At 47.5% G+C, this 576716-nt stretch overlaps 9 protein-coding genes, 2 long non-coding RNA genes and 1 other non-coding gene across 15 annotated transcripts; 6 read left to right on the top strand and 6 right to left on the bottom strand.

Moving 5' to 3' along the window:
• Positions 1–14880: 14880 nt before the first annotated feature.
• On the bottom strand, positions 14881–75482 carry LOC126542275 (ADAMTS-like protein 4). 2 transcript variants are annotated; one of them, XM_050189277.3, is made up of 15 exons: positions 74013–75482; positions 49670–49736; positions 43049–43269; positions 41174–41252; positions 39005–39107; positions 35828–35961; positions 34500–34695; positions 32060–32232; positions 31025–31223; positions 29947–30094; positions 26188–26431; positions 25140–25298; positions 24150–24299; positions 22648–22827; positions 14881–22085 (listed from the first exon to the last, which is right to left on the bottom strand). In XM_050189277.3, the coding sequence occupies exons 1-15, from the start codon at positions 74033–74035 to the stop codon at positions 21780–21782; spliced, it is 2382 nt and encodes a 793-aa protein (XP_050045234.1). In that variant the 5' UTR covers positions 74036–75482; the 3' UTR covers positions 14881–21779. The 2 variants fall into 2 exon arrangements, with proteins under 2 accessions (XP_050045234.1, XP_050045235.1); XM_050189278.3 differs by having other exon boundaries at positions 26188–26428.
• A 13419-nt stretch (positions 75483–88901) lies between these two features.
• LOC126542290 (uncharacterized) lies at positions 88902–91444 on the top strand. The gene is made up of 2 exons (XR_007601786.3): positions 88902–89052; positions 91169–91444. It is a non-coding gene; the product is annotated as an uncharacterized lncRNA (long non-coding RNA).
• A 13778-nt stretch (positions 91445–105222) lies between these two features.
• Positions 105223–109703, top strand: LOC126542603 (acetylcholinesterase-1-like). Its single transcript, XM_050189738.2, has 2 exons — positions 105223–106727; positions 109478–109703. Exons 1-2 carry the CDS (start codon positions 105223–105225, stop codon positions 109641–109643), a joined length of 1671 nt encoding a protein of 556 aa, XP_050045695.1. The 3' UTR covers positions 109644–109703.
• An 18746-nt stretch (positions 109704–128449) lies between these two features.
• On the top strand, positions 128450–138746 carry LOC126542279 (UPF0764 protein C16orf89 homolog). 2 transcript variants are annotated; one of them, XM_050189285.3, is made up of 7 exons: positions 128450–128924; positions 129240–129470; positions 131267–131452; positions 132296–132552; positions 134612–134771; positions 136902–137063; positions 137700–138746. In XM_050189285.3, exons 2-7 carry the CDS (start codon positions 129248–129250, stop codon positions 137801–137803), a joined length of 1092 nt encoding a protein of 363 aa, XP_050045242.1. In that variant the 5' UTR covers positions 128450–128924; positions 129240–129247; the 3' UTR covers positions 137804–138746. The 2 variants fall into 2 exon arrangements, with proteins under 2 accessions (XP_050045242.1, XP_054933332.1); XM_055077357.2 differs by lacking the exon at positions 128450–128924 and adding an exon at positions 128935–129057.
• A 10089-nt stretch (positions 138747–148835) lies between these two features.
• Positions 148836–165599, top strand: LOC126542282 (UPF0764 protein C16orf89 homolog). Its single transcript, XM_050189288.3, has 6 exons — positions 148836–149205; positions 156882–157064; positions 157761–158023; positions 160108–160267; positions 163424–163585; positions 165369–165599. Exons 1-6 carry the CDS (start codon positions 148983–148985, stop codon positions 165470–165472), a joined length of 1095 nt encoding a protein of 364 aa, XP_050045245.1. The 5' UTR covers positions 148836–148982; the 3' UTR covers positions 165473–165599.
• A 19384-nt stretch (positions 165600–184983) lies between these two features.
• Positions 184984–189453, bottom strand: LOC129387785 (uncharacterized). Its single transcript, XR_008614965.1, has 2 exons — positions 189345–189453; positions 184984–185267 (listed from the first exon to the last, which is right to left on the bottom strand). It is a non-coding gene; the product is annotated as an uncharacterized lncRNA (long non-coding RNA).
• A 15453-nt stretch (positions 189454–204906) lies between these two features.
• Positions 204907–361336, top strand: RhoGEF64C (Rho guanine nucleotide exchange factor at 64C). Its single transcript, XM_050189264.2, has 15 exons — positions 204907–205322; positions 296435–299168; positions 334466–334740; positions 335886–336147; positions 339408–339580; positions 340902–341024; positions 341779–341904; positions 342565–342717; positions 349020–349103; positions 349975–350120; positions 351831–351945; positions 352231–352341; positions 355688–355963; positions 360241–360342; positions 360415–361336. Exons 2-15 carry the CDS (start codon positions 296504–296506, stop codon positions 360541–360543), a joined length of 4740 nt encoding a protein of 1579 aa, XP_050045221.1. The 5' UTR covers positions 204907–205322; positions 296435–296503; the 3' UTR covers positions 360544–361336.
• On the bottom strand, positions 314970–315163 carry LOC126542682 (U2 spliceosomal RNA). Its single transcript, XR_007601836.1, has one exon. It is a non-coding gene; the product is annotated as a U2 spliceosomal RNA (small nuclear RNA).
• Positions 361337–361537: 201 nt separating the features above from the next.
• On the bottom strand, positions 361538–467572 carry LOC126542274 (ankyrin repeat and IBR domain-containing protein 1-like). Of its 2 annotated transcripts, XM_050189275.2 has the most exons (21): positions 466983–467572; positions 463349–463535; positions 458425–458481; positions 455752–455877; positions 454619–454672; positions 450874–450991; positions 440495–440706; positions 439159–439244; positions 437316–437460; positions 432874–433043; positions 425486–425574; positions 424465–424595; positions 420488–420622; positions 409733–409819; positions 409432–409644; positions 405898–406125; positions 404738–404930; positions 400890–400997; positions 389777–389894; positions 379401–379480; positions 361538–377735 (listed from the first exon to the last, which is right to left on the bottom strand). In XM_050189275.2, exons 1-21 carry the CDS (start codon positions 467168–467170, stop codon positions 377512–377514), a joined length of 2949 nt encoding a protein of 982 aa, XP_050045232.1. In that variant the 5' UTR covers positions 467171–467572; the 3' UTR covers positions 361538–377511. The 2 variants fall into 2 exon arrangements, with proteins under 2 accessions (XP_050045232.1, XP_054933123.1); XM_055077148.1 differs by lacking the exons at positions 361538–377735; positions 379401–379480; positions 389777–389894 and adding an exon at positions 399646–399913.
• Positions 434513–436973, bottom strand: LOC140215923 (piggyBac transposable element-derived protein 4-like). The gene has a single exon (XM_072286250.1). It carries the CDS (start codon positions 436140–436142, stop codon positions 434715–434717), a length of 1428 nt encoding a protein of 475 aa, XP_072142351.1. The 5' UTR covers positions 436143–436973; the 3' UTR covers positions 434513–434714.
• A 26957-nt stretch (positions 467573–494529) lies between the features above and the next one.
• On the bottom strand, positions 494530–573900 carry Fs(2)Ket (Importin subunit beta Fs(2)Ket). Its single transcript, XM_050189306.3, has 19 exons — positions 573702–573900; positions 572904–572962; positions 565616–565798; positions 562415–562624; positions 561893–562060; positions 557724–557849; positions 555317–555427; positions 552479–552580; positions 546135–546306; positions 539365–539609; positions 535546–535676; positions 533958–534328; positions 532797–532879; positions 532576–532683; positions 526803–526946; positions 516387–516492; positions 510175–510289; positions 505027–505188; positions 494530–496175 (listed from the first exon to the last, which is right to left on the bottom strand). Coding segments are annotated over exons 1-19 (2646 nt in total). The 5' UTR covers positions 573751–573900; the 3' UTR covers positions 494530–496174.
• Positions 573901–574253: 353 nt separating this feature from the next.
• Sec61beta (Sec61 translocon subunit beta) lies at positions 574254–576493 on the top strand. Its single transcript, XM_050189307.2, has 4 exons — positions 574254–574362; positions 574988–575085; positions 575681–575779; positions 576269–576493. The coding sequence occupies exons 1-4, from the start codon at positions 574360–574362 to the stop codon at positions 576354–576356; spliced, it is 288 nt and encodes a 95-aa protein (XP_050045264.1). The 5' UTR covers positions 574254–574359; the 3' UTR covers positions 576357–576493.
• Positions 576494–576716: the final 223 nt, after the last annotated feature.

Below are 576716 nucleotides of genomic sequence, written 5' to 3'. Positions count from 1 at the left end.
AAATGAAACAAACCTAACTGGGCTAGTCGCGGGCAGCTATTTTTGGGATTCATTGAAAGCTTTCTGTATAGCGCAACAAAACAAGGACACAAGAAGAAACGAAGACGAAGATAAGTGCTTCTTACTGTGTCCTTGTTTTGTTGCGCTATACAGATGCCTTTCAATGATGACCGACCAACAAGCCCATATCGCCACCCTCGTCGAGCTTCTTTCGGATTCGTGATGCGTCGATTTAATATCCACATTTCCTATCTAACCATAAATGACAGCCATATAGGCGAGGTGAGTTACGGTAGCTCGTGGATTTGGACTAACGACGCTCTTCACACAGCACTCTCGTCTTATGCGTGTTTGCAAACCGGAGCGAAGGGTAGGAGGGTAACACGCCTTCCTGAAATGGGTTTGTTTGACGGTTGCACATATGTCAAGGGCCCACGATACGAACCAACTTCAAGTCGGTATCAGCTTGCAAAGCGGGAACTCAGGTGAAACGTTGTCAAGCGGATAGGATTCTAATTATCCTATGGTATGACATGGCAAAACTTTAATGAAGTCCTGCAGATCGTGAGTCTTCACGAAGCGGGCCGCTCCCACGTGGAAACTTAAGGCCGAGCCTCTCGGCCGCATCGTGGGCCTGCTGGACAGCCCAGAGAGCTGTTATCGATGATAGAGCGTGACTGGGCACACCAAGGATATATTTAATGAAATTCCTTACCATGAGGAGAAAGCCGACTAATAAGCCTTAAAAATTTCCGTATTATTAAGACCTCCTGTTAATATAAGGTTGATGTGTTTTACAGCCTCCTAAATTAAAAAGTAAGTTATATTCACTCAATGAAGGTGTAGCACGTATATACTGTCAAGTTGTAGTCATGTCAAGAACAAGGCATTTCCAAAGGGTGAGTCACGAATATAACTCACTATGAGGTGAGCTTGCGGTGGACAAGAAATAACACTCAAATCACAACGATGGCGGCGCCCAAAGTAGTGCTTCCTCTGAATCTCTTCTAGAGATCAAGGCAACGGTTCGTCAGATTGGAATCCTCGTACATTGCAGCGCAATCTCGGGTCCTCAAATGCGATGGGGAATGTACGCCAGTATTCGCTTCACGCGCGCAATCTGATAAGATAACGCTCTTTCGCTATTGAATCTGTGACAGCATGCGGGCGCGTCTTGAGCTAACCGATAACTTTGGAACAGCAGTTAAACGCTTAAAAAAACTCACCCCCCCCCCAAAAAAAAAAAAAAAGAATAGTGTACAGTTGCTTTGAACATTAGCTGAAACATAGTGATTGTGGTAAAAAGGGCCCTCAAGACTACACAGCGGCGCCGACATACCAAAAATTCAAGAGCTAAGCACTTTACAATTACTGGTATTTATCAAACCAGCATATCGGGGTTCAATGTAGCCCTGTAGTCCAGGGGCCAGTTCCACCCCGTGTACTGTGTAGGAGCTCATATTTCATGTCAGCATTAATTGTCACAAAATCACAGTGTCTTTCTTTAGATCTTAACATTAGACAGCCAAAATATATGCAGCAAAACCCTCATCTTAATGTGTGAGTACTTTTCGTTCTAACGTACATATCCGCGCTGATCCATATGTTACAAAGTACTGAAAATGTACCCAATGCTTTCCTCCAGGCAGCTGTTTTTATTTCTGATGATGCCAGGAAACCGAGTCAATGCTGATGCCACCAACGCCCAAAAATCTAAACGAGAGCGCGCATAATGTCCTCGCACACCTTGTGTGATGTACCGTAGCGCTGAGGTACTTCTTGTATAACTTAGTAGAATCGGTTATAAAGGCAGAAGTGCACGGTTGGGCAGATGTGCTTAAGCTCATGAAGTTTATTTGCGCTAAGAAAACCTGTCCGGCTTTCAGACTTGCTTTATAAGAAGCCTAGAAGCCTACAACACCATCAATATGCCGGCTGCTTTTAACTGCACCAAACAAAACTGTTAAACCAATACAAGTATTGGTGACAACATTTTATCATTCGAATGTTCAGATTGGTAACCTCTGGATGAGGAGTAAGTTGAGAAGTTATGTGCGTAATAAACCAAGCTACGTTAACTAAATTTTCGGTAATTGATCTTAGGTGGCTAAAGAAAGTGAGCAGTTTGAAACCCGTCCTGGAGATTAGCGAAGACATTTGGTTAAACGTGCTTCTGTAAGAGCCATGCGAACAAAAATTTTCCTAGTAAACGCTCTTGGAAAGCGTAACTGGCGCAGAAAAAGAACATCTGTAAAGTGAAAGGAAGAACAGCGCTTCAAGACGGGACACCAAAGGAGGATCCACACGCATACTGCGCTAAGGTTAAGCGCTGTTCTTTCTAGTATAATGAACCATAGCCCGTCAGTCAATCCTTGCAAACCTGTAAAGTCAGGCTGACCGCGACTAGCCTTTTTGGAGATGCTGTCATCAATAGTACGGCCCCGTGAGCATGTTCCTTGTGGCCAGTCCGTTTTCGATTTTTATTCACGTTGTTTTTTCGAAGGCAAGCAGTTTAAAGTTTTAGTGTCAATACAGCAGTGAACGTGTGCTGCCGAAAGCTCGCTTCGTCGCAGAAGCGATGCATAACGCAATGATGGTTCAGATTTAGCTCGTCGCTGGCATCAAGACAATGCGGTGTCGCCGAGGGAAGGAAGATAACGAAAGTGAGCAGCTTGGTAGCTCATCACGGAGCCGTGCAGGTGATACGTTTGGGTTTTTATATATACCACGTGGACTTGCCCGACTGTGTTTCAAAAATCGTTTTTGGGAACAGTGTTATGCCATGTGTAGAGAGTCGAGGTAGACATTAATTGAAAGCTGAGTCTCCGGACTACTTACACTGCAGCGGCTAATACGATAGACGCCGTAGTTTTTTCACAGCTACCGTTTCTGTCTCAAAAATCGAGTACAAATTTGCGTTGTTTCCATAGGCGTCTATTGCTGAATCTTTAACCGCTCTGGGAACAAAATTCTTGCTTGCCACAGCGTGATCACTGCATTTAGCTCGTGTGGATTGTCTTCCAGAACATGTCTGTCACCTGCCTTTTTTAAATAATCGACCTGCAGCTTTTATTATTCGCGATAAAACCGCTCGTTCCATTGAAAACGCGCTAGCTTTGTGCCGGGGCCGCTTGGGGCGCTAGTTGGTACGTGTCCAGAAAAACTGGATATGCAAGTGAATATCAGACTACAAGTCAACTCACTTACCTGTTTTCTTTACATATATCGCAAAGCTAGAACTTGCAGTGCAGCAAGAAAAGCATTACCAAGCGTTGACAACGGATTTATAAAGTTGAACAACCGTTTTCACGCATTGACTTCATTCGGTTTTCATTTATTCACTGGCACTGGATGAGTGGAATTACCTTCCGAGGTCAATTTCTAACGCGACAATTGACACCGATAAATTTTGTTCAGCAGTAAAGTAATTATTGTTTTTCATTTTATAACAAAAGAAAAGAAATAGTCGTTGCGAAATTGATTTTCTTGTTCTTGTATATTTTGGGATCCTTTAGATTAGTATATCGAGTGTTAATATAGCGTGCTTGAATAACAGGTAATGGGAAACGCATCATGCTTATTTGTTATAACTGCTATAGGTAAAAGAAAGTTCCTGAACAGTTGTAGGTATTACGAGCTTTGTGCACACGTCATTGAAGTGTTTAAGTTGGCGATTTATTATTTTTTTTGCACATCTTACTTATAACCACAACTCACATGCAATTACTCAACTTCACGAGTTAACAAGATGTTTTATGCTAGAGTTGCTATCTTTTGAAAAATTCGTGTTGAAGTGCACATCTTTGGCCATTAGTTGTTTGTTTAGTCCGCCAACATTTGCATTACCATTGTTCTTAATTTCACGCGTTTTTAAACCTTAAGGCTATCACTTAAAATGAATTATAGACCCACAGCCTCGGAGGAAGAAGAAACCGACGTCAGGCGCGAATATTATTCGTGCCTTGTTTCAGTACGAATTGTTCACCCCCACCCACCCATCTTTTTCTTACTTCTCTTTTTCTTCTTATGACCCGCAGGGTGCTTGAGAAAAAAAAAAGAAAAATGAAGAAAAACCAGGTTACAACGGCCGACAGCACTTGCCTCGTGTTAAGCAGTTTAGAACATCCGGTGGCGGTGGATACCGGCACTTAGGAAGCATATTTTGTTTCTTCCTACACGTCAGGCACATACCCAGAGGGGAGGTGGGCGCCACCCCCCCTCGAAATTAAGCGGCATACCGCCTCCCTCCCTCTCTCCCGGCCCACGCCACCACTCCTCACACACATTCCTAAAGCGCCGCCAAATCCATCTTGAGACTTGACAGCTATTCGGCGGTCAACATTTTGCTGCCTTTTTCACTCGTTTTGGATGGCGGTAGTTATCGGCGTCTCCTGGGGCGAGAATGCGAGTTATCTCATGGATTTGGTGCCGGCGCGATTAACTCGATATGCGTTCATTTGTCGCCATCTATTCAACGGTCAAGCGCATCGCTGTTGCTTCGTTAGTTCGACCTTCTTTGTTTAGACTGATCCAGGGACCAGGAAAGTGATTCGGTTCGTAGTCACCTGGTCTGTATACTCGTGAAACGAGTTGCGTCTGAAAAAGAATGCCAGTCTCGTTTAACTTGTCATTTTGCTTCATTATTTCCTCGAGTGACGGCTCACCGCGACGCTGGTAGATCCTCAGAGCCATATATATACCCGCGATATGGGTTAGATAAGGTGGAAAATAAAATAATGCGAAACAGTGCCCATCATCAGACCCTGCAATAACCCCTAGACCATAAGCAATATGACTGTCACCCGTTACCTCGTCTGGATTTTCTCGAATTGTACAGCACTTTTCATGCAAAATTGGCAACTGGAAACAAGAGTCGCAAGAAGTTGAGCAATTAAGCGATCTACTAAAGGAAAGAGGCAACAGCCAAGCAGGAAGGAAAAGCGAAAATTAACAAAATTAGCCATTGTTTCTGAAAATATTTGTGGATCAACATATTTTTATTTAAAAAGGAAGTAGAGAAAGCGCCGCCGGAAGTGGAGAACCATTCCGTGTGTTTTGAATGACGCTTCTACAGTTATCAGCCGAGCCGCCCTAGCAAACCGCAAATATCCATTGGACGTACCACAAAAGACCAAATATCCAAGACATTAAACGACGTCTAGTTCACATCTATAATATGTTCCACTAGTACATGGCACTCAAGGGTCATCCAAAGGTCGTCGAATGTCTTTGTGATTTGGACACCTCTTGCACATCCGAAGCTTCGGCGCATTGATCGCACTTTGTGCGTTGTGGCTAGGTGAACACACCACGCCGCAGAAATACAAACAAATTGTCTCTAATGCCTAACAATGAGATCCTGAGAAAGGAAAAAAACAGCGCTACTGTCTGTTCCAGCACTGTGGCCGGGCATTTACTTCGTTTTTCCCCATCATGTGCATGTTCGAGATCCTTCTAGAGGGAGAATCTGTTCCTGAATTGTGGAATATCTATCTGTTCATTTTGAAAAGATTCAAGTTGAGGTATTAAAGACCAGAATTTCAGTTATGACCACATTTATTTTTATGAAGTGGTTATCAGTAGCAATTTTGCACGACCTCTGCACGCACTGATGACACCGCGATTGAAAAGCCAGAACTTTCCGTTTCAGTTACGTCATTTTTTTCCTCATATGTAAACGCTTTATTTTACAGTCATATTTATTAGTACACTGTTAAAAATATGTAATGTTTAACTTGCTGATATATTAGGACAGATTATAAAGAAAAGGAACCAGGCTTGAACTTTCAATACCTTTGACTTCACATTGCCACAGATATCAAATCGGCACGAGCCTCGATGCAAGGGCAGGGTAATTTTCCGCGCGCAAGCAGCATGAAGTGTACTTCATTGGTGTGTCTTTTCGACTTTTATTCTGTTGGCCATGGCCCAAGTACGTATATACTAGGCAGAACTGTACAGCTACGTACTGAAATTTAGAGCTGTGCTTCTGACTACGGTTTGTGGTATGTTTGTTCGCCTCGCAAAGCGCTTATAGATATAAGCGCTTTTTTTTTGTAAATGAATGAATGCTAAATAAAGATTGAATAAAGATAAAGATAAAGAAATGTCATTGGGGCAACATTTCGGTAGATCATTTTCAGACATATTGGTATCGCTTGGTTTCTAGCACACCTCTTCAAGTGTCAGAGATATTTCTCATTTGCATTGCTTATGTCGAAGTCCCTAGAATCTCTTTCTCGAAGTCTCTAGAATTCATTAAAATACCATTTGTTAAATTTTTGATGTTCTTGCTTGTTGAGCCGCACTAGATTTGTGTTCTTATATACAGTATTTTTTTCTCAATTTCTTTATTTTTTGCTCTTATGCGTTTTTATGTTTTCTATTCCCTTATGCTTACTGTCATTTCTTACTTGATATACTTATTCTATTGTTCGCACTGCTGCTAATCTTTGAATTATTTAACCGTAATCATCAACGAGGGTGACTTTTTCGATCTCGTACTTTGGGACCCTCGTCAGTATACCTTATATGCTGTAAGTAACATACGATGTAATAATAATAATTATAATAAACTGATTCAATTTTGATTTGATTAAGTTTTTGGCACTTTCGTGGTGTGAGAAGCTGCCTGAACAAGTTGCCTGTCAAGATGAACATTCCATCTCGGGATTCTGCTTGTGAGGATTTTCATTTAGTATATATTTTTAAATATAGCTAGAAATTACTGGCTTTCTATACTGAATCTCGTGGCCCTAGAAGCAGATGATGACATGCAGGCCATACACTTTTGGTAATTCATTAGTATGTGATATTATTACCTCCTACTAATCAGTTTTAATCTTTTAAATATAAATGTGGCATTGTGACTGCTAGTCATTTTCTGAGTGTTAATACCCTTTTCTCATTACTTTTGTTTTAGTCAAGTTGAATTTTCAATAATTATTTATTGAAGTTCTTTTCTTAACCCACGTTTAACCTGTTTGTATACAGCTAGAACAATCCTTTTTACAATAAGGATTTATCAGTTGTACAGATAAAAAGTAACGTTGATATGACATTGTGAGTCTCACTTGTGTGCTTTACCTAGTGCTTACTGAACTCGCTTTTTTCATGTAGCCATTGCAGGATTTGTAATACTTCACAAGGATCAAAATACAGATCTACGATTTTGTGAGCCTAGTTTGCACATTTTGATGAGCACTAAGACTATATATAAATGTTGAGTCGCTTAGCATACGCTAAAGAGGAAGAAGGGGAAAGCCTTGACGCTCACAAAAGATTCATTAAATTACTTGTCATTCTCATTCGAATGAATTTTCTATTATTTGTTCCCCACCCCCCAAAGATTGTGGGTTTGAGTGCCTCAATTAACTTGACCTTAATGAGGTGTGCCTTAATTAATTTTGCCCTAATTAACCCCAACGGTCGTGGGCTCCACTTCCACGAAAGGTCGAAGGTTCAAGTGCCGTAATTAACTATATCATAAAGCAGTACCTTGATTGACTCCGCCCTAATTAACACCAAATGCCGTGCGTTCGACTCCCACCAAAGATCGATGGTTCTAGTGTCTTAATTAACTGTGTATTAATTTCGCCGTAATTTAAACCAATTGTCAAGGCCTCGAATGACTTAATCAATTTTGTATTAATTAACCTTGCCTTAATTAACCACAAGGGTAGTGGGTCCGACTCTCGACCTTCACCATGTCAATTGGAATCCAGCTTGGAGATATGGCCGGTTCACCCATATCTCCATCTTGGGCCGTGGGTTCGAGTGCCTTAACTTTGCCTTAGTTAACACCAAAGGTCATGTGTTTGACTACCACCAAAGGTCGAGCGTTCCGCCCTTGACCTTCACGATGTCAACTGGAATCCAACTTTGAGATATGGCTGGTTCGCCCATATCTCCAAGTGGGTTCGACTCACACCAAAAATTGTGGGCTAGAGTGCTCTAATTAACTCTATCTTAATGAACTGTGCCTTAATTCGCTTTGCCCTATTTAACACCAAAGGTCGAGAGTTCGAGCTCCAATTTTGGTGCCGTAACGCCGGACATCGGCTTCTTCTAACCATGAGCCATTTAAGGATTTCACCCTAATGGGAAAGATACCTTATGAGTTTTGCTATCTATATTTTGATATTTACACGTTAACAAAACATTTAAAACAAGGTCACCAGCTACTTGGTGGTAACAGTGGTGGTCTCTGTGGCTTTAGTGGGCCTCATCAGATGTACCAATGAGGACAAGTGAAATGCGAACAGCGGAAGGTGTGGCCGAGGCATAACTATAAAGGTACGGTGCATTTCGTCGGCCAGTCATTGTGCGCGTGCCTGGGCATGTGGTTCGTGCGCAGAGTGCAGCGCTGCTCGCCCTACTGCGATAAACGTCATTCGTATTTTGTCCGAAAGTTGTTTTCTCATCTCTCCGCGGCAGTGCCATTCCCACTTGGCAGTACACTGTTATGGCGGCTTGCACCATCGCTGCATCTGTAGCATGATATAGCTGGCATGTACACAGCTTCCTTTCTGTTACCGCCATAAAAGCTGCCAGTGTCTAATAGTAACTTGAATAGCACGAAAAATGTATTGTACTGGAGGAGCAACAACAGTGCTAGCCAGCTTAACAGTAATTGCAGATAGGAATGGCACTGCAATGGCGGGGTGAGAATACAACCTTCAAACAAAATACGGGTGACGTAACCGCACTAGGACAAGCAGCCCCGCATTCCGCGTCGAAACCACATGCGCATGCAGTTGTATAATGATGACTGGCCGACGCCGCACACTGTGTTTAGTTGTGCTTCGGCCACACGCTCTGCTGTTCGAATTTCATTTGTATTCGATGGTACATCTGTTGTGGCACTTGTAGGTATGCAGTTAATTATAGCGTGAATGGGAAACATCCATTAGATGTTTTATGAACCTCCTGTATCCCTAAAAGGAACATCTATTAGAGGTAACTTATGTACAGCTGCGACATCCTTTCAACGCTATATACAGCAACGTGATCTGGATTGGATTTAGATTATCAATAGTTTGTATCTGTAATGTTGTTTGAAGAAATTTAGATATCTATAGGATAAGTGCAATGTCTAAAACATGATGTTCTACAGACATCTATGGGACATAAAGGGTTCACTGTGGCCTGACGTAGCCACTTCTATGCTGTGCTTATGTGGGTGTTTTTATAACCTTCCGCGGTGGGCGCTGTACGTATAGAACCGCAGCGTCCTGCGCTCTACGCGGTTGTACTGGACTAGCGACCACGCATCGTTACGCAACTTATCAAATAACAATACGAGTCGGTTTTGGCACTTAATTTGACAGCGCAGTAGACGAGGGATCCAAAAGAACTTTCATTGTTCCGCAAACATATATTTCCCTATAATTCTTGCAGAAATAATTCAAGAAACGCTGCTAGAAATCTTTATTTGACGCTTTCGCTTGCGTACTTGTTGTTGGCAGTGTTCTTTCTGCGCTTCTTTCCTGTGCGAGTCCATTTGACGTGGTTCCATGTTTGCCAAGTAAAGGAGAGGTGTATCTCACAGGCGTACTCCTTATTTCATTTCTCTTTTGCGGGTTTACGCGTGGTTATGGCGAATGGTTGACATGATTCACACTTGTACTAGTAAACGCCCACGCCCCCTCATTTGTGTAGAAAAATTACAATAAGCTCCCCCCCCCCCCCCTCCGTAAAGAAATCCTGGGTACGTGCCTGCTACGCGTGCATTTTAAATAAGAAACAAGTAACAACGATTGGCTTTCATTGGTGCTGGATGAACTAGTGCCACCATCTGGCGATCTTAAGTCTAGCCTCTTGCGAGTCCTCTTCTCTCCTGCCCCGAGAGATGTCCCTGTATACAGGGTGTCCCAGCTAACTTTACCCAGAGTTTAAAAATGTGCGAATGCCACGTAGCTGCACAGAACCAAGATGATTTTGTTTGCCGTCGCTTGGAGATACTCAAATTAGTTTTTCATGCCGTCTAATTAGGTAATTAGTCTTAATTAACTAACTTCTCAAATATTATAATTTGATGAAAAATGTCAATGACAAAATTGTAGAGCGACATGAAAAACTCCCGATACAGCTGCTATCAATACGTGCTACATAAAAGTGCTTTTCCGAGCATAACAGGAGCCCGCGAATACAGGCAAAATTGCCGCGCGACTGGCCGTTCGAGGCACTTTGTGTGTATTTGCGGGCTTTTTTCACGCTCCGAAAAACACTTTATGCAGCGTGTATCGAACAGCAGAAAGCTGTATCGGGAGTCTGATGGCACGGGGCCACTACCAGTCGGTGCGGCGATTGCATTCTAAAATTCTTTGCCTCAATATATGGAGAAATGAAAACGCGTATCCAGCTGCGCTCAAATTTCCCGTTAGGGAGTATCGTAGTCGTCGGACACTTTTTCTACAAAACTATTTTATAGGTTTTTTTTATATTTTTACTGTCAAATTTGGAATAAAGCTCGCTTTAACTATGCTGGAGCGAGTCCTTTGTCAGTTGTTGTTCAATTTAATGTATTTGGACATTAGATCAAGGTGCCGGATGTCCTGGTTGATAGCGTAGTCGACTGAGAAACAATTCTATAGAAGACCCATATCTAGGGGAACCAGAGGTAACTACAGTGGTGCTTGTCGTCGTTTTTCATGATTTATTTGCGAAGACACTTAGCGTTATCACCATCGTTAGCTCCGCTATTTACACACACGCAAGTACTTTGCGTATCGTGCGACTTGTGGGGCGGGCTTCTCCGCGCAAACACTGCTGTTGTGGGAAAGCCAAATCTGACAAATAATCTTTTTTTTTTACTTCTTTCTTTAATTTAGTGTAGCCAACGATAAGAGTGCAGTGCGAGAGCAACTAAACTTGAAAACCCGGCTAGCTGATCCTTAAAGATATCGTCGGCGGTCGTTGCGCTAGAGGACAGAGAGCTCGTATTCACGAAATGTCGAGGCAATAAACGACGCAGAAAGCGGAATAATGAAGTCAACAGGGTCAAAGAGGCTAGAGAAACATTAGATGCACAAGGCACGCTCAGAGCGTTAATTATACTTCGCTAGCGCACGTGCTGGGTGTGTAATCTGATTGGTTGTCGTTTCGCTCATGCTTGAATAAGGCATATTCATTCCTTCGCTCTCCGGCAAGTCACGGCGAGTAGTGTACGTGTGGTTTGTGGGCTTCAGTGCCGTGTATTGTAGAGGGTGGGCCGACTCGAGATACCAGGAAACATCAGGGTGTCGAACCGAAAGAAATACCCGTTCGGGTTCGAGTTTGGGCTCAGCGAGCTCTGATTTCGTTCCGGTTCAGTTCTGGATCAGCACAGAAAACTTTATCGCGCCTTATGGCGACATATACTGCACAGTGCTTTCGACCTTCATGCATGGCGCATGCGCAATTTTTGACAGAAGGTGGATGAAAGGGGCTTCCTGGCACGGAGGAGACAAATATATTTTTTACATGAATATTATTAAGTTTATAGTTGTACAGGTCCTGCAGCTATACACATAAAGGCGGTCATCTTAGGCAGTGTCGCCGCAAGAGTGTGCGGCCCCTGGACACATTCATTCCTAGCGCTTCATTTTTTTCCGCACTTCCTTTTATCTGTACTGAGTATGGGCAAAACAATGGAGTTTTATAAGGTTCTTCGAATACAAAGTTTTTTTTAAATCGAATTGAATACGAGTATTCGACAAAATGACTATCGAATATCGAATATACCTGCAGACAAAGCCGTCACACTTTCGTACTCAAAGTCAAGGATACGGCTACCATCTTGTGGCGTGACTCCACACAAATTCTTTCATTATTGACTGGCATCACTTAGAGAAATCGCCACAAATGGAATCAAGATAAAGTTTCAGGTGATAAATACGCGTGTTAGCATCACTGACAACGAAAGAGCATATGCCTTCGTGAATGAAGCGCTTTCAAGGCAGCCAACAGTGAGATATCCAGTGAATCATCGACTTCCTAAAGAGGCAATTCGTTGCAGATTTCGTTCGTTTTGGAAGCCACCGTTTCAGCCTTATGTTGTAAAGGGACTTAGCCGCATAGGAGCCACGCTTTTATACCGAGTCGAGTAAGAACGGCAGCGGCCTCTACTCCTACATGGATGTTCAAAGACAGCGGTGTTGCTTCTACATCTTGCACCGGGTGCGACGAAATGGTGCCATAGAAAATTTTATCTAGTGCTGCAAGTACTTCTGCACTGAAAGGAGGAGGCTTCTGGACACCATGGAAAGAAAAGGATTTCCTCGCGAACGTGTAAAACAGTTAGTATTCCCGCAAAAAGCGCGGATATTACACATGGAAGTGTAACTCATTCTACTCACATTTATGCGAGACATAATTGACGAACATATATATAGGGACGTATTTGGTGCAGAAAGAGACGCTCAGGTGGAGCGACTGCCGGTCAGGTCTGCCGGGCTAACCCCACCTTTAGAATAATAATAATAATAATAATAATAATAATAATAATAATAATAATAATAATAATAATAATAATAATAATAATAATAATAATAATAATAATAATAATAATCACCACCACCAATATCGGAAAGAATACAGAATATTTCTAATAAAAAGATAGTGAAATTAAAGGCTTCGCGGAGTCTGTTCGATAACAAAAGGCTTGTTTACATAATTTCATAGATGTACACCGCAATAAGGTCGGTCACACCTGGTGCACGACAATGGAAGTATCAAAAAAAAAAAAAAAGGAAAAAATTAGGATGTCCCAAATGCTTGTAGTAGGACGTATAGTGTTCATTGAACGAGTAAAGGGCAGTACTATACCGCCACGCATCGTTTTAAAGAAATGCAAACATGCTGAATTCGGCGATATATTAAAGTGATTTATCTAAACCAAAACGGAGAATTCATAGGCTGCCTAAGACGAGACATGCTTATTCAAGGACCCGTAACTATTGCACATTGCGTCTGCGTGGAGTGGGCTTAACTTTCACGGCATTGACAGCATCATAGTCCCAGTTCAACTTTTTCTTTCAACTAACTACCGTACAGTGGCGAGCGCTTCGTGGCATATGGCACAGCGCGGATTCACAATGTATTACATAAATGACAACTTCAAATCTACTCCGTAGCAAACAAAGAAACCAGCAAGTGACATTTTGCTCACTTTTGTGCTGTCTATAAATAAACACGTGAGGACATTGATGCCTTTGAATCATGAACAAGGACAGGTTTTGCTAAACACCGCGACGATCTTTCTCACGCAACGCCACGTGGCGTAGAATCTTGCGCTGACTAGGCGTGGACAAAAAAACGTTTAAATCACGCATACTGTTCCCCAGGAGTGACTTGCAGAAATCGAACCGCGTTGTACTTGCTTGAAGGCGCCAAACGTACGTTTAGCCTTGGCGCGACAAAAGCAAATTTCCCGTGCCGTTTACAGCCGTTGTTACCGCGCACTCGGTAGGTGACGGCATTCATTATAGCGACCACAGTGTTACTGGTACAAGAATCCGGGCTGGTTTTCCTGCTTTCCCTTCTCAGGGACACCGTCGTTCTTTCTCTCGGCGCACTCTGAGTTTTGCGGTTTATGCAGTAATAGTCACGAGCTAGCCTAATGGCTGGTGCTTCAACAGAAACGGTGATTCTGCGGTGCCCCTGAAACAAAGTTCAGGCCGCGGAACAGGTCTGGCACGGCCGAGCTCAGAAGTGCCAGCCTCTCTGCCTAGGTGGCCGTTTTGTCCTACCGTCTATCCCCATTCTCGCACATAACGCAACTCGTCAGTCGTAACGACCTGCTCGTGGGAAGAAATGATTATATTGAAGAATCGCTTAGATATTGAGCGATCATTGCACCCGATATGCTTGGGCCGTTTTGTGGCGAACCGTTTGCCGTTATCGGTTCGCCACGGAACCCGAGCCGAACTTGAACCGTCTTCGGTTCAGGTTCGGCTCGGGTTCCGGCGCGTTCCAAGAATATCGGTTCAGGTTCGGTTTGGGTTCGGTTCGACACCCTGAATTCGGTAGTGCTGCATGGCAGAAATGGTTGCGTCGTTATTGCGATGCGGTTGAACCGCATTGTAGGTTTCGTTGTCCACTACTATTACCGTAATTCAACGCATTTCTTCAGCGAGTTACACTCACAAGCACGCACGTACACGCCTGCAAGTACTCAATAATGCACGTGCGCGCGTACGCGCAGAATAATTTACCAGTCAGAGTATTTGTCGTTTGGTAAATGACGAATCACCATCTTTCATTCAAGCATGTCGGTCCGAGTAAACGAAGCACCGTACTCTGAAGAATACTTACCGAGGGAAGGTTGAGCAAGTGACGAGGTTATTCATTTATATGCTTTCGGGTTGCTGTTGGAAACAAAATGTTTTGCTAGACTGCCTCCACCGTACTTCTTGTGAGCAGTATATTTTGAAGATTGCTTCGCGAGCAGTCAGTATGCATTGATTAGCTGTAGCACGCTGTCCGTAATGAACCGTCAACAAAACAAAATTACATGAAGGCCGACTTGCAACCGTAGCACGGAACCTAAATTAAAATAAATTTTGAGGTATTACATGCGAAAATCACGATATGATTATGAGGCACGCCGTGAGAAGGGGCGGGGGGAGGGGGGGGGCGCGCTCCGGATTCATAGGGACCTCCTGGAGTGCTTTAGCGCGCATCCAATGCACTTGCGTTTTTTGCGTTTCGCGCCCGTCGAAATGCGGCCGCCGCGACCGGAATGTGATCACGCCGCCTCGGGCTTAGCAGGGCAACGCCAAAACTACTAAGCCACCACGGCAGGTGAGCACAGAACCTGGTATTTTGAGCAAATATGCGAAAATTTGGGAGTTTAGGATCCAACATCTAGACGCGCTGCGAGAAGTATGAATAAGTACATCTGGGACGCTAACTTTATTCTACAAAGCAAAAAAGGCATTTCACAGGCGTTCATCATCCTGGAATCCTACGTAGAGCGAAGTTCGCGAGGTGAAGGACTTGCAACAGAGCTCGCAAGGCGCGTTCATAACGCATGCTTCTTACTTTGAGTAACCAGAGGTACCAGCGTGCATCTCCAAATACGTAATCATGCAGTATTCTGCATTATTTCTTTGAGTCTAAATGCAAAATCGGAGGGCTGCAAACACATGCCGCTGCACTGGCCGTTGCATTAGCTTAATGCAGCGTCTAATAAATATACACCGCGACAAGGACAAACACAATTGTCAGAAAGCAGCGTTCAACAAGCAGTATGCCACAGGGCAATGCGGCCCTCCGCTAGTCTACGAAAGGAGCATGCGCCTATTAGATTTTGTTTTTGCGCTTATACATCGCCTATATGGAAGTTGTTAAAGAAAAGAAAACCCTTTTGTGCCTGCTAGAGCTTCTCAGGTCTGTAAAAGATATAGTGTAGAGCCAAATAAACTGTCTCCAGACTCGCACGCGGCAAATCATCGTCTTTTCTCGCATCATTTATGGTTAAGAGTATAGCTCTAGCCTGTTCATATCAACACCATCCCCTTGCCTCACCTGTAGATACCATGGTCATACATTATCTCGCCTACTATTTTCATTTTCCTGTCCACCTACTCCCGGGACTTTCTGCCCACGACACCTTTCACTACGCAGAGTAGCATTGCAGGCGCCTGCATATACTCAGGCAGAATTCTCTGCATTTCAGTGAAGAGCTTTCTGTCTTTCTCTCTCTCTTTCTGAAGTGCAACTTGAATAAAGCACACTCAGCTCTTTAGCGAGAGGTGGCGAAATTCCGCTTCTGCATGATAGAAACCTGTGTGCTCCATAGAGCAATGTCGTTTGTAGTTCGTCCACGTAAGTGTGAAAGGGGGCGCTATAACGTAAAGCGATTCCAAACATTCTATTCCAATTCTGCAATAAGCCCGCCGCGATTGGTCAAAAACATCTTTGGACCACCCCCACTTCACCTGTCTGTCAAGCGCCGTCACGAAAACCGCGATAGCTCCCCATCTGATATGACGTGTACGCACTGATTATGCATAATTTGAGCGAACAAAACAAAAATAGTTATTTCTGATTCGACGCCTTTTTGCCATTAGCCCTCGGCTATCGGTCAAAAGTTTTCGAGCTGCACCCACTTCACCTGCCTCTCACGCGACGTCACAAAACCGCAAGAACTTACCGCGTCAAAGTGACGCGTACGCGTTAAAGATGCATTAATATGCCGAACAAAACTGAATTTTCTTCTGAATAGCCGCAGGCTGCCCTGTTCCGAAACGAATAAAAGATGGCTGCCGCCGATCGCTCCGGCACTGGCTACTCGCCCCTGCCGGAGAGCGTGGTTTTGCGTCGCCGTGTAACGTTTTCGAGAGCTTTCGGCACATTTACGACCTCGTTCTGCCAACTCTGCTGAGGATCCGTTTTAGCGTCATTCTTAAGCTTCCATTGCATGCCGCCGCGATTGTCGACGAGCCACCGCAAGCTAAGTAAGACAAAGCGGACCAATCGCAGATGCCGGCACCATTCTCTTCATCTGGTCCTCGATATTCAGTGCAGTGGCTCGGCCCCATCGAATCCCTCTCCACCTGAGCGTGCTCCTCGCCTCTTGTGAGCCAATTGGATAAGACAATCCGCTCAGTGCAAGCAACGTTATTCGTTTTTCAAGCAAACAAAACTGACCTCCTGTGAACGAGGGGAGCATTTGATCGGTTTGTTCAGACAACCATGCGGGTGACCGCCCGATGCCTGCGTCGGCGGTTACGCAAATTTGACGTCAGGAAATTGGAATAAAAACACATTGGAATAGTTTTACGTTATACGGCCCAGGGTCTCGGAATATACATTGTTATTGTGCTGACGCAGTGGTTCAGCACTTGCGAAGGACCTGAAAGGCATCGAAAACAACCACTCGCCTGCCTACTCAAACAAAACAACGTGTACGAATTTTACGCACGTCGAAGAATCGTATATTCGTCCAAAAATGAAGTCTGCACTCCACCAACCAATGACCTTTGATAGAGGCCGACAGTGGAATCATGGCACAAAGACTGCATGCTGCCGAAATACCGCGACACCGCTCGCGGGCTTCGTTTTCGCTAACGTGGCGTCTCAACAACGAGACATTTACCATGCTAAAGCTAGATTCAGACGACGAACAATATTGCTGGTTCGTTCTGCGGGCGAGTATGACGTCACTCACCGGCACGGAATACCGACACACATGCCCCTTACACTAGGATTTTTCGGAAGAGAAAATTCCAGTCGATCCTGATGTTGGGCATATTAGCGATGGTGGCCAGCCCATGGGGAAAAAAAAAAGGTTACCAAGGAAACGTTTTGTGGATTCGGCACCTTTTTATTTACGGTAAAATAAGCGTCTGAAAAAAAAAGAAAGAAAAAGAAACTGCGAAGTATGTTTAGCGCTTCCTTAGCAGCTCTGTCGAATTTAAACTAAGACTACCTGTAGGTTTAACAATTAACGATTTATATAATATTTCTAGCCACAAGAGTGCTTTCCATTGTTTATATATGAACGCATTTATTCGAGGAGACCCGTTCGTCAATCAGTGACCATCTAGAGTTGCTAGTTCTGTATAAACATTTGCGTCATGCACATGGGTGCCTACTACGTGGGGGGAAAGATGGCACTTTTGCAGCTGGGAATTATGAATCGTACATCAAAGAGGAAAGGCATGCACAGCGAGCGACAGGAGCTTCAATTAAGGAGAATGCTTAATACGAACACACGCGCAGAGACACGTGCGCTTGTGCGTAGAGCATCATTCGCGTGCAGTGTCTCACGAACGCTCTAAACGCTCAAACGCTCCACTCTCACGACCACGTAGGCACGCATCCCAGTTCACATAGTTAAGTGAAAAAAAAAGGCCACCAAAAAAATGGCCATTACATCACACTGCACTTGAATGTTTGGCACACAGACTGAACTTCGCCATTTATTGTGTCTGACTTCAGGTTTTCTGGCAGTGAGCCGAGAAAGAGAGAGCAAAAATCTTGGCACTGGCTTGGCAGCGATGCGCCGCGAATATTCCTCGGAATCTCGCGTCTTTTTGTGAGAAAATGTTGTAAAATCTTGCGCAGTCAAATAACAGAGTGCATACGCATGGTTTCGCGAACATGGGTGGGGGGGGGGGGGGGGGGATAATAGGGCGATGCTGCACTAGGCCGAATTTAACTGCATGTACCATCAAAATGCTTGCAAATGCGAGTTACGAACCATAAAGAAATCAAGGAACATGGGTAGATATAACGTAAGGGTTCATTTCGCTCAGTTCTATTGCTTTCTCGTCATTCACCGTTCACGGCCAGCCAATTCCGGTGATCACATGAACAGAGCGCCGCACTATATAGGACCACTGATCAACGAGTGCGAAAAGGCACATGCAAGAAATTTGCGCGTTTATCATTTTATGGTTGTTGTGGCAGTTCTGCAGACATAACTAGGTGCCAGCGGGGACATTCGTAGCTAACGCATCAACAGCACTAACGTATATTAGACGAGGAAAGAAAGAAAAATGGTGCGATGGTAAAGTTATGCGCAGTGCTCCAGCTATAATTTGTTGGCAGTGTTCGTTTAATGAGTGGCGGTAGACTGCTGATAATGTGGCAGTGGACGTGAGCTTCGAACACTGCGTTTCCGCGGCGAGTGATGACGCTGCGGTGTTGTAGCTCGTTTGCGGTGGCATATAGTATCAGCGGTAATATAACTGGACGCGCTCACAGTGAAGCGTGGGCAGACACTTTATCGCACGCGCTCCGTCGGTATTACCATTCAATGTGGGCTCGGTAATCAGTGACACATATACCCAGTTGTTTGTGCCACATTAAGTTAGAGGAAACGCTGTCTTATACTGAGGCTATTCTGCGCGCTATCTACAACGACCTCGGGAAAATGTGAAGCGTCTGCTCTTTTGACATAGCTGTTAAAGCCCTGCTACTTGCCGCACATCTTTAGAGCGTTCTCCGCTGCCATGTTGCGATATACAATATCCTATGGCTCGGTCGGCATCAGCAAGATGCAGCACGTATTTTACCTATATTTACATGTATGCGAGTTCATTTGCTGTGTTCTGTACAAGTGTAGATAACTATGCCGTATGATCTCGCTTTCATGGAAGTGTCCGCTTTTATTCCCCTCATATCTTTCTCTGCGTGATGTCTTTCCCTAGTTTTCAAGTACACCAGTACAAAGGCTTCATAGATGTTACTGAGTACTATATTATTATTACATATTATCATCATCATCCTCGCCATCATCATCATCATCATCATCATCATCATCATCATCATCATCATCATCATCATCATCATCATCATCATCATCATCATCATCATCATTATTATTATTATTATTATTATTATTATTATTATTATTATTATTATTATTATTATTATTATTATTATTACATTTACATTCATAACTCAGCAGGTGCGAGCTCTGCAAGTGACGTGAAACTATACTCGCGCAACTTTTGTGTCTACAAAATGCAAAATAATCTCGTTATAACTTGCATGCTGCACGGATATCGATGCGCTGCGATATCTATTATACCTTTCGTAGATAAAGCGGCTGCAAAGGTTAAGCTCACTTTCATGAAAAATAATGAATTAGGCGCGCTTCTGTTGGTCGGCTTATGGCATAGTCACAACGGAACATTCCTTAAACAATTTCACCAGTGGGCAAACCGCATAGTTATCCTTAGATCAGGCCCCCACTGTGTGTAATAGTAAAGGCTGAATGAGGTGACTTGCAACTTCCGCCGACGTGTTTAAGTCATGCTTTGCTGCTTAAGTCTGCGCTCACAAACGCTGCCTTACTACTATCGAACCCCCGCACCCCCCCTCTCCCCTCCTCCCATGGCCTGCTCCAAATTTTCTCCTCCGCAGGAAGTAAAAAATCACAGTGAGTTCGCACTTACGGCAAGGACAACGCGGCACATACTTGAAACACTCGCATTCCCGCGCCCATTCAGCGAGACATAAAGGACAAACCAACGTTTCGGACAGGTTCGTCAAGAGATTTAGAGGATCAAGAGGACGATTCTGGTAATTGAAGTCCAAGCACAAAGGCTTCCCGTTCCAAGCATTACATTTGTCCTGCATTCCACGCCGAAACTAGCAATATGTTTTGTTAGATATTTGCGGGACATTTTTTTTTGTTCTTCTTGTAGACGGACGCTGAGCCGTCGTGTGCAAAGAAAGCCGCGTGACAAATGAGCTCCGTAAATGTTGACGCGCGAATGTGAACGACTGTACGTACTCGCTTCCGAAACAGTGCGAGCCAGTTTTCCTGAATCACATGCACGGCGTGCTCAACAACGCCGCGGCTGCTTTCAGTTTCGCCGCATGGTTTGAATATGGAACGAGCGCGAAACCTTCCTACGCCGAGCTGCAGCACGTAGTTGGAGGCTTAATACTAAATCTGACATCACGACGTATTCTAAAAAACTAACGCGCCGTATGACACAAGCTCCGCCTTCCTAGAGTATCCAATGGGATGTAACGTCAGAATGGATAACTTGTTTCACAAGTCGAAAAGGGCGAAAACTTCAGGAGTGCTTAAGCTGTTATTTGACCCTCTTCAACACTGTAAAAAAAAAAGAATCTGCGCGTTGAACTCGGCACCAGCAATTGCAACGATCCGTGTGCCACAGTATTTCACTCCCTAATAAGAGGCCGCCAATAGACGATTACAAGCGCGTATTCGAAGCCTCGGCGCACGTCGTCTGTTTGCATGCAATCCAATATTATACACCGCTACGCTCACATAGCAACTTCGGAAAATTAGTCCGATCTGGGCAGTGATGTGCCGTGTTGAGTTTGCAGGGAAAAAGAACAGCCATATTTCTTTCCCAAGCAATGTTCGCGCAAAGCCAAGACGCAACATGGGCAAGTGGAATACGAATCTCCTTGGTACTAGAGAGGTAGCACACGTGCCTGTTATACACGACACATATGTGCACCTTTAACTACGAGAAACGACCGCTGTACTTACAGGGTGCCCTTGTTCTTCGCTGGTATCTAACTATGTACAAAGATAGTTGCTCGCTCTTGCAAATATCTCCGCTTCCAGTTCGCGTTCCGCCACATAGCGCAATCGACATTTTATCGCAGTCGATAGCCGGCACACCACGCCCGCGTGAGCGAAAGCAACGCTTGCTCGCTAAGGTCAAAGTAAGGACAGTTTCCTATATGTTTACGTCATCCGGATGCATAAATAAAACGCGTTAGCTTGCGCTGTGAAACGGCAAGGCAATGAACAGCGCGTGCGGCAAAGCCACTGATACACGTGTCTTATAGTCTATAGGCGCTTGCCAGTAAGCGCACAGGCGAATCAACACCGTTTGTTCAGTGCAGGTGCAAGCTTAGGGTGCGACAGTGCTTCGACGTCCAGGGCAGTTTTGGAGTCAGTAACGGCCCGAATGAAATAAGTTCATCCATGTTCGGCGACTGGGGCCATGGCTCTTGTCGTCGGGTAATTCCTAGGCGTCAAGAGGCTTCCTCTATAGTCTGATGACCTTACTGCCCGCAAGGTTGGTTCCTTAGAGGACAGCAAGTGATGACGACTTCCGACCAGGGCCGCTTTTGGCGATCAGAACCGTATGGCTCGAAGTACAGATTGGTCACGGCCTGAACCGGATGAAAAAAATCGCGTGCCGGGGTGCCACGTCGTTAGGGTGCCTGTTGGCGAAGCACCCATATTCCTTTCTCCAGGAAGTGTTGTCCTCTGGACTCTTCAAGAGGCACGCATGCGACAGCCGCGATTTCCTGATGGCGTTCCTCGTCGTCATACGCGGAGCACTGACTCAGGCCCTGTCCTCGTCCGGCGACGGGTGGCTGGAGGCGGCGCGGCGGCACGAGGCGCAGCATCCCTGGCGGAAGTACGGGTAGCTGCAGAGGCGCGCCTGCACCACCAGCGCGCAGCGATTCCGGGTGTCCCGACAGCCGCGTTCTTCGGCCGTCTCCGCGGGGCACGCGGACAGGCCGCACGGACGCCTGGCCGAAGGTCGCGAAGACTCCGAGCAGGCCTCGATGCCCGCCACTTCCCCGCCAACGTCTAAGCACAGTGACTGGCGCGTCTGGCTTCCCCGGCCACCGCACGAAGTCGAGCACTGCGCCAAGGGAGAAAATACTCTTGAAAGACTCTTACATTGCCCTGTTTAAGCACTTTAAAGTTCACTTCATTTATTTTGTATAGTACAACTTGCGTTAGTCGTGCGATTTCGTATATGCTAATATTTCCTTGGCAATGCGACATCGTAATTTAGTTTTTTTTTTACTTCTTGTCACAACATATTACTAACGAGTGACGTCTTCTTTAATAAGTGTCCTCTTCGCCTGTATAAGCTGTCTGACTATTATTAATTTTTGTCTGCCCATAAGATGCCGGTTTGTGACCTCGTTTGTGCGATGTGTACGAGGATATAACTCTCACTTGCTTTACCTTGAAATTTTCTTTCAGTGTTATTAGTGCTGGCACACTTGTGCTGTGCTGCTATTTCCCGTGATTGTCGTCGGGTCTCTAAGCGATCGCTTGCGGTTTTGCGTGATGAGATCCCTTTCCCTGTATTTTGATGGCAATCAATATATTTTTGAACTGAAAGCTTTCTTGAGGATTCAAAGCTTAACGATTTCGTCAATAAGATTTAGTATCATTTGTCCGAGTACGCTTACAGTGCTCCATGCCGACGTGTGCCACTCTGGCGCACAGGGCGTTTCGCAGGGTTCCGAGGCGAGCGGCCGCTCTGCGTAGCCGCAGTGGCCATCGGGCACCACCGTCGTCCATCGGCCTCCCTGCTGGCCGACGCACAGAACCTGGCGTTCGCGCGTCCCGTTGCCGCAACCGGGAAGGCACTGCGAACAGGCATGCACGACGATGACGTCGGGTGGCCGAGAGGCAGTGCAGTAAGGACTGGCAGGGGAAGTTACTGTAGTCGCAACGCTAAATACACAGCCATCATGAGAAAGACAGCTTGATCATGGCTCTATAGGGGTGGGCCAAAGAGACGTGTAGCACTCTGTTCACAACTAGCACTGTGTTCAGCAGATTTACGGTATAAAGGAATGCTTGCCTGTAGGCAGAGATTGGAGCGTCAATTCTGTCTCTTGCTTGCGTCAGAAAATGACGCCCTATAATGATCAGAAAAGCCCCGAAAAAAGGTGACAGACTAATCGCAGCCCCGAGCTCAGTATACTGTGCCAAACAACATGCCTTTTTATGCCACACCTCAAGCGCACACTTTAGACGCCCGCTGTAAAGCTAGACATAATTAATGAGCGAAACAAACAAACAAACAAACAAACAAGAACACGACATGAAAAAAAAAGAGGGGTGGACGCGGAACAAACACTTGTCCTGTTTCCGCTACTTTTCTTTTGTGTCGTCTTGTCTTTTTTGTTCTTGCACTCTTTATTCACGTCAAGTATGCACGAACTAGGCCCTCTGAAAGTTCTTTTGAGTCCCTGCAAAACCTCCGTCTCTCCTCCACGTACTGCGGAGTGCTTCATCAGTCGCATACCTTCGAATATCTCTTCATATCTCGTCCCCATTCCATCAATTTCAGGCGTTCACTCAACGCACTTCTCTGTGCGGGTTCTGCGCGACACGTTGCATACTGTCTCATCCATTACCTCAATACAGCATGAGGTGCTTCAGCTTTCTCGGCATCAGTAATTCGAGGCGAATCACGTACCATTCCATCCACTCCGCCCATTACTCAAGGGCTTTGGCACTGTTCTGCAGCTACGTGGAGATTAGCATGCAAGCTGGTTATGTTTGAAAACGAAACCCCGATTGGCAATGACATCAGTGCGGTCGCATGCGAACGTCTGTGTCTCTGCTAGAATGTACTAGTGTTAGCTCTTCCTATCAGCCTGGCATCCTTTCCATCACGTCGTTTGTGACATTTTCCTCTTGTTGTTGTTGTTGTTGTTGTTACACGGCGCAGAATAACGAGAATAACGGCGTGCGGACTTGCGGACTTGCGTTTGAATTTTCAGTTGTTTTCGCATCGTACATAGCTGTAGTATTTGGAGACACTATCATGACCGCGTGATCATAAGCACAGGGCTTGCTTGTTTGCAGTGGCCAAACCTGGTGCAAGGTCCTTAAGTGTTTTTCCAAAATAACTCTGCACTACTGAAAAGTGAGTTCTGCCGTAACATCATTGGCGCACCTTTGACCAGGGTCCCACAAACCAGGTTCCTGTGCAAAGCTCAAGGCATGGTTGCTGGGACGAAGGCTTATCCAGCATGTCACATTCATTCTGTCCGGGGACGCAGAAAACTCGTCGCCTCTGAACGCCCGGAACACACTTGACGGAACACTGCGCAAAAGAAAGGTTCGACGAACATGTTCAAGTACACAAGCTTACTGCATTCCTCTGCAGCTCGGGTGGCCTCGGAAACTGGAACAAAATAAACACTTATCTTTTCATAAGAGTACACATATATACTGCAGTATACAGTAAACTTGCTTTACACTTGCTTCTACTGAACCACAAGTCAGCTACATGCATGAAGCTACTGAACAGTTCGACAAACATGTTCATCACATGTACTAAAACACTCGTTTATAGCCAACTGCATAGTATGTCCGCGATAATTCAAGCCATTTTTTTCAGGTAAGCAAACACTTTATTGTAAACGACTCTGTACAAATGCCTTTTAGCGCAGCTCTTTTTCTTCTTGCAAGCCGAAGAAAAAAAAATACTGATAGCCCGTTTCAAGTGGATCCAGATTTTTAACAAGTAATTAAAAAATTCATTTACGTGATTGGCTTGACCACAATGTTAACGCATATTGAATATTATCCTAATTTATATTTGCAAATGTATGTATGTATGTATGTATGTATGTATGTATGTATGTATGTATGTATGTATGTATGTATGTATGTATGTATGTATGTATGTATGTATGTATGTATGTATGTATGTATGTATGTATGTATGTATGCATGTATGTATGTATGTATGTACGCACGTACGTACGCACGCACGCACGCGTATCTGTTCGTCGCGCTAAGTAGCTCGCAAGTTGACTGACGTTTGCGTAGTTGGCTCCACGACTAACTCTGTTCAAGTGCCTCTAACAGTATGAACAAAGGAATAACTAAGAGAGAGAGAGAGAGAGAAAAGAACAGAATTTCAGTGGAGAAAATTTACCTCGGACCAGGCTGAGAAGAACCAGGTGCTCGAGCAAGGTGGCATCTCGCACACCTGCTCGGTGGCGGGTTTCTCGGAGGCTTTGCAGGCAGACGCCTTCAGGCCTGGCCCACAGCTTACCTCGCGCTTGCGCATGCCTTTCCCGCACTCGCTGCTGCACTGCGGGCAGAGATTGGAGGGTTAGGATCAGTAAAACAGTATAGCGCCGGATGAACTCTTCGGTAGGATACGCGGCATTAGTTTGAACCTCACACGGTCTGGTCACAGTAATCGGTTAGCGTCCACGCTTTTCTGGGGAAGCGCATAGAAAAAACAGAAAGAAAGGAAAAGGCATAAGGCAGGCAAGGAAAGCAAAGGCTAATAAGCAAAATGTTTGCATTTACCCTGAAAATAGGCTCTCGAAAAGTAAAAAGTGTATGTTAGAAGTCTAAGGAAGAAGGTTGCACGCCTTCTGCATCCATTGGCTGCCTTTGTCCCGGCGGATATTTATGAAATAAAGCTTCAGAACTGGGTACCTGTTCAAGATTCGTTGGGGATTAGAGCGTTTCTTGAATGAATAGTTGACTAGGACATCTTAAGCACAAGAAATTTCTTTAGGCTGAAAGTTACGCCGCGATCTTTCTTTTTTCTTTTTTTTTCTTTCGCGGCGCCGCTATTTCCTGGTTTTCAACTTTCGCAGTCTTTCACCGACTAACCTGTTGGGCTGAGATACTTTCTTCCAGGTATTTAAAAAGCTGCACGTAAATGCAGCTACCCCTGTTTCTTGATACTATTTTGGCAAAAAAAAAAAAAATGTTCAATGCACCTCGAAAAAAAAAAAAAAAAAAACCTGACTGCACTATTGCAGATATATGCATGTGATATCAATCGTGATGTGTCTACACGTCATATTCATCGACCGTGCTAGAATTTGATTATTCTTCAAGCGAGGTCTCCAAATCAGGATTTATATGAAAGACGTCACCAGCACATCTCTGAAGACCTTGGCCTCAAAAGCCTAATCGTATGCAGGCAGTCGTGCTCGATGATGCGAGCGTGTATCAGGTACCTTGCCCCACGGGCCGGCTCGCCAGACAGCGCAGGGCTTCAAGTTGCAGGGCCTCACTGAGGGCGGCTTCTCGTCGCCCTGCTTGCACGCCGAGTCCCGCAGTGCGCCTCCTCTCAGCCCCACGCAGACAACGGTGCGCCGTTGCAGGCCGTCGCCGCACGTGGCCGAGCAGGCGGACCAGTCGGAGGTCACCTGCCAGCGAGGACTGCCGTCCGTGTCGCCTCCAGCGCCACTACGGCCGCTACTGTAGTAGTGCGTCACGGATGAAGAAAAACCGCGATAGCGAGCGAACATTAGTACGCGTGACACAGAAAGCGTAAGAAAGTGTGATATGAAAGCATTCAGTAATGTGCGAAGACATCCGCTGCCACCTAAACGCTTCTTTCTCAATTCTTGCGACGCTCAGCTTAAAACGACATGACTTTCGATGCGAGTTTCTCTTCATTCTTCGTGTTTTCAGATCCTGCTCTCGAGTTTCCCCTGCAACGCAGTCTACTGTTTAGCTTAGCTTTCCCGCATAAAGAATTGTTAAGCAGTGTAGCCAGCTTTCAGCAAGTCTGGCAAATCGTCGTCAGATTGATGACCTGGCTTAGTGCACATGTTATTGCCTGATCAAGCGCAGTTATGGAAGTTAGCAGTCGGACAACAGAGCCATTGTGTTTTGGCTGAGCAAATACGAGAAACAACATAGATGACGTCTAATATATACTGAAACTCTGGCAGCAATAGGTTTGCACTTGCCTGGTACTCGAATTATTGAAATTACTCAGCAAGGCAGAAAATGTTTTGTTATCTTATGGAACAAGGCTTGTGGTAAAAAAAAGTGCGCTTTCTTATGTGCGTATGCTGAAGATAGCTATTCAACTGACAGCGGAAGGAGCCGCGTCACTGGCAATCGGTGTGGCTATGAGTTTTGAGTATACCACATGCAATGGCAATCTTTGTTTAAAGCAAGACCATTGACTGAAAGTGCATGAGAGTGGTGTAGTACATACTGTTGTAATTATATTTATATTATGTATCAAGAGTTGAACTAGGATTAAGCAGTGCATACTTAGTGAGAACAACGAGGCTGTAATATTGCATCCCCACAGTCATAACATTATTGACTGATTGGTGCACCGGATATTAAATGATGCTCACAGCATTTCTTTCTGCGGTGACTTCAAGCTGACACCAATGTCAGCTTGAAGCCATGATCATTCCCAAAATGATCTCCCATTTTAAGCCTGCATAAACCGACAGGCATTTATCGAGATCAATTACTCACAGGCGATCCTCACCATGACAAGTAAATTTACAGAAGAATAAAAATGGGTTGGAGTGCATACGGCAGGCATTACCAAATTACGAATGGGAGCTTGCCACTGTCGTTTAAAAGAAAGGTGCACACTCATTGCATTATGCCGGTTCTAACATATGGGGCGGAAACTTGGAGGTTAACAAACCAGCTCAAGAACAAGTTGAGGACCACGTAGAGAGCGATGGAAAGAAAAATCTTAGGCGTAACGTTAAGAGACAGAAAAAGAGCGTTGTGGACCAGAAAGCAAACGGGGATAACAGATATTTTAGTTGATATTAAGAAAAAAAAATGGAGCTGGCCAGGCGTTACCAAAACACTGCAGTAAACGGACTCACTTTCCGTGCACACACCATTACACACGCGGAGGTGGTTGCCATCGCGCTAGCCGCCGCAGATCAGCACTCGCGGGTCATCATTACCGAGGGGTGCTTGCCGCAATATTGAGCAGGGGCACATACCGTACCTTGCCTACAAAATTTTGCAAAACAGCGACTATCTCGGTGCCCCCTCGTACCGTACAATTATCTGGACTCCGGCTCACACGGGCCTCGAGGGAAACGAGACGGCCGATGCCATCGCCCGCGCGCTCACTTTCCGGGCATCACCTTCGTCCCCCACCGATCCGGACCCCGAACCCAATCCCACCTATACTTTCAAAGAGATCGTTCAGCATTACCAATCTGGCCATTCCATCTATCCTAAGCCCTGTAAGGACCTCACAAAAACGGAGGAGCGCATTCCCCTTCGCCTTTACACCAAAACTCTACTGTGCCCGGCAGTCTTAAATTTACTGACCCCGCTTGCACGGGGAACTGCCCGCACTGTGGGGAAAGGTCCCCAGACATTTTCCACATGGTGTGGGAATGTCAAAAAACCCCAAATCTAACCCCCTTACCCAACCCTTCCCGGGAGGACTGGGAGGCAGCCCTGCTCGGCTGCTCTGACCTGACGGCCCAACAGGCCTTGGTCGAGCGGGCCCGGGCGGCGGCCGACGCCAATGGGCTCCCATATTACGGGAGCCCACCTAGTGTTGGTGCAAAACTTATGTAAATAAATGTTTTTCAGACAGACAGGCCGCGTAATGCGTAGGGCAGATAACCGGTGGACCACTGAAGTTACAGAATGGGTGTCAAGGGAAGGGAAGCGCACTCGAGGATGGCAGAAGATTAGGTAGGGTGACGAAATTAGGAAATTTGCAGGTGCAAATTGGAAGCAGCTAGGGAAAGACAAGGATAATTGTAGATCGCAGGGAAGGGGCCTTCGTACTGCAGTGGACATAAAATTAGGCTGACGATGATGATAATGATGAAACTGGCAGGCTACTGGTTACCGGCACGGGCCCGACGCCCACTACTTTTCCTGCAAACCAATTACCAGCTATATTATAATTCTGCTGCTTTTAAATTAATAAATTGTAAAATATCACACTACGTTAATCCGGGCTAGTTTTGTTTCAGATGCCTCATATAAATATGTCAATCAGAAACACGGGTTTATTATTATTATTTGGCTTACCCGCCGTGGTTGCTTAGTGGCTATGGTGTTGGGCTGCTAAGCACGAGGTCGCGGGATCGAATCCGGGCCACGGCGGCCGTATTTCGGTGGGGGCGAAATGCGAGAACACCCGTGTACTTAGACTTACGTGCACGTTACATAACCTCAGGCAGTCCAAGTTACCGGAGTGCCCCAGTACGGCGTGCCTTATAAACAGAAAGTGGTTTTGGCACGTAAAACCCCATAATTTATTATTATGTGGCTTGGAAACATATATACAATTGAAAGATAGAAAAAGAAAGTAGGAAGCTAAGTGGCAACTACCACCGGAAGGAGCTACCTACTCTTCAGAATGGCGAAGCTTAGCTTGTGTACAGCAGGGCTCAGCGTGACCAGGCAACTCTCGACCGTGCACGGCCACGGGGCGAAAAAGTACTATTCACGACACGCTGATTGAAGTAGCAATCAGACCAGCTTCTCGCCAACAGATCTAAACACGCACCTATACTTATAACATTGGTTTCTACCTTTTTCCACCACGCTCACGCCTTAATTTCCTTTGCTGTACCGATGCTTCGTTCCTTTTTTGCGCGAGTAAACTTGAGGACAGCCTTACCATAATTGTTTCTGCGGGTTTAAGCCTACTTCCCGACTCGCTTGGTCTTATTTATGTTTACATTAGGCGACGCATAATCCGTTTGTGGGGCCAACTAAATGCAGTGTATGTGACGATTTCGACAAGTGTGCTCCTTACCGATGGGTTGCGTTTTCATTCTCAGTGACGGCGATTGGTGAAGGCCCAGGCACACATAGCCACGAGCCGCAATTAGCCCCATAAGATTATCAAGAGGACTGTCACTCCTTGCTAGAGTGCCTGGCGTCCGAATCATGACTTAGAGTCTCGATGAACCACTTGGACGTCGAAGCGAGAGAGCGGGAACACCGAGCCGGAAGGCACCTACCGGTCGGTGGGGCAGGGCTGCGTATTGCACGGCACTGGTTGCGGCTGGGTCGGCGGGGTCCTGGGTCGTGGAAGATTTGAGCAGTGCTCCTCTGGCACCGGCGCTCCGGTGGCCGAAAGTACGCAGCTGGCCACCATGTGCCGCAGCCCTGCAGAGAATGACACTCCAGTTACGAAATATTCTGTCTTGTTGATTTCAGGTGCCTGAAACACAAGTTGCCACGATTGCTCACGCTCATGATCTCTGACATTGAACAGGTTGTCACGTCGAATATGTTCGACACACTTTTGTAGGTTCCTCATGACCGACATGTAATGCCCGTGCGCTTTGCACACTCGCTGAGAACTAGATGGTCAGTGAAACAGCTGAAGCTAGTTTAGTTTAAGAGATAGACCCATCTATATGTGAAAAAATGGTGATCAGGTTGATTCTACAAGTGACCCACTCTGTTCATCGGTAACAGATTTTAATCCTTATGATCATGTTTTACTTTTTGATTCGTATCACCGTGTAACCTGCGCTCATCATAATAATGGCAGATGATCGCGAGCTTTCGAGCCATGACCATGTACCACTATTCAACTATAAAGTTCTCTTCATTTTCGTTTTTGTGAAGCCCGAGAGCTGCATTCCAAGTCGAAGCTTTGGGCCAATACCTGTAAGCGTTAACATTAAATAGGATAAATGAGAAGCGCGTACTCGCGCAATGGCAGCGAGGAACTTCATTACATTTAGGAAGAAAATGCCATTTAAGAATGAACGCTCGCTTTCGAAGGTATACAGTCTTTATAACTATACAGCTCATCTGTTCAAAACAAGCAAGTTTTCAAGGTTATTTGTAAAAATTGTGTATTTGTCGCGTGGTATCTGTCATTCTGAGATGCCACTGCATGCCAGTTATTTAGAAGTGTGGTTCAGAATTGAACCATATGCCAATTACGGCTATGGGTCCAAACAAATTTTGTGACAGTTGAGTGATACCTAACTGGGACAATAAAATCAATCAATCAATCAATCAATCAATCAGTCAATCAAGTATATGGTGTGGTTGTACTGGTGGCCGGCTTGCCAGCGTCACCTGTGCCGCAGGTCTTGCTGCAAGTGAAGGCCAGCTGCCAGCGGAACGGGCCCGTCTCGAGCACGGCGCGTGACCGCAGGAACTGCCCGCCGAGCGAAGGCTCGTCCGCTGATGCCGACGGGGGCGCGCCCTTGTTGGCCACGCGGCTGCTCACGCTGTACTGGAACTTGACGCCCAGGTTCGGGCTGCGGAACACCAACTGCGGAAAAGTGCGGCTGTCAACCACGCAGACGGAGAACGACAGAAGAGGTGCGTTGAAGAGGCGTGCTACACAAACACACCATGGGAAATATTTGCTGCCAAGCGCATTCGCACTTACAATTCGCCCGAGGATACAACTCGCATGTCAGCGAGTTGTATTCTCGCCGAGAGCCATGCTATGCTTCGTGCCTTGCGTTGAAGGAAATGGCGGCTTATCCTATGTCATCGTTCGAATTAATGGTCACCATCTTACTGCCGTGCAGGACTTTTTATTATTATTATTATGGGGTTTTACGTGCCAAAATCACTTTCTGATTATGAGGCACGCCGTAGTGGATGACTCCGGAAATTTAGACCACCTGGGGTTCTTTCACGTGCACCTAAATCTAAGTACACGGTTGTTTTCGCATTTCGCCTCCATCGAAATGCGGCCGCCGTGGCCGGGATTCGATCCCGCGACCTCGTGCTCAGCAGCCCAACACCATAGCCACTGAGCAACCACGGCGGGTGTGCAGGACTTCAGTTTAGGGGGTGAACATAACTTTTTTTTTCTTTAACAACCGCGTCTTCATTATCCTCCTCATCATCAAAAACCTTCTACCGAACTCGTCTAAAGTTTTGGGACAACCCCTAAAGTACTAGAGATGTAAAGATAAGCATCAAGTGCATAATGCAATGTAGCATTATCGCAGGGATTTGTTAGTCTTTTTTAAATTGACCACTTCTGTTTTGCTGCCTTCGATAGCCCAGGAGAACAGACATGTGTCTGTCCTTGCGATTCTGTGCGCGGATCGTAGTGCGAATGATAAAGAAGCATGCACATAATGTCGGTACCATGAGTTGGACAGGCCTGGCGAGAGGTCCCCTGGCCTCCAAGGACTGAGCGCCGGTGCGATTCTGGACGCGGTAGTGGAAACGGGTACCTGCGCCCGCGTACACGCCGGCGGGATCCCACACGCCGGCGTTGCCGTTCAGTATGAAGCGACCGCTCTCAGCGTCCTTCACGGCTGTCAATCAATCAATCAATCAATCAATCAATCAATCAATCAATCAATCAATCAATCAATCAATCAATCAATCAATCAATCAATCAATCAATCAATCAATCCTTTCTTCGCACGTTTACAAATAAGGTCCTATTATTATAGTAACGTTGGACCAGATTTGTTGAGTGAGTGAACTTGGGGTGAACGGACAAGCAAAATAACATCACATGCTTAACACCAAAAGTTTGTGCAACACGATGAAATGATCCGCTTGGAGTGATTTTATAATTACGAGTGCTTGAAATTGCCGCTTCTGGCACAAAAACTGACGCGAAAGAAAAAGAAGGAAGAAATGAAGGATACCGATATGCCGAACAATCTGCCACACACGCTATACTAAAATGTATGGGCGAAATTGGGTTCGACAACTAAAATGTCATTGCCAAAGCTAACCGTGTACAATATATAGCATATATATATTTCTGTATTTGAAAACACAACATGTAGCGAGGCCCATGGCTTCTTCATTGGTTTTTCATCATGGAACTTGACTTGCGTAACTTGGCATTGCGTAACCTGGAGCATGACTTGATCGCTGATGTCCTCGACGCTCCAACGCGCTGTCGATACTATGGCTATACACTGCAACGTTCACGCACGCGCTGTTCACGTCTTGTTCCTGATTTTCTCACCACAGCGGGACCCTAATAGTTTCACTGACATAAGCCTTAAGGTGTCTCGAAACGGCGCTGAACTCGGTGCCCCGGCTAACTCAGAAATGAAATTAGGGTGCGAGTTGCACAGCCAGTACGCATGCCTAAAACAACTTAAACTTAAACTTAAAACAACCATTGCTGAAAAGCTTCGGGGTTTTTTATGAGGGCCGATCCCTGAGCACATCTAAAGAAACGCGAGTAGTAACTGCTCTCTACACAGACCACGGACTCGTGCCAGTGGCAAGTAGTTTATGACCTGCCTACCCCGCGCAACGCCGATGGAGCGTCATGACTGGGACTTGCTCCACCGGATTCGGCCAGTAACACTCAAACACCTTCAAAGTCTGCCGTATACCAGGCTTTACACGTCCATCATATCAAAAAAAAAAAAAAAATCGGCAGAACCTATCTCCCGATGACTGTCGACGGTAATGCGTTTTCAATATAGCGACACAACGTATTGGCACCGTCGAAATGAGTTATGCATGAGGCGTGTTCTGCAGCGGGATTCCTGTTTCCGCGTCCCCAAGATCACTCAGTGCCGAAATGCATAGAGTATCGGCGCGTGCGAACGCTGCGAAACGCGTCATGCGGCAGCCGGGCTCCTCTGTCGCGCTTTCTGGACACGCTGCGCCATCTAGTGGCACTGCCAAGAAGTCCGTGCGTGGCCTCCGAGACGAGAAGCGTGGCGCGCCGGTGCCTGAGAACGCTGGGAATTGCTGCATACTCAGTGACCGAAGTTGGCGAGATGTTCATTGAAAAGCCGCACATATCCAGCGTTTTTAATTCCGCAGCTCGCTAAAGCGTTGGCGTGATAGGCGTTCATTGAAAAGCGGCACATACCCACTGTATTCGTGGCGCATCCTACTAACGCGTCGGGTTGCTCTCCTTGTGACGTGGGCTTGATTCCTCTCAGCATCGCAGAAACTTAATGGATCTTTTTCGTCATTGTGGAGCGGCATATTTCCAGTGGCACATACCTAGTTAAATAAGATGGCGTGAAAGACGTTCATTGAAGAGCGTATAGCTCCAAGTCAGCATCAAAGAGTTTCTTCGGAGAGCGGTACCTGCCCACTCGCACGTCTACAGTGACCCATGTCAGCGTGAAACAGGTTCCTTGAAGAGCTGCATGTATGTACACATTGCCACCTACTCAGTGACCGAAGTTGGTCCGACCGTTGGTTTTGAACCCTGTTACATCAAGACAGCCTCCCGATGCGCTACCCATTCGCCCACGGAGGCTTGAAACTGCCTAATTATTTTTTTTTTTCTGTGAAGGGGCACATTGCAAAAGGAGCTGCTTAGAGTAACCATTGGCTCGGAGCTGCTGAGTAGCAGAATAGTTATTTAATCACGCCGGAAGCGTAAATATACAACATAACATTTAAACTCCACATTCTAGGCTGCAATTTTTCGAACGCTCGCGCGTGCGCACGCACGCAAGCGCAGACCAAAGCACATTGCCGAAAGTGTGGAAGGGTTGGAGGGGGGCACGAATATCCATGCCAGTCGGTTCATCATCATGCGATGGTGTTTAGTTGTGTGTCGGTTATATGCAGCGTATGCCCTCACCGAGCCTGTTCCCTTCTGCCGTGGCCACCAGGCTGGCCGCTCCCCTTGGTATGGCCGCGATCACCTCGTAGTCCTTGGATAAGTTGCGCAGCGTCAGCAGACCCGAGAATGTCCGGCACGTCGCGTTGTCACCGCCGCACACGCCGCACAGGTCGGCGCTGCGCCGTGAGCTCACCACGCCGTCGCAGCCGACTGCCTGTGAGAGATGCGCAGGGAAGAGTGTCACCGTCGCGCACAAGGAGCGCCACAATGGCTTCAGAGCCGAGCCCTTCGAGCTAAGATGTCTTTATTCTCTCGCACATAAGCGTTCAGACGAAGGCGCAAGTTGCCGCATGCGCTGCAAAGTACCTCAAAAGTGCAACGCACGGGTGCTACAATGAGACAATCCGCCCAATTTGTGCGACATTCCCGCACGCAAGAACTGATTTTGTGAGCCACCTTCACTGTTGCCTCGTTCGCTATTACGAGTGGCGCTGATGCGCATCCTAACAATCCGTTCTCGCACACAAATTGTTAGAAACTAGCGCCTGAGAACGAAGTGATCGATAGCCAGGGTAACTTGCAAGTGAAAAGGAGTTCATATGTACTGATGAAACACTGTGAATATCGGTATATCAACGTGCCGAAAGCAACGGTATTGAAAAAAAAAAATATGTGTTTGCAAAGTGTCATTTCCGGCTAATTACTGAACGGCCGAACAAAAGAAGGCAAACGCAATTGTTTCTTTACAACGATAGCTTTTCTACGAGTGGCCTTGTAACTTAAGACGCTGACGCATTCAGACCTGAGTGACATAACGCATGTTACTTTTAGCATATCGTAATTAAAGAATCCGGAAGATAATTTCGGAGCGGTTGGCGCATTCTCCCCGGCCTTATATAAATGGCCTCTGCCAACTATAAATGAGGCACACGCGTTTGGCTGCTCCGGAAGACGCAGCGTCGAACATAAAGCTTCACTTTCTTCGCTGGCCGGGACGCGGTCTACAGGGTAATTAAGTCATCAGTGCTCATAATGAGTACGTGGGTTTCGGCACCGTCGACGTCACACACCTTCGCTCAACGCCCAGCGACGGCCGCCATTTGCTGGCAGCCTCTCGCTTTTCAGATTAACTGCACGCGCGCGTTCTCGAGAACAGATGGCCCGTGCGCTCGTCATGCCACAGACACGCGCAAGTGTCGCTTGACGTATGGATGTTGTTGAACGCCGAGAAATAACTGAAACCGCATAGGCTTCAAGGAGGCTCCAAACGATTCCGGAAGAAGGCGGCGAGCTCGCCGTTAAAAGTTTCAAAACGGCCGCTCAGTTTGCGCGGGCCGTACACTCACCAGGCAGCTGCCACCAATGCACACACGATCGTCCAGGCCAGAGGAACAAGGGGTGCCGTCTCTAACCACTTTGGCCAGCGTGGCGTAGAAGCGATGGCCCATCGGCTGACAATGCAACTGGCAGTCGGCGGGTTCTGCGGGCAAGCAGAAACCGCGGGTCACCGACGACATTGTGTGCTTAATGATTGGCGCATGCAAGCTGCGCGTATATATACCGCATTTCTTGGCGCGGTTTGCAAAACAACGATCAGCGCTTGTCGAGAGCCTTCCATGTGCGAGAGCCTGTGTATAGTTAAAAGGAGGCCTCGTTTGTTTTGGCACGCAGACCATATATTTCGCGACGCGCTCTCGACGCGGAGACCGGGAAGCGAAGCAAGGCAGCGCGCTGCGCATCGTCTCGTCTCGTTGACCAAGAACGACGCGACGAGCCCCCTTGTGCGGCTGCGGCGCGTCGCCGGTGACGTGTTCGTAAACGACGGATCCAGCGCAGACCACGCGTGCGTCAAGGCACTTAAGTGGTTAGGCATGCAGGCAGAAAGAGACATATGCGTGCAGTTGACACACGTGATAGTGGAGATTCGCTTTGTTTAATGCGTCGGAAGAAGGGGCCAGTATCAGCTTCCGAAGCAAGCGCAAAAATAAAGGAAATAAAAGGAAACCGATGGACGCAGCGGTATAGTTAACAGGCGGAGGCAAGTACTGTTTTGTACATGCGTTTTTCTTTATTTATTTGTTGAGGAAAGGGACACCCATCCAGTACAATATGGAAACTTCATCAACGTGTACTTGATCTGTGCATAGACTCGGCGTTTGCTTGTGTCGTTTAAGTTCGAACACGATATGCACAAATGGATGCAAAAAATAAGATTAGGGCTAACGCGTAAAATGCAGATCAGTCAAAAACATACCTGAACTGGGCGTTCATACGAAAGATACTATACTGAGGCATACTATCGCGTTTTCAGCGGTATTGAGTACAAGGTGTGTTGGAGAGTATCAGAAAAGCACGTGAATCTAGATGGGTTAATATACGGGGTTCCTTTCTCAAGACTTTTCTTTCCGTATTGTCTACCGTCGCTTGTGATAATGAGACGGAGCGCGCTGCTCAGACCACTGACGAAGCCCGAAAAAGGAATAACATTGCAATACAGCACTTGCATTATCCGATCGGTCCTACTAACAGAATGATACTACTGCTTAGAATGTCGTCGAAAGTGAATGCCATCTCAACGTCTCCACAAATTAAAAGCGGGGTGATAGAGATGAAATTTCAACGTCCGCGGTTTTTTCGCTGCACTATATACACCACCTACTGGCTATCTTGGCTGCTGGTCGGTGATCGTGGGAGAGTGAACATAGCACATTCGTCTTTTGCTGGCTCGATGGTCGCAAATCTTCGGTACATTGGTACTTGTCTTCCTAGCGCTTTGTCGCAGTTCAGAAAAAAAAAAAATCGCTGTTGCGACGGGACAAGAGGATTCACGTGGCGCGGAACGCCACGCATACCCGCATAGCCATCTCTTACTGGGTGTCACATATTAAGTTGCTCAGTTTTTAATATATGCTGTTTGGGGGACGCTGGCCACGACACTGGTCGGATGCTCTTCGCTCGCAGCGGGTAGGCACGTGGAGAGGAGGGGAATAATCGATCGGGCAGTGTTGGCGCCGGTTTGCAACGCGTGTCGCAAGTGGGTGGACTTGAATAACTCAGATGAATTGCTCGCCCCGAGTGGGTGTGCGCACACTCAGCGTCCACATGCGCCGGCGCACGGAGTTATAAAAAAAAAAATGGGGGGGTGAGACATCTTGGGGCGAGCGTGGACCAATTGACGCGCAAAGCCGAAACAAGCGATGTGGCGTGTTGCCAAGATGGCTTCGAGCCCACCGCTCTCATGCTGATAAGAGCGAGTCGTCGACCGGAACCAGTGCTCGCACCCTCTCTGACCGATAGAGGACGCCAGGGAACGCATACATGAACAAAGTGGGGGGGGGGGGGGGGGGTGCTACGAGTCAATTTACGATTCTCCGAACCCGCGGAGCGGCTATAGGGTTACGAGACCTCAAGCAAGGCCGCACGCTGGCGTGCATCTCGTTGGCTGCCTCATTGTCCTCCCTCGCGCTTCGCTCGAGTGCCTCTCGCACTCGCCGTGAGCACGGCACGAGAACTTCCGAGCTGGAAGGAGCCTCCTTTTGCTGATTTGCCTAGGATGGCTCTATAGCTTATGTGGCACCAGCTAAAGCGTTGTTCTGCGAAGATTACCTGTTACGTAACGCGTGGTTGCCGTGTTGAAAGAATGAGTCTGTTATGGGACGTCTTTTTTGAAGCATCCAGCCATAACCAACCGCCGAGGATAAGCGCCTTTGTGTTTAGAACTGCTGTTTCACAAGTGGTATGGGTGTCGTAGTGGTGCTTTTGTCAATTTGGAAACGCGTGTTTGGTGCGCGTTAGGAATACGAGTGTCTTTAGTTCCTGTATCATGTTCACACAAGCAGGCAGTGTTCCTTCTTGCATATATGCTTGCATGCCTCCGTTACAATAATAATAATAATAATAATAATAATAATAATAATAATAATAATAATAATAATAATAATAATAATAATAATAATAATAATAATAATAATAATAATAATAATATAATGAAAACACAACTTAAATACGCGGTTCAACTGATGTGGGGGAAGGAATAAACAAGGAAACATAATTTTATTCTGCTGTACGCGTAAGCCTCTGCAATTATTTGCGTATAAACCACACACAATCTCGTTTTCTAGGAGATCTTCGTGATCTTCTAGGCGACCTCACTCTCGGTACATATACAGAACGAGCTGTAGTCTGTGGGAATATCAAACGGGCTATACGAAAGTGCATTACTGAATGGATCTGACTTTTAAAGAGATCTGAGCATTACTGAGTTCTAAAATATATTTACGAACAAAAGACCCGAGCGCTGCGGCTACACCATCGCTTTCTGAGACGTGCAAAAGCCTCGGCCACTTCTACACAAAGAAAATACCTGGGATATCGACACGTCAATGAAACAAACTCAAGAAACACGTCAATGAAACATACTACGAGAACAGCCGTCCCCTATAGAAACCTACTGAACACAGCCAGCATGCGCATTTACTATTACACCAGCGTCCGCGTGACAAACGTTTCCAGAAAGTACTTACCCCTGATGAACTTCTTCCACACGTACTTATTGCCTTCGAAACTCATGTTGTCGAAGGCAGAGCACTGCTCCTGTCTCGGGTCGGTTTCGATGGCGTTACACGGCTGCGGCGGTCCGGAAGAAGGGGATTCAAAACGTACAGGAATTAAAAAGAGTAAGAAAAACATACGGACAGTGTGAAAATGTACGAAAATAACAAATTGGTTCACTTGGAAGCTACATGCACCCACACCAATCACTTACACAATTATTACCAACATACAACGGTGAGAGAAATAGTGAGAGAGCGTTTAAAGAGGACACTCACCCAGAGGAGAGCCCAGAAAGAAAGAGTAAGAAAAACAAATTCCGAAAGTTAATCAAATTACGTGTACTCTTGCGCTCTTTCGTTCAGTGTTTAAATCAGCGGTATGCACATAAGCTGGGTGCGCATTCGCGAAAGACTCTCACGCTAGAATTGTTGAGCAAGAGCAAATTCCAGCCAACCCAGATGATGGAGATATTATAAGCGAATAGGGTCAGCCATAGACATAAAGCGCTGGCGAACGAGATACCTTGTGAATTCGGCCGCTGATTTTTTCATGAGCTGCGTGTAAATTTGAATCCATGTTCTGACCTTCTCTTAGAGCCAATGTAAAAGAAATGCCCAAGAATGTGGCATATACACTTCCGAAAGAGGAACATGAACATGCAAGTGACGTGATCAACGGGAAGTAGTAAGAAACTTTCACGTCTAAAGTCACGCAGTACTTGTGAACGATGACTACGCGAACATTTGAAACGCCGTTCCTATTCTTCTGTCGCGCAAACGTATATTGAAATGACAGCAATAGCGCAAGCACAGCAATTTCTTTAAAATGGCTGACAGGGGACGCGGCATGGAAATTTCTCCTTGACGTCGGCTTAAAATTTATGTCTACCTTGCTACACAGAAGTGCGCGCTTCTATCCAACAAGGCAAACAATAGTGTGCGGTAAAAAATAATGAGATAATACTGTTTAAATAATGGAACAAAACGCTTGTACTGCTTCTCTAATTGGCAAACGTTTGAGAACAAGAATGGATTTGGTGTCGGAGACCTTTTATAAAGTTACATTCGCAGCAGAGAGATGATCAAATAGACGAAATCTCCTTCCATTATTCAGGTCAGGCTGCGTACGGACATCTGATGAGACGCAGGAGAGTATTTCACGACCCCAATAACTTAGTGTGGGATAAAAAAAAAATTAAACTATGGGTTTTTCCAAAACAAAAGGCACGCCGTAGTGGGGGCCTCCGGAAATTTGCACCACCTGGGGTTCTCTAACGTGCACCTAAATCTAAGTACACAAGGTGCTTTCGCCCCCATCTAGATGCGGCCGCCGTGGCCAGGATTGGATCCCGCGACCTCGTGCTTAGCAGCCCAACACCATAGCTACTAAGCAACCACGGCGGGTTTAGTACGGGATAGAAGAAGCGGTTGCTGCGGCATAAAAAGACTAATTCATAATTTATCATCACCGATCAGAGGATGTGCAGCCAACGCGTGCACAACGTATTAAATGCAACACGAGAATGAAGGTTATGATGGTTAACGAATAAATATTGAAGTCAGTTATTAGTATTATTTAAAACAGAAGCCGCTTTAATACGTCACAGCGAATTGAATATAACATAAAAAATTGAGTGTTAAAAGAAAAAGCTGAGTGGTGCGGCCACAGCCGGAGTAGACGTGCCACACGCCGGGAAGATGTTATGGTCGCGTCACGGTGACGACTCCGTTACAGGGGAAGGCTGATCGTTCTGCAGGCATTCCTGATAAAGGTGCTTCACTCACTCACTCACTCACTCACATCCACGTTGTGTTTTTGTTTTGTTTCTTTTGTTTATGTTTTCGTGTTTACATCTTTAGTCTATAGTAAAGAGGAGAAACTGTGAGTCCCCCATTATTAGCTTGCAAACAACAGCGCTGGCCACCACGCAAGACAAGATTTTCCACTGCCAACTTTCAGAAGTCACAATTCTAGGACACTGCATTGTATCAATCGGCATTGAACGACTTTAAAGGCGCTGGCGTTTCATCTACATGACACCAAAGAAGAGGAAAGAAAAGAAGACCGCTGCCGGATTGGGCTTGAATGCAGCGCTGAAGGTTTTTCCGTAAATTTACTCGCAAGCTCTCGTGACGTACCTCAACGCCGCAGATTCGATAACGCTTGGCAGGTCCACGGCAGCGGCCAGCCTTCTTGCTGTTGCGCACACGCCAGTGTCTGCGAGTACAATGCAACAAACGGGCCGAGAAATGCGCCAGCATTTTGCACTGCTGCATGAGTCCAAGGGTAGCAGACATGCGTGCACTGGTGCCTAACACAAAAAGCTGCGCGAATGCTCGGCTCGTAAATAACGACGGATAACGTTGCACCACACCAAGGCGGCCACTCTGTCTATAGCATACGGCATAGCTGGCGGCGCGATAACTCTCGTCATCGTCATTTATAGGAACGCCTGTACATCTCGCGCAAGCCGATGGTCACGAACTTATCAATACTATATACCGCAAGAGGGAGAGCGAATAATTTGTTTTCTTCTTTCTGATAGGCGGCGCAGGCTATTCGCCGCAGCTTGTAGGCTTCATCCTGCTACGTCTTGCATCGTTTCTTGGCATCGCTTTATAGCGAGCAGAGAAACTAGGAAAGGTCGAAGCGGTCGGCGCTTAAGAAAAAACCACGGAATCGGAACGGCTGAAACCACGAGGTCCAATACAGGAGCAAAACAAGCGCCACACGCTTGTCAAGAACGTGATCCCATCCGCCGCTCGCGGGGTTCCCGCACGTGTACCGCTCGCGGGCCCTAATTGCGGTGGGGGAATCGAGGCCGTGACTCGCGGCTTTTTTCCCAAACCTTAGGCGGGAGGCGGGTCGTCGACACTCGGAGTTTCTCGCCGACCCTCGTTGCGGCTGAGGGTGGGAGGCGAAGTCAGGCGGCATCGGGCGCGCCCCTTGATGAAGAAGGATGCCCGTGAACCGCGCTCACTGCGCCGCCGAGGGGGCAACCCTTTGGACACACTCGGCTCGCTCGCCCGGCTCGGATCGTGCGGAACCGGCGCCGTTCTTTCATTTCGAGCGTGCTATAGACGCGCCCCGCGCGCCGTAAACGCTGGTCGTTTTTCTAAGCGTTAGCGACGTGGTTTAGGACTCCACTGCAATGAAGCAGGAAGGAGAGGGGAGGGGGAAGGGGGGGTGACCTTAATAACTACATGTGTTACATACGTTTGGGACGCCGGAAGTTGGATGAGCGAAGTCGGAGCGCCGCCTTGCTTGCTATTTTACATTCGCAATCACGAACTGGCTTCGTTGCACGTTATAGCCTTGATTAAATAAGCGCGGCGTCATGATTATTAATGCCGCCGGTAATCGCGAGGACTTTCTGACGGGCCGAGCTTGGCTTCCTGGCTCGAAGTAGGCCCGGTGTACCCCGAGGAAGCGGCTGTAAGCAGATGTAAAGACGCTTCTTCACGCGCGAAGACTTGATCTCCATCTCCATCTCGATCTCCATCGTAGCTATCAAGCTTCTCTCTCTTCTCCCTTCTACCAGACCCGTAATTAGTTTGGCCTCAACTGTGCGATTCAAGCCATCAGCGAACATCTCAGCATTTCTCTTAAAAAGAATATTTCGTCTAAAGTGATTGATGGACAGTGTGAGCCGTTCTGCTGCGCTGAAAATTGCGGAGAGCGGTGGGTGGGTAAGGGGGGGGGGGGGGGTGTAGTGCTGAGGAGCTGACGATTACTAGCGTCAGGGGAAAATTTACTTAAGTTACTGGTATAGAAGCCGACGACATTCACCATTTATCCTTTTTCGGCTGACAGAAAGACGGCGAATTCTTTCACAGGGAAGAGAGGGATGAAAGAATAGGGCCATCAGTGGGTCTCTTCGATTTGTCGTGCCGCACTGCTCAGGACAGCCCGGGGCGCTGTGTACGCCATCGTTAATTGGCTGATAACAGCGTCTCGGGCAGTCCGGGGTGACAAATCCAAGACACTCAGCGATGGCCAGCCGTACTGCTCACCGCGGAGGCCTTCCTAGGCAGCGCCGTGTCTGGTAGGAGAGACCGCCACCGCAAGATCTCGAACAGGGCGACCAGGGGCCCCAGCTCGTCCAGCTTCGGCTCAAGGGCACACCGGCTGTTGCCTGTGCGGCAGCCGCCGCTGAGGCGGTCGACGACGGGATGCCGTCCGCTCCGCTGCTGTTGCGCCGGCGCAGGTCCGGCACCTTCGATTGCGTCGAGTGCTGCAAGGCCGCGAAAAGGCAACTTGTCAACGCGGCATGCGCGCCTGACGGGCAGATTCAAACTTCATACGAGTCGATACAGCGCGATCCCAGCAAGAAACAGGAGTTAACTAGTAGCGCCGGACCAAAACAAAGCGAATTCGAAAATAACTGCGTGCCAGTGTTCGGTATAGCAGCGATTTATTTGCACAGAGTCAAGCAAAGTCTGCAGTGTTTGTGTGGCTGGCGTTAGGGTCCTTCAGTGTAGAAACAAAGTTCTGCATTTCCCAGCAAACATCAACTCTCCCCACCTAAAGAACCCTTTGCTCCTCGTACGTGAAAGTTCTATTGAGTTTGTCAAAAGTCTGAGAGTCCTGAGCATATAAGTAGCTAAGACAAGTGGGTTCTATGTGGACAAAAGAAGTGAGTGTATTTTTGAGCTTAATTCGTTACTTTTTTGCTGCGTAACACATACATGGGGTTTGTTGAGGAGCCCTCAAAGCGATCATATACCAACACCGGGGGACCAGTGAGGCCCTGGCGGGCGCGATGGTCGAGCACGGCTCGATTCTCCGGGCCGAATTCGAGCCACACCCGTGCCCCTTCTCGCTTCCTCCTCCCCGCGCTTCCGGCAAATGTGGTGGCAGTAAGTAATCCTCTAGGTGCTTCGGACCGCGGGCGCGACGCTAATGCGAACGGCTCGCGTGCGCGCGGGGCCCTTTTCGCCGGCGCCGCCGACGCCGCTGGCGTGGCTGGTACACACGTCGTGCTGCTGTTTGCTGCTGCCGCGACGGACGGCGGCCGTCGAGGCGACGGACGCGTGTTCCGAGTAATGTGCTTCCCCCCCCCTCTCTCTCTCTTTCAGGCTGACGGCGCGTGCTGCCTGGCCACGGCGTTTGGCAGAGGAAGAACAGGGCCTCGCGCCTCGTGTATGCAAACGGGCATCGCTCTCTGCGAGGCTCCGGCGAAGGCCCTTTGTGCTCGTGTCTCTGTATACATAATGCACGACGTGCGCCGACGCCGCAACGGCTGCGGCTGGGCGCGTGGAAGCTCTCCCTCGTCCGTGGGCGCCCGACGGCGAATTCGTCTTCGGAAAACGACTCTCGCACCACATTTGGAGAAACCCGAGTGGTGGAAGGAAGGCTGCGCATGGCAGCCCACCATCTTTCGGGACGCAAGAGCACACACTGCGCTATTAATAATAAGTAATAATAAGAAAACTTGGTTTGCATATCGCGTTCAGCGCGAAGAAATGCGTGGTGATACAGTGCACAATTTATGCGAGCAGTCACTATGCCAAATAGTCTTAAGAAAGAGGGTGGGAAGCATAAAGAAGGTTTAGCAAATGAAGCCTCCACTGCACTCGCATGCTTGATATCAGAAAGGGTACTGATATTGCGCAATGCCACGATGCGTGCAAGTGCCGGCACACCTTCGCCACAGGCTTGATCCGCCCGAACTTTTCACACGACGTCCACAAAAACTGTGGACGTCGAGCGAGAGGCTTAACATACCAACTTCAGCAGACTTCCGCGATTCCTTTTGATCTAAACTCATCTAATGCGTTAGCAGCAGGTTCTCTGTCTCTCTCTCTCTCTCGCACAAACACACGCACGCACACACACATGCGTAACAGTGGTTAGCCGGTAAAAAATGGTCGCCAGAAAAAAAAAGCAATGGAAGCGTGTCAATATTGTACGGGCTTTAGGCAATACCGTATAGCGCACGAAGACTACGGTCTGTATATATATATATATATATATATATATATACATATATATATATATATATATATATATATATATATATATATATATATAATTTCACCGGCTAACCACTGTTACAAAGTTATCGCTCGGCGGAAGACTCGTCTTCATGTATAGGAACTTTCCCGAACGTTGTCGCCGATTCTATAGCAAAATAACCTTGTCTAATCGGACTGCATCCACTAAGTGAACATTGGTGTACAGTCAACCACAAAAGTTTACGGACAACGGGATCTCAGAAAACGCTCAATTTCCGAGCAGCCTGTAACATCCTGTGGTCAGTAAAACCAAACATTACAATGGGGTTCAGATATACTAGCAGAGACTGTAAATGCGAGACTGTAAATGGCTGCATTGTGAGGCTACGCAGACATTCAGCTTTTTCTCAGATGTCGTGTCTTGTGGTCGACTGTGCAATCTGAAACGAGCGCGAGCGCCCGATATTACGCTGGAATGAGCGATGAATCATGCACAAATAAACGACGCACTTGACCCGTAGATTAGGTTTTCTACGACCGAAAACTGCGCTCGCCGCTATATCTGTGCTTGAGTGCTACTTGTTTTTCCTCGGCAAGAATTCGCCCAATAAAGAGTTAATTTCGGGACTCGCAGTTGGGCCACTGTCGGGTTCTTCCCCGTCGCTACAGTGCGACAATATGCTGTTCCGGTGAGCGTCGCCGGCTGGAACAGCCACCGACACAATCCCTGGCTTAAACCAGGCGGACGTGTAGATTACCACGACTGAAACAACGAACGCAGACGGTGGCCTTGTCTGGAATAAACTAGCTCGAACTTGACCATAGCCTACGCGCCGCCCGACCGAACAGAAGAAAGCTCGCGAGGAGAAAAAAAAAAAAAAGGTAAAAGAAAAGAAAGCTGCCCGAGAGCAAGGTTAAAGAGCCTGATCTTGAGAGCGAAAGGGCGGCCTTACGACTCCTGCTTGAATTACAAGGCGCATCGTTTGACAGAGCGACGTGAAAGCTGAGCTCTTTTTCTTCGTCGTCCCGCCCCAGCGCCACACGCCACGGCAACGCGAGGAGTGCGGAGAGGGCATAAAGCGCAGCCGCTTTTTCGCCAGGACGTCATCCGTCTTCATCCCCGTCTCACTGTTTTCGAGCTCTCCCTTTGCGGGCTCTTTCCCCACGATGTGCGTGCATCTGTGTTGGTGCGTGCGAGTGCAGAGCCATTTCGGAGGCGCAGCTTGAGGACCGCACATCCGCGTTCCACTCTGGTCGACGGTTGCCCAGTGCTACATACGCCAGCCAGCCTCACGCCCACCGCCGCCCCCTATAGTACAGTGTGTACTGTACGCAGGATGTTTCAGCGAACACTTCCAAAACATTTTTTTTTCTGAATTGCCTGTTGCAGATAGCGCAATTGTAATTTATGAGCCGGTCTACTCGGAGAGGCGGACATTAATTACTTACATAAGAAATTGAAATGCGTAATCTACAAATTAACGAAAATTCACTGATGAAGTTTTTAGCGAGTTACCTTATGGCACGTATTGCAATTTACGAATTCTAGCAGGTGAGATTGCAAGGCATATCCACTTGAAAAGAAGTGTATGGATGGCTCCATTTGCGAGATATGCGCCGTCAAACTTGCGGTAAAAAATGCAGCATCGTTCCACTTACTTTCTTAACAAAACGTCGTTTTATGCATTGAAGCACAAAAGTAACTGGAAGGCCAATGCATTTCTCCGCAAAGTTCGGTAATTAATATCTCGAAACTGGTATCATCCTGAGAATTCGTTCAAAGTGGATCCGCTTTGCGAACTCCCTATAATTTGCTATAATTTGTATATTGCAATATGTGCCATAAGGTAAGTACTTAAAAACTTAATTAGTGAATCTTTGTTGATTAGTCGATTATTTGTTGAAATTTTTGGTGCAAGCAGTGTCCGCCTCTACGAGTAGACCAACTCATGGACTAGAATTTTGCTATCTGCCGCAGATATTTAAAAAAAGAAAAAAATTGAAAGTGTTCGCTGAAACATCCGGTATAACTTTGGTCTTCTAGTGCCTGTGAAGCGTACCAACAAGTTCAAGATTCATATGAATACTTGGGCAGTGACAGCAGTTGCAATTGATGCGCTGCCTAGAACCTTTAGATCAAGCCGCTTCCGTTTAGCGCGGATCGCAAAGGGCAGTTTTCCCCGAACCCATCTGCTCGGTGTCCGTTCTCGGATCGTGGACGTGACCGTTCGAACGCTGCATTCTTTCCCCTATACGCATCTTCTCCAGCACCCTCCTTCTCCGGACACACATATCACTGAAATGTCACGTCAGCGTTCAACCTTACACTTCTGCGATTTGCTTTTTCTTGCTCGCGCTTCCTTCTTTATTACAGTGCATTCTCATGAACTCGCGGCTTACGAATTAGAATCAAGTGGAGAAAGTGTACGCGACCGCAAGTTGCGCGTTCCGCTCGTAGACAACGAGGGGACGTGCGTGAGAGCGTGCTGGCAGAGCGGCGTGCGGCAGGGGTTCGGCGCGAGTGCCAGCGGCTGCCAAAAAGCGACTGGCGCACTTCATTCATTCGATTGGGGATGTCCGGTGGAAAAGCCATATGTGTCGCGTTGTACCCCGCGGTCGCGATGAGCGTCAGGCTACAAATGTAGCCCACGCCTTCTCCCCGACCGATGTCTTCGTCATCGTGTCTTCCGGCTGCCCTTTGCGGAGGGCTAGCCCGTCCGTACCGGAAGGGAAGAGATAGCTGCTCGCCATTGAGACACGATATGAAAAAAAAAAAGTAGAAAAGGCATTGGCAAGGGGAGGGGCAGGCAAACGAGGGTTACTCTAAGGATCTGGGCAGAGAGAAACACGAGACGAGACGTAGACGACGAGGTACAGCGACGTGGGTTGCGTTAATGACCCTGTGTATTTAGGCGAACCAGATGTGCGCGAGACTGCTGTGTATGTGGCGGCGGCCGACATCTGTAGACTGAGAATCAGACCTCCAGCAGTCAGAAAGGCGAGGCAGTAAGGATTCAGTCTCTCGAAGAATTCGCCGCCGTATACAACGCTCGCGACGCACTTGTGTGGGGCCACATACGAAGATACCCTTCTCCCCTTCTGTATACCTCGACGGCGGGAAACTCGAGATGACGCATCTGAACGCGTGGTGACGCCAACTGACATACGTGCACGCTGGGCAAGAAGGGATGTTTCCTCTTGAACGACATTCGGCTGACATCTTGCGACGTTGCAAGATGCTTTCATTTTCGTTGGCTGTCGCGCGCCCCACGGGAATCCCACACTGCTAACTTTGTCCTCAAGGAAGGAAAAAGTGGAGAAGGAAGGCAGGGAGGTTAACCAGTTTTGCCTAACCGGTTTGCTACCCTACACATGGGAGGGGGATGGGGGGGATGAAAGATGGGGAGAAGAGATAGAGGGCACATAACACGGCACACACATCGTTGGTTACAGTCTGTCACTCTTGTGTGGTACGTGACATCACTGTCACAGTCGCTTGTCCAAGCCCGTAACCTTCATAAACCGAAGTAGTCCCTTCGTCGCCTTCAGCTGCGATGTCTTCAGTCGGCGATATGTGAAAATGGTTGCAACTGACAATGGTCTACTGTCAAGGTGCGCTAGAACGGACGCCATGGACTGTCTCTGAACATTATATTCAGGACAGTCGCACAGAATGTGTTCCAGCGTCTCCTCGCAAAGACAGGCATTGCAGAGAGCGTTGTCGGCCATTCCAATGCGAAACGAGTAAGATTTCGTGAAGGCCACCCCTAGCCATAAGCGATAAAGCAGGGTGGCCTCACTTCGGCGGAGTCCGGTTGGCATACAGAGATGCATCAAGGAGGGCAGGTCGTGTTGATGATCGCTGCGGTTGGTCTGGCTGCTTGGTGTGCACCATAGAGAGAGCGTGATCTCCTGTGCAAGCACTTGAAGTCTGCTGGCTGCGTCGGAACGTGAAAGTGGTATGGCCTCTTCCTGTGTGTCTTCATCAAACAACTGCAACTCCGCTGTCATGTTAAATTCAGCTATACGTTAGCAACTGTAGGATCTTTTATATGTGGCCTATATAACGCCCCTATAAGTTACCACTTATATAAGCGGCATCATGAAAGGAAAAGTTGGCAGGTATACGTAAAGATAGGTAAAATATAAATGGTGGTATAGTATTTTCTGCAGTACGTCATGCATCCGCATGTAGTGCTTATTATGTATCCATTGTATGGCTATATCAACTCGGTAACTTTGGCGGCAAGAAACCCAGTCCTTTCATGCTACTTCAAACTTGAGTACCGCGACTTCCGTCGTCTCTAATTCATTAAAAGAAAGAAAGAAAGAAAGAAAGAAAGAAAGAAAGAAAGAAAGAAACGGACATACACAGACGTCTTACTTTATTTGCGGCACTAAAAAGTTTATAAAACCAGACATGCATGAAGCCACCAGGAAGAGCAGAGCAGAGCAGCTTTTTGTATGTGCGAGCCTTTGTTTCTTCACATTCGTAGGCGCAAGAATGAAACAAAAGAAAGCTATGAAAATAAACAAAGCTGTGAACTGCAATTGGGAACACCACGCGGTTCGATTCGAGCGCGTTCCAGGTCACCTATATATGCATGTTGGTGCCTGCTTTGAAGGGCACCACACGTGTCACGGTTAGCGTTCGTAGGCGAATGCAAATATGCTTACCGGCGCTTGCCCAACTTCGGGGGACAGCGTCAGCGATTTCCAGCAGAGGCAGAGAAGGAGCAACCACCTGCAAGATAAAAACGAGTACATTACGTCTCAGATAAGTGCGCACGGCTCCAGCAAGCAAGCAAGAAAAAAAAAAAGAACAAACACTGAAAGGAAATTCGATCGCGGTTCTCTGAAAAAGTTCCACTGAGAAGTTTACTTTCCAAAGGGAAATCATGTGCGATACGCCTGAATGTGAATTCGCGTTGGGTAACAAGTGTCGTATTTTTAGTGCCCTGTTCGTTACTCCTGCGATTACTCCTATACAAGCAGTTTTATAAAATTACGTCATTCATAGGCCTGTGCCTTTTGGTGTTTCTGCAGCAACTAGCTGAACAGGTTAAGTCATCAATCAGATCATGTAGCGTTACATTACCCTGAGGAAGCTAGTAACCGGCTTGCCTGAGGCGTAACTATTTGGAGGATATCGACAGATGTTTTTAATGAAATGTAAAGTTCTGCTGTTAGGGTGTGTCCCGCTCTTGATAGCGATAGCAACCCGACCATCGCGTTTTGACGCTTTCACGGCGATGTCTGGTCAATCTGCAAAGTTTACATAAGAGCAAGGAAAACATGTTAGAAGATCGCCACACTCAAGCCACTGAAAATTCTCGCTAAAGGAAACGTTGGAACATTTATGTGCTCAGCTACAACCGTCTCGAATAATGCAGCTATTTTCTCAGTAGGCCTAGAGCAGAGCGGTATAAATAAAGAAAAGAAAAATGCCGCCTAGCGGTGGGATCGGCGCTTCCCACAACGGGTAACCAGCACGCAGCCTGGTCCTTGGCCTACAAAAAAATGAAGCAAAAACCGAATGCAGCTGTTACGTGGCATTCGGCCACGTGTGGTGAGGCTATGATTTTTCACGGCGACCTACGTTTAAGTCTGAAAGATTCCGACAGCATCGTTTGAGCGCCGTCGAGCCTTGCAGCGAGAAGAAGGGCTTAAAGTCAAGACATTCAATTTATCAGAACCGACGGCCGCAGTATTCGTCTGCATTCAAGAGTTCCGAAGCAACCAAACATTTTAATCTCTTCTAATTTCAACAGTGAGGCTTCGCAACTCTGTGCTTGTGGCTGTTACTGAACTACTGCTGACATAAGTCTCTTTTTACAGCGAAGCTGTAAGTGGCTAGGGCATTTCCGTCGTCCGCGAACTACAGCTCGTTGGAGCCCCTCGGCGCAACCGCGCGAACGCGGTCGTGCCACTGCTCACGCGCTCGTCGTCGTCGTCGCATCCTTCCACAGCTGGCTCCGCTGCCGCTCATCATTCCAGCGTAGAATTTCATTTCTCTTCTGTCGTCGTAATGGGGAGGCCGCGTTAAATTTATATATATATATATACGGTGGTATGAACCATTGCATAAGAAGGGATGAGCCATTCATTGTCTTACGTGACGGACGCATTTAATAACAGAGGTTATACGAGAATGTGTGTGCATACCTATATTTACGATGACCACCGACCAGGACAATATATGTTCGTACCTTTGTTAAAAGTTCTATGCCATCTCTGTATGGTGTGCTAAACAGCTTCGCTGGTCATCCACCTTCACAGAGTGGATGGCTCAGGTGTTTTGAAGCGAAAAGCTTCACTACGCTAGTCAGAGAGAGAGAGAGAGTAAACGTTTATTGTAATAGAGGTTGTTTGGTTATGGTGGGTGGAGCCCTTCCTCCAGGGCCCCACTGGTTACAGCGGCTCGCCGGGCCTGGTCAAGGGTCGCCAGTTGGCTTCCCAATTCCACTTCCGCGAGTCGCGCCTCCCACTACGCTAGTCAACACCGCGCTTCGCGCGAGCCGGCGCATGTCGGAATTGGCTAAGGGCCTGTTTACGCTCGAGCCGCCCATCGCCGCAAGCCGCACCGCACGCGTGCGGTCGCGCGACAAATTGCAGATATCGAACACTTGTGCACAAATTTCCGTTTACACTACGTACACAGTGTAAACCATACACATTGCAAACTGAAATTTGTGCAGAAGTGTTCGATATGTGCAATTTTTCGCGCGACCGCACGCGTGCGGTGCGGCTTGCGGCGATGGGCGGTCCGAGCGTAAACATGTTTCCGAGTCTGAATTGGCTCCGTAAGCGTGTTCGGAGTCGACGCAGGTGGCCACTGCCGTGCGCTATGCGTCATCGTTTGACATTCGCCGCAAGCGCGTGTTTATCGCGGAGGCCGACTATATAACCGCTTGCCAGAGAATAGGCATGCGCATTCAACATGGAAGGAGAAGAGAGTGATACTACCGATACAGAGAGCTGTGTCTATGGCTGTACAGAAATCACAAGACAATGTGCCCAACAATGATGAATAAAGAAGTTTAATAATGCTGCATAACTTATGGTATATATCACTGATAAGCAATTTGCATAACTACACAAGGCACACGTACAGCATAACCATAAGCTAACCAAAGCATATCCATAAGTGAAACCGTAAGCATGACCATAGGCTAAATTCATAAAGCATAACCATAAGCTAAACCGTAAGCACATCCATAACTTAAACCATAAGCATATCCATAAGTTAACCGTAAGCATATCCATAGGCTAAATCATAAAGCATAACCATAAGCTAAACCGTAAGCATAACCATAGGATAAATTATAAAGCATAACCATAAGCTAAACCATAAGCATCACCGAACCTTTTCGCTTCGAGACATCCAGGCTTAACGTTAGTTAAGCCCCAGCCAATATTTTTGCTTGTTCATTGCGCTAGTTTTGTACTTGCGTATGTTACTCTGTGAAAAAATTTATTTACTGCAACCTGTGAGTCGCCGAAATTATGTCTGCATGTCACTGTGTTGAAGTGGACAATATATTTACGTAGGCTAAGCTATATGCGTGCACTCTTACTTTTCTGCATGCTAGAAACATAAAATGTGCAATGACACGAGCAAACAACCAAATTAGGCGTGCGGACTTGAGTAGTAGCCTCATATTATTATTATCCTTTTTTTTTGGTGTGTGTTGCGACGCTACACGGAAGCAAACAAAGAAATTTAACGACATTGAGGCGGCATGGGAGCACAGTTACCTTGTTTACCTGGTAACGCATCCCACCGTCGGATCGGTTGTATCTCCAAAAGTAGTATACCGCTTAGGACTTTCAAAAGTGTAAAGTCACGGTGGGTGACTTTTGACAGACAACAGAGAAAGAGAGAGATAAAAAGAAAGGAGAAGAGAGAAGGCAGGGATGTCAACCAGAAAAGCGCTCGATACACGTGCGCGAACAGCATCCCGGAGTCAAAGGTGATCGCACATTACAGTCGATCGTTCTCAAAAAGCACAGATAGTGCTTTCGCTGATTTCTGGGCCGATGGTTGACGAGGACGGTGTTCAAGTATCGTCCGCACGTACAGATGACGATCGCGTAGTCGCCACAACGCATTGGACGTGGATTGTATATATAAAGCCTCTCCAATCAGATTCCGTTTAACCTATACCTACCAGTACGGAGGCGCAATAAGTGCGTCGTCGATGCACTTGTTGTTTGCGGCGACAAGATGGGTCGCCCACCAGCAGCAGGTTCCGGCCAGTTACGGCGAAGTTCGCGTAGTCTGGTGCGACTTATATTTTGGGTATTCAACTCTGGGTGTACCGCGCCAGGCGGCGAAGCCGCCTCGCAGCATTTTTCGTACCGAACGGAAATACAGTCAGCGCAACCCCACTTGGGGTCGTAAGCAGTTGTTATGGCTCGTCGATACGCATGCCGTCCTGTTTGTCCCGTTCAGGGTCATGGCCTCAAATGTTGCGCCGACGACCTTCGGGCTGGCGCGCGGTGGGAACGGGCGACCACGGGGTGTCTTGTCTCTCTGCCGTCCGAGCGTGGAAGGCTTGGCGTTCGCGGCGAGGCCGCCCACCGCGCAGTCGGCACGCGGACCGGACCCACTGCGGGCAGCTCTGAAGGGCGGCGCAGAAGCTGCCGCGAGTTTACGGGCAACGTGAAAGAAACCGTTTATTTTGAGAACCTTCGCGATTCCCCCCCTCCCCTCCCCCCCCCCCCCCCCCCTGTTTTTTAGGGTCCCGCGTGAGCGTGTGCGCGTTCCAGTGAGAGCCTTTAATGAGCGCCGTGAGCAGGACCCTCCGTCGGCGCGCCGGCCGCTCGCGTGCAAGCGCGCTGCGTCCCGGACGGACGTCGTCCCTATCTATAGATGATGGGCCGCTCTACATCGGTGCGCGTCGTCGCACGACGCGCTATGCTGCGCCGCGCCCAGCCTCGCGGCACTCGCCCGTCAAAAACGGGAGCGCCCGTCCGAGCTGACGAAGGAGCGGAGATTCCGAAGGACAGCGCGAGCGCGCTCTAAAGACGCGACGAAGAGGGCAGATGGTACGTGCGCATATTTTCGTTTCCTGCAGTAGCCCCTGTGTCGCTAAAAATACGGACGAACCGTATACAGCTGCTGACGTTTCTCGTCGCGATACATAAAGGCAGGGGTTGCGACACGCCCGATGAGAGAGTTTTTCTTAAAATACAGCTCTGGTCATCTCGTTATCCGTAACTACGTCGTAACAGGTGGCGAATAGCGACGATCCGCGGCGTTTGACGGAGGTGTTCGTCAAGCTTCTCGTGGAAATGGGCCTGGCTTTAGTTCCGACGCTACGCAATCCCATCGTTTCCTTCGTCACAGACTGCAGTAGAGTGGAGTGGTCGTATACGGGAATCCAAAACAAATACACTTAGTTTTTTCTTACAACACTTTTCACCACCGCCACACACTGGCCGTTAATGTGAACCTTACAGAAATAAACCGAGTCTGCTTACTGGCCTGCAGACCACTTTTGTACACTGTAAAGATATTTACACCCTTAAGGGTTTTTTTTTATCGCACTGGTTACCGTTAGGGCCTTACAAAAATTTATAGAGGCCAACAAAGCTGCAACTAGACGTGCGATAACAAAAGACGTAGTTGAAAACTATGTAATCATTCTTACAGCCTTGGACCACACAAATATCCGATCGGAGAGTTTCATATGTCTCCCTGTGAAATTGTCAAAAATTTTTTCTTGGGAACACTCGCAGGTCCAGCTGCGCTGGATCGGGCTGCTGTGGCAAGTAAGCCTGCATGCATGCCTGCGCGAAGATTCGGCTATTTATTTATTTATTTATTTATTTATTTATTTATTTATTTATTTATTTATTTATTTGAAACTTCTCCATGCAACGCTGGGGTTGGGAGAGACACTGTGTAGAGCGCGCTGCGGATTAATTTGGCCGCCGGGATTAATTAGGTTACCAGATGTTCTCTAACGCGCATCCAAGTACAAGAACACGGGTGTTCTTGCTCAAATGGGAATGCGGCCACCGCGGCTGGAAACATGACCAGCGATTGGATCGGCCGAACGCCACAGCTGCAGATTTACCTTGACGGCCATAATTTTCAAGTTTTCGACCAGTTCTAATGGATTCGCTCATTCTCGTTTGATCACAGAAGCTAAAGGCAATGTTATTGGCCAGCCGTTGCACTGTAGTCCGTCTGAGAACGCAGAATGACGAGTGCTCCCGTGCTGCCTTGGGATACCTAAAGAGTTCGGTCGTGTTGCTCTAGGCGGGTCGGGTTTGCCTATAGCAATTTGGGCCGGCGATCGATGCATCCGAGAGAGTCTTCCCGGGTCGCAAAAGCGTGTTACCACGTGTCTATGCAATCAGTCTAACCCAGAAATGCGAGCAGAGATAGCAAAAACTCACATATTGCATTATTCTTGGTTCTTTGGGGAACAATGGTTGCTACGTACATGTACGTTGCAATCCTGTTCTTCTCAAGTTATCGACTATAGTCTCTGTTTCTCAGAACCAAACTTTGGCAGGACTAAACGCGATGTTCCACGTCCCTTCATTTCACTCCGCCAAGAGAAGAAAAAAGCACGTCCTTTAAGGAACGCAATAATCGTCATTCCAGTCTTTGAGCACCAGCTTAACAGCTGCAACAGTGTAAAGCTTTAACCGTGCCGGCTCTAATGAGGTAATTAAATACATAAAAAAGGCGCCTGATGTCCCAGCAGAGCGTACAGCTATAGAGATGCGCGGGGCGGACCGACGCGTTCTATATCGGGATCCTCGGAGGGCACTCCCGCGCAGGGCTCGTATCAAACGCGGCGTGTTTGTGTGTGTCTACACACGCGCCACCGCACAGCTTTCACGCCGCGCGGGTTCCGAGGAGGCGAAAGGTGCGCGGCGCGCCCGAAACGCCGCGGTTGCGCCGCGCCACGTTGCCGACGCGACGGCGGCGTGTTTTTGCGCCTGTCCGTCCATCCATCAGCTGAGCCACTTGGCTGCCTGCTTTAACAAGCCACGCCGGAGCATCGAACCACCGACGCATTTAGTAAACCCTCCCCGTCCGCTTCCGCTGCTCCGCGCCGAACTCGATGGCGGACCTTTGTACGTCGGGCGCACGTACGAACTCCGGCAAGCTCGCCTGCAGCCCCCTAAGGAAAGCGAACTCGATAGGCACAGTAAAATGCTTAATGACCATTACGCGATGGACTTAAGCTGCTTACGGGTCACGAAGGGGGGCGTTCTGGAATACTCGCGACACATTATTTGTCCACCCGTGTTTACTCGTGTTATATATACCTAGAAAGTACAACCGACTTCCCACACTTACGCTGACAAAGCGACGGGCATGCTACAAAGGGCCCACTTTAATGATTCGCGATAGCACTGCCTATGCTCGGTATCGCCACGAAACAGCGTTGAGGCGGAACGCATAAAGAGCGCCGGTGGCACGGGTGCGGCGAGCCATGAAGTGAACGTAAAATAAACGAGCGGCGTAACAACGCACTTTAGCAGGGAAGAAGTTTGGGCGTGTTGGTGGAATACATACAAACTGGGATACATAGCGCAAGAAAGACAGAGGGCCAAGCAGCGCTCGTCCCGTGTTCCTGCTTGTCCCTGTGTCTTTCTTGCGCTATGTATCTCAGTTTGTATGTAACAACGCAGCTGAACGTCAGCACATGATGCGGAAATAAACCATGACAAGTTGGCAGGAGGCTGGGTAGGGCGTTGCTTAGTGTGAAGAAAACTAAGAGTGATTTTCTGTGTTGCTTTTTAACGCTGTACCGCCACGATGTCCAACAATCAACTCATCCGGCCGCAAATGCGTAGCTCAGCGCCTAGGCGCGGGTGCGCCTACCAGTCGTCAGGTGTGCGCATGCGCTGTCGCGGACAGAAGAGACGCGAAGGAGGCACTACGAACGCTGAATCAAAATCGTAAAGATTTTGAATGACGAAGGCATGACGAAGGTGATTTTGCAAGATTGACGCCTGAAGTTTTCTGCCTTTCTTTTATATTATCCCTCCATTTATTTTGAGGTCGACCTCGTTTTACGCTGCCATCATATAGAGAAAGTCACTGCTCTCTTGCCGATTTAATTCCTCGTGTCTTTTCATTACATGACCAAACCATCGAAACATTTCCTCTTGAACATTACCCGCAATGTCCGCCACTTTGACCGTTCCACACATGCCGTCTTTCCAATACATTTTTATCCTTCTTGCTCCTCGCATTCATTTCGTGGCCATATTTCCCGCCATGGCATTCCCAGAGCAATTTCTTCATTGGACCACTTTCACTCTGTATCAGCCCTGCCGTCGGCCGTGTCGTCGGCTCTGTGCTCTTTATTGTCGCCCAGAGCTCCCGAAACATTCTTACATCCCGCGTGTATTGTGCTGGTCGTCTATCTTCCAATGCTGATCTCGTAATCGTGCGTTGAATCCCGGTACTTAAACTGACCTGTCTGCGACTGTTGTGTCTCCGAACACAACGCAAACAAACAAACAAATGAACGCGCGACACGGCCGCGGCTGTCTCGAACTTATCATTTAACTGTTCACGCACACCCGAAGCAGCGGCGAGGCAACGTCGCAGGTGCGAATGCACCGTAGCGGATCTTTTGTGGACCCGCGCAGCATGCACGTTTGCTGCAACCGTTGCACGATGCGACACCTGCAGCGAGGCAGGCAGGAAGGAGAAAGAAGCGCCCGGCAACAGAGAAGGGATCCGACGGAAAGGAAGGCCCGCTCTAAACCAACGTGGCCCGAGGAGGAACTTTCCGTTAGCATTTGGCAGCTTCGACAGGTTGCGTTTCGAGCCGCCCATAACTTTGCCTCTCGCGTCGTTAAAGGCACGCGCCGCGTCACACCTGTTTGCGCTCGAGTGCGCGTCGCCGGGCGACTCCTTTTCTCGCTGAATAGTGGCTACACTGTCGCCTTGTCGACCCTGCATGCATTGCCTTGGACGGGAGTCGAGCGCGGCGCTTCCCCGCTGCTTCGACCATCCGTGCGTTACGGGAATATAGACAGATCGTTTAAAAAACCGAGGGCGTCTTGAAAGTGAAGCGATAGAGCAGAAGTGCTCCAAGTTTTTTCTTCCTTCCTTCTTGTGCGCGCGCAACGAAGTTGTAGACGTAGAAGACGGGGAGGGCCAGCGCGAAGTATATGCTGAGACCACTGAAAGGAGCGCAAACAAAGAGACGCAGCCATGATCTCTACCTTCGCTGTTCTTAAGTGCAGAAAGGTGGGAGGGACGTGACAACCTGATTGATATCACTCTTTTAAATCCACAGCAGACCACATGGCCCTACGCAAAACGTCTTAGTTTAATTACGGACATTCGCGGTGCTTTGACGTGATCGGTATTTTAACAAACGATCGTTACTTCTTCTTTTTTCCCAATCCACCGGTGTATAGCCGCCGCGACAATGAGTTACACTTGTGACCTCCAACTGGGAAGCCGCAGGGGCAGAATTCGTATTTACAAACTCGACGCTTCAGCTTCGTCGGGCCACACTCGATATTGTTTCGCGAAGAAGGAGGTGGGACGCCCTTGAAGTCAATTTCCAGGTGCGGTTATATAGGTGGGGGTGCTGGTCTTCATGCGAAAAAGGAAGCGTGATGTCTTGAACTCAAGGTCTCAGATTAGAGGAGCTGACTAAACGGGACAAAACATGCACAATTGCGAATCTCATCGCATGTGAACGCCAGTGTGGAACTTCGTGTAGAATGTTTGTCGTTTATTCTACAAAGTGACGTATAGGCAAATTTAGAGTATACGCCAACACAGTGAAAAAGATAAGCGACTGTGGGCCGTAGCGTAATGACACTTGAACGTAATCAATTCGCATTGAGAGGTACAATGAATGAACTAGCGCACAAAAAAAAATAATAATAAAAAAAAACTCCTAGTTTCCACCTCCGCGCGAGGTTTTGCTGACTACATGCAGTGTTTACAACGTTTACATTTTATCTAAACTCGGCCTATGCAGGATGGAATTATGGTGTGTATATACAGAAACGTGGCGTCTGCATAGGGTCTTGCATAGCGCCGGTTCTTAGCGATTTGTTTTTAGCTCAACGTGACAGAACGGTAGCCACCTATCTACAAGATTTAAAGGTTTTAAAGGTATTTAGGTTTGTTGATGATCTTTAAATTTTATTAGACAACAGCATAGCTAGCGTTGGACAGGACCTTACATTATTTTTAAGACTTTTTAGGCATTGTTTTAAGCCACTTGATTTGACCCATGAACTACCGGCTGACAACAAATTGCAATTTTTAGATTTAATGTTAATTTTCGCAGACACTCACGTAAGCTGGTATCACCACCCTAGGGCTAACAAAGCACTCCTTTCGTATTCATCCTCCCACTCGAAGCTTGTTAAACGGGCAATTGGGAACATGTGCTTCACCAACGCCATGAAAAAAATCATGTCCTGTCATGAAACCCGTCAACCTGAGCGAGCAAGCCAGTCGCCTTTCTGCGGCTGGTTATGCCAAAGATGTCTGTTTCCGTGGCGGAAGGCTTGGTGAAAAAGCGCAAGAAGAGCCGCGGCGAACAATCCACCGAAAGGGAAAAGACGGCGGTGATTCCGTACATGCACGGTATCTCCCATATGCTGAAGGGGGTGGCCAATAAGGCGAACGTGAAGTTGACATTCTCTGCCCCAGACAAGCTATCAAAGTTGTTAAATTGACGGACCCTTTTCCTAAACGAACAAGGGGATGTAACGTGAGGCATAGAAATAAGGTTGTGGAGTGCTCGCAAGGGATGGTTTACCGTATTCCGTTGACTTGTGGTCGGGTATACATAGGGCAAACTGGCAGATGCCTCAATGAAAGGCTTGCAGAACATAAACGAAATGTGGCATGACTTAGGGACGGGAACCTTTCTGATTGGTTAAAACACGTTGCATGGCGGGCTAGTTGGTTAGAATCCATGGTAGAGTATATAAGCGCTGTGTCTGTGTATCTGTTTCTTTCTTCGTCCACGTCCAGTCGCGCTTATATACTCTACCATGGAACCTTTCTGAACAATGCCATGGTTGTCCCAGCAAAACGTGCAAGCCAATGTTCGGCGCATGCACAGTGGAGGTCAGAAGCAAAGACCGCTGCATGCGTGAAATAATCGAAGCCCGGCTGATTCGAAAAAATGGAGCAGACTGTGTTAGTACACTGTCAGTTTATCTTTCTGACAAGGAAATCACGTTCCTGGACGGTAATGACGTGCCCATGCGTAGAGTGTGATTTATCTTTTGTATTTTTGCATCTTTTGTAATTTCCATACCTGCTTCGCTATATATCTGCCTCTGTGTTCCAATAAACGTCAGTTGAAAGTTAATGCTGTCCTGTGTCTCTGTCACGTCCCTGTCTTTTTGAATTGCGCTAAAGGCTTTCCAATTATGAGTAAACCGTACCAACTAACCCAAAAATCAGCCTTGTTGATTGTCAGACTTGCTGCTGAAAATATCTGCATCCGAACAGGCTATCTAATGCTGACAAATTGTCACGTCTTGAGCTACGGAGATCTTCCTGATAAGAGGGAATAGAGCAATTTCTAGCAAACAAGGACATAGTGGGAAACATTAATGAATTTTATGGCGCAAATAAAATGAACTTTATAAATACTGAAGTTAAATTTTTCTATGTGATATCTACTAAGTTCTATAAGGATATGGAGCATGAAAAGAACAAGACGAATACATGAAATTGGCAGACACATGATGCATGAAGTCAGACATAAACAGGGCAATGTCATTAGCAGCCTTGATGATAAAGGCGACAGATGAATTCTCTAGCGAACTATCAGTTCCAAGAACAGCCATGTATAGCCGCGACCAAACGTAGTTGCAGAAGTGTGACAATACCAAGTCCAACTACGAATGAAATTCGAAGGGCTTTGCAGTATGTACTCTCGGGAGCGAAAGCTTACAGACCACGGCATCAGCAAATTTTTTAAATATTTGATGGCACAGCCGTGCATCATGAAATTCTGTCAGTGCATATGGCAGCGGCAGAACACGCATACATTTACACTGCCATTTAATTCCCTGCTACATGTCTGGCTTCGAGAAAAGATAGCGTTCTCCAGACTTCTGCTCGATGCTGCTTATGTCCTGGGGAAACGGGGCACAGGAATATGAAGTAACAGTGTATCCGATTAAAGGCGGCCGGAATATCCCGCTCGAAAAACTTACGACGGTTTATACGATACGCATGCGCCTCAAGGATTCGGCGGTAGAGAATAGAAAAAGGTTCGACCACGGTCATCCAGGACTGGTCGAGTGCCACGAGCGTGCGCGCATTGCACCTGTTAGTTGCGCAGGACCTGGACGAACACATCTGAGGATGATGAAATCAGAGATGGAGCGGAAGAAAAGCAACAGCGCCAGCGAGGCCGTGTTCAAGATCCCCTCTGACACTCAGCTACTTCCAGCGGGTGAACTAGAACGTCCAGAAAAACAGCTTTTACGACAGACTGTTGGAGACGTTGTGCCATCGAGGCCAACGAAAGAACACACGTATATGCAGTTCTGAAGAAGCTGCAAGTGCTCCCGTTGTTCCACTGGAAGGTGCATGTAGGTTATACTCCATTAAAACTTCTGTGCTGTCCACGCCCTGGCTTAGTAAATGAGAAATGTCTCAGATTCAATGCTCTCTTGTCCAGCATACTTCCAAACGAGCCCGTTCTTTGTTTGCGTTGATGCACACTTCCAGTTGAAGCCCAAGGCTACATCACGGCGAGGTACACACCAAGCGATTATGCTCACATGCAGGATCCATTGACGGATAGTGCAAAGGTCGTGTTTCCTTGGAGGCAATATTTCGTCAAAAATGACGCAGGACCGACACCATTCGGAATTATCTTGTGGGCGAGAAAGCGGGTAGGTGGCCAGACTCACGTAGTCGTCCGTCACTGTCTGCGGGAGAAAAGCGGCTTCCACGGCCGAGACTAATGCGCCGACTGCAGGATTTGGCAGTTCTGTCAGCGTATCTGAGCCCCTCTGGCTTTCTGTCCAATACCAAAGCCTTCGGGCACACGGATACGGCGTGCCCCCCCGCTGCGTTCGCGCAGCCAAAGTCGAGGCTCTGTCTTTTGGCCGAATACACGCCACATCGAGGCGCGAAGGCGTTGTGTGCGCAAAGCGATATCGACAATGAAGACGACAGGGCGCAGCAACTTGAAAAGCCCACAGCGTGTCCAGGACAGCTGTGCGGCTGCGTATAGTAGCTCCCACCGCTGCTGCCACCGTCTCAATTCCCGAGCCGGAACAAGGGGGCCAATCCCGCCACGCTCTTTACGTGGGCGTCGTGAGGCAATTACAGAAAGACAGGCGCGCGCCGCGTGACCCAGCCCCTTTCGGAAGGCTTGATCCCTTCGGTCGGCGCTGCTGGATCAAATGGCCGCGATGCATGCACGCGTGTCCCCCGAGAGGGGCAGCCCGTCGTTCTTTCTTCCACGCTGCACGCAGGCTTGACGTGAGGCCTCTCATTGCCGCCCCTTTTGTGTAGTGAGGCCACATGCCGGACGCATTTACGCACTTGTCCGCAAGGCACTTTTCACTGATGCCCGCTCCAAAGCAAACACGCGCTAATGTATGTATGTATGTGTGTGTGTATGTATGTATGTATGTATGTATGTGTGTGTGTATGTATGTATGTATGTATGTATGTATGTATGTATGTATGTATGTATGTATGTATGTATGTATGTATGTATGTATGTATGTATGTATGTATGTATGTATGTATGTATGTATGTATGTATGTATGTATGCATGCAGACTCAGCACGCGTGTGGGATTTCGATCAGTAGAACAAGGTGGCTTCCAGCATTTAATCTTAGAACACGTTACGCGAATTTTTGAAACTTTGAGGTTAGTAAAATACTTCATTCTTCGGGCAGTATCACTGGTAAAAAAAAAGTAGAGAGAAGTGAGACAGCGACAACTCGCTGAAACAAATGGGACGTGTAAACAAGCAAAACGTTTTGCTTGTCAGGATAGGTGACATGCGAAATTGCGCAAGTGAGCTTCCCCGCACGTCTCGTTTGATCCGAAGTTTGGCCGGCGTCGCCAAAGAAGTGGAAATAAGGCAGAAGCGAACGAGCTGGTGTCGGCTATCCTCGCCACGATCTCTTCACCACTACATTCTCACTGCTTGCAAGCCTACCCTCGGCTCAATAACGGCACCGTCGAGCCCAATAAGGTGGAAAAGCCTACTTGCAGTTTGCAAGAAACTACTCGCAAAGAAAGTATATGCTATAACGCAACAGCATCTACGTGTTCGCAGCGGCATATGCAGAGACGGCGCGAGAACCACCACTGTTGATGAGAAGGCTACCTCTATATAGGGCACGCCCTGTGCATCATTAAGCACTCTTCTGTTAATTTTTTATCTGAATGAAGAAGCATTTAATCTCTCCAAAGTCATTAGAGGGCATGCTTTGTCTGCTGCACGTGCCCGTGCAACAAACTCACTTGATTTATGACGCATGCGTAGTGTGAACCACTAAGCGTCGACCAAGGCACAAGACCCGCTCGCGTGAAATACTGCTCCACGTCGCACGACGCGTTCGCCGCGCGCGCCTCGGAGGACGCTGAGATTGCACGCGTCCTGCAGCGGCATAGGCACACAACGTCGGCGCTTGAGAGGATTCCTGCCATCGCTATTTGCTTTACGTGGGTTACGCGCAGCTAGTCTCCGGAGGTGTCGTATAGTGTTCGCACGCATTCGCCAAGCTTCGGGCGCTCTTCGCGTGAAATATTTCGGGCGCTCTTGTAGTTCGAAACGTAAGAAAAGAAAATAGATTGTACTGCCAACAGTTTGTTCCCAGCGAACAACGGCTTCTTTACTCAAAAGAGCGCGCAAGCTGGAGAACTTTACGAACGAGACATGCTGCACGCCTTCGGATTACAGACGACGGGCTTATAAAAAAAAAAAAAGTAAATGGAACCGGAGGAACCAGCCCGCGAAGAGGTTTAGCATATGAAAGAATATTTCAGCCCTTTGCCACCTGTTACTGTTTACGCACAAAAAAAAAAAAAAACCGTGACAAAGTAAAGCAACTAGTTAATTGGCAGGCGTGACTTGTACCAACGCGCGTGTATATATATACTACGCACGTGTACGTCCCACACGTGTGTCTTCGCAGCGCCGAACGGCCAGAAATCCGTACGTGCGGCGCGGTTTCCGTGCTCGAACGGGCCGTAAACGGGTGGTCACGTGGTAGCAGTTCCACGCGTGCATAAAACGCGCACGCGCTCGTTTCCATGAAAAAGAGACGCCGCGAACGGCGTCGTCGTGTGCTAAGAAATGCTGCATCTTTGCGCGCATAGTCTCCCGCGAGGAAAGATAATCGAACTATCCAGGCGCCTATACGGGCGTCGCAACTAAGCGCCACAACGAATAATGAATTAAGAACAGATGCCACCAGCTCACGTATAGACATAAGAGCAATTTCCCAGAAATAATCTCATCTTCTTTTCGTAGTAACTTCGTTCCTTTAATATTTTCGTTACGTTTGCTTCATCTGACAAAAGCATTCTTTGTTTCACGCCGTTATGAAATTCCGGTCACTTCTGCACATTTTTGATTTCGTGTTATAACTTATAATCATACATAACCTTCAATGAATTTCCTTGTTTTTGCTGCTCCGAAATGTGTACACGGGGTCGTGCCTGCGCACTAGCGTAGGCTATTGGCTCAACATCTTTCCCCCCCTTTGTGTATGCATACTGTGAAGGAAATGAATTAGTCAATTAGTGAGTCTTGAACGTTCGATCACTGCCAGCACCATCATAGCTGCTTGTTATCGAATCGAAGACAAGACTCGCGAACGAGGATGTATGCGTATTCGCGATGCACAGGCGGTACTGCGAGCATGCCTTGCAAGGGCCCTGACGAGCGCAACACCTTATTGAGTGCACAGCAATGGGCTCCTTTAAAGCTAGCTGACGGGACATCGCAAAAGCATATTGCGCGAGCACATGAAGGCAAATGCTATGGGTCTTAGGCTATGGGATCGTCCAGGCCGTAGACGTCGCTGGGTGAGCGGCTCTATAGTATAGGGCGGCTGTGTAACACGCGCACGCGTCCACTCCTTCCATTCTCCTCAACGTCATTTGTATATGTGCATTCGCTCCCCTTCCATCTTCCCTGGTGTCAGGCTCGAGGGCACCAGCTCAGGTCGACCACTCTGCCTCTTCTGTGAACTAAATATCCGTCGTCCCCGCGACCGCAGAGAGGAGAAGGAAGATGACCACAAAATCGAAATGAGCGATGCAATAATGTTTAATGTAGCGTAGTCGCTCGGTATTGCGACTAATGAAACAACGCTTGAGGCTGTGTTAAATAAGGTATCACGTATCGTTTTATATATTGTTGGCCGGATGGTGAACGTCCTCTTAACCATATCCGGAAACCGGCCGTTGGCGGCTTACATCGTCAACTGAACAAAACTTGTTTTAATACTAAAGAAAGAAGAAAATAAATGCTTCAGAAGAATGAAACACAGAAGAGGGGTGATCCAAATACTTGTGGGACAGTATCCAGCAGTTCTTCTTTCTTTCTCGTGTTTTTTTTTTTTAAAATTAGAAATTGTCAGCATATATGACAGAGTGGACAAGGTTCTAATTCTTTAGGATCCTCGCGTTCGAGGCGCTTGTGACACGTGCGAAGATACGGTATTCGGAAGGAAATCAGATTCAGCCGGAGGAGAAAAGGGGAAAAAAAATAGAAGAGCCCGGTCGTAGTGCGTGGATCTAAAGCGTGGTCGGCCATGCGTAACTGATGCTCGTAATACGAGCGCAAATACGGCACGTATAGAGGGAAAATATATTCGCGTGAAAATACGAAGGAAAGGTACGGAGAGCGAAAGAGGGAGAATGGAAGGGGAAAGAAAATACTAAAACCGAGAGCACGCTCGTCGTGCACGGATCTCCACGTGTGGTCGGCCGTAAATCTGCGCGCCCGGGGCCGGCGGCGATGACAGATAGGTCCCCCCCTTTCTCGGTGGCCCGACAATCGAGCCGCGCGCTCGAGCGAGCGAGCGACCTGCAGCCACGGCCAAGCCTCGCTGATGAATGCGCGAGCTAATTGAGTGACAGCTGCAGTCCGTTCTGCGGAAGCTGCGCGTCGCAGGCACGCGCGCTTTGCTCGCTGCACAGAGCAGCGCACGCTTGGCCCTTGGGACGCGCTCGACGTCTACACGACGGCGGAACGGGGAAGCGCCTCATTATCGGCTCCGCTCGGCCCTGGGAAGCAGCGTAGCGCGTGCAGAACGCGTGCCGCTGCAGACTGGGGCCAGACAGTGAGCGGAAGCTGAGCTCGCGTGCGTGCAACTCTCCAGGACAGAAGAGCGCGCAGTCGTGCCTCATTACGGTGACACCCGTCAAGGCGCAGCCCTTGAATTATGGCACGCGTTTGCGTGGAGTTTCATCATCGTCGTCATCATGCCACCACCAGCACTATACCACCACCAACATCATCGTCATCATCCTCATCCTTATCCTATCTACGCAAGGACGGAGGCCTCTCCTATAGTGATCTCCAATTACCCCGGTCTCGTGCCAGCCTGCAGCATCGCATGCCTGCAAATTTCCTAATTTCATCGCACCACCTATCTCTCTGTCGCATCCGACTATGCTTTCCCTCCCTTGGCACCCATTCTGCAACTCTAATAGGCCACCGGTTATCTGGCCTACGCATTACATGCCCGGCCCAACTCAATTTCTTCTTTTTAAACCTCCGTTTGCTCTCTAATCCACACCGCTGTCTTCCTATCCCTTAATGTTGCATTCAATGCATTAATGTCTCGTTAATATGTAGACTAGCTTATGGACAATGGATGGAGCGAAACGTAAACAAAGCCTACACAGGGCCATTCAATTTATTTCGTTAATGTAGACGTTAGTGCCCGGATGTTAACGGAACTTCGTCTTTTCAGCAAACTTCGGTACATCTAGTCTCTGCCTCGCACGTATCTACGCCATAAGCAAGCTATTGTCCCGAAGTCTTTAGGATAGAGCATTAGATCCAGTTAGATGTCTGGTCACTTGGGCTTTATGCGCAACGTGTCTTGACTGCATGGGATACCGCAAGTCAAAGATGCTTCCTCTGTGCCCAGTGTGACGAATCGAATACGCTTATCATGGGATGAACATGAATAGGCGATCTTGTGCAACGAATGAAGGCAGTAACTCGGAGAAAAAATAAGGGGGGGGATGCTATTTCATTTCTTAACCATACTATGTGACTGCAGGATCTGAGGCTGGCGAGAGCTGCAGGATCAATGAAGGTAATCACGAAGAGTTGTGCAAGTAACACGTTGGTTGGCGGACAGTCCCCGTCTATACGGGACTATAGCGCAATCACGTGTAGCGTTTCTTACTAGTTTCAAAGGCGCTCCACCAGACGCTTCCTCTGGCAGTGTTACTTAATCCATATCGCTGAGCCCCTTGCCGTTGATGCAGTACTTTATCACTACGGGTCCATGGTGTATTTTCGTGAAACAGTACTAAACCAAGTGCCTCCTTGCGGCTTGGAAATCGGAAGTCGTAGCAAACGCCACAAGATTTCTTTAGCTCCCACGTGCTCAGGACCAAACTTCGAAGAGGCTTTGAGTCGAGAAATATGTAGCATTGTGACTCATTGATCTCTTGATGAAAGTGCATAAGCGTTTCAACTGGCTGGAGACGCGAGCTTCTCCGCCCCTTCCTGCAGAATCCTACGACACACCAAATACTATACTGAACGTAGACTTCGCAATGACCACAGGACACGAGTCCCTTCGAGGAAACCGGCGTGCCACCCGAGCGCTCGCAAGAACAAGGCGACTCAACTCCATCGGCGGAAACCGTATACCCCTGCAATACAGCACCATCGTCTAACGCTACAAATTAAACAGACGCGTATACCTACACCCCCACATGTTCCTCTCAAGAGAAGAAGCTATGGCATGGCACCCAACATCAGACAACCATATATTTATACAAAGAGCTCTGGAATAGTAAAAAAAAAAAATAAAGAGGTATAGTACGTCCACGCCTCAGCCTTCTTACCGCTATGCACCCTGGCCTCCCTGTGCCCACAACGCGTCACTATACCATTCTACATGGGAATGTCTCTACAATGACATGGTATCCAAGTAAGTGACATGGTGAGGTACTTTTGTGTTACCATAGCCTTCGTGCCCTGATATTGAGAGGCAGACTCAAGAAGACCGCCGAGATAACGCCCGTACTTTGCTGCCGAGTTGAGATGAAGCGTATAGCGAAAATTTACAATACCATTCATATCCCGTCATGAGGCCAAATGTGTCAGAAATAGCAACCGTTTGGCGATGCCAGGTCGGGCGATGACTTCCACGGTAGTCATTGATAATAACCACGTGTGAAAATTAAAGAAAAAAATAGAGAAAAGGCACCACTCCAGCTTAAGGAAGTGAAGCTAAATTATCACAAAGGCAGTCGTACCAACCTTCTTGCTTTGCTACTGCGGCACTTTTGTAAAGTATTACATTGTCAGGCGTTGGTACGCTCAACCGATGACCCAAGGACGTGTTCTAAGTATTCCGGATACTGTGAATACGGCGAAAGCTCATCATCTGCTGCAATTTTGTGCTTGCGTATCTTTACAGCGAAGCTAGCTGTTAGCCTCTCACTGGTCGGCATTTTTCGTGTCCGTCCGGAACAAAAATTATCATCATCAGCAATGGCTCATGCCCCATAAGGAAGCAAAAATGTAACGGCTCATCTCCCTCGTAATGCAGAGGCTAGAAGCGCTCAGAAAACTGAAGCCAACAGTGCATACGTTCATTTAAATTACCCACACAACGCACGGAAAAGCATACGTTTCAATAAAGAACAAGCTGAAAACAAGCATACGAAATATTAATAAAGCTTTGCATACCCCCTCAGTAGTTGTAGTGGAGGTTTTGCAACAGCTTCGCCGGGCATCCACTTTCGCAGGGCTGGGATGGCAAGTTAATTCTTTCTTCAGATAACACATACGCATGGTACCTTGATTTGGTTCCTACAGCATTCCATTAAATCGAATTAAGCGATGTCGAGCCCTTTCAAGGCAGGTGTAAACATTAATAATGGTCTTACCCCCATATTCAGAAATGCGTCTTGAAGCTCATGCTTGACTTGATATAAATGACGCCTGGCGTGTACGTGCCCAGGAGGTTCATTGCGTTCCCTCGGCGCGTTCACGACGGGCGTAATTTAGATCTAGTCAAGCATGGGCTTCAAGTTAAGATGCATTTCTGAATACGGGGGTTAACGTCGGAGCCTTGACTCCTTGGTGTTATTCATAAAGATTTGCCGTGATGAAGTCGGCCAAGGATTTGCCGAGTTGTGGCACGGAACCCATCAGGAGAGCGTGATCCACTCATCACACGAGTTTGGTTGGAGTGGTAGGGGTATACTGGTGATATGCTGTCTTATTTTCTGTTGCGTGGCTGGCCATTCGCAAAAAAAAAAAAAAAAGCATGAACGTTCCGCATCATACTCCAAACTTTGAGCACGTGGGTGTGCCAGTGTACAGAAAATATTGCTCAAGATAGCACGAGAAGCCATCCCCGAGCGCAACTCTCCGCTGCTCCCTGAACAATGGGAGGAACCACGTGACCGGAACGATGCAGGATCTCAGTCGCACTCCGAACTCGAAGGTGAGAGAACGTCCGAGCACTCTGAATAAACCAGGCGAATGTGTTCCGGTAGTTCGATACCGACGAGCCTTATGAAAATCGCGTCGCCAAAGCGACCTGAATGCTCGAAAGTGACAAGTACAATGCACCAACAGAGAGGTCAGACTCAAGCCCGATGCATCAAAAGCACGCGTATTGGCTGGTGAGCACAATAACTTTGCAAATACGCTGTTGCAGTAAGTGAACGCGACGTGTACGGCTGGATATTTCACATTGTTCTGCCTTCCCTTTTATTAAGTCTTGCTGCGAGTACTTCATTAATGTAAGAGCTCATACGCGATATGACTCGCATCCGTCCTCTACGTCCGCCCAGTCTTCAGTGTGTGCAAGAGCGACTTTCAGAGTACACACAGGGGAGTAGAGGCGTGGTAAAACTTGAGGATGATGAGTCAAGCCTGTCAAGGTACTTATGAGTCCCTTTAACGGTGGGCTGTTAATTTCTCAAGCCAGTAATTAACTAACAAGTTTGCAGAAACTTTGGAGGCGGGGGGCGGTATCACTAGGATAAATATAACGTTGGCACTCCAACGTCGGTCCGCAACGGAGCTTATCCTCGTAAAGGTGTTACAATGACCTCTCCCATGTAGAAAATTGACACGGTGCAATTTTCCAGGTAGTCAGTAGAGCTATAGTTTAGCTACAGTGGCATACCACATGGCGTCATAGTACGGGCGGTCTTAGCCATTCTGGGAAACCGGAATTTGCTTCTCGCTAGCTACAGGTAAGCGTTCATTATTATTCGGCGCCGTACGTTTTCAGTTCCATCAGCTTTGCGTCCCGAGGCTATTTATTCTCAAGGCTAATAGGGCAGTTCTGGTCGCGGGTGACTGGGTAATAAAAAGCACAGGAGAGTGTCGAAATTAAATGCACCAGGCTTGGCGACTTCTCACTATGTTTTTTTTTAATCACATGCTCATCCGAGGAAACCAATGGGGAAATAACTCGTGCCTTTTGACAAGGACAGCGCTACGGGAGATGGCGCCAAGAGAAATGATAACGCTACGGAATGGTAATTACTTGGTGGCACAACCGTAAATTATACCCGAGAGCTGACTGTGCACTAGCAAGCTTGCACTATAAACGGGATAGTAAAACACCAGGACAGATTCACAAACCTAAACACATGTGTCATGAGTCTGAAAGCGATTCGTTCAGAATGAACGAAATATTTAAAAACGAACGACTGTTTTTGACGTTTTCCGTCAAGTGCGCTGCTTCTCTGTCCCTTTCGTGTCCCTATGTGCGCGTTACTGTGTAGTTGAACACATTCATACTTCTTCTGCGTTAATATTTAACAAAATCTACGCGTACACAACTTCAATGACATATTCTTGGAATTAGGCGTACGTAGTTAATCATTTAGTTAGTATGTAGTAAATTAGTTACGTAGTATATCAGGGCCCGAATTCACAAAGCTTCCCTTCGTAAGCGCTCTTCGTCACTGGCCGGGCGCCTTCGCTAATGATATGTCCTGCGTCAGGATTGGATTAAGTTCTCGCACACTAAATATTCTAGCGTCGTAAAACAATTTTGCGAATACGGGGCCCAGGCGCCAAATCCACAAAGTTTTTTTTCGTTCGTAAGTGACGACCGTCGGCCTGTCGCCTTCACTGATCATACGTCCGGCTTCACGATTGGCTGAAATTTTCTCTTACGATTAATTCTAGCGCGTAAGAGCTTTCTTTTTCGGGATCAGGATTGACTTGAATTCGCTTTTGAGAACAATTCTGGCATAAGAGCGTTTTGTGAATACGTGATTTGCTTTACCCACGACGCTTCAGCAAAAGTTCGCCAATTCCCTGCTCTCACACACATCCCGTTCGAGCAGATCGGGTGTAAGATGTTGTATACTCATCGTTTTTTTTTTCTTCTTTTCTTTGTTCAGCGTCGTGCCTTCAAGCGGAGCATGTTTGCACTCGCAAGCTGCAGCCCCACAGTGCACGAGTGAATTACTTTAGAAAGAAAAGCTTAAATAGCAGTGACGAGGCTGGTGTAATCTGCATACATCATCTCGTATAACGGCGCTCACGAAACGCGCTTGATCGCCGTGGACCGGTTTCGCCCACGCCAGTTGCGCAACGTTTAAAAGCACGAATAAATGGTTGTTATTAACCGTAATTCATGACCCTGACTAATTGCTCCCCTCCCTACGTGAATAAGAAGCGCAAGATGTGAAACAAACAAGAACAAAAGTTCCTGGACGGCAACGAGGACCAAACCAGAAACGAGGAACTTTAATCTGTCAGCTCTAGCGCTCACTCATGCGCTCCGAGAACACCAACGATGTGCAAGCAAACCGTGGCACCGGACCAGTGTTGTGCTGGACGCGAGAATGAAAATGCTTCTATACTTAAGTGGATGTGTCGGAGCGATTCGGCTAGTGTGCCGTGAAACACATTCACTAGGGGGAAATGCCATCCTCCGCTGTGCGCGGTTTGCGGCGAGCCAGTTACGGCATATAGCGTTTAAATAAAGTTCAGCGATAGTCTAGCTTGAGTTTTTATTGCATAATACTCGAAGACTCGAGGAATTACACTTTTTCTTAACGTGATCTTCATTATTTCAGGTTGCGGGCGCAATGCTCGTAAAGCTGTTTAACTACCACGCTCGTCCAGAAGATCAATCGAAAACTTGTATATTCTTTCATTCCGCCGAATTTTAGCACATTTACGTTTCGAATAAGTAAATGAGCTACACGCGTGTTCACCTGTTGTAAAAAAAAAAAAAACTGTGTATCATGAGTGTGTGAGTACTATGTACCCAACTTGCCCGTAGCAAACTCTACTGCAGTTACCCGTTACATTTTCCTATCGAGCTTAGTAAAAGACAATTGTGCCGAAAAGGAAGAAGGTTCGCCCTCCACGCGAGTCTAGATTTCGAATGTAATAGACTGAACAGCTGATAAGGAGCTGAACGTAGAGCTTAAAAGACAGCGGATTGGCGCCGAAGTCAAGCGAACAATGTGAAATCAAGCGACCAGAGTGATTCATGCTCTGCGAGGAAAGCAAAGAAGGTACGACCTGTACAATTAGGGTTTGTCTTTGGAGATTAGGTAGAGACTGCTAGAACAAGCACAGATCGGGCTTACGGCTTAAATGGTTGAGGAACTGCAAGCCTTTAGAAAGACTGGAAAGAAAACTGTTGGCGAAAATATTGGACGAGTCGAACAAAGAATTGGGAACGATAATATGATTATTTGCCACTTCACACTGCGCGAGCGATACACTATAACTGAGCTACAACGTTTTTTAAATCTCGTGTAGAACCATTACTGCGATATTCGACATTGTTCATTAGAGGTTGATGTTATAGTGATTACCACAATTTGCCAACGTCTTCGTAATCCAGAACGAGGGTATGCATCACTTAGCATGCAGAAGAACTGGCGTTCGCTCTCGTGTCGTCCGTGCCTTTCTTTCTCTATTATTATTACTATTATTATTATTATTATTATTATTATTATTATTATTATTATTATTATTATTATTATTATTATTATTATTATTATTATTTAGATGTAGAAGCATGGGAAGGCTGTCTACGTCTGATCCGGCTACCGAAAAATCCGAAATTCGTTACCCAAGAAAAAATATAAGAAGGAAAACAAAGAGTAAAATATTAAAATACGCACGATACACACACCAACACAAGCGCACAAAGATTGTCTCATCTACGGACAATCAGCACCGAAAGCAGGGCCCAGTAATTATATCATGGTCGCTCATTACGCATGCAGGAGTGAAGGAATCCACATAAGTCTCTTCATATGCGCATAAGGAGCAACACCAACACGAGATCAGATCGTTCAAAAAGAAGCACAACGTAGAAGACGAAACAATAATGAACTCCTTATATAGGCAGTCGATAAAACTAGTTTCCACTAAAACATCACAAAGGGCACTTACAGCTTGCCTCTGCTTATATGACCATGGCCCACGCGCTTTGCTCACTGTGAGAGGACGTGTGTCAGGGGTGTTCAAACTGTCCCGCAGGCGAAACCGCTGTTGGTCATATTGAGTACATTCAATGAATAATACATTCATTCATTAATTTGAACCCTGTTTCGTGATTCTGCGCCTTTGAACTCTGCGTGTTAACTGCCGATATCAGTAAATGGGACCAATCTGAAAAGCTCCGCTTCTCTACGAAGAGATTTCGTTGGAATCGAAACGTTACAGTGCAGTGAAATAAAAAAAAAAACGAGAAAAGAAAAAAAAATAATCTCGCGCTGCAATGAAATGGAAAAGGCGGAAAATGACAGACATAGCCTAACGCACGAAAGCGACGAAGAAATAAAACTCTCACTTCACCTCAAGTGTGCGGCTCCGCCCATGGCTCCCGTTCTTCAAGTTCGCGCCGCGACGAAGGGGTCCTCCGGAAAGCTCGACGACGGATCGGTGACGTCAGCCGGCGACAAGTCCTTTCGCAATGCACTGGCGCTGCAGAGGCTCGTCGCCGTCGTCCACTTGCGTCGCTTTTACGGTCGGCGGGGGCGCCGCGCGACCACCGCTTCCTGTTTAGAGCGCGCGCGAGCCAGGCGTCGCGCGAGACGACGACCAGAGGAAGAAGACGTCGACAACCGACTGGCGGGCGGGCTGGCGTTTTTTGTGGTCGACGCTAAATTTGCCGCCGGTCACAACTCACGCGGGACAGTGCCATCTTCTCGCGGTAGCTATATTGCACGGGAAACAAAAGCGGAGACGAAAGAATAATGCCCCGCTCGGCATAAAACGACACGTGTAGCACGCAGGCACACGAGAAGAAGGAGCGGGAGGCGGTATGTCGTGGGCGGCGGTGGGAGTGATGCAGGCACGAACGACACTATGCTCCCGCGTGACGTTTAGGAGACAGTCGGAGCTCCGTCGTGGGAAAAAGACGACGAGGCTGCGCGTCGCGCTCGATGTCGGCGATGGGAAGGAAAGAGAAAAAAGCAAAGACAAGAGGGAGAACGGCTCGCTTCGCGTATCGGTCTTGTTGAGCATCCGCTCCTGGGCGAGCCACCGAGTCGAACGCCGGCTGCGACCTATTCGGGCGCTGAAGCTTATACGTACTCCTCCGTCATTGCAAAGAAAGTTTCGGAGGAGGGATGCGGATGTGAGCTATAGGAGCAGGCGGGGGAGTTCCAGCAGCACGGGCGTCAGCGAGAAAAAAGAAAAGCACAATTCACGGGGGGAGCCGGAGGAAGGCGCGAAGGCGATACGCAAGACGTGTCGATCGCCGTCGTCTCTCGCTGTGGGGCGGCGAGTCGGGGTGCGAGGGCGAGGCGATGGCGAGAGAAGGGCGAGCGAGCCAAGTTGGACGCTGAAGTCCTTTCCAAACGCAGCAGGCGCAACCAACGCCGTCCGTCACGGACCACCCAGCGGACGACGCCGCGCGGGGGCCGAGCTACGCTAGCGGACGGTGCGTGGCCTCCCGCGGCGCTAAGCGCTTAGTAGTCGTCGCCGCCGTCGTTGTAGTCGTCGTGGTCCGGCAGGCGCCGCGCCAGCCTCCTTCTCCCGTGCGGCCAGCGCCGCTGACGAATCCATCGGCCAAACAGCCGCGGTAGCGGCAAACGGCGTGCGTGTGCGCGCGCTGCGCTGCTGCTCACTCGCGCCGGGCCACCTGTGGAGGCGCACGACTTCCAAACAGAAGGGCCTGCTGCTGCCGGAGGAGATGCGTGCACCCCTCGTGGCGATCGCCGGGGGGCGCTAGCGGCGTCGGCGACGACGTTCGCTGGCCTAGCGAGAACCACCAACAGCCGCTTGCTTGCACGCCGCTCGCCGAGAGAGGACGGAGCGCGAAAGATCCGCCGCTTCTCCGCCTTGCTCCCGCTGCTCTCGCAGAAGACGACGCGTCGGGGACGCGGCTCGCCGGCCGCACCGTGCAAGTGTCTCGAGTCAGAAGGGGGGGGGGGGGGGGGAGGACAACCTCTTACCCGTGTTCCTCCTCTCTCGCCACTTCATCTCGGGGAACCCCTTCCTCGTCCGGCTCGTTCAGCGGCAAACGTTTCTTTTGCTGCTGCCTGCCTATTCACGACGTGTCTTACACATCTACGTGGCACGTCTGCGCGTGCCTGTCGTCGTTTCTGAGCAGGCCGAGCACATCTCTGTCGTCTTCGATGCTGGCATAGCTTGCGTGGTGCAGCTTGCGAATCAGCCCTCCGGGGCTTCCGTGTCGCAAGAACCGAGGCGAATACGGACGCGTCGTGCAGCAGGTGACGTCAGACGCGAACGACAGAAGAGATTGACCGCCGTTCGGGCTGCCATAATGAGCGGATTTCTCGTAACCGAAGATTTACAGTGACTACGCGTGTGGCTCGACGCTTCTCGAAGAGCATGAACACGCTTAAGTCGTAGAGCGAGAAAAAGAAAGTTCTGCGCGAAAGCTAGCCTTGACGTCTCAATGTAGCATAGGAAGAATGAAATGAATTACTTTGTTTCATTCCAATTGATTAGATTATAAATATTTTCGTACTGTTGTCACCTGCATTTGAGTACTACTGTTGTTGCCACGATCAAACCGCGCTAGCGAGTGAGCACTGCTGCGAAAGCTGTTGGCTGACTAGACGACCACCAGCGGTATAACTAATACTAGTTTATGTTTGGTAAATAAATGAACGAACTGTTGAGTCGCACGGATGCGCTGCTGTCAGTAATAACAGAGACAGAAAGAATCGTTTATTAAACAAAAATAAATAGGCAACCCACGCAGTGCATCCGGTGGGCTGCCTATAGATTAAATTAGGAAGTCTATTAGAGTCTTACTCCTAAGCATGTACAACAGCAAGCTGTCGTAGATGACTTTCCGGTGGGCAGGAGCCCCTATTGAAAAGGTCCATTCGTTTAATGTAACGACTGATCGCTGCATCCTGCTGCAAGGCTGATGTTTCTCAGTGCGAAGTAGCAGGTGACGCGCTGTATATGCAGGCTCAGCCGAGTCGCAAGTGTCACAAGCTGGATACTGCTGCTTGTCAAGGTATTGGACTCTGAGCACAGGCGCGACTTTCGTGCCAGGGTGCGTATGGGCGAAGTGCAACACGTTCCCGGCGTGGAAGGCCAGGAAGTAGAAGGTCATGGCCTTCGGGCAGAAGCGCTTGCAGGAGCAAAGTTTCAATGCTGTCGGAGCTGCAGAACACAATGGCGCGGTACAAGTGTAAAGATTCAAGTTTCAATGCTATTCCTTTTCGCGTTTCGTCAGTGGTCCAAGCTGCGTTATCACCGCGACCGTCAAGCCGTGAGTGGTGCATGAATGATAAGAAAGGAATATAACCAGGCGAAAGGAGTCCTTAAATTATACCAGCCCTGAATTTCTCAGCAGAGATGGGCCGGAACGTATAATGCAAGGAAGTATTTCACTTGATTCTGTTCGTTTGTTATCGTCCACCGCTCGTGAGCGGCGGCCGCTCCTGATGATAGCGGCGGCAGGACGTCGCTTGAAGCACAGTCGAAGCGCGAAAGGGAATAGTGTTGGACCATAATCACTGCATTATGCTGAGCAAGAATTTTAGAATATATACTGCGGGAAAACAGACATCAGATGCTCTCTTGCCTAAGTACGTTGAGTAGCCTGGATCTCGAATGGACTTTGTAGATTGAGGCAGACGAACATATTTTCTTATAAAGAACAGGGGCAGGAGATGCGATACATACGGGCAATGCTACTAGATGGACTTCTCTGGTATGATAACGCCAAGCAGAATACTCTATTTCTCCATTCAGCATCGACGTCTTTCCAGATGACCTGCTTTTTAAACTCAGCGTGCATGCTTATAGGCATTAGAGTGTGAAGTAGCTATGCGAACATCGACTGGCACTGTATTGTATTATATCGTATTCCATCTTTACTAAACGCATGTTTCTGAGACGCTGGCATCCCATGGTTGTTGCCGGCAACTACTCCTGTTTTTGTTTTGTGATGACATTAGAGTACGCACAAAGTGATGAAAAAAGAAAACTAACTAATTCATATAGAAATTTAATCTAAAGAAAGATATTAATTGTAAAACACATTAAACGTACAATTCTAAAAAAAATGCATCCACTGCACCACTTTCGACCTCCTCAAAAACATTACCCGGTTTATACCTAGTTATAATCTACAATGTAAAACATCGGTCAAAATGACTACAGCGATAAAAATTCATTCTTGTGTAGTACGACCGAAAGATGCAACGATGTCTTGTCACTAGTAAAACCCAGTCCAACAGCGTGCCTATGAAAAAATAGGCATGTTAGTGTTTCCCGTGGGGACCACTAAATATTGCTGAACTACTACAGAGGAGGAAAAGAGACAGATGTACTTTTTTTAATGACAATTCTCACATGTTTCTAATTAGCCTATTGCAGCCAACAGTATACGTATACACCTATGTACACATTTCGTGCGGCTCAGACGTACAGCCCTTCATCTATAGACGTACCAATTCAGTTCACTGTTAAAGCGAACACGTGACTCTGGAACGCGTGCGAACGCGTGCAGCAGCGCATCACAGGATTTCCTCTAATAGTGCACATATCTGTACGCGGTATCCAACCATAGGTACAGTCAGCACACACTCGATCACCTAGGGTTTCCGCAAAGATGTAACACGTACATTGTGCATGTTTCATCTGCTAATACGCCGTGCGCTTGTTCCTTGCCTGTGTGTGGGTGCCCTCGTGCGTGTTAACGTTTAGTTAATGCTGTTGCAGTGAGTGCAAAGTATGTAATGTACCGCATCCAATGCTAAAACAAAATGGCACGCAAATGAATGAATGAATGAATTATTGAATTAATGAGAAATTAGAATAAGAAACAGGCTGAGAGGCATACCGCCCGATAGGGCACAATGCCTTTCTGTGTTCGAAGCAGCGGTACTCGTATGGATGTATACAGGGTCCCGAGAGAAAATATAGTGCGGACGTTAAGAAAGCGGCATGCCACCCGGAAAACACAGTTACTGCCGCACCCATGGCAACCAACCCCACCCCCACCATCGTCGTAATCATCATTATCATCATCGCTACCACTATCAGTCTAGTCAGGTCATCTGCAGGACCTAAGTAGCCTTCCCTTACAGATATGCTCTTAACTTTTCATAACTTTTTCATAAGGTATTTCACCATCCTTCCCTTCGCGATGAACTTATCTCCCCTCTTCAATACATTCATCAAGGTTAGATCACAATAACAAAGTTGGAATCGCATTATGCCAAACCAATGTCATGTCTCATTCATTCCTTCCGCGTACATCTGCTGAATTGAATCGCCTACCCGCCTCAACCGCTACTATTGTTGACCATCAGAACTACATGGCAGTATTAGATAACATTGTATAAACAGGAGCATTGCATTTATGTTTTCGTACTACCAATTGCATCGCTGTTTTTGTATTACCGGAGCACTGTACTACTGCACTGCATGCACCATATTTCATTTTATTAACCAGCACTCCAGGAACACTCGGATAGCGTTCTATAACCGAGAGCCATCTGTTTCTGTACTATTAACCATTTTGCTGCGCTGTACTTTTTTTCTGTATTTGATGTAACCACTCCCCTCTTTAATGCCCCTGGCCCTGAGGGTACACGAAATAAATAAATAAATAAATGAACCCAGACCTGCGTCAGCCACATACGTCCTGTGCCACAAACCATGTATAGATGTCCGTATACTACTCTTTTGTCTATGTTTTCCGCTCATTTCTCATCCTCGCTGGAGAACGGCTGTTTTCAGAAGCTACAGGTGAGGACCCGGTCTGCGGAGAAGGACACATCGCTTGCGCGGCGAGAGGGGGGCACCCTCCTGCCGCGGTTATGCATTCACCTTGCGCAACTTCCCACGTCGTACCGCGTGCGCGTGTATACGATCGTTTTCGTGTGAGCCTTCTCCTCGCGAGGTATATGTATGATGACCTGCGGGACACGTGTGCCTCGGGTTAGTTCCTGGTGCGCAGCGTACATTGAAATCGCGACCTTTGCCCACTTATCGGACCTGCCTTCTGGCCGCGCACATGCGTCGTAAAGACCGGTGCCGAAGAAACGACGGCCCCGCCCATCCAAACGACGCCAGTCGCTGCCGCGACCACCGGTATCTTTGAAGATGTTGTGCCGCAGAAGACGTTTGCCATTTTTACTTTTCATGTGACTTTTCACCTTCCTTTTTAAAATTATTTCTTACGCGCTGCGTCTAATTCTACACTCCCTCGTCCCGCGGTATACGGCGAGTTTCCAGCGGCCAAATTAAATTCAACGAGCCACCCGTAATTGTTGCAGACTCGCCGGGCAGATTCAAGGACACCGGAGAAAAGTGTCGTAACGGTTAGAACGGCGATTTCTCTTGCCTGTTTAGGATTCTGCAACAAAGAAAGCAGGGTCTTATTACATCCACGACTTTATTGTGCCATGATCCTTGTGACAATACTGTGGCGGAAGAGATCCCAACATTTAATTAACAATAAAACAAATTCCTACATTGCGATAGTGATTGTGATAGGTTGCGGTCGTTACGTGTGTAAAAAGAAAAGAAAAGGAAAACGCAGCCTTAGATATAGGCTTAGTGCACTACTTGTGGTATAATGTGCAAGTGCACCGAATGGCGCCCACACTTCTGCAACGTGGGGTCACACTACAGACTCAGAAAAATGTTCTATCACTGAACGTTTTACATAGGGCAATTACACACAGAGCAATAAATATTTTATTAGGCAGGTATAGCTCCGTCGAATAAGGAATTTAAGTGATGAACGCAGACCCAACGGAAACGATGTTGATACCACTTCACGACTCCTTGATATGTGTTGTCAAGGTCAGCATGAGAATCCTGTTCAGGCAGAAGTCTAATTTAGATGTCAAAAGCTCTCTCTTTATCTGTTGCTAAATCGGTTCTAAGAAGCATATAGCATAAAGTTAAGATGCATTCTCGCGCTCTGTCCTCTCATTAAAACAGCGTTCGAAGTTACGAAAGCGCTAATAAATACGTCAGGCATGCGCACTCGTCTAAAAACTAAAAGCATGACAACTGCATTTGCTCTTCCTTTCTCACAACCCGCTTTCATCGTTTCCCTCGTTCCACCAGAAAAAGCACCCTTCTCTTAGCGTTTGTGTCCTTCCTGTCTGCAGTTATCTCTTTCTCGCCAGCCGAATGGGCATCTGCAAATGCGACTGGTGCAAAACAATGTAACAGACGGCTGTTCTCTCCCTGACTTCTTCTTATGTTTTTGTAAACGGAGCTGCCTGCAAAGAGCATGAGATCACGGAGAGGTGAATATAACACGGCATTGATTTGGGCGAGTTCGAAAACCGAATTCATGGCAGGCTACCAGCGAGTAAAGGGGGCTAGCTACAACAGCACCGAGAGAAGTACACGCAGCGCCGTCTGCATCTACATTTGAATTATTAACACAAATTTATAATCCGAGGGATGCAAAGGTAACAGCTACAAAGAACAAAATAAAATCAATAAAATATATACACTGGCACACGTAGATTGGATGCGGCACACACAGTTGCTTATCGTACCCTGGCTATCTAGAAAGAAATGCCAGCTCCTTGTAAAGAATACTGACGCCTGCTTATGTGCGAGTCGATTAGCCCGGCTAACTGCATTGTCTTGACAATTTCACGAGTAGCTTGGTCCCCGCTCTTCGCCAATACAACGACCTGTGTTGTCGAAAGCTCCGTGATCTACAGCCTTAGGTCCATAAACACGACGGCACACAGCCCACGCGCACCTCATGAGTGACCTCGAAAGACTTCAAGAGGTATTCCAACATTCGTAGTGCGTGTGCAACGTCCTGCTCAAGAGTGTTGGCCCGGTGCCAAAAGAAAAACAATATCGCCATCTAATGTACCTGAAAACACTGAGCACACACGTGCCCTTGAACCGAAGGTCAAGGAACCTGTCAGCATAGCCAAACAACAAATCGATAATGACCGGTGCTACACACTATCCGACGCAGATTTCTCAGCATCGCACTTTAAGAAGCCGTATCTTCAATTCTAACGCCAAAGAAACAGCGCTGAAAGAATCCATGGCACCCTCGACCCACAAGAGCAGCTCCTTTTATGGATAGGAGTATAGAACAAATTGCTTATATAAATAAAAAAAAACATACGTGGGAACTTTCATCACACATATCTCTCAATAACCTAATTTCTAGGAATGTGTGATATGAAAGAACGTACATATACTGTACACTTCCCTATACTGCACATTTCAGTATGCTGTACACTTGCTCGCGATTGGTTGCTCGCGATAAGCTCAAAGATTCAGCTACAATAAAACACCAGAATCGAAACGAGTGAGCTTCAAAGACTGCTTAATTCGCAGAAATGTAACCATGCACCCTCCTATTCTTAGGAAGAGTTGCTAGCACGACGCGCAGCTCTGATGACCGTTCCAATACAACAGCGCTGCTTTCCGTTTTTAACATTAAAAGCATGTTCTTAAGTGCTAAGCCAACGCGAAACCTCCTTTATCCCGCGTGCTCTCCGCTGGTTTGCAAAGAACCTGTTAAGTGTTTACTCCTTAAGCGCTCTATCGTCTGAACAAAGTGCGTGAATAGCTACAAGTTGGTTCCTTCACGCAGCGGAGAAGGAGCAATCAGGGGGGAGGGGGGGCGGCCTCTGCCGAACAGAAGAAAACAAAAGAAGGCGCCGTGCGGAAAAGTTGCCCGAGAAGCCGCCAAGCGTTTCGAAAGAGCGCGCTCCGCGTAGTTACATGCCCCTCTGGCGCTCTTATCAGGCGCGGCCCAAAACAAGACGCACCCCGGCATCGACAAAGCGCGCCCGGGTGGCCCTTGTCGCAAGCTGCTCCGGGATGCCTTCTCGTGGCCCGTATCGGGAGCTAGAAATGGCGCGTACTTAAGCGAAAAGCATAAGAACAAAAAAAGCTGTCAGAAGAAAGGAGAAAGCGCCGTGTGCATTGCCCATTCCTGCCGCAAGTTCTTTTCATTCGAAGCTGAATAGGATTCCTGCTAAACAGTCCTGCCGGAGCACGCTGAAAGCTGCACTCTAAGTCCCCGAGGAAGCGTTAATCACCACCCTAATGGACTACGGCTGTAAGAAGTGGCCAGAGTGATCACGGTGCGGAACTTCAGGTTGAGTACCGGCGCGGACGCTTTGGCTGAATTGGCTGAAGGAGGTTCGGCTGCAGCGGCCTCTGAATTCAGAGCTCTCGTGAGTGAGCCACGGAGTGCTGATGCTGATTGTGAGTGAGTGAGTGAGTGAGTGAGTGAGTGAGTGAGTGAGTGAGTGAGTGAGTGAGTGAGTGAGTGAGTGAGTGAGTGAGTGAGTGAGTGAGTGAGTGAGTGAGTGAGTGAGTGAGTGAGTGAGTGAGTGAGTGATATGGAGACTAAGTTACTGAGTGAAAGAGCTAGGGCGTATGCAAATGAGACAGCGACATAGGTGAAGTGGCACGGAAATGACAGCTTCGTGGTCGGTGCCCAAGTCGTGTACCACTTCCCGCGACTGAAATTTTGTGTGTAGTGTATCTTGCGGCCATTCTTAAATATGCCACTTTCTAACGTGCGAACCGTGAGAAACGGTATGAGAGCGCCTTCAGTAAGGAAATGATGTCTACAAAGCTGCTGTGAATCGCTCAACCTTAAGTTACCCGTTAAGCTGCTAAACTGGGAGAAAATAAATATGAACGGACACCGACAAACGCTAACGCTAACTTCCGAGTAACATTTACTACATAGAACATACTACGGTTCGCCCGTGATCCGTATAGTGTCAATATATAATATTCTAGGCTTTGTCGCAAAAAAAAAAAAAAAAAAAAACATGATATGAGGCACGCTGTAGTGGGGGACTCCGGAATAATTCTGACCACCTGTGGCTTTTTAACGTGCACCCAATGCACACAGTACACGAGCATTTTTGCATTTGCCCTTATCCAAATGCGGTCGGGATCGAACCCACGACTTCGAGCTCAGCGGGGCAACGCCATAGCGTTGCCCATAGCCAGTAAGCTACCGCGGCGGGTTAGTGTGCATGTATTCTGCATGAGCTCTGCATGCTTCAGTGTACAGATAGCACACCAATAAAAAAGTCTTTCACAGAAATTGAAGGTCTACTTTCATTAGCTGTGACAAATCACCGCCCTGCTTCCTCGTGGAATGGGCGTTTTTCCCAGCCCGATCAGTTCACCGCGTAGCTACTGCATGCCGAACATATAGGATAAGTCACACATCTACAAGAAGATTTTCAATAAATAGAACATGAGGTGTGCTCCTAAAAGGCTAGGAACGGGATTGGCCACTAGCTATGCATGGTATTCTACAACGTACAGTTTCTCTTTTCGTTCGTTCTTTCTTTCTCTTTTTGTAAGTGCGTGTTGGGTATTTATTTTCCTGGGGTATCTTCATCCTCACTACCTCTACTGACCGTTCAATTCTTGAACATTATTTATGGACGTCACCTACCTGCCCATATGAGAGGAACAAAAAACACAAAGCTCGATGGCTTCCGATAAACTGAATTCTACGCACTCTCCTTGTGACGTCGTATAGAGATGCTGGCGCTCCCGCCGCAAACCGTCATCAACCGAAGAAACTAGCAACTTGCGAAAGGTGGCTGAATAAGGTTTTTCGATTGGAGTCTGCGATGCTTGACTTTGTCTTCCTCCGCCATGCAAGTGCCGATGAACCGGCGGCCACACCGGCACGTCACATGCAGTTACGAAGGCAGATCCGTAACGAACGTATTTCATAAACCATTAGTTAATCCGGGCACAAAGAAACGAGCGCATTTGCTGCGCCTCCGTGCGAACAGAGCCGTCACGGCATCACAAACACCTCCGTCCTCCGCTCAGCGCGCATGCAAATGCGGGGGGGCATATATTTTCCACGAGACACTGGCGTCGATAATCCTCCTACGACGACTGCTCGTCCCACGCGCGGAGTGTTCGGCGCGTATCGCACGCTGCGAGTGTAGGGCGAGGAAACCCCGGCCACCCCTTTAAGGAGGCCTCAACTCCCGCGCGACACTGGCCCCGCCCGAGACAATGGAGTCATAAAGAAGGACCCCCCGGCGCAGTGCGGAATTCCGCGTGCATGCGTACGACACCACGACGCGCGCCACGGGGGTTGACACGCAGTCTGGGACTCAATTGCGGCTCCCAGGGCGCACTATGGTCCTGTGCGGACCACCTGCTGTCGAGGCCTCCGAAAGCATTGAAACCTGACCTTCCCTCGAAGCTTTCGACGCCGGTGGCGGGGTGCCACGCAACAGCTCGCCGAAGGGCGAGAAGCTTTACGCATCGCATTGTGTCGCGTAGTTTTCAGAGGCCGACTGTCGATGGCACCAGCGATCCTATACCGTCGTCTGCCCTCTCTTCTCAAACGCACCGTCAATCGATATCACGTTCTTTGAAACGTGCTTCGACTTAGAACTTCCAGTGTCACCTAATAGCGAGGAGCGATGGTAAAAGTGTGAAAATATATAACGGAAGCACACGACAATGTGCGAAGAATAAAAAAAAGAAGTGAAAGAAAAAGTAAAAAAGAAAGACATTCATGTCGATTTCTGGCTGTCGTCATCGTCGGTTCGACGATGCTGCATCTACATCAGCAACGACGAGTGCTGAGCGTCGTCAGCATGACAACTGCAGCGCTCAGATCGCACTTGCAGATCGCAGGGCAATCACAACCTAGGTGGTATTGCGCAAATGCGGGTATCGCGAACACTAACATGCGGGCATGGTAAAATGCCCGCACCACGAGACGTACGAATGTCTCCTGCTTAATTGAACTCGAATTATTAGCTGTAGCGTCCATACAGTGTTTTTCTTCTTTTATTATTTTTTTAGAAGGCCAACAAGAATCACTTGAATTACATCATTGCAGATGAATTATTTGCCCAGGAGCACAACATTTGCAAGAAAAAATAACAATCAAGCTACTAATTAAACTAATTGCAATGATTACTTTCCTAGTGACCAGCTATACGTCACACACGTTGATATTTATAAGTTGAAACGAGTGCTTCGCAGTGCTGCATGCGTAATAAGGTAAATCGAACAAATAATTTGACGGCAGTTATCTCGGCTTACTCGGCTGCTTTTGAAATGCACAAACACGTAACTAGACTTTGAAGACGAGTTCCTTCAACTTTTTAATATAAACATGTGCCGTAATGTCTGTCACTAAGAAGTTAATCAATGTAATTAGTTTAATTAGCAAATAAATTGCTCTGTCTCTTCTTTTTTTCCTTTTTTTTCGCAGGTGATGTCTGCTGGGCCGACGATTATTCTGTATGACGCGGTTCGAGTAACTTTTGTAGGCTTTAAAAGAACGCGTAATAATGAGTAAAAAGAAAAATTTAAATAGTATATGATGAAAGCTTTCATTCTTGCGCGATCGAAGCACAGCAGTGATTGGCTTTGCAAGCTTTCCCTTAGCCAGCGACGTGTACACGTATGCTTTCTACACAGAGGAAGTGAATCGAATGAAATGAAAATGAGGTCAATGAAGGCTCTCATAGGAAAGGTGACAATCTCACAGTTACACATTCTCAATGTAGCAGTGGCGATAACAAATGTTTTAATGTATCGGTCACCGCACAAAGACGAATTAGAAAAGGTTTTCCTAGTACCCGCTTCTCGCCGGAAAATAATGAATAAATAAAAAAAATTCTGCAGCAAAGTGTGTGCAAACTTTCGTTATGTTTTTTACAGAGAACCAACCCGCTTTCGTTATCTCGCTGCTCCTTCGCGGTTTTTCGCACCCGCGAAACAATGAGAATAGTGGAGATATGCCTAAAAATGTCAGGGTTATTGGCACGCCAATGATAGGAAACATTTAGAATCAATCTAGCGCAACTCTGTAATGCTTACGTTACAATGGGGCCAACAATGTTTTTAAGTGGAATTAAATATGGTAGTGTTGCACTCATGGGCTTTACGCGAAGCTCTAGCGTCTGCATAAAAGCTACCGATGAGAGATAGTTACTAAACGCTCTTTCTTATTCTGGTTACTTCATTCGTATGTAAAATGTTTATCGGAGCTTCATAGTAGTTGTGCATTAAACAATACCGACAGGCTTAAGAAAGCACTCATGCAATTTCGTAGTGAGAAATCTGAGCCACGTAGTTCTACAATTTTGGACACACTGGCGGCAAACGCGCTGAGTCAGGCTGCTTAGCTACCTGAAAGGGCGAAGGTTAATTTAGCAGGCTACAGCCGGCCCGATTAATCTCGCTTTCAGTTCGGGTAGCCATGACGGCGACCCACTTCCCTTAATTATGCTAGCGCGATCGTCATCACAGGATGGGTTCCGGCGGCTTTTGATGGCTTTAGGTATCATCAGTGCCGAGCGAATCCAATCCGAATCCAACGCCGTCGTTTAGAAAGGCTTGCATCAACCCAGTGCGAAACCTTCGAGGCCCTGTGAACCAAGAAAATTCATTGTTTCGCCGCTGCCGAACAGCCATCCCCTTCTTCAGCTCCAGCTCCGGGCACGATATGCCACCCACGGCCGCCACGACGGGACGAGTAGCGGAGCCTTTCATGGGCTACTTCCACCAGCTCATGGTCGAGTGGAACCGACAGAGGCAAGCCGCGCTACGCTGTCGAGCCTGCCGCTACTGCCAAGTGGACTTTCACGCACTTGGCCTGTGCTTCGTGGTGCTCACCGTCCTCTGCATCGTCCTAGCCTCGCTCATGCTCTACAAGCGTCGAAGGCGCCTGGGCCTCAAGCTTAAGCCAGAGTGAGCGCACGCACAGCTGAGACTACTGCTGGCGCAGCCTCAACCGAGGCCTGCCTCGACGAACAGGCACGCTTTTCTCGAACAGAAACGTTGCTGGAAACTATACCTGAAACGATGTCGTCGTGTCGTCGCCGTGACGCGCTCACCGTGAATCAAATGAACTAATTTTGAACAAATGAACTAATAAGCTTTTGGTGCTGTTTTTAACGCTCACCTTGAAGTGCGTGTGGTGGGCTCATACTCCAACCTTGACGATTGTTAAAGTTCCTTCTCCTACCTTGTACTTTACAACATAACTCTCATCCTTCGTCTATGCTTGCTGGCGTGCACGCTGCAAAGTTCTTGTGTGCCTCTTCGTGAAGTCATGCTCCGGGTCACGTGGACAAGGATCTCAGCGAGCCTTCCAACGTGGAAGGTCTTTTGGGACAGACGCGGCGAGAGCGGGTAACCTACTTTAAGCGCTTGTTCAATGAGGCTCAATGAGAATTTAAGAGGAAATAAATGTTGTACTGCTGACATGGCCGCCTTATTTGATTCCATGCTGCTCAGTTTACAAAGGTAACCTATTTTGTTTGTTTGTCTAACGCGCGTCGTTGGCAATGACCATAAATATCTTACAATTTTCTCCTCTCAAGTAGGTCCCATTGACGCAAGGTGTTCTTTCCGCTTTGTCCCAGCATTGATAGCTCTTCGTCAGGTTTGTGGTGTTCATGTCTTTTTTGGTATTATTTAGCCACATCTTCTTAGGCCCTCGATTTCTCTTGCGACAGGAGCTAAGCGTCATTGCTTTCTTGCCACTACAGTCCTTGTCTCTTTCTATTCAAATCCAATGCCCATTCACGGTGCAGCGCAGAGTGCTGTCTGCTGGAAGTTCAGTCATGTTCAAGATATAGCAGTCACACACGAGGCTAACCCATAAGAAAAAAAAAAAAAACACTATTACTAAAAAAAATGTATTGTTATGCTCTACGACGTTACGACCATGTAAGGCTCTCCCGGCAGGGTTACTTATTCCTAAGACAAGTTCCAAGATTGAATTGCGAAGATTAGTTGCAAACTTACTGCACGGCTTCAGTGTTTTCAACGCTGTGCGAACTTGAAATCGAGCTACAGCTCGCCTTCTTACGCTGTTCGTATTTTGCCAAAGGCAGGTACATATTAGCACATCGACAACGGCGAATGTTTTACGTCAAGAGGCCGCTGCATACAGCTTGTGAGGACGATGATGATGATGACGATGACCATCACAAGGATTACGGCGATGACGGCGACGACGACGATTTATCATAAATTAACCCTGAACTCGGTTAGGCTCACTGTTCACTTAGCCCTCTGTTGTTGATTTTTACTTTGCTATGTTTGTCGCTAAGTCCGCGCGTGCACTGCATAGCATTTTTATTTTTCAACATGGTGCAGCAGTCATTACTTCACGTGCACCAATAACAATTCGATACCGCTAATTATTGCGGTGAACGCGACCTCAACCACAGTGCGCCTCAATCATCATTGTCTCTGAGCTCGTGACGCGACCCCAACCGAACGAAGCTGACAACAAGGAAGATTCCACAGAGCGGTGCCATGTTGTTCATGCTCTTGTTCGCCGTTGTCCTGATGGTGTTTGGAGCCGTGGTCTTCTACAAGGCTCGGGCGAGCGGCCGCGAATTGTGGAACAAGTGCTGTGGTACGTTACACGATTTCTGCGTGGTTTCCAACGTGACTCCGTTTCTATTCACTACGTCTCGCGTTGTCTACTGCCGATCGCCGAAGACACGGTGATCTGCCCTGCGCCACCTTTCCGTTAGAGGTGGTGTGCTGTAATTCCGCTCCGCTTAGATCAAACCCTTGCACAGTCTGCTATGACTGGATTGCGCTATAGGAAGTTCTTGTACGCCTTCGGGCGTTCAGGACAAACCCCTTTTACCTGGTAATTAATCGCAGTGAGGGCTTACTACCGTTGTTAAGTGCGAAGTTACAGGTATAAGGAGCGCTGAGTGCAGGTAACGTTTACGGTGCGTGCGCGCTTCCTCATTATTATGAGGACAAGATGCGCGACTCGTATTCGACTGTTTTTTCGCAATAGAGGCCGACGCATACGAACTGCGTGGTCACTTGTGATAAATGACCAAAATATCATGCCCTCGCGCTGGCTGATTATGAACAAACAATTTCTGCGGAGATTAGCGAGCGCTCGCGCAGCTGAGCGTGCAGAGTGGAGTGCGGCGAGGACGTGATTTGGCGGTTTAGTTTTGTGTGTACGTGACGGTTTTTGCTAATGCAAAGTCGGAGATCGTCGGATGTGCGGTGGACAGTATCGACGCAAAAACTTAACCGCCGGCGCTAACCGACGTGCGAAGGCATGCAGAGGTTCGATCTCCACATGAATTATTTGTTTCCCTGCTCCGCAAAGCGCAGCATGGAAACTGCTGTCGGAAAAAGGTTCTTGTTCACATGAGCTCTGCAAGATGCGCCCTCCACGTACGTATGATGCAAATGACGCCAGCGCCTGCCCAAGATCCTTTTACGCGGGAGCAGCCCTCAAAGGCAGGATATTCGTTCTCAGATCGCGCGGCAAAGATGAGAACACTATTGTTGCCCCGATCGACTGATGAGCAGCGGTCAGAGCCAAGTGTACCCTCCGTGCAAAACTATCCACGTATACATAGAGAACAGAACGCAAGCGCGTTAAGAATTACCTATACGTCAGCAAGACGTGAGCGAAATGTTTGCGGTGCCTGCGCGCACTCCCGAACTTCCGACCGCCATGCTTGTTGTAATAGGAGGCCTGAAACATTGCCAGACGACAGAGCTTGTCACTTTGCGGAGTGGCTTTGAACCATTTCGCAAAGACAGTAATACTTTTCTTGATGTCTTGCGCTTCCTTTTTCTTTGCGTTTAAGCTCTGAAAAGAAAAAAAACGCCCCTGCATCATTACGCAATTTTCATGTCGGGAGCTTCAGTGAGACACGTAATTCTGAAATAAAATATTGAGGGCGTTGTATAAGCAAAGCTAGCGACGTTTACGAGACACTCGCATCCGAGAGTTTCTGTTAAAGTAGGAGCTTTTGGGGAACTTTGGCATCGCTTATTACCTTGAGAGTTACAGCACGTTTTCATAGCAGTAGCCCTACATTATTCCTAATTTTCTTCTTTTCAAAAAATGAAAAGAAAAGGAAGTTTCTCCAGGTCTTTGCGTCATAAAGATTTTCTTTCTCGGCGAATGTGTCGCTGGCCAGAAGATGATGCTCTGTGGTCCTATAGCTTATGACATAATCAAGCCATTTCACTTTGAACACAAAGGCGAGCTCATTTAGAGTCCGGATCCGAGAGCCGCGTGCACATAACGTACGCAGTGCGTTCAGCCCGACGTGGCTGCCGTAAGCGCTGTCCCACGCGCCGCCACCTTTTCGTGCGAAAGGAGCGGAGGAACATGCTGAGGAGACAGAAAAAAAAAAGCAATAGGCAATATAAACTGAGCGGTCACCGACGGCGACCGAAATACGTGTAAGAGATCAGAGGAAAGGGGTGCCGGGGCCCCCATGCATTCACACGTATGCACGAACGTCTTATGCCCCATTCTGTGCGCTCCGCAAAGGCCGCATAACGAGGCCACTAGACAGGTACACCTGGCGATGGCAGCCACGTCACCTCGTTAACCTTGCCTCATGGCAGGCGTGCATGCCTCGCGCCTTCCGGCCGTGCTTGTCGCACGTGCAGGCGAGCTTCCGATCTCGTCCGCGTGTCGTGTGCGTTCCTCACGTACTGCGTTCAACTCTTGCTCGTTCCTTCGTTCCGCGCAGGAAAACAGGAAGAGAACGTCTGAGGCCCAAGAGCAGTCGGGATGCCTCGGCGGTCGTTGTCCGGTCCTCGTCGTCGGAGCGACGCGCCGTGGGAGGAGGCACCCGGTCGCCACCCGCGGCTGGGCCTCGGTTGTTTGTTGATCTCTCCGTCCGCTGGCTGCGCCACGTTTTATCGCCCCTTGATCCTGAAGACCCATCTGAGAGTTTTTTCGCCCGTGCATTAAAAGAAGTTACACGGCAGCCGCGCACACTTGCCGGCTGCCGCTTGCGCCCATGCTTGCTGCTCTTGGCTCTGTAGCTGCTTGCTTGTCCATCGACGCACGTACGTCTTCGGCGGACACGCAAAAATAGCCTCGGTGCGAAACTTTTCGAAACATTGCAGCCGCGCTTGGAGACGCGGCGCGGTTGCCGCTTTTAATATAGTCGCAGCGGAAAGTCGCCTTGCAAGCATGCGGCCTCCGCCTGGTGTCACTTCGGGTAAAGTCGGGTCTGTTTTTGCCTCGTTAAGGGGCGTTAGGCGACTGGTGTATAAACGCGGATAGAATCACTTGTCTAAAAGGGTCGATGAGTAGGTACGCTCCTACCTCTAATGTTCTAAATGCGTCTGAGCATAAGTACATTAGACGTGGGCATTGCATATCGGTCGCGTTTCCTTTTTTTTTTTCAGGCGATCTCATCGTCCAGGTGTTTGCTAGTTGCTGTCAAACTGCCACCAGGCGTACTTCTTTAAGGCTTGGTCACATAGCCTTACAGTGTGGCGATTTCATCCCAGCGGACTCCAGAAACAGAGACGACGACAGGCTTGCTCTATTGCATGCGCAGATCCACATATGTGTATCACTGGTTGATCGGGAGCCACTGCGTATAGTGAAAAACTGTCATCAGGGATAAATGCATGGCACCAAGTGTAGCGCTCTGCCGGGCTCTGTAGGGCGGCTTGAACATTTCCATAGGAGAAAATTGGTTTTATTAAACCAAAGCTTTCTTATTGTGAACCGTCCCGGAATTTACTGCCAACGGCTGCTGCTGCCGGGTGCTGCTGATGCTGTCTTGCCGAATAGCTCATAAAAAAAAAAAAGTGTCCCATGGAGGGATCGAACCTCGGTTTACCAGCGCAACTTAACAGTCGGATTCTTTAAGCATTAGACCGAAATAGCAGGCATTCTTCTCTCGTGCCAACGCCAAGTGTAGCCTTTTCAAACGATTGGCGCGTGTTTCGCATGTGCGTGCGCGCCAGTTTCCATTAGGCCGCAGACGCAGGAATGAAGCGGGCGAATGATAGTCGACCTTACCACTGCCTTCCGCACCGTGTGCTTCTCTATGCATACGCATCTCCTCACCATGCTTCCACAGATAGTCAACATTGCTTTCCTTCTCGTGGCACATCATAGCCTCGTCGTCTCGCAGTGTGCATTCGCATCAACTAATGTTTTAATTTCGCCATAGCTTGTGAATGTTAAGTGCACAAACAAACATCGCACATCGCGCGATATTAAAGCTATGACTTGCGCGGTGCATAAACGTAAAACATTTCATGAGATTACATCTCGCATATATGGGATGACAGACAGTTGTACGCATCGTATTTAATTTTATAGAATTTAATAACCGGTTCACGAAAGCTTCGCTTCGCACAGGTTCAAATATGTCCGCTTAATGTGCATGATTTTTGCATCATATGGTTAAACTTTGTCACGATCATCCGGAACTTATTCGAAGGGCGCTGTTCACGAATATTCCTGGAGAGGATGCCAGATCGTTCCCTTGTTGATGGCATATAACTAAGACTTGCAGTTTGTGCACTGTGTCCACAAACACCATCTATATTTGTCAGCTTTTTGCGTTGCGGCGTGGACGCGATTGCCGTAATGGGCCGTGTCGACTGCCCGTGCAGCATTGGCTGAACCAAAGCAGCCGCCGCGAACGTGGGGGATCGGTCGCAGCGCGACCTAGATTCTCAATTAGGCGCGCCTCATTGGGTCATCTGTATACATAGCGGCTCTTCAGAAACACCAAACGACCCCATTAGGTCGCTTAATCTCAATTATGTCTCTCCTGCCAAGGAGAGAACGCCTCTCTCCTTCAAGTCAACGCTGCAATTAACGTGTTCGTGGTAATTGCCCGTATAAACGCGCAACCTCGTTCTTGGTTAATTTTTCAATGAGTAGGCTGCCCAAGCATACGATGGACTCGGCCACTTATCAGGCCCATGGGTATGAGGAAAACATGCCTCTATAGTGATGTTGTGAAATATTTGGCTCGTTGCATCCATAAAGTCTCTAGCTTGCAATAGACAAATAGATCCTAGCTGCTTAACGCCTCATCCGTTATCAAGCATTTGGCTTGCGCTTGCGCTTTCATGTAGCGACTGTACCCAAAGTTCACTGCTCCACTGCTGTCAAGGGGACACATATTCACACAGTTTCCTGCTATTCGCAGCAAGCAGCGCGCCTGAGCTGAGTATCCACGGTCAGCTGTCATGGCTAACACTATTAATGTGTGTTATTGTTAGCTTCGCCCACGATTATTTTTTTCGTTGTAGCGTCTGAATCTTGGTAGCCATTTTGCACAGCCTATCAAGACGCTATCAAATCGCTGAAAAGAAACCAATTGATGGTGTCTGTGCAGTTCATGTGTAGGTACACCAGGTTCTTTCAAATAATTAAATATCTAATGAAGCCCTGCATCCTTTGTTCCCCGGCTTCTTCAAATCAATGGGTAGGACGCCGAACTTCTCAAAGAGTACGTGTCAAACCGCAGATTCAAAAAGCAATGGCCATATTTATCATTCAAGCCCTTGCTAAGGAAAAGTAAAGTATAAACACACGAATGAATGAATAAATGTCATTCATGGAAGACGGTATTTATGCATGTTCGAAAGGAAGGAGAGAGAGAATTAAGGGAAAGCTTAATTATAGGAAAGGTGAAGAGGCCTGCTACTCCACAAGTGGTGTGAAAGTTTAGGGAGAGCCAGGGCAGAGAAGAAGGGAAGGGAATATTAAGAAAGGCAGGAGTTTCTAATTCCCCTACCATGCCTGAATAGAGAAGCTTATAATACGCCGCACATCTCTCCCAATGCCTTAAGCCTTATTAAGACATTTAGGGCGCCTTTTTAATGCGCGCACCTTTACCTTCAGACATCAATTATTCAAGTGCTATGAAGAAACGAAAAGGCGCGCCGTTCCCTCTTAGAGTTGTGTTTACTCTTGTTCCTCAACTCCCATTCACTGTTCCTTCACCGGTAAGCGCACTTCCTCTTCCTTACACTCGGCTACACTGCTAATATACAGAAGAAAGCTCAGCATGGGGGGGGGGGGGGGGGGGTCACTCAGGGGGATGCACCCTTCTTTTAGGCTCGACACGTGCGCGACGAAACTGGGATTTCTCGTCTCGTCTAGTCTTAACGTACGGGGCCGGCCGACCGGCCGCGTGTTCTCCACGAGGCAATCGGTTTCGACGAACGCCCTCTCGAACTTGTCACGAAGCATTTGGTCAGGGCATTGAGCAGGTCTAGCCAACTCTGCTCCCTCGGTGTACGCGCGCGGAGGTCGAAAGTGGCTGTGACCTCCTCGTTGTGTACGACCTCTTTTCTTCCATGTTTCAGCGTTCCGGAAGCGACGAGACCGTCCCTTGAAATCTGTAACTTGGGTCAGGTTGTTTGAGAGCAGTCTTAGGTTGTTGCTCTCAGTGGGATGTAGTACACAGTATTGGTTACGTCCCGGCCTTTCTCCGTGTAGTTGTTTGCACAGCCGACACGTGTAGCTATTTGCGACGTATTAACGGATGCCACTTTGCATTTTCAGCCACCAAAATCGCTACTGTGTATTTCAAAGCGTGGCTCGCCGACCGATGCGTCCACCATCTTGAGTTGCGCGGGTGCTGCTGAAAACAGGGGAACCCTTAGAGCGAAGGATTACGATAAGACAACTTTCTTCTTGTTTGTTCTTTTCCCAGTTGCGACAGAACATCACCTTCTTGAATAAATTTGGACTTATTGCGTGCGTCGTCAAGGCGCTTGTGCAAAAAATAACAGCAAGTCCGAGTCTTCTCGTTGGGACTTGGACACGCATTTTTTAGAGAATGTATACGTTCCATGACCGGCTGTTTTGTGACATGCGGCCATCAATCGAGTCATGTGGTCCAGCTTCGGCGATATCGTTGACACCTTCAACGAGGTGGCATTTAGAATGCTCACCCTCCGGGTTCTTAGTTCAGGCGGCCCTGAAGTCGGGACGGCTGTGTTGAATACGCCCCTGTGAAATGGTGATCACGACATCATCGTGTAGCAAATAGTCGCTCTCCAAGATGACGTCAGCAGGCAGGTTCTCCAAGACTGACACAACAGGGATGAACCTGCTGCCAGCAGCTGTCCGTATCGTTAAGTCTAACTTGCGGACTGGTAGAACCCCGTCTCCGATAGAATGCAATGCGGGCTGTGTCCGACATTGAAGTGTGGATGGAGCATGGCGCCGAAGTGTTGCTGACTGTTCAGCATCTGTGTCCACAAGAGAAGAAAGGTAACCAATGCCAGTGACATGAACTCGTAGCAAGGGACACGAGTCTGTTCTGTGTTTTGCGAACGCCTGCAGTCGATGTAGCTTCGACGGTGACGGTCGCAGTAGGAGCTGCACTTGCAACGAACCAACTGCCAGAACTGCGGCAGTCGTACGGCTACTTGCGTTGTGCTCTAGCTCTGCGGCTTTACGGGCAAAGGCGTCTGCTGTTGCTTCTACGGTATAGGATGCCAAAATGGCAGCGTGAGCAGAATCCAGGAATCTATCCACGACCTATTACTTAGGAGCTGGAGCACCACGTCAGGTTGCATTCGGCTAGGAGTATCAGTTTGTCGTAAACGTATGTAGTTAGTTGTTCCCGAATGGGGCTTGATGTCGAGACTGCATGCATGTGAAGTGATCGTCATACTTGGAAGGAAAGCCACTGAAGCCACTTACGAGAGCTGTACTCCATTCTGCCCAAAAACGGTAGGTGTTACCCTCGCACAGATGCCAGGCTTTGACGGCACCTCGAAATTCCCGGTCATCAACCAATCTTTTGACGTCATCGGAACAAGCATAACGCTTGCCTAAGGAATGAGCGGTCTGTATCCACAACATGTCGTTGTCCTGGAATCCGTGGAATTCGGGAATTGTTGTATCTGCAGTAGTTGTGATAGTTAGGTGACGACGGCTGAAATAAAACCGCTGACCATATCTCGCAGCTGTTGTGACAGCTCATAGATCGCTTCGGTAATGTTCCCAGCATTGCCAAAACCGAAAGCCACCGTGGAGGCCTGGATGTCATCACCGGGCGCTGTGGTGGGTTCATGCGACGGTGGGTGCGAGTACTGCAGAACTTGTCCACTTGCAAATCAGGCCGAGAAGCCATGGACAACGTCCGCGAGCTGGGCAGTATCTCTCTGGGAATCCATGGCCAGGGAAGCGTGTATTACTTGAGTAGTGAAGAATATTACCGATACCTGAAGAAGCAGAGTGCGTCGCTCATCCAGGAAGAAGATGACGGCAGAGAAGCTCGAGGCTTCTTCGCTGTTCCCTGCCTTTGTCGGTCCGCTGACTACGACAGTGTCTGTTTTATAAAAGGGGTAGGTTCCAAACGCCCTCATTACACTTGCATCTGTGGAATCACGGTGTGATCCCTAAAGTCCTGGCGGTGGAGTATAGGAACACGCTTCCGAAGTTCTGTGTTTAAGGCTGGGTCGAATTAAACCTAGCTCTTCGCTGACTGCGCCATTGCAATGAAGAAACGAGACTATGCACCGTTCCCTCTTGCTTGCTCGTTTGTTCCTTCACCTGTGAAGGAAAAAGCAAACAAGAAAGAGAGAACGGAGAACCGTCCCGTTTAAAGCTTTTACTCTTCTTCCTCGTCGTATCCCATTCACTGTTCCTTCCCCCGTAAGCAAGTTTCCTCTTCCTTACGCAAACTATAGTTACCAAATACACTTTTGGTTTGGCAACGTTGCTCTGCGCTATCTTGGCTCCTCGGAGTCCGAGCATACGCACGGAGCTTCTCCAAGAGACTTAGTATAGGCTAGCTCTCCTCTGCCGGGTCACTGACACAGCTCGAGCTGCGGACTGCAGAACAGTAGTGGGCAGCAGACGTCGAAAATAAATTGGGCCTGCTTATGTTACGGCTTCTCAAGGCTTATTTATGGCGCCTCGGGAACAGTTCACCGACGACCACAGTTTCTTGCCATCACCATGTCCGTCACCTCGTTGTTGCTTGCCCACCTACACTTCTTGAATCGTAAACGTGAACTGGCTTCCGGCGCTCTGGCAAGTTGCCAAGATTTTACGACTGCATCCGTATACTTTCAATATACACGTTCGCCGTCGTGCGTAAACGGGGCTCCAGAGCCTACGCTCCAAGGTAATTCATTGCATGATTGCATGTAGGAAACAAGGCCAACAGACCGCGTGTTAAAAAGGCGTTGAGCAAGTCGTCGAGAAAAATGTTCGGCATGCGAAACGCCTTATGAATGTTATGTTAACCTTCTAACAATTTACTTTAACCGCGACGTGTGCTGCTTCTATCAACCGTCAACTACGAAAACTATCCATTTACGTCACAGTCGCCCTTGTTTCGTCAAGTTCCGCATTTATCGAACGCTCCACAATTGTCTTGGCAGGGAAAACAAACAGCGCTAAAAAAGAGGATTAAACAAGAAGCTGTTTTTTATTTCCAAGTCCTCTACTAAGTAGCTCACTCACCAACGCGCATTATTCATTCGGCTAGCTGACGATCCTCGACTAGTGCCCTTTGCTGGGAGGCGGGAAGCGATATATATATATATATATATATATATATATATATATATATATATATATATATATATATATATATATATATAGAGAGAGAGAGAGAGAGAGAGAGAGAGAGAGAGAGAGAGAGAGAAAGAGAGAGAGAGATAGATAGATAGATAGATAGATAGATAGATAGATAGATAGATAGATAGAGAGAGAGAGAGAGAGAGAGAGAGGTGTATAGGAAGGCAGGTAGGTAAAGGGGAAGGAGTTACGAGGATGAAATTCCGGCAGAGTCCGTTTCCTTTAGCATGGTAGCCCGATGCTGAGGGAATATGCGTGAAGCATCATAAGAATGCTAATAGCATTGAAAAGGGAAACAGAACTCGGGGGGGGGGGGGGGGGGGGAGAGAAATCAGAGGAGCACTAAAAGAGGAAGAACCACGTACACTATTCAGCGGTAGCACGAAATTTTCTTAAAGTATTTTACGTAAGGCCGTACACCTCAGGAGCTTCAGCAGCGTAGATATAGCTTCATGAGCGGAGATCAACTTGAAACAACGGCCTAGAACCTTCTGTTCCGGTAGTAGACGAATCTCCAGTCTGTCAATCGCTGCGCACTTTACTAGCCTCTTGTCACTGTAGCGTGGGCGGACATATTTAGAGCAAACGTGTGAATGTCTCCTCACAGCTGCGTATGTCGCACATGGGCTTACGGCCATTCCATTGAAGAAGGCGTAGCACTTGATAAGTGATGTGCTGAATCATAAATTACACAACGTAGTCCATTGATATCGCGTTCGCGACCCACGTGATAGACGTATAGCTGTAGGTCCAGCGACTCTGTACATGAACAGTCTCCCATTTCGCCTTTGCCTTCTGCTCGTCCCACTTTCCCGGGGCAGGGTATAGCCAACCAGACGTTCACCTGGTTAACTTCCCTGCCTCTACTCGTTCCTCTCTTTCTCTATATCCAAGGGCAGTGAATGTAATTTAAGCATGGTCACAACGTTCGAGTCCCACAGGAGCAATGTTCCTTGATAGGAAACCATGCGTGGCCCAGCTGGAGCGTCAGTTCGCAAAAACAATACCAAAAACCCGCCGACTGCTCTCATGTGCGCAACAGGTGGCTTCGTCGGCGCGGACAATCCCGTTGGCACCGCCATATCCCGAATACCCATAAAAAGTACACATTGTTCCTTGTCATGACCGTGGCGATAAATTTGTCGAATCTCTGCGAACAGTTTATTCCTCTGTCCGCAACGCATTGCACTTTGTATGCTTTTTACGTTTTTGGCTGCCTTGGAGAAGCAGAAAACCGCCAAATGCTGCGGTAGCTCCTTACTAATGAATTCAAGTGCAGAGCTGAGTGCCGCAAGTTCTGTACCCGTCCATGTAGTCACGAAAGATATCTCTATTTTAATTCTAGTAGATTTTGCCTGGATGATGACTGCAGCCGCAGTGCTGTTGAACTTCACGGAACCATCTTCGTAAACATATTATAGCGTTTTGTGCACGTTATAAAGCTATTTCAAGTTTGCTTGTTGAAAGTTTGTAAAAGCACTCCATGTTTATTCTTGACACCAGGAATAATTCATTCAATGTTAAACCAGTTTAGAAACCACAACGGTGCCGCTAGTCACGTAGCAGACGTGAACTCTATGCGCGAGTACGCCTGATGTTTCGGAATGGTATTGGCGAATGCTGAATGCGGCCTAATTGTTGGCAGGCGAGCGAAAGGCCGCGAGGGAAACCAATCAGCTCGGGTGCCGAAAGCGCTCTTTCAGTGCATCAGCCGTGATGTAGAGTGCGATTGGATAACTTCAGGCGGGGCCTACTGTCGCGATGCACTTCTCAGGAGACCAAAACAACACGTTCTGAGCGCTTGGGCTTGCACGCTCCGAAATCTGCCGGTATTCGTAGTGCAATTATTTCGCAGTGCATGCGGGCAAGCTGTACAGCAAGAATTCCCCCAAAAATAGTCCGTCGCAGCGCTGAGTGTACTGAAGCGCCCAGTGAACTTCCCGCTGAGAAAGGCGAGAAGGCTCACGATAGCGGTCAATCACTTTGTCAAGTGCGAGACGTGAGGGCTCCAAAACAAGGCTCAGTCGATGACGACGCCAAGAAATCGGTGCGTTCGTGTGTTCGGCACACTTTCGCCCTTAATGCGCAAAGTGTACGACGTAATCACTTTGCGTGTAAAAAACAACTAGTAAACGCATTCGAAGGCCTTTTGAAGTCGTGCGCGAACTTTAACTCGTGTCACGCCTGACGCCCGCATGCAAATATCATCAGCGTACAGGAGAGTTATACGGTTTGAGGCAATGAACCCACGATGAGAACGAGCTGTGAGACGTCTGCTCAAAGACCGGACAACGATACGGTAACGCAATTCTAGACTAATACCTGGTCGGTAAAGGTACCATAATGCTAACTTGATTCCTCAAGCATTTCCTAAAAGGTCTATCTCTTCTTGCTATAAATACAAGTTTATCGCCGGACAATACGTGCCACAATTTTTGCCCCTCTTGGGCCTTTACTGTTGCGAAAAAGTGAAAACGATGAGGGTGGAAAATGTTGAAAAGGGGAAGAGACAATGCTAAACATTTGCCCTATCAATATCTGAATAGTATTTTGGAAGACCGCCTTGCACAGCTGGATACAAAGACCGTTATACCAACTGATGCTTCCGCCTGTGAAGAAAAGGCAGGTGTGGACATTGTGTCACCACATCTCAACTGGTATTTTTCCATTCGGCTCCCTGAATACACGCCTATCCTTCCGGCTGAATTATTGGCAATTCTCTTAGCTTTACGAAAATTGCCATCATCTCTGTCATGAGCCGTAATCTTAACTGATTGCTTTTCTGTCTGTTCTTCACTAACGACATCCAAATTGTCAGACTCATTAGAAGCTGTCTATTGTCTTCTCCTAAGACACTTACGTCTCGTTCGTTCAGTGTGGGTGCCAGGCCACAAATATGTAGCTTTAAACGAACATGCAGATGCACTTGCAGTAGCATGCCCCGATGGTCCTATAATCCCCATTTTACCTACATCAGCTTTCATTACTGTGGCGCGATTAAGGAGATATACTACTACAAAGAACTTCGCGCAATAATCGATGTCAACATCTGATTTCCCGCATTTCAATTGTGCTTGGAACAACAAATGAGACTACAGTGCCGAGACCCCCCCCCCCCCGCCTGAACATTTACCTCCACAGGTCTGGTCTGGATATATCTCCTTTTTGTCCTTTGTAGAATGAGAGTCAATCTCTGCAACACTTCTTTTTGAAATGCTGCCGTTTCATTATTCAACGGAAAAGATTTGTAAAGGAACCCTTCCAAAAACTTGGCTTGAATTTGACTCTTCCTGTGATTCTTTCCTTTCGGGCTACCGCACTGAGTTACAGCCACAGCAACGTTTATGAAGCCCTCTGCATCCTTCAGCGTAAGACAAAGAGAATTGCATGCTAGAATTCTTCTTAATAGTTATTATGTTCACATAATTTTGTTATGCAATACTTAGATAATAAATTATGCATATCTGTAACAGTAGGCATTTGCAAAATACTTATTTCATTTAACCTTAATTTATTCAAAAGAAAATTGATAACAGTTATTTTTTCGCCGCCCGATGCATGGCCGGTACCCTAGAGTGGGTTGGGCCGTTTCAGTAAGGAACAAGAACAAGAACAAGACGAAAGCAGCGGCTACGGCAGCGATGGCAGAAAAACATGGACTTCTGAATGAAATGGGTGTACGATTCTATATAGAAGCCGCTGTAGCCTTCCTAACACGACGAAGTTAGATCGTCATATTCTTCTGCGTCATAATGGGGTTTTCCCTTTATATGGAACAAGAACTTCAAGCATATAGCGCAATTCACTCGTTTCAGCTGGATTACCTCAAGAGGCAGGAATTACCTGCAGGAGAAATCGCGATGTTCAAGTAGCTAATGAAAAATCCTTATTAAATAACTCTAATTATTCCCTGCAGCGAACTTGCCGCAATTGCGAAATCGAAGCTGACCATTATAGTTGTTTAAACATCCTTGCTCACTTTTTTTTTTTTTTTGGCCCTTCGATGGCTGCTCTACATTGGTTTGGGAAGAAATGGTGGTGAAAAGGAAAGGAAGACAGTGGGGATGGGGCAGACTTATTAATCTGCGTACTGGGAGCTGACAATATGGACAGTGCGTGCGAAATGGACAAGTCTGCTATCAGTATATAGCTGAAGCCGTATGGTCATCCAAGAATTCGCGTAGCGAGATCCAAAACGCGTTGGCAGCAGCGGCACTCTTGTGTCTCGGTAGTGCCTATAGGTCTGGAGTGTAGTCGGTAGCCATTCCATTGGGAGCGAAGCAAGGGCCCGTTGTCTAGCGAAGTCATGTCAGTTTAGCAGAAATCCTAAGACTAGCCCCCCTGACCAGATATCCCTCCTCAAGATATGCTAACGAACGCATTGCAGTATAGTTAAGAGCGTCTGTCACTGCTAGCGGCAAGCTCTTGGGAAACTTAACCGGAATGACAATGTGTTTCGTAGCCGAATATAAGGACGAATGTCGAAAGTGGTGCTAGTCTTCCAATTTCTGCTTAGCAGGCATGCCTTTAGGGCTGCTTGGCTTTAAGGGCCGAATTCACAAAGCTGTTTTGTAAGTGCTCTTTGCTATTGGTCGGCAAATTTCGCTAATGATATGTCGAGCATCATGATTGGCTAGAATTTTCTCTTGCGACCAATACTATTGCGTAATATCTTTCTTGTGAATGCGGGCCCAATTTCACAATTAAGACATGTGCTCTCATTGAATAAACGAAGAGGCAATTAGTGAAAGTTCTTTGATCGGCTACTTCAACATTGCAAGTGCGGGTGATTGGAATAAACTGCAATGTATGCTGGAATTAACGAATGGCGCCTCGTGGTTCATGAACGCGTTTGCAGAAAGTGTGCATGAGTTACGTAATATTAGCACATCCCGCTTATTCACGATCTCACGAGCACACGATATCCAAGGTTGACTAATACGTTGTATCAATTCGCGCGCGTACTTTCAAGACTCTCCGTATTGAGATCCTCAGAGGCGTCGCCGTCGAGCATATCTTTGTTGCAACGGTCGCATGGCCATGGAGCCGTGTATATACGGTTTGTCTCAGCGGCAGGTCCTTTTGGTCTTCTGCGGCGTCAAAGATAAGCAAGCAGGCCGGGCCCAGAGCGCGGTGCCCGTTACGCAAGGGCCCGCAGAAGAACGGCCCTCGTTCAACACTCCTCTCGCGGCGGCTATTCGACGAGGCAGCACGCTGCAGGAAGGTCAGCCGGCGGCACTGTCTTGCGTTGGCGGCTCGCAAGCACTCCGCTCTCGGGGTTCAAGGAAAACAAACACACCGGAAAAAGGGTTCTGCCCCGACTATATAGCACGCCCGACAGGCCTGCGACGTGCTTTCTTTTTTCCTGATGAATAGCTTTAAACACTGCAGGCGGGATCGCAAAAATTTCGGCTCTTCGTGTCACTGTCTGCGATTGCGAGTTGGGACACAGAGATGTGAAATTTCCCGAGCCTAATTCACGAAGATATATTTTCATATAGGAAGGACAGCTTTTTGACAGCCAGCAGCACGATAACCAGGTGATATAGCTAAGTTACCGGTAAATCACGAACCTTGTTGTTATTAAAAGATAGCTCTGTGAATCAGTTTCCAGGTTTGTGTTCGCGACAAGGACACTCGCAGTGCCGGCGACCATCCTCACCCGATATACTGCGCGTTATATAGTAAGGTAAACTATACTTGTTACGCTTGTTAAAGGCCTCCACGCGGTTAAAATTGATTCTAAAGCGTAGAGAACAGCGTCGTTTATAGCCAGTCAGCCAGCCGGTCAATCAATCAATCAATCAATCAATCAATCAATCAATCAATCAATCAATCAATCAATCAATCAATCAATCAATCAATCAATCAATCAATTAAACAAATAATGAATTATTTAGTTAATAATTACCTAATTAATTAATTAATTCTATTTACTTCGAGACGGTGCCTTCGTTTCGCTTCGTAAAGTACATTCCTATGATTGCTTTTTTTCTCATCATTTAGGCATTGCAACATCAAGACATGTTGCGCACATACGAGTGACCACTCTAACATACAGCTCCAGTACAGAGCAGTCCACAATATTATGTGGTTCCTCACTGCCAAAGCCAACGGTGAGCTGCAATCTAGACGCATTGTGTTCCTCTAAACGCTTCATATCACTTGGAAGATCTTACACGTTACCGCCACGTTGTTTGAGACATTGGGATATACAAAAAAATGATTCTTCGATGTGCAGTATTCTGTTCCTGAAAGGTTATGGCACAACGGTTGTTTGATAGACGACTGTCTCCAAGTAATAAGAGAACTATTAATTTCAGAGAGTGATAAATAAACGCTGGACAATATTTAGAGCAGCGGCAGACATTAAAGCGGCACAAATAATAAATGTAATAATGAATGAAGTATATTTCGCTGCCCAGCAATTTCAAACGAGAGTATGCTTGTTGTTAACTACGAGTCCCCAGACTATCCAGAGATGATCAGCAATTTCGATATGACCGTCCCCAAACTTACGGCGCACTGCACTGGCATACTGCTTACCGCTTGCCATAAGGCTACATTTGGGCAACGTGGGGGAGTACTATACGTGGAAGACTAATGCCTTTTTTCGGTAACATTGGGTATGAATATCTCGAAGGAGGTGTTGTCGTGATTTTTCTAAGTGCACATGTCTTCTACTAGGCACACAAGCAATGAAAGGTATCAATTTCACAACTGTAATGTACATGCTAACGTTACCAATTAGAGTTGATCGCTTAACTTTTGCTCATTAAAGAGCCAATTGGCGATGATCGCACAATTTCTGGCGCTATTTGTTGCCAAACACCGCCGTGTAATTAACTCGAGATAGTCGTCGTTGAGTCCCTTCGCATAAATTTAATTGGGAACTGGTTACATTTAACTCTGCTGTGGATAACGAAAAGCCTACAGGAGCATATTGGCAATGATTAATTGCGGCTTTCCGAGGCAATCACTAGTGCGCGAAGACAAAGTTCTTTACCTTCATTAATAATGCAAGGTTCAGTGCGCTCGTATACGTGTAGTAACGATTAAAGGCTCCTGAAGGTATTTCGTGCGATACGGACCGTTAACTTTGAGTCCTGTCAGCAGACCATTCGTCTTTCTCTGTCAAAGGCGCACCCTATATAGGCCACGAGGAGCCGCACACGACTCGAAGGTGGACCACAAGCTGTGCGCCAGTCAACCATGCTCTTAGTTGTCCCAGCAGCGGTGCTCATTCTTTTCATCGCTGCGACCGGCGTTCCAGCACACAGGTACATCACGACTGAGACGCTCAACGGCCATGTAAGGGGTGCCATTGAAGAAGTGGACGGCGTAGACGTGGCACGGTACTTGGGAATTCCGTACGCGGAACCGCCTGTCGGGCAGCTGCGCTTTCGGAGACCAGTGCCGGTAAAATCATGGCATCCCACGACGTTGGACGCACTCGAGTTCGCAAGCCCTTGCGCTCAAGCCAACGGTTCTTTTCCTCCGGTTCCCTGGCTGGTAAACAGGGACAAAGTCAAAGAGGACTGTCTCTACCTTAACGTGTGGAGCCCCCTCGGAAGACCCAAGTCATTGGGAGTCCTCTTCTGGATTCACGGTGGGGGCTACAGAACAGGAACCGCCTCGGAGTCCCTGTACGACAGCAAAACCTTGGCGGCTGTCGGTGATATTGTTGTCGTTTCGATCAACTTCAGAGTAGGCTCTTTTGGCTTTCTCTACACTGGTCCGGGCTCATCCAGCGGCAACTACGCTCTCTGGGACCAGCACCTCGGCCTTCTCTGGGTGCGCGACAACATCGCTCAGTTCGGAGGCGACCCTGGCCGAGTTACCATGTACGGCGAAAGTGCCGGCTCGATAGGAATCGGTGCACTGCTCGTCGCGCCTTGCAACGCCGGTCTCATTCATCGTGCTATCATGTCCAGCGGAAGCAACTACTGGCTGGTACCGCCGCAGAATGTCGTGGGCCACGCGTACACCGACCGCATCGCCGAGTACGTTGGCTGCCTGGACCAGTCGAAGCCGTCGTCAAAGACACATCCCCAGGAAGTCGTGGAATGTCTCCGCAGGACGCCCGTTTCTAAGATTATTGATGCTGAAGACACCCAGTTCTCCGTAGAGCTGGTGACCTTTACTCCTTCCCACGGTGACGACTACCTTCCGCTGCCAGAGCTGGATGCGATTGCCCGAGGCCTGTTCATTCCTCTGGAAAGTATTCTTGCGGGAGGCATGGCGGAGGAAGGTAGCATGTTCGTCTACTTTCGGGGACCATCATTTGCCAACATCACGTCGGGGCCCCAACTGAGAAAGCAAGAGGTAGCCGACTTCGCAGCGCGCCACTACTTCGGCTTCTTGCCCAAGGCGACGCAGTCCATGATCACCGGCAGCTATCTGCGCCGTGTACCCGGCGTCTCTGACTGGAGAGGAAACCTGCGAGCACTGATAGACACCCTGGGTGACTTTGTCATCTTCTGCCCGACCAGATTCTACTCCGAGGCGTTCGCCAGGACGAACCGTCCCGTGTACTTCTACGTGTTCGACTACCAATACAAGCGCGGCCTTTGGCCGCCTTGGATGGGTGCGACACATTACGAAGACCTCCAGTTCACGTTTGGAATGCCTTTCCGCTTTCCCGAACGCTACTCGGACGCAGATCGAGAGCAGAGTCGAATTTGCATGCAAGTCATAGGCTCGTACGTCGACAGTGGGTGCGCTAAATTTTCTACTTTCCACACCTTTTGGCAACTGTTTCTTGTACGAGCTTGTCACAAGCACAAACAATTAATGCTGCTTTCGCCCGAGAGCTGTGTCCCATCGAAGGTTTCCTGGCTTCAAGATAAGCCTAATCTAATAGCATTTTGGAAGTACATTACTACTGCAACTCCTGTGAACTTCTGTACAGCAAAGTCTACATAACCGTATAAAAGTCGGGAGACCTATCTCAGCAGTGTCACGGAAGGGTTTATCCTTAAGTTAGCTTATAAGATAAGGACTGATTTAATGTCATGAAACTTGAGCGGCGCCTTGAATCCGTTCCGTTTTCGTTTATTCCTTGCCTTTCTTGCGGCTAACAGTGTCATTACGCTGCCTTACGTTTGCTAATAGTTAAATATACTGAGTTGGCACGGTGATTCTTCTTCCCGACTTACGCATAGGAGCCAGGTAAGAGCTGTCTGATTGTTAAGTGAAAATAAATTCAGCAGGTAACGTTCTGTTTAACAACGGTGGCACCTGTTTTACATTAACAGACGATCCTGTCAAACGCGGGCCTGTAAAGTTGTATATATACGTTACGGGGAGAACCACGGAAGCTTCCCAGAACCTAGACTGCCCGAGGCGTTTTGCCACGTTCGTGCTTGTGTGAAAGTGTTTGTTGAATGCCTACTTACTTCGCACCGTAAATCAACCAGCGGGTGAGGGGCGGGAGGGGGGAGGGGAGGGCAGGCGTAAAGTTTGCGTACGGCTTACCGCGCAGAACAGTGAACTTGGCTCAGTCCGAGGCTCTGAGGCACTAAAAACGTTACGGCCGCCGTGAACTTTACACCTGCAAGGCTCTCCTCATTGTTCGAAAACTAGCCGAAGGTCTTGTTTTGGAGTCAGGAAATGCGAAAACATCGGGCAATGGCTGACGACGCGGGAAAGGCAAGTCGAGAACGCTCGAAGAAAGCATCTCAGAAATAGAAACCACGCGGTTACGCGCTCAACAGTGGTTTCCACGTTCTTTTGTTGGAGTCCCTGCAGGGCACAGTTTGTTTGGCGCCGATGAAACGCACCAAACAGGCCGCAGGCGAACCCGAAACGGAGCCTCGCTTCGGCCCTGCAAGATCGTGGAACCATTCCAGCTCCGCGTTTGAGATGCTATCGGGCTCGTGAACAAGCATTCGCGCAAGTCTTGCTGTATATAGATCTCTCTGACGGGCCTGCTGGCGCGTGTAGGTCGAACAGCAAGTTCTTGACACGAACTCGAGTACCCTGTGGACAACATATGTCCCGCTTCGTTCCAAATTATCAGCCCGTATGTTGGCAGTGCAGAAGCCTACGTGGCTGTCTTCAGCTCCACTTAATTGCGGTTGCGAGCGGACTCGCTTTTGTAAGAGCAGGACGTAAGTTGAAGCCGGCCAAATAACATATTGCTCGACTTTATGAGCACCAACAAAAGGCCCCTGGTCAAGAACGCAGGAAGTGGTCGCCGACATCGCCGCTAATTGCGCATAATAATGTCATTACAGCAAACGGTCCGCAACCCGTTTAGGGCAGCGTGTACAAGCTACACAGTTGTGGCTGTAGGCTAATGATAGCTTCCTTGCTACTGTTACTTTAGCGAACATGCTTAAGTGCCAGCGACCTGCGGCATCTCCGTGTGTAATTGCAGGATTTATGTCCCTGACACAGAACTAATAATTCCTTGAGCCAAATCTCGCAGTGTGAAACACGTTTAACTCGCTTTCGCCATACACGCCATAGCAAGCGGTAAGCAGCTTGCCTTGTTACTATTTGGGCCTATCCGCGGATATGATGCAAGCTTATTTTTTCCCCTTAACTGTTCGCAACTTCCACTTGTATGAATAAAACAAAATTGATCAATTTCGACGAACAATTTATACCACGTACGGCTCGCCGCGATCAAGAGAGAGAAAGAGAAGACAGGGAGGGCCGCGCGCGGTCAGGAATCGTTCAGAAGTTACGAAACGGTTGTCCTGATAGATGTGCACGCAGGACCATGGCCCCCTACATGCTGCCGTCTACACTATTTCACTTACATAAATAGCCATAATTTATCACGAAAGGACTCATTTATAAGACAATTGGCAATAACACGAAAGCATGTTATCGGATGTGAACACTAGCACAGAACTCCGAGTGAGAAAAGGGACAAAATTATTAATAAAAGAGCTGTGACACCACAGACACAACACAACGAACGATTTATTACACGTCTTGCACAGCATAGTGCACGTGTTTCGTCCATGTCTACTCCGCTCATAAACAGTGCTTCATATTTAATTCGGCGGAGCAGTCGCTCGCAGTCACTAATCAGTCATAATAAAGAATCACGGCTGCGTACTTTAATAATAATTATAATTATAATTATAATTTCCCGTTTCAAGCGTTATGATGGAAGTTAAATACTTTCGCGTCCACAAACAATCGTTCAGCTTTTCTGCGTTAGGCAAGGATGAAAGGCCGGCGCTCACCTCCGGCGGCTGGCCTATGTCTGCACAGCCGGCGTCGTAAAATCCAATTAAACAGCTCTTCACGGGCCGTTTCAGCGCTCGTACGTAGCCAGCATCTGTGCAGGCGTAAAACTTCTTCCACGCACGCGTTTTGCTTGTGGGTTAGCTTGAACTAGTAACTCAACTGGCAAGCTCCTCACTGAAGGTCTTTGACCTTGGGCCTTGAGCTCGAGGCACTGAGCGTGTCACCCGTAAATAGAAGTGCTCTGGCCTTTGTTTCGCAGGAAGCCTGTAGTGCCGGGAGGCGGCGAGTGGCCGGCGTTCACCAAGGAGCAACCGCTGCATGTCTTCTTGCGTGCGGTCAATGCCAGCATCGGATCGGACTTCCACGGCCAAGGATGCGACGTCTACCGCACGCTGTACAAGGTTCTGGGCGTCCCAGTTCCCTAAGACATCCCCTTATACGCGCACGTGTCACATACGAACGCACCTTGCGTACAAATAAATTTGTGCAACTTGGCCATCAGACGTTTCTCTCGTGTAGGTTGCCGAGGACAGTGCGCCTCTGGTACGCGCTTAATGGAAACATGGTAGACGAACGGGTCATCAGCGGCTCGCTCTTGAAAATTCAATTTACACAGCTTGCACCATGAGTCTGTGTGCGTCCTTTTTCTTCTTTTTATCTTTTTTAACTTCGTACACTTAAAAAAAATCCCGCAAGATTTACCCGAATAGCGTCACTGCAGATGAATTAGCTGCATAGGCGAACATCATTTGCCAGAAAAGTAAAAGGAATTCATTCGTAGTTAACCTAATTACATTAATTAACTTCTTAGTTACAAACTTTACGGCACATGTCTATGTTGGCAAGTTGAAGGGAATCGTCGTAAAATTCTAGTTACTTTCTTCTACACTTCAATAAAGCCACGTAGCCCGCCAAATAATTCGCCCATTTTACCTGACTACGCGCGCTGAACCTCGAAGCGTGCTCGCGGTTGAGTTGAGTTGAGTTGAGTTGAGTTGAGTGGTTGTAGGCTACTAGTGGGATTAGCCTTGCAGTTGCTGCCGGCAATTGCTCCACCGTAGCGACACTTAAAATACATAAATCATATAAATCAGACACAGACATCACAATTACACATAGTCACTCCTAAGGTCACCATGTGGAGGCCAAATCCGTGTCCTGCAGGTAGTTTAAAAGAAGGCGAGAAACCTCCTTCCTATCTAACTGGTTCCTGCGCGGGAAAACAACGTCCTGAAGAGAACTGTGAGGAATTCCTGTCTTCTTGAGGGACCCGAATAATACACTCCTTTCCGCGTTATACAGAGTACATCACATAAGTAATGTTCTATGTCACCACACACACCACACGTTGAACATAATGGAGACAACGCCAGACCAGTCTTGTACATCCACGCAGGGGTAGAGCCCGTGCGAATGCGGAGCAGTAAAGTGGCTTGGTTTCTTTTGAGACCCTTGGTCACACATGGCTTGTGAGGTGAGCTCCACAAAGAACTGAAGTGGCACGACACCGCTTCTCTGAAGAGTCTCCTGTCGTCTTGAGGCACTTTTCTCAATGGCTTCCCAGACAGCGCTCTATGGGCGAGCCTGTCCGCCATCTCGTTGCCTATGATACCTATGTGCGAGGGCACCTCGTATGGAGAAGCCTTTGATATGGAGATTGTGCACCGAGCGTAGGGAGCTTAGACATAAGGCATCAGTAGGGAACCTGCACTCTAACCTTTGAAGGGCGGATTTCGAATCTGTAAGAATGACAACAGGTTGAGGCGTACAAAACCGTAGCTTCTTTAGAGCTGCCTCAATGGCAACGCTTTCGGCCGTTGTGGAGGACACGACTGCAGTGAAGCGAACCGACCAATCATACTTCGTGCTCGCGGTGCAAGCCCCCGGTTATACATATACGTGGTTGGGTGGCGTAAAATGAAGCTTTGCCATGTCTTTTCCATAAAGCGGTCCGTCCGCCTGACTGTGCTATAATAGAGGAGGAGGAGGAATGAACGTTTATTGTAAGAAACAGCGAGAAAGTGTCCTTTCTTCGCCCTAGGTGGGCGGCTCTCTTAGTCCAGAAAGCCGTTGGCTAATGCTGCAGCCCGGGCCCGGTCCACCAGACTTCGCTGATCTTCCAGGCTCTGTGCCTTTAACATTGCCTCCCACGTTTCTTCGATCGGTTGTAGCGGTTCTGAGGCATCTTCACTGTTTTTCTCGCGATGCGGGCACACCAACACCATGTGTGGGAGCGTGTCTGGTACGTCACAATACCGGCATAGGTATGAGAATTTGGTGGGGTGCATTCGGTGCATGATAATTCCATGTACATACGTATTTGTTTGTAGTCTGCGGAGGGCGGTGGCTTCTTCCTTGCTTAATTTTGGATGAGGTGGAGGATATTGTCTTCTCTCTAGTCGGTAATGTTGCAATATTACGGCGTAGTTGATGGGAATGTCCTCCACCCTCGTCGCTTTCCGGAGACCGTGCGGCAGGAAATCCCGGCTGGTACGCTCTCGGGCGACAGCATGTGCTGCATCGTTTCCTGCCAGGTGTTCGCGGCCTGGGGTCCATGCGACGTAGGTGTCGGGTAGTTCTTGGCGTCTTGTTATTTCTTTGAGAATCTTCACTGCTGCGGCAGAAATTCGGCCTTTTCGTAAGTTTCTACATGCCGTTTGCGAGTCGCTCAAGATGATTGCTGTGTCTTTGCATGTGGCGATGCCGAGGACGATGGCCACTTCCTCCGCCGTTTCTGGATTTCTGGCCGGTATGGTGGCAGCGATTAGCTCCTTCCCTTGGTTGTTGGTCACGGTAATTGCGTATGCTCTTCTACCTGGGTATTTTGCCGCATCTGTATATCTCGTGTTGGGGTTCTTTGAGTATTTTTTGCTAAGCGCTCTAACTCTTGCTTGTCTTCTGTCTTTGTGGTATGTTGCATGCATGTTGCGAGGTATTGGAGCGACTGAGATAGAGTCACAAAGAAGTGGCGGCAATCGGGCTTTCGCGTCTGAGTCTGCTATGAAGTTTTCGCAGTATGCGAGCTTGCGAAGTACTGCTCTGCCTGTTTGAGTCAGCTTAAGGCGTTCCAGCTGGCTGGCTCTGTGCGCTTCGCTCATTTCTTCCCAGGTGTTATGGAGGCCAAGTTTGAGAAGTGTCGTGGTTGAGGTCGTACTGGGGAGTCCTAGTGCGCTCTTGATCGCTTTTCTGATGATGATGTTGAGTTTTTCAATTTCAGCTTTCTTGAGGAGTAGATACGGGGTGCCATATGTGATCCGGCTTATAAGGAGTGCTTGGATTAATTGGACGGTTTCTCGCTCTTTAAGTCCTCTTCTTTGGGTGGTTATACGCCGAATGAGATGGGTTACTTGTGTTAGGGTCTTCTGAAGCTTCGGAAGAGTAGCTGCCCCAGAACCGTCTTTATGTATTGTGAGGCCAAGGACGCGGAGGGAGCCAATCGATTCCATTGAGTCTGACGTTGGGATCTGGAGCGACGTAGGCTGGTGGTCTTCCCCGAGTCCTTGCCTTGAGTATAAGTAGCTCTGATTTTTCGGGGGCGCACTGGAGACCGCATTTTGAGAGGTACTGTTCTATCTGATCGATTGCCTCTTGGAGAGTAGTTTGCTGTTGGCCGGTTGTGGACGCTTTTGTCCATAACGTTATATCGTCGGCGTATATTGCATGGCTTAAATCTTCGATGCCATCGAGTCGTTGTGGGAGCTTAATCATTGCGAGATTGAAGAGCAAAGGTGAAATTACTGACCCTTGTGGAGTTCCTTTGTTGGGCATTTCGAACTTGTCGCTTCGGATGTTGCCTATACCCACCGTAGCCGTGCGATCTTTGAGAAAGTCGTGTACGTAGTGGTAGGTCCGGATTCCGCAGTTTGTATCTTGGAGATTTTGGAGGATTGCTTCATGCTTCACATTATCGAAGGCTCCTTTTACATCTATTGTTAAAATAGAGAACTTTTTGTGGCGTTCTAGGTGGTCCAAGAGGTCTTCCTTGAGCTGTAGTAGTATATCTTGTGCTGAGAGGAGCTGTCGGAAGCCAAACATTGTGTCGGGCATGAGTCCTGAGTCCTTGAGGTATGTGGTGAGGCGATCGTGAACCATGTGTTCGAGCAGCTTTCCAGCGCAGGAAGTAAGGGAGATTGGCCGTAGGTTGCTGATTTGTAGTGGCTTGTTGTGTTTTGGGATCATAATTACTTTTGCGTGCTTCTATTCTGCTGGGAGCACACCCTTTTCCCAGCAGTTATTCATGTAGTCGAGGAGTCCATTTAGGGCCTTGTCTGGCAGGTTTCGTAGGATCTTGTTGGTCACCTTATCATTTCCTGGCGATGTGCTACGGGTCAATTTGGCAAGGGCGGCATGGAGTTCAGGAAGCGTGAAAGGGCTATCGAGGGTGAGATTTGGTTCGCCTTTGTACGGTCGGGGATCGGCAAGCTTGGGGGCATTGTCTACGACAAGTTTACGCTTGATTTCTTCAAGAATTTGTTTGTCTGTTCCTGGATGGGAGTTAATGATTTTCTTGAGGTCATGTCTTTGCTGGGTCTTGGTTCTGGTGGTAGCTAGAAGGACTCGCAGTATATGCCAGGTCTTCTTCGTGCTGAGTGTGCCTTGAAGTTGGTCGCACAGTTTATGCCAATTCTGCCTGCTGAGCTGATCTCCGTATTCTTCTGCTTGCTTTGTTATGTGAGCGATCCGTCTCTGCAGTTTGCGGTTAAGTTTCATCTTTTTCCACCGCCTCAGTAGTCCTCTTCTGGCATACCAAAGATGTAGGAGGTGAGAGTCTACGGCCGGCGTGTCCATCGTGAGTTGGATGACTTTAGTGTGCTTCTCCGCCGTCTTGACCACTTCGGTGAGCCACTCTTCAATGTTTTCGATGCTATAATAATGCTATAATAGAGAGTTGCGAAAAAGCACTAATCGCAATGAGCTCGTGGAAAAAAGAAAATACCATGGCAGTGTCATTATACACCGCTATTCTACGTCACAGGAAGGTTGTACAGAGAGGCATACTTCGCGTTACCGCGTTCTTGGTCCGGTCAATTGAAGGAATAATTTGATGCCAGCCATTTTGGCCTGCGTGACCATTTTGAAACGTAGACACGGGTAACGAAAGTGTTAGAACGATTCCCCCCTCCCTCCCACTTTCCTATATAGGCAAGTGCCATAAAGTTTCTAACTCTGCAGTTAATTAGTGTAATTAGCTCCATTTGTAAGTGAATTGCTTTGGTTTTTCTTGCAAATGATGTCCATCTAAACGTACAATTTATCTGTAGGGATTTAGCTTGCTTAAATTTTGCTGGCTTTTTTTAAAAGAAAGCGTTCGAAGTGAAAAAAAACAGTAAATTGTGTACAGACTTCTTGTAGACCGCTTTTATTTCTTATAGATTTGTTTTTCTGCTCATGTAAATTATATGTGATACTTTCCATACACCTAAATAACAACCCTTCTTCTCTTTTTATTTTTCAGCGAAGCTGTATATGGCTAGCCGATTCGTCCGCCCATCTGTTGCCTGTACGATAAAAACTCCTGCGGTAAAACCCCTTTAAGAATGCATAAATAAAGAGAGAAAGAGAGGCCCGCGATTGACTGCGTGTAAGGCCGTTGCTCTCCGTCGCAGCCGAGCAGCCGTTGCTCTCCGTCGCAGCAGTTTCTCTCCGGCTCCGAAATGGGTAGACCGCGCGTCATACGTACTCCTGAGGAGCAGGCAGCTTTCGATCAGCAACGCCGCGAGCAGAATCGGGAACGAGTTCATTTATGCCCTGCCGATGCTGCAGCCCGGGCACAAGAACAGGCTCGTGCAGCCGAGCCCAGCAGCAACTGCGTGCCGAGGATCCGGCAGCCTACCAAGCCGGCCGCCTACCAAGCCGTCGCTTAATGAGCCGTCGGGATTTAAACACCGAGGTGGCACGTTTCATCTTCGCTGGTTAACCATCTGTGCGGAGCACTTGGGCGGTGATTATTTTTGTTTTTTCTAAATTGTGATGCATAAACTTCCGCGTTGTTGGCCTGCAGAAGGTTTATAGTAGATATTATGCGACAAGAAATGCGAGCCCACAAGAGCCCTGGTGATCATAGGCGACCTACGGTGAACAAAGGAATAGTCTATACACGTTTCTATAGTCTATACAAAAGTCTATACAAGTTTATAACAGCTGTGTCTTACCAGTACTCACGTACGGGGCAGAAACCTGGAGGCTTACGAAAAGGGTTCTACTTAAATTAAGGACGACGCAACGAGCTATGGAAAGAAGAATGATAGGTGTAACGTTAAGGGACAAGAAAAGAGCAGATTGGGTGAGGGAACAAACGCGAGTTAATGATATCTTAGTTGAAATCAAGAAAAAGAAATGGGCATGGGCAGGACACGTAATGAGGAGGGAAGATAACCGATGGTCATTAAGAGTTACGGAATGGATTCCAAGGGAAGGAAAGCGTAGTAGAGGGCGGCAGAAAGTTAGGTGGGCGGATGAGATTAAGAAGTTTGCAGGGAAAACATGGCCACAATTAGTACATGACCGGGGTAGTTGGAGAAGTATGGGAGAGGCCTTTGCCCTGCAGTGGGCATAACCAGGCTGATGATGATGATACACGTTTTATAAACTGTGTAAGCATTCTTTTTTTTCTTGTGAGGATGTGGCTCTTGGATTTTGATAATACGACCGGCGGCTGTTTTCTAGAGCCACAGTGACATTAACAGGTTCTGACGGTGTGAGCCGCACAACATGCATAGCTGCCAACCTCATCTGGAAAGATGACGCAGCCGTGAACGCGCGCGCTACCCAAGCTTATAAGAAACGGTAAATAAGGTTTACGTGGGGAATTTTTTCTTATTCCGGTAATAAAAAAAACAAAGAGCAGGAACTTATCAGCTGTCATAGCGTCGCCATTCTTCTTGCAAGGCCTCGGCAAATAATTCTGTAGGATGAGTCAGCAAATAAGTAGCCCCAAATAATATTTTCGCTTCCAAAGGCGCTGTGGTGACCCGTTTTAACTCTGCAACCTGCGCGCAAGGCCCTCAGAACTGACTCAGTCTTTTACAACCAATGGATGTGCAGGATGTCTGAGGTCCACACGCATTTGCCTTCTTAGTATCGTTGTACATTGTCATTGTCAATTATTTTCAGTGACGCCCACCAAAACAAATATATAAAAAAATTTGAGAGCACACCTCCAAAGGGATAAGCTGCAGTGAGTCGCCTGTAACTCTCTAAGCTTCGTATAGATAGCGTAGAAAACATAGCTAAACTTCATAGAGTGTAAGTTAACGCTATTATAAGATCGGGCAATCAATACGATTCGCTAAACAATGTGCGCAAAAGCAACTGACCTAATTTACGGACTTTACGACTGACTTCACTCTTCAGTGACCATTGGTTATGGCCGTCTCAAAAACTGTTTAATAGTCATCGACAAAAGAACGGCATCAGCGTTGGTACGCTAAGGTCAAAATGCGATAATCATTCCCAGACAAGTAATTTTACCCTTGATCAACGGCTAAATGGCAGGATAATAGCGCAGATCCTAGATGGAGCTAATCATGTGCACAAACAAATGATTGACTCGCGATTATTGCTTCTAAGATATGTTCAGGACAAAGCATTTTTCTATAACATGATTGTTTGGCCGAGACGAGAGTGTTCGAGAGGGAGTTTCCAAATTCTTAAAGAGTGAAGATGGTCATATATGATGAGAGTAAATTTCATGCTGATAGTGGGTACTGTGGAAAGCAAAATTAAACTTAACAGATCAAAAATAACGTAGAGCGCGAAGGCCAAGGACTGCGACAGGCGACATACACAGCGCTGTATGGATGCTGCCTTTTTCTCGCAGTCCTTGTCCTTCGCGCTGTACGTTATTTTTGATCATAAATTACCAACTAGCTCAAGCAACCACCCTAGTAAACTTAACTGGCACTCCTCTGCTTGCTCATTGTAGCACTTCATCATGTTTTCATTCTCGCGTTGAGCCCTCGGAAAGCCATGCCCAAAGACGACGTCTTGCTTTGGGAGGCAACGGAGGTGTCTGACCCACAAAACACTAACATAACGACCATAAACGCGCGCAGCAGTCTCTGAAATCTAAATACAAGGGGTAGACAGTGTCATTAACATGAGGCCCTCAAATGCGTCGGTAGCTGAACGCCAAAGGCGTTGAGGTTGTAAACCCGAGACATCCGCATTTAGGCGGATGCACAATCAAAAGACGCTCAAATGCCGAGATATATTATATAAGTTCGCGTTAAAGGATACAAATCGGTCGTAGTAAATCCTGGAAATCTCCAACTTGTCGTTCCTCCCTGCCCGCAAGTATGTAACTTAGGACATAAAAAAACCAGTTAGTCATTGTCTAATCTGCACAAGAACTTCAGCAGGATATATGACGACTTAGAATGCGTTATCAGGGCGATGTGAACCCCGTATCTCGGCGCATGACCGATCCAAACCACATTGCGGTGGCAAAAAGCGGAAAGCTTGCGACGAAGCAGCTCCTTCGCCGTTTTGAGAGCGAACATAGGCTGCCTCTGCGGCCGCATCCGAGAGGTGCGTGGAGACGCCCTGCAGCAGGGACACGACAGCGGCACCGAGCATCGGCTAAGTATTGGAGTACGCGGAAGGACGCTGCCTTTTTCTCAAGCCTTTAACTTCTCACTTTTACGGCCCTGCGCAAGGCGCTCGATGCATTTTTTTATTCGGCGGCACGGCAGCTAGTTCCTTCCCGGGGCCTCGTTTACAAAGGCGCCGGCCAGAGATCTCCGAGAGGGGCACGACGGAGCGTTTTACGACTGCAGGGCGCCAGCTAGCTACAGCCAGGCGCGCGAGGATGCGATGCTGCAACGCGAGCGGTTGTCTTCGCACATCGTTAGCCGGCTCGGGCCGCGAAGAGGCGCCTGCCTGTGTAAGATAGACCAGAGTGTTGCCGCGCAAAAGGAGCCTCGATCAGGGCGCTAATGAGGTTCCTCAGAATGGGATCCACGGCTGGAGTGCGGATCTATTTAGGGTGATTCGATTAATCAATGGCGATAGAGATCATCTCGCCAGTTCTCGAGTAACAAGACAAGGGCGCACGTAGATACTTGAAGAAGAAAAAAAAAGGGGGGGAACCCGGAGATGGCAACGCCGGGGAGCAGCACAATCAGATTTGTAGGCGCATGGTATATTTTTTTTTTTATGCCGTGATCATTCTAATTTCTTGCCGTCTTAGAGGGGCTGTTCATCGCATCTGCATCTGTTGAATCTGTCCTGGCAAGAAGATCCGATGCGCAGGACTGGCTCCAGCTGTTCGACTGGCGTGCGGAATTGACACCGGTTGAATAGAAAGCTATGCGGGTGCTACAAAGAGGGCTCGTATTCACATAAAGGTTCTTAGGCTAAAGCTTTTCGTAAGTGATGCTGTCAGTCAATCGTGATGTCGGATATATTAGCGAAGTTGGCCAGCCGTTGTCAGGAAACCACACACGACGAAAAAGCTTTGCGAAATACAGGTCCCTGGCCCGTACCACATAACATAGGCTGCTATTATTATTATTATTATTATTATTATTATTATTATTATTATTATTATTATTATTATTATTATTATTATTATTATTATTATTATTATTTGCTTTGAAAACGTATGTACACTGGAAAGAGAGATCAAAGAGCCGGCTTGCAACTGCCAGCCGAAGGGGGCACCACGCCTGCCTACTCTTCATGAAGGAATGGACAGAAACATAGAAATTGAAGATAGGAAGCCTGAAAAAAAAAGTTGAGTCACTTTAGCATACGCTAAAGGGGATGAAGGCGAAAGCCTGCATGCTCACGAGACATTAATTAGATTACTTTACATTCTCATTCGAACGCGTTGTTACTTCCTATTGTTTTCTGCCACCAAAGGTCGTGTGTTCGAGTGTCTTAATTTAGTCTAGCTTAATTAACTGCCCCTTAATTACCTTCGCCTAAATTAACACCAAATGTCGTGGGTTAAAGAATAGAAGAAATAACAGTGACAAGACTATGCCCTAGAGTACTTCGTATGAAGGCGAGCCAGCCAATCGTGATGCGAACGCATCATTAGCGAAGGCGACCAACCAATGGCAATCAGCACATACGAATTACAAAAACAACAACAAAAATATTTGCAAGTTCGACCTTTTGCAAAACAGGGGCCCTCTAGCGTAAAACTATTTCAATATGTTCTTATTCCAATCTCCTGACGTCAAATTTGCGTAACCGCCGACGCAAGCATTGGGCGGTGATCCGCAGCGTTGTCTGAACAGACCAATCAAACACTCTCCTAGTTCATAGGGGGTCAATTTTCTTTGCTTTAAAAACGAATAACATTGCCTACACTGAGCGGCTTGTCTTATCTAATTGGCTGACAAGAGGCGAGGAGCACGCTCAAGTGGACAGGGATTCGATGGGGCCGAGCCACTGCACTGAAAATCGATAACCGGATGAAGAAGGTGGTACCGGCGACTGCGATTGGTCTGCTTTCCCTTACATATAGCTTGCAGTGGCTGGTCGAAAATCGCGTGGCATGCAACCGAAGGTTAAGAACGCCGCTAAAACGAATCCTCAACAAAAAAAAGTTGGCAGAGCGATGTCGTAAACATGATGAAAGTGCTCAAAAACGTTACACTGCCACGCAAAAAAGTTTTATTGTACGCATATAAACCCAAGCTCTCAGGCAGGTGCCAGTAGCCATTGCCTCAGCGATCGGCGGCAGCCATCTTCTATTCCTTTCTTGAACGGGGCAGCCTGCGGCTATTCAAAAGAAAATTCAGTTTTGTTCGGCATATTAATGCACCTTTAACGCGTACACGTCACTTTTACGCGGTGAGTTCACGCGGTTTTGTGACGTCGCGTGACAGGCAGGAGAAGTGGGTGCAGCCCGAAAACGTTTAACCAATAGCCAAGGGCTAATGGCGAAAAGGCGTCGAATCAGAAATAACCATTCTTCTTTTGTTGGGTCCAGTCATGCATAATCAGTGTGTACACGTCATATCAAATGGAGAGCTATCGCGGCTTTCGTGACGTCGCGTGACAGACAGGCGAAGTGGACGTGGCCCAAAATGTTTTTGACCAATCGCGGAGGGTGATTGCTGAATTGCAATAGAAACGTTTGGAATAGCTTTACGTTATTACGCCCCGGATTTCACACAATTTCAGTGGCACCAGGTGTGCTGACAGCAAGATTTCTCTGGAGTTTTCTCTGAAGAGAGAGAAAATCAGGTTCAGTCACGCGTATGTCAGCTGTTAAACTGTTTTCTTGCCTTACAGCATCCGCATCGCATATGTTTTCGGCATCGCGGGGTATGCTGGCCCCTGTACTTTATCGTGTGCGAATATGCCGCATGCTTCGTGAGTATGGCTACAAATGCCGCCTAGTCTTTCCCGCTACCAAGCATCTTTGCTGTACCGCTTATTAGTGTTATTCCTACCGTGCTGGAATGACCGATATAGCCTGACGTGTGCCTCCTGTAGGCGCGAGGAGACTATTGAGTGTATCTGACCTCGCTACAACGTCCAACGCCTCTCTCTGAGGACAACTTTAAACCTGCTGGACTCTAGAACATTTTCTCAATCAGAGATACTCGGACCCTGGCCACATTCGTCGCTGAAACAGAAAGCTATTTGTGCGCCGTAGTACAATTCTTTAAGTGCACCGACCTCGGTGACCGTTTATAGTCTCCCCGAGCACCCTCCCGCGTATGTGCAGCGCTTGCTCTTTCCTTACATTTTTTTATTGCCCCCATTCCTTAACCCCCACCTCCTTTGTGTGGGGTAGTAAACGGACGATTTAAACGATAGTAAATAAAACGGACGATAGTAAACGGACAGGACGATTTCCTGGTTGGCCTACTTACCTGCCTCTCTCTCTCTATATCTCTCTCTCTCTATCTATCTATCTATCTATCTATCTATCTATCTATCTATCTATCTATCTATCTATCTATCTATCTATCTATCTATCTATCTATCTATCTATCTATCTATCTATCTACCTATCTATCTATCTATCTATCTATCTATCTATCTATCTATCTATCTATCTATCTATCTATCTATCTATCTATCTATCTATCTATCTATCTATCTATCTATTTCTCTCTCTCTCCCTCTCTCTCTCTCTCTGTGTCCTGCGTATCACTAGTTGTTTTCATGCATTATAAGAAAAGAGGCTGGCTAGGCCACTATACAGGCAGCCGTTGCGCACTTCATGCATATTATTTTTCTGGCAGCATTGTATTACAGGAAGGAAGATTGAAGGCATAGAAAGAAAATATTATGATGGGAACAGTTAGGTGACTCCACAGCCGCCACTCTGGAAACAAAGCAGACGCAGCCAACGAGGCAGTCGATATTCAGAACGCTCGGCTGACCGTCTGCAAGAACGAGGAGACAGAGGTACTACTGCCCTTACGTTCATCTTGTATTCAAGCCTTTCAACTAAAGAGAGAACGCTATCGGCTTAAAAGCCAGCCGTAGCAATGTAGTCTGCAATCTCAAGAACAGTCTCACTGCTCGTGAACCTTTACAGCTGCGATACAGCGTGCCACTTTTCTAAATTTTGGGTGACGTTTTTATAGCTTATAAGCTTAGTCGCTGCGTCGTGCTGACATAAGTGTGCACACTTAACCTACTCACCACAAAGGAGCGTTTGTTGTTTTTGTCAGTTTAAAAATTGGTCGCTTTTTCAAGTTCTTCGCTTTTAGCGTTATTCACGTGTGCACATGTGCTATATAAGACTGCATCTTCGTAAGTGCGGTGGAGTGAAGACCACACCCATGACAAAAAGGGCAAATACACGTTGCTCTAGATAGGCATTGTAATTACTGAATCTTATTTATTTATTTATTTATTTATTTATTTATTTATTTATTTATTTATTTATTTATTTGTTTGTTTGTTTGTAATACTGCAGCGCCCGAAGGCAATACTACAAGAGGCGCGGAGAAGGAGGGGAATGCGTAGTGTTTGCATGAGGCCTATGTGGAGCAAACAACATACTACCGCACACGCCCTTATACGTCCAACAACAAAGCTCGAAACAATACTTCTGTTCGGCATTCAGTAATTTGCTGTGGCAGTTGATTCCATTCACTGATGGTATACGGGAAAAAATTAGCCATGAAAAACATTCGTTCTACAATTAATTTCCCTTACATTCCATCCATGATGGGGGCTCGCTGTGACCGTACGCGGATTACTGGATCGAGACGTGTCCAAGAACACGCACGCTTTATTGGAGTCGCTATGTCCTATCAGAAATCATCGTTGTATGTCAACATCATCGCGGTGTGTCCCGGAACCATCATCATTGGGTCACGCACGAAGAAAGAATCGATGCCGGTGAGTTACCCTTTCCCTCACAAATACTAAAGCGTCACTCTTTATTGTCAGTTGAATGGTATTGTCACTCTGCTAGCTTGTCGGGTGTGTCAGCACGATGTCGTAGCTACATGCTCGCCGTCCGAGAGATGGACCAGGACGAATTTTTCCTCGACGGCGAAGCATTTCTGTCGAGGGACCCGTATGGATTTACTTTGTAGCACTTAGCTACGTTTGGGTGGATGTTTCATTTTCCCTTTATTAACTGCAGATGAATCTTTGACCAGAACTTTCATTCAATGTGGTGGGTTATTTTTACCGACGAGATGAACAAAAAGCCAACTGTCATGATTAAGCGAAGAAGCATAACTGTGTTACGGAAGAATGAACGAAGAGAGGAAGGAGAAGATCGCGAGACGCTGGCTGCTGCGGGTTATTGGTGGTCAGTCATCTTAACTACTCCGACTCATTTTGTATATATATCATAAATATAATCTTCTATACTTCCAACATCCCCGTAACATATTGGTGAGAGGTGCGGGGTACCACGGCTGGAAACGGAGCTCCGCAGTGGACATCGCATCACCGTCCTCACCATGAATGACGGTGAGCACTCGGGATCAACGTCGCTACCGCCTCCTACGTCACCGTCGCATGCTACGTCGCTGTCACCTTCGGTTGTCGTGTGTAACCCAAGGATCCTGGAACATTCTGCGGGACCGATGGCGCCGACGTTGAAGAGTGGGTGGCCATGTACGAACGCGTGAGTGGAATCAACAAATGGGACCCTACGCTTATGCTAGCTAACCTGTTGTTCTACCTAAGAGGCACGGCAAAGGTGTGATACGAAAACCACAAAGAGGAGCTAACCAGCTGAGACCAATGCAAAGAAAAATTGACAGAGTTGTCTTGCAAACCAGCCGGCCGTAATATTGCCGCAAAGCAGGAACTGGTCTCCTGTGCCCAATCCCCCACGTAGTCCTACGTCAAGTTAACTACGTCAGTTACGAGATCGCGCCGTTGCAGTTTCGTCCATCCTCAAGTCCGACGCCTGTTGACGTCGTCCACGTTTCGCGGCTGAAGCCATATTTCGCCTGCAGTTCTTCGCCTCCCATGCGCCGGGACGGCGCTTCACCACCCGGGGGTCCTGTTACGGAAGGATGAACGAAGAGAGGAAGAAGATCGCGAGACGCTGGCTGCTGCGGGTTGTTGGTGCTCAGCCATCTTAACTACTCAGACTATTCTGTGTATATATTGTAAATATAATCTTCTTTACTTCCAACATCCCCGTAACAACTGAATTATACGTGTGTTTTAGTTAGAATGTTCCAAATACAAAAACGAACAATCTCTCTTCTCTTTTCTTACATTTTTTGTTATGGGGGGGGGGGGAGGGGTTGTAAGGAGGAAAGAAAGGGTCCCCTGTAGCATATTACAATTTTAGTTAACTTGTGCGAGAATTCAATGTTCAACAGGAGTTCAAATGCAAAACAATAGCACACTGGCTCGCAAGAGCGCGATATGTAGCTATATAGTTTCCCAGCTAACGTTAGCCAAGCGGTTCAACGAGAAAAAGGATATTTGAAAAACACGGTGCAGGATATGATTTTAAGTGCGCGTGCGCGTGCGCGTGTGCGTGTGCGCGTGCGTGCGCGTGCGTGTGCGAGCGCGTGCGTGCGCGTGCGTGCGTGCGTGTGTGTGTGCGCGCGCGTGTGTGCGTGCGTGCGTGTGTGTGTGTGTGTGTGTGTGTGTGTGTGTGTGTGTGTGTGTGTGTGTGTGTGTGTGCGTGTGCGTGTGCGTGTGCGTGTGTGTGTGTGTGTGTGTGTGTGTGTGTGTGTGTGTGTGTGTGTGTGTGTGTGTGTTAATCTTCTTTCTTGTTGACACACGGTATATGCACTCGCCATATCTCATAAACTTCTTCAGTCAGACATGCTGCATTTGTGTCTTCGTCATTTTCGGTTGTGCTTTGCGAGTTCAAAACAGGACGGCGTCAGGGCCTTCCAGTAAACACGAGAAGCAGAGCGCCAGAAGGCGAATTATCCTTTGGCTGCCGGCGAAAAACGCTTCAGTGGTACGACATAACCGCGTAATGTTTAGAAATGGCTACTTCATTCATGTTGTTCTAAATCATAGACCTTCAGAAGTTCACGTTGCGTTGAACATAGAAAAACACATCACACTTTGCCGCCATGCTGTCAAGCTTCTCTGCACAATACTTGGTACTGCAGTGAAACATACACGTAAACGCAACGGTGCGCGGCAAAGTGCCGCCATCGTGCGGTTCTTCTACATACTAGACGGTCCGCGTCGGAAGGCGCATTCGTTTGAAGCATAACAAAGTTCACATTTAACGTAAATTCCCCAGAAATGGTATATATTAAGAAGCCGATGCAACTGCAACACAGCAAAAGGCGAAATTTGCTCATCTCCTCTGTGATGCAGAATCGGGACAATTCTACCAAATGGGTCACGCACGAATTAAGACTACGGAAAACCTTAAACATTCGTTATGATATTAGTCGGCTCTGGTCAATCATTCTTATTTCGTCAGGAAAGAGTGCCAAGAAAGATTGCGCGACTTGCGGAAGACGCGTCCTGACCTCAGGTGAGCAGTAAACATTACGAAAATGGTGAATGCGCTTGGTGCTGTGGCAAAGATCCGCGCACAACAATCGAGAACGGCATGTCGCAAGGTGCTACATACAGCATTTTGAAATAGTCTGAACAGACCTGTGACGCAGCATCGGATTGCACTCGGGCGGCACTATAGATACTGCTGATATACAGGCTGTTTCAGCGAACACTTTCAACTTTCTTTAAAGGTTGCCTGTGGCAGATCACTCAATTCTGGTTTATGAGCCGGTCTACTCGAGGCGGTGGACACTACTTGCACAAAAAATTGAAATGAAAGATTGACTAACTAACAGGAGTTCACTAATTAACGTTTAGCTAATTATCTTATGACCCATATTGCAATTTACGAATTCTAGCAGTGGACTTCGCAAGGCGGATCCACTTGGAACGAATTCACAGGACGACACGAGTTTCGCACACAAGTAACTGGCGTTCCAGTTACTTGTGTGCTTGAGTGCATGAAACGACGTTTTGCTATCGAAATAACTGGAACGCCAGAGCATTAGTCCGCAAAGTTCGGGAATTTAAATCTCGAAACTGCTGTCATATTGAAAAGTCGTTCCAAGTGGATCCGCCTCGCGAACTCCACGGCTAGAATTTGTAAATTGCAATATGGGCCATAATGTAATTAGTTAAAAACGTCTCAATTTTTTCTGCAAGTATTGTCCGCCGCTTCGAGTAGACCAGCTAATGATCTACCACAGGCAACTTTTAAAGATTTTTGAAAGTGTTCGCTGAAACACCCTGTATTTGATATATTGACATGTATTTTTTTATGTATCTGTTGCCTTTGTATGCTAATATTCTCCTTTTGTACTTACATAAGTTATACCGATTGGTATATATGCGAACTAAAACGTGTACTTATGCAATGTATTTATATGTGCTTTTCTTTTTGGGCTGCCAAGGATAGGGGCAAGGACCATGTCAAGTTGCTACTTTGCAGCTTTTTGTTCTTGTCCTCGCGTTCTTTATGTGCAGATGCTGTGATGAATGCCAAATTGATTGATTGATTGATTGATTGATTGATTGATTGATTGATTGATTGATTGATTGATTGATTGATTGATTGATTGATTGATTGATTGATTGATTGATTGATTGATTGATTGATTGTATGGAATTATATTCGTTATAAATCTTGTATCTGGAAACGGTTCCGTCTATAATAATACAGAGTGTTTAATGATCGTGTGCGTAATGTTGCACGATTCAAGGTCTGAGTTGGCCGTCTCACTGCACGAGTCCGCCTGGCAGGTGAGTACTCGGGCAGCCGCATGAGCGCGATCATTGCCCGGCAGTGAGGCGTGGCCAGGTGTCCAGATCAGGCTGATCCTGTGTGGTGCGGTGGCGACGGACATTTGCGCCAAGATTCAGTTTGTGACGGGGTGGAGGTTAGTGCCCCGTAGGTATACGCCCTGCGTGCGTCCTGGGAATCTGTGAGGCCTGCTTTGTGAATACGCGTCGAGTATCGCGTCTCAGTGGGCGGACAGAACAAACTATGGATGCCTTCCAGTACACTCTGTTGCCATGCTTATCGATCCCCGCCTCCTTAATATGACAACTGCTGTGCACCGTATACGTCATGTGAGCAGTGCACGGTCGCGTCGCATGTTTCTTTTCTGTTGTTGGTGCAGCTGCCTTGTTGAGAGACACTGCAGCTGCAGTGTCTTGGAACATGTCAGTAACAGACCCCTCTGTCTGCCCGACTGGATAATTTACTGGGAAAAAACGCGTTCAAACGTTACAACGAGGCCCGTCTCGTCGCCAAAACCCAGACTGCGACCGCTGTCATGCACCAGAGACACTAGCGCGCATATCTTGCGCCTGCCCAGCATATACGCGGAAGTGACGCACTTTGACCTCTTCTCTGGCCACTGTTAACGCCGGACCATTCTCGGAGGATTTTATTTTTGTTCCTTGGCTCCGCCAGACATCTGCTACGCTAACAGTACGACCCGTATGATACCAGTTCTGTGAAACAGAAGACGGGTCTCGAGGCTTTAAGTATGCTGTTCTGTAAACGACCAGCATTCGTCGCAGCTCTTTTCTTATAACCATGCATTGTACATCCCTTTTTAGTCCCCTTCTTTTCATCCCCAGCGCAGACTAGCCAGCGCAGACTAACGGCCGGTTAGAGTGCGCAAGCTCAGGGCGACCACCCTTCCTTTCTATTAATAAATCAGTCTCTGTGCAACTGCAGGCCGAATACGAAATCATCATAAATTTATTTTGTTTATTTAAATGCATAATGTGGCCATGCCCGGATAACCGCAAGGTGCTGAGCTTAAAGCTAGACAACTGGCGTTTCTATGCTTAGTGCCCACGATATTTATTTAGGATAAGACTAATGCCAGATAATTTATGCATCTCTGCAGCTTCGAATTTCTGAAATGCAAAGCGATGTAATCACTGCTTGTCACAATACGTGTTTCACATCCGTGTCATGTACAGTTCCACTGAAGGGCGATTAAGCAGAAGTTTTCTTCGTGGATATCATGATACAGATATCCAATGTTCAATATTTACACGTGTGCTTATTTATCCTTTATCCTGTGACTGTATTTAACCCGTTAACAAGTTATCACTTAGCGCAAGTCGCGGCTGCATATTTGGAACTTACTCGAATGCTATCGTTGATTCTATCCAATGTATGTTCTCACCGAACTTTATGTAACCTGATGTAAGTGCAACACGAATCTGGTCGTACTTTCTCGAAGGCACACTGGCACGCGGGCGCCAGCGATTACGCTGGAACGTTCGACGAGGCATGCATTAAAGGCGACGCGCTCGACCTGCAGATCAGATTCCTATGATCGCCGACTGTGCTCGCCCCTATCATTGTGCTTTGAGTGTATAGCCTGTTTTTCTGGGCACAGGTTCCGCCCAATAAAGAGTTAGTTTTGCAATACATCGCTCTTGCTACTGTGTGCTTCGCAGTCGCGACAACGTGACATTACGGGAATGAATGTGTTAGGTTGCGTGCGAAGGCGTGCGAAATTATAACGTAGATAGCCCACTGGCTCTATAAATGCATTGTTGATAGGTATTTCTGCAGACTGACGAATTTCTCGGAAAATATTTTCTGAGGGAATTCTGAAGCCCCGCAGAACCCTGCAAAGTAAAAAAAAAGAAGAAAAGAAAATAAGAGTGACACGAAAAGAAAATCACGTGAGTACAGCACGAGAGAAAAATATCGTATACGATGGACAAAATTATAAACCCTCACGGCATCGACATCACCCTTTGCTACGTGCCCAACACAACCAGACGCGTATGCCGACCCCCTCCCCCCCCCCCCCCCCCCCCCCCCCCAACGTGCGGGAAGTCTACACTCGCGGCCGGCGCACAAAAATGTAGATCGTAGCTTTTAATTGCTTGTCCTTACACACAACACCGCCAGATTGTTAATATTATGCTGCCTCGCGGCTCAAGCTGGGAAACGCTAAATTTACACCGCGGTGTCTTTCGTATTGCTTCTTTGATTCCGGGGCAGGAAGTCCTCATAGGCGGGCTTCTAAACTTTGTTTACATCCGGGCAGTGGTCGGCACAACTATGTTCCTCTCCCGCGCTGCCGAGTCGAGTCATCTACCGCGATTGCTTGGGGTTGCCCAATCTTCGGTGCTGTTACCCTTCTTTTCTCGCGGAGTTGTTTAACAAAACCTTTGTTTGACGTCATCGCAGCTGCTCGCATGGCAACGCAGACAGCTGTTGTGGCAGTCATAATTCAGAGCTCTGAGAAGAGGTCTGCAGGAAGGAGGAGCCCGAGGTATGGAACATGGTGCGAAAGGCTGCGTTTAATGCGCTCAACAATTAATGCGCTCAGCTAAGAAGCCAGCGGGGTAACAGAAAACTGCCCCGAGCCGTAACAATAATTGTGTCAACGCATGTTTGTGTCTGTCGTATGTATTTTCAATGTACTTGTTGCCTCCCTTTTCATCCCGCAATGTAACTACTGCATGTGGGACCTTCGACTGTGCAAGAACATCCAGATTTCTTAAATCTCACAGTTCCTATATTTACGTATTTTTCCTACTTCTTTCTTACCTGTCCTTTATACGTTCACATATATTTATCAATGCAGGAACATACATGTCGGTGCCTGGAAAACTTCTCGCGCTTGGAACCACCCTTCTGCTCCTTCTGGGAAATGAGCAACATTTTGGCCACCACGCCATCGAAGCCAGGAGTGCTGAAGACACTCTCCCGCTCGATATGCGCATTTTGGTGGCGCTGGAAGGGCTAGTGGACGCACTTGGATCGAGACTGCAGATGACGTACGTGGATGCGGCGTGTGGACTTTTCTTCGCTGGTGGTGCGTACGGGACTCGCTTTCAGCAGCGTGTTTAAGTATAGTATGTTCTGCCAACGGTATGTTTCAGCAGTAAAGTTCAGTATTAGCCTTTTTGTACAAGGCGAGTATCGACTTTCGCAGCCGGGTTGCTGTCGTCAGGGGAGAATTCCTAATTTTGCCAGAACAAAACCATCTTGTTGTTTGACTTCGCTATTCGACTTTTACGTTGCTGACTGTAGCTACCATTTACAACGCGTCTGACGTGGCACCTCTTTGCCCATAAATCCGTCTTGATTGCGGCAGGTTTACTCACGTGCTGTGAAGCACGCGTACGGATGCCATACTTTGGATACCTTCAATCTTTAGTGCATGCAAAAAACGGGACAAAGCAGGAAGACACAAGACAGTGCGCTGTTACTACCATTTGAGGGGTTTATTGCGTGAATGGTGGTTTATAACCTTTGGAAGGGCGAACGAAAAGAATAAAAAGCAAGATAAACAAACATTTAGAAGTAAGTCAGATGAAAGTTCGAAGCACGACACCCTCAGTAATTGCAAAAGTAAAACATTTATAAAACACCTCGCTTCATATTGGATTGCGTGCTTTTTTCACCTTGAAAAAAACCTAAAGACTTCAATGAGCCCGTCGGCAAAGTCTTTTATCGACGGCGTGTGAAAAGCACGTGAATGATATGTCTCTCAGTATTGCCTCTCTGTCCAGTAGGCAGTGCTAACGACTCATGAAAAAAAGCTCTTCTAATAATTTCCAACGTTTATTAGGGATATAAATATCGCCACTTGCATGCATAGGTCGTAAATATATATATAATTCACTCAGTAACCGAAATGAGTCCAAGCAGGATTTTCTCGAAATCAGAATCAAAAGCAGTCATGCGCAGCAGTGCTTACACTCGGACTCACAGTAAAAGAAAGAAAGGGAAAAAAGGAAAACATAGGCTGCAATTTTGCCGGAAAGGTGAAGCAGAATTAGTGATAGCGAAGTATAATTACATAAAGGAAGATTCTTGCCGTATAAATCCGTGTAAGGGCCGCACCACACGCACACACACACACACGCACACACACCCACACACACACGCACACACACACACACACACACACACGCACGCACGCACGTAAGAAGGGCTTCGCGCCACACCATATGACATATGGTGTGGTTGACATATGGTTATGACATATTTTACTGACGTTTCGGCCAGAGGACCGGCTGAAGCATCACCAATGACATATAACGTTCGTCCTCTATTCTGCTGAATGTTATATATATATATATATATATATATATATATATATATACGGGGTTCGGAAAGCTGATCGGTCCCCAGCTCCACCCCTCGTTACCCCCCCCCCCTCTCGGAGAAATGAAGACTTTCCGCCTATGGCTTCGTCTCACCTACATTGCTTTGTACTGCATCTTCGCTATTTGACCGCACTTATAGAGTCAAGACATAAAGCAAGGCAGGCTCGAGAAACCATCTTAATTTTACTGTGAACAGGGGTTATGAACAAGGTAATGAGGGGGCGGGGGTGGGAGGAGGGCGCTGAATGTGCCCGTCCGTTCGTTTGTTGTGATAGAGTGGCGCCAATAGTAGCCATTCCCAGGGCTGTGGAAAACGACGCGCATAGTCGAATGATGAAAAAGAGCTCCGGCACGTGTAAGGGGACCTCAGTCTTCAAGTATGGGCGGGGGACAGTGCTCATATAGCCTTGACCTTTATTACGAGTTTCAGACTGCTGTTCGGAGTAACTGAGCTATGGAACTCAGTAACACACTCATGTCGGTTTTGTTACCGCAGACCGTCTACAGACCATTCTCAACATGATCCAACCCCGCGCTGGAAACGAGTCATTGGGCGCCTCAGGACAATTGCCCGCAGGCTTCAACGTGAGCGTGGAGGAAATAAAGTCTGTCCAAAGGAAAGCAAGACAGCTCGGAGACGCCGCCCTTGAACTAGTTCTCGAGACAACGGATCTACCCATATGTGAGTAGTTCGGATTGAAAAGCATGCGATCGGTGCTGTTACGTGCGTGGACGTGCGTGTTCTTTTTCTTTCTTTCTTTCTTTCTTTCTTTCTTTCTTTCTTTCTTTCTTTCTTTATTTTTCTCGCCTCGCATGGGTTCTCATGTGGGTTAACGTGGGAATTAAGTTATACTGTGTCCACGAAGTTAAAGGTTCACGAATTTCAGTAAAGAAACGCTGTGCCAGCTATGCACATGCTGCTTTCACAGGTGGGTTATGCGATTTGGAGGACAGAATATTTAGGTTAAAGGGCCCCTCACCAGGCCACATAGCAAATTTCGGTTATTCGCTGGAAGGCGTTACGTACCCTCTAGGAAACGTACTAAGGCAAGAATTTTTCATATTAGTTCATTAATAGCCGAGATAGAAATATTTTAGTGCAGCGAACCCATGATTGCAGGAGGCGAGCGTCACCGCCAACATACAGACTCTCTCCACTTGCGCCGGTCTAGCCTCCGCAAGCGAAATTATTTCTCTGCGTTCTCCCCCACCGGATGTGGAGGATCGCGAGACGAAACGTCACGGGCAACATTGAAGGGCTGGGATTTCATCTGTACCAGGAGAATGTCTTCTTGTACTATGCACGTCAGCTCCTGACACGTATAAGCGCAAACGTTCTACTTGTTACGGATGTAGCTTTACATGCGTTCTTCTTTCTGACTTTCCTTATTTATGGCAGCCAGTTGCCGAGTTTGTTGGTGCTCTGTCTAAAACCTGCAACAGGCGCTCCCAAGTTTGGCGGCGCAGCACTATTAGCGAAATACGCTACTAGTGACTTCCCTTCCCACCTCCTTTTCTTACGCAGTGTCGCGAGGAATACTCAAGCACAACTTCTGGACCGACACACCTATTCAGGCTGGCGTGGAACCAGCTGAGAACGCGTCGGGTACCGCGCCGTACCGCGCGATCACCGAGGTGGCTTCGGATACGTGCATCACGCAACTATTCTCCAACGCCCAGTGCCGGGACGTGACTAGCACTTGTTGGGAGACCATGACGGGGGGACGGCACAGTGGCTATGGCCTGACCCATCAGGTGCTCTTCTTCAGCATTGCTTTCAAGGTAGGCAGCTATCGACGGCACGCAAATTTCGCCTTTCTGATTATAGGCGGACAAGAGAACCTCACCTCTAAAAACGGCATGTTGACTCAGGATGTTTTGTGATGATGTACGCATTACGTACAGAGTTGGCACTGGTTTCACTAAACCACGAGAACGGTAACAGTACTGCGCAACAAGTTCTCTCATATCCGCCCTCTTAAATTGAAAGCAAAGAAAGTAGCTGCACTGAATTGGTACTCCGTACGAGAGGCATTTATTCGTGCGGTTGGCCACTCTATCTAGAGCACCGATCGTGACTGCTTAGTGGCTTTGGCATAGCGCTGCGCACGAGGTCGTGGGATCGAATCCCGGTCACTGCAGCAGCATATCGATGGGGGCTAAGTGCAGATGTACCTCGCATTGGGGTGCACGCTAAAGAACCTCAGGTGGTCGAAACTATACCGGAGTCCTCGGAGTGCCTAACAATCAGATCGTGGTTTTGGCATGTAAAAGCCCAGAATTGTTTTTTCAACTCTGTCTAACGCACTGAAGTATGCTCTACAAGCATACCTGTTCAAAAGTTCCCCATTAATGAGTACCGCTCGCGCCAGGAACGTTCTTAACGTGGGAACGTACTTGCAAAATTTACGCTGGCCATCAGCTTCCCAGAAATAGCCAGAGAAAGAATGGCAGGTCGTCGTTATGTTGCAGTCATTGGTTGATGATGCTCTTCGGGTGCTTTTTACTAAGATGGAGACACTGTGAGCTCTAAGCGCCTTATTCTGGACGTCCTGTTTCCAGTGCTTGCATGCCTTCAGTAGGCGTCATAGCTTTTGTTAAACGGAGATTATTGAACCATGGCCATGCGCGTCGCTGACGCGCGAACCGTTGAGAACATTCCTACAGTACCTCAAGTTTACAATTCCCTGCTGCCATTTATATACTTGCTGTGAATCTTCACGTACGCGCTCAACTAGTGCTCTTTGCCCTTCCCCCTCTCTTTTCGTCTCTGTATCTCCTCTCCCACAGAGCAGGGCAGCAAACCGGACGTGCATCTGGTTAACCTCTCTGCTTTTCCTCTCGTCTCCCTTTCTCCTCTCTCTCTCTCAGCACTCAATGCGGCAAAAGTGATTGAAATTGTCGCTTTGCAAAGGTGGGAATCTATACGGTGACCTTGCTTAGATGGAGGGAAGCATTCTTGCTAACTTCATGCGTACTTATCCCCTTACACACCTTTCTCATTGTCCTTTAATTTCCTTAGTTTTCCTCGATCTTACCCCACCGAGAAGTCCGCGGCGCAATATTTGTGTTCCAAATAATTCACGTTCTTTCGTGCATATCGCAGCGCCTTTCGCAACGGCTACTTTGCGGGACACTGATGCCATTAACGCCCCCGACGACTGATGTTCGAAGGCCGTTGAAGGGGCTTCTCTGCTGCGATCGTTTACTTATATCTAAGTTACCTTTTACGACTCCTGCCGTTACGACAAGATAGTGGCCATACTTCCGTGTAACACGAGTTCTCTTGAACGTCGTTTCGAGAATTCATTGTGTACGTACGCACTTTTGACGTAAGGCTTTATATTAATGGGTAGAAAAAGAACAGTTTTATAAATGTGGTTTACTTCCAACTACAGTTTCTTTCGTTGCTATGACACTAGTCCGGTTTTGTGCCAATTTTTCTTACTGAAAGACTAGTCAATAAACCGATCTCGCTATAAGTTTGGCTGCACAACCGTTATCCGGAAATACTGCTGGGAGTTGAAGCTCTCATAGCGGAGTGAAAGGAAAATATAAGCGCAATGAGTTCTTTTTAGTGTTTTTAAAGGGTATAAAATAATTCTATAGGCTTAAAAGTGACAACTACACGCATCGTGGCGCCGGCAAAACTGATGTGCAGACGCGCCCTGAATGGCAAGACAAAACATTACTTTATTAAACCATGCAGCAACTTCCATGTGCGCGATGCATTTGTTCGGTTCCGTGATAAGTTCCGGTCACACTTAGATTATGCGTCCCACGCTTGCCACGTGGGCACTTCACGTCAGAGAGTCAACACTAGATCATTCATGCTCCACAGATGAACTGCACGAGTGTCATGGAAGAATTTTCCGAGCTCTACGGGCAACCTCCACCTGCGCGAAACCTGGCTTCCAAGTGTGCCCAGGTAGCCGATGAAGCCCAGTCGTTGGCAGAGAGCGGTTTCCCGGAGCGAAAGAGGGACCTTTTTCTTGAGCAGGGTAGGTATAGCCGCACACGTGACTGCTAGTATTGACATCCGGTCACTGTCATATTAGCATTCGGTAACTGCCGCATTGACTGCGTTATATCGAACAGCTTGTTTCGTTGCTGCAATTGCTCTTGTTGTGTGCGACGCCCGAGACCACCATACATGACCCCAGAAGAAATATAGAGACAAAATATTCATCAATTTCTAATAGTGGCCAATGAATTCGAAAACTGAATTGGATAGTTGACCATTTGAACATTTGATTTGCTACAAAAATTTGCTAATGTTCCAACAGCCACTTTCCAGCATCCTTTAATGCATTCAACAGGCTTTGAACTGGATGCTGTTGCGGAAAATGTTGTGCGCCCATGTGAAACTAACGCTACTATGGTAATGGAAATGTTCGTTCTAGTTAAATATAGCCAGCTCTGGCCAGCTTCAAAGTTCGAACACTATAGTCGACAGGATTGTCAGACCAGCGCTTAATAGAAATTAAACACTCGCATACGCTATGCTATGGTATGATGAACTTTATTCGGGTCCTGTAGATCAACCTTTAGGTTGACGCAGGCGGCTCCCACGTCGGGACAGCAAAGTTTAACCTTACCGCGCTATCGTGGGCCTTCTCAACGGCCTGTACTTGATTTAAAAGAACTCCTCTGTGAAGGACTCGTCGCCACCAGTTTCTTTCCTTGTCACAGTCCGTGAAAGACACAGGACACTGCCAAAGCATATGATCCAGAGTAATGATGCCATTATACATCTCGCTATTGATTGGTACCTCTCTCTCTGTATATAACTTGTTAATAAAGTTTGGACTCGGATAAGTTCTCTTCTGTAACAATCTCAGAGTCACCGCTTGAACTCTATTGAGCTTAGCGTGTGACACTGGGAATTCCCTTCTGTTCACGTAGTAATGCTTCATGATTTCATTATATGTAAGTAATTGGCCCTGTTCTCCTCCTGTATATCGTTATGGTTCTGGTCGCGTAGTGCACGGATAGTAAGTCCTCGCGCAGCTGCGTTAGCCATCTCGTTTAATTTCTACCGAGATTGATCGACAGACCCCATGTGTGCAGGAAACCAGCGGATTTCGATCGCTTGGCTGTCCATCTCACCGATTAGCAGGGCAGCTCTTTTGGTTACAAAGCCTTTGGTAAAGTGTCTAATAGCCATCTTAGAGTCACTGTAAATTCGCGTCCACTTATTATTCCTTAAATCCAATGCTAACGCTACTTGTTCCGCGACTGTCGTGTCTTTAGTTATGATTTTAATAGCATCCCGATTGAGTCCGTCTGCATCTACTACTACTGCCGTACAGGCTTTCTTTCCTCTGACCCATGCAGCATCTACAAAAGCCGCATGTTCTCTGTCGTGTTTTATCTCTTGCAGGAGATATTTGGCCCTTGCCTTTCTTCTTTCCAGGTTGTGCACCGGGTGCATATTTCTGGAGAAAGGAGTCGTCTTGATTATCCCTCTTATGCTATCCAGTTACCAGCCATACACTATGGTTGGTAGAAAAGCGTGTGACTCGCGCCGCATTCTGCACGCTGATGATGGTTTCAGACTCCAGTATGGCGAGTCTTACGGGAAGAACTATTTTCGAAGCAGCGATTTTACATTCGAAAGAGATTGTCTACGGCTTTCGGTAGACAACGAGGTGTAATCAAAGGTAAACGAAAGTTACTGGATGCAGCAAGAGACAGCCGAAAGGTAGCCAAGCTATCTAGACGAAAGAAAGCAGGTGACAAGCTGAAAAAGGCAAAAGGCTGTCGTCTGTGCCATTTACCTTACACGTTTGTGCAAGGAGCTACGAAAGTTTGTATTCATTGGTTCGGTGCGGAAAACGACGGCAACACAAAAGGAAGGACACAGGACGAGCGTTGTCCTGTGTCCTTTCTTTTTGTGTTGCCGCAGTTTTCTGCGCTTATCTAAAGAACGCATCAACTCCAACTCGTCCACCTTTCCACCTTACTACGACTCTCTGCTTCCGTACGAACTGATGATGCCGGAACGCGCAGTAGGACGCACTATTCGGCGCACATTGAAATCCCCTGTCCTCTAATGAGTCAGTGGTAATAATAATAAAAACGTCAATGAAAAGGCACCGTGTGATCTATGCATTTTGGTATGATCACAGTCGCTGTATGCGGATTCCTGGATGGAGACGTGTTCAAGAACACATCTTTTATGGAAGCCGCTCTGTCCTGGCAGCGAGATGACGGATGCTTCGAAACGTGGCAGCACGAGAGCTCCCGGAAACATCGGCGTAGAGTGAAGCGTGAAGAAAGAACCGATGACGGTGGGTCGCTCCTTTACACATGGCGCGAACTGTAGCCACTTATTCGTAGGTGTCCGTATGATGCAATACGATGCAATGCATGTCATTTCCTTCATTCTCGCCGCGTGAGACCCTTGGAGACTGCACTCTACGAGGCGTGTTCATCTGCCTCCTTTTTCTGTAATGTTTTCCAGCGACAATTATTTGGCCGGGAAGTGTCAACTGCGAACTTTAACGTCAGGTCTCGTGGTTCTGCTTCATTCAGCCGAGAGCCGACAATGGCGAAAATGCTGGGTGTCGCGAGGCTTGAATTGCTTTAGCTACCTCGGTTAAAAATGAAATTGCGCGATGCCGCAAATGCTCCCGAAGGCATGCGAAGGGATCATCCTCCAGGCTTTATAACTGCATCTTATTGGCGGCGACGTGCTGCCTTACTGCTTGCGATGAGACAGAAAGAACGCTCGCTGTTACTCTAATCGCACGCAAGATCCCATGGATAAGTCCCTCTTAAAATTAGCAATTTCTTAATGGACATCGCAGTACTTTTCCGAAAAGGTGTTCACCTGCGAACATAGCCATTCTGACCTGAAATTACGATCGTTGCTATTTAAGAATGTTCTAAATACTACCCCTTTACGTTTCCTTTCACCTTTCCAGACGGATGTTCGATGCACATGACAAGCGTGGGAGCAGCAGCCCTCGCTACCTGGTTGGGAACACTCGCACGGGTCGAGCTCCAAAGACAGCGGCTCTTGTCTTAATCAGTGTGTCCGTTGCATTGTTTACACAGGGAGACAGAGAACTGCGTGTAGATGTTTCCGACGACCATACTTTCGCGCAACAACGCCTGTGACGCAGGTGCTATAGCTGAGATCGTTAGCAAGGTGCTAACGACAGGTAGAAGCAAGAACAAAAGAACAGGGAATCTGCAGGTCATTCGACAGTGGTTCCAGCGTAATTTTATGATAACAATTGTGCAACTTCCGCTCCCTATGGTCGATAACAAGGCAGAAAGCGCCACGTAGTATTGCCTTAGTAGGCAGAATCTACCCTTTATTCAATGTTTGTTACCACATAACTTACCTGTACTTACTGGCGCACCAAGATTTATGCTTCTGTTATCAACGATCACCAAACCTTTTCACGAGCATTACAGCATGCACAACTGAAGAAGAAGAAGAACAATGTTTTACTTAGTTTAAACGTACATATATACACAGTGGAGATGAACATTTCATCTTAGCCCTTAGCATCAGTGCTAGTCTTGGACCCATGCAGAGTTTCTATAAGTATAATAACTCAAGCACACATTTTGCAGAATATGTGTAGACTTGAATAAGTATACAAAAAGAAAGAAGGACAAAACAAACAAAAAAGAACAATAAATTTTCATATACACCTATATATATATATATTCTAAAATTCAAGAGGTGTACATAACAGTACAATTCAACGTATATAACAGTGTAATTTTAGTGCAGTATTAGTGGAATAGAAATATTTATTTATAAATTATATTTTTGTGGCACGAAATGTAAGTGCAATGTAGGCTTATTTATCATGTACTCGCTCTTGGCTTTCGCCAAGGACGCGCAGCTCCTAGGACGGCTCTGAATACGCCTCGCCCCCCCCCCCCCCCCCTCTTCCTACTCCCCATTATAGGCCTTCGAGCCATCCCTTAATAAATACATCTTGTCATCATCATCATGTGATTGACGAAAGCTTTTGATATTTTAGCATATTTCTTAAGACGCATGAAAGGTTCTTACTTTCCTTTATCGCAAACGGAATACCATTTCATGCATTAGTCTCTACGTGCCCTACTGCACGTTTGCCGGAAATATATAATTTATTGGTGGAATATTGAAAGTAGTTTGAGCCTGGTTACGAGTCTTTCTGTTTGGCCTTATGAAGATGCTGGAAGGTTAGCGGTTAGTTCATGACCCATTCGATGGTCGTGACCCGCAGTTTGAGAAACACCGGCTTACTGCATTTATGCAATGTTAAAAAAGGTCTGGAGTAAAGCATCGTTTACCACTATAAAAATGTTTACACCCTTAAGGGTGCTACCTTGTCCCATGGTTAACAGCCTTACCTTTAGGGCTATAAGATACTTCATTGCACACGACGTCGAGCTCTACACGTGTGACGAGAAAAAGCGTAATTGAAAGCACTGTAATACTTCTGACCACCTTGGGTGCAGAGATACATCTGACAATAGAATTTGACAACGACACCTTTGAAACTTTGTGTATTGCACTTTTCGTGTGGTCTGTCGCAGCTATCACAATTTTCACTTGCCACAAGAAGTCAGCAAACAAAAAACTTCTTCGTCCTCAAACTATTCGATCTTACCTCTTAAACGCGAAGGCGTTAGCCACGGGACAACCAAACACTCTTTACAGACCCATACAGGTGTAAAAAATGTTTAATCGTGTGCAAGTATTCGATTACTATAGAGTAATTCTTCAGCTGCTTTCGTGGACGGCAATTCGTAACTGTAATCAATTACATCTCTGCATGAAGTAATTGTAATTGTAATCGGTTATATACATATATATACTTTTTTCTGTAACGTGTACAAGTCTGGTGCCACCTTGGCACATCCGTTCTGTGGGGTTGGCCAAGAATGAGAACATGCCAATTTCACATGCGCATTGCCGAGCTTGCCTGCTCGGGCATATCCAGCTACCCAAGTTCTCTACTAGGAATGAAAGCAGCCAGCAGCGAGTTGCATATTCGAGCACATGCCCAGCGGCATGTCTGCTTGGCAAGACAGCAGCCAGCACATCCCTGATAGACCAAGTTAGTAGACAACTTGGGTCGCTGGGTGAAAGAGGTTAGATACAGACATGCCGCAAAGAGGATGATGATGTTCCTAAAGAATGATAACTGCATCAAAAGTGATTTGTGGCGTCAACTGCTGTGCCCTTTCGTTAAGCAAACAGGCTGTCCTACAAAGGGATACGCATAGCTAGCACTGATCGAAATTCCAAACCAAGGAGATATTAAAATAAGATTTTCCTACCGCGCCTAAGTTGCTAACTCAAGAAAATTTGGCAATTCATTAAAATTTATATTTTTACTTCAGAATAATAAGCGTTCTATGAGCCCTCAACCTTATCTTATGCCCATTACTACTCGTCGTACAAGGCATCATCATGATCAGTCTCTAACTCCATACCATGCCAAAATAAACGCCTTTAAGCGCTCTTTTTTCCACGTACATTTGAGGAACGGAACAAGCTGCCTTCTGATGTAATTATGACCATTGAATCTATTGACAAATTGATCGCTTCTTATTCATAGTCATGTTTCACACTGTATAAATTTTCTCCTGTTACTATACATCATCATCATCATCATCATCATCATCATCATCATCATCATCATCAGCCTATTTATGTCCTCTGCAGGACGAAGGCCCCTCCCTGCGATCTCCAATTACCGCTGTGCTGCGCCAACCGATTACAACTAGCACCCGCAAATTTCCTAATTTCGTCACACCACCTAGTCTTCTGCCGTCCTCTACTGCGCTTCCCTTCTATTGGTACCCATTCTGACAAACTAATGGTCCAACGGTTATCTAATCTGCGCTTTACATGACCTGCCCAGGGCCATTTTTTTTCTCTTAGTGTCTATTAGAATATCGTCTATACCCGTTTGCTCTTTGTCCCAAACCACTCTCTTTCTGTCTCTTAAGGTTATGCTAGCATTCTTCGTTCCATCGCTCTTTGCGCGGTCCGTAACTTGTTCTCAAGCTTCTTTGTCAGTCTCCAAATCTCTGCCCCATATGCCAGCACGGGTAAAATGCACTTATTGTATACTTTCCTTTTCAGTGTTAACGGTAAGCTCCCAGTCAGGAGCTCTCGATGTCTGCCATATGCAATCCAACCCATTCTTATTCTTCCGTGAATTTCCTTCTCATGGTCAGGGTTCCCTGTGATTAGTTGACGTAGGTAAACATGTCCTATTGTAAATTAGCTATTATGTTTTGTGCTGTCACTACGCTGAATTTATATTGTGCATTGTTGTATGCACACTCCTGCTAGGGCCCGCTGTGAGGGCCTGCAGTATTTGATAAGTTTTAATTAATTATTTATTTAATTAATTGATTAAGATTGGTTTCCTTTTTCTAGCCGTCAGCTTCATCTGGTTAAATCTACAGTGTTTTTTACTCTCCGAAGCGGCGCAATAGCTACTACAAAGAGAGAGAGAGAGAAATTTATTTACAGAAAGGCAGAGAGGTCGGCCTGAGCTATAACTTGCTCTGGCCTGCTACTCTACACTGGGGAAGAGGGACGGGAAGGGAAAGGGCTGATGAATGATGATGGTATAAGGAAGAGATGCGTATATACAAATTCACAAAGTTGTGGCCTTTCTAAAGCCGTGCGTCCAGCCGAGTGGCTTGGAGAAAAGCTATAGCGGCTCTTGTTACCAGGGCTGCGCTGTTTGCATTAGGCCAACGACTTAAAAGAAACTCGTCCGATAGCAGTCTCTCATGGATCTTTGCAATGGAAGAGAGAAGTTGCTGTCGTTCTTGCGCGTAGGCGGGACACACACAAAATATATGTTCATGTGTTTCTGGCACCTCACAGCATTCACAGTTTGGGATTGTATCACTGGCACCTATCATATGTCTATAACGGTTGGTGAATGCGACACCAAGGCGAATCCGGTGCACCATGCACGTGTGGCTTCTTTTGAGCTTGTGAGGCATACGAAATTTCATTTCTTGGTCCCATTTGTGTAATCGCTTGTGTCGTCGATCTGGTTGGGTTCAGTGTTCTAACGTAGAGTTGCGGTTTACGCGAAGAAGTAGGGCGTTTGTGTCTATACGTGAGAACGGAATGCGTACTTCACAAGCATTATCTAAAGCATTTTTCGCTTCAGCGTCTGCCTGTTCGTTCCCGATCAGGCCGACGATTGATCTAGATCTAGATCTAGATCTAGATAGATCTAGATCGAGCTAAGTATCTGCGGCGTCAAGGCCTCCAACTACAAAGTACTAAGTAGTACTAAATGCAAGAACGCGGGTTCTACTAAGCACAAGAAAGCGTTCTACTAAGCACAAGAACGCGGGTTCCGAAGACCGGCCCTACAGGGCGGGCTCTTGTAGCCCTATTTGAGAACGTTGAACATCATCCCCGAAGGTACAATATAATCGTTCCGACTGAAAGCAAGAATGTCTATATGTACGCCACGCATATACTGCTTAGAACGATCACGCGGGCTTGCCACTACAACTTACTTGGCCTTCAACTCTGCGGGAGTCGGTGACACGCTATAATAAACGGAAAGCGAGGAGGAAGGGTGCGGTGAACCGATGTAAGTTCGCCGGTAGGGCTGACCGTGTGAGCAATACGACTTGGTGGGCCAGGCCCATCACATCACGCTCTGGCGTATAATTTAAGGGGGGGGGGGGGGGGGAACGCATCGCAGGCTAAATTACTTTGCTGAAGGTTCCTTGCCAGGACCCTGAGGACCAGCTTCAGCTAGTGGACAGCGCCATGCTGTCGGTAGATAGTCATGGTTTTCTGGAACAAAGAGGCCACCCGTGCACCTGGGGTAACACGCAGCTGGTTGTCTCGGCAAAGTTTATTCCAGTCATACATCCCGTTGCACGTTCTATCTGTACACATTCTGAAATAACTGGGAGTGGCGCCTTTCCTGGTGAAACATTCGCGTGCTCGCGTAGTCCCAGCCATGCCAGCGCGGGAGAACGAAGCCCTTTTATTAGTAGCTCCGGCGGCACTTCTTGTCCCTATACAGAGCTTTCGAGGAAGTTTCCCGACCAGAGGACAGGCATCGAAGGACGTTAGTACTGCCTATGAATTTCTCAGCGACCCGTAAGCTGACCCTTGTATTTGAGTGTCACCAAAGAAGCCCCCTTGTGAGAAGAAGCATGCCAAGCCCTACGTCACCTGCGCCGTTGGCGTAATCTATACGAAATTCCGCTCATATGAGCAAGGGTCCGTATGTCGCATAAACAGGATCAATGATCGAACACAGGGAACATGCGCTGTTTACCAAGAACAAAGCCGCATCTGATTTACCGCCACATTGTCGCTCCTCTGCTTGTGAGCCCGAATTCTGGAGAAGAGTAGACGCGCTTGATCACGAGTTAATTAGAACTTTTATACCATACAAAATTAGAGTACGTGTTTCGGTGCCACACGTATAATGTTGCGTAGCAACGAACAAAAGTTTTGACAAAGAGAGCTGTGGTTGTGTTGTTTTTATGCAGTGCAATATGACTGTGATGTTCCTTGCCACATACGCGGGGTGCGGTCGGCGCGCCTTCCTTGTTTTTGTTTTTTAATGTGACTAGCGATTACGTCGTCATTATTGATACCATCGACTATCTGTGTCTCTAACCGCTTTCCGGCCACCTTGTGTCACGGGTAGCACATGGTCGAAAAGGTAGCGCATCGGCATGACGTGCCGAGGGAACAGGGTTCAATACCACCGTCGGATCAACTTGGTTTCTTGAGTATGTGCCGTTGTGTACCCATGTGCGGATATTCAACACATGCATTTGATGCCTACATGGGTCACTGGGGATGCCGCACTTAATACGTGGCATAAGGCATGTACCGCTCCTCAATGAATCTCTTTGACGCCGATTTGGAGCACTGAGTATATGTCGATTCGTTCTGTGATGTACTTCATACCAGTTGGGTAACTATATAGGTACGTTCCACTGGGGATGTACCGCTGTATAATGACAAAAATGATCGTTTAAATTTCTCCGATGCTTCTAAATCTAAAGCTCTGTGTATACACTTCTTTTTTAAAGCTAAGTAGTTAAAGCTTTTTAAGTGCCACCGTCGCATCTTATTCGTAGGCGATGGACTTCCGACTGCAAGCTGTTACCGTCCGCCAAGTTCTTACTAACGTGGTCCAAAACGCTGTTGATAACGAAGTGCACGGCTAGGCTAACAACGTGCTTAAGACACAGATCGCCGGAAACGACGCCGCGAAATCGGACACGAACCGTGGAATTCACCAGCCACCGCTAGCACAGGAATCAGTCCTCGGTCATAAATTATGGGGTTTTACGTGCCAAAACCACTTTCTGATTATGAGGCACGCCGTAGTGGGGGACTCCGGAAATTTCGACCACCTGGGGTTCTTTAACGTGCGCCTAAATCTAAGTACACGGGTGTTTTCGCATTTCGCCCCCATCGAAATGCGGCCGCCGTGGCCGGGATTCGATCCCGCGACCTCGTGCTCAGCAGCCCAACACCATAGCCACTGAGCAACCACGGCGGGTAGTCCTCGGTCTTAGCAGCACTGAATCAGAATCAGAATTTTACTAGTTCAGGATTATAGAACTTTCACACATGACGGAGGTCCCATAATCGCTTATACCTGTGCACATGCGCGCACAAAATGTCATTCAATCATTAGTGCTTTAAGCACCTTAATGACATTTTCTTTCTCGGGGGAGCTGCATCACGACCAAATCTAATTACATTTGATGCGGTGATTTCGATGACAGAGTCTCCTGAAGTGAACAATTTGAAGGTATTAAATAAAAAATTAAAGCATTTACAATTTAATCTCCCTTCAGGAATAGTGAAATTGAAAAAAAAGCATGCTATGGTGCCGTTATCTTGAGTTTGTTGCTGTTTATTACAACGTTTCAACCAACCATAGTAACTTCAGCCATTACATGTTTAATCCGAAGCCCAAAAGTGAAATAGCGCCTGCCCCATCGAAGCCATTCCAACGCCGACCTAAGGAAGTTCGCCGAATACAGCTCCTTGCTGGAGCGTTGTGTTGGAAAGTTACGGATAAATTATTATTTTTTATATATAATAGAGGCTATCTTAAATTATATCGCACACTTATATTGCAAAGTTATATTGTACTGGGCAAGCTATGGCGTCGAAAGGATGCATTTCTCAGTCGAATGAATTCTGGCAAAACGCATTACATAACGAATGAGTTGTCCAACTACTTAGCAGGTTTTAGAAAACAGAGATGCACAATGGATGCAATATTAGATATAGTAACCTGTATAGAACACGAGCGTGCACGTGGAAACACGACGATAGCAGTATTCCTATATATCAAGGGGTAATTTGGCACTGTTAGTAAGGTTCATGTTCTGCTAACTGTGTTGTAACTCGGCATGTCTGGCAAGTCCTTGCGATGGATTTCTGAATTTTTTATCAGGTCCCAAAATATTTGTTCAGACGGGTGAAGGAAAGAGCGCTGAGCATGTTGTCAAACAGAGAATACACGAGGGGAGCGTACTCAGCCCTTTTCTTTTTAACTGCGTCGTGGCTGATTTAACAAGAAGACTTCCATCACCGTTAAAGGTTTAGCTGTGTGCAGATGATGTGCGTATTTGGACATCCGGGTCTAATGCTCAATTACTTCAGATGGCATTGCAAGACGGCATAAATATCATTAACCAATTTTTGAAAGAGAGAGAGAGATGGGGGGAATGGTTCTATCCCACACAAAGACAGCTGTATTGCCCTTCACTCGGAGACAGTTAAAAAAGTTCACTCTCAACCTGCAAGGACATGCTCCAACGATTGTCACACAGCATCGATTTCTTGGCATAATACTTGATAGGCAGCTATCCTGGGTACTTCAGATAAAATAACTTGAAAACGAGGTCAATGCGATAGTGACTGTACTTGCATGGCAGACTTGCAAGCACATCATGAGGCGGATCAGTATCATCCATGCTGACTGTTTACATTGCATTATTACGACAAAAAATTGCGTATTCCGCGCCCATCTTACGCGGACTTTACCACACGTCAGAAGAGTGACTTCAAAGACTTTTAGCTACAGGACTACGCATATATCTAGGAGTTCCACGAGAGACTTCTAGCCTGTCTTGTAATAGCTGAGGCTCGCCAATCACCATTCACAGTTATGAGAATTACAGAAACATGCCGACATCATTTCCGTCTTCAAACATGGCATAAAAGCCACCCATTGGGTCTAGACATAATGAAACGAGATAGAAGTTACGTTCATAAAGAAATTCGAGAAAATCTTCATATGTTGCCAAGAAATGAATTTTGGAACTCAGACGTCGAATATCCTCCATGGCTACTTAAGCTTCCAAAAATCGAATTGTCAGTAGACGGGATACTCAGAAAAATAGACATGTTTATTCAAGCTGCTTAACAAGTAGCACTTCACCAGATATATATGCGGTATTCATGATACAGACACATCTATACAGATGGCTCCAGGACAGCAATCTCTTCAACTTCAGCATTCATTATAGCGCACCTGAACAAACAAGAATAATTTAAGTTATCTCGTGCGACTTCGTCCACAACGGCTGAACTGTTCGCGATCCTATGTGCGATAAAATTTATATTGTCAGTGAGAGATGCACAAAAATGGGTAATTTTCAGCGATTCACAGGCGGCTATAACATCACTCTGTAGCACAAAAGGAAAAACAATCAGTGATAGTACAATATACGAAACACTTAACGACTTTAATTCACAAAGGCAAGCGAAGCGAAACATGCAATAGCATTCTAGTGGATACCAGGGCATTGTAACATTCCTGGCAACACAGCAGCCGATGAAGCAGCACGACAAGCACACCTTAAAGATTATGCTGTTCCGCTCCCAATATCAAAGAATGCATTACGCTGCGTTATAAGGACGACGTCTTTCAAGATGTGTAAAAATACGTGGTTTTACCAGAATTCTAAGAGCTCGGATTTGTATCATAATGATCCGGTTATTGAATTCCAATTTTCATTGTCATTAGACAGAAATACGGAAACCTTTATTCATTGATTAAGGCTAGGCACTGTCTACACAAAACATTTCTTACACAGAATTGGCCGTGCGGAAACCCCTTAATGTGATTGTGGATTTGTAGACGAAGATATACATCACCTCCTTCTAGATTGCCCACATCACGACACACCAAGACGCCGACTTAAATCAAGCCTAATTATATTAAACCACAGACCTTTCAGTTTAAAGAAACTTTTGGGTCCTTGGCCGACGTCCTTGCAGAAGAGCACGTTAAAAGCACTAAGGACTTTTCTTGAAGACAGCGGCATTGTTAGCCGTTATTAACCATTTTATTGTTCCTTTCATTTTAATGTCGCCGTATATATGCATGTGTTTGTGGATTATGTTATGTTGACTGTTCTTATGTGACTATATGTGATAATGCATTTACACGATGTATGTACCACCCACTGACTAGAGATTGTGTTATCAGGCGACAGTATCATTTGTATTCTTGAGACTTATTTCTACAGAACTGTCGAGACAGTTCTGTGGAGACTTGTATATTGCATGTACCATGTGTTTCTTACGTCGTAGTGTTACTGTGAAAACGTAGCATGACAGGTCCTGGTGCTTGTGAAATCTTGAACCCTGTATGTTGTAAGATAGAACCATTCAAGAGCTAAGGAGTAGCCGGCATCTTAAATTGTGCGTCAGCATTCCCTTATATCATATCAATAAAAAAAAAGGTCATTAAGGCAAATGACGTTAGTTTTGCCCATCTAGGCATTGCGCTAATGACATTAAAATTTAAGGCATTAGCAAGCTAATGCCATTTTATGCGCCCCTGTGGCACGGATATTGCTGTATTTGGACCTCGTGACAGGCCCTCCACGTGCGTGCGCGAGCTTACCGCGTCTTTGCTCCCCACTCCCCCTCTCTCTATCCTATCTTTCTATTCACTCTTTCCCGTGCCCCAGAGTAGGGTAGCCAACGAGACGCGTTTCCGGCTAACATCCCTGCCTTCTCCCTTTCTTTCCACCTGCTCCTCCCGACATAAAATGTAAACATGGTGCAAATGAAATGGCAGAGGCAGAAATTATACACTGATAAAAGAAATCCCAAATAATATCGAAAGAAACAAAATAACACTACTACAGAGAGATTTATGACTACTGGTAAAATAGGTTAAGTATAAGAGGTAAATCTGTAAAGAGCATCTTAACAATACAAAATCTTTAGGTACAAAACCAAGTGTAGGCAAGTGCACGTTTTAACTAAAAGGACAGATATCTAAATATAAAAAAGCATATAGCAATACCAAACAACACACACGCTGTAAGATGTTAAGCATAAGTACAGGTAGTAAAAAGAAAGTCAAATTATTTTTTAAAGCTATGTAATGACTGAGAAGATTTTGTGAAGATTGGTATGGAGCTTTGTAATAAGATAGCCGATAGGGCACCATGAAGTTTTTGGTGTGAGCAAGACAAGCAATACTTTCGTTCTCCAGTTATATAGTGCCGGAATGGAGGTCAATGTTATCACAATTCTGCGCTTCTTTCGGTCTTTCTTTCTGACTTCTTTTTGCTCCGTGTTATCTATGGAGCTGTAGAAACGGCCGTGGACCACCCGAAGTTGTGTACTCCACCGCTCCTTGCATGCTAGTTAGCAAGAACACGGTGGACGACAGTAAGGTCCCTCAATAGACGACACTGGCTGCGAGCGGAAGGAGGTGCGGAGAAGGAGGAAGATGACACTACTTAGCAAGGAAAGCAAGCATATCATGGGACTTTAGCTAAACCTGCCAGTAAATATACCATGTTGCCCTTTGCTTTTGATGGCGAAGCGCAATGTTGCCGTGATCGCGTCTCTGAATTATTGAGTCCTCAGGGATCGTCCGAAGGTTCATTGGCTTCCATCGCTTTAGGTGTTTTGCTTATCATTCGCTCTGTTTGCAGAAGCTCTTAAGCGTCGTCTGCGGCGTGACCGTCGCGCTTGAGACGCGTTCGCCAGACCGGATGCGCCTGTTGAGCTCGTTTATCCCCGTTTCGCGGGCTTCCAGAGAGTGGTCATGAATGGTTTAACACCATGCGGACACAGAGCGCTTAGCGGGCCGGTCAGAGCCTCTGGCGGGTCTTAAGGAGCTCGACGTGGAAAAAGGAAGCGGGTCGCCTTCCAATCTAAAGGCGTGCACAGAGGCGTCATGGCCACATTGCGAAGCGGATCTGCGCTGCGCCAGGCAGTTCTTGTCGCGGCGTTGTTTACGCGAAGCTTCTGCGTCCTGGCACCTCGAGAGCCCAGCAGCGCGGAGCAGCGGTCCTTGGACTGGCGCGTGTTGTCCGCGCTGGACGGCGCAGTGGACGCGCTCGCGGCCAACATGGACGCTGTCTACATGGACGCAGCGCTGGGACTGCGCGTCGCGGACGGTAAGTCGCCCGTGCACCGAGGGAGCGCGCGTTTCGGTTCGCAATTCTTGCAATGACGGTCAAGCGCAGTACAGTATACGGAGCTTCGCGACGCGCTTACGCGCGGGCGCCGTCGTGCTGTCACCGTATCGACGAGCATGCGCAGCACGTACGTTATGGCCAGAGATGCGCAGAGCGTTTGGCTGCAAAAGCGAAGCGGACGCATCGCCATGCCCAATCGATGGCAGCGAGGGAGCGAGGGCAGCGTCCTTGCTTCCGTTTTTGGCGTGAGCGTTATGGGGGCCCACATTAGCGTTCACTGCAGCCCGCCAAGCGCTATTTGATGAGTACGGCACACTCGGCCTTTCCGTCGACAGCGTCGAATGCCTCCTCGGGCTACGTGGATCCGCCCACGTACGAGATAAGGCACATTGTAGCCTGGCCAAGTTCATTTGTCGTTCAGGATTGACGACGTGGCCTATGGGCGGCGAGGTTCTGGGATTCGCACCCGCAAGGTAACGGGCGCCGGGGGAATTTTCCTTTTGGCGTTTCTACTGAGGGCGTTTAGCGTTTGCGGAATATTTTATGCCAGCAGAGCTGTCAGTTTCTCCGAGCACTCCCTTCCTTCCTATCTCTGTCATCTTGCCGTCCCTTCTCCGGCTCCCCCACATTGCTTGACCGGTGCTCAGGTGCCAGCAGCGCGCTAGACAGTTTAACGGTGCGCTCAGCAGGCTTTCCATTTTCCTGCCAACCAATCTACCTCTCTCTCTCTCTCTCATTAGCGTTCCCGCTAAGCAGCTATGTGCAAAGAGCACTATGGAGCGTACACTGGTCAGAGCGGAAATGACAACGTCTAAGTCTATCAGGGTGTCTACCAAGTTGACATTTCCAAATTCTCTGAGTTTTCCAGGTTTTCCCTGAGTGGCTTCGTAAAATTCCCTGATTGACAGATAAGTTTGTTTTATGTCAAGACGGGGGGCTGACAGCATGTCACCAGATGCTGTTACTCTCTAGTAAGTATCTTAAAAAAGAAAGAAAAACTACCTAATCTAGTTTTAACAGCAAGAAGTAATGTAAAGAAAACAGAAGGGAGGGGGTAGTGACAGGCATAGCAAATAAAATACCTACGAAGAAAGGGTAAAACCCATTGCGAATCGTCTTGAACATTATAAAATACGAATAAAAAGGAGATGCATGCACAATAAAATATTTTCAATATGACCTATTTTTATCAATTGATAGCAAGCTCATTCGTATGAGGCCAGAACTTTCTCACAGTGACAGTGACAAGAACTTTATTAAGAGTGTCCTGAGGAACTTGATTGGGGGAACCGAAGGTTCCCCGATCAAGTTGGTGGCTCCGCCCACGACGGGACAGGGAGATGGTGACTCTCCGCGACGTCGCGGGCCCTCTGGACGGCCTGTAGTTGGTTTGGGAAATCCGAGCTCTTCAGCAAGGCGTCCCACTTGGACTGGTTATGAAAGCCGGAGCCCGCGTTGTACGGGCACAGCCAGAGCATGTGGTGGAAGGAGCAGTACGCGTGACCGCATTTGGAGCACGATTGCGGAAAGTTCGGGTCTATCCAACTAAGCGCTCTCGGGGTGAGGTACGATCTCGTCTGTAAAAGCCTGAAAGTAACAGCCTGAGCCCTGTTCAGTTTCGGGCTGGGGGAAGGGAATTTTCTCCTGCTGTGTCTGTAATGTGCCGTAATTTCGTGAAAGGTTGTAAGTTTATCTTTGATGGGGCAATCCTGCGGGAGAGCCGGACCGCTAGCTCGGCCGCGGTTCGTGAATTCACGCGCCAGGCAGTTGGCCCGCTCGTTAGGGTTGCAACCCGCTCGGTTAGTTACATCGTCCATGTGGGCCGGGAACCATGCTATAGTATGACCTGCGGTTTCTTCTCGCGTATTAATACGAAAGCATCTGTTAACGATGTCGGCTGCCTGTTTACAAACTAGAGCGGACGAGAAAGCCCTGACCGCCGTGCGCGAGTCGGAGAAAATGGACGCCGGGCCTTTTGCGGCTTGAAGAGCCAAGGCTATCGCGGTTTCCTCCGCCTCGTTCGCGTGTTTAGCGTAGATTGATGCGGCGCTGATAAGTGTTCCGCGCGCGTCAACGACCGTGATTGCAAACCTGTCTTCGCTGCCATATTTGGCGGCGTCAACGAAGAATGCATCTGCCCCGTAAGGATCGATTCGTCAAAGGATGGCTCTAGCCCGCGCTCTTCTGCGACCTTCTCACTTTCTCACAAGTAATATTTTCTCTCAGAACAGCTGTTAAGTAAACCTCAACTGTTCTCACATACTCTCAGCCCGCGCACAACGCCTCAGTGTTGCGTTTCACTGCTTTAAATAGTTTATTTTGGTTTGCACGAGAGACACCTGCATCTCGGCATCAGCCAAAACTTTACTTTTTTTGTGATCTCAAGCTCCTTCAAAGAAGCAGCGGCGCGCTTCCCTTCCCGTTCATTCCTCAATGTGTTGGTCCTTTCTGTTCTCGTCTTCGTTCTGCCACGCGTTCGCCCCACAGACCATTTGAAGCATCCTCTTGGTCACTTGTACAGTCAAGATCCAGTTTCTCGGACTCCCTAGGGGCCGCGAGAACGTCCGAAAAATAGGGCAGTTCAATATATGAATGCATGTATTTTACTGCCCTTATAGGGCCCCTCACCTGGCCCCATAACAAATTTTGATTATACGCTGGAAGTTGTTACGTGTCCTCTAGAGAGCGTTCTACCGAAAGAAATTTAAATCGGCTCATAAATAGCCGAGATAGAAATATTTTAATGCCGCCAACCCATGATTTCAGGAGGTGAGCTCCAGTGCCAAGGAAGACACTCCCTTCGCTGCGTTCTCCCATCCTCGATGATCGCGTGACGCATATGTAACGGGCCTCACCTTCATTTTTTTTTCGCCTCGCTATTTTTTTTTTTTTTTGCGACGCTGCGCACTTGCGCTGACGGCGTCACGCGAGAGCTGGTGTGATTGTCTCCTTTCGCGGAGCGCATGATTTTGCACACTGTGCATGAGGACACCTGATTAGCGGCATAAGTCAGTGCTACACGAATACTGAGGCAGACACAAGCGGATCACAGAGCATGATCCCGTGCTGGAACACGGTAGAAAATGACATAGTTTCGGTGTCTGCGCGGCCGATTGCACGACGTGGGAACAAGCGGATGAAACGGAAGTGCAACTCTCTTGCTGTGGTGCGAAGTAAAACAAAAACATGCAGGCATTCGGTTCGTGTGTTTCATTATTTCTCTAAGCTTTACTTCATCTATTCAAGCAACATATTACACAAATAACAGATGTTGCCTTGAATAATTCTCGAAGTCGCGTGTCACCACGAGCGACGTCACAGTGCAAACACGTGTACGTAGGCGTACTAGCCCATGTACGTCATCCTCCGGCATGGAGCGCGGCGGCCGCGATAAGGGAAAACGGCGTTCGGTTTGACATTTCCGGTCTTTCCGCGGTGCGTAGTGATGCAATACTTTTGGACTTAAATCGCCACAGGCACATCCGAAAAAGCACTTAATGCCTGCCAGTACACTTATTAGGCATATCGGTGCTCCTACTGTGACAGGAGATGGCGGGTGCACGCGTGTATAATTAAGGAATACATACTATGCCCCGTGACAATTGCCCCTTTCCACACTTGTTATGCTTCACCGTAATACTTTAGCTTATGTTTCACCACGTAGCAAGCTGATTTTCGGGAACCGGCATCAGGCGTCGTGCTTTCCGAGCTTCGAAGCCAATTGCGAGGATCATAAAGGCGGAGTCGGTGACATTGCTGACAGCGGCGAATTATTTTAATCAATAACACTGCGTCGAATAGCAAGAAGCTTGGTAGCGAACTTCGAAGCAGCTAGGCCTAGCGTTGCCGCGGTGGTGGCTACTGCTGCCAGCGGATCTGCGTGCGAGAGCGCGGGTTCGAGTGGGCGAGGTAATCAAAATGGCGACGGTGGTGGCTTTAATTAATGCGAGTTCGGACCTGCAGTCCTGGCAAAAAGTTCGGAAACTCGGATGACGAAGGGTTTTTGCGTCTGGAATTTCAGATGTTCTTATACACTGACTCTACGGGGTAGATGATGGTGCCGCGAATTTGTCCGAATTATCGGGCGTCGGGAAAGTCGATCGTTGACTGTACACTGGCAACTCCTGCAGCCGACGACACGGCGTCAAAGTAGATTCTTTACGATTCCCTTCTGCTACTTGAGCCAGCAATACATCGACTTTCGTTCCCTTATAAAAAAAGATTACGCCTAATGTTCCCTGATAGAAGCACAAATTTGCTGAGTTTTCCCTGAGTATTTCCAGACTATTCAATATCCCTGAGAATACCCTGTTTTCCCGGTTTTCCCGGTTGGTAGACATGCTGTCTATTTAATCATTTCCTTGGACGCTGACAAACGTGGACGGTTTCCCTCCGATCCCATCTCGTGCACCATCAAGGTGCAACGCCTGCAGCGCCTCTGGCGGCGCTTGTCATCACGACAGCGTTCTGAAACGCCTTTAACGACACTTGCTATCGCTTTCGATGCTTCGCCTTTGGGCGAAACTGCCATTCTTGTAAGTCGCTTGAAATCTGGCATAATAAGGAGAAAGAGAGAAGAAAGGAGAGACGGCAGGGATGCTAAGCGGAGGAAGACGCCCGAACGGCTACGCTACAGGTAGAACTAGAGGAATGGGGAAACGGAAAACTGGAAAAGGGACACGCGGTGAATACAGACACTCGCGCAGAGAGCGCCGCGCAGTCGAGGGCCTCCGCACAGGCCAGTCGTTTTCAATAAACACAGAAACCGTTTAGTTCATTTGATAAATTTATTTACGGTATTGAAAGTGTTGCCAGCGTAGAGCATAAAGCCGGCAGTTCGTTACTACACGCGTCCAGTCATTTGCAATATTTAAATAAATAACAGCACGTACGGGAGAAATATAGCTTTTCCCGTATGATCTGGTGCCTTCGATCTTCTGTGTCGACGAGCAGTGAGGTCGTTTTATTCGCGCATATGGTCTGAACGAAGAGCGCACGATCTTTCAGTCGTCGCAGTGCGTTGGAGAGGGATTGTATCTGCTGGTGAAATCTAGAAGAGAGGCACAATTGGTGCTCGATCTGAAGTCCTGCTGCTCATGCATGGGAGTCTAATTTTCTGATGTCAAACACGACTATGTCAACTATTATTTGTTATTATAGTGTTCGCCCTAAAAGGCACAGAAGAGCAACACTAAATCAGATTAGAATCGTGAAGTATTTTTTCAGGGTGTTGGTTTCATTCATTTGGCCATTCATGGGGCCAGACGGTTATTACTATAGGATAAAATAAAGGTAAAAGCTTATTTTTTTTTATTTTTCGTGTAAAGCTCTGCGCCGGCATGTCAGTGTTACGTCACGGATTTCTAGCTTTTTTCGCATTTTTCAATTCTTTGGCGAATAGAGAATTTTTGAAACTTTCGAGACTGAGTCATCGCTTTCTTTTTTGAGCAAAACAAAACCATTTAGTTATATTGCACTCATTTAAATGTTGATTAGATCCGTGCAGAGACGATAAAAAAAGTACTGACGTCATGAGTAAATAGTGCGAAATCTTAAAGGTTGTGCCGAGACCTATCCATCGTTCTAGCGCCTTGTAAGAAGAGCTGTTCTCGGCGTTCTAGCAACGTAATTTATAGGGGTGCGCGCATATTCAAAGTTTCTAATAGTCCTTGGTATTGGATTCGAAATTTAACTATTCGAAGTTGTTGAATATTCATCTCTATTGAATACTATAAGGAATAACGAGAGTTATTACTGCAGCCTACTGGAAGGAAGACCGATGCAAGGGGAGACTCTTCCGAATGATTTTGCTGCAAAGGAGCCGCGGTTACTACGCATAGGTAACGGTTGATGAGCTAACGCATCGAGATCACTTTTGCCTAATAGTTTCAAATTGTTAAATAAGCACACCTCGCATTATTCAGCCTATGCCAATTTGTTGTCTCTGATTAAGCAAAAGCGCTTTATTATTTCGTCAATCATTCGGATTTGTTGGGAATGAGCAGTGCTTTGCTATTATACTTAAATGCTTCAACGAACACAAGCATGCTACGGGCATGAGGTGACCTTTGTCAGATTGCTATCAGTGTCATGTAGAACCAGATAGTATCAGATTTCACTTGTTTATCATTTACAAGCTTCCGATCGGTTGAACTGACTTCCAGTGGTTAACTGAATTACACGTATCTATTAGGTAGCCTAAGTAAGCCTTTTCTGCCGAAGGAACTTCAGGCAACGTTGATACTTCACATCGTTGAAAAATTAGAAATATTTGCCATTCAGTACGTTATATATGCAATGGTCGTTTTTTTTTTTTTTCAAATACTTGTATTCGATTTCGAAGTTTCAGAAAGGGGCAGAAGGAGTATTAGGAACCACTCGCACCACGATCACTTTTTGAGAACACGAACAAAATGGTTTCTCCGACAGTTGCACTGCGGAGGGTACTGGTGGGCCGGCGGTTGACGACAGGACACTGTTCTTTTGCAGAATAACGGTGCCCTTACGCAAGCACCCTGACGAACAAAACAACGTAATCTATGTTCAACGGGTATATTCCGCTAGCGACTAGCTGCAAATGGGCACTGCCCATTTGGCTATCATTGACTATTCGGCGAAACCACGCCATTACTTGCACCGCAGGCCGACTGCGCTTAAGTGTTCGCCGGTGCTCAGAGTTGCTATCGCAAATTTTAAGTGTAGGTTTTGTAACAAGGGAATACAGCTACAAGCACAGCCTTTTTGCGAAGCCACCTAGCAATTACAATGATACCCCCCCCCCCCCCCCCCCCCGAATAATCATTCAGCGTTAGTCAAAAACACGTGCCTTCGCCGCAACACATCTCTGACGTGCAGCGAAGTCGTGTCAAGGTCACAAGAAACGTCATCGCATGCAGTAGCGCCCGATGACTAGGTCGGGAAGTGCGCAGGGAATTGCAGAAGCATAGCATCAGGGCAGTTAACATAAGATATCGTCTGATGCACATAGCAATGAAAAAAATAAAAAAAGACAAATGCACCTCTATGTCATTTACATCGGCGTAATTCGCCAGACATGAGCGCGTAAATGAGCTACACACAACGCCATAGAGCGATAACGCTGTGTGCGTCAAGCTACGGGACAGCGCTTAAGGTAACGATCAAGTCAGAAGCTAGCCCACGGCTGAGGGAAGACACATGGCGTCTGTCGCCCACAGCTTATTTGACCATTTGGGCGGTCGTCGTGGGACCTAAGTGGTGCATGCGTCGTGCCGGAGCTATTTATGCCCTGTGATAACATAGGCGAAGTGCACGCACTCATTTGAAAGCATTGCAAGTGCTTTGTTTTACAATCAAAGTCGTAAGTTTCAGTCATACACTCGATGAACAACCAAGAAAGCTCTATTGCGGTGGATAAACTTTCGCACGCATGCACTAACGTCCCCGATAAAGAAATACAGTCGAGCGCCTCTACAATAAACGCACAGTGTTGTCTCGGTTCTATTGTGAAGTGTGTGGTGCACGACTTTTACAACGACGTGACCTGTATAACGAATGATTCTGTGGGCCCCAAGCGCTTGTTTATAATGGCGTTCGACGGCATATGTTGAGAAAGAACGCCGATGCGTTGTTTTGCCCCTGAGTTTCCGCTACTCGGTGGACGATTACTAACGCAGATCGCCTGCAGAAACTTATCGACCAGGCAAGTGACAGTGAGAACAACATCATTTCCAAGCCAACAAAAAGAGCGAGCGTGACGATTGAAGACATTCGGGCCGTCCAGCAGAAAACATCAACTCTCGCGGACATCGCCGCTGCGCGTGTCGTCGGAAGACAGGAAGCCAGCGTAAGCCAGACACGTGAGTTTTGTTCATTATATTCGTCTTTCATACACATTTTATGAGATCTAGAAAGTCGGCTCCTTGAAGAGCGCGAGATGCAAGGACGCCCCAAGTGACTTGCCATATTCACAGTTTGAGACGCAATAAACTTGTAGCTCATGCTAACACTTAACGGAGGTGCGACGGCTGTGGCGATGCTGTCGCAGCCAGCAGTATATAAAAGTAGCTCGTGTGTAAAGAAAAGCGGTACTTATGCGTACATAAAATGAGTGAAAATGTTTTGAAATAATGCATCAAGCACGATCTAACTTCGTATAACTTCCCCGATTAGAGGTACGCAGTCATACACCACCGATGTGCATCACCAGAGCTATGAGGGTGTGCACTCATGACTGTTCAGCACCCAAGAACTGCGCATATACCTAAGTGAGCTTTCAGTAAAAACCAGAGAGTCTATGTTCAAGGAAACTTAACGCACGCCAATTTATCGAACTTTTTGCAAGTGCAAGCGCTACGTAGCCGCCATCCTTCTCTGTCGGTTATCGGTAGCATGCATTGATAGAGGAAAAGCACTCTTTCTTGTTGCTGCACAAAAGTTGAGTGCTTGAAATGTGTAGTAGTAGTAGCTTCTTTTTTTTTCTTCTTCGCGGGAACCTACGCCTTCACTCACTTATAAGTATTACTCGGAACACAAGGTCGCCTTTTCCTCCCCAGTGGCACGTGGCCTGCTGCGCAAGGGTCTGTGGAAAGACCCGCCGATCGCCGCCGATACGTTTCGTGCTCGGACCTCGGACGACGATGCCGAGCTGGCAGCGCCCGACGTGATTGAGGGGGTTTCTGACGGCTGCCTGCAGCAGCTATTTGCTGGCCGCAACTGTTGCCAACTGAACGACAGCTGTTGGGTGGCCATGACGGGCGGACGTCAGCACGGGTACGCCCTCACGCACCAAGCGATCTTCCTCACCGTCGGAATTCGGGTACGGACGAGCTCCCATTGCTAGGCATGGGAAATCATTAAACACTTTAGAGGTAGGTATATATTGAAGAAAAATACATAACAAGAACTCTGCGGGAGCACGCAATTAACGTGGTTCCACGCCACAGAGAGGTTTCCGTGTAGAGTTCAATTATTCCACATGTTCTCCATGTGGTTTCTGTATCATACATGCAATATACACGCCATATATAATATAAATACATGCAACATACAAAAGCTGTATGTCACTTGCAGTAGAGAATGATAGGGTCGAGGAGGGGAGGGGGACTAATTTACTAATTTAGGAAACGGCAGTGAGACCGCACTGAGGTAGACTTCCTTATCCTACCACTCTGCTGCGCCGTGAGAAAGGGAAAGCGCGAGAAATTGAGTAATGACGGGGCACATTTTGCGTGCAGAGCGCATGAGTACAGTTACTTGTGCCTTAGAGCCAAGCGTAATATGTCAATTCTGTACGTTTGAAAAGCTACCGCCGCTGTAATTTACAACATCTTGTTTTGAGTTGCAGCTACATTGACTTGCAGAATTGCTCTAAAATTCCGAAACCAGCGATTTCCTTCCGGTTTCCTCAAATATGTGTGAGCCTAATTCAAAGTGCTACTTCCGTCATGTCAGTGCAATTGGACTCATTGTTTTAATTGAAATGCTATTAAACCTAGTTGAGCTGTTGTGTAGTATGCCAATATCTATGCGTTTCCCAACTACAGCAGACTCCCAATAATTTGACCTCTGTTAATTTGACTTCTTGCTTAGTTTGAACGCACGCAGAGTGCTGGCGATATTACTTTGGAAGAAAAACTGGTTTAGTTCGAACGTGAAAGCATGTCGCTTTAGTTAATTCGACCGCCCACCGGCTTCCTCTCATGCACGTTGTGGTTACTAAAAGCCTGGAAACACAAGAAACTCAGCAGACGGCGCAACTGGTTGCGTAGGCGACAAACAGTGACGGCAGCAACCCATTCTTCAGTGATAATGACGACTTGCGCTGTGCCCAGGGCGATGTCCCCTTTTACGATTTTGTCAGCACCGACAATAGTGCTGAGGTCTGAGGGCCACTGGCCAAGGATGACATGCATATACAGTTATTGTAATACTGTATTGAAGCAGTCTGACGATGACGCATTGTTCAAGCGAAAAAAAAAAATATTTGAATCTGTGCATTTCACCGCAGTGGGTTCATGCGACCTTTCCGTTAATTCGAGCAAAACTTGCTGCGCCTCAAGAGTTGAATTAATGGGAGTCAACTGTAGTTAAATAGGCGAATTATGCTAGGTTTTACGTAATGCTTTATTTTGGGCGTTTCATCGCAATTGAAAATATGTAGCAGTACCTATTTCGATGAAATAACTTCTGGAGGATATATATATATATATATATATATATATTGTAACGCTGAAGAAAAAAGGTCATATATATTTACTTTGATTCCTGTTCGTCATGCGCTGTCGTTGCTCGGTACATTGATTCTACACGGCAATCTTCAAGAACACTCAGTACTGCGAATACAGGCTCGAGACGAGTCGCTGCTTCAGCTTCTTTGTTTGCTCACCGAGCTTGGCGTCTCTGTAGACGTCATTGGACAATAGAATATTTCTCTCATGACCATATAACCGTTATTGCCACATTATTGACGTCCTTGTATTTTCATTAGTAGCGTTTCGTTGCCACTTTTCTCACACATTACCATGTTAGTGCTTTGCTGCAATATTACTATACTTTAACGGCGCCGTGTAGTTCTCGCTTAGATGAAATTATTGCCTTTGCTTCTTGTTTGTTTCGTCTTCTTCAACTTGTTCTTCAGTAAGGGCCCTCGACCTGTAGTATTGCAGAAGAGGGATAAATGCAAATTAATGAACATCAGGCACCCACTCGGTGCTCTATGGTTGAGCAAGAATCCATACAGCGACGCAATGAAATTGACCTTTTTGTACAGCAGTCCAAAGAGAAACACGCATCAAATGAACAGCTTGCGCGGATTTAGGAGCAATCACAGATAAATAACGCCGACCCTATTCTCTTACTCGTCTTGTTTCTCCTCGCACGTGTCCCCCTGCCGTCGGACAGCTTAACTGCACGGCAAAGCTGAACGGCCTGGCGACGCGACACGGACAGCCACCGGCCGACTGGAACCTGGCATCCAAGTGCGCCCGCGTCGCCGACAACGCGCAGCTCATAGTCGACGAGAACTTCCCGCTACGTCTCAGGGACCTGTTCATGGAGCAAGGTAACGCTACACATAGCCAGCAAAGTGCAGCGCTGTCAAACCACCAGAAGCGTGGGTAGAAAATTTTCTATGGCGTTTAGTTCAACTACCGGTGCCGGATTTCCTCTACACCATACGGCAAATCTCCGTATCACAAACAGTGATGTTCGTATTTCTGATCGGACAATACCATGTCATCTCTTTCAACATCCAGTGGAATCATTTGTTTTCTGCTGTGCGACTGGATTCACTTAGACAGCAGATCGGTACTATTCCAAGCGGATTCAGTCTGAGATACGGGTGCGGCATTATGTTCAAGAAAACAGAAAATAGTAAAGAAGCATATATATGCACAACAGGAAACGTAATCTTTACTGCATTTCACTATTCAGAGAACTGTATAGGAGCGCAGCATTTGGCATCCAGTTCCTGACGTTTTCTAAAGCGCACACGCACGCACAAACGAACATTAAAGACAGTAATAATTATTCCTTCTACGCTTGATCTCACTTGCACACATGGCTGCGTGCGTGCGTGCGTGCGTGCGTGCGTGCGTGCGTGCGTGCGTGCGTGCGTGCGTGCGTTCCTTCCTTCCTTCCTTCCTTCCTTCCTTCCTTCCTTCCTTCCTTCGTTCGTTCGTTCCTTCGTTCGTTCGTTCCTTCGTTCGTTCGTTCCTTCGTTCGTTCGTTCGTTCGTTCGTTCGTTCGTTCGTTCGTTCGTTCGTTCGTTCGTTCGTTCGTTCGTTCGTTCGTTCGTTCGTTCGTTCGTTCGTTCGTTCGTTCGTTCGTTCGTTCGTTCGTTCGTTCGTTCGTTCGTTCGTTCGTTCGTTCGTTCGTTCGTTCGTTCGTTCGTTCGTTCGTTCGTTCGTTCGTTCGTTCGTTCGTTCGTTCGTTCGTTCGTTCGTTCGTTCGTTCGTTCGTTCGTTCGTTCGTTCGTTCGTTCGTTCGTTCGTTCGTTCGTTCGTTCGTTCGTTCGTTCGTTCGTTCGTTCGTTCGTTCGTTCGTTCGTTCGTTCGTTCGTTCGTTCGTTCGTTCGTTCGTTCGTTCGTTCGTTCGTTCGTTCGTTCGTTCGTTCGTTCGTTCGTTCGTTCGTTCGTTCGTTCGTTCGTTCGTTCGTTCGTTCGTTCGTTCGTTCGTTCGTTCGTTCGTTCGTTCGTTCGTTCGTTCGTTCGTTCGTTCGTTCGTTCGTTCGTTCGTTCGTTCGTTCGTTCGTTCGTTCGTTCGTTCGTTCGTTCGTTCGTTCGTTCGTTCGTTCGTTCGTTCGTTCGTTCGTTCGTTCGTTCGTTCGTTCGTTCGTTCGTTCGTTCGTTCGTTCGTTCGTTCGTTCGTTCGTTCGTTCGTTCGTTCGTTCGTTCGTTCGTTCGTTCGTTCGTTCGTTCGTTCGTTCGTTCGTTCGTTCGTTCGTTCGTTCGTTCGTTCGTTCGTTCGTTCGTTCGTTCGTTCGTTCGTTCGTTCGTTCGTTCGTTCGTTCGTTCGTTCGTTCGTTCGTTCGTTCGTTCGTTCGTTCGTTCGTTCGTTCGTTCGTTCGTTCGTTCGTTCGTTCGTTCGTTCGTTCGTTCGTTCGTTCGTTCGTTCGTTCGTTCGTTCGTTCGTTCGTTCGTTCGTTCGTTCGTTCGTTCGTTCGTTCGTTCGTTCGTTCGTTCGTTCGTTCGTTCGTTCGTTCGTTCGTTCGTTCGTTCGTTCGTTCGTTCGTTCGTTCGTTCGTTCGTTCGTTCGTTCGTTCGTTCGTTCGTTCGTTCGTTCGTTCGTTCGTTCGTTCGTTCGTTCGTTCGTTCGTTCGTTCGTTCGTTCGTTCGTTCGTTCGTTCGTTCGTTCGTTCGTTCGTTCGTTCGTTCGTTCGTTCGTTCGTTCGTTCGTTCGTTCGTTCGTTCGTTCGTTCGTTCGTTCGTTCGTTCGTTCGTTCGTTCGTTCGTTCGTTCGTTCGTTCGTTCGTTCGTTCGTTCGTTCGTTCGTTCGTTCGTTCGTTCGTTCGTTCGTTCGTTCGTTCGTTCGTTCGTTCGTTCGTTCGTTCGTTCGTTCGTTCGTTCGTTCGTTCGTTCGTTCGTTCGTTCGTTCGTTCGTTCGTTCGTTCGTTCGTTCGTTCGTTCGTTCGTTCGTTCGTTCGTTCGTTCGTTCGTTCGTTCGTTCGTTCGTTCGTTCGTTCGTTCGTTCGTTCGTTCGTTCGTTCGTTCGTTCGTTCGTTCGTTCGTTCGTTCGTTCGTTCGTTCGTTCGTTCGTTCGTTCGTTCGTTCGTTCGTTCGTTCGTTCGTTCGTTCGTTCGTTCGTTCGTTCGTTCGTTCGTTCGTTCGTTCGTTCGTTCGTTCGTTCGTTCGTTCGTTCGTTCGTTCGTTCGTTCGTTCGTTCGTTCGTTCGTTCGTTCGTTCGTTCGTTCGTTCGTTCGTTCGTTCGTTCGTTCGTTCGTTCGTTCGTTCGTTCGTTCGTTCGTTCGTTCGTTCGTTCGTTCGTTCGTTCGTTCGTTCGTTCGTTCGTTCGTTCGTTCGTTCGTTCGTTCGTTCGTTCGTTCGTTCGTTCGTTCGTTCGTTCGTTCGTTCGTTCGTTCGTTCGTTCGTTCCCACCATTTTCGAACTACTGCCTTGGATAGACAGCATTATTATGATTTCGCATACTGAAGTTATTTCGATGGGCAGACGTAACCTCCACTGTCAATTACGACTATCAATTAAATAATTAGTCAGAGCTCACCCAGTCCATTTTCTTTATATTTAGTATACAACGCACATTTTCGTAGTACCACTGAAAGCATGTCATTCTGAAACCGCATTCCATTTTGGAAAGCTTTTCTGGCTAGATTGCTCACGAAAATGTTCTTTGCCTGTATTGCAGCACAACGCCATCTTCAAAATTTGATCATGCACCGAACATACGACTGTCTGCCAGAGAGACATATATATTACCGTTGTTCTGTATTATACTGACGTTGCGCAAAAGTGGAATATACGAGCGGAAGCTCCATCTCGGATCAGCAGTGAACAAGATCATACGAAGGATGCACTTGTCCACAAGCCAGGTCCTGCCGCGTTAGAGCATCCCGCGCAGTCTCAAGCGCCACGCACGCCCATAGCTTCCACTCAGCTGCCATATTATAACAAAATGTATATTCCTGACAGCAGAAACCAATTGCTTCGACAATAATTTTTATCGTACGAAAATCATCCGAAGTTTCAACGTATCTGCTCAGTTGCCGTGTGCGGTTTCATGGACCTGCCAGTGTTCAGGGATCGATCAGCCATGGAAGACGTGCTGTCCTGGCAGAGGGATGATGGCTGCTACGTCGTCGAAAACGAGCCTGCTGTGGGTTCGCTGCCGCAGAGGATCAAAAGAGAAGAACGCAAGGGCAAAGGTAACGACTGTGCGCGGCTGGGTGAGGGGTGGATTTGCCTTAGAAAATTCAATTTCACTGCCAGCGCTCTTTTAATCGTTTAGCCATAGCGGGTAAGATGTGGGTTTCCGTGAGCAATAAATGTAATTTTGCTGCCGATGGTGGAAAAAGAAGCCGACGCTTTATATAACAATGAAAACTGTGTGCTACTCAGTATTGAAATCCAGTGTTATCACTGTAATTGTGCGGTAAGTAGTCGTATAGTAAAATTGTGAGTATGGACGAGATGGTCAGAATCAGTATTGAACGACCACAGTATTCGCAACAAGGAACGATGCATGAATAACTGTATAACACGACAGTGCAGGCTTTAGTTACAGCACTGTTGTCATTTTGCGTTATTAATGTTTAGTACCACTTTGTGATCCCTGGTTTTATAAGGCATCGACTCAGACTAGTTGTGACTTCGTTCTGCAGCGCTATACTGTTACTCAAAGGATAAAATAAAAGAAACTGACACACACGTGCGCACATGTGAGTGAGTTTGTTTCATTTTGTCCTATGTGTAACAGTTTAGTGCAGTAAACAGAACGATCCGTATTTTTACGAGAGAGGCAAGTATCTTCTTTTGTTTCTGCTATTGGAAACGCCGAGCGCAAAGACTCAAGCAGATGCCGCACGCAATGGCTCGAATTCCACGCTTGTCTCGTCTACACGCAATCTCCCCAGACACTTATACGTCCCGGACATGTCCCTGGTGTAGCAACCACACAGCGACACTCGCACACATAACACACGAATGTACCGACCGTCCGGGCGACGCAATTTCGCCACGAGTCACAACACACACACTCACTACGTGGTCTTGGGAGGCGAGACTCTCCGAACTGGACCTGGGAAGCCAACTGGCGACCCTCGACCAGGCCCGGCGAGCCGCGATCGCCAGTGGAGCCCTGTCAGAGGGAACCACCCAGGAATAAACCGCGCAACAGTTTCTGCAATAATAAAGTTCCTCCTCCTCCTCCTCCTCCTCCTCCTCCACGCTGACTGTGCGGTCTCGGAGATGCCAACGTCTTGCAGTTCGATACTGGTGATGCGTGCGTGGCATCTGCAATGCGCTCGTCTGGCGCTGTACTGACATTCTCTGTAGACACACTTCATCTACTCCTTGTTAAATTACCCGCTCTTTTCTCAAACACTGCTTGTCGTCCGATCTCGGAGGTTGTCTTTCGTGCCGACCGCTTCGTTCGCCATCTGATAGTTGGCGCCACTGCTTCTCGGTCGATGTGCTTGTAGCGCAGGTGCGTTTCCAAGAGCTGCGTGTGACAACATGCGTGCACCATGCTGACGTAACGCCATATTACATGAAACAGACCCCGCAGTGTCGCATGATTTTATTGCGAGGAATCTATAAGTGCAAAACTGAACACTTTTTTTAATAATAAAAAAAAGTTAAATTATGGGGTTTTACGTGCCAAAACCACTTTCTGATTACGAGGCACGCCGTAGTGGAGGACTCCGGAAATTTTGACCTCTTGGGGTTCTTTAACGTGCACCTAAATCTAAATACACGGGTGTTTTCGCATTTTGCCCCCATCGAAATGCGACCGCCGTGGCCGGGATTCGATCCCGCGACCTCGTGCTCAGCAGCCTAACACCATAGCCACTGAGCAACCACGGCGGGTTTTTTAATAGGCTTTCGAGCTATCCCTTAGCAAAAACATTTTTATCAGCGTCGTCATTCTTTAAGGCAGCAAGCGTCACAATGACTTTCAATTGTTTCTGTTTTCCCGCACCTTTGCAGACCAGTGTTCCCTGCACATGACGAGCGTTGCTGCCGGAGCGCTTGCTACTTACCTGCAGATACTGCATCAGACACGGTTTGCCAATCGGACAGCTCGGGTGTGAACGGCTGAATCCGTCCTCGTAAAAATATATATACATATACTCCCGAATTCAAGAGCAAGAAGCGGTGTGAAAACCCTACAAGAAATAAAACGTAATACGTGTGCCTGCACCTTCCGCCAGACGTAAATGCTTGCCAAGAGCGTGTTCATTCAATTCTCTGAAATGACACACGGCCACCAGCAGCCCGATGCTAACGCAGGAAAACCACACGGGATGGGAGAGCAGAGAGATATAGTGTCGCGGGATGCAAACACCCCTCGACTAATTACGGGGGATGACCTGCATTCTAACGTGCTAACAGCGCGCCGGATTAACAACTGCCGTGCGACTGGCAGCTCGAGGCACTTTGCGTGCATTTACAACCTTCCTTCACGCTTGGAAAAACACTTTTATGAATAGCACTTATTGAGCAACAGAGAGCTGTATCGAGAGTTTTTCATGTCGCTCTACAATTTTCTCATTGACACCTTTAATGTAAATATAATATTTGAGAAGGTGATTAATTAATTAAGACTAATTATGTAATTAGGCAGAATGCAAAACATAATCTGAGCGTCTCCAAGCGGTGTCAAACAACAATACCTTGTTCGATCTGTCCAGCTACGTGACATTTGCGCACTTCGAAATCTTGGTGCATGAAAGGTGGGACACCCTGTATATACGAAGGTTATATGAAGGTAGCCACCAAGTGCCTCTTATAAAGCTTGCGTGCTGGCCGCGTATTTGCAGCTATATTCTGCGTTGAAAAAAAAACTTGCTTCACAAAAATTGAGCATATCACGTCGGCTCACAGGCATATCTAAAGCACACCGACTTCTTCATGAAATGATGAATTGTGTTTCACGGATTTCTTGATTTACTTTATTTTCTTTGATTTGGCCATTCGGTATGTTCCGCTAGATGTGTGCTCGTTCTTGGCCAATGCTCCAGAATGGGTATGTCTCATTGTGACACAAGATGTACAGAACGTCTAAGTGTTGCTTGATACGTGTCATACTTTTCTGCCGATACACCTGTTCTCATCAAATTGTACGCGTCGCGGTTGCTTGTAAGACATTTAATTTCAATTGACACAACCTTGTGAATGTATCCTTTCCAGACCTACACCACTGTGAGCCCCTTGAAAAGTCCCCATTGCGTTCCACCAAATATTACTCGCGTGCCAACGAGGAGTGCATAACAGAACACTTGGCTGGCTTACTTCAATGATACTGGCACCTGCATCTTTGGGATAGGTTCAAAAGAAAATGCCAGTATTGCATTGAGAATTTCGTACTGAACAAGCGGAGAGAGAGAGAGAGAATGAAAAGGAAAGGCAGGGAGGTTAACCAGATATGAGTTCACAAGCATTGGAAGTCGCCCCGCATCATTCAGCTTAAGCGTAAAATGAAGGGATTAAAAAAAAGAAGCATGCGGATTCGACAAGTATTCGAGAATTACCCGAGTGGCTCGCACGTGCGCTGCGTGACTCAGTTGAGCTACTACTTCAAAAAAAAAAAAAACTGCTGCGTAGCTTCACGAAAAATGATCCGGTCAAATTCTGGGACTATATTACAGAGATAAAGAAACCTGTTTCATAGGTCGAAGTCGGCAGCGCAATGACAGAAATACTAAAGAAATTGCTGTACATTCTAATAATTATTTTCATCGCGCGTTTTCGAGTCCCAGTGCCCTGTGCGTTCAGCGCAGAATCATTCTCTTTGCCACCGGTAAATTACATTTCGTGTGCTGTGGTGCTTTCCTTTCTCCTGAGCTTATAAAATAAAAAAAATAAAACTTGCAGACCCGACAATATTCTAAACTTGTTCCCGCGGTGTAACGCTGAGCCAAATGCTAAACTGCACGTGATAATTGTTTCGTGTCTTGCTATCGGCTGGCAACCTTTCTGATGATGGGAGGATGGCCCCAGCAGTTCCTATATTCAAAATAAAAGAAGGGGGACCGACTAATTCTTAGTAATTACCGTCCAACTTACTTATCATCATGCTGTAAACTTTTGAAGCATACAGCATCCAAGAAAATGCATGAATTCCAGGACGAGCATTGCCTCCCTGACAAGCTTCCAGCACGAGTTCAAAAAAGACCACTCGACAATTACTCGGTTAATCACAGTAGTTCACGCGCTCGTAGCATCTCTTGACAACAATGGTCAGACAGATAAGATCGTTTTAAATTTTAGCAATACATTCAAGCTTGTACCTCAAGACCCCTTTTTATATTAACTCTGAAATCTTGGCTCGTCAGGAACAATAATATCACGAATAGCTGCACATTTGACTAAACTAAAGCATTTTGTAGAAATATATGGACAACACTCTGGCTGTCTTGTACTAACATCTGGGGTACTTCAGGCAAGCTTCCTGGGTCCCATCACTGTTTTTGTTGTATATTAATGATATTGCGACCGCTGTAGACCAGGGTGTCGAAACGAAATGCTTTTCGTTATAGTTTTAGTTTCCTTCCACTGAAAAACATTCCGTTCCAATTCTGCTCTGGAACGAAAAAAAAAAATCATCCGTAATGGTTCAGAACCGTTTTGGTTCACCTGCAAAAATTTTCGAAGCAAAGTAACTATAAAAAACATAGTATTTATTTTTTCTCTATTATAAGTGAATTATGAATTCTGAGATGACGCTCAGTGCCTTGAGTCAAGGCACTGAGTATGATCTCAGAAACAGCACGTCATCGAGTGTACTCACCGAAATGCGAGATCGCTGTTCCGATAAAGCGAACTTAAACGAACATAAACGAACGATAAAACTTCGGTAACAAAGCGTTTTGTACATAGAAAACGAAATGATAAACTCTTCAGCTTAGGTTTTGCCACGATGCCGATCTGCTAGCGCACCGAGCGACAGGCTTAGATTAGTGGAGCGATCGACCAACTATGACTCGTACTATTTCTGCCTGAGATATACGCGCTAATTCTGACGTTGCCTGAAGTCGGTTGTTTCGGAATTGCGGAGTTTCCCCTTGAACCAAAAAACGATCAAAAACATTTCGGTTTCACTCCGAAACAAAATAATAAATAATATTTCGGTTAGGTTCTCGTTCCGGGCAAATTTTCTTTTCGTTTTGGTTATCGTTCCGTTCCGACACACTGCTGCAGACTGTCCTACTAATATGCCTTTATTTGTTGACGATTGTGTTTTGTAATGCGAGATCTGCACTAACAAACGGTCAAGCTGAACTCAACACTTAGTTTAACAACAAACTCGTCTGGTACAAAACGCGGGAAATAGTTATTAACACATAAAAAGCTTTCATTCTTCGTGTCACGCGTAAAAAGCACCATGTCTTAACACTTACACTCTCGGTTCTTCACACTTGCAAGAAATTTCAAGCCACAAATACGTGGAAGTTACTATCACTAATAACCTATCTTGCATGCATGTTGACAAAATCTGCAAGTCGGCCTTTCGGAAGCTGCGCCTACTTAGACACAAACTACGCACTAAGCTAATCAATTACGATCGGACACAGACTTGAATACGCAGGCGTCGTCCACCGACGCACCCACCAAGTAGATTGAACGAATGCAGAAAAACCGTCAGATTCATTTACTCCAAGTATTCCCAGAATGATTCCCCGTCTTAACTAATGTAGGATAACGCTATCCAGTCACTCTGCTTACGCAGAAAATTTCAGCAGAATAATTGCCTATCCCTGCTCCTGACTAACAAGCTTGCTGTCGACCCCAACGAGTATCTGCCACCACTAGCAACCAGACCAGCATGGCGCCCCGATTCGCTTTTTCTAACATCGTACTGCGCAAGAACTGATGCGCTAGGAGGTCTTTCATTCCTTGAACAATAACAGAATTAAAGACACTAAAAATTTACCAAATATTCACATTGAATACACTGTCTGAATTATTAGCTATGTGTTCTTTTTTTATTTGCCTACCCTACTCGTGCCTGTCTAGGGCACGATAAAATATAAATAAATAAATAAATAAATAAATAAATAAATAAATAAATAAATAAATAAATAAATAAATAAATAAATAAATCACTTCATTTAAGCTTCGCTTACAGAGATCGCACAATGCGCGTTGAATCTGCGTAATTTGTTATCTGTATGATGCTATAGCATTAAATCCCTTGCACGGACAAAATGTCGAACTCCGGCTGTCAGCAAAACCAGCGCCTTTTAGAGTTAGAGGTTTGAGTGTTTTCGCCTAAACCAACGCTGTTGTTGTTGTCGTCGTCGTCGTCGTCGTCGTCGTCATCCTTAGCACTCGCTGTCGTAGTGAACCTCAGCAAGCACCCATTGCCGCGATTTTTCCCTTCAACGCCTCGAATGCAAAATTCACGCTTCATGTATAAAGGCTCTCATCAATATCTACTAATATTACGAACCCTGCAATAACTCCCAGGAAAAGCTATACAAGAACAGAACCACCCCAGCTACGACGAGAACGAAAGAGGGCAAAATGGGAACCCTTTAGAGGAAGACTCGCTCAGGCACCGTGTGAGCAACGTTCAATTCGGCTCAGCTGGTGGTTTCACTGAGCATCGGGTGACCTTATCCCTTTTATTATTGTTTTATGTAGTCTCTCCTTAGCGTTTCCCCTTTCAGCCTAGGTTGATGTCCAAGAATTCCCCGTGGAGGGGTTTTCCCCCTTGGGCGGCATCTCTTCCCACTCACGAGTTACCTTTCGATTTCTTCCTACGCAGCGGTGTAACCAGCACTCCTATGGCATTTGTTCCTTCGAATGGAGGCTCCATCAGATTGAATAACCTTCAGGCTATGCAGGAGGATCTTCACGTAGCTACACCATTGTACCACACCATCCCGGACGTAAGACACCTTGGCCGTGGAGGTATTGTTCATAGTTCGCCAGGCAAGACGTGTTGAGGATTCACTCAAGTGCACATCTTCCGCAGCCTGTAATCGCATCCTGTATAATCGCTGTAAAGGAGTCGTGTAAAGTAACAGAGTACCAACAGAATCAGTGATGGCCACTTTTGCTGACACTTCCTGCCCATCAGAGATCAAGGCATGGCCCCTTGTATTCAAAGTAGAGCCTCTTGCGCTGCGTCCGCTTCAATGTCGCGATTGCTGGCGTTTTGGCCATTGTATCGGAGGGTGTAAATGCAGCCAACGGTGCTGAACATGCGGAGAAAGTCGCGCTCCAAGTTATTACATTTCTCAAAGGGAGCGATGCTGCCTCTGTGATGGAAATCATCCGGCTGATTACTCGAACTGTTCAGTGCGAGCCCAAGAAGTACAGGTACTCGAAGTTATGGACAAAAAAGGTTGCTCCAGAAGAGAAGGTATACATATTGTAAAAGAAAGAACATTTGGCTATGCTGGAGTTCCGGCTAGGCAGACTACTGTACCTGACTTATCTCTTACTGCAGCCATAGAAGATGCTGTTCAAAAGGCCGTGGCTAAGGCCATGGAATATCTGTTGGTAAACCTTGGCGAAAGCATCGCACGGGCTATTTCTTCGCAGATGAATATGCTAATCCAAGCTGCTGGTCTATGCTCTGTTTGTGAGCTCATAGGTTCGGTACAACAGTCTTGCGATCAAAATAGGGAGACAACTATCTCTTGGGATGGTTCAGCGTCTACTAGTTCCCCTCCCGCTCACTCTGCTTCTGACAACCAGACTATGTACAAGATTCAGAAATGAGAGACGCAGAACATAACGGTCGGATACCAAGAAGAGCTATGTCGAATATCAGTGAGGATTCTACCTCATTTCCCTATTCGAAATCTAAGAAATGTCAGTCTAAGTTTAATTTGAAGGCAAGTGTATCAAAGACGCCTCTTACGACTGCAGCATCTTCATCATAGGATCATTGAAGGTACTTCAGTGTAACCGCCGCTCCACATTATCAGCTTCTGTAGACCTGTTTTCTCTTACTAACCAACTTAATCCGGATATAATAATAATACAGAAAACTTGGTTGACAACGGAGAAAAATTTCCATTTAAAATTTTACAGATGTTTTCGGCTAGACCACCCTGCAAGAGGGGGTGGACTAAATATATTTATTTCTGCTAAAATATGTCATAAAGCTAACATTACATTTGAACTGACGGATCATGAGTGCGAAATTCTGGCTATAGAATTCATTTTTCCAGGATGTTGCCTACTTTATATCGTAAGACTTATTTTTCTTTCGGCGTGCAGGACCCTAGGTGCCTTGACAGTGTTATAGCTAGTTGTGGGCGCGATGTTTTACTTACTGGGGATTTCAAGTCGCATCATGATGCATGGGGTTTAAAGACAGATTCGTGTGGTACCGCTTGTGGAATTGGTCATTAGACAATAACCTTCCTTGTGAAAATTCTGGATCAACTGCATTTGCGCGTGGCCAAAATCAGTCTGCAATCTATCTCACATTCTCTAGGCGTAGTCTCTCTGTGTCTTCGTGGTCAGCTGTTGATTGTGTCTCTAATGGTGATCATCTGCCGCTATTATTTGAAATAGCACGCTCTATTACAACCACGGATCACCAAGGTCAAACTTTTCTAAACTACAATACCTTCAAGAAGTCTTTGCGGTCTCTGCTTTCGTCCCTGTCAGATGCTTTCAATAAACAAAAAACGAAGATTATTTGTTTTGCCCTTGAAAGTCCAGCAAGCAATAGGAATTTGCAGTTTGATCTAGCAACGGTTATTCCTACAGCCCTTGGTGAAATTCCGACTGTTCTCGTGATTATAGAACAAGGAAAGCAGCCTGGAAAAATTTTTTATATAACCAGTGTCCAAAAAGTTGGAGTGATTATAAATTCTACAAAACTGTCTTTAGACATACAGTTTCTAAAGCAAAAGACGACTATTATCAATTGTAAACATTTCAATTATCTATCAAAATCTAAAAAGAAGAGTGCACTTTTCAATTTTCTTCGCACCAGAAGAATAGTTGCGCGACCGAGTAACATAAATGACACAAATGATAGAAGAAATCGCAAAGGGTTTAAAAAGTCGATTGACTTGCTTATTATCTCCATGTGCCAAGTTACGAATCCGGTCAGATGATTTTACAGAGACCACTATGCTGGAACTGGCTACAGCAGTGAAAAGTCTGCCACATTACGCCACTGGTGCAGACGGAGTAACAAAAATGTTAAACACTTTATTCAAGGTGTCCTCAGATGACCTCTTAGACGTAATAAACTATTCTATTGAATTTTCGTGGATACCTTCCAGTTGGAAAAGGGCTAGAATTATTCAGGTTCTTAAAAATAATAGTGACGGATTCACGCTGGACTATACTCACGCAATTGCTCTATTCTCGAATTTGGTTAAATTAATAGAAAGGATTCTTAATGTTCGTCTTATGAAACTAGTAGAGGACAAAGATGCACTCAGCCTTTGTCAACTTGGTTTTAGATCTGGCTGTTCCATTTGGCATGCTCATGTGGACCTAGAAAGCCAGATAAAACTAGCACGACGCTAGAGAAAAATTGCAGTTCTAATAACTTTAGATATATCGAAAGCCTATCACACTGTAGAACATTTAGTATTACGTAATCGATTAGGAAACCTGCATTTACCAAAATATATGTATAATGGTTTAGTGAGTTTCTAATTGACAGATAATTTTATTGCTCTGTGAAATATTTTTTTGTCAAATAGACATCGTCAGCCACGTGGGGTTCCACAACGAGCTGTCTCTTCACCTTTATTGTTTTACATATTACTAGCCTCTACACCTTATCATAATGGCATTTACACATATGTATACGCAGATGACATGGCGTTTTTAGTATCAGACGATGACATCTACTCTTTCTTTATGTAGTCGATTGCAAGCATACCTTTGCGCCATAGAAAACTGGTTGCAGAATATTCGTCTCACCCTTCACGTCAGAAAATGCTCAAATATAGTTTTTTCCTATAAGGGATCCATTACAAATATACTTTACCTACCGCCTGCCGAATACACCTCATGTGGACTGGGTAAAATACCTTGGCATAATATATGATAACCAGCTTATGTGGCGCTAGCACACTGAATACATAAATAAAGAAGGTGCGCGAGTGGTTGAAACGCTAAGAAGGCTTGGCAACAGTCGATCGGGGATGCGGAGAGACTCTTTTGTGGCGATTTGTAAAATGTACCTACGACCAATTTTGGAATTTGAATGCGTTCTAGATTCAGGAGCGCCGGCATATAAATTACATCTCTTTGTTCTTCTGGAACGGGAAGCTTTACACCTGTGCCTAGGTTCACCAAAGTTCGTTGCCAACAAACTGTCCAAACGTTCTTAAAGATGTATGAGTCCCCTATTAAATTACAAATCACTTTTATGTCTCAGCCTGCAATATCTTTTCAATCTTCCTGTCCTCGGTTCCACACTCCTCAGGTCGTCTTAGTACAGGCACTTGTTGATCCCATATATATGTACGATTATGTGAGGTCCCTCCTATTAGCAGTGAGAAAGAGAATCTCCAGATTACATTTGACGGCATATATATATAAACAACGCGAAACACCTTTCTTACAATATATTAAATAGGCTGTTACAAAATAAACTAAAAATAAACGCCGTCATAGTGACAGATGCATCGCAATCAGAAGAAAATCAGGAATTAGAATTTTCTCTTGCGTTTTAGACTGGTCGTTCTCTTTAAGATTTCCTGACTACGTACCGGTATTCTTAACTGAGTTTCTAGAGACTACATTGGCTTCACGAAAAGTGAACTTCCCAATCTCGGAAGTTGTAGTAGTAACGGATTGTGACTCATATTCATTGTGAACAAGGTCCCCGTATGGGAGCCTAAACGTCTTGGTTTCTTTTCTTTTAATGTTTTTGGTCGACGTCCGTTTTACCCTTGACTTCTTGACCTTTATGTTCAGCTCTCACTGCAAATAGTGGCTCACATATATCAAATACATTTCATTGTCTAATACCTTCTCACTTAACACTAATTAGATTGGTATGGGTGCCTGGTCACGAAGTATTAGTTATTAATTAATTAGCAGACAGATTGGCGGCAGCGGCCCTTATTGGTCCAATTATTCCGATCGTTCCTGTATCAGCTTTCATAACTGCTGCTAGGTTCAGGAAACGTGCAGTCATGCAAGGCTCTTGGAACCTATCATTAACAAATTTAACTGCCTACCGACACCTCCTATTTCCTTGCAGCAGAATGTTCTGCCGTAATAAAAAATTTAAGTCCACTTTACAAAGTTCATATGTGGAATAGCTACATTAAACTATTATCTGCATCGAACTGGTCTGGCGCCCTTCTCCTTGTGCTCTTTCTTTGGTGAGCATGAGACAACGGAACACCTCTTCCTGTCATGTGGCCGCTTTTCATGGTTAAGAAAACATGCTTTGAAAAGGCAATGCCATGGTGCTAGATTGAATATAACGATTCCTGATATTTTATCTTTCGGAGCCTCTTCTCTGGGACACCACCACAGAGATGTTGGTTCAGCTGTTGTGAGATACTTAATTGAATCAGGGTTATTCCCTCGCTGAATTACTAAATGTTATTTGACTTCATTCTTTCAGCTATTCAAATTTTTCAATAGTGCTTCTTTTTAGATTCGTTTGATATTTTTTTAAGTCAGCCGATTCTTGGACAATCCCCCATAATGAGTATGCGCCACTCGTAAAGGCAAACAAACAAACAAACAAACAATGTGCCCCAGCTCGGACAATATATATGAGTCACCAAAAGCCATGGCTACTTCTCCATCACTCCGTTATCTATCCTCTCAGAGAACGTCACGGGTAAGTTTCGGGAGCATTCTAGTTGGTGACATAACGTTGAAGAATTCATGGAGCAAAAAATTAGTGAAAATTGCTGTGAAAGCTCGTGAAAGAAAGAATGGCGTTGTGCTGCTGAGGGCGAGGCTGCAGGTGCGATTCTCGTCCACGGCTGCTGCATTTCGATGGGGGCGAAACGTAAAAAGGTTTCCTTTAACGCGCTTATACGGCTAACGTTAAATAACTCCAGCTGGTCAAAATTAATCCAGAGCCCTACAACATATACGGCGTCGCACAATACACTGTACCATTTCGGGAAGTTCATTCTTTCGTGTATCTCTCCGGACCTGCAGGAGCTTCGGCAACGAGACGCGTGCTACCTGCTATATAGTACGTGCTTCCACTTTTTTTTTTTTATGGTGCTCGCGCCGCTACGACATATGCATTCGCAAACTGCAGCGATGAGCACCACTGACGTCCCGAACGCAACATCCACACTCGACCACTGTAATTGAGCGTATATAGCATAGGAGTGCGGAGCTTAGCGACCCACTCCATCGAACGCACGAAAACTCGCGCGCTGCTGCCCCCGTGCGCGGCAGCAAGATTGCTCGCCTATTATGGCAACCAGTTCAGACCAGACTATTTTTATCGCACAAAAGACGCTCGGCGATGGAAACGCGCAGATCCGAGTGGGGTAACGTGTTTGGACAGGCTGTGGTACACGCCGACTCCAGCCGCAAAAAAAAAAAAAAAAGAAAAAGCACCGGAGGCAAGAAACGGAATCGAAAACAAGAACAACGGGAAGGAACAACAGAAAAGAGAGAGAGAGAGGGAGACATGAGCGGAGAGGCAAAGCAGAGGCAGCGTTGGCGAAGTATATCCGAATGGCGTCGTGGTGCAGAACTCGCTCGGATCTGAGGGGACGGGAGAAAAAAAGAAAAAGAAAGAAGGAAAGAAAGAAAATGCGGTGCTGCGGAGGAAAGCCTCGAGAACCGGGAAATAATATCGCGGCCCGTGGGGGGGTGGCCTGGCACGCGCAGCGCTCAGGTGGGTGCGTGAGATCGCCAAAGGGAAGGAGGATCGCGTTCACGCGCCGCCAGCACGGAGGAAACGTATAAGAAACATCGCCACAACTGAGAACGCGCACGGGGCTGTTTTCTCCTTTCTTGGCGAGAGAGCGGGTGGCTCGCTATAAGGGTATTACATAGTCGAAAGCGCGCGTGCGCGACAAGGGCACCCGCAGAAAGAGAGCCAGGTCACCGCAGCTGTCGTTGAAGCAGCTGCCCTCAAAGCCAAAAGAATAAAAGACACAAGAAAAGAAAGGAGCAGACAAACGATGCGAACGGGTAAATCGAAGAACTACCCTCGCAGGCAGCAGTCCCGATATGTCACACACCACGCGCACGAGGAAACCTACATGCTCTCCGCTGCCAATGCCACCGCTGTTGCTGCTGCAGCTTCGGGAATCGCGTACCTCTATCGCGGTCGGTGGCGTGCGCCTGGCTTTGTTTCGTTATATCGAGAGAAGGGCCGCATGGATTACACGCGACGCACGGCCACGTCGAATAAAATAGATCCATGGACGGAGATGTTACGAAAGACGTCAATGCGACAAACACTCCGATCGCGAACTTGGCGTGCGTGAGCGTCTGCGTGCGTGTTGTGCTGCGCCGTCTATTTGTGCGGGTGCATGCGTGTTGGCGCGCTGCGTTATCCTCTGCAATGCGAGACGGGATACACGAGAGATACCAGGAGGAATATAGTTACGGTTGTTACAGTGTCACTGTTGCTGCCGCTCTTTTTCAGAAGACGATCGTCGCCGTGAAATCCGGGCCGTGTGATTAAGCTGTCCGGGCTTCCTTATGGGTGTTACAGGGAAAAGAAGCGCGTCATCTCAGGAGCCTTGTATAGCAGCAGACGTTATAGGCTAAGTGGGTCGCCAAGACCGCGTACAAGCTAGAGCACCTCTGTCAAGCGCGCGAATTGGGCGACTTTGGAAGAGCAAACAATAAGGCTGTTGAAAATGAATAGGTAAAGCGCAGCAATTCCTTGTTTGCTTTCAATTACAAGGCATTCATACTCCAGCCGCTACACAATGACGCCTAGACATGCATATAAAGATGCGCGCACGTCAAAAAGCGGAGTGCCGACCTGCTTTATGGCTTTCGTTGGCAGCTGCCGCAATTCTCAAGCAACCAAAATGCCCATCTTCACGTGCCTGAATTGGCTTGATTGCGGCTTTTACCGGTAGCTAGCAGCCGGGAAGCCTATCTATTAAGGATGGGGAAGAGTCGCGGATTCGTGAACTTTGAACTTGGAGAAGACAGTGGTGAGTGCACGGATGGGTGAATGCTCGCGCTGACTCGTACTTTTTTTCCTGAAAAGGAGGAAGAGAAAGGAAGTGAAACAAAATTGCGTTTTCGCCAACAGTGTTGAGTACTCATAACGAGAGCTAGAGTAACATTAGAAGTGGCCAGGCTTCAACCGTTTCATGCAGCCTCACATGTCGTGAACGGTCGCAGTGGCGCGAGTATACAACCTGGGTCCGGTATAATGCAGCGATTCTTTTCGCTCTATTTCATTCCTTTGTTATCATCCACCGCTCAACACCGGCCGATCCTGGAAGTAGGCAGAGGGTCGCTCGGATAACTGACGATGTAGTCGAGCAACCTGCGGCCGGCCGGTCGCTTTCTTTATTACCATTTTACTGGTTCAATTATCAGCAACAACGCCAGACCAAGTCCTGACACAGTTAAAATTATCTATAAAAAATATCCTGTGCTGCGGATGGTATCTTCACAATTACCGAGAATCGGACCATGTATCGCTTACGCTGAAGGGCTAATGTGCTGAAACGGGGTGGGCCGGGTACGGGTGAGGTTCGAAACTACCGAGCCGGTCGGGTGGGCCGCCACATAGCACTTTCGGGCTCAAATCGCGCCCGGGCCTGAAAAATACGGCTCATGCAGTGTTCTACCCTAAGTACCCCTGATGTGCCTAATTCCGTCTTTCTGTCTATCACGTTCATCTGACAAGAACTTGCTTTGGTCCAGGGCCGGCATCACTTCGAAACAAAAGAGACTCTCGTGTAGAGTTCGACATTTGGACCGGTTATGAAGGGGTCTATGGGTGTTCCGAAAAAAATTTGCTGATACAGAGGCGATGAGTAGTGTTATACGTAAACAGCGCTTCGTCCGTTTCTGTCCTTACTTGTTCCGTCCTTCGGGCTGTTTAGATTTCGGTATGCACCAGCTGGTCCACGTCAACGCTCTAGTTCAGTACACCAGTGCTTTGATTACACTAACAGTCGAGTTTAATCTATGTTGCGTACACTGTCAGGAATATGCACATCGATTCATTTATAGCTTAACAAATCTAATTTGTCTAAGATAGTTACGCAGTGTCGTGTATCTACAAAAAAAAATTAGATGTTTCACTAACGACAGTGACGCTGATGAACACCCAAGTAACGACACATATTCAGCCGCATGTGTAGCAATCAGGATGTGACACAGAACTGCGCACATGAGCACTGGATAACAGACACACATTGTTCAAATGTATTTAAAATACGAAAGTGGGTAATTGTGCAAGAAAATCGGGGACTGCCATGTCCATTCCGTATATACTGCTACGGATGTAGAATGAATTTATTTACAGTGAAAAGGGTAGATAATGCATTTCTCTGCAAAGTTCGGGAATTAATATCTCCAAATTAGTGCCATCCTGAAAATTCGTCCCAAGTGGATCTGCCTTGCAAACTCCACGGCCAGAATTTGTAAATTGCAATATGGGTCAACACGTAATTAGTTAAAAAGTTAATTATTGATCATTTTGTAAATTAGTCGATTACACATTTCAATAGTTTGTGCAAGTAGTGTCCGCCGCTTCGATAGACCACCTCATGACCTAGAATTGTGCTATCTGCCCCAGGCAACCTTTGAGAATTTCTGAAAGTGTTCACCGAAACACCGCGTATAGTTTACGACAGATGGAACAACATGTTTTTCCCTCTCATTGCTCATACCTGTACATTTTTACATCTCAATGAGAAAAAAAAAAAGAACGCCTATGTGTCGTTCTCGGCATCACACCTATACTGAAGAAAGGTGTGTCTGAACCTTAATGATGTTAACACATCATAGGTCCACGTTCACGCCAGCTGGCCACCCCCACTGTTGTAAAGTTCTCTTGACGCGACGCAGTACCCTACGAAGTGCTAAGCGCATGCGACACATTTCTGACGTACATTTCGCGTGGCGCTGCCGCCATCGGCGCGTCATTCTTTCTTTTTTCAATGCCCAGCGACAGCGCCGCATTTGCTGCTGAAGTTTGTTCCATGGGATTAACGGTTAAAGCCAACACCCAAGAGTACGCACCTAGACATTAGTTACGGTGTGGATATCGTGGGGCGTGAAATGGAAGCGCTGACGCCGGCCGATGTCGGGCGTTGACACGGCAAAAATACGTTGGAAGTGCATCACATCAGCGGCAGCTCAAGCGTCTTGCTTCGTGCTGGCGTTCACAATGCCACTTTTTCGAGCAGTCGTATCTGTTGTACTAATACTGCGCTGTTGTCGAGAGTTGTCAGTACTACACACAGAGATGTTTGCAACGCCATTAGCTGACGCTGCCGTTTGCTTCAAAGCAGCAGAAGCGTTTTGTATATATAGGGCGGCCCAGCTAACGTTAGCCAGGCTGTTAGTAAAAACAAAGAAGAGACAAAAAAAAAACACGCTGCAAGGTACAGTTATAAGACGTATGTTGTTCTGTCGTCGGATGTTCGTATGTTACACCGCGTATTTATTTTTTATTTGATATTTATTTTAACAACTTCGCTAACGTTATCAGGGACACCCAGTATATATATGTATGTCTTCCGCCCACTTCGCGTGAAGTCTGTAAACGAAGGCATTTGGCACAAATAAGACAAGGACCGGAAGAATCACACAATACAAACACTATACTAGCGCTGATTTACAACTGAATGCTTATTCGTCCAATGACACGCAACTGACGTATTCATAAGCACAGATGTGAATCATTGAGCAATGTTCAAACTCGAATGGTACGCCAAAGACCATTTATATTTTGCTGCCACGGTGCACAAGCAAAATCTTGCCACCCGTTCGGCATTTGGATGTTTTTCTCTTCCATCCTTACACTCATGCCTCCTGCGCCTGTTCGTTTTCGCCCATCGTTCCTTCGCAATCTACCTTCCGTTGCCGCTATAGCACACATTCGAATTGTTGTGCCAAGCTCTACGTATGGCGCATTGCGAATTACGCCTCCGTACCTTGAATGTGTTCATCACTCTCGTAGCTTCCGCGTTCGCCTACTTTCTTGACGACACCACATGAGACTTGACCTTTTGTTCCCTCTTTCTTTTTTTTCCTTTTTTATGGGTGTTTGCATCCCAGTGTTTTCCCACCGCTTCTCTCGTCATCGCAAGCCAAGCGCGATGGATCGTCGAACACAGGCGAATCCGGTGAAACACGTGCAGCGTGCGCGATGCTTGGTCAGTCACGTGCATCCACGCCACACCGTCTCTCTCTCTCTCTCTCGCTCTTTCTCTCGACAACGAGCCTGAGATCGTGCTCCGTCGTCTCGAATACAAGGAAAACCAAGAGATGGAGGATTCGGTCTGAAAGCGACGGAAATCCGAGAAGAATTGAAGCGCTGACACCTGCTTTAACAGGATACTTCAAGTTCGTTTTGACAAATGCATCGGACCGCGTTATATTATGTAACATGGAAGAAACGCAAAAATATTATTGGAGAGCTTTAGCCTGTCCATGTAACGTATTCCCTTTTACGGAATACTGGGTTATCGGGGCGTAGTTTAACCATGAGAGGACACATAACTATTATTGCAGTGACCAGTCATATTCTACATAGCTGCTGGCAAAAAAAAAAATGTTCTCACAATGAAAAAAATCGTTAGCATAGTCTTTTTATATTTCCATTCGGTGTAAACCTCCTTTGGCTTCAATAATATCCTTCGGCTACTATTGCGAAGAACCCCTTAGAAGTAGTGTGGATTCCAGGCCATACTGTAATGCTGGGCAATGACAGTGTAAACCAAGCTCTCCCGAGAAACTCTTCCAGACGCACAGTATTTCAGGGCCTAGCCACATTGTGTAGCACCCGCATGACTCCACTCTAAAGCCCTGGACTGACACTGTCGAACACGTTCTTTGCCATTGTACCCGGTACAGCGCACACAGGCAATCACTCGCGACTGCGCTGGCGCGTCGCATCGGACAGGTCACTTTCGGAGCAGGCAGTCCTGGAACGCCGACCTATACAGTCGTCACACGGCAAGACAGTCAAGGCACTCTTGAAACTTTTTTACATTCGAGTGGCCCATTGGGGAAACTGTAATTCTCATGGACATTCATGACCTTCCTTTTCTTTTCTTTTTTCTTTCTCTCTCTGGCCTGTTCTTTCCGTCTTTCGTTTCCCCTTCCCGTTCTCCCAGTGAAGGTAGCAAACCAGACTCTTATCCGGTTAACCTTCCTGCCTTTCCTATCCCGTTTCTCTCTCTTTCTCTCTCTCTCTCTTCTACACAGACAGTCCAGGTGGGTTTTCTCACGCCTAGCCCCCAAACTCACCCGCCGCCAAGGAACACTGATACGTACTGCAGGCACAAGCGAACGCGCTGCCCACTCCTGCGCGTTTCACGTGTGTAATCGTGCCACCAAATACCCTCAGCTATGCATCCAGCGTGCGTGCGTGCGTGCGCGTGCGTGTGCGTTCGTTTCTGCCTCCCTGCCGCTCCAAAGCGGAGCGGCAAGGAGGCAGTAGACTAAGGGTCCTCCTCCAAATCAATCAAATAAGAAAAAAAAAAGCATTTCTCTCTCTCTCTCTCTCTCTTTGCTGCGATGAGGAGTTGCTAGTAAAACACGCCTCCAATCCCATTCCTTGTTGCGCACGGTAAATGTACCGGGAATACCACTATAATAGACACTGAAAGTAGCCCGAGACTCGCCGAAGAACTTATTTGAATCCGATGATGATGATTATCTTTCATAGCATCCCCCTTGAAATGGGGCAGTGCACTACGGCTCATGGAGAAACGAAATAGACCAGGAGAGATCATTACGTCACGCCGCCAGCCTTGGCTCGTAGCGAGCTCTCCGTGAATTAAGCCATTCTCATCGCCTTTTATCTCGCAGCATCAGCCCAACACGTGACCTCTGAGACAAAGCGTATTGGCCGGCAACGTTTGGTTCCCGATATATTTTATTCGATGTTCGGCTGCGCTGCCGTAGCTCTGCCTGCAGGGTGGGAGCACTAAAACCTGCCACGCGCTCTGACGTGACCATCACGTTTTGGGTCGATACGTTTTGGCTTCAATCACGTTGCGCGATGCCCTCACCGAACCTTTCCTTCCTCGATGCCTATAGTCTCAATAAATCAAGGTTTCGCTGCATATATTGCATATATTGCATTCCAGCATTTACCCTATTCCATTTTATATTCTTTCTCTTCAGTGTAACCTCGATATTGCACAATTACTTATGCCTGTAACGACCCGGGCTCAATCTCCTTCCCGCTTTTCTTTTCTTTCTTTCTTTTTAACCAGTACTCTAAGCGTCTCTCAACCGATGAGGATAGGAATAGGGGCTTGTTGGTATGGCATATCTTATTTTGTTATAGCGCAAGCTTGACACGGACAACAGAAGGCACATCTGACACACACAGCGCTGGGTGTGTCAGATGTGCCTTCTGTTGTCCATATCAAGCTTGCGCTATAACAAAATAAGTCTCTCAACGGTCACTCAAATAAACGTCTGAACGCCTCTTCAGGACACCCGAAGAAGCCACGCTGTTCTCGACAACATGAAGCGCGGAGAAACCTTTAAGAGCACGAGACTGAATGTATTTATTCACCAGATTAAACTTACTCGGAGCAAATCGTCCTGATGCCGCGGAAGCGATGGAAGACTACGAACGATTTAGACGCAGGAAAGACTCGAGCAGGGTGCTTAATTCAGTGCCCATTCAACGACTGCGCTGAACGGCAGAAGTTTTCAGAGCATGGCACCTGCGGAAAAAATGTGGCTCACGGCTTCTCTATGCAACGCGGTTGTCGCGGGTATAGGTCACAGACTGCACTCCGTAGATCCGGGGTGTACACGCGCTGTCTGCGAGAAAATCTCGTTGTTTTCTAATTTCTATTCCGCATTTCTCTATTTTGTTTGCGTATATACAGCGCTCCGAAAACATTTACAGCAAGACGCATGAACCCTGTCGCACAACGTTAAAGGTCAGCCGTCCATTTCCGCGTAAACGACAGGCTCACAATTCGACATCTGTAAGAGGACGTATGTACATCACGTGGTTGTGATTCGTTACTCCACCAAAATATACTAACTATACAGGCGGTCCTACAGTTGCATGTCGGATAAATCAAGCGCTCTCACGTTTTCATGTGCATTTGGGGTGGAGTTCGCAAGGTTATTACAATATGCGGAAGCGTTATATTGTATTGCCCCATCGCCTTCCATAAAAATATGTTCAACAATACGATAGCCTCGTCCCTCCTCTTGTAAAAAGTATCAGCGCTTGAACTTTTCCGCGAATACGGGCCCTCGTGTTCACAGCTCTTCTTGAAGATGTGGCCTAATAGTTCCGCGGCTTTACGTCGCGCGACGTTCTACGAGCGCCCTGTGTCCGTAATGTCTGTATACTGAACGAGGCTATCAGTGGAGTGATCTTATCAGGAGACTGTCTTACATTCGATTTTAACACCCAAGATCTAGATCGGTACGTGATGCGTGGTGCGATCGTGATTCTTCGTACGTGTGTGTGTGTGGGTGTGTGTGTGTGTGTGTGTTTGTGCGTGTGCGTGTGTGGGTGCGCGCGCGCGCGTGGTGTACGTGCGTGCGTGCGTGCGTGTGTGCGTGCGCGCTGGCGCAGAGCCCCCTAAGATGCAATTTAAAAATTTATTGACTATGCGCGAGTTATTATTCGAATAGTAACCATAATTAAACACATATGCTATGCCCTATATGTGTTTTGCCACCTCCATTTTATGCCTGAGATCTATGTTGCAGTACGGCCGTAATATTATGTTTAGCGAACTTTAAAAAATAAATATATATACATAATCTTTCGCGGCTTTTCGGCGAGCTATTTCTTCAAAGTCTGACTTGAACCGTGTCTAGAAAAATAAATATTTTTGTTTGCATACGTGAATACGAATGTATAAGGCGAGTTTAATAAAGAGAGTGGCATAATTACAAATTGCTAGCGAACGTTGCTATAGCGACCGTATATCTCGCAAAATGCGCCAGAACTATCTTCGTGGTGCGGAGCAGCTTGCCTTCCCAACAAACCGGACTTGTGACGAAACACGCAATAGTCTAAGTCCGGGGAACCAAGCAAAAACAAGAGGAGCGGACGCTGTTTTCACGCGTCAGATTCACAAGGAGCGTAAACGCGTCGCCCGTTTCACGTCGTTTTCCTCGGACATCACTCAAGTGCCTGTCGAGACGAGACGCCGTGGCAAGGCGCACGTCGAATACGAATTACCTCCTTCGAAGCACACGAGGGAGACGAGCCTCACGACTTTGGCGCGATTAGGCCACGCATGCGCTGAGTACCTAAATAAAGGACACGTCATCATCACCACAATGCCACCATCTATTGCCTTTCTTTCTATTTTGAGTGCTTGCCCGCAGATGATTTTCATTGCCACTGAATGCTCGTATTCGAGTCGAATCATATTGAGAGACACTTTCATGTTAACTGGAGAGGCTGGGTCTGTCCTATTCTTCCGTCAGACGACAAGGGTGAAAGGAGAAAATCCCCACACACGCACGCATTATTTAATCTAATTTATTGCAGCGAAGCTGTTAAGGACATTTTCGCAACGGTTTTAGTGCAGCGATGAAGGCCGCCGTGTAATGGCGTGGTCGATACAAAAATGTAATTTTATAGCGAAGCTGTTTATGACTAGGATCCCGGGGTTTCTTCGTCTCCGTCGACAGACCATGCAACCACTCGCAGCGGAAGGCGTGCGCCGCGTGTGCCGCTGGGTTTCTTGCACCACCACCACCAGATGGCGCTCGCCTCCACGCATCTGCGGCAGCGGCGGCGCCAGCCTTGCAGGGAAAAGAAAGAAAGAACCAGAAAGCTCGCCTTTGCGCATTGCATTCGCCGCAAGCGTCTCCCCGTAAAGATTACGGTTGCATAAGCTCCACTTGCAGGGAAGCGGCAACTGTAGCATACGAAGCAGGGAGTGACGTCACTACACTTTCATATGTAAAAGAAAAACCCACCTAGCAATTGATTTAATTTGTGTTGTTGTGGCGCTGTGGAAAGGCCACGCATAGTTAGGACTCCCGAGGAGCAGCATGAACACGATGAGCGGCGACCGGAACGGCAACGTCAATATGTACAACGACGTCGAGCTGAATCTAGGCATGACGCAGTGGTTCCTTGCCAAAACAAGCTACGCACAGTTAGAACGCCTTAATAGCAGCACGAATACGATGAGCGACGAAAGGAACAGCATGAAACGCCCATATGCACGACGGCGTCGCGCTCAGGCTCGACATGACCCTGCACAAGGTTACGTCACATTGGTCTATCGGATCAGGTGATAATACAGCTTCGCTGGCCAGCCACCTTCACAGCTTGAATTGGAGGCCTTTTTTATTTTATGTGGTTTTAGGCGTCAAAACCACGAACCACGAGGCACGCCGTAGTGAGGGGCTGTGGACTATTTTTAACCACTTGGGGTTCTTTAACGTGCACCCAATGCACGGTACACGGGCGCTCTTGCATTTCGCCCCCATGGGAATTCGGCCGCCGCGGCCTGTATTTGATCCCGCGACCTCGTGCTTAGCAGCGCAACGCCAAAAAAACCACGCCGGACGGCATCACATGTAAATTTTAATTTCGCAGCAGACATCTGAGGGTTTTGTTTGCTTTCTTCTGAATGCTTGCATGATTATTTTTTGTAATTTGACCCCACCTGCTTGGCCCCACATGGGCCTGGGCCTGCAGTGATTCGTAAATAAATAAAATAAATAAATGCGACGCAACGTGTGCCGCATCCGAGAATTTGCTTTGAGAGGTATAATGATCAGTGATTATAAAACCGAAGTTACCTTGCATACGTCTCATTCGAATAGACAACTAATAAGCACGGCTTTTGTTAACCAGAAACACGTATAATATTTGTTTCTCACTTGCGTTGTGTACTGACTCCACGCTGGAGGTCAGCCAGGAGTTTGTGCGCTTGCACAGGTGACACCGTATAGTGCTGCAATGCAGCCTGCGTCACAGCCACCACCGCGCTACAGAACCCACGAAGCAGTTGCTGCGTTTGATCGAGACCGTGAGCCAGCGAGCAGGCCCGTGATATAACACTTCCGATGAGTGTGAGAAGTCGCTTCTACAACTTTGCTGTCTTTTATGTATCAGTTGTCAGACTGGAATACGTCTGTGAAGAATGTTCCCTTTTTCTTTCTTTCTTTCTTTCTTTCTTTCTTTCTTTCTTTCTTTCTTTCTTTCTTTCTTTCTTTCCTCCTTTCTTTCTTTCTTTCTTTCTTTCTTTTTCTTCGCAATCTCGGGTCCGCCCTTCGACAGCACTGGTGTACAATTGTATCGATTTTTCTTTTTCGAAAACTGAGTCGACGGCAGGACAGATTGAGCTTTTACGTGTTCACAATACAGCGTGCTTGCAACGAATATAAGGTTACCATTATAGCAGCGCCCTTGGCATCAGCCAACCACTAGTGTCGCGTTAAGCGCAGGTACCGCAAAATGGCCCGAACGTCTCAGTTGGTGGTTCCTACTCTGTGCAAATAAGTACCCCGATGCTCAACGATCAATACGGGACGTTCGTATAGACGCCCAAGGCTCTTGCTCCGCGGTTCACGGTCGCCATGACAGCTCAAGTTGCAGAATAATGGACACGTGTGGTACATACATTTCTATTCGCCGCGTCCACGTGGCGGCTCAGGCTCCTCTGTGAATGCGGTGCCATTGCGTCTACTGGCGCAGTGCCAGTGAATCGCCTGCCAGTGTCGGCCACCGAGAAATCAATGATGTATGCGCAATTTATTCAAACGCTCCCCAGTAGCCGACCACGCAAGCAAAGTGAGTCTATCGGACGCGCTATGGGTGAGAGGTTCTTTCAGCACCGCTTGCGCACTGGGCGCGTGAAAGCATATATATATACATACACCACCAGGCGCTCGTTATCTCGAAAGCTAATTGCTTGGAATTTCAAGATTCCTAGAACGAAGGAATTCGCACTGAGCCACTGTTAGTATCGAATACTAATTCAATATGGCGCCCACTCGTACTGGAGCATCGACCGGATTGCACTTCTTTACTATAGCACTTGTTTTCGGAAATCCCGCAAGAGTCAAGCACAACATTACGGCAACGGAACGAAAGGAAGCGAAACGAAGCTTGACAAGCTTGAAAGATTTCTGCGTTTTTCTTTCATTCCTTTCGGCGAATAAATCGCGCACGTGGGTGTGCGATCCATCTGGTCGACAGTATGCGGAACATGTAGCCACTGCAACCGAGTGAAGCTTTCGCTTTATATACACTGCCCCGATGACAGAAGCATTAACGCCCGTCTTTGACGTTACATTAAGTGCAAAAGAGAAAAGAAAAGAAAGCTACAAAAAAAAAAAAGAGCCCGCAGCGCTCGCATCTTTGCAGTACAAGCACGATGGCCTATGTAACCGCGTATAGATGCCTGCGTCCGATAAAAACAGGATGATTTATTTTTAAAATCGACATTTTGGCAGTGTCTGAAGCCGCCAGCTTTCGACTATATATGAAATAGAAGTGGCAAGGCATGGCAAGGTACAGCAATCATGAGCTCTCAGCTCGCCGGTTGCAGCGGGTATAGAAACAGAGTCAGCAGATTACACGCCTTCAGAGGGCTGCACAACGTAAACACGACAAATAGCAGGTCATCATAAAGGTGCAACAATATAGAATGTCCGATGAGCATTATAGGAGAAGAAATTACATTTTCTTGGGTTTCCTTTAGAATTTGGGCATTTCTAGGCTATTATATATATTGTGGGAAATAAGAGCGGATATAAGTTTTTGTTACAGGAATAAAATTTCGGAGCTGCTGTAAAGGATACGCGTGAATGCGTACGGTACTAGTCGGTATAGAACGTCGCTATACAGTTCGTTGCTAAGCTTATACCTCTCGCTAAGACGCAGCTAAAGGCGCTGCACACAACGTCTTACGTCCGCTGAAGTTTCCTTGCACGGGCTTGCGGACAGACGAATGGGCATGCTTAAAGCCTATAGAACGGTTTCCCTTTTTAAATTTTCGATAGCTTCGGAAAAAAGCATGCAGTAGATCTCGGCTGGAGACGTCATCGCCTTCAAACACAGCAGCACATTATGTCACAATTAACGCAAAATAATAAATAAAAAAAAAAGATACATGACACTCGGCGCTCGGTGCGCACACACGGCCAGCCGCAGGCGTCTCTTCTCCGAACATTACATAAACGCAACGCTAGTCCGTTCCGCGGTGCACAGCGATCTCGGCGCACGATCTCACTGCACTGCACCGCGGATCGCGTTTTGTTTCTTATCTGCACTGCGTCCGCTTAACCCTGCTGCCGAAAAAAAAAGAAAGGAAAACGTGCCGCTGGTGGCACGGCGCGGGTCAGAGACCAAGAGGCACCTGCCGGGACAAAACGCAAGAAAGGATCGTGTCCGACAGAGGGGAGAGGATCATCGGCCTCAGCGGGGCGCCCGGACCCGCCGACGCAGCGAGAGGTGTCGTGAACGGGGTGGCCGAGAAAAAGTGGGACTTTTGGTCGGCGCACATCCTCCAACGCGCGATGGGCGAAGCGCGCCTCGAACGGCTCTCGCCAGCGGGGCAACGAGGCTCGAGGCGACGTTGTTTCCTTTCCTCCGTATCGGCCTCTCACTGCTCGGGGTCGCGATGCAGCGGGAAAAAAGGTAACACCGAGCGCCGCGACAAGGCAGGCTATCACACCCCGCTGCGCTGCGCCCGCGTCTGTCTGTACATACGGTCTCGGTGCGTCGGCAGACCGTGAGCGTCGCCACGCGACCGCGGAGGGCCACGTAACCCGAAGTGACGCGATCGGCAAATAGGAGAGCATAGGGGAGGTACGAGGAAGCTGCTGCAGTCTACGAAATCGGCGGCCGCGATTACGTACGTTGACGCTGTGCTGCACCGTATATAGAACCCGACCCGCCGCAGAGATGGGACGCAGAAGACGGGCCCCGGACGACACGAAGCCCGAGTCGCCTCTTGAGCAAGCAAGCAAACACGCGTGCGCAGGCGTACTCAGAAAGAAAAAAAATGGGGGGGAGGGGGGGAACGAAGAGGGCTTGTTTAAACGCTGTGCGCATGTTCAAATTCTGCGGGCGCGGACGCAAGAATTGATCAGCTTGCGCAACTGCGCGTGCATGCGCTGTATAACGGTGGATTACTGAATACGAACGGGAGCGACTATACAAAAGTGCTGTCGCGAGGGGACGAGGCAGTCGCGGTCGCACGAGCAAGGCTAGCGCGAGCAGTTGCGAGAGCGCCGATTGGAACATTGGCTTTGTGAGGTGGCGTGCGTCAGCTTGTACCTGTGCAGGGGACGACGCATGCAGCGTGGAGAGAGTGAAGTGAAGGACTTATATACGACTGCACAGAGTTTATTGCCACCTTTGCGCACCGTATATTCTGCAATCTTGAGTGCCCGACTATAGACATCCTACACTTAAGTTCTCTCTCTCTCTCTCTCTTTCACTCCCCATTCCCCTCCCCACGTGTAGGGTAGCAAACGGGACTCAGTCTGGTTAACCTCCCTGCCTTTCCTCCTTCCCTTCTCTCTCTCTGAAATCTATACTTGCATCGCTTGTGGAAAGTGGTCACTTGTACTGAAAACAATACGATAGCGCGTTTCCTTAACTATAGATATCATGAAAAAGACTTTATCGTTTCACCACTTGAGCAACCCGTTTCTCCTTGATCCTTCTTGAACAGCTTGACTTGCCAGCTGATGTTTCCGCATACTTGCCCGAAGCTGAACTATCCGGTGATCTTGAAAATCGCGCTCCGTGGCGAGGGCTCCCGAAGGAATGCAGCAGCCATCATTGCCGGTTTCGTTTTCGCTCCAGGCAACCGATTGTACTACCATTGAAACTGGACACGTGTAAAAAAATAATTCATACCAATCACGTGCTCACCTATCGCTCTATGAGCTTCTTCTGCACAGTACATTATTTAACAAACGGTGCGCCCAGCCGAGATCGCCGTAAAGCACGCCTTCTGCACTATATAAAATACAACTTTTTTTTTAATTTTACCTCGCCCGCCGTGTAAATAATATGACAAAATAATTGTTGTATAAGTAATGTAATGTAAGTAATGTAATGTAATGCAAGCATAAAGGGCCCTAGAAGCAGTGGAAAGGCAGTGACAAACCGGATGGAGTTCCTCTAATTTAATGCCTTCTCTTAAGAACTTTACGGGCAAGAACGGGTACTCTTGTAGCACCTTCAGAAGCTTGAGTTCTCCCACCTCTTCTAAGGGCTCCATACTGTCGCTGTGCCGCTTGTGGATGAGCGATGGCATTCTTTCATGTCCCGGCACAGCACACAACGCCAGGTGCACAATATTAGCTGCTCGCTTCTTACGCGTCTGCAGATCGTTCCTGTGTTTCTCATGCGCGCTACAGGGCATGCTTCTGACCGACTGACGACTTCGCCATTCGCATGAAACAGCATTTGCCATTAGCGTGACGTAGGCTCGCCTATCACGTTATAACTGGGAACTTTTCCAGCACGAGCGTTTGACTATAGTTGAATGCTAACTACTCGCTGATCCCGACGCAAGCATCGACTGCCGCAATCATCTCGATTCCGGGAAAAGCCATATCCACTTTGATTCAATCAGAGATATCGTTTGCCAGACAGGACGCAGCGTGCAAGAAAAGCAAAACTGACGCGCTCAGTGACGGCTGTCTCGTTCATTTCCTCACGCACGAACAATGTGTGGCGGCCCCGCGTTATCGTGGCTGCCCTCGAGCTGGCAGGCGTATACTTCCCGTGTCACGAAGTCGTTCTGTTGCATATAGCATAGAAAGATGCAATGAAGTGGACCTTGCCGCGACCGGCCTCGCATACCTGCGTGACGATGGCGCAATGATGCCGGCGCGAGTTGTGTCGAACGAAGAAGGTTTCTCGGACGCGTCCTTAACTTATGGAGACACTTGCGTTTGCTTCGACGCATTCTGCCACCCGCGTGATCACTTTGATGCGGCCACGGTAGTAAGCATAGTGTTTGACAATACGTCGCGGGAGTTACGCACGCTTTTATATACCATTTGCTCTGGAGATCGGAAACAGTCGTGCTCTGCCACAACCCCCTCTATAAAGCGCAATTACACATGTGTGTACATGCGAACCTCTCACTGCACTACCACGAACATATCGAACTTTAGAAGGACCGACTGTTGGACTAGTTGCTTTATCATGTTGACTGGACAATGTAGCGAATATTATTTCTATCTGACTTAATTATAGGCAGAGAAGACCCACGCCGCTGCGATGACGATTGGCAGCTGACCACGTGGTGTGACGGTGCCACCACGCGAAAAGGTCCATCGTGTGCCGGCGGTGCGCAATCTCATTTAACCGACCCTCCACCCTCCGCCATTTAATACCTTTATTACCTAGGCCAGGGCGATGCTTCGAAGAAGGCGAGCGACATCGATTCGCAGTGCTGCTTACCACTTTGTCTGCTATGACGTCTACTATGTTTGCCGTGAAAAAAAAAGAATGGCGACGGTAATGCGATTAGCACTTGCGCCAGATGTTAGTGACCACGTGGCAAGGAGTCCGCGGTAGCGCCGAAGTTCACAGACACCCAACGGCGGTTAACCGGAGTGCTCATGCGGAGCGCCATTTCCAATCTGGCAGCGAAGCGCACACGGTCTGGCTACAGAGTTTCCGCAGTGGCGACACTCCCCTACGAGGCTTTCGCCTAAGATGCTCGAGGTCGCAACGTATGGAATCTGGAGTCAAGACAGGCGAGGTTGGCATGGAGTCCACGGTGGCGCGAATCACCGACACCTGGTGCTCCTGCGGGTAACCGTTTCTTTCGAAGCAGCCATGGTTTAAGCTCGGTACCCACGGTGGCGCTAACCCGAGTGGCGCCACTCACCGACATCCAAGGCATTCGCCAAGGTGTTCCTGTGGCGTGCTTGTTTCGAAAACCAGAGTGGAAACGCACATTAGCTCGGAGTCCGCGGTGACGCTAATCACCGACACGTGTACGCTACAACGCGCTCCTGCGTGAAGTTGCACTTAACCTCGCGTGCGCCCGCAATTTTCCGTGAAGCTCGGTGGCCTCCATTTTTTATTTATTTTTTTTGCCTGGTAGCCCCGCGCACAGGGTTTTGCTCCTGCTTCGCGAAACATGCACCAAAGCTATTGCGATTCCACCAAGGTTAAGCCATATGCGAGCCAACTTGGACCATACACATCAGGTACGGGTCGCATACTGTTAAGCCACACTATGCCAGTGTCCAGAGCACTTGTCTGCAGGTTTAACAATATGTCAGGGTTTATAGCGTGTATATATACGTACCATAACTTCGTAGCAGATGTCATGTGCAAGGTCTTCGCTGGGCTTCATCTATGTTTGTGTCTAACCACTTTCCCGATTACCTGGGTCACTGGGTGGCCCATAAGCGAATAGGTAGTGCATCAGGCTGCTGTGCCGAGGAAACAGGTTTAAAACCAACCCTCGGATCAACCTGGGTCACTGAGTATGTGAAAGTGCCAGTGCCAATGTGTACGTACGAGCCTCTCTTCAACGAAGCTCTTTCACGCCGACATGGATCACTGCGGGACTCGGTATGGGCACAGCTGTTTGAAGAAACCCTATGACTCCGACTTGAAGCACTGGGTATTTGCTACTCGGTCTGTGCTGATCTTCAATGAACCTCTTTGATGCCAAGTGGAGTGCTAGTAGGTGTATACCGCTCTTCAATGAGCGCCTCTGACGTCAACTTGGACAACTAGGTATGTGCCAAAGGGAATGTATCACTGTACAATGACGAAGGAGATACCTTACACTTCTCCAATGATGACCGGAATCGAACCTACATTACAAAGGTTCCTCAAGGACAGCAAACCGACGCATTGGCCGGCTGCGCCACAAATGCACTGGGTAGGTACCGCATTTCAATCAATGTTCACGCCAACGCTTTAGCGAGCTGCATGCGCCATGAATGCACTGGATATGTGCCGCTCTTCAATGAACGCCTCGCCAACCTGGGTCACTGAGTGCGTGTCAGGTTACGTCTCAACACCACAAAAGCGTTAACTGGACGTTTGCCACGTGTCAAACCACCACCCTTCCTATCCAGACGTCAACGCACCGTGGACACCGACGGTTGAAGGGTCCTATGAAGGGCGCTCACCCCACCATTAGCTGGAAACCTGAGCAGAAGATGAAAAGAAGAGAACCACGACCACTAACTGAGAGGCGCAGTTAGACGTTTGCGACGAGTCAAATCACCACCTATCCCTCAGCGCTTATCCAGACCTCAACGCAGCGTGGACACCGACTGTTGCAGGGTTCCACGAAAGGCCCTCACTACGCCTTTCACCTGGCAGCCCGAGTGTAGAAAAGAAGGGGGGACAACGACGACGAACGGGGTGTCGCCGGTTGCTTTCCTGCCACAGATTACAAACTAGACTCTTCAGAGCCGGAGTTACCGCGGATTATTGCAAGCATGGGCGTGGTATCGCAACGGAGTCGACGAGAGTGATTTGCTGCTGGACAGATTTCAGATTCCCTAGTCGACTCGCCTAGGGAAGACGACGGTATTAAAAACAGATACTTTTCGAGAGTGAGGACAGAGGGTCCTGGAGCCCTGTAAAGTAAAACTATTGCAATATGCTTTTATCCCCAGGCCATGACTTTGACGAGGTCCAAAGCACGCGAACTAGCTCAGCAGCTGCGTTACGACGAGGAACAAAGTACAAAAACGGAGGAGCAAACAGCTAGCTCCGGAGGCGCAGGAAAATCGGAGGAGGAAATCTTTCCGATTTTCCCGAAAGAAAATCAGGAGAAGGGTCATGCCGAGAAAACGCCAATGAAAAAAAGAAGAGGGCACTCGAAAGCTCGAAAGCACATGCAGCTATAGACGCAGGCTAGATGTTGACAGGGAAACGCTACGGTTGGCACAGCAAAATGACTCGACGGTTGCGATTCTGAACAGCGGGACAAGTTAAGGTGTGTCGTCGAAAAAAAAAAAACATTTCTTTCGAAGTGAGCAACGGTCTATACCGTAAGTACCAAGAGAAGCGAGGACAGTCTACGATCAACTGGCGGTGCCGGCTCCGTATCACAAGGACTTGGTGAGCCTTTGTCATGACTACTCGTGGTCAGGACACCTAGGTATAAATAAGACGAAGAAAAAACTGCTGCATGAATTCTATTGACCGGGTTGTTTCAGAGAAGCGGAAGATTTCGTCCGCACTTGTGAGACTTGTCAGATAACAGGCAACTCTAATGACAAATGGAAGGCACCCTTGGTAAAGGTGCCCATTATTTGCGAGCCCTTCCGCCGAGTTGTGGTTTGTTGGGACCGCTGCCAAAAACAAACGCGGAAAACAGATACATTTTACTTTATTTTGCCCTGCCACAACGTTTCCTGCATGAGGCAGTTCCTTTAAGGGAGACAACTTCGGTCGAGGTGGTGGATGCTCTGCTTTCCATATTTTCGTGCCTCGGTTTCCCGGCAAAATACAATCAGAATAGGGAACACTTTTCATGAGCGCACTCACGACAACGTTTATGTGGCGTTAGAATTTTGCATAGCTCGGTCTATCATCCTCAGAGCAGCAGTGTAGAGAGATGGCAGTTCGTCCTCAAGAAAGTTTTGAGAGCGGTTTGCCATGAGAGGAAGTGTGACTGGGACTGTTGCCTACCGGGCACACTCTTTGCGTTGCGCATGGTGCCACACGAGGTAACAGGGTTTGCCCCGGCAGAGCTGGTATATGGCCGAAATCTTCGAGGTTCCCTGTGGCTAGTTCGTGAGCTATGGGAGGACGATCGGGTACCCACAAGTGTGGTGGAGTATGTTCTGGACCTGATGAAAAGGTTACATGAGTCACGTGAGATCGTGAAGTGTAACCTAGAGGCAGCGCAGGACGCTTCAAAGCGATGTTACGACAGAAATGCAAGGAAGCGATCATTCGACATTGGCGACAAAGTGCTGATCTTGCGGCAAAATCGCAAAAATAAACTGGAAGTTCACTGGAAGTTCACTGAAATGGACCCGCCGAGGTTATTGATCGCATTTCAGAGGTGAATTACACCGTCAGGTTACCTGGACGTAGACGTGAGGAACGGGTTTATCATGCAAACTTAATGAAACCCTTCGTGGAGCGAACAGCTATTGTTAGCACAGCTATGAATGTTTCAGAGGACGTTCCTCTAGAGTTACATAGTTTTTGGGGGAAAACGGACCCTGGTATGGAAGAAGCAATAACGCAGGCTGTTAAAAGGTAGGAGCTAGGAACTGAGATAGTGGAAGATTTGAGGAACCTTATTCGAGAATATGTGGATTGTTTTGGGGAGAAGCTAGGAATGACTCATTTGATACAACATGACATCGAACTAACAACGGAGGTTCCTTTTATGTCCAAAGAGTACCGCCTAACCCCGCGGCAGCTAGACATAATGAAGGCAGAAGTAAAAAGGATGCTTCGTCTAGTGTTGATCAAGGAAGCACATAGTGAATATTGGTCCCTTCCAATGCTGTAGTTGAGGCACCAGGGAAGGATTCGCGGCCATTTGTTGGTTATCGAAAGTTAAATGCCATCACGAAAGACCAAACCTACCCTTACCGAATATAGAGGAGATAGTAGAACTCCTAAGCAGGGCTGCATTTATTGCAACCCTAGATTTAGCGAGGGGATATTGGCAGGTGCCCTTAACAGAACGAGCCAGTCGCTGCGCGGCCTTTGTAATCCATTTCGGGGTTTACCAGCCAGTTACCATAAGCTTACCAAAGCCATAAGCTTTGGCTTGAAGAACGCGCCGTTCTGTTTTTCAAGGCTTATGGATCAGGTGCTTGGAGGACTAGAATTCGCGCTGCCCTTTCTGGGTGATGTAGCCGTGTTTCTAATGACTGAGAGTCTCACTTGCAACAAACACAAACGGTGCTTGGAAGAATACGAGGGGCGGGCTTCACAATCAAAGCCGAGAGTGTCAGTTCGGCCAGGCTCGTATCACGTATTTGGGGAACGAAATAGGACACGAGAAGCGGGAACCTATGAAAACCAAAGTGGTGGCCATAGTTAACTTTCCGAGGCCCGTAACAAAAAAGGATGTGTGCTCATTTCTGGGAACGACTGGGTCTTACCAACACTGTATTATAACTTATTCGGAGCTGGCCGGTCCGCTAACTTACAGCCTCCGGAAGCGTGAATCAGAATGGGTCATATCTCGAGCTCCGATAGGGAAGTCGAGGCTTTCCAGAATCTGAAGAAAGCCTTGTCTTCACGGCCTGTATTTGCCTCGCCAGACTTTTGCAGAGAATTCTTTCTCCAATGTGACGCCAGCAAGCGTGGTCTAGGTGTCGTCCTTGCCCAACTAAATGAACGTGGAGAAGAGCATCCTGTGCTGTACCTCAGTTGAAAGCTGACACCGCGAGAAGCGTTTAGCACTCCGGAGAAATAGTATTTGCGCATAGTGCGGGCCATTCAAAAGCTAGGATGCTATGTTCAAGGCACTAAATTCACGGTCAAGAGCGACCATTGCCCTCTTGCATGGCTGAAGCAAATGTCGGAAGAAAAAAACGGGAGACTACTGAGATGGAGTCTCATCTTGCAGGAATACAACTTCAAGTATAAGAAAGGGAGCCAGAATAATAATGCAGACGGTCCGAGCCGGGGATTTTAAGCAACGGACTCAGAGTAAAATTTTTTAGGAACGTGTTTTATACGTATCGTGAGTGATGTTATACAGTTAGGCAACCTATTTATGTCTTGTCGACAGCTCACCATGACTAGAAAAGAGAGTCAAAGAGAGGGGTAAAACATTGTAAACGATACGGGGATCATAGCGTCCGGTAGGCGTGTCGCTCGGGCACACCGTCGAGTGTGTGTGAGTGTTCCTGTGTATTCCCAGGGAGGTGGACACAACGATGCGAGGGCGGGGCCCTCGAGCTGCCGTGTGACATCAGCCGTCACAACTAGAACGATCCCCGAGGCAGCGACCGAACATCGACGCTTCGGGCAACCTGACATCTGGTCACCCTCAGGTCGAATCCTTGGCGGCGGAGGTGTTTATACGTCTCAACACCACAAAGGCGTTAATTGGAGGTTTACCACGTGTCACCCCTCCTATCCAGACGCCAACGTAGCGTGGACAACGTCCACGGTTGAACGGTCCTACGAAGGGCGCTCACCCCACCATTAGCTGGAAACCTGAGCAGAGGATGAAAAGGAGGGAACCATGACAACTAACTGAGAGGCGCAGTTAGACGTTTGCGAAGAGTCAAATCACCACCCATTCCTCAGCGTTTATCCAGACGTCAACGCAGCTTGGACACCGACTGTTGCAAGGTTCTACAAAAGGCCCGCCCTACAAAAGGCTCACCTCGCCCTTTACCTGGCAGCCCGAGCGAAGAAAAGAAGGGAGGACAACGACGACGAACGGGGTGTCGCCGGTTGCTTTCTTGTCACAGATTCCAAACCAGTGTCTTCGGAGGCGGAGTTACTCCAGGTTATTGCGAGTATGGGCGTGGTATCGCAACGAAGTTGACGAGGGTGATTTGCTGCTGGACAGCCTTCAGATTCCCTAGCTAACTTGCCTATAGGGAACACAACGGTATTAAAAGCAGAGACTTTTCAAGAGTGAGGATAGAGGGTGCTGATGTGAACTTGGACGTTTAACTTGCTCCTGTATGAAGTGGGCTTCCGAATCTGGAGCCGTGTAACTAAGCTAAATAAACCCTTTTTCCTTCATTTTCTGCAACCTGGCGTAGCAGTCGATGGGTTTTGTGGGTTCCATGCCCTGAACGCCACCCTTGCCGCAACAGTCACTAATGAGTGCGCGGCAAGCGAGGGAACAGTTCTGAGCGTTTGCAGCTGCCAGTGCGCCACGCTTCTTGTCTTGGAGACTACGCGCGGGCTTCTCGGCAGTGCCACTAGATGGCGCAGCGTGTCCGGAAAGAAGCGCGAGAGGGGAGCTCAGTTGCCACATTACGCATTTCCCATCGTTCTCAGGCACCGGCGCGCCATGCATTTCTCAGGCCAAGCGCAGGGTTCCCGACATCGGCGCTAGATGGCACCGAGTGTTCTTAGGGCAGCGCGAAAGAGGAGTCCCGCTGCAGTAGACGCCGCATACGTAATTCGTTTCGATGGTCGCAATACGTTGTGTGGTTATATTGATTCAATGCTAAAGCATTACCTTCGACAGTCATTGTGAAATGGGTTCTGTCGATGTTTTCTTTCTTTTTTTCAGCTGTTGCCTATTTAGCCCACTTCCGCAACTTGTATGAATGAACTTGCTCCAATCGGGTGCCCCTCTTGCGTCTTTTCACCATCAGAAGGATTCCAAAGGAAGGTTCGAAGGTTGACGAGCAAGTGTTCTCGGTCCAAAATTTATTTTTCCGTAAAGCTAGACACAAAATTCGTAAACTCGTAAAACGAGGGCCAATTCGTAAACTTTACGAAAAATTCGGGAGAGTTCGCAGGTATGTATTTACGCGGCGATCACAGTAAAACATATCTTCCTGCATTTCACGGTTGCTGCAAGATCCTCATTAACCGAATCAGGGACTGCATTATGCAAGAATCCTATTCCACCCGCCGTGGTGGCGTAGTGGCAATGGAGTTGTGGTACTAAGCCAGAGGGCGCGGGTTCGAATCCAGGCCACAGTGGTCGCATGTCTATGGGAATGAAATGTAGAAACACCCGTGTACCGTTGATAGGATGCACGTAGGAGAACCCCAGGTGGTCAACTATTGACCCGGAATCCCCCACTATGGTGTGCCTCATAATTAAATAGTGAATTGTGGCATATAAAGCTGCAGAATTTAATATTAATTTAGTTAGTTTATCTCGATTTTATGCTGTTCTTATCAACAGCCCAACGAATGACCGCTAGGCAATAACGTAGGCGTTATCGCAAAAACAAAAGAAAGAAAAAGGAAAATGAAAAAGAGATCCCTACATAACACGGTCCTTCCTTTCTATATAAGAAACCTTTAGGTTTGTGCTGAAAGCTGACCTGGTATTTTGGGCGCGGAATCGACTGGAACACAGTGCAAGTGTCCCCGTGGCCACGTGTCACGAAGATGGTATTTCTGAACACACTGCTAGAGAGTAGGCATAAGGGAAGAACATGGCGTGCAGATCGCAGTCTTCCCATATCATAAATATCGATGTCCTCGTGCTCGTTGATATGTAAGAACCAGTCGATCCGCAGAACTTGTGCTGCGTGAAGCTCATGCACTGTATATAAATGACACAGGGCCGCCAGCAACTTTCATTTCACGTTGAGCAAGCAACTATGTGCTTGTACATGGGAATAAAGAAATCGTTCTTGTAATGATTCTTTACGCAACACTTTCCACAATAATGCACTCAATGACGGAGGGCGTTTGTCACAATACCGGCGAAGTACCGGCCGCCTAGTTATTGGGGTTAAGTGGCAGTTCCCCGAAAGCCCATAGTGACAAGGCTGGATCCAGTATCCCGATTACCGTGTGAGTGCCCTTCGATAGGATTTCGAGCGGCGAAGATAGTCCCATCCCCATCAGGGCTACAGCAGAGAAGCCAGACTGCTGCATCGCCGCTACCCCACCCTGACAACCATATTCCCCATTCCCTTCCGGCCGACTACGAATAGTCCAGAGCGGAAGTACCCTATAAGAAACATAATAAAAACTTTTCAAATGAACAATCCGTCTCGGCGTGTGGGATACCGGCAAAGCACGTATCTCTAGTTACGTATACATCTCCTTTATCTCTGGCTATGCGTGAGCTATTAGTGCAGGCGCTGCATTAACCTATTCACTGAAAGACAAATTATAAATCACGTCTTGCTTTTCTCACAAGAGTCACACCGTTGGCAACAACGCAGCCGGACGGTAGTGATCAGCACCCTTTGATTCTCTTTTCATCTTCATTTGATTCCCAGCGAAAATAAGCAATTTGCATCCGAATGTTAATTATTTGATTAATATTTCACTACTGTTTGTAACGATAAGGAAGGCCTGCACACGACGCCCCCCCCCCCGTGCGAGAGTCCGATGCCTGAGCTTTTTAGTCGTATACGGGAGGAGAATGCGAAGAAGCGGAGAACCGAGAAATGGATCACATCATCCCTTCTGCTATTATCCTCATTCAATGACGATTACGTTTCAAATGTAGGGCGAGTTGCTCAGGCAAGAAGAGGCGAACGTCTTTTTTGAGCATAAAGATACAAACCAAGTTTGGCGTTAATTTAATTCGAGTGGCAACTCTTCGGCGCCGGATCACGCTCGCAGCGCAATCTCTTGCGCAGTGCGGCCTGCCAGAAAGTGCTCCCGTTGACGTCAGTGGCAGAGAAGTAAGCAAAAAAAATTATATAGCTGGAGGCAAGAAAGCCCGCTGCGAGACCCCGTAACCGCAGCGAGCACGTGCTGGGTGCGCAGCGTTGTACGTGTATATCCAGGTCGTACGGAAAGGTGAAAAGAAAAAGCTCGGTAGTACAGGCCCGAAAGAAAGAAGGAAAGAAAGAAAGAAAGAGAAAAAGAAAGAAAGAAAGAAAGAAAGAGAAAAAGAAAGAAAGAAAGAAAGAAAGAAAGAAAGAAAGAAAGAAAGAAAGAAAGAAAGAAAGAAAGAAAGAAAGAAAGAAAGGGTAATCAACCCAACATGTTACCGCAAGCGCGGTCGATACTGAACAAAGCGCCAAAGAAAGAAAATAAAACTTAGAGGGGAACAGAACAAGGAGGCAAAAAGGAGCAAGCGCTCTGTCCTTGCTGCAAGTCGGGCAGATCGGATTGCACTTTGTGTTCCAATCCGAGGTCGTGTGCGTAGCTGCATGAAAAAAAAAAAAAAATTTCTTTTTGCCTGCGCAGTAAAAAAACTACCGCGGTGGCACAGATTTGCATAAGTTAAAAGAAGAGCGCGGAGAAACAGAAAGAACTCGAATGAATATGACAGTACACTAACGACTTGGGCAGTGAACTAGAATCGCGAGACAGAGGAGCCTGTAGGTCTGGAAAAGAGAATCAGCTATATAAAAATAGTTTAACGACTCAAGGCAAGGCTTGAAAGAGAAAATGAGTTAATAGAGAAAGTATAGGTTCCAGGTGAATATACATAGTTAAATACCGTTAGGTGCATGTAGAGCCGTAAAGGTGAATGTGTCGCGAGACAGAGGAGCCTGTACGTCTGGAAAAGAGAATCAGCTATATAAAAACGTTTAACGACTCAAGGCAAGGCTTGAAAGAGAAAATGAGTTAAGAGAGAAAGTATAGGTGCCAGCTGGTTATATACGTGGTTAAAGACTGTTAGGTGCATGTAGAGTGGTAAAGGAGAACTAAATTACTTTTTGTCTTACAATATGGTTGGCGATGAATTTGTGTTTTATGCGACGACTGACATTACTGTTTCTGTAAACGCCACTCGAAACGTTTCAACAATATCTCGCTTTAAGATACTGCGTTCACAAAGTCAAAACTGCGATAAAAGCACGGGCGCTATAACGTAAAGCTATTCCAAACTTTTCTATTCCAATTCTGCAATCAGCCCTCCGCGATTGGTCACAAACTTTCTCGGACTACCCCCACTTCGCCTGTCTGTCACGCGACGTCACGAAAAACGCGATACCTATCCATCGGATGTGACATGTACACACTGATTATGCATGATTGCACCGAACAAAAGAAAAATAGTTATTTCTGATTCGACGCCTTTTCGCCGTTAGACCTCGACTATTGGTCAAAAGTTTTAGGGCTGCACCCACTTCCCCTGCCTGTCACGCGACGTCAGAAAACCGCGAAAACTCACGTCACGTGACGTCAACGTGACGTGTACGCGTTAAAGATGCATTAATATGCCGAACAAAAGTGAATTTTTCTCTGAATAGCCGCAGGCTGCCCCGTTCCGAAAGGAATAAAACATGGCTGCCTCCGATCGCTCAGGCACTGGCTACTCGCCCCTGCCGCAGAGCATGGGTTTATTTGCGTGTAATAAAGCTTTCTGTGTGGCCACGTAACGTTTGCGAGAACTTTTGGCACGTTTACGACCTCGTTTTGCCAACTCTTCTTTGCTGAGGATGCGTTTTAGCGTCATTCTTAAGCTTCCGTTGCATGCCGCCGCGATCGTCGACGAGCCACCACAAGCTAAGTAATAGAAAGCGGACCAATCGCAGCCGCCGGCACCAGCCTCTTCATCAGGTTATCGATATTAAGTGCAGTGGCTCGGCCCCATCGAATCCCTCTCCACTTGAGCATGCTCCTCGCCGCTTGTGGGCCAATTAAATAAGACAAGCCGCTCAGTGCAGGCAATGTTATTCGTTTTTTAATTTCAAGCAAACAAAAGTGACCTCCTATGAACGAGGGGCGCATTTGATTGGTTTGATCAGACAACCCTGCGGATGACCGCCCGATGCTTGCGTCGGCGGTTACGCAAATTTGACGTCAGGAGATTGGAATAAAAACATATTGGAATAGTTTTACGTTATACGGCCCCATTTCGCATGATGAATGGCATGAAAAACACTTCGTAGAGCGCAGATCTTAGGCACCCGTTCCTGCGGTGAGCGTCGGCGTCCTCAGCGTAACCGAGCCAACGAGCGCAGCGAAGGATGAAAGAGCGAACGCGGAGGGCAGCGGGGGATGAAAGACAGTGATAGCTAAGAGAGCGCGAGGAGGAAAGCGGAGGAGGAGGGTACGACGAAAGCGTGAAAAGAAAAGCGTAGTGCCGCTCAAGACGGGCTCTGCGGCGACGATGGCTACGAGATGACGCCAGAGCAGCGCGCGTCGTCAGTTAACCGATGACGCCACTGCTATACCATATATGGGAACAAAGCGCTGCATGAGCAGAGGTCTGTGTGCGGCGGCTGCTGTGAATCGCGCCAACGCGTCACCCACGCGCTGCCTCTCGCGATCTCCCGCTAAGCGAGGCAACCGCGCCACACTCCGCTCCGTTTGCAGCGTGCCGCACGAGACAGGTTGTCCGCGCCAGCCAATATATCGCGAAATGAAAACACGTATAAAGCGGCGCTCAACTTTCGCATTAGGGAGTATCGTAATCGTCGGTGATTTCTTTCTTCGAATTCAGATTTATTCATAGAATATGAAATACAGATAGGTGGATATACAGAATGAGGACAAAAGGTAATTCACCGTGGGTCGGACCTGATAAATAACCTTGTATGCACTCACATTGTTGGCGTAGTACTCAAACAAAACAAATAATTGTGTATGAAACTTGCGATGAACTAGGCAAGTGAAGCCTGTACGCAGCAGTCGGAACGCGGGATGCGAAACTGGAATATTCCATCTGCGGTTCGCGTCACCAAAGGGGGGCGATTTTTATTCTTGCAAGCTAACAAACGAACAGTCGTCCTTATTCATCTTCATCAGCCAGGATGTGCCCATTTTAACGCGAACGCATTCTATGTCTGTGAGTGCAACCTAGTGCAAGGATTTCTAATGGTGCAACCATTAACTCAGTGCTGCCATGCTGTTCTTTCTAAAAGGCTCCATGCCCCCCTTCTCTCTCTCTCTCTCGAGCTCTTAGTACGGAAGCTTTCAGTTGTGCCCAGCGTGTCTGCTCTGTGACCGACTTTCAAACAGGAATAGTCGTACAGGTGCGTTGGCTGGGCACATTACAATACTAGAAAGAAAAATGAGAAAATGCTCTATTTGACAACGCAGATTTCGGATAATATACCATGGACGATTCTATTTCCTGCCGGGAGGTACGGGCATATAGAGTACGCTAGTCTGTTCGAGTGAAAATTTTCTTGCGCTTGCATCCGTTACAGCCAAGCAAATGTGTACGTGAAATGCTAGATGTGCTTAGACTGCCCTCGAGAGCGACGTCGCGCGATTCTCTCAATACTGGCTCTCTAGAGCACTCTTTTACCGTCCCTGCCAGGTGACACACGCTCGTGCGCAACGCGTGGGCAAACACTTCGCAGCTACTGTAATGGTAGCGACAGCTGGCGACTGGTCTGGACGGGTATCATTAGTTCGTTAAAGCTGTGTTACACCTTATTACCTTTTCTTTCTTTATTTTTATTCTTGTTTACGGATTAGCGTACGGCCACTCAGTGCATTTATCAAACTTTGCTGTGACATGAAATAAATCGTCAAGACGCGGGGTTTAACGTCCCAAAGCAACTCGCTTTCGAAGTTTCGGGCGGAGAGATGACTATACGGATAATTTGGCTTCTTTAACGTTCCACGTAAATCTAAATACACACGCGTTTCTGCATCCCACCCCCGTCGGAGTGAAGTGAGCGCTATCGGGAATCGAACCCGTCACCTCGCGTTCAGCAGTAGAGCGCCACAGCTGCAGAGCCACCGTCGTACGTCAGACTGCACCGAGTGACAGCACCAGCGGTGACGTTTGAGTGGCCGCCGTGTGCGGTGGGGCGCAGCGCATGCGCCTTGACGTGGCGTCCGCGGCGCGGAAATAAAGCAGAGCGGTGGGGATGCGGGGAAGGAGGGAGGCAGCGCCCCCCCTCTCGCCCGCGGCCGAACCGGATCGCGCGGCGCACGGCCGTGCCAGCCGGCCAGGCCAGTCGAACTCTACCTGTCGTGCGGGCAACGTGGACGCGTAGGAGCTGCTGGCCGGGGCCGTTCGCCGCTGTCGGCGAGCATCTCTGCTCTCTCCCTCCTCTTCCCCCCCACTTGACGGATACACACTGTGTGCGTGCTGGTGCTTATACTGCTGGCCTTCCTCTGTGCTGACCACGGTCCGTGCGTGACCACCGGGACCTCTTGTCCTGGACTGCCGCGCACGCGGGGACAGAACTCCCCGGACGATCTCCATCGCCGTTTTGTGCGGAGAGGAACTTCCGGAAGTGTGTGCGCATCAATCTGTGATTCGCCTCCTCCGAAGAAGGATTCTAAGTGGGCTTGTCCCGAGGCTGTGTCACTGCAAGGGCCAGGTAAGAAATATTCGATGTGACTTGCATTTGTTTTCTTTATTGCAATATTCTAAGCGCCAAGTTTCGTTAACAAGCGCGAGTCGCTCCAGCGCTTGTACGTAGTTTAGGATACGAGCGTAGTGCAGCACCGCGTCGTCGTTAATCCTGCAATCCGCGAGAAACGTTACGGGAAGCTTCCATGAACTATAGGCGCTGACATTTGCATCTAATATAACTAAGTAAGGTATTTCTGGCAAATCGAGTGAGCATTATAACCATGAGAACGTCACCGAGTACGAACCGATTTTGGTAACTTTCAGTGTAACCTGAGGGCTATGACTTGTTACGGCCATGTTTCCAGTTCTCCTCCTGCTTAAGTTTCCTCGGAAAATACATCGACGATACGGGCGCTAAATTTTCTGAGACGAAAGAGCGACGACACGGGTACACTTGTACCTGTAACTTTAGAGCAACATGAACGCTTTGCGCAGTGACGCTAGAAGAAGGACCGAGAGGCAGGTAAATTAAACATTCATTACATTAACTGATAAGGTTTCACGATGTCGTGTTTAATGAGCATGAGCCTTTCTTATCAGCTGACTCTCAGCAGACTGGCATGTCGCCGCCGTGAATGAACATGTTCATTCGTGTGAAGACATGCATCAGCGACTGGGCGTGTGCGATTGCTCCATGGCCTTGAGATCGCTTTAATATGTTTGCTCTTGATTTAACAAGTAAGGAAGTCAGAACATTCGTTTGCAGCCGGAGGCCAAGCTGAGCTTTATTTATGTGGAGGAATAGACAAGCCAAGTGTAGGTTCGCGCCCATGAAGACAACAACGGGCGATAACATGGCGCTTTAGCTATACAGAGCGTCGACTGTTTAATGTATACGCGCACACGTACTGCGAGTTGCATCAGTCAACGACAGCGCAGCTAAGGTCAGATTCTGCGACTGTCTCCTATCTGGTTTCATCTCCGTCCACGGCGACGGTGCAAACAGCATGCTCGCGCATGACGACGCTCACCTCCTGCGGAGTTGCGACGAACCCGCGGAGTGCGTTTTATTGCTGCCAGAGTGGTAAACAAAATATTTCAGTACGTGACGAGCGAATCGAATAAGTTAGTCTGTAGAGTATCGTCTGTCGGATTTCTTTGCAGAAATGTTTGCGATGCCCCACGCTCTCTTAAAGAGAAAGAAGGTATCAAAAGTGCAAACAAATCTGTAGCGGCCATATTGTGACGCGTACATACACTGAACCACGAGTGTTATTCCGTCTGTGTTTACGTCGAGGGATCAAAACACCCCGACGCTTCTCAAGTTACTCTCCATATTATTTGTGCGTAACTATTCAATAGATCTACGTGGCCAAGGCACATAGAGTGGGACAGAAGAAATACAACGAGTTTAACCATCTAACGCTGAACCTGGTTCATCGCTTACAAAGAATTAGTAGGCAAACGGGCGAAAATCAATAACGTATTACAAAAATATCTTAATTAATGTCAAAGAGAGATGAGCCCTCTTAATGTAACTTAGAAGTCGCTGAACTTCGATAGAAAAAAAATTAACTTGAAATTGACGTCAATGTACGTTCCAGAGGAAAGGAGACGCACCGGACAGGTGATCCCCATGCAACTATCGTCACAGTTTATGACGCCGAAAGAGTCCAGACATCGTGTAATGACTACAAAAGCGGGAGGTGCAGTGCGCCTGCACCCTTTTTTACACCTTTCTTTCTCTTTGTCTGCGGGTGCACAGCAGGCGACGGGTCGCGGTGTACGCGGTGGGCGCTTATCTCTCTCGACGAGGGGTGAGCGGCGGCAACAGGTCCCCAGGAAGAAGACCCCTCTTCGGTCAGCAGCTGTTGCGGCGCGGTGAAGCCAAGCACACGAGGCCGCTTCCCGTGGGAAAGCAAGCAGAGAAAAAGATCCCAGCAAGACGGGGTCGAATCTGTGCCTCCTCCGTGTGGTCGCCGTCCGTGGTAGCCGCAGGGGCCAGCGCTCGGAAGATCGCGTTGCGTGCGAGGACCGGAAGCGCCGCTGCTCGATCGGCCGCCGTGGGAAGGCGAGAGGGTGGCCGGGCGTCGCTTCCGGCGACGACTGCAGCCAGCTCGCCCCGCCGAACGCGGCGCACCCCGGCGTCGTCGGTGTACACGGGGACACGCTTGGCCGGGTCGCCCGAGAGACAAAAGGGGAGGACCCGGTCGCCCCTTGGTTCGGGTTGCTGTGGGCGCACGTACCTTCTCTGGGCCGGTGACGAAGACAAGCGGCGAGACAAAGGAAGGCGCGGAGCCCGTGTCGCCTCGCGACCGCGCCGCGGCGACCCCAAGGTGTTTTCTTCTTCTCACCGCTGTGCGCAGGGTTCCCGCGATGTGTTGGGGGAATTATGTTTCAACCATGCTTGGATGTGCTACACTAAATAGCTAAGAAAGCCTAGATGTGCAACAAAAGCGAAGGATTACAGAAGGGAAAGAGGGTATAGTGTCCAGCCGAAAAGTGTTACTTGGAACGAACACTGTGCTATCGGCCGGTGCAGAAAAGTGAACATCGCACTTAAACGTACTGGGGTCCTCGCTGGTAGTACACTTCGCTTCAAAGCATTAACTTCAAAGAGCGTTGGTCCGGCGTTCTTACCGCGGGCCAGGACGAATTATTTGTCAACTGCCGAGCTTTCTTTCTTGCGGTTTCCTTCGTACTACTGTCGGTTGAGTGAGAATTTTCTCTTTCATGAATCCTTGCCTTAGAAAGAGGGTTCCTTTTGTGGTTTAGATATCTGACATTTCAATATCTCCATTCACTTTGGCCATATCTGTTCGATGCTGGCTGTACACTTCTGCGATACAAGATCTGGTCTGATTCTGTCGACTAAGGTTCAGCGCTGCGGCTGTGGTTACACTGGTAGCACAGATTTTCACTGGCGCGACCAGAACGCTGTACGGCAGGAGGCGACAGCGTTTCACGAACGTCGAGGCTGCTTCTGTGGCATTGGCATTCGTATAACGTATATATGACGCCCCTTCGTTTCGCAGGCCCGTGCTGTACATTGAGTCATACGAGAGGTTCGCCGGGAGGTGGGCATTCGCAGCCGACTTGCAATGCCGAAGCTTTGTACAGAGATAAAGAAGTGTTCGACAGATGGCCCTTATTTGTCAGGCTGCACACGTATACAGCTGAAGGGACCGTACAAGAAAGTGGGATTGTCCTGAAGGGGCGGGACAGTCGACTGAATTAAATTAATGTCCACGTAATTTGTGTGGTTCTGACTCCTGCCACCACATTTGGAGTCACCAGCAAAACCACATAATCAACAGCAACATTGAACTAGAACTTGAAGAAGGCATTTGAAAAGCGTTGAGGACTGGCAGAAGCGGGTAATCCGGACAAGCAAAATGATAGGTCGTAATGAGGAAAGGAAATCACGAAGAGCGCAGGCTGCTATATACGTGCGTCCACACGCACACACACACACACACTCACACGCACACACAAGTGTTAAGAACACACGTCATATTGAAAAGGCACCTAACTTATGCAGATAAAAAAATAGTGGCAGTGTCTAAGTCCACAAGGCTGGCAGTTAGAGTTGGTGTTCCATAACGTTTTCATGAATTAGCGCATCTCATAAAAAGTGAAGAAAAAAAAAAAGGCGGACACGACGAAACAGGAGACAGGGGGCGTTAAGCGCCCACTACCTCCTGTATGCTCTTGGCTATATGTCTGGGCGCTTGCCACAGCATTATTTGTTAATGGCTACTGGACTAGCTTTATATATGTACTACATAACGTACGAAGTGCTGATTCTTGTACATTGTGAAAACCAAACTATACTACAGAGGACCTACATAAAGCATGGTATATATTATACTAAACATTCAATTTTGCGAATGGAAGCGTCTAGATTATATGTTTTTAACCGTGATCATAACTATAAACGCTTACGGGCTGCGGTAAAGTTATACCCGTATCAAAAGATAGTAGGCCGTCCGCTAATGTCATGCGCATTGGTGATGATTTTCTTTTTTAAACATTTAATTGTTGACCACCACGACGGATCGCTGATTAATACAACTATCGGAAACAAATTATCTCTGTTTCACAGAATTCCTGCCTCATGCTGAGCATGTTTTTCGATGGCGCATAAGGGCTATAGACTTGGAGGACCGATTGACAACAGAATTCGAAGAACAAAGCTGAAGTCGGCATACGCAGAACGAGTAAGATTGGAGATCGCTGTATCCCAGCGATGGTATATACTCCAGGTCTTGGTACTGCAGCCTACTTAATGTTACGCTATTGATCATGGCGATGATGACTGTCATTGAGAAGGGTGCGCGTTTATTGTCAGCACTGCTCCCACACGTTGTAAGCACTCTAGATTTCAGTCGACTAAAAAGAAACGCTTACGATAGTGTCTGCGTGTACCCTTCACTCGGGCTGAGCACACATTGTAGTAATCGCACCGCTGGCACGAGTTGTTGGGGTCTCGGTGCTGACGCCCGTTATTGCCAATGGGTCGCAAGCCCCAAGGGTAGCGTTGGCCTGGCGGCCTGAGGCACTGGAAGCATCCGAAGGTCCCGGAAAAGCAAGAGAAGACTGGTAACAGAACAACTTGTTTATTCTAACATAGCAAAAGAGCGGCCGGTCAGGTCGACCGAAGTGGAGAGACGTAACTCAACAGTACAAATCGGAGCCTCTCTCCTGGCGTCCGGGGGCAGCTGCTCTTATACTCTCGGCGTCGCGGTCCAAAAGGGAAGGTCACGGGATGAAGGTCACGGGATGAAAGTCACGGGACGGCGGAGCATGAGCCCACGACGGCGCGCACGGTCGAGCCGAGAGACCTGCTGAACCGAGTGTAGTGACGCATCGCCAACCCTCACTTGGGGAGCTCCGCTCCCCGGCTGCCGCGCTTTGACAAGCGTGGGCACACACGCACACACGAAGACACGTGGCACTGAAACACGCCTGGACACGCTTGGCGGGGAGGCGTTGCGGCGGCGTCGAACGGGCCAAAATGTCCGCCGCTTTGAACGAAGCCCCGGCGTCCATTGCATCCGCGCCGGCATTACCGCGCGTTGTAGGCGAAACGTAACAGACCGCCCCGCCGGGGGAAGGAGATCCCGATGGTCAGGGGACTGCATCCGCTGTCCGGAGGGATGTCGCTCGATGATGCTCATAACCGAAGTCGGGCGTCCTTTGGCGTTTCTTGAGCGCAGCGCACAGAGAAGGCCTCGTTCTCACGTTCAGGTGCACACAGGACACTGCAAAGTGACTTCGGGAGAGTTGACATTTTTGTTCTCGTTTCCGGCAAGCGTTAGAACTACGCCGAAAGTCAACCGCTCAGTTAGCAAGCACGGCACAACCCTCACTAAGCCCTGCCAGGCTCTTTCCCCTTTTATACTGCTGCCTAGTTCCTTACAGTAGTTTAGCAGCACTCAGAACGCGTCCACAAATCGGAAAATTGCGCTAGAAAGCACATCATCACTTTGAAACACTATACAAAAGCAATAAGTTAAAAAAATCCTGCCTCAGGAAGAAAAACATCAGTAACAAGCAATTTTGAGGCTGATTCCCACGTTAGGGGCTTCGACTTAAGCCATCGGCGTTACCGTTGAGACTCCCCTTTTTGTAACGCACCTCAAAGGAATATTGTTGCAAAGCGAGGCTCCAGCGCAGGAGGCGGCCATTTTCGGGAGAGATGGTCTGCAGCCATTGGAGAGGGCAGTGATCCGTTTCAATGATAAACCTCGAGCCGGCTAGGTAACATGACAATTTCTGAACGGCCCACACGATACACGCACACTCTTTCTCGGTGGCGCTATACGCCTGCTCACGACTCGTCAGCTTACGACTAGCATACAGGACGGGGTGTTCTACTTCTCCATTTTCCCGTTGGCACAGTACAACGCCCATGCCTCGCTCACTAGCATCACACTGAACAACGAACCCTTTTGTGTAGTCGGGCGATCGTAGCACAGGCTGGCTTGTTAGGGCGCTCTTTAGGGCGCTAAAAGCTCTTTCCTTCGTCTCATCCCAGACGACTGTTTGCGGCTCTGTCTTTCTTAGAGCATCCGTCAAGGGAGCCGCGATATCAGAGTACCTGGGGATGTACCTCTGATAGTAGCCGGCGACACCTAAGAACGACCGAATATCGGTCTTCGTGCGCGGTTGCGGGAAGTCTCGCACAGCGGCCGCCTTTATTTCAGAGGGGCGGCGTCGACCCCGACCAATCACGTGTCCGAGGTAGACAACCTCGGCCTGTGCTAACTGGCACTTGGGAGCCTTGACTGTCAAGCCCGCATCGCGCAGGCGGGTTAGCACTGCCCGCAAGTGCGCCATATGCTCAGGCCAGGATGCGGAGAATATCGCTACGTCGTCTAGATACGGTAAAGCGAATTCTTGCTGTCCCCGCAACACTTTATCCATGAGGCTTGAAAAGCAGTATGGCGCGTTCTTCAAACCAAAACTCAAAACTTTAGGACGGAATGTCCCCATTGGTGAAATTAATGCCGCATACCTACTGGCCTCTTCTGTAAGTGGAACCTGCCAATAACCCCTGACAAGATCTAGGGTGGAAATAAACTGAGCGCTACTCACTCTCTCAAGGCGCTCCTCGATGTTAGGGATCGGATAAATTTGATCCTTAGTGATGGAATTAAGCCTGCGGTAGTCGACGCAAGGACGAGGTTCCTTGCCCGGTACCTCAACTAAAATCAAAGGGGAGGTATAATCACTCTCACCCGCTTCAATAACACCGAGCTGTAGCATTTTCTTTACCTCAGCCTCCATAATATCGCTCTGGCGGGGTGACACCCGGTACGCCTTGGATCGTACTGGCTCTGGGGAGGTAAGTTCTATGTCATGAGTAAGGACAGAAGTCCTACCAGGCCTCTCAGAGAACAGACCTTGAAACTCTTGTAAGAGCTGGTGTAGTTCGGTTTTCTGCTCAGGCGACAGCGATGCTTTACTTATTAAGTCACTAATGACTTGATCGGTGTCTTTCCTGTTCGTCACTGAGCCTAGTCCCGGAAGCTCGAGCGGAAGCTCTTCTAACTTTCCCGCATCGGGAATTTCCTCTCCAGTATCTGGTGCCTTTAACGCTACAGGCTCAATTTTATCCCGTTCGGGCGTGCTCTGAATACCAGCTTGCTGCGCCTCTGACCCTTTCTCATCGTTCAACAACGTCGGCCCCGCAACTACCGCCTTTGCAGCGAGCTCCCGAACCTTCGATCTGGTTAAGGCCTGAACGCTAGCCTCACCAAACAAAAGCCCCTTCTCGCGCAGGAGGTGATCGGACCTGTTCGAAAATAGGTACGGGTACTGGGGGGGCAGCATAGATGACACTGCGGCCTCCGTCTCAAGTGCTCCGAAAGGTCCTTCAATAAGCACTTTTGCTACCGGCAGACACACGCTATGAGCTTCCACTGCTTGCTTGATCCATGCGCACTCGCCCGTGAACATATCGGGTTCTACGTAAGAGGGGTGAACTACATCCATTGTAGCTGCGGAATCGCGAAGCACTCGGCACTCTTTCCCGTTCATGAGGAGGTCTCGCATGTAAGGCTCGAGAAGCTTCATGTTCTCGTCAGTGCTGCATATAGACAAAAACACGACTTGTGTTTTTGTTTCTGGACACTGCGCCGAAAAGTGACCCGGCTTCTGGCACGTATAACAAACGCGCGCTTGCCTCGTCTCGAACCGCTTTCTGCGTTCGGCTTCGGTTGCCGCCGTCTCCTTACGTTCGGTCGGACTGCTTTCACTCGCATCCGAACTACGTGTGTCCCCCTTTGCTCTCATGGGCGTGAACTTTGGCCTCTCAAACTTGGAGCCAAATTCACCCTTTTGACCGTCCTTAGCTCCACGAGCCCGACGCGTCACAAACTCCTCGGCTAACTCAGCGGCTCTAGCCACCGTACTAACGTCTGGCCTATCCAAGACCCAGTACCGCACGTTCTCAGGTAACCGACTATAAAACTGTTCTAGCCCGAAACACTGCAGAACTTTCTCGTGGTCACCAAACGCTTTCTCTTCTTTGAGCCACTCCTGCATGTTTGACATAAGCCTGTACGCAAACTCTGTATATGACTCACTTTTGCCTTTCTCATTTTCCCGAAACTTCCGACGGAACGCCTCCGCTGACAGCCGGTACTTTTTTAGCAGACTCGATTTCACTTTGTCGAAATCCTCTGCCTCCTCTCTCTCCAAGCGAGCGACTACGTCGGCCGCCTCGCCGGGTAGCAAAGTGAGCAAGCGCTGTGGCCACGTTTCCCGAGAGAACCCCTGCTTCTCGCACGTTCGCTCAAAGTTAACCAGGAACAAACCAATGTCCTCTCCAAGCTTAAACGGCCGCATCAGGTCAGTCATTTTGAACAATACTCGTTCTCCTGCACCGTGTGCCTGACTTCCATTACGAGCGCGTTCCATCTCTAACTCGAGACGCTTCATTTGCAAAGCGTGTTGACGGTCGCGCTCTTCTTTTTCTTTCTCTTTTTGTTCTTTAAGTTCGCGCTCATCTTTCTCTTTCTGTTCTTTTCGTTCACGCTCATCTTTCTCTTTCTGTTCTTTAAGTTCACGCTCCTGTCTTTTTGCCGTCTCCCTCTCCTCAATGGTCTCAAGGCATTCCGACAGCTCGTCATCCTCAGCTTCTAACTCAAGAATAGCCCTTAGCAGTTCTGGTTTTCTGAGTTTGTCTGAGACATCCAGACCCAACTCTCTCGCAAGCTCCAGCAATTTCGGTTTGCGCAACGACTTCAAATCCATGGCTGCTCTGAATGCTGCTTTCTCTACTGCCTACTATTGTCTTGCCGCAAACTAACCCGGTAGCAACGACAACCACAATTACCAGCTCTGTTTCTAACACTAACAAAAGCCTGGCAAAACTCAGAAGAAGAAAGTCCCGCACTCACCAAACCTTGCAGCCAAGACTTCAGCGCAGTCGTTCCGCTGCAGGCAACCAGTCATCACACAGGGCTCGTTGCGCTGCTCCCGGATGGTCGTTGTGCTGCTCAGCATACCGTCAACCGCATCTCTTCGCTGCTGGCCTCCGTTGTCGCGATCTCACCGCTGGCAACCAGATGTTGGAATCGCACCGCTGGCACGAGTTGTTGGGGTCTCGGTGCTGACGCCCGTTATTGCCAATGGGTCGCAAGCCCCAAGGGTAGCGTTGGCCTGGCGGCCTGAGGCACTGGAAGCATCCGAAGGTCCCGGCAAAGCAAGAGAAGACTGGTAACAGAACAACTTGTTTATTCTAACATAGCAAAAGAGCGGCCGGTCAGGTCGACCGAAGTGGAGAGACGTAACTCAACAGTACAAATCGGAGCCTCTCTCCTGGCGTCCGGGGGCAGCTGCTCTTATACTCTCGGCGTCGCGGTCCAAAAGGGAAGGTCACGGGATGAAGGTCACGGGACGGCGGAGCATGAGCCCACGACGGCGCGCACGGTCGAGCCGAGAGACCTGCTGAACCGAGTGTAGTGACGCATCGCCAACCCTCACTTGGGGAGCTCCGCTCCCCGGCTGCCGCGCTTTGACAAGCGTGGGCACACACACACACACGCACACACGAAGACACGTGGCACTGAAACACGCCTGGACACGCTTGGCGGGGAGGCGTTGCGGCGGCGTCGAACGGGCCAAAATGTCCGCCGCTTTGAACGAAGCCCCGGCGTCCATTGCATCCGCGCCGGCATTACCGCGCGTTGTAGGCGAAACGTAACAACATCAATTTACTAGGAGGCGAAAGTGCAGTTAACTTCACTCGCGAGAGAAACACCAAAGAGTGAATTGGGCATCGACTACAACGTATGTAACCAGATACAAAACAAGAAAACCGGAGCTATACCATCTTGATGGCCTTCGCCATAGCGCCGACAACCCCAGAGGCTGATCCTGAAGGCACTAAGACCTCTTGGAAACAAGCACCTTGGGCCATAAAGTTCCGCCTGTCTCCAAGGCGGTGAAGGCATTCAAGACCGGCAGCAACTCAGGAGAATGGAATTCGATAAAGGCGGCGTCACAGACGGGGGCATAAATATAGTGCGCACGCCAGCAATGGCGCGCGCGCGTTTGCTCTTCCATCGCAAGAGCTCCAAAATTGACAAAGAAGTCATTTGTGGGACAGAGGATACGACGCGCCGTCGATCGGTACAGCGCCGCGAAGTGTGTGTATGTATCGCCACGCATACACGTATACTTTCTTGCACGGCCGCGTCCTGTTCGTTTGATGCCAGAGAGAAAGAAAGGAAAGGAAAATAAAAAAGAAAGATGGCGGGGGAGGAGAAGGCGGTTTGATCATCTGGCGAGTTGATATCCTTGACTCGGAGCGTGTGTACAGAGCAAGGTAGCGATCTCGAAATGCAGTCGCTCCCGCGGCAGCGAGTCGCCTCGATTGCGATCCCGCACCGCGCGCGCTGCTTGCGCTCGGGTAGAATGGCTACAATGAAAGCGCTTCAAGGACGGCGCGCGGTCGTCCATACGTGATGGAGGCCCGGATCGCGCGAGGTACTCGCTGCAGAAACGTGGCGTTAGAAGGAGGGGAACGCCGCGGAGGAGAGAGGCGCATCGGCTCTTCGGTTTCCTTCGTGCGTCGTGATGAAAAAAGTGCCGTCGTCATTATCGGTCCTGTCGTCATTGCCGAGCGGGACTATCTTCGAGAATGCGGTAGGGGAAAAAAAGAAAAATGCGTCCGCATTTAACGCGAGTCTTAAATGTACCGTTTAGCGAGAGTGGCATTTCGCGTGAACCGAGACTGACGTCTTGCACTTCGTCGGCATGAGCGCAAAAACGCCGCAGTGTTACGTGCATCTTCTCGATACGTTCACCCCGGATGTCAGAGGCCGCGGCTCACGAAACGAGATGCACGACTACACGTGAAGAGACCTTAAATGTGACGGACCCAAGCTGGCGAACGTCACCCGCCCTGTACGCCAAAACATTTTCGGCTCTGCAAGTGCAAATGTGCCGCATACTCCAAGCTGTATTGGGAGGTACGCGTAGGTCCCTCCGTCATGCATAGAGAGCCGCTTGTGTGCATTTCTAAAACACTTTGAGAATTTTGATACCAGTAAACTATAAACCTTTTTTTCCTTTATTATTACTTTATTTTCTTTTAATTTTTTTTTAAATCTTAAACACCGACGTACAGTGGCACCTGATCGTCGGTTCCCTTGCGAAGAAGCAGACGTAGCTCCCGCAAGCTCGTATCATGACAAGTGTTCAGTTCAGAGATATTAGGCGCAGGAATAGAAAAAAAATCTGAAGCGGCCACAGATTTGAAAATATCGCGTAAACAGCATATTGGCGTTGTAAGGGTTGGGGTCGGGCATGAAATAGATGGTAGCTGGCCCATGCCGTCGTCCAACTCATCCACGTTCAGGAGGTTGTTGAAGGGAGAGACTTGTTCTCATCGAGAACGAGGAATATTGGATTTATTTACAGCATCTACATGAGAACGTTACAGTTCATCAGCCTAGCATGACTGAAAGCGAATGCACACTCAGCAGCCGCGCCACTGCTGCTTATAAACACTCTGTCCTCCCTAGATCCCTATGTGAGGTAAAACGGCCGTTCAACCTTCGACCGATTCGGAGCGTCCAAAGTCATCGTAGCCGACCCGCCTTTGAGGGGGAGGGTTTACACACTCACTTCCGCACAGGTTTCACTGACCACACTTAGGTGAGAGGGTTTTCGCAGACACGGGTCTTGCCCTGAGCAGGCGCCTCTTGGTCCCAGAGTTGACGCCGCAGGCAGCGGCCGCCGCGTCTGTGCATTGGGTGACGACTTCTAAGACTCGTGAGACGGCGCCGCAAAACACCTTCTTCCAGGAGTTCCACCGCTTCAAACAAACCGTGACGGTGACGGCGAATCCACTAACAATACTTGGTCCGCCGACTGCGTGTAGACATCCCAGCGCCGTTCGGTTGGGGATTGTCGCTTCCCCGAAGTTCGCCAGGTCGAACGTAACAGCGTTTAGTAACGAGCCTGCCTAAGGTGTAATAAAGGAGGCGGTTTGCTCACTTAGGAGCAAAAGATGAAAAATATTACTATCGTTAATCAACTGGCCAATCAACTGTTCAAAGTAGAGTGAGAAATGCCGATATTATAGAGAAACTGGAAAAGCCTCATGGTTAGCTCCGCAATAGAATTCCCATATATGGAGACTTCAACTGTCTGAACTGTAATCCTGTACTAAGGAACCGTTCGTACATACAGAAAAAGTGTAACATTATCGTCGCGCATTTTTTTCAAGGTATATCGAATGGGCATGGTTAGTTGCGGGCGCCATGTCACTGTTCTACCTCTCCAACATCATCGTCACAATTTCCGGGTTTACTACGGCGTTGCTACTCCAGGGTTGTAGTCTTAAATACGGGACGCTTTATCGGTAGACATTCGCCGTAATGACTACCGCCGATTTATATTGTGGTGGACACGGAGCTTCACGAAACACAGCACTTCAGGCGCAGTGCAGAAAAAAAAATAAGAAAGAAATGCTTGGGGGACATTCGCTTACATAGAAACACATTCGCGACCTCACGCTTTCACGGCACGTAAGCTCATATGAATGTACGATTTGTGAATGCATTAACGTGAACATTGGAGGCAGCTTTTGGTGCCTGCTTCGCATCCTGCGCAATACGCGGACGATCTCTAGCAATAAGCGAACTAAAAAAAAATACAATTAACTTTTTGCACGAAACGGATTCGCGCGCGTGATTTCGCTCGATCTTCCTCCACGACCTGCCGCCTTCCCCCGACGATCAGACGAGCTTTCTTCGGTAGCCAGCGAAACCGGTAAGCTTACCGGGAAAGCGCCACCTTCCCTCACTCCGCTGTCCGCCGGCGGCCGATCGTCTTAGCTCGCTCGAGGAAGACTTTGTTCTTGACCGTGGCACGACACGTCGTTCAGCTTTGCTGGTTTAAGAATCGCGGCAAAGTCACGCTGCTTCTGCTGCTGCCAGGCAATCGAACGGAGTTTCGCTCATGAGCCTGCCAGAAGGGCACTCAGGACGTCGCGATTCGGCTATTAAACGGACCGGAGGTCTCGATCCTTCGCAGCGGCGCCTCCTATAGCCGCCGTCCTGCATAGCCTCCTCGTCATTAAAGCTCTCCGCCGCATCGTTGACGCCCCGGGGCTCCCACATGCGCCAGCAGAGGAGCCTCTGTCCCGCAGCGCTGCACGAGAGATCAACGTGGTATAAACTTTGACGGCCCCGTGCTCGTACCCGTATAATGGCGGTTTTGGCGCTCGCCGCTATATGCGGGAGAAGGCGCGCGCGCGCGCTTCTTCCTTCATCGCCCGTGCGTATATGTGCGTGAGCGAACGCGTGTACCTGGTATACGAGGCCGGCCCATCACGTCAGGACTGGTCACGACGTCCGCCTCCTTCTTCTCCCGGTCGTCCTGTTTGTCTGTTCGTCTTTTCGCGTGCAGTGTACGAAGCGCGAGTCGCTTGCGCGTTCCTCCGTATTGGCAAGCGGGCGGGCGCACGCGCGCGGCGACCCACGTGACCCATCTTTAACGGAGCGAGAATATATGGTAATGCGCGCGGCGCTCGTCCACGTCGTCGTCGTCTTCCCGTCGAGTGGTGAGCAAAGCAGTCCTCGCTGGGCGAATCCGCGGCGCTTGCTATTCCAGACGGAAAAGTGGGCGAACCGTTTTGGGTCGCGCGCGCGCGCGTCCGCTGCCGCCGTATTTACGAGTGATTTCGCGCGATTTGCATATACGCTATTGACGTCACGGCGGCAGAACGGCTGCAGCCACCAACGTGTCCTGTCTGTGCCGTATAGGAAATGTACGGGAGCTAGCAAATGTTCTCGAGGCACCTGTCCGTCTGCATACAAGGACTTCTTAGGGAGCTTCGCTGCTCTAGAGCGGTATACACTGGACTACGCCTGACAGGAAAGCTTGATAGCGGGTTCGGCTGCCGCAAACAGGCGATAAGTTACTCTTTCGGGACGATTAATTTTTAGTCACCACAATTCATTTTAAATTTTCGAAATGATTTACCAGACGCGGGGTGAAGCACTCAATGCGTTTAATAATAGCTCGTATTACTTTATAAATATAATAATTGATTGCGCGATTTATATGCCTCACATACTTCGCTCGTAGTGCATGTGAGACTCAATATATAATTTGTCACATTTAAAACCCGAATTAAACAGCATCCCGGTAAGTGAAGCAGCAATATGGCTCGTTCCGGGAGCTCACTCGTCTCCCCTTCGTCAGCCTGTATACGATATCCGCAGACACGTGTGAAATTTTGATAAAATACGATCAGGATGTCAGCACGATCTTGAATCCTCAACAAAGCGCATCTTCGATTTATTTATACCGTAAGGACCGGCATCTACATATAGCTCAGCAACGATTCTCGAATTTGCAAACGACGCCGCTTTCCGTTTCATACTGGGAAATGTACGAACAAAAGGCAAAACCTCGAGGAACAAGACGTACACAGCTGCGCACTGCTCTGCAAAAAAAAAAAAAGAAAGAAAAAAAAACAGCGTGATAGTTTCACAAACTGTGCCCCGCTTAGCTTCAGTTCTTTTTTTCCTGTTATATAGAATGAACCATTTTGCCCAGTGATAGGTGTGCTGCACAACAGTAAGGTAAACCCCAATGCAGCCACTTTTCTATTGTCTAACGGAAGCTGCCGACGTTAGCTATAGTATGCAAGCAGGTATGGCATGCTGCTCCACTGCAGGTTAAAAAAAAAAAAAAACTGGGTGAAATGTCACACTGCGCGCACCCTATGAACTCGCACTAACACCAAACGAAGATTCGCGCACATACTCAAAAAGGTATTCACAACCTGGCCTCCGAGATCTGGCGGCTCGCGCTGTAAAAAAGACAGCGCACGCCCCGACCTCGAAGGCCATGTTCACAAGGTCTCATTGAGTCCTGCGGCCCCCAAGACGACGCTATCGCCGCTACAGGAGCGCTGTAATCGCGTGCAATGCACGGGCGCACTTCGCCCACGAGCCTGTAGTGGAGCAACAGCGCAAGACGCACCGGAAACCTCGTGATCCTGAAGCCTGTACAAAGCAGCACAGCGTCGAAATGAAGAGGGAAGCCAGAAGTGCCCGCTCTGCCTGCGGCCGTGGTTGCAAGGCGACCGACTGTGACACAAACTCGCTGCCTTCCGCGTCCGCTTTTCCTGTAGTGTTTGGCGCCGTACGCGCTGCAAAGCAAGTCATCCTCCTTCGGGGATTAAGTAGACAAGCGTTTTGTAGCGCAGCTTCCTAACCGAGCAAACGAGCACAGCGAAGGATGAAAGAGCGAACGCGGAGGGCAAGGGGGGATGAAAGACGGCGATAGCAAAGAGAGCGCGAGGAGGAAAGCGGAGGAGGTGGGTGCAGCGGAACCATGAGGTGGAAATCTGAGGAGGAGGGTATGGCGAAAGCGTGAGAAGAAAAGAGTAGTGCCGCGCAAGTCGGGCTTTGCAGCGGCGAGCGCTACAAGATGGCGCCAGAGTAGCGCGACGTCATCTATTCATCGATGACACGCGGCGAGCGCGTCCGCCGAAACCACATTTTGGAAACATAGCGCTGCATGAGCGGTGGTCTGTCTGCGGCGGCTGCTGTGAATCGCGCCAAAGCGTCACCCACGCGCTGCCTCTCGCGATCTCCCGCTCAGCGAGGCAACCGCGCCACACTCCGCTCCGTTTGCAGCGTGCCGCACGAGACAGGATGTCCGCGCCAGCCAATATATTGCGAAATCTGCTATGAGGAAAGGAGTAGCCGTCACCATTATAGGGTGACTACATCTCTTTCGTTTATTTTCATTTCGATAATAAAAAAAACACGTACAGAGCTGCGCTCAAATTTCACAATTAGGGAGTATCGTAATCGTCCGTGAACTTCTTTACAAGCTTTATAAAATACATTCTTGTCCTGGAGCGTCTGTTGCGGCAGGCTTAAAGATCACATTGCTGAGGCAAGAGCTCCGCTGATCATCCACATGCTGTGTGGTTGAAGAAACCCCGCATTTGCTTCCCGATGTCTGGTACCATGGGAGCTGACCTCGGCGTTGGGGTGAAACTGGCGCCTGTGCGGCCAATCACGCGCACGAGCAAGGGCTGTGTGCGGACAAGGATCCCGGTTCTAAAAACAATGTTGTGCTTCTTCATGCGCATTTCTAGTGGTTGTGTTTTGTACACTTGGGTCACAGCACCTCATGCCGATCTGACGTGAGGCTACGTGGCAGGAAGTCGAAACCAGAGCTGCGCAAAGTCATAGAAGCTTGTCGACATGTTCTTGGCTTTGCAATCCCACGCACTTCTTTCTTTTTATACTGTAGGATCGAATAAAGAAAAGCTGCATGAACTTTCGTGTGTTAAACGCACAGAGAAAGACCGCGCAGCTTCTCTCTCCATTCTGGCTAGCTCATGATCACGACTGTCAAGCGTTCGTTACGCGTAGTAAACTGTAAATGAAAGTCATATATGCTTAGAGTTGTATTATCGTTCTCTGGACTTACTTTGTTCTTTCTCATAACATGCAAATAGGTACTTTATTCCGCTTCATGTTTTATTTGCGTGCCTTCTTTATGACATGAACTTAAAGACGGCTTTCTCACCAGTTACTCCTCCTTTCAAGGCAAACAAAGGAACACACAAACAAAGCTCGTGAAGCACGAACACTGAACTGAGACCAAACACTGAGCCCAAACACATGCGAATTTAAGCAAGGCACGAGACACAGTACAAGAACACGCACTCACATGCACAGCTCCGCAAACGAGTGGAAGTACTGAAATGAGCCCCTTCATTATCTCAAAGTTAACCGCCCGTTTGTGTGGCCAACCCACATAGTGAGGCCATCGCACATCGGGTCAACAACGACGTCTTTTCATGGCGTGGCGGCTGTGCGTAGAATCTTATTTATTTATTCGTATCTCTCACACGTTCCCCAGATAGCGTGCTTTTTTGTTTCTTTTTTTGATCGAATAGGTGACGGTAGGTGCGTATGTACGGTAGCACAGAAAAATAGCTCGTGAACAACGAGAAAAATAATAAGAAATAAAGCAGATTTACAGGATTCAGCATTAAGCACCAATAGCCATGCGTGCATATGTCTCTCGACGCGACACCGAAACAGCGACCCCCCCCCCCCCCCCCCCCCCCGCCCCGCCAGCGCGCGGTGTCCCGTGTCTGGTACTTGCGTGAGCAGAGCGCTTGACCTCCCGACCCGCGCTTCGACAAACGGCAATCAACCCGCAGGCAGAGCCAAGCTCAGTTGGTCAGTGACGCGTTGCGAATTTACGGTCTTCGCCGGACAGCCGGACACGTGTCCTGTCCCGAGACGAGACATGAGTGGGCCGCAGGTCGCGGTGGACCGTGAGCCTCGCCGCAAACAAGACTCGGACGTCCCACTTGGCAGGCCGCATGACGCGGCGGCATGCCGTCGTGCACCGCGCTAAGATAGCGTCGAACAGCGTTCGTGTATACGCGCGCACGCTTCACGCTCCACCGGGCTCATATACGCTATACCCGATAAAACGGCCACGTCAGGGAGAAATACGAGCGCGCGCAGGGCGCCGGCTGCTTCCGGGTTACACGTCCCGCGCACGGCGGGCTTTTTCGCAGTCGCCCCCGCGACCTACATCGGCCCATCAAGCGCTGGAGCGAGAGAGACACGCTAATAGGGACACACGGACGCGCGCGCATGAAAAGGAAAAAAAAAATAAAAGGAACGTAGAGCACCCAGTCGGTTCGACGGGGCTGACGAGTGTGCCGGTGAAACGTTTTTCTTTTTTTTTTTTAGCGAATAAGGATTCCAGTAGAATACCAGTATATGGAGTGCTTTTGTGTGGAACTGAAACTTCTCGGCCCGGCCGTCGGAACTTTGCTTGGTGGTTTGGTTCATTGGGTGGTTCGCCATCTTCAGAATCGATCTCTTTGGCCCCGAAGCGTCGCTATATAGACGGAAACACGTAAAATTGCTTGCGGCCTGGTTTGTGCATCTCTACATACAAAGAAACCGACAAGCCGGCGGCGCAACGCACATCGACGATAAGCTTGCTAACGTACATTGCAGCATAAGAAAACGTTGTATACCGCCAGATTTAGGCTAGTTATATCAAATTGTTTTGTAGCAGGAGTAAATGTGTATACAATGAGCAAACTTCGAGGATACGAATGAGAAAAGGAACGAAGTCACAACCTACAGCGAAGTTTTGCCAATCGCATTGATGTTGGTAGTGAAAACTGAGTTGAAAACCTCGCGAGATTCCTCGTGCGGGAAGGATTAAATTTTGAAGAAGAAAGAGAAAAATGAAGTAAGGCGTGTGAAAAAGCTGCAGCCTGCCCCAACGTTAGCCTGCCCCACGCTGAATTTTCGGTCTGGTATTAACACCAAGTCGCGCAGCTGTAGCAGCGATCGCAGCTTGTGAGCTTGTAAGTGCTTAGCCAGAATGTGCAGAAATGTTTGTCGTGCTTGTTTGCTTGGCGCATGTTTGAGGAAAGTAGACAGAAACAACAAAACGGAGGTTACGCCGTGAATAATACCGCACAGTCATACAAGCAAATAAATCAACACAGTCGCAAATGTACCGCAATATCAGAATATTTCTTATATTGCTAAAGTTAAAAATAAATAAGAAAGGAAAAAGAAACGAGTTCGCCAGGTGACGCTGTGACTGCAATACGGCAGTAGTTTCACGCTCAACTAAAGCTTTCGATTATGGCGTTCTATTTCTGGACGTCATACCCATTTTACCAGGACACAGAATCGAGGACAGCGCTCACACCGAATCTGCAAGCACTACCAGCGAAGACTTTACATTCACGAGCAGTACACCTTTACGACGGAAACAACTTAATTGGGAGATGGAAACCACTGCAACTATAGCTGCCGCCTCGTGGTTGCTTATATACTCATATCCTTCTCAAGGCGTGACTTAAATGCCTAGCCTGCGCTGAAGAAACACGTATACGGACGCCGAGAAATGCTGCGGCAATTTGCGCGCGGATTGCAGCGCTGTTGTGTATGCCAAGCAAAAAAAAAAAAAAAGAAAGAAAGAGAACGAACAAGGGAAAGCGAACAGCATCCTCTCGCGGGCCGCCTTGCGTAACGCAATTGATTTAGCGTCAAACGCCGGGGCGGGCGCCGTTGACTCGGAATAACGATTCCGCGCGCCAGGCGCCGATTGACAGCGCTCGATCCACGCGGAGCGGTGCCGTGCACGCCTTCGGAGAGCGCGTAATTGTGGCCCGTGCGTATTTACGGCAGTCACGACACGCTCTCTGACGCGGCGTTCTTTTCTCCTCATTCCTCTCGCCGCGGGAATCGGGGCGACAGTTACCGCAGCCGGAAACCGCCGAGGCGTTACTTCGTTTTATCCAATCGCTTTGTTGCTCACGACTGAGTGCCGAGTTCAACGCACCAGCGGCTGCCTTGGCTGGGCGCGCCTTCGGACCATTTTAGATTTGATCGCTGGACTGTTGGGGCTGCTTAGGGAGAACGTTTCTTTCTCACTGCTGGTGCGCACAGTAGTGCGAAATTGGCACTCTCTCGCAGAGCAGCAGTCATTTCCACGTTCTTCTAAGTCCTCGCAGAGGTGGAAATAAAACGACAAACCTGGCGTTGTTGTCGTTTGTTGCGACAGTACAGGAAGTACCCGGCGGTATTAAGCGCGGCAGTGTGCGGAGTTTGGTTATAATACTAAAGAGCCCGCTATCCCGAAATAGTAGCAAAAACAAACAAACAAGAACGCTAAACTAAATGAACAAGAATGGAAAATACAGAAATGATCAAAAGCCTTCGCACTCTCTGAGAGCCAAAGATAAACGTGCACCTTACAAACATACTAAGAACTTGACATGAAGTTGCAATTATGCGTAAATCATGCGTAACGCATAGTCAGCGATTGACACGTGACAAGCACGAACGTACTTTCCGCTCGTGTTGAAATCACTCAGTTCACAGCAAAGCGCACACGCAGTTTACCGAGCAATCGACGAATCTAGGTGTACACCCTGCATGCCGGAGCAAATATGCGTCAGAGAGCCCGAAGGTCAAACCACGGAATTTGACTATTAGCTATGTCGTGCTGTTGAATACACCGGTCCTCGTCAGATCCCTGGAGCAAAGCGGCGTCAGTCAGGGTCGGCGCTTGGGAGGGAGACCGCAAGCAGCGCCGTCGTCGCGGAATAGTCCAGCTGTCCGCCTTGACCTAGAAAGTTGGGATGCTCACGATAGGGTGTTTCCTCCTCCTAACCTTAGTAAGCACTCCGCTCCCAACCTCCTCTCGAAGCCTCGCTTGCCGATCTCTCCTCATCGCTTTATTATTTTCAATATATTTGCTGTCTATAAACTGACTGCGCGTACTTACATGACTCCGCGGGCTGAAGTCACAAATACTTTCGTTTGCGAGTGCCGTTTGCCATTGTCCTCTCACCTTCGCTAACAATGATGTGTCGAACACCACGATCGGCTGGTATTTGCTCTTATACGGACATTTCTGGCGTTAGAGCGTTTCTGTGAATGCAGACCCACATTACGAGGCATGGGGAGGAGTGGCACGGTGTTGCCTTGTCAAATAAACTTCGAATTGCTATGCGGTGTAAACGTGTTACAGGAAAGCTTACCAGGTAAGCTTCGCATGAACGTCCTACGTCGTATAAGCACCTTCGGTGATCAGTGCGTATAGATTTCCGGCCCGAGACTGTCTTGCGAGTTTAACGAAAGGGCAATAAGCGCTATGAGACAGCGGGAGAAACCGTGTTTGAGGACGCGGGCTCATTCCTGCAACTTTGGGGGACATGCTGAGCCTTTCAATCAGTGTTCCAAGTGCGCGCGTATAGGGCGGCGAGACGATGGGAGCGCCCTCTTTCCTTTGGAGGAATGCTTAAGCACATGTGCACAGATTCAATGTGGGTGGCCTCTCGCCTTCCGTTTTGCTTTTGGTTCTTGATTTTTTTTTCTTACAGCGACCTCACAAACACGGTATAGTGCAAACACTTGTGGTGAATGGAGAGCCTCTTCCCTGCTTTCCTCTTCTCTATATATAAAAGACGTATGTGTGCCGTATTTACCCGCATATTAGCTCGGGCGTTCTTATCAAATTCAAGAGCGCGAACTCGAGAGGTCGACTCCGACGTCATTAGACCTATTATTGAGACACGTTTTCCGTGCAACAGCATTTATTCTTCTTGCCTCGAAAATTTACCTTATAGACGGTAGTCATGACATGTTACTGTCGGAAAAGTCGCAGTTACCGCATATCCGACGAGCAGAGGCAGGCGATATAATCCTATTCAACTATTCCCGCGGTGGCACTCCTGCTGAAGGTTCGGTACGCTTTCTTCGTTCAGAACTAGCACAGAGTAGCCAGCCGGTACTTACATTGGCTAGCCTCTCTGTCTTTGCTTCCCTTTTGTCTCTCTCTCTCTCGGGAGATGAGCCTATATTCTGGCCACGTTGTACGCGATAAAATACGGTACAATCCGTTCTCTTCTTGCTTTCGAGCGAGAAAGAAGCGCTGCCGCTGCTGCATCCCGTGCTCGCCTCTCGAGTGAAAAGACTTGATGAGCGCGTACACATTCGGGCATAGCGCGGCGGAGGCTAGCTCTCTGACGGCGTCTCGGTGTCTTTGGAGAAGAATGAAACAAGGAAATAAAATAACAGGACAGCTCCGGAGAATAAATGCCAGCTCACGAGGCTATGCAGGTGTCACGGAGACCAAGTATTCGACTCAAAAAAAGAAATAATAAAGAATAAACCTGCCCGGTGCGGGGGAGCAAAAGAGAAACGTGCCAAGTGGGCGCTACGCGGCGGCTGGACCGCGGAGTCCCAAGTCGACGCGGCGCGTCAATCATGAGTTATGCGTGGCGCGCGCATTCCAGCGCAAAGAATGGAGGTCGCATACACACACACGCACACATGCGTATACGCCGATGCTTACTTCACGGCGCAGCGTCGATAGCGCGCAGCAAGCACTGCTTGGCGGCGTAATCGGCGCTTTCAGACTCGGGGCGACGGTATGGCTTTCCTTGTGTCGCACGTGGCCCGAGGCCTGACTCCACGAGCTCCGTCGGGCCGACTGGCCGGCCTGCCGCCGTCATCGATGGAGCGCACACGTGTCGACAAAGTTGGCAACGAATCGCTCGCTCGTCGAAGCGGCCAGGCGCGCGCGATCACGACTCCGATCACATCGCGGGGTGCGGCTACTCTCTCCGCGTTTGCACTGCTCCTGTGTGAGACGATCGGTGAACTCACGCGCGCGTGTATATATAGTACGAGGAATGCTTGCCCCGTGTGCCGTACGGGTACGTATACATGCGGATTACCTTACGGTGGTGGAGATGTGCACTCTATACGAGGAAACGCTAAGACTTCACGCAAACGTTTGTTCGAGCGGGTTTTGTGTCGACTTGTCCTGTGGCGTGAACCGTATTCAAGATCCGAGAGCGTAAGATACGAATGAAGCAAGTGCATGACGACCCCGGGTACACGAAACAACTTATTAAGGCGCATGAAGCATAGTCTCCATCTGACATGATTAGAAGTGTAATACTTTGAACGACAAGGTTACAATAAAACGAATGAACTTTGTGTAGTAGCAATGGTCATAAGGCGCGGTTCCGCAACTACATGGTGGCGTTTCAGGTAAGACCGAATACTGCTATAGTTAATCGCAGAGGCTGCTTGTGACATTGACTCACGTGCCTCTTGCGACGCAGCATTACGCAATAGACATTGGTACCTTCAGGTGCGTTATGTGCAAGAAAGAATCTCTTACACTGCAAAGCACAAAGAGGCAAAAAAAAGAGGAAACTGGATCGCAGTTTACAACGTTTTCCTCTTGGCGCACCCCTCATAGGGCAATTTCCAAACTCCACACTGCAAGGTGGATTCACGGCCATCACGTCCTGCTGTCGGTACTGTGCGCAACCCCACTGGCAATGTCAGTGTCAGACTAAAAAGATAGAAGGTGGGGGGCACGTATCGGATGTCCCGAGACCGTTCTTAATCCTTCTATCTCGCGCTGTATAGACGACCACACAGTCTGGATTTTTACGGCGCGAGCGTGCCGTACCGTGTGCCGCGATTACGCGCGACCGCTGGCGGCGGCACTGTAGGAACGTGGCCGCACGCCGCGGGGCGGAAAAGAACAAAACGACGAAGACGACGCTGTTGTCGAGCGGCGTTGCGTTCGGGCGAGTGCGCGGTATCGAGTCCCCTGTGCGAGCGCGTATCACTGCCGATGCCAACCTGTTTGGGTCGCGGCCGACCGAGCACATGCAGCAGCAGCAGCAGCAGTCTTGAACTGGCCCGGCCGGATCGAGCCGACTCTTCTTTTTCAACCATTGCGCGCGCGGCCTTGAGGGGAAGATCCTGCGGGCTCGCCACCGGAGCCAGCAACGTTCCTGAGTCGCTTTCGTGCGGCGTCCAAACGGTCAACCACGTAGGCTCCGTAGAGCAGGGAGGGATATATCTCACACGCGCGGCCCTTGTTCAAACATACAAAATTTGGTGTACTGCACGCGTGGTTCTCTCGAGCATTCAGCAGCGCGGTCATGTACCTCTGCTGCCTAAACCTTACGCCGTTTGGGCACATTCTCCGGAGACGACACACTTCGGCTCGTGCGAGACTACGCGTACTGTACGCGGCCCGGCGTCTGTTATAGACCATCCTGAAAGAGGAACTATAGGCAGTCAGGCGCTGAAAAAGTTCAGCCAACATGGGAGTGACGGGCGACGACGGGTACCGTCGATAATTTTGCAGAGGAAGTCCACTTGAGGATTTCCAGAGGTCCCATATGTTCAGATTTGTCAGTGAGTTAGCTGAGCCGCTCGCAAGCAAGCAAGCGCGCACGCAAGCACGCACTGACAAATCCAAACAAGACGCAGGTTCAGAGCAACATGGAGACTTGAAGAGCTCAACCCTAGTCGAACGAGGAAAGTCTCAGACTGCACCCAACGTTTCGACACGGTGACAAGGTGACCCTACTGAAAACATGCAAGTCGCCTTATTCGAGACGTTTGCTCCAGCTTGAGACATCCTTTGTTTGACCATCGTTGAACTCATCTTAAAACTTATTGTGCGCAACAAACAGGGACGAAGAATAGAAGAAACACAAGGACGAGCGCTTTCTAACAACTGGTTTTATTTTTGAAGAACCACCTGCTTATATGCCCACAGATCTGCGCGATCTAGTCAAACAGAGCACGCCTATAGCGCATAAAATACACACAGAGATCTGCGCGATCAAGTCAAGAGAGCACATCTACAGCTTCCAAGATTTCAGTGATTCCGTATGTGCACGGCCTTTCACAGACTTAAAAAGGTGGCTGGTAGTTACGCAGTAAAAGTGGTATTTTCAGCGAAAAACAAAATAGGTAGTGTGTGCTCTAAGGTTAAAAATAAGTTCGAAAAAAAAAGGGGATGATGCAAAGAAAGAATGTAGTGTCAAACATCCGAGCAAGAACCAATTTGTTGATTGCGCGATGAACGTTGTATATCAGATCCCTATGACGGGTGGTCCTGTGTACGTAGGGCAGACTGCGAGATGCATTAACACCAGGTTAAGGGAACACTTGTCCAGTCTGAAAGGTCGCCCTAGCACGCATTTGGCAATGCATTGCCAAGAACATGATTGCTCCCCCTGTCTTAGTAGCACCAACATTTTGTATAAGAATAGGAATCAAACCGCGAGGGAAATTGTGGAAGCACACTGGATTGAAAAACAAAAAGGAAAATGCATCAGCCATCCATCGGTTTCATTGTTGGATAAAGAAAATTCACTTCTATCATCACATCTTTAACGCATGTTATCGTAAGTGGATGTTTCATGCACCTTGCTGTTCTTTTGTTGAGCGGGTGGCTTTGGTCCACGTCTTTGTTTTTTATCACAAGTGGTATATGTACTGTAGATGTGCTCTCTTGACTTGATCGCGCAGATCTCTGTGTATTTTATGCGCTATAGGCGTGCTCTGTTTGACTAGATCGCGCAGATCTGTGGGCATATAAGCAGGTGGTTCTTCAAAAATAAAACCAGTTGTTAGAAAGCGCTCGTCCTTGTGTTTCTTCTATTCTTCGTCCCTGTTTGTTGCGCACAATAAGTTGTAAGATGAATTTGTTCCAACTAGGCCGACTCGCAGTCTTGCATCGTTGAACATAATAGAGAGAGAGAGAGAGAGAGTCAAGCTGTGGGTATAAGTTGGGAGGGTGGCCTTCTTGAAGAGCATGTCAATGTTTTCCTTCAGCCCTCTGCAGCCACAAAGCAGGCCAGTGACGGCAACTATATATATACAGCATGCCGCAAGGCACCACGGCAGCTCTGGACATATAGGGTGCGATCTTGTACGCGTTCCAAAATAGAACGGAGGCGGTTCGTTCCACCGAGCCAAATACGATTCGTCAATTCGAACCATGCCGAACGCCATGACGTCAAGTGTGACGTGATATCTGCTGTCCATCATTCCGTGTCGTCTGCTATCGGACAAACGGAACGGAACATACCGCCTATTTCGTGACGTAAAGAACGAACCGCCTCCGTTCTATTTTGGAACGCGTACAAGATCGCACCCATAGTATCTAACTTGCAGCAGACAACATTAATCTTTCCTAGCACTGTTGAGGTGTCATATTGAGTGCCTTTGCAAGCAGTGCAGTCATAATTCCGTATATAGTATTCATTGGTACTTGAAATCAATGACGTGCGCTTGGTCGCGGCTGTCTCCACCAGTCGCCACGGCGTTGCTGCGGCACAGAGCACGCGGCGCTGCGGCCACCGCGCCGTTGGCTGCGGCGATGGTCCGGCGAGCGGAGACGTTACTTCCGTGCCAGCTGGGAAGTTGGCGAGAGCCAGCACGGTGCACAGACGCGATCGGGCACGCCGACCGACGGACCGGTTCCAAACCGGCTGGGCATCGGAAGGCTCGCACTCTTGTTTTCCTACGCGGACCTAGTAGAATGTACGTTCTTCGCGGGGAACGAATAATGTAACGATTCGATTCCGATTCTGTCCCAATCCGGTTGTAGCTGCCCTTCGTCACTGGCCCGCGCTTTGTCGTCGTGCCACCGCGAATAGCTGGGTGTGGCCTTTCGGCGCGGTGGATGAAAGGAAGAGGTAAATTAGAATTTATAAAGCCGTTACATTATACTGGTGAAGTACACTTTGAAAACGTTCCCGAAAACAACGTTTCGAAGGGATGGAACTGCAGTCAAATCAGAGCCAAGTTGATGCTTCAGTTTGTTTTGCTTACATAAAACTGCTTCGAATGCTTGCTTTAGCGATGTTTGAATTGTAAATGGATGGAGATAGGGCGGTGTCCTGCTGGGTCAGATATTCGTGCCTTTTTATCAGCCCTTGCTAGTACAAATCCAAGCGAAAAGAAACCTTAAGGAAAGCGATATGTAAAGCTTGAATGAAATTTTTTTTCGTAACACCGCATCGTGCATGCAGTAGTGCAAAAACAACAAAGTGTAGCGAAGAGAGCCAGTACAGGGGCCCGAGGTTGCTTCTCTAGGACAGCACCGCAATATCTTATTTGCATGAAGGCCTTCGAGGTTTTGCTCTTCGATGTGTATGCAATTTTTCTAAAGCGTGCAGTCTCTTCTTTTTTTTTTCTTTCGGAGTTACTATATGCTTGATAGAGCCGCTCCATTACGCGTGTCACGTAATGAATGGGCTTACCAATGACATCTATTCGAACGTTCTTCTATGACGCAGCCTTTAACGTCCGCGCTTTTGCAGCAGAAGCAAACAGGGAGGGTGAACAGGCGAGCGTGCCAAGAGGTTTCCGACCGGATTAAGCAAGTCAACGCCTCAGCCAAGTCTTAGCCCTCAAGCACGGATACCACAGAAGTTGCTATTCACTCGAGCAAGATGTGTATATACCGGACCCGATTTAGATTCGGCGGCCGCGCCTCGGAGCGTGACGTAAACCTGTCCCGCGAAGAACAAGAAAATCTCGTGACCCGTGACACTCGGCGTGTCTGGTGTGTCACGCGCGTCTGTACACAACCACCCGGTCCGGAAGAAAGGGCACCGAGCGCCTCGATCGCGCGCGCGCCCAGCCGCTGGTGCAATAAAACACGCGTCGCGACATCGCGCAACGACTCCGCGCCTTCGTTAAACATCTGAGCACCCTTCGCCCCACCGCGCACCGATTCCCTTTATGTACACCAAGGACGTTCGCGTGCGCTCGGCCACTCTTTTCTTTCTTTTTTTCATTCCTCCTTTTCAATTTAAATCGCGCGCATCGAAGGTTTCCAGTGCACACGCACGCACACAGGCACACACGCGCTGAAGTGAAAATTGACGACTCGTTGCCCCGAGTTGCTTCTATGCTGCCTTTCAATGTCCGGTGCGTATACGTATACACGTAAGACCATTAGAAAACGCTCGTTGCCCGGACAAGATCTTACGGCGCGATAGCCCCCTGCGGCCTCCGAAGAGTAATGGCCGGCGTTGGGCTTGAGACCGCGCAGCTGCTGGTTTCAAGTGCAAGCGCACATGCACAGACGGTCGCTGAAGGACGCCGCCCCGGCATCGGATTGCCAGCGCACACAGGAAGCGCCTTGCCGAACACACACGCTCATGCCTCACTGTCGAAAAAAGAAAAACATATGAAAGGAACGAGGCAATTCGGGGAGAAAAATTGTTGTGTCTTGCGAGCTTATAGAGCCACTCCTTCTTGGTGTCGCGTTCGTGCAAATCTCGCGGAAGAAGGAAGTGAAAGCGCGTAGAAGTCAAGCGGGGGTAAAAGGGAGATATAGAACTCTGAAAAAGCTATCGTATTACCTTCTGACATCATTAAGGGAGTGCCAGGCTGTCGAAATTCCGGTCACGTGTCCGATACACGTGTAGCAACATTGAGCCAGTCACCTGAGCCGAGTAACCTTAAGCGCGGATATGTTATTTTATGTCTGAGTCGTGGTGTTGTATAGAACACGCGAAAGAAAGTGCGAGGGAACGCGCTGGTCTGGGGGACGAGTTCACGGAGCTTTTCGCTTGTAAGTGCAGTTTGTCATTGGCCGGCAGCCTTCGCTGATATATATTGTCGAACAGTGTTATTGCCTGGAACCTGCTTATATATACGAACGGTCACAAAACTATCTTGCGAATACGGGATTTGGGCCCCGTATTCACAAAAAGGTCTCATGCTAGAATTTGCTAGTAAGAGTAAATTCTAACCACACCTGACACTGGACATATCAGGGGAAAAAAAAAGGGGGGGGGGGGTAGGTTTACGTGCCAGAACAACGATCTGACTGTGAGGTACGCCGTAGTAGGGGGCTCCGGCATAATTTGGATTCTTTAACGTGCACATAAATCCAGTTTTCGCATTTCACCCCCATCGAAACGCGGCCGCCGTGGCCGGGATTCGATTCCGTGACCTCGTGCTTAGCAGCCTAACACCATAACCACTATATAAGCAACCACGGCGGGTAATATCTGCATAGGATGCCAGTCAATTGCAAGCATCACTTGCGGACAAGAAGCCTCGTTCATAGCGCCCCTGAGTCTTAGTAAAGTTATCGCGAATGCAGCAATGCAGAGAGCAACTGTAGTTCGGACTGGTCTATACATGTCCAATACCCCTGACACCCGGGCAAAAGTAGTCCTTTGCAGTAAACCCCTCTTGTTACTCTGAAGGACCGTTTGCAGAAAGGGGTTTCGCCGATGACGCACGGCACCGAACTAACCTGTTTAGGTGGTTCCTCAAATGAACGTTGAAAAAAAAAAGAAAGGAGAGAGAGAGAGAGAGAGAGAAAAGCGCTGCTTGTTAGAGCTGTAAGAGATAAGACATCTTAAAAGGCTGTGCATGTAGATTGCATTTAGCGATTGTGGAACCAAAAACACTTATTTTCATCCTTCATGTTTCGCGTTCTTAGCAGCAATTTAGATTGGCCCAGCAACTATGGACAGTCGCTGTTTTGCGCTACATGCAGTTTATTATGGTGCTGCCATAGTACTGCCCACGTTTCTGCCATCCCTTTTCACGTTTGTGTTGTGATACGAGCGACGTGATTCGTGCATTGAGAGTATAGCTAGAGTAAATCTTCACTGTTCGACAAATCGCATTACCGTTAAAGATTAAAACACTTTCGCAAGGTAAAAATAAGTACATATGGGGCACCGTAGTTTTGTGACAGGTTTCCTTCTTTTGACGAGTTGTACACACTGTATGCGAGAATGCGCACTTTCCGTTCGAAAATTAGATGCGCGATCTGCTTTCCCGCAAGGAACCTCTGCCGTAAGGGAGATACTCCTTTATCACGTGCCACTGCGCTTGAATGCCTTTCCCGTAGATGTCCCTTTACCTAAAAGAATTTAGAGTGCCCGTCCGTCAGGGGTATAATACACACACATGCACAAACACACACATGAACGAAACGGTGTATACAAAACACCAAAGAAGTGCTTTTAAATTCATTTTCCACCCACAACGCTGCTGTTAAAGTGCAACTATATTTATTAGAAGAGGGGCGAAAATGAACGCATACACGCTAGGGGTATCCTTCCTCTGTGTATGTGCTAATTAGCAGCCCTCTTGTAATAGCTATGCAAAAATGATTAGCCCAGCAAGAAGTTTATTGCCACGTAAGTAGCCATAACGTGTTCTGAACGGGAAAAAGCAGAAAAAAATGAAACAAAGAAAAAAATACCACCACAGCAGCGATAAGTCTGTAGACGTTCATGACATTACTACATTCGTGGTTACTTTGTCTTTTACGCGTACACGGCAGCTATCGCCTTACACTAGCCATTTCTTTGATGAAGTTCTCTCGAAATGTGCAGTGATCCGCAAGATTTATGAAACTAAAATAGTTTTTTTTTTGTATTGCTTAACGGGGGGCATTGAGGAGATAAGGTAAGATTACATACGTTGATTATTCACTTGTTCCTATATTTTATTTTATATAAATTATTTTCACAAGTTTTTCAAACGTATATTTTGCGCATGTCATTTGTGGTGCATGGCTATTCTTCCACGGTGGGTACGTGACACTTGGGTTGTGCAACTCACAATAACTGCAGCACACGTTTCTTTAAGGGTCGCACTAAGCTCTAGGTGAAAGTCAGAGCGATAGAGAGAGAGTAAGATGAAGAAAATGGTTACGTGGCATTGCTATAAGCCCCGAGATTCACGCAAAGTACACTTCGTGAAACGAGTGTGGTAAGAATGCCTGCAAGAACTCAATGCCGTACTCGTCATGCATGCGTCACGTATGTCAGTCATCTGCTCCTGGCAGCGCGATTCAGTGCATTCACGATGTTGCCAGTGTGTGACGTCATTCGCTGTGAAAGTTGTTCTGCTCACATGCTAAGCCGAGCAAATAATCGGGGACCCGATAGAGAAAAATAAAATCGACTCGGTCCAGACAGCGGGTCGAGAAAAGATCTAGTAAGAGGTCGCGACTTGCGAGACTTCGCGATTCGAGGGACCGTGCGGCTTGTTTGATCGATCTGACATAGCAAACGGAGCCGTCGAGTCGCTCTCTGATTTCTTCAAAGTTGGTCTTCGATCGAAACGAATACGCCCCAACGAAGTAACGAGAGACGTGCCTGTATACTCGAGTCCGCGTCACGAACTCTGGAACCCTAGCAACGAGCATCGACAAGCGCGGATTGTTTGAGCTCGTTTATATTTAGAACGCCGCACGGGGAAAAAGAAAATAAGAAGCACTCGCGCCTTGCGCGCCGGCCAAATCGAACCGCCAGTGAGACGCCGCGCTCGGGAGCCTTATTTCCTGGCTTGTACGTTCTCTGGCGCTAGCACCAAACACCCGGACGTTCAACCGCAGCCCCGGTGAGAGAGAGAGAGAGAGAGAGAGAGAGAGAGCGGGGTGAGGCATCGATCAAACCGCGATCACTCGGGCCTGCCTCGCTGAACGCAGCGCGACAGCGGCCGATCATCTTCACTCGCTCCACAGCCGTGGCCTCTCAGAGATGGAACGCGCGCGACCTACGAAAGGTCGTTCTCCTTGTACTCCCGTTCGAGTACATGTGTGAGCGATCTCCCTAATTCCGTGCAGTCCTGCGAGAACTGACACTATAGCAAAGCCGGAACGCGAGAGTATATATTATAAGCCCGATGAATCTAAATTAAATGTGTACAGCTCCTTCGCGTGGTTTTGGGTGGTAGTGTGATACCATTGCTGCGTATAGCCGGTAATCAAACGTAACACCGCATGACACCGAAACACCATATGTTTTGTGACCGAATGCATATATCGACATTTTATAGACCAATGAAATAAATTTCGCACCGTCACGTGTTAGGTGATTCATTCCTAGTCGTGTATGTTCGCGCGCCTGGCGCAACAGAAAAAAAGAAGATTCAAGCAGTTCAAGATGTTTCAAGTCATTAAACATGAACCAAACGAGACAGGGAGGCGAACATTACATCAGTTTAAGAAAATCATGAAAGTTAGATGTTTCAATTTAATAATTAAGTCATTAGTAGTTGTTGAAGATAGAGAAAAGTGCCGTTCGAAGCGCCTCGGAAGGCTTCTCAAGATTTGTAAGCAATTGCGGCAGGAAGCGGCCTGAGCTATTGGAATATCAAACTATGCAGGGAGTAGTCTTTCTAGATTATCAGCGTTGTTTTATTGTGTCGCCGAAAGAAATTTAGGAAATGTTTCAGTATACCGAGATAGCGCCCAGAGCCCATCGCAGGAACGACTGCGTCATCGAGTAGCAATCCACGTCGTGCCGGCGTTTTCGGTGCTTCAAATAGTGGCGCGGAAAGTGGGGTTCACAGTCGCGTGAAGGGTCCGTAACTAGAATATATAACACATGGTTCTCGCTTGCCGTGGTCTTCTTATATAAAAAACGACGCTTTGCATGTACCACACATGTATACCAGATTTTGCATGTTTACTAATTGTACATTGACTAACTGGCAACTTGCTGTACATTCCGAACGTATACTAACCGGCGCAGCGCGCGTTCAATATGGCAGCAGGCATCAACAAAAACTAAAGTATTTTATACGTGTACGTGTAGCTGCGTTATTTTGTCGCCAGAAGTGAATGCACTAATAGGGACTAGCATAAACATTCTACAAGGTTTCGGAGGTATTAGGAACGATTTAATTATGCTAACGTAACGAGTCTTACACAAGCGTTGGAAAAGAGTGACGAATTCGGCACGATACAATGTGTGGTTGCATGCATTATCACTCTCATCACGAGGGCACTTACAGCGTGAACATTTTCTCACTCCTACACACTTGCTATAGAAGTTACATGCAATTCTCATTTCGGTTGATCAAGACTCAACAAACCGAAACATCAAATCCACTGCATTGTGTCTTCGAGTTGGGACTTACGAACGCCATGTGTACTATACGTGCTCGTAAGTGTGCTAGAATATGTGTGCGCAAAGCTTTCACAATAAACTGCGCAAATCACTGTGTGCGCACCTCTTTTCCAGTTTGTGCTCTGTTCTATAGCTGCGCACGTCCATGCGACCTCGCCCCGTCTGTATAAACCATATCGGCTCGAAGTCCATTATTGGAACCTGTTCCACACGCGCTGCACTTTCATTAAGCATTATGCGATGCACACCTCCGTTTTATTCTGCGATGCACGCCTACCGCGGCATTGCTAACTATGGTTAGTCCCAACACATCCTTTCTTACCGCTTCTGTCAATTAATTATTTCGCTTTAAAGTATTCATTTGCAAAGGTTGCGCTGTAATAGCGTACAGTGACAGCTTTGACAACACTGCATCGAATTAGCCAGGCTCAGTACAGTTGAGACAAACCGCACAGAGGGAAAGGAGGCGGTACCCGCTCCGCGCCCCGGCGACCTGATGGATATCGTCAGGCGGCGTCAATCTCGCCTCGTGTTGCTGGCGGGGCGGAGGCCGCAATCGCCAGCTTCGGGCTGTCTCACCTTCGGTTCGCGGCCTTCTAACCAACTTGCGGGAGCTCAAGAAAGAAAACCAAGGAAACAGGTTTCCTCGCGCGGCCCGCTCTGTTTTTCTTTAAAAAGCGCATTCACCCTTCCCACCACAATAAATGTTTGTACATATACGCAGTGTTTCATCCAACGCCAAGGGCCAAACTTTTCTTTCCTTTTCGCGTTTTGCTTCGGCAGTCGTTTCTTGGGAGCGTGGCTCTGCTTCTCAGCTTTCCATGGCAGCCACAGCGGCGTATAGTGTTCTACCGCCTTATTCTTCTCGTCAGTGACGGCCGGTGAATCGTACTGGGCAGAACTTGTACATGCTCGAAAAGAATTGACGGCATTTTACGGGCTTACATTCGTCGCAGAGTGCCCGTGTGGATGGGACAAAAATTATGCGGATCCGACGCGCTATATGGTAATCGGTTTAAGCGAAGCTTTCTTTTGTTTGCGCGAGGCCCGCTGTTCTCCTCGCTCAACGTAAACTTGTGACAATGCAACCCCGCGCACAAACGCCCAAGTATATGCAGGGTGCTACAGCGAACGCTTTCAAAAATCTTTAAAGGTTGCCTGTGGCAGATATCACAATTCTAGTTCATGAGCTGGTCTACTCGAAGCGGCGGACAATACTTGCACAAAAAATTGAGGTGCAAAATCGGCTGATTAATAAGCATTCACTAATTAAATTTTTAACGAATTCCATCATGGCCCCCTAATGCAATTTCCAAATTCTAGCCGTCGAGTTCGCAAGGCGAATCTACTTGGAACGAATTTTCACGATGACACCAGTTTCGAGATTTAAATTCCCGAACTTTGCGGAGAAATGCATTGGCGTTCCAGTTAATTTGTTAAAAAAACGTCGTTTCATGCACCGAAGCACACAAGTAACTGGAACGCCAATGCACTTCTCCGCAAAGTTCGGTAATTTATATCTCGAAACTGGTGTCGTCCTGAGAATTAGTTCCAAGTGGATCCGCCTTGCGAAGTCCACTGCTAGAATTTGTAAATTGCAATATGGGTCATAAGATAGTGAGCTAAAAAGTTAATTAGCGAGTTCTTGATAATTAGCCGATTCCGCATTTAAATTTTTTGTGCAAGTACTGTCCGCCGCTTCGAGTAGACCGGCTCTTAACTAGAATTGAGCTATCTGCCACAGGCACCCTTTAAAATTTTTTGAAAGTGTTCGCTGAAACACCCCGTATGTACTTGTTTGCACGACACGGCCGGGCTCCACCACTGTCTCATCATAGCGTACCGACCGCCCTGCTTCGCATTTACGTTGCCTGGGCCGAAAGGGTCGCTCCTCGTGAGGGGCCATCCTAGGGCTCGGGCCTGCCAGATTATAACTGAGCAGAATCTCAATAAAGTTGTTACCACCCACCGAGCAACTGTGCACTCGTTGTCCCAAGAGTCGTTATTCGTTTAGTATCGATGCTGCTTCGCTTCACGTTTCTGGCCGAACATATTCAGCACTCTCGTGGGTGCTCACTGCAGCCACTCCGTGCTGCTCCACTTCGCGGTTGCGAGCCAGCATGCGTTCGTGTTTTGTAAGCTGCACTACGCTGCTTATGTCGAGAATGCTCCCGCTCCACTCAACGCTTCTTCCGAGCCTATTTTTATTCTCTTTTTCGCAAGACAGCAGCCACCAGCCGCACAGTAGCGGAAAGAGTCGAAGAAAGCCTCGCTTTAAAATTGAACTTGCAGAACGGACTGCTTCTCAGCTGACTTATAATAGCATACAGTGCGACAAAGCATATCGGACAAGAGCAACAATTAGGGCGATGGTTGTCTTCGCTGTTGTGGTCTTGGTTTTCTTCCTCGCCGATTTTTTTTCATGCTGTTTTAAGTATGAACGCCTAGGTCACCTATTCACACGACGAGACCCTCATAGGTCGTGCCAGACATATTTCACAGGTCGACTCATTTTCTCGCTCTCCTGTGCATGTTTAGCTCCGAGGCTAAGCTCGTCCTAACGGGCGCGTTACGTGCTGTTACAGTAAAACGGTTTGCAAAGGAACTTCTGCCTTCGCGAGTCCCCATTCGCCAACGTGAGTGCTGACGTCACTCGTCGAAGTGCAGCTACAATCTTCGCGCACACTGTTACGGCGAGATGCGCTCGGCGCGACGTCACTGGCATGCTTGCTTGCAAGGTGCCTCGTCACAGTTGCACGACTGGCCGAGTAACACTGCACTCATTAGCCACCCTATAAGAAACACAGAAAGTGCAGCGCTGGCTAAGTGTATACGCAACAGCCCTCGACGCCGTCTATGTATACATTGCAGGTTGGCAAAGCACGTGCATGTGTAACGATCGGCACTCGCCTGCGTCCATCGACACCGGGGAACAATGACGACGCACGCCGTCTTGACACTTCGCCTTGCGAGCGCCCACACTCTGGCGCGTGTGTTCCGACGAATGCAAAGTGAACTGCGACGGACAAAAGAAGAGCTGAGTCACGGCCGCTTCGCTACGCTGCGCGGACCGCGCGCGTGCGTGCTATGTATGTGTTACACATACACACTCACATAAGCGTGCAGCTTTCAGGCGTGCGGCAACAAAAGAAGCCCGAACAGCGAGAAGGCGTCGAGGGGAGGAGCAGGAAACGGAGTCGCCTGTTGATCGTCACACCACACGGGTCATCGCGACCGATGAACCGCGGCGAAGTGGAATCAACGGCCGCCGGCGTCCGGCCACTGGGACCACCCTGCGAGACGCGCGTCAACGCGTCGCGTGCGAGTCGCCGATTGAGCCGCCAGACGGAGTTCGCAAGCCGAGTCTCGGTCGCCGTACGACTGTGCCGAGGTTTAGCGAGAAGTGTTATAGATTTCTTTAGTGAGAAGGTTTGGTGATAAAAGTTATAGCGAGCAATCGGGCTGTCGTGTGTTCTTACAAACGACGGAAGGACACGTCAGTTGGTATTTTTCGCTCCGTCGTTCTTGTATGGTGTGCCCTTCCGCGGTTTGTACGTAGTGTACAGAGCATTGCAATATGAAAACGTGGTAAGCCTGTCGTCGAAACGGTATATCAGCATAACAGACAGTAATTGACATACTACGTACGAGACGGGATCCGCAACCAAGCATTCTTCATTCGTCTTGTCGCCTCTATGCAGCAATGAATATATTACCTTTGCAAAAATCTGAGACATCGCGTGCTTAACATTACCCCCCCCCCCCTTTTTGCTCGCACTAATACTTTTAAGTATAGCTTTTTCCCTCAAACAATCGGAACTTGGAATTCGCTACCAGGAACCAACCGTTCTCTCCCATTAAACGAATTCTTGTCTGTGCTCCCTCAACATTGCGCTTAACTTTCTTTCTTTGTTGCCTACTGTATTTCTTTTTTGTATTATATTGTATTATCCACTCCACTTATCCATTATCCACTCCACCAGCGGCTGGAGTATGTGAAAATAAAATAAATAAATAAATAAATTTCTCAAGTGCGTACTATAAAGAGACAGAACGTAATACACGAGACAAATAAGGTATTTTACATCGCTATTGACATCAAGCGTTACTCAAGCGTTACGTAAGCAGCCGTGTATAATGCCATTACGGAGAACAGACCGGCATAAAGAAGCTCATCTCTGTTTCCGTGCTAAACACACGAACTCTCTCTCTCTCGTCTCTCTCTCTCTCTCTCTCTCGGCTATTCTTTAGACTAGCCCTTCAATTGGAGCGTAGGGCTGGTATACGGCATTGAACTACACATATTAATTAGGCAGTTTTTGCCTGGAAATATAAGCTCAGTGTACTAAATAGTGTAGACTTAGAACGCATACGGGAAAACAACGCCAAAGAACGAGACGAAGAAGGGAAACACAGCGAATTTGATTCTCTCGTCGCTCGAATGCAACTTCGCAACATTGCAAAATCGCAGCCGACGTTACATTCGCCACCATTGATGCAGCCGCACGAAATTCTTTATCTGCTCAGTCGAGAAGAAAACTATACGGAGCTTGGGAGGTTAACCAGAGTAGAAGTGGAGAGCACTGTTGCGGCGTCCTAAGATACATGGCTGTCGTAAATGTCATTCAAAACGTGGATAGAAAATATGCGCCCTCGCAGGTTGCCACGAGGAGATGCCGTGTGTGCTGCCTTTGCGTGAGGCCCTGTCAGGCCGGCGCGTATATTTCCTATATAGCCGGCGAGCATCCCTTTATTGCCCTGCCGAACAATGGGAGAAATTCGGTGCAGCGGATTGCATTCCCCAACAGAGACGCACTCACCACCCGAGGTTAAGGACCAATTCATTCACTTTCATCACAGCGAATGGCAGCTCGGTCTCACAAAGCGCATCAAAGACAATCATTGTGCAGAAATACTTCCTTTCATTACACTTTCGCTTACGAGGTCTGCCGTTTTGCACACTGTACGCTCCGTTCACTACACATGAATAGGAATGGTTGCTTCTACGGGAGAAAAAAAAGATACGTCGCTGCACTTCTGTGCCCGCTTTGCTCACTCTACCGGCTTGCCGCGAAGACTCGCAGGAAAGCAGCTTTCTCGGGCGGCGCACGCCCGAAAAGGACAGTGCGGAGGCGACCTCGGATGCAAATGTCTGCTCACGCGAGCCTGCATTCTTCCACGTAGAGGACGGGATGAGACGTCTTTGTGCGTGCTCATCAGAGATGCACGGAACTGGCGAGGAACTTCTCGCTGCATGCACGCATCCATCTTGAAGGGAAAGGCCGTTGACAACGGTGGTTGCCCCGCCTTTGACACACACGCATGCGAGTACAAGTGCCAGCCAAGAAGCGGCGGCGGCGGCGGCGGTCGGCTCGTGCGAGCGCGTCGTCTGCGCAGGCTGCTGCTGCTATCCGCCCGCATACCAGCGGCCTCGCGCTCTCGAGCGGGCGTTGACGTCCGGATGCTGCACCGAGCGCGCGTCCGTGCTCGAGTTGACGGCGAGTGACTCCGCCACCACGGCGTGAGGGCGCGGCGTACACGTCTCGGCCGCGGTGACGTAAGAGCTCGGCGGGCGCGGGACTCACGGCGTGCAAACAAAGGTGCGCCCTTGAGCGGTATGAAGCAAATCACGGAATATGTCTTAAAGCGTTGTTCAGCATTCTTGAGGAACTCGCCACGATTTCTCGCGAGCGTGTCTAACCGTTTTCGTGGGCCGTTCCGAGGAGATAGTGCAATCTAACACAGCGGTTAAAAACCGCGCGGGGGGTACGTATCGCCGGTGGTACCGTGTAGTACCGCAGGGTGGCACAGAGGTAAGGGGAGCGTGCTCGGTTTCTTCCCTATAGTGAAAGCTAGTGTTTTGAGACGCGGCCGTTTGAGACGTTGCGCCTCTGGTCGCAGAGGTTGCACGGGGTTCCGAACTGATCCTTGAGGAAGTGGCGCTCTGAGTACCGGTTGGCTGCCGCGTACGGGTAAAACACGGTAGCAAGAGGAGAGCCACCCAAAACACATAGCGCCACAAAAACCACCTCCCAAAGCATGATAAAAGCATTATTTGATAGCAAGAGAGGCTGATTCTTAATACATTTTTAACCAAGGGTGACTCCAGATGTGTGGATTCGAACAAACAAATAATAATCTGAGTATCTCCAAGCGACGGCAAACAACATCACCTTAGTTCTGTCCAGCTACGTGACATTTGCATGTTTTAAAAGTTTGGCTCAAGTTATGCGGGACACCCGATGTACAGCAACTCTTGATGTCTCTTACTCTGCGGTATAGAACAATTCAGGCTCCCCCCTTGACCGAGAGTCTATACGGTGTTCGCAGTAGATTAAAGCCCGTCCACTATCTTCGTCCTCTATGTTCGTCCTTTAGGCAACGTCATGTTCTTCTGTTACGCTGTTTCCTTTTAATCTTACATAACTCCATCCGTTATGTTTGGCGTATGTGTTGAGGCACTATAGAACCTATTCAATGAAGGTATGTGGGTGTATATGGGGAAAATGTGGGCCTTGAGGGGCCTTGACTATCGGCATTTTCCTTCTCTCTTTCCTTTCTTTTTCTGTCCGCTTCCCCCTCCCCAGTGTAGGGCAGCAAACCAGGTGCGACCTGGTTAACCTCCCTGCTTTTTTTTTTCTCTCCATCTCGATCTCTCTCTTTCTAGTGTTAGCTAAGGTCCTTGGAGCCTGGCTTAATCCATCATCAGCCTATAAAGCCAGTCATATGAGTTTCTTTTATTAGGACTCACATTAAAACAAAAAGAGGAAGTACACAGAAAAGTAGCATGACGAGCTACGTGAAGAGATGGATCTCCGTGTCCAGCCTTCCTTTCGTTCTTTCTTATGAACAATGACCCGTCACACGCACTCGCCGTGAGGCGCATACAGGAAAGCGTTGCGCCATACGGCCGCTCTTACAAGTCTCCGCGGAGTCTTACTTGCGCACGCACTTCGCGCAGGCCCGCTGCTCTAATTGCGTTCTGCCCCGCGGCGTCTTCGAGGCTGACGGAGGTGAAATCCCGTGCGCGCGCTCTCGCAGCATGTAACCTTCCGGGTTGGTATACATACTAGACAACCTCGCACGGGTGCTGGCGTATGCTTGCGGCAAAGCACGGATGCCGACATTGTTTTCCGTGATGCAATCATGTTCGAGCGACGTACGGCATTCGTGCGTTCAACTGTAATACTGGTGCAACAAGACATGTATCTATGTGCCTTCCAATTTTCGGTTGGCAACCCCGTATGTGAACCATGCCACAGGTATTACGGCTTCTTCGAGCACTCTCGTCTAGCGTATATGCTACCGTTTTCTATATGTTTTTATCACGACGCACTGCCATTTCACTGAGTAGCAAAGGAGATAGGCGGAGCCTGACAGATAATAAGGTGAAGTCGCTATAGGTTTTGTGTGAAACACAGAACGGAGGAACGGTGGTGCAGGTCAGAGGTATAATTCGGAGTCGCGAAACAAACATTGCACACGCTCACAAGCATTAGTACGATTCGCGGAGCCGTGTATCGGCTTCCTATAATAGCGATGCACCTCGCTGCCGTATACGCAGGAACCGTTAGTTCCACAACGGAAGTTCAATGAGGCCGAGCGCAGTTGGTTACGCTTATCGAACGGCACTCGCTCGTCGCTCAGAAAGCGGCGACCGGCAGCGTACTAAAATGGAGGGCAATATACAATGTGCGTGAATAGCAACATCCAAATGGCGAGAAAGTATTTTATGCAGCATGCACCACGGAGCGATAGCTTCCGGTCACTTTCTCGCGCACCAATTCCGAGGATGCATCTCTTAACTCTTCACGTGCAGGGCAAGGCCAACGGCCGCAACATGCGCGAGCAATCGTTTCGGCGCTGCTTCCCTCGTTTATTACGAAGCCAGGCGCTTTCTCTTCCCGGAGAAAAAGAAGGAGAGCGCGCTTTGCCGTCGCGCGTGAGAGAGACGGCGCGCTTGTTCCCGCAGGGAAGGCAAAACGAACGGACGAATGGGGCATGTCTAATGATGATGAGGGCCGACAGCCACGAGAAGGCAGCACCTCCGCCACTGCAGTCCCGTAGAGAAGGCAAACGCGAGTACGATGAACCGTGAGCAAGACGTGCACGGACTGCAGTGCGCGCGTGCGAGCGGCCCTCTGAGCAGAAAGCAAGCGTGCACGCACACACACACAGACGCACGCTCACACACAAACACGAACCCAATAGCGTGCTGTAGGCAAGCCTGTAGTATGTAAGTGCCGATGGCGGCAGCAGTAGCAGCAGTAGTAGCGGTGTATGCGAGTCACGCGAACGGCTCGACGCACGATCAAGACGACGTCAAGCGCGACATTCGGAAGCAGATCGGAAGCACCGGCGCGTGGAACGTGGCGCGGCGGTTGTTCCGTGTCGGCGACCTTTCTGAAAGCCTGCTCACGGTTACGCGAGTGCGCGCCCAAGACATATGCGTTGACGAAACCACCGGCTATAGAGAAACCAGCTATGGAGAAACTAGTGGCGACAGAAAAACCGCACGAATAACGAGCGACTCCTTTGTCTTTTTGTATAGTTGACAGTGGCGTAAGATGGGCATCAAGCATTTAGAGATTGTTTATCATGAATTGTCAGCTCATGAGGCACAAAAACAACAATGGCGTCACGCGTTCTTGCTTCCCACAGAAACGTGTTCAGAACTGCAAAAACGCTGGGAAACAGGGTCCTCCCACCCCCACTCCTTTCTCTCCCTCTCTCTCTCTTCTTCTTCTTCTCTTTTTTTCGATTCCGGCCACAAGTTTTTGCTGATGGTTGAAATATCGTCATAGCAGACACCGTAGTCCTGTCACGACGATTCCCTATTCACAGCCGATAACATCGACTAGCACTGGCGTGTGCAGTGCTGTGAAGCGCCGTTTACTCATATCTTCCCACTCCTTATGCCAGGGGTTTCATGCAGGTGTAAGGCAGCGGACCTTACACATAGCACTCCCTTTCCTGTGAGTCCCGCTATTAAATTCGGGAGTATTCATATTTGGACAGACAATTGATTTTCCATGCGCGTGTGCAATGAGAAAATAGGCCTCTCCACATTGCATACCTCCATAACTCATGGCGGCACCAGTCATCTTTCTAGTATTGAAATGCGAGCACCGTATGCAGCGGTGTTTGTCTGCGTCCCGTGGTTTCATCATGAGAGTCATGTTTGCTTCTTCCATCTCAATAAAACGCACGAACTGTACACATGCGCTCTGACTGACAAATTGCATGACGCATCTACGTGCTTGCCAACATGTTTTGAAGGGAAGCTAGCTCTACAAAGGAAAGGACCGGGTGCGCGTTCGCGCGGGCTACACATAAGGGCTTGGAGGGCCACATGATGCCCGCGGCGCCCGTGTTTTATTTAGGCCAGTTCAATCGTTGTTTAGGCCAATTCAATCGTCGTTCCACAACCGTCGCTCTGGACAAGCTCGGCCACCATTGGTTCAGGAATTCAGAATAGGCGAAGTCACTTCCGTCAATTTACCATTCTCGAGCAAACAATTTGGTAAGAGAGAGACCAATTCGTATAGCTCACTTCAGCTCTGCTTGTCGCTTTATGGTGAACTCAATATGACGTGAAACGCACTTTACAAAAGTCATACGGCCCCACCCACTTTTCGAGTCGAGCACGTCCGCTGCACACGAAGGCACAACTTGAAGGGTAGATCATCAAGTTCGGCACGTAAGCGCGGTTTACAGTTGAGGGCTACCCTGCGCGTCGAAATGATTAGAGCCAGCATACCCGACAAACGGGAGCACGCTGTACTTCGGCTAGTTTGCACTGGAGTCATCTAAACGAAGCGGTATAACCAACAGTCACGCTCTGGAAGCCGCCTTTCATACAAGGGCACAGGGGCTTAACCTGCGTCCGCATCGCCCCTCAGCGTCCGTACGCGTGGAAGCAGCACGTCCGGCGTGCGTCGTCAACGCCGGCAAATGAGATGCATCCTGTGGTCGTGGAATTCGAAGAAAAAGACAGAGAAGGGCAGGGCAAACAAGAGAACACGAAAGGAAAAAAAAAAAAAAGAAAGCAACGATTCGCGCACATTCAAAGAGGAGGAAATGGTTGGCGGGGAAACGATGAGACAAAAGACGTGGAGGGGGCGGGGGTGAAAAAGAACAAAGAAATATCTTTAAAATAAGGCGGGAGGGAAATGTGCAGGGAGCGTGCATGTCCGCGCGAGAGCGCACCAGCGACACAAAACGGTCGCGCGCCAGCGCCGTGCCACCACCATTCAGTGAAAGCCCCAACACGGAAACAGAAAGAAAAAATGGGCGGCAGTGCAAGCATTCGCCAGTACAGCTGCCGAGCGAACCCATAGGAAGCCAAGCGGTCTGCGGAGCCTGCAGGGCAGAAACAACAACAACAACAAAAAGAAAACCCGCAGTGGTATAGATAAACAAAGTCGGCCCAGGAGCCGGGAAAAATGGGGTCAGCTGCCGCTGTCCGAGCGATCAGCGCGGGGTACCGTCGGTGTCCGCGTCCGGCCGCGCCGGTGCGCTTGTAGCGGCAGCTGCAGCGCGGTGAAGGCACGGAAGCGCGCGGCATGCGAGCATCCCTATATATGCGGCACAGTCGAGCGCCCTGCGGCGACGACTGCAGCCGCAGGCAGAGCGAAGGACGCGTACCACTGGCCATCTTGCACGCGCGTGTGTGTGCATGCGCATGTATATGGCGAGCAAACACAACTTTCGCTCGCAGCAAGCACTCAGCTGTGCATTTTTTTTTTTTTTTTCAAACTGTGCGCACGCACCGAAGCGAAGGTGTGCACACCGAAACGCGCCCGCCCCGCGGTCACGGTGTGTAATGTGGCCACAGCCGCCGCGGTGCTAAACGGAGTGGTTACGGTTGAACTGTCTTCGAGGACTGTCGGTGGCGGCTGTACAGAACAACGAATTAGTTCGGCATGAGAAAAAAAAAAACGACAATACGCATTCGTCACCGCGAGGGCTTCGTTGCTTTGATTAAGTAAGTTATCAAGCACATAAACAAGTAAGGAAATGAGGAGTTCCAAACCCTTTATAACACGCACGGGGTAGGCGCATTAGGCGCCACATAAAAAAAAGAAAGTTTTCTTTTTTCATTGTGTTAGTTCGATGGTAAGTTTTGGTTGTACACTCGTTTCATAGTTTCCCGACAGTTTCACAATATGTTACCACCGACATTGTTCTTCCCATCTACGTCTTCCGGTATGACCTGTGCTGCCACGCGTATACGGTATGCTAAACGTTTCGCATACCGCCTTATTCTGACCATTCCTCGTTTATTCTCCTGAGCTAAGGGCGACGTATACGCGAAAACAAGGAAGCGCGCACCTTCGTTCATTATTGAACTTTGGATTTTATAAAGGCGGAGCGCACTGGAAGGACTAAGAGTTGGAGTGTATGCACTGACTCAGATCAAATCACCGCTTTTCGACTAAGGTCAACGTCTTCAGCCGCCCTATTGCGCATTGAGCCACCCTCGAAGTTGGACAGTGTAAGGTGATTTCTATAACTTCCCCGCTTGTCGCGTCTTCGTCGGAGGCGATGATGGGGCCAGGAAACGCACGTTGCGAAAAGTTCGCACAATTTGCGATGCCAAAGCACAACATCAGACATTCGTAGCGCAAAAAAAAAAAAAAAAAAAAAAAACTTTTCTCAAGAACGAAATCCCATGTAGTCACGCAAACTCTTTCTTATGCATGACAGTGCCTCACGGCTGGCCATCGCGGCGGAGATCGTCGCTATCATGGCAATCGCTATCACCAGGGGCGGGCGACCGAACACTGGCCAACGAGGAAATGTTAAGTAAGCGAAGTTTTGTGAATATGGGCCAAGGTCTGCATCATCCACAACATAACATGCGGTGCACGCATGGCTAATATATACCGCAGCACGCTGGTACAGTCGCGGTGGCGCAATTTACACCTCATCTATAGCTTTCAATTTAGTACTACACCATGCATGGGGTGGCTGAACGTCGGCGTCGTTGGCGATGACGTCGAACATGGCCAACGCGACGCTGCGGACCCCGTCGCAGATTCAGGCTGTACAGCTCCCAGCACATTTGCCTAGAGCGCAGGTATATATGTACATACGTGCGTTCGTGCCGTCTACCGTAAAGTGCTGGTTCGGGACTTCATACTTGATCCCCGCTTTTCGTGCTTTTCTCTTTGGTCAACGCCATCAACGAGACGAGCTTAGGGAGTCGCAAAGAAATAAAGAGACGAGAGGCTTTGATTGTGGCCTCACGTGACACGCCAGCTAAGCGGCTGTCGTGGCTGGACAGAGGGCGGCCGCCTGCGAAACGCAGCGCTTGCTGAGGATGTCTAGAGTCTCTCGACCCATCGACCGTCATTATATAGACGGCGCAAAGAAACGGAATCGTACAACGCTCCCGTATTCTAAAAAAACTGCGGCCTGTTTTGCAACCACCCAAATTCACGATCTCTTGGCGCTCGTTCGTCCAGTCCAACATTGCGTTCTAATCATTGTCCCATTACCCTCCTTGAGCAGTGCCCGCAATATGTAAACAATATTTCGTAATGGACAGGCAAGCGCCACCGTTGCACCGAAGAAAACGCATACGAACGCCAACGCCGGGAAACCGTCGCACAGACACACCCGCGGCAGTGGCGACCCTCCCTGACCTGCCAGGAGCTCCACTTGCCGGCCCCTGTTTTTCTCGGCGCACGGAGCCGCCGCGCCCTAGGACGCGCACGCGCTAGGTGCCGCAGGCACCGCTTCGCCTTCTCTTCCGCCCCTTGCATGGTGCTCGCGTGCAAAGTTGACGAGGCTGTAATTCCGCCTTGCGCGTGCCGGCAACGACGCACAGTGACGCAGGCGAGCGGCCTAATGAGCCGCCATGCCCTCTCTCGAGCGCACGAGGAACGTAACACTCACGAGGCTGCTAACCCTATATACCAAACCTCCGCGAGCCGTCGCGCCAGGCACAGCGCACACTCGACGAGCTTGAAAGCTGCGACGCGCTTCATCCACGCTCGGGACTTCCGCTATACGTCGCGTCGCGAAAAGGGGAAGTTCGCACCGCACGTGGAGCCCACCGCAAGAGCCGCGTCGGCCGACCTGGCTCGCGGTCTCCTCCTGCGCGTCGAGCGGCGGCTTCCGTGCTCGAATAAGCGCATTGTCCCACACGCGCGACCTCCGGCGGCCCCACGGGGCTCTGAAATAAAGAGTGAGGCGCCTCGGGCCGGCACTATCTGAGCTAGCCGCATGTGACCTCTGGGCGAGCGAGTGCGCGCAAGCGAGGCGAGACCTCCCGGCTTCTTTGGAGACGAAGGCGATGAAAAGGCGACCTCAGTTCCTGGACCGTGGAGCGTGTTTACACCGGAGATCAGCGCGCCGCTTCCTGCCTCTTTCTACGCGGCCACCGCCGCAAAATTGCGACCGGCGTTATTCGCCCGTATACACAGAAGAGAGGCACGAAGCGCGCTGCGGACCCTCGAAGGAAGTGCGCCCGGTCCTCGCTCCTTTTGAATCGGCAGTCACGGCTCGTTATAGCGTGTGCCGTTCGTGAATGCCTCGCTACACATGCGGGATGAAATGTGCCGCGTTGCCGACGACCTTCCTCCGAAACGCCGCCGCCCTATTTTCGGATTGCACACAAGTTGGCAATCGACGTGTATGGTGGCGCGCTAAGGGCTTTGTCTGGGCCATCGTGGTGTAGTCACGGATACTGCGATTGGATGCACCGATACAAGAAGGGCTCACATAGCGACGCAACGGTTCTTGTACGCCCGGTATGTAGGAAGTTGTATCATATCGCGTGTTCGCGTTCGAAGTTGTATACACAGCAACAGCAGCAGTCGTCCTTGCTTTTCAAAAAAACTGCACGTGGGCATGTGGAGGCCGATAGGGCGAGAAGGCGGCAGCGGTGCACAAAAGCAAAAGCTGACGCTTCGACGAGAACGAGTTGTGGAAGGTGATGATAACTGAATTCGGCCTCTTAGCTCTCGCCGGCTCGCCTTGACTTGACTGGTTGTGCAGAGCTACGTGGAATGGTAACACTGCAAAAACATGGACGTGCGAGGTATTATGTTTGAAACGGCATCCCTGCAAAAATGTATTAAAATATCCAGGGCCCGTACTCACAAAACTTCCTGCACTAGAGTAGTTTGTAAGAAAAAGGCAGTTGCGGATCCTGATAACGAATGTACCGTATTATTTGCATATTTCTTCCACTTCGTTATGAACGAAACACTTGCATATTTTCCTAAGTCAATGACCGTCAATTTCGAGACACGTTTCCGGCTCGATCGGCAAACGTAAAGCCGACCTAACTTTGTATTTGCGAAATAATATCTCGGGGCGGCTTTCACAAAATTTCTCGTCCCGCAGCTTTCGCTAACAATATATGTCCAGCATCAGGGTTTGCCGACATTTGCTCCTACCCATATTTAAAAAAAAAGAAGAAAAGAACGCGTTCCTACGCTAGAAGTGCTCGCAAGAGCTGATTCCAACCTATCGTTATGTGGGTATTATTAGCGAAGCCGGCTGGCCAATTGGAAACAGCATCTACGAACAAAAACCTTTGTGAATTCGGGCCCGTGTTGGCTAAATGAGGTCGGGCACCCCCGCCGGAGACACCGTAAATGTCTCGCTCAGGGCTAGGCCCCTTAAACATATTTCCCCGCAGAAGCAGAAACATCAGAGCAAGGGTCGAATATTGCCTTAATTTGTACAACACGAAAAAGTTGAATGGCTCCTATCCCCGCCTTCTTCCTTCTTCCTGTCCGGCTTGTTCAAGAGCTGGGCCCACGTATAGTCTTCCCCTTCCCAATGACTGACCAAGGCTGTGTGCTGCGTTGCTTTGCTGATCTGAAGAGAAGAGGCATGCTCAGCAGGACATGGCAAGTTAATGTGCGCACGAACAACATTCGAGGCTTCGCAACCTAGTCACAATCGGTCATAAAGGCTAGTAATCTTCAATAAATACGAAGGCGCACTCCTAGCTCTGCATCTCAAGCGCACGAGGCCACTATCGTAGGATTTCCTCGTCTACGAAATGTCAAACGTCTAACCAACTCGGGCTCTCGAGTCGGTTAGACGTTAGACATTTCGGCGCTGCAAAGGGCAGTCACATAGCAAGTGACGACCTCTTCACAAACACAAACGTTGCAGTAAGTACCGTCCGCCACAGCCATCGGCCTCGTCATGTTGAATACGCCGGATCGCTGCAGATCATCGAACCTGGGCAGCACTGGACTCCCCACTCTAGGTCAGTCCTTGGGAGCCAGATCACCCGTGAGCCCTTCTGCCGCAACCCTTCTACTTCTGAACATTGTGATGACAGCACTGAGCGAGCGGTGTTCAGTGCCCACTGCAGATACGTTCTCGACACTCCACCGTTTACTCACCCCACCTTCCTGTCCACCATTTCTATAAGCACTGGTGAACACAAAACTCCAGCGGCCGATAAAAGTTTATTGCCGCGCTAAGAAATATGGCACAGCTGTCAGTGCAGGGGAACGGGGCGTCCCCGCAGCAGCTAAAGCGGCAGACGCGAAGGTGGCCAGCGCTGCAGATGACTGCTGGCTGACCATCGCCTCGCGCCCAGCGCGGCTGCATCCACCGTGGGGCCGACCGGTTTCGCGGCGCAAGGAGGCGTCCTTGTTTCCCGCCCGCGGCCCCGATGGTCGGATGCGAGCGGCTCGTCTGGCCTCGTGGCCCATCTGCTCCGCGTCTCCGGGCGGCCGCCGCCGACGTCTCCGCGTTGTCCCCCACAACATCGCCGGCTGCTCGCGCTTGTGCAGCGACGTTGCGCAACGCCCACGCCTGCTTCTGCGCGGAATGCGTGTCGCCATTATGCGTGTCCCCGTCGTTTGGCCCGCCGATGGTCGTGTTCCGGGCGCGCGCTTCGATCGGAAGGACGCCGCGGCAACAAGTGGAGGAGCACTAGACCGCTGGCGCTGGGCGCTCCATGTGGGGAAGCGAGGTGACAGGCGACGCAAAAGCCATCGCTCGTTCGTGTGCGTGCATGTCTATACAGTATAGTGCACTCGCCTCTCATAGCAGGGTCTCCTCCTCACATTTCAGCTGTTTGTTAGCCACGGTGAAACATTAGCTCACATTTAATCATTTATTTAGTTAGCTAGTTGTTAGTATGTTGGTTCGTCAGTCAGTCAGTCAGTCAGTCAGTCAGTCAGTCAGTCAGTCAGTCAGTCAGCCAGCCAGTTAATATAGTTAGTTAGTTAGTTAGTTAGTTAGTTAGTTAGTTAGTTAGTTAGTTAGTTAGTTAGTTAGTTAGTTAGTTAGTTAGTTAGTTAGTTAGTTAGTTAGTTAGTTAGTTAGTTAGTCGGTAATTTTCGTTCGTGTACAACCTATATCCTATATAACTAAAGGGCCGTATTCACATTTAAAGCTCTTACGCTAGAATTGCTCGTAAGATACAATTTGAGCCAATCCTGATGCTGGACATGTTAGTACGCGAATATCAAAGTGCACTCGCAAACGAAAAGCTTTGTGAATTCGGTCCCATTTACTTCGAGACGCAAGGAAGTTACACAAGCGATAGAGTTTGATATGCACACGCTCGCAGAGCGGCAGACAAAACCTGCAAAAAATACATTAAAACGTTGTCACCTAAGCGGTTACTTCGCTGCCTCTGTCCAGATGCGAAAACAGGAGATCGACCGCGTTTCGTGCCGTTCCCTCGCCTAACGGCCGCCGTCAACTCGCAGAAACGTCCGTTCTTCGTTACGGGCTGGAGAATCGACCCGTGAAATACTGCTGTTCGCTGTCCTCATACTGATGGGGCAGCCAAGGCGCTGCTCCGGTTCATCGATTGCACGCATCCGTAGTTGGCGTGGGTGACTCTTATCGCTCGCTTTGTTGCGTGCTAGCTGCCATTATGCTGCGCCTTTGCTCCGTTTAATCGCGTCGTCTCATCTGCTCTCTTTACCTATTGGAGGGTAGCGAGATGGACGTTATTAGGCTAATATCCCCATCTTTCTCCTCCCCATGTTTACTCTTTTTCTGCCCCCGTAGTGGATCTGGGAGCAGTCCTTTCTTCGTTTCTTGCTGAACCACTCAATAAGAAGCGTTGCACTGGGATCGCTGTTAGAGGAGCGGGGCCTTCGCGAAGCGAGGCCGATTTGTTGGCACGTATGCAGTTTTTTTTTTTTTTTTTCACGTATCAAGTGATTGAACCCTTGCTCGAAATGGCAAATCGGCAGGGTATAGCTCCCTCACGTCGATGAGACTGCATTATGTGCCGCCCATTTCAGGAAGTAGACATTACGCGTTCCGATAATTACGCGTTCCGTTTCCGCGGTGTGGGAAAACCACCGAGTAAGGCCTTCGCTTCGAAGTCAGATTAGTTATTTTCTTCCTTTCTCATATCACCGATGACGCCAAGGTGTGTGTACACGATGCTGACCGTTCCCGGAAGCCAACAACTATGGTTCCGCTATCTCGCCTTTTACTGGGCGCAACGAAACACGATTGAGCGTTGTTGCGCATTATGCAAACCTGCACATCTGAACGGCCACCAGTGAATCCATCACCCTTGCCTTTGCGCCGTCCACGGTATAGCTGCACACTCTTCTCTTCCTCTTTTTCTCTCTATTTAAAATCTACTATTTACGCTAACTTGCGCTTTCCTATATTCAACAGTGCGGGACATGCTCTACAAGCACATTTGCCGAGGTTGTAATCGGCAAATATTATACACACAAAAGCGCCGGCTTTGTCTGATAACTGCTGACCATAAATGGCCGTTGACTGATTGATTCGAGGGGTTTTCCGTTCCAGAGTAACACTAGGGCTATGGAGATGTAGACGCCATGGCGGAGGGCTCCGGATTAATTTTGACCAGTTGGGGTTCTTGAACGTGCACCAGAATCTAAGTATACACAAGCGTTGTTGCACTCCGCACACATCGGAATGTGGCCGAGCCGCAGCAGGGGGTCGAACCCGTGAACTCGGGCTCAGCAGCGGACTTACACAGTCACTGGGACACCTCGGCAGGGAGTCTGTTGAAGCGCTCTATACGCTGAAATACGTCGCACTGTTTCCTTTTTTTTTTTTATGTCAACGCCATTATAGAGGCCGAGCATAGGTCGGGCACATTCTGGTCGCTTTCACTTATTGTTTGTTGATTTACCCGATATCCTCGAAAATAAGCTACAGAAAAGCCGGCTACCCAAAGATCAGATATGATAACACGAGCACAACCGAGAAAGAATAGAAAATCTGAAAGTGAATAAGGAAAGTAACAATTAATTCCGAAGTTAGTTAGTACCTGTACAGTCAGCAATCAAATCAAGCCAGTTGGGCCGGGGCGTTCCTCTATGCCTAAGCGTCCCTCTAAGCAAGGACGCCGCAAAGTTCAGAAATGAGGGCGTTGCGCTGACGATGTTGGGCCTCTCTCTGTGTGAGCCGGAATTGCTCTTAAACCTCTCCGTCCTGGTTTCGGCGTCGGCTTATTCCAGGCTACTTCTTAGAACTCGGTATTTTCTGCAAACTCCGGCGCGATATTTGTCTTGCAGCGCCCGGTGATCCTAAGGATTGGCGAAAATTATCTAATGCCGACACTTAAAAGTGTGATTTAACATCCAATTCCTCGTTTTCTAACAATATCTGGCTCATGTAACTTAACTCTCTCTCCCTGCCCTCACCGCACCCTCAGGACGAGCTATATTGTACTACACGCGTATACAAACAAGTCCCAGCCCCGTTAAGTGGACGGACCCTTCCGATACTCTATACATAGACCGCACAATTCTGTTTGGCCTTCTGAAACAATGTACTTAACTTGAAGGATAACAAAAAGAAGGCTACACTTACGTATCAAAATAGCACGCTCTGGCTGCCACCACTTTTTCTCCGCCGTTAATGGCAGTTCTACAAGTAAATTTTGCCGCAATATAAACACTGAACAGGGCCCGAAACGTGTTTCCCCACAGTTGAGCACGCGAAAATGAAATTGCTATCATCCAGCGCAAACGCAGCACGTGTCTTCTCCTGCGAGTCGGCTGTCGAGAAACGCTACACCGGAAGTTTTCTGGAGCCGCAAGCCGCATGCACCGCTGCCCCACAGCGCGGACGAAAGTGTCTGCGCAACGTCTTCCGTCAGACGCTGTGTACGTTCGCAGACACGTATACGCACGGCACCTCGGACAGCCCCTTGCGCGAGCCTTTCTCGCATGCACTTCGCGGCGCGTGAGAGCGAAGTGTCACGCCGAAAAAAAAATGAAAAAAAATTGGGTCCCTCCGCGCATGTTGCGCACGCCCGACGGTCACGACCGGCGGCAGGGCCGGACGACAGAGACGGCGCGCAGTGGAGGCGTCGGCGCGTACACACACGCGCGACGAAGAGGCACGCCGCCACACAGCCGCTGCCTTTGTGCCCCGCAGCGGGCGCATCGCTAGAGCTCGCGGTGGAGGCGCGCCGCGGTGAGGACGAGCGCTTTTGGTTGTGCGAGCGCTGCTCCCGGAAGTAGCGGTCGCGCGGCCCGAAAACAGGGACCTGACTGCTCGGTTGTGTCACAGTTGCGGCACATCCGAGATTATTTTTGTTTCCGCGGGCGCCCTCCCGTGTACACGCGCTTCCTGCGTCGCGAACAGCCCGCGACCGCCGACCGTCTTGGCATTGTGTACGTCACGCTGCTCTGTTCGGGCACGAGAAATTAGGCGCGTAAACGTATAATGCGCGTACATCCCTTTTTATTTTTGCCGCTTTCTTGATATTCTGTTTACTTGTGATCGCAACTAGTACTTATAAAGCTTGCACAGCTGGTTCGTGAAGCTTCTCGTCTGAAGCATCTCGTGCGTCATATGTGCCTCCGAGATGCGTGAAATGTGTAATCACGCAAAATGTTACTAGCGATATCGAGCTGTACTTGGTGTTCACACTCGCTCGTGCCATCTTGTCGGAAGCCACTTGCGTGTCGTATGCTTAAAGACGGGAGAAATGAAAGTAGGCAAGAAAAAGACCCAGAGGTGTGCATTGTAACCTCGGGGGCAACAGCTGCCATTGGCCGATTACAAGCTAGATGGCACTCCAGTACGCCGTCGCAGCTGCACAGGCTTCAGCAAGGAGCAATTACCTGAAGCGCCATCGTGTGAAAGAGAGACCTGGAGTTCCTATCGTGAGTCCTTTCAGTCAATTTAATGCATCTCGTTTTAAATGAGAGAGAGAGAGCTTAACAGAACCGCATGTATCTACAGAGAAAGAAGTGCAGACAAATAAGCGCAAAGCCACCTTCGAATATCCAGCTTCTCAGTCCAAGAGGGCGTGTATATATAGCTTAAATCACCAAGAATTGACTACACAGAATGTGTGGAAGTGCTCGGTTAAAAGAGGGGTGGCTGAGCATAAGGCTCAGGTCTGACGATGACGAAGACGTGAATCGTGCTATTGGAAAAAATTATGTCGAAGATGAAGACATATAGAGATGAATAGAAGACAGAGATAAATAAAGATATAAAAGACATAGAGAGGAAGACATATAGCCTAATTTGTGCATGTGTATCTCCGTCTGGAAGAATTTGAGCGTCGTCGACAAGAAGGACCTGTTAAGGTATATTCACAAATTTCTGGCGTAAGGTGTGATATAATAAAATAAAATATGGTTGGTTTACTGCAAAGTGCAGCTCATTCCCCCGGGGCATGTATTTACGCTGTTGGCACTGTAGAGTCTGAAAAAGACAAAAGTATGCCGATGTGACGTGTGCTTAGGTATACGGCATCAGAAGTCTCAAAGCCAACCTACAGCTAAGACGAATACGTATAACACATAGAAGTGAAAATGCACCAGCGACACTGCAGCAGCAGGCGTATATTTGTCAACATACAAAGTTAAATGCACTAGCAAGAAAGAAGCGATCCTGAGAAGGCCTACCTACAAAAATGTAAACTGTAAATGACGTTGGGCTTGTGACTTCCTCGCGAAATGTCCGACGGTATATGAAAGGCTGACCTGTATATGTGAACGTGGTTGGTTGCACTTCGGGTGGCTCAAAATGAAACGCTCCAATCTTGCGAGACCAAATTACGGGGACAAATATGAATCGATGGTTCCGAAAATTGGTAATGGTCACGAACAGACGACGATTGGCCAACTTCCACAACGGGAACTAAAAGTGCACTAAACAATGTTTGCGCCGCGCTGTTTTGTTCCCCTCGAAAGGCGTCGTCTTTCTGTGTTCGACAGTGAAGCGCGTTCAACGTCGGGCAGCCCAAAAGAGAGAGAGAAAAAAAAAATTTTAAGTCCGCCGAAGAGAGCTGCAACGAAACCGTCATCAAACTCGCGCTCCGGGATCCTGGTCGACAGTCGCTATAATTGTCCCAGCCTCGTTCCAGCTCATTTCCCCGTTTTGAGCCCGCGCGATTCCGCGCGACGATGGGGCCGGCGCGATTGCGGGCGCGGCCTGGTTCGAAGCACGAGAAACCATCGCGTTTTGCGCCGTTCGCGGGATAGACGTGTATACGACTCCGTGGAAGGGCGGTGCACAGGCAGTAGCGCTGCTAGCTCCCCATCTCGCAGGCCCATCCATTTCGGTGGTCGCACCCGCCTTTATCGTGTCGCGAGCGAGCGCTCGCCTTTTGTTTCTTGCAACTGGAGCTCGGCGTGCCGGCCGCTCACGTGAAACTGGTTCGCCTCTCCGGGGCCGATGCGCGTCGCGCGCGCTGTTGTCTCCCTAACGAGCTGACCTGCTGCCGCGGCTTGATTGAGGCTCCACACAAGTTGCGGGCAGCGGGCGTCCGCCGCGTTATGCCGCCGCCGTCGCTATACGTCAGCCTGTGGAAACAGTGCCCCGCGGGTGTCTCTTCACGTGCACGCCAATTACCATGACAAAGAGCGCATTCAAGGGTAACGCAGGGGACGTCCAGCTCTTCTTCTTCGACGGCAAGGAGTCGCGCACACAACGTCGGCCGCACAGGAGGCGTCGCTATTCGACGGCTCGCGATCCCTCGGGAAGAGCTTTCCTGCGCGGCTTAAAAACTAGAGCGCCGCTCACCCTGTCGTGCTCGTTCGCGCTGCGTATGAGCCGGAGGGCCTCATTTTATGTCTTTGTATGCGAGGATTTGCGTGATCACTGTCTCAGTCGAAGAACCCTTGCAACCAGACGTCGAACGCCTATAGTTAGACGCCGTGCGTGCGCGTACGCGACGCGGTCCCCACGATAATACCTGTCTTCGACCATCGCACTCCGCTCGATCCAGCCCGATTTGAAGTTGCATATAGTAAAAGGCGGACACTTGACTTTTAAGAAAGCCTCTAAAAAAAAAACCGAAGGAAAGAAAGATTAAATCGCATGTGAATTAGCAGATAGTCCAAGCGGCGCTCTCAGCCATTTCTACATACTATAATGCCAGTTGACCGAGTCCAGTTTTACTTAGCATGTCCGCTTCTGTCCACGTCTGACCGCGATCGGCCTGGGTGATAGTGCAGCAGACCCGACGCATGCAGTGTTCCGAGATAGTCGATAGAGCTGGAGAAATAGAGCTGGTCAGGCGCGCGAGACGAAGAAACGAAACGTATATATAGTGGCAAAGAACGGGATAGAACCAGTGCTCCGGACTGTTATCCGGGTTCCTTTTCGTTGGTGCATCTTCTTTTTTTTTTTTTTTAAAGCAAACATCCATTTTTACCGCTGAAATATCTTAAAGTGATGCTAGAAAGTCGATGCTCGTTTATGTAAAGCTTCCTGATCTCGTCGTTTCATTCATTAAAGTCACGGTAGGTACGACGTGTCAGCTTCGTTGTTTGGATTGCAGTGCTCAGGCACTGTTTCACTGACAGTGATCGCCAACCGTTCATTACCTCGATGCCACAAGCTTCGCAAAGGTATCTTGCAGAGGTATCAGCTTCCTTTATGAATCGCGCGTTTAAAAGGTAAAAAGATTGAAGTAAACCTCGTATTCAAAGGGAGGTGGAGGAGTGACGGGGGTGCCGGGGGCAATAAAAGAAATATCCCACGCTGCCTCGTGGGTTGCGTCCCACTCGAACATTATAAAAAAAAAAAAGCAGCCACAATGAAAGGCTTTTCGCATCACTACACAACACACTCCGTTTATGATGCTCAGCGGGGCGTGGACCATGTGGGAGGCGATGGGTTCGCTTTGTGTACGGATTATCGCGACGAAACGCTTTTGAAGTGGCGAAGAGCACACATGCGAGAGCGCGTCGCCGCACACTGCCTCGCAAACGGCGGCCACCCGAACAAGCGCCAATTCATCATCGCCATTACGCGAACCAGAGGAGTGCTGCGCCTTTGTGTGCAGTCGTTGCAAACCAAGGCCACGGCGCCGCTTGTATTCAAATTGCATTCCAGGTCAACAAGATGCTATCGGCCCATCGAGACGAGCCGCACGTCCGACGCCAGCCATCATCATGCGCGGGCAGCAAGCAGTGCGATCGTATCTGCCCCACGCACAGCCGGGCAATAACTGCCCACTGGAACCTTTCTCTCGCTGCCCTACGAAACTCGCGGCGGGCATGTGACCGGCGAAGGAGGGGGCAGCCTGGACATGCTCGGCCGCGACTTTCGCAAGCTCTCCCTTTCTGAAACCCAGCCGGGCCTTCGCAACGTCATTGTTTAATCGCGCGCGGCGGCGGGGGCTATCTCGAATTGACCCGCTTAGGCGACGGCCAGCCGGCTATATATCCCTTTGTGCACCATCTCCCGGCGCGGTGGACAGTCCAACGCTGCGGTGACCGACCCGCGAGCATCGTACCTATCGCATGCCTGGCCCGCCACACGGCCGCGTTTGTGACAATGAAGCGTCTTTGTCGGACACACACATCTCTCTTTCCTCTCTCTCTCTCTCTCTCTCTCTTCCCTCTGCCTCATTTCTCGCACGACTTCGGCACCATTCGTGGCCCCTTCCTACATCAGCCTCTCTTCTCCCTCTCCTTTTCCATTCTTTCTTTTCTCGATCGACGTTCACACGGAGAAGAGAGGAGAAATCAGGTCTCTGGCGGCACCGACCGCGGCCTTTGAAGGCCCGAGCGATCGAGCGAACGCGCGCTGGCGCGGCGCGGCGTCACGCCGTTATTACGCGCGCCGTTGCGATCATTCGTCGGCGAGGTGGTCTCCCCCTCGAGATCGCGAGTCGTGGAGAATGGGCGCCGGCCCTGAGACGTCATCGTGGTCCGGGCGGGCGCCGGTGTGACAGGTTCGCGCAATGCTCGAAAAGTGGCGTCCTCCATCTTGCCACCCCTGCTTCGGTGCAGCAGCGGGCTGTGGGCACACGTCCCTGGACCTGGGGGACACGCATGGCCGGCGCTTTGTCGCTGTCCAATACCCGCCGGCGTTGAGCGAGCGAGGTGCGAAAGTGTCATTCGGGCCGCAGCCAGCTGAGCTCGTTAAGAACGCGAACGTGGAATCTGACCCGCATTCCGAGTTGCGGGCCTCCAGAACAGCCTTCTCCGCGCGCTCGTGTGCCAGGCCTGCTTTGGGTCTCAGGTGCTATAGCGATGTCGATCTTGGAAACAGCGCTGTGCTTTGCAAACGTGTCGTGCATCGCTTTTGTTTGTCGCGTGGGAAAATCGTCTGTCGCGCTGCATGCTTCCCCGGGTGCCACAATGGGAAAGATAGTGAAATGAAATGTCACCACTGGAAGGTTGTGCATTCTGTGAAGAATATTGCTACGGTGAAATGCTTTATTTACGGAGGATGATCGCACAGTGCGGTGACCAGCACTTCTCGATCGTTCTCGTCCTCTTCTGTATCTGTGTTCCTGTATACGCACGTATGTGTACTCTACGGACTCTATGCGTGGCGTCTTCACTTACTTCGTTCGTGCGACCAAGCGTGCCCGTCTACTCGGAGGCAACGTCTCTCATCATGCATGCAAGCAAAAATAAAGCTAAGAACGCGAGTAATTCGCAATGGCTCATGCATCCGTAAGATCCCCCCCTTTTTTTTATTCGCGTTTGTGGCAAAACCTTCGTTTGTTCCTGTTCACTAAGTCTTGGCAGCCATCGACTGGGCACGTGCCCAATTTCACGTTCTCGATCAAGCCAAATTTCGGCTCTTGGCCGCTCACCTTGGGACCGTTTCTTAAATAACGGAAGCCTTCGCACTCATAATACATCGCTTAATTTTTTTTATTTCTATTTTTATTTTTTTGTCGGCAAACAACACAGCTAATTCATGAACGGCAGACTTCGGGACGCGGGAAGTCGCATAACGATCATTCATTCTATAGATACGCCCTTTCCCCTCCATTAAGAATCTCTTCACCCATTTTCACGAGTGAAAGAAGAATACAAGTACCAGGTGCGAAGAACCCATTTCCCTCCTGCAGAGACTACACAAGACTACACAGAAACCTGCTACCGAAAGTTCACACACTCCTTAATTATTGTCAACGGTCGACACTGAAGAGCGTAAAGACATTTGCGGAACATGGCGCCTGAAGAGCGGCTTAATCGACTGGATCTCATGACCAGTCACTGGGTGCCAGGCTGCTAGGTATCTTCGACGAAGTCGTCTCCATGTTTACGCTGTTGTAATCGCACCGCTGGCACGAGTTGTTGGGGTCTCGGTGCTGACGCCCGTTATTGCCAATGGGTCGCAAGCCCCAAGGGTAGCGTTGGCCTGGCGGCCTGGGGCACTGGAAGCATTCGAAGGTCCCGGCAAAGCATGAGAAGACTGGTAACAGAACAACTTGTTTATTCTAACATAGCAAAAGAGCGGCCGGTCAGTTTGACCGAAGTGGAGAGACGGGAGAGCACGTAACTCAACAGTACAAATCGGAGCCTCTCTCGTGGCGTCCGGGGGCAGCGGCTCTTATACTCTCGGCGTCGCGGTCCAAAAAGGGAAGGTCACGGGATGAAGGTCACGGGACGGCGGAGCATGAGCCCACGACGGCGCGCACGGTCGAGCCGAGAGACCTGCTGAACCGAGTGTAGTGACGCATCGCCAACCCTCACACACGACGGCGCGAACGGTTGAGCCGAGAGACCTCCAGGCTCCTCATTCGGGGAACTCCGCTCCCCGGCTGCCGCGCTTTGACAAGCGAGGGCACACACACACACACGCACACACGAAGACACGTGGCACTGAAACACGCCTGGACACGCTTGGCGGGGAGGCGTTGCTGCGGCGTCGCACGGGCCAAAATGTCCGCCGCTTTGAACGAAGCCCCTGCGTCCGTTGCATCCGCGCCGGCATTACCGCGCGTTGTAGGCGAAACGTAACAACGCTTACAAGCCCCGCCGTTAATTAAAAGCGTGGTGTGAAACAAATATTTGAATCCGGGACAAAACGAGATCTTTTAAAAGAAACAGTAACTGTATTAAAGGCAGAGCCGTTATTACGGCGCGCACACACACGTGTATATATATATATATATATATATATATATATATATATATACACACACACACTTTTTGTTCGGAAAACTGGAGGCTAGGGCACCCTGCGAAAAAAGTACCCTGGCTACGTGCCAGGGGACTTAGCTTTCGCACTACCACGAGGGTTCAGTGCATTGCATTGCGCCCGTAGGTCAACCGCGTTTCAGCATCAGAGCTGAAGCAAAGCAATAGCTGAAAACGGCGACACTGCGTTTCCTTCGTAGATGTCACTAATGAGTCTGCTTCAGCATGCAGTACATGAGAAATGACTGCAGGAGAGCAAGTGGCATTCTCGCATTCGAAAAAAAGATGGAAAGAAAGATTAAAAGGAACAAAAAGGGACGACGAGAAGAAAAAAGAAAAAAAAAACGCTTTCGTCGTTATGCGAAAGAGAGTTGCGCTGTGCCCAGATTTCGGTCTGATTAAATAGCGCGCACTTAGGCGACCATAAAGAAGGCCGTCAGGACGCCGACACTCGGCGGCCGGAGGGAGAGAAAGATGGAATCTATACGCTTGCCGGGGACGACGTCGTGGGTTGACCAGCAGCCGCTGCCGCCAACGGCATCGGGCGTTCTTGAGGTCGACCCACTATTACAAAGAGAAACAGAATAATAATATTGAAATCAAATGTGCACACGCTTGCGACACTTCCAGTGCGAATAGCCAACACTTGCAACGTCAAAAACAATCAATCAATTAATCAAACAGACAAAAAACAAAAGAGAGAAAAACCCACGAAACTGCCGTCTCTGCTCTTTGCACATATATCCCACTTTCGCCGTGCCAGCCGGAACTCACAGCGCCGGCAGACTGGTGAATGCATGTATCGTGCGGTTTTCAAGTATCTAAATACTGAAATATCGCACATAACTTACATAGGCACGCGGGCATGCCTATGTATTTAAATTCTGAAATGTCAACTTGTGGATACGTTAAGGCCTTGAGGAAATAAATGCAGACAGCCTAGCGACATGCACACTTGCGTAGCTCCGTTCAGCAGTAGGAAGGCGGCAGAAACGTGACAGCGAACTCGAACTGTTCATACACCCGCCCACGAAACTTTCCGGAATGTGGAAATCGCGTCAAAGCGCAAATATTTTGCCACTTACTCATGCAGCCAGCATTTAAGAGGAAGCTTTAGCTCGGGGGTAACTCCGATTTGCTTATTCAAATACATGTAGAATGCAGAAGTGCTTTTACGAGACAATCGCTCGACGGATTTGAATGAAATTTGTTTGTTGCATTTGAGGGAGGAATTTATATATACATAAAGCAACTTTGGGAAGCCGAATATTAAGTAAGGAACTAGAACTTTTTGGGAATAATACCAACAAGTGGAAAGTTAGAAAAAGAACATAGAAGCAGGGAGTTTACAAATCCACAACTCTGCTCCAAAAACAGATATCGCAATTCCGTAAACTGCGTCTGTCAGAGAATCTCAAGTGAACAAATTATATTTATGAGTTTACTGCAGCTTACGTAAAATAGTTATGATGTTTACAAAAATAACGCAAAAGTGTTATTCGGAAATAAATGGTATGCTTCAACAATATCAGTTTTTTTCGCGTTAGATGTATTATTATAGGTTTGCAAAATCGCGGTATCGTTTTTGTTGCCGAGTTGCAGAGTTGTATAAATTTCATACTCGAATTTAAGGAAAGTTGCCTGTTTTCGAACACCTTTCTAAAGAACACTGATGGCAGAAAGCGAAATCCCTTTAGTATAGTTACTAGATCTGAATTTCTTTTTTCTTTTAATTGCAACTTGCCTTATCAAAATCGGCGCAGTGGTTGCAGAGAAAACCAATTTTCCACTCCCATGTATTTAGATCAAAGCTGCCGCGCTAAGCTCGTTCCTACGAAGTGCACTGCCTAGGCCTCGCACTCAACTGCAGATTGCGGATCTCAGTTGCAGGTTGCGTGCAATTAGGCCACGAAATGTCTGAACTTTCGCGCAGGTTTCGCACCCATTAGTGTTTTGCGAGCACGTGTCTCTCGTCGCGCTTGTCACTCGCCACTTGTGCGCGTTTGAGGCCGGCCGCACGAATCGTTCCGCGAGCGTGTGGGCTTTTTCGCCATGCTGATCGGCAGACCTTGCTTTCCTGCACGCGCCGCGAAAGAAGCGCCAAGCGGCTGGTCACTTTCACAACAACCGCCTCGCCAAGCCACTGGCAGACGCTCTCGCTCGTCGCCGAATTAAAGCAGCTGATTTGCATTGGAGGCTTCTCCCCTTCCCCTCGGCCGCTTCCCTGCCATTACGTCGCCGTCCTCTGCGCCAAGGTACACACACACGCACGCCGAACCGCTCCCGGGCGTCTCGAAGGCCCGCGCCGGCACCATCAACCGGCCAGGTTGCGGAGGAGAACGGGCCCTTGAAGCCGTTCTCGGCGGGAGCCGCTCGGCGAAACAGGTTACCTGACCAGCGGGGCCGCGCTCGGCGGACCGCTCCGTAGTTCGTGTTTGTACACGCGGTAGTTTTTTGTCGGCCGCCGAGCCAGTCCGCCTACGGAGGGAGAAAACCGTTACTGACCGAACACACGCGCGCGTTGCTTGCTTGCTTGTCTGACTCGCAGCGCTTCCAAGACAGCTGCTGCTGCCACCGCTTGACTGAACTGCTGGGTACTTCAGCAGGGTCGGGGGAAAAAAAATAACGGGGTCGTACGCCCGTTTTACGTGACGAAAGTTTGCAAACTGACGACACTGCCGAAGAAGGGCGCGAATTCGGTCAGCACGCGCACTGAGCAACAGCCTGCTGCTGCTCCTGCACGGCTGTCGACTCGGTACAACCGTCTTAATTTTCGTCGACGCGCGCGCGCTCCCTCCTATATGCTTTCGAGACAGTTTTGTTGTGGGAGCACGTCGAGGGCGCCAGAAGTGGGCGCGCAGCCGTGTCGGATTGCCGAGCGCGGCTGCCGCGTGTGCGAACGAGTGTGACGCGAGTGCAAACAGCTCGAGGAGTGTGCGACGGGATGATGGGTTTTCGGCCGACCCTCCCGGAGCTCCCAGCACCGCGAACCGGCGAAAATTCTTGGCACTCCACGCTCCTGGAAAGCGGCGGGAGCGCAAATGACGCGTTAGTTTGCTGCAGAGAGAGAAAGAGAGAGAGAGAGAGAGAGGCAGCAGAGCAGTGAAGCGGTGAAGCGTTGACACGTCCGTGTCTGTGGTTTCTGGGTTACACGCCCTTCGAGCGCGTGGCCGGCTGCCGTCGCTTGACGCGCAACCGCGAGCGGCAGGCGCGAGTGCCAGAGAGGACTCCTGCCGCTCGCTTCCCGAGCAAACCTGTGCATGTAATGGGGCGGTGTTCGTGCAAAGCGAGGAAGAAAGAGCAGCGGGCACTGCAGTTCCAAGTTCGCGGTCACGAGTCGACGTGCTAGAGCACGAGCCTTTCGCACCCTTCCGCGCCGATCTGCGCAGCAACTCTGTCGTCTCTCTCTGGCACTGAGCTAGGAGGCGCCGTTACACGTGCGATCCTCGTCACTGGCAGTCTTAACTGGAAGTGCGGGCGCAGGCAGACGTCCCTACGTGTTCTATGAAGGACCTTATTCTCCTCTATGTCCTTTGTAGCGAGTCAACGTGCGATGTTTATGCGATATTCTCGCTTAATTCACCATTTTCTGAACATTACTCGTCACCTATTCTGAAACTCCACTGTGCGCATGCGGTCGCACACGACAACCAAGAGTTCTGATCTAGAAGAAAGAAAGAAAGAAAGAAAGAAAGAAAGAAAGAAAGAAAGAAAGAAAGAAAGACTGTGCTCAGCTGGGGTCGTTGTGTATTTCAGTTGCTAGACGATATTCAAGACAGCGAAATTGTAGTTTGCAGTGGGCCTACCATGATGTCTTGAGGCAGGCTTCCGCCGGAGGGCCAAATTTGATATTCAGAGTGCGTTTGGGTTAGTAGTTGGAATAGTATCAACAAACGCCATAAAGCCCTCGCTCTCGCTGGTAAGAAATAGGTAGACAAATTAAAAAGTAGCCAACGAGCTAGCAACGACAGCAATTAACAAATAGCCTCTCCGAACTAAACTAAAAGATGGTCCGGAGCTTTTGATAGAGCGTAAATAAAGCTTATTATTAATTTGTCTTTTTTATTCTGCTGTTCTTTTGAACATACATGCATGTATCCGCTTTAATCACGTTATTCGTACGAAAAAAAAGTAGACCAAGCTGTGTTAGAAGAGTAAGAAATCACAATCAATGACTTAATTATACAGCGTTTGTTTAATCGAGGTGTTGTTACGTATGCGATGCGCAACTCAAGAGAGCAGGAAAGGGCAGTTATTTTACCTATAGTATACATATGCTCCGCACACCATGACAACACGAAAACGCGAATCACGTGGGCACGGCGGCACAGCGTATCTGTGCTTCGCTTGATCGGCGATGGCCGTCTATACGAGTTTTACCCGCCCCGCAACCTTGAAGCCGCTCTGTAGCCGCATATATTTTATATCCACTCTGTCTCCTCACCCATATAGGCCGCCATCGCTGCGTCCCCTTCCCCGCAGGAACGCTTTATAAAAGGCTGCCTCGATGGCATTGACTCCGATAGGCCCCCATTGCGGTGGCGCCGCTGCCCCAACGGGTCAATCACGACACGGGCATCGATGACGGCCATGGGCGTCGCCAGGTGTGCCGTCCCTTAATCACGACCGCAACTCTGCGGGCGTCCATCGGGTCCGGCCGTTTCGTCCGTCCGCTCGGATCGGGAGAGTTGTGGGAGTCGCCGCGCCATGGGTGGTAATTGCGGGTTGCCAGCGAGAGTGCGCTGCGACGACATTGAGCTGCCGGGAAACAGTGTTTCAACATCGGCAGCAAAAGTGCGTGCTCGATGGGACCCACCTTCGTCCGATCGCGGGCAATAGAAACGGGCTGCCCTATGTTATTACAGGACAAGCATCTGTGCAAGGATATTGAGACAATTGAGATTAGTCCCACTCCATCCAGCCCCTCATACCACTCTTTTTTTCCTCATGGGAGCTTCTATATTGCGCATCAGCCACTCAAGACAACGGCTAATGTCACGATAATACAGTTTGGGCTCAATGTTACTAAATTAACCTATGACGGTTGCGGCAAGAAGCTTGATTACAAAGCTGTCGGTACCAGCGTGTAGCGGCTTTCCTTGCCACTGGCGTAATGAGCGCACACTTGTCATTACATTGCGACCGGATGACGGAAAGCATGTTGAACCTGCGCGAGAGCCTGTGGGAGACAGTTATTTTGCACCCGTTAGACAACGCGGTTGAAAGTGGGCAATGCATGTGCAGATGTTCTCGCGCTTTTTAGTCCTTATTCCGAGAACCTTCTCTTTTTTATATATATCAGAATCCTGCTTACTAGCGGAACTGGAAGAAAAGAACAACTCTCCGCGATTCGTTTGCTTGAATATTCAGTAGATAGAAAGCCATGTCTCGATGTGTTGTGCATTCAGCCCATCACTACGGCCATAATAACAATGAGCTAAATTTGTTTGCATCGCGCATGATATGCTACGCATGACTTCGCTCTTGATCCTTCGGACAGCGCGGGCGGAAACACGTTTACATTAACGTTTGGTCAGTTCATTTGTCGTGTTCTTGCTGTCATCGTAGCGTATTGTTTTGTTTCGTTGGTTTTTTTTTTCCACATCGCTCCTGTGTTTCGTGTTCTTCAGGCTGTATGCATAAAGACAAAGAAAGTGACAAGACCTGCATATAAGGCAGCAAACCAGGTGCAAACTGGTTATCCTCCCTGCGTTACTTTTTTTTTTTATCTCAGTATCTCTCTGTGCAGAGACGACCTTCTCGTTACGGTCACTGTCTCGGTATGCCGCGCTCCTTCCACGGTGGGTCGATCATCGAAACAATTATTCCAGAACCACGAGTACTCGTGGAGCTCGAGAAGCGCACGAACGAACCGCACGCTCATCCCGCGTCTTGTGCAGCCCCTACGTTATTTCAGCTCCCCGACACTGAAGCACCGACGACGCTCCTCGTCCCTAGCTCGGCGTCCTCGAGCACGGCACCGCGATCTCTGAACGAGCGAAATGAGCGTCGCACACGCTGTCCAGCGAAGGGGCGCGGGTGTGCGTCAACGCGAGCGCGCCCGCGTTTCCACGCTGCCGCCGATAATCCTCTCCTCGGACGAGCGCGCGCTAGAAAACGTGCGCGGCCATCTCCTTCGCACGCGTGCAAACTATGGCGCGCATGTCTAATGGTCAAGCCATGGGCGGTGCAGCAAGGACGTTAGAGTCTGCGAAAGAAAGGGGGCTACCTTGGAAGACGACTGCAGAAACCCCGCGCGGCCCGGCCATTAATCTGCCGACTCGTCCTTTGCTCTTCTTATATACTTACTTCGCGCTGCAGTCGTCCCATGGATGCAGGCATTCGTCGCCGTCAACGCTTCGTGACTCTCCTGCCGGCAGCCTGCAAAACGTCTCGCGTGTCTGCAGTCGTGCGGCGAGGCGAGCCTGCGCGACCGCCTTCCGTGTTTGTTATTCCGAACACCTGCTCCTGGTTCCCGTGTTCTTTTTTTTTTTTTTCTCGCCATTTATGTTCTCCTGCCAGTTGTTTATTATTTGCACTTCCTTCGTCTAACAGACATGGCGGAGCTGTCGAAAAAAGAAAAAAGAGAAAGCCACCTGCAGATGTTATGCGGGGGGCTTCTCGCGTAATATTTCTACTGGCTCTGCACCTGCTGTCTGGTCCTCTCCTCTCATCCTCCCCTGACGTGCCATCCAGTGACTCCTGTGTTGCTTGGACGCTCTTACGGTTGAAGAACGTTGCCCGTGGGAAAAAGTCGAGCGGTCACGCACGCAAGCACACATGGTCTATGAGTGAGCGAGCGAACATATATATATATATATATATATATATATATATATTTCGCGGAAGAAGAAATTATGAACCTTCAACAATGACGGGCGCTTCGATGAGTCAGGAACAACAGGCGCAGTGGATGAAAATGTAGTTAAGACAAAGTGGACAGCTTCTATTCTCTCGCTTGGTATGCCCATAATATACATATCTTTCACACAAACCTTTTGTTTCTTTTCCTCTTTCCTTCATTATACGGGTTCCCACCGACAATTACATTAGGCATTTTACGTAGTTCTTTTCTTTTCCCCCCAAATTTTCACGTTGGACGGGGATGGTAGATTCACTTTTCCTTCCCGCGATGCGGCTATGCTGCGTAGTGCTGGCCGCCGGCGCGGAGAAAGTGTTCGCCAGGAGGGAAGGCGTCGAAATTGCTATACGCCTCGTTTTCTGTGTTCCCGTGGCTCTCTTGCTACATGGCGCCGCCGCTTTCATGTGTAGAGGTATATATATGTGTGCGTGTGTTTGCGGACGGGCGTCATGAGACAAGTAGGCCACTCTCCGGGCATCAGGCCACGGGTGTGCACACAGACGGCGAGCTCGCTTGGCTCTCTGCAGAATCGGAGGCGACGCACTCCCCACAAGACACACACACACACACACAGACGCACATGCTATGCAGCTGTGCCCGCATGCACGTAAAACATGTTTCCTTTTGTCTCAGGGCGCCACACGGTCTACACGCTGCTCAACGAGCCGAGCTGCGTGCTTATAGAGCCGGCCTGCAGCACTTCCCCCCTACCCCCCCCCCCCCTACTCCGCTAATGCTGCTCGCGCGCAAGGATTTCATTTTTCTACTTCGCGCTAACGGTTTCCGTGGTCGTCCCCCAGCGTCACAGGCGCGTCCAGTTCGAGCTATCGCACAGTTCTATGTTCACGGCACTTCTTTTCTCTTTCTCTCTTTGTGATTTCCTGAGCAGTTCCCGAGGTTCGATCGGCAGTCGCACTTTCAGAAGCTCGCTCGCGACGTGAAAGTCGTTTCGTTTTCGAACACCTTCCTCGTTGTACCGACGAGCACTGCTTTATCGATGAAGAAAGAAAGAAAAACAGATAAGAAGAGACACCGCGGAATGAAAAAGTGAGCGGTGGGAATCGCAAAACAGGAAACCACAAGAGTGTGCGACGAGGCGCCTCAAAATAGCGCCGTCGAAGCGCCGCAAACGGCAACGCAGCAGTAACGGCTCCGCAGACGTCGTTATACGGCGAGGAACAGTGTTTCCAACTTTTGACGTTGGAAACACTTCGCCTTCGATCGGTCGCGGACAAAATGAGACTCCTTTTTTTCACGAAGCAAGATCCTTATATACATATATATTATTTTCCTTCTACCTCTACTTCATATTTTGAATAAGAAGGAACCATGAGGACGTTCTCCTTGCCGTAACATGGAAGAAAAAATGCGACTCAGAAATGGTGTACACGCGAATCGCGGAAGGCGACAGTGATTCCCGCGGCTGCTATACAGCGAGTTCGCGATGTGGTTCGCGCGTGGAATGCACCTCCTCGGGGGCGGGGGGCGGCGGCGCGTGGTTGTAGCGGATTTGGAAGGTGAAGAAGAAGAAAAAACACTACATTCTTCCTGGTTCCCACGTGTCTCATATTTGTAGGCTAGAAACAAGCGGGGCATATAATGACGCGTGCGTACAAAAAGCATCACAATAATGGTACACATGCGATGGCATGTGAAGACTGGTCGTAAAGCTTGTACGCGCACTGCGCGTCTTTGCATGTGGCGTGTACAGCCGCTAGAAAACGTTGCGTCCGTCTCTCACCTTTTTTTTTCTCGGCTTCTTATTCGTCTTCGCTAGAATCGGGAAGTCCGCGCAGCGGCCTCGATGGGTAACGCGGATCGCAGGGAAACTTCGCATTACTACCCCCTCAAAAAAGACCATGTTTTCTCACCAGCGAACACGGCATGCTCATTACCATACGCATATTATCATATACGTGCCTGTACATACACGGACGCCTCCGTCGCTCTGCTACCGTTTGCTTGGCAGACTCGTGCGCTTGCGCTGGGCGGGATTTGTGGGAAACGCGACTACGGTGCATTGGCAGCCACGCAGATATTCCTGCAGCGACTTTCCTCCTGTACGTATATAACGGTGGCCTTGTCTCTACAAGCTCGACAAAAAAAAAAATAAAGAACGCGCGAGCGTTTGCCTCTGAGACGAGAAACGGAGCTTCAATATACCGTTCGTCCGGTTTCTCCAGCCTCGACCAGTTCGTGTATGCGTGCGTGCGGTGCTTAGCGAAAGCCCTTTATACGATCATGCAGACGGCGGCTTGCTTTTGTCGTCGCTTCGATTGTGATCCGTGCCGGCGCGTTCGAAGGTCTCTGCCAAGTGACAGTTTGGTGGTGCGGTACCAAAGCTGTCATTATCGGAGGCGGAGATCAAATGCACGACATTGTGAGTGAGCACAGCTCGGGAGACTGGACAACGGTAATTGTTTCAGAAGAGGGCGGTCTCAGTTGTGGTTATAGTTTGAGCTTATAAAACAGTCGAAACAGTTGAAACAGCGCTTGGTATTCGTTTCTGTAATGCTCCATTTTAACTAGCGCAACTAATACGCAGACATAGATGAGTAACATACGGATATAGCTGTGCCTATGTCCTGTTTCTCCTCTGTCTATACACTATACACGCTACGTTAACTGCCTTCGTGATGACATAGCAATCGCAACCCTGATTATTTTAACTATCTCTGATTGCGACTGGCTGCATTTTGTTCGCCATGAAAACAGGGCAGGGCAAATATACTTTGCGATTGTGTCATGATACAATACAATATACTCGGGAAACAAGTATTGGAAATACAGGTACAAGTTACTACCGCCATTATCGTATCGGATACGCTACTTCCCATTTGTTTCTTAAGATACTTCGATACATTCGCAAATGTCTTATAACAGATCCATATAATGTAGCAGCAAACGCGTATGCAGAAAAATATTTGCTTGGAAATTCCTTAACTCCGACCAACCTTGCTTCATTTGAATGAAATAACGGATGTTGCTATCTCAAAATTTTTTTGTGGTTCTTGCTCAAAGTACAATAATTTCATTCCGAAACAATTTATTGCGGTCGTTTTAGCTGCTTAACGTGAAAGCTCTTGATACAATGCGCTGTCAGCCGTTCTTGATGTGTAGCTTTTGTAATTGATGGGAGTTGGTATAGTCTGCTTGCGGAACAGGTAGCGGGTCGCCATCTAATTACAAGATCATCAATAAGAAGCCTCTGCACGATGGCGCAAATACCACTGTGGTATTTTACCTTGTCCGTATGCGTATTACCGTTTACAAAACACCGGATCACCGGACAGATGTACAGCAGCAATAACGCTGATAGCATTATTTTTTTTTTTTTGACGCATCGTGTATATAGAGAGCATATAAAGCTGCGATGACCTTTCATAGTCTACTTATCTGCTGGCGTAAAGTGTTCCTTAGCAACATATTCATTAACGTGCAATCCTTTTACGATTTTTCTTCTGCGAGAAATCTTGTGCAGCCCAACAGCGTTTCATACGTATTGTAGTGTCACAAAGCGTCGCAGGATGCCGCCACTATTCACACTACTGCCACTTATATCTCCAATTGCCTGGTGATTTTTAACAGTAAGGAATTTAAGGGTGAGCTAAAGAAATAAAACTATATCTAAGTAAAATAAAAAAGCGGTTCCGTATCACACAGTCACAGTGAATACGTAGAAATACGATACATGCGGCACCACTAATGGCTATGACATTTAAGCATGAAGTATTGTCAACACACACGTTAAGGCCAGGGAATAGAAAATTCAGTGTCTGTGAAAATTCAGGTGGCTTAGTGGCATCAGTATCAGTTTGAGAAGCGGAGAAGCCAACGTTTACAGCTTCGCGCGGTGATGTTGCGATAGCAGTATCTTGTATCTTAAGATGCACGATACATTCTTTCATGTATCGGAAATAGAGATACTGATACGCGTCTCGCCAGACGTATCATGATGCAGATACAAGATGCCCAAAGGGTATCTAAGATAGTATCTAAGATACATGTATCTTCGATACTGCCCGGCACTGTATCAAAACGCGTCAGCAGGTTGATTAGGGGTTATGAGCATATTTCTCATTTCATAGAGGAAATTTCATCGCAATATTTTCAATCTCATGAATTCATGCAATACTTCTAGATAACAAAACAATATACTGCCGAAGCCTGTCGCCATTAAAGGGGTTCGAGCGTGCAGATGACGGCAATTCGCTGTCGTAGCCACGTGGGACAAACACAGCACATGTGTGCATTCTGCCCAACGGCTATGTTTTATACTTGGAACTAACATCGTGCAATAGCACACTACAACGCAAGAAAACAGGCAAAACAACGAACGAGTTAGCTTGACCAGACGGCCAGGTGGCACGTTCCGCATATGCCGCAATACTATACAAGGCTAGAGTTTCTCAGTCGCACGGCTGTATAGCGTCGCGGGTTATATTGATGTGAGAAGACGATGACGATCGCGTATGCGGTGTACACGGCTGCGCTGCCCAACCGAGACAATTATTTCTTTAGTTCACGTCTCCATCCCGAACAGGAAGCGCCTCACGCCTTCGCAGCGCTCCGTCGAAGCTCCCTCGAGGCAAAAACGAAAGCGCCGAGTCGAGAGGCCCCTCGTCGCAGCGGGGCACTGCAGCCCGAGCGCGCACTTCGCGTGTGCAGGTATAGATTCGGGAAGCGCACCATGCTCCGGCGCAGCGTGCTCGATCGAGTCCACACTAACGGCTCCGGTACAGCATAGGCGCGACGTGCAGGCTTCAGTCTTCGCCTTCCCGCCTGTCAGAGGCGCGTCGAACGCCTCCGCGCATCCCGCGGTGTAGAAGACTAAAGTGGGCCACATCGACAGAGCGCGCTCTTAATGGGGCGCTGGCGTGCCATCAAGTGGCGGGTCAATCTATACAGCCGCCGAGCAGCCAGCCGCATGCACGTATCTGCGGCTAGAAGAGCGGAGCGAAAGTTACCGGCAAGCTGGAGGGGTTCTTCTTGTTGACGCCGCTTTCGGCCATATACGATGCCTGCTTAGCCACCATGATGGCATGACAGGAAGAGTGTTAGGGATCCTCTTCGGCTTCATTCCGCGATGACTCTGTAGCAGTCAGAATTTGGTATATACTTCGTCGTAGAAGAGCTCTTTCAAAGGTCCTCTCTGGGTCAGCCTGTCACTAAAGAAGAAAAGTAGGTGAGGTAAAGCGCTTTCTGCTCTTCGATGTCGTGTGTAGCGTCAAGAAGAGGCGGTTCCGAATACTTTCATCAGCTTGAAGCTGTCACCGGAAACAAGTAGAAGAAGGGAAGCTGGTTCTCGTCAATGGCGCTGTCGACCTGTAAGGGCCGGACCGGACAAGAAACCGGAAGAGAATGCGGAAATAGCGCCGTGACATCCCACGCGTATAGCGATCCGTTTCTTCAGAGTTCGCCGATCGCGTGCGCTGTCCGCAACGAGTGACAGCGCTTCCATGTTCCGGAGACATCGCGTGCCAAGACGCCGTACCTTATACGGGGTTCCGAAACAAGTGGTGTGAGCCTCTACTGAGGCTCCGCGTAGAAGAAATCGCATATAGTTGAAGGGGCAAACGTCCCCATTTGTGCATTAAACACCATGAGGAACAGACACACCCAAGGCGAGGTGTTGTTGCTTTTTCCACGCTTAACACCACAGCGTATTTGTTGTTGTCGTTGTTTTAATCTTAACAAAATTTTTCAAAAATATGCCTACGGCATATAGCACATTGCTACTTAAGTATGATTACTGGAATACGTGGGCATTACTTGCACGAGAAATCTAATAACTATAAATTGTACATAACGAGTTCACAAGGCATGCGAATTCTGAGGATGACACCGGCTTTGAGATATGCATTTCCAAACTGTGCAACGAAATTCATTCGTGTTAAAACTATTTTTGCCCTGCAATTCATGAAGTGACCTTCTGTTTAAAAAGTAAGTGGAACAAGGTGTTTTACTGCATGTTCGACGGCACTTATCTCCAAACTGGTGCTATAGCATTAATATTCGTTTCAAGTAGACGGACCTTGAAGAGTCACTGGCTTCAATTCGTAAGTTTCAGTATGTGCCTGAAAGTAATGACTTCAAGAACTGTCTTTGTTATGCGGTCGATTGTGCATTTCGATTTCTCGAGCGAATAATAATGTTAGGCTGCTCGAGTAACCCAGCTCAAGAATTAGAATTGTACTACCAGCTGGCACAAGCAATTTTAAAATATTGTGCTATAGCTGGTATATATAAACGAAATAATCCTGACAATACAAACGCTTTGGCAATGTACAGACCTTACATTTGCTAATAACAAAACTTCTCATTGTTGTTAGAAGGTTTTTTTTTTTTTTTCATTGCGCAACGCTTTATTTTGCTCACTGCATTTGTTCTACGGGAAACATTGCGCACTGGCCGCAGCAAGCGACAGCGCTTCCATGTTCCGACGACATCGCGCGCCAAGGCAGAACGTTTCAGAAATCAGCGCATGGACCTAACATAACTGGAAACAATGACACACTCGCGTTTTGCTGTTAACAGTCATGCGGTCTGTAGAAGCGACGTTTATGCAGAAGGCCCGCACGTGGAAGTACTTAAAAGCAAGATTTAGGTTTTCGTGGCGCATCAGCCAGTACGACTCCAGCGCATCCGTGCTCGAAGCCCGAGTGACGCTTGAGCAACGTCAAGCCGTGTCACTTATAGCAGCGTACGAGCCCCGCCCTCGTGTGAAAAGCATGGACACAACGGTCGCATGTTAACGAGCGGCCCGCTCCCAACGCTCGCTCACTCGCTGGCGCGCGCCACAATATACAGACGTTGCCTAGCAACCGATCGACTGCATGCAGACGCGTTGCGCCGCCTGCCTACGAGCGCTTAGTTTGGTTTCTGTGGGCATACGCAATGAGTCACAATGGCACGCCGAGAAGACCACCCGGGAAGATTGATTCCAAGTGCCGCTATCTTCTCCCTGGACGGACGTATGGGACAGTCGTTCGCGAGAGGTTAAGTCGGCGTGGATCTGTAAGTCAGTTATCAACGCATGTGTTTTTGTTATCGCTAATTCTTACGTGCGCGATTCTACATCCTCTCGTAGCGTATACGAGAATGTCGTTCGCTTCACTGCAAGTTTGATGGTGGTACGGTCACTTACCAGCCATTGATCAGTTGGGAAATATTTGAACGCGTTCAACTTAACGGGGTTCATCGGGTATCGGCAACGCTCCGCATTGACGAGTCCGCAGCTGCAGGTCATTCGATGACCGGATGAAGACTTTGGAGACACGGGGTGAAGATATGACGGCTCATAATTTCCTGAATAAATATATTAGACAACCACTTGCACAAGGAATAATGCAAATTCGCCAGTTATCCGCTAAACCTGCAATTAGGGGCGCCTATACCACAATGTAATAGAGCAATAGACATAAGACAGCGTCAAATTCTCAAAACATGTATGCTGAACAGAACTCCTTAATCGAAATCTAAGGAATTGATACGGAGCAAACTTCGAATAAAGGAGAAAAAGGAGCTTCGGGACCTTGTTGCACTCGGGCATACATATATTCATGTTTACTCGGTTGTTTCACGTCTTGGTTTGCCGCCCAGTTTCCTGCCATAACCGCTAGCGAAAATTACGTAATCGATGGCGCGCAATAGGCAATTTCGATTGCCTTGGCAGCTTTTCCCGCGAGGTACATTTACACCGAGCTAATAGCGACTTATCTGTAATATTTAAATCAGTGAATGTACGTGCAGTTGGCGCACATCATGCGATGAAGAGATATCGAAGTGACTATTAGGAAATCACGTGCAACAGCCGCCGTTAACAGGTGCAGTTCCCGCTCGTTTGAACGACCACCAAAGCCGCCTCGCCAAAAAGTGCGCATCGGAGAAGCGCACCTACGTGAGGGAAAGGATTTGTACGAGACAGGAATATCTAAATGAGTACTGACACGCATTGTAAACTCTACCACATGCTTCGTGCATGTATACAAAGATCGTACTTGGCAAGTATGGAGGTTGGAAACACTTCTCAGATAACTTAGATTCATACTAAAGTTGGTCTCGAAATACCAGACCTGGCGTTTACTTAAGACGCCCTGACACTTGGCAGGCCTTATTTCTGGAATTTAGAGGGCTTCGATTCGAAATGTCATGGGAGTACCTTCCTAAAGAAAGCTGCCTGCAAAAGGCGGTTGTCCAGTCGCGTAACAATGTACGCTCTACTGGGCGAATAAATTATTGCAAGACGTCCGCCCCTTGTATTTCATACATTTTCAACTTATACCTTACGGTCGAATTTCTTTGTTTCTAAGCTCGGCTCTTTCCGTTTTACGCTGTTCATTTATGTATGGTCTCATGTTGCCTCTTTCACTAAACGCAGAAACGGTTGGTGGAACAAAGTGCTCGTAGCCAGCTCTTCCTCGTTTCTGACCAACTACCTCTCACATACCTGCGATAAACAGTTATAAGAGTGGCAAGCTGGCTTTTCCGCAGTGGTCGCTGCTCAAAACCAGCTATTTCTCCTTTAGCAACTTTCTAACGAACCATTTTTTAAATAGCTGTTATGAATTCTTTATAAAAGTGCCAGGACGAATTTTCCGCAATGCTGATTGCCCAATACAGTATCGTTGCCCAGGCATTGTTAAAACGCTGATAAAAGCGCGGCTGGCGCATGCATTGTTCCTGTTTTCGTGCACTTCTTCCAGTCACATTCGCCACATGAAAGCTAGAACATTGCACCACTTGCGCGGTAGTCATGATTTCGACAATGTAGTGACCGCCATAATCTGGGTAATTGTGCATTGCGGGAAAGCCAGCTCGGCGCTTTCCTATAGGGTCTAATATTACGGCACGCAAACATGCCACGTGTTTTCTTTTTGTTTATATTTTTTTTGTAATTGCCGCAGCTTTTCAGCTTGGTTGGTTCCTTCGTTTGCTGGCATCGCAAATGCGGCACAGACACATGGCGTAAACGCTAGTGCACCAGTAGATTTCTCTGAATAAGAGCAATCGCTGTAGCATATATTAATCGGCGGACTAGACTGCTGTGTCTTCGCGCAATTTGATAGTGAATATTTCCTTACTGTTACATAATGCGCACTGCATGAGCGTGAACTTGGCGCGAATATCGCCTACATCGATCTCTCTCTCTCTCTCTCTCTCTCTTAGCGAATTGCGCGGCACACCGGCCTGAATCACCTAGCGAGAAGGAACGGGTTTACGTCTTCTGACTTCTCATATGGGGACCCCGCGAACTGCCGTCTCGCGTGCCTTCAATTTTCCTCAAACGCATCAAGCGCACCACAAACGTTCCTCGACAGCTCTTGTATACCGCAAAGTTTCAAGGCAACGTCGAGTAACGCAACCAAGGCTAAATAAACGGTCATGCACAGCTGAGCAGGCGGCCGGTATAGTTCTGGTTTGGTACGGTTGCTGGCGAGGGAAACGAGAGAGTAAAAAAGCGACAACAAAGAAACGCATCATCACGCATCACCTCTGCAGAGTGTGAGAGAGCCGTGTACGTCTCTGTGTGTGCGTGTCAGCGTGTGAGCGAAAAAGAACAACAAAGACAAAACATACACTTGGTTCCCAGCTCGGCATGACCGGAACGATCGCGCGTCGGAATGTGGAAACTCGTTAAACGCCGGAATAGAGCACGTCGGCGGACGAGGAAGCATCCCGAGAGACACAAAAGAACCGGGCGCAGAATAAAATAAAACAAAGAGAGAGAGAGAGAGAATGCAGAAAGGCTAGAGCGAGGCAGGAGAGGGAGAAAGGCACAGCAGTATGCGAATTCAAGAGGTTGAGAGAGTGAAGGCGGTGGGGGTGGATCCGCCACGCACGGTCGACGGAAGCCTTTCCAAAGAGCCGTCGTCGGTGTCGCCGTCTTCGGTGGAAGTTCGTCGACCGGAGCAACCTGGCAGCGGCACCTGTCAGCCATTGTCCCGCGGCCTGCAAGAGGCAAGAGCCATCGCTGCGGGCCGAACGAGGTTTAAAAAGAGACGCACAATTCAAAAAGCAAGTGGCGGGACGAAAAAAAAAGAAAGAAAACGAATGACGAGAAAAGAAAAGGGCGAATAGAGTGACTACAGCGACGAAGGAACGCAACGCATGCAACGGCCCCAGAACATGTATATGCGCGAAGTGCCTCTGGTCTGGTCCGCGGGTTCCCTTCGTCCGGTCGCGTCGTAAAGATTACCCGCCGCCCAGCGTTCAGCCTTTGACGCAGGCATGTCGCACCGTTGGCCCTACGGGCGACCCGCCCCGCAGAGGTCCGGTCGGAAAAGGCTAATGTACTCCCATCTCGAGCGGAGACACCTGCCGGACGGACAGATATCTCCTCCACGTGTCTGAACGGTGACCGCCGACAGGGCTCGAGATAGCCTCCGCAAGACATTGCGGTTCCCAGAGATCAGCCCCAGCCGCCCCGGCTGCCTAAAGAAGCTTCGAGACTGGTTTGGCCTGATTCAATAAGGCGGGAAAGCAATTCAATTGATAAGAGCCGCTGCAGAAGGAAAGAAAGAAAGAAAGAAAGAAAGAAAGAACGAAAGAACGAAAGAACGAAAGAACGAAAGAAAGGAAGAAAGGAAAAAGAGGTGTCTGAAGGAAGACGATTGACTAACAACGCACATTTGCGACCACGGCATTCTCCCGTTCTTCATCATCAACGCATCAGCGATGGATACGCAAGCGTGCGTAACCACTAACAACTGGTGTCAACCAGCATCCAGAGATAACCGGTAAGAATATACGTTCCGTTTCCGAGACTCCCCTCCCGTGCTTCTCGACCGCGGCCGCTTCTTACGTCACATTACGGCACCACGCATTTTACTGCGGACGCTTGCGTGCGGCGCCTTACAGTTTGTGGAACCCGCGGACGTCGAGCTCAGTCACGCGTTCGTGTTCCGCCAAGTTGCCCACCACGACAGCACGGGGACGACGGGGTCCCTTCTTGCGGCGGTCACTCGACGTCCGAGAAGCAGTGGACCGCGGAGCTGGACCTCTTGTCGTCTCTGTCCGTGCGCGAAGGCGAGAAAGAGAACTGACCTGGCTGCGGCCATTCGCGCCCGCACGGCGGCCGCTTCGGAAGACGGACACGACAGACTGCAGCGGCGGAGACAGAAAAGGGGCGACCACGCTCATTGTCCACTCGTGGCGACGTGTCAACGGCCCGTGGCGCGTTGCGCGCCAAGAAGCCATTGTGCGCCTCGGTACCCACACCGGTTCTTCCGAATGGCGGCGCGCAGCCTAGCTGAAGTCAAGTGCGTCGCTGGTGCCGCCTGGACCCGTTCCCGGAACGGAGCTCTCGGGAAAAAAAAAAGGCGGACAATTGGCTCGAATTGCCCGACCATTAACGGCGTCGATGGCCTGGCGGCGCGGCGACCGTGACACAGAAACAAGAAAAGGCGTCGCTGTTGCGTCCCTCGCTGCCTCGTGCGCGCTGCCATTCTTTGTGCGGACAGCATTTATGCTCGACGTCGAGAAGGAAAGCAAACTAAGTTAGAACGATTGCGTTGTTTTATTTATACGTGACGAACTATGAGAAAGATATACAAGACGCATTCGACAACGTTCATGATGGAGAAAGGTTATGTAGAACATGAAGATGGAAGAACAATCCAGGCGTTTCGTGTTGAGTTTAGAGTCAGTACACGGCAGGTTCAAAGGAACTGTCAGTACTAAAGTGGACACAGCATCATAGTCCCTTTTCAGGCATCACGGTCTTGTAAGAGGACCATATATGTCAAATGTAAATTTCCATATAGTTATATATGTCAAAGCTTTCCTGTGGTGCCCTTTTAGCAATGAATGAAGACTTGGCGTCACGTTATTACCTGATTGAACACCACTAAGTCATCTCGTGTGGTGTGCATGCCGTGTCGTTTGTGCAAGGCGACATTTTCCGTACCTATATATACGAGCAACCTTCAACGGCATTTTGTTTCAGGCGAATATTTGCCTCATTTGAGGCCAATATCCAACATGGTGTGTCCATGTCTTTAGAATTTATATTTCCGTGCCGATATCCCGTGCTTTCCTGTCTCCTCGCTTTTGGACAGTGTCATATTGTGAAACGCAGTCATCAACATTCGAATTACATTGTGTACAACACGCATCCGAGCAGGTGTTGGTCGTAACGAACGCCGCCAAAACATAACAAATGCAATCACGCCCGTCCCGCTTCACACGTGCAGCTTGGCGGACACGAGCTCGGCGACCGCACAACCTGTCGCTATCGAGGTCGCAGCAGTGTCTCTTGTCATCCGAGGCCGAAGCCATCGGAGTCAACGTGCCACTCGCGAGGCCGCTAAGACTTACATTGTTCTCGCCCAGGTTCGAATGGACAATAAAACACTCCCCCTCACCGCCTTCGCACGACAGCAACGACCGTCCTCTGCCTTCCTACCAGGGTGCAGTCCTTGATGAGTCTATAGACACGTATCGCACACGCCAAGACGTTTTGATGGCTCCGCGCGCGAGACGGGAAGACGACGGCGGACCGAAGGGAACAGAGCGCGCCTACGCACGGAAGGGATGCCGGAGCGGAGGATGAGTAACGGCGCCCTTTATATGAGTGATTGCGTCATCACCTTATTCGAGCGCTTGCGACAGGAGTCCTTGCATACGGAGCAGCTCTGATATTTGGGGCCATCGGGCCTATACGAGAACAGTACGTACAGTATGCAGGCTCGCGCCTCCGCTGTGAACGCGCTCAGATAGGCGCACCGCTCTTGGTGGTATATACCGAGGAGGTGGTATATACACAGGCCGGGCGGCGACGTACGTGGCTGCGCGGGCGGCCGCGTGTTCCAGCCCGAAGCGCGGCGTGACCTCCCTGCTCGCTTGGCGGTGTGGGCGCAAGGTCTGCCGGACGCATCCCACGCGCCGCCGCCGTGCTTGCTGGCCGGCCCGAAGGAGCGTGACCCACGCGCCGGTCGTGCGGGCCTTGTGCACGGCAGCGGCGCCACACGAGAGCGCGTTCACGCTTCCGCGCCTGGAGGGCGGCTCAGCGGCCGGCACGGAGAAAGAGGCAACCCTCCCGGCAGTCCCCTTGTTTCCATTTATTTTATTGCACCTCTCGCGTGCATGCAATGCGCTGCTGCGGGTGCACGCGCCCGAAACGCCCCCGCCTACATGCGCGTCTGCTGCACGGCCGGGGAGGGGGTGCCCGGTGTGGGTGTCGGGAGGCGTGATGCGCTTGTCCCCAGAATACACCGGCTGAAGACCACGCAGGTGCAAACAGAGGATGGGGTGCTTGGGGTTAAGCGTGCGCTATATCGACGTTTAATTGCATCTCTGTGATGACCCAACCTCGGTTACCCCGGCGTACGCCACCTTTCGTTTAGTCATACAATAGCGACACTCTCGACACCTCCTGCACTTACTGTCGTGTCACTGAGACGAGTGACTCGCTCTGTCGGATGACCGAGAGCCGCACTTGTGGACACGACCGGTCACCAGTATCACGACCCTCCGCAACCACCAGATTAAAGCCAGCAATTAGAGAAGCCCCCACACTGTTGTTAACGGCTTATGTTGGCCAGCCCCTCAGAACCAGAGGCATCGATTTAACTGTAACACGTGCAGTCACGACCGCCGATCCTGTGAAACGTCAAACGCGTTCGCTCGATTATTTTGGAGTTTGTAAAACAGCCATACGCTGTGTCCTCGCAGTAAGGATATATAAATAGTTCCTAACGATCGAAAAGAATTGCCACGTTTCTCAGCTTCTAGTAAAATCGCTTATACGAGAAGACCCGCGTTATGCATCTGCCGGGAAATAAGCTGTGACGGTTATATGTAGCCCAGCCCGAGTGCACATTTGAAGAAGCTCTTGACCCAAGAAAGGGAGGCAGGAGAGGGAATAAGAAAAAAGTGAATAAAACCGAGAGGAAGCAACTTGGAAATAAGTGCGCTGTTTGCAGGGCAGTGGGTGCTCCGACTTCGAGTGTGCATCGTGAAAATGAGGCACCAAATATGAATACTTCCCCCGCCATGTGGCCTTGATCAGCAATGACTGAAGGCCTATAGCTGCAATCTGCCCATGAACGTGTTCTACCACTTGTTACGGAAGGTTTAGGGCCATAGATATGAAGTGAACAAGAGTAATGAGAGCTGTATACGTGCACACCATTCATCGTAAAGCCATCTGGCATAAGCCGTCTGATCGTGTTATTTGTCTACCTTCAAGCGGTTTCGCTTCAATGCATGCGTATCCTATACTGTGCAACTCAGCACGGGTCTTACACGAATGGGCATCGCTGCGACAAGATCAATTCAACGCAGAAACGCGTCTGACGTTAAAATACGCGCAGTTTTGTTCACTTCAACATTCTCTATCTGAAATTTTGCAAGCAGAGCTCTTTAGCAAGTATCGTCCCGAAGCTTCGACAAGAATCCCTGATGTTCTTGTCTGACAGTTCTTATCGACCGTCCGGAGTGTCTCAATATCCCGCCCTCTGGATCTGAGTGCGCACGCGTTTCCCTTGAAGCCGTAACCCTGTCGGTAACGTGTGACAGCAACAACAGCTGCTGCCGCTGCGGCTCTTCGGGCCCTGCATTACCAGTACAACTTTCCGTGCCACCAAGGCAATGGTTGAGCGTGCAAGAATCGCCGGCGAGCGCCTTTACATTGACACTGCGTGCATCGCGAGAGCTTCCCGATGTTAAATGGTAAAGACAAAATAAAATAAAGCCAAATCATCAGACGTGACTTCGGTCGTGTACGTGGGACCAGACACGTTCCAAGGTTGCGGCAGCAGCGCGCCGTGCGGTCGTCCCTCTTCAATGCCTTCTTGCAATGCAATGCATATTGTGTGCGCGCGAGGCGGTTCCCGCATGTTTCGAGCCTGGCTCTGTGGCACCACGTTCCCGACGTTACGTGACGTACGTGCTTGTGCAGCTGCAGCAACGCCTCTCGTAATGGCAAAGTGCCATTTTATGACTTCGAGCCCATCATTACAAAAGATCGCACGTCGTTGATGCCCGCGTTCCGTGGAGGAATCGCGCGCCCATGCTCCAGCACTGACGGCAAGCATGAGAGATTAGGCGTATGAGAAGCAGCAGCGCATTGCGAAGACGGAAAGATCTAGCGCAATATAATATGACGCCGTGATTCACCACCATACGTTGATGATGATAGTGGTGACTATGACGTCGGATTCAGTCTGTGTTATGCTGGGAAGCACATGCCTGACTTGGAACGAGCTCCTAGTTAATCTATATAAGAGTGACTTTACGTCAGCATTCATCGCTGAGAATGAAGCTTAGAATCGGAGATGAATTGAGCACAAACGTTCGTCGACCGGTGGAACGCCGTCTAACATCTCGTGAAACTGTCGTGATTGCAAGCGAGCTCCAAAATTTGCCGACAGTATAGCTTTGTTCAGACATAAGAGCGAATAATTGCGCCTTATGTTCGAGGCATGGCACATCAATAATAGCGGTGTAGTACGTGCGTAAGTCAGCCGTCGATCATCTTGCACAAAGAGGAATTGTCATTTTGTTATCTTTCGCGAGTGACCGCACGTGTCCGTGATTGACGGGCTGGCGCTGCCTTCCCTTGAGCAGGCGCAGATAAGTCTTGCTTCTTTTTTTTTTTTTTTCGCCCATGTGCGATCTTTCAGTTGTGCGAGTAGGCATGTATGTATCAAGCTGCGCAAGATGTCCAGGTCGTTGCTATAGGCTGAGGTCGCTGGTGAGTGTTATCCGAGCACTCCTCAATAATTTCCAAACGCCATCCGCTAGATGCGCACTGCAAATACTGGATTCCTTTGAACCAGTATACTTGCGGGTCTACAACAACAAGATGGCTTGCCATCCGCAACCACTGCCACCATTCCGGGAACAAGTCAAGTGCGCTTCCATACTTCAATGGAATGCCAGAGGTCTGCAGTCACGGATGTCAGAATTTCGGCGCTTTGTTTTTTAAATTATCATAATTTGTGAACCGCATTTTTCAAAAACAATTCGACTGCCGGGCTACGAATCCTTTGTTTCTTCATCATGCATTGAACGTAGTCAAGTTGTCGTGTATATCCTCAAGGAGCTCACGTATTTTTACCAATAGTGCAGCCTCATAACGATAATCAACACGTGTCTTCGCGTTAAAAAGGAGCAAGTTTCATTCACACTGATAGGGGCCTACATATCCCCATCACGTCGACTTGATTGACAGAGACTAAACGACATACTCTAAAAACCTAGAGGCCCTTGGATAATCATGTGTGACTTTAACGCCCATCATCCGCTCTGGCGAAGCCTCAGGGCAAATCAACGAGGCACGAGTCTTGTTGATCTCGCTGCCGAGCATGGACTAAGAGTTTTGAACGATGGCAGCCCGACTTATCTCCGACGAATGACTTACAACAGCTGCTTGAACTTGGCATTAGTGTCGCATAGTTTAAGTTCCAAAGTTCAATGGTTCACAGACATCAAAACTCATGGCAATGACCATATTCCTACGTATACATGACTATCAGAGGCCTTGACAGTTCTCTTTACCGTGTGCTCTCAAGACATATAGACTGGCAAGAGTACGGAATTTCGATCGAGGAAAAGTGCAGACATGACCATCTCGAGCACCTCGATGACATGATCATACAAGCTCTACAGGTTTTTACGCGTATGGTTACAACATCTACGAGACGCACAGATTTCGACTACTAATTGGAGAGGCTTCGAGTGATCCGCCAGCGGGCCGAGAGACGATATAGGCGTACTAAGTCCATTTATGACCTGAGGTAAGCCCGACGCATTCCGAAGAAAGTTCAGCGTCAGATGAACAAACTTCAGGACCAACGATGGAAGTGCCTCTGCGAATCGCTGGACCCTCGCAAGACGTTATTCCCGGTGTGGAGAACTCTTCAGGGTCTTCGTCCACCTGCACAACAAAGTCTCTCCCTTCACAGCGCTGGCTTAACATAAAAGTCGTCCAGAGCTTGAAGCCGCGGGAGAATGTTGCGCGGAAGTTACTGACGACTTCGTTCTACAACTCTACCGGAGTAGTAGTTGTTCCACCAGATGCTGTCTCTTTACAGTTTAAATATTCGCACAATACAACGTTGATAGCAGCAGAACTTACGGCTCTTCAAGGTGCACTCAAGTACGTGCTCCAGCAGCCACCAAATTGTTGGACCATTTTGTGCGATTCCAAAGCAGCCCTAAAGCTTTGAAGCTTGCCCTGTGTCATCGGTTACACGAGCAGCTAGTGCACGAACTAAGGTACACTCATAATCACGCACTCGAGAAAGGCCAGGACATTGTATTTCAATGGTTGCCAAGACATTGCGGAATTCTCGAAAACGACAGCGCAGATAAAGCTGCGCGTTCGGCTCACCAAAAACATCAGTGGGTTCCTATACCATTTCAAGAACTGATGCTGCGCGACATCTTCAATCCCTTGCTTGCCACATCACACTTCTACGATGGTATTCACCGGTTTTCCCCAACTCACACTTGCACTCTCTCGACCCTAACTTGCGGCTTCGCCTGCCACCTGGACTCTCCCGTCATGTGGTTGAGCGCCGCATTTACAAATTCCTATTCACGCATCATAGCATTGGCAAACAGCTCTTCGTGCAATTTGTCCAGGTGCAATCAGATTCTAGAGCACCTTCTGTGTCACTGCCCATCCTTTAACACTCAACGACGTACTTTACGAGCGAAACTTAACCTACTAGACAATAGAGCGCTCTCACAAGAAAAGATCCTTGGGCCATGGACTATGCGTTCTTGCATGCAAAAGGCCACAAAAGTCCTTCTGCGTTTCTTGGACACCGGATTGTATGAACGCTTGTGACAGTGGAGATTCCTCTGCAACTCACTCTGAATGACTGACTATTATCTTTCTTTTCTCTCCTTATCTGTTCTTCCCTTTTCCCCCTCCCCACGTGTAGGGTAGCCAACCGGGCACGTCCTTGGTTAACCTCCCTATCTCTCCCTCTTCGTTTCTCTCTCTATCTCTCGTTCCTACTTGTTTCTATGTTTTTACGCCTGACTTTCGATAACACTCACCTCAGCTGACACTGCGCACGAATGAAAGAATGAAGAATTTATTGAACCAACAACTGTGTCCAAACCGTCTTTGCTACAGAATGTGACAACAACTAGTGACGCAGTTGACTGACGTGCTGCGCCAGGACCAGCTAGATGTTCGTAGGTCCTGGGTTCGAGTGGTTTGGCTCGCCAAGCGAAAGAGAAGAGAGAGAGAGAAACAGGCAAATAAAGATATACTCTTGCGCGCATCAAGTGGCTAAATTTTCTTCCACGTTTCTTCAATATTTCAACTTATTATGCATAAGTTGAAACATTGAAGTCCTTTGAATATTATATTGACTACCTTTACGAAACAACGGCGCGCTACACAACCACGACATGCTAAACATTTTGAAATGTAGCCAACACATTAGGGTGCATATATAAATATATGTAACGTAGCGTGCAGTCATGCGCGTCAGTACAAACTCCTTGATGCAGAAGTGCTTCTGTGCGTTTCAAAGGACCCAGCTCAGTTCAAGTTTATTTTGATAGCAAATACATAGTTGTCACTGGGACTGACGTAAAGGTCAACCAGTGTTTGGTAAAACGTCAATACCCCTCCAAATTGTGAGAGGAGTTTTACCCCAGTCCTTTGTGATGAAAGGTTCGCACCAGATCTCGGTCCGCTACATGAATCCTGCGTGTAGTCTAGTACAGGCTCTGCAGGGAAGCTTCGCAATCGCACAGGATTCGAGCTGGATCTACGAGGTTCTCCGCTTCGCTTCTCATGCGACGAAGCTGGAGACGTTGACCAGTTTATTTAGTTGTGTCCTTACACTACGGTAAAGCTAGATATGCAGAAACTGCTTGGAAGCTTGTAAAAAAAAACGCCTTTCACGTGCGAGCATGCGACAGCAGGTATTTCCCGAATGATTCACCGTGCAGCTCGGATGGAAGCGACAAGTGTTGTGCCCTTGTCGCTTGCCTGCGGGACACCGGATTGATGGACTCCTGTTGGCGAATCCGTACGCCCTACGCGACACCTTTCTTCAGAACTGTCGGGGACACGCATCAGCATTTGTCTACTGTAAAAGACGCCGGGGCAAAGAAATCGCCGGCCTTGATTGCAAAGCAGAACCCACCTGCACACCTACAACGACCGCCGAGCAAGCTGGCGATCAGGGAAAATCACCGGGCGCAGCTTTCTCCTCCAATGCGCTGGTCATTCGTCTCAGGCCGGGAGATATCCCGGAGACGGACTCTTTCGGGTTGCAGTGCGCTTCAAGGCCACTTCAGGCGAGAGAACTGGACGGAGAGAACGTGCGTCAACCTGCCGGTGCCAGTGTAGCCGCAACAAGCGTTCTTCTTCGAGCTTGTCAGACGGAGATCTTGGTCGTGGTGATCGCGGGAACAGTGGAAACCCACAATGCACGTAGACTGCAGAGTTACTTGATTCGCCAGATGCCCCCGGTGGAGCTGACATTTTTTGTAAACAACGCCGTGGCTTAGCAATAAATGCAGTCACATTAGCGGTGTTGTCGCGGTACTTTCTTGGGCGGTGCGTGCCAGCGGCCGCTTCTGGAGCAAGGTGCACCCAGTACCTGATTTACGTGGAAAAAACAAGCCAAAGACATGACCCCCCCTCCCACTACCTTTCTTTCTTTCTTTCTTTCTTTCTTTCTTTCTTTTGTGCACGTATATTGAGCCTGGCATTGACGCGTCTATTTAAATCCGCGCGATGTCTTCTCTGTAACCAGGGCTTTAATGTGGTGAATGGGGGAGTGATGGAGGTGAAGACATTGCGCGTGACAGTGGCACTGCAGCTGCGACAAGTAGAACGCGCTTAAATCGCTATATTACAGCGCTGATCACACGGCATGAGAGAAACGTGGCGATGTCATGCTGAATGTGCATCAGAGATGTATTCAATGAGATTGTTCGCTCCCAACTATATATATATATATATATATATATATATATATATATATGTAGGGGTGCGCGTATATTCGAACTTTTCGAATAACGAATCGTATGGTAACTATTCGTAAAGGCGAATATTTTTCGAATACCTCACGAATATTTCAAAACATCAAATGCGCCCAATTAAACATAAAATTGGAGCATAAGTACATTACATTTTCACACCAGCGGGCATATACTATACACATGAAACATGAGAACTTGCGTAGTGGAGCAGGCTACGTCGCTTAGGTAGCCATACTTTACAGGCTTTACAGCGATCATTCGCACAATCTGGAGAGCCTTGTGCATGCGAAGACACTATTGTTTGCTTCCAATGCTCCATTTTTTCTTTTAATAAACAACACTTCATAACGTACTATGCAATGACAGAAGGCTACTAACTTTAAGAATACCAGCATGCGAACATCGTTTTATATTAATTTAGATAACGGCTGTTTCTTATTCAAAAACTATTCGATTCGATTCGTTTCAGGCAATATTCGATTCGTATTCGATTCGTTCTCAGAAATCACTATTCGCACAGCCTTACTGTATAAGCCAATGGAAGGAAGGAAGGAAAACTTTATTTGGTCTTGCAAGTAACTCCATTGCCAAGCCAATGGAGTTACAGTTCAAACAGAAATGTCATAAAAAAAAAATATTACGGACCGTCTCTATATGAAAACCATGCAGTGTTTGTAGACAACGCTTTATAGAGAAACGTCTATAGAATTTCTAAACACTGGCAAAGTAAACTTTTTTCCGGGAGATGGCGTCCCAAGCAATGCAGCTATAGCGCCAAGTCCGGTGCGCGGGCTCGGGCATACACGGAAGCTGCGGCGAGCGGCGGCCGGACGACGAAGAGAAATTGCGACCGCCTTCCAGACTCGCTCTCGATCGCCTCTGCACTTGTCCTCGCTCGGGGGGCCAGTGCCGCTGCTCGGAGCAACAGTGCCTGCATGCGGCCGCAGCAGTCTTGACCACACGCGCATATGCATACCGGTTTCCACGGGGCAGAGCGCGCAGTCCGCACCGCTGTTATTACTGGTTCACGGCATAGCTGAGCCGGGTCACGATAGCAATGTGTGTGCGCGCGCGCACTGCGCAATCGTGGTTGCGCTTTCGGGGCAATCGTGCTTTAGAAATAAGAGAAGCAACAGCGGCGAGCCGGCGGCACGCCTGTCATTGTGTGGACAGCTATTGCCACACCGGCGATCGAGTCGCGCGCCGCAGCAACGGCGTAATTGAATAGAGAAGCCCGGATCGTTTTATCTAATGTCCTCGGATTCCAGAGTGCAAAATAGGCGTATAGATATGTGAGGTAAACAGAGGAAGAAAATAAGGAGGTAAGCAAGAACAGTACGTATACTGCGTTGACAGAACTTCATTTGGAGAATTCTTCTCAGTCGGTTCGTGACTTGTTTATCTTCTTTACGATGGCGTATTCCGATTGCAAGGGATGATGGAATTTTCTGGTCTTTTCCATATATAGATATGTTACAAACACCAAAGCACTCTCTTTAAAGCTGGCTGCGGACATGAGGAAAGAGAGGGAAAGAAATTGCGTATCGGTCACTAAAGCGTACGTGTGCTCGACATCCAAGTGAGGTGTTTCGTAAGTGAAGGCGAAGGAAAGAGAAGGGCATCGTAAAATATGTGACGATGTTTTACATTTATATAAACATATATATATCACATTTTTATAGTGATATCCACAACCATTTCTGCGGCGTGGATGTCAAAAGGAATGTTCAGGCGATTTACGGCGACTGCAACCCGATATACGGTGGCGCCAATCCAGCGAGCAGCGTGTGAAATATATCCGGAAGCCTTCGCGAATACGCGAACGGTGATTTAGAGTTCTTATTGCACGTCCTATGTCAGAAGCGGAGTTCCGTTTTGCTTGTCGCACTTCGGGTTGCCACGATACCACGGCCCACAACTTTGGTACCAGCTGCATCTGCACACCACGTACTGTGCGCGTGCCTTACGTCATCTTTCTTATAGAGCAGATAACTGTTGTTCTCGCTTCCTCTGTGTTTCTGCGCGGAGCAGGTTCAACTGTCCATTCATCAGCGAGCCAGAGAAGTCCCGCTGTATTTGGGTGGAATAGCAGAACTTTAAAATATTTTACCAAACACTTTCAAAGTCAAAGCCTACGTTTTTTCCCCATATCAACATACACTACACTGCCGTTGAGGAACGTAAGGAGAAAGCCACAAGAAACTTAGACGAATGCCTACATTGTAATTGAAGCTGGAGATCAGATCAGATCAGACTTCAGAAATGGAAATTAATTTCTCTTGGTTCGGGGCATTTTTACGGTGTACTCTCTAAACCATTCCGAGATGGATCACATTGTGGTGTTTAGCATTTGGAATGAACGAATAAGTGAATGTATGTACTGGCGCAGACAATGCACGGACAACACCTTCGCTTCCTTTCAGGCGTTGCAAGTCTAAAGGCGAGAAAATGCTTTCGTCCCCATTTGTTCGTATATTCCAGCACGAAGCACAATTTCAACGTTCGATTCGGTTAATTAAGGCAGAATTTCGTCACCTAGAGCGGGACAAACAGGCGGAGCAATGAAACACATTGAGCAGACAGAAAGGACAGCTAGTGGGATTCCAGTGTTTCAAACCGACAGCGCGTGCGTTATACGTAAAGGCCGCAGTCGTTATATCGTTCGAGCATAACGCCGTTGAGTCGCCAGATTCCGACGCGAACGCGTGCTTCCCATTCGCTCGGCGCACATGCACTCATCCAAAAACTAATTCGTGCAAAACAGTAACTCTTGGTCAAGGAAGAGCTGCCAGACTCAATCCAAATCGCAGTGTGAAACGCCAGAGTCCGAGACGCCACCCCAAAGGAGGATCCCGCGCGCGCCACTTTACATTTCAAAGCAGTCTGCGTGCGCGAGAAAGCATGCACGCCTGTGGCAGCGATTCCCCGCAAGCCTGACGGATGCGTGTGTCACAATGCGCGCGGGCGCATTCCTGCGGCTAACGACGCGTTACCGCTGCGGCCAGCGGCCGCGGAGGATGCAACACTACGTACTCGTCCCATCGCGGTTTACCACACCGGGCGGCAACGATTCAATTTTCTTTTTCTTTGTTTTGCCAGCTGCCTTTCCTCTCCGCGGCTTGTTTCACCGACCGGACGGCGAAAACGGTCGTATATATAATAAACTCGCGCGCACGCGGCTACGCCAGGAATGCGCCGCAAATGTCCTACCACTCACACGCTTTTGGCATCTTTATTCTGTTTTTCCCCCGTTCTTTCCCCTTTTCGAGCTTTCTTTGCGTACTTCCCCTCTCGACTTCTCGGGACGAGTGTATACAGGTACCATACAGACGTCGTTTCCTTCAGTCTAGCGCCGCCCGCTACCGCGGCGCCCCTTCGCATTAAGGACTCTGCTGGAATTCTTCAAGCACGCGGCTGACGAGGGCAGCGCAGCCGGCGCAACCATCAGCAGCAGCAGCGTTATGACGAACGCGAACTGCGAACGTGTATATAAAAGGCACAACCGGGCGCATTACGGCCACGGCGGCGGAGGCCTTCACGCGAGAGCAAGCGCCGCGGCCTGATTGGATCGTAATAATCACCGCCGGAAATATAGAGGTGAGCGCGAAGTAGTGCGAGGATTCAGCAGGTGGCGCCTGAGCGCATAGAGGCCGCGCGCACAGCCAGCGACGTGCGCAACGCGCTTGTGCAGGTAATCGCGCTCTCGCGTCATGGAGAAAGGAGCGCGAGCGCATGCGCGATAGGGCGATTCTAGAAGACGAATGCACCTCGACGCCGTACCTATATGAAATCCCAATGTGTACGTAGTGCGTAATAGATCGGAACCTGTCTGCACGCCGCATCTCACCCATGTATAGGATGCGCGGACACCACGCATGCGCACACGAGGAGTATTGAAGGTTATCCGGTCGTATGGCGAGGCAACACCAAGGCTGTGAGGTTAACAGAAGACATAAAAAAGAGACATTACAAAATGCAAGGAAATGCAATTATTATGCGCAGGAACCATACACGCACTCTGCATATCTCCTGCTCAATTTCTTCGTTCATTACTTTTTTTTCTCCGCTTCTACCCGGTCTTTAAAACTTGTATAGTTGTTGCATTGAGGTGTACTTTTCCCTCGCCTTCTGCGCACGACACATGCACCTGAGCCGGGAACCAATCCGAAAAACAAACACATCTGTTAACAGGCCTGGCAACTGTCCAGGGGTCGTGGGTTTCTTTGCCTCGGCGAAGCTACATGATAGAGCGTCTGCGAGCGTGCGCGTACGGCCCGATTCGTGCGGAGTTCTGCTCGCACGCATCCGTGACGACGCCTGCAGTGCGTACACACACACACACACACACACACACACACACGCACACACAATCGCAGAGAGCGCAGCGGACTTGTAGTCCGTCGTCGACTGCGCGCTCACGAGCTCTGCCTGTTGACTTCGCCTCGCGTTACTCTGTAAATGTTCCTAATAAGGCCCTAGACAAACGGTGCGTGCCTCATTACCGATCGACCTAACACTGTAGCGCGCAGGTGCGGGTCTTTGATAACACGCAGAATGAGAACCCGTTCTTCGTCCAGGTGGCGCGCGTATGCACGGTCTTCAATCGCAAGTCGTGTTCTTGGCGCATGCAAATGCGAACGAACAGTGACCATTAGCAAAGCTCGCAGCGCAGCTTGCCGGGATGCCAGACGGCAGCTCCGCGGTGATCTGCATGCAGCTCGGCGCCTTTCCGTTTTGTTGTTTGCCTTTCCCATCGTTCGGCTTGAGTGCAATACTACAGCGCCGCGCTAAGTCGAAAATGGCGCCGCGGCCCCTTCTGGCCAAACAACGCACTGAAGCGTGCGCTGTTTAGGGCGCAACGGCCCGCCATGCTACGGAGGAGACTCCTTTCCGCCTCGCGTGTTTCCACACTGCGGGCGGAACGGACACGGTGGCTTCCACCGACCGCTGAGAGTGCCCGCAGGAGAAGAAACACAAGCGCGAGTTCAATGGCACCTCGCTCGCCATGGTACAGAACGACGGGAAAATATAGCAAGCTAAAAGGAAAGAGCACAGCATTCCTACAGACGATGAGCCTCCCGTGTCGCGCACAACAGGCTGAAGTCGGAGAACTTCATGTGCCTAAGCAGCCGCGAAGTCCCCCGGCTAGTTATGCTTTGGAAGAAAACGCAGGATGCAATCTGCAGCTTAACACACAGAGAGATAAAGAGAAGCTAAAGGTGTTAGCCTAGGTGACGGTCTCGCATGCTGCTCCGAATGTTGGATTGCAGACGTTATGATACACACGGCGAACACGCAAAAGCATGACGGTACCTACACAACATGTGGAGCTACTTACCACAATTGAGGGTCAAATAACGAGCCGAACAGACAATCACACTTGCAGTTTACATTGCGATTTCCTATGTAGGAAGTCTCCAAGCACTGTTTACCTATGCTTCTAATTTTTTAAATGAAAATTGGAAAGCTGTGACATGCATCTTGATAACACGTTTCTATCGATAAGTTGCTTCATTGATTTTGTTGCTGAAAGGTACAGAAGAGCGCGAAAATAAGATAGGACGAGACAAAATAAGGAACAGAGAGTACATCTTCAGTCTGCCATTTGTTATTGTACGGTTTTCACACTTTGCATTGGTGCCTCTAACCACAAGTGCCCTGTTCTCGCGCAGGTTTCCCCAGCCCAGCTGACGGCCTCCGTCGTCGCCGGCATGCGTCCGCGGCCTCGGCTTGTCTGAGCCATGTCCAAGATGCGGCAGCCCAAGTACGGCACCCTGTCAGCGGTTCCCGTCGGCCTCTACGGCGACCCCCGTTGCTACGGCTCCGTGCGGGGCTGCTGCCGTCGGCCCGGCTGCACGTGCGGCCGCCGGCCCGAGATCGACGATGCGGCGCTCTACTATCACGTGCTGGGCGCGTCGTCGCTGGGCGCTGCGTCCCTGGGCAGGGCCTCGCTCGGACGGGGCCATGCGCCGAGGCGCCGATCGGCCGCCAGCGTACACGGAGCAGCGGGCGGAAGCGCGGCGACCGACGTCTACCTAGCCGCGGCAGCTGCCACCGACCCTCTGCTCCGAAAGCTGAGCCGCAAGGACCGCTTCAGCTCCGTCTCCTCACGTAGGTCCATCCTCGAGTGCGACGTCACAGCGTACGATCTCATCAAGAAGTACCTGCGCACGCCAGCCGCGCCAGATAGCGACGATGACGACCTGAACAGCAATGTGCTGCTGAATGGAGCCAAGAAGAACGGCTCCCGTGCCGCGATCGCCTCCGGGCATCCTTCGCCGCGTCAATCTCCGGTCAAGAATTCCGCCGGGACGTCGTCGCGACCTCCGGCCAGCCTCGAACTCTGGCCCGAGGAACCGGACCCGGACTACGACGAGGACAGCGACGTGGGCTTGGAGATTGGTCGCTTCAAGGACCTCAAGATATCCTACTCGCCGCCACTCGTGCGCAAGGTGTCGGCGCCAGCGGCGCCCAAGACGCGCGCCGACGCCGCTGCAGCTTCTTCTTCCGCCTCCTCGTCGTCAACCACGCGACGCTCGCAGTCGTGTTCGCCGGTGCGACCCGCCACCGCCGCCGCCGCCTCCTCGAAAAGTCCGACGCTGAGCAGTCAGCCACGGAGCATACTGAAGAAGAAGAAGGCACCAGAGAGGAAGTCACTCAATGCCACGCACAGAGGCCGCGTGTCTCACGGGACCCACTCGAAGAAGGTCACCTTTCAAGAGGGCGGCGACTCAGTGGCCTCTCAAGCATGGGAGGAGGAACCCTGGGAGAATCCGCACGAGACTTTAGCCGGAACAAAAAAGACGCGTCCGCGAATCGATGCTTCGTGGGACGTGGTGGCTGTTACCGCCTCGACCGGTCGCCAGACTGCGTACGTCAACGGAACGGCTAGGCGGCGCCACGGCACCGGCGTGCCTACTTCGTCGGTGAATGGTGCGACAGAAAGCGCGCAGTCTCGAAAGAACGAAGCCGCTTTGGCTCTCAAAGCCGATTCCAAATCTGAGTCCAGGGCCGAAGCCTACGGGGAGCGCAGGCTGCTGCCGAGGGAAGAGAAGAAGAATGCGAAAGCCGAGCACAAGGTCGAACAGCAGTTCAACTCCGAAGTTCGAGTGCGGGGGAATCACAAGGTCGAAATGAAGTCCCATCCTCGCATTGATATTAGAATAGAGCACACAACTGAGAACCAAAGTCCAAAAATTGACCAGAAGGCGGCAGTGATCCCCATCAGTTCTACGGTGAGCTTTGATTCAGAGCCAGAGAGGCAGTACCACCAGGTTAATGGTTCCTTCAACGGCAAGGGTGGGGTAAGCGTTAATTGTGATGTGCAAGCAAGTCTGAGTAACCGCGGTACGAGCATCAACATTGTACCTTGCAGTGAACAAAAGGGCATTTCTCTTGAGGTGAATGGTAGTGATAGCCCCTGCAGCAGCTACGAAGCTGATGCGGACTACGAGGTTATCTCCAACTACAATTCTGAGGACACTAAGTTCGCTGGACTCGATGCCGGGAAGGTTACTATAGAACAAGAAACCAAAGTGGCCGAGCTTAAACCCAGCCGTCTCCAGGAAGGAATCCTTCAGCAAGCAACCGGCAATGAAGCAGAAGAATGCAAGTTATCCCTCCAAGAGCAATCGAAGAATGAATGTCCGAAAGATATGCGCGAAGGCGGAGCAATTCATCTCCAGAAAGATATGACCAGTAGGAGCCCGGAGGTGCCACGAAGCCCGAAGCTCATTTCACCTCCTCTGAGTCCCAGTCCCGCTTCAAACCTTCGAAATCCTTCAAGCGAGCATTTTAACAGCCAAGTAGTTTCAAATTCAGATCCGCTCCATGCATGCAAGCCGGACGTTGCTGTCAGTTCGGAGACTAGTGATGTTCCAATCAAAACGGACGCTGAGGCTAACAAAACTCCTCAGCCTCAAGAACCACCAGTTCCCACGAAGGCCACAACTCTTACAGACGCTAGAACAGAGGAAACCGCACCACTAGTTAGTGAATGTGATAACTCTAAGCGCCAAGTTCTTCCTCTGCAGGATGAGGAACATGGCATGGAGAAACGCACACCAGCTCAGGTTCCACATGCTAATGACGCTTCAAAAACCACGAGGCCCGAGTGTCCTGCGCGAAAGAAATACGATCTGCAGAAAGGCGCCAAGAGTGATAGTTCAAAGGACCCCAAGTCTCCTCCACCGCGAACGGGAAAGCCGAGCGCACAGCGAAACGCAAACGCCAAGTCAAGGGACACGAGGATTTACCAAAAGGTCGGCGTCAAAGTGCTGCCCACGAAAGCAGAAGCCAACTCCGACGCGAAATTATCCTTGCCAATGGAACATCGGATATCCAGGCCGCTGTCGCCGCCCCCACCGATACCCGCCTGCTCCACTTCCCCAAGAAGAGTGCCTGCCGGTGAGTCCGAGTCCTCTATGTTTGTTCGTGACGCGTCTTCAGCCATGCATTATGAACATCTTCGTCCTAACACTCTAGTCGGTAGCATTACCTATAGGGTTTGTGGTTATCCAATTCTGCCGGTTGCAAGTTGAGAACGCAGCTCCATCGCTTTTGGCTGTGGAAACGTGTCGCCAGCTATAGGCAGTTAGACAGCCACGTCACAGGCGACGCCCGATTTGAAATCGACGTCAGAAAGTAGAATATAAAACTGCGCTTGTCCACCGCTTACGAAGTGAGCGATTTCGGTCGGGGCGCTTTCGCTTCCCGGTGGTGTACGCGCCAATCGCCGAATGCTCTCGGCGTCCCACATCACGACATGGGGAGAAGCTCTCCTCCAAAACAAGGTGGGGAGGGTTAGCGAAAGCACGTCCTGTGCGCGCGCGCGCGCGTGTGTGTGCGTGCGTGTGCGTGTTCGTGCGTGCGTGTGCGTGTTCGTGCGTGCGTGCGTGCGTGCGCGCGCGTGTGTGCGTGTGCGTGTTCGTGCGTGTTCGTGCGTGCGTGTGCGTGTGCGTGTGTGTGCGTGTGCGTGTGCGTGTGTGTGTGTGTGTGTGTGTTCGAGCGCTCTGTAGCTACGCCGCCTGAAGGAGCGTAAGGCGCGGCACGTCATCAGCAATGCAGCGCGCGCGAAAGCAACCGCGGAGCCACCTCCCTTCACAAGGGAGAGTGGTGGCCGCAGCAACAGAAAATGATGCACTGCCTTCCCTGTGTATATCAAAAGCAAAAGAGAAGAAAACATCCTGACGACGGTGCCTCGCCCATTCATTGAGGTACGCACATGCATACGCAAGGCACCGCGCGCGAAGCTTCGCCCCACCAGTCTCGGCAAAGCAGCAGCATCAGCAGCAGCTGCAAGCGGGTCATGAAGCCGCTGCGATGGCGGCTCGTCCAGCCGGCTGGCAATCTAGGCCTCCCCTGCGCACCGTTATGCCGGCTGCTGCTGCTCTTGCCTGACGAGCAGTCTGGCCGATCAGGTGCGCCGCCGCACAAACCTCGCGGTCTGGTCCTTCTTCCTCCATCTTCTTTTCGACCGTTCGCTCGACCGTTGCGTCGCTACAGTTGGGCGCCGCCGCCTTCTTCTTGCGGACTCACGGCACGATCGGCTCACGACGCGGGCACGTACGGCCCACACGTCTCGGGGCGTTTGCTCTCCGCGGGGAACGGGGTGTGTACACTCGGCCACGTAATTCTCGCATCCCGCCGGAGGGGGTGCCGCTGCGCACTATACGTATACACGTAGCAACGACAGCCAATGCGCGATGCTCGACTCTCGCTTGGTACGCGCGTCGGCCAGGCGTGGATCGAGAGCGTTTCCTGTTAGCTCTTATTATGATGCGTGCTAAGTTTAATGGAGCACTTTTATAAATAGTGGTGATACGAAGGGGGCCACAATAACCGCTTTATTATTCCCTACACGTACAATAGGGAAAGAATATGGGAAAGCGAGAAAAAACTGAAAAAAAGGGCAGAAATGCGGTCAGACCCTTAGAATATATGTAATGCTGCCATAGTGAGCTACGAGACGTTCTCTCCAGCCACAGCCTACTCTTGGGCGGTCTCTACAGGTAGATGCAAGTCTTAGCTGGTCGTAAAGCACCTTCGTTCGGGCTATGGGAGATTTTGATGGTCTGCATACATGCATTATAATGCGGGCGCGCATTGCGGCCGTTAAGTTCAAACTAGAACATGGCTGCAGTGCATAGTTGTCAAAGAAGGATAATTACGAGACGTCAATACAGTTGGAGCAGCGTTGTGAATATATGAATATAGTTAGCCTAAGACGACTAATTAACTTGTACTATACTGTAATTAACATCACCAGCCTAGCCCCTATGAAACGTCACACTGCCCTTAAAGATGTATGAGATCAGGGTACATATCCAACTTGCCAAACAATGCCTGACACGGGTGGTAACATCATTTGGGTCTGCTATCTTCAATCACGAAGTAGTCTAATTTCACTGCATCTACTTTAAGTTCTCATAATTTAACCTCCCGCGCTCTCGTATTTAATCATTATTTGCAACTCACGATCCACCCTTTCCTATAAAAACCGGGCCCGTATAAACAGACTTTCGTTTGTAAGTGCTCTTTGCCATTGCCATACCTGCCAACCTGTGAACTTCAACATTCGTAAAAAATCCCGTAGATAAAAAAAGAAAGGAAAGGGGAGGCGGGAAAATAGGGGGAAATACCAGTACGGGTATTTTTTTTTTCTCCAAGTTTGCTCACATGCCACACAATTTGTGGGGTACACGCGTACTTTATTAACGATGGTTTGCCTTTAGACGTCGCACACAAACAGAAGCAAACTTGGAACAGGATTTTAACACAGCAAGCTGGGCGAGTTGATGACCGAACATAAACCTAGGGGTGGCAACCCGGACGAAGGACAAAATGAAGTAAACGATACAAGCGCAGGTATCGTCCACTTCCTTTTGTCCTTCTTCCGGATCGCGCTGTCCACCCCTAGGAATATTTTGAAATAGGAGCAACTTAGTACTATTTCTTTAGATAAATAATTAACAGTGACTAGCTCCTTACGAGACTTTGCTGCTTTAGGAACTTGTCCGAATAAAGTTTTTCGAAGCAACTACCCCGCCTGCGTATGGTGTCTTGGGCTGGAACAAAAGGGGAGGCGAAAGTAACATTACAATATCAATGCATGTTTTATTATTATTTTGCCGTCCTATTTTTCGACACGTACCTTATGTTTCGTAAAACTTATCGCGGAATTCGTAAAATTATACAACAAGCCCAACTTCGTAAACTTTACGAAACATTCGGTAGAGTTGCGCGGTCGTCCCCCTCCGCTAGTGATATGACCGGCATGAGGATTCGCTGCAATTTTCTCTTCAGAACAATTCTAGCGTAAGAGGCTTCTGAGAATACGGGCCCAGATGCGTCAGCAAGATACCCCAGGTCCCTTGTTGATTGATAAACGCTTTCGACTGCAAACTTGGAGCTTGAAACGACGGTGTAGACTTTCTCGATACGACCAGTGGTTTGGCATAGGTATACAAGTAGTACACTCTCGACAATGTCTGGAAACGTTCACTTTTCTTCCTCTAAGATTACGCAGCAAAGCCCAAAACTCCAGGCTCCAAGAAAAAGCAGCCCGTGAGCTCCTGATAAGAGATTCAGTCACCATCCCCAGGAGAAGTTCTACAGGATAAGACCCAATGTCTTCGGGGCACCCTATAACGACCCATTTTCTCGTGTACGAATGGACGGTAGCTCGTAACTGCGCAAGGGGTCCCCTGTTTCGCAATTCTTCGAGCTCTTTCTTTTTCATTCTTCCTCTCTACCTCTTCTCGCTTTCGAGAGTAAGTGCGACAAGACGAGGATGGACAGCTTCATCATATGCAAACTGCATCTCGGTTATACTAACCGCGCTCACACGGAACATCTCGGTCGTACGGCCGGCCGCTTGATTCCTCTGTTGAGCGACCCGATTAGGTCTACACCGTTGCCCTGAGGCACCGACAACTCAATAAGGCGTCTTTCAGCACGTTGCTCTTTCTATACGACGACTGACATACTGCGGCGGCGTTAAGAGAGTCGCCCCGCTGTTATCAGAAATAATGCGCTCTGCGTTTCCCCCGGGGCGGTCGTTGAGAACGGTTCGCGGTCACGAAGTGCAGCGTGCCTGCCGAGTGCGGCAGGCACGTTGTCGTCGTCTTCGTGTACAGCGACGTGCTCATCATTGGGTACCGGAAAAGGTATCCACTCTGGCACGCGCACTCCTGGGCTGTTCTTTCCGAGCGAGGCGACGTGTATATAGGGCTGCCGGATGTCGGCGTCTATAGTATACAGCCCCGGGATAACGGATCTATGCCACGTTCTACGGGCCCCAGAAGCAGCGCGCGGTGTACACGTACCCATCTCCCTCTTTAACGGAGGGAAATTAGGCGGCCGCTAGCAAGAGCAGGTCCACGCATGAACGCACACCGTGAGAGGCACCGCGCTCACGCGCCGGGTGTCGAGCGCTTTCGAAAGTCCGAGCGACCGTATAGCTGGCACAGCGCTGTGGCGGCGTCAGTGCGCCTATGTGAGTGGACGAACGAGGCGGCCATGACATCGTGGTGAAGCTGCGAATAAGAAACTGGACGACACGCTGAGGACGCGATCCAATCGCGCACCGCCGCAACAGCTGCGTCAAAGCGGTTTGACAGGAACGTGGCTCAGCTAAAGTCAATGAACGGAAACGTTCATTGGTCCAGTCATGTCTGCACTGCACGCTCACTTGACCTCAGATTACGTCGATGCGTCGCTTGTGCGAGGAAAGCGCTCCACAACGCTGGCTCTTAGCATTGGAAAGTTGCTCCGATGGACAGACTACTTGCAGCCGATTCCTTTTTATAGGAGTGTCAAAGTGGAAAGACGTGTGGTTCTGTGTGTGTCAAGTGAGGAAAAACAGTCAGGTGGTATATATATATATATATATATATATATATATATAGGGCGGTTGGACTAAAGATAACCCAAAGTGGACAGACAGATAACTTTCATTTCCCCTTTCTTTATTATTTTCTACATTTCAATTTCAACCACAGCCAATTTCCTCGATGCTTTCCTTGGCCTCATTATCTATTGGCTGTATATGGTCATGATTAACAAAAATCAAGCTTCTCGGCTTCACGAGTCCTCTTTCTCTCGTGTGTGTGCGTGTGCGCGCGCGTGTGTGTGTGCGCGCGCGTGTGTGCGTGTGCGTGTGTGTGTGTGCGCGTGTGTGTGCGTGTGTGCGCGTGTGTGTGCGTGTGTGTGCGTGTGTGCGCGTGTGTGTTATCTTGGCAATGCGACAAATGTTCGTGTTAGCGGCCACGCGTCCTATTGTGGCAGCACCCAGCGTGTAGAACGAAAACGACCTACAGCGCTGACAACGCCAGTATAGAGCCCTCGCTCGCTCTGTTTACGGTCAGAGGCTAAGTCGAGCTGTCGAGGGGGGGCACGGCCGCGACCGCACGCCATTTCAGCGCTTGAGCAACGTGCGCTAGCACGCCGACTCGCGCATACGCCTCGGCGTAGTTAAAAGTAATCGGCAAATGGGCGCTCTGGGCACGCCGGCGCCGCGGCCTCGAGCGGCGTTCCCTTGACGCCGGTGCGTGGCTTCGCGCGCGCGCCCCGACGGGGTCGACTTTGGCGCGCGACCCCGCTGACATCGCCCGCCGGCGGAGCCGCAGCGGCCAGCCGCAACATTCGCGCGCTCTGGAACGTGTGCATTCGGCACTCTGCGCTTAAAAAGACCTCGCGGCCACTTGGAAACGCATTACGTTGCCACACGCGCACTCGCACGGAGACGCCGCCCGCAACAACTTTCACGCGTACGTACAAGCCTTCCAGACTTGAATGTGCTCTTAAACGCTGAAAGAAAGCAAGAAAGAAAGAAAGAAAGAAAGAAAGAAAGAAAGAAAGAAGAAGAAAGAAAGAAAGGAAGAAGTTATAAGACATGGGAAGAGGAATTAAAAGAGAGAGTGAGATCGTGTGCGCTACGGGGAGCGCAAATTTCGGTTCTTGGGCTGGACTCTATGCCACAGTGCATGCAGAGCGCTGGGTGGGTCGCTATGCGGCTAATGCAGCCTAACGCCTGTAATGACGCTCCATCGGCAAGTGAGGTGCGACCGGCAATCGCATGCGCGTTGCGGGCGCGAAGTTTATCTTTATTATTAAATTTTTTTTTCGTTCTGTCGCATTGTCTCGCCGCAGTCGCGCACAGGTCAGCGCTGCCATCTAGACGCGCATTAAGTCCGGCGCTTGCGTGTACACACAGACGCGCGGGCGCAAACACTGCAGAGGCCGGGACATACCGGGGAGACGTCGGCCTGAATGCCTGCATCGCTTACATCGAGCCTTGTGCCGCGCTGTCGACGCAACCTGAATAACTCGTTTCACGTGGCAGCCGTACACAGCGGCGCCGTTCCTCGGACAGGCAGCGTGTACGTGTGCGCACCGCGCTATGGGCGCGCGCGCACGAATAAACGCAGTTGAACGCGCGTCGTTTCGATACGGCGACTCCTTGACACGGCGCCGCCTGCAAGGTCTCTGATGGCAGAAAATTGCAACGTTCCACATTTATCTGCCATCACCTTGACGATCTACGAGAAATATGCGTCTAAATATTTTTCACTTCTGATTACGGCTTTCAACAGCTTCCCAGGACGTTTGAAAACACGAACAGTACACGTTTGTCTTGCAAATTATCCGCCCCTCATCGTCGCTTCGAGCACAGCCTCCGGGGTCTTCAGAGCAGGCGCCGTCCGCATGCGCCACCCTGTCAGGGAGGGAGGGCCATGCTTAGAGACGACGCGCGGCGTGAAGTGAAAACGAGAGGCAGGGACAAAACAATGTGTATATACATGCATACGGAAAGTCTGGCATCTGGCGAACTCGGCCTCACGTGATTTGCGTATATAGCGCAGAGACACGAGGGCTGCTGGGAAGTGGTACGCGCAGTGCGCTTCCTCGTCCGTCATCGCTTCACCGCGTTATGTACTCATCGTGTGGTCGGGGCACAGAGTGGCCCAACCGTCCCCGTTATATGGTCGGCGTGATGGCACAAACGTCCACGCAGCACCGACGACCTCGTTGATTTGTTTCACACTTCAGGCAATTCAGAGTAATCCCCTCGCATACGGGTGCGCTACAAGCGCTAAAAAGCAGCCGCCTCTTGTGCATCGACAGCGGTTCGTGTGCTGCCTCTGATACACGCGACTCACGACTGCGCTACCCCGAGATATCGACATCAGTTTTGGCACGAGAAGTGCTTGTTAGCGCCCTTTAAACGATGCGCCAAATGGCATTTAGGGAGGAACGGCGTGAGTACTCGTTGCTTCCTGAGCGAGGCTTTGCTCCGAAAGCAACAAGTATGTAGAGGCCGGGCTTTGTAACAAATAGACTGGCGCACGCATATGCACGCTTTTCTACGTCAACTCGAGATAAGGTCCGCATTTCCGTCGTAATTGCCGTCGCGAGCCTTTCCTTTTCAGCCGAGAATGCGTTTAAGGAGGCGAGGCAATAGCGGAGGAAGGGGGGGGGGGGGTGCACGTATCGTACAACCAAGTGCTTGTGACGTAACCAGCCAGCGGCTCAATTATCCTGTCCAGCTAGGGCAACCGTTGTTTCGCCGGGGCGGCCGACCAAGGTTGCGGGATGCCCGTGGCGTCAACGCTCTGGCCATTTTGTAAGAGGAAATAAGAAAGGAAAAGAAATAATAACAACAAGGAAAGCGCCTCCATGCTCCCGAAGGCGAATTCAGGGGGCGGTTCGCATGGCCATTATATGCGTACGCGTCGGCCGCAGCGCGCAGGACACTGTGGGCGCTTGCATGGTTCTGGCGTTGTACGTGGCCGCCTTGCGAACGCCTCGCCGGCCGTGCAAAACCGCGAGGACAAAGCCGTGGGCGCCCGCTCCGACGCGCGTGCTGGAAAAGGGACCGTTCCCGCATGCTACAGCCGCCACCCCACTGTTCAAAGATACGGACGAAAGAGTATAGAGGAGTGGGGCGTTTTTTCACATGTCATTTGGCGACGAAACAAAGGTATATACGCCGTCACTGTCAACACAGGAGCGCAAATGCTAGCAGCTAGTGTGCTATCATGCTCAGACGTGAGCTACAGCACGAAAGCGCGTGGAAAAGCGGTCGTGCGTTGTAGCTCACACTGAGCGCGATAGTACGAGCGGCTGAGACAGTCGTTGGAGCGGAAAACTTCGATTAGACAAACCAAACGACGCTTAGTATGACTTCTGGTGCTCTCAATTGAAGATACGATTGTTGTACTAAGACAGCAGCTTCGTCGTCTCAGATTACAGTTGTGACCGTCGTCTGGTGTAGTTTTGCCTAACAGTGGTGTCATGCAGAGAAAACAACATAAATGAACGAACGATTTTGATAGGTTTATTTAACTAAGGCGGCGGTTTGGACAGTTAATCGACCTCGGAACGCATTTCTGGACTAGTTGGTTCATGCTTGCAGTAGGCACATACGACACAAGCTCTATTTCTCTATCTCCTCTAAGGTGTGTTGTTAAACCTGCAAGTCACGGCATTCATGACTTAGAAGCATAGCGAAAATTATTCTCACACAGGTTGCGCACACACAAGGAGATAGTTACGCACACACAAGACGCGTGAGAATCAGTGTTAAGAGGTGCGAAAGGCATTCGAACCCTGGACTCGACTCAAACCATCGCCGCAAATCAGAGCTGCTGCCACCCTCTTGGACCGACTTCTGAACCGAAGAGCTCGCTTCTACTCGTGCGGAGGAATGCGCTCGATCCCATTCCCGCCAGCTGCTGTACGCTACACACGGACAACACAGGCGCTGGGCTGTCGCCGTAGGCGCCCTGCGGCGACAGCAACGCCGTCTCGGGGAGCTGCAGCAAAGAGCCGGGCGACACGCGCGTTCGAAGTAGGCTAGAAGGTCTGAAAGCTCGTCGTTAAGGCTGCCGCCGCGGACGCGTGCGCGCAATCCGCCGTGTGTGTGCGCGGCACCCTGCTCGGGGCCCTGCCGTCCCGCTGTCACCGTTCTTGCTGCTGCTGCTGCTGTTGCTCTTGCGGTTGCGCGCCGCAGTCGCGTGGCGTAATCCGGCGAAGAGATGCGCGCGCGTTTCCGTCGCGCCGCGCGACGACAATTCGGTCAGAGCCGCGTCGCGTCAAGCGCGATGACGGAACCGACGATGGCAGCGCGTCTCGTGGGGGGCTTTTCAGCAGCACGCACGCGAGAGCGGCACACTTTGAGGGCGGTGCGCGCAGCCTACCTGTCTGTCGCGTTTCATGCATGTACCTGCTGGAAGCGCTGCCTAAGTGCAAGCGGAGCCTCCATCCGGCGCGACCGACCCTTTGAATGCGCAGGGAGAATTTATGCCGTTTTGCAAGGGTACGCGTGTGTATAGGCAGAAGCCACGCGGGAGCTAATCGCCGCTTTCGCTGCCGCGCGACGCGTCCGCTGGACAATTCGCGCAATGGAAGCGACTTCACAAGGAGGGGCGAGGCCGGTTACGAAGCCTTACAGTCACGCGGCGAAAGAGGGCCATGGCTTGTTACGCTCTGTGTTTCCACACAAAAGCAACCCCTAGCAGAAATCGCGCAGCGAAGAGAGCTCTACTTGAGAAGGCTTCAGACGTTGCTTAAGGCAGACAGCGAGGGAGTGCGTCTTCTTACCTTGACACCCCGCGAAAGAAGCGAGGGCGAGGTCACCGACTTCGCACGTGTCTCCAGAAGGCGGAGATCGAATAAAGGCGCGTAGATATCACCGAGTTATTATTTATACCGGAGGGTTCAACCTGTCTTGGCAGCTATCGTACTGTTTTACAGCGAAATCAACGAACGAGCTAGAAACAGGATTTGCTCCGTCCGCTCATTCCGTTATGTGCTGCGGCGTATGTTCTTGCGCGTTATTCGCGCATCCTTTATCGCTCATGCTACGGATATCACAAAGGAACAACATTTTGCTGCAACGGCACTTAAATCGTCATTCCGCCGTTGTTGTCTCTGCCATAGAGTCAAGATCATGTCGTCGTCGTTTTCATGGTTGTGCCGTTGTCGCGTCGTAATCCTTGCGAACAGTACCGGAAGCGTACGCAGTTTTATACGAAATTAGGGGGAGAGGGTGGGTGCAGTAAGCATTACAGTAACTGCCTGTCTCAGTAGATGAGTTCAGGACCATAGTCCTGAACTTTCTCTCTTTCTCTCTCTGATTTGTATCATCTCTAGCGTCAAATTACCAAATACAGGTACACTTGTAACTATCAACCCACTGCCCCCTTCCACCAATGTGGCCTCCATCATCATAAGCCCCGAAATCTAACATAGAAAATTGAATTGTAATACAAACTGACGACTTCTGTCTCAAGATGGTGTGACGCAGGAACGGAAGCTACAGCTGGCGCCTGCGAATTAGAAGCGCGACCATGTGAATGCGTGCTTAACTTCCCGCGCGATTGTTGCTCTATGCGTAAGAGCGCCGATTGTGCAGTCTCAAGCGACGTATCATGACCCTTAACTCCAGTGCCACATTATTCTGAAGCAAAGCACGGTGAGCGGACTCAGCCGACGCAAAAGCCACGAGCGCAACAATGACAACGCAGCTTATGCGATACGGTTCAGCCTTGTGTGCTGCTGAGCAAGTATGTTTTGCTAGTCTTGCGCTTGGCTTCAAAGAAGGCAAAGGTTGAAACCATCGTCTGTCTTTTCCTTTTGACTAGTTTGGCTCAAGACGCATTAAAATGCCGCTCCTCACTCGCGAATCCCAATTGCGCAGAAAATACAGCTGCTTTCCCGTAACATACACGTGGCCCCTCGAAGACGAATGATGTCCCCGAGAAGTACACAGAGGGAGCTGCACCCGCGTCTGCAGGCAATGCGTCACTCCGCGCGCGCCGCAGCCCAACAACTTTCCTCTGTGGTGTAGTGAGCGACCGCCGCACGGTTTGAGCAACAAAATAGCTGGCTCCAGTTTCTCCAACTTCTGCTCTTTTTTTGTTCGGTACGCAACGTCCCCGCTCTTATCGCGTTCGGTACTTGCCCGGCTGCAGGCGTTCTTCGGTGCGCCCAATCCAGCTCTTTCTTTCTTTCATCTGTCTTCTCGACCTCGTTGATCCTTGTTACAGCCGTCTGCGCCGCGGGGCTTAGACCCGCGTGAGACACCGCTGGTTTGCCGGTCCCGTTCCAATCGTCGCGTTCAGAATGTGTGCCGCCACCAGGGAGATTAATTAGTTGTAAAAGGTAAACGAAGGCGAAATGAGGTCGCGCTCGTTATCGCCATGGATGGCGTTCGCCCCTCGCGAAGCGAAAGTAGCGCGGCTGTGGAGCCCTTTCGCTGGCGCCGTACACACACGTTGTACCTGCATACGCGGGCGCTCGATATAAGGGCGACTCGCGCCTGGCACTTTCTCCCATGGTCTGGTGCGTAGACAGTCCATGTCGGCGCCTCATTCTTTCGGTTTCGCGATCGTTCCATTCACGTGCGCTTTGGGGAACATCTCAGTTCCCCTCAATAATTGTTGTCGCCTGGATATAAAAGTCAATTATCTAGCTCCCGACCGTGCTATACGTGTTCTGTGTAAACGAGGACATGGACAACGTGATGCACCTGCAGGTTACGTGAACGTGATTTCACTTGCAATCACGTGCAGGCACAATAAGTACACGTGCGCGCATGCGCGAGCGTGTGTGTGTGTGTTTTCCCATTTACCCTGTAATCACCCGTCGGTACACCTTCAAGATCACCTTTACAGCGACATTTTTCTAGGAGAGAAATATAAATGGATGATAGGAATCGCTAAATTATACCAGCCTAGCATTTTGGTACCTACAACGTAGAGACCGCTGTCTCTTCTTGAGAGCCCGATAATGATAACAAAAATAATAATAATAATAAATAAACTTCTCAGGTTATCTGTCACGCCTCTTTTTGCAGCCCGAGACCACGAGCAAGCTTGTATTTCGCACTCCTGTACAACGTACACCGCGCAAGTTCGCGTATAACAACATCGCGCCTCCTCCCCCTACAAAGACTATAGACACAGAACAAACATGAGCGTCTCTTTAGATACAGGCACGGATCGGCCTCCAGCAGAGCGCAAGGTGACTCGCTCCATTCAACTACTCATGCGTGCAATCCTGTACACACACTGCAGCCTCAGCTGCAGAATGAAGACCTTTAGAGATGCGTCGAGGAGTGGCAGGGCACACGCGCGATTTCACTGCCCTGCTGCAGTCCGGTGTATACGAAGACACAGTTGACGGGCGGTTGGCGCTCTCTTCAAAGGGAACGTGGCCGACTCTTTCGCGAAGCAGGTCACTCGTGAGCCAGGCGTGGCGCAGGCCGCACAGTAACTTGGCACGTGATCGTGCACGCTGCCTATAGCGGATTCTGATTCTGCACAAACCATGCAGGAAAACATCATCATCGACTGTGCACGAACTCCAATTCTCCCAGCGCGACATCTTCAGCTGTCATTTTGTCTTTCTTTTCTTTTTCCTTTCGTCGCTCTCTCTCTCTCTCTATTCCTCCTTGGGACAGATATTTCTACTCTATTCAAGTTGACCGTTCGTGTGCAAAACGACAATGGGTGACGAGAATCCTTTCAGGCTTTCAACATTTGTCTGTTTCAGTCCTTTTCGTTTATTTTTTCCTGTGCTTCGCTCCTGCTCGATATAATTGTGTTGGTGGATCGTCGATGACAGTGTAGTATGGCGCCGAGCCCTTCCAAGACACGGAGAAGACGGACGCGGAATTTCGGCAATGCAACTTCAAACGTGCATAGCTTGGGTCACGACTTTTACGCAACTCTGAGCATCGATCGTGACCACAGCTACGACCAGCGTAACACGGCCGTGCCGTTGCCCGACGCTGTCGGCCGTCTAGAATGCAACAGCGGCGCGGTATAAAGACGCTTACCCCTATTCGCGCATTTTTGATGGGGCGGTGGTTTCCGCAGTGGTGGAGGGCTCCATAAGGACGACTAAGTGATGTGGCCTGCTTCGGAGTGGCTTTTCCTTTGAGGGCGAGAAGCCGGCACAAGCAACGGGCAACGTGAAGGCACGTGAATGCGCTGATGCAGAACGCGTACACTGCGTCGAGACGGCCTTCAAAACAACGCCCCACAAGGGCGGCACATGGCACGCACAAGTTGCGAGCGTATCTTTGGCGGTGTGGGGCAGCGCCGTGTAGCCCATTCGCCTGCACGGGAATTCCTCGGAATGCGTTCAGGACGGCAGCGTTATGACGGGGTGCCTCACACGGCGGTGGCACGCAACAGAAACCCGTCAGCAACTCCGAGAGAGGCGGCTGGACCATGTGTTTACGGGGTGGGGCTCCGTCTATAGCTGTCTGCCTATTCGCACGGGCATGTACGCGTTGTCACTCGGCGTCGTGAAGGAGCTCGCCGAGAACGAAAGCGGCGAAACGGGTTCGGCCCTCCGAATCGCGTCCTGCGGCCGCTGCAGTGTATAACGGGTCGGCATGCGTCGGAGCTTGAGCGAAGGCGCATGGCGTCGGCAGGCGAGAAATGCCAAGAGAAATCCGTAGCCACGGTCGGGACGGACTTTCGCGATGAGGCCCGTCGTGCAGTACGCCCTTTTTGACTGGAGCAGCTTTAGAGCAGAGAGAGAGAGCAACGCCCGGGCGTCCCGCTTGCAGTGCCAGTCCTTCAACGGGGGCAATTACGTAGCACGCAGCTGCTGCGAGCGCCGCTCCAAGACTATAGTCTCGCGCGCGCGCATACCACGGACTCGACGCAGCAGCCACCGCGGACCCGCTATTGTTCTACGTGGGAAGTGCGCCGGGACCTCCTCGAAGCTGCGGAGCGGCGAACGTCATGGCTGCTTACAGCGAGCGCAGATATATGCTGGCCTTTTTTTTTTTTTTAGTGGCTACAAAGACAACACGAGTTGTATACGTCGCGAGGACGCCTTAATTGCTACGCATGAGCGCTCGTTCGCATAAACGAGACAGATACGTGGAGACGCTCGGTACGAGACGGTTGCAGTCTTGCTTCAAGACAAGGAGCGCTGACACCAATAACCCCCGTCGTCGGCATACGAGTTGCGCTGCTCGTGCACTCTCAGATATTTACGCTCTTCGGGGCTTATCTTGTCCCCGAAGGGTGATCGCCAACTATAAAGCATGTTTTGTTTTTGTTCGCTACTACATTTCCTTGTTCTAGTACTCTGCGCTTGCCACCTTTCTGTCAAGAACGCTGTGTCATGCTTACACGGTTGATACGCGGATGCCGTTCGGGGGCTGAAATTAACGGGCGTGCAGCGTTCAATGACACGCAAGATAACGATTATTGTTTAGGAGAAAGATAAGCTCCCGAAGAGTGCAATTTTTTTTTTATTTGAGCATATACATATGGTGAACGCGCGCGTTGCTCCTCCTTCCGAGCCACACAGCCGGCCATTCCAGAAGCTCGTTCCATTAATCGCCCTAGAATTTCCACGTGGAGCATTTCTGATAAAAGTTTCCTCCTAATACACCACATATTTCGTTGATAAACTGATTGCGAAACGGCTACCCCGTTTCGACCTCCGAAATGACACCGTAAAGGCGACCGTGGTCAAGTTTATTTTGATGAGGTATGACGGCTAAGCGTGGCTTCGTATGCCGTCTATGCCGATCCTAAAGTTACTGTATATAGCCATATACTGTACATATACTGTGTAGTGTAACCATATAGTAACTCTTGCCGGTCCAAGTTCACTGCAGTGCCTACCGCGGTCGTCGCCTTTGACTGCAAACGATGGCGGCGCCACGCTACACACCGGCCTCACTCCGCGAGAGATCACCAAGAGCCGCCATAATGAACGCTTGACCGTTTGGGAGCTAGCGCTTTCAAGCGCGAACTTTATGCCCACTCGCTTGTTCGCAACAGTTCACCGAGCACGTGTTTTGACTCCCCACTATAAACAACGGTAAAAAGTGTTCGCGGGCTCCTGAGTGACTTGCACGGAGTGCACGTCGGGACAGCACGCGTTCCGAGAAGCGGTGCACAACGGAGACAGCGTCGTTTCGTCACGCTCGCTCAGTTTTCTACATGCCGTCAGAGTTGGCGGTTCCGCGCGCGCCAGCATCGCGACGGCGACGCTGCCCGGATCGAGACTCTGCCAATTCTGTGTACCGCAAATGTCCCGCTACGCCCGCGAGATGCCAGGGGGCGATACGTCTTTCTCCAGGCTTGCGATAAGATGCGCGCGTCACGCGGTTGCTCCGGGAACCCGGAACGGTGCACGTAGGGGCGCACCACCACTCGCGCCGTTGGTGCGCGAGCGGACCCCGGCACCACCACTTCGTGTCTCCTCGACCGAATCAAGCGCGCGCGCTTCTCGGCAAAGCGAAGCTCCGCGCATCCGCGAGGCCTTAGCTCGCAACGGGAGCGCTTGCCGCCGCGCGAACACGGTTGCAGGAAAAGAGCGACTCGGGCGCGCACGCAGCCACCGGCGCTGCTGTTGCGGCAGAAGCTGCAGCCGGCGATGGCAGCCAGCCCCCGCCCTTTATCGCGTGGCAGGCAACTCGTCACGAGCGGCCCGTTTTTTACGTCGTTCTCATTCACACCGGTTATTGTCTACCGCGCGGCCACGACGACTGGACGGTCGGTCGTTCGATTTGCGTCCTGCGGTGAGACGCGAGCTCTGTGTATACATGCGCGTTGCCGCGGTGGCTCGTTCCTCACTTCCTTCCTGGAGCACAGAGTTCCACAGAGTGGATGCGTGAGGACGCTCCGTTTGCTAAAGAATGGCGCAGATGTTGTGCGGATTGGTCATTTCTGGGAGGCCGTGCGTTCCAGAGCACGCAGCCAGCTGCTGCTGCTGTTGCCGAGTTTTACAACGGCTTTCCGTACTTCGTCATTCCATACTTTGTCTCACTAAACCCGCGCGTCAGCCGCAAAAATGGCTATAGGTAAGCGTTGTTTCTACCTTCCGTAACGCTGGTATAGTGAATATAATTTGATGCTTCGCGGCACAGCTACCTCGTTATATGCTTACTCTATAAAGATTTGAACAACAGTAGATATTGGTTTAATTAGTGAGCATTCTTATACAAGGCGAAGGCTGCCTGACCACTGTCATAACTGCAGCGGGCTGTACGCCACAATCTGCAAAAGATTTCCGCTAAATTGTTCTGCATATGCTTCGCCACTATACACCAAATCCGTGTGAGCGGCGAAGCCAACTTGACAAACTCTGAGAGAAAGACATTTATTATGGCAGAAACGCTGAGAGGTCGACCTGAATAAACAATATTTTACAGCGAAGCTGTTTATGGCTAGGGTTCCTTGCGTTTTTGTTTTGCGTGTGCACTACCGGGCCGACCCGCGGCAGAGGTGAAGCAGGCTTCAAGCACTCCGCCAACTTGCAAAAAGAAGTTTTATATATTGGGTCCAAATAGAACCCGTATCAGATATTAAGCTGATAAGAACAGATACTACACTTTAAGCCCCGTCGGTCATGTCTATATGTTCACATCGCCCTCTCTTTGTCGGCGTTCCAAACGCTTGCGTATCTCCTTTCCTTCCGCTCTCCCGTGGTGGCGGTCCCGTCGAAACGTCGCGCGTTTCTAGTTTCCTCTGGCTCCTCGGGGCGGCGGTCTCGACGTCCACGCGAATGTATATAAAAAGCACAGCGAATGAATTCGTACCTTTGTTCAAAATTCTGTGTCACCTCTGTGTCGTGTGCTAAACAGCTTCGCTGGTCATCATCCTTCAGAGTGGAATGGCTCACGATTTTTTCACCTGCTACTCAACACTTGGAAAGAATTGGCATGTGTAAGTCATCTAGCGAGTGACCTTACCTTGGACACGACGCGGAATTCTCGTTGCTGTCTGTATACTTGCTGGTTTTCAATACCACGCACATCTAACCCTATTCTTATTTGCGAGTTGGATAAAAGAAAAAGAAGAAAATAATGAACGGGAAAATCAAGTGAAGACATTTCGATCACGGCAACCGCTCTCCCGACCTTCACACCCTTTATGACCGCCACACAAGCATGCCCGTAAGTCATGGAAACGTCACCATTGAACGTTGAACGCTTGAGAGTGTGTGTGCGTGGTACTAATGACACCACGCACTAATGCGTAGTGCTAATGGTACTTATCATGTCATCTTTGTTCTCTTTCTACGCTTTCCCCGTGAGCACAATTGGGCTCAGCCTATAGCTTACCTTCTCACCTTTTCCTTATCCCTGATCTCTCTTCATCTTTCCTCATTGCCAACCAAGTGCTAATATGGGTCCGTTGACGCTGCATACTGAGTTAATGAAAGAACTAGAGCGCTTAAAGCATGACGCAAAGAGGAGAAAACACTTTTCCACAAACGCTTCGCTTTCCGGCTCCTTATGCGCTTGTTACATTTGTACACTCTCCGATTTTTCCCCTGATTGTAATAAGCGGAATGTGCACGGGTAGTCTCGCCGAGAGGCATACAGTTGAAACTCGATTTAACGAAGTGATGACTACGCTCAAATCATTTCGTTAAATCGGGAAGTTCGGAAAATCGAGTAGGAATTTTTCGCTCCTTCTAAACATAAAATTGTAACGTAGCGACACCCATAAGGTGCCGCGGCATTGTATTTGCCGCTAACTCACGCCTGCGCGTGTAAAAGGTCCGCGAGGGCGGCCCAACTACCGTCGCCCCTAGCGCCATCTTACGGTACGTAAGAACGCTAGCGACTGCCGAGTCCGTTGTTCCACGCATGGGCGCGGCACGCATCCTCGTCAAAATAAAGCTAGGGCCGCGGGACTAGGGCGCCTACATGTTCTAACGCGACAGCGTTAGAGCGAACGCTCGAACAAAAGCCCGTCTGCTTCAGAATTAGAAAGAAATCACAGCTGTTTTTTTACTCAAGTATTTCTCGTAAAGCTTGGTTAAATCTGGTTAAATGCAAGCTATATAGTTTCTTTAATTCGGGTTGATGACAACATTGCACTTTATGGGTACTTGGCGGAGAACGGAAATTTCTTCGTTAGATCGGGAACTTCTTAAAGTCGGGTTTAGTTAGATCGAGTTCTAACTGCACACAATACCGATGTCCATGAATGTATTTTGACGGCATGAGCAAATGCGTAAATTTGCTCTCTCACACGTCAAGGTCTCGTGTCCGTGGCTGGACGATCATTTGCACGGCTATATCATTGCAGCACGGATACCGAAGCGCGTTACGGCGGCGTTTAAATCAGTGCAAGGTCATCGTTACTACGTCTTTTCGGTTTTTGTGTTTTCGACACTAACACGTGGAACAATATGACATCGATTGTCTTCAGTTCCCGTATGCAAAACTGCGAAGTGCGCCGTAAGCGCTTAAGTATTGATAGAGTAATCTGTTGCCAGTGCAGGCAGTGTATATACCTTTAAAATATGCTACAAGCATTTGCTGTAGCTGAGCAGCATTATTTGGCATGATAAAATACTCGTGAGCGTCCGCGATTTTCTAATTCTGAGATTCTGAAAGAGTGTTGTAGCGAGCAAGCCAATATGCAAGCCAAGGTACTATTGCCAAAGTACTATTGAGAGAACGAAGTACGCGAAAGGCAAATGCTGAGAAATAATTATTTGGCAAAGAACTCCCTTTGCATTGAAGGCCATATAGCAACAAGAGGCAATAAGAAAGATCAAACGAGTCACGCAACAGGATACGTGGAAAAGGTGGCGACTCAGCTGCGCAATGTTTGTCTTGCTTCCAGCGTATTTTCATAGCACGCCAATTTCACGTTTAAACTCCATATCTCTCACGTGGGAACCTCATTCTGCCGCTCAGTGGAACGGTCGACAGCGCTGCCCTGTGGTATACATGGTTCCGAGGAAACCCCTAAATCGTCACATGTTGCGCATCAATTTATTAAGACAATTACTCGTTATTACCTTTGTTAAAATAATTGCTCAGTTGAGACATATCGCTTGTTGTTGCATAGTACAATTATCTGATTTACCAAATGAATTGGATGACGATATCTGAAAACAGACCTCGCTTTTCGTCAGCTCAAAGAGCTTTGAAAGCCCTGCTCCGTTTTCAGCGATCGAATGGTTTACGTGAGCGTCTTGGACTGCGCGATGTTCTTTGTTCGTGCAAGTCTCCGTTGAGTCTCATATTGCTCTCTCCTTCTCTTTCTGTCGCCATCGCCTACCTTACATCCCCGAACCCTGTTGTACAGGGTACAAAACTGTAAGCTGTAACCTGTAACCTAACCTGTAACCTAACCTTCTTTATTTCTATCCCTCTATATCACGTTGTTCTGGTGAAGTCTCTAATCATACGCTGTCGAAAATGTTCTTGCACTTGCGCCTGTCATAAGAACAACCGACAGCATATACAAGGCGATTAAGACGAACGCGCATACTCAACTTTATTCAATGCCGCCGTGTATTCAACGGCGGCCAAGGCATTCTGTTCCGGTTTCCACCCGTATGTAATGCGCCTTGCTTTTTGACATGGGTCTGCGTGTATTCGCCTACCACATTTGCACAGTACTGCGGCAATTATTAGTTTCAATGCAAGATTTTCCAGCTTTCTTCGCGCGACCTGCTTGCTTCGAACCAACTCAGACGCCACGTGTTTCCTCGGAGGACGCACACTCGGGGCATGGTGCAGTCAACAGCGTGGTCAACAAACACTTGTATTGCTTCCCGTGTGTGCGAACAGCGCCTCAGCGCTCGCTCCCGTGCATGGCGGCGTGGTGCACGCTTTCGGCGTGACCGACAGTTCGTATCAAAACTGTGGCACTATAGCCCGTTAGCTTCCGTTCGGAAATCCACGCCGATCCTGCAATTCTCGCTCACAGCCATCGCCTGTCGCGCTTATATTTAGCCAGCCATTCCTCCTTCTTTATTTATTCATTTCTTTCTTTCGCGTTTCCGGGGTCGATCCTGTTGCCTCTAGGTGGTGTCCCAGCACGTATCCAACCATCGACAGCGCCCAGGAACCTACGCGCGATTCGCAATGCGTGCAATCCGAATAGCACGCGTATACGTTCGGCTCTCCATTCCCACGCACGTATACCTGCTCCCCACGCACGCCTGTCCGCGACCGGTCATGGCGGGGGCGCGCGTGGCCTGTGGAAACAATCGGAGTCCGTAGCGAAATCCGCCAAGATACAGCCGCTGGCAATGCGGCCGCCGGGCCTTGCAACGTCCTATCCCGATCACGCCGCGTTGCGTACGTATATGCGGATAAAATGAACGCCTGTACTGTGCAAGGCAGCCACGCCGTGAAAGTGGAGATAAACGTGCACGCGGCGTCCGTGATCCGTCTCCGCCGCGATGACCTGCCGGGCTTCTGAGCCAGGACGTGTCGGGAGGCGAAAGAAGACGACGCGACTCGAAGCGCCTAGTGCTAAAAATGTTACGTTGTCGAATCGAACTGCCGAAAGCGGCGACAGCTATGCGTGTAGCGATGCACTTCCGTGTCACGGGGTGCGATCGTCCTTTAGTACCCCGCGACATGCAATACGAAAATACAGCCCACGCGATGGACAGTCATACGTAGTTCTCAGCGCGACTTGGTGATATGAAGCCCATGGTCGTTCTACGTCTTCGTTAGGGTTCGTTCTAGTCATTCGCAGCGACTGTGAAAGCACGCTGGTGGCTGCTATTGAGGAGGCGCACTGCGGCGATGAGGGGTGTTGGAGGAAAACAGTGACGTTTGTTGAGTTCACGTTTGTTTCACTTTATGCTCTGCGATGGAAACATCGTGCGGTGACGCGACGATCTGCCGCACCGCCGTCGAGGAAGAAGACGTCAGCACGCGAGCAGGGCTCACGGATGAACACGCTAGAGCAACAAGCCGGAGCGACCGGTCTCGCCCCACAATCGGTCCATATAAAGGCCGCCCCACATTCAGCGTTTTTACCAGCGTTTTCTGGCTTTGCTTCTCTCGGCGTCATCGCATGAACGGCGCCAGAGGGAGCTCCGTCCAGTCACACGAGCGTAATGTACAGGAGCGGTACGCGGACCAGCGCTGATTGACCTGCACTCATCGAGCTGCTCCGGCGGCGGTGGCGAGATCTGCTGAGCGCGCCATCCTAAGCGTCGTCGCCGAGCGAGGCCGGGTGACGAAACGCTGCAGAAGAGGCCGGGAAAACGCCGAATGTGAGGCGGCCTTAATTATGACGTCACGGTACTGAGGCCTTTCGCCCTCAAGAAATGGTTGGTCACAACAGCTGTTGCCAATACTCGCGCTGCACGTAAACAAAGTCGCGTTCTCTCAAAATATCGCGGCAGGTGGGTGGAACTGGAACGGCCGTCCCGCACTATTTCTTCGCTCGTCGGCTGGCCGGCCCGTCCGCAAATTTATTCCCCTCCCGCGCACCGTGGCATCCCGGATGTTGAATTTTAATCCGCTCCCGTCTCCTCCCGGGACACGTCTCCTATTTTTTTGAGAAAAAGCCAGCGCGCCGCCGCCAGACGTAAATATAGCCACGCTCGGCGGATGGGCCGCGAAGACGCACTAGCTGGCACCGCGACCTTGCGCCGGCGAGAAAAGAAAAGCGCCGGTGGCTGCAGCCGCACACGTCGGTCGGAGGAATCCGATAACCGGTCAGGCTGCTGGTGCTGAGAGCTAGCTCCTCTCCAAGCCATCGCGAGCCACCAACTTATTATTATTCTATTTCTTTTCTTTCCTTCCCGCGAGAGACGACGAGATCGCTGTCGGCGATTATCCCCGCTCGCAGAGCGACGACCACGAACCAACGACAATAATTAGCCGACGCTGCTAGATTCGCGCATCGCCGAAAGTGTTTTGCGGCTTGCCGCTTATGAACTGGGCCGTACAAGCCGCCCGTCCTCCCGTGTATCTATAGTTATGCTCGAATGCAAACCTTTCGCGAGTCGGGTGGCGCAAACTTCCGTCGCGGGTTGCGCCTACGCGTCTGCCCTGCTAATTGGTCGCTTTAATGCTGTCACTAAATAAGTTTCCTGGCTGCACACTTCGTGTCTCCCCGTGCGCAAGGTGAAGCAACGCACCCACGCGCGCGCTGTGTACAACATTCACTTAAAGCGGGAGGGGCTGCGTAATTGAACGCGACAGGAAGGAAAACAGGCGCTTGTTATCAACCCACGAAGTCTTTTGCTGTCTTCGCCCTTCCCATCGGCAGTGCACGTGATGGACAAATGGTGTGCGCACACGTATACGTAACGAAGTGCTATAGTAGAACGTAAATATCCTTATTGTGTACTTAGTCACAGCACTCAGAGGAAGCAAATGAAAGCATAGGACGCTGGCGCTAGAACGCGTTTGAACCAGTCGTCGAAGGCCTTCTCGCCCTCCCCACGGCAAGAGAGAGGAAGAGCTCTTCAATAAAACATAGATATCTTTGCTGGCGTGTGAAGCACCGCCTACGTGATATATTCTGCGTATACACGGAGGGGATGTGAAGACGGAAAGACATTGCGATGAGCAGAAAGAGAGTGGGGGGGGGGGGGTGACTTATTGGGCTTGGTGCTGATTATTTGAAAAGATTGCAGCGTGTTAAAAACGGACACAGAAGGAACACAGAGGACAGACACCACGGCGCGCCACAGAAAACACAAGCGCACCGTGGTGTGTTCTTTTGTTTCTTTCTGTGTCCGTGTCTTGCGCACTGTATTTTCGAAGGAGAGGCAACGATAAGAGGAAAGGTCGAGCAGTCTAAGCAGAATGGCGTCCGGTTTGCAGCGTAGAGACAAATACGCTACCTCAAAAACTGACGTTTTCTTATACTAAGGTCAGCTCGCCTTACTTGCCTGTTCGCTAAACCAGTATAAACAAGGTACCAACGCATTAAAAAAAAGGTATACACACGCACGTGCGAGCGCAAGTAACCTCATAGCTCAGTCAAAAGCGCCTCATATAGAGGCTAGCTGGTCTCGGAGTACACAGCAGTGTCTTCAAGAAACTACAAGGTGACCACTGGCGCGCGGCCTCTGTCAACGCACTGTGTTCCTATGGCGGGGGAAAAACAGAACCAAGTCGCAAAAGGCTGGATAACGATATGTACAGCCGAAACATCTAGAACAATACTTCCACGAGCGGAAAGACGCGCCGTCAAGCTCAGCGGGGAAATGCTGACAAATACGAAGAATAAAGGAGAAATGACAAAGCGCTAGCGCTACGCTGTGTCCCGGACGTCTAGGGGCCCAACCACTTTTAAATAGATCCAATAAAGTTTTATCCATCCATCCTACGCTGTGTCGGTACCCTACACATGCTTTGTCCGTGTCTTAAAGCGTTGTTATGCAAAACACGTCAGAGCAACGCGCCCTGCAAGAGAGAGAAGAGAAAGCAAGGACAGGAAAGGAAGGGAGGTCAACCAGAAAAGCACCCGGTTTGCTACCCTACACTGGGGTGGGGGAAAGAGGAATAGAAAGAGGAAGAAAGGGAGAGAGCAAGCACTGAATGCGTGTAGGAGGGACACTATACACAGGGACACTATAAACGCCCTGCAAAATCGGAAATATCCAAGGCCTGTCACTACGTTGGCGGGCAAGGTGTCGAAGGAAGTGAACGTGTTTATTCCAGGGCGCCATAGGCGGGTGAAACGCCTGCATTTGACGCTCTAAACATCTCCGACCAACCTCACGCAATCACATTCCATTAGAAAACGCCTCACAGTTTCCAGCGGACCGAATATCTCTAAGCAGGCATTAAAACGCAGAAACGCGAGCGGACGCGTCGAGCAGTGAGCGTAAACGGGCCTAACGTTGGGGTATAACAGTGAAGGGAGAGCGCTGCATGCAAGATACCGCTAGTATTTAGCGCATTCACCCAGTATACCTGCTTTTCTTGACATGCATTTTACTTTCTTTATTTTATTTCGTCTTCATTTACCAATATTTTCTCTCAGCAGTCTAGAGGGCTTGGGAAAGTGGGCCTTCCTCCAGCCTTCTTCAGGCCTTCCTCCATTCTTATGGAGATAAAATTGAAATTGCAAGTCACTTCGGGACGTCTGAAAAAAGAAATAAAAACTGGGAAAGGAGATTGCGTCGAATTCACAAACGCCCAAACAAAATCTGACACCCTAGCACGCGCACCTTCCTCTTCTTTTTTCCTCCTCACCCTTCCTATCTGGTGCCCCGCTTCCTCGTGGGGCCCATGCATAATCCTTGGAACAGCGTGCCGCCCGCGGGACACGCCTCCTGAAAGAAACTCCTCGGCGGAGCTGCTCGCCGCGCGGGCTCTGGCGGGGCGCCGACAATGGCCCCAGGCAGATCGGGGCAAATGTGCGATCCGACACCGGCCACGTTTTTACGGGCACCGCGCGAGACCTACTATCGCGCAGCCTATCACGCCCCAAGCGCTCCGCGTAATGACTTCCGACCGCCGTCGTCGACCGGCGCCATTCGGGAGGGTGTAGCGTACGCGTCCGAACCATCTCGGCCCACCGTCGTGCGACGTCGCACACCTTTTGGGCATCCGTAATCGACCACGCGATGCAAGAGCGATGGTGTGGCCCGTGCTTAAAAAGAGCCAGTTTTGAAGTGACGGCACACATGTGACCTATCCCGTCAAGTTCATCTATTGTGTGCCTGGTAATTGCCCCGCGACTCTCGTTGGCGTTATCCTCGGGGCATGGCGATCTCCTGGCGAGGCATTTTCGGCAGCGGATTCCTATGAGCGCTTCACTGCGTATACGAGGCCGACGCATGGTTGACCGTACGAATCTGTGCCAAGCACCACTGATCGCAGTCTTGCCTTCAGTCAGTCTATCGCATGTACGGCCGCGGCGCCTGACGATCTCCACAAGGCCTTGAGATAGCAATGTCGTGTGTAGTTGTTCTTTTCTTTTGTTTTCTGTCTCGGTAATGTCTATACGCTAATACTTCGTAAATGCTCGCAGCGCAGCTCCGCAGGAAGCCGCTCACGAAGAAGAAATTATATATGTATACATAACAAATATTGTACGGCTGTGAAGAATGACATCAACAAAGTAACGTTTTGACGGCTCTTAAGCCTAAAAGGACAGAAAGGCTTTGCAACACAGCGCTGCGTGGGACGCACATTTTCTGAACGATAATTCAACTGCCGCTGTGAAGACAGACAACGCGCCAAGCTCCGTGCATGAACATATGGATCACGTAGCCCTCCTATCTCAGACATCCACGCGCTTGCTGGGCAGCGTGCCCTTCCTGCGACGATTTGCGGTTGCGTTCCTGACCCTTACTGCTGCGCGTTGTTCCTCTGCTTTTCTTGCGCGAAGTTGACGCTGTAACTCGAGAGGATAGCGTTTGCCTTATCGACGCAGCGATTACGAGGAATGGGTGAGTCGATCCCAGAAGCAGTGCACTTGATGCGTATGCGATTCCTCTAGTGCACGATATAAGGCTTCAAGCGCGCAACGCCTAAGTTCATAACCCCTTCTACATGCGATAGCCGGCGCAAAGTGCTTGCGAACGCACATCAAGAACTGCCGCAGCGTGTATATACTTGCAGTTGATTCACTTTACATCGTTCGCCAGATCTGGCTTCCCTGCAATAATGTTCCTTGTGTGGAGAAGCCAGAGTCACGCGTTTTTATCATTTCGTCAAAGCTGGCTTTTTTGCAACAGTAGGTCTTGCGATGAGAAGCCCGCCTCAAATGTCCTTGTCGTGTCACAGGCCTCTGTGTTGAGAGTGTATGCTTGCGCGCGTAACCGATAGCGTTTTTCTTTAGTATAGGCGCTGGAGACGTTTACCAGGCCAAACGTCTAGCATGTTACTGCAGGTTATGAGGGTGATACTTAAAACGACAAATGCATACACGGAACACACATACACGAAGTAACTGAGCACACAGTGGCAGTGAGCTAAAGTGCCTGTTCGAGGTCTCCGTACAAGAGAAATGCCAACGGTGCCGTCCTTTTGTGCAAAGCGTTGTGGACAGGTTAATCACACGGACGTCCAGTTTGCTATGCACTACAAACGGGAAAGGGCACAGAAACAGGGGCAGAGATTGCACATTGGGCACACATACACAATGGCTCACAGCACGATTGCAGAAGCCGATTCAGGCGTTCGAGTACTGTATACACAGTGTTTAGGTTGTTTTTACGCCGGCAACAAATGTGGCTACGATTCCTAAATATTTTCCCTCGGAAAAGGTTCTGTAGAGAGCAGTCGGTATAACGCAGCCCCAGAAAGAGAGACACAGGACGTCGTATAAAGTGAGGATAAAAAATTATGGGGTTTTACGTCCCAAAACCACTTTCTGATTATGAGGCACGCCATAGTGGGGGACTCCGGAAATTTCGACCATCTGGGGTTCTTTAACGTGCACCTAAATCTAAGTACACGGGTGTTTTCGCATTTCGCCCCCATCGAAATGCGGCCGTTGTGGCCAGGATTCGATCCCGCGATCTCGTGCTCAGCAACCCATCACCATAGCCACTGAGCAACCACGGCGGGTAAAAGTGAGGATAAAGGAACAGTAGGTACCTTTCAATGGCTTCTTTGCATTCGCAACAACATCGTTCTGCAGATAATTATTATGCAGAGGTACATCAACCAGGTCGAACCATGAGCTCTCTAGATTCTGACGCTGGCGCCCGACTACATTATCAGGATTTATTCCATCCCTTAAGAGAGTACAATGCGACGCGACGCAAGCTGAATGCTGATGATAATTGCAGCATTTAGTAGCGCGGTAAATCATGCGTCAAAAAGAGCGCGGAGGCAGTGGCGAAAGACTGCGCATGTCAACATACGCACGACTATCCCACTTCAATTACGACGCATACGGCTACGGATCCAGGAATCTTTATTTATTTTTTATTTGTCCTTCGCCATAACCTTAAGGCATATTTTGCGTCTTCGGCGGAACGCATGATACGGTATATACGCGTGCGCGTGACCAGCATTCCTCGTGAATGAACGAGCTCTATTGTCTCAGCTTTTTGTCCACACGGAGAGTATTTCCTCTTTTCCTTCGGGCGCGGACGAGAACCGACACGGACAAAGCGGTCCACTCAACTTGCACAAGCGACAGGTGCCTCTGTCCGTGCCGCCTAACGAGCTCGATCAGCGAGCGGTTGCGAAAGCGCATCGCGGACGCGACGGGAGCACGGAGGCAAAGGGCTGTACACGCCGACGGAGACAGCGAGAGAAAAATCGAGCAGCGGCCCATGCCGCGCGACGAAAGGGCTTACTCGGCCTTCAACGCACAAAATGAGAAAAAAAGATCAAGTAACCAACGGAGAAATGGTCGGCTCGGCGAGCTTGCCCGCGAAGCGCTTGTGCGCGCGCTAGATGGGAAGACGCGTCAGCATCCGTGGGCCAGGCGCCGCCACGACTGGATGGCGCACGCGGCGCCGGTAGGGCTGAGGCGGCAGGTGTCCTTCGGGTGTCCAGCAGCTGGCATCATTGCTCGCAGCTCCCCGAGTAGCAGGAGGTCGGGCAGCCGCCCTTCTCCCGTGCGGCAGGCCGATGTTCGTTATGCCGATCACACAAACAGCGCGCGGGCTGCTCTCTTCGCCGATTGGTCGATTTGAAAGCATTTCGGAAGAGTTCGGGACGAGTTAGAAACGAGCTCCTGAAACGACTGCGCCTGACCAACAGTCAAAGCTGAGAACGGCGGAGCCGATGTTCAGAAAAGAGAGATGGTTCGGCTACGTAATGAGATACATCCGCAAGAAAGTGATGACGGCAGCTTATACAGGGTGTCCCAGCTAACTTTAGCCAGAGTTTAAAAATCCGCAAATGCCATGTAGCTAGACCGAACAAAAGTAATGTTGTTTACCGTCGCTTGGAGATACTCAAACTATATTATTTTTGTTCCGCCTAATTAGATAATTAGTCTTAATTAATTGATTAATCACCTTCTCAAATGTTATATTTAGATGAAAAGTGTCAACGAGAAAATTGTAGAGTGACATGAAAAACTCCTGATACAGCTTTCTGTTCCTCGATACGTCCTGCATAAAAGTGTTTTTTCTGAGCGGGAAAGGAGCCCGCAAATGCACGCAAGATGCGAATCGCCGCTCGAGGCCCTTTGCGTGTTCGCGGACTTCTTTCACGCTCGGAGAGAGAGAGAGAGAGAGAGAGAGAGAGAGAGGGGGGGTACGGAGGTTAACCAGACTGAGTCCAGTTTGCTACCCTACACGTGGGGAGGGGAATGAGGGGTGAAAAAAAAGAAGAGAGAGAGCATAAGTCTTACCGCACTTTCACATGCACTAAGTTAGGTGTAGGATGTCTATAGTCGGGCACTCAAGTCTGTTGCCTTCAGGTAGCGAAGAAGCGCTCGAAGTGCTTTCTGGGCTAATGAACTGTGAGGCCAGGCTCCCAAGATCTTTGTTTCCTTAAATGGTCTGTCATCCAGTCTATTCAAGGCACACTGGAGAGTCTGACATTGGTTGTAAAAGCGAGAACAGTGGCACAGAAGATGACTGACTTTATGCAACACGTATTGAGTAACAAAAAGCAGTATCGGGAGTTTTTCATGTCGCTCTACAATTTTCTCATTGACGCTTTTCATCTAATTATAATATTTGAGAAGGTTACTAATTAAGACTATATAATTTGGCGGTATGAAAAAAAAAATGTTTGAGTATCTTCAAGCGACGGCAAACAACATTACCTTTGTTCTGTCCAGCTACGTGGCATTTGTATATTTTTAAACCCTGGCTAAAGTTAGCTGGGACACTCTGTATGTGGTGGCAAGACAACGTGAGTTAAACCAGATAAGAACTAGCAAGGCCTCGATGAAAAGAATTTTAACGCCATGAGGTTGGAGATTGGCGTGCGTGAACGATATATATGGTTCCGAAGTAGAACACTCGGCAACAACTGCGATCGACATTATGCATTTGGCAGAACAAGAGGAGCAGGAACACCATCTGATGTCATACGTGACGTTAAGCGAACGCCAAAAAAAAGGGGGGGGGGGGAGGAGGAGGAGGCAAGTCCACTCGTCGCGGTATGCTTTGCGGTATTGTGCTTTTGATCCAGCAGGCTCTTTTTATTCGGCCACTATAAACGCGGACAACTTTCTGTCGCAATGAAGGGAAAGCTACGGGGGCGTGGCTGCTGCACATGTGATACCGCGCCAAGTGGTCCGACAGCGCTTGACAGTGCTTTTCGATGCTCGGAGGAGACGCCGAATAGACGCAGCTTCCACGTGCGACGGTTTCGCGTTTGCCCAGACGCGGAAGGGAAAAGCCGCAAGATTAGTAAACCTTTACACTGTGTTCCGTCTTATTTAACTGTTGCTATTAAGGCGTTTACGTTTTTTTTCTCTTCCCCGACCTAAACTAACGTGGACTAAAACGCGGACTCTTTTCAGACGCGCTCTCACTTGTGCGCGCTTTGCCTCCGTAGCTTTCCCTTCGTTGCCACAGAAAGGGCCCTAGCTATCCACGCGCAGTAGCTGCGGCCTCGTGCGTCTGAAACGCTTATCGGATGGATGTGTATACTACATCAGCTATAGGAGCGATTCTGCTGTCTGAGTGGATTCGTGCGTGAACCGAACTCCCCAGCATAAGCCGGTGTTGAGTTAAATATTTACTTCTTAATAAGGTGCATCGTCCAAGAAATCGGCAGTATCGTAATTAGTTTCGCAAAGGCTGTCCTTATATGTTTACCACCGTCGCAGATGCACACGGGTTGTGTCGGTGCTGGCAGGATCATCGGGCTTTGTCCGTTAGGGCGTGAGAAAAGCAGGGCCCGAGTTCGACCTGTGGCGTTATCGCGGAGCCAGCCGAGAACAATGAGTTGCCGGTTTGGGACGAGCAGTCTCTTCTTCCTGCTCAGGAAAACAGGGGAGCGCTGCTCGAGCCTCAGGTGGGAGCTTCGCAGCTCGCTCATTGTTCTCGGCTTCCTTCGGTGGCCAAAAATGAAGCGAACGCAGCCAAGCCTTCGACAGCCGCACCATGCGATCATAGCACGAACGGTGTACTGGAACGCCCCAAGTTTCATCCAGCGCCGGCCTGCTTCGCGCTATGGCGAATAAAGGAAGAGGACGAGGAAGTTTGAAGAGCGCGCATACCACTCACCATGTGGACAGGACACATCGGGCACACAACTGCAACTACTTATACACGAAGCACACCTTCCGATAGTCAACTGACGCGCTTGGGGACCGTTCTTCCGAAGGCATCGTCAAAACCCTACGACAGGTCATGCTCAGTGTTGTTTGAAGCGCCTTCAAATTTTTAGAGTAGTGGTCCTTCGTTTTTAATCTGTTAAGACGGTCACAAGGTAGTAGGAAATGTTGGGAGCATACGTGAGAGGCATTACGTTCACACGCAGTAAATATACACATGTAGCTTCGCGACCGCGTCACGGTCTTTAGCAAACAGCCGACGCTGCATTTATACGACTACTCTGAACCTTTGACAGTTTACCCGCTAACCTTCCAGAGAATCTGCGATATAACGTCAGCCAGGGTAAGCTGTCGCCAGGACGAGTTTATGAACTCAATGCCAAGGAACACTCAGTGATTGTGGATATTTACAACGTTATGTGAATGGAAATCACAGTTTGACAAGAGATCAACTGGCTCTTCGATAAAAGTGAGAACGTGCAATCAGTCTGTCCTTCCTTTCCCGGTGCACTTACAACAGACGTGAACTCACCCTTTAACGATGACCACTCTGGGAAACACAGGAAAATGAAAAAAAGAAAAGGAGACAAAGACGTGTGGTGCGCGAGGTCCATTCATAGCCGCTTTTGCCGCATTCGCCGCGACACGCAGCAAACCGATCACCGAGAGGAGCGGCCGGCGGTCGTTTTCGGGCGTGAGCCTCTCAAGGCAGCGCGAGCGACCGACCGTTATGCTAAGCGGCGTGAAGCCACGAGAAACATAAAAGCAGCCGGCGGCGGGATGGCTGGCCGGCCGCTCGACCACGCTGTGCCCACGCCCCACCTGCTTCGACGCCGCCCGGCGAGCCGACGTGAGCGGCCACAACAAAGCCGCAACGACGGTGGGGGCAAAGCAGCCGACGCTACAAACGCTCGGCCGCTGGTTTCTTTTAGGTAAAAAGGGGGAAGGCCGATCACGAGCCGATAAGTGCGCGGCGTGCCTGTTATGAGCAGCTTCGCCTATTGTGCGGTGCGTTGCCGAGCGCTCCGTTTCGTGAGCCATTGAACTTAGCGACGCGCGGTATCCGCCTCAGGGACTTAAAAAAAGGCGCGCGCGGCGCTTTTCTAAAGAAACATTTCGTTTTGTCTTCTTAAGAGCACTTCCTGGCTGGCAGGGCGCTGCGCATTGTCGTCGCCGCATGCCACACAGCCCACTCATTCTGTAGCGGGGAACCTTTTTCGTTGTGTGTCTATCCCTGTGTTTCCCTTTTGTATAGTTGTGCACGCACAGGGCAGGAACGAGTCAATGCACTCTTTCCTTATGCTTCCGCGCTGGCCCCATATCTTGTGGTTAACATGTAGTGTAAAAACGCGTTACACTTTCCATATCGTTTCGTGCTCTTTGCGGCATCACTAGTGCCTATTTTCGTCGAATTTGTTCCTTTACGGTGGCAACAAGCGCTTAAACTAAATTCGCTATGCCGCCAGCATGGGCCGGCTATTACGCCGCTCGCACTTTTAACCTCGCCCGGCTTTCTTTCTTCTTTTCTTGTTTTTTCTTGGTAAATTGTCTTTAATAAAACGGGAGGAAGGAACGTATCGTTGCATCTGTGCTATTTGCCAGCCGCCACCGTTTTTTAAGTAAGCCATGTGAGGCTAATGATACAGGTGGAGAGGTTCAAATAGCCAAAATCCTGGCGTCGAACTTGCCTATTCCTATTACTGTGATGCAAGAAGCAAAACAAGAAAAATAAGAATAAAGTCGCAGTTTCACCCGGGAGGCGAAGCAGCGATTGCGATAGCAAATCAGTACGAAGTAAGGACAGTAGTTTTATCTGCCGTATAAACTTGTAAACATTCGCTTACTAGCTAAATTAACAAGCATGGTTCTACGCGCGCGCAAGCAAACCCATCTCACTCGATGACAGCGGAAACTTACTGTTAAAACACTGGCGTGAGGAAGCGCGGCAGCAGCAGCGAGCAACTTGACCTCGTTCTGCTTTAATGCGAATTAAGCGGCGAAAACAACGCACATGAAGTTATCAGCACTCGGCGCATTCTGCCCCCATCGCTGATCGCTTTCAAGATAGGGCCCGCGCGGCCGCGCGCAGCTGCGCCACACGCAGCAACCGCCGGCGTAGAACACCCGCTTTCCTCCGCCCCCCCCCCCCCCCCCCCGTGCCTTGCGTGCGACGGAAGACGGCGCGCTTCCTTCCCGCTTTTCTCCCTTGCGCGCGCTAGATTGAACCACCATCGCCGGCTCACCTTTGCACGCTTTCACTCGCACATACAACATACGGCGCGCGGTGACGATGTTATCTCCCTTGGACTTTATACGGAACTTCATGGCGACGGCAGAAATGCGCCTTGTGTGTCCATATAATTGCTATCGAAAAACAAGGAAAGTAAATGAGGCCTAAGCTTTTTGTTTGCCATGTCACAGTGCGCTTGAACAATTGGACCATCGCTTAGACAATCGACAATGCCGTGCGCTATCTCCATATCATGAGAGAGATAAAACTTTACTATGTCCTAGATGGGGTTCAGGGGTGGCGGGGGTCGGGATACTAATCCCCAATCCCCCCCTTCCTCAGACGGCGGCCAGTCCTTGCTTTCTGGCGGCGTCTTCGGCTCCATATCATGAGGAACCGAGGGGCTCGATATTTTGTTAGTTACAAACACATGAAGCCAACAATGTAGGCAGAAAAACTATAGAGGAAATTTACTGCTGTTTTTAATTGAAATGCAGAAACTGAAAGGGAGGGGGAAAAGTGTGAATGGAAAGACAGCTGTGACGCGTGTGACGATCTACCGTTGAGCTATCGCGGTGGCCGTCATCCCGTCCAACTTCTTGGGTATTTGTCTATGTGCACTAGATCTAGCCCTGGGCTGGTAGAATAGCCTGGGAGTGTTAGCCAGCGCCACTCACGACCATGACAGCAGATGTAAAACATCGTTTCAGCCGCAGACGTCACGTTTAGGTGAACTAAGCAGCTGGTAATCTTATATTCCCCATTCCTTCTGTGCAGGCTAGCAAATGGAACTCGCTAGATCCTGTAATTTGGATACAGTGCCAACATATCTGGGCACTAATTCTTTCAACCGTTCTTGTAAGCACAACGTGGTGTGTCTCGTGCAGAAGTCAACAGATGCTCACGGTATAAGGTTGGAGAGGCGCGCGCCGCCGATGATTCGTCGGGGCCCGTATCGAATCTGTTGACACCACCCTTCCTGTAAACAGAGCAAAGGAAGCTCTATACGCATCTGTTTTCCGCTGTGAGTCATAGCCCCGAATGAATGAAGAAGAAAAAATCAAGGTTGTTGCCGCCGGATTTTCCTCTCAACCTGTCGCTCCGTCGACGCACGATTGCCGGGCGAGCATCAACCACTCTTAAGCCAATCAGACCTTGGATCTTGCGTCCGCGTGGGCTTGACATCTGCGTCGTGCTAATCCGGAAACCCGAGTAAAACTCCCTTGGCTCGCCGCTCACTGCTAGGTTATAATAGTGGTTTAGAGTTGACTACTTACAGCGCCGACGCCAAGGACTCGCCTGGGAAGCGCAGCCAAACTGTGCGCTGCGTAAAAGGGGAAGTGCATTTTTATTTTGTCTGGTTATGTTTGTTTTTTTCTTTTGGACGATGTGGGTCCGCACTTTGGTGCAAGGAAATGAAGTGCGTCGTACGAGCTTCTCGAAAGGACAACACGGGTAAGAGATGGGGGAAACTGCGCGCGATTTTATCGCGAAGTTACAGGTGAACGCAGTGCGACATCAGCTAACAAAGGGCCATGTCTGATAATGTCTTCCTGGAAGGTAGCAGCGCTTCGGGATGGCTTCTAGCGGGGAAATGAAGCTGGCGTCACCGCCTTGACAGAGTCCACGGACGCAGTTTTGCAGCTCGATCCCAGTTACGTGGCCTTGAGGTCAAATTGGCCTGTTAGTCTGGCAGGTCTTGGCAAACCGCGCTAATTTCTGATTTTGCTGGTCACGCGAAGACGGCGCCCGATCGCGAATGGCGACGCCCTTATAGGTATACCGAGAGTTAACTAAATACAATAACCTTACGGTGCTGAAGTGAAGAGACGGGGAAATGATGCATACAAAGGCAGGTAGGTTAACCGGAGGTAGATAGTTCCGGTTGGCTACCCTACACGGTTGGAAAGGATAGGGGATAAAAAGAGAAAGACAGCGGAATAGGAGAGTAAGAGTGACAGAGAAAGAGAGACAAGCACAAACAAACTACGTACACTATAGAGCGGTATAGCGGGCAACGTTCTTAAAATCTATCAATAAGGCCCGTAGACCGCAGGAACCTGAGTAGCGCGAATAAAGCCTTCTGCGCGGAGTTTCTTCGGGAGCACTGGCCTAGAAGCTTTCAGTTCTGATAGTGGGTGATTGTCCAATTGGTTCGACACTCTGCACATCACTTGCCTCTCGGCACTATAGCGCGGGTAGACACAGATAATGTGTGCGAGCGTCTCATCACAGCTGCATGTGTCGCACATGGGGCTGTTGGCCATTCTAATAAGGAAGGCATAAGAGTTTGTAAATCTACTCCTAGGCACAGACTGTACAGCACGGTCTGTTCACGCGTCGTAGTAACCCAGACGGTAGACTCATCTGTATATCCGGAGACAACGAACGCAAACGACACATTGTGAAAACGCTCGAGTTCCACATGGGTGAAGTACATTCACGGGACGTCAATCGCAACCAAGCCGCAGCATCTGTTCGCGAAAGCGGAATCAAAACACATTTACCATTTTCATGTGCAGATCGGGCAGCTTCATCGGCGTAGTCATTCACGCTGATGTTTCAATCATAGAGTTTCATACAATAATTTTTGTATGAAACTTTATGGTTTCAATGTCCTGGAAGCCATTGAAAGATTATGCTGTGTCCCTTGTCATGGCTGCGATCTTATGTCTGTGAAATTTCTGAGGCCAGATGTCCATTGGGCCCGTAAAATAAAAGCATCATCAGCTGTTACGCGAGTGCATAGCTACATAAAACACACCAAGTGTCGAAGAGTTCTGGTTCAAAATACACCAGCGGGTTTTAGGGCCAGTGATTTTCACATTTGTTTTCATTTTTACCCTTGCCGGTAATTGCTGCTATCGGAACAGAGCTGGCGGCCCTGTACTCATTAGGTGCTGAGTTACGGTACCGCGACTTTCTGCCCGCAATTAACTATCATGAAATCTGCCGTTTATGCCTTGGAGACACCTACTAAGCGTACTCAAATGTTGGGACAAATTCTCTACAGAAAGGCCCTTGCAATGTTTCGCACGCACCTCAATATCACCACCTTACTGTCCTTCAGTGATTGTAATCGTGATTTAAAGCTGGGTTACTCACGTTTTGGTTTCCCATTGACGAGATCAGTGACATCCAGAACTACAGGTTGCATCAATTGTGAGACGCTTTAAAGCACAACAGGACACAGCTTTTTTTCCTTAACTTACGGATCCCAAGTCACGGACACAACGGTCAGCTGCTTTCCCTTGCGTTTCCGCTTAACCGATTTTTACTTGATCTGCCTATCGCGGGTTCCCTGCTGACCGACGCGTATACCGTCCGCCTACTTTTGACTTCTTGCCGTCACGCAATAAATACCGCACGAGAAAACGCCTGGTCCAGGAAAGCGTATTCGTCACCAACCGCGAAGGTTCGAAAGAACGCTTTACGCCAAACACTAAACGCGAAAGCTTTTGAAATAACAGTTCACCGGCCCATAAACGGATTTAGTGCTGCTGCTCGTAGTGGCGTCACTCGCAACTCTTGCCTTCGCTGCGCAGACGAGTCCCTCGCCGAGGGCGACCCGAGCTCGGACCAGGCGGCCAGCAGCGGCACCGTGATGGTGACCACGCAGACGAGCACGGGCACCCGGGTGCTGATCAGCTCGCACGGACGGCTCAGCGGCAGCTACCCGGTTCGCCGTAGCCCGGCCAAGCGCCGGCCACGCATGCGGCATTCGGCGCCACAGCTGGACGGGGACTCGGCGCGGGCGCTGTTCGCCCCGCTCAGCCTGATGCCGACCGCCGAGCGGCAGCGCCGGCCCACACCGACAAAGGTAAAGCAGCGTGGGCTACGTGCGCCCCTGTCGTGAGCCGCGTGAATACTGCTAACGAACTGTAGAGCAATAAACAGCCGATAGCACTTTATGGCGAACGCGTGCGTGTTGCTTCGTTTAGATGATGCAGCTAGTCTTTGAATGTCTCTTCAAGAAGTTTGCCGATAGCGAAGCGTATACGGAGATCCGAATTGCGTGGCAAATGGGACGCTACGTTTCACTGCCGCGCAGGCGGCGGGCTTTATCGGGGCCTGAAAATATACAGGCTGATTGACGTCGTGAAAATAGAAAGCGGTGATATCGAAAAGCGCTCGGGTCCAACATCATACAAATAATAGCCCTTATACGAGTAAAATGGCTGCGAAACCGAATTGAGTCAACGGAAGTGCTCTCATAAACAATCGGTTACGCATAACTACGATGTTAAAAAATTTTGTGAGCAGGAAAAGTATGGCAGTCTTTGTAATATAGCTCTTCTGTTCCCTTCTGTCTTCTGTTAGCTTGTTTTTCTGTGATTTCACTAAAGTAATAATTGTTTTTCCGTAAGTTTAGAGAAAAAAAATGGTAGACAGTTTATACCATTAAGAGAGTAACGTTTACTACCCTCATAACTGCAGCTTTCATGTAGTACGAAAGAGTACATCATACATGTACAGATACATGTACAAATAAGCAAGCCACGTAGAACATATGAGATGTCGCCTCCCCACCTCCCATTTCCCGTTTTTTTTTTTCACATTATTTTTTGTTACAGGTAGGGCGCCAGTCTAGTCGCGCTGCCTGACAGCTTCCTCCTGTCAATGATGTCCACATCATTGGGAGTCACAAAAACAAATTTGTTTTTAATGTAACAAACACTTCTCGCACATTTTAAGTGGGTGCTGCATCCTTAGGCAACAGGGACATGTATTTCAGTCTTCGTGGTAGCCAACTCTCGCTCATGGCAGCATGCCTGTTCGCTCGTTGAGATCACGCGTCACCGTCAGCCACTGGCACACGCTTTGACAGCGGCAGACGGTGACGTTCGAACGTCAGCGCGTCTTCCTAGTAGGATGTACCATAATGAGAGGCCGTGGTAGCCCGAGAATCCCGACTCGGAGAGCGGCTGAGTGTTTCTAACCGGCGTCGCTCGCCGCTTGTTCCAGGAGAGCACGTCGACCTTTTACGTGTCGCTGAGCAGCAGCAGCAGCAGCGGCGAGCTCAAGAGCGAGGAGGAGTCGGACGTGCCCGTGGCCTGTCGCAGCTCCGAGGCCGAGGACGACGAGGAAGAGGAACCCGTGTACGCGGACACCCTGCCCACGGCGGTGTGCCCACCGACGCCCGACGGCCCCATCTACGACGACTGCGAGCTGTCCCCGGAACCGTTGTACGAGGAGCTGCCCGAGCATCCGCCGCAGCCGCAGCACAGTGAGTGTCTGCGACCGCGTCAACCTCATAGGTTATGCAGGTACGCGCACTTGCCAGCACTGAAATGCCACAACTGCCATAGCACGTGAGACACCTTTTGGCAATCTTATGCAAGGGCTACACGGTGTTCTGAAAGGCAAACAATGACAGCTCTGGCGACAAGGAAACTCGCGCCTGGACGGCAGGGGCGCCAGAATTCTATAACCCCTTCACAGCAGAGAGGAAATGTTGCTGAAGCATGCTTGCGGTGTTTTAGAGGTTGAACAGCTTCTAAAGTGCGAAACTGTGAGCAAGCAGCGTAAGGTGCCTGTTTTTGTTACCAGGGCCCGCACGCTGCTTTCTTCACGCAACACGAACTCCTCCTTTGAAGACAAGTCAATTGGAGCTGCTGAGTAGAAGAAAGCATCATAGACAGTTCTAAACTGCCAACATTGTGCACGGCAAAACGCGCCCTTCCTCAGAAAACAAGTCGACGATACGTACATTCAATGGCAAATTATTTACGCCGCGTGTCACCGTCACAGCAACATACCGCCCTCTCTCGATCCGATCGAAACAGAAGCTTCTTCTTGACAACCTTGTTACGAGATGGCAACGTGACTTCAGTGTATGTGCGCAACAATGCTTGGGAAAACCAGCAATAAGTGGCTTGCCGCGACCGCGCGATATTCGAAAGGCTGCGCGCTCGCTTACCATTATCACCGCTTTTCACATGTGGGCATTTGTTCCATGGTCGAGTGAGACCACCTTCGGCGAATATCAGATGAACGCGCCTCCTGAGCCCCCGTTCGTTCCTTTAAGACCCGTTATGTGGCGACCACTCACGTCACACGGCTAGTCAGCAGCCGTGCAGGAAGCGGTCCGCGGACACCACTTTCGCCGAGGTTGCCCCATCGCGGTGAGCGGCAGTCAGCGCCAAGGCTGCGAGCAACCGCATTCCGGCACCCTGATCGGACCTTGCGTGCGCCCTTTTTACGACCCGCCTCTAATGGTCCTTGATGGCTGCCGGGCTCGAGCAAGGCGCAGCCGCTGGAACCATTGTCTGGCGCCGCGGATGATGGCCAGAGCAGTTGCACGTGTGCTCCGTGTGCCGGAAAGCCTTCTGCAGAGTGTTCGCGCCGTAAAACGGTCTTCTCGAGGCAAAAACCCTCCTTCGTATAACGACACCGCGATCAAAACGATCGAGGGGAATGCAGTCTCCCTTTCGCTGCCTCGTTTACGGTATCTATCACTTTGTGGCGACTGTTACGTCATTCTCTACCTATACCTTATAACAAGCATTCAGACCGTTGGAAAGCCGATGGCGAAAAACTATGTGCCGCCGTCTTCCCCAACCCCTCCCTTTTCTTTTTGTCCACAATTTTAAGCGAGGTTCTGCGTGCGACGACAGCATAAGCTATGAGCGGCGTCGTATATAGTGGAAGACGCTGGGCGAATGTAGGGCACCTCCCGGAACAACACATGCTATTTGGGACACGTCCCGGAGCGATGGCCACAGTCGCTTGTACAATCACTCGGATCTCATCAGGCAACCCTGGCTTCAGGAGTAGTTTTAAAAGCCCATAACAGCTATTTCAAAGATTGAGCCCGTCGTCCCCGTTTCACGCGCAACAACCAAGCAAACTTGAAGATTACCGCAGTGAAAGACAAGTCGCGCTTTAATGCGGTCGGAAGGAGGCCCGGCCAACGATGTTACAGTTCGAGACGCTAAACCAGCATCCCGCATTATACGGTCGTGTAGCTCGAAGATACATATCAAGAAGTGTCAGCTGTCCTCCTTCTTGGTGCGAACTTGTTTAAATATAGAAGACGAGGTATGAGCTCAAAGAACTTGTCCTCTTTGTAGCATGGCGTTATCTGAAAGCAACAGGTTGGCGTTAAATAGTGTGCGGAGCCGCGCCTTGAAATCCCAATCAGACCCGAAGTTTCCTTAGTACCTATCAGACGCCGCATTCAGGCGTGGTGAAAGGCGTGAAATACACCCATAGATGGTCATCGTCTTGAGACCAAATATAAGCAGAGTGAGAGGACTGTTTGTGTTGGAAGTCCTCTCAATGCGTGTTAGCCCGTATTCGCGCCCAATATGCCCATCGTTCTAAACAGTCGCCGAGCGGATGCGCCAGCACTTGCAATGTCGATCTGCTCGGAAATTGGCCGACATTGATCACTGCCTAAGCTACCCAGCCATACTCATCGCACCATGCACCACGTCCTAGCTATTCTTCACACCTGAACTTGGGTAGGAAGGAGAGAGAGAGAAATAAAGGTAGAGTAAAGCCAGGAAAGGTAACAAGAGGATAACTCTGGTTGGCTACCCTGTACTGGGTAGCCAACCGGAGGGGTAGGGGAGATGAGAGAAAATAAAGAAAAAATCACCGCCCAAGCATTCCGTACAGATGCATGGTTAACCAGCGAAGCTGAAACGTGCCACCCCCGGTCTTTATCACTGGGTGAATCCTGACGGTTCATTAAACGACGGCTTGGTAGGCTGCCAGATCCTCGGTACGCAGTTGCTGCTTGCGCTCGGTTGCATGAGTCTGTTCTTGTGCCCGGGCTGCAGCATCGGCACGGCGTAGATAAGCTCGTTCCCGGTTCTGCTCGCAGCGTCGCTGATCGGAAGCTGCCTGCTCTTACGGATTACGTAGGACGCGTGGCCTACCCATTTCGGAGCCGGAGAGAAACTGCTGCGCGCGCGCTCGGCTGCGACGGAGGGCAACTACGTCACTACTGGCGCACCCAATCCCTAGATAGCACAAGGCCTTTTCACTCCGATCCATGACGTCATGTTACCTGGCCCGACTGCCATAGAATTAATGGGGATGCTCCCGAGTAGGCAACATCAATTTAGATGTCACCGCTTTCATTACGCCAGCCATGCCAATGGAAATTTCGGGCCAGGTAGCATGACGTCATGGATCGGAGTAAACAGGCCTTGTGATATATCTAGGTGGTGTTGGCTAATCGCGCGCCTTTCTTTATCTTCTTTTTTCTTCGCGCATGCGCATGGGGTTGCGCCGGAGGAGTTTTCGGCGTACAGGCGACCGACAGACGGACGGACAGACGGACGAACGAATCGGCTAGCCAAATACAGCTTCGGTGTAAAAAAACTGGTGATATCAAAGCAAACAACGCATATTTGGTGTCCGTCCTTTTCTGGCGCGGGTTAGCGTCCTGTCCCTGCTCCACAGGTGATTTCGGTGCGGTCATCCAGGTCATCCAATATTATGCTAAACTTCAGCATGCGTGCCTTTTGCTCGCAGGAGAAAAGAAGCTGCTATCGTTCGAGAGCCCGCAGAAGTCGTTCTTTGAGGGAGCCTCAAAGGCAGATATTCTGGGGTACCTGGAGGACGCCAAGGAGCGAGGCCTCGAGAACCTGGTCGGGGACACCGTCTCTTTCGAGGCCCTGGCTGAGGATGCCGCCCTCGACAAGATCGTGAGTGTTGTGCAGACTTGTGCACCTCACCTAGCGCAGACGGCTTTAATCACAGCCCTAAAGCGCCACCATATTGATGTCGATAACTTTTTAGTTGGGCTACATAATATTTAGCTAGTGATCAAGCTGTAACCGCTTAGAGAACGGTTGTATAGGGGCACGGACGCATTCAGCCTACAGCACGTCATTTTGCGCTATTGTGCATAATGATAGAGACTGTACGTTCATGCTAAGGCGTCAAAGCGCGCGGCAAAAAAGTAAAGGAGAAAAAAACACATGCCCCATGACTGGAGAATACCGTTGATTATACGTTTCTCGCAGTGTCACTCTTCCAACAATTCATTGCGCTTCGTCCAATCCACGCAAATAATGTTCCAGTTCAGCGCGGGGTTGAAGTGGGAGAGAGTTCATCGAGTTACACAGAAAGGGATACACTTGAGCACGATGTCAGAAATGTAGCAAAGGTCGGGGAGTCCACGACTCCCTCTTGAACTGTCTCCAACGACCTTGTCCTTTAGCGCGCGCACTGCCAAGTTGACTCACAGCGACGGTGTCTTAATGTCATGTTTGATGGAATATGTACTTCATGCAAGAAGTTTAGTGCTACTGAGAAATTTGTGCTGTATTAATTCCGGCGCTCAATCCATCTAATCGTCTGGCATTCAAGCGTCTGCTCCGGGTTGACGTGCACACCGCACTAAAACACCGGTGTACATGTTGTTTTCTTTTTTTCTGCGTGCATTCTAACACCACGCAGGTACCCCGGACGCTGTATAGTGCCATAAGAACAGGTTGAATAACCAGAACCATAAAATGTTTACGATATCGGGCACGCCTCGCGCGCAAGCTCTTATTCAGGAAGTGCCATAAAGACGAAGGCAAATCCGCTCGAAACGGCTACAAAGCTTAAGCTCTGGATATACGGTTGTTCTTTTCTTGCAACATGCGCGCGTGCGTGTCCAAAGGAAGTGTCCGCGGAGGGGTGTACGTGGGTTGTGCGGACGGGGAGGGGGTGCCAGGAAATGAAACATCTATGCGTGCCCACGCTGATCTTAACGATTCATTCGAGAAGCAATTAAAGAGGTCTTATCTTCTTTTGAAATTCAACAGAGAATAAGTATGTCCGCATTGAGGAAACGGCTACGCTGCGCATAGCGATACCAAACCGCTGGCACGGCTTTCGCCCAAAGGCAACGGTGCGCGAAAAAGTAGTGGGAAGGGAACCCGGGCCATGTCCCGACACGGCGCGAGACATGTCAAAACGAACTTCGGGTGGCTCTAATCGGCCACTAATTGCGCTCGCCCATTGGCTACGCCGCAGCCGACGGGCGCCGACGTGGAGCGCAACGACAGCGGCATCGGGGGCGACCGGTACAGCGAGCCCCTGGACCCGCCAGCGGCCGGCAACAGCGAGGAGCAGCGCTGCGCCGACTGCGACCAGCAGGTGCGAGCGCCGATCCCATGGCGTATGCTTATCGCTCACGACACCAATGAAAAACATGATGCCTCCCATGTAATATCTCAGCGAGGAAAACGGTTTGTTTCGAACGTTATACGCTAAAATTGATCGGCACTATGTTTTCGAGGTGGTAGGCGCCTGTCCTATACTGGTGCCGTAATCACCTCCAACCAATCAAACTCTCGTCAAAACCTCAACATCACCCTTATGGCTCAGTACTCGGACAGCCTGCACGCGCTGCGAATACTGACTGGTCCAATATGAGAGAGAACCCCAGCAGACACTACACACTTACTATAGTTTCGAATTCAATAAAACCTGAAAGCTGCGCAAAGAAAGCTCGTCTTATGTTATGACCTCCTACAAATCATATTTCTATGTTTCTGCCCCAGACTGCATAGATAGATATGTGATGTTCATCCCTGCCATCCAAAGCCGTGAAGGGCAAAGACGAAAGCTCTCATCACTCTCCAAAGGTTTTGAAACTAGAGTCGAACTCTCGGTCACCATTCAATAGCGCAGGGAAACCTCCGGTGGCGCGCTCAATCACCTGCCACCTTTCAAAAAAAAAAAAAAAAACATTATGTACCATTTGTTCGTGTACCATCGTATGATCCAAACTCAATGAACTCTTCATAGTAGGTTACAAAATACTGCATGTCTGCAGAAAGTAAACAAAGGCATCCCTCTGTATGGGACCTGAAAGCTCGTCTAACGTTCCCTTTCCTCACTGGCGCAGGTAACCCTAGAAGAGGAGCTAGTCTGTCCCAAGTGCGAGAAGAAACGCACCGAACGTCGAGAGATCATCACCGAAATCGTGCAGACTGAAATCAAGTATGGCCACGACTTGCGCATCGTAAAGGAGGTGAGCCAATACCACAGGTTCAGATTATTTACTGCCGAGCTTGTTTTTAACCACGGTGCTCATGCATGGTGAGCACCGACCGTGATCAAGTAGTCACTCATTACACAGTGCATGTTACTTTCGTTCTTATAACAATTACTTACAAAGCAGATAGCAGAAATTGTGCTGCCTATGTGGACGAACGAGTGGGCCTATGTGAGAGTAAGCAATAAATTTTACGGCGCGTACTTGACAAACTTGCAGGCACAACATATATAACTCCATTGGAAAAGCTCTATAACCGACAAATATGTAACATTGATTTCTTTCTCGACAGTTTAATATCACGTCACGTTTATCGATCGAACAAGTAATTAAAAGTGATTGAGTGAAACGTTTCATTGCAGGACCGAATTGCGAAAGCAATGCTTTCAGTAGGAAGCACAATTGTATTCGAGAAACAAAGAAAGAAGATCCGGGTTGCGAAAGCAATGCATTTAGAAGGAAGCCAAGAAAGAAAGAAAAATCCAACCCACGCAGAGTTGCTATCGGGTGTAATCGATAGGCTGTCCTTTCAGATCAAACATTTTCGATCACATCGCGTCGAGTACGTACAAGATGCGTTCACCACCGAAATCAAATGGGCGTGCCGCTGATCACTGTCATCTTTTGACATCGCAGGAGTTCTACAAGCCGATCGAGACGGCGGGCCTTCTCACAAAACAGCAGCTGGAGGAGATCTTTCTCAACTTGGACGAGCTGATCGAAGTGAACGCCAGTTTCTCCGAGAAGCTGCAGGACGCGCTCGACATCGCCAGTGAGCAGGGAGACGAGGTACCAAACGCAGCTCATTAAAGAGCTTAATATTGCTTAATGTATCTTCATATATTTCTAACGTAAATGAAGTGCAAATCGCAACACTGCCACAGTTTCTAACGTTGGCACGTTGCTGTACAACCTTGGCAATCATCACTGTGGGACACAGTGCTGGCAGCTGACAACTCGTGTGGCACGGGTCGTTGCTCCTCCTAAGTTTGCGCAACATTATATGTAGCGGGCATGTCGTCGTCCGCGTGTTGTCACATCGCCAATCAAACAGCTTACCTACAAGGCTGGCTGGTCAGACCTGTAGCGGTATGTGCTCTTAATATTGACACGTGTACTTGTCTCTATCGGGCGACAAGTTTTGCCGCCGAACAAATGTTATCGCACAGCGCGGGACGCGCCTGTATGTATCCGAAGTTTCTGGAAAGTTATCGATGCTTCTACCCGCTGTCTGTTGTCGCCGAACGTTGTGTTATCTGATTTCATCGCTTGACACGAATGGTGTAGAACATTTTAGAAGGCATGCGGGTCCCAACGTTTAATCTGGAACATTCGATGATTGCTGTATAAAAGCCGACGCGCTTGACCCGCTGATCAGATTTTCGACGATCGCCGACTGTGTTCGCCGCTTTCGTTGTGCTATAAGTGTAGCCTGTTTTGTGGGCACAGGTTCGCCCAATAAAAGCTAGTTTTGTATTCCACCGTACTGCTTCTTTCTTCACCGTCACTACCACGTGACATCTGGTGGAGGTGCTTTTGGTCCATGTACCGGACGCCCCCGACAAGCCGTGATCCAAGCCCGGACCGTAAAGAGAGCACCAACGTAGTCACGGACCATCGAGTAAGCCGTCGTCTACAACAGCTGCCCCCGGAACACGGACTTCTACCTGAGAAGACCAAGAAGATCGTGGCCAAGACAACCCCAATGGCTGCCCCAGCGACCCCCGTTGTCCTGCAACAACCTCGGGACCCACCGACCTTCCATGGAGCAGCAACTGAAGACCCGGAATCCTGGCTGGAGACGTACGAGCGAATCGCGACTTTCAACAACTGGGACTCCGACGACAAATTGCGGCATGTATACTTCGCCCTAGAAGACGCCGCGAGAACGTGGTTCGAGAACAGGGAGTCGACATTGACAACATGGGACCTGTTCCGTACCGGCTTCCTGCGCACCTTTACAAGCGTCGTGCGCAAGGAAAGGGCCGAAGCTATGCTGGACGCCCGAGTGCAGCTACCTAACGAGAACGTCGCCATATTCACGGAAGAAATGAACCGCCTGTTCCGCCACGCCGACCCGGATATGGCCGAGGAAAAGAAAGTACGCCTACTCATGCGTGGTGTGAAGGAAGAACTTTTCGGCGCAATGGTACGAAGCCCACCGACGACCGTAGCAGAGTTCCTTCGCGAGGCCACCGGCATTGAGAAGACACTCGAAATGCGGAACCGGCAATTCAACCGCCGCACAAGCTCTACCCACTACGCAGGAATTCAATCACTGGCCACGGACGATCTGCGCGAGACCATCAGGGCCATTGTGCGCGAAGAACTGCGCAAGGTCTTGCCTTCGTCGCAGCCTCAAGTGGCCTCTATCGCCGACATCGTGAAGGAAGAGGTGCACCGATCCCTTGGAGTTCCTGAGGTGCAACCAGAACCACCGCAGCCGGAAGCAATGACCTACGCCGCCGCCGTCGCCCGCCGTCAAGGCCCCCCTGCGCGACCGCGCCAAGGTCCTGCAACACCGCAATTCCGTCGTCCACCGCCGCCGCCGCCAGCGCGTCCACCCGTCGCCCAGCGCACCTATGCGAGGAAGACGGACATTTGGCGAGCCCCCGACCACCGCCCGCTCTGCTATCACTGCGGAGAAGCCGGCCATGTGTACCGCCGATGCCCATACCGCGACATGGGACTGAGAGGGTTCGCCGTCAACGCGCCGCGTCCACAGCTTGGGGAGCGCCCACGTGACATTGCCGATTACCTAGCCGCCACTCAGTGGAACTCTCGACGACCGTCCCGTTCGCCGTCACCAGGCCGCTACCTGTCGCCACAGCGCCGCCCATACACTGGCCCAGCCCGGGGCCGCTCTGCGAGCCCATACCCGGAAAACTAAAAGCAGCAACCGATGGAGGTGCGGTTGCTGTTCGTCGAACTGACGAAGATCCTCCGCCGCCGACGAAGACGACGAAGAAACCATCTCGACGACCTAAAGACGACACGCCGCCGTCCCGAAGAAGTCGGGAAGCCAAGACTACACCGACGAAAGACGACTTGACGACGCGACGTTCCCGCTTCAGTTCAACACGACGCAGCCGTGATCCGACGCCAAGACCCAACTGCAACGCCAGACAAAGAACCACCGACCTCGACGTGCTTCTCGACGGCCACGCAGTCACTGCCTTAGTCGACACAGGGGCCGATTACTCCGTAATGAGTGGACACATCGCCGCCCAGTTGAAGAAAGTTAAGACCGCATGGGAAGGCCCTCAGATTCGCACCGCTGGAGGACACCTCATCACGCCGACTGGGATCTGCACGGCAAGAATAACCATTCATGACCGGACTTACCCTGCCACCTTCGTTATCCTCCAACAGTGTTCACGAGACGTCATTCTCGGTATGGACTTCCTGGACCAACACGGCGCAATCATCAACCTGAAGTCGAAGTCAGTAACGCTGTCGGAAGATAAAGGAATGCCGCCGGAGAACCCTCGTAGTCACCACGCCTTGAGTGTGCTCGAAGATCAAGTGAGCGTCCCGCCTCGCTGCAGCATCGTTATTTCGGTCAGCACCGAAACACCCGCTGACGTAGAAGGCGTCATCGAAGGCGACCAACGTCTACTGCTAGACCATGAAATTTGCGTCGCAAGAGGGATCGCTCGACTGCATGGAGGGAAAACTGAAGTGTTGCTGACAAACTTCAGCCAGGAGTTCAAGCACATCAACAAGGGCACGACGATCGCGTACATCGAGGAAATTCTGGAAACAAGTAATGCGTTTGTCCTCTCGGATTCCGCCGCATCTACCCCGACGACCATGGTTCCCGAACCAGACTACGACATTAATCCAAATCTCCCTATGATTAAGCAACAGCAGCTCAGAAGTCTGCTCCGACGATACAAAAGCTGCTTTTCGACGTCATCGAGGCTTCGACAAACACCAGTCGCCAAGCATCGCATAATCACCGAGGAATGCGCTCGCCCACTCCGTCAGAGCCCTTACCGAGTTTCGGCGCGAGAACGTGAAGCTATAAGAGAACAAGTCGACGAAATGCTGCGCGACGACATCATCCAGCCGTCGAAAAGCCCGTGGGCATCCCCTGTTGTTCTGGTAAAGAAAAAGGACGGAACCCTACGTTTCTGCGTCGATTATCGTCGCCTGAACAAGATCACGAAGAAGGACGTATACCCCCTCCCACGGATAGACGACGCATTGGATCGGCTCTGCAACGCTAAATACTTCTCGTCCATGGACCTAAAGTCTGGCTATTGGCAAATAGAAGTCGACGAAAGAGATCGCGAAAAGACCGCCTTCATCACCCCAGACGGCCTCTACGAGTTCAAGGTTATGCCATTCGGACTGTGCTCGGCGCCTGCAACGTTCCAGCGCGTGATGGACACGGTTTTAGCAGGATTGAAGTGGCAGACCTGTCTCGTATACTTGGATGACGTCGTTGTATTCGCCGGAAATTTCGACGATCACCTTAGGCGGCTTGCCACAGTACTAGAGGCCATCAAGTCATCAGGGCTCACTCTGAAGCCAGAAAAATGCCGCTTCGCTTACGACGAGCTTTTGTTCCTAGGCCACGTCATCAGTAAATCCGGAGTACGCCCCGACCCCCAGAAAACAGCTGCCATCGCAAAGTTCCCGCAGCCCACCGACAAGAAGGCAGTGCGTAGATTCCTTGGCATGTGTGCCTACTACAGGCGCTTTGTCAAGGACTTTTCACGCATCGCCGAGCCGTTGACACGTCTAACTAAATGTGATGTTGAGTTCAAGTGGGAAACGCCGCAGGCCGAGGCATTTCAAGAACTCAAACGACGCATGCAGTCGCCGCCCGTACTTGCGCACTTCGACGAGCACGCCGATACCGAAATCCACACTGACGCCAGTAGCCTAGGCCTCGGCGCCGTCCTGGTCCAGAGAAAAGATGGACATGAACACGTGATAGCTTACGCTAGCCGGTCGTTGTCAAAAGCGGAAGGCAATTATTCTACAACCGAAAAGGAATGCCTCGCCATCGTTTGGGCTACAGCGAAATTTCGCCCTTACCTATATGGCAGGCCATTCAAAGTCGTCAGCGACCATCACGCCTTGTGTTGGCTAGCGAATTTAAAGGATCCCTCAGGACGGCTGGCCCGGTGGAGCCTCAGACTACAAGAATACGACATCACTGTAATATACAAGTCCGGACGAAAACACTCAGACGCCGATTGCCTATCACGCGCCCCCATTGACCCGCCGCCGCAAGATGACGAGGATGACGACGCCTTCCTTGGAATAATAAGCGCGGAAGACTTCGCTGAACAACAACGAGCGGACCCGGAACTTAAAGGCCTCGTCGATTATTTGGAAGGGCACACCGACGTTGTCCCCAGGGCATTTAAGCGCGGATTATCTTCCTTCACGCTTCAAGACAGTCTACTCGTGAAGAAGAACTTCTCGCCAGTCCGCGCCAATTACCTTCTTGTTGTCCCGTCAGGACTTCGTCCAGAAGTATTGCATGCCCTACATGACGATCCGACCGCTGGACACCTCGGATTTTCCCGGACACTATCGAGGATACAAGAAAAGTATTATTGGCCGCGCCTGACCGCCGACGTCACCCATTATGTCAGAACATGCCGAGACTGTCAGCGACGCAAGACACCGCCGACAAGGCCAGCCGGATTACTACAGCCAATCGAGCCTCCTTGCCGACCATTCCAGCAGATCGGGATGGACTTGCTGGGACCCTTTCCGACGTCAATAACCGGAAATAAGTGGATCGTCGTGGCGACGGACTACCTCACCCGCTTCGCTGAAACAAAAGCACTGCCGAAAGGTAGCGCAGCCGAAGTGGCGAAATTCTTTGTCGAGAACATCCTGCTGCGACATGGCGCCCCAGAAGTCCTCATCACCGACCGAGGAACGGCCTTTACAGCGGAGCTCACCCAAGCCATTCTGAAATACAGTCAGACAAGGCACAGGAGGACAACGGCTTACCACCCGCAGACGAATGGTCTTACGGAGCGGCTGAATAAGACCCTCGCCGACATGCTAGCGATGTACGTCGACGTCGAACACAAGACCTGGGATGCCGTCCTGCCGTACGTAACATTCGCTTATAACACGGCGGTGCAAGAAACAACACAGATCACGCCGTTCAAGTTGGTTTACGGCAGGGACCCGACGACGACGCTCGACGCCATGCTGCCGCACGTAACGGACGAAGAGAATCTTGACGTCGCTGCCTATCTCCAGCGCGCCGAAGAAGCCCGACAGCTCGCCCGCCTGCGAATCAAGAACCAGCAGAGGACCGACAGCCGACACTACAATCTCCGACGACGCTTCGTCGAGTACCAGCCCGGCGACCGTGTTTGGGTATGGACCCCGATACGCCGACGGGGACTGAGTGAGAAACTATTGCGACGCTATTTCGGACCCTACAAGGTCATCCGACGTATTGGCGCTCTGGACTATGAGGTCGTGCCAGACGGCATTTCGCATTCACAGCGACGTCGCGCACGACCTGAAGTGGTCCACGTGGTGCGTCTGAAACCATTTTACGGACGCTAACGAACTTTCCTTATTTTGCTTTGTTCTTTGCTATGAGTGCTTACTTATTACTTTGATTTGTTTGCAGCATCGGGTCGATGCTTTTTAAGAGGGGGGTATTGACACGTGTACTTGTCTCTATCGGGCGACAAGTTTTGCCGCCGAACAAATGTTATCGCACAGCGCGGGACGCGCCTGTATGTATCCGAAGTTTCTGGAAAGTTATCGATGCTTCTACCCGCTGTCTGTTGTCGCCGAACGTTGTGTTATCTGATTTCATCGCTTGACACGAATGGTGTAGAACATTTTAGAAGGCATGCGGGTCCCAACGTTTAATCTGGAACATTCGATGATTGCTGTATAAAAGCCGACGCGCTTGACCCGCTGATCAGATTTTCGACGATCGCCGACTGTGTTCGCCGCTTTCGTTGTGCTATAAGTGTAGCCTGTTTTGTGGGCACAGGTTCGCCCAATAAAAGCTAGTTTTGTATTCCACCGTACTGCTTCTTTCTTCACCGTCACTACCACGTGACAATATAGCAACGTTTGCCTCGCAGGAGTACACAACAGTGGACATTGGCAAGTTGTTCCTCGGAGCCACGGGCATGCTGCAGGCATTTCAAACGTACTGCGTTCGACAGGTAAGCAAGCGTATTTTGGATTCTTTTGTCAGGGCTTTCATTCATACATGTGATTAGAAGCACGTACGCATTGGATATCTTATCTTAATCCCAGTGACGTCTGAAATCGGTTATGATACTACCAGCGCGTAACGCGAGTCAAACCACACAAGACTACGTGGACAGCTCTTGTGCTCGTCTCACGCTTGTCCTAATTATACGGAACCAATTCACCCAAAGCCACATCTTAATGAATCGGAAATGGAGCGAGAAAATGGGGGGATGACCCCTCACACTGCCCAACTTCCCTCATGTGCCTTTGCTGGAGTGAACGTTGCCTTCCATCTGCCAAATACTTCACTTGGCTGGACATTATAGCGAATTCAAAGATTGTGATTCCAGCACACCGAATAATTCTAGACATGAATTTTTAAATAGCGGCGCGTTACGGAATGAATTAAGTCTAGCTTGGGTGGTTCATCACGAATAAGATCAGGCAGCCACTAACCACAAAAGTTGGCAGCGTCAACATTGCGGCTCTCGTGCCACCGCCTCATCTAGTTTTTGCAGAGGAGGCGATGCTCGTGCAAGTCAACGCCGGGAATCGAAACATTTAAGGCTACTAATATTTGTCACTGGTGTTTGTGTTAAAAAAGTACTCGCCATGCAATCGATTTTCTGGCAACTAATCTATACGACAACAATAACGATGATATTACAATCATGCCGTCGACTTTCATCACCACTTGCCGCTACCGATGGAAAGAGCAAGATACATGAAAATGACGATACGCGAGTAGCAGCTCGGGAATCAATTCGGAAACCAGTAGATCTGTTCGGAGTACTGCACTGTCGTGTGCGTGCATATAACTGAGCTTGCGTACCGTTCCAGGCAAGTGCCTCGCTGAGCCTGATGACGCAAGAGAAGGAGAAGGAGCTGCTTCGCATTTTCCTGCGGGTGTCCCAGATGGAGAACACGCTGCTCCGGAGAATGAACCTGGCTGCCTTCCTGATGGCGCCCGTTCAGAGAGTAACCAAGTGAGCGTCCCTCTCGTCTTCCCCCGCCCTGCTTGACGCGATGCTTTTACAACGAACACCTTCATTATGAAATGACCTGTATAACGAAGGGGACAATACAATACAGTCAGTTTCCTTTTTTTTTTAAATGTGTTGCGAGTGCTCCTACAATGAATCTTTCAATTCCCGTGTTTAATGCATTAGCACATATGTCTGCGGTCACATTTCGGCGCATTAAACTAACATATACATGAAAAACTCTCTAGAATACCATTTGTAACACTCTTGCATCGACGATATGCACTACACGCTTATCTATTACACTTGAATATCGTTACAACGACACGGGATATAACGAAATAATGTATATAACTAAGTATAAGCAATTTCCCTTAATATCCCCATAGAAATCCATGTTTTTTAAACCCAGTTTTAACGAAGTAAAATTGTTCTGCCAATGGATAGAAGGTGCTAGATTCGTCTCTGAAACCAAAAAGACCGACCGTTGCACACCGAGCATATCGCTTTCACCGGTTTCCGTACTAGTTCGGCGCGGCAGTTCAAAATTCCCGCGTCGAATGTGCCGTCGAGCTGCACTGGTCTTTCTCGCCGCCGCACGTAGCCGCGCTGGCCGCGCACAAGCAGCACTGTTCTTTCTGATTTTATCGCGCCTCTCTGGGCGAGGCCATGAAAAAGCGGTGGATCAGATAGTTTCGCGGTTTCGCTTTCAATGTTTGAACGGGTCCGCGAATATGTGCGCGTTTCTGGCGCTGCAAAGCTCTGTCGACCACATACTTCGACGGGTCTCACGACAATATGAGCGAGCTAAGTGGAAAGCGGAAGCGAAAGACCGTAACATCGGAACACAAGGACGCTATCGTAACGGCTGTCGTGTCAGGTGCTGAAACGCCGCGTGTTGTACATGCCGGAGAGTATTTTGCTGTTGGTCTGCTAAATTTTCATCACATACCTAGCTGCGTAGCGATTCGGTCGGCCGCGGAGTTATAGTCTTCTTTGCATGTTTAAGGTTGTGCGTACCATTGGGCATATACTGCAGAAATGGGTATAATGAATTTCGGATTTCCCTTCAATTTCGTTGTATTAAAGTGTATGTCCACGCGACAACTTCTAAACTCTCGGACGCAGGGACCGCTAGCCATACAAGAATCATCGTGTCGATCACGCGGACACGTCCGGCTTGTGTTCTACGACCTTTCCTTGAATTCGGCATTTACGACAAGTGCGACGACTACCCGTGACACAGCAATAGCTTGCTGCAGTTAGAATCGCTTCGCTTTCGTTATTGCCGGGACATTCCAACTGAGCGCGAAATACACACTTTGGGCAATATCAAACCTGCAACGGTGGATAACTTAATGAAGCCGAGCACACAGAAAAAAGATGATCTGAATAATTTTTCATTAGACGTCTTAGCAATAAATATGTTCTAAATACATATATTTTGGCGACTTCCAACGCACTGTGCCTCGTTGAAGCAATAGGAGTGGTCATTAAAATGAAATGCCAGGAGTCCGCCGTGTACAACGAAATTCGCAGCTTCAATCCTGCATTTTGTTGTAGATGTGTCTGAATCTGAATGTTGCTGCGTTACCCGTAACCGAAATGTCTATAGCAGAAAAATTTCTTTTTTTTTTTTGTCTGTGTTCATGCTAATCTCGAAGCTCCTACAAAAATGCAATGGAAAGAAAAGACAATGCGGAAACTGCGCAGGTATCCCTTGCTGCTGAGCCGGCTGTTCAAGGTGACGCCATACTCCCATCAAGACAGAGAGTCTCTGAGGGACGCACAACTGCAAGTACAACTACACCTGGAGAAGATAAACCAGGTGAGCTCAGGATTGTACAATCGCATCCATTCGGGAAAACTATTCCTGCGTCAACATCATGTGCGATGTAAGCGACCGCTTTGTTACAAGCACTGCTTCACGTTAGCCGTACCTATATCGCGAGTGAAGCGAGCGAAGATATATTGGTGATTTCTCGTAATGAGCTATTACATATTTTCCTATTACCCAAATAGTACATGCAGCTATTAAAGAAAGCCGTTCTTAGCATGAAGTGAAACCGCGAGCATGAATGCTGTTTCTGTAGCATCTTTCCGTCCTTCGCAGTTGACTCGGGAGGGTAACCCCACCAAGATCTGGCGTCGCATCTCGAGCATCTCCGTCAACCCTCGGCGAGCGCAGAACAACGTCGGCGTAGGGAGCATCAAGCTACGAAAGGTGAGAGCGTGCACCACTTGTAGTATGAAGAAAGGAGTTACGAACAGCGCTTTCGATTGTATAGTTGTGTCAGAGTCCTTCGGTTCCCAGTGTTATTACACACACACACACACACACATCTGTGCAAAACTAATGTGTCTTGACAGTAGAGGGGGGGAGGGGCGTGTTGTATTCTGTATATGTCCACCTAACGGACATGTCCATTTCGTATGCTGCTGAAGGGCTGATTGGCTGGGGGTGCCTGTCTCCTTCTGACGCCTACCCCAGCTCAGCCAGTCGGAACTTCAGCAGCAGATGAAATACAGTGAACTCTCGTTAAGACGAACTCGGTTAAGCCGCATTCTCGCATGTCATGAACAACATGGGAACGTTTGTTTCATTTTCCATAGATTCAATGAAAAAACCGTTCAAGACGAACGGCCTCATACGTGCTCTTCAGTTAAGGCAAACATTCGGAGCGACCGCCACCGATCCTGGATCCTAGGGTGCCTCGATCGATGTGCCGTGCGCCTGGTGGCGCGCACATTAAGGCACTCAACTGGAGGCCTGCGTCGCACATCGCCCGTGGACAGAGGAGAAAACAAGACGAGGAAACAAAAAAGTTACAGTGACGTCTCATTTCCTGAACGCGAGTGACACGCAAGCGTATGGGTGCTATAGCGCACACGAAGCTATTGGCCCTCGGTGCGCCTAGACTGTCCGCATCGCAAGTCGTATTCAAGACAGGGCTCGCGCGGCCGCGCCATAGGTAGCAGCCGCCGGAGTAGAACGCGCCCTTGTAAACATTCGTTTACTAACTAAACTAACAAGCATGAACACTTCACATTCGATGAACGCGGACGCTCGCTGTCAAAACGCTGGCGTGAGGAATCGTGGCAACTGTAGCGAGCGAAGTGACCTTCGTGCCGTCTATCGCTTCAACGCAAACTGAGCAGCGAGAACACTGCGTACGCAAAGCTACGAGCCATCAGCCCACCTAAGTAGTGCCCGCAAAGCAGATCGCTTTCAAGATAAAGCCCGCGCGACCACGCACGGCCGAAGTACAACGCCCCCACTCTCACCTCTCCTGGCGTCATGCGCGCGAAGGAAGACGGCGCTCTTCCTCCCCACTTTCCTCCCTTGCGCACGCTAGATTGAGCCACCATCGTAGGCTCAACATCGCACGCTTTCGCTGGCACACACAGCGTACGGCGCAGAGGAGGATGATGTTATCACGAGGCGAAGCCGGTATGTCTGTATCGCAAACACAACCTGCAGCAACTGCTAGAGGAGGTCAACCAACGCGCCGCCGCCTGTCTTCAGGACTCCGCGATGCTTCGCCTCGTTTCTGCTTTTTCTATTAAATTTTCTATTAGGCTAAGCTAAATAAACGGTTTTTGTCATTTTCCCCCTTTGTAAGTCTACTTCATTTACCGTTTTGGAGTAAGATTTTCGGAAGCACCTGGTCATGTTGCCAATTATTCTTCTGATAAGACGAACAAATTTTCATGGTCCCTTTGAGTTGGTCTTAAAGGGAGTCTACTGCAGATGAAATTGGCATGTCCATGAATATCCACGAGGTGAACACTTACAGAATACCCCTCCAGGCCTCTGCAGAAGTGGGAGGCATGAACCAGCACGAGATAGAGTAAAAATTAACCCACTTTCTTGATACACAGCTGACCAGAGAGAGTAATGATCGAATGCAGGTCGGGCTGAGGAGTCGCGTAAGCGAATGCACGGTGACCAGGCGCTGTTGCCATAGTCGTAGTACGAGGCTGTGGGGATGCGCGACTCTCACGCGTCCCCTGATATGTTCTTCTCCCTGCATGGCTCCCGTCTCCTGTAATTGGTTTCGCTGCGTGGCTTTACGGCGGCGGTCGGTGTGGTTGCAGAGTAGTACGAGAGATGGTGCGAGTGTTGCGCTGCTAACGCCACCTAACGGCGGGGTTAGTCGGGCGCGATAGGGAGTAGGCTCTAGTTTGCGTTGCTTCTTTGGGGCTCGGAGTCGGAAAGCGGCGCGGACGTGCTGCGCGTGCGCCGGACCATGCTTCTACGAGACCGTCTCGCGCGGCCTACACCGGAAGCACGAACATGAGCGTTCGAACTTGCCACCGTTCGCGTGACCGTACACGCGAACGACCAGGTGTTGGTGTACAGCATGGGGCGTACATATTCGCTCGCTATCCGGTAGCGGCGAGTCGGATTTCTAGATTTGTCGCGCGCCCATCAGCATGTTCTGTGTGTTGCGAGTCGGCTAGCAAGCATTAGTGTATAAAAGGCACAATAAATGCCCTTGTAACTGCACTACTGTGTTGTCGTTACTTTGTCCCATTAGTATGGCTGAGATCCCCACAAGGCATACATTGTTTTTCTATGAATGTAGCCAAGTTTCGCACTGAACAGAGGCAAAATAAGCAGTCGAAAAAAAAAAAGAACTACGACAATCTACCGAAGAGCGGAGGGAGCGAGACTAACGTTCTCACCTGTACATCAATTCCACGCGCTTTCCGCATCAGTCTTACGGATTTAATATGGGTTTCATATACTGTATTTCATTTTATTTCAAATACTGCAGCCCTATTCAGGGCTATTGCAGGAGTGGAGTACAGCAAACATAAACAGAAACAAAGGCAGTTGAACATAATAGATAAAATAACAAGGGGAAGCAATCTTATCACACTAGTGCTTCTACAAAATCAGGCAGTGTAAATTCACGAACAGAACCGGGTAACTCATTCCAGCAGTCGACAACTCTCAGGAAATAACTGTGCTTGAACATGTTAGTACGTGCAAAGAAAGGCTTTAGGTTGAGGGTGTAGCAACCTCTGGTTGGAAGAGTACTGGCATATGTGATGTAATCATCAGCAGATAGTCGACAGCATGAGTGAATAATTGAATGCAACAGCTTCATGGAATCTATATGTCGCCTTGTGCATAGAGGAGATAAATTCAAGGAATTCATTGCAGATGAAGGCGAAAAATCACGATCGTACCGATTCGACTTCGTTGATGTCGCACACTTTATACGGGTTCCAGACGCATGAAACGTACTCTAATATTGGACGAATGAGTGTTTTATACATTAGTAATTTGGTGTGTTTTGGCGAGGGTGTAAATACGTTCTTGGCTTGATATGTGTTTTGACAAATGGGGCAGGGGGATGACCTTCCCTCTTGGGGTACACTCGTCACTGAGTGCACTACGGCATACCAGGCATGCGCGCGCGGTGCGTGGCATTGTGGCGTTCTACTAGAGTGCGTCTTGTTCACTCCGTCCAAAGAGAGAGCAGCGCCGCGACTATCAGCCGCGCAGTACCTCTACTTGCGGTGCTGAAGCCTTAAGCGTGTTGGTTGACGATGTGCAGATGGCGCTGGACCTGCTCAAGTGGAACCGGGATGAGACGCGGTTCGTGCTGGCCGGCCGCCTGCTGGTAGCCGAGCTGCCGGCCAGCGGCAGCAGCGGCCGGGGCGTGCGCTTCGCCGCACTGCACGGGCTTCTGGCCGTGCTGGGCCGGCCGAACTCCAACTACCGGCCCGACCTGGCGCACGACAACTCGCTCCTCTTCCCGCGAAACACGGGCATCCGCGACGGTGCCCTGCTGCTCGCCAAGGAGAAGGCTGGAAAGTTCGTCCTGCCCAGGGTGCGTGCGCCCTGTTCCTTCAGTATACCCATCGGTACACGTCCTCTTCGGACTAGGGTACTTGCATTAATTCTGCGTCCGTCGGTGTAAGCGGCTTGTTCCAGCAGTGGACGCAATGTGTGAGCGCCAAGTGTCGGCGAGCGTGAATGACTAGCTGTCAACAAATGTGAATAAGCGTGAATGTAGTAAATGTGCCGTGGTAACGGGCACCACAAGTGCCACGCTCACAGGTAAGGCACAGAAACGTGAATGCAGTCGCCCATGCACACTTGAGAGTAGTCAGCACGAAAGAGCGCTGGTGACCAGGACAAGACCAGAGTTTGAGCGCGACCGTGTATACCCGAATACGGTTTAATAAGGCTCGTACCGGTGTTAGACGTACACTTCTGATCGCGATCGGGGCAGTTCCGGATCGAAATTCTCGACTGCGATTGCTCCCTCGCGCATTTTGCGCAAGGAAGCCAATCATGACCGAGAAATTCGGTCCGGATCGGGCTTGATCGCGATCAAAAGTGCGCCGTGTGACACCCGTGTCAGTGTCGCCCTTGTTTCGAGGCGTGCCTTTCCACTGCTACTCCTGCAATTTGCCGTCCAAGTTCTGCTTTAACGCGTCAAATATAGTAGTACTATCCGATTTGTGAACCAAACTACGAGGGTTGATCCAGAAATAAGGTTCCCAAAGAGCTCCAGCCACATGGGAAAGTGCGAGGCGAAATCCGGCAATACTGCTGCACGCGGCTGTTCCCCCACTCTTGAATCCCCCCGGCTGCGCTTCGCTTGCGCCGCTCATTCTTGACTCAGCAGCTGTCCGATATGGAGGCTCCCATTGTTGATCCCGCCAAGTGCGAGATTCGTTCCGTAATTCGCTTTTTTGCACGCCAAAGGGAATGCACCCGTGGATATTCATTGTCAGTTGACAGAGCTGTATAGACCTCAGACTCTGCCCAGGCGGCGCTGCGGAAAAACCCGTCACCAGCGCCCCCATCGCAGACTTGGTGTGAACTGAGTAGTGCAAAAAGAGCTGTCTGCAAGCGAATGTGCACAGGCCACAATGGACCCTCCGCTTTCCGTTGTGTTCAGGCACGGTTTCCTAAAAATCAAGGACCTGTAAAGCTTCCGCTGTCAGGATTGGGGGCTCAATCCCATCGCTCCTAACCCGTTGCCAAGATTGGAGTCCGGCATGATTTAGAAGGTAGCTGGCCCATGCCGTCGTCCAACTTATCCACGCTGAGGACGTTGATGAAGGGAAGGACTGTTTCTCATCGAGAACGAGGAATATGGGTTTATTTACAGTATCTACATCAGTCTAGCACGACTGCTTGAGACAGTACATCAGTCTAACATGACTGCTTGAGAGAGTGCATCAGTCTAACATGACTGCTTAAGAGAGTGCACTGAGCAGCCGCACAACAGCGGTTTATAAACACACAGTCCTCCCCCGAAACCCAGGTGACGGAAACGGCCGACCAGTCATCGTAAACGAGTCGCCTCTCTGCAAGACGGTTTACACACACACACTCACACACACACTTCCTTGCGCGAGATTCACGGTCCGGAGCCGACGTCAGACGGACTTCGTAGAACTCGGGGCTTGTGTCGGTCGGAAGGAAGTCCACGATGAAGAACGGAGTGGAAGACCGTCAGTTTCGGAGGCGGTTATCGAGATGGTTTAACGCGAAATGCTTCAAAACAGGAAGAACACCATCCGTGAACTTGTTGCTCAAATTCCTGGGAGTTCTTACGGTACAGTAGAAAGAGCTTTGACTGAAAAATTGGGGTATCACAAGTGTTGTGCTTCGCTGGGTACCGCGGCTATTGACATCAAACTACAAGAAGAAACGCCTTGACTGTGCTCGCCAGTTTCTTCAAAAGCGTCAAGAAGATAAGGAAGGATTGTTGGACTCCATTGTTAAGGGACACAAAATGTGGGTGTCTCATTTCACTCCGGAAACGAAACAAAAATCCAAACAGTGGCGTCACCCAGAGTCACCAGTTTCAAAGAAGTTCAAACAAACTTCTGCTGGCAAAGTCATGGCCAGTGTTGTTTTGGGGATCGTGAGGGGATACTGCTGATCGATTTCATGGAATGTGGGACAACAATCAACTCAGACAGTTATTGTGCAACACTAAGAAAACTCAGGCGAGCTATCCACAACTGCCGGTGAGGATGACGGGCAGCCGGTGTAACGCTGCTTCAGGACCAAGGCCTGACCTCACATCTCCCGCCAAACCCAGGAACTTTTGACAAACTTTGGGTGGACTGTCATGCCTCACCCACCGTATAGTCCAGACCTCGCGCCAAGTGATAATCACTTGTTCCCCAAGTTAAAGGAACATTTGAGTGGCCAACGCTTCCAGGGCGACGATGAAGTAAAAGAAGAGGCGAGATGCTTCCTCAACGGGTTGGCGGCAGAGTTCTAGGACATTGGGATACAGCACCGTTTACAAAAATACGTAGAAAAAGATGGCGATTATGTAGAAAAATAGAGCAAAGTTTCATCTTTCCAATGATCTAAATTTCTATGAGAATAAACAATGTTGTCTATTTCTAAAATCGATTGCAATCTTATTTCTGGATCAACCCGCGTAGATTACCGCATATATATATATATACATAGGATTCAAATGTGACACTTTGAGATACCCCTGCAAATAAGTGAAAGATAAGTATACATACAGTGTTTGTCGGTAAAGTAATGAGGCTGGGTCTGGTAAAAAGAATTTATGGATCCTAGCGGCACATATTAAAATTCTTCAATATAGTCTCCTTTGGCATTGGTACACCTGTTGCCAAGGCGATTCCCATGCTGCAAAGGCTCCCTGGAAGTCAGCTGCCGTATCCTCTTTCAGAGACTCTGTGACAGCCCATTGGATGGCAGGAACATTGTCGAAATGGTGACCTTTCAGGCTTCTCTTGAGCTTTGGGAAACCCCTATTCAAGCCAGGTAGGCGGTCAAAATGAAGACGGCGCATGCTGGAGCGTTGTCGTGGAGGAGCTTCCAGCAATCGGCAATATCCGGTCGTTTCTGTTTGACAGCTCTGTGAAGGTGCTCAAGGATGCATCATGTAACCGCACAAAAACAAGGGACAAAGAAAGGAACACACAAGACCAGGCGCGGATCTTCCGCGCCTAGTCTTGTGTGCTCCTTTCTTTGTCCCTTGTTTTTGTGCGGTTACATGATGCATTCCAATAACGACCACCAACAAGCCCGCATATCCCTGTTAAATATGCTCAAGGATGCCTTTGTAGAACACAGCGTTGGCGGTTCGTCCCGGAGGTACAAATTCTTTGTGAACCATCCCACGCTTGTCAAAAAAAGACAATGAACACTGTCTTTACCTTGGACTTCGACATTCCCACTTTCTTGGGGCACGGGAAGTTCTCGGTGTGCCACTTCGAACATCAGTGCTTGGTTTCAGGGTCATGCTGGAACACCCATGATTCTTCGCTTGTTATTGGGCCGTCTAAAATATACCATTTTCTTTCTAACAGCACGAAAATCTTAAAGGAAACGTCAGTTCGTCGCTGTTTTTGCTCATCACTCAACCCTTTTGGCACCAATTTCGAACAAACCTTTCGCATGTTCAAATTTTCAGAAAATCTTGTGAACCGTTGTTTTGCACATTTTGAGGTCTATGGCGATTAATCCGAAACTGAAAGGATGATCAGAGCCCAGGAGATATTTTACTTTGCCCACATTTTCGTCCAAACCACGCTTGTTGAAGGACATCCAGATCGCTTCATGTCTTCAACAGTCTCCTGTCCGCTCTTGAACTCACTGAACCACCGGAAAACCTGGGCCCTTGACAGGGCGTCATCTTTGTGAACCTCCTTGACCAAGGCAAGCGTCTTGGAAGCGGTTTTGCACAGGTGAAAGCAAAATTTAATCACATGCCGCTGCTCCAGCGAACACTCCATTTTTGATATTTTCTGCCGTGATAAAAACTCAAAAACAGCTTTTTCGCCACTCTAGATCCTCACTGCGCCAGAGCTCGGATGCGACTGCAGCCTGTGGAAGACTTATTTACTGAACGTTTTCGGCTGGTGGACCAGCCTTCGTCAGAGTACAGGCAGTGCATTAGTTAGCTTAGAACCTCCACCACAAATCCCACCTACGGGGACTGCTAATGGTGACTGCAGTGTCACACGGCAGGCAGTCTCATTACTTTATTGACAAACCCTGTACGTTAGCGCGCTTTTCTTTTTACGAGCATATGAAGGAATGCAACCTATGTTACATCCATGGCAACACACAGTAACACCAACTGTGTTGCAGGAGCCCTTGTCTCTTGGAAGCTGCATCATCAGCTGTGATCCTGAGCTAAAAGACTGTTTCGAGATACAGGAGTACACATCGAAAGAAGGATTTCTTTTCAAGGTAAGAGAGAATCTGTTTCTAGATAAGGCATGAGACTGTCTCTGTGGCTACAGTGATGCTTCTCCAACACAGGCTGAGAACAGTATGGAGACGCGGGAGTGGTTGAAGCAGCTCCGGTACCATGCCAAAGACCTTGGTTCATGGCGCAGGAGGCGCAACGGCATGGCCAACATCATGATCAACGGCATGGACCGCTACTAAGGGAGCAGCGCTTGCTGTAGGCGCTGCCAGTTCCCTGCTGCATCAGGCTCCAGGGTTCTTGTTCATATTTGTGCAAAAATTGAGGAAGTGTGTGTAAGCCTTCAGTGTGGTGTGAGAAACTGCAAGTGATGACATCGGCGACAGTTTGGTGCACCAATGAAGAGACAGCAATACCCAAAGTCACTTGTGAGACTGTGGATGAACTTCCCTCCGAACTGTGTCGGGTGGCGTGTTATGGTTTATGTTATGGGTCCAACAGTGAAACTTTTCTAGACCAGGAGCATCCTATGTATAGCTGTAATTGCATACTCCAGAGGAGTCACAGTACACGTCTGCGATGTGATGAACCTCGCGAGTAGTCCACGGTGTTCAGTGATGCACAATGCAGGCAAGCTATTTTCATGCAATCAACAGCACAGTATATAAGTTGTGCTGTTCAGAATATAAAACTGTCTTTGGCACAAGAAGCATGATGGCTCGAAGTCATTGGACGAGACCAGCACCTAAGAAGCTACAGGACCAGTGCGAGTGTGAACTGTTTTGCTGTGGCAACTAAGTCCTAGCTCATGTCAGAGGTTATATTGCATACAATACGCAGAATAAATCTTAACTAGAGTCGTGAACCACAGATAACTATTCACACAATCTATGCTTCAAGGTGTACTATTCATGAACCTTCTTGAAAAGCTTATTTTATTTCTTTTTCTTCTGCAATGTAAGATACTTTCAGATACAAGTTTATGTAAGCTAAGTACATGTAGCACTTAGAAAATAAATTTTAATGATAAGCACAGCCTTTCTGTATTCCTTATGTCCTGGTGTATCCCAACATAATTCACAATACAGGCAGCTATGATTTCATGACTAAACCTGTACAATGAAATAATGAAATAAGAGTAAGATTTCATTGTTTCTAAACATGATCATGCATGATGCATAAATTCATTTTTATGAACTTATAGTGGCATACCCAGATGAGGCAATATGACAATGGTCACGTGATATATTCATTTATTGTGCACTGTAAAACATAAGTTCGTGCAAACAAACCCTTAAACAAGTGCTCTTTCAAGGAGCTGTCAATTTACCTTAAAAGCCAGTAGCGTTACAGAGCAATGCGAACTTCTGTAGTTTATTTGCGCAGCATACTTGACTTGCACAAAACGGAAGCAGACAGTCTTCAAAACAAGTGCATTGACACAAAAGAAGAAAAAGAAAACCATAGAAGACAACAAACAATATGCAGGATGCTCAACAACAGCTTATTTAAAAACAGGCACATAGAACATGTCAGATGACTTTACTCAATCAGAGTGGCTTAGCTCAGCTAAGACTGATTCTACAATGACTGATGACCATGTGCCTGTGTATGTTGGCAACCAGCCAAAGGCACTGTGCAATAACAGAGGAAACACGCACACACATGCATTCACACACAAAACACCAAACCAATGGACTAGAGAAAGAATGTAGCTCAGCATACAAAACAAGCGCCCCCTTAAGATGTCTGTGTTTCTACTTGAGATTATAAAACTCTCAGGTAGGTTCTTTTCCATAGGCATGCTATCTAGGTGGCACAACTCCACGATAAGGTGGCCAAAAGAAAAGCAAGAAGAAGAAACCTGGGACACTGGAATCATGGGATTTCAGAGGGCTTGAGGAAAGTTAAAAAGGCTCCAGCTGTTTCGATCCAGCGAAACTTGCTCAAGCCACAAGTCTATGCTTTGGGCTTTTTCAGAGCACTATATAAAAGGTGCAACAGTGGATAACCTGAATCGGCCCATCCACTAACCCTGTGAGAGCAGCTGGTTGTATCAACCAGCTCTTATATGCCATATAGTACAAAAAGAAAGAAATGCATTACAAAACAGCATGGTGTAGTACAAAAATACCGTCCCTTCAATACACACAACTTGAGATGGCACTCTGCTTATGAATGAGCCCTAAAACCAGCAGCAGGCAGTCGTGCATTAGTTTTGCTTCAGTTGTACTTTCTCCTGGCTCTCTTACGACACCATGCTGCCTCCCAAATTATGCAGCAAGACTGTCTCTCTGCATGCCCAGTAGTTTTCACGGCCTCATCAAAACATCACAATAATACTGGTTAGTCGAGAGGTATATGCGATTTGGCTGGTCATGCTGTTCGGCTGCACTTGGAACATGTTCTGCTATAGACATGTAAATGAGAAAAAAAAAATAACCGAGTGCACTACACCATACACAACTCTGAATTATACTACAGTCCTCCAAGGCAGGGCCCATTCTGATCTTTTAAAGCAGCAGTTGAGTTCCTTCATTTAGCTACCAAGCTGTTGGTACGGCTGGCTGCTTTCAAGTCTATGACTGCTCCAGTGAAAAACATTCTCAAAAAGCCTTCCGTTAGCATACACTAGGCAAAAAAAAAAAAAAAAAAAGGCATCCCATCAGACATGCCACAAGTAACTACTTTGAAACGATTCCAGCAGACAGCAGAGAAACAAACTGACACTCTTCAATTACAGTGTTTCGTATTGAGAAGGCAAAGTTTACTGGGGCTCCATGCCTGTTTTCGAGCATTTGAATTATACACAGCAACTGCATTTGTCGCAACAGAGCACTGATTGCTAATGTACATTAAACGCCTCTTGAAATTTTAGACTCTCCACATAAAGGGACGCTGAAACACTTTCTGAACAAGGTAAGAAAATGTTCTCTATTTGTAGCCAATGCCTCTATGAACATGAGAGCCAGATGTTGTTCCAATGAATACAGCAATGAACCTAGTATCTCGCATAATCGATTGCTTGCTCTCTTCTTCCATGGCTTTCCATTTGATTGTTTTTTGTTTTGTTTTTTGCCTTAGGCAACATCAGTGATGACATAACGTGAAGCGCAACAGCCCACAGATGCCAGCCATTGGGCACACACACCTATAATCTTCCGAGATTTTCTAGGAAACAGGGAAGTGGCAGTTGCTAATGCATCTCACTCAATTTGTTGACACTCCTTTGTCACCCTCAGGCATCTTTGTCAGAAGTCAGCCTTGAAGGGCGACCACGAAAAGAAAAAGTAGTGAAAGGCAGGGCATTGCTATCAGTGCTGCCCCAGCTAAGGACTGATGGATTTGGGGTGAAATTAAACACTGCACTCATATCCCCACTCATCTTAAGTAATTTTTAAAAATTTCTTCTGAAACGTATTCCTTCAAAGGCATTGCACTCAATCCAGTATTTTACTCAGTTTAAAAAAAAAAAAAAAAAGGCTTTTCAGGGCCCCTTTAAACATTGCATACACTCAGCGCAAAGTATATAGAAGGACACACTGCAGTGTGGCAGTAAAGCCGTTTCACAATCAAAGTTTGCCCCATTCAACACCCACATGCAGCATCATTTATCAGTGAAACTAAGAAGGAATACAAACTTACAGGACCATGAGGCAATGCCCACATCAAAAATACATTTGAATACTAGTACTTTAACAGAGCCCTGTGGAAACAGTAAAACGAATGCCCTGATGCACACTTCTACAACAAAAACTACTGAAGAAAGCACCAGTGGTTTCTGTGGAGCAAATTGGAGTTTGGGACTAGCTGAAACCCAGATTTCACTTCACATGATAATATGCAGTTTATGCACACATCATGAACATATCATGGCAACACACGTGCATCATGTTAACATTAAAACATCACATAAACAACATAAGAAAAGCTTCCATAGTTGTAACACTTCATCAATGCAGGATACCATGTCCCACACAGGGTGCAATGTTTTCAAGCAATACACACTAGTTAGCACCAAGATCACAGACCCACGCCTGTTGCAAGATTATAAAAGCATACACAGGTTACATAGGGGTCAAAAGTGTTGGGCTATGTGTCTCAGATTAACTTTGACCACATGTTTTTTCACACATACTAAAAGATTGGAATACAAGCTTTATCTTGCTTTCCTCCCCTATCAGAATGCGGCTGCCACAAATGTCAATGGTCTTGCTTTGATCTCGTCTCATGCACCATCGGGGTGCGATGCTTGCAACGCCTCTGGTGGCATTTCTCATTCCGCCAGCATTCCGAGATGCCTTCAGTGCAATGCTAACCCTGCTATTGCTTTCAATGCTTCACTTTCGGGCGAAACTGCCAGTTTTTATTGTGTAGGCTATTCAACTAAAAGCTGTCAAATGAAAAAGAGTCTCGCAGTAGTATACCTGTTCTTGCCCTTCTGTTCTTGACAATGTATAAGAACAAATGAGAAATTTACCGCTCCACATCAACACTGTTTAAGATTGGAAGGAGGTGGGAACAGTTTTGCAATTTACCTCTGAAAAGCCTCTTCTCCAATGCTGGTTGAATGAACCAACCTGCAGCTCAAGTCCAGATCCCCTGATAAATGAAGTACAAACATATTCTGTGCTATAGTCCAAGAATGTGCATTTAAGAAATCTTGATAATGGTAGACTGTAGTTTCGTTAAGGTTGTGATATGCTTAAGAAAGGCTAATGCCAGGTTCACATGAAGCAAACAAGAACATGAAACTGCTTGCAATGAAAACCAATGCCCCGATGTGGTCTTCCAATTCTTTCCAACATTAAACTCACTCTCTCACACAAACCAAATCCCCGAGAAGAGCAGTGAGTAGAGCTCATTTGGAGATATATAAATGCCATGTGTTAGTCATGTGAGAATGACTACAAGGTCTTCTCCAAGGACCTAATGTAGCAAGGCATGCTGTCAAACTGTCACTCATTACCATGGAAGTCATTTTAACAATGCCCGATGAAAAGACTAAATTACTCAAGCCCTGTGCATCAGTAAATGCAAAGTGTCTTTGTCTGCACTGCACACAGGGTCAAATATATAAGCAGTCCTGAACGGAGCTGCTTTGGATGCCTGCAAAAGGCAGAGACAAACACATCTATCAAATAACATTAGCAGAAGGAGCAACCACCCATGGTTTTTCTTAAAAGAGTAAAACATTTGGTAAAGCATCTGGTGAACCAGGGGTCAATGGGAAATGTTCAGCTGTAGGGCAGCCTCCAAGGCCTACTAATCAACCATTCTGAAACCAGACAACTAAACAGGTATAAGAGGATCTCGAGCATAAAGCACCATTCTGTTAGTTGAAATGGTGTGGTCAAGGTTACAAAGTGTAAAGTCAACATGGTCCCGTTCCAGTACATTAACCATAAGATGTCCAACAAGCCAAAAATTGGTTTTGTGCACAAGGTCAATTAATGTCCAACTAAAAATGAAGAACAACTTAGACAAAAATGACCACATACAGCCATAAGCACAAAATAACAACTCTCGACAGCTCACATTATCAAGTTTTCATTACGAAATAAAGCTGTGGCTCGCAAAAATAACCTACAGTTTGAAAGAAAGGCATGAGTTCCCCAACTGCCTTCCTTGACAAAATAAGCAGGTGTGTGAAGTTTTTAAAGCTTAAGAGTCAAGTGGCCACACAGATACCGCTAATTATAATACAAGTTTGATGTAGCAGACTGAACAGAATTCAAGTATTAGCATTCGTATTGAAATACAGTAAAAGGTTGTTAATTTATCAACCCTGGCTTGCAAGGCAACCACATCTGGCTAGCCCTAGGATGCTATGTTCCAACTTAGGTCAATACACCACTAAATGTAGCTAAAGTACAACCCCACTGATGCATAATGTTGTTGGAAGTCCAGTCCCGGGTAAAAAGCATATAGACAGCCGTACACTATTAGAATTCCATTTGATACGTTATCATTCCCACATGGTAGGTCGTTTTGTTAAACGCTGTCACAGTGTTGGACATGCTGGAAAAGTTATGTTGACCATATTGGCAATGCAGGCTACCACATGGCAGAAACATGGAAGAAGCACCGAGCTTTAATCAGAAATTCTCTCAGAACTTGACTGCTGAATAAATACTTTGCAATGTGAGCCAATGCATGTGTCTGTTAATATTTAGCAGTACAGTAAAATCTCAGTAAACGGAAATTGCTTAAATGAAACAACCACCTCTCAATAGGTTGGTTTTGTATTTAAACAATACAAAAAACTTTTGGTAATGGGAACCAAAACTTCCTTATTACCCTGTAAACGGAGCTGAAAATAGAACCAAAATGCTGAAAACAGTCAATCTCGATGCAACAGTCTCCTGCAGAGGATGCTGGTATGCATCAACCAGGACAAAGAATACAAGCTGGACATTGTTCGTGCCATTTACCTCATTGACAACGCCTGGAGGCCACTGACGGCAAGTACCATAGGAAATTGCTTAACGCATGCGGGATTTTCTTTGAAGGTCTAGACTTCCAACGTGCAGGATTTGCTTGAATGTGACAGTAAAGATGATGCCACTTAGAAGAAGGACTTATTAGACTATAAGGGAAATCCCACTGGATATTGAGAAGTATGTGTACATTGACAGTGAGGTTACAACTTCTTAACCAGATAACAAGTAGAAAGCACTGTTGCAGATATCTGCGATGAAGCAGATGAACAAGAGGAGACCACTGAAGAGGTACCTACCACAGAAGAAGCTACCATACTTTAATGTGCAGAATTAGCTGTGCAGACCCAAGAATATTTTTCAGAAAGAAGCAGGATCTGAAATGTTTGTGCAAAGCTTGTGTTCTTTTGGGAGCACAATCAACGATTGAAGCAAGCAAGAATTGATGCATTTTTTAATGCACAGTGACTAGTAGCTGCATGATAAATTTTGTGAATGCTGTGCCAACACCCTATGTAATTTTCTCTGCTTTCTGAAAACCTATTGTTACATTCACACACTGGTGCTTACAATTCCTTAAAACGGTATTAAAAAGGTGCATGCACACAGTGCTGCATCCTTGCTCATCTTTCTCAGTAATTGGAACTCCTGTTAAATGGAACCAATTCCTTTGGTCCCTTGAGGTTCTATTTATCGAGGTTCTACAGTATGTTTGCATGGTTTTAACAGCATGTTCCCATAATACATTACCAGGCCTATTATGTCTTTTTCTCCCCACAATCCTGCGAAAAACGTATTAGAGCAGTTCTACTCTACAGGTATCAAAGCAGAATGCAACAGTTAATACAGTAGAACTTCATTCATACGTTCTAGAAAAAAAAATAACAGTAGAACCACCTTATCAGCCAGGAAAACATAAATCCGAAGCGACTAAAAAATTTCACAAGCTCAACTGTAGTTGACGTCTACATAATGTGAAGCGTTGCGCAGCATGATGCGCCGAGGCGGACCGAGCTGATGGCAAGGTTGTTGTTTTTACAGCTTGAGCAAGTTTACGTTTGCCCTCCTCAATTATGGCCTGGGTCAACGGCTTCTTCGAGTGAGATGTTCTGGTTGGAAGTTTTGACACGCCCACTCGGCGCAAGATGCTCACGTGCACCAAGCTGGTGGGGCCTAAGTGACCCAAGATGCATGTAGTCATTTTCTTATTGCATTCAGCTATTAAATGCATACAGTATGCTTCCAACAGCACTGTGCCCCCCGCAGTATGAAACAGATAGGTGAAGATGCTTATCACAATGCAGCCTGCGACAACTTGCGAGGAGTGCACGCAGGTGTTTTCACACGAGACGGGCAGGCGAGTATTGCGGGGAAGCTGCTGTAGTAGGCGGCTACTATTATATATTGTGTGCGCCTTTTCTTGTTTACAGGGGATCTAGCGGCCAGAAAATGTATTGTACGATCGCAGTTGGGCGATGTACTGAACATTGGTGCCGAAAGATCAGTGTTATTTGGAAACATATGAACTAGTGAAAAAGCAGCGTAAATGTATTGGGTCACTTTTTAGTGTTCTTGATCGCAACTGTTGGCACCGGGAAATTGTACTTAACCGGATCATATCAATGAGGTACTACAGTACTTGTGCTGGATAAAGAGAACCTGCTATTTTCACACCAACTCATGAACATGGCTGTGTAACATCTCGAATATCAGGATAGGGAAGTTAAACCTCTTGAGATTGACACATCTGCCACCACGTACAATTTCATAGTCAAATGAAACATCTTTTTTTGCTTGCTTACGATCGTCGTAGTGACACCAAGAATTAAAAAAGCTTTCATTTGCTCCCAGTTTAGGGCAAAAGTTTTTCCAAAGGAATACAAATACAGTCACCAACCAATTATAGCACAATTTCTTAGTAGCTCAGCACCCCTAGCTGCTGAGCTACGGCTGCTGACAGCTTTGTTCCACTGCATGCCAGGACGTCTTAGAAACAGCCACACAAAGTTACCGGCAGGATTACATACTTAAAAAAAACACATACACAATGTGCTGCTACCTCTGAACAGTTTCCTAGATAAACCGGGTCGGCAATAAATCTTGTCCTACGGCAAGTAACTTGCGGGTTGCACAACCCTGTATTTGTTCCTCTTTGCTGCCGACGAGTCATACATTGACATCTGATCAGCCTGACCCAAATAACATACAGCTGGCCAGTGGCACAGTGTAACAGGTTTGTTAAAATTTTTAATGGCACCGTGAGAGGTAATAGATTATCACCTGGGAACGTGATGAACTGCCAGTTTTAATACCTGCACTCATACTTTTGAGCCAGAACATTTTTACACTGTCTCACTTGTTCTGTTTACAGTCGAGCCCATTTGCAATCAATATCATTGTTATTAAGGATGTGTTCACTACTTCCAAAAGTTCATAATAAGTGGACTGCCTAAAAAGAAGGCAAACAATGAAACTAATGTTTGTCAAAAAAAAAGTCAGTAACTGAAGTTTCTTTTTTCAATGTTAATCAATAAGCACAGTTTTTAGGCTGTTTATGGATGACATGCAATCATTTATCACTGAAGCTTCAGGTGAAAACTCAGCACCTCAGCAATATATAAGCATTTGGGCTTGTGTTCGGAGTTGGTGGTGGCAGCTCCCCGTTTTCATCATAAGTAAGATAAGCGCACAGCAGACAGAAGTTACACTGAGGAATAAAATGAATAATTATAAAAAACACGTGAAAATCAATAAGTAAGAAGTACACTAGTGAACAATCTCTGGAAGCTGCACATTGACAACAAACATAACAGCAAGTTAAAAAAGCTAGAATTTCTAAAACGTAAGCTACATTCATGCATCACTGACAGCAAAACTTACTGTGTACAAAACTCTCACAAGACTGGATGGAACTAGAGCACTCTGACTTTATCTAAAGCCCTTACGAACATCTAATGAAAAAAATTGAAAGGGTGCAAAATCAAGCTTTCAGGTTCATTCACTCCACTTCATTTTCCTTGAGCATTATAGTGTGTTCTTCGTACAAGCTAAATGTTACAAAAATTCAAAGGACAGTGTGTAGATTAAAACTTACCGAGGAAGCCAACAAGCATTTGAAGATGATAAAAATGAAGTGAAGCTTAAAACAGCGATCTCTCATGGTTGTGTGCTTCATGTTAGCTTCACTATCAGCTTCGTGAGTATACTGCTTAGAAGATTGTACCTCAGTGTGCTGTGCGCAGTAAAAAGCAAAGCGATGCTTTCCTTGGTGCATGACATATACTTGTGAGTTCGTTACAACAGAGTTCTGGGTCCATGTATCGAATTCACTGTCTAGGACCCGGCACCGCTACCCTATAGCAAGTTGTTACAGTTGCAGTGTGTTTGTTCATAATATCCGAGCATTCTTTATTACTGAGATTGCTATAAGTGGGCTCGACTGTAGTTAAAATGAGACTCATGCCTAGATTTCTTTGGTAGTGAACACCTCAAGAACACCTTTTAGGATAATGATCATTTCATTGTGGCTGGTTCTGTTACACAGTGCTTTTTAATGCTGTCATGCCCAGTACCTGCACCCAAGAAATGTAAATGCAAGGCAATATGTGCATGACAACCTTGCCACATATTCCTGGTGGTTAAACAATCAAAGTAGAAGCTGGAGTCATTAAAATATAACCAACTTATCCTAAATGCATCATGGATGATCGAGAATTCACGATTCCAGATCCTTGCTCAACCCACGGTAAGAACAAACGATAAATTCCTAGCAGACCGATGTGACTGCAGAATAATTGACTAAAAACCAGCAAAGCTAATAAAATATTGAAGTTTTGTGCAACTGCCACAAATATTGTGCTAGTTTTGTCAGACAAGCACTGTGCCTATCCTCCATGTCACTGTTTGCCCCTTAACACAGGCAGCAGCAGTCAACACAGTCTCTCTTAAAGCCATGGTACTGCAGCATACATCTGTTAATTCCACTCCAACTAATTAAATTCTTCGGTTAATTCAAACTTGACAGAAGATGCTGGCCAGCACCCAAGCATTTCTATGAGCCAAAACTTTCGTTATTTCAATCCTGAGATTGAACTACAGCAGATAATTCAAACTTGATTAGTAAGCAATTGCACCTTGTGCCACCCTGGCAGCCGAAAAGTCTCGTAAGAAAAGCTACTCTCAGATGTAGAAGTCCAAAGTAGAAGTCCAAACATTTCAACTTTTAAATCATGTTTCGCTTTATATAAAGTGTGACCAAATATGCAAATGAAAGCATTGCAGCAAATGCATTGTCGGTGTGATGTCTTCATTCAGCTGTCGATCACACAGCCTTGCCAATACAAAAGCCCACCCTACTGTGATAACTCATGCTTGTTGGCATGTGTCCTGCCTAGAAAGCATCCTTTGATGCAAAATGAAGACCACTAAAGTGGCTGATAAAATGAAATAACATTTCAACTCGCTTCATGAAGTGCGTCTGCCAGTGCAGCAGTTTGATGTTTGCCATTTTGCGTCTCTCTGAGGCTGCAAGTCGGTGCCACAATTCAATGCAAAATAAGGCCCCTCTAATGTGGGAGGTGGGTTTGACTATTTTATCTGCAATTCACTATTGGTTTCACATGGTCGTTATGTTATTGAAGCATTCCACATGATACAGTTTGTTAAGTGTGACAAGACGGGACATCTTAAGCCACACGAAGCAATCAGCCAGTGAAACAGCGTTGTGCAGAATGGCAGCACCTTGAAGGTACACAGTGCTTTGTATTAGTACCAAAGTGGTGATATTGCCAAGGCATGCTTACAAGAAAGCAGACTGCCGAAAAGAATGGCATAAGGAAGAGTACCCTTGTAACGTTCATTGCCAACAAAGAGAAGATTCTTGATGCTCACCAAAAGCATAACTTTAATAGGGACAGAAAGTGAATGTGAACTTCAGCACACCTCAACGATGAAGCAGTTCTGGACCAACAAAATGTGGAGACGAAATTAGTCTCCAAGCGGTCCTCTAACCAGTGAAAATGCTCACGAATTTGCAGCCATGCTTAATACTCAAGACTTTACTGATTAAAATAACTGGCTACCTCTGTTTAAAAGCTGGCATAAACTGACATTGAAGACAGTATGCAGCAAAACGCACGAACACTGATTCTGAAAGGGCTAAAGGACATATTCAATGCTGATGAAAGTGCCCTTTATTACAGGATGCTACCAAAGAAAACAATAGCATATAAAGGGACCCTGAACCTCTTTTTATCGGAAATGTAGAAAGGCATTTGAAGTGAAAATAGGCTATTTCAGAAATATGTTGCTGCAAAAAGTACTTCGATGCATTCAGCAGAAGCGGAGTTATTGGCAATCAAACATGGCCTCCGCTGTGCTCCCGTTCCTTCTTCAATGCCTTTCACTGCAAAGGCTATGGCAGAGTGGAGCGTGCCTATAACGCTCCACCTTCTAAATGTCACCGTGGTGCGCAGTTCAAATTTCATTTTGGATGTTAATGCGTAGATGCCACGACTTCCTTTTGGTGCCTACAACGCGCTAAATTTAAGCCAAATGCGGTTGTCCTCAGCGAGCCGCAGTGCGCTTAGCCAGTGGACTTGTGGCAGCACCTTGTGCTGGCCATGGTATCTGCACTACATAGCAGACTGCAGCTACCAATAGCAGCCGCATATGGAAATCCATTTGAGTACAAGATAAAGTGTCCAGAAAAGAATGAGGAACAGGCTTCTGCTGAAAAAAAGAAAGCGTTTGAGAGAAAGGTGACTTTGCACTCCGCTTGCGAGCTCCATGCACCACATACAACAGCAAAACTTGGCTGAGATGTGCACAGCAGCCTATGCTACCCGCGGACTATGTTATTTCGCCAAGCCCGAGGGGTGGTTCAGGGCCCCTTCAAGAATGACAAGTGTGTTGGTGAAAAAGGAAGCAAGGACCAACTAACTGTGCTGCTTGCTGCCAGGATGACGAACACAAAGAAATGCCACTTGCTCGTTCTACGGAAGGCTTCCAGGCCACAGTGCTCCAAAGGAGCAAAAACACTCCCAATTCACTATTTTGTGGACTTGAAAGCTTGAATGACAGCTGAACTTTTCTACAAATGTATTATTAAACTGGGTCATAAATCCATATATAATGATTCGTGCAGTTTTTGTTGTCAATAACCTGCTGTGTGCACATTGACGTGGAAGAGCTGACAGCAATACACCTCAGGTTCCTTCCACCTGACCTAACGGCAATCATGTAACCACTAGACCAGAGAGTAAAAAGGAACTTGAATGTCTTGCACAAGATGACTATTCTTCAGCAAATGATCATGTGCATCTAAAACAACAAAGAATATGAAGTTAATCACTGCTATGCAAACCATTGCTTGAGCATGGGAGTTCGTTAAGCCAGAAACTATTGCAAGTAGTTTCAGAAAATGCATCAAAAGGACACTGAAAACCCAATCTTTCACCAAAGACAACAATTTTCACCCAGCCCTCGGAAAGGTTTTCTTCTAGGACTTTGTATATACCGACTATGGAGTGGCGTTCCTTTGGTAACCAATGCGATTTTGTACTCTGTGACTGGTGGCATGATAGGCAGCGGCAATGAGAAAAGAGATGAATCACTGATGGCACCACTCTGTGTCCAAGCGCAGCAGATATCGAGACCAGAGTGGACGCTTCAGAACTATTTGTTAGGCATGAGGCTTATGTCGAGGATACACATAAGTACACTGGTGTCTTGCGCAACATTTTGGGCAAAAACGGCAACCCACAGTGTATAACCACTTAGCCAAACATATCTGGGCCTGTTCCGCCATTATTTTTTCCTGCCTTTGCTTTAAATTCTACCCGCCGAATAATTCAATCCATTCTGTAGGAGTGTTCAAGGTCAAATTAACGTAAGTGAACTGTGGTACGTCACACCTTCCTTCAAAGATCATGTCACCAAGAAGCACTGCATGCTCGGACATCATTTTGTTCTCATGACACATTATTTTGTTCCACTGATCTCTCCTCCACCACCACAAATGCATGCAACTGCATCTCGCATTCTATGGCAGCAGCACCAAAAAATATTTACAATCCTGCAAAGCAATTATTATTGCCCACATCAATTGTATACAGGGGAATCCAGCGATACCAGTGCAAAGTTTCAGTTCACAATCATAATTACCGTTTATGGAGATAAGTTCTTGAATTAATTTCCCCCTTCCCAAGACATCTCTAGCAGGCCTTGCAGAACTTTGCAAATTTCATTTGCCTCTCTTAACTGACCTACACATTGGGAATTTCCCCTATACATTTTCTTCTATTATTTCGAACTTCTATACAGATCTACCTTTTAGTTTGCATAAGGTTACCATTTTATGTAGTCTCTTATATTTGTGGCGAGCTCAATTAGTGCAACTTTGATAATTACTTGCAATTCCCCCATAATACCACATCTTAGTGAATCCTCCATCAAGTTCAGCAAAACACACACTTAATTCCTTCAAAGCATCACCCTCAAACTCTCAAACACATCACTCTCAAGCAATTGTTTTAAACTTCATGATGGACGAGACTCATAATTTTTTTATGAATGTGACAATTAATGTAGATGTTCATATTGGCCTTTGGAGATCATATACAATGTCCTCTGCATACCTGCGAAGTTTTCTCCCAATCAGTGTGAACATTTTTCTTTTGGCAGCAAAGCTGACTGGACACAGTGGAATGTGCCTGTAGCAACTGACGACAAAAATTCATTCGGAGAACCATTGAGACTAATGCAATGAAATTTGAAGAGGATGTTTGGCATGTTAACCTAAGTATTTGTCACCAAAGCTGGTGAATTGCCAAGCGCAGCTGCAGTGGCAATACTGCCGAAGCCAGCGAATCGCCATGCAGCCATATTTTGTTCTTTTAAAAGCTATTCATAGATGGCAGCACATGCCAGTTTATCTGAGCATGGCTAATGTTACCAGTAGGTGGCACTAGTTACCCGTGTTGCTTGAATGCACTTATGCATGTTTTTGGCTGTTTTTTGATCATCTCAACTGGAAGAAGAAATGGCTGCGGCCGGTGTGCTCTCTGAGCATGAGATATTGGATATTTTCTTGAACAGTAACAGCAACGACAAGCCTTGTGACGACAGCACTTTCTCTGAGCCGCCTTGTTCAGAAGAAAGTGAATCTGACGGTAGGTGTGATTCACCAGAGGATGACGGCCCATGCCAAAGTGCGGTTTTCCTCAATTGTGGTTTTCCTCAATACATCTCAATTCTAGAACATTGGCCATATGTAACTACTAGCTGCATCTTTTAGGAACAAGTTGTGTGTTGGGAGGAAATGGGTGAAGAAATTTTAAAGCCGTGGGGGCATTGGTAGCCCTGCAGTAAATTTTCAAACTGGTACTGGAATCTTTAACATGGTCCTTTAAGCAGTGATATAAATGTTAAAACAGCTACTGTAAACAAACTGCTCAATAATTCTACTTGAAATTTTCCACATGATGCTGGAGACCCTGTATGTTTAGGATCTACAATTGAAAGCAAGTTGAGATGAGTTAATTTGCGAACACTTGATTGCTCACGAAAACAAAAGAGCATGCTGGGTGCCATGGCCTATTTGTTTCAAATTCTGTTTTGCTTGAATTCAGGTGACGGTTCTGCAAATTTGCACAAATCTGGTGAGGTCATTTTTAGCACACTTTTTTTTCTTCAGAGGAAGAAGTTATTCACTAGCATCAAAATATTCTTTGTAAAAACATTATAGTGCTGTTGCAAGCAAAAGCTGCTCACTATGTGAAAAAAGAATTCGAATATGTGCACTGTTCATTATTTTTATGGACTGTAAGTCACACAACAGGCCTTTCCTTCCTCTAAGCACAACAACACATAAAGGGACTGACAACTGGGCAGAGTGTGTTGTGAGAGGTTGATGGAAATGAAATTACCATGATTTATAGTGATAGAATCCAGCACGCAGTTCGGGATTTAAGTAGGAAAGATAATTATAAATTGGCAAAGAAAGTCCAAAAAACCAGCAAGTGGCGAGGCCTGGTGGTGAAACCTTGATACTTCGAAATGAAGAGATTACTGTACGTAAGTCGACTGTCATTACATACAGTATAATTATTGCTTAAAATTGCAGTTAGGATATTAAAAGACACTTGCACTTTATTCTATGCGCATTACGAAGTAAAGAAAGTCCACGCGAACAAGCGGTGCTCGCGTCGTCCCACATGCATGGCGGTGCACATGCTGTTGTACGCGCAATATGGGCGCGAGTATAGCACGAGTTTGCAAGTACCCACAATTTTATGATCCCCCTGTGATACAAGAGGCCATCGACGAGTTATGCCGTAAATGGGTGCATTTTTTACTATCATGTCGGCGCCTCTGTCACACTCTACCGACGCCGAGCTCACCGCCGACCATCGGCAGATTGTCGGCGTCGGTCGGCGAAGGAAAACAACGCTGTCGCCAATAGTCGGCAGACCGAAATTGGTGTCGTATCGGCCTAGTGTGAGTGAGTATTTAATGACTGTCATTCTCCAGGCGTGCTGCTGGTAGAAGAGACGGTGGTCTATCGTGCAAGTCGGATTCGTCGCTTCCGTTGCTGCTTTCATTCATTGAAGCATGACGTTTGGGTGCTACTTTGTAAGGATCTAAATTCTGAGCACGCATGCGTACTAAAATCCTCTATTCCAGCTCACTCAGGTCTTCAAGAGACGACATCGGAAATCAGAAGCACACGCTTGGCTATAGCAACGCAAACCGAGTATCACGTGTAAAAGCGTTGTTTTGTTTTCGATACACTTGGTTTCGTTTTGACAAGTCAAATACCAAAGCAGTTGGACAGGAAACTGTAAAAACAGGTATCTATTATCGCAGAAATACTTTAACACTTTGGAAAACATGAATTGCAGGAACGTTGACTTGATAAAGAAAATAATACTTTCTCACACCTATGGCTGCACTTGTCGTCTGCCTCCCACTAGTGCCAGCCTATAATCGCTATCGCGCTCACCTACCAGTTTTCAACATGCTTCCAGTGAACGGCTTCATCCTCACTGCAGATCGAAAAATTCTGCTAAAAAAAACTTCCGCCTTACTACTTCACGATTAGACGCTCTGGCCGGTAAGCTTTCCATTGCACTAAAAAAGTGGGTACCATGAAAATTGGTTGTCAGTCCCTTTAAGCATATCATTTTGGCACTGGCAAATGACTCTAGACACTCCCTGGACTAACACAGATGTGGCTTGCCTTCAGCAGGGTTGGCCCCAGTAGTATGCTTAAGCACTTCACTTGTGTCTGACGTTCATTTCTTTCTTATTATTATGTATCGTTTCAATGATATGTAACGTTACAGAGATAGTAAAGCAATGAATTTGCTGCTTTTTGTAGCGCTATTCCTGTGAAAAACACACATGATCAAGCCAGTAAACACTAACCATTAACAGGCACAAATTATTAGGAATTCCAACTAATCATGCACGCAGGCCCTTGACAAGACTTGTACATTGTATGTATTATCTGCATGAGCGGAAATTGAACTACTGCAATTACAATGACTCAGGCTGTCAACATTAAAGTGCCTAAACTTGGACTTGATGCACGAATAGAATCCTATCGCCAACTCAAGATGTGATGAATTTTTACTTCACACACCTCTCAAAGCGAGCATTGTAGAAAGCAGTACTGAAACAAACAGAACGCTGAGGAAAAATTTTAACAGTTATGGCGTTGCTTTTCCTCCAGCTTCCTCCATGAAAGGAGCTTGCTTTTCTGATCGCTCACTCTGATTTGGCCCCAGGACGGAAAAGATCCTTTTCCAGCTTGTGACTACCATCTGGCAGGTTAGAGGCTAGATTCTTTGTTTCAAAAACTCTCGGAGGCTCAGACTGGCCCTCAGCACCACTTGTTGGAGACGCTTGCACTTTTCGTGATGGACTCGCAGTGATATGGGAGCTGTCACTTGTTGAACTGTGGGCAGGTGACAACACCAGATGCTCATCGCCTGCATGGAGCAAATGAACCAAGACTAGAGCAACTCATCATTGGTACTTGTGATACAAACGGGGATTCGTGGGCCCACGGCTCAACACACAGTGAGAAAGGCATGGAGAACTGACATCGTCTATATCCCTTCTATGCCAGGGTGCGCAGAGCATCTACATACACACAACACACAAGATGCATACAACACTTAAACAAGTCTAAAGCAGGCTTCATGGTTCTATTTTAGTCGTCCGCATCTATGCGGCAAAGTTCGCTGTCGTGATGTGTTCGCTCTCACCCGACAGGCAACTAACTCACGCGCAGTTCCACAGTGGTGTCCTCACAGTATTTCGAATGTCCGCAGCCATGTCATCTAGTGGAGCTGCCACGTTCCGGCACAAGGAAAGAGGGCAAAGAAGATGCTCACCACTCTGGACTCGAGGAGCGTGACATTGGTGGCGAACTCGCAGAGCTCGCCACCAATGGTCCTGTCACGCTCCTCGAGTCCAGAGCGGTGAGCATCTTCTGACATCATGAAATATACTCGTATCTTGCCATGCACATTAGGAAGTTTTCGACTAGAGAGAGAAAAAAAAAGAAACTTCAGCACCACTGCGCATGCGGAAGACTGAAAGAAGGTTTTGAGTTTGCATCAGCGACGTTATTTTACCGAAATAGTGCAGCTACCCAAGCTCAATGCAAGTCTTGCGTCAACGAATTTGGTGGCATCCATCGAAGTGCTGGCTCTCACGGTGCACCACATTCGACCAAGTTCACTAAGCAATTTTTATCGCAGCAGCTCTATTGAAAATCCCCGCTATCACCCATAAACATCCAAAAAGCTTACACTTAATCCTAAAATGTAACCTCCTCCTTCAGCAAACTCCGCAGTAACACGTGGGTGGGTTCGATGAACACCGAAATAAAGCACCAGCAAGACGGTACAGTGGCACTACATTGTACGTCTGTTAGAGAAAAATGTGCGAACAACAAACCGGACGACTCTGACAGGCCCATAGATTTTCTCACTACATATTGAGAAACTCTATGGACGCAGGCCTCTGCTTCCATGATGATGATAGCATACTGTTGGTTTTGATTTCAGTTTTGCTAGCTGCAAAGCATTGACGGAAGGAGGGTTCTGTTCTTATAGATGCTTTGGCACAGGCTCATTGCAATTTTCCACTAAAATTCCCTTTTGGTGCAGGATGGCGCATAGGACCACTCTTTGTGCAGTTCAGCACAATTGACGCAGCTGTTCCACCACTGCTATATGGACAGCCTCTATGCAGCAACATGACTGTTAAAGAAAACTATATCAGAAGGAAATGTGTTAATGAAACTGATAGCTGGTCAATGAAGTTAGGAAAACTACAGCATGAATTAAAGCATCCTTAACACCAGAGTCCAAATGGAGAATATTGGTTAAACTGAAAACTTTCATTTTAAATCCACAGAGAAATGTGTGCAGAACTGAGAGAAATTACACTTCTTAGCGTGAATTTGCAACGGAAGAGTGTGCTGCTAGTGGCACTTATGGTGCATGCACACATACAGAAAGCCTAATGTCCCCAGAACTGAATGCACATAATTATCAATAGTAGAAGCTATTCAATCATATGGTGATGTCACTGACAGCCAAAATGCTTGCAGTTTCGGAACTGCAACCACCTTTTTCACTAACCCGAAGAACAACACGGGGCAGGTGATGAGGGCCGCGTACTTTGAAGAGGCACTGCACTGGCAGCATCATTCACTGGTGGCCTGAAAAATAGAATGCTTAGTATCAAAAGGAAGAAGACGGAGAAAAAGAAAGAGAAGAAGAAAAACAAGAAAGAAAACCAATTATTCTTGCAGCATACGGTAAGACCTCGACAATTTTATAGTGAACTTTATTGGGTAGTTCGAACAGCAGCTGCACCCTTACTTGGATAACCCATCAGGTAATGTGATAGCCTTCAATAGCCAAGTGCTTCCAGAATATTAACCAGATACCAAGCGGTAACCCTAAGGAAAGTAGAAGCACTATTTTTACAAGGCACACCCCCAAAGCTCAACGTGGAGCATACCCTAATAACATATGCTTTCTGGGAATGTCGAGCCATGCCACATGTTAAAAAAAAACTTGACAGACCCCAGACCCAACAGTAGTTGACATCTACATAATGCAAAACATTACGCTAACTGTTGCAGCACAAAACACCAACGCGTGTCAGGCTGATGCGGCCCAAATGGCCTGAGACGCGCTTTGTTGCTTTGCTGTTTATTGCCTAATGCTAAATGTCAAGATCAGCCGCAATGGCGCACAAACATCAGAGGTGAGTTGTATTCGGGGGGGATAATTTCAAGCGATCACTTTTGGTGATACATCATCCTCACAAGATTTAGCACATCTCTACATCGGACACATTGGAGTAGAAGAACGAAAGCATTTTTGGCACAATGGCAAAAATGCTGTCAGTCGAAACCACATGCTCTCTTTGTTGCGAGTGAGAATGCGATACGGCAGCTACGGTGTACACGTGGACAAAAACAGCTGCTCGGCTAGTGACGTGAGTTCAGGGCAACAAATGTTAAGAGGAAGCTTTAGCTCGTGTGCTCCTATCTAAATACATGTAAAAGGAGAATTCGTTTTCTCGGCAACCACTGCATCAAATTTGGCAAGGTTTGTTGCACTTAAAAGAAAAACTTAAAGCCTAGTCACTGTTGGTTTCTAATTAGGTCATCAATTTTTTATTAAAAAGTGGCAAAAATCGAAAATTTTCAGAAAATGAAACTATTAAGTTTGCAACTCTGTAACCCAGCAATAAAAAATGATATCACAATTATGTGAATTGCATCTAATAGTACATGTAAAGCGGACAAAATTGATATGTTACACATGAACCTAAAAAAATTTAGTAATATGGAAACTCAGATTTTGCAGAACCGTTGTACACAACTTAACCAATTCACCAAGATATAAAATGATGTACGAAATTTGTCCATTTTCAATGATCTAGTAAATGCTGTTTACAGAACCGCGATATCCGTTCTTGATGCAAAGCTATCAATTTGTAAACTTCGTGCTTCTATTGTTTTTAAACTTTTGAATATTTCAAAATCTTTTTAACAAAATTCAGGCCCTAAATCAAAATTACACTTCGAACAGTCACTAGAATTTAACTTTCGCTCTCAAATGCGACAAATTTCATTCAAATCAGTCCATGGGTTATCTGAGAAAGACGTTATTGCGTTTTACATGTACTTGAATAGGCCATGTCAGATTTGGGCCCGAGCTAAAGCTTCCTCTTAAGAGCACACACGAAGCCACTTGCAAATGGGCGTGCCAAAGAGGGGGACGCGTGCTCACCTGTACCCCCATCCCTCCCTAACGTACACTTTGCACCATGCATCAAGGTCATGTGATAATAGCCTAGTAATGTCGGTCTCTAGTAATGTCGGTCTAAGGGCGGTGCTCAAACAATGGCAGGACGACAGTAAAAAGGTGATCGCTTACACCAGTAGGACACTATCCTGAGCTGAGGCTAACTACTCCACCACTGAAAAAGAATGCCTCACAGTGGTATGAGCAGTTCTGAAATTTTCTCCGTATTTGTACGGTACGAGGTATTTGCTTCGTATGAAGCCATACTATGAAGACTGACGAGACTGTGCAGTTTTCTTATCACCGTTTCCCAAGCCTCTATCATTGGGACGATGACCTTTTCTAAAGGGGAAGCAAATGGCACAACTATATTTGGCACAACTATATTTGGCACAACTATATTGCCTCGGGTATGTAATGTGCCAGTGGGGACGAGGTTGAAGTAGCGCGGGTTTTTAGGTTAAGTGTGGAGACGAAGAAGACGTTGTTGGTTTTCTTTGACGACTAATAAGGTGTACTATGAGGAGAACCTCACTTGCAGGCTTTGCATATCTATTATTTCGTGGTTCTTCCCACTGTGGGTGGCAGGGGAAATGCTGCAAATTTGCTAATTTACCGCCCACCCTATTCAGAGGCAAATTCGCAATTATAATGGTCGATTCAGTCAAAATTTCCGATCCTTTATTTTCCCACAATCCTCAGGTGATCTTTTTATCATGTGGGGCTACATTAGAAATAAATGTGAAGTAGAAGCAAAAATTCCACTTTTCTAATGTGTTGTCGAGAAATATCGGGTAGAAAAGCAGACACTGGGAGGGGCCATCGGACAGCAGATTGCGGAGATTTCCATGGACACAACAATCCCATCTTGATACCATCGTAAAGATGAAAGATCGAAGCTTCACACAGCCACAGCACTGTATGGTGCTGTGCAAAAATAGAAGCAAAAGAAGCGAGTGAAAAGAGAAAAAAACTACCGTCACAATTTGTTACTGCTGCCACGTATTCACAGGAAGCCCTCTTATTGGATGACACAAGTTTAAATCACTGGTGCACATTTTGCATGCAATTTGGCAGCAGCAATCCATGGTCATCATTACTGTAGGTTGCATTGCTGGGTTGCACTTATTTTGTTAATGCATACAAAATGCAAAATACAAACCCATTGACAAGGGGTTTGCAAGGGGGAAAGAAAAGATCAGAAGAAAGGGTGTATTTGTGTGTGTATAGTCGAACCCAGATATACCGAACCCACATATAATGAATTATTGTATATACACCATGCGCAGCGCCTATAGGGGCGCCACTGAAAGCCGTGTAGGGGTGGCCGTTGGAAGCACAGGCGGGCCTTAAACCGGAGACGCCTGCTTCCACTGCAGGCATGACTGAAGTGTGTGCGTGTGATTTGCCACTTGTGCATGTCCCAGGTAGTTACTTCTGCAGTGTCAGTGTTCGCAAGGAAATTGTGGAAATTGTCTCCTTACGCGCCAAGTGTTTGCCACAGATGAGCATCAACAAGCTTGCCTACGAAGTGGAGCTCATCACCAATATGCCGCTTTCATTGCAATGCCTAGACCGCTCGCTACTGGCATAATTTTTCGGCCCATGAACCGATGTTTATAGTAAGTTGAGAGAGCGCCATCGCGCCTGCGAATGCATGGTTCGTACAAGTGCAGCCACGTGACAAGCCAGCGACAGCAAAGCTTGTAAACTAGCACGATTAGCTTGAGCAAAATAGCACATATAGGACTCCGGCAATAAATAAGGGTTGATTGTTTTTATGCTTTCGTTTTACCACTGTCTGCACAGCATGGCTTTCACATGTTCCGTCGATAAACAAGCAGAGCATTTTGATGGTTTCACGGGAGCACGTAAGAGAGATATTAGAAGACGCCATAGCTGAAAATTTGCCTGCCTGGTCAATCAAGAGCATATTGCTTTTATATTTTATGTTATTTTTTAGTGTCACCACCATTTTTACTAGTATTACCCTCGCACCTAGATACAGAATTAAACCGCATGTTGTATCGCCTGTTGTAGTTCCCCAAGTCTGAATAGGTAATGCAGCGCGTTTTAATTAGTTAGAAACACAATATTAACAGTTTGAAGGCAAATAGAAAGCATGGCAGTAACTAATTCTTGTAAACCTTGTTCGACATTGAAATCATTTTCAAAGCAGAGACAACTACAGTGAAGCAACATTAACATATATTGACCCATTTCATGCAAAAGAAGAAACAGAGAACAAGCACTCGCTAGCACTACTAGCAAGTAAAGAAAGCAAAAAAAGAAAAGGACACATGAAGGTTTCAGAATTGACCACAATGCATGAAACAGCTGGGGTAAAGTGAATCTGCATTAGATGCAGACATCAGGGTTCGAAGTTCAGACATTTCCCATTAGCGCGAAGTGATATTAGGAGCCATTCAAAACGAGGTGGAATGCCCGGTAAAAAGCCTTTAATGCTCACAGACGCCAGCTTGTACAGTCAACATGCAGATAGCCAAGGCGAGCATACACTGAACAATCTAGGCCACAGGTCGAATTTCAGTGCCATCGATAGGTAGAGCAACAGCCGATTCTATGCAACGCATGGGAGATTGCATGACGCTTTTTTGAAGGCACCATCACCTGCTTTTCGATACGGGGCCCTTTGTTCAAAGCGTCTAAACACAATGAGCACATCGCAGCTTCGCCATGTTCGCCATTCATCATGTTCTATGCCAGTGCCCGCAGTACAGTGTGCAGAAACAATCGCTTTCCGTTGTGCTGAACCAGTTCAATGACCAGCCTCTGTCAGAAGAAAGAATTTTACAAGACCTACGCGACTTAACATCACATCAGAATGCCGTGCAAGCGCTACTGCGCTTCTTGAGATCGACTAGCTTGTGTGAATGCCTGTGATTGGAATGCCTTTTTCTGTTACCTGTTTTCTTCTTTTTCTCCTTCTTTATTTTACTTTTCTTCTTCATTCTCTCGCTTTTTGTCATATTTACAAACCCTATACAGGTATGCCCCACTCCAGTGCAGGGTAGAAAACCGGAAGCTCGCCTCTGGTTAACCTCCCTGCCTTTCCTTCCTCTCTCTCTCTCTCTCTCTCTACAGCTTCACTACGCATTCTTCGACTTAGCTTTTCGCATCTTTTCTTCTTTTTTTTTTCAGGGGGGCATCCCGTCTTATCAGTAATAACAGCCTAATGTCTATTGTATCTTCTGGACTGTAGACGAGGCGACCAAGTTTAAACGACCTGTACAGGTTGCTTAATGGCTACGGTGTTGGGCTGCTACGCACGAGGGTGTGGGACCTAATCCCGGCCACGGTGGCCGCATTTAGCTCGGGGCGAAATGCAAAAACACCCGTGTACTCATATTTAGGTGCACCTATTAGATTTAAGTGCACACCCCAGGTGGTCCAAATTTTCGGAGTCCCCCACTACGATGTGCCTCATAATCAGATCGTGGTTTTGGTAAGTAAAACCCCATAATCTAATAACCTAATCTAAGTTTAAAGTGGAAATGTTCACTAAACGCGCAACGACATCAAGGAAAAAAAGAAAACCATGGTAATCACTCTAAAACTGCAGTAAACAAAGTGCGATTGCTTATCTTCTCTGTCGAACAGCCCCAATCTACCACTGCCATCCCTCTTGCTAGTGAAGCAGCACCTGCAACTAAGTGGGTGCCTGGCGATTTTTTGTACATCTTAAAGCACCCAACTACGCAAAGTTGTTTCAAGACATCGCTGAAGGCTGATAGAAGTGTTAAATCACAATCAAGAATGCAAAAATGACAGCACGCAAATTAGCGCAGACAGGCACATACATGGGGGGGGCACCCCCTCAAAATTAAAAGGCATACCCCCCCCCTCCCACCCACGCCACCACTCTTCACACATTCCTAAAGCACTGCCAAACCAATATTGAGACTTGACAGCTATTCGGCGGTCAACATATTGCTGCCTTTCTTCCTCCTTTTGGATGGCAGCACTTATCGGTATCTCTTGGGGTGTGAAGGCCAGTTTTCTCATCAATTCGGTGCCCGCGCAATTAACTAGAGATGCATTCAGTTGTCACCATCTATTCAACAGTCACGCGCATCGCTGTTGCTTCGTTAGTTCAACCTTTGTTTCGACTGATCAAGGGACCAGGAAAGGGATTTGGTTCGTGGTCAGCTGGTCTGTATGCTCATAGAACAAGTTGCGGCCGGAAAAAACACCACTTGAATTTAACTTTTCCGTTTGCTTCATTACTTCCTCGAGTGGCGGTTCGCCGCGACGCTGGCAGATCCTCAGAAACATATGCTCTCGATATGGGTTAGATAAGGAGGAAAAAATAAAATAATGCGACACAGCGTCCACCATCAAGCCCTGCAATCACCCTTAAAGGGCCCCTGAAACGGTTCGGACAAATTTTGTAGACGCGTAGGGTACAGCTTAAGTAGAACATTCACACCACAATTTAAGTGAAGCGTTACGTATTAATGGAGCTTCAAGCGATTAGAAGTTACCCTCCTCCTTAGTCATGCTTTTCCTCCTCAACTCGTTCGCCGAGCGATCGGGGCTAAGCTCCGCCTTCACTGGTTTCGCGTCACGATGCAACGTCACATCGTCCACTTCCGGTTGTTTTGGAGCCCGCCCCCGCCCGCGTGAAACCTCTCCGCTAGCCGCTTGGCCGTCGACCCCAAGCGAGAGCTATCGAAGCAGCGTGCGTTGCGAGCATTCTGTCGTAGCGCCGAACGTGTCTGGTATTCCGGTAACCACAGCAAGCTGGTCATTTCGGCAAATGACTGGAGGCATAAACTCAAGCTGATGAAGGAACCTTAGCGTAGACGTACGTGCGGCCTGATCGGTCTGCACGGTCCAGCCACTTGTTGGCGCAGCGCTTAACCAGCCAAACAAAGCGCTAATATTGCTCTAACCAAGTGTAAAACATTTTAAACATTTATAAAAACAAAGTGTTGATGATTACACTCCTGCGAAAAATACACACCAGCAGCCAAAGAAGAATACACTTCGTTACTGCTACTGTGTATGGTTGAGCTCTGTGCCACCAGGTGGCTGCACCGTGCAGACCATTCGCATTTGCGATTCTGCTCATCCCATGGCTCATCCCGTTACGGCACAGTCAAGCGGCCAGACCCTGTCCCCTTGCGCTTGCATTTGCCCTAATACCGGACTCGCGAAGCGCTATTGCATTAGTAATTTTCCGGTGTAAAGTGACGGCCACAAATGCGCAAACCCTGGCGCCGATCGGATAGCGGCAGTCCGATGCGCAGCAGCCAGCTCGCTCGTATGCTGCCTTGCAGAGGGACGCGATGTCGCAGCTTGACATATTGCCAGTCGCTACGTTTGCAGTCCACAAAGCAACAAAGTCGAATCATAGTGCTCGCGAAAAGACTGAGACCGACTCTGACCGCGGAGCTCTCGTCAAAATGGAGTACGTTGTAACACAAGCAGACGACACTTGCTGTGTGCCGGAAGTGCTTAATTGTATTGAAAAGTCGTTCTTGTGCATTCTCTTTATGTTACTTTCTGTTTATAAAAACAAATGAACTAACATTCCAACTATTACGAAGATCATTTGTTTACCATAAAGTTGGAAAAATTATTGATCACGCACCCTGGTCAGCCAATCGGATAGCTCGCCCCACTGACGTCATATGGGTGATTTTCGTCATATGGGTAGGGGCGGCTTAAAATTCCGCCGAGCAGCGTGCTCCGATCGGCAGCGATGTGCATTTTTAAACCTTATATTAAATTACACGCTTTACGCGGAGCACTTAGATGTGTCAATTAATGATCAGAAGGACCTACTCTAACGACTCAGTACGTTTGTAGAAAATCGTCAAAATCGTTTCAGGGTCCCTTTAAACTCATAAGCAATATGACTGGCAACCGTTACCTTGTCTGGTTTTTCCCTAATTGTACAGCACTTTTTGTGCAAAATTGACAACTGAAAACAAGGGTCGCAGGGAGTTGAGAAATTAAGCGATCTACTAAGGGAGAGAGCCAAGGCAACAGCCAAACAGGAAGGCAAAGCGTTGTTTATGAAAATATTTATGAATCAACATCTTTTTATTTAAAAAGCAAGTAGTGAAAATGCCGCCAGAAGGGGAGAACAATTCCATGTGTTTTGAATGACGCTTCTACAGTTATCATTCGAGCTGCCTGACATAGCCACTTCTCTACTATGCTTATGTGGGTGTTTTTCTAACCTTCCACGGTGGGCGCAGTACATCCAGAACCACAGCGTCCTGCACTGTACGTGGTTGTACGGGACTGGTGGCCACGCATCGTTATGCAACTTCCCAAGTAACAATATGAGTCTGTTGTGGCAATTAACTTGGAAGAGCAGTAAACAAGGGATCCAAAAGAACCTGCGATTGTTCCCCAATTATATATTTCTCTATAATTATTCCAGAGCTAATTAAAAAAACGCTACTATAGTCGGATACAACTTCAGTCTGCAGTGAAGCCCTGCCCACGCCCTCATAACCGCCAGCCACTGTTTTTCCGAAAGGCTGCGTGGTGCGTAATTTCATACGTTTTCTCTTGCTTACTATAGCAGAATTGCAAAACCCTAATTCTTTATTGAACTGAAATAATATACTCGCTTCGCTGCAACTATTTATTGTCAAGTTTCACGAGTAAGACGGGTTCAGCAGTGAAATGAACTGCACCGCAGACTTTTAAAGAGTGAAATGCTCAGACTCCGTACACTTTGTCCATGTCTGTTGCACACCTCATTGCTTCCGCTGATGAAAAGACTCTTGAAGAACAGTAGACGCTCCGGAGGTATCAAGTACGAGGCCATTTTGAAAAGGCCACATGACAACTATTTTGTTTGCTTCTCCGATTGGCTGGCGGAGTAACAACACAACCTTGCGCAGTCCGTTTGCCTTGGTTGCCAACTGCTGTTTCTTTTTTTTTAAGTTGTATTCTACTATAGTAATCTTTATTTTACGCTTTTGCTTGTTTAGTTATTCTTGGCAGTGTTCTTCCTGTACTTCTTTTTTGCGCAAATCCATTTGACGTGGTTCCTTGTTTTCCAAGTAAAGGAGAGGTGTATCTCACAAGCGTACCTGTGAAATACACCTTATTTCATTTCTCTTTCTTGGGTTTACGCATCTTTATGGCAAGTGGTGGGCGTTATTCCCATTTGTGCTAGTATAGGTACCGCCACCCCCCCTCATCTGTATAGAAAAGTTACCTTGGGTAACATTTCCCCCGAAACAAACTTCCCCCAGAAAAAAAAAAAAAAAATCCTGGGTACGTGCCTGGGTGCAGATAGGAACAGCGCTCGCCCGAGCCCGCCTACGCTTCACAGCCTCGGCGACAGGCGCTGTTGTCTGTGTTTTGCGCATGTCATATAATATCCCCTTGAAGATCCCACACAAATGTATAGGGCTGGTGCACGCATGCACAGAATGTACGTTCACCAGCACATTCGGTGTATCAAATGCGACGTCACGCCGATGACCTCAAAGTGCACTTCCTCTTGCACTACGAGGTCTTCTGGCACCTGAAGGTGGAGAAATGAATTGCACACTGGGGAAAGTACAGAGGTACTGCTTACGGTGCGGCTGCGCGGCCGCTGCGTCTTGAAAGCAATCTGCGATGTGGACAAAGTGTGCCCAGTGCCGGTAACTTCGTATGCACTGCGCTTTTGATGTTTAGTTAGCGCTGAAGAGAGAGACAGCACGAAGGTCAATCACTTGCTGCTGCAGCCGCGCTTCCTCACTCCAATGTTTTGACAGCGACTTTCCACGGTCATCGAGCAAGATAAGACTACTATCTTTACATCAAATAACTGTCTACTAACTTGCTGTCACAATCTGCACTTCTTGCCCCTTGTGTGTGCAGTCTGAAGCAGTAAGGAAGGCACAACCCGCCATGGTTGCTCAGTGGCTATGGTGTTAGGCTGCTGAGCACGAGGTCGCAGGATCAAATCCCGGCCACGGGGGTTGCATTCCGATGGGGGCGAAACGCGAAAACACCCGTGTACTTAGATTTAGGTGCACGTTAAAAGAACCCCAAGTGGTCGAAATTTCCGGAGTCCTCCACTACGGCGTGCCTCATAATCAGAAAGTGGTTTTGGTGCGTAAAACCCCATATTTTAATTTTTTTTTAAGGAAGGCACAGGGGTTTCACACCTCGACAGTCTTGACAAGATCTAATATAGCGTCTTCAATTACATTTTGCAGAAGAAGCAAAGCAGGATCAGCAACGTTTTTGCACGTAAGTAATGCGTACTTGCTTTTTTTGTTCCCTAGTCGTGTGCAGTAACTTAGCGGCCCTCAGACATACTAATTGGTAAGCTGCCGTTTGCCTCAGGGCCTATTATTTTATATATGGAATTACCTATATATTGAACTTTTTGTGATCCCCTTCAGATTCGATATATCCGGCTTCGACTGTAATGCACCCCTCCACCCCCTTACCGGTTGCAAGATGTCCACTGCTCAAAAAGTTCTGGGGAGAACTCTGCCTTAAAGTTAATTCTAAATGCAACATTAACACAGCCACATTACAAGGCATAAAGCAAAATCATAGTGCAGAATTTCCAGTTGCATTCTACAACATTTGCTTGGATTAAAGTGCATTAAGATGGTCTTAAAGCTGATGTCCAATTTTGTTCGATTAATAAGCGGCTAGAAACGAGAAGAGAGCAAAAGATGTAATTCTTTCCAACTTACTCGGAATTACAGCCACATTCGAAGCGACGCTGGTCTTCAATCATCTGCATTCTTGACAGCTCTAATGCGATCATCAGATCCATTGAGAAATCAATCTCATGACGTCCTTGCTGAAGCTCTGCAAACACAGAAAACATGGGCTCATTATATACACAGAAGTTAGAGGGATACTAACACAATGTAACCAGATTCCTCATGCTGCAAAGTTGGACAGCTGAAAGATTAGTGCAGTTGTACAGGCTATGGTTGAACTGGTTCCAGAAGGACACAGTGTGTAATAATTAAGTTCAGTATAACTGCTTTACTTTTGGTGCGTAGTTTCGTTTTTTTTTTTCTTCTTGTATAGCACACCTAGGATAGATAATACTTTGAGAATTACGAAGCTTGCACTTCTAGGAATACAGTTCCAACTTCACTTAAAGGATCGCATACCTTTTTCTTTCCACACCTTGAAACCCCGGCTACTTTCCTAGTCTGTTGTGATGCACCAATAGACACTATGACTATGACAACATGGTAGAATTCTTTACAACTTTACAACAAATTAACAGCAAGGCAGTGCCCTGGTGAGACTAAGAACAAAGGAATCTCATGTGGAAGGCAACACCACCGTGCCAATACTTGTGCAAAATGGCCTGAACAAGGTGGCTAGAATTCTGTTCAGACAAAGACAACAACGCCACTTTGTCGCCATAGTGTGGTTCATGCAGCCTTTTGCATACACAGCACATCTGCTGGTGAAAATTTCCACAATGCTTCCTGCTTTTAGCTCGTGGAAAAGGAATCCCACTCCACATGTCAATCCTAGCAGCAGGCATTTACTGCATATTTCGAGTTGGAATGTTGAATTACAGATAAAGAACAAAGGCAGGTAAAAATGTGAGGAGATGCACACGATTACCCACCAACCTCTCAGCCTAGAAGCCACTAACTCATCTGAAACAACTTTTCTTTTTCAGGTCATTGGGCATTTAAACAAAAGAAAAATGGTTACTACTATACAAGCAATTTTCCCCAATGTCTAACAAAAGAAATATATTTTTTTATTAACTATAGAAGGATTGTTCAAATAGTGAGATTTCCTCATCAAATCAAACATCATATTTAAGCACAGTGAAATATCAAGTGTTTGTGGAGTCTCCTCAGTGGAAAAAAGCATCTTTTCAGATTATTTGTGCGGCTTAATTACACACAAATTTAAATGCATGTACACACGTTGACAATTAAAGATATGGTTAGGTACATGTAATATTGTTCGCAAATTGACGTCCGGTCAAATTAGAAGGCTGTAAATGAGAAACAACAGCTTTCAATTATCTGGCGCACCATTACAGTGACTGTATTAAAAAAAAAAAGGAAACATCATGTTAACAGATGTACAGTGCTCACGGACGCGACAGCGAGTATTTGGTAGAACCCAGCATATGTGCAGAGAACTTGAGAGTACCATGTCATGTCGCTATGAATCTGGTCACCAAAGGTGACTCGGACTCCGCTCTAAGTGTACGCACCAAAGTTACGTCGATGTGACACGAACTGCAGCCGGTGGACACGAAAGTATGGCATTAGTTAGCCCTAAATTGACGCGTTTCATTCCGTGAGCACTGTACATACAGGGTGTCCCAGCTAACTTTAGCCCGAGTTAAAAAATATGTGAATGCCACGTAACTGGACAGAACCAAGGTAATGTTACTTGTTGTCGCTTGGAGATACTCAAAATATTTTTTTTGATCCGGCCTAATTAGATAATTAGTCTCCCTTAATCGACTTCTCAAATATTACAATTAAATGGAAAATGTCAACGAGAACATTGTAGAGCGATATGAAAAACTTCTGATACAGCTTTCTGCTGCTCACTATGAGCTACATAAAAGAGTTTTTCGAAGTGAGAAAGAAGCCCATGAATACGCGCAAGGTGCCTCAAGCAGCCACTCATGCGGCAATGGTTCGGAGTAGATAACAAAACTTATTGCCGGATACCTGTCGATATTCTGAGGCTATTCGACGCACTTTCGCCGTCCGTGCTAAAGTCAGATAAATCAAATCTTTTTCTGAGTTGATGCTGCTAGCAGCATCAGAAAATTCTGACCCAGACTCATCTGAATCCATGGAAATTCACCATTTCGTAAGGGCAGCTGTGCGTGACGACGACGCCATGTAGAAAGCTACGGGCGCTCATCACACGCAGCTAAAAGGTGCTTTAAATACCCCTGAGGTGAAAAAAACAAGCACGAAAGCGAAACTAGAAAAACAGTTCTTTTTTTAGGCGCTGTATAGTGTTAGCTGCCCAGAAGCACTCTGAGCATGACAAAATTTGAAGTTGAAACAATCGATTGTATGTTATCATTAGGTATAGACGTAGACAGGAAAGTATTAATGAGATGTAGAAAGTGCTTCTGATGGTTTCTGGGCAAGTCGTGGAGCATGGTATATCTTATCTGATCCAGACCCAGAGTTGTATTGCGTCAGAGCTGCATGAGTGCAAACAGCAGCTCCTGGACTGCAAATGCGGAGTCAATCCCTTCTGGCTTGGTCGGTGATTACGGAAGTGGTGCTAGTGCTGGTGGGCTGAACTCCAGATAGAATGTATCTCGAAGTTCTTGGATAATTTCTTCAGTGGAGCACCTGGTCTGAATTTGATATAGTTGGAGTGTTGGTTTGGCTTGGCCCATGAGAGTACGAAAGATATGCCATACTCTGGTTGTGTGAAGCTGGCCGTTGAGGTCTTCGCGTGTCTACCACCACCATTGTGATGCAGGTCCCCAGCGTACTCTTGGCTCTCCCGAGTTGGGTGCAAATACGTTGGTGGAGCGTCTTGTTATTCTTTGCATGACGCCACCAGCTTACTAGTCTGTGACGTCATTCCAAGAGGGCTAAGAGGTGAGTGTCAACCTGTGGGTGATCTTCTGTGGCGAAAATGCGAGAAGCATGTTGGGACACAAGCTGCAGCACATTGTTTGTCCATTCTGTGGGGTTAGTATTCTCATCGATTTCATCAAGTTCGAGTTGTTGACACACCTTGTTTCAGTCAACGAGAAAGATGGGTTTATGGCGCGATGTCCACCTTGACCCTTGTGTACGCAAGGGAAGTCGGATGTCAGTACAGTCGACGACCGATAATTTGGATTCCATGGGGAACATAAATAAGTCTGAGCTATCGAATGTATACAAAAAAGATTATTTTATTTACATTTTAAGGCCGCTGTGCAAGAAATAAGTGGTTGATTCGTTGCTGCCTGCACTTCCGCTTACATGCAACCAAGTATGCCTGTATTTGCGCCAGTTTTGTGCTGTCGCTGTACGCCAATGCAAGGACTGCAAAGGTCTGAGTCCGCATGTGAAGGCTCCAGAGCACATGGCACATCATCATCACCATCATCATCATCATCATCATCATCATCCAAGTTAGAGAGACTGTGACGGTGGGAGAACTTGCTCCATTGTTCAGTTCAGCATAACCGCGCTGTTGATGTCTGCAAAGTCTTCAAATGTAACGGCAGCAAAAATCAGCACACCGCAGCCTAGCACGTCATCAGTGATGTCTACATTTCAGCTTGTCGTGGTAGGCGGCAGTTGAGGTTCTTCAGTTGCGAAGTCGGGCTTATTTGGACTGCAAGGGCACCATTGGTGCCATCTGACGCGGCCTGTCGATAAGTTCACAAGAAAGACTTCTTGGAGCCAGCAGAGCGCTGTTTGGAATGCAAACTAAACAAACAAGCACAGAATAGCGGAATGGCGTCCGAAAGGCAAAGTCAACAAACAGAACATCGAGAGCAGGCCATGTAAGGGGTTGCCAGAATAGGCTATGATGATCGTAATGTTGGTGCAACCTACAATTCAGGCAAAGCTTGCAAGATTGGCATTTCAGTTAAATCGCTGAGGCGTAGTGCTGCAACCAAGGTAAGGCCTCAAGGATTACCATTTAACGTGTAATCTCCGAGGCCATATTTGATGTCACATCTCAGAGGCCATACTTGATGTCTTGTCGAGGTTGCCACAGGAGATAGTGTCAGCAGAGTCGGCGTACGCTACAACCACGGACAGAGCCCAGATAATAGAATGTAGAAGTGGTGGCTATCCGAAATATTGGCCATCTTTACACATAAAGTCTATGGGGCCATTGGCAGTGCCGCGAAGCTGTCGGAATTACTGAGCGTGTCCGGATTATCGGTGTCCAATTTATCGGCCAGTGACTGTAATAGAGTAGTCGTTTCCCGGATTGTTTGGGGTATTCTCCCACTGAATGTTGTAGCGGCTGATTGACCAAGTGAGATCAAGGTTTGTGTCCTTCTCCCGTGAGTTGCCCAATCTGGTGGGAGTGGTAACATTGTTGAGGAGAGAGACTTAGTGATTTGACACGAAGATGTCTAACCTACGGCTGAGCACTGGTGCTTGGTAATACCGTATTTACTCGCATAATGAATGAACTCACGTAATGAATGCACCCTCAACTTTGCTACTGTGCAGTCCCATAATCGAATGCTTGTGCTGTCGTTTTTCGGAGAGACTACAATCTTTGACTCTCGCACACCTGTTTAAAGCAAGCGCACTTCATGCTTAATGCATCCTTTTTGCCAGTACCGGTGTAAAGGCACCTCACAGATTTGAGGGAGAAAAAAAACGCAACTGGCTCTCTGTAACACATGCAGTTTATGCACCTTATGATGACATACACTCTTAAAACAAAATTACACCCTTTGGGTCATATCTTGCCGCACAATAATAATCGTCATCTGTCTGGTCCACATTTCCTTTCTTTAACACTGCAAGCCCAGTACTTCCAAGTCACAAATGGCATGTGTGTTAAGAGCATGACAGAACATTCTCAACAGGAAAGTAGCAAGTGCAGCGTTTTCAAGAAAGGAAACGCAAGCAATAGATGACCATTATCGTTGTGTGGCAAGATATGGCCCAAAGGGTGTAGATTTGTTTAGGAATGTAATAGGAGAGCATGTGCGCAGGATTCACGGCTGAGACGCGGCGCACAGGAGAGTCGAAGTGAAGAAGGGGCAGCCGGCACTTGTTTGGCATAGTGGGCATAGTGTCAAGTTCGCATGTCTGTGGCTCGCTTTTCTGCCTCACAAAATGGAAATGTTGATCAGACACCAATAAACTTTGACATGCCAATGAGCAGGACGGTCGAGGAAAAAGATGCACACAGCATGCTTGTCAAAACAGGTGCACGTGATCGGCCTAGGCCACGCCGACTTCGCGCAGCTGATGCACTGGTTCTTTATTCTATGGTGAAACTACGATGTGGACAAAGCGGCCAGCGACCTAAAGAGCAGGTTGGGTGGTTCCAATGCGGAGTGAACTTTCAGTTTGCAAATGATAAACATGTATTTTTACTGCAAGGTTAGGTTATTTTATGCATGTTCCGAATCATTACCATCTTACCTTTACATTTTTGCTGTTTCGGAAATCTCTTCGTGAAATTTACCCCGCATAATGAATGCACCCCCCAACTTTGTTCGGTATAATTGGAAAAAAGTGTGTTCATTACATGGGTAAATACGGTATCACCAAGAAGGGTGTCGACTTTTAAAGTCGCTGAGGATTAGGACAGTACAGTGAGGTGTTAAGTGCTGCTAGAAGGGGTAGTAGCTTAATAATGTCCAGATGCTTTGGTTTGGCGTCCAATAACAGTTTAGAATCTCAAGACTGTGACCATAAACATCTGTTCTCTTGCTCACGTGCTCAGTAGTCAGTGTATTCATATGCGTAGTGTCGAGTTGGATTGTGGGCAAGAAGCTCTTGATGTAAGTTACTGTCACTGGAAGAAAATTTGGAGGATGCTTAACCTTCGCCTTTAAGAGTGTAAAATGACAACATTCAAAAACCCCCGACTGCTTTTCCTGCTTTCCAGCATCTGCAGCTTATGTAACCGTAATGTTTACCAGGAAACGCTAATGGCGAACGCTATGCAAGAAGGCATGCTTTCTGGCAGAAACCTGCGGTTCGATCTCCTGTTAATGTTTCACACTTTTAATATTTCAGCCTGAGAAGAGCTAACATAAAAGATATGTGCTGTCAGTGCTTTTTTTCTATTACATTTGTTTGTGGACTGCCATTGTGAAAATTCCAAGGAATAACTTTGTAAAGAATTAAAGATAAGGTATGAGCAACTTTGGGGGTAGAAGAGTGGTTGGGTGTGCGTGTTTCAAAATTTGGTTCGAAATTCTTTTTGCCGAAGCGACATATAATGCTGGATGCTGGACGCCGGGCACCGACGCTGAATTTTCTGTGACGCGGGGCCCTTAACGTTGTCGCATTAATAAGTGTCTCTGCCATGCCCGGTTGTTTCTCTGTAATACTAGGGGCAACAAAATGTTCATAGCCAGCAAGAGGAAAGGCTCATTCTAGGAGAGAAGTGTGAAACTACAGCATTGCACATTGTCCTAAAGAGATGGAAACGTGGTAAGAATTACTTTGCTTAAATCGAGACAATATACAGTTAAACTACGATATAACGAAGTCAGTAAAATTGGCAACTTGCTTCACTATAGCGAAATTTTGCATTGGAATTTGACTTTTTATGCAAGTACAGTTGCCTATCGATTTTTCTTACATGGAAAGGGTTATTGGGCAATCAAGAAAAGCAAATTTGAATGACAAAACAATTCCTTTTGATGAATTTGGGAGTCAGCGCCGAATTACATGGTTTCATGCTGCGTCGACGATATCTTCACATCAGTGGTCGAATTAAGCGAAGCCAGCCACGCTTTAGCACGCAATCCACCCAAACGGCAGATAGCATCACCCGTACTTGGACGACGCCATCATGAAAAGCGACAGCAGCGAAGAGCGCATGCTTCGTCTGCCTCTCACTCCAACGGGTCGCTCCAACGGGTCCCCGAAACTCGAGACTATCAAACTCCAATACTAAAGGTGCGGGAAAATAGCTTACATGATGCCACGCTGTCTCGGTATGCCCACTCTTAGCACACGCAGCAGATTACCTCTAAAGCATGATGCGCAGCTGTGTATGTGCTCAGCCATGCTTAAAGCCATGCGTAGCCACGACCAAAACGCATGCTAGAAACCAAGACGTGTGCCGACTTGTCCCCCACTCTGAACCCCCACATGTGCTTGATCGCGTTACTGCAAGCTCGCTCCTCTTTCCCTTTGCTCGCGTGGGAAGGCAGCACTCGTGAAGCCACCATTTTACTAGTCTCACCCTCGCACACTTTCACTCAGACCTAAAGCACACAGCGCACGGGGTGCAACAGGATCTTATCACAGTAGGACTTTGTACGGAACATCATGTGGCTCCCCTTCGGTGGTCGCTCTTGTCGCGCGGCACGTGATTTGAGAAGTGCATTTGCGAAAAGCCATTTTGACAATCTGTGTCCACGGAAGTTTCCATTTATTGTCTTGATATTAGTTTGCAGAGGCACTGAAATTTCGTTATATTGAAATAGCATACAAACACACTTCGTTATACAGTAAAACCTCATTAAACCAAAGTTGTCCAGAGCTCGGAATAAGTACGTACTAAACGGTAGCACTGCTAAACCAAAATAGCATGAGATCATCCACTTACCTGTCAAAAACGGAACTCAGAGAGAGTGCGATGAAAGGGGAAAAAGACATGGAGTATTTGTTCACTTTGCGCAAACGAGAGTTATTTTCGTTTGATGCCACGGCGACCTAGCAGTGACGACAGTGGTCTCAAACTTACTGAAGCTGCGAGCCAGCTTTTCAGCCAGCTCCCTCTTCTCAGCAAACACTCATGTGGCAGATTCCTCGTTGGCGTTGCATGTTCTCCGTGCATGCGGGCTGTAGCGCTGCAGAAGTCGAGGGGCGCCTTTTTCATTGTGGGGTGCTGTTCTCATCACGACGATTGCATTCATGAGGCTGACCTAACGTGCAGCTTCTGCCACTGTCGGACCTGAATCACCTGTGCTGTCGCTTTCTGTGTCATCCTCATCACTGTCACTACTCGACACTTTGGCAACAACAGAGGCAACGATGGTGAAGAGTCGAATTTTGTAGCCAACATCTCAACGTGGTCGAAGCAGCGCTCCCCCAGGACATTCAGCACTGCCAAGCAACTTCTTCACATTCTAAATGCCACATACTGTAGTTAATAGTAGATCCCTCTCACGTGCCAGCACCAACTTCTTCGTGTCACGTTCGATAGCCCGAACGATGTCTAATTTTTCTTCTATGCTGAGCACTCAACGTCTTTCTTATCCGAGCTTCGGCACGATGGGAGTCCTTGTTTGCACAATGCCACAACGCTCTCTGGCATGGTTCTTTATTCTATGGCATGGCGCCGAAATGATGTTGATGTTGATGTGGCTTCACGCACAAACGCACAGGGCGCTTGGAAATCGTTGTTCTGATCTCTGAGGCTTGTTGTTCTGCCGGGCTGCCCGATGGAGACAACGCACAGCCGTGTTTACGTGACGAAAAGTGGACGCATTACGTGTTAAACTATACATACGCAATAAGCTGGTACGGTTTGTAGAGATAAAAAACACATTATGTTCAATGGCCGGAGTCGGGGATATGACTTTACTACTTAAAATTTACTGTTTAAGCGGGTATGGCTTAAAGGGGCACCAAAGGCAAATATTAAGTCAAGCTAAAGTGATAGATTAGTGCTCGAGAATCTCTAATGTGTCAATATTATCGCAAACAGAGCCTTAATAATCGAGAAATTGAGGTAAATGCATGACATGATTAGAGACTCCCCTAGCACATTCAAGCACTTGCCCGATGACGAAAGCACTCCTCAGTTAAATTCTGTCACTAGTAGTCAACCACTCATTGCAAAAAACATCCTCGTATTGTATTATAAGATGAAATAAAATGCTGCTTGTCCAGTTGTATTTCATGTCTAGACAAAGGAACTCATTCAAATTATCCTTGACAATGACGCGGGCGGTCGAACAGTTTCGTTTTCTCTCGACTGCGCGCCGCCCACACTTTCGCATTTCAGTAGTTATCGCACAGTGCTGCGCTGGTTTTGCTGGCTCACGAAACTCACACAAATCGCAAGTAGCAGAGAATTCAACTTCCATTTGATGTCGCGAGATGCCCAAATGGTCTATGCCACTTGGCCAAAAAGCAGCTGAAGCAGCGAATCCGCCGCGTGCAGCCGCTCCGACTTTATCTGTCTTGGCTCGGTACCGCCATCTGTCAGATGCCGTTTCACTCACCAACAGCAGCAAGGGGCAGTGATGGCATATGCAATGTCACCACTCCCACGGTTGGGTGGCGGGAGATGTGAATTTCGAGAAAGGTATTTGGACGTTTCAGATGCAATTTTCTCGTAAACTAAGTCTTTTCTTCTAACAAAACGAGCGTTGCAAGGTTTCTGGAATGGTATTTAAACAGTCCACGTCAACTTACTATTAGCCTTTAGTATTCCTTTAACGAGGTTTTACTGTATTGAGGTTCTAAATACACGGTGTTCAATGAACAATAGGTTAAGTAAAGTTAAATACTTTGTTATAATGAGAATTTTGTTATATTGAATTTCGTTATATCGAGGTTTAACTATATTTGCATTCATGCTGCCTAAAAGTAAAATACTAATTTCACAGGCTTTACGTGCCAAAACCATGATTTGGCTATACGAGGCATGCCACAGTGGGGCACTGCTAATTAATTTTGACCTCCTGGGGTTCTTAAACATGCACCTAAATCCAAGTACACAGCCATTTTTGCATTTTGTCCCTATCAAAGTGTGGCCGTCACAGTCTGCCTAAAGGTGGCACATTCTTAATGAATTACTGAACATTATTGATCAGAAGTTACCCGCCCCATGCATTAGGTCAGCAACTGGTGCTTCTGCATGTCAACTTCAGCTCTCCTATAGCAGAATTGTTCGGAAAAGTCCTCAATTCCATTGTTCTTTCTCTTCTTTGACACGCCAATACAGTTTGGGGACGCCGGCGGCATGGCTGCGTCGCTGTGCAGCCATAATCACCATCTGGCCTGGCTCATGCGCCCGTGCCACGCACAGCCAGCCTGAGGCCGGAGCATGAGGCATGGCAACCAAGGAGCAGCCCCAGTTGGCCTAGGACTTCAGGCGGTAAAGGTTGTCTCTCAAATGGCTCTTGCATCCTGTGTCGTCTCTGAGAGCCTCAGCTGGCCACGGCTCTGAGCCCACAACATGCTGGCATCCTTTACATAGTTAAAAGAAACAAATATTTGACAATTTCGAATAGTCAATTCCGAAACTGAATACAAATCAAATAGTAAAGGCTACTTTATTCATGCTAGAAATTTTTAATACTCGCACACCCCTATTAGTGAGGAAACTGTTATCACCTCCCCCCTGTCTATCACTCACTTGCCACCGCAGTATCAGAATTATTCGATTTTGCATCTACAGTAAAGGTTGTGTCTTCAGGTAAGCATTAACATGCGTGTACATCCGACTGCACTTACTGCACAATTAATATCCAAGCTACATGCTCCATGTCAGTAGCAAACTAGCCGCCCTTGAAAATGGCATAGCTTAATTAAGGATTTAGTCCTGTTATGACTGGCCTGTAATTCGACCTCTCAAGTGTGGGAAACATTTCAGCATGCATTCCCATGTCGAGATAATTTCCCTCATTCCCGAAAAGGCTGTTATGATCGACCTGGACTTTGACCACTCAAGTGTGGGAAACATTACAGCGTGCTTTCCCCCTCGAGATAAATGCGCTCGTCCCCGAAAAAGCGTCACTCCTCTACGCCCCGAGCAGACACAAAGGGAAGGACCGAAAGGAGAAGACACCAAGGGGAAGAGGCTGTAGACTTCACAACCTGACAAAGGCACCACTGACATTTCCACAACTTCCCCAAGTTTCCCAAGGAGACATCAACTATCAGAAGACTGCGAAGGGTTATTAAAGGCTGTTGTGCCCCTCCCCCCCAGTCGCTAGAGACTGATAGTCACAATCATATACCAATGAAGTGAATACATTCGTTTGAACTTTTTTTTCATCATCAAGATGCCGCCTTTGTCGCCATCTCCTGATTATTGCGATGCAGACCCACCTCACCTGTTTGAGATCATGTCAGTCCCCACATTAACCACTCGGAAACAGCTGACATAAGTTAACTGGCCCCTTATTAAGATGGTGCATATTAACATTGCTGCGAGTTTTACCTTGGTTGCTGTGCTTTGTCTGGCATCTGAGAGAGCAGTATTCGTGAAGTTTCTGTGTTCTGGGGTTTCGTGCCCGTGGTCTCGTACAGCCCTCTCGTGAGCAGACACCTGATATGAAGAACAAAAACAAAGAAAAAAGTACTTTATGTCCATTTTAGGTAAGTCTGCCACTGACTGAACTTTCTACAAGTTTTACTATTCGTGCCAGTCTGGGTCATTTCTTCAAATCAGTGTGGACCAGCCAGAATTGCGACAAGTTAATCAAACTATTACAAGGGATCTGCAGTAAACTTCAATATTATTAGTTTTAATCCAGAAGCAGTATGCGTGAGAACAACAGAAATCAAAGCAAAAAAATTAATTGTTCAACCAATTCATTGATCAAATAATAAGTTGCCCTTAGCTTGAATTTCGAAACCTTTCATAATGCCAGTCCTGCTTTGGTAATGTTCCTGCACACTTCCAATTGCAACAGCATATCAGAGACACAGGAAAAGAGGGCACGCCATCTTAGTTAAACATGCTTGAGTGATGTTCAACGGTTAGTTTATCATGCCCTGTTGGTTTACAGCACACATACTAAATAAAGCTGTAAAACAAACACTGTATTTACTCGCATAATGATTGCACCACCCTTGAATTTTGTCGTCAAAATTCGATTTTTTTTTTATTTCCCGTGTAATGATCGCACCCCGAACTTGTCGCAGCGATATGTCGTGTGCCAAGTCTGGCTAATATTGATCGCGCTTACCATCTGTCGAATGCTACGCTAACGACTCTTCAAGACAAACCAAGCGGTCTGCACGCACCAAACATTCTTAAGTAGATGCCTTATTTCATTACTTTCATCACTTTCCGCACTTCTAAGATTAAAAAAAAAAGCTGCAACCAAACTTGCCTTTATTATGTGTAGGCTTTATAATGGTTGTGGTCGAGAACAACAAAAAAGGCGCCTTTCGATTCTTCTCATCTGCACTCGTGGGCACGCAACAAATCGCGAGCGGCAACGATAGTAGCCACGTTTACACTGATACGTTAAAAGTGTACCCTATTCATTCGCCGATGCTTGTAACACAGCTAAGATATTCACCCACCCTTAGCGGAAACGTGCCGTATTAGGATAGTAGTGAAGACGGATGCCGCAGTTTCCGCAGCATGCTGGCCATGTGTTTCTATGTCACTGGCAGCTAAGTGCGCCCATCTGTTTCTGTCCCCTCAAAGTGGACATGGACACGTTATTGCCGCAAACTTGCCAATATTAACGATATTATTCATTACTGATACGGAAGAAACTGTTCCAATGCAGATAATGTACTCACGAGAAGAAAAAACAATCGCGTTCAGCTTGCTCCGCCGGCCGCCATATTTGTTTTGGTGTCCCGCAGCAAACGCGGGACGAAAAAAATTTTTTTTCTTTTCGCGGGAAATTTAACCCGCGTAATGATCGCACCCCTAATTTTGCGTCAATTTTTCTGACAAGAAAGTGTGATCATTATGAGAGTAAATGCGGTAGCTTGTATAACAGGTCTGTAAGTGCTTTTTCCCACCTACTATGTTAAATTGTCTGCCTGTTCGTAATATAACGAGAGGGCTTTGAAGACTGTTCCCATCATAGCATTCATTGCAAGTGTGGCAACATTCAATTAGATTGCAAGTTAATATGCAATATATTTAAGTTGTACGCACACAAAATCGGGTCTTGGAAACATATTCCTTTGTTTAAATCCCGGTATAAGTACTATGTTTATGTGACGACATCCCACATTTCATGGCTGCCAGATAAAGACTCTTGCCACCGGATGACTCGACAATCAAAGGCATGTGGCAGTTGTTCTTTCCATGCTCCTCTATGGGAAACATCCTGGATTTTGAAGCCGTTTTCAGTGTGCTCTGCTTACCAAATTCTTCGCACATAGCAAGCATGTTCCTTATGAATAGGTCTCACAAAATTTCTAGTATTGTGGCTCTATACCATAACAGGAAGCTTTAGCTCGGTGGACAATTCCGCTTTAACTATTTGAACAGATGAAAAATGCACAACTGGTTTAATGAGACAACTGCTGGACCTATTTGAATGAAATTTGTTGCACTTGAGAGAAAAGATTAAATTCTAGAAACTATAGGATGCAAAATACTGATTTAGGACTTTGATTTTTTTTTAAATCGGTCAGCTTAGAATAAAATAGAAGCGCGAAGTTTACAAATACACAACTCTGCACTACAAACAGATATTGCAGTTCCATAAACAACATCTGTTAGGGCATTTAAAGTGGACACACATTACATATAACTTTACAACTTATGTGAAATTGTTACAATGCTTACAAGGGCATTGGAAAAGTCCAACTCACAAATTAGTGGTAAATCTGAGAGTGGTCTATATTACACCAATTTTGCCAACCTTAGGTGTATTATCAGGTGCAGTTTATGGAATTGAGATATCATTTTTTATGCGAGAGTTACAGAGTTGCAAAGCTGCAGGGACTCATCTCGTGCCTCTGCGATTTCAGATGGCGTGCAAAACAGTGATTGCTACAGCAACAAGGTTTCTGACATGGCCTTCATGATCGTGCATGCATTCTCAGAGGCCATGTTTTCAGTCATGAAGTAGGGCCACTCAACAGATTACTGCTGTCGGCAAGGGATAGGTTGGACCCGCAATTATGGTATTTTATCTGGTCGATCACATCTTGCCACTCGCCGGACAAGTCCTCACCTAAGATGGTATCTTGCACAGTGGTCTAAATACAGCCGAAAAGTAACTATAATACTACAGCAATTACAGCGACCATACTGCAACCACCGCATGCAACATGTCAATGGACTCTCAAATTGCAGCTCATGACATGAAAAGAGAACATTGGTCAATGCAACTTCCAAGGCATAGAGGAGTACAGTTGCAATGAATAAACAGAAATTAACTAGGACATCTGCAGATGCTCACAATACTCGTAATAAAGAAGCAGTGAGACGGTCAGTGAGAAAATCAATAAAAGAAAGAAAAATGAGACTTCCATTTACTCTATACACACAGGCGAACAAAAAATTTAATCACTGGCTCATATTTCAGGACTTTCACTGCCCGTGCTATGTCTGCAACAGTTTGCAGTTCGAACAGCGCATCGTTAAAGCGTCATTGCTGTATGTGGAACTACAATGGCCTGAGCTTCCAAGCAAGAATTGTGGGGATGCGCGACTCTCACGTGTCCCCCGATGTTGTTTTCCCCCGAATAGCTCCTGTAATGTGGCTTCGCCACATGGCTTTACAGCGGCAGTTGGTGTAGTTGCAGAGTAGTAAGAGAGATGGCACGAGTGTTGCACTGCTAACACCACCTAATAGCGGGGTTACTTGGGCGCAATAGCCTATGCCTCTTTGGTTGGGGTTCGGCAAGCGGCATGGACGTTCAGCACGTGCACCAATCCATGCTTCTGCGAGACCGTCTCGCGAGGCCTTGTTCAAATGTGCCACCGTTTGTGTGACCGTACACGCGAACGACCAGGTGTTGGTGTCCAGCATGGGCTGGGCACGTTCGCTCACTATCCGGTCGCGGTGAGTCAGACTTCCTAGATTTGTGAAGTGTCCATCAGCGCGTCCAGTGGATAGCAATTCGGCTAGCAAGCATTAGTGTATGAAAGGTGCAATAAATGCCCTTGTGATTGTTTGCACTACTGTGTTGTGGTTTCTTTGTCCCAAGAGCACTGGTCGGACCCCCCACAGAATATAACCAAGTTCAACATCACTTAACGGCCAATATCAACTTTTATCACTTGATATGGTAAAGAAGCTGGCACATTTTCTTGCAAAGTACAGTACTTGTTTGATGGGTAAGCAGCAGAGAATAACTGACCAACAGCCCGGATTAGCGCAGACTTGCGGTCTTCATCATCTGTGTCTGAAGAGCTGCTGCCAGTAGTGCTGGGATCACGAGGCCAGTCAAAAAGTGCAGCCAAGTTAGCATGGCATCCCCGGGCATCTTTGACCCAAGGGTCTGCCATGGGTCCATCTCCAATGGACTCCAGTAGCGCAAGCATAAGTTGTTCCTGAAAATTCAGCCAACAGAAGGAGCATTTACCCAAAGGTTGTTTATTTTCTTCACATTTCTCTCCTTCCTTGGAATTATAGATAACTAGTCAAATGCCCTCCAGACGCACAATTTTGCTCAAGGTTCTCTCTAGCAACACAATTAGTGAACTTTTACTACTCTTGGCTTGATCACAGGACAGCTTTCAGCACACAAAGCTCAATGTCATGGCCTAATAAAGCGTATTAGGAATTCAAATGCCGAACCTCGAGTTTGCTGACAATGATGAACAGCAGCAGCACAATGTGATGATGAATTTGGATTTTAATGGTGCAGTTAAGAACAGCTTACAGTGCCTAAGTGTCTGCAAATTTTATAGTGAACTCAAGTTATTTCTGATAGGAAGGAATTCGTACGCATCATTCAAGTTTCTTCGGGTCTGGCTGCATTATGTAGGACTCTCACACATATAAGCAAATGTTAATACACAGTAGGTCTATTCGATTTGATGCACCCAAGTGACCAGGACCATCAGAGGAGCTGCGCATGCCAACACTCATTTGCTGAAACAGCGCTTCAGGCAATCCTGGGCGGTCTGGAACAACAAATCGAAGATACCTGGTAGCAACTCTATTTTTCTGTGTTTGGCAGCGGGTGGACAAGTTATGGTTGCAGTTGTGGTAGACAATCATAAAAGTACACATTAGCATTCAAGGCAAAGGTCATTGAGCAAACTTTTAGCAGTCAAAAAGCTTAGGCCAAGGGAATGACCCTACAGTGGCTCAAAATAAAAGACTACATAAGGTGTGCATGTGTGAGCATGAGAAAGGTGGTACATCACTGTCCCTAGACAATATACTCAGAGAGTTCACACTAAATGCTCAAAGTGACAGAATGATAATAAAGAAAGGCAGGTGCATAAACTGGAAACGATTCAATTTGCACAGCTAAAAGGGAAGGTACTAGCAATTTCAGAGACTGCGTACATCTTCTGGAGGATCAAGGCCAAATACAGTCGGGTAACGACGCCTCCTGGTACGTCTTGTTGACGGTGGTGTCTCAGGAGGAACCAGGCCACGAGCAATGGCCTTCAGGAACTCCTCACGCTTTCTGAGCACTTTCTCTGCACTCTCCACGATTGTGCGGTGTGAAACTCGCAGACGTGGTGATGACAACATATCCGACAAAACCTTTGTTGCCTCTTCCAGATCATGCTGCAAAGGAAGCAAAATGAAAGCATACCACAAATCAAGTCAAACCCTTCTTCCAAATCAGGGCATACCACAGCTGCATAGATACACATGGTGCATAGATCAAATGATGCTAAGTCCTTTACTCTACTTCAATAATACCAGTAAACTTTTAATATGATTGTTATTTCAGAACAATTTACCTTGATAAGAATGATTTAGTGCATTTAGTGGATGGCGTTCAAACAGCACAAAGGAAAATGAAGATGAACAGAGACAACAAAACAGGTGCTGTTGTACTCAATTCAATTGTCTCCGTTCTTTATCAATGTTGCCTTTTGGACTGTTAGAACGCTGTCAGTAAGATGAACGAACTTACCCAGACCAAGGTATCATTCCATCATTCCTAAATAACTACGTACAACTGCTTTTCCTTTTGTAGTTTGTGCCGCCTTTCATACTTCTTTCTTCCCTTCATTATGGTTAAGCAACTCACCCGACAGCATGTTCTAGTACACATCACCTGGCGGCCTTGTACAAATTAAGATACCATAAAAACCGAAATATAGGTCGAACTTTTTCATAGAAAATTGCTGCAATAAGTTGAACCCTGTCCTATATACCAGTCATTTTTTACAGGTTTAGACTGTTCTTTTTTTTTTCCCCCTTTCTTTAGGATTAAAGTTTGGGCAGTCGGATCTATAATCCGGTTCGACGTATATTCTGGTTTTCTCGGTACAATCAACAAATGATACAAAACTTCTATAGTGAAAAAAATTATGGGGTTTTACGTGCCAAAACCACTTTCTGATTATGAGGCACGCCATAGTGCAGGACTCCGGAAATTCGGCCACCTGGGGTTCTTTAACGTGCACCTAAATCTAAGCACACGGGTGTTTTCACATTTCGCGCCCATCAAAATGCGGCCGCCGTGGCTGGGATTCGATCCCGCGGCCTCGTGCTCAGCAGCCCAACACCATAGCCACTGAGCAACCATGGCGGGTTCCTATAGTGAAACCTTGTTAGTTGCATTTGATGAGATCGCATCATAACTACGAACTGAATGGTAGCACACACTTACTGGCAACTACAAATCAGCATCTCTTTATGTGCACCACCACCAAAAAAGAAAGAAATGCGATGCCATAGTAAATTTTACCTAAAATAAGCACCAAAAGAGCCTTTCTTTTTCTTCAATTCCGTTTTTCCCCCCTCACCAAAGAATGTGTGATAAGGACAGGTGATGCCAAGCAGCACTTCGTAATTTTGGTAGGGAAGCAGGCCAGCAGAGTGGATAATGCATAGACTCATTGAACTTTCCCGAATGCATGTGTGTGCATGTTTGTACAACAACCTATTGAGTGAGAGCCAATGACGCTTTAGGGCACGCTACCTGCTACCACATGGTGCCAATCATCTTGTGTGATTAATTCCATGCAATGCATCGCCTACTAAGTGTGCGCCATCCTCTTGCCAGGACACTGTATGCATTCGTACAAGCACCTGTCTCTTTTCACTCGCACCGCTCCTGGTCGTGCGTGCTGTGCACAACTGCAACATGTGACTTACTGAGCCAACACGGCAACTGCGGGCGACAGATCCGTGGCCCGTTTGGGCTATTACAAGCATGCAGTATGCCTCTGATGCCACGCGCATTCCTGAGCAGATAAGTGAAGGTGCTCAACTCATTAGAGTTGGCAGCAATAGCAATGCACCCATTTGTGGCTGTGTTCTTTGCCAAGGCCATAACCGAGCGTCCTATGCATTTCCAATGCACATCCATATAGGCATCACCGCACCCGTGCCGAAGCCACAGTCGATTGTAAGCCTGTCTCTGCACTTTCCAGAAAGGCAGTTATTTTGCAGCACAGTGCAGCACCAGTTACACCATGAGTCGAGACAGCGCAGTTAGCTTCTTGTGTGACTTGTGCGAAAAAGTGATATAGGTACAGACTAACCAGTAGGCATATAACAGGTCGCTAAGGCTTAAGCGGTCAGAGAGAGAGAGACAGATGCAGGCTTTAATTATATGCTGGAGATGTTAGCTGGCTGACTGCTTGGCATGCTACACCAGGTGCTGGGTGATAATTACGATATGCACAGTGATCACACAAACTCATAAACAGCACATAGTCGCGCAAACACAGGCATACACAATACAGATACAGTCGACATCTGTTAATTTCATCCTGACGGGACCAACGAAATTGGTAGGATTAAACAAGATGCAGAAAAAAAAAAACACACTGCTGATTCATTTGGTGATATTTGTCCAATTCTAACATGCCCCTGAATCAAATGTACACCCACTTTCTATGTGTTAAAATTAGAAAACTAGCATAGAAAGGACATTAGAGCTCCTAAACAAAGCAGAACACCCGATCTATTAGCCAGAAAAACGGGCAAGAGTCTAATAGTATATGTGTTGCAGAACGACAACCAGTTTCCTAAAATCAGCTTCACCGAAATACATTTGTGTTATGCAGTAAAGCATACAGATGCTGTGAAAGTAATTTTTGTTTTGTATCCAATTGCAATGCACAGGCTATTTGTGGCCCTATCTTCCTGGGAAAAACAAACAAACAAACAAAAATAAAAAAATAAAAGGCACACGTCAGAATCGGGTAAGGACCATAATAAGATATTGTGAGCCCCAGTTATTGCTTGAAAATCTTCCCAGGGCAGGCCGAAAAGTTTTTGGCACGAGATGATGTGTGTTCACGTATTCACTGTCCTCTAAGCTCTGCCAACACAGACGCTGCCACTAAAGTAGTCACTATTGGGGTCACCGTAGGGGTTCGCTGCGCGAGTGCTGACTGGTCAAGTTCAAATTATTCAATGAAGGCCAATTTTAGAATCGAAATAACGAAAGTTTGGGCCCATAGAAATGCGTGGGAACCAACCAGGACCTTTGGTCAGGTTCGAATTAGTCAAAAATAGAGTTAACTGAAGTAAAATTAACAGAAATTACTGTATTTACACTTTCATTAAAGGATGTGGTCCACAAGCATTTCAACAGTCAATAAATAGATTAGTCTCTGTGAAGATTGTGGTGAGGATTTGTCACAACTGTTTTAACAGTTCGTACATTTTAAGCGGATAAATATTAAATACATTAATAAGCTTGCTTGTTTACCATAGCACAACAATTACAATTATAATTGCATTTAATAAAATTTTGGCAACTCCAAACATTCGCAAGACCATCTGTGATAATACAAACAAAAATAAAAAAGGAGAGCAAGTATAGGACTTCAATGTAGACAGCACAGGTATGTACAGAGGCAGGAAAAGCAGAAAGTGTCAGTCAAACAGGTTCCACATTCTCACCTGAAGAAGCTCAAAGACTGTTTTGCCATATCCTTCATCTTGCATGTAGTACCCATAAGCATATGAACCACAGAGGATTCTGCGTGCCCGCAGCAGCTCCCATACTGCGTCTCCAAGGAAGTGAACATTGGGCAAGCCATCTTCACCCTCGCCAAACTCACGGATCCAGCAACCCTCTTTCTCAAGGAGCCGCCCTTTAACAAGTATTTCATCCTGAAACAAACCGCAAATTTAAAGGAGAACATTGCAAGTCGTTAACTTAAATACTGTGCTCAACGACTATGAAAAAGAGACACTGCACCTTGTGCTTCTTTTCGTGTTCCTTGTAGGAAGTGTAATAGTGGGCAAACTTCTTGAGTTCCTGCATTTCTTTGTTTTTCGTCTCAGCCTGCCATGGATTAAAGAAACCACATGTCAGGTAGATAATGCCCAGAACGTAAAACGGCACCTTCTAGCAGTTCTGCTTGGAATTTCAAGCTTGGTACGCTTTTCCTTAATTATTAACAGCAATAAACCTGCATTGTGTGAAGCAACCTCATGGCCCACATGAAACATTTTGCACCAGATAAGCCTTAGTTTTGTTGCCCCTTGGCTTGGTAGGTTATGAAATTGATGAAATCGTTCGACAATTTCACTTAGATAGCACTCAAAAATATTCAACATGCACTTCCTCATGACGATTGCGCTTTCAGCAATATGGGGCACTTACTTCTTTTAACACCAGAAGAATTGGAGGAATATGCACCTTCTGTAGAGTATTACAGTAGAACTTTTGTCTGTATGATCCCATTTTGTATGATTTCCCTGTACCAATGTTCACAATCAAGAATGCAAAAGAATGACCCAATACATACAGTTACGCTTTTTTATCGATTAATATGTTCCCAAAAAACACAATCTTTTGACACCAACATTCATTATATCAGCAAACTGTGATCGACCGTATGTTAGAGTTTCCAGCCACTAGATCTCATTAAAACAAGAAAAATGTATGATGCACACACACAATCCAGAGCAGTACATGCTGGTCCATCTCACTGCATATTGTCATTCACAGCTATTGCCACCAACCTATCATGATAAACATTTTCACCTATATGTTTCACAGCGCCCATGGCATAGGAAGCATACTGCATGCTTTTAAAGGGACACTAAAGGCAAGTAACAAGTCGACATGGTCTGTTTAAGTACCATTCCAGAAACCTCGCAACGCTTGTTTCATACCAAGAAACAGCTTAGTTTACGACAAAATTGCATCTGAAGGTTCCGAATACCGTTCTCAAAATTCAAATCTCCCGTCACCTAACTGGGGGAACTGGGGGAGTGGCGATGTTGCATACGCCATCACTACTCTTTGCTCCCATCGGCAAGTAAAATGGCACCCGGCAGACGGCGGCACCGAGCCAAGACAGAGCGGTAGATTCGCCGCGGCAGTTGCTTTTTGGTCAAGTTGCGCACACTGTTCGGGCATCCCTCAGCATAATATGGAACTTGAATTCTCTGCTACTTGCAGTTTGTGCGAGTTTCGCAAGCCAGCATAACCAGCGCAGCAATACGCGATAACGAAACTGCTGAAACGCGAAAGTGTGGGCAGCGCAGAGTCGAGCAAAAACAAAGGCTTTCGACCACCCGCATCATGGAGGATAATTTCAATGCGTTCTTTTTTAAAAAAATGGAATAGAACTGGACAAGTAGCATTTTATTTCATCTTATAATACAATACGAGGATGTTTTTTGCAATGAGTGGTTGACTACTAGTGACAGAATTTAACTGAGGAGTGCTTTCATCATTGGGCCAATACTTGAATGTCCCGGTGGAGTCTCTAATCATGTTGTGCATTTACTTCAGTTTCTCAATTATTAAGGCTCTGTTCGCGATAATACTAACGCCTCAGAGAGTCTCAAGCACTAACCTATAACTATAGCTTGACTTAATATTTGCCTTTAGTGTCCCTTTAAAGAGCCCCCAAAACAGTTTGGACGTATTTTGTAAATGCGTGGGATACAGTTACATTCCGTCCATTCACGCCACAATTTAAGTGAAGCATCTCATATTAAGTGAGCTACGGACAATTACAAGTTACCCTCATTCCTTATGCAAAAAGGTAAGGTAAGGAAGTGCAGCGGTGGCGTAGAGAAGTGCAGCGGTGGCGTAGAGAAGTGCAGCGGTGGCGTAGAGAAGTGCAGCGGTGGCGTAGAGGTAGAACACCCGCCTCGCGTGCAAGAGGTCCGTGGTTCGAATCCCGGTGCCGGCAATTTTCCACCGGATTAAAAAAAAAAAAATCCGCGTGTTGATAAAATTGCACAAACAGGCCTGGAGTGTGGCCTGATCCCGGTGACCAGAACCGGTAACGCACTCCCTCACCAGAGCAGGATTGGCCACCCTGGTGCAGTACTTGGCCACAACCTCCTATATGAACACAACAATCAAACCCCGGCCCTCAGTCCCCAGCAGCTGCGAAGCAACTGACCACGGCGGCGGTTAGACCTGCGACGCTGCAGAGGGTGCTAAGAATCACTGGCTCCGGACAGGCCGCCATTGGAATATGAACCTGGCAACGTTTAACGCTAGAACATCATCTAGTGAGGCAAGTCTAGCAGTGCTATTGGAGGAATTAGAGGGCAGTAAATGAGATATAATAGGGCTCAGTGAAGTTAGGAGGCCAAAAGAAGCATATACAGTGCTAAAAAGCGGGCACGTCCTGTGCTACCGGGGCTTAGCGGAAAGAAGAGAACTAGGAGTCGGATTCCTGATTAATAAGAATATAGCTGGTAACATACAGGAATTCTATAGCATTAACGAGAGGGTGGCAGGTCCTGTTGTTAAACTTAATAAGAGGTACAAAATGAAGATTGTACAGGTCTACGCCCCTACATCCAGTCATGATGACCAGGAAGTCGAAAGCTTCTATGAAGACGTGGAATCGGCGATGGGTAGAGTGAAAACTAAATACACTATACTAATGGGCGACTTTAATGCCAAGGTAGGCAAGAAGCAGGCTGGAGACAAGGCAGTGGGGGAATATGGCATAGGCACTAGGAATAGCAGGGGGGAATTATTAGTAGAGTTTGCGGAACAGAATAATATGAGGATAATGAATACTTTCTTCCGCAAGCGGGATAGCCGAAAGTGGACGTGGAGGAGCCCGAACAGCGAGACTAGAAATGAAATAGACTTCATACTCTGCGCTAACCCTGGCATCACACAAGATGTGGACGTGCTCGGCAAGGTGCGCTGCAGTGACCACAGGATGGTAAGAACTCGAATTAGCCTAGACCTGAGGAGGGAACAGAAGAAACTGGTACATAAGAAGCCGATCAATGAGTTAGCGGTAAGAGGGAAAATAGAGGAATTCCAGATCAAGCTACAGAAAAGGTATTCGGCTTTAACTCAGGAAGAGGACCTTAGTGTTGAAGCAATGAACGACAATCTTGTGGGCATCATTAAGGAGTGTGCAATGGAAGTCGGTGGTAACTCCGTTAGGCAGGATACCAGTAAACTATCGCAGGAGACGAAAGATCTGATCAAGAAACGCCAATGTATGAAAGCCTCTAACTCTACAGCTAGAACAGAACTGGCAGAACTTTCGAAGTTAATCAACAAGCGTAAGACAGCTGACATAAGGAAGTATAATATGGATAGAATTGAACATGCTCTCAGGAACGGCGGAAGCCTAAAAACAGTGAAGAAGAAACTAGGAATTGGCAAGAATCAGATGTATGCGTTAAGAGACAAAGCCGGCAATATCATTACTAATATGGATGAGATAGTTCAAGTGGCTGAGGAGTTCTATAGAGATTTATACAGTACCAGTGGCACCCACGACGATAATGGAAGAGAAAATAGTCTAGAGGAATTCGAAGTCCCAAAGGTAACGCCGGAAGAAGTAAAGAAAGTCTTGGGAGATATGCAAAGGGGGAAGGCAGCTGGGGAGGATCAGGTAACAGCAGATTTGTTGAAGGATGGTGGGCAGATTGTTCTAGAGAAACTGGCCACCCTGTATACGCAATGCCTCATGACCTCGAGCGTACCGGAATCTTGGAAGAACGCTAACATAATCCTAATCCATAAGAAAGGGGACGCCAAAGACTTGAAAAATTATAGACCGATCAGCTTACTGTCCGTTGCCTACAAAATATTTACTAAGGTAATCGCAAATAGAATCAGGAACACCTTAGACTTCTCTCAAGCAAAGGACCAGGCAGGATTCCGTAAAGGCTACTCAACAATAGATCATATTCACACTATCAATCAGGTGATAGAGAAATGTGCGGAATATAACCAACCCTTATATATAGCTTTCATTGATTACGAGAAAGCGTTTGATTCTGTTGAAACCTCAGCAGTCATGGAGGCATTACGGAATCAGGGTGTAGACGAGCCGTATGTAAAAATACTGAAAGATATCTATAGCGGCTCCACAGCCACCGTAGTCCTCCATAAAGAAAGCAACAAAATCCCAATAAAGAAAGGCGTCAGGCAGGGAGATACGATCTCTCCAATGCTATTCACAGCGTGTTTACAGGAGGTATTCAGAGACCTGCATTGGGAAGAATTGGGGATAAAAATTAATGGAGAATACCTTAGTAACTTGCGATTCGCTGATGATATTGCCTTGCTTAGTAACTCAGGGGACCAATTGCAATGCATGCTCACTGACCTGGAGAGGCAAAGCAGAAGAGCGGGTCTAAAAATTAATCTGCAGAAAACTAAAGTAATGTTTAATAGTCTCGGAAGAGAACAGCAATTTACAATAGGCAGCGCGGCACTGGAAGTCGTAAGGGAATACATCTACTTAGGGCAGGTAGTGACAGCGGATCCGGATCATGAGGCGGAAATAATCAGAAGAATAAGAATGGGCTGGGGTGCGTTTGGCAGGCATTCTCAGATCATGAACAGCAGGTTGCCATTATCCCTCAAGAGAAAAGTGTATAATAGCTGTGTCTTACTAGTACTCACCTAAGGGGCAGAAACCTGGAGGCTTACGAAAAGGGTTCTACTCAAATTGAGGACAACGCAACGAGCTATGGAAAGAAGAATGATAAGTGTAACGTTAAGGGATAAGAAAAGAGCAGATTGGGTGAGGGAACAAACGCGAGTTAATGACATCTTAGTTGAAATCAAGAAAAAGAAATGGGCATGGGCAGGGCATGTAATGAGGAGGGAAGATAACCGATGGTCATTAAGGGTTACGGACTGGATCCCAAGGGAAGGGAAGCGTAGCAGGGGGCGGCAGAAAGTTAGGTGGGCGGATGAGATTAAGAAGTTTGCAGGGACGGCATGGCCACAATTAGTACATGACCGGGGTTGTTGGAGAAGTATGGGAGAGGCCTTTGCCCTGCAGTGGGCGTAACCAGGCTGATGATGATGATGATGAAGCCATAATGAATCCTTGCCAACTAGCTCAGCTTTCTGTCGTTCTGACCCTCACTCCTAACCATGCTTTTTCGCCTCAACTGGTTCGCCGAAAGATTGGGGCTAAGCTCCACCTTCACCGGCTCTGTGTCATGATGTGATATTGTGTCACCTAGTCCCATTGTCTTGAAACCAGCGCACGAAGCCTCTCCAACCTCTCCGCTAGCTGCCTGACTGTCGATCCACAGCGAGAGCTAGCCAAGCAGCATGCATTGAGAGCATTCTGTCGCAGTGCCGAGCATGCCCAATATTCTGGTAAATGCAGACGAGATGGCTGTTTTGATGGATGGGCGGAGGCATAAACTAAAGCCCCTCCATACTGCTAGCGCTGTGATGAAGAGGCTTCATATAGGGCAAATGTGAGCAGCTTGCACAGTGCAGCCACTTGGTGGCGCAGAGCCTAACCAGCCAAACAAAGAGCTAATATTTGCTGTAACCAAGTGTAAAACATTTCAAGCCTTTAAAAAGATGTGCTAACCATTTAATTTACGCCAGCAGCAAGGTAAAATACACTTGGTTAATGCTATATTAGCTCTGTGTTTGTCTCGTTGAGCTCTGAGCCACCAGATGGCTGCAACCTGCAGGTTGCTCACGTTTTCACCTCATCCCATCTAGCAGATCATCCAGTCCACCTATATTCAATGGAAAACCAGACATGCTACAGCTCTCTATTGAGGTACTAATCCTCAGGCACAAAGTGACGGCCACAAACGCATAGATCCTGGTGCTGTTCAGACACCCACAGTGCAACACGCTGCAGCCACTCAGCTTGCCTGTTGCCTTGCAGAGGGACATGATCTCACAGCTTGATATGTTGCCAATCGTTATGTTTATGGCCCACAATGCAACAAAGGCAATCCACAATGCTAGAAAAAAAGAAACCTCAAAACCAGCACTGACCACGCAGCTCGCATCAAAATGGAGCATGTTGTAACACGAGCAGACAACGCTTGCTGTGTGCTGGAAGTGCTTGAGTGTAGTGATGAATTGTCATTGTGTATTCTCTTTCTGTTACATTTTGTTATAGAAACAAATTAACCAACACTTCACCTATTACGAACAACATTTGTTCACCATAAAGTTGGAAAAATTATCTATCACGCTACATGGGTAGCCAATCGGATAGCTCGCCCAACTGGCATCAAATGCACTAACTACATAGACTGCAAGTGGGCAGCTAAAAACTATTTGGAGTGGCACCGCAGCGTTCAGTAGCAATGCACGCTTTTAGAACCTTATAATAAATTATACCCCCGACACACGGGCAAAACTAAAGTCCTTTCCAGTAAACCCCTTTTGCTACTCTGAAGGACCCTTTGCAGAAAGGAGTTGCGCCAATGACACACGGCACCGCACCGAACTTCTTTAGGTAGTTCCTCAGATGAACGCCGCAAGAAAAATAGCGCTGGCTGTTAAAGCCGCAAGAGAGAAAACATTCTTAAAAAGCTGCGTATTTAATTACAGTTAGCTACTGTAGAACCTAAAAATATATTTTTTTCATTGTTGATGGCTAATAATGCTTATAGTCGTTTATTTTATTCGCGTTTTTGCGTTGTTAGCAGCCATTTAACTTGGTCCAGCAACTATGTGCAGCCGGTGTTTTGCTGTGCGTGCTGTTTATTCTGGTGCTGCCCAAGTTTCTGTCGTCTTTTTTCACGTCTTTGTCGTCCCTTCCTTTGTGCGCGCAGGCGTAGCGCGTTTTATTCAATATGTTATTCCAACAACTGTGGTTTCTTCTGGGTACTTCCTGCGGGTGCTGATTGTGCAGTCTCCATCTCGCGACGTGAACACACCACATGCGCGCAGCAGACGACGACGACACTGCCGGAATTCAACATGGCGGCACTAGCAACGTTATGTGAGCGTTTAAGAGTACAGCTAGAGGAAATCTTTACTATTCGACAAATTGTATTACCGGTAACAATTAAAACATTTTCGCAAGGTTAAAAATATACCTATGGGCACCGTAGTTGTGTGGCAGGTTTCCTTCTATTGACGAGTTGTGCACACTGTGTGCGAGAGTAACTCCTTTTTCGCTCGAAAAGTAGTTGCGCGATCTCCTTTCCCGAAAAGGAACTTTGCCGTAAAGGAGATACTCCTTTGTCGTGTGTCACTGCACTTGAACGCCTTTCCGGTAGATGTCCCCTTACCTAAAGGACTTTAGAGTGCCCGTGTGTCAGGGGTATTAGACACTTTATGTGGAGCGCTTAAAAAAAGATGATCAGGAGGACCTACCCTAACAACTCGGTATGTTTGTACAAAATCGTAAACATTGTTTCAGGGTTTCTTCAAGGTTTCAAGGTGATAACCCAAACGGACTGCCATTCCCTGGTGGCGCGAAGTGAGCATAATTTTCTGCTCTGGCGACCCTCGTGGCATCGTGCTCCAGTGATGCCCAAAAGCTTCCCTTCATTTCAGTTTTCCATCACCGCCTCAAAACAACAACAAGCGTCAGCATTTCGTGCTGCAATGATCTTCGCTGAGTAAGTCAGAACTTTCCACCAAAACACTCCCCCAAGGAAGATGCTGACACAGGCGAAATTTGAGGAGCACGAACGTAAGCTTGCTGAAGCTGCAAAATCTACAAAGTGAGTCTTCGGTCCCTTGGGCCCGGTGCGAGTCAGCATCTCATGCTGCAACAATTTGTGCAGCGCTTCGCATTACATAGACCTCAACTACTGTTAAGTTTGCCAAATTTCTTATTGTATTTGCATTGTTTTTTCCCAGTTAGTATGTCCTTGCTTGTTTTCTTTTTTTTTTTTCGAAACGTATGAATGAGATTTTACTGTATACAATCTTGCAATGCAGATGAAGCTCTAGCTGGGAAACCTACACTTCAAAAGAAATTGTTTGATCACCTTAAACAAGAAAAAGGAATGGAAATTATATGAAAGATGGATGTCAGTGGAGCTAGAATGACCAAAGCAGGATGGTATGCAAGCATTATATAAAGCACAATCCATGGTACAATTTATGTGCTCTTGAAATTTGCACATAGGTAGAGGTGCGTGATGTGCATGCAGTCACTTTAGTTTTCATTGGGGGTGTGTGAATATTCAAATACCACTGAATCAAACTGAACGGTGAGCATTTGAATAATGGGATTTGCGACTCGAATATCCTCTATTTGGTTTTTCGCCTATTCAGTACATTCAGTGCAGAGATTCTGCAGAGTGCCGCCTGTCATGTACCACGGAGCCTCTCGTGCTCGATGCCATGCAAGCGAGCACCTCACTTCGTTATTTGGTGCAAAAGGAGAACCGAGCGCATCATAAATGGGCCTGACACGGTAACAGACTTTGCCTCTATGAGTGCTTCTGCCCTACTGCATGCACTTGCCGTGACCCTGCCAATTTCAAAATGCCTGACAAGTAGCAAATGATGCTCGGTGCCGACCACAGCCGACCCGCACAGCAGTAATGATGGCTATATGTGGAGCAGCAATCAAGTAATGTGATGTGCGGTCTGCACTTTCGTCTGTTGCACAGGTTGACCTTATTATAACTGACTGCCGTAATGACGAGAAAGCCCTTCCATATTTTGGAAAAAAACAGGAAAGAGAAACTGTCCAAACAATAAGAGATTGCTATAAAGCACAGCTACACTATTAAACATGAGTACCTCATTGGTATTCAGTACAACATAATGTTGCTAATTCTTTAGCTTCACAGGGGGGAAAGCACTTGATTCTATTCAACATGCATTCTATTGATAAAAAAAAATATTTTGCAGACATTCATGTACTAGAACTGAGCAGTAATCAGGGCTGGCATACTAGTTTGTAGTTGCCTTTATTAAGAGTAGACTATACTGTATATTTTGATTTCAGTGTACATACCCAAGTTACTGATAGTTTGCTACATTCTTGTTATGCAATGCTAGGAGACTCCCGAGCACGTGAAGCACCGGGTTTTCTTGTCCAAAATTTGTAAGCGTTAAAGGGGTCCTGAACCACCCTCGGGCTTGTTGAAAAAACACAATTCACAAATAGCATACGCTGCCTGTGAACATCTCAGCCAAATTTCACTTATTCACTGTCACTTATTCGGTCCCCTATTCCCTTATTCTCATGCAAATGAGGCCTTCTCCGCACACATTTCGAAGTTGCCGGTGGCTTGCATATGTTCTCATATGCATGATTCCCCCAGACGACTGCTATTGGCCTATTTCTGACATCAATCAAGAAGGTTGTTTGGATCAGTGCTTTTCTTCCTACTGTTATTGCACATAGTTATTGTATTTATTCATGCAGCTTAATAAACAGGCTGAAGTAAGCAAAAATATTCATTCGGAATTTTGCCAACATCAAACGAACAGTTTGATTTATTATTCAGCTTTTTTTCTGGATTCAATTCAATATTAGATTCGAAATCTACTATTCATTATTCACACACCCCTAGTTTTCACACACGGCATCAGGTTTCGGTCTCATATTTTCTCATTAGTAATTTGGCACATAACGCTTCTTTGACTCACTATGCAACATTTGCTTTTTGCAGAAGCCCTCCACAACTGCACATGAAGCACCAAGCCACCTTTGACGTCACACTAAGTCAAACAAGGCATACGTACACTAAGTCAAACAAGGCATACGAGTTTGTATTTGAGGTTTCAAGGCATGAACAAAAAAAGCTGTTTACAAAATTTTCAGTGCTTCATTGGTGCCTAAACAGGAAAAAAGGCAAGGGTGGGGGAGGGGATGCAGGTTGGTTTAGACATAGGAGAAAATTACTGGTTTTATTCGCAATATGACTCCTCCAATTTCAAGTGTCTCTCTTGACCCTACGGCCACTGCCTAACTTGTGCAGCTTCTTGTTGAAGCTGCAAGGACAATACTAATAAAAAATTAGCAGTTTCGCCTGATGGGCAAAGCACAGGAAGTGACAGCAAGGCTCAGATTTGCGTATGTCAGATTTGCAGCTGCAAATGTCGACTCAATGCAGCAGACAAAGTAACCAATCCCACACAGCTGAAACAGTGCCCTGGCAGTTACCAGGTGTCTCACAACTGTGGTGTGATAAACAGCGCCACCAGTGGCATTGCAGGCATAGCACATCAACGGTTCTCGAGACAATACTGAAGGAAAGCCAACAGCATTTGTCAGCACCCAATGAAAGGATTATATGGCTTCAGCTTGATGTTTGCTGTCCATTCTGCTCAGACCAGTGTATACCCACAGACGAAGGTGTGGTATGCACACAGCTGATCAGCAGGAACGCTAATATGTGTGTGCGCGACGCTCATGCCATCAGCGAAAGGTAGAATATGCAGCCCCGGCTCTGGCAGAGCCGAGTGAGCGGAGCGTGACAGTGCGTCTACTTCAATAGGGCATCCTGCAGCCAAATGCACTGCGCATCACGCACGTCCTTAGAGACCTTCTAACCCTCTGTATGCGAGCCTCACATGCGCCATCAATACTGTGAAAGCGCGGCAGTGACGACAGTGATGGTGGAAACATGCCTCAAATGTCCGTATAATTCCTATGGCAATGAAATGAAGCTGAAACTGTAAGCCATGCGCCAATCACTGGTGCAAATACGGAAGTGCTTGGACTACCTGGCCAAACGGAATTGCTTAAGTAAACTAAACCAAAGCTTATGCCTAGGCCATAAGGAAGCAAGATATAACAAGCATATTCACCTCACTGATAATAGCACCTGCGTGCTCCTCAGCACGGTTCACAGCCTCAAACCTGTTGCAACGAAAGTATCCACCAGTCGCAGAGCTGTGCCTCTTCCATGGTTCTAGGCAGACCCAGCAAAAGTCATGCTTGCACTGAAACAAACATGAGAAAAAAAGAGTCAAACCCCTTTATAACAATATTAATGTGCAGAGAAAACGTAATTGCTGTAACTAATAATTGTTGCAACTGGGTTACATACACAAAAAAGCTAAACAGGGAGGACCAACATCAAACCTTTTAATTAAACAGAAAGTACAGTTGAACCCATTTATAACCAAGTGAACTTTTGTGTGTACTCTATGGTAACATAAACCACTTATATCAATGTTCGCATAAATCTGCCTACTGGGTGTGTGCACCGAAAGAAAAAAAAAACACGAAATGAAGAAAAAAAAACGCAAGCCAGCATATTCTCTTGTGTGCTACCCACATTCCTTCGCTGCATCATGAGCCTCCTACAATTCTCTCCCTTCAACCCCTCATGTTTGTGTTTCGGAGGTGCGGAAGGGAGGCATGCCGGTCCACCTGCACCGCACACGATGTGAGTGCAGCGAAGGCACAGCTCGTCCTTTTTTTTTTTTTTCTTATTCAGAATATTGCATCATGCAGTAGTCAGATTATTTGTTGCAACCAATAATGTGGCATGAGAATATCACAGTAATCAGTTTGTTTTACCACAGAACAAGAACAAAAGTTCAGAGTGCTGTGGCTGCTCATTGTGATATTCAGTATATTGTTTATAAGTGGGTTTGACTATAATTAATATTGTGCCATTTATAGCTAAATTTTGTACTTAAGTTAGTACATAATAAGGTTATATAAATGTGGAATACTCTGGGAAACCTGTATTTGATTTACTTTCTAGTTCTCATTGAAAGCACGCGTGCATTGAGCTTCATGAGCCATTAATATAGAGATGCAATAGTATGAAAAACAAATCTTGTAAAGAAAATAAGTCGTCTTTAATGCACGGAATACCCACAGCCACCCACATTAAACTTTGGAATGGATTAAGGGCTGAAAGATACTGACAGTGTAACTGTTTATTATTAGTCAATAGAAAAAATAAACAGAAGACTGAAGCAAACCTGCACAGTAGGTGAACTAAATCCACAATAGGGAGAATTTGACTAACATGCGAACAGGTCTGGCAACGCCTTTGCATAAGCAACGTGATACTGAGTAAATGCAATTATACTTGTTGCTATTTTACCATTCTGCTACAGTCCTCAGTTCAGCTTAATCTTTTGAAGGTCAATTTTTTTTTTCACCAAGTGCGACCCCTCAGGGTCGGTTTTTTTAACTGCGGATTTAAAATCTTCAGAGCGGTCTATTTATAAAAAATTGCTGCAATTTTTTATAGGGTGACCATAAAGTGATAAAAAAATATTTTCCATAGGTAAACATGTATTTTTTATTCATATATACAGATGGGCGTGCATAAATATTTATAATACGAATAAAAAGTGAATACACTAGACAGGGGTAATTGGAGATCACAGGGAGAGGCTTTCGTCCTGCAGTGGACATAAAATAGGATGATGATTATTATTATTATTATTATTATTATTATTATTATTATTATTATTATTATTATTATTATTATGCAGGAATAAACAGTTAAACCTCAATACAAAAAAGTTTCCAAGATAACGAAGTAAATTTCGAATATAATGAAGTATTTGTCTTCCTTCTTCTTGTGGTTATTTTTGTTTAAAGAACACAATGCATGTTGAACTTCAACATATGAAGTGTGTTTATACACGATTTCCAACATAAAGAAATTTTACTGTCGCGGCAAAGGTATACCGAGACAATAAATGGAAACTGCCGCGGACGTGGGTCAAATGGTTGAATTACAGGAGACTGGTTGCTAAGCCCCTCTCAAATCTCACGACCACCAAGAGCAACTGCCAAAGCAGAGCAGTGTCCCGTTTTGCATAATGTCCCCCCACACACTGTATGCTTTAAGTGCAAGAGTAAGCCGAGAAGGATGGTGGCTTGATGAGCACCATCATCCCGTGCAAGCAAGGGAAAAGAGGAGAGAGAAGCAACCTCACGACGACGTGATCAAGCATGTGCACAGGCAGCGGTTAGAGGGAGTAGGGAGGCAGGTTGGCGCACGTCTCCTTATCCAGCTTATGGCTACTGAGTGGCTCAGTGCATACAGAGCTTGGGTGCCCTGTTTTAGAGGTAATCTGGCATGTGTGCGAAGACTGGGCGAGCTGAGATGGCATGGTGTCATGCACTGTCTTCCTCTACGGTTAGTGCTGGGAGTTGCATAATCTCGAGTTTCGAAGACAGGTTGACGCTAAAGGTAGACAAAGCATTCACTCCCCGTTGCCGGCGCTTTTCATGATGTCGTCCCAGTATGGGCGACAGCATAAGGTGCAGGGGCCACGAAAGCATGGCTGGCTTCGCTTCGTATTGCCGATGTGAAGATATTGTTGACATGGCACGAAACAGTATCCTTTAAAGCCGACTGTGAAATTCAACAAAATGACTTTTTGTTGTACTCATTCAAGTTTGCTTTTCTGTGATTGCCAGAAAGTATTGTGGCCCCTTCCGTTCAAAAAAAGATCCATCAGCGACTGTACTTACTTGCATAAAAGATCAAATTTCTATACTATAACAACATTTTGATATAATGAAGCAAACTTACAATTTTACCAACTTCATTACATTGAGTTTTAACTGTACATTTCGATTTGGTACTTGGGCAGTAGTTCACCTGTCCACAGCGTGCAATTTACCTGTGTGCGCAAGTGCATGCAAGAAAACTATGGTTGTGAGCCCGTTAGAAAAACAAGATAAGTCAGAAATTTGCAGTAGGGGCAGTCGGTTTTTGCGACTCCCGAGAAAAGAAACACAAGCATGGCAGCATCATTGGTATTTCGTATACGGTGGCATCATTTGTATATGCCAGCACCCGCCTGTGAACAGATGTAATCGCACTCCTGTGAGCAATAAATGAGCAACCATCAAGCAGTGACCCTTTGAGAGGTTAGAAACGAGTTTTGCAAGAGTTTTTGCGAGCACGACAAACGAAAACAGTCCATGAGACGAAATAAAAACTAACCAGCACACGACCACGCATGCTCGGATGCACGAGCAGTCCCCAGCACGACGGCACAAAGAAGCCGTGGAATTAAAACCAAGAGACTACGGAGCAAAAAAAAAATTTCTTATATCCACACGGGCTGGCAGAACTTACTGGGCAAGAAGGAGTTGAAAAATTAGTGTGTTTTTCAAACATAGAGGCATTGTCGCAAATATGCGGCAATGATTATTTGGGACTTATTCGCAGCACTGTATATTTATGCCTTTGACCCTCAAAGGGGTAAACAGCCATGCATTTACAAATATCACAAAAAGTAAATAAATTGTGGGGCTTAACGTCGAGAATCTGCACAAAGGCGTGTGAGGGACACCACAGTGGAGAGAGGGGCTTTGAACACAGGCGTTTTTGCATTTTACCCTCATTAGTAGGCAGACAACAAGATCAAAGACACAACCTCACGTCAGCAGCACAGCATCACAGTGACTGCACCAACACATCAGGTATCACAAAAACTTGCTTGTGAGCTCAAATATAGTGTAAGGTGCATACTTGTCTAATAGCAGAAAAATTATTATTAAAAAAAAATCACGCACATTTAATGTCACCAAGAAATGTGGTTTTTCATCATAAACATGGAAGCTAGCACCCAGAAAGGTAAATCTGCACACTGCTTAATTAAGATGAAACGTGCAGAAATCCAAGTAAATAACTCCGAATCACTCATGTGCGGCCTTCAGAATTCGTCTTTCCAATGCAGACAGCATGCATAGTCTAGGAGAAAGGCAGTTTTTGATGGCATCCATATTAAAATAACTCCTTGTGCAGCACAGTTTGACAGCAAGAGAGGTGCACAGACGGAACTGCCATACCAACCTTGTAGCACTTAATGTGGTTGCATCCTTCGTTCTTTTGAATGGGAGACTTACAGCAGGGGCATGGCTTTGAATTTGTGACCATCCAGAGGCAATTCGCAGCTTCTTCAGTACGACTGCAGGCACTCTTTACTGTCACGAAAAAAAAATTTGCTTAGGTAACAGACCAAAAGAGCAACAAAGTGCGATTGTCAGCACACTAAGACTCTGCAAGAAGCCACTTTGTTTTTGTCTTATTGCGATAGCAATTAAAAGGCCACCCGAGGCACATTAATGGTGTCGGCAGTGCCAGCGGCATGCCGATGGTTGCGATGCACATGCGTGGCCCACCTGTAGAGTGCTTAAAGTCTCCAGAGACATGCATTCGGCTGCAACAGCCACGAAACTAAGTGGATGCACAGTCACGATCCACTAAATCTGCTCTGTGGGAGCCAGGGCGGCATTCTGGCTTCTCCTGGCTCACATGAGCGTTGTGGGCACACATATTAGCATTCCTGCCGAGCACCCTTGTGTATACCACATCATGGTGCATGCACTGGTATGAGCACAATGGATAGTAAACGTTAAGCTAAATCTATGTAAGCCTTTCTTGGGAATCTGACAAACCCTGATGATTTTCATTATGTCCCATCTCACGCACCAGAGACGTGTCATGCCAGCATTCTCAGACTCCTTCAGTGCAACACTAAACCTTGATATAGCTTTCAATGCTTCACCTTCAGGTGAAACTATCGATTTCTTTTCTAGCATGTTCCTATGGGTGGGCAGCGCAACCCGGACGAAGGACGAGAGGAAGAACACAACACGTCCGGGTTGCGCTGCCCACCCATAGGAACATGTTCAGTCACCAACTCGCCCAGCTTGCCGTCTTAATTCTTTTCTAGCTATGACCACACACACGCACACATACAAAAAAAGGACTATTTAATCAAAGGAAAGAAAAAATGTGAGTACCAACATATGAACCAATTAAACAACCCGTATACAATAAAGAATAATGAAGAGGTGATATTGCCACGCACATTCCTCAGGTTTAGCCTCCGCCACTTTCTTTTGCCACTCTTTCCACTTTTCACAGCAACAAGGTGCATGTGCTAGGCCCAAGCATTCCCTGCAAATGATGTAAAGGTACATGGCACAAGTAAAATAACATGCCATAAGCAATCAAACATTAAATGGAGAGTACAAATTTTCATCAGAAGTAACGAGCGACATAACTGTGGTAGGACAGGTATGGAAGGCTTTCATATAGTCAAAGCTCATTATACAGTCGATCCCATATACTATATCGAACTCGAAGGGTATCACGAAACAGTTCTGTATATCGATAACTTCAAATAAAAAATATACCTATCTGAAGCTTATTAGAGACCTACGCACGACTCGGCCAGTATCCCTAGAGCATGAAAAGCGGGAATTACCAGTTTGCTTCTCCATGGGCACGTTCAACGAACAAAAGTTTATATATTTATTTTTTTTGCACACGAACGTCCCAAGTTGCTCGTTCTGTGGAATGGTCTTCAGTATACTGCTAGAAACACTAAACCTAAAAGCCTGCTTTGCCCAGATGCGACATCACAGTGTGCCTTGCATGTGTTGAAGTGCTCATTGCACGTTTTTATTCAAGGTAAGGTAGAAATAGATGCATCGCAGAAGCAAATTAGCCTTTATGGATATGCACCACGTTGCCATCAGCACACCTGTACTGCAAATCGCTCGTGAATGTGCTCAGCCGCAGGTCTGTTACAACACCAATAATACACCATTTAAACGACCGATCGTCATACGTAGGCAATGAGCCAGATTGTTATGCCTGGTTTCAGGACCAGTCATCCGTGCTTCTCGATAGCCCTTTAAGAATGCCCACACATCTCTTCTTGTGTGCCGCTCAGCGCTTCTGACGCCTCGCGACCGGTACGTCCCTTCGTTCTCAACCTTTTTTCCTCCAGCCTTTGCATCGGTGACTACCAACACTACACAAGCTGTTAGTTTTGAAAGTGGCTTTCAGCTTGCTGAACATCCGAGTCTATTCTCACTCATGTGTAAGTAACCATGTTAGCACGAATGAAACGTGTTCAGTGTGGAGCCACGAATCGCACAGCGTGAGGACAAATGCATCAAGCAAGAAGAAGAACAAGCGGACGCCATACTGCGAAAGGCGTACGAAACTGCGCTTCAAATGCCGCAGTGCACATCGACCGAGAAACTGCTGGCCCTGGGACTGCACAATACCTTCAGTGAACTGAGAGAAGCACTACTATGCTCTCAGGCACGTAGGTTGATGCAGACCCCCATGGGAAGGGTGCTCCTGCGAAGATACGGCTGCGGCAACATGATCCAAGAGATCGAATGTACAGAGGCCATTCCGGACAAGTATCGCAGTACACTGCGAGTCGCACCGATACCCAAGAATATGGACCGGAACCTGCACAAGGCGCGTAGAGAAGCAAGAGCGGAGTACGGGCAGAGAACCTTGGCGATCAAGGACAACACAAGGTATACGGACGCGGCAACGTTAGTCAAAGACGGAAGACAAAACAGCAGAGCAGTGGCGTCGGTGGTTAATTCGGACCTCAAGGAGATCACCAGCGCATCACTACAGGACTGCATGGTAGTCGAGGCCGAAGAGGCAGCTGTGGCTCTGGCAGCACTGGAGGGCTATCGATCTGGCAGGTCCCTAACAATAATAACAGACTCTCAAGCAGCATGCCGTAATTATACAAACGGCAGAATTGGGCGCAGAGCACGCCACATACTCTGCTCATGCGACCCGGGAAACAAAGTTCAGCATACCATAATCTGGGTACCAGGGCACACTGGCATAACAGGGAACCAAGAGGCGGATAGGATAGCTCGAGGGCATACCAACCGGGCGTCCGACACATCCAGCCTTGAGGAACCCGAGTCAGTACCCATGGGCTACTCAGATATCCTAAATTATTATAAAGGGGTCAGACTGAAATACCTACCCCCAGATAAGGATCTAAGCAGAGAGGATGCTGTTGCATGGCGACAACTGCAGACGGGTACTTTCCCGAATCTAAACCTTCACAATAAAATTTTCCCTACACAGTATGAGGCTAAGTGCCCATGGTGCGGAGAGAAACCAGATCTATACCACATATCATGGGCCTGTCAAAATATTGAATCCCCAACTATCTATAAAATTAAAAACCCGAGTGCGGAACAGTGGGAGAGTATGCTTTCCAGCGTAAGCATGAACGGCCAAAAGTGCCTAGTAGAGCGAGCTCGCGGGTTGGCCATACACAGTGGAGCCTTGGACTAGGGCACCAACCCTGTGATTACAGACAGAAGAATCCATCAGAAGATGGAAGAGGCCGTCTGAAGCTGCGAAGATCTCTTTTGTAGAGCCCAATAAATGTTTTCCAATCCGATGAGTCTCGCACGCCACTGCAGCAATGCATCTTTCTACGAAGTGCAGATGAGGCGCGTGGTGATTTTGTTAAATCCAAACTTTATAAAGACAACAACAACATAACAACGGCATCCTTCAAAACCTCCTCGGCATGCGTGGCAGAGGCTGCAGCCATCGCCTTGGCCATTCAGGACGCCGAGCGCCAAACCAATTCGGCTGTCATATTAACCGATTCACAAGCGGCCTGCCGCCTGTTTTTACAAGGAACGGCACCCAAATCAATAATTAATCAAAATTTTAGGCACTCAACTAGAGGGGCACCACACTATCGTCTGGTGTCCGGCCCACGAGCGACTGGCAGGAAACGCTAGGGCAGACCGTATTGCTCGAGGTTTGAACGTCCGAGCAACGGCATGGCCTAGCGACGTCCTTTCACCGAATTCTCGTGACATCCTCCTACAGCAAAGGCAGGAGCGGAGACGTTTTGGACATCCTCACTCCGATTTAAACAGCGAACAGGAGAGGGACTGGCGTCGTATTCAGACGAATACATACCCCAACCTGCACCACCTACACAGAATACACCCCACGAGGTTCACTGACGAGTGCCCGTGGTGCACAGACACACCCACACTAAAACACATCACATGGGAGTGCCCCAGGAGGCCGCCGCACATAGACAGTCCCATATTACACCAACATCCACTAATGAGGAATAGGCAGTGGGAGGCATGGCTTGCGGACGAGGGTCGGGAGAGCCAGTTGGCTCTTCTGGACCAAGCCCAGCGAGCCGCTCGTGCCAGTGGGGCCCTGGAATAGGGGCTCCAACCATCGTGCCTTAGTTTATTTAGATTGAATAAAGTTTTACTCTCTCTCTCTCTATCCATGTTTGTGTCGGGCTCCGATTCATTTTGGCCGCTCGCAGAATCCTAAAATGCCATTCACAGAAAGTCATTGTCTACAAGAAGACAAACCCTTCGGTGAAGCATCTCCAGTAGGGCATCCGCTACTATATAGACACAACCGCGGTTTCGGACAAATGGGATCAATTCAAGTTCAAGGTATGGTATGGTATGTTTCTGCTATTTCCCAAAAATAAACACCATGCAAATTTGTTAAGCGGACAACTTACGCAGGGCGTGCAGAAGCAGAGCCGCATTATAGAACACCGTACGGCCTAGGCAATACTATGGAAGCGGTGGGCACTTCTGTGCCCACCACAGTAGCTTTGCCACTGTGGCATTGCTCGAGTTTGATACTGATCGCGGCAGCCGCATTTCTACAGGGCCGAAATAAAAGACGCTCATAGACTTAGATTTAGGGACACATTAAAGAGCACCACAGAGTCAAAATTAATACCGAGTTACCCACTATGGCATGCCTCATAATCCGACTGTCGTTTTGGCACGTACAGCCCCATAATTCAATTTAAGTTTAATACTTCTGCCACAACGTGATGTGCCATACGAGGCAATGAATATGCACAACCCTCTCAGATATTATGAACTACGGCGCACAACAACGCCTCAAGCAGACACCTCCCTCTGTGTGTTCTGTGCACTACGCAGACAAACAGCAGTGATGCATGTAAGGAAACATTTAACATCAACTCCCCACTCTCGTGTTTGTTTGAATGCTTTATTTAGACAATACATTGTCTGGGATGTAGAGGCTAAAGGCAGATGCAACTGCAACTGGACTAAACGTTAAAGAAATTCAACATTTGCCGTCAACATCACTGCTAATTACTGTCAATCAAACTGAACAGCATTGAAAGCTTCGCTTACATTGATTACCACAGTGTGTAGGATCCGCATATTTTTCCTCTACGGCACCAATTGCCCTTCAGATTCAGTCGCTCATTTGACACCATAAGCTTCTTAAAACAATGCCGTTTCAATTTCATCGGCCTTAAATACTTCTGACGATGCAAGACGTGATCTTGTTTCGATTAGGAGAAGCGATCTTGCAAGGGCTTGGTACGGCACAGCGTTTAATATATCGAATGTGGCAGTGAACAGGAGTTCAAGGTACATGTAGTAAGTAAATTGCGATACTTTTGGGTGGGACATTCAAGGGGATTTTACAACTGTTCGATATAGACAATAATTTTATATATCTGAGTTTAATATATCTGGGATTGACAGTAACAGTGTCATGCTTGGAGCAGGAACCGTAAAATAATATCAGACCTGGACTGCTTAATATAAACAATTACTCAACGTGCCCAGCTTTCCTACTTCTTCAACTACTGTTGCTTCTGCTGCGTTATATTTAACTACTAGTACTTACATAATTCATGTTTATTTAGCTGTAGGACTTTTAACCATTTCTATTATCCTGCACAATCGAACGTCGGTACAACAAAGTAGCACTCAACATGAATATACCTTTATTATATTCAATATCCATTGTAAGTATATGTTTGTTACACACTGATACCATCACGGAACATTTAACACTGGTGTCACAATGCCCCTTTCAATCGCAATCGAGCCTGATCCAGATCAAAATTTTCAACAACGATTGGCTCCCTCCTGTAGTTTGCACAAAAAAGCCAATCGCAACAAAAAAATTTGAGCCCGATCAGGCTCGATCGTGATCGAGAGTGTGCTGCGTGACATCCATATTACATTTACTTCGTTATGTCTGATAATTTGTCATATCCACATTTCTTATATCGAGGTTTGACTGTACTTGTTAATTATGTGCTGAATTTTTTTGGAAACACCTTGTAAGTTTCATTCAAATGTGTGCATGAATACTCAGGTTTCCAAACTGGTCCAGTGTGATCAGCTGCAAGAAGAGTTTTGGGCTCGGGAAGTTCGGCCTCACCAATGACACTCTGCCACATCATGATATCCGTGCCACCCACACACACTGGTTTGATGCTATCCAAGGAAGTTGCATGGGAGCATCCCGGTGGGTGCCGACTTGTAGTACGGAACACCTGCTTGGGGCCAATTGATTTCACTGTGGCAGGGGTTGTTCAGCTAGCAATCCAACTAACTAGGCCAACTTGACCAGTCTGCTGGGAAGTCAAATGAACAACTACTACCATAATGACACCTGCAAGTCCGTCTATTCTCGTCGGCCAACCAAAAGATCTAAGTTATGTGGCAAAGAGTAGCATATTTTCTTATAGACTTTTCCTGTTAGCAAGCAAAGGAAAAAGTCTGTCTAAACTCATTGAGAAGGTGTACCATGCTGCCAAAAGTTTACAAACCTCAACTTTTGCAAGTAGGTTAGCGACTCTTTCTTTACTTTCTTGTTCATTTTAAGAGCTCCAAGATCACTAAAAGGCTTCTGTAATATTTTAAAAGCAACTTGAACTAGTTTATATTATTACGATATCATCGAGCGATGCTCAAGAAACGTGTAAATAGCGTAAATAGCCAGTGTAAATAGCGTGTAAATAGCCTCTTTCGTCTGTGTCTTTCCACACGTAACCATATGTACTTGTCACCAGACCGATCTCACCACAATCAGAGTGCATGCACACCTGTGCTGCCAGTGCCCTAGTGTCGGTAGCCCTCGCTGCTCTTCCACTTTACTTAAGTTCTAGGCATCCTTCAGCAGAATGCCCAGGCTACCAATCGTTTAACACATATTGAGAGGGGGGGGAGATGTCGACTTACAATTGAAACCAAAGCATGGCACTGCCAATAAAGGCGACACAAACAAGATATCAGGAACGCTATGGAACAATTACAATTTTAATGTATTCTACGGTTCTACCTGTAGCGTTAGGTTATTTCGTGCACTTATTCACTCCTCTCTTCTTTTTTTACTTTTACTATGGACAGACGATTCGATAGCTGACGAAAGGGTAGCTGTTCCAATCGCGGCAGCACGAACACACTGAATGGCAAAGCTTCCAGAGTATGTTTGACTCTTTGTCCGACGCGTTCGACTTGACTGCTGGGCAAGTTTTACTGTACTGTTTCATGAATCACCATGAGTGCTCAATGTCTAATAAGCATCTCGTTATTGGCAACGTTCAAGAGGGCTGCCATTCTTTCCTCAGAAGAGACACACAAATGCGCGGTAGGCTGCAAGTTCAATGTTTCGTAACGGGTGGTGCAGGAGTGACGGCAGCAGCGAGGCAGAGTTTTCAGCTGTGACAGCAAGCAGAGAGACTTCCATGGGTCAAAGACGGGCCTCTTTCCGGAGCTGGAGGCCATGATTGCAGTGTACATCACTGAAATACGATTGGTCAGGGCCAATAAGTGACTAGCAGCAGTAAGCTGTGAGCGTATGCCAACCAGGAGTTTGAAAAGAGCCTCCCTAGCGGCTGTGTGCGGCTCGATGCACTTGTCATGGGCGGTCGTTCCATGCAATGTTATAGTGCAGTTGTTTGTGAAGTGCTGAATTTTGGTGGACGACGACTTGCTGTGGGACTACGACAGCGATCACGACGGCAGCACTAGTGAGGACAATGGCACAAGTGAGGACGAGTAGTCCAGGGGCTAATAAATTTTCATTGTGGAATATGCGCAAGTGTATGCCCTTCTATTTGATCTTTTTCTCTTTCTTTTCTCCAAGTAGCCTGGACCGACGGTTTCCTAGAACGAAGTAACTGCCCACCAAGGGCAAAAAATACTTCGCTTATTCGATAAAAGTTTATCTCTCTCTCCCGACATGCTATACGGAGGGGCTTGACTTACTTTTGAGTCAACTTAGAATCATGTAAATACGGTAAATGCATTGTGGATTGTTTCAGAGGATTATGAAAATAAACCATGCTCCTCTTTGTGAAATTTTTATCTGCACCTTCCTGCCCTTATCATAACAATTAAGCTCATTCATTATGATTTTAGTCCAAAACATAGAAGAAATGTGCCTGCAACCGTAGTCGCCTTTGGTGCACTAAGAACAACCCTTACCAGCATACTTTTTGACAGCTGTGGCACAGTGAAATCCATTGCGAGATCGGTCTATTATCACTATGGCCGGAACCCAGCTTGAACAGAATCAAACCATGCATAAGGAATGGCAGATCAACAAATTAAAGCAGGCACTTAGAGATCTTACCAGCAAAAGTAGTGCCGGTTTCCGCAATCCACAGAGTGTGACATGGGCTCTCGAGGAGCAGACTTCGGGAGGCGCAGTGGAGGTGGATCCACAGATTCTGGCAGGTGCACTGCCCTCCCACAACCAGCCCATGGACACCACTTGAAGTTTGGGTTGCTCTCCACAAAGGCCTGTCACGATGGTAGAGAAGTAACATAATGTCTTCATCTCAAGCATGCTGGTTTCACGAGGATGCATGTTAGATGAGAGCTAGGTCAATGTACCAAAGTAATACATACTATAGGCCCAACTGGTGTTCATTCCAATCGTGACATAGAATGCCCATTGGCCATTTTGTCCCCTATTTACACAGCTTCATACATGCTATACAGTGAAACCTCGTTAAACTGTAGTTCAGCGGGGCTCGGAAAAAGTACGTACTAAACAGTAGTACTGCTTAACCGAAATAGCATGAGATCTTATCTGTCAAAACTGGAAATCAGAGAGAGCGCGATGAAAGAGGAAAAATACATATAGTATTTATTCAGTTCGCACGACAAAAGTGTTATTTTCGTTTGATGCGGCGGCCTAGCAGCGACGATAGCGGCCTCAAACTTACTGAAGCTGCATGCCAGCTTTTCAGCCAGCCCCCTCTCCTCAGCAAACACTCACATGGCAGATTACTCATTGGCGTCGCATATTCTCCTTGCACGGGCGCGGTAGCATTGCAGAAGTCGCGGGGCGCCTTTTCATTGCAGGGTGCTGTTCTCGTCTTGACAGTTGCATTCATGAGGCTGATGCAATGCGCAGCTTCTGCCACTGTCTGCCTTGAATCGCCCCTGCTGTCGCTTTTCGTGTTGACCTCATCACTGTCGCTGGGTGACACTTCAGCAACAACAGAGGCAATGATGGTGAAAAGTCAAACTTCATAGCCGACATCTCTTCGCAGTCGCAACAGAGCTGCTGAGCGCTTCTTCGCATTCCAAATGCCACACACTGTAGTCAACAGTAGATACCTGTCGAGTGCCAGCGCCAACTTCTTCATGTCACATTCGAAAGGCCGAATGATGTCTAATTTTTCTTCTATGTTGAGCACCCGGCGTCTTTTTTTAACCGAGCTTTGACATGATGCGAGTCCTTGCTTGCACGACGCCACAACGCTCTCCGGCACGATGCCATTGTTGATGTGATGAAATGATGCTGATGTTGAGCTATGGGCACGCGCAAACGCACAGGGCACTTGGAGGCCGTTGTTCTGATCTCTGAGGCTTGTTGTTCTGCTGGGCCGCCCGATGGAGATGACGCACCGCCATGTTTGCGCAACGAAAAGTGGAAACACTACGTGTTAACCGATATGCACGCAACGAGCTGGTACGGTTTATGCGGATAAAAAGCACATTATGTTCAATAGCCACTGAGTCGAGGATTTGACTTTACTACTTTTAAAATGAAACTACTGTTTAAGCGGGTATGGTTTAACGAGGTTTTACTGTATAACCTTAACTCTTTCCTTACCGCAGAAAACGGCCGTTTTTGCTATGTGTCTACATATCATTTTTTTTCTTGGGAAAATGTTGTTGTACAATGGATTGTTATATATGAAAATGTAGCTGATTGTTTTGCCTTTCCAATGTAATAACATACAAAGTAATCACTGCGACATTTTTTCATATTTTATCTCTGAAAGTTGAAGAAAAGTAAGGAAAACATACATGCGAAGACACGAAATTGACACTACACTTCACCACACATAGAAGAAAAAAAAACTGGGATATACAAATGATTGTCCATGAACTCAGGTACACTTCCTGAAAATTTGAGCACGCTAGCTAAAAAATTATATTTTCAACCGACCTTTGAACTCAGCGCCCATGACGCATGTGCCAATCGGCGAAACAGTTACGCGTAGTCGTAAAACAAAGGTGCGCTTCACAGGTGCTGCAAAAAACATTTGTCTTCACTTCTTTCTTGGTTTTCTCATAGCACTGCTTACAGTTCCTTCGGTTGTCGACCTTCTCAGGCTTGTGGCGAACCCAGTCGGGTGGCAGATAAGAGATGCTGGCCGGTTGATCATCATCAAGATTCAAAATTTGCTTGATGAGCATCTCTCGGAAAGAAAGTTGGTCAAAGCGGGCACTCAGACGTAGCTCAGCAATGTCGGGGTGCCCTTTCCGATGCTCTTGAAACAGAATAAAACTATTTACACAAGCAATATCTATGCAGTGGAAAAAGAGTGTTTTCCACCAGCGCACACATTTACGAAGCACGTTGTACGTTCCAATGATTTGGTCAGATTTGTCAACGCCCAGCATACCTGCATTGTACTCATGTACCAACAAGGGCTTTCTTATGGTCCTCTCGCTCCACTTGTTGCCCACTTTTGTACGTCTCTTTGCAGGCACATGTTCATTGGCTGTATGAATGGTGCTCATGAGACTTACAGCCTTGCGGTCCTTCCACTGAAGAAACAAGACGTTTCCTTCCCTTATCCAACGAATGTCTCCACGTTCAGCTTTCTTTTCCCATTTTGGATCTTTCAGATCGCCAGGGAAGCCTCGACGATCTTTTCTCGTTGTTCCACATGCCAGCGTTTTGCACTGAAGGAGGTGTTCGAAAAGGTGCTTCGAAGTATAAAAATTGTCCATGTAAATTTTGTATCCCTGTCCTAAATATTTATCACAAAGCTTACCCACTACATCAAAAGCCAATCCATGCGGTCCCGGTCTCTCCCGCTTGCCCGTGTAAACGAAGAACTGTAAGGTGTATCCAGTTTCTGACTCAGCTAAAACCCACAATTTGTAGCCCCACTTTGTCACCTTGTCCCGAATATATTGCCTGATTCCCGAGCGTGCTTTGGATTTCACCATCCTTTCATCGACTGAAAGGGCTTCCCGTGGCTGAAAAAATCGTGCCGACGCCTCGTTGATCTCTCGAAGTAGTGGGAGTACCTTCCGCAGTTTGCCAGCTGAAGCAGCACTGTCATCCTCAGGGTCCGAGACATGCAAAAAAGCAAGCAGGGAGAAGAAACGCTTCCTGCTCATGATCTTCCCTGGAAGTAGACCGCCGTAGATTGTTCCAGTGTTCCAATACAAGTGAAGTCTAGGAAGTTGCACGATGCCCATGTAAATCAATAGCGCAATGAAGCGCAACATCTCAGGGGGCGTGACCTCTAGCCAGGAGCCATCTGGCTGAGCATAGCTTGGTTTCTCAAAAATTTTCATCCACGCATACTTGTTTGTGTGTGCACAGAAAGTGGAAATCATTTCAGCGGTAAAAAACATCATGAACATGTCCAGTGCACCAAGAAACCTCCGCGTCTCACTCCGGCGCGTCACGTCCAGGTGTATGCCAGGTGCGCGATTCGGTGAAAACCTGACTCGGCACGGCGTGTTTGGCAAAATATCGCCTCCGTATGTAGTTGACACCCTAAAAGAAAAACGTAAACAGGTGTCGTCATTTACAAAGCACGCGCATCGTATAACAACAACACTGACATCCGAAACTATGCTTACCTTGCCACGCTAGTTGAAGGTCCGGGCTGTGTAGAGGAATCATCACTGTCGGAGTCGAAATCCGATGATCCAACGTCCTCTACGGACTCCTCACTACTGCTCATATCGATAATATGAGCATCAGAAGCAGCGGAATCACTTTGAGAAGACTTCTTTTTCAGCGGCGCGCGACGCGTTTTCGGCGGCATGTTGGGAAAACTCCTCGCTACCTTCTCCGCTGCTTTTTTTTTTCTCGCAGGAGCCTTCGCGCTAAAACGCAAAAAAACATATAGAAAGTGCGCAGTAGTTCTTCTATTACTGGCCAGATGGCGCCACACGTCCGTAACAGCGGAGTTTTATTTTTGGCGGGGCATTCAAAACCATCGATCCATAGTGATCGATGCTCTATGGCGCGGTAAGGAAAGAGTTAATTTGGACATTTCCTCTGCGAAGGGAGAGTAATCTGTAGCGTCACCTTCATTGCTGACTACTGTCATGCAGCATCTCCACCAATACTTTTTTCGCATGGGTCAGGTCATGAGATGAGAAAGGCGAGGACATCCTTTTGTCAATGGCTGAGCTGGACAATAAACCTCCTCTATAATAGAAGCTGACCCTTAATAAATTTAGTCCCACAGTGGTTGCTTAGTGGCTATGGTGCTAAGCACGAGGTCACAGGATCGAATCCTGGCCACGGCGAAATGCCAAAACACCCATGTACTTAGATTAGGTGCACGTTAAAGAACCCCAGGTGGTCTATATTTCCGGAGTCCTCCACTACGGTGTGCTCATAATCAGACCATGGTTTTTGCATGTAAAACCCTATAATGTAATTTAATTAAATTTTAAAAATAAATTTAGAGTTGATGAGACACACAACAAGCTGCCGTCCCATTCTCTATGACCCATTCCAGTGATATTACCAAAGTATTGCAATCACCTTCAATAGGATGCCTATGTATACGAACTCACCTCAATGTCAAACTGCAAATATCGGCGCACCATGTCAGCGCTGACAATATGCTCAATGATGTCCACAGGAACAAGCTGAGAACAGCCAACAGCTGGGCATACAATGCTGTGCACGTCCCCCTCCTGAATCTTGATTGTGAGGTAGCTACACAAGAGGGCAGGGAACAGAAGTAGTACTTGAGCTCAGCTAATCAGCCTATAAGCCTGGTGAAATTTTAACTCCAACACTTGGCAGTACTACAAAGCGCAGCCACTTTGCCACTTTCAAATTCAACGTCCACATTAAATTCATGATTATTTTGCAGTTAAAGTAAATCATGTCAAAATGAAACATGAACCTCTATATGACAATTTGTTAACTACAATGTAATCAACAAGATGCCATTATCAAGGACTTTGGTGGAAAAAGCTGTCAGTGGAGTGTTGTAGCAAGCTATGCTGTAGGATGGCAGTAAGGGTAAACAGGCTTAGAAAAAACATGAGGAACTTGGAGAAAGCAAGCTATGTGCAGTGTAAACTAGTGCGCACAATAAAAAAATTCACCGACAATTACGACACTCCCTAATGAAAAATTCAAGCACACCTCTACAAGTGTTTTCACTACGCAATATAGTGAGGCAAAGAATTTGAGAGAGACATGTAGCAGAGCCAGCAATCGTCAAAAATCTAACCTGCGGGTAAAGCACGTCAGCTTTTATACACGACTCGTCTAAGGTTCCATTGTAATCGCCAGTTCCACTTGGCTACCAGAAAGTACTACAACACAATTCGCATCGCACATACAATCAGATTATAAAACAATCACAAACCATGAAAATCAAAACAAGCGTGAACGAGACCAAACCAAGCAAACCAAACAAGCACTAGTGACAGCCGACACGAGCAGACGATAGTACAAAACGAGCAGTCCAGCTGAGACCAGATACGAGTACGCATGACGGGTCGGGCGGGTCCGCATTAAACCAGTTGAAACCGCATGAAACATCACTGAAGGGGCCACTCTCATTGGTCTCCGCCATTCGTGGCTCGCGTCATCTGCTGCTCCGCGTTCGTTCTTTCATCCTTTGCTGTTGTGCTCATTAGCTCAGCTACGCCGACACTGCCGACACTTGCCACAGGAACAGGCCATTAAGAGCTGTGCTCTAAAAAAAAGAGCACTTAGAAGCACCAAAGTTACACAGACAGTCATTGTTAGACAGAACACTGCAGCTCACAACTGGCCATTATTTACGGGTCTTAGTGCACATTGTAGCTTCTTGACCACCAATAATTCAGAAAATGCTACAAGTGTAGCAGTGAATAAACAACAAAATTGCAGCAAGACCTCCTGGTGCTGGCATGTGACATCATGTCTCCAGCAAATGCGAAGATAGATGCACATCTATCTAAATCAAGTAGGTAGAAGAGTGTCCATCATCGGTTACCACCGATTATCTTTCCTCTTGTTCACATTTAGCCAATTCTAAGACAAGCTTGAAATACATTCTAAGTCGCTGCCAATATGACAAACTGTACTTTCCCTGCACTGAGCTGTATACAGTTTTGTCCAAAGTATTTCTCCACATTAAACATTTCCTAGGTATGTTAGGCTGCACCGCAAGCCTGCCAGAGTAAGGTGTTAGGCGCAGTACAACAGAAGAGATAGAAAGAGATAGAGATAAAGACAAACACAACACAGTGTCTGTCTCCCTTCCTTATACCGTTTGTGTGCTGCCTTTTATTTCAATGACCTTCCACCAACCATCAAACCACAGCATCTGGTAATGCTGAGTATATGGGCTCTACAGCATCTCAGCTTGCTCAAGTTCGAAAAATTAATGAAAAAGAGAGGAGTGGTTATTACCTGCGCCAGCAGGAGATGCAGAACTCATGCTGACAAGGAACAACCACAGGATCTGGCTCGTGCACCACTTCAGAGCAGATGTTGCACTGCAACATACACAGAGAAAAGAAAAAAAAAATGTACTACTAAGTTAAATGCTTGAAGCACAACTAAATAGAAGAAAAACAATATAGAAGTGTGACAAACATAACACTTTCAAAGCATGCAATAAACATGGAGCTGCATTCCCAACTTACCCCAATCAACAGAAAAAGAAAGAAAAGAAAGAAAATCGATGATATAACAGGCTGCAGAATACCTCACTGCTGCAAGAGAAACTGACTAATGTTACGCGTCTGCACCCCTTTGCACAGTCAAGTGCAGGGATATCCTTTTGTCAGCCTACTAGGGAACTAAGAGAACTAGGCGATATAAGCCAGTTGCATGCAATTTACAACTATTTGATTTGTATTAAAGAAAAATGTCATAACTCAATAAAATAAGACAGCAAATAAGTGGCTAGCCCCAGCAAAGGCACAATGCCTGCCTGCTCTATGAAGCAGACAAAACTATTCAAAAAAAAAACTTGACAACATTCCACATGCTACCTGCACTATTAGGAGTGCTTCAGTTTCACCCCCATAAAGAGTGGCAATATACTTAACATTTTCACTCAAATTACCAGAACTCAAATTCATATTATATATACATACATGCATAAACACCCCAAGCGCAAAATGGGGGACAGCCACTCCCATTGCTCAAATGGGAAAGTATCACGTGTGAAATTCAGGGGTTTTTACCTCTACCTTTCTCTCCCCCTTCACATCAAAAACTACATATAGATGCATAAAATTTGCATCTGCATAAGATTTATTTTTTTCCAGGATTTTGTACAAAGGGCTAGGGTATAGCTATTATTTAAGGGTGCAATGTTTCTTTTATAACTGCAGACTTCTTCAAGAAAGCCAACCTTTTAGTCATAACAAAATTAAGGCTGTGTGAGGGTCATGCACAGGCTGAGAAGAGTAATACTGGCATGGAATGCACAGCCATACAAGGAATACAGTTTAGTACGACTTATTCAGATTTCTTCTTTTATTCACAAGACCGCTCTGTTCCCCTCCCATGGCTAAGGCTATGAAAATAAAAGGGGGGAAGGGTTTCTTCCAAGTTGAAAGTGTGGCTATTAAACAGTTCTATATGCTACAAATAAACATAATATCCCTGTGCAACTAAAACACCTCTAAATTTCCTTATGGTATCATTGCTTTCAGTAACTGTCGGCCACTTTCATAATACAATCCCCCTTACAAATTCTCACAAGTTACTTCATCCACCATAGTTTGAAACGCACAGGCAACCTAGCAGGCGATCGGCCCTGTGGCCCGCTAGGTGTCGAAGGTGAAGATGAGTTGAGAGACCCCGACTGGTACTCTTCGGTCACCACAGGATCATTACTGCGCTCAGATGCATGCACTGCTGACGTCGTTGGCTGTACCCCTGCAGCCAGGCAGCATCCAACTGGGTCTTGGACCCACGCTTCCAGCAGAGCCACCTGGCTCCAGTCTGCACCAAGACACAAAATGTGCCAACGTTAACAAGGTACAGACATCAATATATAACTTTTTTTAGTATATGTAAACAACTATCATCACTAAGCCTGAAGCAATATGGTACGATTAGTGAACACGCATCACATTATTATAGTTGTCAGGATCTTACTTCAAGCAATTTCAGCTTCCAAAACTGAGGGATGGAATTGTGGCATCGCAATCTCAAAGCAGTGTATGTGCAATGGTAGTTGTGGTGTTTACTACAAGGCACAAATTGAATAAACGCAAACATCAATGTCTCTAACTTTTTTAGTATGTGCCAACAACTGTCATCATAAAGCCTGAAGCAAAATGGTACGATCAGTGAACACAGGTCAGGTTATTAGTATAGACGTAGTGTGCGCCAATGGATGCGCGTCTGGTGGCGGCCTTGCAAAGTGCGCTTGGGGTAGGAGGCAGCCGCGTGCCATAGTTTTCTGCGTTGCTGATCATGCTTCTTCATTTCATTCACATTTTCAGAGCAAAATAAGCAACACCCTTCGAATGTGTCTGGGGGCCAAAGCTACGAGGCGTGTCAAAGAAGAATTGTTTCATGGTGGCATGCTCAAATACTGGCAATAACGTATCGGCAATATGGTTATAATCATTCCCCACATAGCCTCACCAGGGGGAGCTACAGTAGCAATGGGTTGCCGCCGTTCAGCGGGAAAGTTCTTGTTCTCATGCTTTCTTTTGTGGTGTCGATGTTTTTTGCACTCAATCATGTTTACATGCCCAAGCGGCGAAGTAGATCACGGCCTGCCCATGTTTTCTTCAGTTCATCTGCAATGCAGCATGCAACTTAAAGGTATTTGGCTAAAGTTCCAAGTGCCATTTGCCGCTTCTTTACCGTGTTGCGCTAGCTTGGCAGCACGACTGGATGAGTGCATCATGTTGTATGTTAAAGCTACTGAAGCTTGCAAGAACTGAAACTGTTGGATTTATGCGGTCCGGTAAATTCTTGCACCATCTGTCACGCACGTCATGTTTCTGAATCTATATTACGCATGGCTTCGCACATGTTGTCCTGTTGCTAGTTGCTTCATGCAGAATGGTCACTGACTTTTCTTTGAGTCCCAGGTTTTCACCTTGCTTCGTTTATAAAGGGCCTAAATCGCGCAGTGTCTTATCAGAATGGTAACAGGCAAGTGCTTCTTTAACAGCTTTATTCTTTTCACCCGAAGACATCTTAAATATTGCGGTTCCCTGGGAATTATGTTAAGAAAATAGGTAGTTCAAGGCAAGAATTGCTAATAGTTGTTGCATATGGTATCTTTGTTCCATTTTCGCTAAAAAGTTCGCATAACGTTTGGGAAGTTTTTACACCTCGATGCTGTCTGAGCAGACTTACCATGCAGAGGGATTTGTTTGTTTCTCAACGTAGTCCCTATCTGCATGTGCATTTTTTGAATTCTTTCTTATTATGCTTACGCCGCAGAGGACTAACCCAGGCTTGCCGCCAGTGCCCACCTACTTTGGTTGGCACTGCTCTGTCTTTAAATATATCATGTGGCATCACTCTACCGTAAAATTAGAGAAAAAAATGTTGCTAAAAAGTTGATCAGGCTTTAGCTTCGTACGTTTCCAAGCAGGTCCCTAAGCAAATTTCAAATTGGTAAAACTGCAGCAGAAATGACAGTTCGACGGCGTATGCAGCAAAATTGCATCGGCAGCACAGCGCTAACTCATGCTCATTACATTGTGCATTTAGTGACTTCACTGACTAGTGTATGCATTTCCATGAATAAAGTCACAATTCCTATTCTTCAGTTGACTGATGGCCCTTATTCAGCGATGTCACATGTATTCATTGGCAGAAAGATCACTACAACACGTGCCGAAACTACACCGTGTGGATTTGTTAAATATATAAGTCTGTCCTAACAACGTATGCCTATTATTGAGGTGCAGAAGCAGTATTACAGCAAGGGTAGAATTAAAATAAAAAACAATCAAGACGTCGCATTACTCAACAAAACCAAGTGGCTAGTTAGCATGAGTTCCACTTCCTGTAACTGGGGTTCACTGCGTTTGTTTGCGGGATGCTCTTGGCATGTTCGTGGACCGGACTGCCCAAACACCAGTAACATTGTGTTCATGTCCGCTCCCATAGAGGCCAGCGTCTTTTCTACAGATGTCACCACAGAAGAAGCAGTCACCCAAACAAAGGAGAAATCACAGCCGCGAACTTCAGCCATCCTTGCTGCAAAGGGTTGTCGTCTGCTACTGCTCCCCAGCATACTTTTGGAAGTGTCCGCTAGGTGGATAACAATGGCACCTCTATAGGCAGTGCACTACATGTATAGTTGCCAAGATGCTTTTTTCAAGCGATTTCAGCTTTGAAAACTGAGAAATCAAATCTGGCATCCCGTATTTGAGTGGCCTACCTATGTGCAATGGTAGTTGTGGTGTTAAATACAAGGTATAAATTGCCGATATGCAACAATTTCACTGCAAATTTCCTGTAGCTCATTAAAACACTACAGAGTTTAGCCCTCCACAGGCCATAGCAAAAAAATGTCCTTGCGTTAAAATTTCTCCTTCACTCATTTTACAATGTGTAACATGTTGAAATGAAAGTATTAATTTCAAGTTAGAATATTGCATGTACACTATTCTAAAGACAATACTATAACAGCAGTAGTTTTGTGCATATTCAAAACAAGGCAAGGGACACTAGAAAAAAAATTGGAAAAGCACAGAGAATGTAATGACAGTCAAAGGCACCTGATAAGAGTAATATATCAGTCAGATGGGAAAATTTAGTGTTACTTTGAGCAATCACCCTTTGCCGCAATGACTGTCACTTTGATGGTGCACTGCTAGACAGCAAAGGAAAGTTTCATTTGGGATTGATGCCAACCCGTAAATTACCAGCACATTATATAATACTTGTTAATTTAAGCAATATTTGAAAATAACACTAATGTGATCAATCATAACTATCAAAAACAAGACGGCATTTTATCCAAAACCCAACTGACAGGCTGCGTGTTTAGAAGAGCCGAGTGTTGGCCGAGCATCAGTGGATAAAAAAAAAAAAGAAAACATGCAGCTTCCGTTGGCAGACGAAGAATAGCAGTTTTCATAGGTTGGGACAACTTAGAACTCTTGAAATTACCGAAAATGCTCATTTCAGAATTAGTACTGACCCTGTACTTTGATTCACTTGCTCAAAGCGACATTAAATTTGCCCCTCTTATAGGTGTTTAATTCTCACACAGCTGCTCGTGTAACAGTGAGCTACTTTATCTTTAAAAGCTATAATATGACATAGGCACAAAAATATCAATTCTGCCTCTTTGTACAACTGCAGCAGAAGCTAGCTGATCAAATTCCTTAAGAGGTCATGAGCTTGTTCTCGCTGCAAAAGTTGCTGTTCCTAACATTTATTATCGACGTGACAATCACTTCAGCAAAATGCCCCTACTGGCACCAACCCACAGCAGTGTAACCAGTGCTTCATCATCATCATCATCATCATCATCATCATCATCATCATCATCATCATCATCATCATCATCATCATCATCATCACCACCACCACCACCACCACCACCACCATCACCATCACCATCACCATCACCACCACCACCCTACTTTATGCCCCCTACAGAATGAAGGCCTCTCCCGGCAATCTCCAATCTATCCTGTCCCGCACAAGCTGATTTCAACTTGCACCTGCAAATTTCCTTATTTCATCACCCCACCTAGTTTTCTGCCGTCCTCGACTGCGCTTTTGTCAGAAGATTAACTAGGAAAGCAGAGGAACTAACAACAGATAAGAAACAGCTAATGACAGAAATGAAACGGCTTAAAAGTTGCCTGAAGCAAACGCCTGCACCACCAGTACTGAGGAAATTGGAGCGTAAAGCAAAGAGCACCGATAAGAACAGGGTCACCACAGTACACCCTCCTCCTAACAGGAAGGCTGAATAGACCCCAGAGCAACCAAGGGCAGAAGTAATAAACACACAGGAAGCCATAATTGCCCACATTGAAATGCTTGAGAATGACAACAACATGAAATTGGAAGTGAACATTCTTGCTGCTTTGCAGCAGTTCTTGGCACAACTCCCTTGAAAACATGGCTAAGGCCACGAACGACAAAACAAGGCATTAAATGACAGGTTTATGCAGGTGGAAGCTAGAATTCAGGAGATAGAGAAATGCATTAATAGATATGGCAATCCCGTCTACCTACTCCAGAACCACTTTGTGGCAATTGAATTTCCGGGGATATGGCTGTAACAGTACTCCAGCAGCTACTCATTAATAAGGACCCTTCCGAGATTATAGCTTTGCAAGAAGCTGGACCCCAGTCTAAACTATCTGGCTATATAACCCACAAGAAAGAAGGCACAAACACACACACAGTAATGCTAATCAAACGAAACATAACGGCCAAGCAGCCCGAGACTGGCATTAATAGCATTGATCACGTTCATGAAGAGATAGTCCCACATAAGATAAAAAAACCACAGCCTTTTTGTACATATGTACAGTTCTCCGAAGCAGCATAAAGTCAAGTTCGGTGTATTATTCCTGAAGACCTGGTATAAAACGCAAGGAAACCCTTCGTAATTGTCGGATACTTCAATGCACATCACCCAGCGTAGCAATACAAGAAACAATCAAGGAACATTCATTATGGCAAGAAATACAACACAGACTCTAACTCCTTACTGACCCTGCTTTCCAACCTGGTGGGGGAACAGTATATCAGTTGACACGTCACCAGGCCTATCCATGATAAGCAAACATGTTGAAGCCACCTGGTGAAACACACAGGAGAACTTGGGTACCAACCATAGCAAAATCAAAATGGTCATTGAAGGAGGACCCATTAGACATAGGAAGCGAAAACATGGAATCACAAACTGAGATGCTTTCCAACAAAACAGAAGTGAGCCAAATGGGATGTCAGATATAAGGTCTTGGGCCCAGGAGCTCCTACGAGACGTAGAAGATACAACCAAAGAGACCTCTGATGAAGAGATGGAAGTTATCGATAAGTGCCTATTGAACCTCTGGAAGCAAAAAAAAAAGAACAATTGGAAGACGCAATTAAACGCTTCAAATTGGACAGATCACTTAGGAAAAAACTCACCTTACTAAATAGAGACAGAGCAACATGCACATAATCTCACAAAGCAGAACTGGGAGACCATTTGCAACCAGACGGAGGGAAAATAGGGGTAGCCAAAACCTGGCTGCTACTAGACACCCTATAAACCCGAAAGGTAGCAGAACAGCCAACAATTGGAATGACTCGTGCACCAATACGAAGGCAACTCCTAAAGGAGCTCAAAGAACGCTACATCAGAGAAGCGGAAACAGAACCTCTCCTGCACTATCAACACCTTAGAAACTCAGCCCTGAACACCCCAATTATGATAGCCGAGATCAGAACTGAAATCAATTGGCTCAAAACAGGCTCGACGGCTGGACCAGACAGAGTGAACAAAAATATGCTCAGTAACTTGGATGATAGGTCAGTAATGAATCTCGCAACACATATGCAGGAATTCTGGGTCACAGGCTCCGTTCGCAAAGAACGGAAGCTTGCTAAGATCGTCATAATCCCAAAACCGAGTAAGAAATTAAGCCTCAAAAACCTGAGGCTTATCTCGCTCACATCATGCGTAGGAAAGCTCATGGAACATGTCGTGCAAACAAGACCGGACAAATACATGGATGATCACGAGCTCTACCCAAACACCATGATAGGCTTCCTTCCACACTTGTCAACGTGCTACATTATGCTCCAACTTGAGGGGAGACGCTCCTCAAAAAAACATTTCTTTAATATTTGTACTAGAGATTTGAAAATCCACCCACTTATAGAGCCTTTCAAGCCAATTGCAAATATGTCATTAGTTTCTGTGCAGCTGCTATAGTTCTTGAGTAAAGTCCTACACAATGTTAAAATAGAGTGATTTTGCGGGCACTTTATTGTGTAATAAATTTTTGTAAAACGCTTTGTGCTGTAGCTTATTTAGCTCTTTGTAGACCGCAAAGTGCCGATATCTATTCAAACAGCGTGTACAATTACCGGAGCTATAAAAAAAATTAGGACACTTCAAAAAATTTTTTTTTACCATCACATGAAAATAACATTGTACACTTACAATTGTCTTATACTAACGAAATTTGGCATAACTTTTGAAGATATGTACAGTGCTAATACCTACTTGAATTTGCAATATCTTCAAGCAGTAAGTTGTGAAAGTATATGGTTATGTTTCAGAGAATTGAGAAAAAAAAGTTGTTGAAATATTCTAATGTTTTGCATCGTTTCAGTAATCGTACACACTGTTTGGCTAGATATCAGCACTTTGCGACCTACAAAGAGCTAAACAAGCTACAGCACGATGCTTCTTGTGAAAATTTATTACACAGAGAAGTGCCCATAAAAATGACTATATTTTGCTATTGTGCATCACATAACTCTAAAACTATAACAGCTACACAAAAAGTAGTGCCATATTTGAAATCTGCATAGAAAACTCTATACTTGACTGAATTTTGAAACCTAAAAAAAAAAAAGTGCTTTCAAGGAGCATCTCCTTCATCAAATTGTGGAAAACAACACAAGGGATACCAGAGTGATCATTGGACTTGACATAGCGAAGGCTTTCTTTCTCATGGACAGGAAAGCAAATATCACAATTGGGCCAAGCGCACTCGATGGCATCAGCCTTGGAAACAAAAGAACCTCACAAGGGTCAGTCCTATCACCCATCCTCTTCAACATCGCCATGATATGGCTCCCTCAACGCCTCGAGAAAATAGAAAAAATGAATCACAGCATATGTGCAGACGACGTGACCCTCTGGATAGCCAGAGGCAACGATGGCCAAATAGAGGAAGCCCTACAGAAGGCAGTGGATGAGATTGAAGACTATCTTTCAGACAAGGGCCTCAGATGTTTGGCAGAAAAGTCTGAACTCTTCTCCCTCCGCAAGCCATGGACACGGATAAAAGACCGAAAGCCGACTATCCGCAGAGTGGATACCATCCGCAGAGTGGATACCATCCCCAGACTGGGCCTGTGGCGTCAAGCCAGCGGCAGAAATAATGAGACATGAACTCGACTAGACTGCAGTGCATGACAAACCAGCAGACTCATTTGCAGAATTGCAAAGAAGAATTCGAGGATGAAAGAAGCCAACGTCCTCCGGCTTGTCCAAGCGCTCGTGATCAACAGGAGGACATATACAGTACCATATTTAAAGCTGACCAGGGACGAGAATGACAAGCTAGACGTGCTCATTAGAAAAAGCACCAAAACAGCCCTAGGACTTCCCGTATGCGCATCCACAGGCGAGCTCATGAAACTAGGCATTTCCAACACCTTAGAGGAGTTGATCGAGGCAGCCAGCATGGCCCAACACCAGAGACTACTATCAACCAAGATGGGCAGACACATCCTGAGCAAATTCAGGATCCCCTGTGAAGACAGCCTAGCCTCAAGAGAATATTCCCCTGGACATCAGAAACAATATCAGACTCCCTCCCTACCCCTTCCCAAGAACGTGAACCCAGCATTTCATGAGGAAAGGAGACAGGGCAGGGCAGAAGTGCTATCGAGGAAATACAGAGGACGGTCCGATGTACTCTACATTGATGCTGCGGAATATCATAGCCGAAGAGACAAGATTGCGGTTGCATCCGACAAGAACATGACCATACACACAGGCTGCATGGTCAGCAGTAGGTTGGTCACAACGGCAGAAGAAATAGTGATACGTAGCGCTAGCAGCTACTTCCAAAAATACGACTCCAAAAGTACCATAAACAATTTTAACAGAGGCAGTCAGAATCCTCACAAACAACCCAATGGAGCATCAGGTTTTATAAATCTGGCCTACCGCACATCGGGCTCTCAGGGGCAATGAAGGAGCAAACAAGCTCATCCGAGGACTTACTTTCGAGGTGGGCTCAAACACCCCTTTTTAGAACACATATCACCAGAAAAAGATAGCATGATCACCCACTGAGAAATCGCATAATACCATAGATTAATTAGGAAGGAATATACCCAGATACAAATTGCAAACTCAGCAAGAAGGAAGAGTCTATCTGGCGCAAATTACAGGTTGGAACCTACCCAAATCCACTACTACTTAGTAAGCTCTACCTAGGCCAATTTGAAGCTAAATACAAACATTGTGAAAACTTGGCAAGCATGGTCCATATGCTATGGACCTGCCCACAGACATCAGACTGCAAACACACAACATACACCTGGGAGGCTCTGATGCGCAGCTCAGAGCTAGAAGCTCAACGGGCGATCATCGGTCAAGCTCAGGCAGCCGCCAGGTCCCAAGGGATACAGGCTGACTCCTAGCAAGAGGTTTACAAAAAAAAAAAAAAAAACTGAACGATAATAAGTAAAGTTTTCCACCATCCTGGCACCCATTCTGTGACTCTAATGGTCCACCGGTAATATATCTTACACATTACATGGCCTGTCCAGCTTCATCTTTTTCTCTTTATGTCAATTAGAATATCGGCTATCCCTGTTTGCTCTCTGATCCCCACCACTCTCTCCCCATCTCTAAGCATTACACCTAAAAATTTTTCTTCATTCCATCACTCTTTGCGTAGTCATTATCTTGTTCTCGAGCTTCTTCGTCAACCTCCAAGTTTCTGCCCCATACGTTAGCACCGGTACAATGCATTGATTGTACACCTTTCTTTTCAAAAATAGTGGTAAGCTTCCAGTCAGAATCTGGCAATGCCTGCTGTATGCACTCCAACCCATTTTTATTCTGTAAATGTCCCTCTCATGATCAATGTCCCCTGTGAGTAATTGACCTAGGTAAACGAGCTCCTTCACAGACTCTAGAGGCTGACTGGTCATCTTGAACTCTTGTTCCCTTGCCAGGCTATTGAACATTACCTTTGTCTCCTGCATATTGATGCAAAAGCATCCAATGGCCCATTGAGTGAAAAAGTAAGCGGCGTCCATAGCAGCGAAACTGCACCTAAATTCCCCTTGAACGCCTCTCAACAGCGTTCAAATGGACATTAATGCTTTCGCATTCACAACTCGTAAGAAGTGCTTAGGTGTCCACAGATTTTTTCATCTTCAGCCCTCCTCTTACACTTTCTCAGTTAAGGTCCTCAATCATTTGTTACAATTCATCACCAGTGTTGCTGAAAAAGACAATGTCATCTGTAAACCTAAGTTTGTTCAAATATTCAATGTTGATCCTCACTCCCACACCTTCCCAGTCCAAGAGCTTGAATACTTCTTCTAAGCATGCAGTAAGTAGCATTGAAGACATGCGTCTTCATTCCAACACTCTTTGCGTGGTCATTATCCCCGCCTCATCCCTTTCTTGATTGGTAATTTTCCACTTTTCTTGTGAAGAAACAAGGTAGCTGTGGAATCTCTATAGATATTTCCCAAAATATTCACATATGCCAAGTTTTCTTCTCACTTATATTATGCTGCAGCCATATTTTACTGCTTCCTCTAATTGCTTGCTTTCTTTTTGTTTATCAGCTTTGACAGTTCAGCGAGTTCTATCTGATCTCTGAGTTAGACACTTCCTTGCTTTGTCATTTCATTAGTAGGTCCTTTGTAATTTGGGAGAGCTAACCTACTGGTTGCCTTGGTGCCTCACCTCCCACTTCAATTGCTGCTTCTGAAATCAGCCTAGTTATGGTTTCATTCATTACCTCTTTTCATCTTCCTGTTCTAAACCTGCATATCTACACCAGCATGAATTTGTCTACTTTTACCCTTACTGTGCCTAGGTTGGCCTGTTCTTGACTAATTTTGCTCCTTCTCTCTTCAAATTGAAAGCCATCCTACACCTCACTAATCTATGATCACTGCCTTTTACCCTACCAAACACTTCTACATCCTGCCCTATGCTGGGGTAGGCGGAGAGTCTGAAATTGATTTAATTTGTTGTTTCTCCATTAGGGCTTTTCCAGGTTCCCTTCCTGTTACTGCAATTCCTGAAGAAACATTCATTATCTATTCCTTTCTGTGCATTCTACTAACATCTCTCCCCTACTATTCGGAGTGCTTACAGCACATTATTTTTGAATAAAATAAGGTTAAGCATATAGAGCTTTATAAAGAACTGATAGCAGCAGGATGTGCTGAAATAGTCCGTACCATGGCATCGCAGAAGTGCCTCTGCTGTGAACAAAGGCACATGGAGCATATCAGATGTTTCAACAAGAAGAAGATCTTTGGCTTCCTGCAGGTCCTGGGGCCGCAAACCATCGTACGCCTGGCAAAACAAAAATTCAGCAAAATATTCAGAAGGTGTAACGTTAACCACATACACAGTTGCACTCAGCCACAACATTTGCTCTAGCACAAATTCTGAATTACTTAGCTTGCAAACAAGAGCGGCAAAAGACCAGAACATAATGTTATCATGCTGTTTTTACTCAACAAAAGATGTTGAATTTTTAGTTAGTAATCTACAAAAATCATAAGAAATGCTTGATGTTGCACACTTCCGAGTCTGCAATCTCAACAAAAGATGCTACTGCTGCTGCTGAGTACATGATTGAAGGTTCGCAATTTCAGGTGGTGACGTGTTCTAATGGGGGTGGAAGGTAGAAAGGCCTGTGCACTCGGATTTATGTTCATAACCCTTGGTGGTCAAAGCTGATACAAAGTCCTTACTGCAACAATTTTTATTGTCCAGAGGAATTGGGGCTTCGACGCAATAAGCCCACGTAATCAGTCAGTGAAATGCACCACCAAACTGCATCCTTTGCGATATTTCGAACATGTCAGAGTACAAATGTTCTCAAGGTTCTGCTTAACACCATTTGTTCACTGCTTTCTTTTAGTGTGGTAGCTTAAAGTGAAAATTCAGACAATTATGCACAGTAATAACTCACTTTCAGCTAAGAACAAGGGTCCTCTGGTAGTGTGTGCTTAATGTGCATGTGTGCATGTGCGCTTATGTATAATGAAACGAAAGAACTGTGGACAGGCATGGAGAATATGCATGGAGGCATATCAGGTGGGAGAGCGAGGTCGAAAGGAGCTGAATCCGCATAACCCACAGTGCACAACGGAGAGCTAGCACAGATATCTAGAAACAAAGACCTCAGGTACCATTCACACTGGTCCCACATGCATTTGTGGCACAATGGCTTGCCAGAGTTGCACCCTGCAACTTCTTAAACATTGCAAATAAATTTGCTTAGACACTGCATAAGACTCAGATGAACATCTGAGCAGAGCTTTTTCCTTGTACATTCAGCTGTGGGCCCACAGCTTTGCTCAAGAGCCTACTTGCCCTATTGTCAATTTCATTTTAAAACCCTATCACCTCTCTTCCTTACACTTATGCAAGAATAAACACAATGGCTGCTAGCTATATTTCCGTAGACGCCATAACTAAGCAGTGCCCTTCGTAGATGAAGAGAAGAAAGTGAAATCATGTCACAGTTTAATCTTTCCGAATGGAAGAGCTGAGCTCATCGAGCATGTACTTGCAGAAGAGACAGAAGACGAGCCCAACTTATCCAGCACTGTTGTACATTGCCTACAGCCTTCAAGACAATCTGAGCTTGCCTGTTGCTCTGTGCTTGTTGTAAACACCAGATGTCGGAAAGAGCCTTTGAAGAGTAAAGTTGTGAACAGTGCTTTCTTTTTTTTTTTTCACCAGCCATCTATTTAAAAAATAGCATCCTCCGAGGAACGAGTGGATGCTTTAAGTTGTGATGAAAATAAGAAAGAAAAGCGTGGTGATTCGAAGAGCTCAGCTCCTTCGAGTGAGAGCGATTTTGAAATACAGTGAGTTTTGCTGAAACATGTAAATAAGAAAATTCAATACATCTAGTGAAACCCACATGTGTGCAGTGAAGTCCACTATCATTACAGTGCTAAAGAAGTGTGCTTATTTTTTTTTCCTGATGAAGTTTTGCTTTTCTGACAATTTTTTCACTTAGCCTTGCTTCACATGATCATCAGATTTGTTTGCATAAGAAAAAAACTTCAATTTTATCTGTAAATTTTTTTTTTGTTTCTTTATTATCCTTAAAGGGCTATTAAGACAGTGGCACCATCTGGAGGCAAAAAATTGTATCACTGTGCCAACATTAGGGCTGAGGGATGAAGTGTTGTGATGGAAGTACATCCCCTTAACTTCAAGGTCACGTTGATGCAAAAGCTTGACACTAAGATGGATGTCACTACATGTGGGCACGCACACACACACACACAGCTTTGAGCAGTTTGAAAGATGAAAAGGAGAAAAAGGTTGCAAGAGCATGGCAGTGGCAGCATTTGATTGCCGATAACTGCAGATTCATACAAGGCACATTTAAAATCTTTCTGTTGGAAAAGATCTGAGCAGGCTCCCTGGATACCAGACACACTCCGCAGCACAGTGTTGTGAAACCCTTTAACCTTATTTGCATGCACAGGAGGAGTGTACCACAGATGAAGTCATTTGCACTAATGCCTAATTTTCTGCTCAAGTTTATCACTGCTGTGATTATATTAGCAGTCATAACATCAGATGGAATTTGCCGAGGAGGAGACAGGAATGCAATCATTCAGACGTAGTAGAAAACATGTACAGAGCCTAGTCGGCATAAAGTAGCCCTACCTATGGAGAATATGAATCGGTAAGGAAGGCTGTGTCTTGAGAGAAGGGTAACTCACAATCAAAAATACTTCAATGATACATCCAGTGCATGTGATATGCTTCCTCAAAAAGGTGCTGTTTGAGCAATGATCTGCATTCTCTCATTTCGTACATAAATAACTCTCGGGAACCATTTAATGAATTGTAGAAATGCCAAAAACACAAGAGAAAGCCCAAACTCTTTGCAATCAAGAAAAAGTTTTAAAAAATAATAATAAAAGAAAAGTTAACATGCACCTGTGATAATTGGCAGCATTTCTTTATATTACAATAAAATCAGCAAGAACAAATATAGTTGACAGCCACTGTTAAGAATGGCCGTACGGGGTGGCAACGTGCCAGCTTTCAGCCCGCTGCACGTGTTCCAAGCCCACCAGACGGGGCGCCCTTCGGAGAACTGCGAAGGGCCGGCAGCCACGTGGCGCGCGATCAACTCAGGAAATTGGTACTTGGCCGAGCCATCCGGGACAAAGCAGAGTTCTACGAAGCCCTCTGACGTCGGCACTGAAAGCTGGGCGGTACCGAGAACTGTCCGGCCTTTTCACCTGTGTGTGTGTGCAACACGAACATTTCCGTCCACGGGGCCCTCGAACGTGTCAGCCTTTGTGTGTGTAGGCTCGAACATGTGTGCCTTTGTGTGTGTGGGCCGTACTGCGGGGCGGCGCCAAGTTTACAATGACTGGACGAGCGTTTCCGTCCACTGGGACTCCGTCCACGTGGACCTCGAAGAGTGACGCCGAATGATGACGTCGAGCGGAGAGCTTATAAGCAGCGTTTGCCGGCTGCTAGCGCGTGCTCGTGTCGTGCTCGTTGTCGGGAGCTGAGTGCTCTGTCATGCTCGAAATGTAGTAGTGAGCTGTGTGCTCGTAAACTGTTTGCTGTATGTTAGTTTTGCGGGCTCCATATGGGAGTCGCGCTAGACTGCCAATGTATGTCCTGCCTAAAATGTAAATCCTGCAATTAAATCCTGCTTGCCTAGCCCTGTCGTCCCAAGTTCATCTCTACAGCTACGTCTGCGAAATCTAATACCACCTACTATGCAAATCGAATATTTTGCCTTCACTCATAGACGATCTTGGCAATATCGAGATCTGTATACGGCCTTTGTCTCCTCAAACAAGGACAAAAAAAGATGTCCTTGCTTCATACTCTTGCAAAGCAAAGTGGGAAGCGGCACTGGGACAATGTACACAAGCACCCCACTTCAGAAGGACAAACGACACGAGATGAAAGTTTCAGTACCTTATCAAGCTCAAGTGCTGGGTCTTTGTCCTTTGGCCTGATAGTAACACAGCTCTGAAAGACAAACAAAACACACCCATGTTCGGCTATACATGACAAACAACTAAAAGTTTCCGCGTTAAACTAAAGGCTGGGAGTGGAAACACTGAGGCTTGAAGGAACCAAAAAAGGAATTCCATAAGTCCACTTGCTAAACTAATGCTTGTCGTCAATATTACACTCCAATTGAAACTCCTCTGCCTGTTTCTGTCTCTGTTTGCTTGCAAAAAACTACCCCCAAACATGTGCACAATACATTTCAAGAAATCATGTTGCTTCTTCTGGATTATCCAAATTCATCTGTTTCATTTGTAAAAGGAACTAAGCACAACATAAGCATTTACCAATCATCCAAGGCATTAGCCCAGCTCTAGTTGAGACTCTGGCATCCCAAGCTTGGAGTCCATCTCCATTCAACTTTTGCAAGAAAGGTCTCAATAGCTAAAGGAAGTAGAAGGAAGCTAACCACACACAATTGAAATAGTGCCATTTCATTAAGATGCACATTTCTAAAAATTTGGCTGGCTGAATGCTACATGTTTAAAATTCTCAAACATCACAACAGCATACTTAAAAATTTAATGGAAAAAAAATGACTACGTGCTTACAAATAACTAGTTTATGTGTGCCAGTGCAAGAATGTGTGGCACTAACTAAGGCAGCATTTCTGGCCAACAGGCACTTTAAGGGGGCACTGACAGGATTGTAAAGCATGTGCAGTCAACAGGCAAGCATCTAAGTGATCAACAGACATTTTGATTGCTTTTTATTGTGTGACAAACAGTAAGCAAGCTCACTCCTTACAGTAAGTTGATGAAGTCAATTTTCGGCCCAACAGGTTCAACCAGTAAGCTTTAGGCCAGCCAGTGCTCCTTGCACACACATCATGGACATACAGACTGAATAACAATGAGGTCAGAGATTTCACTTGGCTACCAGAAAAAAAAGTACCTCCCATTGGAAATTAAATTCAACCCAACCTGTTCATGCTCTTTTAACCATGTCAGTTCTTTTAAAATCAGAAATTTGAACACTACAGTGCACAAAAAGCCTTAAGGTGTGCTAATCATGACATTTTGTGAAACTCTGCTTACAGAAAAGACCATCTTTGATTCGAGGTAGTCCGCCAAGCTCTTGAAGCCAGCCTTGTCTGCCATCTCGCATGCTGTTTGACCAGCATTGTTCTCAATGAAGAGCGAGACATCATGAGAAACAAGCAGCTGAAAGAAAACACAAAAAGGCATGCCAGGCAAACGATGCAACAGTATGTCAATGCTGCTGCAATGTGCATTATGTCCGACTTGGTCAGTACCTGTAATCTTACCTCTTTTTGATATCACGTATGCTGAGCAGATAAAATTACATAGAATTATTGACTACACTCCCCTTTTCATGCGGCATAGATGCATGATTTCTTCTTCAAGCACAGCTCAGCTGTTTTTTTTTTTAATAACCTCTATAACTGTCACATTTTTAAGTCTTTCATAAGTGCAGAGCCTGCACTTCTAGCAGAATGAATACTAGTCTGGTGTGTTGCAAGCATAAAGTACAAAGTTGGCCTGTAGGCCCTGCAATGTAGTACAGTCAAATCTTGATATAATGAACATTAACATAATAAATCATCGGATATAAAAAAAATTGCACACATACCACGCAGTGGGAATCGACATTATGTGAAGCATTTTGCAGGCAACTGGCTATGCAGCATGGCTTGCGGTTCCGCAAAGCATTACCAGGTTGACCAATGTGTTTGCATAAGTCCTGCATTTGTGTGTGTGACGCGAGTACAGTGAACTAGAATTAACACAAGAGAGAAAAAGTGTGAGTGTGTGTGTGCGTGTGTGTGTGCGACGAAAGCAGCAAGACAATGGTAACCATGATTGCACGATTTCTACAAACAATAGAATTGATAGAATGAGCGACATGGAGGTGAGAGATGGGTAAGGACTGGAGAAACTGAATGCTCACTGACAGCAGCATGTGGTATCACATAGAGGACACAAATGGGTGACTTGACAGTGATACTGCAGCACAACCTGAGGCCCGTGTCCTTTTATAGCCATTTGGACGAGTGCCGTGGTACAGCTGCTCGCCTTGGCCGAGCCATGACGACGCTGCCATAGTAGAACTTGATGCATTGTTGCCGTACCCGGTCACTATGTAACCAGGAAAGAGCATGTCTCTATGTTTAATTAACTGGCCTGGTGATGAAGGAAAGAACTGTTAAAGTCCAATATGAGCTCCGGGAGGAACAGGGAGGCAGCGCATTGCTGTCCAGCATTAGAAAGTCAACGCCCAAGGGAAATTTGCTTTTCAATTGTCGTTTGAATGGATGTAACCACCGAACCATGTTACGCTGCCGCCGAGATGCTGGGATCTTCTTACACGTGCCACCTGGCTGGAGCACAGATGACACGCAAGAATCAGAGGCGACTCTGATTACAAAGCTGGAATGATGATGCAAGGACCATCATGGCATCACAAACACAAGCATACAGTCATCGACCGAAGTTAGTAGACAACTTGGTCCACTGGGTTACCATAAGTTCCTGTCATGGTAACGTCATGCCGTGCATGCATGCATGTCATGAATCTAATTCTTGTCATACACATCATGACATTCATGGAAATCATGCCATGGCTTGACATGCAAAGCATGGCTTCGTGTCAATCATTTTGACATACATGACATGACATGTCATGAATGTCACACATGCATCTCATAATATGCATAGTATCCAGAATATATCCAGTTAAATGTATGTCATAGCATTTAATCCATTATAGCCATGTCATGTTAGTTCCATTTTCCAACAATAGATATATCGGGATATCCCAAACATTAATGAAATGTCGTGCATTACATGAATGACATGACATGCATGTCATCACGCAATTCTTATAAATGACAAATGACATGAGTTGATGGCATTGTGGTTATTTCTTTAAATGGATATGTGTCACTAAACATGCATGCATGACATGACAACAATGACATGCTCAAGCATGCCTTGTCATTAATAGCAAGACATGCACATAATTCATGTGATGACATTTATGGCATGTCATTGATGTCGGGTCATGCACACATGCCATTCATATCCACATACATATTGAGTTAAAGAAACAACCAAGAAAGCATCATGTCATTCATACCATTATGTCATGACAAATTCCATGACAAGCATGTGATGCCATTGATGTCGTGATGCACAGGGCATGTCATGAAATCCATGTTATTCGTGTCATAAAATTTATGTCATGTCATTTACATCAAGTTTATGAATGCATTTCATTCATATCCCATCAGCATTCATATTATAACATATGTCATTGATGTCATGGCATGTCATTAATGTTATGTATGCATGCATGTCATGGCGCTCCACGCCTATTCCGTTACATATCCAGTAGAAGAAACCACCGTAGTGGCACCACAATGTAGGAAGCTACCTACCTTCCTAAATCGTGATGCCAGATGGTTGACTGACTGACTGATTGATTGATTGATTGACTGATTGATTGATTGATTGATTGATTGATTGATTGATTGATTGATTGATTGATTGATTGATTGATTGATTGATTGATTTGAAATGCCTGAAGTTTGCAAAGAATGCTTCACATTAAAATTGCCAGATATAACGAAGTAAACCTAGAATGTTTATCGCCTGTATCAGCAAGTAACAAATTATATGCTTATAATGAAGGCATTTTCTTGTCGGATGTGACTTCAGCAAAGAAGACAAAAAGAAAGAGTGACGCACCTCCACGCACTTCTTCAACCCACTACTGGCAGCATAGTGCAAGGCAGTGTTTCCATCCTGCAACCAAAGACAAAACAGTTTGAAAACACAGCAGTGGACCCTCTAAGACTATTTTTTTTGTTCAGTTGAAGGGCCCACTGAAGGTGAACATTAAATCAGGTTAAACTAGAGAGATCATCATCATCACCAGTCTAGTTAGGCAAGCCCAGTGATCTCCACTTACTTCTGTCCTGTAAAAGCTGATTCCAATTCTATGCCTGCAGCTTTCCTAATCTTAACCATCCTATGAATCCTCTGCCACCGTAGACTGTTTTTCTTTTTTCTTGGACCAAGTCTACAGAAGTTTAGCTCTATGATTCTTGCAGTGACTGTTTAGTGGATAAAACACAACTTCTTTGCAGAGCAACAAAGCTGACTGCCACCCAACTTTGCTTCAAGTCGATATTTCTCCACTGCCTCTTTAGGCAAAAGTGGCAAAAGGCTGCAAAAATAGTTAGAAATACAACTATTGAAAAGTGAGAAGTAAAAAAAATTCACCAACAATTACGATACTCCCTAATGTGAAATTTAAGCGCAGCTCTATAGGTTTTCATGTTGTGATATATCGGCTGGCACGGACAATCTGTCTTTGAGAGCTCCTGGGGGCTCATAACGGTCAAAACACTAAGTATACATATATATAAACACCATGTGACCTGCTTTATCATCCTTCACATACACTTTTCTCTTACTTTGACACTCCTAATGCTAATGCATTAGAAAGAAGGAGAGACCTATTTACAATGCTTGAAATGTGCACGCAATGCAGCAACTGGCCATCCAGTCAACTGAGGAGCTTGTATAAGAGAGACAGCTCCTATTGGCACTCTTATTGAATGACTGGATATTAATGAGAAGGTGCCATCTTCTCCATGCATTTGCTCAGAAACTGGGGCCTCTGTGCAACAACAGTGGCTATTCTGCACCATAATCATTCGGAACAGTCCTCACTTGCATCCCTCACTCTCTCTCAAGACTACAACAAGTGCTGTTATCCCTTTTATGCAAACAGATACAAATATTTAACACTTTTGTGTAGTAAATTCTCTCAAAATTGACAAATGAATACAAATCGAACAGAAGGACTGTTATTCAATTCGTATTCAAAATTTCACCTCTACCTTCTATCAAATTTTCATTCAGAACTTGCCAACCTGCTTGCGAGCTAAATGTGCTAGAAGTTTTAGTTTTGGTAACATTCCATCAGCTGCTTGTAACTAAACCAAAACATTGTGACCATCGAACATAAATGCCAAGCATAGTTGTATTGTAGCACAATAAAAATGCATCTGTGTATATTTACATGCATATGTATGTGTATTTCGAGTTGATAAAAACAACGCAAGCCATCTGTGCAATGCTGCACAATACAGCTTATGCTTACTTATCTCCAATAAAGTTAGCACTGCAGTTATTATTTCACTTGACGAGAGCCTACAAGAAAATGAAAGTTACCTTGTATTTGTCAGTTGGGAAACTTAATAAAGTCGCTCAAACACAAGAAAGTCTGCTGCAAGAATGTTTCACAATCAGCAAGCCACTACGTCAGTAGCCTTAAAAGACACACAAAAGAAAAATGAGAAGCCCGACATGAGATCCAATTAGTGCATATCCAATTAGTATAGGCACAGACATATCACGCATCAATGAACAGTTTCAGTCAGGCTTTGTATGGCTTCACATGCATTAACCGGCTTCATGGCATTTTCACATTCGAAGCATACCACTTACAATGGCATTTACAAAACCTGTTGATATCCTTCCTCCTGACGTGAAACTTGAAGTACTGCTGTCAATTCAAATGGACTGAGACACACAGTAGAAATCAACTTAAAGGGACCCTGAAGCGATTTTGATGATCTTGCACAAACCTACTGAGTCATTAGCATAAGTCCTTCAGATCATTAATTGATGCATCCAAGTGCTCTGCATAAAGTGAGTAATTTATTATAAGGCTTTAAATATGTAAATCACTACCAATTGCAGCACGCCACTCAGCTGAGTTTTCAGCCGCCGCTTACCAAGTGACACGAGGTGACCATATGCCGCCAGTAGGGCGAGCTACCCAGGGCGCGTTATCAATAACTTTTCGAACTTAATGGCAAACAAATGTTGTTCATAATAGCTGAAATTTTAGTTAATTTGTTTCTATAAAAAAAGAAAGTAACAGAAAGAGAATGCACAAGGACAATTTATGACTACACTCAAGACTTCTGGCACACAGCAAATGTCATCTGCTTGAGTTACAACATGCTTCGTATTGACAAGAGCTCCGCGGTCAGTGTTGGTCTCAATATTTCTTATCGTGAGCACCATGGTTCGCCATTGTTACGTTGTGGCCTGCAAATGTAGCGAATGGCAATATGTCAAGCTGTGACATCGTGTCCTTCTGCAAGGCAACAGATGAGCAGAGTGGCTGCAACGCATTGGACTGTCGGTATCTAATCGGCACCAAGATTTGCAAGTTCACGCCCATCACTTTACACCAGAGGATTACTACCACAATAGTGTTCCACGTGTCCGACATTCGGGTAAACGCAAGCGCAAGCAGATTGAGCTTGGGCATTTCGCGGGATGAGCGGTGGCACAAACGTTAACTGTCTGCATAGTGCAGCCACCTGGTGGCACAGAGCTCAACCAAACAGATAACTATTATAGCAGAAATGAAGTGTACTCTACTTTGCTGCTGGTGTAAAGTTTTGACAGGAGCACAGTCATGAACAGGACTTTGTAAATGTTTAACATGTTTTACACTTGGTTAGAGTAATACTTGCTCTTTGTTTGGTTTGTTCGGCTGGTTAAGACCTGTGCCACCAGGTGGCTGGACTGAGCAGACTGACCTAAGACTGACCAGGTCACTTACATATGTCTACGCTAAGGACCTTCATCACGGCAATAGTAGTATGGAGGGGCTTTAGTTTATGCCTCCACCCATCCGTTGAAACGCCCAGCTCGTCTATGGCTACCGGAATACCGGACATGCTTGGCAATGCGACAGAATGCTCGCAACACACGCTGCTCCACTAGCTCTCGCTTGGGATCAACTGCCAGGCAGCTGGCGGAGAGGTTGGAGAGGCTTTGCACGCTGGCTCCAAGACAAGCTGTAGTAGACAACACGACGTCCCATCATGACACAAAGCCAGTGAAGGGGGAGCTTAACCTCAATCACTCGGCAAACGAGTTGAGGAGAAAATGCATGGCTATGGAGGAGGGTAACTTGTAATCGTCTGCAGCTCTCTTAATATGAGACGCTTCGCACAAGTTGTGGTGCAAATGATTTATCCTACGCGTCTGCAAAATTTTTCCGCACCGTTTCAGGGACTCTTTAGCAAAGCAGGGGTCAAACAATTTACTTCCAACATCACACCTAGGCCGCCCTCCAGTGCAATTCACTGCACACAATTTAAGCATGTCCGTTACCAATTACATTTATTTTTGATGCAGTGATGTGTTACACAAATAAAATTTGATTTCAGTCATATTGTACTTTTTTAGTAATAACCTTATTTGCAATAAAATGAGTCCCAATAATGGTTCATATTACTTGGGCTTTATTATGGTCCATAGGTGTCTTTTGTTGAAGCTCTCAAATGAACTGTTGAAAGCCATCACTGCATCCATAATTCTGCATACTAGCATGAACATCTAAACCATCATAAAGCATGTAAAGCAGTATACTAATAAAGTGAATGGTAACCACAATAAAATGTATTCTAGCATTCACAGCAAATAGTACATAGACTAAGATGCTGTAGATGCAACAGCTTACCACCAATGATGAGCCATTTTCAATGTAGGAGTTTTACACTATTTCAAATTGGATATCATGACTAGCCTAAAAAGTCAGTAAAATTGTGAGAAGTGACCTATCCCCAAAAAAGGCAGCAAAGCCTTACTTTGGCATATCTTCTTTTTTGCAAGCACACCAATGTGAACCAGTAGCACCTACTGCTCACTTTGTGCAATGAGCAATGAACAAAATAGGATAATCTTAGCATGTGATTATTGGAGTGTTCTTCCCTAAATTATACTATGGAAAGAACCCATTCACTTCAGTTATAGCTTCGCTTGAAAGGTATGAAGGGTGCATGTACAGGTCACATGTCTTCGCCTCAGCATGAAGCGTGTAGACTTGTTAAAAAAGTGAACGCTAAACCTCATGAGAGCGGTTTTGTGTGCAACGGTGACGAGCGATGGAACAGGCCGTCGCTTGAACAGATTGCTCAGTCTTGTCGCTCAATCACTCGGTTCTCGAAATCTAGAATTCATCGCTCATCGCCCGCTAGTGCTATGAGCGACTAGTCAATAGCATGAAGCCAGAACTGGATGTACATTAGTCAAGTACTACTGGCTGTCGCACGGAACAAGCGAACAATTAAATTTTTATATGTACAAGGATGAGAACCTACTGCAAGACCTTGAGAAATACTTTATGCTGCTTTTTACAGTAAAACCCATCAACTTAAATTAATAAAGCACGCGTCATGCCAGTTTGGATGTCTATTTGCTTCCCTCCTACCACCAACACAGGGGATACGTCGCTTAATGTCATCATTCGCATGAGTACGACTTGTAGGTGACGAGCGATCATGACAGCTGATGAGCAATCGCTTGTCGCTGTCGCATGCAAGATCACTTGCGTGGGGTTTATACTTGAAATAAGATCGTCAAACAGTGGCATATCTTGGCGAGTCAGTACAAGCTTAAGAATGAAGTAATGGTCCACACATGCGTGTGATCTTCCATCCGTTTACGTAGTTTGCACTGTTACTTTACATCTACACATAAGGCCATCACACTTGATAATACCAACCCACTATTTCGGAAACTTGCTCCAAAATGTAGCAGCCAATACTGAACCTTAATACAAACAAAGCTCGCTCACATGATCCTTTGCATTGACATCTAAGACTTCTCCGTCATAGCCGTGCCACTGAATGAGCAGGCTGAGACAGGCCACTCTGCGCTCCACTGCAGCCGAGTGAGGACTTCCACGGCTGGCACAGTGAAGTGCAGTTTCTCCGTGCCCTGACTGGATTGTTGGGTCACCCTGCATCTCCCGTAGAAAGATCCTGCCAACACAAATGTAAGACAGAGCTCTGTGCAATAATCTGTGCAAGTCCACACCTTAGAGCAATGCTTTGTTTATGGCACACATGACAATTGAAAGTGTAAATGCGTGAGTGTCATGTTCCAAGGCAAAAGGCAACTGCAAGTCACCTGGCAAAGCTCCTAGCACATAAGTGTCATCAGAAACAAATATGTTAAACTTGAAGATTAAACACATAGTGTTTGAACATATACCATGCATTTCATATCAAGTTATCACAGGAACACCATGCAAATGGCTAGAATTTGTTAAAAAAAAGTTTACATACTGACTTGCCAATGTTCACAAGAAAAGCAGACCCCCCCCCCCCCCCCCCTTTTGCTGTCGCATTACACAACAATACATGTGATATCTCCCGAACCATCTCTCTAAACTTAACTTTTTTGTAGTTGTAGAGTGACTGTGAATTCGATTCTGCATTGCAGAATAATTACTCGCACTCGCTAACAGTCGAGAATCTACAACAGCATTTGTATTAAGCACACAATCTGATTAGATTGTGTGTGCCCATTCGTGTACGATCTCTTTCACTAGCGAATCCTGGACAAAATTTGAAAATTTTCGGTCTTCTGCGAACTGACAAATCAGTAACAGTGACAATCGGGTAAAAAAGTCACTGCAAAAAATTTGCCCTATGCATGCGTGATATGTTCAATACAACTGAATAGAGTAGCACTAAGAGCAATATATTTGGCATTTACGAAGCCAATATATATATATGTATATACAAGGTGACCCACATAACTTGAGCCAAGAATTTAAAAATGAAAGGCGTGTCGGAAGCGAATTGAACCAAATGCATACTATTCGCAATAGCCTATATTAACTCGGACAATTTTTTTGTTTTCCTCATAATCGCTAATTAATTAAGTTTAATTTTCGAACTTTTTAATTATTAGCTGAGGACCCCAAGTATGATATGCAGATTTGTAGAGCACCTTCAGAAACCACTGATCGAGTTGTTTCCTGTACGATACGTCTCACGTAGTCCTTTGTTCCGGGTTGAAAAAAAGCCTGCAAAATAGGAAAACAGCCACGTGGCGGAGCACTTGTGCAGTGGTATCGTGCTGCTCTCAAGCGTGTGTTTGGTGAACAAGGTCGGCGGCTCCAGTTGGATGATGGTGAAAATGCATGCTGCTGGCCGAGCACTGCCGGTGAGATAAAGAACGCCCTGCCGCTTCCTCGTCACCAGTCACAATGCAGCCGACCTTGCTCACCGAATGCACGCTTGCGGCAGCACAATAACACTTGCCTACGCAAACGCCCCGTCACGTGGCTTTTTTCATATTTCGCTAGCTTTCTTTGCAACCCGGAAGAAAGGACTACGTGAGACGTATCTTACAGGAAACAACTCGATCGGTGGTTTCTGAAGGTGCTCTACAAACCTGCGTATTATGCTTGGGGTCCTCAGCCAATAATTAAAAATTTGGGTAAGTAAACTTAATTAATTAGTGACTTATGGGGAAAACAAGATATTGTCTGAGTTACCATAGGCCAGTGCGAATAGTATGTGTTCAATTCGCTTCCGATGCACCTTTCATATTTAAATTCCTGGCTCATGTTACGTGGGACACCTAGTATATATACAAGAACTGTCAGGATCATTATGCTCAACAGAAACCACACCTGATGAGCCTGTAATTTTCTATTATTTTAACAGTTGGTATTGCAGTTTGTATGCGCCACACTTTTTTCTTACAAAGGTAATAAATGCCTTTATTTTCTTAACGGAACATTAAAACAACATGAAGTACATAAATGTACACAGGGCCAGGTGAAATATCTCCCCAATTACCTTATCCCATTGTGCTCATTTGTACAATGCAAACTATTAATTACCTGAAAGTTAGTGTCCTGCTTTGTTTCTTTGCAGGAGAAAACCCACAGGCCCGTCTTTGTCGGCAAAGGAATCATAACAAGTTATCTTCCTCCACATGCTGCTAATTCCATGCTAGGCTCACATGTTTGGCTGAAGAGAGCTTGCAGTAATACATTGCTCAATGTACTCTTTATATTTAAGGGCAGATGCTAGTCGAAGACACTTCTTTTTAACAAGTGTCAGAGCAATTAAACCTTTTGCACTTGTAAGGATTTTTCTGTCAATTCCATTACACTAATTAGATTTTCTGTAGCTTCAATAGTTTTTGTTCAGTGTTGCCGAAAAGTAGAAAACAAAGTGATATTTATGCACACTTTTATACATAGCTTTTTATAAGGAACATAAGAAAACTTCTAAATCTACTCTTTAATAATGGCAGAATTCCGTAAACATTTATTGCCAAGTTTAGGCAAGAGCCTTATGCCCATTCTTTTTACCCCAATGTCCCGTCTTCCTAGCACCTTGCTGCATTCTGGCAAAGCTCTCACTTCTACCACCTATATTGTCACTACAAACAAAATAAAAATGCAACATGATTTTTAATATTCTTTTTCAAGTGCCTGTGAACAGCTGTTTACGATATTTTGAGAAAGATTTACGATGTGGTTTTCTTTATTTTGATTTTAAATAGCGTTCATTTTTGTCAAAACTTCACGTTTGAGGCGAATTGTAGAAATGGTAATTTGAAATGGTAACCTACCGTCCCGTCTGGGCATGCAGTACGTATGAGACGGCCTATATAAATTATTAAATGCAGGAATTTGCCAAGTGCACTCAGCAACACTCCCCTCACCCAACCAATTCCCTCGAACGATTAACCACTTCGTTTTCCCTCGTATTTTGGGCAGAAACACATGCGAGAACCGACAGCGGAGGCGCAAACGCGCAGCGCGACTTAACGGACTGTCTTGCAAGCAATGTACGCCGTGCAAAAGGCGTTGCTAGAATTCGTGAAGTGCACATCAATAATCACGGCACGCTCGACGCTTAGTAAAGAAACGTCACTTGTGCACTAAGAACTAAGTGCTTTATCCGATTAGCCATTGCTGAAGGTTAAATTCAGGGTCAAGAAAACTTTGTTTTTTACATTATTTCATACACACAGCATACTACCGCAGAGCAGAAAGATAAAGTGAGTGTTTGTGTGTTTGTGGGGGAGGGGGGGGGGACGAAAACATTATATTAATGCCTACTGATCAAAGAGTTTCAGGCGAGGCCAATAGGAAAGGATGTTACATAATGTGCGACAGAAATTATATAACGCAATCTAACGCAATAAAACGGCTTTGTAATGTGTTGTTTTTGTTTGGTTGGTGTTTGCTTATTGCTGCGCATACACAAAGACGTTGAACTACGCGACCGCCCGTAACCGCGCGCGCGGCAGTGCTAAATATACGCGAAAGCAGGGTTATAAGAATTTCTCGACATATGTGACAAGCTGCGGCAAACGCACTTCTCAATAAATTAGACAAAACGGGTTCGTTCCAAGTACGCGCGAAGGAAGTGAAAAACAATGAGGAGCGCCCTTACCTCAGTAACGGTTTCATCCCGTGTTTGGCAGCAAGGTGGACGGGTGTGCACCGATTAACAGAGTCCCCATAAAAACAATTGGGATCGAGCGACTTCCGCAGTTCAGAGCAGCTCTCGTAGATCTGAAGTGCCGAGTACTCGTCGCCGTTCTCTAGGTGTCTGCGAAACTTACTCGACGTGCTACCCATGACCAAGTCAGCTGATCGTCGCTAGCACTCGCTTAAAACGTCGTTGCCTTGCTACAGCAAGACAGTTCATTCCTAGCGCGAATCCGAAAGGAACGAAGAGACCCTAATCTAACAATGTCTACGCTTTCTCTCTTCAAGTCATCGTGGCACGCTGCAAGCAAAGCCGCAACCAAGAGACAATGCCACTCTCAGACTCATTCAATCAACAAAGTTTCGCTGTGCACTACCTGAACATCACGCATCACTTGCCCCTACAGTGACACAGGGCTCCAAATATCATACGTGCGGTTACACAACTCCCTGCAATCTTCTCAGCCAAATTTCCTTCGTCTAAGGTGCTCGCGGGAGCTCGAGTTGTACGATGAACACACAAGCACATGACTAACATGACGCTTCGGCACTCGAGGCCATAACAACGGCACAGCGGGCCAAGCGGGTGCGTGATGGAGTTCGCTAAATTTGGCGAGGGAGCGAAAACGAAACCGAAAACATCGTATTCCGCTTGTGGGATATCATGCAGCTTGTGCTGTGGCATTCACATTTTTTTTTCTAGTAGTTATAGGTCGAATAGAAAACTGAACCAATTGATCCTAACTATAGTTGCAACCAACCACGTGTAACCGATGCACGCTACTAACACACGGGTCAAATTATCTTCTTAATTAAGCATGTTCTTAAGAACATAGTCGTGGTGATCGTGGGCCTCATGGCAGGCTCATTCACACCGACAACTGACAGCGGTCGCGCGACCAAGTTAATTGGTCCTCCTCCTCACGTCTTTCAACCTTCGCTGTGCTCCACCCGCATTGCCAAAGGTACGATCTGTCCATGCACAGACGAAACTGGAAGTTCATTACGGCCGGTTTCCTCGACGCTAGGCGAGCTATGTTGATGTACCGCCTGGCGCGAGGGTGCCTGCCGTTGAGTTACCGGCGCTTCACAGCCATCCCGGCTCGTGGAGTGTGCCCCTTTTGTGGCGGTCGTGAGGACTCGGTTCATACCTTTACGCAGTGTTTGCTTCCTGCAGCTCTTCTCCAAGGGATTGCTAATCTCTTTCAGCTCCCAGGCGTTCCTTATGAGACAGTTCGATTTTTGCACCCTTTGCCTAATCAGGCGATCAACCAGTTCGTGCTTCTTCTCGCCGAGTACTCATACCAAGTTTGGTTGGCACGCTGTGATGCAGTTTTCGGGCCCGGGTCGGGCGCCGGGCGAAAGCACGGAAGGAGGTCTGCCATCTCACCAGGGAGCGGCACCGCTCGGGCGAGAAGTTTCTCGAAGAGTGGGCTCGTCCTGCTGTGATTTTCGATGAGCCAGGTGGAAAGCTATCCATTAAGTAATGATGCATGCTCCTAAGGTCGCTCGACTCGGCCATGTGTGCCAGTCGATCTACGGGGTTTTGTTTGGCTCAGTGGAACCCAGAGCCGGAACCGGTGGTGGCGCACCCTCGTACGTGTGGTCGCGCTAGGTGGTTCTGCGCTGCCCCGCGGATGGCTTTGGTGCTCTCCATGGTTGTATGCCTTGACCTCTTTTGCGTCAAGGCAGTCCGAGGGTCAGTCAGGCTTGCGTCCTGTAAGACCGACATATGGCTGTTTGTGTGTTGAGTGCAGTTCTTCAGTTGTGCTGCACCACAACACACAAACGCAACCACAACGCCCAGTCAGCCCGGGTTGAGGGGGAGCACCGGGGTCAATGTATCGAATGATGTTGGGTTGATGAGTACATGTAAGCTCACGGACGCGGCGCCTCCGGGTGCCAAGTCCTCTTCTCACCTGACAACGGTGCTCGTTCGCTTTTGTGAACGCCGACGCTCGCCGCAGGAGGCCAAACCGCCAAACTACACGTACGCTTGGCGCCGCCCGATAGCTCGCGCCCGCGCGCCTCGAGTTTGCCTCGCCTCGCGAGGAATAGCAATTCGAAACTACAAAACGCGCGCCAGCGCGCGCCCGCTTAGCTGTTTTCGTCTTGGTTGATGTCGCTCCATATTTTTGCGAGGCAGTCAAGGCACCGATATTTATTTGGAGAAGACATATGCTCGCGCCGCGGTTTGACGCACACCATCTGCGCATGCCTAGGCGCAGGCGCGCCTACGGAAATCTTAAGTTGGCCCATCCCTAAATTTCAGTTAGCCCACCCCCAAATTTGAAGTTGGCCAATGCCGAGTTTCAGTCGGCCTACCCCAAGTTTCCCCGCGCATTTTCTATGAAGCCCTATGTATCCCTAGGGATAATCTCTCTGATCAATTCTTTATTAGTTTAAATTGTTTCTAATGGTGTTGGAATCGTACCGCTGGCACGAGTTGTTGGGGACTCGGTGTTGACGCCCGTTATTGCCAATGGGTCGCAAGCCCCAAGGGTAGCGTTGGCCTGGCGGCCTGGGGCACTGGAAGCATCCGAAGGTCCCGGCAAAGCATGAGAAGACTGGTAACAAAACAACTTGTTTATTCTAACATAGCAAAAGAGCGGCCGGTCAGGTCGACCGAAGTGGAGAGACGGGAGAGCACGTAACTCAACAGTACAAATCGGAGCCTCTCTCCTGGCGTCCGGGGGCAGCTGCTCTTATACTCTCGGCGTCGCGGTCCAAAAGGGAAGGAGGGAAGGTCACGGGATGAAGGTCACGGGACGGCGCAGCAGGGGCCCACAACGGCGCGAGCGGTTGAGCCGAGAGACCTCCAGGCCCCTCATTCGGGGAACTCCGCTCCCCGGCTGCCGCGCTTTGACAAGCGAGGGCACACACACACACACGCACACACGAAGACACGTGGCACTGAAACACGCCTGGACACGCTTGGCGGGTAGGCGTTGCGGCGTCGTTGAACGGGCCAAAATGTCCGCCGCTTTGAACAAAGCCCCGGCGTCCGTTGCATCCGCGCCGGCATTACCGCGCGTTGTAGGCGAAACGTAACAGACCGCCCCGCCGGGGGAAGGAGATCCCGATGGTCAGGGGACTGCATCCGCTGTCCGGAGGGATGTCGCTCGATGATGCCCATAACCGAAGTCGGGCGTCCTTTGGCGTTTCTTGAGCGCAGTGCACAGAGAAGGCCTCGTTCTCACGTTCAGGTGCACACAGGACACTGCAAAGTGACTTCGGGAGAGTTGACATTTTGTTCTCGTTTCCGGCAAGCGTTAGAACTACGCCGAAAGTCAACCGCTCAGTCAGCAAGCACGGCACAACCCTCACTAAGCCCTGCCAGGCTCTTTCCCCTTTTATACTGCTGCCTAGTTCCTTACAGTAGTTTAGCAGCACTCAGAACGCGTCCACAAATCGGAAAATTGCACTAGAAAGCACATCATCACTTTGAAACACTATACAAAAGCAATAAGTTAAAAATCCTGCCTCAGGAAGAAAAACATCAGTAACAAGCAATTTTGAGGCTGATTCTCACGTTAGGGGCTTCGACTTAAGCCATCGGCGTTACCGTTGAGACTCCCCTTTTTGTAACGCACCTCAAAGGAATATTGTTGCAAAGCGAGGCTCCAGCGCAGGAGGCGGCCATTTTTGGGAGAGATGGTCTGCAGCCATTGGAGAGGGCAGTGATCCGTTTCAATGATAAACCTCGAGCCAGCTAGGTAACATGACAATTTCTGAACGGCCCACACGATACACGCACACTCTTTCTCGGTGGCGCTATACGCCTGCTCACGACTCGTCAGCTTACGACTAGCATACAGGACGGGGTGTTCTACTTCTCCATTTTCCCGTTGGCACAGTACAACGCCCATGCCTCGCTCACTAGCATCACACTGAACAACGAACCCTTTTGTGTAGTCGGGCGATCGTAGCACAGGTTGGCTTGTTAGGGCGCTCTTTAGGGCGCTAAAAGCTCTTTCCTTCGTCTCATCCCAGACGACTGTTTGCGGCTCTGTCTTTCTTAGAGCATCCGTCAAGGGAGCCGCGATATCAGAGTACCTGGGGATGTACCTCTGATAGTAGCCGGCGACACCTAAGAACGACCGAATATCGGTCTTCGTGCGCGGTTGCGGGAAGTCTCGCACAGCGGCCACCTTTATTTCAGAGGGGCGGCGTCGACCCCGACCAATCACGTGTCCGAGGTAGACAACCTCTGCCTGTGCTAACTGGCACTTGGGAGCCTTGACTGTCAAGCCCGCATCGCGCAGGCGGGTTAGCACTGCCCGCAAGTGCGCCATATGCTCAGGCCAGGATGCGGAGAATATCGCTACGTCGTCTAGATACGGTAAAGCGAATTCTTGCTGTCCCCGCAACACTTTATCCATGAGGCTTGAAAAGCAGTATGGCGCGTTCTTCAAACCAAAACTCAAAACTTTAGGACGGAATGTCCCCATTGGTGAAATGAACGCCGCATACCTACTAGCCTCTTCTGTAAGTGGAACCTGCCAATAACCCCTGACAAGATCTAGGGTGGAAATAAACTGAGCGCTACTCACTCTCTCAAGGCGCTCCTCGATGTTAGGGATCGGATAAATTTGATCCTTAGTGATGGAATTAAGCCTGCGGTAGTCGACGCAAGGACGAGATTCCTTGCCCGGTACCTCAACTAAAATCAAAGGGGAGGTATAATCACTCTCACCCGCTTCAATAACACCGAGCTGTAGCATTTTCTTTACCTCAGCCTCCATAATATCGCTCTGGCGGGGTGACACCCGGTTCGCCTTGGATCGTACTGGCTCTGGGGAGGTAAGTTCTATGTCATGAGTAAGGACAGAAGTCCTACCAGGCCTCTCAGAGAACAGACCTTGAAACTCTTGTAAGAGCTGGTGTAGTTCGGTTTTCTGCTCAGGCGACAGCGATGCTTTACTTATTAAGTCACTAATGACTTGATCGGCGTCTTTCCTGTTTGTCACTGAGCCTAGTCCCGGAAGCTCGACCGGAAGCTCTTCGGGCACGTTTACCATCATGCACACCACTGCTTCCCGTTGCTTATAGGGTTTGAGCAGATTACAGTGGTAAACTTGCTGTGCTTTCCGCTTTCCTGGCAGACTCACCACGTAGTTAACGTCCGACAGTTTTTGAACAATCCGTGCTGGGCCCTCCCACTGCACGTCGAGTTTGTTCTTTAGCGAGGTGCGCAATATCATGACCTCATCGCCCACCTCAAAACGACGGGCCCTGGCTGTCCGATCATAATAAACCTTGGCCCTCTGCTGGGCCTCTGCCATTGCTTCACCTGACAACTCCTGTGCCCTTCTTAAGCGTTCGAGGAGCTTAAGCACGTACTCTACCACGACTGGGTCGTCGCCCCTGCCTTCCCATGATTCTCGAAGCATGCGAAGCGGAGATCGCAGCGAGCGACCGTACACCAGCTCAGCTGGCGAGAACCCCGTAGCCGCATGCGGCGCGGTTCTTAAAGCAAACATCACTCCAGGCAGACACAGCTCCCAGTCAGTTTGATGTTCAAAACACAATGCTCTCAACACGCGCTTCATGACGGAGTGGAGCTTCTCAACGGAATTCGACTGGGGGTGGTGCACTGAGCTGTGTAATAGCCTTACCCCGCACCTTTCGAGAAAGGCTGTCGTCAAAGCGCTAGTAAACACTGTACCCTGATCTGACTGGATTTCTGCAGGAAAACCAACTCGCGCAAATATGGACAGTAGTGCATTGACTATCTCAACTGAGCTGAGTTCTTTAAGCGGCACTGCTTCAGGGAACTTTGTCGCTGGGCAGATCACAGTCAAAATGTGTCGGTACCCCGTGGCTGTTACCGGCAGAGGTCCCACTGTATCAATAACGAGCCGTCTAAAAGGCTCCGTAATGATAGGTACCAACTTCAACGGCGCCCTCGATTTGTCCCCTGGCTTGCCCACCCGCTGACAGGTGTCGCATGTCTTCACAAAGTGGTCTGCGTCCCGAAAACACCCTGGCCAATAGTACTCCTGCAAGAGACGGTCCTTAGTTTTCTTAACTCCTAGGTGTCCGGACCACGAACCCCCATGCGACAAGCGCAACAGATCCTGACGATAGCATTGAGGCACGATCAGCTGATCGAACTCCACTCCCCTGCGGTCTAGATACTTCCGGTACAGGACCCCACCTCTTTCCACAAAGCGAGCATTTTTCTTGGCGATACCTTCCTTGATAATGCAGCGTATGTTTTCTAGGCTGCCATCCTTCTTTTGCTCGGCTATCAAAGCCGAGCGGCTGACTTTTAGCAACCTGTTAAGTCCGTCTGACGTAGGCGCGATGAGCAAATCTGGAGACAGCTCTTCTAACTTTCCCGTGTCGGGAATTTCCTCTCCAGTATCTGGTGCCTTTAACGCTACAGGCTCAATTTTATCCCGTTCGGGCGTGCTCTGAATACCAGCTTGCTGCGCCTCTGACCCTTTTTCATCGTTCAACAACGTTGGCCCCGCAACTACCGCCTTTGCAGCGAGCTCCCGAACCTTCGATCTGGTTAAGGCCTGAACGCTAGCCTCACCAAACAAAAGCCCCTTCTCGCGCAGGAGGTGATCGGACCTGTTCGAAAATAAGTATGGGTACTGGGGGGGCAGCATAGATGACACTGCGGCCTCCGTCTCAAGTGCTCCGAAAGGTCCTTCAATAAGCACTTTTGCTACCGGCAGACACACGCTATGAGCTTCCACTGCTTGCTTGATCCATGCGCACTCGCCCGTGAACATATCGGGTTCTACGTAAGAGGGGTGAACTACATCCATTGTAGCTGCGGAATCGCGAAGCACTCGGCACTCTTTCCCGTTCACGAGGAGGTCTCGCATGTAAGGCTCGAGAAGCTTCATGTTCTCGTCAGTGCTGCATATAGACAAAAACACGACTTGTGTTTTTGTTTCTGGACACTGCGCCGAAAAGTGACCCGGCTTCTGGCACGTATAACAAACGCGCGCTTGCCTCGTCTCGAACCGCTTTCTGCGTTCGGCTTCGGTTGCCGCCGTCTCCTTACGTTCGGTCGGACTGCTTTCACTCGCATCCGCACTACGTGTATCCCCCTTTGCTCTCATGGGTGTGAACTTCGGCCTCTCAAACTTGGAGCCAAATTCACCCTTTTGACCGTCCTTAGCTCCGCGAGCCCGACGCGTCACAAACTCCTCGGCTAACTCAGCGGCTCTAGCCACCGTACTAACGTCTGGCCTATCCAAGACCCAGTACCGCACGTTCTCAGGTAACCGACTATAAAACTGTTCTAGCCCGAAACACTGCAGAACTTTCTCGTGGTCACCAAACGCTTTCTCTTCTTTGAGCCACTCCTGCATGTTTGACATAAGCCTGTAGGCAAACTCTGTATATGACTCACTTTTGCCTTTCTCATTTTCCCGAAACTTCCGACGGAACGCCTCCGCTGACAGCCGGTACTTTTTTAGCAGACTCGATTTCACTTTGTCGAAATCCTCTGCCTCCTCTCTCTCCAAGCGAGCGACTACGTCGGCCGCCTCGCCGGGTAGCAAAGTGAGCAAGCGCTGTGGCCACGTTTCCCGAGAGAACCCCTGCTTCTCGCACGTTCGCTCAAAGTTAACCAGGAACAAACCAATGTCCTCTCCAAGCTTAAACGGCCGCATCAGGTCAGTCATTTTGAACAATACTCGTTCTCCTGCACCGTGTGCCTGACTTCCATTACGAGCGCGTTCCATCTCTAACTCGAGACGCTTCATTTCCAAAGCGTGTTCGCGCTCTTCTTTTTCTTTCTGTTCTTTTCGTTCACGCTCATCTTTCTCTTTCTGTTCTTTAAGTTCGCGCTCCTGTCTTTTTGCCGTCTCCCTCTCCTCAATGGTCTCAAGGCATTCCGACAGCTCGTCATCCTCAGCTTCTAACTCAAGAATAGCCCTTAGCAGTTCTGGTTTTCTGAGTTTGTCTGAGACATCCAGACCCAACTCTCTCGCAAGCTCCAACAATTTCGGTTTGCGCAACGACTTCAAATCCATGGCTGCTCTGAATGCTGCTTTCTCTACTGCCTACTATTGTCTTGCCGCAAACTAACCCGGTAGCAACGACAACCACAATTACCAGCTCTGTTTCTAACACTAACAAAAGCCTGGCAAAACTCAGAAGAAGAAAGTCCCGCACTCACCAAACCTCGCAGCCAAGACTTCAGCGCAGTCGTTCCGCTGCAGGCAACCAGTCATCACACAGGGCTCGTTGCGCTGCTCCCGGATGGTCGTTGTGCTGCTCAGCATACAGTCAACCGCATCTCTTCGCTGCTGGCCTCCGTTGTCGCGATCTCACCGCTGGCAACCAGATGTTGGAATCGTACCGCTGGCACGAGTTGTTGGGGACTCGGTGTTGACGCCCGTTATTGCCAATGGGTCGCAAGCCCCAAGGGTAGCGTTGGCCTGGCGGCCTGGGGCACTGGAAGCATCCGAAGGTCCCGGCAAAGCATGAGAAGACTGGTAACAAAACAACTTGTTTATTCTAACATAGCAAAAGAGCGGCCGGTCAGGTCGACCGAAGTGGAGAGACGGGAGAGCACGTAACTCAACAGTACAAATCGGAGCCTCTCTCCTGGCGTCCGGGGGCAGCTGCTCTTATACTCTCGGCGTCGCGGTCCAAAAGGGAAGGAGGGAAGGTCACGGGATGAAGGTCACGGGACGGCGCAGCAGGGGCCCACAACGGCGCGAGCAATTGAGCCGAGAGACCTCCAGGCCCCTCATTCGGGGAACTCCGCTCCCCGGCTGCCGCGCTTTGACAAGCGAGGGCACACACACACACACGCACACACGAAGACACGTGGCACTGAAACACGCCTGGACACGCTTGGCGGGTAGGCGTTGCGGCGTCGTTGAACGGGCCAAAATGTCCGCCGCTTTGAACAAAGCCCCGGCGTCCGTTGCATCCGCGCCGGCATTACCGCGCGTTGTAGGCGAAACGTAACAATGGCTATACAAAGCTACCAATCTACATTTACACTACTATAACGATTAAATGTCTTCCTAAATTACGCATTTTTGTGCAGGTATAAGACATTTCACTCTTCGCGTGACGGAGCTGAGGTACTCGCCAAACAATGATTAACATACTCGCAATTTAAATCTCATCTACAGCTGCTTACTAGACCCACTAGTAACTTTAGCTTGGATGCTATCTAAATACATGTAAAAGGATAATTCGTTTTTCTCGGCAACCACTGCACCAAACTTGACGAGGTTTGTTGCAGTTAAAAGAAAAACCTAAAATCTAGTGACTTCGTTTCGAATTTTTGATTTAGGTGGTCAATTTTTTACTAAATATTAGCGAAAATCGCAAATCTTCAGAAAACGAAACTATCAAGTTTACCACTGCGTATCTCAGCAATGAAAAATGATATCACAATTCTGCTAATTGCATCTCATAGTACATCTAAAGCGGACAAAATTTATATGTTACATACGAATCTAAACAATTGAGCAATGTGTACATACAGGTTTTGCAAAACCCTTGTACACAACGTAATAAATTCATGTAATATATAAATTGACATACAGAATTTGTCCGCTTTGAGCGATCTAATGGATGCCATTTACAGAACCGCGATATCTGTTCTTGACGGAGAGCTATTAATTTGTAAACTTTCTGCTTCTATTTCTTTTCGAACTTCCAAATTATTGAAAAGTGTTTAAATAAAATTCAGGCCCTAAACCGAAATTCCGCTTGAAACAGTCACTAGAATTTAACTTTCTCTCTCAAATGCACCAAATTTCATTAAAATCGGTCCAGGCGTTATCAGTAAAATACCTGAAAACCGACCACCATCGGATAGAGCAAATCGACCCGAACCCAGGGACACCGAAACCCGGGGTGAGCGACCTTTTTCGAAGATTTTTCGAGGTGAGAAACACAGCTAAGTTTGACGCCGACTAGGCCCATAGCGGACCCCTACCGACCGCCGGCAGGGCGGAAAACAGTGTCGCACTGTAAACCAGAGGATCGGAAGCACTTCCGAAATGGAGGTAGACGAGGCAGAAGCGGGGAAAACCCTGAATACCAAGTCCAGAGAAGAAAGAAATGATCCCACGAGCCGACCCGAGGACGGCGACGCGGATGGATGGATCGAAGTTACTTACGCACAAAAGAAGGGGCCTCGCGAACGCTAGCCTAGAGGCAGACAAGCAAGGCACCCGCTGGAGAAGCCCGACGCGCAGAGGCGGGAAGAGCACAGTGAACAAGATTTTACGAGCAAGCAAGATGCCCAGGCTACCTAGAGACGACATCAAGATAATCATTAGACCGAGAGACGGGCTGAACATCAGAAACACGTGCAGCACTAGCCTAGGGAGGCTCCAGAGGGCACAGCACCTGGCCTAGTGACATGCCTAAGCGGACGTTACTGCTGTTGCAGGTTCGTTATTTGCCTAATGCTACAACTTTTAGAAGCGACAACCGCTTTTTGTTAGCCCTGCCGTGCCCTCGCAGTTACCTGAATTTTTTGTTGACTCTTGGTCTATGATGATGACACTGTTGGTTTCAGGAGATGTTGAAGAAAATCCTGGGCCCAAAACCGCAAAGATGTTGCAATTAATCATTGATAATCAGGCTTCATCAGATGCTAAAATAGATGCATTAAGAGCTGAAATGACCGAAATGAATGAGAAATGCGAAAAAATGACCACTGCACTTAACGTGATTACGGAATTGAACAAGCGAGTACAAACCCTATAGAATCCCTTGTTCGTCATCAGGCGGAGAAGTTAGTAGAATATGAAAATAGAAGCCGATCAAATAATCCCTTAGTTTTTGGTATCGATGAGGACAAGGGTGAATCAGACAGCGACCTGAAACAAGCTGTTATTGAGAATGTCTTTAAAGGAACCCTGGGAGTGCAAGTGAACACGATCGACAAAATTCATCGCATTGGCAAGAAAAAAGACAGTAGTAATCGGCGGGTAATCATGCATTTTTATGATTCGCGAGAAAAACAGTCTGTGATGCAGAACTGCGGCAAGCTGAAAGGCAGCTCGATAAGCATATGTCAAGACTACGCTAAAGAAAACTGTAGAAGTACGGAAAAAAACTATGGCAAAGCAGCGAAAAGGAACGAGCAATTAAACGGCCATGATACAGCCATGATACAACTCAAGGAGCAAGTCATAGACACCACGGAGCGGGGCTTGAGGGCAATAGTTTGACTTGATTTAAAGAAGGCCTCCGATAGGGTCAAGCACGCGGCCATCCTCGAGAGAATCGCGCAACTCGGCCTCGGCGAATGAACGTATAACTATATATCCGAAATTTCCTTACGGGAAGAACAGCCAGAATCAGACTGGACGAGGAGGAGAGCATCCATATGGACATGGGCAGCGCTGGCACACCGCAAGGGTCCGTCCTGTCACCGATGCTCTTCAACCTCGTCATGATCGGACTATCGGAAAAAACTGGAGGGAATAGAAGGCATTAATCACACCGTTTATGCAGACGACATTACGATTCGGACCGGGGAGGACGCAAGCGGTCGAGGGCGATATGGAGAACAGACTTTAAGTGGTGGTGGAGGCAATCGAAAAGCATCTGGAGGGCACCGGACTAGAATGCGCGCCGGAGAAACCGGAACTGCTGCTCTACCGCCCCAGGAGGCTAGGCAAACCGTCGACACGTAGCGGAACTACACAAAAGGTGAGTCAGGTTAACCACGAGAAAAGGCACGGAGATACCCATGGTCCAAAAGATCAGAGTCCTGGATCTCTGGATTGAAGCCAGGGGAACAAACGCGGAAACTATAACGCGCCTGGAAAAGAAAGTCACGGCGACCGTTCGGCTAACACAGAGAGCCTCCAACAACAGCAGGGGCATTAAAGAAAGAAATGTCGTACGGAGTGTTCACGCCTTCGCGATCTGCCACGTCGCGTACGTGGCGGCATTCGTCCATTGGAACAAGGCTGAGAAAGACAAGATGGACGCGCACATTAAAAAAGCGTACAGAACGGCACTAGGTCTCACCCAATACACAAGAAACGAAAAGTTACTACAACTCGGGGTACATAACACGCTGGAGCAAATCGCGGAAGCACAGAGAATAGCGCAATTAAAAAGACTGTCCGGAACCAAGGAGGGCAGAAAAATCATGGAAAAGATCGGCATTATAGGATCTTGCCGTTGAGTGCGGGAGTTGGTCGACGTTGAGGAAGATATTGAGATGAAACTGGAGGTTTAGTTACATTATTTACAGTAATAACAAAGTAATTAACAGTCATAAAGTCATGGACAGCCGACAGCAAATCGGACGCTGCGGCCCGTGGCAAGAAGAACGAAAAAATTAAGGAAGGAATGCTTGTCTCTGCTCCCTGTCTCTCTCGCTTTTAACCCTTTCGGGGTCTCGGGGTCACGTCATGTTCGCCCAATCGTCGAGCCCGCTCAGGTGTCGTCATTTTCCTCCAATGGTAGGTGCCCGTGCAAGTGCCGTCACATTCGACAGTTGGGTTGCTCCAAGAGCTCCACTATGGGACGGGTGACTTGCCACCGGCGTTGCCTCCTGGTCTGCAAGTGCTCAGCTAGAGGAGACGGGTTGTTCTTCGAACAACCTTTCAGAGCTGCAAAACAGCTTTTCTCGGGACCAAGATCAACTACCTGGAACCGTGCAAGGCTCCCTTTTCACTTTCGGGAAGAGTCAAGCAGGTGTGGAGACAATAGCTCGACGTGCGGCGCACGAGGTGGGGGTCGCCAGCTTGTCTGACAGGTCCGGGATCGTGTTAGATGCGCTTTTGCGCACCTTCATTGGAATGCTACGGCGATTGGATGCGGTCGGGGAATTCGAGTGATGCCAGGAAAACGGTCGGCATCTAACAGCATAAACTACCACGGAATGGACGGTCCCAAGACGCAAATTCACCCAGACGTCCGAGCCGCAATAAACACGGAAAATATCCCGAAGAACATGCACCCCGTGCACAATGCCGAGAAAAGAAAATGCCGCACGAAAACGACTCTCAAAAACCACGGCGTGCGGGAGGAGGTGCTCTTCGTAGACGCCGTTCGGTACCCCCGAAACCGGGACAACGGTAGTGTCGGCGGTGACAAAGGTAATTCCCTCTTCTCAATGGCGGTCGTATGCACCAAAGGAAATACCGTGACTGCGGGCTCCGTAAGGACCACATCGTCGGAGGCAGCGGAAGAAACGGCAATTGCATTGGCTGTAATCAACGGTCGGCAACAATCAGAACAATATCAGCGACTCCAAGACGGCTATTAGGAACTTCACAAAGGGCTGGGTCTCCACCCAGGCGGCCTAAATACTGAACCGCAGAGCAGAAGACTTCAAGAACGGCAAAATCACACCCAAATACCTCAAATGGATCCCGGCACATATGGGAGAGGTAACTACGAATACCTCAAATGGATCCCGGCACATATGGGAGAGGCAACTACGAATACGGGAGAGGTAACCCAACCTCAACGAGAAGGCCCACCGAGCTGCGCGAGAACTAACCCACCGCGGCTCGGACAGTGACGGCCCAACACCCCGCAACTCCCGGGGAAAGGGAAGGACTGCGGCGGAGGCGATGGAGAACACGGAGGAGGCGACAACGATGAAGTAGCGATAAAAGACGACAGGGACAGACTGGTCACCTACCACGACATACTGACACACTATATGAAACAAAGAGAAGCATAGCCACAACCCCGCAAACAAATCGACAGGTCTCAAGAAACAGATTGCAGAAGGTTGCAAACCAGAACGTTCCGAAACCCAGTACATCTAAAGAGAGTAAATTCAACACAATACCCAGAAGGTATGTGATATTACAATTATGTCAACTGCATCTAATAGTGCATTTAAAGGAGCCAAAATTGATATGCTACACATGAATCTCAAAAAAAAAAATTACAAATATGGAAATACAGCCTTTGCAGAACCCTTGTAGAGAACGTAACAAATTCACGTAAGACATAAATTGGCATATCGAATTTGTCCGCTTTGAATGATCTAATGGATGCTGTTTACAGAACCGCGATATCTTTCTTGATGCATAGCTATTAAACTGTAAACTTCGTGCTTCTATTTTTCTTTTTTTTAACTTTTGAAAATTCTTCAACAAAATTCAGGCCCTAAATCGAAGTTCTGCCACCAACAGTCACTATAATTTACATTTATATTTCAAATGCAACACATTTAATTAAAATCAGTTAAGGGGTTCTCAGAAAAGCGTTTCTGCGTTTTACATGCATCTGAATAGGCCGCGTCAGAGTTGGGCCTGTTAAGAACGGCCAGCTGCAGTGCAAAGTTTTGCCAACTCGTTGCGACTGTGGAGGCAACATCTCGGGAGCATCACCGCCAACTTCTAGCCACGGCGTGACTAAATCGACTTTGTGTCGGGGAACAATACGCGCATCCCCCACTCTCCGTCGCTTCAGCTAGGCTTATAGAATGCTACTGGCCCTGGCTGTTTCAAAGACGTAGAAAACTTTGTAAGGTCATGCGACGCCTGCCAGCGTTCTGGTAAACCAGGAGAGACATGGAAAGCTACACTGAAGGTAGTGCCCTTAATAGCATAGCCTTTCAGACGACTTGTAATAGACACGGTAGGGCCTCTTCCAAAAACAAAATCGGGCTACAGGTACTTGTTTACCATGCTGTGTCCAGCTACCAAGTTTCCAGAAGCAAACCCTTTGAAAGAGCTCAGCTCCACCGAAGTAGTAGACGCGCTTTTGACAGTGTTTGCACGAGTTGGTTTTCCAGCCGAAATTCAGGCAGATCAAGGGTCAGTATTCACGAGCGCACTGACTTCCACATTCTTGCAAAAGTGCGGGGTAAAGTTAATACACAGTTCTGTCTATCACCCTCAGTCAAACAGTGTAGAGAGGTGGCATTCGGTGCTTAAGCGAGTTTTGCGTGCGCTCTGTTACGAGCACAAGGAGGACTGGGAGAACTGTCTGCCGGCAACTTTGTTTGCTTTGCGAACGGTTCCACATGAAGCGACAGGGTTCTCGCCAGCAGAACTAGTGTATGGGAGGACACTCCGTTCTCCACTGAGAATGTTAAGAGAGATGTGGGAGGAAAGAGGGGAGAGTCCAACAGTGGTTGAATACGTGCTAAATTTGCTGGAACGGCTAAGCGCAACCCAAGAACTAGTCGGAAAGAACACGGGAGTAGCTCAATAGAACGCCAAATTCTAGTACGACAAGAATGCGAGGCTTCGAACGTTTAACGCCGGAGACCAGGTAATGATCCTCAAACCTTCAAGAAAGAACAAGCTTGAAGTTCACTGGGACGGGCCCGTTAAAGTGTTGCACAAACTTTCAGATACTAACTATGCTCTGAAAATGCCCGGTCGCAGGAAGGAAGTGAAGATATATCACTGTAATTTGATGAAGCCGTATGTAGAGCGGAGCGGAGTCGTTAACTATACCATCAAAGAACAGGATAGCACTAGTACCAAGTTTAAGGAGTATAGGGCAACCTCCAACTCTGAAATCGGCCTAGAAGAAGTAGTAGAACACTCGGTAAGCTCGCACGCTCTAAGACCCGAGCAGCTAGATGAGCTAAAAGAGGTGTTAGGGGAATATCTCGACAGATTCAGCGATCGGCCGGGTAGAACCGAACTAATAACGCATGAAATTGAGCTGACATCAACCGAAACAGTAAGATCAAAGCCTTACAGGATGTCTCCAAGACAGAGAGAGATTATGGAGGCAGAGATACAGCGCATGCTAGAGTTCGGAGTTATTGAGCCCGCTGAGAGTGACTACACGTCACCGCTAATACTGGTAGAAACCCCTAACAAGGACCCTCGTCCGTGTGTTGACTACAGGAAGTTAAATGCCATCACTGGGGATCAGCTGTACCCTATACCCAATATTGAGGAACGAATTGAAAGAGTTAGCGCTGCTAAATACATTTCAACTATACATCTCGTGCGGGGGTACTGGCAAGTTCCCCTTTCAGAAAGTGCCAGCCGCTATGCCGCATTCATCTCGCCTGTAGGCCCTTTTCGCCCTCTCGCACTCAGCTTCGGGCTGAAGAACGCGCCGTTTAGCTTCTCTAAGTTAATGGATATTGTCCTAAACGACTTGCAGGAGTTCGCCTTGCCCTATCTTGATGATGTAGCAATTTTTTCGGACAGCTGGGAACAACACGTATCGCACCTCAAACAGGTGTTCTCACGGTTGAGGGAAGCCGGCTTAACGATGAAAGCGGAAAAGTGTAGGTTTGGTTGTTCGCAGGTTACTTATCTGGGCCATGTTGTCGACCAGGGCATGAGACGGCCGGCCGAGCTGAAGATAGCTACGATTGGAGAATTTTCTCAGCCGCGCACGAAAACAGATCTTCGTTCATTTTTGGGACTTGTGGGGTACTAACAACGGTACATTCCGAATTACTCGCAAATGGCAAGTCCATTAACGGACGCCCTCCGAAAGGGAGCACCGAGTAACGTAACGAACGAAGAGAACGCTTTCCAAAATTTGAAAACGCTATTGATTTCTCGTCCTGTGCTTCGCGCGCCAGACTACACAAAGGAATTCATAGTTCAATGCGACGCAAGCGACAGAGGTATGGGCGTGGTACTTAGTCAGGTCGGCGACGATAACGAGGAGCATCATATCCTCTATGCCAGCCGTAAACTAAATGTAAGAGAGGAAGCCTACAGCGCTTCAGAGAAAGAATGCGCTTGTTTAGTTTGGGCCGCCCAGAAGTTGTGTTACTTGTACGGATCGAAGTTCATCTTCGAGACCGACCACTGTCCTCTGACGTGGCTCAATCAAATGTCACACAAAAATGGCCGCTTGCTCCGATGGAGCCTCACTCTCCAAGAGTACAACTTCTCCGTTAGATATAAGAAGGGAAAGTTGCATAGCAATGCGGATGGTTTGAGCAGTGTTACGTTTCGCCTACAACGCGCGGTAATGCCGGCGCGGATGCAACGGACGCCGGGGCTTCGTTCAAAGCGGCGGACATTTTGGCCCGTTCGACGCCGCCGCAACGCCTCCCCGCCAAGCGTGTCCAGGCGTGTTTCAGTGCCACGTGTCTTCGTGTGTGCGTGTGTGTGTGTGTGCCCACGCTTGTCAATGCGCGGCAGCCGGGGAGCGGAGCTCCCCAAGTGAGCTGCCAGGAGGTCTGTCCGTCGGCGGGTTGGCGATGCGTCACTACACTCGGTTCAACATGTCTCTCGGCTCGACCGTGCGCGCCGTCGTGGGCTCATGCTCCGCCGTCGCGTGGGCTCATCCCGTGACCTTCCTTCTGGCCCGCGACGCCGAGAGTATAAGAGCAGCTGCCCCCGGACGCCAGGAGAGAGGCTCCGATTTGTACTGTTGAGTTACGTGCTCTCCCGTCTCTCCACTTCGGTCGACCTGACCGGCCGCTCTTTTGCTATGTTAGAATAAACAAGTTGTTCTGTTACCTGTCTTCTCATGCTTTGCCGGGACCTTCGGATGCTTCCAGTGCCCCAGGCCGCCAGGCCAACGCTACCCTTAGGGCTTGCGACCCATTCGCAATAACGGGCGCCAGCACCGAGACCCCAACAGCTGGTTGCCAGCGGTGAGATCGCGACAACGGAGGCCAGCAGCGAAGAGATGCGGTTGACTGTATGCTGAGCAGCACAACGACCATCCGGGAGCAGTGCAACGAGCCCTGTGTGATGACTGGTTGCCTGCAGCGGAACGACTGCGCTGAATTCTTGGCTGCGAGGTTTGGTGAGTGCGGGACTTTCTTCTTCTGAGTTTTGCCAGGCTTTTGTTAGTGTCAGAAACAGAGCTGGTAATTGTGGTTGTCGTTGCTGCCGGGTTAGTTTGCGGCAAGACAATAGTAGGCAGTAGAGAAAGCAGCATTCAGAGCAGCCATGGATTTGAAGTCGTTGCGCAAACCGAAATTGCTGGAGCTTGCAAGAGAGTTGGGTCTGGATGTCTCAGACAAACTCAGAAAACCAGAACTGCTAAGGGCTATTCTTGAGTTAGAAGCTGAGGATGACGAGCTGTCGGAATGCCTTGAGACCATTGAGGAGAGGGAGACGGCAAAAAGACAGGAGCGTGAAGGGGGACACACGTAGTTCGGATGCAAGTGAAAGCAGTCCGACCGAACGTACGGAGACGGCGGCAACCGAAGCCGAACGCAGAAAGCGGTTCGAGACGAGGCAAGCGCGCGTTTGTTATACGTGCCAGAAGCCGGGTCACTTTTCGGCGCAGTGTCCAGAAACAAAAACAAAAGTCGTGTTTTTGTCTTTATGCAGCACTGACGAGAACATGAAGCTTCTCGAGCCTTACATGCGAGACCTCCTCGTGAACGGGAAAGAGTGCCGAGTGCTTCGCGATTCCGCAGCTACAATGGATGTAGTTCACCCCTCTTACGTAGAACCCGATATGTTCACGGGCGAGTGCGCATGGATCAAGCAAGCAGTGGAAGCTCATAGCGTGTGTCTGCCGGTAGCAAAAGTGCTTATTGAAGGACCTTTCGGAGCACTTGAGACGGAGGCCGCAGTGTCATCTATGCTGCCCCCCCAGTACCCGTACTTATTTTCGAACAGGTCCGATCACCTCCTGCGCGAGAAGGGGCTTTTGTTTGGTGAGGCTAGCGTTCAGGCCTTAACCAGATCGAAGGTTCGGGAGCTCGCTGCAAAGGCGGTAGTTGCGGGGCCGACGTTGTTAAACGATGAGAAAGGGTCAGAGGCGCAGCAAGCTGGTATTCAGAGCACGCCCGAACTGAATAAAATTGAGCCTGTAGCGTTAAAGGCACCAGATACTGGAGAGGAAATTCCCGATGCGGGAAAGTTAGAAGAGCTTCCGGTCGAGCTTCCGGGACTAGGCTCAGTGACGAACAGGAAAGACACCGATCAAGTCATTAGTGACTTAATAAGTAAAGCATCGCTGTCGCCTGAGCAGAAAACCGAACTACACCAGCTCTTACAAGAGTTTCAAGGTCTGTTCTCTGAGAGGCCTGGTAGGACTTCTGTCCTTACTCATGACATAGAGCTTACCTCCCCAGAGCCAGTACGATCCAAGGCGTACCGGGTGTCACCCCGCCAGAGCGATATTATGGAGGCTGAGGTAAAGAAAATGCTACAGCTCGGTGTTATTGAGGCGGGTGAGAGTGATTATACCTCCCCTTTGATTTTAGTTGAGGTACCGGGCAAGGAACCTCGTCCTTGCGTCGACTACCGCAGGCTTAATTCCATCACTAAGGATCAAATTTATCCGATCCCTAACATCGAGGAGCGCCTTGAGAGAGTGAGTAGCGCTCAGTTTATTTCCACCCTAGATCTTGTCAGGGGTTATTGGCAGGTTCCACTTACAGAAGAGGCTAGTAGGTATGCGGCGTTCATTTCACCAATGGGGACATTCCGTCCTAAAGTTTTGAGTTTTGGTTTGAAGAACGCGCCATACTGCTTTTCAAGCCTCATGGATAAAGTGTTGCGGGGACAGCAAGAATTCGCTTTACCGTATCTAGACGACGTAGCGATATTCTCCGCATCCTGGCCTGAGCATATGGCGCACTTGCGGGCAGTGCTAACCCGCCTGCGCGATGCGGGCTTGACAGTCAAGGCTCCCAAGTGCCAGTTAGCACAGGCCGAGGTTGTCTACCTCGGACACGTGATTGGTCGGGGTCGTCGCCGCCCCTCTGAAATAAAGGTGGCCGCTGTGCGAGACTTCCCGCAACCGCGCACGAAGACCGATATTCGGTCGTTCTTAGGTGTCGCCGGCTACTATCAGAGGTACATCCCCAGGTACTCTGATATCGCGGCTCCCCTAACGGATGCTCTAAAAAAGACAGAGCCGCAAACAGTCGTCTGGGACGAGGCAAAGGAAAGAGCTTTTAGCGCCCTAAAGAGCGCCCTAACAAGCCAGCCTGTGCTACGATCGCCCGACTACACAAAAGGGTTCGTTGTTCAGTGTGATGCTAGTGAGCGAGGCATGGGCGTTGTACTGTGCCAACGGGAAAATGGAGAAGTAGAACACCCCGTCCTGTATGCTAGTCGTAAGCTGACGAGTCGTGAGCAGGCGTATAGCGCCACCGAGAAAGAGTGTGCGTGTATCGTGTGGGCCGTTCAGAAATTGTCATGTTACCTAGCCGGCTCGAGGTTTATCATTGAAACGGATCACTGCCCTCTCCAATGGCTGCAGACCATCTCTCCCAAAAATGGCCGCCTCCTGCGCTGGAGCCTCGCTTTGCAACAATATTCCTTTGAGGTACGTTACAAAAAGGGGAGTCTCAACGGTAACGCCGATGGCTTAAGTCGAAGCCCCTAACGTGGGAATCAGCCTCAAAATTGCTTGTTACTGATGTCTTTCTTCCTGAGGCAGGATTTTTAACCTATTGCTTTTGTGTAGTGTTTCAAAGTGATGATGTGCTTTCTAGTGCTATTTTCCGATTTGTGGACGCGTTCTGAGTGCTGCTAAACTACTGTAAGGAACTAGGCAGCAGTATAAAAGGGGAAAGAGCCTGGCAGGGCTTAGTGAGGGTTGTGCCGTGCTTGCTGACTGAGCGGTTGACTTTCGGCGTAGTTCTAACGCTTGCCGGAAACGAGAACAAAAATGTCAACTCTCCCGAAGTCACTTTGCAGTGTCCTGTGTGCACCTGAACGTGAGAACGACGCCTTCTCTGTGCGCTGCGCTCAAGAAACGCCAAAGGACGCCCGACTTCGGTTATGAGCATCATCGAGCGACATCCCTCCGGACAGCGGATGCAGTCCCCTGACCATCGGGATCTCCTTCCCCCGGCGGGGCGGTCTGTTACGTTTCGCCTACAACGCGCGGTAATGCCGGCGCGGATGCAACGGACGCCGGGGCTTCGTTCAAAGCGGCGGACATTTTGGCCCGTTCGACGCCGCCGCAACGCCTCCCCGCCAAGCGTGTCCAGGCGTGTTTCAGTGCCACGTGTCTTCGTGTGTGCGTGTGTGTGTGTGCGCACGCTTGTCAATGCGCGGCAGCCGGGGAGCGGAGCTCCCCAAGTGAGGTGCCAGGAGGTCTGTCCGTCGGCGGGTTGGCGATGCGTCACTACACTCGGTTCAACATGTCTCTCGGCTCGACCGTGCGCGCCGTCGTGGGCTCATGCTCCGCCGTCGCGTGGGCTCATCCCGTGACCTTCCTTCTGGCCCGCGACGCCGAGAGTATAAGAGCAGCTGCCCCCGGACGCCAGGAGAGAGGCTCCGATTTGTACTGTTGAGTTACGTGCTCTCCCGTCTCTCCACTTCGGTCGACCTGACCGGCCGCTCTTTTGCTATGTTAGAATAAACAAGTTGTTCTGTTACCTGTCTTCTCATGCTTTGCCGGGACCTTCGGATGCTTCCAGTACCCCAGGCCGCCAGGCCAACGCTACCCTTGGGGCTTGCGACCCATTCGCAATAACGGGCGCCAGCACCGAGACCCCAACAGCAGGCTAATTTGAATTCTGCGTTTGAGGGTCCCGCCTAAATTTTAGGGTTACTAGTGTTAATTTTGTTAAGCCAAGAAGATCCCCTCTCATTTAGCAGGATTCCCTCAATGATTGCTGAATTTGTCAGCACAAAATTGCTTCAGAAATTGGCATAGCGAAATGCAGCATTTTTTTTGTGTGTTTCTGCACTTATGTTTTTTTTTAAGCCTAGCGGGTCTAAAGTGAGAGCCAATGTACGTCATCTCGGCGCAGTGCCGTGCTGTGGCGTTCATTTTGCTGTTGCCCGTCCTTGTTGGATGTTTTGGGGCGGTGACATTACACAAGTGGTCGCTGCGAGCCAAGGCATCACCCCCTGGCCACCAGCCGTTCTCTTCCTGCCCAGCGGTTGTCAGCGCTAGACAGTCGAGATTTTCCGGGCCATGGAGGCGCTTTAAGAACGGCCAGCTGCAGTGCAAAGTTTTGCCAACCCGTTGCGACTGTGGAGGCAACATCTCGGGAGCATCGCCGCCAACCTCTAGCCACGGCGTGACTAAATCGACTTTGTGTCGGGGAACAATACGCGCATCCCCCACTCTCCGTCGCTTCAGCTAGGATGCGTTCGATGAAGTAGGCTTTGTGCTGAAACCACCGCCAACCTCTAGCCTCATCGCCGTTGTGACGGAATGAGTTCGGCGGGCCAACTATTGTTACCAAACTCCCCAACGCGGACCTGATCTGCTACGGGTGCGCGAGTTGCCGCGGGAACGCCGTTTTGCACTCCTTCCCACGCACCGACCAAGACGCAAGACAACGCGCTACTCGGAACGGCTCCGAGTTCTATGTGGTGTCGGTTTCGGACCATAAACACGTGTGTGTGTGCGTGTGTGTAAACCGTGCCGCGGAGAGGCGGCTAGTTTGCGATGACTAAACGAACGTTTGCATCAACTTGTATCGGGAGAGGACCGAGTGTTTAAAAACCGCTGTTGTGCGGCTGCTCAGGACACTCTCTCTCAAGCAGTCATGTTAGACTGATGTACTTTCTCAAACAGTCATGTTAGACTGATATAAATACTGTAAATAAACCCATATTCCTCGTTCTCGATGAGAAGCAGTCCTTCCCTTCATCAACGTCCTCAGCGTGGATAAGTTGGACGACGGCATGGGCCAGCTACCATCTAATTCATGCCCGACTCCAATCTTGACAACGGATCACGAGCGATGGGATTAAGCCCCAAATCCTGACAGGCCCCGAGCTAAAGCTTCCTCTTAAGAGGAAGCTTTAGCTCGGGTGCTCCTATCTAAATACATGTAAAAGGAGAATTCGTTTTTCTCGGCAACCACTGCACCAAATTTGACGAGGATTGTTGCATTTAAAAGAAAAACTTAAAATCTAGTGACTGTTGGTTTCGAAATGTCGAGCTTGGTCGTGAATTTTTTATTAAAAATTGGCAAAAATCGAAAATTTTCAGAAAGCGAAACTATCAAGTGTACAACTCTGTAACTCAACAACGAAAAATGATAATACAATTCTGTGAATTGTATCTTACAGGATGCGTTCTGTATCAACAGTTCAGGTACAGTGAGTTGTAACTATGAGTTGTAAACTTCATAGTTTCGTTTCCTGAAAATTTGCGATTTTTAATAAAAAATTGACGAAAATCGAAAATTCGAAACCAACAGTCACTAGATCTTAAGTTTTTCTTTTAAATGCAACAAACTCCATCAAATTTGGTGCTGTGGTTGCCGAGAAAAACGAATTCTCCTTTTACATGTATTTAGATAGAAGCACCCGAGCTAAAGCTTCCTTATGTCCTATTGCAAGCACACATTGCGGTACGTACAATCAGGTCGTACGCGTACTTGAGCAGAACTCGAGCGCGCTGAAGCTAGCGGTGAAACCCCAGCCCAACCACAGGCAGTGACATGCCAATCAGGATTTAAGGCGTAAATTTAGCATAAAGACAGATGTAAAGTCATACATCACGCACGTGCACCCGCCCAACGGTTCTTAATTGAAGAAAACGCACACTATACATGCGGCCGTAAGCAAATGAGAAACGTGCACTTACACGTGAAATGTTATTCCCGGCATCATCTCAAGACTACGTGCAGCCGAAAGCAACGCATGAATTCACCACTGCCTACTGAGGTCCTGCAATGCTCTAGAAAAGCATGCCACAATCATCAAATACCACTACAAGAGAGCGTGGCAACACACTCCGTCCTCTGCTACGACTAACCACGCGCGGGATTTCTGCCCCGAGCAAGATGGCGGCGACCAGCTTCACTTTCGGCGAGCAACCTCCACTCCAGATTAGTTCGTAACCTACTTTGGCGACACGAACTGGCGCTGACGACGGCGCGAGGATCATTGATGACGCAACTACTGCAGATGGCGGCGCGAGGTGCACTGACGACGTTCCGATTATACGCCGTTATCGCGCTTTAGCGCCTTACCCATCCGCGTCGAACCTCTATGAACGCTGACGAAACAAACTCCGGAGGCGCATTCGTATGACACCACCGTGCGGACCGCACTTTGAAAGCAATCTGCGATGCCGACAGAGTGTACCAACTGCTGATAGCTTCGCGCACTGTGTTCTTGCCGCTTACTTTGCGTTAGTGAGACGCGCGCGCCCGTATCTTGAAAGCTATGGACGTCAGACTCTGAAGTTTTGCAAGACGCGTAGCGCCACCTGCCGGTGCCAAGAGGCAGTAATTGAGTAGTGGGAAGCTAGACTGGCTAGACTCCCTTGCTAAGTTGCCTATGCAGCTAGCGACTGCGAAACAACGATTTAACTAGATTTTGGTCCATATTGTGAGTGTTTTGCGCATTTAACACCCCGACAGAGAGCTATGAAGTTCTAGCTAGTCGGACGCGCCGCCGAACTGCCATAAAGCGCTTGCTGGCTCACTTTTCAGACTGATGGCGCAAACGACGGCAACCGCGATAGCTCCGCGCGCTACGAAGAAACGCCGCAATCGACGCTACTGTTGTGTTGTAAATTGCCATGAACGTGAAGGACGGATTAACAACGTCCAGTTTTACCGATTTCCATCGCGATCGTATGAAGGGGAAAGGTGAGAGCGCTGGATACGGGCCGTTCAACCTGCTGGGCAATCGAATTACTTGCATTCCCCAAACACAGCGGCTCGCATGAGAAAGTGCGACAATTTTGTTCTTCTGTAATTGTGTTGCGTAGCCCTGACGGAGGACCGTGGTAACCAAGCGAAAACTCAAGAATTTGCAGCCGCCACTTCGTTGGTAACCGAAAAAACAACGTTGCGAACCATCCTTCTTATGTGCCATGGATATCTCCACCTTTTTACAGACGTCCGCCTCCGCTTGACTCAACAAGTGGAACGGAGAGATTTGGCAGGTCGGCATAACCAAACATTTTGGTTCGTTTATGAATTCAAAATCCTGTTCTAGAGCATCGTTGTATCGCGAGCTCATTTCTACTTTCGGTATTTTGTATGTCCTGCGCCGATACAGCAAGCACGCTTCGCAATGTGCTGAGCCTGCTCGACTGCGTTTTTCAAACGTGAGCAATGAAGTTGTTGTAGGATCACTGGAAGAGTAATTGCGAAGTAACGCACGTGTGTAAAGAAAAAAAAATGTCGCGTTTATTTGCATTTATTTGTGCGCGCTTGTTGCTCGAAGCGTCTGCGAAAAGTTCAAATTAAGGTACGAGCTCCTGCGAGAAAGATGCAGCGCGTAGGCACTGTAGGAAGCTTTCTTTCGTTATGATCGCACGCTGTTTGCTGCCTTGAAAAACGTTTTCTGTTTGCTGCCCTGGAAAAGGCTATGAAAGGATTTACTCTCTGTAAATAATTGCGAGACAAAACATTACGATAAAATACATAAAAATATAGGAGATACTTAAGTCTTGCGTTCAGGACATATTCAATATGAACCAATTTGAAATGCTTAGATTTTTATGCTGATATGCCTATAGACAAACCTGATACTCTCTGTACTTGCGAGTTGCAGCACGCCGAAATAAAACTTGAGACTTTATTTTATATTGTGCACGTACTTCGCCCTGCTGAGCTTCCTTTCCGAAGCGTGGATGGGCGGAAGACGCTTTCCAGGTCCTTGATTTTTAGGAAACCGTGCCTCAACACAAACGAAAGAGAAGGGTCCATTGTGGCCTATGCACCTTCGCTTGCGGACAGCTCTCCTTGCACTACCCAGTTCGCGCCAAGGCTCCGATGGGGGCGCTGGTGACGGTTTTTTCCGCAGCGCCGCCTGGGCATAGTCTGAGGTCTATATGCGAAAGTGGCAAAGTGCGGCATGTGCTGAGCGCTCCGCGAATGCCGTGTTCTCGCCGCTTCATGGGCTTTGAAGCGAGGAAAGGTGGATTCGCTCGCTGCTACGGGCGCCATCTTGAAAGCCGTCGTCTGGCGGGTCGGTTTTCTCGTTGGGCAAGCACAGAAATGCTTACGCATGTAAAATTGTAATGCTGTGCGCGCACTCGGCTGCCCCAAGATGGCGCTGTTAAAAGCAATTATTCAATGAAAACAGTGGACAGTGTCAATACAGGACCAGGTAATACCTCGCATGAAGAAACATAAATACCTTGGTATATGGATAAACGAAGGCAATACCTAGATATATGGAAACACAGGAAAAAGCAATAATAGTAAACGGGAAGAGAAATGCGGCCATAATGAAACACAGAGCACTTTAAAATAGGTACAAGGAGCTCCGGGGTATGTGGAAAGATGCAATGATTCCAGGGCTTACATTTCGAAATGCGGTTGTTTGCTTGAAATCGGGGGTACAATCAGGACTCAATGGCATCCAAAGGTCAGTGCAACACTTCGCATTGGGTGCTCACGGGAAGACTAAAAATGAAGCTTTGCAGGGTGATACGGACTGGACAAGTTTTGAAGTGATAAAAAAAATTAAATTATGGGGTTTTACGTGCCAAAACTACTTTGTGATTATGAGGCACGCCGTAGTGGAGGACTCCGGAAATTTTGACCACCTGGGGTTCTTTAACGTGCACTTAAATCTAAGTACACAGGTGTTTTCGCATTTCGCCCCCATCGAAATGCGGCCGGGATTCGATCCCGCGACCTCGTGCTCAGCAGCCTAACACCATAGCCACTGAGCAACCACGGCAGGTAAGTTTTGAAGTGAGGGAAGCTCTCAGTAAAACTGATTATGGAGAATGACTGACGAATATGGAAGAAAGCAAGTGGGCTGGGAGAGCGTTCATGTATTTGTAGAGGAAAAACAGATTCACAGCGGGGGAAAAGAACTAGGAAGCTTACCAGCAAGTATACGACCTGTATGATGAGAAACATACATGGCAACCAAGAACTTCAAGCGGGAAATCATAGGGACTGAGATAATCTTATGCGTGGCGGCAATGGAAAATAAACCTACTAAGAGTAACTACTTGAGAGGAAAAAATTAAATCAGGAAAGAAAGAATTTATGATAACTTAAAAGGAAGCTCATTACTTTTCGAAGTGAAAGCAGGATGCCTTAGAACACACACCTATGAAGAGAGATATAAGGAAGAAGAGGCATGTGCGTGCTGCAGTAAAGCTAGGGAAACGATGGAGCATGTTTTATTAGAAGGTGAAGATATCTGTCCAGCGGCCAATTTAGGAATCGCGGGCCTCCTTGAAGCCTTTGGGTTCAGTGAGAACAGGGTGAAAGTAAACATGTCCACAATAGAGATTAGCAAGCGGCGATCGGAAGATTGGTGGAAGAAAAGTAGAGAAACGACAAACAACGGAGGCGTACAAAAAAAAAAGTTCACAATAGGGGTTCAGAAACATTGGTTATGGTAATTCATCGTGGTTTCCTTTTTAACATAGGTAGGATATTAGGCGATAAAATGACAAGAGCTTGGTGGTGCAACCCACTGCCCCGTTCCAAAGGGGATGCTCATAACATCCATCCATTAGTACGGCGACTTGTAACTGACCTTGTACTTCAGCACCAAATTTATTGTTTACTTAAATATTTTAGCGTATCTATTGCCCACTCCTGCAAAGGAGGCTAATACACATGCCAGAGGCCTGGTAGTTAAATGGGCAGTAATAATGTAGCATAAATTAAACACTACATAGTCCAAAAAATGCGTTAAGCGTACACATAAGACAACAAGGACAATGACTGTCCCCTTTGCCAGACTTTAACGTCAAGAAAACACATGACACCATTATAGTAAACGATACTGACTCCATCCTTTCTTTTTATTTCTGCCAAGAAGGGAGGTTGGAATGGCAAGGGCCAGTATGCCAACAGTTGTTCAACCACCCCATATGCACAAGTTTTCCTGGGGGACAAAAACATCTTTCAAACAACCAATGCAGACTTTTTTTTCTTTTCTCCTCTCTTCAATACAAACTCTGTACAAATAAAAATAGAACTAATTGCCCAAGCACACAGGGAAAAGGGATGAGCAGGAGGGGTTATCTGGAAAGTGCTGGAAAATGGAGCAAATAAAATACACAAAATTCACAAATTTGAAGACAACTAAGATCGTCAAGGAGACAATTCACAAGGGGTTGTAGCTTATTAAGTTAGCACAACTGATGGGCTTTCAAACAAGATTGCGAAACTAAAACAGTGCTCAGCACCAAACCTTTGTTTCTTTAACACCTGATTACTAACTACTTCACGCTATAACAGTGCCAATACATTTCTTTGTAATGCGGCCAATCAGCAACCATGACACTGTTATGACTCTTGCCTATGGCATCTTAGTTAAGGCACTTGCCAAATTGATGCATCTTATTACTTTTTTTCTTTCCCCCTAGCAACCTAACAGAATGCAATGCAGCTGTGATCTAGGGTGCATTGAACCTGATTTAGAAAAAAACATTTGGGACAAGAAAAGAGCAAGGCGAAATTAAGCCAAACAGGCAGATGCTCTGAGAGGGCAAGAGAGGGAATGTTGCAAGCAACATACACAGGGATGGCCTGACTTGCCACGTACAATTCTTGCACGTGCACACCATTCAAGCTGCCCGGGTGGCGGTTAAACAGCTGCAAGGATAAATACCTTGATGTTACTGCTCGTTTGCAGCTCTGAGCAGGTTTTTTTTCTCTCTTTGGTGAAGGAGCAATACAGAATATCACCTCCATCAGAAATACGAAGGATTTCCCCGCACAGCCTGCACATCATGCACCCTTTTGTGCCAAAGCTGACACAGCTAGACTTTGGACTTTGTCTAGCCACTTGCTTAATGTGTTTATCTTCAGATCAGGAACTATTACAACCTCTGAGTCCAGAGGGAGTTCTGCTCCCCTGCCCCCTCTAACAAAGGAATGCAATCACATCAGCAGCAAAGCTAGGAACAGAAAAGAACACAAGTCTAAGAAAGAGCACAACATGGCTGGCTACTTGAGTTGAGTGAGCAGGTTTGAAAGGTACTGTATGTACACACAACAAACCGGCGTTTACAAAAGAAAAACCTGGTGAATGGCAGTAACATAACAAAAATTAGGGGGGGGGGGGGAATGATGGTGGAAAGGTAGAGGGCGGTGGGCAGCATAGAGGGGGTAGAAGAGAGCAGCTGTCAGGAGGGACTCCTCCTCCTCGTGTGGCCAACGTGTGTGTCCCGGTGCCTCCCTTTTCCCTGGCGCCGTCTGCTGCAGGTGGGAGGGGAGGCAATAGTGTGTCCCAGAGCAGCCTCCACGCACAACAACAACCATGCACTGCACTTGCATCGCACTTTTCAGCCACGGATTTGAGACAGAGAGAAGAGACAGGGCCGCCACTCCAAGGGGGTGCGAGACGAGTGCCAGGCGTGCGCACCCTCCTGGGGGTTTCACAGTGGCGCACCCAAGTATAGCGCTTATCTGCAAAACAAAGCAACATGCAAGGTCAGAGATGACAAATAGAGTGAAGCACAGTGCCGCTAGTGTATTTGCACAATTACCACATCAATCTAGTAAACCCTCTTTAACTCAAAATATCAGTAAAGTAGAAATTTATTTTCGGCCGTGATTTCAATCCACGTGTTTTCACCCCTTATCAAAAGGTTCTTGCGCTGGACTCTGGTTATTTCGAAATCCCAACTTCAAATATACCAGGACAAAGGCAACGAAGTTGAGTCAGCAGCATCGTGTACTCGCATTCTACCTAGTGGCAGCTTGCTAAGCACGCCAGATGCTGCACTGAGTCGTGCTCCCTGCTTATCTGTTTTTCATCAAAGCTCATGCACATTTGCTCAGCCTCTCACAGCAGAGGTGGGTGTCTTATTTTCACCCTTCTCATTTAGGGCATTGTCAGTGATGCATCAATATGGTTACAGCGACTTAATCATAAGCAAGATGATCGGCACTTTTGAGCAGGTGCAATCAGCCCACGTGCTGCGCCCAAAGAACCCAGCATGCGAGCCCACAGCATTTCAGCAAGATTCCGGCTTGGTAAGGATACTTCACTTCATGCTCGTGCAATGGTGGGGCGTAATGTCGCGCCACACGTGGCCACCTGGTAAAGGCACGACAATTGCTCTCTTCCGCTGTTCTGTTTCGGTTTTAGAAATGAAATTGTCCAGAATTCATTGCGATGCAGAAGGTGGCAGCGGCATCTTTTACAATGTCTGGAAGTGGTTAAGCTCGAATGACTGGCTTCAAATATTGCGTTAGGATCCAAAATCTAGACTGTGCCAGGCGTGTTGTCCGGTAACTCCATTGCTCGCTGACAGACTTAGCTGCTGCAGCCACACGCAAAATTGACCGAAAATATTCCTAGCGGTATCCTAGAAAGGCTCCATACAATCCATGCGCAACCATAGGGCTTATATTTTAGCGATTTCGCTGACCTCATTTGTCTTATTTCTTTCCGGTTTTTAGTTTTGAGCTGACAAGGGTTTACTGTATTTTACTTTCAATTAACTCTTCGCTTTTGTGAACATCTATGGGTTCCAAAAACTACACAATACAACTTACAATACAGTTGAGTCATTTCACAACACATTGTGGCCATAATTTTCGATGTAGCAGAATTCGAGTAGAGTCGAACCTGGCTATATCGAACTCGGAAAAAAAAAAAAAAAAAAAAAAAAAAAAAAAAAACGCCTATCGGATCGATATAGAGCATAATTTGATATAAGCCTGCTAAAGAATTGAATGTCATAAAAGCACATATCATTTATAAAATCACTTTATTGATGAAACAGCTCAGTTTCGCATGAAATAGTCCTGCATCTTTTCCTGCTTGGGCAATTTCGCTGCTTGCAACGCAAACACTTCACATTGTCTAAGGAATTGGAGCGGCTGAGGCTGCAACCTTCCACATTCAAGCGGAAGCACCGGACTAGTGCGAGTGCACCAATCGCCACGGAGGACGTGGGCAAAGGACCGTCGTTGCTTTCCTCATTGTGCCCACTTTCACTTGTGCTAGATACAATGTCTGCAATGTAGTCTTCATTTTTGGGCTCTCCTGTGGTTGCAACACCATCATCTGCACTCACAAACTTGTCGATCGTCGATTTGTCAACGGCTTCCGGAAATTCTGACAGCTCGGTCCAAACTTCGGCAACACCAGCAGCAGCTTCTTCGCACTAAACAGAATTTACAGTCATCACCGGGCACGCGGAAGCCGGCAAATTTGAAGCAATTTCAGATTAACCACTTGTACACAGCCGTGTGCGCGCGTAGGGCGCCGCAAGCACCGGGTAGCGAGTTTGTCCGCTTTAGCCCTAATCTCCCCCTTATTCTTCAAGATCGTGCTAAGAGTGCTCGTCAGAATCTTGCACGCTGCCGGGACTCTGACTTATCACTGCGTTCACCCTGACTTACGATTTCGAGCTTCACAGCGAAAGGCGAATTCTGCCGCTTCATCATGGCAACAGTGCAGAAGGTTCACAAGGCGCAAGCACAATGAACCTGAAAATCAGCTAGACAACTTGCGCTTGCGCCATCTTGCACAACAAGGGCACAAGAGCCTCTGATTGGCTGTCTGAGCAAGCACTGCGTGTGGGCCAGGGTCATTTTTTGCAGGGGGGTGTCAACGGCTCACTCGACGCAGCGAGGTCACAGTAGGGAGAGCGGTTTGATAGAGCCGCACCGCTGGGTTTCCCCACCACCGTGAGGGAAAGCCAACTTCTAGGGGCACTTTTCTGCCGCTTGACGTTTGATATATCGGGAGTAGCTGCTACTTTTGTTCGATGCAAGCGTAACTTCTGCTATATATAGTTACTGTAACTATACCGTGTTCAGAAATTGTTTGATATAAAGAATAATTCGATGAAAACGGATTAGATGTAGTCGGGTTCGAATAACAAATCTTTCCCGCTGGATTATTAATGTTCATTATAACGACCATAGACTATACTTTGAATTCTGCTTGAATAAGGTTCGAGTGACAAAGTTTCACATCTCAAAGGTGTGAAGCAATTATGTTTCACAGTTTATGTTTATCACAATGGATTTCATATGCTTTGATCACTTCACGTGTCAGCTTGTCCTTTTTCTTAATCACTGTTCACTCCCTGTAGACCGGTTTACAAGTGCAATTTCTACAGTTTCATGACAGGTTGCCCAAAACGACAAAACAACACACCAGCGCGCATGCCTATTTTCTTGAGATTCTGTGCGATTCTGTACATATAGAGAACTACGACGAACCTTTTTGCTTTAACAACTGTTTGTCCTGATCACCGCGCTTTAATTCTTTGAGCAAGCCACAAGCCACTGATATAAGCAAATTAAGCGGGTAGCCAGCAGACACCAGGCGAGAAATTTGAGCAAAGAAAACTGCTCTGTATTAAATGAAAACACGATTTGAGAAATGAATGTCTTAAACAAGATAATGCCCCTTTTGACAAGCTTTGTGTGATTGGAGGTGTATGGGAGCAGCAGTTTACTGGCCCTAGGCTCAAAGAACCAGCAAACATGTGTTTCAGTAAAATGAGAACTTAGGCCAATATTGCAGTTTTCGCACTGCTCTTGTGCAAAAATAGATTCGGGATATTCCGATTCATTCAGTTAATAAAAACATGTTGATGTAGATTTGTTTGTTCTCTTGATACTCTAGATAATTCAACCTTCAGTTAATTTGAACATTTTTGTCAGTCACATGAAATCCGGATTACAAAGGTTTGCACTACTGACATTGCAATAGATAGTCTTGGAATTGACTAGTGACATTACCTGAAATTCTGTGATAATTTACCATCACTAACACCCTGTTAATGCAATTGGGAATAGGGAAACAACATGAGGTTAATGTTCCAGTGTTTATGTGCAGTACATCATGTGATTTTAAGTTATTAATAGCACACTATCAAGAGTTTTTAATCACTAGGTCAAGCCCATGATCTCGTGTTCATTAGCAGAATTCAATAGCTGCTGTGCGCCATCATGGCATCTTGCACTGCATGCAAATACCGTGTAGACTACCTATAACACAAGTCACTGCAGTCACAAATATCCATGCTATCAGTGGTATGGCACCAGAACCAACATTTTTCAAAGGCTACGTACGTGCAACACATCTAGACCAACAGCCGCACATATTCAAGAATATGATTCTGCGACAGGGCTGTTTGCATCTGTTTAAATTTATTAAACTTAAATAGATGATGTCTGAGAACCAGCAGTCTTTGCATGAAGCAGACAAACAATGAAAAAAGGACAGAGAGAGAAGAAAAGAGGGAGGATGCCTATAGAGGAAAGTACCGTATAAGTGCGGAATATAGGTAGAGGTTTTTTCCAAAAGATATTACTAAAAGGTCACCCTTCGACTTATATACCGGCTCTTGGCACAACCTGAATAGTCGTCTGGCAACATGTAGGAGCGCAGACCTTTCGGCATCCGCATCGTTATCGCCTTCTTGGTGACTGACGCGGCCAACGTTAACGCGGCCCATGCAGTTGGACCGACACCATCTTCCCTTTTGGTGCAGCGATCGTTCCTGGCGTTGCTAATTTCCCATCCCGCAAAACGAGTATGAGCACTCGACGTCAGTTCACCACGGCGTTTAAAAAGAAAGTCACAGAATATGCTGAAATGCATGGGAACATGTCCGCCCAGTGGCAATTTGGAGTCTCGGAAGAAAGCGTCCGGTACTGGCGAACCCAGAAAGTCAAGCTGTCTGCCTGCAACGCGTGGTAGACGTTCTTTCGCGGGCGCCGCGCGGTGCACCCGGAGCTTGAAGACAAGGTGGTGGATTTCGTCTGCGAGCATCGTCCCAGATCTTTGCCAGTGACAGCAGAACTCATCTGCATCAAAGCTATCGAGATTGCCCGAGAATCCGGACTGCCCAAGGAACAATTCCAGAGCTCCATTTACTGGGTTCATCGCTTCATGTGACGCAAAGAATTCGCACTTCGACGGCGCACATCATTCTGCCAGAAACTGCCAGAGGCATACGAGGAAAAGCTGGTCGAATTCCAGCGCTATGTTATCCGTCTCCGGCAGCCGCATGGCAACATGTGGGGACAGATCGGCAACACTGAAGAAACGCCGGTGTGGTTCGACATGCCATCGCCCACCACAGTGTACGAACGCGGCGCAAAAGAAGTCAAGCTTCTTTCTAGCGAGAACGAGCATTCGCACTTCATGGTGATGCTCGCGTGTACTGCAGATGGCAGAAAGCTGCCCCCATACATAATCTTCAAGAGGAAGACGCTGCCGAAAGAGGCTTTCCCGCGGGATGTTGTCGTTCGCGTGAATGCTTGTGTCTTATAATTTTTATGTTGACTTTTTTGCTTCAATGTAAGGGGGTCGACCTATAGTCCGCATTATACGGTTACTTGGCAACAGATTTTTCACACCTGCTCAATTATTCGACTTCCCTGCGGCACCGCAGCACCAACTCCATAGAACTTATGTAGAATGGCGACTGAAATTTCGCACACCTTACGGTGCCGCGTTCAAATTTTCAGGCTGATCCGCATGATCGATGTCAAAAACATGGCGACCGCTGACCAAGCTGCCACCATTCAAGTGTTGCATGCGCCACTCATGCCTGCCCTTTCATTGTCAAGGTGATGGTTCTGCTTTCCAAGTGCCGTTTGCATATTGCCACTGTCAAGTGTTTCATTGACTCCGAAACAAAGCGAAACTTTGGTGCCTGATTAATGCCGAGGCAGCGCTGATTAGGCCTAGCTCGAGGGGTTGTCGGGTGGCATGCTGTCATGAGGAGCTTGCACTTAATATGTTTGTACACATAGAGGTTTAATGAAGATCAGGAAAGAGATCATGTTCACGGGCTTAACTGAGGGAACCACACTTGAAACGGAATTCGGGTTCACAAGTGATCAGTTGCGACATTTTTATGTGCATGTACTGGTATGAACAGGAAAAGTTTGCATGTGGACATAAAGACTGAAAGCTCCGAACTAAATTTGCGGAATACAGCTTCAACAGTCGAGTCAAAGGTCACATGCGCAATGCCTCCATTTCATGACGAAGCGCATCCCAACAGGCAAACTCGAGATGCTGCCACAGCTTCGGCCATCAAGAAATTACGAATTGGTGCAATTTCAATAATACACAACATGCAGTAAAATTCTCCTCCTCCTCGGCATTGCCCTCATCGCTCTCCCCTCCCCTTCGACAAGCGTACCTATCTGAGAAGCGTGCTCCTTACATAGCTTGTCTGGAGAATTTTCCGTCAGCCACATTATAAACAGTACATATGTACAGTCAAATCGACTTTTAACTATATTCAAATGCCAGAAAATCCAGTTGTTATAACCAATAAGTGTAATAAATGGGTTGCACGAAAAAAAAGCAGTGGGGACAAACATTCAAACATTTTAACTCGGCAGAAAGAACTATCGTGGTTGCTCGTGGAACTTGCACACTTTTTTTCTTATTTCAGGGCTTTAAAAAGGAGCTTGTGCAAATTATGCTAAAATTTAGCACACATGCTTAGAACATGTTTGCTACAGCGGAACCCTGGTTATACGTCCCCCGATTTTGAGATGTCTCAGGCTTTACGACAAATTAGTGCATTCCCAGTGAACTCCCCATAGAGACAATGCATTACAGTGAAACCTTGTTAAACCGTAGTTGGTCGGACCTCGGAAAAAGTATGCACGAAACGGTAGTACTGTTTAACCGAAATAGCATGAGCTTGCCCACTTACCTGTCGAAAACGGAACACGGAACTCAGAGAGAGTGCGATGAAAGGGGAAAAACATGGAGTATTTATTCACTTCGCGTGACAAAAGTGTTATTTTCGTTTGATGCGGCGGCGGCCTAGCACGACGATAGCGGCCTCCAACTTACTGAAGCTGCGAGCCAGCTTTTCAGCCAGCCCCCTCTTCTTGGCAAACACTTGCATAGTAAATTCCTCGTTGGCGTTACACATTCTTCGTGCACGTGCGCGGTAGTGCTGCAGAAGTTCCGGGGCGCCTTTTTCATTGCCGGGTGCTGTTCTCGTCATGAGGAGTGCATTCACAAGGCTGACGTAACGCGCAGCTTCTGCCACTGTCAGGCCTGAATCGCCCGTGCTGTCCTCGTTACTGTCACTAGTCAACACTTTGGCAACAACAGAGGCAACGATGGCGAAAAGTCGAACCTCGTAGCTGACATCTCTTTGAGGTCACAGCAGCGCTGCCGAGCAACTTCTTCGCATTCCAAATGCCATACACCGTAGTCAACAGCAGATCCCTGTCGCGTGCCAGCGCCGACTTCTTCGTGTCACGCTCGATAGCATGGACGATGTCTAATTTTTCTTCTATGCTGAGCACTCACCGTCTTTTTTTATATGAGCTTCGGCATGACGCGAGCCCTCGCTTGCACGACGCCACAACGCTCTCTGGCACGGCGTCGAAATGATGGTGATGTTGATGTGGCTTCACGCGCAAACGCGCAGGGCGCTTGGAGGCCGTTGTTCCGATCTCTGAGGTTTGTTGTTCTGCCAGGCCGCCCGATGGAGACGACGCACCGCCATGTTTGCGCGACAAAAAGTGGAAACGCTACGTTTTAACCGATGCATATGCAATAGCTGGTACGGTTTATGCGGATACAAAGCACATTATGTTCAATGGCCGCTGAGTCGGGGATTTGACTTTACTACTTTTAAAACAAAACTACTGTTTAAGCGGGTACGGTTTAAAGAGGTTTTGTCATACCAACTAGCCCCTCACCGTACGCTTCTAGACTTACTGTATATACCTCGATTATATTGTTATGTGACGGACGAGTCAGTAAGACGAGCAACTATTTACAGGTTATATTTACAACAGTGGTGGCAGCGCTGACCGATTAGATTCACCGTGCGAGTCCAGTTCGTCCTACCTCCTTTTCTCGAGTGATGGAGCCCACGCCCCTCATTCAAACAATCAAATACCACACGCGTGTAGCAATATGAAACACGATTACGCATGTCCAGTCTCATAGAAAGACCCACGTGAAACTGCGAACCTGGAGCCATGAGAAGGGCCGCAGTTTCTGGCAGCTCGCTCATGGCATTGTCCTTTTCATCAGGAAGGGGAGAGTGCCCGAGCAGTCAGCTGCATACTTCTACGCGTCCAGAGCAATCCCGCAAAACTATCTCCAAAAGTGATCAACTGAGGATACTGTGTATAGAAAGTGCAAGAGCATGTGCGAAAAGCCAACCGATTACCCACCAGATGGCAAGCAGATTGTTTAGTATATACGTTTTCACACATGCAGCACAGAGCTTTGTTTAAATGCGAGCACACAGGACTTCTCACGCGTCTGTCAAATTTCCAGTTTCATGCGGGTTGTAGTATCATGCAAAGATTGCTGGGTGCCCACACGTGCGCTGACAGTTTGCTGCGGGGCAGGACAGGGAGCGAAACATATCAAAGTGAGAAGTTACTTTTCTTTTCTTTCTTCAAAAACCGAGGCAATAATTTAGGGGTGCAAGAATTATGTGAGTATATACTGTGCACTGCAACCCATTTATAGCATTATCATGTAACAATGAACAGCTGCTGCACATTCAACTTTCTTGTGTTGTCCTGTGGTTAAATACACCGCATACTACAATGTTACGATGCTGCATTATTGGCTGTAACAGTTAAATCTGGCTAATTGTGTCTAGGCGTTTGTGCCGCACATTCCATGTTGCACGCCTTTGTCACCTTTTTCAGACCTCCCTTCTGCCCCTCCAACGTCAGAGAGAAGATGAAAGGGATACAGGAGAGAGGTGCATGAGGTCGGCGATCCTGGGGTGCGTGGCACAAAGACAAGTGCAATAAAGTGGCTCAAGTTTTTTTTTTCCCCCTCTAGGCAATGCGGTGAAGGCGGACCGTGCATAGTGCGTGGCACAATGGCGAGTGCGACGAAGTAGTTCGCACGTTTTGTACTTCTTTCCCCAGAGGATTTTGCATTCTTTCTTCTTTAGGCGCATGCACCCAGCAGCTAGATTTAATTGTTACAACTGACAATGTGGCTCGGGAGCATTGTAGTAAGCAGTTTATTTTACCATAGAACACATACAAAAGTTGACAGTACATTGGCTACTTATTGTTATATCGGACATATTGTTAAAACCGGTATCATCCTAAGTTAGTTCAGCTGTACATGGAGTATTATGGGATGGTAAACGGGAGTCGGAAAGGACCACAATATAGCTGGTCCAGAACTATAAGCCGTTACGTTTTAAGAGGTCCGAGCTGCAGGGCTCCCAAATAAATACGATCTAAAGTGTTTGCACACCTTTAAAGCATTTGCACATAGTAAAAACATAAATGCTTTACAAAGCAAAAGGCGACCCACCATGAAGCGCTACCCTTGAGCTTCTTGATCTCCTTGGTGGCCCAAGAAGCCAGCGTCTTGGTCTTTGTGGTCTTGGATCGCCGGCCTTGGCTCAGCAGCTCGGTGATGGCCTCAGTGTCCACCAGGGGAAGCATCTGAATACCAAATGCTGTGCACAGGTCCCTGAGCAGGGTATTAAAACGTGGTAGCTAAAAATGATCCGTTCCCTTTTCAATGTTGCCATATCGGCAGAATTCAGTCTCCTTTAGAAGCAATTGATTAAACTGATATTGAATGTTGCTTAACGAATTATTTCAGCTCCCGAAATGCTGGATTCAAGCTCCGACAATGGTATCATGGCTATCCATGTACTCCTGTGTTCCAACCAAAGTGGTGCAAACGATTGCAGGCTGTATAGCCAACATTTTAAATCCCTTTTCAGTGCAGACAATCCCAGGAAAAAGCTATCTGATTGGCAGAAGCATAAGCCAATGAGCCTGTTCTATCGCAACAAGAAGTATCCACTACCAATGGCAATGCACATTGGCCTTTCTACTTTGCTATATTTAAAATAATTCCTTCACTGCTACAATACATTAGCTTAGATTTGTATACATCTGGCCTCTGGCAGTAGTCCCCCGTGCACGGGCCCTCGAGTGGCTTGCAATCACTTTTCACAAAGGGTGTTCAAATTGCAAAATTTTCTGATCGCATTGAATACTCAAGAAAAAATGGTGTTTCGTATCAATTCGAATACCAAACATTTCCAAATTTTAAAGAAAATGATAATACAGTTACTGACTGATCAGTCTGACACTGATAATTTGGACATGCTTGATTGTTCAGACAGCTTCGTGGCACAACCACCATTCCGACAGACTTAATGTATAGGGACAACCGAAATATCGAACACCTTACGCCATGCGATATGTCGAACTCTGACTGCCCGACTTGCATATTTTCCTTTTAATATGTCACTGGTGCCTCAAAACCGAAATTAGTGAAGCTTAGGCAATCTACTTGTTGCCGATAAAAGTGTAACCTTTGACTGTACTTTCTTCTATCTGTAGCTACAGTGTGACAATGGAAGAGATGAAGGCCACGAATTTATAGCAAGGCTTTCCGCCAGATTCCAAGCCACTCTTCATCATCCACGATTCGTGATCAGCTAATCCCACTGACAACACGTGCAAGGTGTTGCTCTGACCACTGAAGCGCAAGAAGGAACAGCATAAAAGCATAAAAGCCACTGCTAGCAAACAGCGGCCAGGGACCGTCTAGGCCAGGGTTTCTCAAACGTTTTCAGTACCTGACCTCTTTTAGTATTGCTAAACTTACCATGGCCCCAAATTTTTATAGGTCATCTGAAAACTTATTTTCGATGATGCGGATACATTTACATTTTATTTATTTAAGACATTAACCACAGCAGAGATAGCTACCAAGAATGCTGGCAATGTTTTTTGACAAGGATCAATTTTAATGAGAAGGATGTATTTTAGCCCTTGAGGCCGAGACATTAAAAGCGATAGTATAATTCTTTGGTTACTTCCCTGGCAAAATTTCATCGTCTGGCATCAATAAACAAAAAAGCGTAGAGAGGGAACTTGCATGCCATTTTTCGGCCAATTGTGGAATAAAGTGACGTATTTCTGGCCAATCCATCATTTCGGACTCCCAATTATTTGGGCTTTCTGACAGTCACCTTTGAGTCCGACTGTAAAGGTTCTGTGCAGTCTGTTCGGTCCATTTGGGCTACAGACAACCCATTTAAGCTTTTCTTAACATTTAATGCCTTAAACAACTTGATGTCAAGTCAACTGAGAATCTTGTAATTAAGGAATAAAGGATTGTATCTGTTGCACCATGACAATGGCATTAATAAAACAAAGGGACAGCACGTCACCAATACACAATAGTAGCGCACCAAAAGTTATGTTAAGGCAATTCAAACAAAGTGAGATTGACCAAATAATAAAATGTTTTGAATTATTAGAGGCAATAAAATTTTCCTTAAGGCAAAGCACAGTTGTTTAACGACTGGAAATTACTGTGAAGAAAAGATTTCCAGGCATTCGCTTGAAAAACTGGTTCGTCTGTGCAACCACCACCACAGTTCTACTGCAGCAAAATCCTTCTGAGTAACTGCCACTTGCATAGACGTTTCTTCCTTTAAATTGCAACTACTGCAATGAAGGAAGTGGCACTTGTCCTTTGGAGCAATTTTGGGAGCAGGAAAAATCACAGTTCGAAGAAATATATGCTTCTGGAGCAGTAACTTGCAGCTCTGGTGCAAAGAGGAAGCCCCACATGCAGTTAAAGAATAAAGACACTGTACGAGTTAGTACTTTCTGAGAAACTATTCTGTGTTATACTGAGATGGCAACCTTTTTTTCTTCAACTTGCTGTTCCATTTTCTTATTATTATACAAAAAGATGAAGAGAAATGCAAGTTTAAACCAAATTCACCGTTAATTCTGCATTTCAATAAAGTGTGTTCCTTGCAAACTGTCATTAGACAGTTTTAGTTTAATGTTAGTGTAATGGCGGGGCTAAGGGAAATAGCGTTATCGTTCCGCAAACGAACTTTGCAGAAAGCAAGTTTTAGTATACAGTCATCAACCAATTTTCTGAACCTCGAACAGTCCAAACAATTTGCCAAGAGAGAGAGAGAGAGAGAGAGAGAGAGGGAGAGAGAGAGAGAGGCTTAGAGTGGCTTATAAAAATCTCTAATAATGTCTCGTTTCGTATTACGCTTGGAAGCCATCAGATTTCCTTCGATTTGCACAAGAGTGCCGTCGTCTCCATATACACTCGGCAAGAGTGTCACCTCATTGGCGATGTCCGTTGGTGGATCTCCATTGGTTTACGTAAATTACGTAAATCACGCAATGACGTTAACGTTAAATCTGAGAAATAACACGCATACACTAAACAATATGGGTCGTTTACTGCTCTGCACATGCACATTTCAATCCCGCTATTCCGCACTGAACACACTAAACTAAAACTGCATATTGGCTTTGTTATTCCTTTCACCTGCTACAGCGTTATATCTGCTAAACTCATGTCCACAAGTCGATACGTACAGCTGCCCAATTCATGGACACCAATTTTTGTAAATGCAAAAGCATTATATGAGCCCATGAGCCAGAAAAGGCAGCATTGTCTGCAACGAGTGGCAGGAAAAGTCATTATCAGCGTGGGTTAAGTTAAGAATGGTACAAATTAGAGCAAAGTGGATTGAGGTAAGAGCTTTAATTTAAGGTGAGAAGCTAGAGAAGCTGCCATGCTTTTGCATTCAAATCACTAAGGATACTTAAGTGACTGTCAATCCTTGGTTGTGCTTGCAGGCATGGATCATAGATGGGATATTGTCTGTTGTGTAGCTTGTGTGTCTGTGCCTGCATCCTTGTCCCATTATTGGATTTTTTTATTGCATGTCTAAGCTTGCCTAGTTGTCAGTCGAGCTTGCCAGTCAAGCAGCTGCGCCCTCACCAGTTGTGCGTCACCACATTTAAGATAATTAGTTCAAAACTACACACAGCAGATATAGAACCTTAGTGGAAGACATGTAGATACCACTAATGAATCATAAAGCGACTGCACATATCCAACACTTGTAACAGTGAGAAATCACGTGCCGTGGAAGTGTACACAATGACAAATAGGCGTCAATAAGTGCAAAAAGTGCATTCCAGCCAACTAACTGAAGTATCAGTCCTTATTTCAATATGTCCATCATTGATCAATTTGTCGCAGCTGCTCTGATTATTACAACTTCCTCATGGTGCTGCCGCATTCTCCATAGACACTGGCGGATCCAGAAAGGAAAGGAGGTCCTGGGCCCTACCTGAGATATGCTCATATACTTCAGCACCGCCTAAGTGGAACATGTTTTATTTTATTCCATTTTGTCTGCTCCAATATTCAGAGCAGGTGTGTGCTGGCACAAGAGTGGCACAATACATGCGATAAGCGACACTTTGGCACAGCATGTAGCAGCATTTTCTTCACGGCGCAGTTTAGCGCAATTGGCGTAGCACTTCCATGACTGCTATTGTCGTCACTCATAGGTACAATTTTGAATATTCACACACCCATACTTTTCACCTAGTGGACCCACAGCTTCTATTAGAATTAAAGGAGTGATTGATCGAACAGCAGTAACGCATTTGTTTCACTCAAAGGACTACAGTCACTGCCCTTCTGCAGCTTCTAATTAAATATAAACAGCGGTCAAACAGAAGTTCCTGCAGTTAGACCGACTCTTGTATTCAGTTCAACCCAGAAAATATTTGCACAGGGTCTACATTTTGCAGGCCATTAGAAAGTCGCACGGCATAATATAGCTCATATGTAGTGATGCATGAACAAATCAAAATGGAGAACTTGAAAGCACATGCTACAACTTTTTTTTTTAGTTCCTGAAAGGGGCAAACTTCGTCCTGTATCCATCAGGATATGGTGGAGACTGACATAGAAAAAGGATGTCCCCTACTGTAACACAAGAAGACTGCACTATTTAAGCAAGGGCAGACAAGTATTGAATATGACTCATGTTACGACAGGACAGCCGAATTCAGGATGCTAGAACAAGTGACCTGCATGAAAACGTGATGGCAGATAGTCAGCTCAACATCTGGAAAATTGTGGAGCCGACGAGAACATTGAAAATCGCAGTACAGTGCATCCTTACGAAACAACTTGATATGCACAAGGTTCTGCAAGGTGCAAGCAATCGGGACTGCTTACTCATGAGCAAAGTGCATGCTGCGCGCATCCAAAGACAACCTGGAGACACTTTCCAACCACTTTGTGCACTCGTCACACAGTATGTGACCACCCATGAGACGGGTGTGCACCCATGCCACCCAGAAAGTAAATTGCAGCCAGAACTACGAAAACATTCCTTCCAGTGAAAAAATAAAAAGAGCACGAGCTGTTTCTCCCACGGAAGCTGGTACAGTGATGGTTGCGATCGCATTCCTGCGGCTTTTCTCAGATTCAATGCACGCCATACTCATTGAATCTTGCCCTGTAAAACTTTTCTTTAAGACAAAAAAAAAAAAAAAAAAAGACATTCCTGAGGGGTTTAAGATTTTGCTATTTGTAAATGCCTGAACGGCTAAGCGCTTAGAAAAGCCCCAATCTGAAAAGCAAACATACCCAATGAGTCCAGCACAAGAGGCGATGTTGGTATCTGAATGGTCACTGTCGACAGCAATCGAAGAGATAAAGTTTATAATATGTGGCACGTGTGGCAGCAGCAGTTGAACATCAGCTGTCAAGAGAGAGAGGAAAAAGTGTTCTATGAATAACACCACAATGTTGAACAAGACCAAACACATCACAGATGCTAATGTGAAATAGTCAACATCCATTAATTTCAATCTTGACAGTACTGACAGATTGGATGAGTAAGCCAGCGGATTGAATTAAAAAAGAAGCAGAGAAAACACGCAAACACACCACTGTTTTATTTAGCAGTACACTCAAACTTCGTTGCAGTGAAGTTGAAGGGGTAGCCGAAATTTGTTTTATACATTACTGCCCTTAACTGCAATACTATATGGCCAACAGGGTGCACAACTTTAAACATGCAACAAGGAAGGCCGCTTCATGGCCCACTATATCACTAAGCAGCCACATCTGGAAGAAAAATTTAGTGAAGATCTTCCGCTTATTCAATGCACACCAATGCCCCTTTTATTCTCTCCTAGCTCTTGTGGGAAAAAGAAGTCTATGATGGTCATTTGTTTCGAATGTCGCAAGTAAGAGACCTCCTTTTCATCGATGCATTGCAAAATACGTTGGTGTTGCTTTCAAGGTCTTCAGAGGTGAAATAACAGCAACATTGGCACACCAAATGCATTCATCGCAGTCCGTGGTGTATTCACTGTCACTCTTGTTGCTTCATCCGGTGACAGTGGTCACGATATTGTTGTCGGACGGTTCCTCCATCATCACTATGTCAATGCTCACATAATAGCAGAACGGTTCACTGGGCCACAGCAATACTGGTGTCACTCAGCACATTCCACAAGGCTTCAACTTCCCGTGCAATGTCATTTTCTTCTGCAGCGACAGCTTCAGCAGACTCGGTGCTAGCAGAGTCACGCATATGATAGTCTTTTGCTTCCACATTCCACTTTGTTAGTTCATATGGGAAAGTGGCAACACGTCGAAAGAGGACCACAGACCACACTGTGCAGTGAAGTCTGTCGTCATTGAGAAGCTCGTGGCACACAACACAACACAGTACGCCAACTGCATGGCAGCAGATTGGGCCAATCCACTGGGTCCACCACTCTCATGTGGCCCCCCAGTGTGAGCGAAGAGCTTGGCCGCACGGCCACTGCTTACGCACTAAATGTGAGGTGCGCGGTTGTGAGAAAAGAAAGAATAGTGTTGCTCAACAGTGTATCCAACAAAGGTGTTTTGAACTGCCCCGCCAAAAGAATGTTGAAACCCGTGAAAAGAGAAATACTCTGCCCGCAATACTCAGGTATTCCAAGTTAGGGAGATGAAGTTTAAAGATGAATCTCTATGAAAATTTCAAAGAGAATTACATTTACTTTGTTGTATCCATTACTTAATGATATCCTGCATTGTTAAAACGAGGTTCAAGTGTATTTATCCAAATATGATGTGCATCTCATCAAACAAAGACATGTAGCATGCTTCCAATTCTCACAATAAGGAAAAGATTTACCTTGACAGAATGCAAATGTATTCACACTTAATATCCATCATCGTCGTTCATACACAGCTCTTTTTGACTGTCTACAGGCCACAACATGTCCTCTGTGTAGTCCATTGCCTGATTCCGCCTGTCCCAACGATTCTCAAATCGCAAACGGGATGGTGGCCCATGTACCAAGTGTAGCTAAACACTCCACCAGTTTGTCCCATGACGTCCAGAAAACTTTGTTATACTGAAAACATGTGACACAACTCCACTGCCGCTGCCTTAGGATATAAAATAACTTATTTATTTATTTAAATAAATATTTTTAAGAAGCTTTCATAATTTAAGTCTGAGAACGCCGTGATGACTGTCTCTGACTGTAGGCAGTTGCCAACTCTGCGAACAGGGTTTTGGTTTCGTATCACGTAGCAACATGCAGGCAATTCTTTAAATCAATTTTGTAGAAAAACAAGTGCACATTAGAAACACAATGAAAATTCATGGTGAACCATCGCTTTGCTTGAAAATCTGCTGAAGGCAAGTTCAATATCAGTGTTCAGGTGATAATGTATATATGACGCATTTACTGTCCTTGGATTGTAGCGCGAAGTGACACACACACACATACTAGAAGCAGGCAGGACGAGCGCTCATCCTGTCTGCTTCTCGTCTGTGTGTGTCACTTCACGCTACAATCCAAGAATATGTTACCGTATCAACTTGCCCAACTTTCTATCGTTTTGCATTTACTGCCCCTAGCGTGCTGCCAAAATTGACACTGCTGCCACTGTGGTCACCAATAAAGCTGTGCATGGCCATGGCGAGCATTTAACCCTTTGAGGGTCGAATTATTTTGAAAAAAACTTTCCCAGGTGGTCAAATTATTTTTTTGCGGATCTTGAATGTCCAAAATGTATTAAGTCGGGAATAAATAGTCAAAAATAATTAGGAACAGTATTTTGGTGTCGGCATCACTCAGAACTGCAAAATGTTCAATAGTATTTCCGAGCGTGGTACTCCTTGTAACACGGGTCTACGCACAGCGCCTTATCGCAGTCTGCACACCTAAAATGCGTGTCTGTTCTCTTGAAGCGAGGAGTTGTGTTGGCGCACACATGCCATCTCTGCGTGCGGCTGCCTTGGGCAGAGGTCTGAGGCACCCTCTCGCGTAAGCGCGTTGCCGCGGAGAGCGAGAATACCTCGCGAACGTCGCTGATAAGCAAGTGGTGATAACCAAGCTAAGAGAAGTGCCAATCAAGATAGAAATCAACTTCCGCCGCCCCTGCGAGAGTATGCCGACAAAGAGAAAAACAACGTTTCGCGCGCCTCCGTTGCGATCACGCGGCGGAACCGAAACCGCGAAAGCGCGTTGCCACTGAGAGCGGGAATACCTCGCGAACGCCGCTATAAGCAAGCTAAGAGCAGCGCCAATCAAGATAGAAATCAACTTCCATCGCCCTACAAGAGAGTGCCGACAAAGAAAAAATGACGTTTCGCGCGCCGCCGTTGCGATCACGCGGCGAAACCGAAACCGCCAAAGGGGCGTTGCCGCAGTCTGAGCGACGCGCTGAAGCTAGCAATCAGCTCTGTTTATCTCCCCAAGAAGGTAGCACCAATTTCAAACGCATCTTGTAAGTGCTAAGAGGTGGCAGCACCTCCCGATGAGCGCTCATCGTCATTATGGCGCGAAATTTCAAACGGAGGGTCGGAACCGTACCCGTACGGCAAAGACCTTGCGGGACAGAAAACCGCCGCCGTACATGTACGGCAAAAACCTTCAAAGGGTTAACCTTGACCTGTCCAGCAAGGTCGAATTTCAGGACTGATATAAAATTTTTGATCAACTGAAATATATGGGCACTGGCTAGGACCCTAGCGCCTGGATCAAAATTAAATCTCAAATAACAGAAATGTGTGTAGTAGTAAACTATTACATGTAAGCTTGATTGGTGGCCTACCGTCAATTCTAAGCTAGGGGGAAAAAAATAAAGAAGCAATGTAAGATGGGTGGTGAACCCGAAACAAAATATCAGCACCAGCTTCATTTGATGTCATGAAACGCTTGGCTGGGGCTAGTTGCTTAATATAACGATAGGTTACACTACACTAGTAAATCAGGCTAGACCTCGAAACTTTCACAAAGTCAAGGTTGAACTGAAAAGAAAGCAATGCAGGAATGCAACTGCTTGGCCACTCACTCTGGTGGCACATGCACAAATGTGGGAGCTGCCATACAGTGAATTTACATTTTCTTCCCTCACGCTATCTTCTCACTTTCTTCTTTGTTTCCTTTTTTTTTTTTGCTGTATTTTACTTCTGTTTGCTAACACTGTTCACATTTTCTTTCTTCACAGCATGATCAGCAAGGAGTGAGAGGGCAGTGTTCCCAAAGGCCTGAGAGACAATGGATAGCCTCACAGGTGTGCCTGATTGGGGTGACAAACTGTTCAGCACTATTAGTCAAACCTCAACATAGCAAACACGGATATCTCGAATTATTGCGTATATCGAACACATTTTACATCATCTGGAAATCGCATGCAACAGGGTAGGAAGTGGAACGGATATACAGTCGCCGACCGTTTATTCGGACCTCACGGGGACTGCGGAAATGTATGAATAAACAGGTGTCCGAAAAAGCAAATTAAGAAAAAAAAAGGAAAGCCTTTATTTCCACGCACTTATTCGGGCTCGGCAGTAGGCTTGAAAAAATCGTGAATGCGCTGTTGCACGCTGTTCCCTTTACGCGCAGTCAGATAAGCGTGAATCTCGAAGAGGGTCGTATGGTCACTATAGGCAGCTGAAAGCACAGTCACTGCTTGTAGACCCTCCGCATGCGGCGGCAGCGTAGCACATGGTGCATCATCTTCCGACTCGGAGTCATCGTCTGGCGGTGCAGCAGAAACGTGACGAATGATCTCGCCGTCGTCGAGTTCTGCGCATATCAGTACAGCAGTGTCAGCACCTGTGAAACTGTCAAATGAGACGGTGTCCAAAATCACAATGCAACCACTGCGCAGGTCTCGGCAGAACATTTTCCGTGTCAGTAGGGAGCACTTCGGAAGGCGACAAATCCTAGGCCTCCCGGCACCCGCTTGCCGGCATTCCCCAGCGCAGTCTGCATGGACACTGTCGACGCCATTAGAAACTTGACGCGATGTTTCTGTATGCCGCGCTGGATCACTGCAACCTCGACACAGCACACAAAGCAAACACCACCACGCCGTCACGCCGACAGAAGTCGCACAAACGAAAAACGTGGCCTACTCGCAGCATCGTGCATGAAGAAAGAAGCAACTCGGCCGCTGGATTGTCTTGACATGGCTTACTAAGCTGAGACTGGAACTGCTGTAGCCACGAACCAGGCAGAAACGATGATGATGAGCGGGGATTTGCAGTAGCGCCACTTCGTGGAGCAGCAAGGAGGCTCCGTTCAAAACAAAAATGGCGTTCAGAAAGTCTAACCATGTGCCGGTCAGAGTCGGTGCATGATGCTCTCGATTGAGTTGGCTCAAGGAGTGTCCAAAAAATCAGACGAGAGGTTGCAAGGTGTCCAAACTTTCAGCAGCTGTTATACATTATGGTCTATGGGGAGAATGGCGGTGCCGCGAAGCAGACCAAATAATCGAGCATGTCCGAATTTTTGGAGTCTGAAAAATGAGTCGGCGACTGTATCGAACTCTGCCACCCCAGACCACATGTGCTCTGTTGACAGACCGCCAGCTTTCCCACAACACTCTCGAAGATAGCGGCAGCGCGATGGGCGTTACCGACTGCCACGCACTATAGCTGCACACAGCGATATTGTCAAAGGAGCCACTTAAACATAGCGGCGTATACACGTGGCAGCTTGGCTAGATTAACGTAAAAAACGCACTACATTTGCCATACTAACTCCTCCTCAGGGCCACGCTCTACGCCTGTTGCACCTCGCAAGGAATGGCGGTTTGATTCCACAAAGACGCGCGACAGTGCACATTCCCTGGGCTCACTCATAGACGCCTTGGCTGACGCCACTTCATACTTTATCATTGACAGTGTTTCAAAATGCTTCGATTGACAGAGGCGGAGGTTGCAGTGGAAGTAGCGGCCACACGAAGACACTGTCGAGGTTGATCCTGCAAGCGCTGTTTCCCTGCTCCCAACTTCAACTGAAGCTGTACCTGCTTTGGCCCTTCTACGCCACTACTGCAGCTGAATAGAAGGCACCGGCCTATCACTCATCCATCGTTTAGACTATGTTGAGGACGCCATGGTGAAGCATGCGGCTGCCAATAGGAAAGCAGGCTACACTGCTGCAGTACTTTCAACCAAAGAAATAAATACTTTGTTTGAAACTTCAAGCCAGTATTTACTGTGCCGCAATTGGTTCATTGATTGATTTGTACAAGTCTTATACATGTATTTTGCGTGATTTTATATACCGACTTCTGGCTACATCAAACTATTTTGCGACCACTGCATTATTCGATATATCGAGATTCAACTGTAAATTCAACTTGCTTTTATTTTCCAACAATCATTTACTTCTATTCACACCAAAATTGAGAAACAAAAAATGCAAACTACTCAACTAGAGAAAGGAACTGATGACAGACTGTACAAAGCAATTCTGCAGGTCTTTCCAAGGATAGAGGCTTTCAGTGTGTAAGTGTGGCTATACAATTTGAAGCAGCGTGCAGATGCTTACCATTCGGAGAATTCTGGTCTCCCTTGAGTCCTTGAACAATGCCGGTGTAAGCTTCCAAGCAGCCTTCCCGCAACTCATTCAGGTATTCTACCATCTCATAGTCATGCTGCACAGATAACAAGCATAAAGAAAGTAAATGTTCTGCAGAAAGGTACTGTGTTGTCAACTTCCAGTACGAGTGTCGTTTGGTCAAACCAGGGGTTCTCAAACTAGGTTCCGGGAATGGCATCTTAGGGTTTCGCAAGTGGTCAGAATGAATCCAACCCCATCCCTTCTTTCCCATCCACTTCTGCAATTTATCGATTTAGAGAAGAAAAAAATGTGCATTGCGTCTTGAATTTAATGAAGCCATTGAATGCCATACCCACACTTCAGTCATCAGGGAGCAGCGAGAAACCCACAGCAGTCACACTGGGCACTTTTAATTCATGCTTACGAGCAGGAATGAACGCCGAGGTTCGGAAAGCTGAGAGCCACTTCCAGATTTAGCAGCGTCTGCCTGGTCAACTCTTGTTGCCCGTAGATGATGATATTGGTTGTTTAATTGGCATATCGTAACAAACATGCAGGGCGCATTCACACATTGTTTAGGATTCAGGCCCATTGGAGTCAGCACGGCAGTTTTGATTGAGTCCGATTTGCCACCACATTGCATTGGATTTGCAAATACAGTAAAAACTCGTTAAACCGTACCCGCTAAAACAGTAGTTTCATTTTAAAAGTAGTAAAGTCAAATCCCCGACTCAGCGGCCATTGAACATAATGTGTTTTGTATCCGTGTAAACCGTACCAGCTTATTGCATACGCATCGGTTAATACGTAGCGTTTAAACTTTTCGGTGTGCAAACACGGCAGTGCGTCGTCTCCATCGGGCGGCCCGGCAGAACAACAAGCCTCGGAGATCGGAACAACGGCCTCCAAGCGCCCTGTGCATTTGCGCGTGAAGCCACATATACATCAGCATCATTTCGATGCCGTGCCAGAGAGCATTATGGCGTCGTGCAAGCGAGGACTTGCGTCATTCCCAAGCTCAGATAAAAAAGACCCCGGGTGCTCAGCATAGAAGAAAAATTAGACATCGTCCGTGCTATCAAACGTGACACGAAGAAGTCGGCGCTGGCACGCGACAAGGATCTGCTGTTGACTACGGTGTATGGCATAGAGCTGTGCGAATATTAGAAACTTTCGAATACCGAAGCAAATAATGTCATATTCGATTCGACCTTCGATTCGAATAGGTCTATTCGAAAACTTCGAATATTTTCGAAGTCTTTCGAAGTTTAAGAATACCGGTATGTGTACATTTTTTGCAAATTTGTCTTTCTATATCTACCCTGGGCAGAGCATTTTCATGGCACTTTGCTGACGGAGCAACGACCGCTCGAAAGAAACAAGGCTGTGACCGAGCTTTGGACCTAGCATACGAATTCATGAACGTAAACAATATTGATAACGATAGCAATGGCTCTTCGGAAGTTTTAAAGAAAGCGTTTACTATTGCATTTTTAGGCACTAAATGTAACGTAACTGTAACGTCATCATAATATCCGTAGGTACTTATCTACCTAAAAGTGCATATTATACCTTGTAATTGTAAGATATAATATAAATCGCCTTAACACCGACTGATTAAAAAAAAGAAAGTTTGTCTTAGCGGTAGTAGGTATTTGGTGAAGCAACCATGTGCTTTCTATAGCTTCTTTTTTTAGGCTTGCGCTTGCAAACGTGGTCGCCAGATGTGTACGTCGCTTAAAGTTATCAACTTCAGTCACACTTTAGTTGTTCATTTTGCTCGATTGCGCGCACAGCCAAAGTAGCCAAACCATGAACGAATCGGCGCAGCGGGTGTACCGGAGTGCCATCTGGGAGTTCTTCGATCGCAGAGCCAGTGACGCGACGTGCTGCACGTGCAAGATGCGCCTTAGACGCCCACGGGCACTACAACCACCTTCGTCAATCCCCTAAAGTGTCACCCTGATCCATTCAAGCAGTTCGAGAAGCTCCGTGCTGCCGAAAGTTCAAAAAAGCCTGCAGGCCCGAAAAAGACGACGGGCACCAACAAGGCGGATGCAAGTGCGGCTAGCTGTAGCTACTTCAAGCCGACGTTGAAAGGCGACAGTCAGCACACAAAAACGTTAAGAACGAAGGTTGCGCAGTTCTTCGCCACTGGCTTGCACTCTTATTCTATCGTTGAGGAGCCAGGCTTTCTGTCTGATGCATGCAGCAGTGCCCGAGTACAAGGTCCCATCGAGGACTATGTTTTCTCGGAGTGTCGTGCCAGAACTTTACGCCAAAGAAAAATAACAGATCAAAAGCGAGCTGCGCAATCACTTCACCGACGGGACCCCATGCTACTCGGTGATGGCCGACGGGTGGACGTCTAGGCCCGGGGATAGCTATGTCTCATTTACATGCCACCTCGTTGATAAAGAGTTCGGGCTTCACAATTATCACCTTGCATGCCGGCACATGCCGGAAGGCCATACATCTGACAACCTGAAGTGCATCCTCCTTGACTTGGCAAAGGAGTGGGGACTGCTTCAAGATGTTCCAGTTTTCATTGTCACTGATAATGCCAGAAACTTCCTGGCACCGCATCGCGAACGGGATAGACAAGTATACACTGCTTCGCGCATACGTTACAATTGTGCATCCAGTGTGCGAAGAAGGACACTCAGAATTTTGAGCAGCTGTGTGTCAAGGCCCGAGCAATTGTAGGGCACTACAAGAGGAGTTCCCAAGCCAGAAGTCGCCTCAAAGAGGTTCAGGTTAGCATGGGCTTAGAGCGCCTTGAAGTGATTCAGGATGTTGCGACGAGATGGAACAGTGAATATGAAATGATGTCACGCCTTTTAAAGCTCCGTGTACCGATTTCCTTGAATCTGTCGGAACAGGACACATTGGAAAACCTGACTTCAAGTGAATGGCATCTGATGGCATCCGTCACATCAGTGCTAAAATGTGTTGACGATGCAACAAGAGAGTCTTGCTCCGAAAAGCACCCAACTCTTTCACAAGGGGTGCCACTAGTGCATTGCATGCAACTTCTGCTCACTCAGCAACAGCAGCGTTGTGGGGAGGAGTCTGCATTTGCAGGAAACCTCCTTCACAGCATGAAGTCCAGGTTTGTCGATATAATATTGCAGGTGACATATGCCTTGAGCACTGCATTGGACCCCCGATTTAAAGCCGTTTGTTACGACACCACAAGTGAGAAACGGTGGCTGAAAAATCTACTTTGCTCAGCTGTGGAGAAGAGCCTGCCTCAGGGGAGAGACAGCGAAGAGTCCAATGCACCTGCACAAGCTGTCTCTAGTGATGTGTGGGATGTTTTTGGAGCTTTGGCCTCTACCACCACTTCAAGCACTGGTTCCCAGCGACTTATGGAAGAGGTGGAGGAGTACCTCCATGCACCTGTTCGGCCCCGCTTGGAGAATCCTTTCCTGTGGTGGAAAAAATTTCGGCGAAGTCAAGTACCTGTCACTGTCCAAGCTAGCTCGGCTATACCTGTCGGTGCCAGCAACTCAAGTGTCAAGTGAGAGGTTGTTCTCGTCAACAGGAAATGTTACCACTAGAAGAGAACACCTTCTCCCCGAGCATGTTGAGCAGTTAGTGTTTATACATAGCAACATGCACTAGGATGAAAGGCTGGGTGAGCAGTGCACAGTGGTCTGAATAAATGGAAAAATGAAAAGGTCTCGTGCCTCATGTCTGTTTCTCATTGCCTCACATTTATAATGGTTCAGAAAATATAACTGATAAAACAGCCAGCAGAGATCATTGTAACAAAATTATGTACTTCACTCTATCAATTTTTCTGTTGTGTACTAGGGGTCCCAAATATTCGCTTCGATTAGAAAATATTCGCTTCGCTTAGAAATTATTCGAATTCGATGACTATTCGCTTCGTATTCGCCTCGAAGTGAAAAAGCACTATTCGCACATGCCTAGTATGGCATTTGGAATGCGAAGAAGTTGCTCGGCAGCGCTGCTGCGACCGCGAAGACATGTCGGCTACGAGGTTCGACTTTTCGCCATCGGTGCCTCTGTTGTTGCCGAAGTGTCGCCTAGCGACAGTGATAAGGACGACACGGAAAGCAACAGCACGGGCGATTCAGGCCCGACAGTGGCAGAAGCTATGCGTTACGTCAGCCTAATGAATGCAATCGTCGCGACGAGAACAGGGGCGCGATAACGTAACTCTATTCCAAACGAAAAGTATTCCAAACTCCGGCACCCAGCAATGGAAATGCGCCCCCAGGACTTCTGCAGCCCTACTGCGTACGTGCACGGTGAATACGTAACGCCAACGAGGAATCTGCCATGCGAGTGTTTGCCGAGAAGAGGGGGCTGGCTGAAAAGCTGGCATGCAGCTTCAGTAACTTTGAGGCCACTGTCGTTGGGCTAGGCTGCCGTGGCATCAAACGAAAGTAACACTTTTGTCGCGCGAAGTGAATAAATACTGCATGTTTTTTTCCCCTTTCATCGCACTCTCTCCGAGTTCCGTTTTCGACAGGTAAGTGGGCGATCTCAGGTTATTTCGGTTAAACAGTACTACCGTTTGGTACGTAGTTTTTCCGAGCTCCGGCCAACTACGCTTTAACGAGGTTTCACTGTAGACAAGTGAAAGACAAGTGTTTTGATGTGCAAGAGCAGTATGGCTGCACGTCGGATGATGCAGACATTTAGGCTTATCATTCTGATCGGTATTATTCTGCAGAACGAGCGAGTTCTGACGTCTGTAAAGAATTGAAGATTTTGTGCAACCAGCAGTTCGCTCATGTGAAGACCCAGTTTATGGCAGAGAGTGCCTAGAGCAGTAGCCGCATGGTCGGCAGGTGCTGCATGTCGTGGGAAAAAAAGGAATGTGGTGGCAGTTTACTTTGGTTAGGCGTCCCCTTTTCTAGAGACATGCCAGCACGTCAGCACTCGCAGTATTGAGAACGCAGCTGAGGGAGAGGGTTTCTGCATGTGTTCAATGGTGCTGGTTGGTTCATCTTTAAAACAATAACAGGAACAGCGCAACACAGGACGAGCAAGTAAAGAGCTCTGTCCTGTGCTCTTTACCCGCTAGTCCTGTGTTGAGCTGTTCCTGTTTTTTATTCTAAAGGGTTTCTGCAGCACTCTGGAAAAGCTGACGGGGCCAGAACGTTTGAGAACCCCTAGGTTAAACAAAACCCATATAGTACAGACCACATGCATCCACAACTTCAGGGGTCAAAGAGTGGCTACATAAGTGGGTGCAGTGACAGACTCTGCAAAGGCACCAGAGATTAGTGTGATGCCCAAATCAACAGGCTACAATGTAACAGTGCAACATCGTAATATACTGTCAGCACAATCCAAAGCAATGCAATCTAGAGTATTTCATACTGGAGGATTGCACCATGTTAAACGAGCTCACTAGGACATGGAAATGCTGCTTTTGAGTGCTGCGACTTGCTCCTGGAATTTGTACATTCATGAATTATGCATTACTAAGGCGCTGTCAGCACTGATAGCAGCATCGGTTGCATGAAAATTGAGCATTTCATAAACATACAGACAATACTCATTCATACCAAGTCAAATTGGGTTTGAACCAGGTACAAATTCCGCAAATTATTAGACATCACAAGGTACTTTCCACAGGCATTCTTTTCCAAACCCGCTTAGCAGAGTTCTCTGAACTAAAGTGCAGGCATTGTTATTTTTTTTTTTATACAGTCGATAACCTATAATTCGGACTCCACAGGGAACGTAAGTAAGTCTGAACTATTGAATGTCCGAAAAAACGAATGTATCCGAAAAAAGATCATTTTATTTACGTTTTAAGGCCCCTGTGCAAGGAATAAGTGGTCAGTTCGTTGCTTCACACACTTCCGCTTATGTGGAACCAAGTGCGCCTGTATTTCTGCCAGTTTTGTGCTGTCATTGTACGCCGATACAAGGACTGCAAAGGCTCGAGTGAGATCTGCATGTGAACGCTTCGGAGCACACGGCACATCATCATCATCCAAGTTAGAGTTGCTGTTTGACTTTGGAGAACTTGCTCAATTATTTCGTCATTGTTCAGTTCATCACAACTGTGCTGTCGATGTCTGCACTGTCTTCAGATGTAACGACAGCAAAAATCCGCACACCGCAGCATAACAGGTCATCAGTGATGTCCACATTTCAGCTTATTGTGGTAGGCGGCAGTTGAGGCTCTTCAGTTGCGGAGTCTGGCTCATTCGGACTGCAAGGGCACCTTTGGTACCACTTGATGCGGCCTGTCGATAAGTTCACGAGAAAGACTTCTTGGAGCCAGCACCGCTTTGTCTGGAACGCAAGCTAAACAAACAAGCACAGAATGGCAGTACACTGTCCGAAAGGCAAACTCAACAAACAGAATGGCGAGAGCAGGCCTTGCACAGGGTTGCAAGAATAGCCAGAATAGGATGTGATGATCACGATGTTGATGTAACCTATAATTCAAGCAAAGCCTCCAAGATTGGCATTTGAAGTTAAATCTCTGAGGCCATACTTAACGTCTCATCGAGGTTGCCAGAGGAGATAATGGCGGCAGAGTCGGCATACCCTACAGGTATGGACGGACAGAGTCTGGATAATCGAATGTAGAGCTGGTGGCTGTCCGAAATATCGGTAGTTTTTACACATTAAGTCTAAGTTGGCGATGCCACAAAGCTGTCCGAATTACCGAGCATGTCTGGATTATCAGTGTCCGCTTTATCGGTTGGCAACTGTATTACATACACAAATACAGAAACCAACTAAGGACATTAAAGGGACTGGTAACTGGCCAGAATGTGTTGCGAGACGTTGATGGAAATGAAATGACCATGAATTATAGTGATAGATTCCAGCACAGTGTTCATGATTTAAGTAATAATTCTAATTTTATATTGGCAAAGAAGGTCTCAAAAACCAGTAAGTGGCGAGACCTGGTGGTGAAATCTTGTTAATTCGGATGTGTTCTACGAGATTATTGTATGTAAGTCGACTGCTATTAATTACAGCAACTTTACTGCTTAAAATTGCAGTTGGCATATTATTAGACACTCGCACATTATTCTATGCACTGGAAACCATAAACGCACGCATGGGTGCGGCGACATGCCGCATCCCATATCACGTGTAAAGGCGTCATTTCGTTTTCGATCTGATTGGTTTCGTTTTGACTGGTTAAATACAATAGCAGTTGGACAGAAAACCATAAAAACACGTAGCTATCAACGCGGAAATCATATAACGTTTCGGAAAACATTAATCGCAGGAACATGACTTGATAAACAAAATTATACTTTGACGTAATAGTTCTGCGAAAACCCGCAAGTTGGAGAGAATGTGGGTAGGATGTCTAAAATTATACTTTGTTACAGCACAGGCACACTTGTCTGCCTCTCGCTAATGCCAGCATATAATCGTTATCGCGCTCACCTATCACCGATCTCAGCATGCATCTAGTCAGCGACTACACCCTTAATGCAGATCGAAAAATTATAATAAAAAGTGTTCCAGAGCGTTTTCTGCATTGGTACTTCATGATTACAGTGAAATCTCGTTACTACGAACACCACATTAACAAACTTTTCAGAAATCCCCTGCTGACATAGTTTCAATGTAACGATACTTCAGTACCATGAACTTCTGAATAACAATCATTATTCAGTTTCCCTGTGATGTTAGCAACACCTCAGTATTACGAATTAATATTCAGAAATCTGGGGATTCTTAGATTTCCGTGTATCCTTCACGGCAGCCGACACGGCAGACGACAAGGCGGAGAGAGTGGGTGTCGCAGTGCAGCGGCTTGCAAAACCCGAGACCACGCCCGAAAAAAAAAGCGGGCGAGCAGAGGCAACAACACATCAGGTTTTACGAGCACATGCTCCGCCAATAATAGTGTCGCCTAGGAATGGAGGCACGTCTCTTCCTTCTTTAACCCTCCTTTGTGCGCACGCCTCTTTCTGTGGCCATACTAGCTACACGCGTGGTGAAATGTAGCTTTCGTATAGGCTACCCAAGCACCGCGAGCGGCGCCACTGCTCCTGACAGGTAGCGCCATCTGTGGCAGAAAAATTGAAACTGGGAATATCCACTGCGCATTTCTGCTGCGCCGCGCTGCAGCCGCTCGCTTTTTGTGCACGTGCAGGGCCCTCCCCTCGCGTTGCACGTGCGGCGCGTCACAATGTATCGCCTTCAGTGCGACTTCTGAAAGATCGGCAAGCTGGACAGCTATTTCAGGAAAGCCAACTTGTTAAAACGAGAAAAGCTCGTCAGTCACGTATACTCTGTGGAGCAGACAATCAACGACAACGATGCACAGCTCAGTGCGAAATGTATTTCACAAGTGAGCGACATCGTGTACGACGTGTACCTCGAGATGAGTGTCATTCTGTCATATGTTAAAAATACTGATTGTCTATACACACTGCGAAATGAAGCCGCGTACTCTCGATGTTCTTCCTTGTCGAATATGAAGCATATGTTTTAGTTGTTCAGATAGGGCAGCCTTACAGTTGTTGTCGTCTACTGTCGGAGACGGACGTTTGCGGCGTGCGAAAAAAAAAAATCATTTTACGGCCATGGCATCCCACTGAAAAGCCTGCGAAAATACACTTTTGCTTCGCCCGTTGGAGCATCATCCACTGACTTGGCGGCGAGGCAGATGAAATTTAAGCACTGGGAAGCCGGTTGAACTGATCACCTCGTTGATTTCGGTGGTCGCGTCATGCCTGCACTCGAGTTTTGTGAAAGTATCGGCTTTACAGGCGCATAAAACCTGCTGCGCGAAGGCGGTTCATTGTGAGTGGTGCAGAATTAAAGGCGTGATATGGTATCGTGCGCGTGATGCGCTCGCGTAATTAGCGCGCTAGTGAACGTACACTCGAAACAGTGCGCTATAGTGTTTATATTAGTAAACGTAAGCATATTGCCTTTATTTTCGCTTTATAGGGCAGCCTGGAGTATTGTGGCAGAGCTGCAAACTTGGAGTTAGCTTTGGAAATGCGCACCATGCCATGTTGCTGACTATTTGTCGAGGCAAGTTTGGAAGGCAGCTGCCTTTGAAAAGTAGTGGCAAATGGCTTCACTCTCTCGCTCTTATTTTTTTTTCTTACATAGCTGCAGTGGTCGTGCCATGAAAAGCGAAATTCTTGCGTTCGAGAAGGCAGATGCACCTACAAAGCTGGCATTACGGCTCAGTGCAAGCACACAGATGCGGTGTGCATTTACGTCAACAATAAAGAAGTAAATTCATGCACCAGCCAGCCCTAGAAATGGGGCAAGCCAAGCGGAAAGCCAAAGAGACGCTTAGAAAAGATGTCTCGGACCTCTTCCCAAATGAGTTAGAAAAACATTCATGTTGTAGAATGTACTGCTTCAGTGAAGTAACTGCACCAGTACTGAAGGTACGAGAATTAGGGGCTCGTTACGACACAGCAGCCCACGACATCGCAATACTTCGGACCGCGCTTTTCGCTTCGGCGGGGCCGCTTTTGCCATAGCGGAAACTCAACTTCGCGCAAAAAGCCTATTGACAACGTTCCCAGCTGGCGACGCGACGCCCCAATGCCCCGGCTCGACTGAATAGCGCGGGCGCGCACGTGCAGTGGCCGCCTGCAAACTGGTTGCGCCTGGCTGCGCGGGCGCCATCTATTCCCAGTTTTGCACGGCTCGCTCGCTAGAGCAGCAGTGTGCGCTGTCGTCGCGCGCCCATACTTGAGCTTGCGGTTCCCTATTCACGAGATTCTACGCGGTCACACTTTGCCCTTTCCAGACAGTGTTGCTTATGCGCACTTGCGCTTTGACATAGTTCAGGCGTCCACCTTGAGCGAGACAGTTGCGGTGTTCACGGCAAGAAATGTAAAAAACAAACAAAAAGCAAGAAACATTGCGCTTTGGAGACGAAATGGAACTAGCTTTTGGTGTGTAATTTTCTCGGTGTCAGCGTCTTGTGTGCGTCACTCTTATTATACGGTGCTTCGGTGGTGCGTGGCGGCAGAATCTATGGAAAATAGCAACAGCGCATGTCGAGAGCCCACAGCGACGTCTTCGTGGATAGCTCATATGGTCACAGCTTAGGAACTGATAGATTGATGAGCGGAATGGTTCATTTTGGGGCTTTCACTATAGACCTATTTCAGAATAACAAACAATTTATCGCGGTCCCCTGAAGTTCATTATATTAAGATTTCACTGTAGACACTGACCGGTAAGCTTTCCATTGCATTAAAAAAATGGGTACCATGAAAATTGGTTTTCAGTCCTTTTACGTGCTGTATGACAGGGATGGTAGTTATCCCCAAATCAGACTCACTAAAGCTTAGTTGCATAGAAGTTTGACTGAAGCCAACACCTAAGAGAAAACTGCACTGGCATCAGTCAGAAATCTAAAATGTAGAAGAAAGCACTGCAAAAACAACCCCTGCTTACCTTGTCAACATAGGCCACAGAGGCTTGAGCCAATGTTTGAAGCACAATGTCCAGGAACTTCTTGAACTCTGGTCCAATGGCCAGGGCAATATCACCAAAGACTGACAGTATCTGAGGCTTCACCGAGCGATGTACATTATTGTTCTGGAAACAAAATGCCAGTGCACACTTTATAATTACTGTCAAGGCTGTAACACTGTTTTCATTTGAGCTCGAGTCGAACAAAAGGTTATATTAGGCTTAGCTTCACATTTACTGGATTATAAGTTCTTTTTCTGTTTTCCATTAATTTCGTTGCTTGAACTTTACTCTCACATTACACTCCAGTAGCAGCAAAATATGACAATATTAGGGCACATACAGTAAAACCTCGTTAATTCAACCCTCATTAATTTGGAAAATCGGACTCATCTGTCGGTGCCAGCAGGCTTATACATTATTTAATGCAACAAAATTCTCTTCAATTCGGACATATTTGGTCCCAAACCGGTTAATTTGGACAACACTCGGAGTTTGGTGGGCGCCGGAGCACCGCAAGAAAGCAAAAATGGTGTGAGCCTCCATTGAAACAAAGTGGCGGAGTTCACATCGCCATAGTCATCAGGGGAAATCGTACGTGAATGACAGCAAAGCCAGAATGCATCGTGGCTATTTGTGCCTTTAAAGCCTTTAGTCCTGCATTTAACACCACGCATAGCACCACGTTGGCCGCATGCCCTCATGACTGTGTAGTCGCCATCCGTCGTCGCATCGATGGCGACCGCGGTTTAATCTGCGGCGGTTGCGGCAAACGGTGGTTTCGCTTTGCCTCAGTGCGTGCATTGGTCGCGCGCCTTCATAACTGCAAGGTCGCCGTCCATGATCGTGCCAATAGCGGCCACGGTTTCGTGCACCGCAGTTGCGGCAAACACTATTTTCGTTTTGAGAAGGTTTCGAGGATGGAGTGCACTGGCTACATCGCGATGGTCGGCGATCAACCCATTGGCAAAAAAATTTATAAATAATAGGGATATGCACACGGTAGTAAACAGCCTGCCTCAGACGAAGACGTGTGCCACGGCGGCACCGTGAAAGAAGTCGCAAGGCCTTCGCCACTGTGAACGCTAAACAGCCACGAGATGACAAGAATTGTAGCTTCCACACTGCTTTTGTGCAATATAAGAACAGGATTGGCTCACTCAATCAGTAAATAAAAGAATCTTGACATATAGGAAGCGTTTGTTTTCTTGATACCCCCAATAATTTGACATTCGATTAATAGGGCATGTTTTTTTTTTTTTTTTCGGTCCTGTAAAATCCGAATTAACAAGGTTTTACTGTATTAGTAACCTTGCAGTTCTTTAAGGTTACATTTAGACAAGTCGATCGAAGTCAAAACTAGTTTTTTGTTGGAATCAACACCATTTTGGTTGTGCCTGGGACTAGTGTTACATTTACTGTAATGCAGTACTCTGTAGCCTTTCGCACTTCCAAATGTTACTGCAAAGCAGAGCGCTCGCTATGACACCCACTTTGAGAAAGAAGAACTTTTGATGACCGAGGAGCTAAGGAACTGTGCTGCGGGCTTGGCAGTTCGACGAGTCGATGATTCACAGATAGTTAGACCAGCGGAAGGCCCTCTTTTAACACTTTCCTATCCGCACCTATACCCATCGGTAACATTCTATCGATGGTTTGTACTTTGAATTATGCCACGCTCGGGGCACTTCTGGACAGCTAGCACTATGCAGCGCCTTGTGGTGATACAGTAGACACGAAGAAATTGTTTATTTAAGAACACCGACGCGAAAGCTGAAATAAAGAGCGATTTATCCTTGTTAGACTTGTAGACGGGCCGGGCCGATAGCATGTAGACTGACTCGGCGGGTATGCTAGGCCTATGCTTTGGTGGAAAGGAACAATCTTGGTACGGGTAACAGGCAATTGCTAAAATGTGTAACCTTTTAACCTTTTATTTTTTCATTTAACCTCAGAGCCCATCTATTATTTATTTTATTTATGTTTATTTATTAACAAAGCTTAACCCCTTCAGCTTTGTTATCGGAGCGATAGTATCAATCAGCAGCAGGCGTGCTGGGCGTCCATTCGAACGGATCTGAACAACTTCTGGGTTTTGCGTCTACTTCACAACATTGTGACCACAGCGACAACTTGCAGTCATCAGTTACGTACAAACTAATGAAAAACAAGGCGTCAACTGCATTCGGGTTATTTCGTCAAGAATATAGCTATCCATCCAGTCAAAAGGGAAATGCAAAAAATGAAAGTGATTTTCAGTGGCAGATACGTATGCATAAACCATGAAAGTTGCATATTCAGTTGTGACACAAAATAAACTTTGATGATCTGAAGATTGAGCGTTATTTAGTATCTAGCTATGAACAGCCAACAGCGCCTGTACTCGTTGCGTATTGAAACCAGTGCGGCACAAATACAACCAGTGCAGTTTACAGGGTAAGCCAGCAAACTGCAGCATGAACGAGCGTGTGTACAGCACAAACCAGTGCGCCTCCGCACGAGACAGCAGCAAGAGCCATTCTTGCTTTTTTTTTTTGCAATGTTCCAGACTCGCAGAGCTCAAGAGTTCTCCGAATTAATTAGTGACTGCATTAAGGGGGGACACTGCTATTGAAATAATCCTAATTTTTTTAATCAATATTAATGAAACTTTCCAATCTTAAGATGTTTGTGCCAATTTCAAATATGTAATTCTTCTTCTAATAGGCCATTTAGTTCTGAAGATAAATGAAATTCATTGTTCATCATTTGCAGAAACAATAGAACAACAAACGCATTACAACAATTTATACTGGCACGTGCCTAGGTACTAGAAAACATAAGGAACACAACAGTAGGAATACTTTATTTATATAGCAAATATTAGTAACTCTATAGCAATTCAATCTTCACCGTTCCGAATGTGGGTACCCTACTGCCTGGTCTAAAGCAGAATTGAAAAATTTTGATGCATAAATTCCAAAATCTGTTCCTACCATTGTGTGCTTTGCACACTCGGCTACGAGCCACAACAAAAATTATGGCTCTATCTGCCTTGAAGGCAGAGATATCGCTGCCGCAAATCATCAAGTCAAAAATCGGTGTTTTGAGAAAACAAGAAAAAATACATTCACTTTTAATCAAAAGTGCATAAAGAATTTTGCAGTATCTTGCAGTGAAAGTGGCGAAAAGCTACCAGAAATGTAGTCACTCTGACTACGGCCACCCAAATGTGGCAAAAACATCATTTAGTGCTGTTCGCCGATTCCTGGTGGCTTGTATCACACGCGCAGCAAGAACGGTCACAACAAACGGGTTGCTCTCCTGGTTGCCATTCACCCTGGGCGGGCTAATCGCTGATGCAACATCACGGCAGCACACGTGCATTATAATCTTTATGGTGAGGCCACATTCTCGTTTGCTTTTGCCTACTGTGACGCTACCGCCGCACACCTTGCACTCGACAAACAACATTGGTAGGTTCACGGAGTTTAAATTGATGATAGCAAAGCCTGCCTGAGCATCGACTGGTGCGGCTGGAATGTCATCGGTGCGAGTGAAGAAAACCAACTTCCGCTTTGTTGCTGGCTTTGAAGCAAGAACTAAAAGTTTTTTGGGGGGCATTCACCTCCCTTTGTAACAAATTCGCACGCTGCAACATTGCAGTGTCACGCCGAATGCTGCCGTTGTTCGGAACACTTTCACTCGTTTGCTGAGCTGGCTAGGCCTACTTCAGCATCGTCCGCGGCTTCAGCATCACTTGCGGTTGGCGGCGGACCATTCTCAACGTTTTACGAAGGAATGGAACACTTCTGAAAGTTATAAGCTGATTGCTTGTTCTTTTTGCCGAACTTGTGCCTTGTGGCGAACTTTCCCAGAAGATCAGACATCGTTGCGCACTTGTCGCAAACCTACGAGACATGCCGTCACGTTGCCTGCAGAGTGGAGCAGACAAGAACCTTGCGCAGCCAACTACAGCCCGTGTTTCAGGTCAGATGCGCTAGTCGACGAACGGGATCGTGCATTTTGACTTTTCTTTCTCCCCGGTTTTCAACTTCACCGGCGAGCCGGAGGGAAATTTAAACTTTTGGTGGGCAATTGAAGAAGAAAGGCTCCTCTTTCCAACGAGACCAAGATGGTTGCGATTGCGCGCCTAGGAAAAGAGCCAGGCAGTGCAATAAAAAGGGTTGTTTTTGCACGGCATTCAGCTCACAGTGATGTTATAAATTGATATTGTGGGCAAAATACTCTTTCCCGAGATGGGAAGCTTGGTTAGTTTAAAGGAATAGTAGCTGTAGGTATTGAAAATGCCATATTAAAAAAAATCAATTTTTTTCGTGCTATTTTTTGCCTCAAAGAGCTACAGGCATACCCATGGCGGGACAAGAAGACAAGTCCGAATTATCCGATTTTTCGAATTAATGAGGGTCAAATTAAAGCTTTACTGTGAATTAAGTCTATGGGACTAGTGGTGCTCCTACAGAGCTGATTAAGTATTTCAAGTATTTCTGAATTATCCGTCAGCGACTATTTGGTTGGACCCATGGCTATGACAATGAACTGTGTTTCACATATGTGTTCATCTTTGGCACGGATACAGTCAACAACCGATTTTCCGGACATGACCAATAATGCGAACGCCTTCACAGCAGCAATGCGTACCTCCCATAGAGCAAATGTATAAGGATTTCCCCAAGATTTCAGATGCTGCAACTCGTCACAGTCCAATTTTCCCGACTTTTTCCCATGGCCACTGGTCCGAAACATTAATCAAAGCTACCACCATTTTGATGATCTTGCAGCCTATATCCAGTACTCTTGCACGCCGATTCGCTGGCAGCCGTAGTCACCGCGAGAACGCTAGGCCTAACTGCTGTGATGTTTGTTACCGAGCTTCCTTCCTCCTGTTCGGTGCCGTATCTTTAATTGAAAGAATTCATTGCTGTCAGAATTGGCACTGACTACACCTTAGCCATTGCTTCCGATGGCTTCAAAGCACAGAAAGCATGGTCAGGATTAAGCGTTGCATAATGCCAATTTCCAAAAGTCAGGTTCACTGCAATGCAGCAATGTTACGTGTTCAAGCATAGGCAGTGTACTACAGTGAAGCACACCAAGAGTGAAAAGGGGCCACTATCACAGGACACAGTATCTATATATATTCCTCAATTTATGCACGCATGCACCCTCGGTCTCCTGTCATAGTGAGAGCACCGATAGGCCTTATGTCCACTGGCAAGTCTTTAGAGCCATTTAAAACGCGCCTATTGCGATTTGAGCCCTTGGGGACAGTAAAAGGCATGCATTCATCTTTACAGACTGCCAGATTTTTCTGACATTTTCACAGCCACTAAGGAGTCCAAAAAACCGGATGTATTTTACTGAACCAAGGAATGCTTTCTGTTGACGCACCTGTTTGTGTATGTGTACTTCCAACAAACCTAAACTTTCTTCTTCGGCGAGCCTCGGTGACATTTCTGCATTGCTGCATTTTAATGCAGATACCCACAAGCAATTTTTCAAATTAAATATATGCAAAACATGCAAAGAGAAAAAAATAAGAGGGGAAGGAGAGGGCTGCAATTTAACAGGTGCCAACAAAGACAGATTTTGTTATGAAAGAAATACTATGTGCCAAAAATGCTTGCTAAATTTTTAAAATACAAGAGCCAACGACCCAGTCCCTGGCTACAACAAAGCTTATATCAGCAGTACATTCCTGAAATGACAAAGAGAAAAAAAAATGAAGAAAAAAGAAAAGCTTCCACACACTCACCCCTAAGTTTTCCAGCAGCATTGTCATGACGTCATCACAGAAGGGGAGCACCTGAGGTCCCAAAGCCCTGCAGATGTCACCAGTCAGACCCACGGCAGCTGAGCACACCTATAAACATTCGAGAGATGACAGAACACAGGTTTCAATCAAATCCCATAACACAGACCATGCAGAAGATGAAACACATTTCTTCCAACAACAGTGAACTCTTAGCACACTACCTGATATTCTGCATGGTTCTTGAGACCAATGGCCAGAAAAGGCCGGAAGGCTTCCATGTACTTGACAAACTTGTCACCTAGAACTGCATTGTCAAAAAAAAAGAGCAATGTGCAGGGTGCATGAATGCAGGGCTGCTTGGTCCAGAAACAAGTGCCATCTGCAACAATGAGAACCCTATTTCACAAAAGCAACTGCAAACCGCAGTTGAAACTTTACTTGCAGTAACTTGTTATGGTATGTAGCTTCACTCATCTAACCTACAGATTTAAACTGGCCCAAAGGAACTTTTCATGCAACCACAAAATTCGCAAGCCGCTCACGTCATGAATTAAAAGAGGTCCCCCTAAGTAAATTAATAAAGTGCTCTGAATCATCCAAGTGATCTAGCTAGGTAAGCTAGTGGCATTTGCCAAGGCTTTCACACCCTGCTGAAATGGCTCCCATAGACTTCGTTCCAAACATGCCCTCACAGACACCTTAGAAATTAATGCACATGCCAAATTAAAAGCCCGATGATGACAGCGTTTGGTTGTTCTGATGCTATTCCTTTTTTTCATCTCCTTGTTTTCTGTTGATCATGACAAAACCATGTCACACTAGCAACGTTAGAAGCTACCCAAATCTGCAATTGCAGAGTACAATTTAGAAAGTGAAGAATGCTTGAGTGGTATTGCCACTTCAATGAAATTTTTTTATCACTGGTTGGGTTTCAGCCTTCAACATTGGATAAGCCTTGCCTCTTCCAGAATGAGGTGCACCCCTCTCACCTTCTCTCCCCTATCCAAGCAAGAGGTTATTTACTATGCCCGATTTTTGGCAAGACAGCCACAGTATGGCATGCAACCACTTCACTAAGCTGACTAAACCATGCCTTAGTGGCTCGTGTTAGCAGTGACCGCCACTTCCAATTTCCACAATGTAACGAGCAACCCTACTCAACATCTTCAAAGCCAAACTCCACTTTGTGTGCATTTTGAATTGCTTGCATCAAAAGGCGATATATACAAGGAGCTCCTGTGCACTCAACAGGCTTCGTTCTCTGAACACTTTCTTTTTACATGCACCTTAGGCTCAGTAAAGGAAGCACGCAAGACTGGCAAGGCAGAGGATGCAGTGAGCAGCAGTGGAAGACAAAGCCACAAGAGATACGTGGCCAGTACCTTCAACAAGAGTGGAGGCCGCCATGAGCGCATCCTCCTGCACACCTCCGCCTGCACGGCCGCTGCTCGAACTGAACATTTGCAGCAGGGCCGCCACCACGGCATCAGATATCTTTGGAGCATCCTCCAGGGTCATCTTGCGCAGCACACTTTGCAATGTGGCGCACAGAAGCGACTGCAGGTCGTTGTACTGAGCCCGGTCAGAGCTGCTCTGGATATGGCCTTCTAGAGCTAGCACGTGCTGCAGCCGCTCCAGGATGATCATGGTAGTGCGCTGCACCCACACGTAGCAATCACGCGGCGAGTTTTTCACGAGCTCCATTAGAGCCTCATACGCCGCACTTCGAAGATTCGCCTGGCCCCCGTCTGCCCTGCAAGGCGAGGCCGCATTCATCGATGTCAGTCCACACGTATTCCAGCTTGCTTTGAGCATAGCAAGTGGCCTGTTTCAACACCGAGTGTGCATTAAAAAATATATATATACATATATATATACCGTATTTACTCGCATAATGATCGCACTTTTTTGTCAGAAAAAATTGACGCAAATTCAGGGGTGCGATCACTACGCGGGTTAAATTTCCCGCGAAAAAAAAAAAAACAAAATTTTTTTCGTCCCCCGTTTGCTGCGGGATGCGGGTGCGGGACAACAAAACAAAAATGGCGGCCGGCGGAGCAAGCCGAACGCGCCGAACGAGATTTTTTTTTTCTTCTCGTGAGTACATTACATGCATTGAAACAGTTTTTTCCGTATCAGTAATGTATAATATCGTTAATGTCGGTAAGTTTGCGGCAATAACGTAGCCATGTCCACTTTGAGGGGGCAGAAACAGATGGGCACGCTTAGCTGCCAGTGACATAGAAACACATGGCGGGCATGCTGCGGAAACTGTGGCATCTGTCTTCACTACTATCCTAATACCGCACGTTTGCGCTAAGGGTGGGTGAATATTTTAGCTGTGTTACAAGCGTTGGCGTATGAATAAGGTACGCCTTTAACGTATCAGTGTAAACGTGGCTACTATCGTTACCGCTCGCGATTTGTTGCTTGCCCACGAGTGCAGATGAGAAGAATCGAAAGACGCCTTTCTTTGTTGTTGTTGACCACAACCATTATAAAGCCTACACATAATAAAGGAATGTTTGGTTGTACCTCTTTTCGTCACGGAAGTGCGGAAAGTGATGAAACTCATGAAATGAGGCATCTACTTAAGAATGTTTGGTGCGTGCAGACCGCTTGGTTCGTCTTGAATAGTCGTTCGCGTAGCATTCAACAGATGGTAAGCGCGATCATTATTAGCTAGACTTGGCACACGACATATCGCTGCGGCAAATTCGGGGTGCGATCATTACGCGGGAAATAAAAAAAATCGAATTTTGACGACAATATCCAGGGGTGCTATCATTACGCGAGTAAATACGGTATTACTTTTCATGTTTGATTCCCAAAGAAAATGTTTTTTCATATCCCAAGGTGCTATCATTCCAAGGCTATTAGAATAAGCTTTAACTCGATGAGTGAAAAGGGGGATAATAGACCCCAAACACACAATCACATTCACGCACACTTGTAGCATGCAGTACATACCTTTCTGTCGTCTCCAGGAGCTTTGATACTATAACTTCAAAGTATTCTGACAGGCAGTAAGTTTCTGGCTCTGATCCGTCACCAGGAGTGTCTGCAGCTTCAAAGGCCGCTTCAGCCAGGCTGTTGAACGCCTGCAGTCAAGAAATTCGACGTTATACAGTGCAGTCCACTTATAACCATATCAAGAAGAACAAAAAATCCGATCATTATAACCAATTATCGTTATACCTGGCCTGCCATAAAAAAAGAAAAAAAAAAAAAAAGCTGCCGAACATGCCTTCGTTGCTCCAGAACCAAATTTGCCACTTACGATAAAGAATTGACATAGAAAAAAAGCTGTGAAAAATGAAACGCTTATCTCTAAACAGCGTGTCAAGCGTTAGGCACGCTGAAGTAGTCGGAAATCTGCACTTGCTTTCACGGAAGTTTCAGGCTCACAACCGCAGTGTGCATCACGTCCAGCAGCTGCACGAACACTGGCGGCTATAATTTAGCTTACATGAAATCAATGAGCTACTCTATCGACAGCAGTGCACTTTGCGTGAACATTGGGGTCGGTTTCAATGTCAATCACGTCGCCTCTGTTGCACAACGCCGCTGTCTGTCACGACAATGATCACCCCATCGGAGAATCTTCGCAGAACGAGGCAGCGCTATGTGCACTCAGAAACTCCTCCACCAAAGCACCACCTATTTTATCGCCCAAAGCGAAGTGCTCCCAGAGTTCGGCAATGTCAGCAGCTGCCACCTTGTTAGCTTCACACAGAGGGTTTTGCCCAAGCACACAAAGCCCGCTGTTTCCGTTCATCGGCATGGCCACAGGTTTTAGCCTTCATGATCGTGGCGCTCACAGCTGTCAGAATCGATATCATCGACTGCGCGAGCTGGTACTTTGAGTCTTGTAAAATTTGCAGCTTCGTCTCAAGTGACACAGCATTGCGCATTTTTGGGGGCACCTACTGCTGCTTCCGCGGAGCATTTTTGCGCTCGCTGAGGAAGAGAGGGAGATAGTCGGAAGAGGGCACAGGCACGGTTCACTTCTTCCTCTATTTTTTTTTCTTTTCCCTCTGAACGCCCACCGGCGACGTGGACGCGAAGCAGCTGGCACCATCTTGTGGCACGCTGCACCAACTTGCTATGCTCTCCATGGCTTTCGCAATAGGCGTGCTGGCGGGATGCGCTGCGCAGTAATGGTGACAGAAACGAACTCACGTAGGCAAACTTTTCGCCCCGTCTCAGTTAAGCGGAACTTGGCAAAGGAAATTTCATGATTATTCTGCATGGAAAGCGCCACCCAAAAGGCAGCATTTCAATCGTTATATCCGATATGCAGTGAATAAAACATTATATATAGGTTTTTTCTCATAGGCCTAGTGCATAAGTTGATACTCTGAAGTGAACTCAGCGTTATAACAGATATATCGTTATATATGGTATCGTTATAAGTGGACTGCACTGTATACCCGACACCAGAGTAACACCCACTCTTGAAATGCCAGCCAGTGCTGATGGCAAACACTAATGTAGCAGACTAGTTCGGAACATGAGTACTGAAACAAAACAATACAAGGAAACAATGGCAGAAGCAACAAGCTTGACCTAAGCTGCATCACATACAGCACCCCACTTTCAGAGAGACAGTGCTCTTACACTGGAGTCAGATCAGACAGTAGGAGTCAAATATTATCAAAATTCATGGCATTTGTGGTGCTGCACATCAGAAATAAGCCGCTTTTATGATGCAGCTGCGATACTTGTGGCTATACATCACACTGACAGCGACTGCAATGAGCTTTACAGCTGGCCACCTTCATCATCAGCATCGGCTATACAATATGTAGAAAATTTACACGTTGAATTGGCAAAAGTTGAGAAATGGCAAGTATGGAGTAATCATTGCCACTCAAGAACTCTCAGAGAAGTCCCACAGCAGCAACTTTGCATTTGCAACAACAGCTTTCGGGGCAGAAAAATTGGCAGTTTGGACCAGAAATACATACGCTTTTGAAGGAAAAATAATTGCAGTTTAGAGCACGGAAATAATGCTTTGGAATAGTATCTTACTGCTCTGGCGGACAGCGGAAGCTCCACATGCAGTTAACAAATAAAGACGCTGTATAAAGTTAGTACTTTCTAGAAAATTACATTTGTAGTGTGTATTATACTAAGACCCAAGTTTGTCTTGAACTTGCTGTTCCACATTTTTTTTATTATTATATAATAGAGGAATATGATGCAGATTTATCCCAAATTCATCGTTAATTCTGTATTTCAATAATGAGTTCATCCTCACAAGCTGTCCTTGGCTTCATTTTTTGTTTAATCTGCCGAATCCATGTCCACAAGTTGATACATCTGTCCATAACCTTTGATTAATATGGCGTGAGCACTGTTTCATCACAAATTAATCGTAATGCAACAAGATAAAGTAATGCGCCTGAAACGCATGACATTAAGTTTGCTAGGTTGTTCCATTAACAGCTACACATCTATACCGCAAGGCGCAGGCATAGATGGAATAGCATCTGTGCTATGTACCTTGTGTGTCCGGGTCTACTTCCTTGTCCCGTTCTTGCAAATATTTTTTGCATGTTCAAGCTGCCTAGTCATAGTAAAATCTACCGTACACACTTGAAACCGGTAAGTGACCATGAAAAAGGCACGCCAGACAGCTGTTCTCACAGTCATATGTCATTATAATTACATAAAATAATTATTCCTAAACTACATACACCAGATGTATAACACTAATAAAAAAATGTGTAACTACCACTGATGGATCGCAAAGCAACCGCAAATATATGGCTCTTGTAGTAGCGAGGAATCAAGTGACACGGAAGTGCACAGCAACAATAATAATAATAATAATAATAATAATAATAATAATAATAATAATAATAATAATAATAATAATAATAAAATAAAAAGTGCATATCAGGCTAACTAGCAACAGCATCAGTCCTGCTGCAATGTGTAAACTGCTGATTGATATTTTGTAGCTGCTCCGATTATTCGGACTTCCCGATGGCACCACCACAGTCTGCATATACACTGGTGGATCCGGAAGGGGAGAAGGATGCTGGGCCCTACTTATGACATGCTCATGCATTTCAGTGCCGATAGTTCACTGCACTTACTAAACAAAACGGTGTAGGCAGAAAGCTCTAAACTAACAAAGTTGTGTGCTTCATGATGACACACAACGCATATCACACTGCGAGATGGGCAAACAGCAAAGTGCCACTGATTGATTCTTTATCTGCAATTATTCGGAGGAGGTGCATGCCTGCACAGGCATGGCTCAATACCTGCGATAAACAATATGGCGCAGCAATTTCTTCATGGTGCAGTTTGGCACAACACTTCCATCACTGTATTAAGAATGATGCCAAGCTCGCGTATTGTTGTGCTTACCGAATTTAATCGTCTTCAGCTGCAATTAGGCATCTCCAATCTTTTTCTGATGCTCTCTCTAGCACAATTTTTTACCAGTGCTACTTTAATGCCAAGTGCGGCGCAGCAATGAAGGACAAAAGAAAATGTTGCAACAAAGAACAGTGTGTTGTGCCTTGTTCATTATTTTGATCTGTTTCTGTGCAACCCAACCGAGCAAAAATAATGAGTCTAGACGGTAGACGGTGTATAAAACTTTAAGAGCGCTTACATATAAGGAAAACAGTGTTGCAAGCGTGCACGAGAAACAATGCATCTCCATTATTACATGCAAGTCCCGAGTTTACCACAAGTATCTTTTATGGAAGGGAGGAGCTTCCTCGTAGAACACAGCTATAGCGGCTGTAATTGCGTCACAAGACCTACCCAGCACACATTGGCTGCAACTCGAGGTTCTGCACCCAGTCCTTTCACCAATGCCTGGAGCAGAGGACCCAGGTAGTTCTCGGCAACCACTGCCTCGGGAATAATCTCACAGACACGTCCAATAGTCCAGGCCACTGTGTCACGCACCACCACACTTTGGTCACACATAAGCTCAATGAGCGTGGGCATCGCTTGCTCCACGAGAGGCTTCAAGATGGCTGGGTCAGGTCCCTCCAGCAAGCAGCCTGGGCATGCACAAAGGGAGCACTGTGTCAGACCAAGATAACATAGAACCCTACAAAAACTTGGCAAAGATTATGTCAGCTGCCCTGCAAAGTTATGTCAAAACTGAAAGTTCTAGACGGACATTTACACTACAAGCATGCCTCTATACGGGGAAAAGTGCTCAGGGAGAGAAAGAAAAGGCTATACCGGTGGCAATTGTTGGAAAAGCCTGGCAAAACATTAATGCACTCATTGGTGAAGTGTTATTGAAGGACTTAATAAGACGAGTAAAAAAAAACCATCTGTGTTATTTTAGCTTATTAAATGTACTTGATCCAACCATTTCTTGTCTGTTTTGAGAGCAAATGCAATTACACTAAATACAACTGTTCTGATGAACAGAACCACAAACATATAAGCAATTTGTTTTAAGTGAACTCAACATAATGGTTTTACTGTACAGTGCCACAAAAAGCGACGCGAGCATTCATGAGTGTGTGCTATGCGGGCAGGATGTACCCGGTGAATGTACTGTCGCCAAAATCGCTGGAATGGGTGCAAGCAGAGGGGACGGTGAAGGCGGTGATGACGAAAGACCTCGAGAGGTGCTGACATCAGCCAAAGCAAGAAATATGCTTTGTGTGCAGTGGCAGGAAACGGTTGGCTCATGCGATGTCTGAAGCGGCTTGAGGACACCTTTCTAGGTTCAAGGGCTACCTCGAAGTAGACCAGCCTTGCGCAGCTTTTATGCACAGAACAAAATGGCAGTGCTGAAAAACAGAGCTGGTTATCATCTCTGGTATGTTTTCATTTTTTCTTTGAAACCTTTACAAAGAGCCAGTTTAGAAGCTATTGTTGAAAAGCTGGTCAGTAGTGGTGAAAGAAAAAACCCGACTTGTCACTGCAATTTCCACAACTTTGCTTATCTTGAAGATCCACTTATCTAGAAATTTCTTCCGCTTTTTACTACTTCGAGTTAACGAGGTATTACTGTATTTTACAGTGAAAATTTATTAGTTGTTGGCATCATCATTGACCTACTCGTCTTCACTAGTGCTACCATCATCACTGCTACTGTACCACAGCACGTAGTCAAGTAGCTAAAATCCACATTTCGCAAACCACCCCGCCATGACATCGCGTGGAACAGCCGCGCATGCTGTAACACACCCAATCACACAAAGCGGTCGGGGAGGCTCTTCTGACACATCCGATTGCCATAAGTTCGTGACCTTCCACTGCAAGCCACTCGTTGCACTTGTGGCAGAGCAGGTCCTTAAAAGACTTGTTCATGCCGACGCAGTGACTTTGGAGCAGGTTTGGAGCACAACTTGTCCCTTTTGGAGCAGTAAATACGCATTCTGGAGCAGCTTGGTCAATGGAGATATGGGTGAATTACAGGCATAAGAAGAAAAGGTGTTCCTTATTTCACTTTGCAGAACAATGCAGTCAAACCCACTCATAACAATACAGTGGAACCCCGTTCATACGTTTTTCACCGAATCGGGGGGAAAAAAACGTAACAGCCGGGAAAACGCAACAGTGAGGAAAGCTCCAAAAATGAATGAAAAAAGTGCAGCTTCAACTATAGACAATTTATTTCCACAGAGTGCGCTTAGGACTTAAAGAAGTCTAGAATGGTGGCTTGCCGTTTCTTTCGCTCGCCAGAAATCACCACACGTTTCTCAATAGCCTCGAAAGCCGCATTGCTGTCAGCGTCGCTGTGAGGTGCGACGTACCTGCGGAGGAGGTCCAGAGCCGCGACGGCTTCTCCAAAGCTAGGATTTGGCAACTCCCCGGAATCATGCGGCTCGTGCTCCTCGTCGTCACTTTAGCTTCACAAATAGTGACGTCAGGGCCTCTCCCGAGTTTCCTTCCTCCGTGAGTCGACCCGTCCAAAAACCATGCGGTGACCGTAATCGCAGTGATGATAGTGAGAGCATTTTTCACGAACGGCCACTTAGTGCGGCTTCTTGCAGCCAGTTCCATAGCCAAGCCCGGCCAAAACTCGTCAAAAGCCAGAATGGCGGTTGGAGCGCGTTGTCTACTTTAGCCCAGGCGGATTCGGGGTGCTAAGTTGCGACGTATCATGCGAGAACGTTTTCACAGCTACTACGTAACAGCAGGGTTCCTTATACATTGGATCCTATGGAAGCTATGCCGGGACCGGATGAAAACGACGTAGCAGCCGGGAAAACGCAGCAGTGAGGAACGTAACAGCGGGGTTCTACTGTATTTAGGTGCCACGAAAATTCCATTGTTATAACCAATAATCGTTATAACTGGGTTGCATGAGAAAAATCAAATTAGGGGAATGGCAGAGCTGATGTGGAAAAACTATGATGGTGGTGAAGCCAGTACCTCCACCCACCACCTCCCTCCATCCGGCTTCTGATTGTGTTCACTCGTTTGACTGCTTCTTGGGCGCTCCGATCGCGTGTAACAAGCTGCGGCTGTTGGCCTTAAAAAATGGCAATGATTTAACAACTGCAAAGAGCAGTCACAGGTGGCAAGAGATGTGCGAGCACCGCCAAGACATCGCATTGGTGGCCCAAAAAGGGGCCTTTTAAAATTTGCGAGAAGGCTGCCACGGCAGCCTTTCAGCTTGAGAAATCCAGAAAAAACGTTGAGGAGAGATCACCACAAGCATCTCACTACAAGCATCTTGCCATGTATTTCTCATTAGCTTGCACGAGAAAAGCCTATGTCCGTCAGCCTTGCATCGTCAACCATGATCATTTATGGGAAGCTTGCAGACATCCTTCTCCAAGGCATCTAAGTGCTCCACGTAGTGCAGCAGAAGGTTCCTTGCAAGAAAGAAGCCCCGGAGAGACTGAATCATCTGGTGGGCCTCCTGTGAGGACAATGTTGAGGCAGCCTGCCCTCCCGCTTCATTGCTGCCGTCGTCGCCATCGCTATCTGATGCAAGCACGTCCACAACGATCATCTCATTGGTTAGAAGCACTTAAGTTTCTAAATCTATAGACATGCGCTTTCTTTTCACCGACAATGTCGTGCATTGCCGATGATCAGCGGGCGGATCAGCCATCTTCCGTTTCGGCGGCAAGTCAAGTGAGGCTGAGAAACCGTGTGGCCAAAAATTGGCCAGGAACTGGCTTAGCTGCCAGTGACACAGAAACACATGGCAGGCTTGATGCAGAAACTGTGGCATTTATCTTCACTGCTATCCTAATACGGCACGTTTCCGCTAAGGGTGAGCGAATATCTTAGCTGCGTTACAAGTGTCGGTGTACGAATAGGGTACACTTCTAATGTATCAGTGTCAACGCAGCCACTATCATTGCCGCTCGCGATTTGTTGCGTGCCCACGAGTGCAGACGAGAAGAATCGAAAGGCGCCCTTTATGTTGTTAGTGATTATGAAGCCTACAAATAATAAAGCTGAGGCAAGTTTGGTTGTAGCTTTCTTTTTTCATGGAAGTGCGTAAAGTGGATGAAAGGAATGAAATGGGGAATCTACTTAAGAATGTTGGGTTCGTGCAGACTGCTTGACATGGCTCCAAGAGTCGTTCGCGTAGCATTCGACTGATGGTAAGTGCAATCATCGTTAGCTAGACTTGGCACACAACATATCGCTGTGACAAGTTCAGGGTGCGATCATTACACAGGAAAGAAAAAAAAATCGAATTTTGATTACAAAATTCACAGGTGCGATCATTATGCAGGTGCAATCATTAGGCGAGTAAATACGGTATTTTGAATAGGCTAGATTATACAGGCTTATTTGCAGTTCCGCCACAGCCTCCATAAAGCCAGCGTAAAACGGCAACTGATATTTTATTCGCCAAACAATGGTTTATTAAAATTTTTGGACTATCTGCGCAAGTCGCATTGTGAACACCATTGCCACAAACGCAATTTCGGAGATTTGCAGTTTCGCTGGACGTTTATTATGACCACAATTTGGCCACTAAGGTTTTGACTAAACAGGAAACTTTATATCCTTGGCTTGCTTTCGACAGTGGCAAGAGCCTGATTTTTTGTGGTGTGGGCGGGTAAAAAATAGTGTAGCCAGAGTGCAAATTTGAACGGCAATAGTGGTTACCATTAGATATTTGTGAACAAGAAGTTTCATGAAAGCAAGCAGGTCGTTTGTTGGTGTGCCGCACTATCAACCAAGTAACCAGACGAAATAGATTTAGAACGTCACATGCACGAGCTGTGTCTTACCAGTACTCACGTATGGGGCAGAAACCTGGAGGCTTACGAAAAGGGTTCTACTTAAATTGAGGACGACGATTCATCGACGCAAATGTACAATTAGAGTGCAAAATCGTGTGCTAAAATTTAGAACGAACACGCTGAGCAGGCTGAACGACCTTAATCATTCAGTGCGGCATTTCTCCCTGCCTGCCCCATAAAATTAACAGCAGTTTACGTGATCTTTAGCTGGTCCGCATATACGCAAACAACCACTTTAATATAGCATAAAATGGTTTTTGATTGTTGTGTTCATATAGGAGGTTGTGGCCAAGTACTGCACCAGGGCGGCCAATCCTGCTCTGGTGAGGGAGTGCGTTACCGGTTCTGGTCACCGGGATCAGGCCACACTCCAGGCCCTGTTTATGCAATTTTTATCAACACGCAGATTTTTTTTTTTTTAATCCGGTGGGAAATTGCGCGGCACCGGGATTCGAACCACGGACCGCTTGCACGCGAAGCGGGTGTTCTACCTCTACGCCACCGCTGCATCCCCCTTTTCGTAAGCCTCCAGGTTTCTGCCCCGTACGCTAGCTGTGTCTTACCAGTACTCACGTACGGGGCAGAAACCTGGAGGCTTACGAAAAGGGTTCTACTTAAATTGAGGACGACGCAACGAGCTATGGAAAGAAGAATGATAGGTGTAACGTTAAGGGATAAGAAAAGAGCAGATTGGTTGAGGGAACAAACGCGAGTTAATGATATCTTAGTTGAAATCAAGAAAAAGAAATGGGCATGGGCAGGACACGTAATGAGGAGGAAAGATAACCGATGGTCATTAAGAGTTACGGAATTGATTTAAAGGGAAGGGAAGCGTAGCAGAAGGCGGCAGAAAAGTTAGGTGGGTGGATGAGATGAAGTTTGCAGGGACAACATGGCCACAATTAGTACATGACCGGGGTAGTTGGAGAAGTATGGGAGAGGCCTTTGCCCTGCAGTGGGCGTAATCAGGCTGATGATGATGATGATGAAAATGGTTTTCATTTTCTTGTGGTCTAATTACAATTATGCCACCAAACACAACCACACTCCAAAGATGCCAACGCCAAAACGGATTGCTTTGGCTTGGATTGCAGTGCTAAGCGCTACACAACACATGTCTATGCCTGTGTGGTTGCCACTGAACATGCACATCCTGTTAAATTTGTCAACTACATTTGAAATTAGTGTTTTGGCACTGCATTTCCATCCCTGTAAGCTACACTAGGCAATAACTTTTTGACCACCATGTCATGTAGCCCTTCTCATGGACTCGCCCAACTACACCTTTGGGGAACACTTCTGATCACACTGATGTTGTTTGAAGACAATGTATGGGTGGGGTTTCATTCCATCCGCCAAGCATAGCAGCATGAGAGTAAACCGAAGCTTTTCATCTTTAGTTGTGAGGAGTTTCACCCTGAGAGTTCCCTTCACGCTTATCGTCTTGTTGCTTGTCATGTCAAAATAGATGGGAGTTTGATCCGCATTGCTGATCTGGCCAAGCAAATATTTCTACAAGTCGCGGAGCTTGAAAAAGTGCTTATGCAAGGCGAGGGCTTTCTCCTCATATGTGGCAGGCGGCTTCTGACACACACTGCTATGCCAACGCAGAGAGAAACCAGCACTCCTTATTAACTTCGATGCCTAAGCCCTGCTGGCTTTGATGTTTGTCTTGGGCATCCCTGCTTCCGAAGCAAAGATTGGACTTGTTGCATAATTATGTCGTGCATCTCCCACAGGAAGCGATCACGTGTTTCAGTGATATATGCCGTGTGCTTAGCATCCCGCTTCGGTAAGCATCCCACTTCAGATCGGGGACACCTATTCACTTGCCGAGTGCACAGTAAAAGTTAACTAAAAAAATACTTCCGAACATGCTCGCAAAATAGCCGAATGCTACAGGTATAGCCATAGAATAAAGATAAAATTGTAACCTTTCTGTAGCACCATTAACGTCTTGTTTGTCTTGCATTTATTGGTGGTGCCATGCTTTGGTTTCGATTGCAAGTCCCCACTCCAGATTTTCAAATTTTAAAATAGTGGATAGTCTTCCAATAATGTAAATAGAATAACCAATTTGTTTGATTGCACCTTCTTTTTGGCAAAATGAAGCGCACATGCAAGAAGAAAAGGATCACAATGCCCTATCAAACATGCGCATCAGCGTACATGCACTTCATTTTGCATAAAAGGAGCTAACAATCATTAAAGCAATGGCTGCTAGTTCGGCCCTTCGTTGCATCTGCTTCTTGCCCTCCAAGTCCTACCTTCACATTATATTTTCAGAATAAGCCATGTACCAACCAGTTCAAGCGAACACAATCCTGGAGAAAAACGACTCACCGAACGTCATGACTGCAGCGTCTCGATACCTCCAATCGGGATGCTTGATGTGCTCCCGTACAAAAGGCAGACTGTGGGAAATCATGTCATCTTCACAACAGCTGGCCATCAGCATGAGGCAGACACCAGCTGCTTTGCATGGGTTCCAGTCATCCTCATCATCATGCTCCTCCTACAACAGCAAACAAAAGAAACCACCATGCAGTTCTCGTTACATGTCTGCATCTCTGAAACCAAAGCTGCAGCAATTTAGTCCATAAAGGAATGACATTCGGTCTATACAATTTACTGCTCGCTAGTTTTCTTGAAGTTGCCACACTTTCACATACACTAAGCAATTCAAACAGCACCTGTAGCTCAGGCTCTTGCAAATGGCCAAGAAAAACTCAACTTGCAAGCAGACATTACAAGCCAGACACACAAGCGGCACACAGTGCTTTTGCATGTCATCTTTGTATCTGCATCTCCTGGCCACTTGCATATTCACCAAGTAATACGCCTAGTTATCCTATATAGTTGAACCCACTTCAAGTGCCACGAAAATTCCTTGTTACAGTGAAACCTCATTAAAGCGTAGTCCTCCGGGAGCTCAGGAAAAGTATGTACTAAACGGCAGTAACGCTTAAAGGGGCCATGAACCCCTTTTCATCGAAGTGGAGAAAGACATTTGAAGTGAAGATAGGCTATTTCAGAACCACTTTGGCGCAAAAAGTACTTCAATGCGTTCAGCAGAAGTGGAGTTATCGGCAATCAAACACGGCCTCAGCTGTGCTCCCCTTCCTCCTCCAATGGCTTGCTCTGCGAAGGCTACGACGGAGACGTCACCATGGCGCGCAGTTAAAATCTCCGATTTGGTGCCTATGCCGCGCTAAACGTAAGCCAAACGCGGCTGTACTCAGAGAGCCGCAGTGTGCTTAGCCACTGGACTCGTGGCGACACCTCGCGGCGGCCGCGGTGCAGCCGAGCGCAGCGACCAATAGCAGCCTCGTATTGAAGTGTGCTTTATGACTAAATAAAGCACGCAGAAAAGAGCGAGGATCATGGGGTTTTTGAAACGAGAGCGTTTGAGAAAAGGGTGACTTCGCGCTCCGCTTGCGATCTCCACGGACCGCGTACGACAGCAGAACTTGGCTGAGATGTTCACAACAGCATATACTACCCCCGAACTATGTTATTTCACCAAGCCCGAGGGGTGGTTCAGGGCCCCTTTAAGCAAAATAACACGAGTTCGCCCACTTACCTGTCAAAAACGGAACTTATGAAGAGTGCGATGAAAGGGCAAAAACATGCAGTATTTATTCACTTCACGTGATAAAAGTTACCTTTGTTTGAAGGCTAAACACCACGAGAGCGATTTTGTGCGCAACAGCGACGAGCGACGAAACAGGCCATCGCTTGAACAGAGTGCTCGGTCTTGTCACTCAATCACTCAGTTCTAGAAATCTAGAATTCCTCGCTCATCGCCTGGTAGTGCTATGAGCGACCAGCCAAGAGAGCAAAGCCAGAACTGTATGTACATCAAATACAGTAAAGCCTCGTTAAACCGTAGTTGGCCGGAGCTCGGGAAAGGTACGTACTAAACAGTAGTACTGTTTAACCGAATAGCATGAGATCACCCACTTACCTGTCGAAAATGGAACTCGGAGAGAGTGCGATGAAAGGGGAAAAACCATGCAGTATTTATTCACTTTGCACGACAAAAGCGTTATTTTCGTTTGATGCCGCGGCGGCCTAGCACGACGACGACAGCGGCCTCAAACTTACTGAAGCTGCATGCCAGCTTTTCAGCCAGCCCCCTCTTCTCGGCAAACACTCGCATGGCAGATTCCTCGTTGGCGTTACGTATTCACCGTGCACGTATGCAGTAGTGCTGCAGAAGTCCCGAGGGTACCTTTTTCATTGCCGGGTGTCGGAGTTTGGAATAATTTTCATTTCGAATAGAGTTACGTTATCGCGCCCCTATTGTCGTCGCGACGATTGCATTCATGAGGCTGACGTAACGCGCAGCTTATGCCACTGTCGGGCCTGAATCGCCCATGCTATCGCTTTCCGTGTCGTCCTCGTCACTGTCGCTAGTCGACACTTCGGCAACAACACAGGCAACGATGGCGAAAAGTCGAACCTCGTAGCCGACATATCTTCGCGCTCGAAACAGCGCTGCCGAGCAACTTGTTCGCATTCCGAATGCCACACACTGTAGTCAACAGCAGATCCCTGTTGCGTGTCAGCGCCGACTTCTTCGTGTCACGTTCGATAGCACGGACGATGTCTAATTTTTCTTCTATGCTGAGCACCCGGCGTCTTTTTTTATCCAAGCTTCGGAATGATGAGAGTCCTCGCTTGCACGACGCCATAATGCTCTCTGGCACCGCGTCGAAATGATGTTGATGTTGATGTGGCTTCACGCGCAAACGCCCAGGGCGCTTGGAGGCCGTTGTTCCGATCTCTGAGGCGTGTTGTTCTGCCGGGCCGCCCGACGGAGACAGCGCAGCGCCGTGTTTGCGCGACGAAAAGTTGGAACGCTACGTTTTAACCGATGCGTACGCAATAAGCTGGTACGGTTTATGCGGATACGAAACTCATTATGCTCAATGGCCGCTGAGTCGGGGATTTGACTTTACTACTTTTAAAACGAAACTACTGTTTAAGTGGGTACGGTTTAATGAGGTTTTACTGTACTACTGATTGTCGCACGGAACGAGCAAACAATTGAATTTTTATATGTGCAAGAATAAGAACCTACTGCCACATCTTTTTTATGCTGCTTTTTACAGTAATATATACATAAACTTAAATTAATAAAGCACTCGTCACACTAGTTTCGACGCATATTTACTGCCCTCATACCAGCAACACCAGGAAGATGTCGCTCAAAATCGTCGCTTGCATGGGGTATGACTTGTAGACGACGAGCAAACACGACAGCCATCTTCATCGTATCACTTGTCACTGTCACGACCCCAAACTTACCATAGCTGCGAGCCAGCTTTTCAGCTAGTGCCCTTTTCTCCGCAAACACTCGCATGGCAGATTCCTCGTTGGCATTGCATATTCTCGGTTCACGGGCACAGTAGCACTGCAGAAGTCGCGGGACGCCTTTTTCATTGTAGGGTGCTGTTCTCATTGCGACGATTGCATTCATGAGGCTGATGTAACACGCAGCTTCTGCCACTGTGGGGCCTAAATTGCCTGTGCTGTTTCTTATGAATCGTCCCCATCACTGTCGTTAGGCGACACTTCCACAACAAAAGAGGCAATGATGGCGAAAAGTCGAACCTCGTAGCAGACATCTCTTTGCGGTCGCAGCAGCGTTGCCGAGCAACTTCTTCGCATCCCGAATTCCACCCACCGTAGTCAATGGTAGATCCATACCAGCGCTGACAATTCGTACCACTTTCGATAGCACAAACAATGTCCAATTTTTCTTCTTTGCTGAGCACCTGGCATTTTAATCAGAGCTTTGGCATGACACGAGTCCTAGGTTGCACGACGCCACAACGCTCTCTGGCACAGCGCCGAAATGATGTTGATATGGCTTCACGTGCAAATGCACTAGGCTCTTGGAGGCCGTTCTGATCTCTGAGGCTTGTTGTTCTGCCGGGTCGCCAGACAGGGACAACGTACTGCCGTGATTGCGCAATGAAAAGTGAGATCCTACATGTTAACCGATACATACACAATAAGCTGGTACGGTTTGTGCGGATACAATATGTATTAAGTTCAATGGGCACTAAGTCAGGGATTTGACTTTACATTTAAAACGAAACTACTGTTTAAGCGGGTCTGTAAAACCGATAATTGTTATAACCGGGTTGCATGAAAAAATCAGAATAGGGGGAAAGCAGAGCTGTTGTGAGAAAACTATAATGGCAGGGAGGCCAGTGCCCCTCCCCACCACATTCCTGCATCCGGCTGCCGATTGTGTTCACTCGTTTAACTGCTTCCTGAGCACTCCAATCGCGTGTAACAAGTCACGGCTGTTGGCGTTAAAGAATGGCACTGATATAACAACTGCAAGGAGGGGTCACGGGTGGCAAGCGATATGCAAGCTCTGCTGAGGCATCGCTTTCGTGGCCCCAAAAAAGGCCTCTTACAAAATGCTAGAAGGCTGCCGCGGCAGCCTGTCAGTTTGAGAAATGATGAATAAACGCTGAGGCGAGATTGCCACAAGCATCTCGTCACACACTTCTCAGTGGCTTGCACGAGAAAACCCATGTCAGCCAGCCTTGCATGCTTTATGTGAAGCTTGCCGACATTCTTATCCAAAGCAGCCGAGTGCTCCACCTAGAGCAGCGGAAGCTTCCTCGCGAAAACGAGGCACTGGAGGGACTGAATATCTGCCGCGCCTCATGTGAGGACAATGCTGAGGCAGCCTGCCCTACCTCGTCATCGCTTCTGTGGTCACTGTTGCTATCCGATGCAAGCACGTTCGCGACAATTGCCTGATCAGTTAGAAGCACTTAATTTCCAAATCTATAGCCGTGCGCTTTCTTTTCAACGGCAATGTCGTGCATTGCCGATGAACAGCAGGCGGATCAGCGATCTTCCATTCCGGCGGCGAGTCAAACGAGTCTTGAAACAATTTCGATGCAACCTACAAAAATGAATGTGAGCAATTAAGCTGTTTGCAGAACTGCGTGGGATGAGGAGCCAGCGAGCAATCTGGGAATAGCGCTGTTGCCGCAGTCCGTTTGTGTTTCAGAGGGTGCCGCGGCGCAAAGCTGTGGGTGCAGCCCATTCGTGTTCGGAAGGGTGGAAGGTCGACGGGAGAGAGGCATGCAGAGATGGCTAGAAAATGAGCACGCGGCGGCTGTCAGGGCCACCCAGCGGCTCGAATTTCTCATTCTCTTTTTTTTTTCCCCAAGCATTTCGCATTTCACTACCTTTTGGCATGGACACCCAGCAGCCGGACTTTATCGTTATAACTGATAATGCGCCATCGGGGCATTGTAGTAAGCAGGTTATTTCACCACGGGAAGGATACAAAAGTTGACGGTGCAGCAGCTTCTCACTGTTATAACAGATGTATTGTTAAATCCAGTATCGCTATAAGTGGGTTCGACTGTATAACAACCCAAAAACAGAGCATGCTGCACTTCATGAAGCAATCTTGCTCGAGCGCTGCTACTGATACCACGAATGTCCCAATTTTTCAGACTCCCTAGAGGCCCATGAAAACGTTCAAAATAAGGAATGCATGCCTTTTATTGCTCCCAAAGGCTCAAATCACCACAGGTACGTCTGAAGTAGCTGTGAAAGCCTGCCAGTACACTTAAGAGGCATATCAGTGCTGGTACTTTGACAGGAGACAGCGTTGATACAATTGTATTACATACGATTTCCAGTTGCCAACGTTCGCTATCGAGAATGCAAAAAAGTTACCAATAGTTACATTTCTTTTATCTTTTTATATGTTCCCAGAAAACATGATGACACCACATTCTGTATGTTGCCAAACTGCAATCGACTGGTATGTTTACCAACCCCTAGATTCCATTAAAAAACAAGCCAAGCACAAGGTGCGCAATCAAGTAGGCACTCGTTGCAGCAGCTTCCTTACAATACTCACCCGCCCATCTCGTGGGAAAATTTCGTCTCGCACTCAGTTTCCTATTCTGGTACCAACAAATTTCTTCCCGGCTTATCGTACACCGTCTTCACAACTTCAGCTTGCACTCTGTTTCCCATTTCGGTAGCAACAAATCTCTTCCTAGGTTATTGTATGCTGCATTCACAGCTGTCGCCGCCAACCCTATTGGGTAAGCATCTTCACTCATCTGTTTCACAGTGCGTCGGGCACAGTGCCACTGAAAGCATGCTGCACGCTTTTCAGAGACAATAACCCAAATGCGACGCCGTTCCCTGCCTGTGCACAAAATGGACGCCATGTTTCACTCCGGCAACATCGTAGGTATCATATTCTGGCGTCGCCTACTAGGTCCATTTCATTACCATTTCCTGTCGCCATCTAAAAACACAATGCAACAGGTAAACGATAATGTGCGTCTCGGGTCACTACTAGCTCAACGTGCACCGGCATCTCATCTCATGCCACGATTCACACCGTGTGGGCACATCAGAACTTCCCGCCAAGATGCCCTGCTCGAAGAAGGTCGTGATTCAGCGTATCGCCAATGATCAGTCTGTTCCCAAATAAGAATTCTTCAAACTCGTAGCGATGTCTTCAACATGCTGAACAACTGCTGGCAGAGAGATAATTATGGATAGTTGCTTCAATACATGTAAACTGCAAAGACACTGAAAAACCAGTCTACGATGAGCACACTGCTTGAAAATTTCACGGAGAAAAATAATGGAACCAGAGAAGTGTGTGTTTGGCGTACCTGTTTAGTAAGCGTCTGTACTAGAATGGGCACGAGGTACTGCAGGGCACCTTTGGCATAGAAACGAGAAGTCCTTGCTGGAGGGCGGCCCTGTTCACTTGCCTGCAATCATGCAAAACACAAAATATGAAAAAAAAGATCTTGAGAATAATGTCTGACACACAGCACATGTAACTCTATCAGTCCCCAATAAATTTAAACAAATACTACGCTCGTATATCTTTTCATTTATTTATTTATTCTAAGTACCAGCAGCGCCAAAGGCATTATTGCAGGAGGGGAGGGGGTGAGGATACATAACTAAGCAAAAGGCAAGTAAAAAAAAAACTCGGAATGTGACATATCTTTGCAATATGAAAATGTACATTTTTAATACCGTAAAAACCGGACTATAGGTCGGACCGGAATATAGGTCGACCCCCCAACTAACCAATCCTAAAAATGAAAACAATATTTTTCTATGGCAAAAGTACTGAAAGACACCCTTACCTTGAAACAAATGCGACTCAGCCGGTTGCACAATGGTGACAGTATTTATTTAAATGCTGCTCGCATGTGCACCTGGCTAAGTTTTTAACAGCATCGCGCGACCATCGACCTGCGTGCTTGTCAGCACCTTATTAACGGCGCTGAGCGGCGAAACAAACGAGATACGCGCATGTCTACACATGCGCTTACTTTCACTATTTCGCCGCTCCGTGCCGTGATGATAAGGTGCTGACAAACACGCGGGTCGATGGTCGCGCGATGCTGTTAAAAATTGGCCGGGTGTGCAGTACACAGAAGGACACAAAGTGTGCAAGCGCTACTCCGAATCAGAGTCGTCCGAACTAGAGTCCAATGACGAGTGCTTCTCGCTGCCCACGTCCCATAGAGCATCGTCCTCTGTGCCATCCAGCGCGTTGCTTATGCAGCATTTTCTGAAAGACTTGCGCACCATCTCTTCGGGGAGAGATTTTCACGCCGACGACACCCAGCCACAAACAGTCGCAAGCGGTGGACGTCGCAGGCGGCCGGTGGGGGTAGTCGGGTTATCGCCCAGCATCCATTCATTATAGAGTTCGCGCACTCTATCTTTAAACGGCTTATTTAGCACAACGTCCAGTGGCTGCAGCACAGATGTCAGTCCACCAGGGATGACCACGAGGTCCGTCTTGCCGTCGCACAGGGCCCGGTTTACGTTGGCTGTGAGGTGGCCTCGAAATGAGTCCAGAACGAGCATGTTCGCTCGCTCAAAGAGAGCACCAGGTCGCCGCTTCCAGACGAGCCGGACCCACTCCAGCATCAACGATTCGTTCATAAAACCGTTTTCATTAACCCGGATGATGACGTCGCGTGGGAATTCCTCTTTCGGCAATGTTTTTCTTTTAAAAATGATAAAAGGGGGCAGCTTCTTCCCATCAGCTGTACATGCGAGCATCACAGTGAACCGCGAGTGCTCGTTGCCCGTTGTTAGAAGCTTGATTTGCTTGGCTCCTTTCTCGGAAACAGTCCGGCTTGAGGGCATATCGAACCACACTGGCGTTTCGTCGGCGTTTCCTATCTGTCCTATCGTGTAGTCGCGTTGCTGCCGAAGCGCAATTACATATCGCTGAAACTCGATTAGCTTGTCCTCGAATTCTTCGGGCAGTTTCTGGCACACAGAAGTACGGCGCCGTAGTGCAAAGCCCTTCCTCTTCATGAAACGCCGCACCCAGGATGGCGAGCCCTTGAATTGCGCCCTCGTCAGTCCAGCGGCGCGCGCTATCTCTACCGCTTTAAAACGGATGGATTCAGCAGTCACAGGCAGCGATCTTGCACGAAGCTCCCGGACGAAATCCGCAACCTTGTTTTCCAGTTCTGGATACACTGCAGTCCGCCCACAAAATGAAGTTTTCTTTTGGTTGCTGCAAGCAACCAAAAGCTGCTTCTGCTTCCGCCAGTAGCGAATGCTTTTTTCCGACACTCCAAATTCGCGCTGTGCCTCCAGGTTGCCGTTAGCTTCCGCGTACTCGATCGCCTTTTTCTTGAAGGCGACGGTGAATTGCCGTCGGCTTCCGCTCATATTTAAACAAAATGTGAAACAATGCAAACGCAAAGTGACGCTGCTACAACGTCGCCGCGCTGCTGCTGATGGCGATGGCGGCTGTTTACTTCATCCGCCCATTGTTGCAAGACTTCCGTAGTTTTTCCGCCAATGTCCGGTATATAAGTCGAGGGTCAACTTTTCGCGATGGTTTTTTGAAAGAAAGTTCGACCTATATTCCGGTTTTTACGGTAGTTATTTTCTATAATATGTTCCTCTGGTACCTTTTGCTATCCATCCATTTTGTTTCCCAATTATTCTCTTTTGAGTGCCTTTTACGTGTTCTGATTTCTAGGTGTTTCAATTTTCAAATTTCTTCTAATTCTGTGCTAATTTGGTTTTAGCCATACTGATTTTGCTACAGATAGTAGTGTCTGCGTATTTTGTCAGGTATTACGTCGCGTTTGTTGCATTTTTCTCACAAATTTATGTGTTCGTGTGCACCCCACCCCCCCTATGTAATACCCTCTTCCAGAAGGCCGCCCTTTAGGGGCATTCTGAATAAATAAATAAAACACATTCCTGACCATGCCCATGGAACTTTTCAATGAGGACCACTTTATGAAAGATAGCTTCCCAATTTTTATGTTTTGTTTTATATTACTCAGAGTCCATTTCTGAGCAAAAATAATTTATTATTGACTGTTTCTTAATTCATTGAATACTGGGGTGCGCCACGACTAAAACAATATTATTCATTTTGTATGCACTGCAGAAGAAAAGGAAAGGTATTAGCACATACTAAACGTGAGTAAAGGCAAAACAAAACCCACTTCGGAGGCTTCAATAGAGAGGTCCACTTCCTCTTCACAGACATTTGACCAGAATTCAATGCCCTGCAACGCCACTTCGTCAATATCACTCTTCATTGCCTCCATAGTAATCTGCAAAATAAAAAATGAGGAAAACTATTTCAACAGTTCACTCAACAATTCTTAACTGAGGACAGCTACATTTGTTTTTTCGTGAAAGGTGCACATTTATTTTCTTTTTTGCTCGTTTACATGTTGCAACCAAGAAATTTGAATCACTGGGTTCACCCCACAGTGGGCAGACGCAGAGGTAATGCCACCCATTCTTTTGAGGGGGGGACTCAGATGGTCGAATTGGTTCATTTCGGATTATTTTTTTTCCCGAGATCAGGCAGAAAACTGAACTTTGTAAGGTGCTATTGCACCGCCTATGACAATACCAGATGACACAACACCACCATCTTGGTTGGTATAAACGTAAAGAGGTGACATCGGAGCTTCAGATGGCTGCAGTGCTAACACATATTTCGCAGTTCAAGAATAAAAGCACAAGATGCAAGCGAAAAGAGGTAAACTAGCATCCTGATTCAATACTGCTGTCATGTGTGCACAGAAACGCTCCTATTGACAAGCTGCAGATTTTAATTGCTGGCTGGCATGCATTTTGACAGCAATGAGCAGTGCATTTTTTATACCAGTAACATTTGGCAATCATGGTGGACTGCAACGCTGGGTCGCGTTGTTGCAATGACGAGTACAAAATCGAAATTTTTCAAATGTATCATGAGAAATGGCAGAATGGTCGTATCAAAAAACAAGAAGGGGGGGGAGGAAGAAGAAGCTCATTTGAGGATGTGAGGCGGAGACAACAGCAGCGACGTCTCTGCTGGCAGGGGAAGTGGTTCTTTCAGGGCCATGTGGGCTTTATTTCTCAGCTATTAGCGTAGTGTACAGTCGTTGTCATACTCAAGATAGAACACTTCTCCCGTGGAGGGTGCTGGAGATTTTTGGTTGAGGTTCTTTGAAGTCATAGCCTTACCAGTCTCCCTCCCGAATCAAAAATGTTTGATGCTTATTCCTAACAGCCTGTGTTTGTTGAAATTAAGCCACTACAGATAATCTTCATTGTTCCAGTCAACTCTGACGGCAGCTGTATAGTGTGGTAATTTGCAAACACAGTAGTCAGCGCGTGATCTGCCCACAGTACCTGTCTGTTTGCAAAGACAAAGTCTCACAGGGGCCCCTTTATATACCGTATTTACTCGCATAATGATCGCACTTTTTTTGTCAGAGAAATTGACGCAAATTCAGGGGTGCGATCATTACGCGGGTTAAATTTCCCGCGGAAAAAAAAATTTTTTTTCGCCTCGCGTTTGCTGCGGGATGCGAGATTGCGGGTGCGGGACACCAAAACAAAAATGGCGGCCGGCGGAGCAAGCCGAACGCGCCGAACGCGATTTTTTTTTTCTTCTCGTGAGTACATTACGTGTATTGAAACAGTTTCTTCCGTATCAGTGATGAATAATATCGTTAATATCGGCAAGTTTGCGGCAGTAACGTAGCCATATCCACTTGGAGGGGACAGAAACAGGTAGGCGCGCTTAGCTGCCAGTGACATAGAAATGCATGGCCGACGTGCTGCGGAAACTGCGGCATCTGTCTTCACTACTATCCCAATACGGCACGTTTCCGCTAAGGGTGGGTGAATATCTTAGCTGTGTTACAAGCGTCGGCGTATGAATAGGGTACACTTTTAACGTATCAGAGTAAACGTGACTACTATCATTGCCGCGCGCGATTTGTTGCGTGCTCACGAGTGCAAAAGCAGATGAAAAGAATCGAAATGCGCCTTTATTGTTTTTGTTGACATCAACCATTATAAAGCCAACCCATAATAAAGGCGATTTTGGTTGTACCTCATTTTGTCATGGAAGTGCGGAAAGTGATGAAAGTAATGAAATGAGGCATCTACTTAATATTTGGTGCGTGCAGGCCGCTTGGCTTGTCTTGAAGAGTCGTTCGCGTAGCATTCGACAGATGGTAAACGCGATCATTATTAGCTAGACTTAGCACACGACATATCGCTGCGGCAAGTTCGGGGTGCGATCATTACGCGGGAAATAAAAAAAATCGAATTTTGACGACAAAATTTAGGGGTGCGATCATTACGCGAGTGCGATCATTATGCGAGTAGATACGGTAATGTGACAAAGTTTCTGTTCAGTTGCTCCTTGTGCAGTACTTGGCTACTATTTGTCTCCAAATTTAACAGTTTATTATTGGTAGAATACAGCTACCATTACACTAACTATGTCCTTTTTGCAACTAACTAATCAAGACAAATTAAATGCAGGAATCGCAGGATGAACCACAGTACAGATGCGACGAATGTGCATTTGCATCCTACAAATTCAGTGACACTACTCACAGCGAAAAGGGCAGGCCCCATGTAGTGCTCCATGTACTGGTAATACAATGACATTATCTTCACAAGGCACTGTAGTGCTGCGACTCGCACCTGTGTGTTGCTTGACTGGGTAGCTTCACACACCACCTGCATTGCCGCACATGATAAAAGTCAAGTGAAATTCATGAGCATACATATATTTGTATCTCTTAATTCCTGCAAAACATATTAAACACGAAGAAAACTCGTTCATGTGCTTTTGCTTGCTTACATAAGTTAGTGCATGACATCAACCCAAAATTACCACAAGGTAATTTAAGACCACAGGCAATTTCATTGCCTGTCACCCAGTACATACAGGTAAAATTGAAAGTACGCAAGTCAGAAACAGTGACTGGAGCATGATCAGTCTTGAAAACCCTGCGTTTTCAGCATTACCTCCTTCGATACCAGTATGTTAGGGATATTCGAAATACAAGGGCCGAAGCTATAAGAAACACTAAGGTTTTTGTGAAAAGTATAAAAGCTATGAAAAGCAGTAAGCTTTTCATAGCTCAGTATACCCAACAGACCACAAAACATTTAAACCGCTAAGGACACGTGTAACTACAATGAAGCAAGTAGCATTTCAAGCCCCTTTCTTCATCATCTGTCAGTGATGCTGAATATCCAACATGGACCCATACCAACAGCCTTAGTATACCCTGCTCCTTAGCATTTACCATGCTGATAATGTCCCAATGGAATGCTGGTGGCACTTGCTGAAATGGCTGCACTCGGCTGCTCAATATTGCTGCTTGATATGAGCAAACGAGTGCATGCACTCTTTATTCTGAAATGACCACAAACTCCATTTAACCCCACGCAAGCAGTTAGCCCATTACAAACTGCCAAACTGCAACACAGTCAATGAACCATCGTAAAGCAGCAAATTTAGTATACAGCAATCAAGCCTGATAACTTATGCATTATTTTGCTTCAGATGTAATTCCAGAGTAACGGAGTCAATTATTGTCAATATTATCTTGTAGTTGCAGAGTAAACAAATTTCTCCAACTCTATTGTGCAACTGGCTGCAATATCTCATCACAAGGCATACATTTTTATTCTTTTGTGAGCTTCTTCAAAGGGGTAGCAATTTACAAATAGTCAATTTATTACAGCAAAGCTGAAGTATAGCATAAATTAATGAATAACAATCTGCAGCCTATACTTCCCACAATTTTCTATAGTGGCTGCCTGAGCCGAGTCCTAGTTTTATATCACGTGAAACTACCCTATTTACTCGAATGTAACAAGACCGTGACAGTAACGTGAGGGTCAACTTTCCAGTCAAGCGAAATAAAAATAAATAAAACCACGAATGTAATACACGATGAAAGGAAGAAGAAATGGGACCTTTATTCAAGAAATCACAATTAGGAAACAAGTTCTCTTGGGCAATCCTTTTCAGAGATAGGTTCACTTTCATGAAATTTCGCATGACACCACTGAAAGCATCCCCAACAAGTGTTTTTGGCGCTGTGCAAGCTCGCTATCAGTGCCAAGAGTGCTGTCAGCCATATGCTTTGAGGGGATTGGTGTCGGGACAAGCCAAGCTTCGTGAAAGCGAAACTATCTCCAAAAGTGATCTGTGAATCATTGAATCGTTGACGTCGAGCTGGCGACTCATGGCGAAGTTTTCCACTCTTTCGACCCTCAAAATTGCTCGCCTCTTGAAGCGGCCGTCATACCGAATGTGCTACATTGCCATAACGTCACGAATAAACGGAGTCAAAGCGCAAAAGGCCACAGGGTGCTGCAGCACTGTAACTGTAACACCAGTCACAAGCACAGCGAAAATGGCATCGATTTCAACAAAAACCAGGTTTTGACTTCGATCGAGTTGTTTACAGATTGGATCGGGACATACAAGTTGCCAACATAACGATAAAAATGGCAAGATTTCGAATATTTGCTTTAAAATTATTAATTTTGCAGTTATTCGCATGTAACACAAGGGTCGAGTTCAAACAATGAAAATCATTAAAAAAACTCGCATAACAATCAGTAACTACGGTACTATAACAAGCAAAATTGTCATTCACCAGACTGTAGCACAAAGCTACAAAGGAAACCCTTTCCAGTTTCTCAGAAAAAGCTTTGCAGTTCAAGAAAAATTCGTCCTGGTCTCAACTATGCTTTGTCCTAGCCTGGCAAGAGAAGACTAAGGAGCAAAGAATGCAGTGATGTGTTGCACATGTATATGCAGTTAAACCTCGATATAACGAACTTTACTTAATGAAATTCTCGATATAACAAAGTATTTAACTTTTCATAACCTCTTGTCCATAGAACACCATGTATTTAAAACCTCAATATAACGAGAGTATTTGTATGCGATTTCAATATAACGAAATTTCACTTTTGCCGCAGAGGAATGGGGACAAAACCGACCGACAACCCCACCGCCGAAGTGGAGCCGCATCACGTTCCGTATAAAGTCCAGGTGCGATAAGATCCTATCGTGCCCCGCTACCCACTTAGTGCTTTAGGCGCGAGGCAAAGTGTGGAAGGGTGACACATGAAAGATGGTGACTTCACGAGTGCCGCCTTCTCACGCAAGCAAAGGGAATGAGGGGGACTGGAGGGAGTGCATGCGCGAGGGGCGGGGTAAGCTGTCTGTCTGCCATCGCGTAAGCTGTCTTCCTGCACTTTTAGTATTGAAGGTTGTGCAGTCTCGAGTTTCAGTTACTTGTTGGGGGGAGAGGCAGAAGCATTCTCTCTTCGCTTTCAGTGCTTTTCATGATAGCGTCACCCCAGTGCCGGCAACCCTATCAGCCATGGGGACGGAGTGCACGCAAAAGCATGGCTGGCTTCACTTAATTCATACCGCTGATGTGAAGATATCGCCGACATGGCATGAAACCGTATCATTCGTCGCCGACTCCCAAATTGCTCAAGATTAATTGTTTTCTCATTCGAGTTTGCTTTTCTTCGATTGCTCGATAATTCAGAAAATTATGCAGCCTCTTTGTGTCAGCGACTGTACTTATTTGCATAAAAGGTCGAATTTCAATACAGTAGAACCCCGCTGTTACGTTCCTCACTGCTGCGTTTTCCCGGCTGCTACGTCGTTTTCATCCGGTCCCGGCATAGCTTCCATAGGATCCAATGTATAAGGAACCCCGCTGTTACGTTGTAGCTGTGAAAACGTTCCCGCATGATACGTCGCAACTTAGCACCCCGAACCCGCCTGGGCTAAAGTAGACAACGCGCTCCAACCGCCATTTTGGCTTTTGACGAGTTTTGGCTGGGCTTGGCCGGGCTTGGCTATGGAACTGGCTGCAAGAAGCCGCACGCCAGTTCGAGAGGCCGCATGAGGCCGCCACTAAGTGGCCATTCGTGAAAAATAATCTTACTATCATCACTGTGATTACGGTCACCGCTTGGTTGTTGGACGGGTCAACTCACGGGGGAAGGAAACTCGGGAGAGGCCCTGACGTCACTCTTTGTGAAGCTAAAGTGAAACCGGAAGTTGGCGTTGCTCCGCCTATCGGGCCTGCTCTCCTCTCTTGTTTACGTTTCTCATACGCCGCGCTGCGCGCAACCGGGCTGCTCGGACGCGCGCGCTCCGCAGCAATACTAAACAATCGTTAGCACGTTAGCATGATTACGCCAAAGAGGGCAAAATTTCCCGCGTATATTCGTTCGTCCGTTGCCATTGCCGTGGTGCGGTGATGACAAGGAGCACGAGCCGCATGATGCCGGGGAGTTGCCAAATCCTAGCTTTGGAGAAGCCGTCGCGGCTCTGGACCTCCTCCGCAGGTACGTCGCACCTCACAGCGACGCTGACAGCAATGCGGCCTTCCAGGGTATTGAGAAACGTGTAGCGATTTATAGCGAGCAAAAGAAACGGCAAGCCACCATTCTGGACTTTTTTAAGTCCTAAGCGCACTCTGTGGAAATAAATTGTCTATAGTTGAAGCTGCACTTTTTTCATTCATTTTCGGAGCTTTCCTCACTGTTGCGTTTTCCCGGCTGTTACGTTTTTTTTCGCCCGGTCCGGTGAAAAACGTATGAACGGGGTTCCACTGTACAATAAAATTTCAATATAACGAAGCAAATTGCCAATTTTACCTACTTCGTAATATCGAGGTTTAACTGTATTTTCCTAAAAACCAGTAATACTTATACAAAAAGCACCTTACCTGCATAATGAAGTGCCTTTCAGAGTCCTTTTCAAAGTTTGCTCTCGTGAACTCGAGAGAATTGAGCAAAGCGGTTGTTGCGGCAAGCTTGACATGCTCTGAAGGTTCGTCCTTGCGCATTCCATGAACAATTGCTGTCAAGATATCATTGCTCTGACCCAATAACACCTTCGGGAAAAAATACAGAGAAAACATGAACAAACATTTCCTACAGTTAACCCTTCCTCGTAAAGGTTACTAACAAGGAGCTTGGAACACAATATAACAAAATGTAAATGCCTCCACAAAGGTTAGCCATCACCAACCTGTTTCTTACTACAATAACAAAGAATACAGTAAATAGACAATGCCTTAATTTGAGAACACAACAAACGCTATTTTTAACAAACAAGCTCAACAATCAATTTATTTTTCAATTACCACACGTGCCAGCAGTTCTGACTTTACAATTAAGAAAAAAAACTAAATAAAGCCAGAATATTACACCACACTGGGATAAAAAGTAAACAATCCAATGCTTACGTCAGGCTCAATGTCTTGGCAGATATAGCCAATTGCTTCCAATGTGGCCTCCCTGAGCATTTCTGTGGAAGCTGGGTTTGTTGCATTGTTTGTCAGCACTTGTATAAGATCTGGCCATTGCATTTGAGGCAGTTCAGCCACAGCAACATATGCCACACACTGTGCTGCTGAACTTGGGCGGATTGTCTCTGTGCCAAGTGCGCTCAGGATCTGCAAATGACCACAAAACACGAAGTTAATCAGCTGTTCTCGTTCGTTACATGAACGAGCTAAAAAAAAGCTAAAATGCAAAACAAAGTCAAGCTAAAGTGATACACTCGCAGTCCAGAAATGTCCACACAATTTCACTCAGAATACAGCTTTTGTAAGTGAGAGAATGACAAACAACGACCAGATGGGTGTGTCAGTGCCGACTGAAGTGATTACACATAACAAGCTCTTAACGACATCTTGGGTGTCATTCTTAAACCTTTTAATGTTGGTCTTTTTTTCTTCCGAATTATAAAACAGTTTATTTTTGCTTATGCAGAAGGTAATAAATGACACAGACAATGGCAAATGCACTCTTTGTGACGTCTTCTCATTCCTGTGTGACAGCAAGACGTGCAGCGCACTCAAAGATACTATTCTTCTCAGCATTGCCAGCATCCGATATGGTTGAAAGTGCCTCTTCCTCAAACGAAAAGATGTCATCTTCAGAGTCCCAATGTGGCTCGCATTCGGAGGTGGAAAAGCCGTCGCTCCAATCAAGAGTTGCAAGTCCCTAGCATGCAGCTAACTCAAAGCGATTGTGTGGCCACACTTAAAGGGTCCCTCACCAGGCCACACAGCAAACTTGGTTGTATGCCGAAAGTTGTTACATGCCCTCTAAGGAGCATTCTACAGCAATGTTTCAAATTGGTTCATTAATAACCAAGATATTTCAGTGCCGCAAACCCATTATTTCAGTGGCCGAGTGTCACTGGCAATATAACTCTCTCCACTTGCCCCCGTCTAGCCTCTGCAAGCAAAATTCCTTCCCTGTGTTCTATATCGGGGCCGGAGGATCGCATGATGCATATGTCACAAGTCCTGCCTCATTCTTTTTTTTTTTTATTTTTCCCACTTTTTGCTGCCCAGCACACTTCCGCTGATGGTCTGGCACGCTAGCTGTTCTGTTTGTCCTGTTTCACGCAGCACACAATTTTGCGTGCTGTACATGAGAACACCTGACTAGCAGTACAAGTCAGTGTTACATATATGCCGAGGCAGACACAAGCGGATGACAGAGCATGACATCGTGCTGTAACACAGTAGAAAACAACATGGTTTTGTTCTCTGCACGTGACTCCATCGTTCAGTAAACGAGTTAAGAAAAGGCATGGCTAAGGAAGAGGGTGACTTGTAATCGTCCATAGCTATCTTAATATGAGACATTTCGCTTAAATTATGGTGAATGTTTTACTGTAGTTGTACCCCACACATCTATAAAACTTGTCCAAACCATTTGAGGGGCCATTTCAGCGAAATAGTCAACAAATATAGCAGAGATGGCTTTATGCATATAAATGTGGCATTCAACATAAAAATTACATGGTTAGTTTAATTTTTAATAGAATGCCCTTCTGGAGTCACTTCTACCATTTTGACTTGCAAAAGGCATTTGCACAATTACCGCGTTACAAGCAAGCAAAAAAAAAAAAAATAACAGAACAGGGGCATGCAAGGAAGGTTAAACACTAAAGGATGTGCACGACTAAGCCGGAGTTACAGTGAAGACATCCAGAGGTTTCTTTGCTTCTGACATGCAAAGCCTCTCCTGCAAAACTGTGCGCTGAGGTCATGTGGAAGATGTTTAAATTGAAAGCATGGGACCTGCTCTTCCGATCATGCAGGGTAGCAAAGAGGACTCCCATTAATGGCAAACTAGTAACCAGTGGTTGCTAACCTTCTTGTCTTTCCCCCTCTCCGTTTCCTACTCCACCCCATAGCCAGCGGCTGAGTTTGCACATTACAAGGTATCTCTGGAATAGCACCTTCAACAACTATTAACAACGACCGAATATTATCTGAAGCTATATTTTGATCTGACCTCCTTGAGCGAGCTCCGCACCACAGTAGTACGAGGAATAAATAACTGCAGATCTGCGACTATGGCCACTCGGTTAACCTCCATAACTATGATGATGGCACACTTTAGGTCTTGGTTTGAGTTTTACAAAGAGGCAACTCTTATGTTCCCTGGCGAACGCTTGGTGCCACAGAAACATGTCCCATCCTACATTAAAAGGCATTTTGGTACTAGCCCTACGAGATGGGAACACCTCATTATAATTGTCTCTGGTATCCAACCACTCTTAATAAATATATCGGTGCATTCAATTATAAGACAGAAGAAAATGCTACTTGCCCAGTTCTATTCAACATGTAGAAAAAACTCATTGGCGTTACCCATGGCAATGACGCGGATGGTTGAAAAGTTTTGTTTTCGCTCGACTCTGCCGCCTGCACTTTTGTGTTTCAATAGTTTTGTTATCACACAGTGCTGCACTGGTTTTGCTGGCTCACAAAACTCACACAAACTGCAAGTAGCATAGAATGAGGTCCATTGTGAAGAGCGTCGAAGATCTTGTTTATGATTTGGCATGCACTTTCCCTTCCTTTGTTGCACTATCAGCTCCGTCTCAACAAGCATTTTTATATTTTGCATTTCTGAAGTTTCGGGATGCCAAACGACACGCATACGGAAGAACGCAGAAAGGGTGTGATAGCCAATGCAACATCATGAGACCCCCCACGGGGGCGAGCGATTTGAATCGCACTAATGGTATGCAGACCCTTCAGACATGATTTTCTCTTAAACTATATCTTTTCTTGGCCCAGAACAAATGCTACGAGGCTTCTGGAATGGTATTTTAACAGTCCACGTTGACTTAATGGTTGCCTTTGCGTACCTTTAAAGAAGAAGCTGGAATTTCTTTCACCTGCCCTCTGTGCTGAAAAGTTTTTCCTGTTCAGGCAATGGTTGATTCATATGGTCTACTTTTTTTTTTTCATTGTTATTATTCTTTAAAATTCTGTGTTCACCTTATGGCATAGATTAAGGCGGCTTTACATTCCTCCAAGCTATCGGCAACAGACACCCGTATCAAAAAAGGTAGGCTGCCCATGCAAAGGTCAGACATGTACACACATTGTTTGATAGCCCCATACGCCACTCACATTATTCTTGATGTACATGCGCGCCTCCTGGGGAAAGGAAAGCCACCGCTGCTGGTACTGTGTCCTCAGGTCATTGTCTTTGGATGTGAGACTGTTCTTGATCTGGAGGCCTGCGGCCATGCGGGCCACAGGGCTGTTGTTCGCCCCTTGGAGAACTTCCGAAAGGGAGCGAAGGAACTCCGCCTGCAAATGGCAATGTGGCACATGTCTCGCACACTGCACGATACTGCCAATCACAAGAATTACTTGCACACAAATCTCACTTAACACAAAACAGGCACACACAACAATCCCGACATACTTTAGCTCATGTAGGCAGAGGGTACTTAATTAAAGACAACAGGAAGGTATGTCAACAGGAGGCTAAAGGTATTTCTATATCAGATATGTGTCGGGAAACAATGAAAAAAAAAGAAAAACGTCCCCCACATAGGTGAGGCTCATTAATGCACAGCATAGGCATATTAAGTGATAAAGAATTTAATTTCTCAACAACTAAGTATCTAGCCACAAGAAAAAAATTTCCAGGAGCACTCTCAACCAGGCCCAGCACCAGTTTTCTGCTTTACTAAGAAGCTAAAACGACAGCAGCTTTCAATTTTTGTTTCTTTTTTTCGTACTAGGTGCCACAGTAAACTATGGAATGCGTGAGAAGACCGTGCTGCCACTGTGGCTGCTTGTACTGTATGTACCCTGTGTGATAGATAAAGTAGATAGCATGAAGCAAAGGACAACATGGACATTACACAAATCTTATTAACAATCTGACATGACAGACAAATGATTGTCCTCCTTCGCTAGCACAGAGAGCACTTGAACGAGTGTTTTGGGGCAAGCCATGTGCTACTGGTCAGACACGAACAAAGCTAGACAAACGTCTATACTTGCGCTTAACAGTGATGGGAAGCACAAGCATATCTTTACTGCAGTTGAACTGGTATAATGACAGGTCGCATTATTTCAAGGTTTTCACCCACACCCACTACTGTGCTCAACTGCCACTGCGAATCACGTTTTTTGTACTGGCACCCGAACTGAAAAAACAAAAAAAAGGAAGGCAGGAGGGGAGATCTCTCCCACAGCATGGCTATGAAGGAATTGCATATTAACAGAACTCATTTCACCTGCCCTGTGAAGCTTCATTTTAACCTAAGACTGTTGTTACTACACTTATCTGTTTCTTTTCAATAACATATGTGCTGCTCTCTATCAAAGAAGTGTTTTGCGTGTCAAAGGTTAGTGAGAATGGTAGCTGCCTGTTATGTAACAGGGGGGATGTGCAATCTTTTTTATGTTCACAAAGGATGATGGGAGTCACCTTGTCCTGAAGGACTAGTGCAGTATAGTTTACTTTGCGACAGAATATGAATTTTCAATACAACACTATCCATATGCCCCACTGACCAGCACATTAGCACCTTTGTATCGAGGCTTTTTCAAATGGCACCCACATATTGAGGCTTAAGGTAAAATGTGAGTAGAAAAGTTTTTTTTTTTTTTTTAAGGGGGGGGGAGGGGCTGAAGCGAGGCATTACAACTGTTTCTCATCACAATGTCAACTGATCAAGAAAAGCAGTGTTACTGGCACTCTGTATTTTCAGCAAGTTTACCAGGATGCACACTGTTCCACCCGAGGCTTGACTGTCTATGTACATCACAAGCAGTGCCTTCAAGACAAATTAAAATAGGCTGAGAAAGGATGTTTCCGATTACCTATTACACTTATGAGTGCCATGGTGAGCTGATATGCAGTATATTGAATTATGATGTAACAATTTATCATTCAGCAAAATGCAGTTAATTTGCCCATTACAGTTAGTGTGTGCTGTGCTGAAGAATTAAAATGCACTAATCACAGCTTGGATTGGAGATCGCAGGGAAAGGCCTTCATCCTGCAGTGGACATAAAATAGGCTGATGATGATGATTAACCTCAGCTTGACCCTTAGGCAAATAACAATTAATTTAGGTGCACATACTTTCTGCTGAACGCTGGTGAACAAAGGTATGTTCAGCTAATCTAGTGAACGCTATTCTCCTGATGTGCAACACAAGAGTGTGGTAAAAGGTCAGTAATGATAGCATAACTCGTCATTTATGCATATTTAGTTATTGTGCCTACATCCCAGTTTGTATACTGTAAAGAGAGCAGTAAAGCCTAAACATCATACGAGCCATTTTGTGCGCGACGGCTCTGTGCGACAAAATGGGTCTTCACACGAACAGATCGCTCGTTCTTGTCGCTCGAGTGTTTGGTTCTAAAAATCTAGAATTCATCGCTCGTCGTCCGAAAGTGCTATGAGCAACTAGTCAATAGCACGAAGCCGGAACTGGATATAACATCAGTGAAGTACTACTAGTTGTCACACAGAATGAGCAAATGACTAAATTTTATAGATGCAAGGATAAGAACCTACTTCAAGACCTTCAGGAATATTTTACGCTGCTCCTTACAGTAAAACACAAATTTAAATTAATAATGCATGTGTCATGCCAGTTTCAGTGCTTATTTGCTGCCCTCAAACCAGCAACACCGGGGAGACATCGCTCAATGTCGTTCCTCACATGGGGTACGACTTGTAGGCAATGAGCAAACACGATAGCCATCTGCATTGCGTCGCTTGTCACTGTAGCGCACAAGATCACATGCATGGGGTTTAAACAGTTTGCTAGTTCATATTAATGTACCCTGATTTGCACCACACAGCTACATCACATCAATTTTACAAGTTACTGTTCCAATATATGGGCATCGACTGATACAAAAACCTGTCTATGTAACCCAGATACACAACTACAGGGATCTATCCGAATTTGCAGACAATCATACTTACAAGTTGGAATAGGCGTCACAGAAGATACTAAAATCATGTTCATTTTACAGTTGATGCTTCCCCCCCCTCCAGTCAGTTTGCATTCATGTAGACTATTTTATAACCTTCCTCCAATTTTACGACATTGGACTGCAGTTTAGGCAGTCACAAATTTCAGCAACTGCATCAAAGCAGAATTTTGACTAAGGTCAAATGCCTTTACAACAACACAGCTGGGGCCTCTGAAATCATTCGCTACAAAGGTCCCCTCATTCATGAGGTTGCACACTGCCCAGTTCACAATAGACCCAAGAAAGAATTATTTTTTTGTTTTACTGGTCATTTCATTGTGGAGGCATTGTAGAGGCTGTGGACAGTGAAATGTGCAGCTAATGATAGTTCGGTAAGTGCAAGTTTTGTTTTTTCTCAGTCAATTGTTGAGCATACGCCACGCACTCAATTATTTATTATGCGTGTGATTTGACAATTTTGTGTAGGAGAAAAGAAGAGAGGCTTGAATAGGAGAGAGAGAAAAGAAAATGTGATTTTGTATGTTGCTCCAGCATTAAAACATGACAAAAGTTTTTCTAGTGCATAGCATATGCACAAGGAGAACAGTTAGTTTACAACTTTACGTGCAGTCTATCAGATACTTATAATTTTTTGGTCATGACAGAATTTCTACCCGTGCTACTAATTTAAATATTTAAAATTTAAATATCAGAGCTCCAGTGCTTCTAGTAAATAGTTGCAAATTAAGTGATTGCACTAGTGTGGTCTGGAATGCTGATATTCACAATGTCTCAACCCTAAAATCCAAATTAAAGAAATTCTGGACAATTAAGAAGAATGTTAAATCAGTCTAGAGTGATTAAAGTGTCCTTTCACAACTCTATTCCTGTTAATGTCAAGGTAATAGGTTGATCATTAGAAGAGAAAATTAATGCCCAAGACCCATTTATGAAATTTCACACCACAACCCCAGCAACGATACATCAGGGTGACATCACGGATTTCAAAGTACTTTCTCGTAATTGAATCGTCGTGGCTCACTAGATGTTCCTGAAACTTGCCAAGTTCAGCCTTTGGCTCCTATAGAATACAATATAGTCAATCTTTATCAATAAAAAAAATTAGCTCGGCCCTAGCAAACGCTGTCAAACTCCATGACATCATGTTTAACGCATCTTTTCTCTTTAGTGTCCCTTTAAGAAATGCAATCTCTCGAGTGACAGCCACTGCAGAAGATTATTATTAATAAAAAAAGCGCATTAATAAAGTACTTCCTCATTTTATGTGACCACAAACGGACTATTAACCCTGTCCCTACTGTCGACGATCCGAGCTCGTCCACACAGTTTATACCGCTCCCACCGAAGACGAGCTGGAACAAGTGCTTGTGCACTGTCCCAGTCAAGCTACCCTGATGAATGTTGTTTAGTTCTTTTTGGCTTCAACAGATGGTGCTGTAACTGAGTAACATTTCGATGCTGGCATCTGGGATTTAAAAATGGCCTCCTGCTTCTGTGAGTGCACGTGCTGGCAATGGCTCTGCTCCGGAAAAAAGAAAAGTTTGCAGAAGATTTGTCAGACTCAGACAGTGAACAAGAAGTTCGATTTTCCTCCCAGAGTGGCAGCATCCACACTGAGCAGCATACCTTCTCTGAATCGTCGGATTCGGACGAAAATAGCGTTTCAACGTGTCAGCAGCAGACAAGGTTCGTTTTCACGGCCGCGCTTGTCATAAAGGTACCTGTGACTAAGGATGGGAACTGTGCACCACATCTTGAATTATTTCTAATGAATGAAATAACAGATTTCATTCCCCGTGAAAGCAACCACTACACGTACCTGGTGTGAGGAATGTGGAGTAGCTCTCTGCCCTACTTCGTGCATTCAAGTGTGCCACACCAAGTCTATAATTTAGGGTTCTGACATCCCCAGCCACAAGCGTGAGCCCCCTTTTCACACTATTGTTCTTTTAATTTCCAAAGAGACGGTTTTTTTTTTGCAATGAGGACTACAGAAAGTCAGACTATCCGCTGTGCAGTGCAGTGAAGCCAATCCTCTCTCCATACTTTCAAAAAAAAATATTTTGCATGTATATTACAAATAAAGTGCTTTTCAGGATATGTTTTAGTTGTTTCAAAATGTGCAGAATTATTTAGGCAAATAAAAAAATTGGTATTTTTGTATTATGTTTGGCAAACAAGTTGGTAGGGAAAGGGTTAGTACAGAACGGCACAATGAATCAAAGCAGAATAAAGGTGTCTTACTGCAGCATAACTGCGAGTCGGCCTAGTTGGAACAGATTCATTCTTTAAAAGCTTTTTGTGAGAAAAAGACAGGGACAAAGAAAAGAGCAAAACAAGGACGAGCGCTCGTCCTTGTGTTGCCCTTTTCTTTGTCCCCGTCTTTTTGCACACAAAAAGTTTTTAAATAATGTGTCTTACTGCACTGCACTTGATCATCGCACAAATGCATGTCAACAAAAAGCCACAAATTGCAGCGTTAGACTGACACAACAAGCAGATCATCATCATCATCACTATCACTATCAGCATCATCAGCCTATTTATGTCCAGTGCAGGACGAAGCCCTCTGCCTGCGATCTCCAATTACCCCTGTGCTGCGCCTACCAATTCCAACTTGTGCCTGCAAACTTCCCAATTTCATCCCCCCACCTAGTTTTCTGCCATCCTCGACTGCGATTCCCTTCTCTTGGCACCCATTCTTTAACTCTAATGGCCCACCGGCTATTCAGCCTACGCATTACATGGCCTGCCCAGCTCCATTTTCTTCCTTTAATGTCAATTAAAATATTGGCTATCCCCGTTTGCTCTCTGATCCACACAGCCCTCTTCCTGTCTCTTAATGTTACGTATAATATTTTTTATTCCATCGTTCCTTGTGCGGTCCTTAACTTGTTCTCAAGCTTCTTAGTCAAACTCCAAGTTTGTGCCACACATGTTAGCACCTTTAGAATGCAGTGATTGTACATCTTCCTTTTCAATTATAGTGGTAAGCTCCCAGTCTGAATCTGGCAATGCCTGCCGTATGTACTCCAACCCACTTTTATTCTGTAAATTTGCTTCTTATGATCTGGGTGCCCTGTGAGTAATTGACCTAGATAGACGTACTCTTTCACAGACTCTAGAGGCTGATTGGAGAACCTGAACTCTTGTTCCCTTGTCAGGATATTGAATATTATCTTTGTCTCCTGCATATTAATCTTAAACCCCACTCTTCCACTTTCTCTGTTAAGGTCCTCAATCATTTGATGTACTTTGTCCCCAGTATTGCTGAACAGGGCAGTGTTATCTGCAAATTGATGACGCTGTATATTATAAAACAGTATATTGTAAAGCAGATATCATAAAACAAATTATTTTGTGTGCCATTTATGTGAGAATAGTCTGTAGCCCTTACTATCTAAAGGTATCAGGTATTTGAGGTATCAAATAAAAATTTGCCAACAGTAATATACAAGAAGGCTACATGCCAAGTGATGTTTCCTTTCCAATGGAAAGTGAAGCTTCTTTGGTTAGTCAACCACCCCTACACTATCTCTCTCTCTTTTTTTTTTTTACAGCTGTGTTTGTATAGTTCACATGGATCGGTAGGCGACAATATCCTACATGAAAATGAGTCCACACTATCCTCACATAATACACCTAACTCTGGATTATGGCAACAAATAGATGTCGAAGAAAGAGTGACCCACCAATCATGAACATTACATTACCAGCTACATACTGCGAGTTCTAGCAGATAAAATTGTGTTGGCCTCTCAGCACTCTCGCGTCAATAATGGCGCAAAAATGGGCACACTCGCTCACTATTACATACTCGCACTTTAAGTCTGACACGGGAAAAAAAAATCGTATCAATACGGAGGGAGTCGGCAGTAATAACTTGTGTTCAACATACAACGAAAGGCAATGACTAGTTTAGCCAGCACAATACAACCGAAACTAAGCTTTCTGAATCAGCATGTAGCTGCAAATCAAAATACTTGCACAAACATTCCTATTCTGCACCAATCGCCAGAATTGCGCAATACGGAGGCATGTCAAACTGAAGAAGCGCGACTCCCGAGACCCTCTCGTTACTTTTTTTTTTTTCATACAACACAAGCACCAAATAACGCCTTTTAGCCCCCTCTACGGATTCCTCGTCCGACTTCCCCGTACACTGAGCTACAATGACATCCGAGTAAGACAAGCTAATGTAACATCCCCTATCGTCCGTGATCAGCTGATTTGCAGTCTGGTGGCATCTCGACAATGGAATAACGAGTGCTATTTAATATTCTCTGCAGGAAGTGACTAAAAAATTCACACTCTGCTTGACAGCAATTTTCGAAAGCCCAGTGTCCGCAGCGTGACGTCTCCGCAACAGCGCCATACATGACAGACAAAGCGGCGAGATAGCCGCAAAAGACGGGCCGAATGAGTCACACATGTCCTCACTCACCAGATTGGTCTGGGCGGCCTGTTCCAGGTACCTCTGCGCTGCCTCCAATTCATTTTTGTCTGTAAGAGCAGGTCAGAGGGAACCGAATGAGCCGCCCCGTCACAGACGGGACTGTCGTGTGCCCGCGCGCCAAATGCAACCGAGAACGTCCGATCGGCCGCGACCGCGAGCAGATGTGAAAGCACGTTTATTCACATTCATGGTTTTGCGAGTCAAGTCAGCAAGCTGTCGGGAACAAGTCTGCGATGGCTTTAAAAAGTGAATCGCGTGTCGATAGCTGCATTTGAAATATCGCGCAGGACAGCGGTGACGCAGTGGGTTCGATGACTGAGGAATGTTCGGGTGGCACCGGCGCCGGGCGCGCGCGCGGTTACGATAACAATTTTTGTCCCCGGCAGCCCCTTCTCGAACGACGCCCCGAAACCCCGCGTGGCTCGGCCACGCAAGTTGAAGCACACCGCACATTGAAACAAATGCTCCCGAGACCTACGCGCGCACACGCGGTGCGGCCTTTATGTGCCGATTATCGGCAAACTGGCCGGACACTCTCGAATGTGCGCCTTCGTTCGTTCGCTTGTTTTCCATCGCTTGCAATTGCGTCCGGGCGCTTCATAGGTTTATGCAGCCAGCGAAACTAAAGCGCGCTCACTGGTGATTACTTGACAACCCATTAACTTGTTAAGAGGTAGAATAATTCAAATGCTATCAGACAGTTAGGCGGTAAGGCTTAGCTTGAGGAGGATTTGCAAAACCATGAATGGCTGGCCCGGAGCTGTCGCCATGCCTTTGAAACGTTACCTGGTGAGACTGTTTTCTCAAGAATGGTGGTCAGGTCCATCGTTGTCATCCAAGCCGTCAAGCGGCGGTAGATGGGGAAAAGCTACACGTCTTAATAAACAATCTTTTCTGGGGTAAAAACTTTCATTACCGGCGAGCGCGAAGCACATGGATGTGCGCACAAGGGTAGCGCGCACGCTGAAAGAGCGCTTATGTTCGAAGGCCACTGCTGATTGGTGCTGCTGGCAATCCTCCGTGTACGAAACACGGCTTTCTACTGATGCTAATAATGTTCCATGGAACAAGCTTAAAGTTTTTTTATAATAACTTGTCTGTAAAATTTGATTTTCAAGCTATGCTTAACGCGGTAGTGCGCCATACATTTTACTGAGCAACCACGCATGTGATATTTCTCGAACTTGTTTTTTATTTACTTCATAAAATATATGCAGTACTATATTTCTCTGCGCTATTTATTTAATTGTTAATATGTTTTTTACTCGATGAACAAGCCCATTAAAAACTTAAATACTTAGTACGTCCCGCCGCACATCAATATAAACGTGATCGCCGCCAAGAACAGGCCTTACAGCTTCGGGGAGCAACGACGTGTTCGCTTTAGAAGTGACGTTGGCTGGCTGCTCTCTTCTGTTGCAGAGCTTACATTGCAGCTGCAGCTATGGTAAGTTGCTCCGTGGCTATACGGATTTTCATTACCCTCATTAAGAAACTCTAGTGTAACCCGTCCGAGATTAATGCAGAAGACTGTTCAGAGAACGTTCTGTTGAACTAGAAACCACGCAATGTCTTTTTTTTTTTTCTTTTGGCGTTACTTTAACAACGTGAATTCGCTAGTATCCGAGTTTGGAGTTGTCATGACGGAAGCGTGATGAACAAAGTTGATTGCTGTGAATTGGTACAAGGGGACCAAACGGAAATGTATTGTTGTCGTTCAATTCAGGCCGCTTGTCCGGTGCGAGTTCAAGACATGCGCGTTTTTAGCTTAGCGTCGTTTTTCGGTTTCTTTTTGGGGGCAGCTGTTGATGGGTCATGCATAACGCTCTGGTAAGAGTCTATCCTGCAACTGCACCTTTAAGCGCTGCTTGCTCTCAAAAGCTGTGTCAGCGAGAGAAGAAATGAGAGGAAAGTTTCCATGTTAGCTGCTTGATCACCAAGTGCCCGTCGCTTGAAGGGTGTTTCATGCCGCGACTACTGTTGGTCTAGTTTAAATATCCATAAGTTGAAAGTAATGCACTCATCATTCTCGTCTTGCTTGTAGTTGTTTCAATCATTGTCTTCTCTCGCAGCCGGCATCGCCAAGTTCAACGAATGTTGGGGCTGGAGGCAGGTCACCGAAGACGGTGGCAGCGCCGCGTTCCTCGGGAGGTTCTACCGTCAAGCAGAGGTTGGTGTCACCATGATCTCGGAGAGCTTGCTACGCTTACTTACCTTGGTCCTCCGCACAAACTCTGAGCGACTGTCTGCTTATGAGCGCAGCAGGCCTTCACCTGTGCAGGATGGCGAGGGCTAGGCTCTGACGTGCAGTGCATTTGGAATTTTCTTAACTCGCGGCCCCAAATAACAATTAATACTCATTGACTGTAATCATAGCTCATGGTCACTTGACGCCCGACAGTCAACACACCAGGCACTAAAAAAAAGTTAAAGAAGTGTGCAGACAACATAGCCGTTGTCAGTGCTGCCATCAACACATTATCTCGTATAAGTAATCCCGTGGAGAATACTATTAGTACTATACCAGCTGACAGCTTAAACGAAATCGGAGGATAGTATAACCTTCACTTATGCCTGTTGTTGCAGTGGCAAAGCATGGAAAGTTTATTTTCCTTCTGTTAGCTCTTGCACTTCGTCACATAGTAGGTGCCTCTTGATGGCATGCTGGGAACACTATGGTTTGTGTGAAAAACGTTCAGCTTATGAAAAACTCTTGCTTTGATGTTTCATTGGTCGTGGTTTTTTTTTTTTTTTTTTTTTGACAGGAAAACTACCTCGGCGAGCAGTGGCAGGACACGTACTCCAGGGGCAGCTGGTGGTGGAATGTGGAAGTTCTACACAGACGACTCTCCAGGAATTAAAGTGTAAGTGCATTCTTCATAACTGAGTAGCTAAAAGCTTAAACTGCAAGATGTCTTTTAGAATGTCAAATGCCCCTCTAAATCTCTCCGTACTTTACGTGCACTTAATATTGGACCTTGGGCAAACCTTTGTTTAGACATCTAGACTATATACTTGGTACATGTTTTTATGTTAAAGTTGATGTCCAGAAAGTCTTAAAGAAAAAAAAGAAAACGCTGAGGTGAAGTGTGTGCAAGCAGTGTTCTTTGTAAGTGCGCATACAGCCAGCGTTTCAATTTTAGTTTGCTGATCTTTAGTGGATGTGCAGGCCACGCAGTCGTACAGGAATATATCCCAGTGTACAAAACTCAAGTGACAGGGGAAGTTGCGAGTAGTGAAAGAAATCATCTAGGTTTCAAATGCTAATTAGTGATTAGTATTACCCTTATTTCACAACAAAAGGTAGGTGTTATGTAGAGTCTGTGCTCAAGACCTGTGCCTCTGTTCTGCAGGGGTCCTGTGCCAGTTCTGGTGATGAGCTTGCTGTTCATTGCCTCTGTGTTCATGCTTCACATCTGGGGAAAGTACACAAGATCTTGAACAAGCTGGCTGCAGCACACACACCTGCAACGTCGCACCTCTCTGCTGCCCTCTTGGGACCACTGTCTCGACTGCTGCTCCTTCATCTCCAAGCAAAGACTATGTACATTTGATTTAATACATGTGTGAGAACTTCACTGCAGTTGTGTTGTCCGATTTTGCTTGAGCTAGCCTTTCTGATGCTGTTAATGGGCAGCCAGTACCTGAAATTCTGGCAGCTGAGTGTTTCTAGTACTCTGTAGCACCTGCAGTGCATATTCATGGTTTTTGCTGTTGCTGCAGTGCTGGTATTCACATGCCTACTTGAAGGGGCACTAAAATTTTGTATTATTACTTTAAGCTGTATCTAAAAATTTTTAC

This window comes from Dermacentor andersoni, chromosome 2 (genome assembly GCF_023375885.2).
Source record: "Dermacentor andersoni chromosome 2, qqDerAnde1_hic_scaffold, whole genome shotgun sequence".
In the NCBI taxonomy this organism is placed as follows: domain Eukaryota; kingdom Metazoa; phylum Arthropoda; class Arachnida; order Ixodida; family Ixodidae; genus Dermacentor; species Dermacentor andersoni.
This window is presented reverse-complemented; position numbering and strand designations above follow the sequence as displayed.

Excerpts from the sequence above, each read along its gene's own strand:
- LOC126542274 (XM_050189275.2), bottom strand. The coding sequence starts at position 467,170 with ATGGGTAGCACGTCGAGTAAGTTTCGCAGACACCTAGAGAACGGCGAC. Across the intron at positions 450,992-454,618 it reads CAGCACTTGAGCTTGATAAG|GCGTACGATGGTTTGCGGCC; the intron begins GTACTGAAACTT and ends TTGTTTTGCCAG. Across the intron at positions 404,931-405,897 it reads GCCTTGATCCTCCAGAAGAT|GAACAACTTATGCTTGCGCT; the intron begins GTACGCAGTCTC and ends CTGAATTTTCAG.
- Sec61beta (XM_050189307.2), top strand. Across the intron at positions 575,086-575,680 it reads GGTTCTACCGTCAAGCAGAG|GAAAACTACCTCGGCGAGCA; the intron begins GTTGGTGTCACC and ends TTTTTTTGACAG. Across the intron at positions 575,780-576,268 it reads GACTCTCCAGGAATTAAAGT|GGGTCCTGTGCCAGTTCTGG; the intron begins GTAAGTGCATTC and ends TCTGTTCTGCAG.
- LOC126542275 (XM_050189277.3), bottom strand. The coding sequence starts at position 74,035 with ATGGGCGGAGCCGCACACTTGAG. Across the intron at positions 43,270-49,669 it reads CCGAAGTTGGGCAAGCGCCG|CACTCGACGCAATCGAAGGT; the intron begins GTAAGCATATTT and ends GCGGCCTTGCAG. Across the intron at positions 22,828-24,149 it reads TTGTGGGACCCTGGTCAAAG|TGCCTTCCCGGTTGCGGCAA; the intron begins GTGCGCCAATGA and ends GCCTGTTCGCAG.
- LOC126542603 (XM_050189738.2), top strand. The coding sequence starts at position 105,223 with ATGCTCTTAGTTGTCCCAGCAGCGGTGCTCATTCTTTTCATCGCTGCG. Across the intron at positions 106,728-109,477 it reads GGCTCGTACGTCGACAGTGG|GAAGCCTGTAGTGCCGGGAG; the intron begins GTGCGCTAAATT and ends TTTGTTTCGCAG.
- LOC126542282 (XM_050189288.3), top strand. The coding sequence starts at position 148,983 with ATGGCCACATTGCGAAGCGGATCTGCGCTGCGCCAGGCAGTTCTTGTC. Across the intron at positions 157,065-157,760 it reads AGCCAGCGTAAGCCAGACAC|TGGCACGTGGCCTGCTGCGC; the intron begins GTGAGTTTTGTT and ends TTTCCTCCCCAG. Across the intron at positions 163,586-165,368 it reads AGAAGAACGCAAGGGCAAAG|ACCAGTGTTCCCTGCACATG; the intron begins GTAACGACTGTG and ends GCACCTTTGCAG.
- LOC140215923 (XM_072286250.1), bottom strand. The coding sequence starts at position 436,142 with ATGTTCATGATGTTTTTTACCGCTGAAATGATTTCCACTTTCTGTGCA.
- LOC126542279 (XM_050189285.3), top strand. The coding sequence starts at position 129,248 with ATGTCGGTGCCTGGAAAACTTCTCGCGCTTGGAACCACCCTTCTGCTC. Across the intron at positions 132,553-134,611 it reads TCTTCAGCATTGCTTTCAAG|ATGAACTGCACGAGTGTCAT; the intron begins GTAGGCAGCTAT and ends CATGCTCCACAG. Across the intron at positions 137,064-137,699 it reads TGAAGAAAGAACCGATGACG|ACGGATGTTCGATGCACATG; the intron begins GTGGGTCGCTCC and ends TCACCTTTCCAG.
- RhoGEF64C (XM_050189264.2), top strand. The coding sequence starts at position 296,504 with ATGTCCAAGATGCGGCAGCCCAAGTACGGCACCCTGTCAGCGGTTCCC. Across the intron at positions 350,121-351,830 it reads CCCGTTCAGAGAGTAACCAA|GTATCCCTTGCTGCTGAGCC; the intron begins GTGAGCGTCCCT and ends GAAACTGCGCAG. Across the intron at positions 355,964-360,240 it reads GAAAGTTCGTCCTGCCCAGG|GAGCCCTTGTCTCTTGGAAG; the intron begins GTGCGTGCGCCC and ends ACTGTGTTGCAG.